Source organism: Panthera pardus, unplaced genomic scaffold (genome assembly GCF_024362965.1).
Source record: "Panthera pardus isolate Hobbes unplaced genomic scaffold, ASM2436296v1 HiC_scaffold_15, whole genome shotgun sequence".
Taxonomy (NCBI): Eukaryota; Metazoa; Chordata; class Mammalia; order Carnivora; family Felidae; genus Panthera; species Panthera pardus.
Genome location: NW_026526710.1, coordinates 87,744,654 through 88,316,958, shown reverse-complemented (window position 1 = coordinate 88,316,958; position 572,305 = coordinate 87,744,654). Strand labels below are relative to the sequence as shown.

At 55.4% G+C, this 572,305-nt stretch overlaps 4 protein-coding genes across 23 annotated transcripts; 1 reads left to right on the top strand and 3 right to left on the bottom strand.

Annotated features, from left to right (window-relative positions):
* Window positions 1-24,662: 24,662 nt before the first annotated feature.
* Window positions 24,663-81,546, bottom strand: CTDP1 (CTD phosphatase subunit 1). Of its 5 annotated transcripts, none has more exons than XM_019423605.2 (13): window positions 80,876-81,541; window positions 70,912-70,995; window positions 70,171-70,264; window positions 68,802-68,930; window positions 65,948-66,098; window positions 63,404-63,494; window positions 61,462-61,628; window positions 59,380-60,366; window positions 57,859-58,000; window positions 57,080-57,283; window positions 48,399-48,558; window positions 36,636-36,796; window positions 24,960-25,219 (listed from the first exon to the last, which is right to left on the bottom strand). In XM_019423605.2, exons 1-13 carry the CDS (start codon window positions 81,178-81,180, stop codon window positions 25,078-25,080), a joined length of 2,817 nt encoding a protein of 938 aa, XP_019279150.1. In that variant the 5' UTR covers window positions 81,181-81,541; the 3' UTR covers window positions 24,960-25,077. The 5 variants fall into 5 exon arrangements, with proteins under 5 accessions (XP_019279151.1, XP_019279150.1, XP_019279152.1 ...); XM_053902868.1 differs by lacking the exon at window positions 24,960-25,219 and adding an exon at window positions 26,310-29,465 and having other exon boundaries at window positions 80,876-81,544; XM_019423606.2 differs by lacking the exon at window positions 36,636-36,796 and having other exon boundaries at window positions 24,663-25,219; window positions 80,876-81,544.
* A 59,429-nt stretch (window positions 81,547-140,975) lies between these two features.
* Window positions 140,976-147,542, top strand: LOC109251726 (S-antigen protein). The gene is given in 6 exon segments (XM_053901916.1): window positions 140,976-141,047; window positions 141,049-141,519; window positions 141,521-141,896; window positions 141,899-142,240; window positions 143,826-143,980; window positions 147,519-147,542. Coding segments are annotated over 6 exon segments (1,440 nt in total).
* Window positions 147,543-187,357: 39,815 nt separating this feature from the next.
* Window positions 187,358-293,652, bottom strand: NFATC1 (nuclear factor of activated T cells 1). 6 transcript variants are annotated; one of them, XM_019423609.2, is made up of 11 exons: window positions 293,041-293,652; window positions 278,682-279,777; window positions 264,058-264,217; window positions 248,728-248,930; window positions 248,060-248,232; window positions 246,343-246,483; window positions 236,076-236,131; window positions 231,603-231,735; window positions 218,656-219,038; window positions 218,349-218,544; window positions 187,358-189,096 (listed from the first exon to the last, which is right to left on the bottom strand). In XM_019423609.2, exons 1-11 carry the CDS (start codon window positions 293,597-293,599, stop codon window positions 189,053-189,055), a joined length of 3,144 nt encoding a protein of 1,047 aa, XP_019279154.1. In that variant the 5' UTR covers window positions 293,600-293,652; the 3' UTR covers window positions 187,358-189,052. The 6 variants fall into 6 exon arrangements, with proteins under 6 accessions (XP_019279154.1, XP_019279157.1, XP_019279155.1 ...); XM_019423612.2 differs by lacking the exon at window positions 293,041-293,652 and adding an exon at window positions 288,711-289,121; XM_019423610.2 differs by lacking the exon at window positions 218,349-218,544 and having other exon boundaries at window positions 293,041-293,648.
* Window positions 293,653-311,635: 17,983 nt separating this feature from the next.
* On the bottom strand, window positions 311,636-564,611 carry ATP9B (ATPase phospholipid transporting 9B (putative)). Of its 11 annotated transcripts, none has more exons than XM_053902856.1 (29): window positions 564,473-564,610; window positions 543,895-544,071; window positions 526,049-526,199; window positions 523,021-523,134; window positions 514,484-514,592; window positions 499,823-499,881; window positions 489,352-489,403; window positions 470,434-470,528; window positions 450,031-450,111; window positions 438,127-438,202; window positions 430,499-430,575; window positions 396,427-396,587; window positions 380,304-380,446; window positions 363,011-363,123; window positions 359,056-359,304; window positions 342,936-343,097; window positions 342,151-342,243; window positions 337,604-337,687; window positions 337,344-337,514; window positions 333,996-334,094; window positions 333,272-333,361; window positions 332,213-332,357; window positions 332,041-332,105; window positions 331,312-331,467; window positions 330,811-330,875; window positions 326,389-326,497; window positions 317,469-317,526; window positions 316,636-316,839; window positions 311,636-312,121 (listed from the first exon to the last, which is right to left on the bottom strand). In XM_053902856.1, exons 1-29 carry the CDS (start codon window positions 564,586-564,588, stop codon window positions 311,985-311,987), a joined length of 3,411 nt encoding a protein of 1,136 aa, XP_053758831.1. In that variant the 5' UTR covers window positions 564,589-564,610; the 3' UTR covers window positions 311,636-311,984. The 11 variants fall into 11 exon arrangements, with proteins under 11 accessions (XP_053758831.1, XP_053758832.1, XP_053758834.1 ...); XM_053902857.1 differs by having other exon boundaries at window positions 543,895-544,068; XM_053902858.1 differs by lacking the exon at window positions 311,636-312,121 and adding an exon at window positions 313,408-316,549 and having other exon boundaries at window positions 564,473-564,611.
* Between the last annotated feature and the right edge of the window lie 7,694 nt (window positions 564,612-572,305).

Below are 572,305 nucleotides of genomic sequence, written 5' to 3'. Positions count from 1 at the left end.
GAGGAGAGAGGCGTCCGGCCCGCTGGCCGGAGGCCACACCCGGCGGGCAGAGGCTCTGGCTTCTCCCCACTGGGCTTGGCGGCCTCCGCCCAGCTTTTAGTCTGTCGTCTGTCCGATGAGAACAGTCAAGGGCGGCTCCTTCCCAAGGGACTGAAATGGAAGTGACAAAGTGCAAAAATACCAACAAGCACTTGGAGACGCCGTTGAGGCTCCCTCTCTCTTCCCGTCAGATGCCCTCTGCACAGGTACCCTTCTCCGCTGTCCCAGGCGGGAAGGGGTTGGAACGGAGAGGTCTAGGTCCCAGGATGTTCACAGGAGCTGTATTCATAATATTGCAAAGTGGGAAAATGGGGAGCCACCAAGCTCGGCCTGGCCTCGTGGGTCGCGGTGGGGGACGCGGACAGAGATGCTGCACAGAACACTATTGCCACAAACGCCTCGTGACGTTGCACGACCCTGACGCCACGACAGGTGCAGGGGGCGGTGTTACACTGCCTTTGGGTTAAAATCTGCCAAATGTGATGCGAACCAGACTCCGGTCAGGCCGCCTCGGGGGTCCTGCTTGCGGGGCAGGTGCCGGAGGATGCGGAGGTTCGGAGGACGGCGTCGCACAGAGCTCACCGTGCGCCTCGCCTGCAGATCGGAGCACTTCGTGCCTCTCTGTACTTCCCGTGTCTTCTGTAAAGAACCCGTGGGACTTTCGTAACGGTAACAGGTGGGAAACGGACGGTATATAAGGGCCCGTCCCCACCCCACGGCTTCACTCGCAGTCACAGGACAGTCACAATGCCCTGTCTGACCTGTAACCTGTAAACTCTATCAACTGATCGAGGAAGTCCTTGTGCTGGAAGGACTTAGTGTTTTGCAAACAATTTGGTAAAATACCGGGAATGTAAAGTGCTATTCAAAAAGATTTTTTTTAATGTTTATTTTTGAGACCGAGTGTGAATGGGGAGGAGCAGAGAGAGAGGGAGACACAGAATCCGAAGCAGGGTCCAGACTTCTAGCTGTCAGCACAGAGCCTGACGCGGGGCTCGAACTCACGGACCGTGAGATCATGACCTGAGCTGAAGTCGGACGCTTAACTGACCGAGCCCCCCAAGCGCCCCTGCAAAGTGTTATTTTTAACCATAGAACATTGGAGCAAATGACAGTTATATAGGGAAAAAATCCTAATTTATTAAACTGCTTCACATTAAAAAAGGAAAGAAAGAAAGGTAATTCTGGTGTTTTCTCACATTTTCAACTTCAAATCAAAGGAAGAGTTGCAGGCTTTGCAAAAACGCTCCCCATTCCTCTAGTGTGCTATTAAAGAATGAAGGGTTTTATATTTTATTTATATGGTTGCTCCTTTACTAGAAACACTATGACATCAGTAAATGTATTAACCAGAACTTCGGTTGGACACGAGAAATGTTCTCAAGCTGGTTCAGCCTCCAGAGGACTCAGCCCTGCAACCCCCTTCTCAGGGCTAAGAGCTCTGCCTCAGGCCATCCTGAATTTAGTGTTCAGATGATGTCATGGGGCCCGTGTTTCTTCTCCTGCTGGTCTGGGCCCTGCCGTCCTGTCCTGTCTGTTCTCAGCAGGTGCCACACGCGGGAGGAGGCCCCAACGCAGAAGGCTTTGTCTTCCAGCCTCCCGTGCAGAGACGTTCTGGCAGCATTCCCAGGAGGGGTCCCAATGGTCCAGCTCAGGTCTCGTTTCTGTCCCAGCGTGGTTATCTTGGTGTCCATGAGCTCCCCGGCTGATCAGGTGGGAGGGTGGGGAAGGGAGGACCAGGGCCGCGGGTCCCCAGGGGGGGACAGCTCTGGGAGAGGGTGAGGAGAGGGACCGCGCAGAGCAGAGAAACACCGGACAGCCGGGCCTCTCCACCTTGGCTCCCTCGACTCTCCGGGGGATCGCTATGGGGGGTCCTGTGTCTCACCAGATGTTCGGCGTCCCCAGCCCCCGCCCATAAGATGCCAGTGCCCCCCCATATGTAACCAAGACCATCCAGATGTTGCCGAATGTTCCCAGGGGTGGGGGCAGAGAACCCCACCGGAGAACTATTGTGTTATACGACGTCCACACCCCGAATTCTCTGTTAGGATAAAGAAGACCGCTGTAGTTTAGAGCTGAAATGAGGTTTTGCCACTTGGACTTAATCTCAGAGGTCATCTGGTGCCGCTGCATTCGTGGGAGCGGAACCTTCAATAATGTCTCAGATCCAACCTGGAAGCACAGAGAGGCAAGCCCCTGGTTTACTGTACCTGTTTCAGGCCTGACTATTCATCGCACTGACGGAAGATGTGACCCCGCCCACAAACAGAGAGGAAACGATGGCGGAGTGTGCGGCCGAGTCGGGAGCGGCCCCTCCCCGCGTACAAGGCAGCCCCCTGGCCCCGGCCAGCCAGTGCTCCCATGGGCCCCGAAGCCACAAGCCCCCAAAGTGGGAGTCGCAGGAGCTAAAGATAGACGTGTTATGGGTGATGGATTCGGCCCGTCTTCTTCCTTCTCCGGCTAAGTAATTCCAGTTCCGTTAGCAGTTTTTCACAGGGGGAATCTGCCAGCACTTGACTCCTGCGCGCGGCTGTGGGCTGAGTCATCCCCAGTCCGCCCTCTCGTTGTGGGGTCCAGAGCTGAGCCAGCATTTAAAATTAGTCTAGGATTAGCGCCGAGGCTCCTGTCAGAGAAAGAGCACACAGTACAATAGATTCCAACCAGGGTAGTCCCAAAGCAACTCGTTCCCCAGACAGCGTAGACGCTGTGTGAGGGGATCCGGCGTCGTCCGCTCGTTTTGGCTTTCCTTGCGCCGCCCGTGTGACGCCGCGCCCTTGATCGATGCGGCACTCAGAACGTAGTCAGCCAGCTTCCCTGGGCGCGTCCACATTTCATATCGAACTGACTGGTTGAAACCCGTATTGATGTACACGAACACAGGGTTGTCAGTTGAATTTCCTGTTACTGTAAAATAATGTCTCCCCATTCCAGAACTTTCCTTAATTACCCTCTCACTGCAAGGTATGGGCCAGGCGCTTGGGATGCAAAACTTCCCGCCACGGAGCAGCTTCTGATCTTAAGGGGAAAGAGACCCACAGACAGGTGTCAGGTGTGATATTCAGAAAGGCAGGTGCGATGGGGCAGATGGGGCTGTGCAGGCATTCACGCCGTCATGACGCACGTCCCTTTGCCACACGCTGGTGTTGGTTCAGTGTCTCTTTCCTCCACGTGGGCCTACGTCTGTCACCCCCAATCCCGGGGAGAGTGGCACCTGGCCGGGGCAGAAAGTTCTCTAGGGGAATGAAGTGATGGCACTGCGTTCCATAAGAAGTGACGGAGTGCCGGCCGCCTTCCAAATTCTTGTGTTTGGGTGACACCAAGGGAAGGGAGGGGAGGTCCATTTGCTGGAAGCGTGGCTGTCCGCTCAGGACTCTCTTGCACCCGCCCCGGCCCTAGGCCTTCCTCTTTCCGGACCTCACTCTTACCCAGTTTGCCGACTCTGCTCTAACCTACTTGCAGACTTATCTGGCTCTGTATCTCCACATCTTTCTGACGCGCTGATGACTTCCAATGGTCTGGTCGGCCTTTTCTGTCACAACCTTACAAAGTTCTGTGCCATTGGGCACGTGCCGTGTCCCTTCTCCCATTGTGTGCCCCAGTTTACCGGTGACAAGCGGCCAAGGAGCCGAGACCTAGCTGGGAGCCCTTTCTGCGTCGGTTCCCTCTGGTGTCTGAGCCAGCGTGAGCAAGACAGATGATTTGATTTGGGGTTAGATGTTTCACTGTCTCGCTGTCATTACCTCCTTGTTGGACGCTGTGCTTTGGCCCAGGTGGGCTGCGAAAGCACATTCCACAGGGAACAAAGCAAAACGGAAACTATTGTTTTCATTACGCCAGCCCTCGAAAGCGGAATTTCTAGAATGTTCTTAGCTGGGAGCAGACACAGACTCAGCCCCCGGTGCTCAATCAGAATCAGGCAATCGGTAGTGCCTCTGGGACAGTGCCGCACAGAGCTGTGGGCACCGGGGCTGTGGGAGCTTCCCTGGGTGGAGGGCCCCACGCTGCCACCACACAGGTGCGGGACAGTGACCCTGCCCAGATGCAGCGGCCCTGGGCTCCCCTCGGCGGTGGCCGTCCGTCCTTCCCAGGATGAGCTGTAGTCCTGAGCGTGACAGCTTTCTGTGGACTCTCATCCCATCCAAGGGTGGTCTTCAGGGGTGTCAGAAGTGAGGACGGCCTTACGCAGAAGGTGCCCCCAGGTTCTCAGCTGGCCTCGGTCCTGCGTGCGTGGAGGCATGTCACTTAATGAAAAGGGCTCGCGGGGCTGTCCCCAGTCGTGGTGCTGGCACACTTACCTCATCCTTTCCCCATCTCGCCGCCACCTTGCAGCCCTTCCTGTGCGGACGTCTGAGGGGCAGACCCAGGGGTGGACTGTGTATATGGATAGAAGTGAGAAGGGTCATTTCACAGCACGATGGGACAGAGCCAGCGGCCCGGAGGGCTGTGTCCAGCGGGGAGGCCACGTTTGCAGGACGGAGTGGTGGGGTGACCGTCTTAGGGCCGCTCTGGACCCTCACAGAGAGGTCGGACCGGGTGCCTCTCGGGTGCCGGGCCCGCATCTCACCCTGCGCTGAGGACTCCTGGACCGGTGATCCCGGGGACGGGCTACGGCCCCCGTCCTGTGTGCCACCTGTCCCCTGTGACGTCACGGGAGGACTCTCCCCCCACCTTCCGTTCCCCCTCCCCCAGGTGCGTGCCTTTCCCCCTGACTACAGAGGGCGGGACGTGATTACCAGGTGAGGGATCTTGAGTAAAACTCTTCCCCGGCCACTGGCAAGAGCCCTGGGCATACACTTTTACTTGTTTGATAGTGAGACAGTGGTAAGTATCGACAGGCTTTTTTGTTTTTTGTTTTTTTTTAAGTAGTCTCCATGCCCAGCGTGGGGCTTGAACTCCCGACCCTGAGATCCAGAATCGCACACTCTACGGGTGAGCCGGCCGGGCGCCCCAGCTGTGAGCTCCGGACGGGGTGGCCGCGTGCTCCTCGCGACCTTGCTGTGAGCACGGGCACCGGAGAAGGGGCCGCGGGGGCCCCCTGCTGGGTTGGAAGTCCGGCTCCCAGAGTGACTCCAGGACATGACCGTGTTTTGAAAAGGGAGACTCTGGGGAAGCGTTTTGCTCAGAGTGGCCGTGAGAGCTTCATCTGTCTGCTCATTTCCTCTCCGGACGGGGGTTTCTGCAGGACCCATCCCGGGCCAGGCATCTGCTGGGCAGGTTTAGCCGCTGAAGGAGGGACTGTCCCACCTTTGGGGTCTGTGGCACCGGGGTGGGGGGGGGGCGACCCGCGGCACACAGGGAACGGGCTACTTCCTGGGTCAACACGCGGTTCTGGAAACGCTGTTTAGGGAACGGTCATGGTGTCGCAGAGGCTGGAAAGGCAGAGGCCCGTGTTTGAACGGTTTCCTGCTCACCTAGGTCCCTGTATGGAACGACTGGAAAATTCCCCTTCCCTCAACACCTACGAGCCAGAGATTACCAGGACCAAAAATGAAACGATGCCCCACAGCTCCTCTGGCTGGGCACAACGCAGCGATGGGAGGCCCCCCGGGGCCCCCCCGGACCCCGCTCACGGGAACTCTTAAGACAGCAGAGCCGTGAGAGAAACAGTTCCTGTTGGAAAAAAACCAAAAAAACAAAAAACGCCAAATCCTGCTAGCTTAAAATTTTTCTTTTCTCTTAAAAAAAAGCTGTTTTCTTTTTTCTCAAATTGAGCTCCGGCCAAGTTCTAAAACTGAAAATTTGGATTTTAGAAGGAAATGCACAGCCGTTCAAGAGTAATAAAATGCCAGGTCTCGGAAGAAAAACGTCGTCACGAAACAGGGCCAGAAGGGCAGTTTCCTCAGGGTGAGCTGGTGCCCTGCACTCCCTCCAAATACAACCACCGCACAATTTGACACTTCCCAGAGCCACGGTCTCCGTGACAACACGTGTGCCAGGGTCCACACCGCACGACGAGGCACAGAGCTCGGTGGTGGGGCGGGGGGCTGGTCCTCCGTGCACCAGGAGATCGGACGGTCCCTCGCTCTCAGGGATGAGACTTCCGCTCGTCCTTTAGCTAAAATATGGGAACCGGGGATCGCGGGTACTGGGTGCTGCTCTGCCCCCAGGAGACGGAAGGATGCGGGTACCGGGCTCCTCCCTGCTGACCGAGCACCTCTCACCTCGGCCACAGGGCAGCCCGTCACGAGCCGTGTGGCCCAAAAAGCTAAGTGTTCAGTCAGGCAGAGAGCCTGTGGGCCCCAGGGCCGCCCACCGGGGCAGCTCACTGAAGAGAAGCTTCCCCCGGGAGGTGACATTTGAGCTCCAGACCCAGGGCCCGTCATCAGTGCCGTGGAGCTGGGCCAGAGAAGGGTGTTTCCTTTGCAAAAGGAGTTTGAAGCAGTCCTGGTTTTCTCTTCCTTTTCTTTCCTTTCCTTTCCTTTCCTTTCCTTTCCTTTCCTTTCCTTTCCTTTCCTTTCTTTCCTTTCCTTTCCTTTCCTTTCCTTTCCTTTCCTTTCCTTTCCTTTCCTCTTTATTTATTCTGAGAGAGAGGGAGACAGAATCCCAAGCAGGCTCCGCACTGTCTGTGCAGAGCCCGGCGTGGGGCTTGAACCCACGGACCATGAGATCACGACCCGAGCCGAGATCGAGAGTCGGACGCCTGACCGACTGAGCCGCCGGGTGACCCGAAGCAGTTCTAGTTCACGGCGTTGTGTCGTGTCGTGTTCTGAAAGCAGAGCTGTTGGCCAGTTTGATAACCCTCAGGCCACCCACTTGCCTGGCGGTGGTGTTGTGAGAGCTGATTCCAGAAGGCCAGCAGGACTCAGGCCTACGTACTGCTGTCCCCAAGCCGTGCCCAGCAGCACAGGGGCATTGCTGTGCTTGCCGAGATCACAGTGTTGACGACAGACCCCTGAGACAACAACAGTGTCTGAGGGCAGGCGCACCAGGGTCTGTGTGGTTCACTGTGTGATACACAGCTAAATGTCCTGTTTACACAGGGTCCCCATCATTCTTGTGGTTTGTTTAGTGTGGGTGCAGGTGAGTGCACTGGAAACCGCTGGGAGTCTGCACTGGGCAGGGGGCAGGCCGTGCAGGCATGTGGATGAGATGGGCAGGGGGGAGGCCGTGCAGGCACTTGGGTGAGATGGGCAGGGGGAGGCCCTGCAGGCACAGTGATGAGATGGGCAGGGGGAGGCCGTGAAGGCACATGGATGAGATGGGCAGGGGGGAGACCCTGCAGGCACTTGGGTGAGATGGGCAGGGGGAGGCTGTGAAGGCACAGTGATGAGATGGGCAGGGGGAGGCCGTACGGGCACAGTGATGAGATGGGCAGGGGGAGGCCGTGAGGGCACAGTGATGAGATGGGCAGGGGGAAGCCATGAAGGCACATGGATGAGATGGGCAGGGGGGAGGCCCTGCAGGCACAGTGATGAGATGGGCACGGGGGAGGCCGTGTGGGCACAGTGATGAGATGGGCAGGGGGGAGGCCGTGAAGGCACGTGGATGAGATGGGCTGGGGGAGGCCGTGTGGGCAGAGTGATGAGATAGGCAGGGGGAGGCCGTGCGGGCACACCAGTGAGGGTGGATGAGAAAGGGGAGGGGCGGGCGGGGGAGCCTGTCTGACTAGCTGGGAAGAGAGCGGGGGCCGCTATGGGCCTCTGGGGCCTCCGGTGCGTGTCCAGAACAAAGGGCCGCTGCGGCTCGCAGGCTCTGAGCCGGGCACCTGCACCCTGAGCCTGCTGGACCTTCCAGAACCCAGACCCTGGCCCGGACCACAGACTGCAGGTCTGCACGTCCCAAGATCCCCAGGCGGCTCCTCAGCGGTCCCAGCTCCCGGTCTCTACAGTCTGCCCCCTGCATCGCGTGTTCGCTTCTCTCGGAAGAAGGCAGGTTCGGAAGAGGCTGTGAAGAGGCCAGCCGCTCACAGAACGGGCAACGGGGCTATGTTGATGGAGAACCTTTGCTTATTAATATCTGTCTGGGGCGCGTGCAGGCGCCTTCGAGCAGCGGGGGCCCGGGGCTGCTGGGCCAGCATGGGAGCAAGGCGGTTGTTAAACAGCCGTTATTAAAAATTAACTTTCATAAATTTACTAGGACATAAATAGTAAAGAACAAGCCCGATCAATCCCTAACCGCTGTCCTACATTTTCTTGTAGAAACTGGACCCGGGCGGGACTGCTCACACCGCAGAAGCACACACACCCTTGCCCGCGATCGCGGGGCGCGTTCCAGCACCCAGAGGGCCCCCCCGGCCCCCAGCACCACCCGCTCCCAGGTGAAGTTTCCACGAGTGACTTGGTCACTCCTTAGAAAAACGGTCGGAGCTCACAGGTTCACTGGTCAGCTCCTAGGCCCGAGTGGGGCAGCTCCGGGGCCACAGAGTCGGGACGAGCGGCCCTGAAAAGGTCAGGGGTGGCAGCTGGCAGCCTGACCTTTGGTGCCATGAGGGGGGCCAGGCCTTCCTCCCTCAGGACCGGCGCACCCCCCCCCCAGTGACAGGGAGTGGTCCCGGGGGGCTCTGCGCCCCAGACTCCAGGAGCTCCCGGAGGGAGGGACCATCCGTCCGGCCCTCCCTCCGCGCTAGAGAGGACGTGCCCCTCGGGCGCTCAGCCCCGACACACAGCGTGCCCCTCTTGTGGGCTTTGCTGAGCTCTTCCGTCTGGGCGCTCAGGTCTAACATTCAAAACCAGACTCAAGATCAATTCTATCACAAAGTTCCACTTGAGCGTCTGGCCCCCCAGCCCCCCTCTGCCGCGCTGCTGGCCGACTGGGCTCACAGCCAAGGAGGGGATTTTGTCAGAATCCCGCGGAAGAAGCCCCGCGGCGCTGGGTGCACGCCTTGGGGTGTCTTTTCACCTGGACGCAGTCACGAGGACACAGTTCCCAGCAGAAGCCACCGAGGGGTGGGCCTGCCCCGCCGGAGGCTGGCTGCCAGGGGCCGGGACGCGGGATGCGGGGTCACTCCAGGACGCTGACGCAGAAGCACGAGGTTGAGGCCAGCCGCCTCTGCACCCCGCCCTCCCCTGCTGTGTGGTAAGTGGCCTCTGGGTCCCAACACGACATCTTCTGGGGACAAGTCCTCCTCACGCCCGGCCGTGTGTCCAGCGACCATCGCCAGATAACCGTTTGTTAAATGTACGAACGAGTAAGAAGCAGCCCCGTCTCATTGCCGAAAGGGCTGGACGTACAGCGCTGGACGTCCGCGCTTAGCGGAGATGTAGACCCTCCCGTCACCGACGAGGTTCTGACGCGGGAGGCGGGACTTGGCACGAGGCGGTCTTTCGAGACCAGAGTGGACGCAGCTGGCTGGGGGCCCACCATTGTCCACGGGGCACTTCAATTTAGCAATTGGCTGGAAGTCGAAGCCAGAAGCTGCTAACGAGGGCACCCGTGTGCGGCGTGCAGCATCCCTGCCTGTTCGCGCCCCAGGCTGGATGCGGTGACCCTCCCAGCTCTCCAGCGTCCTTGTGTCCTGAGTGCAGACCCCCTCCCGCCGGCATCTGGAGGGTCCCAGAGTGGGTGACAGGCTGACCGCTGTTCTGACCTCCCCGTCTGGCCCCAGGCCTGGTGGAGTAACCATGGGTAGTTTTTCTTGCCCTAAACACCCCTTTCTCGCAGGGCCAGCACCTGCCTCTGAGAACTGATTCTCCAGCAGACCGTGTTCCTCGCTGGGAGCTGCCACCACGACTTCCCCGGCCCGGGGACTCCCCACTGGGTCCTGGGCGGGTGGGCTGCAGGCAGAAGCCCGAACAGACGCAGGAGACAGACTGCTCCTCCGGCGGGCGGGGCCTGGTGCGGGGAGGCCGGACAGCAGGCCCCGTGCAGGGGGAGGCGGCATGGCGCGCCTGCGTTCGGCTGCGGCTGCCACTCCCCCTGCCTCCCACCTCTGTGGTCCAAGGTTCCGGCGATTCCGCGACGGCGAGAGCCAGGTGATGGCCCTCTGCCCAGAGTGGACAAAGTTGGTTTTCGGCTGATGGCTCAGTGCCCCTCCTGCGGGCCTGCAGGTGTCCAAGCCCACGTGCAGTGTCAGCACATGGCACTCAGACACCCTTCCTGTGTGGAGGGGATCTCTTCAAAGGCAGACACTGGCCTTTCTTTGTGTCTGTGGCTCCTGGCAGAGAGGCTGATTCCGAGCAGATATTCAATGAACATTTGTTGAGCTGAGCTGAACGTATAGAATTCCGTGTTGGCCGGTGGTTCCTGCCCGAGAGGGCTTTGCGAGCGCACGCGTGCGCGTGCACACACACACACACACACACACACACGTCTCGCTATAAATAGGACGGATCAGTGTCCCAAGTGAGAGGCGCTGTTGGCAGCCACGACCGTAGGGTTCCCGGTTTCTGCCCGACTTAAATAACAGAAGGTCCAGGCCACTCAGATTCCCCCCCCAGCCCTGCCTGTGTGGCCCCCACCCTCCCAGATCTCGAGCCACCTTCCCACAGAGCAGCCACGGCAGGTGGACACCCTCCACGAGGGGCTCGCACGGGCTGCAGGGGACGACGCCAGAGCCGGTGGGCCCGTGTCTTAGCATCTCTCCCTCTGCTGTCAGCCATGCAAAGTCCTGGGGCCTTTCCAGGAGAGGGGGGATATGTGGGGTATCGGAGCCCCAGTAAGCCACATCCTTGCCGAGTGGTGGGGTCAGGTTGGCAGACACCCGGGAGCTAGGCTTTACCTTTGAGTCCAAGGTACTGGACAGACCCCCATTTGCTCTCAGTGTCTGGGACAGGCTGGCCTGTCGGGCTGTCCGCATCAGCTAGGCTCTGGCTAGTCCCCACCAGCCTGCTTCTGTCCCCCTAACATTTCCTCTGTGCGCATCTGTTTGAAGCCTCTTGTTCCCGCCCTGTGGACAGTGAGCCAAGGTCAGGGCTTGGAGCTGGAGCCACAGCCCAGATGACGGCACTGAACCCAGGCCTCCCGTTGCTGGGCCATCACCCGTGTTCCTCAGGCGGCAAGATCGGTGCCTGTGAGGGCGAGGGGGTCCTTCAGAGGCGGTGAAGGCATTCCTGCTCCCTCTGGACCAGGGCCCTGCTCCACAGGCTCCCACCAGCCCCGTGAAAGGCTTGCCCCTGGCGTCTCCGGGGCTCTACGAGCGGGATCAGATTTCAGGATAGGACGCAACACAAAGCCCACTCCCCTGGTCTCCCCACCCATCACTCACGCAGACGATGGGACGGAGACAGGCTGGTCAGGATCTCCCTCAAACCCGGAGCAGGAGACCGATGTGGACAGTTGAGGAGGAGCTGCGTGCAGGCTGGGTCCAGGCATTCTGTCCCTCTTCAACATGAGCATATGTATTTATAGTGTAATATATGCAAACAAAATTGAAGTTCATATGCGTGTGGGTTTCATATTTATACCTTTTTCTGTTGCTGAAATGGAAAACCACTGCTAAATATATACACATACATATGTAAGTCATACATATATGATTTATGTTGTGTTCAGCGCACTTAACATTTCATCTCTTTAATATGCTTCAAATAATATATTTTTAAGAACACTGAATAAAAAGCCTATGGTTATGTTCTGTGTACCGTGTGCCATGGTCATCGAATTGTCTTTTCTCCTTGAATATTCTTGGCAAAGAAAGATCACTCCTGAGCAAGGCACCCGGGCCCAGTCTGTGTTTCTCAACAGCAGGTGGTTCTGGGACTAGGGCCAGTTCCCTCCTCCAGGACCTTCTCCCTCCTCCAGGATGGCCCCCCCAAGACCTTCTCCCTCCTCTAGGACCTTTTCCCTCTTCCAGGACGGCCCCCCCAGGACCTTCTCCCTCCCACACGATGCCCCCCCCCCCCCCCCCCCGAGGACCTTCTCCCTCCTTCAGAACCTCCTCAATCATCCAGGACGCCCCTCCCAGGACCTTCTTCCTCCTTCAGGACAGCCTCCCAGAACCTTCTCCCTCCTCCATGATGCCCCCCCCACCAGGACCTTCTCCCTCCTCCAGGATGGCCCCCCCAAGACCTTCTGCCTCCTTCAGGACCTTCTCCCTCTTCCAGGACGCCCCCCCCAGGACCTTCTCCCTCCCACACGATGCCCCCCCCCAGGACCTTCTCCCTCCTTCAGAACCTCCTCAATCATCCAGGACACCCCTTCCAGAACCTTCTCCCTCCCACACGATGCCCCCCCCCCCAGGACCTTCTCCCTCCTCCAGGACCTCCTCAATCATCCAGGACACCCCTCCCAGAACCTTCTCCCTCCTCCACGATGCCCCCCCCAGGACCTTCTCCCTCCTCCACGATGCCCCCTCCCCAGGACTTTCTTCCTCCTCCAGGACCTTCTTCTTCCTCCAAGACCTTCTCCCTCCTCCAGAATGGCCGGCTGTGGGTTGCCCCCTCTTCTCCGTGTCAGAGGTCTGACCTGGACCCTCCTGACTGCCCGCTAAGTAGCCACCACCATCATCACACAGGTTCCTTTTTGGTTTCTGGGACGTCCTTGACTTTCCAGATCTCTGTGACATTCCATAAGGAGCTCTTCCCACACCCGAAAGCCTGCCTCGGGGGGAGGGGGAGGAAATGTGAGTGCACTTTGTGCATCATTTTATCTTTAGCTTCTTCACAAAGAGCAGTCCTCACGGTCACCCGCCCGCTCTTGCCAGCAGCCGGTGTGGGTGCTCACGCGGCCCTCCACCCAGCACAGAAATGCACCGGAGCCTGCTTTGGGCTATGATGTCCTGGCCTGATGTCCTGGAGATCTTGCAAGATAGATACGCGTGGCTTTTCACGCAAGCTACTTTCCAATGTAGAACGGGCTGAAAAAGAAGAGTTGAAGAACCTTATCCGCGTAGCTCGGGCAGAGGCGGTCCAATGCTAGATTTCCACGTTCAGGGCAAATAAAACCAGGCGCTCATCCCCTCGGATGTTATTTCTGAGGCCCTCCCAGGTGTCCATCTAGCATGTGAGGTGCTGGGACAATGTGCCCCTAGATCCCTGCCACAGGGTCCAGGCACAGGGGACTGTGGGCCGTGACTGCGTGGCAGGGACCCCACGGAGGCCACTGCTGCGAACAGGCTCCTCTGGCAGGTGGCTGTGTCTACAGGGCCCCGCCATTTGGCGAGACCCGCAGTGGGAGGGGCTGCAGATAAACCTCGTCACTGGTGCTAAAATCAACGGAAGTATGATGAGCAACACGGTTCACAGAGCCCCGGAGACCCTCCCCCAGGGCACTTCTGAAAAATGAGGAGAAACCTGGTGGACGCTGCCCTAACCCAGGGATCAAGGTCCACGTCATGGTAATGACACAGCGGCCACCTTGTCCCTGGGAGGGGCTGTGGGAGGGCACCCCACTGTGGGGAGTCCTACAGCGGGGACAGAAATGACTCTGGCCATGAGGACACAGGAGAAAGGCCCAAACCGAGGAAACCGTTGACCAGTACTCCTCGCAAGGCCACGGGAGCTCCTGGGTTGGGTTCTGGAACAGAAAAGGGACGTTGTCGGTGGGTCGGCTGATACGGACGTCAACCGTGTCTCCGAGCCCACTCAGTCCACAGACGTTCATGTTTCAGCCAGGCGTTGTCTGCCCTCAGGACAAACATCCACAGGACAGACGGCACGGGCAGGTGCGAGTGACTGTGGACACCAGTCCCCCTCCCCCCTGGGACGGGAGAGAGAGGCCCCGCCAGGACAGCTGGCTTCTCCGGTGCCCCCACCCACCCTGGCTTTCCATTCTGGAATCCCGGCAAGATGGGTTCCCCGTGGGCCCGAGGTGAGAGTCTTCCTTTCCTTGCCACAGGACGTGGGCGCTGCCAGAGCCGAGGGGCTGTTCTCTTTTCCACTCATCAGTGCGTGTCGTGACGTCCTGAGTGAATTACCAGGGACGCCTCCGAACGTTGCCGTGCGTCTCGGCAAGGCCGGCGCCCGCTGTCGGCTCTGGCCTGGGCTTGCCCTTCCAGGTCCTCCCGGCAAAGGAGAAGACAAGGGCCGCGTCTCCCAGTGTGTGCTGCAAGGCCCCAGTGGGCTGTTCAGGCTGGTGAAGTTTCCACCGTTACTCGTACCATTGTCATGGTCTCTGCTCTCTGAAAACTGTTGTTTCCGTTGCGCTCTAGTTAACATACGGTGAGGCACTGGTTTCGGGCGCACAACGCAGTGAGCCGGCAGTTCCATTGTTCTTCTTACTTTATTTGGCGGGAGGCCCTGTCTTCAAACCGGGTCCTGCGTGGAGACCCAGCCTGCGAACAGACAGGAGAGGAGCGGGCCCTCTTGGGAAGGGGCGGGGGAGCTCGAGGAGGGCCCCGGGTGGGGCCCCGCCAGGGACTCCGGGAGCCCGGGACCACCGAGCGGCCCGCCTCCTCTCCCGTGCCCCCTCCTCCTCTCGGGAAGCCGGAGCTTGCACATCCTCGCACTGCTGCCCTTCACGCGCTCAGCAAACGGGTATTAGGCCCCCAGTGGCGGTGGCGAGGCAGGGACGGGGCACAGGGAGGCTGGGGGCCCCGAACTTTAGGAGGCGGTCAGAGAGTCACTGAGGGGCTGCAGGAAGGCCCCGGCAACATCAGAAGGAGAGCGACTGATGCTGTTCTAACAAGTTGGCTTCCGGTAAACGTGCTGGGCCTGCAGCCAGAGCAAGCTCACTGAGCTCTTCCCGGGGACGTCGGGGCCGGGTGCCCAGGTGCGCACACCTGAGGGCCCAGGCCGCCGCCTCAAACACTCCAGACCTCAGAACCGAGGCTCCCCTGTCACTTCTCCACCGAGGGAGCACAGAGTTGGGGTCACTTCGAACACAGAAGGGTCCGTTTTCTCCCCGAGGCCTGCTGCCTGTGCTGCTGACTTTGGCTGGGATCCATCTGGTGGGGTGTGAGGTTCTTTCCCTCCCCTCCCTAAGCTTCGAATAATTATTACCAAGTATCGGGAGAGGAGCCCAGACCAGGCAAGGGCTGGCCTAGAACAGTCTTAGGTCCCCGCTGTCTGTCGTGGGGGCAGCACCAATGGCCCCACCGGACCCGTGGGGCAGTGGGGAGTGCAGCCTGGGGAGAGTCGGTGGAAACAGCTTTGTAATGTGAACGGGACACTGTGCCCGACTGTCACAGGCAGGCAGCCCTGCAGAGTGGACACGGTTTGGGAGGGGGTCGCTCTACAGCCCTTAGTTCTTCATCTCTGGGACCCTCCAGAGGCTCAGAGGTCCTAGGGCGAAGCCGTCCTTGTAGAATCGCCTGGAAGACGCTCCTGCGGAAGTGAGAAGCACTCTAGACGGCCTCCCTCCCTCCTGAGAGCCCCTCCTGAGGGGGGACCTGCTGGGTGTCCCCACTGCTTCCCAAAGGGCAAGGCCAGCTGGGCAGAGCCTGGGAAGCTCGGTCAGGGGCGGCTCAGCAGTGGCCTGACTCCAGGTCTCAGGCCAGCTGCCCCAGGAGGATGGCCCCCCCAGGAGGACAGGAGGACGGTCCCCCCAGGAGGACAGCCTCCCCAAGGGGGACAGGAGGACAGGCCCCACCCCCACCCCCCACGAGGACAGGAGGGTGATCCCCCCCCCCCCCCCCCGTGGGCGGTCCTGTCTGGCCTCTGTCCTCCAGGTTCCTTTCGGGCAGAGACAGTTCTCCAGGGCAGCGGGCGGGGCGGCAGGCAGGCTGAGCTCTCAGCTCCGCCCCCAGAAACGCACTTGAACACCACCTGCCTCTGAGCAGCGACCCAGGGCCTGGACAGAGCTCAGTGGGCACGGAACGTTGGTGGATTCGTCCCGTTAGACCATCTGCAGAGAAGGAGGGGACAGGCTGACGAGGGTCCCCTGGGCTCTGGGGCAGCAGTCGCTCCCACCTGGCTCCAGCAGGCTGAGTGGCAGGTGCGGGTCAGGGCCCCCGGGTCAGGGCCTCCCGGAGGGCTTGAACCCTCCAGCTGGTGGGAGCTCAGACTCCTCCCCGCAGGGCTGACTGGGCCCATCGGGGTGACCCAAGGGGTAGGAGCTTCCTCAAGCCCCTCGTCCCGCGTGGCTCAACGCTCTGTCAGTCCTGACCTTAAGCCCTGGGTTACACTCCCCGCAGCACAAGCAATAAACCAGGACGTCCCCTTTCTGAGCTCCCTGTCTGAAGTGCAGAGTGACTTTCCTGGAACACTGTCACCCCTGGGGAGAGGGGAGAGCCAGGAAACAGCTGTCCTGAAGGTGTCCTTCTACACGTCCCTCCCTCAAACTGACACGTCGTGTCCCAACCTTGCTGCGCTTGGAGAATGTGCCCGGTCAACCCACGTGGCGGGGGAGCTCAGAAGTTAAGGCCGATCCCTTCCACACGATTGTTCCGTATCGGGTGCTGGGCTGCGGCGGGAGCTAATTCCCCCACCCGGCTCCGCCCAGGGCTGGCTCCGCTGTGCCCTGCACACCCTCCTCGCCGGCCCAAGACCGAGACCGTGGGCGTTCGGAGAGGACACAGACAGGCGTGCGGAGCACCCGAGGGCACGCGGGCAGGTGCGGATCCCCGGCAGCGGCGGCGGACTCTCCCGGGAGCAGTGGCCACGTGGGCACCTGTAGGTCACGGGCGGCAGGGCCCGGGCTGGGAAAAGACCGGAAATTCAGAAAAGGCAAAACTGGCCTCTCACGGAGGCTGAGGAGCAGAGCCGAATACTTTGTATTTCTTCTTCTGCCACGAGGACAGCTGCACTCTACCTCATTTTATACGTTTTGACATCTCTCCTCACACGGCTTTCGTCAAGATGGAGAAGTAACTTGGTAAGTGCAAGTCACGTGCTGCCGGGCTGTCGGAAGGACATCGGGCCACACGTGTCACAGCCAGAAAACCTGCAAGGTGTCGCAGGTGAGGTCAACAGCCTCGGCGGCCGGGACCGGGGAAGAAGCCACACCACCCGACCCAAAGGCGGCACGTTATCACCAAACACGCCAGGATCGTGCGGCTTGGGCAGCGTGACCCCAGCCTGTGTCCTCAGGTCCGGGTCCCGACCTGTCAGACGTCCCCGGGTTGGCCCTCGCCCGCCTGCCTCCCAGGAATGCCGTCTGGTGGCCTCAGTTCCTTTCCGCTGAAAGTGCCAGAGCATGTGCACCTGCCCACGGAGAGCGGGGCTCCGGGGGTGACTGCTTCCTGCCTGTCTGCTGAGCCACAGCGGGACTTACCAGGTTCCTGTGGACGAGCACACACTTCATGCTGAGGGCGGAGCTGCTGCAGGGACGCCCCCCCCCCCCCCCACTGGGTGCGGGTGGGAGCGTGCATGTGCATGCATGTGCGTGTGAGGGCACGCGCAGGTGCGTGCACACGTGCGAGTGTGTGCACGTGCAGACGTGCGCCTGGCTGAGGACGGGGTGATGTCCCCCTGCCTTCTCTGCCGCCTTTGTCCCCGCAGGGCCGGGAGCAGAGCCCAGGGTGGCATCTGTCTCTTCTGCTCGGCAGCTGGTCCAGCAGACAGCAAACCCGTGGGAGGAAGGGCAGCTCCCCCCGCGAGCGGGTTCCAGAACCGGAGGCAAAGCGGACGTTGTGAGCAGGACCGGAAGTTGCCGTGCGCCCCGGGGGCCTTCTCCTTGGTCCCGTGTATCTTCGTGCACATCCGCGAACAGGGGCCCGGTGGCGAGGCCCGGGAGCCGGATGGGAACGTGCAAACCCAGGGCCCACCTGGGCCCGCGGGGTCGGGGCTGTATTCCCATGAGCCCCTGGGGCTGCGTGCACACGGAGGCCGCAGAAGCTGGAGCGGCGGGGCCCGGGGGCAGCCTCTCCGTGCCTAGGACTGCGGCCCACAGGGACGGGAGGGGCTCTGGCTCTGAACGTTGACCCCCCACCACCGTGGTGCACAGCCCTCGCCCGTCTGGCCCAGCGCAGCGCGTGCCTTGGCGACACGGGCTTGCCCTCTGGGCCGGGCTTTGGGGGGCCCGGCCTTCCCGCCCACCGGCCCGTGGGAGCCCCGTCACCCCCGTGTTCCCCATTTATGAGGTCCGTCAGTCCTGCTTCTGTAAACTCATCGGGTTCCCGGGACGGAGGTGCCCTGACGCACAGCGGCAGCGCGGCTCGGCCCCGCGAGCAGGTCCGGGAGCAGCTGGTAAACAGAGGCACAGTGACGACGGCCACGCAGAGCTGGCTGACTTCCCCACACATCTGCCAACAGGAAGCCCTCGCGCAGAGGAGGCTGTGGGCCAGTGCCAGGAGGTGACCGCCAGGGCAGCCGGCCCCGACTCTCCCCTGGGCCACAGTGTCCCCGACCCACGACCACGTTCTCACAGTTGGGCGAGGCCCTGCTGGGCCGCCTCGAGGTGGGGGCAAGCGAGAGGGCCGTCCTCCGGCGTGTCTGACAGGCAACGGCAAACAGGGGCCCCTGGGGCAGCTCCTCAGGAGGGCAGGGGGCAGCAAGGCCCAGGAAAGGCCGGGCCCCAGACGGCACGCAGGAGTCTCGACTTGGATGCACGAAAACCACGCTAAGCAAGGACAGTGGCTCACTTCCTAACTTGCATCTTCTTCAGCATTTATTGAGCCCCTGCTGTATGCACAAACTGTTCTAGGTCTGGAAAACGAAGAATGCGCCGGCCTGGGCTCTCAGCCTAACCGGAGTGATGTGGGTGTCGGGCACTGTGCACGCGGGGGCTCTGTACCCTGGGACGACCAAAACGCATCTTCCCAGCAAGTGCCGGGAGGAAGGGCATCTCGATGGCATCGGAGCCGTGTCCAGAGTGTCTGTCGTGTGCTTCTTCCCGTCCTGGGACACAAGTCAGAGTTACTTTTGTCTTCTTCCTCCCTCTTGCAAAAGATCGGAGTTTTCAGAATCAAGCTTTTTAAAGAAAGTACCTACTAACGGCCTTGATGGAGCCACAGCCCATCCCCAGTGCGGCGACTCTGGCTGCGGCCACAGGAAAGCGCTCAGCCTTCTGGCCTCCGGCGTTTCACACAAGGGCTTTGGACTCATTCTAAGGCTGTCGACGTCACTAGACGGCTCCTCACGAGCGCTGACGTCCTGCTTTCTTCACTGTCCAACGTAAACAACGGACTATTAGAAACTAGTCATAACAACTGCAACAAAAATAACCCTTGGGGCTAAAATCTCTACAAGGCCTGGTTTTCCCGCCCCAGCCCTTGGAGGCCAGCAAGGGAGCGGCCACCTGCCCTCGGGTGCTGTGGGTCGAGCCGGTCACGTCCACTGCTGTCTCGACCATCCTACGGATTGCTGCTGTTTGTTCCGATTCTGACAGCCACGTGCACCCCTCCCACCACGTGCCTGGTGATGGGAGTCTGGCGTCCCGGACCACAGCCGCACCCTCAAACAGGGTGGCCATTAGGGGCTAAGCTGTCAGGGTGTCCCTCTGGGGACAGTGGCACTCCAAGTGCTGGCACCCCTGGTCACTTGGTGACCATTCGTGTTGCCAACAAGGGCTTGCCTTTGGAAAATGGGCAAATGTGGGGCACCTGGGTGGCTCAGTCGGTTGAGCGGCTCCCCAGGTACGGGACGACAAGGGACAGGTGACAGAGGACAAAGTTTCTCCAAGAAAACCCAGAAAAACTAGGAAGCAACAAAAACAATTTAAACTAAAAAATATTCATGCATGCAGACTGGTTCCTAAACAAAAATCTCCAAAGAGGTACGATATCCAAAGAAATCCTCAAGTAAAACAAAATCGTACGGCTAACAATCCTAAAAGCACTCTGGACACAGCTGGGACAGTGGGGCCAGACTCCAGACGCCGGGACAAAGTCTGCGGGACTCTGACAGGGAACTCAGGCCAGGGGCGACTTCTCCTGGGTGGGCTTTCAGGCGACATCACATCAAGACGCCGGTTTCCCGACCGCAGGGGCTCAGGAAACACGCTAACGTGCGCGGCAAGAACCAGGAGCTGTGGTTAAGAAAGACGAGAGGGTCTCAGTCCGGAGCCAAATCGGGGCAAGTTTCGTGGCGCGGGGGCAGCTGACCCTCCCGTGGACAGGTGGTTCCCACGAGTCCGTGCCGAGCACTTTCTGGCCCGGAGACCACCTGCTGCCAACTCATTCTTCTACTTTGCTACAGATGACGGTAAACGCTAACTAAAAGCACGGCCGGGTCGCGGCTTGTGCTTGACCCTCCCGGGTGCACGGGCGGCCCTGGTCCTCTTATTGCAAAGGAGCCTCATTCTGTGCATCTTTATGGAACATTTCAAACACACACACACACACACAGAACTCCAGCCTCACAGCTGATAAACCCCGTCGTGCTCTGTCCTTTAATACCTCCGTGTGCCCCCCTCTGTCTTGTAGCATTTTGATACAAATCCCAGACAGCCTATCATTGCCATCATATCTCAGTAGTTCTAAAACGCAGGGGCTCTTCACTGACTGTTCTCTGTAAGTGATGAATCACTGAATTCTATTCCTGGAATAATTGTTACACTATATGCTAAGTTAGTTAGCTAACTTGCATTGAAATAAAAAAATAGTGGAAAAAAGAAAAAAAGCAAAACAAAATAAACAAAACATAGGGATTCTTAAAAAAGCACACCATCTAAAGTAAGTGAATACTCCATAAACATCAGCTCTGTACAGCTGTCTGTGCGGACTCCCGCTCGTCTGAATTAGTAACCCAACAAGCCCACGCGCGGGGATGGGTTGATACGCTTCTTGGGTCTCTAACCACGAGGTTCCCTCCATTTCTTTTTTTTTTTCTGACAAATTGTATTTTGAAGAAACCAGGTTGTCTGTCTGATTTCCCACAATCTGGATTTTGTGTGTTGGGCACCGATGATGAGAAGACACAGACGCACTTGGAACGCAAGGCACCGAGCACAAGAGGCCAGTGCGAGAAGCTGCACACGGCGAAAGGCCACACTGGGAAAGGCAACACTATGGAGACAGTAGGAACCCGGGGCGGGGGGGGGGGGGGGGCGGGGGGGAGGGGAGCGTCAGGGGACGGGCTGGGGGGAAGGACAGCAAAACTACGTGTGATGCTGTCTGGTGGTCTCATGACATCATACATTTGTCCAAACCCACGGGATGGCCACCCAGTTACCCTGATGCAAACTGTGACTCTGGGGGACTCTGGCGGGTCGGCGTGGGTCAGCAGTGGCAAATGCGTGACTCTGCTGGGGATCCTGATGGGGAGGCTCCGCGTGTGTGGGAACCAGGAATCTAAGGGAGGTCTCTGCGTCTTCCCCTCAACTTTGCTCTAACCTTAAGTTGTTCTAAAAACTAAAGTCTATTAAAATAATATGCATAGGTAGACAAACAGCACACTCAAATGTCAATGTGGTTAGCTTTGGGAGCAGGGTTCTAGCAATTTTTCTTCATCTTTCATTTGTATATGCTAAAAGGTCACAGGTTAATTTTAAAAATCAAGGCAAACGATTGTAGTAAAGAAAACGCTAGATGCGATGATCGTGTTGAGCGAGTTTTCTCCCGTTTCCTTTTCTGTACTTGAAAGGTTTTCCACCTGGACAGTACTTTCAAAATAGAAAAGGTTTGCTTAAAGACCAGGCTGCGCCCTTGAACGTGAGCACACGCGTGTGCGCATACCAGGCAGGCTCTGGCTGGCCGGCTTGGATTTCGTTGTAAAACTAACGGCTTTATGCACACGCGATTCCCATACCTTGAGGCGTGCCCTTCTCGTGTACACCCCGCGTGACTCCCAGGGCATTCGGAGTATAAAACCCTCCAGGCCGGAGCCCCCGGCCAGGGCACAGGGGCCCAGGCGGGTCGGCCTATGCCTCCAGGGGGAGCTGGCCTGCACACGGGGAAGCTCACGGTTGTTTTCTAAACATGAGAAATTCAGATGGCACAGGAGATCCACTCATATTTACGCAAAATTTCAACAGTTCCCCAAGAAATAAAAATTTCATTAATTTCCACTGTTACAGATTTTTGAAAGTTTGCAAACAAAAGGCTAAAATTTATCATCTACCCGTGCAGACTTCTGGGGACCTAAGGAGTTCTCCCTTCCAGCTCCTGCTTAGGGACGTCCTCACGGCCGCATCGTGGACCCGAGTTCCCAAATGCGATGTTCGGGGAGGCAGGCTCGCATCTCCTAAAACCTCTTGGAGAGGGTTCACCTGGAGCACGGAAGGCTCGTGTCCGTGTGTTCCCGACCAGAGTGCACTCGGTGCTCCTCTCTGCAGCCCCAGCCCGCCCTCCCACCGCCCGGCCCGGCTCTGCAAGGGCCCCACGAAACATTTTTTTTTTCCTTAATGTTTATTTGTTTCTGAGAGAGGGCAGGGGAGGGGCAGAGAGAGGGAGGGAGGATATCAAGCAGGGTCTGCACCGTCAGTGCAGAGCCCGAACCCACAGACTACCAGATCATGACCTGAGCCAAAATCAAGAGTTGGACACTCAACTGACTGAGCCCCCCGGTGCCCCAAGAGCAGCATTTGAAGCAACTGCGTGGTTGACTCGGCTGCTGGGATTCCCCCGAGACGCGTGTGCTTGGATGAGGGAGCCAGAGGGCAGGGGTGACTGGCGGCCCCACTGCCCCTCTGAAGAGAAGGCCCGACCAGGACAGCTGCCTGACCACTCATGTGCCCGGAGGGAGGAGGATTTGAGTCCTCAGTTTAAAGACGTACTTTCTCTTCATCCGGGGCACAAATGCATCGTTAACAGTGACAAGACCACCAGAGGCCAGATGATGGGGAGCAGACCACCGTGGGTGGGGCTGGGAGGCCCCCACAGAGGGCACCGCAGGCCCTGCCCCTGCCTGGCCGCCCCCAACCTTCCCAGGCCGTGGGCCGAGCGGGTCCCCAGGCGTCCCCCACAGCAGAGCCTCGCTGCAGACGGGCACGTCCCCACACGGACATCCGCTCTGGGGAACACCACCGGACACATCAAGTCCAAGTGCCCAAAGAAAACTACCACCCAGCAGAAAACAAGGACATCCGGGGCTGCCCGGAGTCCTGACCAGCATCACGGCCCCTGGCACACCCTTCCCAGCAGGTGAAGACGTGTCTTCGGGATGACTTGTCAGCCTCCGTGTCTTTCCTGCTCAGGTCAGCTCGCAACTGGGCCTCCAGTCGACCCCCCCCCCGCCGACCGGTGTCTCCTTTTCCCAGGGCCTCGGCCCTTCTTTGCTGGTGACACCAGGTCTGGGTGTTGGGTCTTCACATTCTACCACCGGCATTGTCCTGTCACTCGTCAGAGCACTCGGGGCCCTGGGGCCTCTGAGCACTGAGGAGCTGTCTTCTGGTCTCCCTCCAGGACCCGCGGGGAGGGGCCCAACCAGCTGAGATGGACACAGCTGGTCACCCACCCTCCTGGGTGTGCAGAGACCACGGTGTCGTCCAGGTGTGACAGCAACCAGCAGCCCAGGACCACGGACGGCCCCACAGCCTCGGCTCAGACACACTTTCCACTCGGTGTGAGCCATGCCGTGAGTTAGCACTGAGCCCTTTTAGAAACCACGGCCTCAGAGACCGTGGGTGTTCACGGAGATCTCAAACATCTCAACCTTACCAGATTCCCGGTGACGCAGTCTCCGTTTCTGTGCTAACAGGGCCGTCAGAGACAGCCCTCGCCTTCCAAGCCCAGCCCTGGAAACTTTGGTTACTGCTGTTGTGGAGAATAGCAAATAAACGTACCTACGCTTACCTTGCTGAAGAGAACAAGACAATGACGGTGCTCTGATTCCTGGACATCTGCCTGCCCGCCTGCCCCTGTCCCGCACCCGTGGTGATACCCCCACCCAGCCTCTGCCTGTCACCAGAAGCACGAATGGGGTCTGACCATCACGCCCAGTGCGCAGGCCTCCTGAGTGCGAGCAGTAGAGAGGAGGAGGAGGATTCAGGTTCTGGACCATGCCCGAGCATGCAGTGAACACCTAGAACCGGCCATACCTGAGGCTCCGTTCATCGCTTCTCAGGCAAGTGAGGGATGTAATGAGACAAACCCACCGGAGCCGTGGTCCTTTCACCTGCAGCTGAAGTCCACACGCACAGCACACAGCATAACCTGACACGTTACTTCTGATTCAGGAGTTAGTCTAGGAAACAGGGAGGACTCAAGCCTTGTGCTACGGATCGGGACTGGAGAAGGGACGTCTTTCACTTCCTACACTAATTCAACAAGGCCGTCTTTAAGCAGCACCTGTCGTAACGCTGCTGGCCCCAGTCCCAGGTCAGCCTGCCTTCCCCACAGGACCGAAGGAGGCATCGGCCGCAGTGCCGTGAACACATCCTGGGTCGCCCACAGCCCCGAGCCCAGACAGCGCCAGCAGCAAGGGTGCTAAGGGGCCCTTTCAAAGGGAGCGTGAAGACGAATTAACCGCCAGCACCTCCCCGTGGGCATCGCGGACCAAGGCTACTGCCCACACGTCTCTGGACAACAGAGCCTGAAGACAAGGCCACCGGGCGCAGGACCAGCTCTTAACTACAGCTGCATGAACTCAGGGCCAGTGGGTCAGACCCCGTGACCCAAGGGACAGGGATGATGCACAATCAAGCTGTCAGGGAAAGGGGGGGGGGCACATCCTACGATGAACGCTGTTCTCCAGCTTGTCAGCTAGGATCAGAGCTGCCTTGTTTTCTGGGCTTAGATCCGAGGCTCATGAAGCTTAGCAACTATAAATAACAACGATCCTTTACATTGTTAATGCTTTGGTACAAGCTTTTGAAAAACTCCTAAATGGCAGAAACTCCTGACTAGCAGCCACGGAATGGCCTAGACGGGTAGGTTAGGTGGTCTGTTTTCCTGTGCAGACTTCCAAGGCCTGACCAGATACCCGGAGCGACCCGACACGCAGTGTCCTCTGCCCTACAGGCGGCGGGGTGGGCATCGCACCAAGAACGAGCTTATAAAAAGGAGTTTTATTAAATGAAAGAGAAATCTGCTCGGTGGGTCAAATGCGAAATAGATATACAAAAACTTTACACCCGTGTCCCGGAGGAGGAAGGGTCCGTGCGCTGGCCCGGACCCGCCCCCGCCGCCCCGAGTCCTGCCCGCCCGTCCCGCAAGAGGCTGCGAGGGGCGTGGCAACATCTTTGGCACACGGCCTCCCGGGACACTGTCCCTTAGAAAAGTAGACTTTCCGTAGTAAAACCTCTAAAAACACCTATTTCTGCAAAATTATGTGTTTCTGTAAGTGGAGCTCTGCAAATATACACGTCTTTCTGGAGAAAAGGAGACCCCATCCGAGGGCCCGCGCGGCCGGGAGCCATCGGGGGCCGGAGCAAGACGCGTGTGTCTGCTGAGCGCCCCGCAGGTCACATGAGGTCGTTGAGCTCTGCCTCCAGTGCCGCGGCCATCTCGTCCGCCTCCGAGCTGCTGCCCTCCTCGTCCTCCCCGCTGGACTCCCCGCTGGACGCGCTGCCGGTGTCCTCCTCGGGCAGCTTCCGCTTGTGGCCCCTGCAAGACAGGCGCATGCCGTGACACGCTCGCAGGGGCAGGCACACGCGCACCGGGACACACGCGCGCATCAGCACCCACGCACCTCGGGACGCACCCACGCAGCGCGGCGCTGTCCCGTGGGGCCATCGATGCAAAAGCGCTGTCGCAGTTTCAGTGCGAGGAGGAGATGGAGCCGGGGGTCAAAACCGCGCGGGGCCAGCAGGCCCGGGACACGCTCTGTCTGTTCCCATGCCGCCAGGCCCCCGCATCCAGAGGTGGCCCGGCAGCGACAGTCACGGAGTCACGGAGGAGGTGACGGAGCGCCCGTAACCGCACGGCTCGTGGGGAGAGGAGTGCGGACCGGTGGGAGGCCTGGAGGGCGTGCCCCTGCTGTCCGTGTCCGGCCCCTGCCCTCCCCCGGGGGAGCCCTCGCAAGCCGCCTTCTCCCCAGAGCTCCAGACGCTTCACCTCTGATTGGCCCCAAGGAGAACCAGACGGGAACAAACGTGCAAAGCACGACTGGAGAGGCTGGGTCGGCTGTGGGAACTACTAATGCCATTCTGCAGACACGAAAGCCAAGGCACGTCCCAGGGGACCAGACGGGGCCGTCACCCGGTCCGGCCCAAAAACTCCACTTTCTTTAGGCGGCTTAAGAGGAATTACCCTGATGACCGATGACGCCACGATGGTGGCGGCTGCCTCCGTCCTCGGGACAGAGTTGGCGGACTCGGACCAGACTGTGCCCGTGAGATTTCCGCAGCACGGGGCCCGCGGCGGGCACAGCACTCCCCCAGGAGGTGCCCGCTGGCCCCGAGTGGTGTCCCCAAGCCGAGGAAAAGCGGCCTGACCACACGCCCGCCCTGGGTCTCCCCTCACACAGGGGCACCTGGGCCTCACGAGTCAGCCCCCCTGTCTCTTGTGCTGTGATGGTGGGGACACAGGCAGGCCCTGAAGATTTTCTGGCGCACGCACACACGCACGCGCGCGCGCACACACACACACACACACACACACACGGCAGCCGCACACAGGCGTGTATATACTGAGGTACATGCAGCACACATACAACGTAGAGAACCACACACGTACAGGAAATTGGAGACCACGGTGCTGGTGGAAGGAAAGGTGTACAATTTATTTAAGAGAAATACCGCCAGCAAAACCAGATGGAACAAAAGACACGTTGCTGATCGGTCACCGTCCCACCTAAGAAGAGGATGTGCCTGCGGCAGACAAGGCGCCGGGAGCCTGCCGGGAGGCCGGCAAGGACACCCAGAAAGAGCAGCCCCTGGACTGTCCCTCGCGCCCCAGGCTCTACCGCGTGCGTGACCGCCAGGGCGGCAGTGCCCTCGCCCGACCCACCAGAGCACTTTGTCAGTGCCACCCGCTCAGTCCAAAGTTTAAACGACCATTATTTTCCCATCGGCTGAATATTTTCTAAGGAAACAAACGTTTACGCTGTTACAGAAAACAAGCTGGGCTCAACACTGAAGTGTAAAGTGGGTTTCTCTTATCAGCATCTGACCATTAAGACCTAGGGTTGCTCCCTTAGGAGATCTCTGGCAAACATACAAGCAAAACCGGTGTAAAGGGTTTCTGAGCACAGGGATGCTTCAGGGAAATCACCCCAAACACTAGGCCGTAGGCCTCCTTTGCCCTTGGCCCCCTGGAGGGCGGCGTGGCCTCAAGGCTCTTGGCCCGCTGCAGTTCTTGGGACGCGCGTGCGTGGCTGCTGTTTTCCACTCCGGCCGTTACGGTGTTGGCGGAGCGTGGGACGCCCGGCAGCACCAGGATGCACTCGGGCACAGGAGCCACAAGGTGCCCTTCCCGGGTGTGATGCCGGGCGCGTGGTGGGCCCGCGGCCACGCCTGCTGAGGGGGTCCCGCCCGCGGACCTCATGCCCGGCTCCCATTTGCACGGAAGAAGGGGCTGTTTGGGGGCCCCACGTGCAGCGGCTCATGCCCCCCAGCTCTCTCTGGGGGCGAATGGTGTGGACCACCTCCTGCCCCGTTTTACGAGCTGGTGTGTCGGAGCGTTCGGTCCTGAGAGCTCTTTACGTAGCGCGGACGGCAACTATTTCTCAGGCGTGTGCCGCACAGATTTGTGCTTCTCACACTCCGAATGGTGAGAAGTCTTAGGACTATCAGTACAAAACTGACCACGTAACCTGAGGTCACAAATACTTAGGTTTTCTTCGCAATCTGTTGTGAGTCGGCCTCTGAGTTCATTTCTGAGGCAGGGTTGAGATGAACCCTGCATCTGGACACCTGTGGCAGCACCGTTTAGTCAAAAGGAAACTTGAAGAAACGTACACAGAAATACATATGGATATACACGCCCATGTTCAGGGAAACCTGCAGTTTGAAGGAAGACAAGAAACCCCCCAAACGATGTAGAGACGAGAAAGTCTTCGTTTGGGCGGAAGAGACCACAAGCAGAGCCACACACACAAGGTCAGAAAAGATCTGCGAGACGAGGCCACGTGTGACCTAAGACCTACGAAACAACCCGCTTTCAAACTGGTAACACAGGAAGTAACCTAATGGAGAGAAACGCTCCCAAATCAGAACATGACTGACCCAATAAACTCAAAATGGACAGAAGCCCTGAGAAAGACAACAGGGACTGTAACTGAGGTGATCGGTGGGCCTGCTCAGGCTGCAAAAGTGAACACGAGAGGCCGGAGCCCCGAGGAGCAGGGACGGCGTCCGTGGCTGCAGCACGTGGGCTGTGTGGCCGGCGCCGGGCGCCCATCTGTAGGGCCAGAAGCTCCGGTTGGGCCCAAACCAGGGCAGACATGAGCCTGAGGAGACAGGTAGCTCAGCAAAGGGTTAATTTTGGATTTGTAAGATGTCCTGAAACAAAAGCTATTTTAAGCACAATTACTCTGAAGCCTCTGGGATGACTGTCCTTTTGCTGAGTGGTGACAAAAACAGAGACGTGTTTAGAAATGACACGTAGACGTAGATGAAACAGACCGCCGCCCGTAAAAATGTCAGGTGGCCATCTAATTCCCATAAAAAGGGGTGTGCACTGTCCATACTACTGTATGTGAACACCACCGACAGAAATAACGTCCATGAGCCCTGCCCGGGGAAAAGAGTGGGTGGGCCCCGAGGCCTCACAGGGACGCACCGGGCGGTCACGATGCGTGTGCGGCCCCGCGCTCCCCAGGCCCCCAGACCGACAGCATAGGAACACCCGTCCTGGCTGCTGGTGAACGGTGCTGGCTGTGCCCCATCCCCCGGGCACCCAGCTGGGCCCCAGGCCTGCAGTGTGAGAGGAGGGGGGGGGGGTGAAGTCCGTGTCCCACCAGGGTGCGCTCACCAGCGGCAGCTCCCCCGGCACGATGACGCGTCACCCAGCCTAACCGTGAGCACTGTCAGAGCAGCTCTGTGGCCCGCGCCACAAGGTTTCCCAAGCAACGAGCGCGAGCCATCTCCCGTGCCTCCTGATGCAAATGGTCTGCTCTTGGCCCAGAGCCGGGCCCGCATCCAAGCTCCCTTTTGTCCCTTTGACAGCTTGACACAAAAAGCAAAAACAGAGCGGAGACAGCTGCTGCCCGCGGGGACGAGGGCCCCCAGGCTCAGGAAACAGCCGGACCCTCTGTGGAGGGGGGACCAGGAACCGTGGAGAAGCTCGGCTCCCCAGGCAGAGGCGGGGAGCACCTGCAGGCAGGGCCTGAGGGGAGAGGAGGGACCCCCCCACCCCCAAGAGCAGCACCAGGGCAGGACAGGAGTTAGCCATCAGAACGGCCACCTTACAACAACGATACCGTGTGATAACATCTTTTGTGGAAACGTCTGACCTGCACCTGGGGAGCGTCTGGGACAGAAGCGGCCCACACCTGGACAGGCTCACTGCGGCAACGTCCTCGTGCTCAGACACCTCCCGATGACGCGGAGTGCTGGCATGGGGTGACACGAGCCCTCTTTTCCACCAAATCCGTGAGGTGGGTGTTGTCGCTCCCATCGGTGGCCGAGGAGACCGCACAGCCACGTTCCTGCGGGGCTGGACCACACACGACCCCACGCAGGTGCCGGGTACGTCAGAGACACGGTGCAACCGTCCTACAGATCAAGGGCTCTCCCGCAACAGGGTCGTCTTGCAGGGAATTAACAGAGGGAGCGAGAGAACACAGATGAGCCCCACTCGGGTGGTCGTGCGGGGCGTTCCCACGGAGCCCAGTGCGTGGCTCAAGACCAGGGAAAGACGGTCAGTGCCCAGGTGGCAGTGCGGTGTGCTAAGGCTGGTCTCACCCTTCCTGTGACAAAGCAGAGCACGAGACGGACTGAGAAGAGAGAAAACCCTTACTCCTGGTTAAGTAACATTCGGAGAATAAATTTTTATACACGATTAAATTTTAGTAATTAAAAAGCACCTCAGGCCTGCAGGTCACGGCTAACAAACGCCTGTGAACGACCAAAGCTTCGTCTCCCCTCAGCACAACACACGTTTATGTTGTTTTTACAGCCACGTGTGCGGTTCCGCGGAGAAACGCGAACAGATTTAACGTGGAGAAAACGGAGAGCTGGAAACCCTCTCACGTTCAGGGTGGAAAAAACCCTCCCACGCTCAAGGCGGGAAATAGCACGAACAGGAACAAACTTCCTCCCGGACGCTGCAGCTTCCGAGCACACAGTTCCACTGGCGCCCCAAGTGCGCCGAGTTACGGACGTGGATGTCTCAGGGACCAAGGTAAACACACGCCGGCATCTGACCGAGGACCCCCAAACGGCGCCCACAGGGCATGTACTTTTCAGCTCACCGGTTAAACCCGCTTGGTTTCCCGGCAGAAAGAAGCCACAGGGCTGCACGCGGCGAGGTCACCGTCTCGACTAACAAGCCCTTCTCCTGTGTGTGCGCGTGCGGGACAGCCCGGCCTGCATCCTGCGGAACGGAGACGCGCAAGGCGGACCGAACACGTGCACGGCGCGAAGCAAGCGTGGGCACCAGTGGGCACGGTGGGCGCCTGCTCACCTCTGAGGACAGACGCCGGCAGCGGCCGGCGCCTCAGGCACAACTGCAGGGAACCCGCTCCTCGCCGTGAGTGGGGACACAGGCAACCGGGTCACCTGACCCACGGGCCCGGGCCTTGCCTGGGCCGCGGGGGGGCAGCCAACCCCCACCGCGCGCTTCGTGCCATCACAGCGGTGGCGGCCCCCAGGGTGCTGGCTCCACCCGGCCCGGCAGCAGGACTCACCTATCCTGGGCAGGACGGGTGTCTCGCTCAGGGAAGCCAGGCTTAGCGAGCGCAAGTGAGTACATAACCCGGAGTAACCCGGTTACCCGGCAACCAGGCTTATCGAGTAGATGACGGGAGTGGCGGCTGGGGCACGAAGCGTGTCCTCAGTGAGTCCTGGACACGGATGAGCACAAGAAGCCCTGCTCTGTGCGACCAGGACACGGAAGGGCCCGGAACAAAATCGAGGCCTCTCACTCTGACAGACGGGCAAGGTTAAAACACAGCATACTTGACTTGATTCGGTGGTTTTGCCACAATCCTGCATGGAGCACGCTCCCCAAACGCGGGTGAACAAGAGGTGGGCTCGGGGCTCCGGGCGCCCCAGCCTGACGGGCGGCAGGAAGGCTGTGCTGCTTTCCCGACGGACAGGCAGGCTCCTGTCACCGAACGCCAGTCCGAGGTGAATTTCCACAAGCGTCTCGAGACCTACGGGAGCCCCCGCTTTCCGACAAGCGCCCTCGCGGGACGGCCCACGCAGGCAGCGGCTTCAGCACGCGTGCCTTCAGGGACCCGTGGTCGGCAGTCAACACGCAGGTGTCAGGGCGGGGGAGGGACGGTCCCCAAAGCACAAGCGTTTGGATCCCCTTCGCTGTGACTGGTTTTGGAAAGCCTGACGACTGACGCGAAGTTACATGTAATGAGACGACTTCTAACACCTCGCAGGGAAGGGCAAGACGGCCACCGGTGCCCCTCTTCGTCACCTCCCCGTTCACGTCCTCACGTCCTCGTGCAGCCTCACCGGCACCACCGTCGGCAGACGGGTGGGCTCACGGGCGCTCACTGTGACCCCACACTGTGCAGGGCCCTGAGGAAGAAGTCCTCCCCGTGACCGACAAACGGGTCACCATCTGTTCTCGGGTCACGGGTCACACGACCCACTCATGCTGGTTACACGCATGTTCACCCCGGCCCTCGTGCACTTCTGATCCTGCTCCTTCCTTCCTGCCTCCTCTGCACGAAACCAGCACACCCCACGTGACGCCCCAGGACGGGGGCCGTCCCCTCGGACACCCTTCCCGGCCCGGACCCCGCGTCATGCCCTCACAACCGCCGGCGGTTTCCCTGGTCGCACGCCGGTGCAGACTCGCCGCCCGGCTCAGAACCCGTGCTTCCTTCCTGCGCTGTCACGCACGGTCCACCTACGTGTGCCGCACGCGGCCACGGTCGCTACCTTCCGTCCCTGTGCGTCCTGCGGAGCGGCTGAGGGGAGAGGCTCACAGCACGTCGCGCTGGCCCGCCCGCTCGCCACGTCTCCCGAAGCCTCTTGTTCCCACGGCCTCGGCGTGGGCGCCGGCAAGCATCGCGCTTCTCCACGCCACGGGCCCGACGGTTGCGTCCACGCTGCCTCACGCAACTGCTTTTTCTCTCCACTCGGTGAAGAAAGGACAGAACTCAGAATTCTTCCCGCCTGCCTATCACCCGCTCACCCCCACGGGGCTCGCTGCTGTCCGCGTGGACGTGGGTTCTCAGCTCTGTCCGGGTCTTCGGCTCCGTGACCGAGGAGCTCCCTTCGGAGTTTCCCGCGAGGGCAGCGAGTTCTCTCAGTTCTCGGCCGGGACGTCTCCTCTGAGCTTCGTTTGCGCCACAGCTCCGCCTGGCTGACGGCCTTCTCTCCCGTGTGGCAGCGTGCTGCCCGGGGGCCTGGGGCCTGTGCAGTGTCTGATGAGAAGCGGCTGCCGGGCCCGCGGCGCCCTCGTCTGCCTTGCGCGCTTCCACCGCGATGCGTCTGGGTGTGGCTCTCTGTGCTGAGCCTGCTTGGAGTCCGTCAAGATTTCGGGACGTGTTAGAACGTCTTCTATCCGATCTGGGAGATTTTCTGCCCCTGCCCCTCCCCTCCGCGCTCCGACGGCTCCTGCTGTGGGAAGGTCGGCGCGCTAACCGGGGCCCCGCGTCTCTGAGCGCGCGCTCCCCTGCTCGTTCTCTCTTCCGTGGTTCGGACGGACCCCCGGAGCACATTTTCTTCCTCGCTGCCCTTCTCAGCGCTGTCCGTGTACTAGCTCTCGTCTTCCCGCACGGCTCCCCCGGCCCGGAGCGCGCCTGGGGTGGCCGTCGGGAGTTGCTCTGTGAGCTCGGACGTCGGGCCGCGCTCCTGGGCGTCTTCCCTTGAGTGGAAGCGGCCGGGTCCCGCCTCTCTGGCCAGGGCAGCTGCTGCGGCCTGGTGACTGGCGAGCTCATTTTCCTCCGTCTGAGGCCCAGGGCACAGCCCGTTAGAAGAGAAAAGCATGTTAAAATGAAGCCATGGCGACACCAACATTCACCTGTCGTGTCGGCCGTTAGCTGCCACCAAACACTGTGCCACAGAAAATGAGCGTCATCACCTGCTCTCATGGAAAACCATTCGGCCTTCCACGGAGGCACGAGGCCACCAAGTGCCGGCCTAGAAACGCACGTGAGGAGCACACGCACACACAAGCACGACCAGCACACGTGGTGTTCACTCCAGCTTCGTGTGAAACAGCAGGAGACAAAACCACGTACGAGACACAGGGGAGGTGGCTCTTAGAGCGAGGTCAGGGGGCAGGGCCACGACCCGACTGCAGGGAACAGAGGGGGTGCACATCCTAAATTACACCCCAGGTGCCAGAGCCACTGCTGGCCACACGGGGGAGATGCCCCACTAGCTTCCACAGGACAGGACGTCCTCGGGTCAACAACGCCCCAGACTTCTGTCCCGGCCACACGCCTGCCCGGGGCTGAAGGGGACCCCACCCGGGTCCACCGACACCACAAGCACCTTTCATGTGTGCCAGTGCCCCAGAGCATTTTAGTGCCGTCCGTCCCGACGCTGCAGTGAGACTGGGGAACCTTCTGGAAGGACGAGACCTGCACAGACTGTGGGCAGAGCCCCCCCAGCTGTCCGTACGTCTGCAGCGCAGGCTGGAAAGGGGGAGAGAGCCAGCAGGACTGGGCAGTGTGAGCCTGGGACGTGTGTCAGCGATTAGCCGTCAGCCGTGGATTTCTGTAATGTGAGAGTTACCGACCACGTTATGCTATGTTCTTTGGCCGTTAACCAATTAATAATCGGTTTGGCAGAAATACTGTCCTTTTCGCGTGTCTGCTAACTCTAGAAGCGATGGAAGTGGAGTCTTACATCGAGTTCTAAGTCGCCTCTGCCAAACGCGAGCACAGAGCGCCGCAGAGGGTCCCAGTGGGAGACCCGGGCCACCGTGTCCGTGCCAGCCGCCTCACCAAGTGGTGGGGACAATGATGCATCTGTACAGTGTCGCAAACAATTTGAAGGTAACTCATTTGAGCAAATGCTTTTCAAACATATACTTGACTTTTTCATCTTAGAGACTGACCTCAAGGAGCGAGCGTACCCCACAAGCACTGTGAATAAAACGGCATCCGATGTCGCTGATCTGAAAAAAGAACGAATCATTTCTTGGTAGACAAGTAAAAATCACCACCCTTCTCCTTCCAGTAAAACTGGCTTTCAGGTTCAAGGGACAAGAAGATCCGTGGCGCCGCTTGGCCTCGTGGAACCAGCAGGAGGCGATGCCGAGCAGACCTTCCTGTGGGAGCCACACCTGCAACACTGTCATCACATGCGGGGAAATCATGAAACAAAGGCCTCCCACGTGCAAAACACAACACAAAAAAACCCAAAGCGTTTTAACTTCAAATAAAAATACCATCATGTAAAAACTTAAAAAAACTTCACTCCACCTCTAGTACCATTAAACGAGAGTAAAATACGGCCAGAAAACCACACTCGCCAACTTCCCTGGCAAAGAAAGAATGAGGCCCCCACGCCCGAGTCCCCCGCGGCAGCTGATTGGGACCCGCCACGCGCCCCGTCCGTCCGACCCCAGTGAAGGGTCAGAGCCGTGAGGCACGTCTGGAAACACTGAAGCTTTTCCGACAGCCACACGTCCAATTCCAAAGAATCAGGGACAGGCCGGGGTGGGGGGGCCGGCCGACGGCTCTCTGGGGCGGAGCGGTTGCCGTCTGGGTGGCAAGTGGAAGAAAGCGCTGCGGGAAGTGAGAGACTCTGACTTACTCCCCAGCTCTCCGGACGCTCAGGGGCCGGGCTCCCAGGACGCCTGGCGCCCACCGGGGGCTCAGCCGCGCGTCTGGTCCTGCTCGGCCCGCGGCACCCACCACCACACACCTGAGGACCTCAAGCTCCTGTGGCCGTGTCGGCACCTCCTGCGTGGACGCTGTCCACAGGACGGGCTGGACGCCGGGCTTCCTCTGCCTGCACAGGGCTGACCGCCGAGACACAGGACACCCAGCCCCTCGGGACCAGAACCGCGCTGCTCCGCGGTCCCGTCCAGACGGCCAGCCCCCAAACCACATCAAAGCAAAGGCTCTTTCCAGCAAGCCCCGGTGCCTCTTGTTTCTGGGCACACCGGAGCAGATGGGCACTCTTGGCCTGCCCAGCGCCTGCGTCCACTGCCCCACGAGCACAGGCTCCTTCCTGCGGGCTCCAGCCAGGCCTTTCTGGGTCTTTGTGAAAACTGCTCTGAATTTATTTCCTACGTGACAGAGAAAACAAGCTCAACCAGAGTGCGCTCCCCATCTCTGAGAAGCCATCACCACCCTTGGCATCAGCCGGCACCACCACAGAGGAACTCAGAGTGGGTGGAAGGTCGGCTCCTCGGAAACCCCAGCGGGACCTCTGCGTGGAGAAGGCGACACAGCTCAGCACAAGCATCGTGCTTCTCATCAAAGTTGTGTCCTAAGACGACCGGACAGCATTTCAACGTGGCTGGAAAGGTCTGCCGTGGGACCAGCAGGACGGCCCCGTAGCACAGCTGCGGACGCACGGACCTTCTCCGAATAAAATTCCGACACACGGACAACGCATCTCTACATCCCCTCCGTGTGCTGCTAGAATTTCTGGCTCGATCCTGTCTTCTAAGTGGACTGGCTCCAGTACACCAAACTCTCTTCAAAAGTATTACTCACCTACAGAACGTCTTCGGGTCAGACCAGGTGGCTTATAAAGAAAAGAGCCCCCACACAAGCAAGGGAGGGGGGCTGTTATGTGCAGCTACGTGCACAGGCTGTGCCGGCCTGCCAACGCCCCCATTTCAAAGGGGAAAATGAAGACACGGGGAGGTTCAAGGACTCGCCCACGGTCGCATGGCTCACAGGAGGCTCGACGCGGTTCTCGAACCTGATACCTGGGACGCGTGTCTACTCGCTTCTCACGACGGCAGGGTCAGGCCCTGCGAGGAACCCCGGCCTGGCTCGAGCAGCCGTCTGCCCGCACAGGTGGTGCCCAACACTCCCGCACACGAGGGGCGGGACGGAGACGCCCGTCAGCAGGGGAGAGAGGTCGCGCGGCAGCAGGTGCCCCGCCAACGCCACACGCAGACAGACCCGGAGCAGGGCCGTCTGGACTCTGAGGGACACGACTCCCTCCCCGGGCTACGGAGCGCCCGCCCCGCGGTCAAGCAAGTGTGGACAGAGCGAGGAAGGCATCTCCCGATGTGCCAGATTCGTTGGCCTCCCATGCACCCTGGTCCACGAAGTTCCTGGAAGATGCACCTAGTCCAGCGAAGTAAGAGAGCAAAGAAACAAGATGCTGGAGCCGGGAACGGTGAAGGCCTCTCCGGAGGCGGAGACGACAGTCCCCAGCAGGCAGCAGGGCCCGGAGGGGAGGCTCGGGACACTCGGGACAGCGGTTCTGGCTCCGGGCAGACCGAATTGAGCCGCGGTGGGGAGAATACTTAGAAAAAGGCCGAAAGGAAGGAAACTGAGCCAAGAGAACATGACGTGATGATCAAATCCAAGCGAGACAGAAAGATGCTTCAGGAAAGACGTAGAATCCCGGCGCGCTCTTTGGTCCGGCACAAGATGCGGTCACGTGGACACCGAGCCACCACCAGCAGGCACGGTCAGGCCACCTGCGCCGTAACACAGCCGGGCACGTGAAAAATCACCAACTGCGTCAAAACGTGCTGGCCATGGCGTCGTCCTGCCCTCCGCGGTGGGGCTGCCCGGGTCAGGCAGGCGGACGTCTTACCACTTACACTTACACAGGGGAAAGACCCAGATCTCCGTGAGTAGCAACTGAAACAATAAAGACTGGGATAAAAATTCGCGTCACCGTCAACATAACATCCTGAAATGCTAAAGCCTGAAGAATCTGTCACGTTACCGCATCGCGCCTGCAGACCTCGCCTGGGCCGGCCCTCACCTGCCCCCCTCACCGGGCCCTCACCCACACCGCCTCACCTGGGCCCCCGGCTGTCTGCTGTGCTCCTCTCGCTGGATGCTGTGGCCTCGAGCGTGGCCCGGGGCTCCCGGGGCAGTGGCCGCTCCTGCGGCCCCTCCTCCTCCGGCCTCCTCTTCTCGCTGTCGCTGTCATCACTGCCCTCTCCTAGGATGTCATCCACCTGGCAAAGGGGGAGAGTCAGGGCACACACCCGACGCCTACGACCCGACCCCCACGGCAGGGCGGCGCGGCCCCATCTGGTCCCGACCACGTGCGCTCGCCTTGGGCATAGCTGTGAGTCTAGGAGCGTGCCGGGCCGAGCCCGAGATGGGTGACAGCCCGGACCTTTGCAGGTGGGACGTGAGGTGGGCCAAGAAAGCAGAGAAGGCCCAGGCCGTTCCTCTAGCGGGGGGGCCCTCCTGGGATCCCAGGACCCCTAGTGTGACCCTGGGGCAGGACATGCAGACAGCCCGACAGTCACTTCTCAGCGGCAAGACTCTAACAGGATTCTCTCTCCAGTGCGCTAACGAACGCTGTGGTGAAGAAATCAAAGCTTTCTGTTAAAATGCTCATGATCAGGAAGCCGCACTCGACTGCTTTCCAGGAGGCACTCTGGAGTCTGGGGAGGGGGACGGCGGCTGCCGCCAGTGGGGCCCAGCTGCGTCCCCAGAGGCTCAACAGAGGGTGCTTGTCCCCCTGCCTGCTCCAGGGCGCTTGTTTTCTCCCACAGACCTCACATTTAACCATTCACGGACGTGCCACGTGAGGGTGACGGGAACTAACGGCCATGGCCCAGGGTCAGCGCTCCCTGCTCCCCTGCAGCCTGGGGGAGGTCGGCTGTCCAGCAACCCGAGTGCCGGGCCCCCAGGGACGCCCACCGAGGGGAGGGAAGTTGCCTCCTAACAGCCGTCGAATGGCAGAAGGAGCAGTGACGCCAGATTCGGGGGAGCCTGGAGACAGAAGATGGGGTTCTAGACTGGGTCCTGCTTTCCACCGGTCTGACCTTGGTCTCCGTGCCTTTCTCTCAGATCCACCACTCTTTCAGCAAAGACACCGGATGAGGTAAAAATCAGGTGGACAGGAGAGAAGAAGGGAAGGAAAAGGAGACAGCACACGGCCACTGCAGACACGTCATGCGTCGTGCCGATTCCTCTGGGTTTCCGAGCACCCGCCTCCAATTCCGCTCTTGGAACACTGTTTTCTCAGAAAGCGACGCTTCACCGGCGCAACTGATACTGTTCTTTTTCTTGGTTCTAAGTTAATATGTGATGGAGAAATTGTACGGCCCCCCGTCGGGTGGGCTGGGGGGTCGCACAGCCCACGGGCAGCACAGCCAGCCTTTCACAGACCCATTCGCGGTCACAGCAGCCGAGCCCGGCAGGCAGACGTTTCTGGACTCCACTCCCAGGCTCCGAAGCTCTGAGGCAACGCCTCTGTGACGTCCCGAACACCCGGACGAACGCCTGAGAAGTGCCAGACTGTGTCAAGATGGTAACATCGACTTACTTAAAAAGGCACGAAGTGGAGTTTGGAGACGACCATACTAACACTACGCGTCGCTCAGCCCTCAGTACCATGACTCAGAGCTGAAGACGTTTCCCCCCAAAATACCTGAGTAACAGAGTCCACGTGTAGAAACTTTACTCAGAAAAAGCAGTGATGTCAGAAATCCTGTAAGCCAACATAGTAACATTTTTATGACCTTGAACTGGATCAGTATTTAACAAGTTTATCTGATCTTTGGTATGTTTTGTTGGTTTTATTTTCATTCACCTGAAAGTATTTTTTTTAAGTTTGCTTATTTATATTGAGAGAGAAAGCAAGAGAGTTCCAGTGCATGCGCAGGGGAAGGACAGAGAGGTACGGAGAGAGAGGATCCCAAGCAGGCTCCGTGCTGTCAGCACAGAGCCCAACGTGGGGCTCGAAACCATGAACCGTGAGATCATGACCCGAGCTAAAATGGAGAGTCGGACGCTTACCTGACTGAGCCCCCAGGCGCCCCTTATCTGATCTTTAAAGCTGCTTAAAGTGGGTACAACAGGAGGAGATGCTTATTGGTCTCTGTCCCTGGTTCCTGACAGAGCCCCTAAGCCCCTTCAACCTGATGGCTGACAGCATCATCCTTTTTCCTAATGAGGCAACTGCAGGTGGGCTTCTGGATGGGGCTGGTCACCAGAGCCCAGCCAGAGCAGACGCCTGGGGCCTGCAGCCCCACACTCGTCCTCAGGGAGGGGAGGGGGCTGGAGACTGAGTTCATGACCCATCACGCCTCCTCCACAAAGATCCCCAAAGTGCAGGGTGCGGGGAGCTTCTGGGTTGGCGAACGCACCCACGTCCCGGCAGGGTGGCCCGCTCCCAACTCCACGGGGACAGAAGCTCCTATGCTCAGGACCCGCTGGGACCTCACCCCGTGTGGCTCTTCATCTGGCCGTTCCCCTGTGTCCTGTCACATCCTTTATGACACGGTAAGCCACTCAGCGTAAGCAAGAGTGTCCCTGACTTCCGGAGCTGCCCTAGCAAATGATGGAACCCCAATTCGCAGCCGGTCGGTCACAAGTACGGGTGACAACCCGGGACCTCCCCCTCATGCCTGGCATCTGAGGGGCGTGGGTGTGCGGGTCCAGGCAGTGTCGGAGCCACTCAGTGTGGCCCCCACACATCTGGGCAAGAGCAGAGGAGTGCTGTGCTTTCCTGGACGAGTCTCAACAGCTTAGCATGGGCCGGCGGGGAAGGACAAGAGCCAGTGGGTGTGGGGTGGGGCGCCGTTTCCCCAACGGCCAGCCCACCTGCCGCAGGAACCTGGCACTGGCCACAGCCAAGGGGAAAGCGGGGTCTGTGGGAACCCTGAAGGTGCTCTCACGGCAGCTTTTAGACTTTGGGAACTTGGAACTACAGGGATGTAATGGCAACTTAAATGTTAAATTTTAAAAAATGCATTAATTCAGAAACACCAGGTTTTCAGCTCATTCCAGGAAAGAATATTCCTTTCCAAGGAAAGGCAAGTGGTGAGACGTATTTAACTCACGAAAACTTTGATTTTTCCCACCAACAACTGGGTGGCGCCCCGAGGAACCTCCCGGCAAGGCCGGACAACTGCAGTCTCTCCTTACAAAAAGGGTCAAGGGCCTGCCCTCCTGCCCCCGCCAGTCCCGTTCGGGGACGGGGCTGCTCACACCTCCCCTCCCAGGCAGCGGGCACCCCCACGGGGCCGTGAGCTGCTCTGCACGGACCGTAAGGCCGCAGGGACACCGAGGGACAAAGCCTGTGACTGACAGAGGGAACGTTCCGACATGGAGCAGCTTCAACCCCAGACCCGCGATCCGTTGGTCGCTCACTCCCAAGGAGCTCACGTGCAGGTCTCGGGTCTCAATCAAATACAGAAACAGTGTAGCAACAGCTAACTAAACAAAGCAACAGCTTTATCAACAGGTTATTCACTGCGAGGTCCTTGGAGGTGACACACGGGGTTTGAGCTAAAGGCATTTAGCAGAAAGCACAAAACTAATTCTAAGCAGCTACGTTCAGGCGTCACCGCTATATTCACTTGGCTGTGCGTACTCTTTGTTGATGCACGAGTCTATTCAAATTGTTAGTATTAAATTTTCCTCTGAAAATATTTCAGGCCTTTGACTCTGCATCATACCTTTTCAAGAGAAAGACGGGAACTTAAAAAATCAGGTATTTTATGTCTGACCACCAAAGTACAGTCACTGCCTCGGAGGCCGCGAAGTGACCCATAAAGCGTTAGCAGCGCCGCTGACCGGGAAGAAGTCTCCTCGCTCCTCCAGCGTGGCGGACGGCCAACCAACGCGCGTGCCCGCTCTGCCAGGTGTTTGGAAGGTTCAGAAACATCCTGCACGGCCAAGCTAAAATTGTGGACACATGTCAGAATCTGGTCGTACTCAAACTATGCTTCAACTTGCTCTCCCTCGTTCTGTTTTACTCATATAGACGTATCTGCTTCAGAACAATGGACACCTTTCCAGGGCTTTCTCTCATAAAAAGGGAACTACGCACTTTTTGAAAACCAGTAATCTGCAACGAACCACTTACTTTATATATACTATTTAAAAGTTGCCAGAATACATATTTCAGAATCTTAAGAAAGACTTGAAAAACAAGCGTGTAAAGACAAAAACCTCATTTTATGGTAAATTAACTACTGAAGTCTCTCAAACAAAAGGCCCACACGGATCACATCAAACACCCTGGAAACCGTTCCCATCACTCACCCGAAGACGCAGGCTCACGAGGAGCTGAGGAGACCTAAGGCAGCTGAGGGGGACGGTGTGCGAGAACAGACGCCTGGAAAGGTGGGCGGCCCAGCCCACCAGGAGTGGGGACCCTGCAAAACAGGCATGGGTCCCGCACGTGCCTCGACCCCTCCTGCTCGCTCCGGGGCGGAACTCGCAGAGACAGGGACCCGACACCCCCGGACAATCCCCCGCGGGCCATGCGAAAGTGACCGTGTTGTACGCGCTGGCTGGGACTGGGGTGGACAACCGTGCGTCCTGGTGACTCGGGCTAGTCGCGAGTCGGATGGAAGGAGACGCGTGTGCAGAAACACGTATGAACGGGCTACTCTAAATGACCGGACGAGGTACCAGCCACACAGGTGCACATCTCTGCTCGGCCGCAGGCGCAAGCTTCCCAGTCACTCCAACAGGCGACCTTCTCTCTTAATGAAACTGAAATGGTGTTTAGACACATGAAGCTTTACTTTCCCGCAGGATGACGCAGAGAAAAGGGGACAGAGGCAGCGCTGCCCAAACCCACGTGCTCTGCCCCAGCCTGCCCAGGCCTGGACAAAGCCTGCCGTTCTCTGGGCTGCAGCGGCCCGGGAGCCGGGCACGCGGCCGCCGGCCACAGCTCCTTCTCCGTGGCCTCGGTGTGGCGTGCCTGTTCCCAGACTGACCTCATGGAGCGTACAGGACAGTCTGGGACACGAGAAATAAATCGGGATGTATGTCCACACTATCCTAGTATTAAAAAGCTATCTTCACGTTATTGTCTTCAACCTCAGGTGTTGTTTCTAAAGCTCAGTATTTGTTAATTATCTCAAGATCCCTGGGAAGTTTGTGACATTAGTTACAGAGCTGCTGCTTCCTAGAACGCAACAGGACCCCACGTTAAGGCACGAGGAATTCGCTCACAGTGGTTTTTTTGCTGAAACACTCTGGGAAGCCTGCTTGCCCACGGAGATCCCTGAATCTCATACCTATGTTAATGGGTCCACGAGTACCTGCTCCAAACGGAAGCGTGTGAACAGAAAGGTCACTTGGCAAAAGTTACCGAGGCGTCTCTGCCCCTGCCCCACCTCTGTGCCTGATCACGCTCAGCGGTGACCGTGAGGCTGCCCACAGAGGAAAAGACCCAGGCTGTCGTGAAAACAAGCAGCTAAACCTCTGCAAGAACTTACCGCTAACAGAGCGCGCGCACAACACCCGGGATCAGACTCACACGACTCGGCTCGACCACGCCCGGGACTGGCCTCAAGTAACTCTCAGAGTAATCTCTGGCCAACAAAAACCAAATCCCACCACACGCCCTGCCCTGGGCTTCCTCTCCAGACGCAGTCCGCGGGGCCCTTCTCAAACGTGGCCTTTCCCACGCGGCTCGCCGTGGTCCCGGGGAGAAGGGAGCTGGGAGCAGACACAGGTGTACCATGTGACTCCGCTCTCAGGAAATCCGACGACGGGCCAGCCAGTTTACAGCATCAGAAACTAGTAAATTTATGCCTTTCACCAAAGCCTGGAGGTTTTCGCGCACCGTTCCTCCAAGAATCTTGTCTCGCGCCCGTCTCTTCCCCCTCTGTGGGACTCGGACGGCCCACACGCACGCTGAGTGAAGCTCTGATGCCGACCAGACGTGCCCGCGGCTCCGACCGCTGCCTCAGGTGGCAGCTGCAGCCCTGATCGTGGGCCCTTTCCTCCTCCTACCGGCACTGTCTCCTGCCAATTTCGGGACAAGTGTACAGAGAGTGTATTTTCCAGTTCTGAATTGCCCACCGTCGTTCGTCGTTTTGCATTCGCTCCAAGGCTGCTCCCTTCTCCCCAGGGAGCATGGCCACTGAGATGCCTTAAGGTGCTGGTCTCCAGAGCCCGACATCCGGGCTGGCTTGTGTGGGTGCCTGCTGCTGCTCACTCAGACTGTGCCCCGGACGCTCCAATACTGCACCCTCTTACCGCCTCTGGGAACACACGCGTGCACTGTAGCAGGTTTAGCCTGATCAGAGTGGATAAGACAGAAAGTTCCGCCTCAGCTTCCGTGGACGCTGTCTTTCCCAAGTCTATCAGGGTGTGTTCCGTGTCTGTGCTCCTGGAGGTGAGCCTGGGGCCCGGGTCGGCTCCTGTACAGACTGGGGGGGCCCTTCTCTCAGAGCACCCTGAGCCGTTGCCCAATATGGTGTGGCTGGGGTGACCCATGGGGCTAAGAGGCAGGGAAGGGAGCCTCCATATGCTTTGGGCCACAGGCTCCTGTCCCCAGACCCTCTGTGTTTTGGGTGCCTACCCCAGAGTGGTAATACAGCTCCATGACAGGGGCTGACCCAGAGCAAAGCCTGGGGGAGAGACGTACATCCCTCCAAAATGAGGGCCAGAGTCGGGGACACAGGAGAAAAAAATGCTCAAAACCCCCACTAGCATCGCTTGGCCTTCCCTGCTGCATGGTGCTGACTTCCATGAACCAACTTCTTCCCTCCCTCTTTCTAAGGAATTCTTTTTTTTTTTTAAGTGAGCCCTAGGCCCAACGAGGGACTCGAACTCACGACCCTGAGATCAAGAGCCGCATGCTCTCCCGGCTGAGCTGGCTGGGCGCCCCCAGGGCCCTGCTGTTCCTGTTTGTGGACCTTAGCTGCAGACCTCACAGGGGGCCAGGGAGGCTGGGGTGGGAGGCAGGGGTTCACCCACCTGGGCCAGCACCGGGGCCAGTGCTGGTTTGTTCTTCCTCCCCACGCAGTGTTTCCTGTGCTTCTCAGACGTGTGCTGAGGCATCACGGACTGGTCCTTTGATTACATATGGCAAACGCTTTGTTTACTTATCTGACTCTGAACTAATTTTGTTTTAATAGGATACTGAACTTTTAACTTTCAAAAATAAGTTGTACATTTTAACTTGAAGGATGGAACTTTTCTACTTTGGAGCCACAGCCCACACATCCCACCATAAAAACTGCTCATCAGCCTCGGAACGGACAGTGAGACCTCCATTCTGCACTTCCCTTGTGTGTTTGCTTAAAATGAACACACATGTGGGGCGCCTGGGTGGCTCAGCTGGTTAAGCGTCCAACTTCGGCCCAAGTCATGATCTTAGGTTTGTGGGTTCAGGCCCCACGTCAGGCTCTGTGCCGACAGCTGGGAGCCTGGAGCCGGCTTTGGATTCTTTGTTTCCCTCTCTCTCTGCCCCTCCCCCACTCATTCTCCGACTCTGTCTCCCAAAAATAAATAAATGTTAAAAAACAAAAAACAAATGAACACACACGTGACTAAAGCTCGCCTATGGAAACCCAAGGCTGTGATGCAGACTCCCGCGGGGGCGCGACGCCCTGCGAGGACTTACAGGCAGAGCACAGAGCTCCATTAACCCTGTGGGTCCTGCTTTGGACAAAACACGAGTGCATTACTGACCGACCACGACCACAACTAAAACCGTGTCACAGCCACACCTGCGTGTGCCTCCAAAGCTGGGGTCCTGAGGAGCTTCTGGAATAAAGCTGCTTCATCTCAACATTTTGAAGCCAACGGACAACGTGCCTATTTTATTCAGAATACGTACTTGCTGCCAGATGGGGCAGACCTGCCATCGGGTGGGAAGCCGCTCCTGATGCCCGAGTCCTGCACCGAGCAAAGCATCGAAGCAGAGGGGGAATGTGCTGGTGTGCGGCCTCAGGCTGAGGTCACCACCCGGCAGCGCCCCGGCATCGTGTGACTCCTCCGCCGATAATACGGGTGAGACCGTTCACATGGATGGACACCAGGGTGCACGCATCTCGTGGACTCTCAGGGTCACGTGGCTCCCGGGGACACTCCGCTTAGCCCGGATGGGCCCCCTTTAACGCCCCAGACACCAGCACGCCCATGCCCGAGGCCCCACTTCCTCTCAAGAAAAGGACCACCGTGTACAGGCAGGAAAGGTGTGAGCCCACCGCGCGTGCTCATCAGAAACAAACCTACACGTTGCACAAAACCATGGCCTCCGTACCAGAAAGTAAGGCTCGCCGTCTTATGCACGACACAGAATTGCTGCCACGGCATGAACATGTGGGCGGGCGCGCCCAGCACGTCTGTCTGAACCACAGGACACGGCGAGGTCACCGAGCTTTGGCAGAAAGCGCTGGGTAAACCACGATACACAAAGTATAACCATTGGGCGAGGACTTGACTGGAAACAGAAAGGGGCATGCTAGACATGCGCATACAGCAGTCCCTCCCTCATCCGAGCAGGTACAGTGCAAACCCCCCGGGGACGCCTGAACCCTACACGTGCGTTTACGACACGGCTCGTCCACATGTCAGGCACAGGGAGAGGTTAACAGAAACTAACGGTAAGACGTGACGAGTGTGGTGACACGCTGTGAGAACAGCTGTCTGAACGCGGCGTGTCTCTCGTAGCTTCCCCTCCCTTCCTTCTCTCGTGGTCACGTGGGGGAGGTAAATGACAGGGGCGTGCGACGTGCCATCAGGCTGCCGCTGACTTTCTGATGCTGTGTCTGGAGTGCGGTGGGACCAAAACTGCGGAAAGGGAGGCCGTGGCTGAGGGGCGCTGCTGTGGTTTTAGGACCGTCTGGAAACAGTAACCGGAAGATTCTGTCTCAGACCCTGGTTTGCAAGGATGCTGGTCTGAAATGCCAGCATGATGTCTGGTGCATGACAAGGACAAAAGCCCAGGGGCGGGCCCTGCAGGACCTAGAGCACTTTGTCACCAGCGAGCTGTGCCTCTTGGGTGACTTGAGCGGAGCTCCGGCAGGACAAAATGGGGGACAGAATGAAGGGGGCCAGGGCTGCTGGGGGCTGGAGATTGTGTCTGGGCCCAGACAGAGCGCCTTTGATGGACCCCCACCTTGGGACACCCTGGCTGCGGAGCACCTGTCCATGCTGATGACAGGCTGTCTGAAGAGCCCCCTCTAGTGGACTAAAAAAATACAACTACAGTGGCCTCTGAGTGCACAGGTGAGCATGGGGGGCATCAGGACACGGTGTGGGTGGTCACAGCGGAGGAAGCTCATGTTGGTCAGTCTTATTTACTGGGACCTTCGTTTACTGAACTGAGTAAGACAGCTGCCTGCTGAGGGTACAGAATCCTGCCAGGGGACCTGAGGCAGATTTCACAATTCCTAGAACCTAACTGTATTTGAAGTAAGTATTGGCAGATAAGCCACTAATGAACTGATACGAGAGACATTCGGTTACTCAACTGAACGTTCCTGATAAATCCGAGAACGAATGCACAAAAAGCAGGCCACCCAAGTCTCTAACGCGTACCAATTTCTACGGAAACCAGAACGACGCTGAACAGCAGTCCCCCCTGAATTATCTCAAAAGGACAAGGACCACCGGAAAACAAAAGCAGTCGCACATGTCAGCGGCAGAGACAAGAGCCCCTTCTATCACAAGCAGCTCCAGGTTTGGGGAAGCCGCCCGGGATTCTCTCCAAAGATTTACTTCAGAGTCTCCTAGGAGCATCACCTCCCTCCCTCCCTTCGGAGACCTCAGCCGCCGCCTTGCAGCCCGTGACACTCTCTGAAACCTGCGTGTGCAGCACGATCGTCACACATCTCCCCCTTTCACCGTCTCTGCTCCCCGCTCCCGATGGCGAACCCAGATCCGTTTGAGGGCAGCGCGCCTGACGAGACCCGGCCAAGCCCATGCGGGACTCTCAGAGCCTCCGCCTCGAGCTCACGGAGCAGCAGCCCAAGACCAGTGTCCCCGGAGGCAGCGTGCCTGCTTTCCAGAGGCATGTCTCCTGCCGCCCGACAACGGGGCTCCGAGGCCCCCTCTGGGCACGTGGGTGTTCCAGGAGAAAGGGGCACACGCGGCAACAGGCATCTTCTGACACCAGGGTATCCCTCCTATCAGGGGCACACCCTGCCCAGGACGTCCCCGTGTGGCCTGGCGCAAAGCTGCCGAGACCAGCTGGGGCCCCCAGCAGCCGGGTGCGCGGGAAGGTCTCTCCAGCCTCGGCCACGTGCTGGGCAGGAACACCGCCGTTCACGGGCACGGTCACGCACGCTCGCTTCCCCGCCGCTCAGTTTCCGACCCCTAACCCCCGCAGCCTCCGGGCCGCAGTGCTTGCCCAGAACCAGGAATTGGGGAAGAGGAGCGGAGGTGGAGTGTGAGCGCCCGAGCGTGGCACCTGCCTCCCTGTGGGGCTCACCAGCTCTCAAGTGCCGGGCTGCTCTGGCCTTTGCCACTTCCTACCGCCGAGGAGCCGGATCGAAGGCTCAGAGGCTCCCTTTCCTTTCTCTCAAAGTGACAGAAAGCTGCACGTAGCACTTTCATTTCACGGTAAGATTCCGACGTCCCCTGACCTGGAACAAGTACCAAAGTAGCCGTCACTACCTAGCAGGTTGGTGTGCGCGCGTCTGCAGGGTGGCTGGGAGGACGGGGGAGGCACGCGCCAGCGGCCCTCTCCCCCAGGTCTCTGTGGGGTCAGCGACCTCCTGGATCGACCCAGTCTGGGCTCAGAGATCAAAGAGTAGCGCTGAGGAAATTCTTCCGGAGAAAACACTTGGGAAACAACAATAAAAGAGCACCTCCACCAGCTAAATATTCAAAAAATGGCCAAGAAAGGGAATCGACACACCTGCAGACAGGCTCCAAGCGCCGCGAGGTAAACCGGCGACGGAAAGGGACGAGGGCTCCCGGTTAAGATTCCGTACCGAACGTGCCACTGACGTTCCCCTACTGAAGATAAACTAAAACACACTTCTCTACACGCGGGCCCTCCCACCGGTGGCAACGAGCACGGAGCACGGAGCACGGAGCACGGAGCACGGTGCGGTGCCGGAGCAGAAGCCCAGGCGGCCGTGGGGCCGGCCGGCGCACGGCTTCTGTCCCAAGCAGAGGCCGGTTGGGCGTGACAAGGCGCCACGTTCGCTTGGACGCGCGACGTGGCTTTCTGCACGGACGCCACCCGCACACCACCTGCAGACACACGGAAACCGCGACGGGGGGGCCCTCCCTCGAGGGTACTGGCCGGAGCAGGAGAGCAGGGGTCACGGCGCCTGGGGGCCAGCGGGCCTCAGGACGGGCTCCTTTCAGGGGATGAAGCACCGGGCAGATGACAAAATTACCTGCAGTTTCGGCTGTTTTGTCCCAAAGGGAGAGATCCCTACCGTATTTAATCTCTAATCCAAAATGGATTCATGGCCTTATTATCACTATTCCGACACTTAAGGATCTGAAGAGACAAAAACGCCACCGACGTCACCTAGAGCCGTTTAGTGGCGTAATAACAAGATCCTACCGTGAACTGCCAACCGTCATCTGTGTTTTAGAGCCCCCGTGACCCGGGCAGGTCACCTCGGATCTCCCGCTGGGCAGTGCAGGCCGCCGGTGGCCCCGGCCCTGCCCGCCCGATGCCGGGCCCTCGCCAACGGCGGGGTCGGGGGAGCGCTCAGGCACCCCCGGTTGGGGCGCGGCCGGGCTTTCCAGGGTCGCCGACGCCCCGACGCGTCACTCCAGGCCGCGCCAAATCCGCCAGCGGAAGCGTCCCTGGGCAAGCGAGGGCGGAGCGTGAGCGCGGTGGGCGCCCTGCCCCTGGCGTGCGGCGCCCGCGGGCCTCACCTCTTTGTCCATACTCTCTAAGTCCTCCTTACACAGCGTGTACAGCGGCATGGTCTCTGACATGCTGGGCTGTCGCTTCCTCCCGCCGGGGCCGGGCCGCTCTCCGCGTCGGGTGTCCGGCAGCTCCTGAGCGAGCATCTGTGGTGGCGGCTGAACCACTCTGAAACGAACGTCACAGGGCCCGCGTGAGGAGAGGCGCTTCCACGGCCTCCCGACTCGGAGCTCGTAAACAAGAGCACAGAGGGCATTTAGTTACGAAAAGCCACCCTGACCCTCCACGGTCCCCGCGCGCTTCCCTCCCGCTGAAAGCGGACGACCCCCCCTCCCCCGGCACAGCACCGCTGCTCTTGGGTCCCTCGGCTCAGAGCGAAGGACAAGACATGAAGAGCTAGCGAGCACGTTCCTAGAAACCAGCAGGAGAAGTACTTATCCTCAAAGTAAGGTCGAGCAAGCCGCAAGAGTTTTTAAAAAAAAAACAAAACCAACGCGGCACGTCTCTCTATTCTGCCCAGAACAGAAAGAACGAGCTGCCGAACTGAAGACACAGGCTGCGGGGACTGAAGTCGGTGCACCGTCCACCCGGGCACCGGGGAAGGCGACCCAGCATTCCAGCCGCACGGTTCTGCCCATCAATCAAACACGAACACAAAAGACCAGTGAGCACTTCCAGAAGGCTCTTCCCCGGAGCCGATCCCAGGCCCGGCCGCGCAGCGTCTCACGGCGCCCTCGGCACACGCGTCCGTGTCGGCGGCAGGCCCGGAGCACGCGCTCTCAGGTGGGCCACGGCCCCGAGACGGGCACGAGGACACTTCCGACCCCACTGTCACCGCCCAACACGTCCACTCCCTGAGACACTGACGACGCGGCCAAGGCTCCTGATTTTGAAGAAGATGCGGGTACGAAGTCTAAGCCACAACACGGAAAAGCAGCCGCTGCGTGTCTAACGAAAGGGGGACTTGTTAGGGACAGACACGAGGACCTGACACCGGAGCCTCGCCGGTGCCATCCACACCACGCTGCCCGCCGCCCACCCCGCAGCCAAGGCCCCCGGGGCGACCGCGGGAAACGGCCACCTATCTTCCTACTGAAAACAGCCACGTACAGTCTCCCTTTGGAAAAGCAGTTGCAGTTTTAACCAGGGAGCGCCGGCCGGCCTACATCTCGGGCACTATCCCTCGAAAGGGGGTGATTCTCTTCATCACGTAAGACACCGAATCGGCCAGTAAGTCAAGGGCCCCCAGCCCCCAGGGCGTCTCCCCTCAACGACACGCCACACGGGAGGCGGCAGAATTTCCTCCTGTGTTTCCACCAAAGGGCGGAGCACAACAGGCAGGTGCAGAGGCCGGTGGGAGCGAGAGAGTCACAAAAGTGCCAGACAGGCCATTCTTAGCGTTATGTTCCTTTCCCGTTTGGAAAACAGCTAATACGTCACAGCACAGCTCTTTTACTGCGGTAACATGTAATGGCTCAGTTTCGTCTAACGTGGTGAGGTCTGGTGGACTAAACCCCCAGGATGGAGAGCGCCCTCTTCCCGACCTGCAAGGCCCCCACGCCGTGCTGCTCGCAGAGCTCCCCAAGAACGAGACCGTAAATGCAAGAGGAAATGAAACACAAAAGATTCACGGTCTATTCTGAATCACAAGTTGACTTTACTCCCAGGAAGGCAGCTGGGCCTCTGCCATCCTCCTGGGGGCGCCGGCAGAGACCCCCACCGGCAGGGGAACACAGAGAGCTGACTCGAGGGCTGACGGAAGAGGCCCAGGAGCCAGCGACGCAAAACACCAACGGGCAGACGCAAAGCCCAAAGAGTGGCCTGATCTCTCCAGGAGAAACCCACAGAGGGACCCCCTTGCAAAACAGGAAAGCTTCAGACAGTCACTTGCTCTCCCACAGGCCAATACCACAAACCATGCCCCCGTCACTGGTCTCAGAGAACGCAGAGTGGGGGGTCAGGATCTTCCTCCAGGCACCCCCCGACTATGCAGTGTCCGTGGAGACACTGGTGGCTGGGGCCAGGACAAGTAATGAGACCCTCACCCCAGGCTGGGAGGTGTCAGAGTCAGACGTTGACGTTCACCTGGTTGTAACATGAACACCCACCCGCCCTGTGTCTGTGGCGACCCTGGGGGGTGACCCCAGGTGACCCTTTGGCCCAGGAGCAACAAGGACCCCAGGCTCCCCACCAGGGACAGGTGCGTCCACCGTGCTGCTGGAGCAGAGCCAGGGGGAGACAGCCAAACGCGAAGTTTGAGTAAGGTCGAGGCTCTCACAACGTGCCGTGAAACCACCCAGGCTTCAGCTGAAAATCACTCGTGGGGTGCCCGGGTGGCTCAGTCGGTTAAGCGTGACCCTCGGTTTCGGCTCAGGTCACGATCTCACAGTTCACAGGATCGTGCTCCTCGTCGGGCTCTGTCTGGGCTGATGGCCTGGAGCCTGCTTTGCACTCTCCACCCCCCCCCCCCCCCGCCACCGCTCCCCTGCTCGTGCACTGTCTCTCAAAATAAATAAATAAACTTAACAAGAAGAAAGAAAGAAAACCCCTTGTCCTCCCAAGAACAGCAAGACCTCAAGCAGAAGGAGGAGGACAGCCGGGGAGGTGCACTCTGCGGGGGCAAAGGTCGGGGACTCTCGGGCACGTGGGACAGCATCACAATGAAAAGGCTTCGACAGGCCGCCAAGCGCCGGTCACGCGGCTGCAGGAGAAGGCCTGGCACAGCCACCGCGGCCGGGGAAGCGCCATGGGGCAGCGTCAGTACAAAAACGCGCCGATAAATGAAAATTTAAAACTGCACTGGACAGGCTCCACGTCACGGCAAAGGGGACAGAGCCTGATGCGTAAGAGAAATGGCTCAGTCTACACATCAGGGAGAAAACAGACTGAAAAGGAAGAAAGAGCAGCCTGAAGAACACGTGATTCAGTATTGGTGTCCAGGAGCCCAGAACGAGGACAAACACGACAGAACTGGAAAAGTCCTCAAAGAACAAGGGCTGGAAACATCCTAAATTTGGGCAAGACGTTAAACTTCCAGATTCGAGAAGCTGAGTGGATCCAAAAAGAACACACCTCCGAATCCACATTAAAACACTCCATTGTCAAACTTCTTATTCAAGACAACGAAAACACTCTTGAAAACAGCGAAAGAAATGTTACCGGCCAACAAGAGAAACAGAATTCGAATGACAGGCCAAAGATAAAAAACCACATGATATGAGTACAGATGAGGCATCTGGAAAAATTTAATATCCATTCAGGATAAAAACTCACAGAAGAATGGGAAGAAAGGGAAATTTCCCCCAATTTGGGAAAAGCATCTACAGAAAAACTACAGGTACGTCATACTTAAAGGTGAAAAACGAAATGTTTCACCTTAACGTCAAAAAAAGGCCCAGGGCACCTGGGTGGTTCAGTTTGTTAAGCGTCTGACTTCGGCTAAGGTCATGAGCTCACGGTTTGTGAGTTCGAGCCCTGTCTGGGGCTCTGTGCTGACAGCTCGGAGCCTGAAGCCTCCTTCGGATTCCGTGTATCCTTCTTTCTCTCTGCCCCTCCCCCGCTCATGCTCCGTCTCTCAAAAATAAATACATATGTAAAAAAAAAAAAAAAAAAAATTAATAAAAAAAAAAGAAAGAAAAAAGGCCCAAATGTGTGCAGATCGAGGGAACAGGTGGGGAACCCAGAACAGACCTGCACAGATGTTCCCCGACATCTGACTCGGGTGCCAGAGCGGCAACAAACCTGACCCCCACCCTAAAATCTCACACTGTGCACAAACTCAGAGTGGATCATGGCCTTAATTACAGAACGTACAACTATGAAACTGCCAGATCGAGACACAAACCTTCGGAATCCAGGACCACGCAGTGTCAGCGCACTTGACAGCTAACGTGTAATTCATGAGAAAAGCTGATAAATAAAACCTGATTCAACAAAATGAAACTGCTTCCGCTCTCCCTGACTCCGCAAAGGTACAGAGCAGGAGAAAATACCTTCGGGTCTCACAGTTCACAAAGCTCCAGTACCTAAAAAATACAAATGATTAAACGCAACACAACAACCCAACTGGAAAATGGGCCAAAGACACACACACTTGACTGAGGAAGCCGAGTCGGGACAGCGCGTCCCTTGAGGGCGCACACCCGTCCGGTGGCCGTGGTGACATACGGTGTCTACACCACAGGCCAGCAGCGGTGCAGAGACGGGTCTCTCCTGCTCTGCCGGTGGAACGAAGGCACCGCTGCCCCCAGAGGAAACGTGTTTTGAATAAAACCACACGCTCCGCACACAGCCCAGCAGCTGCACCCCTGCGCGTGGGTCCTGAAGAAAGGGACTGAGCAGACGCAAAGGTTGGGAGCAGCCTTCCTGGCCAGGACCCAGGCTAGACACACCCCTGCTGTCATCCTCAGCAGGACGCTGCAGCCAAGAGGGGAAAGCCAGCAATGCGGCAGCAGTGGAGACGGATGCGAGTGGGGGTCACGTACACAGTGTCTGTGTGCGCCACACCCCAGGGAGGGGCGGTGAGTGGGGTGGGGGGGGGCGCTGGAAGGGGGTGGAAAGGGGAGGGGCGTCAGGGGCCCCCTGCCGGTGGAGGTTCTGACCATGTCAGAACAACAGCCAGGCCAGTAGGCCGTGAGACGGGCCTACAGGTTTGCAAGATGCCGGGCAAACTGGGTGAAGGGCACACAGGGCCGCTGTTACATCTCACAACTGCCTGTGGGTCTACAGTGACCTCAAACTACAACTTCTAATAAAAAAAACCCCAAATGCTCACAACTAACAACACACCTTAACGATGGGTAAACAAAAAGGAATTCAGAATTCTGGCCCCATCCCTGCAGGGAGGGAGGGAAGGTCTGACGACAGCTTGGCGAGCGCTCCCTGCTCCTCTGTGGTCCTGGCTGCCCCACCCCTGCCCCAGACCAGGACTCCCCTTCACCGCTGCACCCCAGGGTCCCACCAGGGTCCCGCCTGCGGAAGCCTGAGGTAGACTGCACCCGGCAACCAGACGAAGCCTGTTCTTACCCCACGTTGTCCCTGAGCGCTCCGCACACGGGTATCTCACGGGGGAGAAGAAATGCCCTCGCGAATGCCCACAACAGTGGGAGAGCCCCAAGGAGCTCTGACCTCTAGGCGGGTCCCCAGCCCAGATCCAAAAACATCAAAACAAAGAGAACAGACACCCACAATCCTCAGGGCCTCAGACAAGTGCACGGAGCGGTGTCCGCGCCCACAGCTCCAGGCGGCCTGTCACGATGGGGTCTACGTGGGGCTCCAGGCTCAGAATGGCGCCGAGCCACCGATCTCGGGGCCCTCCTTCTTGCAGCCCTGGACACACGGGTGCAGGGGGCCCAGAGCCTCGAAGGGGCAGCGGGCAGGGGCCCCACAGCCCACGGTTCCATCTGCGAGGACTGGGGGTGTGGATGTCTGGGTGGCCGCGGGTGCCGGGAGGATTACGGACACAGGCGTGTGGGGCACAACGCGAATCAAATAAACAGGTCTCCATGGAAAGGAAGACCTTACTCTACGGCCGCAAAGACGAAACAACGCATGGGGTTGTGAGCAACCCCACAATGCCCGTGAGCGCATGTGCCCGGTCCCCTCCTGTTCCCCTTTCCTCTGAGCTCTAGACTGCTGCTGAGATGGGCGTCACCTTCCCTGTGTGTCATTTCGCCAATTTTGAAAACAGAACTATCCATAAATTCTACCGACAGTCATTATTTCTAGAACATACGGTTTCCTACACACAAAAAAGGAAGTACAATTGACACAAGGTGACAAGAGTTATTTAAAAAAGCCTCAAGCTGCCCCTGACAGAATCGACCACAGCAGGGTAACGTGTTGGTCTGGAAACAGCGGTGCTTCCCACCACCCTTCCGTGATTAATAAGGTTTAACGGTCGCTGTTAATAACCTTCTGCATACCTACACGGACTGGCAACGACTCAGTTAATATTTGGCAGAAACCACGCTTCCAAGTTCAAAAAAGAAAATTTCACCAAGAGCCACCTCTGAATAAACTACAGCTCAGTGTGTTTTCCTCCAAGAAGACGGAGCTGAAACGCTGGTTTTTCAGTCATCTGAAACTGTTCACACAAGCCACACGCACGTGTCAGAACAGAAGGGCAGTTGTGCGCTGCTCGACCGTCAGCGTTCCAGGAGAGCAGCGTTCCGCTCTATTCACGTTCACTCCCCACCTGCACGTGTGCTCAGACAACACCCTGTCACTTCTCCCACGTCCGGGATTTCCTGGCATCCTTCCACTGATTTCGAGCAAGGCTGAATGATCCCCAAACCGTTCTGAACTTAAGTCTGAAACGTTCCAAACGTTTGTTGTCTACGCTTACAATTAACTCAAAGGTTTGTTGCTGAACCTTCAACGGCACGAAAGGCAGGTTCTCAAGAACGGGAACTGTTCACGTGAACGTCGGTCGGTCCGGCGTGGATTTCAGGCCTCCTTCCACCATGAGATGACCGGAAGCTGTGAGTCAGGTGCTGTGGACGCTCTCAACGCACACGCCGCCCTGTGACGCGCACTACAACTCCCTGCGGAATGTCACCCACGAAAGGAACCTGAACCACACGACCATCCCAAGGGCGGCATCACGCCTCTCCAAGGAGGGGGCTCTAGGTGCTTGACGGAGGCCCACAGCTCGTAGCCCGTGTGAGCGGCACGGGCCCTACCGCTCCGCTCGAAGTCAGGCGCTAGTCCTCCGAGGGGGCCCAGTGGGGGGCTTCGCGGGGCGGTCTCGGGGGGCTGTCACCTGTAGAGCCCACGAGGAAGTGCGTGGACACCGAAGGCTGAGGCCACTGCAGCACAGTTTTGAAGACAGGACACACCCCCACCCCAGTCCCATGGTCCACGAACCCCCCCAAACCCGACTCAGGACCACCAGCCGTCCAGGGTGCAGGGGAAACACCACCCCTTGCAGCCCATCTTGGCTGAGCCTGGCAGTGGAGACATCAGCACAGAGGGTCACAGCACTGCCTGCGAGAAAGGGTAAGAAACTCGGGCACGCCCCAGTGACGTTCCCCTCACCCCGCCTGCGTAAACGCCTTCTCCCCAAGAAGCGTGACGCGGGGACGGCTGGCACTACGGCATCCCACAGCCCCACGGACTCAGGCACGGGGCCCAGACCCCACCTTCCCACCCGCCATGTGCCTTCCCACCGCACCCCAGTGTCCTGCACCAGCACGTGCGGTTACCAGCACTGACGTTCACCGGGCGTGTCTCAGCACCGACACTCAGCAGCGTTGCTGAAAAGGCCCCGTCCCGAGTCCCAGCTGTGCCGACAGCTTCAAACCCCAACCTCTGCCCCCGCAGCCCCTGTGTCTGGCTCTGCTCCACACAAGCTGGGCCACCGTGTCGGGGCCTCCCAACCACAGCTTCCAGGACTGTTCGCCGTCAGCAGGAGGATCAGACCTGTAAGAGGCAGGCCACGGGCCACCACACGATCCGGGGCACACGCCCCAGGGGAGACGCTGGCTAAGGGGGCGCAGAACCGTCTCTGCTCCTTGAGCAGAACGAGTGCACTCGGTCCCGTGACCTGCCGGTCAGCACGGAGGTGGCCACCTGTGGTCTGCCAGCTGACTGCACGGAGTCCTGTTCTCCTGCCCCCCCCATTCCTGCCCCAGTCTCCCCTCCTGGAGCGTCCACTCACACCTGCCTCCACCTGGACCGCATCTCTGGTGCTGCATTGGGCTGAGGCTCCCCTCAGGCCTCCCTGGCTGCCCCCGACAGCTCCGGGGCCACACGTTTCTCGTGCTGCCATGCTGGCTTCCGGCCGAGCTGGCACCACGGTCCATCAGTGTGTCTAACGGCCTCTGACCAGAACTTTATCAGAAGCACCTCTAAAATCTCCGCTAATCCCATCCCTGTCTTCAGGCCTCCTGGGCCCCGGTGTCCACCTCGGACCTCACGGGAGTGGCTCCCTTGACCTCACCTCTGCAGACCTGTGCCCGCGTGGCCGGGCCCGACGCTGCCCTCCCCAGACGGCCCCCATGGCCTGGCCCGACACCAGCCTCCCCAGAGCCTCGACGGCGGCCTGAACCCCACCGTCCTGCACACCTGTCAGGCTCCTTTCAAATGGAGGGACCGCAAGAGTGGGGTGAGCTCACCATCTCAGCAGTAGAAATGAACTCTCGCAACACACAGAATGTGCCAGTGGGCAAAGAGCATGTCCTGAATCCTCAGACTTAAGACAGGGGAGCGCAGGACTGACCCAGTGAAGAGTCTCCCTCCGTTCCCGTTTACAAGCAGCCACCACCTCCCTCACTCAGATCTTGGCAGGAAGCAGGACCAGACACCAGGGGGTGCCCAGAGCTGGCTCCTCCGCCGCCACCATGGGGTCGGGCTGGGGAAGGTGGGCCGACGTCAGGGCGCGGGTCCAATCTGCAGACGGAACGGCCTGTCGGAGACAGCAGCGGGCAAATGTGAGAGCGTGCCTGGGGTGCGCAGAACCTCTCACCGGCTAGACCCTGACCCGACCTGTTCCAGGGTCGGGGACCAAGACGGGACAGACTGTGCAAGAGGCTGATGCCACAGCGGGTGAGCCCAGCCCCAACGCAGGACGGAGCAAACCCCGACTTCATGTCCCGCCAGCACCACTTTTGGTCCACTCTCAACGTGTGCGCGGTCTCAGGGGTCAGAGGGCCGCCTGCTGCTGCACGGCCGCCCCAAGCTCACGTACCTGAAGGAGGAGTGTTCCGTGTGGACCGCCAGGGAGCTGGGGGGCCCGGGGCCCACAGCCCCTTTCCGGATGAGCTTGCCCGTGTTGGCATCGTAGATGCGAACTTCCGGCCCAGACTGGGCCCTGGGGTGGACGGGCGTCGGGTGGAACAAGGCGGTCGGAAGTGCACCCTGCCTGTCGGGAAAGGCTGCGGGGCCGTCCTCCCTGCAGGACCAGAACAAGGGCCGAGAAAGCACTGGAACAGACCCAAACACCCAGCAACCGCCGCTTAGCGGGGCTGCAAGCGAAAGCCTATGCCCGGCACCTGCCTGGAACCTCAGCCGGGGCCTGCGGTCCCCACCCCCCTGACGCCCGCTTCCGAACTTTACCCCAAAACAAGCTCAGGCACAGAACAGGAGGCGTTTTCTCAGGCCATTCTCGACAAAACAGGCCTTCCCCCTGCAAATGCATAGAAGGGGCCTCTCCTGCAGCACCACCAGGCCCGGCAGGCTCCCCTCTCCCCGCCTCACCATCCCTCTGCCGCTAGCACGCCGCTGGCACTCGTGAAGCCTCCACGTGGCTCACGACACCGCCCCAAGGCCAGGAAGGAAATGCAGGCAAACCGAGCTTCCCTGCTAAGACCTAAGGCCGCGTGGCACCGTCCGGACAAAGAGCGCGGGCAGCGACTCTGCACAGCGCGTGCTCGGCAGGGCTGGGAACGCCGGCCCGGCAGCAAGGGCCCGGCCTGGGTCGTGGGGACCCCAGGGGAGGGGGAGGCGGGTAGCGGGCGCGGCACTCACCTCTGGGCCCGGCCGTAGTCGGCCCTGAGCGGGAACAGCTGCTCCTCCACTCTGTCCCAGCGCTCCAGGCAGCTCCACAGCCAGTCGGGGTTGACCACGTGCAGTTGCCCGCATTCCTGGGCCTGGCGCACCTTCTCTGTGCCTGCGGGGGGCGGGAGGGGGGGGCAGCCTGACACTCCAGCCTGGCCGCGGGCAAGGGGCAGCCCTGAATCGCTCTGCCTGGCACAATCAACGTGTCTCAAATCCGGGATCACTGTCCGTGCTGCCGGCCCCTGGCCCGCCCCACGAAGCAGGGGCCTGCCGTGGGGTCTCGCTAGACCCCCTCACCCCTGCCAGGAGGTGCCCATCTGTTTCCGTGGGGAGTTTCCCACTGCCCCCGTGACCTGCAGCCAGCTGCCCAAGGACTCTTCCCTGAGACCGTGCACTTGACGTGTGCAAATGCCCCCAGCTTGCTGCTGCAGGAACGCTGCCCAGATGCCGTTGCAGCTGCGTCTCGTCTCCGCTTCTCTGCTGGATGCTCAGGGGCCCACTCAGCACCCCTGCACCCGCTGTAGCCCAGGTAGGGCAGGCACAGCCGGGCTGAAGCACGGACAGGCCAGGTGCAGGCTGGGAGGGAGGCATGCAGCGTCCCCCGACGTGCATGCAGCTGTATCCCTGGAATGGCTAACAGACAGCCGGGACACCTGCTGCGCCCAGGCAGGGGGTCCGGGCTCGCTGCACACACGGGGTGCGGGGGCTGCCATGAGCCGGCCCCCCTCCCAGGTAGGACCTCCCAACATTTCACACCAACACGGAGCTTCCTTCCATCTGCCCCTTTATGCGACCGTCAAACAGGATGTGATGCACGCAGGGACAGAGCTGGCTTGATAGGGAAGCCTGCCCCGTGGGTAGGCCGCCACCTGGAGGCCCCGGCCTGGAGCATCGGGGGCGTCCCTGCTCAGAAAACGCCATGCTGCGGTCTGTGAGGACCGTGAAAAAACGGTAATTGTTTTGTTTTTTTCTTTTAGCAACCGGGTGGTTTTTCCTGACTCCGCCCATTACTGGGGGGGAGAGGGCGGGCGGGGAGGCCCGTTTTGTTGGCTGAAATTCCTGCAGCCTGAGCGTCTGAGAGGGACTTTCCTACGACGACTTCAATTTTCACTTTTTAGGTTTCGATCCCTTTTGACTTACTCGGTTCCCGCCAGAACCCGTGTCCGGTTTTCAAACCCAGGCTCAGCCGCCCTCTCACCCGCTGAACCGAGCACCCAGACGACCGGTAACTGGGCTCCCCTCATGCTCACCTGACTCGCGGGCGCCACCCACTCCAGAAGGAGCCAGACTACAGGGAGCGTGTGGCGGTGACCGGGAGGCACACGCGCACAGCACACACCCACACAATGCCACACGGGCACAGAAACAAACTTCTGAAAACTCCCCACGAAACGAGCAGACGTGCTCGTTCGAAGAGCGGTCACCCGAGACCGACGCGGACGCGCTCGGCACCGGGGGCACCACGGGCAGGACTGGGGCACAGGCGCTTACCTGCCCTCGCAGCGATCAGGTGGGTGGCCCTGTCAGGGTCGTCGGGGTCAAGCACCAGCTGAGTGAGGATCTTGGCTCCAAGGGCTGTGGCGTGGTAATGCTCCCGCGTCTTCTCGATGGGGAAGTTTGTGGGGTGCAGCCCGCTAAATATTATGGCCACGTCTGCCAGCACCCTGCTCTTGAGCTCAGGGACGATCTTGCGTATGTCGGGGGGTTCCTGGCTGTCCCCGCGGAGGTAGCGGTCGTACTTGGCGTAGTAATCAGAGTGCACCCGAGCGAGGATCTCCTCCAGGTAGACCAGGTGGTCGTCCTCATCCGTGTCCTCCTCCTCCTCCTCCTCCTCCACACTCTGGTCCAGGGACTCGCCTGCCGTGATGCCCGACTGCTCGCTGTTCTGCGATTCGGTCTCGGCCTCCTTCCTGTCCGCAGAGCCCCCGCCCAGCCCGCAGAGGCCGTCCCGCTCGTCCTCGTCCTGCGCATCCAGATGCTCGCCCGGGGCAGACTCTCCACACGGACTGGCTCCTGCAGGCCTCTCCCCTCCCGGACCAAGAGGGCCTCCCCGCTGCGCCACTTTCCCTGCATCTCGTGAGCCCTGAGGCCTTTCCAGGCCCTTCCTCTCCCCACTTTCGCCTTCAGAGGACGACTGGGCATCCGACTCGCTGTCACTGGAAAGGTCAAAGTCCAGGTCACCACCTGCCGTGCCCTGAGCGGGCCGCTTTTCCAGCGATGTCCGACCATGCGGCTGAGCACATGCTGGGGGTCCCCTGCCATCAGCCAAGGGGCCATGGGTGGCGGGCCGGGCGCCTCTGTCCTCCTCCTGCCCAGGCAGGGGCCAGCCCCCCCGTGGGGAGACACCCCCATTGAGCTCCCTTGTGGGCTTCCCAAGGCCGTTACTTTGCTCGACCCCAGGGATTTGCCGTCCCTCCTCGGTCTCCCTGACGGACGGAGCATGTTCCGCGACGTCGGCAGCTTTAGAAGATTGAGTCACTACAGGTGCACACAAAAGGGAAGGGGACCGGTATTTAGCGTTCGCTTGTCAGAGCAATGGCAGTGCGCCCTGCGTCTGCTCTCACCACGCTTCCAACCTGGGCTCGGCAGCCTGTGGCCTGGAAGGACCAGACAGCCGATATTCCAGGTTTGTGGCCACAGGTGGCCACTTGGTTTTGTTTTTTTACAGTGGTTTAAAAACGTACAGAACACTGCCGGTTTCCACGCTGTGGGTGGACGGCCCGTGGGCGGCACCCCCAGCCCTGCTCTGGCCGCGCCATCCCATCTGTGCCCCACAGGAACGCCCTCAGGTCCCACCTTCTCCTGGCCTGCACCGCCAGCAATCACTGCCCACCTCAGAACATCTCATGAACTAAAGATCATCAGAAACACTTCCAACCAAAACTCTGGATTTTCTCCAGACAGACTCTGGCTTCAAGCTCACCAGACAAGCGAAGCTGTGTGGCACCCTGAAGGCTCTGGGCCAGGGCACGGCACCACCCACCAAGGAGCTGGAGGTGCTACAACCCACAGCTCATGCTTTCCAAGGACCGCGATGGCCAAGTTCCCAGCGTCCTGCTTGTCTTCTCAGAAACAAGGATGGGGCATCCGGGGGGTCAGTCGGTTACGCATCCAACTCCTGATTTTGGCTGCGGTCACGATCTCGCAGTTTGTGGGTTCGAGCACCATTTTGGGCTTTGTGCCAAGAGCATGGAGCCTGCTTGGGATTCTCTGTATCTCTCTCTCTCTCTTTGCCCCTCCCCTGCTCACAATCTCTCTCCTCTCTCTCGAAAGTAAATAAATGAAAATATTTAAAAAAAAGAAAGAGAACCAGGATAACAAGTCTCAGATGTACTAAACTAAGCAAATTCCTTAATCTTTATTCAATTAGGAAAATATTTAGATTAGTGCTATTTAAAAAAAGAAACCCAAGCGGAAACCAAACATTGGTTTGGTTGTCGGTCTCAACTACTGAAATACAGACGACAACAGAGCAAATCTTGGACAGCAGCCGCGGCAGAGACGGGACACGGGACACGGGACACACGCAGGGAGGTCTGGGCTAGCTACTCCTCTCCCGACCAGGTCACCCACCTCTCCTCCTCGCCTGGGACTCCCGTGACCCAGAGGGAGCATTGATGTCCCCTGTGCCCTGGAAGTAGACATATTTCTTCACGGTTATGAGGTTGGGGGCAAACTTCCAAACATCTTCCCGGTCATCAATAATGCACACCATTGAGTCTCCACAGGGAAAGAGATTTCTGGAAGTAAAAATGCACCAGAACTAGCACACTTTACAAAAAATAATCAGAGTCATGATAATCTTTTCTAGTAGCCAGTAGATCACAGATTAATCAGAGACAGCTGGAAATCGCACTGCAGGACTTTGGTTTAGCTCCTATTTAAACTCTCAAAGTTCCCAGGTGAAGTCAGATGACAGCAGCTACACTTTCTCCACCGTCTGTGACGTTCCTCAAGGCGGAGCCACGGCGCAGAGAGGTTAGCGTTTGGGGGCCGTGCCCCCATCCTGGGCAGCCGGCAGACACTGCACAAACGGCCACGTCCCAACACATTTACAAACGCAGGTTAACGAGCCAGTGGCCAGCGTGCTGCTGCCCCTCCACAGGGAAAGGCTTCCAGGTCAAGGCGGGAGGACGTGACCTTACAGCTCAGCTATCTGAAACAACGGTTTCCTGCAGCGCGCCTGCGTGGTCTCTTTTTGAGTCCAAAAATACTATTAGAACGCGCGGGGTCAGCAGAAACGTTACCAAGGGTCCTGGTACCCTCACACAGCCTTGTTAAATTCTATTTCTGTCCCCAATTCTGAGCTTTGGACAAGCTCGGAGGACTCAAAATTCAAAGCGAATTTGTTCTTGGATCTGGAAATAAACTCGGGGGGACTGCCTCCCACCATTCCGTTCTCTAGTGGCTGACGGCTACAACCACCCAGGTACGCACGTTCACGTGTCCAAAATTATTATTACTCGGAGTCTGTTTCCCGTAGGTAAAATATATGGCAGCTAAAATAATGACAGAGTTGATGCTTTCTGGCACCTGTAACTCTAGATGAGGGAGATAAAAACTGGGAAGAGAGCCCTGCTGCCTGCACCTCCGTGAGCCACGTGCCGGTCACCTGCCGGGGAGGGAGTGGGCCACCTTTCCCCAGTGCTGCTGCTGTAGGCAGCCTCCCCCCGAGTCAGTCACTGACAGCACCGCTCATCGTCCTTTGTTTTCATCAGTGTGACGCTAACTAGCAAACACAGTAGCTGTTTCTGAAAGGAGTGCTCATTCTCCTCTTGGCTCCTACGGTCTCGAATAGGTCTGGGGCGGCGGGGGGGGGGGGGGGGGGGGCTGAATCTGAAACACGGAACACTCCGTGAGGAAACCCAGCAGTGGCAGCGAGGCCTCAGGCCTCGCTGTCACTGCCCAGGTATCCTTAGGGAGCAACATACAAGTAAACAAACTACAGCTGATGCCGTATCGTGATGGGAGGGCGGGGGCTATCCTTCCGGGGAGAAATGGGCCAAGTCCTGAAATATCCAGGAGCCTTTGGATGGGGTGGGAGCGCCCGCTCTAAGAGCAGAGAGCGGGACAGGCAGGGGCCCATGGCGGTGCCGGGAAGAGGTGGGAACGTGACTCCAGATCTGACGAACCAGCAGGACTCGCAGCGTGCAAGCCCCTAAGGAAATACCAGCCCCTCCTCCTCTCAAGCTGTGGTGCCTGGGAGGGCTCCGATCCCCTGGCTTGTCACCTCCCTCGTCCCTCACGTCCCAGCCCTGTTCTCAGCTGCCTTCCCCAGACCCCCGACTTCTGGGGCCCCAGCCAAGCCCCACGCCAGGAGCCCACCACTGCCTGGATGCTCGGGGAGTGGGGGGAGGCAGGGTTGTGGTGGTAAGACAGCAGGCTTTCTGAGTGCCATGGCGGGGGGCGGGGGACGAAGGAATGGGGGGGAATAAACCCAGAATCACAGGTCTGGTGCTCTCTCCACCACAAACTTCCCAGTGAGCCCCGGAGATGAACACAACCAGGTACGTACCTAAGGTTTCCTGTTTTAGAAAATGGGTCAATACATTCATCCCTCGATAATATTCGATGAGAAAAAAGCTTCTTCTCAGGGTCTAAAAAGCCTTTGGAAAGAAAACAAAACGAAGGTCAGACGTGTGAGCCGCGAATGTCCTGCTCTGCAGGTGGTGAAGCCCCTACTGTGCTGTGAGGACAGCAGGGACACAAAGCGTCACACACGGACACCAACCGCCCTCGTTTTTCCTGGTAGGACGGTGATTCACTCGCGGTTCCTTTTACTGTGTTTAAAGGCATGGGTTTGTGGAACGTTTACTGAATCTAACACTACCTGGAACTTGGCTGAGAACAGAAGATGAACACGGCTCAGCAGCACGCCCCGGGGATGCTTGCGGTGCGCGGGGGCGACAAACACGTGAACACAGTCCTGCGGCGTGTGGGGCGCCGGGACTGAAGAGTCCGGCTGTGCCGCCACGTGCAGCTTCCCCGCACCTTCGGCTGTTTGCGAGGCAGTGAGCCAGGCGCCGGGCAGCTTCATGCCCATCCGGCGATATGGCCGCATCCTCTGGAGACCCTTTCAGACCCTTTACAGACCCATCCTCTGTATCCCCTCATCGTTGTGAAGGCAGGCACGGCAGCCCACCTCCACAACTCGCTGTTGGCCGGGACCCCAGGACCACCAGACACACCCCATCAAAGCCAGGGCGCCCCAGGGCCCTGGTGTCTGCACCGCGTGCCCCACACCACCGTGCACAGGGCCTTCCACATAGCACTTAAAGGGTTTAAATCTGTGCGTTTATGAACAAACAACACTCAGAGAAAAAATGTTACAAATGTACATCCTTACGAAGTAAGAAAAACGTAAGTCCCATACGAACACTGATGTCACTCAGTGGCTAAACCTGAAGCCTCTCGCAGAATTATTGGAATCTCTACAGTAAGTGAAAAGCACCTCAAACGCTTAACACTTTTATCTGAATAAAAAGAGACGTATCCTAATCACACTAAAAACATACACTCTGTGAAAGCGAGAACTTTCAGAACGTGAAAGGTGACAGGAAGAGGAAGGTGTAGAAACCATGGCTGGAAACTGGTGGAAAACCACGGCAGGGCCCCAGCGGTCTCCCGCCAACAAGCAAGCCCACCCACCTGGTGCCAGAATGCGCCCACCCGGCCCCAGGGCCTGCCCGTGCCAGCGTCCTGCCCTCTCAAGGCTCGACCGCCTCAAAGCCACGTGGGGCACTCGTCCCTCGGGCCACGGGCTTCCTCCCAGGGCCTCTTGCGTGCGCGGTGCCGTCGCCGGTGCTGGAGGCAGCCACGCGGTGACTGTGGGTCCCCCGGCCTCAGTGCCGCTCGGCCGAGGGGCTCTGCACCCGTCCGTGCGGGGACGCTGGCCCACGGGAAGGAGAACTTCCTGCCACGTCTCTGGATGTGGACTCTCAGGCACAAAGCGCATGAGGCGCAGAGGGCGCAGACGGCCCGAGGCGGGCCTCGCTCTGGAGGGCTCGGGCCCCCGGGAACATCCTCTGGACTGCCAGGGACGCCTCCCCCAAGCCCTTCTATTTACACCGGTGTTATCTTCTCTACCCCATGCAGGTCCTCCTGACGGAGGTCCAGAGAGATGCCAAGACTCCGCAGGGGAAGGGCAAGTCGTCCTGTGCCAGGAGGCAGCCTGAGGGGGGCACCCGAGGACCTAGCCGCTCCTCCACCCGGGGTGCTGGTGCTCACTGGTACGAGAGCTCCACGGAGTGGTCCCACCACGTTCGCATCTCAGGAAAGTTCCTTCTTGCACGAGGAAGGAACTTCCACACACAGCCGATGCGCTCGTGGTAACAACCTCCTCCGGGGCGCTAGGTGTAGAGGAGGATTCGGAAGTCACTTCTCCGTCAACAAAGACCAAAACCAACCCGTAAAAATATTTCCATTCGGAAGTACTTAATTTGGCCACGAAGGTGCTGTGAGCACCTACAACGCAGGTGCCAACGTCCACGGTCGGTCAGGGCGGACCGGGCCCCAGCTGCCCCTGGGCGGGGTGAAGGCCGGGCCCGGGGCTCCGCCCCCAGCCAGACGGGCCACTGGTGGGCACCACCAGGGACACCTACGCACACACGAGGCACACGCACGGCCAGCACGCAACCACTAAGCTGCACCAAGACAACAGGTTAACACTAAGTCACCACGTCATTCATTTACAAATAAGAGACAGTCGTTTTACCTGCACTTAGAGCGTCAGTAAGCAACACGGCTCCAGAGGTATTTCCAAACCAAAACAAAAACACCCTGAGAAGGCTTACGTAGCAAGTTTCTACGTTTCCACACGGCTGCAGTGCTGACCAACCTTCACACCAGCCCGCGGCGTGCACCTGACCAGAGTGGGGGTGGCCTGTCCATTTGGGGAGGCAAGAGCTAGCTCGGGGACTGGAAAGGAGCCTGGGAGAGCTTCGTGTGTCCCCTCGTCTTTAAGGATGTCACTGAAAATGAAGAGAGACCTAACCTACTGGGGACAACGCCCACGCAACGCGTGAGTCCGGCACGGGTGACCGAGGACTGAGCCGCCCACCTGCGATGGTGTGAGCGTACAGCCGGCTCCCGAACGTGAAGACGTGTAGCTCGTACAGCCTGGCGATCTTCTCCAGGAACTCCCTGCAGTGCGGACGAACACGCGTGTGCAGCATCGGCTCGCCGCGGCCCAGCTGGAAGTGAAAGATACCCTGGAAGAACAGGCGTGCCCGGTGAGAAGGCATGAGGCGCCTGGACGGCACCTCCGGACTGCGCCCCCCGTCCCCCGCGGTAACCACCCAAGACACTGTCAATGACGGTCCCGGCAGCGAACCCACCCACGTCGCCGCCTGTGATGAACCGCCACGGTCACCACGTTCGGCAACCACGGGCTTCAGCGGCGTCAGCAGATCCTCGCACCGTTTGGACCGTGGTCTTTGTTAACAGCAAAGCAAGGATCTGTGTCCTCAAACCCTAACACTTGCCAAGTAGCACGGCCACGGCGGATCACTTAGAACAGGTCTCCAGTGATCCACGCATGATGGTCCTCCCCCCCCAAGTACTGATGGGAGTAAACCAAACAGTCCCACGGAACTTAGTCTGGCTCAGTGACTGCTTTAAGATACGGGTTTACTAACTTACAAACACAACACCAAACCTGAAATAGTATTTTAAACCACTTTTAGTAGATAGGTAAGATTAGTAATGCCAACAAGTTACACGTCATTAATATACAAAGAAACTTATTTTCCTTAGGAAACTAAACGTTGACCCTTTTAATCCCTATTTGTCATTAATCTTCTCAGTAAGATAACTCTGAAACACTGAAAACTAAAAGTAAGCGACCCTGGGCCTACTTTTTACTAGCTCTAAAGTGGTCAAACCCTTCATGAAGCAGCTGTTCCGTTAAAACATTTTGGAGTATGGAATTCTAGAAATCACATTCCGTGTCCTCCACAGGTGCATATAAACGTCCTTAAAAACGCAAGTTCAGATCGCCAAAGTGAAGAGTTAAACACATCTTTCTAGCCATCACAACAGGTGTGCGGGTGCACACCTGAGTGCTGGGCAGAGCCGGCCCGCAGGTGACCTGTGGGCACAGGTGGGGGTGGAGCCACGGACGCCAGCCGGAGCTGAGGCCCGTCCACGTGGATGGGAGGAGACCTTCACCTCGCAGATCACACAAGCTGAGGAACAGGCACCTTACGGCGAGTTTAAACTGCCGTGAAATGAATTAAACGTGCCGACTTCAAAGGCACAATGAAGCCCAGAGCCGGCTATGGCCGCGTACACACAAGCACATACGTGCAGAAACTACTGCTTTACGTCAAGTTCTCCGACTCTTTTTTTTTAATGTTTATTTCTTGAGAGAGAGAGAGAGAGACAAAGAGAAAGAGAGACAGAAGGGGAGGGGCAGAGAGAGAGGGAGAGACAGATCTGAAGCAGGTTCTGCACTGACAGCAACCAGCCCAATGTGGGGCTTGAACTCACAAACCATGAGATCATGACCTGAGCCAAAGTCGGACGCTCAACCGACCAAGCCACCCAGGCGCCCCTGAAGTCCTCCGGCTGTAAGATAATTAAGCAGAGTTGTTATGAATGAAACAGTCGCAGAGTATTTACTAACACCTTATGCTGCACACAAAAGTATATGGTGATACGAGATGTTAGATAGTGAAAAAGTGCTAATACAACGAAAACGTGTGCTGCTGGGGCTCTTGGTGGCTCAGTCACTTCAGCGTCTGACTCCTGATTTCGGCTCAGGTTATGTTCTCACGGTTCGTGACTCTGAACCCCATGTTGGGCTCTGTGCTGACAGTGCGGCCTGCTTGGGATTCCCTCTCTCTCTCTCTCTCAAAATAAATAAACTTAAAAAAAATACACGCTGTTTTATGGGAGACAGAACTGAAGTGACAAGGACGTTGCTGGAGGACAAGTTCTCCGCTCACGAGTAGGAGATCAGTCCTCACCGTCAGCAACGTACGGAGGCGGAAGTGACTCTGCGGCCTTCGGGACTAGCGGAGATGGTCCACGTTTGCGCCTGTGTCGCCGGATTTATTCACGAGGCCAAACTAAAACGGCCTGGTGTGTTCCGAGAAAAGTTTGCAGCGAACCCCCCCACGACACACGCCTATCCCGGGACCGTGAGCAGTCCTGTCCTGCTGCTCTTGGGGTCTCACATCCCCGGCTGCTGGCCTGTCAGAGGCTCTCCCACCACGCGCAGCCACAGCCAGGAACTGACACCTGCAGGCACGGACAACAGCCTGCACATCAACCCCACCAACGAAGACTTTAAGTAACCGACCACGTCCACGCCGGTGAGGCCTCCTTAGTCAAGGAGGCAGAAGCTGGTGCCAGCCTTCAGACAGCCATCCGTAACGGGCACGGCTCAATGCCTTGGGGAGGGGCCAGAAATTTAAGTCCCCAGGCTCCATACAGAGGAAAGGAGCGAAGGGTGGGAAGAGGCTCGACGTATACTCAAACACGGTTCCGCCCCTGACCCTTTACTTTCTCTGGAAATTTAATTTCCCGGAAGGATTTATGCAGAGCGGACCCAGCCTCTATCTGCTGTCGTGAGTGCAGGCCCAGGTACCCACCCGCACCGCTGCCCCCAGTGTTCCAGGTACTTCCGGAGGTGTTGCCGGCTTGTGTCCCCCCCCGGACCACTCCTCCCTTGCCGTCTACCCCACTGTCTACCGCTGGGCCTTGGGTCCTCCAGGCCCCGAACCCTCAACCTTCCTGACTCACGGGACCACGTGTGGACCAGGCACCGGAGGGTGGGAGCGTGCCTCGGCACCTCCCGGTGGGGACCAGCTAGGGGAAACGGCCCTGAGAGCATGGGCCCTGGACTCCCGCCCCAGCCAGCCTCCTTGGCCCAAGAAGCGTCGCCGAGAGGAGCTGCTGGGGCTGCTCACTTTGTTTGACATCTGCTGGCAATGCTGTTCTGTCGTGTGGATCAGCGTCTGGTCCAAGTCGACCATGAGCACCAGCTTTCTGTTTCGATGTAGCCGCTGCTGGTCTTGCCTTCCCAGCTCCTTGGCTTGCTGAAGCGAAATAGAAAGGAAAGTCGGTAAGTACATCTGGATCCAAAACAAAATTCGGTTTTGTCAGGAGAAACCAAAGGAAGCCGGGAGAGGTGCTTCGAGGCTCTCTGCACGCTAACACAGCGCATGGGGCCACGCTGCCCAGACCCCAGCCTCCCCAGCCAGTCCACTGGGTCCAAACTCTGATGACGTTATGATTTGTGATCGTAATCCTGTGACTTAACGTGTAAACCAATGAGAAAAGAAATGAAAAGAAACCGGTTGTGTCCGCAAAAACAGACGGGGGCACACCACAACAGACTCTTAACCACACAGAACAAACTGAGGGTGGCTGGCGGGGAGGTGGGTGGGGGAGGGGCCCGGTGGGTGGCGGGCACTGAGGAGGGCGCGGGCTGGGATGAGCGCCGGGTGTGGCCCCTGAGTGACGCATCACCGGAGTCTACTCCTGAGACCAACACTACGCTGTATGTTAACCGACCAGAACTTAAATAATTTTTTTTTAAAGCACAAATCTCATCAAATCGTGACTGAAAAAGTTTCACCCGCCACCTACATAAATGGGCAGCCGGGAGACTGGTCCCCACCAAGAGCTGAGTCTCTGCACAGCCCATCAAGGGCTTCATCCTGGTGCCTCTCCCTCACCCGCCATTTGCACCCCTGGCCTATGAAAACGGGGGTCAGGACACCCCTGACCCACACTGCCCGCGTGACTTCTGAAATGCAGGGGAAGCAAGGGCGGTTTCGTGCGCTAGGTCCGCGGGTACGGGGATGCTCGGGGACTGCCCCACAGGAGGGCCGAACTGGCGTGCTCTCCCGTCCCCTCCCTGCCCCCACGTCCGCTCCGCCGGCGCTGCCCGCTCAGATCCGACCCACAGCTGCCTGCTCCCAGCCCTCAAACTGCAGCCTCCGGCAGCTTCCGGCCTTCCCCTCGGTCGGCCTCCCGGACCCACTGCTTCCAGCCACGCACCGGGGGACCACGTGAGCCACAGCACCCGGGAGAGCTCCCGGCTCCGAAGCCGTGAGGCCGGCGCGTCCCCGGTAAGCAGGACCCTCTGGGAAAGCAGAAGCAGGGGGGTGGCACGCTGCTCACACACCGCCGGTCCCACCAGCGGCTATGACGCCCGCAGACGCGGTACTTTCTGCAACCGTCCTCTGCACGGCACAAGGCCCGCACATGCTCCTTGCCGTTCTCCGGAGATGTTCTGTCCGACACGTCGCCCCCGCCAGAGGCAGGACTCACCTCGGAGCTCACCATCAGCTCTGGGACGCTGTGCACCATGGACACTGTGGCCGTGGACAGAGGCACCTGCTGCTGCCCGTTCTTACTCTGCAACCTGCACACGGGAGAAGGGCCAGACGTGAACACCCTGAACGAGTTGTACACAGAAGGCACGCAGGACCGTGGGTGACCCCACGACCCACGCCCGGAAAGCACCCGGGGCTTCCAGGGTAGGATTTTAATTCACACTTCAGGTGAGGCTCACTGCTAGCTCAGTGCAGCACGTCCTTCTGCGGCCAGCTGCTGAGAGGCCATCCGGGGTCTGACAACAGGCCAAGTTCTCACAAAACACGAAGGTCTCTTGGAAATGAACTGTGACGGCCACACTGCAACAGAGGCCCTCACCTACGCAAACACAGGACAGTCCGCGCTGCTCTGCACAGACAATGAGCGCGACCGCACAGCACTGGTGGTGAAGGAGCCCAGGGAGTGGGGCAGGGGGCCCGGGGGGCCCGGGAGGATGTGCAGTGTGCTCGGTGGGGAGGAGAAAGCAAACCGAGCACGCCAGTGACCATCTGACGTGCTCCATGCTTTCGGGACTTAAGGAAATAAAGCCAGAAAGGACACCTCCCCGGGAGACTGCCTCGGGTCACCGGACACAGCGGGGTGCCTGAGGCCGCCCGTGCCGCTTCGCACCCGTAGGTCACGCCACCTCCAACGCGGAGAGGCGCCGCCTTCCACCCGCAAGCTGCCGGGACTTACTGGGTCAGGTCTTGGCCACACTCGGCACACAAGCCTTTCATGACAACCGGGTGGCTACAGCCTTCCAACCGCACCAGGACGGTCCTAGAAACAAGAGGCGAAGACGGTCCTGCGTCAGGAAGGGGAGAAGCACAATCCCCTGGTTGACCACACGCCCCGAGGGTGTACAGCCCCCGGGGTTCAGTACCGATCTTCCCAGCGACCCCCACCTGACCCGGCGCGCCTCACCCCGCGGCCGGGCTCTGCTTCCGGGGCCGGAAAGGAGGGCTTCTCGCCCACGGGTCCCCACGGGGCAACCCAGAACCCACGCACGACAGACGAAAAACTAGGCACGTCCTGTCGGGAGAACTGACTTGGGATGACGTGAAAGCCTAGGGTATGTGAAATATCGACACTCTCAGGCTTCTGAGAAACCATTTAAAACACGGAAACCTACGCTAACGTGGCAAGGAGCAACTTGCTAGAATACCAACAAATAACCAACGGTTGTCGTCTCCCAAATATCGTTCCCGGTCTACAGAGCGGCTCTGATTCAGTGCAAGTTTTCTGACGGAACTCCTGTAGTATTTCTAGTTTTCACCCCACGCCACGATTTCCACACAAACCCAAAGGCTGCGTGGTCAGAGCTCTGGAGGCCCTGTAACTCGGGACCGCGGGAGTCTCCTGCCCCTGACCTAGACCCGGGGGCACCCAGGCGGCGGTCAGGCCAGCATCTGGGACGCGGGGCCTTCCTGGGTGCTTCCTCACAAAGCAAGGCCGCACGGATGGCCACCCAGACGGCCCCAGAGCTTCCGGACCCAACGGCCTCCACGGGCGCACGGCTGCCAGGGACGGCACCCCCCCTTCCACACAGGGCCTCCTTCTTCCCCTCCTGCCCGCCTCTGCCGCTCACGACCGGGTACGCGGCGCCCCGACGCCCCTGTGTGTCCGCAGCCCGGCAGCCCGCTCGACCGCAAACCAAGCGCGGGGCAGGGCCACGCTCTGCCGCCTGCCTCTTCCCTCTCCGTGGGTGCGCGCTCCCGCCTTCAGCACCATCGCCACCTCTACCTAGAACCCGCCGTCTCCCCAGTCCTCCGCCAACCGGCCCAGAGAGGTCTTCGGGCTCTATATTCCTGCCGGCAGGCCCCGGGGACCCCCCCCCCCCCGCCCCGCTCGCTGCCCACCTTCTCTGGGTGCCCTGTGCGTGTCTCTTCAGCCTTCTGCCACCAGGCCCTGTGCTGCTGGCGTCCGGAGCGGGCGCTCGGGTCTGGCCTTCCCCACCTGCCCGGCCCCGCAGCACCTCGTCCCGCCAAACCCGGTCCCCACTCACGTCCCTGCAGAAGAACCCTTCCTTCATCGTCCAGACCCCACCCCACCCCCACCAAGCGGCTGCCACGGTCCGGGCCTCTTGTACCCCAGCCCTCACGGCGGGCACCCCCGAATCAGCCCTCCCTCGGACAGCCGGCTCGGCTCCTGCCACACGAGGGACACTCCCTCCCACGGAGCTGCCCGCCGGGTGCCCACCTGGCAGACGACCCGCTGTTCAGACTCCGTCCTGCCGGGGCCCCCTCCTCGCCTGTCCTGCTCTCCCGAGTGCGGGCAGGGAAGTAATAGGCCCAGAAAGGCAACGCGTCTGGGAGGACATGGGCAGAGCCGGCAAGGGGACGGCCGTGCACCTTCCCAAAAGTCAAAGGTGTAGGTCAATTGTTGGCTGATAGGGTTTTCCGGGGGTCTGTCGGGCCTTCTGGACCCTGGCAAAAAGCTGCTGGTTGCCCCCTGGAATGCTAGGGGTAGGTTTTAAAAATGCTGATATTGCCTGTGTTTTAATTACAGGTTCTGGGGACCTACAGTCGTGTAAGAAGGCGCAGGCCACCCAGGCACCAGGAGCAGAAGGACTCCAGTCTCGGGTGCGGTGTGACCTGCTGGCCAGGCCTCCTTTGTGGACACGGCAGACAGGCACGACATGAAAAAGCCAGTCTGCACTTACCCACTTCACTCGTTTCTCTACGCAAACTCATGGCTTGGGGAGTATTTTTTTCAGGAATCCCCAAAAACGGGAAAGGAAGATTTCACCGACCTCTCCTAAAACATTAACCCGAAGACACATTTGGTGTCCAGCTCGAGCAATAAACAGGTCGAAACACTTTGTGAGGTATGTGTTTCCAGTTGGCAGTCAGCTTTTGCGTTTTCTTAACAGTGGGTTTTGAAGATCGGGTTTTAAATTTTAACCCAGTCCAATTTATCATATATTTTGCGTCCTTAAGAAATCCTGGTTGTGCCCAGGTCACTGACATTCAAGGGGAGTCCTGAATGGGCAGCTAATTCTAGAGGATTGATTCTCCTCCAGTAGAAGGAAGCTTCTAGGACAGCCCCCCTTCCAGGACAAGGTGACAGGAGGGTCATGACAAACCAAGAGGAAGCAGGTGTGGGATGGAGAGGGGAGCCAAGGCGAAGCCACACAGGTGAGGCACAGCTGGCTTCAGATCGCCCAAGCTGAGAGCACGTGGAAAGAGGCAGACTTGAGACCAACCGTTCAAGGGTCCAGAGGCCTGAACGCAGCAGGGAGGACCCACAGGTGGCGCCGCGAAGGTGCCGGGAGCGGGGCGGCAAACGAGCTCTAAGTGCACCAGTGAGGGCAGGAGATGGCAGGAGAAGTGAGAGCCGAGGGACCCAGGAGCGCCGTGGACACTCGCAGCGGTTCTTGGAGTGAGCCTGCCAGGGACCAGGCACGAAAAGGACAAGTCTGCCTAGAAAACCGAGCGAGGGAGGCACAGGCACCACCAGCTGCCCACGCAGGTGGACGTGTGCCTGGACGTGGACAGGACCACGGAATACAGGTCTCGTGGGCTGCTTATCCCAGGCTAGGGCTTAACTGCTGCCAATAAAACAGATGGCAGGCCTTTGGGGAACCCCAACGATTAAGGGACAGGCGGAAAACAGAATGCCAATTAAAAAGCAAAATCATCATCGCTTCTCGGCCTTTTGGCTAAGATCAAGCGTAGCAGAAAACAAAATCAGTGCTCGCAAAGGCTGAGGAGCCGGGTCCACAGCAGACACTAGGGAGGGAACATTCTGAGAGAGGAGTATCAGTGTTAAACGCCCCGAAGAGACACCGGACAGCATTAAGACACACACCAGGACGAAGATGTCCGCATCGTGACTGTGGGTGGTGCTTTCCAAGGCACACACGTTTGTCAGAACTCGCCAAACCATGCAGTTAAAATGCGCATCTGGTACCGGCAGACCACCAACTAACGAGGACACGGCCACCAAACTTGGTGATTTAGGGCTGCTGGTGGCCTTTCCAGAGGACCCTGTGGCAGAGCACCGCAGCGAGGCAGAGAGGAGCACGTGGCTGGTCCCCGGGGACCTGACCTGCGGCCCGGCCCTGTGCCCCCAGCACCATCCGGTCACCGGGGGGCTCTGCACGTCACCTGCGCAGAGCAACCCAGGCTAAGGGAGGCGTGCCATCCAGCGTGACAGCCGGTGTCACGGCAGCCGGCCTCCCTAGGACCTCGCCATGCCACTCCATGGCCACTCAGTTCCCACGTGCTCCACCAGTGGTGTGACCCCCGAGTGCTGCCGGAGGTCCCCCCGACACGGGGGCTCCCTCGGCTTAGACCAGCCTGCCGTTCGCCACCTCTGCCTCTTCTTTCTATCTGAACCCATATCCGGAGCCACACCTCCTCCCGGAAGTCCTCTCAGCTCCCACCGCACTGCGTGAAGCGCACATGCGCTCCGCCGAGCCGTCCCGTGAAGGCCCAGAAGACACAGAGTCCTTGCTCTGTCAACTTGTTTCCAAGTCCCAGGCAAAGCCTAGCTGCCAGCAGGCAACCGGGAGGCAGGTAGGGACGAAGGGGCACAGGGGTGGGGGCACACACTCTAACCACTCCACACGCCCTTGGCAACGTGGCCTGAACGTGTACCTTTCTCTACAAAGTCTTCTCTCTACAGATGACATTAAAAGTCATGTAACTTTCTGTGCCGCAAGGAGCTTTGCCTGTCTTATTCCACAGAGCAGATCAGGGCTCAGTCACTTGCTGCGTTTGCTCCCCACGGGAAACTGGGCCTGGAGACGCCTCCAGCTGTCACAACCTGGGGGCAGCTACTGGCATTGACAGGGAGGGGCCTACTGGGCACAGGATACGCCCTTGCAAACCCCAGGGCAGGTGATGAGCACACGGGGTGTCAGCTTAGGAGCCCTTCCTGGTGGACTATCCAAGGCCACGTGCCTCAGCAGCATCCATCCACCCCCAAGAAGAAGGCAGTCGGTGACAGCCAGGAAGCAGGTGCAGGGGGCCCTGCTCTCAAAGGCACTTGGGATGACTCGAATGACCCCAAACACCTGAAAAGAATATTTAACGTTGAACAACGACTGGCACACGAGACGGACACCACACAAAGCTTCTATGAGGACCCCCTCTGTGGCGACACTACACGTTGTCATCACGTGACACGTGTAAGAGCTACGTGAATGACTCACAAATCAGCCTAACCCCCCCACGAGATGCCTTCGTTCCAAAACTCGACACCTCTCTCTGATGTAAAAGAGTCACCCATAGCGTTCAAAGCTCAACGCTCCCTATTGTGAATACGAACAGAGAATTTTCCTATTTACTAAAGTTAGACACGAGGTCTCCACCTAAATCCACCCTGGCGATGTCTGTCACGTTACACCCGACACAGACGTGGGATCAGCACAGGCGGGTGAGTCCACACAGCAGGGGGAGGAGGTATACCATCATCTGAGGCAAAACCAAATGCCCCTCAATCTTCTCAGACGACCCACGTCAGAAAACACTAACGTGCCGCCATCTAGCAAAGTGGCCCCCAAGCCAAGCGACGTGACAGTAGAAACCCACCACTTGTAAATCCATACAGGGTGCCGAGGCCACACCTGCCAGGCGAAGGGGGGGAAGTAATTAAAAACACAACACGGTCTCCACACACAAGGGAGGAGCCACGTGTCTTCGAAAGACGTTTCCGGCAAACGCTGACCGAGGCTGAGGTAAAGAGATGCCGTGTGCGGCCGCCGAGCCACCCCAGCTGGTGGTGTGCCCCTCAAGACAGTTTCTGGAGTTTGCTGCAGCCCAGGAAGGAGAGCAGGAGAGCTGCACACCGGACCGGACCACACGGGACACACACACACTGCACACACAGCACATGTGCCCGAGCGCAGCACATGACGACTTGTGACCGTCACAAAGGACGGAGACGTGTGGCCAAGGCAACGAGCTGTCTGTCCCCCACCCCCTTCCCATTCGGCCACACCAACACTCACATGTGGCCCAGGGGACAGCAGCTCGGAAACATCTCGTCTAAATTAAAAGGAGGATAAAGAGACCCTATTTTCTGTCTGAATTAAAAGGTCACTCAGAACTGTCTTGCGGGGTCAGAGCGGAGCTCAACATCATCGGTGGACTTCTTCCGCATCTTTACAAGGGCGAAAAGGATTCTCCAAAAAAGTAACGGATGGCCAAGAGAGAGGGAAAGAGTATTTTTAAGAGGTAACAGTAATGCCCTTTTTCGGTACATGATTTCATCTGCAGACCCTGACGCGAGAGGGATGAAAGGCAGGCAGTGACCCTACCGTTTCTACCCTCAACCCAACGAAGAGCCAACACCACCACACCCGGCGGGGAGGGGCATGCTGTGACCTCTAGAGAAAACACTTCACCCGGGAGACCAGCCCCAGAATGTCAAGTCAGTCACCAGTAAATGCTAACTTTCCTGGTTTGTCCTTGAAGAAAATCCCCAGGAAAATCACGACGCGATTCCTAAAGAAGTAATTTTTCCCGAAATACACAAATATCGAATTCTTCCTGAAATTCTTGCACACATCAGCTTTTGTGTCTGCTCTGACGGGAAGGTCCGAGGGCACAGGAAGAGCACAGCGTGAGGAAGCCGGGCACCCTGACTCTCTGCTGGCGGAGCCAGCGCTATCGCAGGCTGGGTCTCACCTTCCGTCTTCCCGCGACAGGCCAGGGCGGCTCACAGCCCTCCGCCAAGCTCTAAACACGGAGCTCAGCACACAAGCGCGATGGGCAAAACGTCACTTGTGCGCCCGGATCTCGGTTCCTAAATGTCAGTCTCCGTTAAAAGGAAGCACAATTTCTTGGAGAATGGGGTGATTCCAGAGCCGGGGAGCAGGAGCCTAAATACCATTTGTGTCAGAAAACACGGCCACGCGCCGACCCAAGGGCCTCACCAGAGGAGTCAGCGTGAGGGGCTCCCGCGGGCCAAACCTGGGACAACCGGAGCACTGAGAAAAAATGGTAGTAGTGGACTACCACCCATTGAATAGAACAAGAATCCCAGAGGCTACACTATTAAATTAAGGGTTCTTACAGTAGAAAGCCAACCAGAAATGGAGAAGGAACGACGAAAGGCTTGAGAACATCACCACTGGACAATCCTGATAAAAAAACAGGAAATTCAGACAAGAGTCCTCAAGATGCCAAAAATGATGGGCGGCCATTTGATGAGAGAATTTAAGATATTTACTGAGTAATAAAGTATCTCTCACAAGATGCTGAACGATTACGACAGGAAAATTTGTAACATTTCACCGGAACAGACGAGAATGGGACAGACCGAGGCTACCTGTCGCCCGACAGGCCTGCTCGGGACACGCACAGGTACCCAGGCAAGCCCTGGCCAAATGCACACGGCGATCGGAACGGAGTCAGTCTGCAAAACCACCAGCTGACGAGAAGAAAACGGAGGACCAGACAGGAGAACCGCTCGAGGCCAGAGACCAGGAGCTCAGACGGCTGAGCCTGACACAGGACCTGTGTTCTTTCGCTTCCAAGGACATTACTGGCTCATCAGGGGAATCCGAAGAGCAGAAAATAGCCCGGCACGGATGTTATTTCTGATTCTGGCCGCTGCACCGTGGTTAGGTGAGAAAATGTTATTCTGAGGAGACATCTGCAACGTCCTCGACTTGAGGAAGATACCGCGTGTGAGGAAGAAGGGCGAGCAGCCGTGGCAGCGTCCTGAGCGTTAGGAGAGCCGCGTGACACCTGGAGGAGAATTCCTGGCACTATTCCTGCACCTTTTCTCTAGGTCTGGAATTACGTCCGAAAAGAAGCAAGAGAGTACCCTTGCTTTGATGGCGAATACCGCCGGAGCGGGGCAGGTGCCGGCGACGAGGCGGAGCGGCGGTGGCGGCCACAGCGTCACCCGCTGTCGTTCATGCTGGGCGCACGCTGAAGTCAGAGCGGGGACACAGCTACTTCACACAACCTCGGCCACCTGTGGCCTGGTGACGGAGCGTGTGGTTGGAAGAGACAGAACCCACAGCATCCGAAGAAACTAAAATAGGAAGACTATCCACTCTCAGTGCCCGCGGCAACCTAGAGTCAGCCACTCAGGTTCCGCGAGGAATTCCTTCTAGAATTCTCTCAAAACTGTATGAGCTTCCAGTGGGTCGACTACGATTTATTAGACAAAACTCCATTCCTCTAACGTGTTTCAAAAGCAAGTGCTCCCCTGTACCGCCGGGCTCAACAGGCTGGGAAGGACTCACAGAGTTTCAGCGTCGTCTCCAGTCTGCGCCTCAGAGGGCCACCAAGGTCTTCAAGGCAGCATGCCAGCAATCGTAACTGCTTCTGGTCTTACAAAGCAATAGCCCCCTCCCCACCCCCCCACCCCGGTCTCCCCATGTTGGTCCTGCCCCACCACCAGACTTGTTCCCTGAGTATTTCACACATCTTCCCCTGCAGACTTCAACGCCTCCCAGTGAATGACAACGGACATAAAAGGAGACGGGTGGGAAAGAAGGACATTAGGTAAAGTAACAATTAATAGACTGAATTTCTGACGGCCGCTCGTCCTAATGTTTTCAAGTCAAAATAATTGTAATCCACGTGAAAGTTACAAAGACAGATGTGTACTCTCATTCTGTCTCCCTCCCCACACCGCCACCCCCTGGATGAAAGGTGGCCTAAGGAGAGAGCAGCAGGGAGGAGGATGTAAACGTGAAGCCTCGACAAGGCAGCGTGCTCGGCGTGCCAAAGCCCCTTGGGACCCCAGCACCCTCCCTACCTGAGAAGAAAGGGTTCGGTTCCTACCTCTACCTGACAGCAAGCACAAAAACGTTCCTCCTCCTATCGGCCAAAACGATAATCTAGTGATGAATTCAGGCACACCCAGAAGCACTATTTCTCAGTCCCTAGAACTGACTGTTCGCTGCCTGAGAATAGCCACGGACGTGGATGGGACGAACCCTGCTGACGCCAGCGAGGATGAAAACAAGGACAACGTCGAGCAGGTGAGCCTGGCTGTGCCGGTGCCTCACCTGTGCCCACTCACCCCTGCGCGCCAGGAGCAACACTGTCATCGGGTCCGCAAAGAGCCTTACGATGAACCACGGCAGTAAGACACCCTAAACCCCAAATGCCAAAAACACAAAAAAAGAAAAACTCCCTACTGAGAACTTGTCATCAGGTACGTTTCTTCGCTGACTGGTGAGATTAACGTGTTGGGTTACTCTGATTTGCTAGTCTGGCGGATGGGATCAAAGCATTACACATGGAGCTTCTCACTGACTAGTCCCTGGCCCGCCTGGGCCCTAATGGCCTTTTGTGTACAATGGGAGGAACAGAAAGACCAGGGCCTGACCTGTCTGGGCCTCAGTGGCCCTCTTTGTATAATCAGAGGAAGACAAGGACACGAAGAGCCCTCCACTTTAGGAACTTTCTACACAGCCTTCTACACCAGCACTGGGCTTCACCTCCACAACTATGGGCTCATGAGTTTATACGCCCAAGCGGCGGTCAGGTGAACTCTGACTTCAAAGTAATGAGGACAGCAAACCACAGTGTGCCATATACACACAGCCCAGTGAGCTCCTCCCTTCCAAAGGAGGCCGGCCAGACGGCTCCGGGGAGGGTGCAGCCCCGAGGCAGCTCCCATCCCACCCTGTCCATGCTCACTGGGCAGGCGCGGGCACCTTACCCATAGGCCACGGACCAGAGTGCCGTCTCCAAACGAGTGGGGAGAAGTGCACACAGGAGGAGGCTCCTGGGGTTGGGATGGAGGCCAGTCCTAGCCCATCCTATGGAAGGGGAGCGGATTCTCAACAGATGCAGAGGCAGTGCAAGCCACAAGGAGAGGGGCAGAGACCAGAGCACATAGCACAACTAGAGGGCCAGACTGTGCCCAAGGGGACCAGCACCTGACATGTCCCATGGCCCTCGCAGAAGGAAGCTGTGAGCCAACCACTACAGCAGGAAGCAGGAATGGTCACCTGCCCCGGTTTCTGTTCCAGACAATAAAAACAACCACATGAGTCATGTGTATGTACACACCATACCCACACACCAGCCCAATCTCAGAGCACAACACTGGTAAAGTCACACACGAGGTGTGGGTGGACAGGTTCGCCCCCTAAAAAGAGAAAGGCCCCTTTATGTGATTAAAACGGAGATAACCAACAGCTAGAGTCTATCTGAGGAAAGCATACTAGTATATCTACTATTTTGTTACCCTAAACTAACTGGGCTGCGGCTGCACCCCCCTGAGCTATGATGCAGAACTGCACCCGGCTTTACAACCGCGTTTCTCAAGGTTTATGAGAAGCTGAAGATGTGCACCCCACCCCCAGCAGTTTACACTGCGATGACCAGCGTGGAGCGTGCCTGATCGTCCCGTGCTCACTGGGCAGTTAACTTACAGACGCGGAGTCCTGCTGGGGTGGGGGTGGGGGGGCACCTATCACAGAAGAACAGAATCCGCCTACTTCCTAAAACTGCAATTTTGCCAGCTGAAAACGTTTTAAGTCATGTTTCGGAACGGTTAAATCACCACGAGTAGTGACTATCGTCCAGCTTTAGAAAGACACGCAGATGCACAACTGCGGTGTGACCCACCCACCAAAGTTCTCCCCGAGCTGTCCCTCTAGCTTCGGCACCGGGGACCCCTTCCTGCCCAGTGCCCGGCCCCGGACCCCTCCAGATCCCGCTCCTCCGACCCCACTCACCCAGGGGCCACCACCTGGCCCGGCTGCGCGCACAGCTCCCGCACCACGCCGGCGCGCTCGGACCTCAGCCTTCGCTCGGCTCGCACACAGCCCCCGGAGCCAGCGCGGGCAGGGGCGGGACCGGCGGGCGGCGCGGAAGCGGCGGCCTCACACACGGCCAGCACGGAGCCGATACGCACGGCCGCGCCCGCCGCCACCTTCCACTCGAGCAGGCGCAGCGGCCCGGGGCCCGGGCAGCGCACCTCGGCCACGGCCACCGGCGGGCCGCCCTCGGCGGGAAGGGGGCCCGCTGAAGGCGCCTCCATCGCGGCCGGGCGGGGTCGCTGTGGAAAGGGAGGCCGGGCGGGGCGCTCAGGGCCCGGTCCCCATCGCGGACGGGCGAGCGGGCCGGCGACCCCGGCCCAGGCAGTGAAGGCGACGGCGCTGCAATTCGCGCTCCGGCACCGGCTTCCACCCGCCGCCCGGCCCGCGCCAACTTCCGGGACAGCGTCTGACGTCGCGTGACGCTACGTGCGTGCGCCGCGGGGCCCGTGCGTAAACACACGCCTACGCGCAACCCGGAGAAGCGGCTGCGCCGGCCGCGGATGCCTGCCGCGTCCGGGGCCGAAACATGTTGTTGGCCCGGCCCGGCGGGAACAGCGTGGCCTCGCCCCATGTGCCCCGGCGGCGTGGGGCTGCGGGTCCCGGCGTGCAGCGCGCGCCGCTGCCCAAAAACCCCGGCATGCACTGCGAATCTCCACCCCTCCCGGCGCGGCCCGCCCCCCCCACCCCGGTCCCAGATCTCCCTTGGTGCGCGGAGGCCTAGGGTCGTTAAACTATGAGTCCCAGCATGCAGCGCGGGCTGCTCCCCGCAGCCCAGTCACGTGCCGAGGCCCCTTTTGGAGACTGCGAGTCCCGGCATGCAACGCGGATATCCGGGCGCTGCGGGCCCGGCATGCCGTTCGCCACCCGGGGTCAGAGGGCGGTGGGCGTCCCGCCCAGGTCGTTGCCGGACTGCGGGGTTGAGGGCGCGGGTTGGGTGCCACCTGGCCGGTGTCCGCGCGTGGGCGGACCCCGCCAGCTGGCCCCCCACGCGCGTGGGGCGGCAGAGGACAGAGGAGCCAGGCAGCCGCGGCGGAGGGGAGGGAGAGCGAGAGCGCGCGGCCGCGGGACCCAGCCCGTACCTGGGCACCCCTCGCTCCGAGTAGCAGCATCCCTTCCCCAGGGCGCTCTGTGTGCTAGGACGTAGCACAGTGCTCGGGAAACGTAAAAGGACTGAAATCAGACCACGCTCGTTCTCCAACCCCAACGGACGTCGTCAGGAGCGCGCTGTAAAGGCGCGGACAGGAGTTGTGTCTTTGCAAAGTCAGCTTTGCTCAGTCGTAAAGCAGTGGTAGCCATTGTAAAGCAGGTTCAGGATTCCAAGCTCAGTGACGTTGCGTTACACGTTGAACTTGGCTTCCTGCAAGTCACGTGAAGTGACAAAAGAGAACAAGGGATAAGAAGTTTATGCGCCAACTGCAAAGCCGGTTGAGATGAAGCCTGGGTCTGGTTCGAAATGCGTCAGCGGTCCACGCACGCCGCTCACTCTTCGAGCGGAGCAAGCATCCCCTCCGTTCGGAGAGCCATGGGGCCGAGAGCCGTGGAGCCTCCCGGGGCAGCGCTCAAGCCCTCAGACGTCGGTTTTATTTGGGCGCGGGGGGGGGGGGGGACCACCAGCGTCTGGAGAATCTGGAGGTTGGTTGCGGAACTCCTACTTTTCACAGGAATTTAATCAGCCTTAGGTCTTTCCAGACCTCCTCCGGTTCTTGTGATTCTCGGCGCCTGGTTCTTCCAGGTTCCGTGGCCTTGTGGGTTCTCAGGCCTTAGTTCTGCCAGTCCGTGCTGGTTTGGGTGAGCTCTGCTCTCGGCTGCTTTCCTGATTGTATCACAACTTGGCATGAGTGACGCCGTCTTGCACTCTGGAGAACTAAGTTAGAAATCAGCAACAGAAGGAAACCGGGGAAAGTCACAGTTGTGTAGACATTAAGCAGCGGTCCTCCGTAACTAACGGGGCAAGGAGAGAATGATGAGAAATAAGATGCTTGTGAATGAAAATAAAAACCTATACTAAAGCTTGTGTGCTCCCTGATAATGCAGCGCATAGAGGGAAATTTATGACAAAAACCCCATATTAAAAAAAAAGATATCTGGAATCTAGCCTTTGGCCATAAGAAATGAGAAAAGCAAACTAAAAAAGCAGAAACAAAAATATTGATTAGGGCAGGAATAAATAGAAAACAGAAAAGCAGTGGGGAAAAACTTACAAAACCAAAAGTTGGTTTTTTGAAAAGATTAACACACGACAAAACTTTAGCTGCATTGACCAGGTTAAAAAAAAAAAAAAAAAAAAAAGAGGAAAACTCTAATTACCGAAATCAGGAAAGTGAAAAGAGCACTACTGACTTCGCGAAATTAAAATGATAAGGGAAAAATATAAAAACTGTGTGCCAACAGACTAGATAATTTAAGTGAAATGGATAAAGTTCTGGAAAAACCAAAATACAGAAATTGAAGAAGAAATAGAAAATGCAAGTAGACCTGTAACACATATAGAACTAGTGCCACTTTTTCTGAGTGTTATAAAAGGCCTCGTGGACTCCAGAACTTTCAAAGAGGGTGTTCTACGTCAGTACTTTCTCACTCCTTGGTCCCCACCTCTGATCCTGCTAGTGGTCTCTAGCAGCTTCTTTCAAAGCTCCTGAGTCCTCAGTCGTGGTCAGGTGTTGAAGGAAGCCACACTCCTCAGCAAGATAGAGCTATTGTGGTTTTTCCTCTGGTTATCCGAGAAGCAGATACACCTCCCTAAAAAGTATCATTTTTCTAGAATACAGTCTAGCCTTGGGGTGAAAGCGTACGTTTTCTACTAACATGACTTTGATCCTGGTCCTTAGAAAATACCAACACGTTTTTCATATTGTTGCCATGAGGGGCTGCCGGCTCTACCCAACCCTACTGTGCAGGACAAGAGCCACACGGTGTGGACTCCATCTTACGTACCTTGCAGTGGTGGCATTTTTATATTTTTCCGATGGCCGATGAAAGGAAGCGACCCTGCCTCCTCACTGTCCTCGGGCCACTCCAGCTGTCACGGAAATGTGCTTTTTCGGGGTCTGGCAATTGCAAGTTCTCCAGCCCCCGCCCTCCCCAGATGTACCCAGTCCTAGAAGCCTCAGGAGGTCAACCTGCAGTGTTCCAGGTGCTATCTCAAGGAGATCCCCGGGACTCACTTCGTGGGCCCCCCAGCCTCCCGCGTAGGTCTGACGGGCCTGGTGCTCTCTTGGGGCTTCTACAAAAACACATCACACGGCGCCCAGGATTGTTTTCACTGGTGTGCCGGCTGCTGTGTATCCAAAAAGCACGGAGCTAGAACAGCCTTTCTCCCGTAGGCACACGGGGCGAGGGGCCGGCCGCTGTGTATCCAAAAAGCACAGAGCTAGAACAGCCTTTCTCCGGTAGGCACACGGGGTGAGGGGCTGGTCGCCTGATCGCAGTCAGCCTGATCTGGGGCAGGTGGAGGCCGAGGTCCGGCTCAGTCCGCTTCTGGTTTCAGAGTATCTCCGAGGTGAAACGTGCCGCGTGCTCTCGTAGGCCCTTCTTGTTCGTGAGGGGTCGTGTAGTCGCAGTTACCACAACTGCAGGAGATCTCCCGCGTTCTTGCAAGCCTGGCCACACGGCCAGGACGCGCATGCTTCCCTAGCACCAAGCAGATGCCCTGTACTTGGGGCTCCTTTGTTTCTGGTCGATCACATCAGCACCCCCGCCCCGACCCCTCGAGTATCTTGCCTTCTGTGTCTCCACCTTCTCAGACGTGGGCCAGACTCGCCAACTGCCTCACGGATGGAAGGGGCCGTGATGACAGTGTGCTGAAGAGCGGCTCTCCCCTCTTCGGGATTTCCTCCCTTTCGGCCCTCTTAGTTTCTAGAACTTTCCGGTGTCTTTTAAGACACCATGTTCGCAAAATTGCCCATTTCCCCCATATTCTTGCAACAGGAGCGATGGCTGGTTTCTGCCTACCTCACCCCCACTGGAAGGCCACGAATGGGTTTCTAACAGGAAGCGGGGAAACGGGACGAGGCACGAGGACCATCACGGTGGGGGCTCTGGGGGGACCCCTTAATGGAACGCTTTGTGACAAAAATGGGAACAGGACTAGGATGTTTAAAAGTTGCTGACGTCACCGGTCCAAATTCTGACTTGGGTTTTGGAGGGGACCCGAGGCCAGGAGTTTTGCTCACCGGGTTGTTCCGATATGCGGCAAGGTTTGAGAACCACCTTTGCGGGCCGGGGGTCGTTACTCTGTGTTTTTGAGCGAACGTGCGAGCTTCTGTGATCCGTGCTTAGGGCTTCGGCACTGCCGGCCGCCGAGGGCAGAGTGAGCCTGGAGGTAGAGACCCCACTCCTGGGCCATCTCGACAGATGGCAGCGGTCGCAGGGAGACTCGCTGAGTCACGACCACCAGGTCTTGTCGCTCGCTGGGCACATTAGTGAGAAGGAGGAGACCAAACTGGCCCCTGGAAGAAGACACATTACCGGGAAGGGAGACCATGAGCTCCCTTGGCGTCTGTCAGGTCTGAGCTGCACGGACACGTGGTAGAGGCCGCCAGCGGGTGGGACAGCGGGGTTGGGGTGCAGATTCCTGGGGACACCCGGCAGGGAAGATGGCACTAAGGGCAGCGTTTCTCGTGCAGGAAAGGTGGCCACAGCGATGTAGGCAGAGAAGGGAGCGACCGGCAGGGAGCGGCCAGTGGGGTCCGGGGCTGTGGCGAGTTCCAGTGAGATCCGGGCTGATGTCGCCCGCAGGGAGGGAGCTGGCCGGCTGCTGCGGTCTTTCTGTCTCACAGACAGGAGTGGGGGCCAGGGAGCGCAGGCGGGCATCAGAGATACTTCTTACCCAGTGCTAACATCTAATAGCCTTTACTTGGATCCCTTCCTTCGTTCTTTTTCCCCCCATTACAAATTAGTGAAGTGAGTGGATTCCAAAATCTGTGTGTAATCCTAAAATGAGCCCCTCGGCCAACCTAAATCTACAGCATTGTGAATATCGTTACGGCTACCTGTGCTCCCGTCAATCCCATCCCACCCCGATTCCCTCGACGTGCTGTTTGTCACGCTTCCTTTATGTGGGGTTTTACCGCGTGTGTGCGTGTGGATGCGGTTATGCTTTCTCTCGCGGTTTGCAAACATGCATCACACGTGTAGGTTGTTGCTTCCTTTGTCTGTGAATGGCTTTCTCATTCATCATGACGTATCCAGAATTCATCCACATTGCTTTATGTGGTTATAGTTTGTTCACTGTGACTTCTCTATGACAGCTCACTGTGGGGGTGTGACAGGATGTATTTAGCATTCTCTTGGACACTGGGGTTGTTTTGGATTCTTAGGAAAAGTGCTGCATGTTTCCTGGTGCCTCTGAGCTGGCGTCCGAGGGTGGAGCTGCTGAATCCCAGCACAGGTGATGCAGATAGGGGGCAACCCCAACCCCTTCCCTGCAGCGGCTGCCTCAGCGTGCACGCCCACCACGCCCTCGGCAGCTCTGTGCCACGCTTCCTACTCTCTGCCAATGTGGGTGATGGTCTGTGTGACAACCAAAATGGTAACACGATCCCGTGCAGTAACGTGCAGGTTAGCTTGCATTCTTCCAGTAGCCACTCGGGCTAAGTCATTTTTCCTACTGTTTACTTGCCTTTCCTCTGCAGTGCCTATCCGTGCTTCTCGATCACTTGTCTATTGGGTTGTTTGTTTTCTTATGGATTTGTATAGTTCCGTATGGCTTCCGAACACCTTTGTTGTTTACATGTTACCCACATCATCGACCAATGTTTGGCTTGTCTTTTAAAAAATGTTTTTAAAATGTTTCTTTTTGAGAGAGAGAGACAGCGTGAGCAGGGGAGGAGCAGAGAGATAGAGAGAGAGAGAGAGGGACACAGAATCCGAAGCAGCTCCAGGCTCTGAGCTGTCAGCACAGAGCCGGACGTGGAGCTCGAGCTCACGAGCTGTGAGATCATGACCTGAGCTGAAGTCAGACGCTTAACCGACTGAGCCACCCAGGCGCCCCTGGCTTGTCTTTTTTATTTCCTTTATGAAATCTTTTGATCAACAGAATTTCTTAATTTTAGAAATGTATTGCCCAGCTTGAGATCATAAAGATAGCTTCCTTTTTAACTTCTAAAAATCTGTAAATCTTTGCTTTTCACAGTTAGGTCCTTAAATTAGAAGTGGATGTTTTGTATGTAGTGTAAGGTGGGTGATGAGACTTCTTTCCCATGAGGTGACCAGTCGTTCCAGCCCCATGTACGGGAGAACTTACCCCGTGCTCCTGATCTGTGATGCGTCTCTGGCATACAGTAGGCCCCATTAAGTGCGCAAGCCTGCTTTGGACATTCTGTCCTGTTTCTGTGATGCATCTGAGGTTTGGCAGGTCCCCATAAATGCACGAGCCTGTTTTAGGTGATCTGTTCTGGTTTATGGTTGCACTGTGCCAATTGCTGTCGCTTCGCGGTAAGTCGTGGTATCTGGGAAGTTTCTTCACAAGCTTTGTGGATATTCTGGGCCTTCGTTGTTTTGTAAATTTTAGAATTAGTGTGTCGGATTTATTGGCAAAACCTGGTAGCGTTTTGATCAGAACTGCATGGAATCTATAAGTCAATTTGGGGTGAAGTGACATCTTTGTGACTTGAGTCGTCCCGTCCACAAACACAGTTAGTCAATCACTCCATTTATCTAGCCTGTCTTTAATGTCTTTCAGTGAGATTTTTATAATTTTCCCCATATATGACTCGCACATTAAAAACGTTTATTTATTTTGAGAGACAGCCTGAGTGCAAGTGGGGGAGGGGCAGAGCGAGAGAGGGAGAGAGAGAGAGAGAGAGAGACAGAGACAGAGAATCCCAAGCAGGCTCCATGCTGTCAGTGCAGAGCCTGACTTGGGGACTTTTCTCCATCTTTTTATTGTTGACTTAAATTAACCTCATTAGGGTTAAATACAATACTCTGATACTACTTTTTTGAAATTTAAGGCAATTGGCACAATTCCAATATAGGGTTAATATGTGCTTTCAAAGAGTGTGTATCCTTTCCTTATTTGATGCAGGGTTCCGTATTTACCCAATAAATCGGGCTTGTTGAATGTGTCCGTCAAATCTCCTAGACTTACATATTTTTCTGATCGACTAAGCAGTGGTTGAGAAAGATAAGTTGAAATCTCTTGGATGGTTGTGAATTTGCCAGTTTCTCCCTGGAGTTTTGTTACCTGCATGTGTGTGTGGTGTGTGTGTTTGTGTTCATTTGTGTGTGTGTGTGTGTGTGTGCATAGAGAGAGTGGGGGGAGGCTGTTACTAGAGGAATTCACATTTAGAATTTTTATATCCTTGATGAAATGAACCTTTTTCATTGTGTGGAGCCCTCTGTACCCTGAATGATGCTTATCATTTTTTTTATTAAAAACACTTTTTTTTAATGTTTATTTGTTTTTGAGAGAGAGAGCAGAGTGCGAGCTGGAGAGGGGCAGAGAGAGAGGGAGACACAGAATCCGAAGCAGTCTCCAGGCTCTGAGCCGTCAGCACAGAGCCCACAGAGCCGTCAGCACAGAGCCCAATGTGGGGCTCGAACTCACAAACCGTGAGATCATGACCTGAGCCGAAGTCGGACGCTTAGCTGACTGAGCACCCCAGGCGCCCCAAGTCTTATGTCTTAAAACATATTTTGTTTGAAGTACTACGATGATCGTAACTTTCTTTTAAAAAATGCTTGCCTGGCATATTCTGTTTACTGTTAGCGTTTGTATACCTTAAGTTTACATATTTATCTTATAAACGCAGTCTGGCTTAGACTTTTACGACTTAGTCTCATAATCTCTATCTTTTAGCTTCTCAGTCCAGCATGCTTATATTTAACCTCATGTTCCTATGGGTATATTTTCTCCTCTATCATCTCTTTCCCCCTCTGGTGATATATTGAAATCTGCTTTCCTATCTTTATTTTATTTTTTCTTACTCCACTTTTATTCTTTTGATTATCACCATTGAAATTTTACTTGGTGTTCTTAACTTCGTAAGTGTGGAGCTAAGATTCCAACCAGTTTCTTTGCAAACAATACACGGCCTTAAAATACGGCTCCTCTCTAGATTTACATACTACGATTGTCCGGTATTTTGGTTCTGTGTTCTTATGTCCCCGCATTAGGTACTGTTATGATTTTATAGACCGTGTTTGTTTTGATTTAACATATATTTACCAGTTTATTTGCTCACCATGTTTTCTTATGTTTCATGTCTCAGTCTTTTCAAGTAAGAAACCATTAGTTAGGAAAGAGAAACATTCCAGTGGAAGGGAACTGGTTCTGTTAAAACAACGGATATCTAACATATATCTAAACTATCTGTGTGATGTGTCACGACCTGTGATGCGACGCTTACACAAACTCTGCTGCACGTGAGCCAATCATAACCTGCTCACGGGACTGGCGCCCCCTTCTTGGACCGCACCCTCGCAGTCCCAACCCACGCTCACACACCCGGTGGCATCTTCCAGGGGGCCTTTTATATGAACCTTTCCGGGAGCACTTCCTAGCCCTTCAGAGCAACGAGGTAATCACGGCATCAGAAATAGGCCGTGACCCTTCCCGCTTCTTTTCTTCACTGTCGTGCTTCCCGGGGACGGAGATGCGGTCAAGTCTGGGGCTGGCTCCGCCGGAGTATCTGTGGGATTACGATTCTCGCGACAGCCCGCAGAGTTAGAAGACTCTCTCAGATTCTCACTGGGTGTATTGATTACAGCAGGCAGACGTGACATTGAAGTCTTGTACTGTTTGAGTCTTCCCCTCTGGCTTAGGTTTAGGTTTTTTAATTACTATTTCGAGGCAGGTGTTGAGAAAACATATTTTAGAGTGAATCTGATGCTCTGAGTCACAGGTTTTCATTTAAAGGCCCACTTTATCGGGTTTAGAACGAGACAGTAAGCCTTTCTCCCAGCTGGAGAGTTTGCAGGCAGCTCGTGGCTCGTGTGGGAAAAGTACATATTTTGGGGAAAGTAAGCATTAAACTTGTTTGACTTTACATCAGGAGATGCGTGTAAAAAAGGCTTTTAAAAGAAGACTCTAGGCTTTATAGACTGAATGTGGTTAGTCCGCGCAGCTTATGAGAGGGCTTTTCTGTTTATTAAAACAATTCCTATGGGATATTACTGCTAATTTATTTGATGATTGGTTTAAAAAGACTTTATCATTTAGAGATGTGTGCTGAAATATTTACAGATGAAAGAATACGGTTCCTGGGATCGACTTCCGCAGACTCTGGCAGAAGGAGTGGTAGGTGTGCCTGGAGCGAGAGCAGTAAAGAACATCATTCTGCACACGTTCTGAAAACTTTCATAATAAAAAATGTTAAATGTCATGTTAGAGGAAATAATCTTCCTGTACGAATTCCACATGTAATTTATGTACAAATTACCTTCTAATTTGCTTCTCCTCTCACGACTGCCAAGTTTCCATTACAGCCACTGGAAAGAGTTTCTAAAAAACAGGTCCCAAGATGAGCATCTTAGGGTGATTCAAAACAGAGAACGGGGTGGAGTCATTGCCTGTCAATTCATTCTCTGTTTTGAATCCAGCACAAGGTAGGTATGAGGGTACACTGCAGGGTTGACAGAGTCCTCAGTAGAAAGAAATCTCTCTCCAGTGACTCTTTACGATGTTGTCTTGTGTTACGTTTTATCACGAGGACCATGAACACCCCCGATTGCAAGTTCTAACCCACTGACCTGCGTGTCTGTCCTTACGCGAACACCAGCTGGCCTTGACTGCTGCAGCTTTACAGCGAGTTTGAAATCCGATAGTGTAAATTCTCTAACTTTGTTCTCTTTCACAATCGTCCTGGCTATTCTAATAGGATCACTTTGTCAATTTCTACAAAAAACATGCCAGGATTTTGGTAGTGATTGTATCAAATCTATAGCAGTTTGCAGGGAACTGAAATATAAATAATGCTGAATCTTTCCGTCTGTGAACACGGAATGTCTCTTGATTTATTTAAATCTTCCGCAATTTCTCTCGGCGACGCTTTGTAGTCTGGAGTGAACAAATCCTGCACTTCTTTCGTTACATTTCATGCTAAGTATTTTATTACTTTTGATGCTATTATAAATGGAATTGTTTTCTTAATTTAATTTTCAGGTTGTTGATACTGTGTGAAAATCGGATTGGTTGTTTTGCAGAATGATCTCGTATCCTGCGGTCTTGTGAAGATAATCTCATTTATTAGTTCTGGTTGTCGTTTTTTGTTTTGGTTTTTTGTGGAAGTCTTAGAATTTTCTCTACATAGACTCAGGTCATCTGTAAATAGTTTTATTTCTTCTTTTCAATATTTGTGGTTTAATTTCTCCTGCTTTCTCTCATTCCCTCCCTTTCCTCCTTTCTCTGAAGGGATGTGGCCATTGCTCTGACTGAAGCCCCCACACAATGCTGAGGAGAGGTGAGGTACAGTTTGAGGGGGGAAGGCACTCAAGTCTTCAAAAACTATCAAAAACTGTCGTGATGGGAGCCTGTAGGCTATTCGTTTTTACGTGTCCTTTACCAGGTTGAGGACATTCCTCTCTTTTCCTGGCCTATTGAGAGTTGCTCCTTAAAAAACTATGAATAGATATGCGATTTTGTCAATCATATTTTTCCACATCTACTGATTGATCGATTTTCAGATACTCACCCAGTCTACACTCCCGGGATCAATTCCGACTGGTCATGGCTTACAATCCTTTTTATATGCTTTCGGATTTGGTTTGCTGACATTTTGTGAAGGGTTTTGTGTCAGTGTTCATCGGCGATGCTATGTGAAGCTTTCCCGTGATGTTCTGTCTGGCTTCGGCCTCGGGGTGATTCACACGGGCCATTTCCGAGGCCCCGGTTTCCCCACAGGAACTTCGATACTCAGCAAAGACACGAGACGGTGGGTTTCGTTTGGCTCATTCGTGTCTTCGTAGCCGCTTGTCCATTCGTCTTCATCGGCACAAGGCTGTCCGTGACGTTCCCATACCGCCCTGTCCGTGTCTGTGGTTGGGAGAGACCCCTCCTCTCCGATCGTCGGCTTTGCAGTCGGATCTCCTCTCTTTTCTCTTGGTCGCAGCTCAGGGTCTCTGGGTCTTAGCACCGCTGACGTCGTGGGGGCGGCCCCACACGTGACAGCCTCGCTGACACGTGAGTGGACCTGCAGGGGTGAGGTGTGTTTAGGACCAACCCCTGTGGAGGGGAGGGGGGGACGTGAGACCTGTCCCGGGCTGTCAGGGCTGTCCCCAAATGCTGCTGGCGTTTTCCTACCTGCCCCGCTTAGACCGCAGGTGTGGGTCCCTGGGGCCGTGGGTCCCTGTGGGTGTGGGTCCCCTGTGGCTGAGGCACTGGGGCCGGAGGGGCTCACGCGGCTCGGGCTGGAGCAGGGCGGCTAAGCCCTCCCGGGGGCAGATGGGGGGCCGGTGCTTCTGTCTCTCCAACGAGGGCCCTTTCTCTCGGAAGCTTACACACGAGGAAAACTAGCAGGGCCCTGAAGACACAAGCTGTGACAGTGGCAGGTTCTCTCCAGATCTCAGGGCCGTGTTTCCAATGTGTTTTTGTGGGATCACGCGCCCCCCCCCTTGCTGGACAAAGAGAGACTGGTGGTGTCCTCCCTCCCCGAAAATGTGCTGTGCGCACGCGGCCCTGTTTTCCCCTGTGCCCACACCTGTAGCTGTGTGAGGCCAGGGCTGCGTCTCAGCTGGAAAATTAACACTTGAATCCTAAATAATAATAATTATTGTTGCTGGTTATTTTGAATCCGCTGACAAGGACCTTTACAAAATAATTGCACTGATCCATCCCCTATGAGTTACAGGGGAAGGTTCTGGAGTTGGTGTGTGACGAGAACATTAGCGGGGATTCTGTAACGGTATTCTGTTTAGCGAGGGTAATTGTGAGGAGTATGTCATGTTAAAGCGCCTGACGTAGCGTCTCGCACTAACTAACACATGGTTTCCATCAAGCGGCAAACGTTTCTTAGCCTCCCCTTAGAATAAAAATCATAATTTAACCACACCCACAAAGTCCGCCGCGAAGCCAGAGCAAAGGCGTGTGCTGCACATTTCCCATCTGTGCTTTTGCCGCTTGAAAGCACGTTGTAGGCAGAGTGAGAGCCTGAAAAAGAAACAACTTTTCAGAATGTCGGCTAGAAGACTCTGGGGAAATGGTGTCTAATAGGAGCCGTGGATGTGGTTTACAAACACACAAATAAAAAACCCATTTCTACGTTTAAGACTTCCGGCCCCTGGAATATAGACCCGATATCCACAAGACAGAGCACAGACAAGGACACCCTCGCCATACTGTAGACGGTTTAACGTCCCAGAAGAAGGTGAGGATAGTTTTCTCTTTCTGCTCTGCTGGATACTTCCACGGGACTTCTCTTGTAAAAACTGAGATGTAACTTGTGCCGTGTGATTCGTCCTTTCAGAGCGGACGGTTCAGTGGGTTTTAGTACCGTCACAAAGTCATGCAACCGTCACCGCCAGCGCGGGCGCTTTTTCATCCCCTTCCCCCTCCCCAAAGGAACCCCCAGGCCCTCACCGGGGCAGGGCTCACGCCCCAGTGTGATGAGAGGCGACCACCACCAGATGGAGACATTCCTCCAGCAGATTCCGCCGGCCCCGTGCCGCGTGGGGCTGTCCCGGGAGCACCGAGGTTGGTGGGCTTCCGCGGGCTTCTCCGAGGGCAGGCACTTTCTCCAAGACAGTTTCCCAAAGTTGCTACGCTGGATCCTACGGTTGTCCAAGAGGCTCTTTAGGTAGCATTTGGACAAACGTTCTTAATTTTTACTTACTATGTAGTTACTATGTGTTTGAATGTGTGATAGAAAAAAAGCCACATTAAGCCGGTGGTAGTATTTATTTTACTTAGGCTAAGGCTAAGTTAAAAAAATAATTGGGGCTCCCGGGTGGCTCAGTCGTTTGAACGTTTGGCTCTTGATTTCGGCTCAGGTCGTGATCCCGGGGTCATGAGATTGAGCCGTAGGTCAGGCTCTGTGCCGATCATGGAGCCTGCTTGGGATTCTCTCTGTCCCTCTCTGCCCCTTCCCAGGTTGCACACGTGCTCGCTCGCTCTCAAAATAATTTAAAAGATGATTAACATCTATTAAATAGCTGATAGCACAAGTGACATGTGGACATGGCCACCGTCACGTGGGGTGCTCAAGCATCTGAGGTTTGGGGACGGTGCTGGGAGAAGGATTGCGGGAGGCCTCGGTAAAAATCCCTTAAACGCAGGGAGAAGGGGGATTCCGTTTTCAGAAACGTGTAGAAATCATCCTCCCTCCTGCTGGTCAGCAGGGAATGATTCCAACTCCTTTGCTCTTCTCCCAGCCTCTGAAGCGAGAGGGCTTTGATTTATTTCGTGCTCTTGGAGAGCTGTGCAGGGGAGAGCGGCCCCTCAGTAATTTGGAACTTCCTCATGCTGCTAATGCAATCAGGAAGCTGGCCCTTTATAGAATTAGAGGCTCCCGGCGCGTGCTTGGAGTTCCTAACCCTGTCACTCCGCGCACAGTAGGAACGTGGGGGGTGTGGGGAGGCTCTCTGGGGGCAGAGAGCAGCCCGCGGGCTTAGCCAACGACTCTGAAACCTGGAAATCGGGTGTTTGGACATAAACCGCCATAGGTGAGTCGCTCAGCGTTCTGCAGACTCTTTCTGTGGCGTGCCCTCGCCTCCGCTACCTGCCCGAAGAGTCCTCAGCTCTCAGCGCCTGACCTCATTTTAGTGACAATCCTGTGAGCTGAGAGGTTTTATTACCCCATTTTCTAGATCAGGAAGCTGACATCCAGAGCGGCCGTAACTAAACTGGTTCCTGGAGCGAAGGCACCTGGATTCTGGTCTGTGACGCCACGATTGTCCGGACGGGTTCCACCGTCTCAGGACTGTCTGCACCCAGTGACACAGCGCACCTGCTTGTACGACGCATACGCTCAACCTCCTGTCGTGGTGACCGTCAGCTTTTTGGCGGGAAACCCGAGCCATCGTAGACTTCTCCATGTCACAAAGAGTTGGATTCGGGGGAGGGGATTCACATACTGAGTCATTGCCTTTGTCAGGAGGACAAATTGTGGTGGGATAGAGTCACAGTGCGTAAGGGGGACCTTATTTCCTGCTTGACATGCTTGGGGGGAGGGGGCACCTGGGTGGCTCAGTCGGTTGAGCGTCAGACTCTTGATTTCTGCTCAGGTCATGATCCCAGGGTCGTGAGTTCAGGCCCCACCTCGGGCTCTGTTCTGGCAGCGTGGAGCCTGCTTGGTTGGGATTGTGTCTCCCTCTCTCTCTGCTCCTCCCCCACTCATGCTCTGTCTCTCTCTCTCCCTCTCTCTCTCTCAAAATAAATAAACTTAAAAAGAAGAGAAATATTTGTTGAGGACATAAATAAATGAATAAATCAGATAACAGACATAGTATCTGGTCTTAAAGAATGAACAAGGTGATACGATGGGGCATTACCGAACCAGAGTTTCGCACACAAGCTGGCGTGGCCCTGCCGTCGTCCATGGTTCTCTCTGGCTGCCGAGGACCCCGCAGGTACGGGAGACCCGCCCCGTAGGTTTCCCTGTCCGTGCTCTTTCCTGCCACCACACGGGGGCACAATTGGACCTTTGAAAATTATGTGTGCAAGATGAAATGTGTTTTCCTGTATTTATAGCATCCACCAAATGAAAAAGGCAAAACCCAGTTTACTACACAGGGAAAGAGAGGAATCAGGCTTTAACGAGAGGGGTGTGCTGTCACTGTGCCCAGGGACGGGGAAGGGGCTGAGGAAGGGCTGGGATCCCCTGGGGGGGGGGGGCTGGTCCAGGGTGCCGGGAGCAGCTGATGGCCTGAGCCCCAGTGAAGGGGAGGAGCGGGGCCGTCTGCACGGACCTCGGGTGGGCCGGCTCCCCGATGCCGTCCTGGTCTGCAGCCACCACCCAGTGTGGTTATTGGCGGTGCCTCTGGCACCCCAGAGTGCCTGGTTGAGAGAGCGCCCGTGAGCATCCTCGTTGTAAGGGGACGCGGGGGCAGGAGGCCTACGGGCGAGAACCCTGGGGGCCTAACTGGTACCCGTCACGTGGACCAGGAGAGGACAGACCATCAAAACCAAAGGCAGGGGGGTGTCTGGGGGAAGGCAGATCTGGGGAACGCGGGGACAGATGAAGGAGACGCCTCAAAGGATCGCAGACAACACGCGATAGGAGGCTCCCTGTGCTGGGGAGCCTGGAGGTATGAGCCATGCTTCCCGATGTGGACCCTGGATCTCAGAGCCAGGCGGCGTCAGAGAGACTCCAGAGCTCGGCCTGCGGCTCACAAGGAAGGACTCCTGTGGGAAGTGCCCACGGCAGACTGTCCCCAGGCTGGGGCCTCACTGAGGAAAAGTGAGACCAGAATGCAGGCCTGGGCCCGGGGAGGTGGCGAGGACACGCAAAACTTCCCTCCCGCCCGCCCCTTCTTCCCCCTTCCTCCCTCCCTTCCTTCCTTCCTCAGTTAATATATCTCAACTAATGAATGAGTTACATTTCACAAACTTGCGTAAAAGTGGCTTAGAGAAATAGGAAATCACATATTAAGATACAGTGAAGGCTGAGTATATTCCCCGAGGAATCAGAAGCAGGGTCTCCAGAAGAGACTTGAATGCTCGCTTCCTGCCAGCTTTACTCACAAAGGTGGACACAGTCCCGTGTCCGGTGATGGATGAGCGCACAGCAAAACGTGGTCCATCGTGCAACGGAGTGTCATTCAACCTTAAAATGGGTGTTCTTTCGCCTGCTGCAACATGCACAAAGCTGGAGCACCGTGCTGTGTGAAACGAGGCAGCGGCAGAAGGGTGAACGCCGTGTGGTTCCACGTGTAGGAGGTCCCGGGAGCCATCAGATCATGGAGACCGAAAGCAGGGGCTGGGGGAGCAGAGGGGAGGCCGTGTTCAGTGGGGATGGAGTTTCCGTCCTGCAGGTGAACGGAGACGGGTGGTGTGGACAGTCGTGCAGCCTCGTGAAGGAACTCGACGCTTTTGCCACCGACGATGGTCATGGGGCTAGATTATACGTTTTGTGTATTTTACTACGAGTTAACAAGGCGGGAAGGAGTTATGGCTGCAGGAAGACTCCCCCTGCCTGGACGCTTCACTTGGGAATTCTGGGTGTCTCACCTCGGCTGCCTTTGGAGTGAGGGGAGCCCAGGGCACAGGACTCACGGGATCGTGCAGGACTCTCCCGAGGCCCCAGCTCCTCCGGAAGAACCCTGATGCTCTACAGTCGAGGACACAAAATGGGTGGGTTTTGTTTTCATCCCTTTTTTAAATAGGAAGGAGGAATTCAAGAATCACAGTGAGGAGGGCTGGCCGAGCTGAGCTGGTGCTTTTAGGGACAGCAGAGGTGAAGCCCCGTGGCGTGGTGCGGCAGGGCCGTCCTGGGCGTGGGGACACGTCTTGCATTCTGCACATCACCACGGACCTGCTCTGTGGGCCGTGGGGGCTGCTGACTCTGGGTAGTGAGGCCGGCACATTCCATTCATCCCATGAAAGGAATTATGGCATATTGTAAGCAGATGTCACTCTCTTTTTTCCAAGTCCAGTAAAACCTGTCCCAGTGGTCCCACGCCTCTCCCTCCCACTGACTCCAAGTGGAAAGGTCTCCGGGCCACCAGCAGCCTCTACGTGGCTACCGGCCCTGTGAGCTGATCCGGGACCCTGCTGATCCAAGGACACCCCAGGGTGCCTCCAGGAGGGCGAAGCGGCCTCACACCCTGTCTCCTCCATCGGGAGATTTCTCGTTGGCCCATGACGCTGGTTTGAGGCCAGGAAAGCCAGGTCAGAACGACACAAATGGCCCAGGAGGGGCCTGGGGACGTAGGGCGAGCCGGCCACCTTCTGTTTGAACGAGAGAAACGCTTCTTACACCAGGCTTCTCAAGAAATGTTACTGCCCAAGTATTTTCACTGCAACTTTGAAGCTTATAAAAACCTTTAGGTTGGAGTTCCTTATTTACGGACTTCAAATGCTGGCAAAGTTTTCCTTGGCACAGATGTCCGGGCCGGTGAGATCAGAACCCACAGACTTTCATTCTGAAACAGAGACTGACAGTCTCAGTAGGTCTGGGAACGGCTGCAGGCGGGGGTCCACTCCCAGTTGCCCCCCCCACCTCCCCGCATGCTCACTGCTGATTCTGGCCTGGACACAATTAGGGCCACCAGCCCCCTACGGGGAGGCCCCTGGAAACCTCGCGAGAAACGCCCGGAACCTGTCTCTAAAGGCACTGACGTCTCAGAAACGGGCTGACTGGCACCGAGAAGGTGGGCTCTTCAGCCAGACACCTCTCCAGACTCTGGGCTGTAACGTCCGTGCAGCTCATTCCAATGGGGGATGGGAGTCTGGGGTCCTCTGCTGCCTTCGGGGCCCTCCCTTTGAGCCCCTTCCTGGCAGCAGCTGCTATTCCTGCCACAGGACGCACGCAGCCCTCTGCCACTTGGCCGAGCCCACCCACCACAGGGCCAGGTGGCGGTTTCCCGGCCCCCACGGGCTCATAGCCAGGACAGAAGGTTCCAGAAGCCAGTGGGCCCGCGTCTGGCCCTCAGCCCATCGCTGAGCCTGAGCCGGCGGCTCCTTGCACCTGGTGGCCTTCAGGAGCCACCAGGCCCAGCCCATCCCCGGACTTTTCCAGACGATAGTTCTCACGAGTGGGCACGGTGGCTTCAGGTTCCCCTCCTTTTCCCGCAGGCTGGCCCGTCCGCCATGCTGCGCCGTCCAGGTTCTGCGGGTGGAGTGACTGCCCCTGTGCTATTTCACAGAGAGTTAGACCCGTGATACTCTTCCCAATTTGGAAACGCAAGTCGGAGGCTGTCCCTTCTGCAGCTTGTCCTTAACCATCCTGGGCCCCAACCAGAAAGTGCAGCCCCGAGCTGCGTGACCTCAGGCTTGGGTGTGACCCCAGCTCCGGTGGGACCCTAGCTCCAGTGTGACCTCAGTTCTGTGACCCCAGCACTGCGACCCCAGCTCCGGTGTGACCCCAGCTCCTGCGTGACCCCTGCCCGGGGCTGCAGAGTCACATGAGCTAGAGAGCATCGGGGCAGGGAGGGGTACAGTGCTGGGTGATTTCTCCTTCCCCCGGGGACCCTTTGGGCGGCTGTGTTTTGGTGTCGGCCCAGTTCACAGCCCCAGACAGAAGCCCTTCCGTGACATCACGGTCTGGGCTCCCATTTGGTTACTGAACGTTGGCCTCTCGCGTGATGAAGCCGTGCCGTGGGGAGCCCTGGTGGCCGAGTGCTGTTCCGTGGGCCCAGGGGCCTCTGGCCCCTCCCCAGGTGCTCGCCCCCAGCCGGCAGGATGCCCGGCCTTTCCCTCTGACCTGCAGGGGAACCCCTCCTGGTCGGGCTGTCCCATCCTGAGGGCGACCACAGGGCCCGGGACCAGCCCGCCGTCGTGTTTCAGGAAGTCTTGGGTCAACAGTTTGCGATAGAGCTCGTGGGGGTCTGGTTCTAACTGCATGTGACCTGTTGTTTCCGGTGGTTTGGCTGGAGGGGGTGCCCCCAAGGTGAGTCGGCCCCAGCGAGGACCTGCCAGCCAAGTGACCTGTCCCACCTAGGTCCTGTTTGCGTGGGTTATGCTTATGCTCACGGTGCTCTGTCCGCCCCACGGCCCTTCGCAGGAGTGGTTTTAGGCCGAGTGCGTGTACGTGTGAGTCTGCGTGTGAGGTGGCGCCTTCGCGGAGGAGGGTGTCGGGCGGGTCCCGATGTCCCTGGGGAGCGGTTGGGGTCGCCGCAGGGGCCGGGGTCCGGGCTCAGGCGGTGTCTGTTCCTGCTCCCACGCGCCACACCTTCACCCAGCACAGGTGCTCGGTGTTGAGTCCTTCCCGCTGGGTGCAGGGCCTGCTCCATCCAAACGCTCGGAGCCCCTCGTGTGAACCGTGGCTCACACGTGCCAGCCGCGCCTGCTCTGGGGGCCCTCGACATGCGCGCGAGCCCCGAGCCACCCACCCGCCGTGTCCTGCTGGGTGGTCCGCCGCGACCCCCACCCCTGGTTCTCACTGCCCTGGGCCTGCAGGGACCGGATCGTCTGCACGCACCCCTCCCAGCGCGGCCAGGGGCCCCCTCCTCACTGCAGGCTGGACACCTGCGCCCCAAAACGGCGAGAGCTTCTAACAGCGGGATTGGTGTATGGATGGACGAGTGGGACCAGAGCGAACTCAGCACTGAGGGGATGGGGTGTGGGGCAGTGAGTCCTGACCGCCAGCTGGCCTCAGCCCTGCGCTCCCCGGCCCCCACCCCTACACGCACAGGAGCTTGGGAACTCGGCCCCTCGCGTGGAGAAGGAGGGCCTCCTGTCTGCGTTCCCAGATTGATCTTGAAGGTCCGTGACACAATGGGACATTTTGGCAGCCTGTCCACCGCGGCCTTTCTCTCGTCCTGTTTTTGTTCCCAGCCCCCACCCCAAATCTCCGTCTACCTGAATCTGGGTTTGAACGTGTTGCCCCACGTGCTCTGTGGAGCTGGGCACGGCGGGACGTGCACCTGAGGCGAACGCTCTGTGGCCTCGTTCCAGAGGACCCATGGGCAGCGGTGTTTGCCTCCTGCCGGCCGATCCGGGGCCCGGGGGAGGGGGGGGTCGGGGGGCTGGAGCACGTGTTCACACAGGTCCAGAGGGTGAGCACGGCGAGAAGGCCACGTCCAGCAAAGCACAGTCCGCCGACTTCCTCCGCCAGGAAACGCCCCTCGAGAGGACAGCTGGAGGAACCCCCCAAGCGGCAAGCAGCCAGAGCCCTGACGTGTTTTATTTTTATTTTTTTATTTTAGAGAGAGAGAGACTGTGAACAGGGTAGAGGCGCAGAAGGAGAGCAGGCTCCCCGCCCAGTGCAGAGCCCAAGGGGGACCTGAACTCACAAACACGAGATCGAGAGCTGAGCCGGAATCAGGAGTCGACTGAACCCCCTGGGAGCCCCAGAGCCCTGAAGTGTCGACGACTGGTGCCACAGACCCGTCTCTGCACCTCCCTGCTGGAGGCCTGCCGGGTGCCAGGCGCTGTGGGGCTGCAGGTGCACCGGGGGACACAAAGGGGACCTCGATTCCAGGAGACAGCAGTGGTGTGGGGCGCAGTTAAGTGGGAGGAACAGGGAAAAGGTCATCTGGAGAGTGACTTTGAGGGGAGGGTGCGTGGGTGTCCTGAGCGACCAGGACATGGCCAGCATGTCTGGTGCACTCCAGAGGGGCCAGGCCCAATGCTGGGTGGGAGAGCGGGGACATGGGGAGAAGTGGGGTGCCGGGAGTTTGGGGAGGAGGGGCCTCAGGGTGCTGGGGAGCAGGGGTGCAGGGTTTGGGCGGGAGCAGGTGCAGGCTCTGGAAACAGGGGTGCAGGGGTTTGGGTGGGAGAAAGGGTGCAGGGCTGGGGAGCAGGGGCTGGGGAGCAGGGGTGCAGGGTTTGGGTGGGAGCGGGTGCAGGGGCTGGGGAGCAGGGGTGCAGGGTTTGGGTGGGAGAAGGGGTGCAGGGCTGGGGAGCAGGGGCTGGGGAGCAGGGGTGCAGGGTTTGGGTGGGAGCGGGTGCAGGGGCTGGGGAGCAGGGGTGCAGGGGCACAGGCCATGTGAGGAGCATAGTTGGGGGCACTGGAGGACTGACCTCAGGGCCCTGCAGGCTGGGGGGAGGTAACGTTGGCTCAGGATGGGGACGCTCTGGTCATCCACCCAGAGCCACCTGGAAAACTGGACAAATGTGCAGAAGTTGGCCCTCCTCTGCCCTCCTGCTGCAGCCCCAGGCCCTGGGATGGCCCGGGCTCAAGGGTCCAGATGCTCTGGGTCCCAGCGCTGCCTCTCTCCCTTCCTGTGTCCTGGAACCTTGGGCCTCAGGGTGGGGTTGTGCAGGGGGTTCTGTGGACTGTTTAGGGCCCCTCTCAGGGTGGGGGTTGGAGAGGGCTGTTGGCCCCCCAGCCGGGCGCACACAGGGCCCAGGCGTTCCACCGCAACTGTGCCTTAAAGCAGCAGTGACATCCAACACCCAGCCGTGTGGGGCCAGAGCCCTGCTGTCCGATCCCGAGTGTATCGTGACCCTGAGCACGCCTGTGTGTTTTGTCAGAAATCCCGCGTCTGGGACTCAGCCCGAGGAGGTGGTCAGAGGCTTGTGTGGTGTCCCTGTCACGGGCGGCGCTGACCTCGCCCAGTGGAGCACAGCTGGCGGGTGGTGGTGTGGCCGTGTTCCGGAAGGTGCAGCCGCCAAATCTGCGGTTTCCAAGAGTGTTCGTGCCGTGGAAGTCATGCCCTGTGAGAGCAGGCAAGGACGTGAGTGTGTGTGTGGACGTGCAACGGCGAGAGCCAACACTTCTGAGTGCCGCTGCGCGCAAGGCATGACGTCCTCGGGACGTGCCATAGTCGTCAGGTGACGCGTGGGGTCTGGGTGGTCAGATGTGCCCTTGCTGACCTGGGCGTTTTCCGGGAATTGGCCCCTCACCCGGCGCCCAACCTCCAAGTGACAAGCCCCACACTGTTCGTGCTGCCCACGTGCCAGGCCTGGGCTCCAACCGGTGGCCGCGAGGGTTGACCTTTGCTTTAGCTGTCTGAGTCGCTGTGCACTGACGTGGACACGTACACACACGTGCACACCTCTGTATACGCACACACGTGCACACCCACACACACGCTCTGTACACACACGTGCACATCCCCACACACACAAGCACACACCTGTACACACACATGTATAGCCCTGCACACAGACACCTCTGTACACACACCCATGCACACGCATCTGCACACACACGTGCACACCTCTGTAACACGTGTGCACACTCAGCACACACACGTGCACAGCTATGGACACACACAGACGTGCATACTCCTGTACACACACATGCACATCCCTGTGCGTGCACACATGTGCATACACGTGCACACTCATACACACGCGTACCGCAGGAACACACACGTACGCATGCGTGGGTACACACAGCAGCTGTACCTGACCAGTTCTCCTTATTCTCAGTAACTTTAATGGATACAAATCTCCCTGAAAAAAGTCACAAAAATTCAAAGACAACCGACAGCAGCCTGGAAGCCCATGTTGCCTGGGACAGAGCATGTGACTCACGGCTAGTTCTGTGGTGCCTTAGTTGGGGAGTCAGGCCTCACCGTGTGCTGGGTTACAAACCACGCTTCCTCCTATTCCTGTGACACATTTTATTTTCTGTCAGCTTAAGCATTTGCTCGCACACATACATGGGAAACTGAGGCACGGGGTCGGGGACTGTCACGTGACCTCCCGTGTGCAGCACCTGCTGGGCGTGGAGCTCTGCCCACAGACCCGCGCCCTGGGTCTGGGTGGCACTGGGACTCCGTGTAAGCCACGCAGTGCCCTTGGATTGCCCCGCACGCCTCGACCGAGCCAGGGGCTCCAGAGGGCTGGGGAATCCACGTGCCGTGTCTGAGCCAGGATCTCGGGGCCCATGAGCCCTGAAGCTGACTGACGGACTTGCACGTCCAGCGTGGTCTCATCCTGGAGACGCGTGAAAGGGCAGGGCTGTGAATTATGAATACATTCGTTCCGTCACAGCAGCGATAATAAGGGTGCCCGGCGTTCAAGTCTGGCGGGCTGCCCGTGCCCTGGAGGTGTGCCCAGGGGACCGCGCCGCTCTGTGGCCCGACACCCCGTGTCTGTTCCCGAGGGGCGTGTGTCTGTAGCCTCTGTCCTCTCTGATCTTCCCGGGGCCGTGGGCCTGCCCTTTGGGGCTCGCCATGTCCCACACGAGCTGTGCTCGCTGTCTCTTCACTCGCTAGGTGTGGGCGCCGTCCCCGGCCGGCCGTGGTGAGGGATGGAGACGTGGCTCCCCCCACAGCCCTCCCCTGTTCATGGGCCTGTGGTGACGGTGACCAGGAGCCTGGCACGGCCCTCTGGCTCCCGGCGCTGCCTGGCACACAGGAACCGTTCCCTGACCCTCGTGCCTCTATGGGACCCTCCCTTGGGCAGCGTGCTGGCAGCCACCGGGAAGCCGCGGGTGGGAGGGCTTCCGACCTGGAAACACACAACTTCGGTTCTGGCGAATTTTCCCGGGATTGCTGGCTGGTGCCACCTGCGTTCCATGGTCCTTGCTCTCCGCTCCGGACTCCCGTTGGCCCAGCCCCGGCCCTTCCGCCGGCCCCACGGTTCCCCACGCTTCCCTCCCTGTGTCTGGCCTTGCTGCGGAGCTGCACTTTCTGGCGGCTTCCCCAAACATCGCAGCCCACGGGCCCTTCCTCGGTTCCAGGCCTGCTCGTGTGTCGTCAGTGCCGTGTGACCGAGTGCGCCCGCGTCCTGCCCGCGGTGCCTCTCGGAGGACAGGAAACGGGGCCTCGTGTGCAGGCTGCGCATACCGGGGGCCCCCTGGCCCGGAGACCAGGTTTCAGTCTCTCTGGAGAACAACCCGGGTCCACCCGGGGAAGGGGGAGGCAGCCCCCCGTGTGGATGTGGGGAGAAGATTCTCGAACTGGGTGGCGCCCACGGGGCCAGAGCTCCCGGCTCCCGGGCTCTGGATCAGGCCCGTCTTGGCTTCCCTCTCTGCCGACTCAAGTCCCCCCGCGCTCTGGTCTGTCTGCTTTTCGTTCTGCTGCCTGCTCTGGTTTGTTTTACAGAATGTTTGTGCTGATTTCTACAAAAGTAGGTGTGCTTTCCCACTGCAGCTCCCCCTGGCTGGGTTAGTGCCAACGACACCAGTTCTCATTCTTTACGACACCCCGGACCAGGTATGTGATGAAAACAAAACGTTTCAGCCACCCGTGGAGTGGGGGCGGGTCCCCAGCACTCCCTGGGACGCGGGAGAAAGTGCACACGTGTGCCCTGTTTGTGTCTGGGTGCTCCCAGCGTGGAGAACGCGGCAAACTCCTCCCACCGGTTTCCGCCGGACGATGGGACCTCAGGCCGCGTGGATCTGTCCTTCGTGTTTTCACGTTTGTCCCAGGCAGCTTCTGCTCTGGGACCGTGCGGGCGTGGCCGGCCTGTTCCTGCCTCTCTTCAGAAGCGGGCGGGCCGTCTGAGGTCTGGGTTCGGTAAGCGGGAGACAGAGGCCGGAGAAGACACTTGCATTTCCACATGTCACGACCAAGCTGACCTCCTGCAGCCAAACAGGTGTGGGCTCCTTGCAGGCTGGGGCCCTGAGGTGCGACGGCCTGAGCACGGCCTAGTACTCTGGACAGCTCGCGGGAGACCCGCTGCCCCTGGTGACCCCGGCGTAGCTGCGTCTACCCCTCCTCCGGCTCTGTGCGTCCCTCCGGCACCCCCCTGCCGGACATTTTCCTGGTGCCCGGCTCCTCCGCCCTCGCCAGCGGGTCCCTTGTCCTCCAGGCCAGGGCACGTCAAGCAGAAGAGGGGGGGGGAATCTGCATCTAGAGGTCCGGCCCAAGACTGACACCCGCTTATTTGGGCGTTGGGGGTGAGCGTCTCAACTGGACGGTCACTGCACTCGTTCCTTGGAAATCGACCGTCTCCTGGTTGCCGGTGTCGCCTCTGCACGTCCAGATGGCCGTCGCTGGACCCGATGAGCCCGTCAGGCTGGCTTCGTGACCGGCAGGATGTCCCCGAGTGGACATCCAGCTGGCATCTGCCTGTTAGGAGCCCTTAAACACAGGCTTCTCCCAAATGCAGATTCCAAATGTGGGTGGAAAGCTCCAGTGACTTCCTGACGGCGGTGGCCACGAGCGTGATGTGGGTATACTTAGCACCGGGTGACAGCTCCCTCCCCGGGAAGACAGCCGTGGGCGCTAATAGGTGCCAGCTGTTGGTCTGAACCTCTGTTGTGTTGATATGTTTCAGAGACCATGCTTACATCCTGTGAATAACAAAACACGAGTAGAAACACCCATTGCTTCTAAAGAACTTTACAGACCCCCCTCCGCTGGACTCTGCCTAGGAGGCTTTGTCCACCTGAGGAGGACTTCAGGGGGGTGGGAAGGACCAGACTTTACAGAGGCCAGTTTGTTAATCAGTTTAAATCAGGTCTGATTCCAGAAAGGGCTAGCGATGGAGCATATCGAGTAAAATGCATAAAATTACGAGGGGAAGACAAAAACTCCCAACCAGAGGCAGCAGGAGGTGGAACCCACGTCCAAGGGGAAACACGGAGCAGATCTGTGGCCCCCAGGACATACGCGTGGACTGAGACTCGGGGGAGAAGGCCGGCAGCCCGTCATCGTGCCCGAGAGGGAGCCCCTCCTGGGGCCCAGGCTTCACTCTGACCGACCGTGGGGCCGGGGCTGTGGAACGCAGAGCCCCCCAGAAAGCGCTGTCTTGGGGAGAAGGCCAGGGGGTGCATGTCTGCTCTGCTCCCCGGAGCAGGGGGCGTGGATGGGGGGGGGCCCTGACGCACCTTCCTAGGCGGCCGGGGCCCCAGCAGGGATTTGTGTCGATTTTCTCCGCGTTTTGTAATGGGACGCTGCCACGTGCACCTGCGGACGTGGCCGCAAACAGCTCGGGCTCAGTCTTGGCCCCGGGTAAGAAACCTCAGATGGAGCCTGGTGCTGCAGTCAGGAGCAAAGCGGCCCCACCAGTCACCGTGCCGGGGGCAGGGCTTGAGTCGGTTTGGAGTTTATTTCGGCAAACGCTACCTTCTGTATTAATTTTCCGAATCGTCTCCGTACCACTTACTGAAGAACTCGTTGTCCCCCTGTCACCCGTGTGACATCTACACATCTTCGGGTCTGACACAGGGCCGTCCCCCCCTTTCCGCCCGCCTGCCCCCCAGCTCGTCCCTCACCGTTTCGACGTTCTGAACCTTTCAATGTACTGGCAGCACAAGTCCTTCCTATAATGGAAGTTTTTTGTTTGGTTTTGCCTTTCTTGTACTTTTCCAAGAAGAAAGGCTCGGAGGCGCGGGAAGGGACCCCGTCTTGTCTCGCTCACCGTCTCCTGGCTGTGAGTGTGCGGCACCCGTGAGCGTGGCCGAAACGTGACTGGAAATCGCTCGTCAGCAGCACCCAGGCCCCGAGTCAACGGGCGGGAGGGTCTCGGTGGGGGCCTCCCCTGTCCGGACACCCGGCCTCGTGTCCCTGCACCTGCGAGGGTTTCCACAAGAATACGGAAGGGGAGACTTCTGGTTTTTCTCTGAAAGGGGAAGCTTGGATCAATCCTGAGTATTTTCGGTCCGTTTATTGTTTCTGCTTTCTCCAGAAATAGCTCTCCGCTGGTGAGACATGTCAGTGTCACAGACTGAACACTCACCCAGGGAAGCCCCTCGTGGCCCAGACGCCTTCCCTCGGGTTCTACATTTTTAATCAAAGGCTCCTTCACAAGGAAATGAATTAGGAATTTACAAAGCTGGTTGCTGGCCCCTGGGACCGTAGCTGGGACACCTGTTTGCTCTCAAAACCAGAACGTTGTTGTTATTTTCAATATTGTCTTTAATGCAGAAGCTTAGGTTCAGACAGGAGTCTCAGGACGTGGCTTTTCCCCGGCGGGTGCTCAGTCCCGAGTGCCGTGGGCAGTGGTTTACAAGCCGTAAATTAGCAAATTTTTACGAGACATCGTGGAAGAAATTCCCTCGCGTAGTGCCATTCGGGGCTCATTTGGCCTATGTAGGATTTTCAAGGCCGTACGAAATTAATTCTAACTTTCAAATTCTACCCAGCTGTATCATGAGGTCGATTCAAACACACTCATAATAATCTAATCAGGAGATCTGTTGGCTCCTAAAGCTGACAGGTCCAGAGGACCTTCAGGGACGGTTTGATCCAACAGCTCAGTGGTGACTTCAGACAATTGTAAATATCTCTGTTCCACCTCATCCTGAGGCTGGTTCCACCTGCCGTCACGAGGCGCTTTCTGGCAGGAATGGTGCATGAGAGTGAGGGTCTTCCTATGCCCGTATCGGACCGGAGCCCCACAGGACTAACTTCAGGCCGCCTCACCAGGGGACAGTGCTGTGCTGGACGGCACCCTTGAGGTTGGGCGGTTTGGTCTTCCCGCACGTCACGGGTCACAGGCACCAGCGTCCCCTGTGAGCACAGGATCTGAGCAGGTCCCCTCTCGTCCTTGACACGGTATTCTCACGCTCCCAGCCTCAGACAGGGGTCTCGCCCTCAGAGCCGATGAAATCTGAGAAAGACACAGGGCAGGGGCATAGGAAACCCCTTCCTCTTCTGCGTACAGGTGATTGTAGAAAATTCTGGAGAATCCTAGAAAGCAAGGCCTTCCCGTTTCCAGTGCTTGGTTTATTGGTACTTGGATTTAGGACGTGGTTTTGACTCCTGCTTTGGCAAGGTGGATTTCTCCCCGCAGCCCCATCAGGAGGGCGTCACTAAGAGGTCCCCCGAGAGGGTGTGCGGCTCAATCCATCCATGTGAACAGTGGCTTATATTTGGATGTGGTTCCCTTACTCGAAGAAGGACTGACAGGACAGCAGCACCATCTGCCATTGTGACACTGACTCTCCCCCTCCCCCCTCCTCCCTCCGTGACGAGTGCCCAGACGGACCGTTTGGGGCACAGGCAGAGTTGGGGTGTCAGGGGGCTCCCGGGACAGGGCCTCCACTTTGAGTCACTTGGAGGCACTGACCCGAGAGACCCTTGGGGGACAACACAGCTTCTTGCTGGGACCATGGTGCCCACTCCAGGGTGGTCCTGCCCCCGGGGCACGAGGCAGAGTGGGGTCAGAGCAGCTGGGTGGGCAGGGGAGACGTGCAGGAAGGGGGGGTGGGTGTGGAGAAAGCGGCATCAGCCGCGTGGGGGTCCCACCCAACCGCAGGTGCAAGGTCAGCACAGGCGCGGGGGCAGGTGGCCTCTGTGTGGCCTCCCCTTCCCTCCAAACCCAGGCTGGGACCCACTCAGACCCCACCTGCTGCCCGCGGCCCCTGCCAGCGTCTCGCCCTCTGCAGAGAGCCGGGCGCCCACCCACTTCTGCCCAAGGTCCTGGAGGCCGCACCCCTCGACACCCCAGCCCATCAGCACCGCGTTTGCTGCCCCCTTGCCGTGGCCGTGGCTGGAAGCGTTCCGTGTCTGATGCACACGTCTGCTTGGACACGTCCTCTCTGTGGTTACCCGCGGCTTCCCCGGGAGCACGAGGCGGTGAGGGTGCCCCGGGGGCGGAGGGCCCTGGGCCGAGGCCTGGGAGAGGGGGCAACTGGGTCCCCACGAGGCTCCAGCCCTGTGGCTCACTTGGCTCCCTGGCCCCGGGCCGCGGGGACCCACAGCCAGCGCCTTCAGCTTTTGTTTCGCGTTTTATCTCTGCCGCCGCTTGGGACTGTGCGGATGCTGTTTTCACGCTCAGCACCTGGTCCATTAGTACTTGGATTTAGGAAAGGGTATGTGGCTCGTGAGCCCTTTACAGGAGCCAGAGAGCACGCGGAGGCCCCAGCGAAGGCACCCCACCTGCGCCTTTGTCCCCAGCTCCGCGGCGTGGGGGTGTCGGTCAGCTTCGCACCTTCTTGCCCAGAGACGTGCGAGCCCATTTCGTGTCTGCGGAGGCACAGTGCACGGACTAAGGAGGGTCCCTCGTTAATTAATGTGTAAGCAACACGGGACACAAGTTCATTTTACATTTGTGCCAGGGCCATAATTTTACCTCTAAAAAATCTATCCTTTAACAAAACTCAGAAACATTTTAGGTGTTAAGGTACAAACGTTTGCAGGGTCCCCTTGTGAACTCCCATCAGGCTGTGCACTTTGCATGTGTCCGTCTTTCTGTACGCACAGAATTTTCCATATGCTGCTGGGTGCACCCCCACCATGGAGTCAGTATTAGGGGCCTTCGATACCCTGGCTCACCCAACCCTCTCCTGATCCTGGGGCGCCTCCTCCAAACTCAGGGGCAGAGCAGCCCCCCCCCCACTTGTTCCCCATCACAAACCCTGACCCCCCAGCTTGCCCACCTTGCACTCATCTGTGCCCCCAGGATCTGGGACCCGGTCCCGGTACAGATGACCAGGACCGTAACCCTCCTTTGCCGAGAGCGGCCGTCCCGTGACGCTCTGGTCACCGATGGTGGCACACCCGTGGGAGGGAGCCACCACGCACACGCACAAAGTGCTGCCCGGCCGGTGACGTGCGCAGAGGCGTGAACGTCCTCATGCAGCAGAGCTGAGAACTGGGTCTGATAAAGAGAAAGACACTGGACGGGACTGGAAGTGTCTAACTTCGTCCCATGCATTATCTCCAAGGCTTTTCGCCTTCTTTCTCTTGGGAGTGCTGGTGGAGCCCTCAGCACAGCCAAGTAATCGGGCGTGAGAGATAATCACATGTTCACTCTGTAAAATATAATGATGGGTCTCGACGTTGGAAAGTTATCTTAGGTTCAGTCTATATGTAGTTTTTATTTTAAAAGTATCGGTGACAAGATACAAGCTATTTTCATGGCTTTGAATAAAATCTCTATTATGTGAGTTACACGCCAGACATCTCAGAAGCTAGAGATTTAGTTGAGGGAATTTGAAACATAATTTTGTACAAGTAACCCGCCTTGCCCGGTTTAGACAGAATGTATCAATACATTATCTAAAAGCCTCAGTTGAGAAGTATTTCCACATTTCTCTGCTCTCGGTGGAGGATAATTTGCCCTGAATTGTCATACGGGGCTCCAGGTTTCACAAGAGCCCTGCCCACGCACACGCACATGCACGTGCACATCCACACCCACACCCACGTGACCTGTGCACACTCACGTTCACACACACACATGCCCCACTCAGGGGAGGTGGCCTCTGCCATCGGGAGCACGAGGAAGGCCGTGAGGGGCCAGCCAGCTTGGAGCTTGGTGACCCTGCCTGACCTTCCTCTGGCCACCAGCTATGATGGGTACCAGAGGCCAGTGGGGGAGGGGGAGGGGCAGGGGGGCTCGCCGTGTGGCAGTAGGTGACGGGGCCAGACGAGAGCAGCTGTGCAGTGGAGGGCTGGTGCCTGCGCTCTAGCCCTGGAGCTGTAAGGTGACGCTGTCTCCAGCCACGGGACCGTGTGTGTCATTTCTCTGCGGCCTCACAGCCAACACCCCCAGGTGGCTCCCCCGCACTGTGTAGAAAAGCGGTAGACAGAGGGGGTGAATTCCTGGTCCCCCTGAACCTCTGGCTGCACCGGGTCCCCAACACAGGCCTGTGCAATCAGGCAGAAGCCATCGTCGCAGAGTGCTCCCGGGAGCACAGGGCTGCGAGGCCAGCCTGGCCCAGGGGTCATCTTCCCAGCTCCTTCCTGCCTCCCACGCTGACCGCTTCCAGATGCCGCAGGCTCAGGACGTGCCCCCAAGGTACCGGCCAGCTGCGCACCGGGCGGGGGCCCTCCCTGACCCCTGCTGGCCTCGGCTCCCTGGCCAGGGGTGTGCCGGGGAACGCCAAGCGGGAGCATTTGCGGTGTTTTCCCTTAGTGCGTGTGGACCAGGCTGCTTCACACGGTGAGGGCCGAGGCAGAGGGCAAGCCTCTGCCGGCGAGTGGAGGGATCGTCCTCGGCCACCGGCCACCGGGAAGGGCTTGGGGCGACGGCGCCTGGCCGGCAGGGACCGTGAGAGCCCAGCCCCCACCCGCGCTCCCAATCCCAGCTTCTGTCTGCAAAGTAAAGAGTTAGAACCGAGGATCCTGGCACCCAATCCTGTCTCCATACTTCCTTCACAGAAGCTCGTCCTTCACTCATTGGCTGTTTGTTCTGAGTAAGTCGAAGAAGCAGGGGTCTCAGCGTGTTCCCAGCGTTGTGCAAGCGTCGCCACGGTCAGTTTAGGACGTCTTCGTCGGCCGTCCGCGCCCTCGGCTGCCGCCCCCCCCACCGGATTCACCTGGGTCCGGGTTTTGCGTGAACGGGGTCGAGGGCACACGGGCCGTTGTGACTGTTTCTCACGCGGCTCGCGGCTGTTGTCTTCAGCTGGGAATCCCTTCTCGTGGCGCAAAGTACCGCTCTCTACAGACTGGCTTAGGTCACAGACGGTATTTTAAAAATCTTCCTGCAATGTTCTTACATTGCCAAAAGAACCCGAGTTTGAAGGTCTTCTCGGGGGAGCTGCACATGTGGCCACCACTCAGCAGCGCTACTGCTCCGAGGAGGCCGAGCCCCGCCCGGAGGCCAGCTGACCGTGAAGCATCGGGGATGACGAGGCGCGCCAGGGGCCGAGCGCACCCGCGGGCCCGTCTGGCGGAAGCAAACGTTTGGTGGAACGTTCCAGGCCGCTCTTCAGAAGGGGTCGCAGTGACCCAGGCACGGGGAGGGGAAGTGGGGGGGGGGAGGCCCGCCCACGCACGCCCTTCCCCCCTCAGCCTGTGGCTCCTGACGGGGCGCGTGGCCTGCAGCCTGGTCCCAGCAGGCCCGGCGTGTGGCCGGAGAGAGGGGGCTCCCTGGGCCCCCCCCTCCTCCGCCGGTCCCGCAGCTGCTGCCCCTGCACAGCCTCCTCCCGCCTCCCCCCCAGCCACCCCCCAGTGACCCCTGGGCTTCTGTGTCTTCTCGCCGGCCCGTTGTGTGCGTGCTCCGGCGAGGTCGTCTTCGGTGAGCCGTGGGGTGGGAGTCCTCGTCCTCCACGGAAAACACTCGGATTAAGGCCGGCAGAGCCGCCTGCCCTCTGTGTGGCCCCGCTCTCCGCCCATCCTCCCGCCCTGCTTCTCCAGTTGTGGGCCCAGTGATGACGGGCGTGAAGATTATGTCACAGTGGAGAGGACGCCGTGACGATGACAGTGATGCCACAATGATGACGGCGATGACGTCATAACGGCAGTGACGCCGTGGCGATGGTGTCATGATGTCATCACGATAGTGAGGATGACGATGGTGACGGTGGTGACGAGGATGGTGGCTGGCACTTACTGCGTGCCGGGCATCACTCTACCCACGTGGCCTGTGTTAACGCACGTAACCCTCTCAACCCCTTTCACAGATGCGGAAACTGAGTCCCGGAGGGCTCCTCTGCTGTGTCCGGCTCTGGGCACCCACGGTTCCTCAGGCCTGGAACGCGGCACCACCCTTAACCCTCTGTCTGCTGGTTGGAGACTTGTCATTCAAGCCTGAGCCAGAGGGTCAGGTCCGCCCTGGTGATTTTCCAGAATTCACTCTGCACCTCCCCCCCGTTCCTTCTTTGGGTGCCGCGGGCAGGCTCTCCCCGGAGTCCTGAAGTGACGGCCTTTGTCCAGGCCCAGGGCAGGTGGTCACAAACGCTGCGTGCCTGGTCACACAGGTCCCGCCCTGGGACAGCTGGGGAAGAGCCTGAGCTGCGTCTGCGTGCAGTTTGTCAGACAGACCACCGGAAACCGCCTTTCACGTCCTCGTCCTTTACTAACAAAGCCTGCGGGGGCTCTGTGTCCACTGGCCATTCTGACTGAAGGCAACATGGCACCGTGCCTCTTTGCGGGTGCGGCTGTGCAGTTGTCCCACTAAGGACACAGAGCCCAAAGCAAGCGCGCCTGCAGACCTCGGCTCAGGGCAGCCCCTCGCGCGTGGCGTCGACTGCTGACTCCGCCAGCCTCTGCCTCGGCCTCTGCCTCCGCCGTGCCCGCCCGCCTGGTCCTGCCTCCTTCTCGCCCAGGCCCAGGCTCTGAAGAGCGTCGTGCCCTGGTCGCACTGGCTTTCTGGCCCTTCTCTTTTCTGGGTTGCCGAATTTGAGACCCTGGAGCAAGTTCCCGGAAGCAAAGGACTTTCAGTAAATTACGGGGAAAGGGTGTTTCTTGAAACCAAAGCCAAAGGTCAAGTTGACGTAGGAACAGAGCACAACCTGCTCTAGGCCACCTGAGCCCTGAGGTGTGTGTGCAGGGTGAGTGTGGAGTGTGCCATATGTTGGCGCAAATTCAGTCATGTCAGGCTGGGAAAAATATCTGTAGAACACAGACAGTCAGAGCCCCATGAAGGCGGCATCTCATATTCGTTGTACTTACGTCAGTGTTCCGGATCGCATGTTAGTGTTCCAGATTGTACGTTAGTGTTCTGGATCATATTATGTTGTTTCTTGGCTTATAAACACCAATGTAGAAATTAAGCATATTTGCCCTTTTGATGAAAATTGTGGCTAGGGGCGCCCGGGTGGCTTGGTCGGTTAAGCGTCCGACTTCAGCTCAGGTCATGATCTCACGGTCCGTGAGTTTGAGCCCCGCGTCGGGCTCTGTGCGGACAGCTCAGAGCCTGGAGCCTGTTTCGGATTCTGTGTCTTCCTCTCTCTCTGCCCCTCCCCTGTTCATGCTCTGTCTCTCTCTGTCTCAAAAATAAATAAACGTTAAAAAAAAAATTAAAAAAAAATTGTGGTCATCAACTTTTCTTCAAAATAAATAATAAATAATAATGTTCCTTAATTTATATGGCAGAGGTGTCTTTAAAAAGCAGATTAGAAACAGAATTTTGCTAGATCAAGTCTTGTTAACTATAGTCTGACTACACTAGAGAATCTCTAGGAAGAAGGGGTGAACGTCTTAGTAAAATAAAATCCTGCCATAATGAAATTCTCTAATTTCTTTGTACTATTCACTTAGATTTGGTATATGAGACTTCCTTAAACTAAGTCTCCCCAAGCAATGAAACCCAAGTTTAGCTAACAATCAGTGTCACCGTATGGGCATTTATCCTCCGAAGGCAATAGTCAGATCAGTACCCACCGTCGGGTGCATGTTAGAGACTAATAGTGGGTATCTCATAACTTTTACTATTCCTGCCTATTTATGATTTTAGTAAAAATTGCAGGTTGTCTTGGGACTCTTCATTTGTATTATATTCTACCGCTAGAGGAAATTGCATCTACAAAAGTCAACTTAAAATTATTTTCCAGGGTTGTGGAAAAATATTCTGACATATCACCAGATTACTTGTATTCCAGACAAATCTTGTCAGCTGCAGTGTCATCAAAAAATCTTGCTGGTGGCTGGAGCGGAGAGCAGGGGTCTCTGTCCTGCTGACTGTATCCATCCGAATAAGATTTTCCACATTACGCAGACGGCCGTCACTGCCACCGCGATGTCTCCATTACGCAGGTGTTGGGGGCATGGAGGGGATCTCGTATTTTCTCTCTGCGCCCCACCCCGCCGGCCTGGGTGACACCGAGCCCTTCTAACCACTACCCCAAACCAGGCCACCCTTTTGAAGAGCACTTCTGGCCCCTGTGTATGGTGGCAGGATGGCGGGGCGGCACCTGGGCGCTGAATCACACCCGGGGCTCTGGAGGTCAGCTGGCAACTTTGCTTCCAGAAGGGGTCTGCACCTGTGGTCCCGAAGGCTCACTTTCTTGTACCCATGGTCCCTGTGGCCCCATCTCGGTGGCCCTGCTGAGACTTTGCCCCGAGAGGAGGGAGATGGTGAGCAAGACTGGCTTTTGTTGGCAGAAGGACTCAACAGTGAATTATTTTGATCTGTTTGGGAAATTATTCCTCTCTCGGTGAGACCTATCATGACGGCTCCTTTACCATCAAAATTTAATGCACGTGTACCAGCCCAACCTTCACATTAGTCTCTAAAACTATCACTTTAGCCTTGGCCTTATTACTTTGCAAAGATCCCACTTTGTCCAGTCATTCATTCATTCATTCATGCATGCGTGCCTTTTTTTTTTTAATGTTTATTTTATTTTTAAGAGAATGAGCGGGGGAGGAGAAGAGGGCAGAGAGAGAGAGGATCCCAAGCAGGCTCTGAGCTGTCAGCACAAAGCCTGACAGGGGGCTTGAACCCTCGAGCCCTGAGATCATGGCCTGGGCTGACGTCAGACACTCAACCAACTGAGCCACCCAGGCGCCCCTCACCCACATACGCCTTTGACAAACATCGGCGTGGTGCTGTGATAGCACGGGACCCGGCCACAGGGCCCAGCAGAGGTGGTGATGAGTGTTGGGAGAGGTGGCTCTGGGTGCTCGAATGAGGTCCCCCTGGGACAGAAAACAACTGGAATGTGTGTTTTCAGGGGATTGACGTGGCCAGATCTGTAGGTTTTATTATGTATTTATTTATGTCTTTTTATTCTTTTTATTTTTTTACGAAGTGAGCTCTATGCCCAACGTGGGGCTCAAACTCACAGCCCTGAGGTCAAGATTTGCATGCTCTACCGACTGAGCCGCAGGCGCCCTGTGGGTTTTATTTTTTAAGAGTTATTGTATACATTTTTATCAAAATAATATGAGAAGCGAAATAGAGCCACAGTGTTTATTAAGAAAGGCAGCGTCCCGGCCCACCTCCCCACGCCCCAGAGGGACAACTTGTGATGCTGGCGATTCCAGCTGTCGTTCTAGACACTACGTGCACCTTCTCTGCTGTCCCCACCGGAGTTTTCCGCAGCACCTACTGTCACCCTCCTGGCTTAGACGAAGGCTTTGTTCCCCAACCTGCCCCTGCCCTCCAGACTCCCCGTGTAACCGCGCTGCACTTTGGTGTTGTTGAGAAATCAATGCTCGGTGTTTACAGTATTCTGTAAGTTTTGCTCACTGCCCGGCCAAGTGGTCTAAAGGATGGCCATGAAGTCTGCAACGATATTTATTTATTTATTTATTTATTTAACGTTTATTTATTTTTGAGACAGAGAGAGACAGAGCATGAACAGGGAAGGGGCAGAGAGAGAGGGAGACACAGAATCTGAAACAGGCTCCAGGCTCTGAGCTGTCAGCACAGAGCCCGACGCGGGGCTCGAACTCACGGACCGTGAGATCATGACCTGAGCTGAAGTCGGACGCTTAACCGACCAAGCCACCCAGGCGCCCCGATAGACTTTTTTTTAAACATGGACTGTATTACAACATCCATAAGCATTTACATTAATTTCTGTATTCGTCTGTGTTTTCAGATGGCAGCCGCCCTGTGCTATAACTACATCCTCTCTTGTATAGCTGTTTTTGGTTTTGTTTTGGTTTGTTTTTCTTCCAAGATTTTATTTAAATTCTAGTTAGTTAACATACATTGCAATATTGGTTTCCAGAGTAGCATTTAGTGATTCATCACTTACATACAGCACCCAGTGCTCATGCCAACAAGTGCCCTCCTTAGTCCCCATCACCCATCTAGCCCATCCCCCACCCACCTCCCTTCCAATAACCCTCAGTCTGTTCTCTGTATTTAAGAGTCTCTTATGGTTTGCCTCCCTGTCTGTTTTTATATTATTTTTCTTTCTCTCCCCCTATGTTCATCTGTTTTGTTTCTTAAATTCCACATATGAGTGAAATCATGTGGTATTTGTCTTTCTCTGACTGAATTATTTCACTTAGTATAATACATTCCAGTTCTGTCCACGTTGTTGCAAATGGCAAGATTTCATTCTTTTTGGTCACTGAGTAATATTCCATTGTGTGTGTGTGTGTGCGCGCGCGCACATGTGTGTGTGCGTGTGTGTATACCACGTCTTCTTTACCCATTCGTCAGTTGATGGACACTTGGGCTCTTTCCATAGTTTGACTATTGTCAATAGTGCTGCTACAAACATTGGGGTGCATGTGCCCCTTGGAATCAGCATTTTTGTGTCCTTTGGATGAATACCTACAGTGCAATTGCTGGGTCACAGCGTAGTTCTATTTAGTTTTTTTGAGGAAACTCCACCTCGTGTAGCTTTTTAATTTTCTGGAGTTAGTTGCTTCTTTTGTTTTCTTGGTTTCTCTAAGTTCCCATCACTAAGTCTTCCTGGACTCCCCAGCAGCTCTACAAAACCTAAGCACGATATCCTCATGGTCGCAGGGACCAGGGAACCCACCCGCTTGGGACGGGGTGGCTGCCCTCCTGGCCCTGGGGAGCTGTCGGCATGGGGCCCCTGCACCCATCCCCCGCTTCCTGAATCACACACCTACCCGTTCCTTGGCTCACCCCCTCACTGGGTGGAGCACACTCCCAGCTCCCTCAGGGGGCCACTCTCTGTCAGCCGGTGCCACCCTCTCCAATGTCACTGACTCCTCTCACCAAAGGGTTTTAGGGTCTTTGATCCCTGGTGACCTAAACCTTCACAGTAATGTACTTCTTTTTTTTTAATTTTAAAAATGTTTTTATTTTATTTTTGAGAGAGACAGAGAGACAGAGCGTGAGTGGGGGAGGGGTAGAGAGAGAGGGAGACACAGAATCCGAAGCAGCTCCAGGCTCCCAGCTGTTGGCACAGAGTCCGACGCGGGGCTCGAACTCACGGACGGTGAGATCGTGACCTGAGCTGGAGTTGGACACTCAACTCACTGAGCCACCCAGGCGCCCCAGGACTTCTGACCAGGGAGGCCTCTGCCTCTTCCAGCGACAGGTGGGCCAGGGAAGGCGGTGGTCACCCAGGTGCCACCCCAGGGCTGGCAGAGGGCAGGGATGCTGGTTGGAGAGGGAGCACAAAGAGAAAGAATGAGGAATACCCTACGTTGGGGCAAATCAAAGCTCGTCCTGGGGACCCTCGAGGCATCACTGTTGCTCTGCTGCTCTGTCCTGAACGGTCTCCTCTGCCAAGGCTCAGGGGACAGTGGAGACCAGGGGACCCTGTGGACTCTGACCTCCCCGCCCTCCCTGCCCAGGGCCCAGAGCCCAGAGCCCAGGGGGCTCTCCACACCAGGGGGCCGGGAAAGCGCACAACTCAGATTCCCGCTGCCCTGAGCCCTCGGGGGCATCCCCTGAAGCCAGGCTGCCATCGACGTGAGTCCACGGCAGGGTTTTCAGAGAGCCGAGTGCACTCTTGGCGTGAGGCCTGGGGCCGAGGGGAAGTGGCGTAAATGGCCCACACCGTTGGGCCGCTCCAGGTTCGAGTGTCGTGGAGTTCACTTGGCAGCCACGGAGTCGGGGCCTGTCGGGCGTGGTGCTCACGGGGCCCTGGGCACTGGGTCCAGGCCTGGCCCAGCCCCACGCTCTGCCCGGGGCCCCGTGCAGCCTGGCTCCTCAGCCCCCGCCCGCAGCGCCCCTGCTCACCGGTCCTCCCGGCGCCCTCAAGGTGGCCCACAGGCCACGGGGGAGGCCCCCGCACGCTCCCCACGGCGCCCCTCACCTCCGCGTCTTGGTCCGTGCTTTCTCTGGCCGGCTGCCCCCTGGCCCGCTCAGACTCCAACCCCAGAGGCGGTGCTGGCGCCCGGGAAGCTGCCGAGGGGCCCCGCGGAGACGGGCGGGCAGGATGGTTGCTTCCCCTACCCTTTCCCCTTCCAGCTGAGCAGTAAGTAATCTGGGGCATATTTATACTAAAATACTATTTGTTGTTGTTCTGAGATTCAGACCTAACTTGGCATCTGGTATTTTCGCTGGCAAACTAATAGAGGCAGGGTAGGAAATCCCTGGCTGGGTTCCCTGGGGCCGTGGAGTCCTGGCGGATCCAGAAGCCACCCCTCCCCGCCCAGGGAGTTCCTGAGCCCAGGACCAGGGCTGAGGCTGGGCTCTCTCCCCTGCAAACGTCCATCAGGAGCTCTGCCTGCTCTCTCAGGGGTCACCCGTGTCAGCCGGGCGGGCTGTGGGGAGGACGTGGGCTGCTCAGCAAGCCAGGGTCACCTCGCCGTGTGTGCGTCCACGCGATGAGGCTGCAGTCTCCTCCCGTGTCCCTCCTCCGCGGGGACACTTTCTCATCACCAGGGAAGGCGTGGCAGGTGAGACCCTCAGGAGGGATGTGGGGGCTTCATGCCTGGAGACACACAGCGACAGATGTCACCGCCAGCCAGTGGGCCTCCGTGGCACCCAGGGCCGGATGTCCTCCTGCCGAGGGGAGGTCCCCCTAGGCCGCTCGCTGGGGTCAGGCTCTCCGGGGTCAGGCCCGGGCACTGAGGTTGCCAGAGTCATGGAGACGGGGCCCCAGGGAGACCGGGAGCTCGCAGATGAGGAATGGGCGTGCAGGCCACTGGTCCCTACGTCACCTGACCCGACAGACACTGGCCCTCGGTGTCATCTTGCTCGGCTGTCTGTCCAGATCCCAGAAGGAAACACGTGGTTGTGTCCACAGACCTGCTGCTGGTGCAACGGAGAAGCCAGAACGGGTCATAGCGGGAGCCCCTCCTTTCCCAGGTCCAGTCGTAGCGGGAGGCCCCCCTTTCCCACATCCAGAGCCCCCACTGCAGTGGCACCTCTGACCGCCCTTCCCCTGGGGGACTCTCCCCGACCTCACGCCCAGGACAGGGCACATAACTTGGTTTCGGTGACATTTCCAAGGGCTGTCACTGTCCTCACCTCTCTGCCCCAGGGCCCCAGCTCGGCCTTCGGGTCACTTCCCACTCAGATGTGGGGCCTGGCCTGACAAGGCGAGGGGCCGCACGAGGTCTCTCTCCCTGATGCACTTGGGTGTGGCCGGCTGTCTGCTCTCCCTCGCCTGCTGGACGGTCTGGGATTGCCGCTTCTTGTCTGTCCGTCACAAATGTGCTTTGACCCGAGTGTCCACGGCCATGCCTTTCACCGCAGAAAAGTTTGGAAATATGGAGAAAGTATTCCGCGTCCAGATTCTTGAAAAGAAGTAGATTCTGAGTGACTGATGTCTTTACCTTTAGCACAAGAAGGTGACGTACATGATGTCATCACAATCCCAGACCCTGTCACGGAAGCGAATGTGGCACAATCCCCTCCGTGCGCACGCGGGCCGTGGCCAGCCGCGCCTCGGGCTCAGACTGCGAGCACGGGCCCTTACGGCCTACTTAGCGCCACGGTCCGCACATTTGGGTGGTTTTTGTGGGCGATCTCGGGGTTTAAAACGGCCCCAGTTCAAGTGCCGGAGAGCCGTCTAAGTGCTGTGGGCGCAGGAGGGCGTGATGTGCTCACGGGGAAAACACGCGTGTCACACGAGCTTCCTTCAGGCCTGAGCTCCGGCCACGAGCTCGTTAGCGAGTCCACAACACATGGTAAATACGACGTCTTTAAGCAGAAACACGCGCATACACTGGCGGTGTGTTGCTCGGTGGAGGAAAACGTGACCAAAGTCCGGAAGGAACCCAGCGCCGTGTCTCCCGGGGCCGGCCACGGTTCGGCGTTTGCTAGTCGGGTGCGGTGACTCTGGAAGGTCAGCGCCGTGAATTATGAGAGCCTGTCGTCAAAGAGCACCTACCTTGGCAGGAAGACCTTCACTGGTGGGGCGGGGCTTCCTACTGTGCCCAAGACGTGCAGCTACACGTATTTCACAGGAGATAAAGGGGTATACGTAAAATACGTGCCCTCCACGTGAAGGCCCAACATGCACACGTGCAAATGGCTGTGTGCGTGTGTGTGCGTCCTTGAAGCAACTGTTCTGGACACGGGATCTGCTAACACTTCCCTTCTGGGTTGAGGGCGGTGGGTGACGAGAGTCCTGACCGCCCCTCCCTGGACACCCGTGGGGGCCGATGGAGGCCGAACGCGGCCCCGTCCAAGCTCTGAAGTCCCTGTGACCTGGCTCCGACTTTGCCTGCGTGCGGCACGGACCCTCGATGCGGGCAGCGCGGCAAGCCGAGGGGGCCGGGGGCCCCCGTGTGGCATGTGTTTTAGAGGAGCCGGCCCGGGGGTCCACCTCCAGCCCCACGGAGCTGCTCCGTCTTATTTTTCGTGATTACTTTTCCAACGTTGTAACTTCAAAGCCACATTTTCTTCCCGCCTTACATGCCGGAGGCAAAGCTGGGGCCTGTCAGCCAGGACCGGGGAGCCCGGGCTGGCTCTTCTGGGGAGGACGCTCCCGGGAAACAGGCCGCCGTGTGTGCGGATGGTCTGACTCTAGGTACCCGGACCTCACTCTCTGCCAGGACCACGCGACAGGCTCAGATGCTCAAAGGCCTTGCCCACCGGACAGGACCACCCACAGACAGGGAAAGCGACCCTGCAGTCTGACCACAAACCCACATTGCTCTCCCGGAAATGTCCAAGGGCAGGGTGGACAGCGTAGGGTCCGAGCAGCAGAGGGCACCCGAGGGGTCCACTCTCCAGGGCGGTGAGTACACGGGGTCCCTGCTGCTGAGGCTTCTGCACTGACCCCCGGCCCCCGGGACGCAGGCTGGCGCCCCTTGGGGCCAGCCTGGTGGCCCGTGGCCGCACGTCTCAGTGTTGAGCAGCATGGAGGTCAAAGGTCTGAGGGGTCCCTTGGTATTTCTTGTAGCCAGAGAGGCCAGCACACCCCAAAGCGCATGATCCCAGAGTGGGGAGGCTTCTGGATCGCGCCCTGGTGAATGCAGGTCAGGCTGTGGAGGACACACAGAGCAGCCTTCCGGCGTCAGCTGGAAGCTCCAGGCCGGGGGTGGGGGGGGGGGGGGACAAGATGTACCCTCCAGCAGTTCTAGGGCAGAGTCACGTGAGTACAGACTGTGCCCCACCCCCAGTGCCCCCGAATTCTGAGAAAAGATTGCTGCGGCCACCAGATCCACAGTCAGTTTATGAAGCCCCAAGCATCGCCTGGTAGGGAATGTTCTTTGGTGTCAGATGCAGGTGTAGGAGGAACCCCCGGGCTCTTGGCAAGTCAGGCCGGAGGGTCTTGGTCTTACGAGAAAGGATTGGGGACAGGATGAGGTTTAAGAGGGAAATTCTCATGAGTGATGCTCAGGGATGGGCCAGGGAGAGAGGACGTGAATCCGGACGTGATGAGCGATCTGCTTCTCGTGGAAAACACGAGTCGGGTATGAAGGTCACTGAGGGGTCAGATGGGGTGCAGGCTTCCAGCTGGGGGTCCCAGGTTTTGTCTCGTCTCCGGGCTTCTTACTCTGCAAACCTGGGCGCATGCGAAATGCCACACTGTATTTTTTCTTTCAAATCAAATTAATCCCACTCCCAGCACTGAGGGGAACTAGTGTCCATCGTTCCTGGGGAAAGTCTCTGTCTCCTGTGGCCGCCCCTTGAGTCTAGGGGGCCTTGGGGAGGCCACCTTGGTTGCTGTCCTTCCCACAGGGCTGGGGTCTCTGTTGTCCCCTTGCCTGGTCTGGGCACTGGTCTTGGCCATTTCTGGAGACACAATGCTTGTGGCCCAGCCTCCCCGGGTGCCACACACAACCACACCTCCCCAAGTGATTCCTGCCAGCCCCAGGGGGCAGGCCCCAGCCTCGTCCTTCCCCCTGTGGGGTCTCTGCTCCAGGACCCCAGGGGCCAGGCCCCAGCCTCGTCCTTCCCCCTGTGGGGTCTCTGCTCCAGGACCCCAGGGGCCAGGCCCCAGCCTCGTCCTTCCCCCTGTGGGGTCTCTGCTCCAAGACCCCGGGGGCCAGGCCCCAGCCTCGTCCTTCCTGCTGTGGGGTCTCTGCTCCAGGACCCCAGGGGCCAGGCCCCAGCCTCGTCCTTCCTGCTGTGGGGTCTCTGCTCCAGGACCCCAGGGGCCAGGCCCCAGCCTCATCCTTCCCGCTGTGGGGTCTCTCCCCAGGGCTGGCTCTCCTGTGCTCCAGGACCCTGGGGGCCAGGCACTGGCTCTGCACGCAGGCCTGGCTCCTTCCTGAGCCTGCGTGTGTGATTGGACCGGGGCAGGGGCCACAGACCGGGCAGGGCCTCCAGGTCAGGGATCCCCCCACGCCATGCGGGGCCCTTGTCGCAAAGTCTCCGAACAAGCACACACCGTCCCCAAAGGCTGGGACCGTGGGCCGTGAAGATCTGCCCAGAGACCGTCACCTCCAGGCCCGGCTCCCGACTCCGTCACCTGCTGCTGGGTCTGTGCTCTGCCTTCACTCCCGGGCCTGTCCCGGGCACCACCTCGCCTGCACTGAGCCCAGCTCTCTGGGGACGTGGGGTGACGGCGGCCAGAGGGCCACCGAAGAGCCACTGCCACGCACAGGGTCTCGTGTGGGGTGGACGCAACCACGCACAGGGCAGAGAGCCATCCCACCGCACGTGGCTTCCCTTTTACCGACCGCCGACTTCACCGTGCCATCGGCCGATGAGAGCGGACCGTGGACCGTGCTGTTTTCCAGCCTCTGTCCACTTCTCTAGCCCGTGTGTGTGTCCGTGTGTACCCCCTGGCTTCTGTCCGTGGCCGCCCCCACCTGGTACTGGCCGAGTGGGGTGGGAGTGTGCACTTTGGGTCACACCTGCGTGTCTGACTTGCACACAGCGAAGCCAGAGGACCCCGGGCTGCTGTGGCCCATCCACGGCCTGGGCCTCCAAGCAGGGTGGTTGGTCCCCGTGTCCGTTTGTGTCCCGCCCCCCCCCCCTCCAGATTTGAGTCGTTGGCTGGTTTTGCTGGTCACCGTCTTGAGTCAAAGCTGATTTCCTACATAAAAAGCATCTGCCGTGTCCCGCAACGGCTCACAGTCTGGCATCCCCGATGCAGATGCTTCAAGTGCGTTTGACACACCGGGTACCTTGTCACTCCTCACGCCCGGAGCCCTGCCCCGGACTCGACCCAGAGACGATGCTCGGCCCGGAAACCCTGCTGAACGCTCACCATCCCCGTGTGAAAGTCACGGCCGCGTTCAGGGTTTCCTGACAGCTCAGAAACATGACAATCACGCCGGTCGAGATGGGCTCTTTAATCAAGGAAGCGAGTTACCACGCATTTGCAGTCCCCCGAGACAGCACAGCACAACAGATGCCCGGTGGATAGTTGCTGAATCAGATTATGTTTTGTTAAATGAAAACATAGGCACTCGAAGGGCCTGGAGGCAGGGAGATGGCTGTCTGGGGGAGGGGCCGAACGAAGCCTGCTTCCGTTTCAGACCAGAATCTGGACAGAAGCCGAAGGGGTCTGTGAGTGGGACCAGCACAAAACCCGGGGAGGCAAAGACAGGAGCCTGGCCTTCAGTGCAGAACTCACGGTGCCAACTCCTCCAGGCAGGCCTCGGGAGATCCTCTTCCACATCCACAGAAAGACCGCCCCATCTCACTTTCTAGAAGGCACTTTCCAGCCATCACGTGGGGGAAACAGACTGAACATTTCCTCTATTGACAAAAAGGCCTCTTAGAAATTGCCAACTTGGGCTAAGCAGTTATTATTTGTTTCGGTCTCAGAACACCTTTCAAAGTTGCTGAGGACCCCCAAGAGCTTTTGTGCATGTGGGGTGCACCTATTGAGACATATCATAGTAGCAATTAAAGCTGAGAAACTTGAAAAACATTGGTTGATTGATTCATTTAAAAGTAACAATGATAAACCCTTTAAGTATTAGCATAAGCAACCTTTTATGAGACATAACAAAACGTCTTTAGCGAGAACACTCTCTTTTATGTCTGGCTTACTGGTCAGAATCTCATCTCTATCCGAAATATTTAGTTGGAAGAGAGGAGCACTGTGTCAGTCTTCCCAGATAATTGTGAGTATTCTTTGAAACGACACAAACTGTGATAAATTCTAGGTTCTCCGGGGCCGGCCGCCACGTGGACTCTGGAGCCACCCCGCAAGCCACTTTGACGGGCTGGATCCGCCAAGTGCCCGCGTGTTTATGCAACAGCACGAAGCCCAGTCGTCAGCATCACCCCCAACCTGCTCAGAAAAGTGGGAAGCGGAGGAGAGCCCAGGCCGGTACGAGTTTTCCACGTTCTAACGCCGGCTGGGAAGCTGACGTCTTGCCATCAGCAGCAAACACGTCGGGTCGTCTGCCTTAAAGCAAAGCGCCAACCGTGTTCGCTTCTGAGAAAACACTCGCCTGACGCCCGCGTCTGAGTGAGCGTCGGTGTTGGCCGGGTCTCAAGTGAGAACGTGACGAGGGGCCGGTTCGGTCTGGACCAGGCCTCCTCCTTCCCGGCGTGCTCCCGGAGTCTCGGGATATGGCCAAGACCGGCGCTCGAGGGTCGGAATGTAAGAAAGCTAGCACTTCCGCGCTCTGTGAAGGGTGCCGGTCAGTGACCTGGCAACACGTGGCTTCGCAGCCGGCGTGTGATCGCGGGCCAGCGCGCTTCAGAGGCCGGCGGGCGGCCGCTCAGCATCACCGTGAACGGGCTCTGACCTCAGGGACTGGCCGGTGGCGTCTTGGGCCTGGGGTCCCCGGGGCCGGGGTTTGCCACCGAGACTGCAGCCACGTCTCTCACCAGTCAGCCGCCAGCTGCCGTTTGGCGGGCGGTGCTTCGGTAAGCCAGCGGGCGAGGCCGAAGAAGGTCCGTGGGCCGGGGCCGGGAGCCGCGGGGTCTGGTCCTGGTCTGACAGCCACCACGGCGGCCATCCGGGGAGGCGTTGAGTGTCCCTTGATCATGAACCCGAGGACGTCACACCACGGCCTCCAGTACCCTTGCCGCGTGAAAGCGCCCCTGCGCTCCGTGGATGGACCTCCTCCTGGCCCTGGGACCCGCGGGCACTCGGACACGCCTGGTTCTCACCGCGCCGGGGACCCGGGGTCTCAGTGCAAGCTCGGAGAGACTGTGCATTTCCATTTGTTTTTGGTCGTTGAATTTCTGTGAACACGGTTCTCCTTAATCTCTCAGAGTCAAGGTCCGGCTGCCGGGACCGGCCGGAGCCGAGTGCCCATCCGCCCAGGGCGCACACATCCGTGGGGCGAGCGACCAGGAGGCAGGGCAGTCTGTTTTCTGTGGTTGGCGAGCTCCACGGTGGAGTCGAAGTTTAGTCAGTAAACATTATTTATGGACACCCGACGTGGACACTTGCACCTCGTCAGACAGTTACTCCGTCGACCTCCCGAATGTGATTAGCAGCGACCTCTTCCTTCAGTGCACCGGCTGCTGGGAGCAGGGGTGCAGGACGCGCGGGGAGGGCAGGCCCCCAGGACTGGCCCGGCCGGGCAGCTGGGTGAAGCGGGTGGGACGGACGCTCGGGAAACGCGGGCACGGCTGTCCTCACTCGTCATAACTACGCCGTTGTCTCAGCCCCACGTCCCCCATCGCTGAAGTTACCAAACTAACGCAGACAGACGCCAGACCGGGTGTCGTTCACTGCCTTCCCCTGTCTCTTTCTCGCTTCGCCCATGACACGAGGCCGTGCGAGAGCTCCTGCCCGGGACACACGCGGCTCCCGCTGGCACGCTTTGGGCTCGAGGACCCACGAGGAAGCACGCAGGGGGACGTCGGGAGAGAACACCCACAGCGAATGAGACGGACCCCGCGCGGTGCAGCTGGCATAGCCTGGAGCTTTGTCCCACTGTCCACGCTGACCCTCGGGCCGAGGCTGCTCCCGGTGCCGGATGCTATCTGTGTGGCTCGCACCTGCGGACGGCACAGGGGGGCACTGCGATCAGGCCGGGGCCACCTGCGAGGTCAGGCTGAAGCCCTGTTAGGGGCGGGGCGGTGGTGACCGCCCGCATGTGCCCGTGTGCTTGTGTGCCCCCGTATTCCTGCGTGTGCCCACGTGCCCATATGTGTCTGCCTGTGTCCCCCCGTGCCCGCGTGTGCCTGTGTGCCTGTGTGTGCCCACATGCTCGTGTGTACCCGCGTGTGCCTGTGTGCCTCGCTAACACAGTCCTGCTCCCACTTGCATCCACTGGCTGGGCGCTCCAGCCAGAGTCGACCAGACCCGGGGCCTTGGTGGAGGGCACGCCTGCCCCGGGCTCACACTAGAAGCCACAGGCCAAGCCCTGTGTCCTGTCTCTTGCGAGGCCAGCTCCCGCCAAGGGGCACCAGGCTCCCGCCAAGGGGCACCAGCTCCCGCCAAGGGGCACCAGGCTCCCGCCAAGGGTTACCTCCCATGTACGACGGAGGTAACCACGTGCATTCTCTTTGCAGAGCAATTGCCGTTCGAGCAGAAGAGACACAGTGTCCTCTTGCCTGTGATGGCCTCGCCCCCTCGTCCCGGCCTGGGTCACCATGCATGGGTCCCTGGCCCCCACGCCGGGTGGGTGCTGGCAGAGACCTCAGCTCCGGGGCCTGAGTCAGGTCTTGGGCACTGAGCCGTTTCTACTTAACCCCGTCTTGCACATCCACCCACCCTTAAAGTCACCTGTCTGGGGCACCTGGTGGCTCAGTTGGTCGAGTGTCCCACTCTCAGTTGCGGCTCAGGTCATGATCTTGGGGTCCGTGGGTTCGAGCCCCGCGTCGGGCTCTGCGCTGACAGGGTGCAGCCTGCTTGGGGTTCTGTCTCTCCCCTCCCCCCCTCTGCCCCTCCCCCGTGCTCTCGTTCTCTCAAAAATAAAACGTAAAATGAAACACTGAAGGTCGCCTGCCTGTGGCTGAAGCGGTCAGAGGCTCAGGGCCGGCTTCCTTATTGTCCTCCACAGAAGACAATCCAAACAGAGGCTCACTCGATGCTTCGGCTGGTCTGCCCGTCCGACACCAGGCAGCCTGAGCCATGTGGCCTGAGGGTGCTCCTCGGAGAACCCACGGGCACGGCTGCTGAGTGACCGTGTGGCTGTTCGTGTCTCCCACCCACCGGCCGTTCCCATTGTCCTGTGCTGGGTCACAGGGGGAGCTGCAGGTGACAGCCTCTTCCCAGCAGTCTAAGGAGACCCTCCCGGGCCCAGGGCTCTGGGAGCCCCTCCCAGGTGACAAGGGTCGCCCTCCTCTGCTCACGGGGAGCGGGTGGAGCACGTTGTCACGTGTTATCTATGGCCAGGGTCCCAGAAGCCCCCCGGCTGCCTTTCTCTGCAGGGAACCCCCCCCCCTGCAAACCCACAGCTGGGGAGTTGCGTCCCTCCGCAGGGTGGGGTCCCTGGCACTTCGGACTTTGCATAACAAATGCAAGCGCCGGCTGGACTGGGTCTCAGAGGCTGGATTCCCTGTGGTCACTAGTGACAAACACCCCATTGTGGAGCAGAACACAGACAAACCCACACACGCAGGCATCGCAGAGCTGGCTGCGACCCCTTCCGTGCGAATCGTCACGGACGACGAGCACTTGATTCCAAGCGTGTCCGATGGTACTCCTGTTCCCCCGTCCTGGGCCCAAGGGGGACTCCCGGGTGCCCTCCGGCCCCGCACCACCTCCTTGCCTGTCTGCAGGGATGTCTGGACACACCGAGGGAGGGGCAGGCGATGAAGGAGGCCCAGACGAGGAGACGTAACGATCCAGATGGTTTGGGTGGAAAACCAGCAGAAACAGAACACAGGTTGCTCAAGTGAAAGACTCCGGATCCCGCCAGGACCCCGAGAGGGCGGGGGGCCCTCCGCTCCTTAGATCTTGTTTCCGTGGACTGTTTGCCAGGCCTCTGTGCAAAGGCGTGTGCCCGCTTCACATGCACGGTGGGCTGGGCCCTTTCACTTGTGGCGAAGGCCATTCTCAAGCCGGTGGGTGAGGGAGACAGAAATGCCAGGCCCCGCTGCCGCAGGCGAGAGAAAACACGCAGACGCCCCCCGCCCCCGAAGCCCCCACAAAGCCCCAGCCTGGCGACGTGAAGGACAGAAGCGCAGGCTTCGACGACCTCAGGAGCCCTGCTTGGCCGAGACCCCAACCGAGGCACGAGGGGCCGCGGGTCTGCCATCCACTGGGCCCTCGGCCCGGCCGGCTCCTGGGGCGGGTCCTGCCGGTGAACCTCAGCCCCCCCCCGCCCCCCGCCCCCGTGATGCTGCAATGCTGCGGAGTGCGGGGAGCAGGCGGGAGAGACCAGCCCACGCCGGGCCCCAGCAGGAGCGGGGCCCGATTCTGCATCCGGGTGCAGAGCGCTTGTGCGGCAGGTGAGGACAGCCCAGGAGCCGGTCCTGCTGGAGGTGCTATTGTGCGGGTGGAAGCCACCGTGAGATCTTGGGGGTCTCCTGTCCTCCTGGGGGGCCTCCACCCCCAGGCCGGTGTGGGGGCCGCTGCCCCAGTGCATGTGCTGCTGTGTTTCCTCAGCTGCTGCTTCTGGGACAGCACGTGGTGAAAAGCAGGGGAACTTCCTCAACTGTATAGAAAGCACCACGAAAGTCATTTGTTCCAAAGGGTGTTTAAATTTCAGGAAAAGGGCTACGTGTGACTTCCTGTGGCCTCTGAGGTGTCAGACATGGGACATGGAGCTGTCCTGCACTCAGAGCCTGTCAGCTGTCCCCTGTCTCCCTCTGTGTCCCTGGGCCGTCAGCCTGGACCCCGCCTGGCGCCCACCTCGTCCTCCTGTGCTGACCGCGGAGCCAGTGCCGTGACTGTGCTCCTGAGCTCTGGGAAGGAGGAGGCGCTCCGTCCGTGTGGGGCCTCGAGCGCCCGGAGGGTACAGGTGCTCTGGAGCCCGCCCACCGTCCAAGTGTGACGGGGGCTAGTTCTGCCCTCCTCGGCCCGCGGCCCTTGATGGTCACCCGACCGCTTGCAGACGTGGTTCCTTCCTGCTCCCACCCTGACTTACCCGGCACTCGACCAGAGGGGACCTTCCGGGCCCCCTTCGGGCCTGACAGCAGGCTTATGAAAACACGGGGGTCTTAGAAGGCAGCTCTGGCCGTCCCCACGTTTCCCCAGATGGTGGGTCATAGAGCGAGTTTAGAATTTGCTCTCGGGGCGGAGTGACCCTCACTGTGGAGTTGGCCTCACGGGCCGGTCGGGCAGGTGGGCCTCTGGCCGGGCTCAGCTTGTGGCCTGTTCCTCACAGAAGCCCCCGACTTTGATTCTGCAGGGAGTTCACGTGGAGTCCAAGATGCCCCTTGGTGGGGCTGGGGACACGGCCAGACCACGTGGGAGCCACCCCACCTGCAGCGGAGCCGGGCCCGGGGCCACGGTGTGGGACAGGTGGGACGGGACCCTAACTCCCCAAGGCGGGAGTCCCTGCCGAGGGCCGGGTCAACCTGCCGCCAGCCTCCGCGGCCCCGGGGCGGGTGGGATGAGCTCGCCGTGCGCCTCGGGCCTGAGCCACACGGGCTTGTGTTTAGCACCTGATCCCCATTCTGTGAAAAAGCCACTCTTCACGGAAGGTTTTCTGCTGTCTTTCAGTGCAAAGCCCAGACCCCCGGCCGATTCGAATGGGGTGGGGGGCAGACGCGGGGGAGGAAAGCCGGCCGCGCTGGGGTCCGGAGCCGCACTGTCCCTGGGCCGCAGGCTCCTCTCTGCCCTGAGCCGGCCCCACCACTGGCCGAGCTCTGTGGAAAGTAGCGGGAGCGTCTGAGACGTGCCCAGTGGGGCCTGGATCACGCTCTCAGCTTAATAAATGCTGGTTCCCTTTGTAGCAAATAAAACAACCCGCTGGCTGTAAGTTAATTAATACAACTCTTGCCGTCTTATTATTCTTAGATACAAAGCTAATTTGGAAAGACACATGTTTCTTTTAAAGTTGCCTGGTTTAAAGGGCTCAGGGGCCGAGGTGATTGAGAGACAGCGGCCCTTAGCGTGCGATCCTTGCAATCAGAGGGAATATTAGATCACGGCTCCCGCTCCCTCCCTCCCACCACCGCTCCTGGACACCAAGTCCACGTGAACTTCTCACGCTCCCCGTGGGCCCGAGATCCTGAAGCAGATGTCCGCCAGGCACCCCTGGGTGGGAATCCCGCTCCGGGACGAGCCCCATGGGGGCACAGACACCATGTGGCCGCCCCACAGAAGGGGCCCTGGTCACGAGACTCCGGGGGGCCGGGGGCTCCTTTCTGTGTCACCGGGGGAGCCGGGACTGGGACCCAACCTCGCGGCCAGCCACCCAGGTGCCTTGAGGCTCTGCGTGTCTGCAGCGGGCCCGGCCTGCAGGCTTTTCCCTCGAGGAGACCCCCGTGGCAAAGCTGTGCCTGGACGTCCCCGTCGGGCAGAGGATGCTGGAGGTGTGGGGCCGGCGCTGGACTAGGGGGCGTCTGTGGCCGGCCCCAGGCAGAGGCCGGGCCCCGATGGGGCCCCCGGGGCGCCCACTTCCCCGAGGTGTCGCCTGCCAGCACCGTCGTGGAGGCTGGAGCCCCTCTTCCTGCCCCGGGGCTTGCCTGTCCTGCGGGGCCACAGACGGCCACGTGGCAGAGTGCACGAGGCGCTGACCCTCAGCTGCTGGAGGCCTGGGTCCTGCCTGCTGTGTCCATCTCTTCACCTTGGGGTCCCCACCGTCAGTACGCCCCTCAGCTGGTGCTGCTGCTCCCCGGGTTCCGAGAAAGACACAGCGGAGGCCACACACGGTGTGAGATGTGTGGGACACCGCACACGGGTGCCGAGTGACATCGTCCTCGTGCAGGGCTGAGCGCAACCTAGGACTGAGTGCTCAGAAGCCCATTTCACAGATGGGGACGCTGAGGGCAGAACGGGGGCCGAGGGCAGGCCGCCTACCTCTCCCCTCCCCGCCCCCACCGCCGTACCCCACATAATGTCTGTGCAGGTGCCACTGGGCCGAGAGCTGGCTGTGGAACAGAGTCGTTCGTCTCTGACCTGGAGCCCTGCCCCTCGAGGGTCTTGACACAGAGCCGTGGGGACCCGAAGGTGGCCGGGCAGGGTCCTCCTCGGCCATCCGTGAGTACCTGCTTTGGGGTCTCTATTTCCACGTACTTCTGTACAGATTAGATTCGGGGGCACGATGGGGTGGGGTGGAGGGTGGGTGCGGTGTGACAGGGAGGGGGACGCAGGCGCCCAGGAAGGTGGGCTCAGGGGCAGAACGGCCCCCCCGTTGGTGGGGCCCTCGGGGGAGCTGGAGAAGGTGCTGGCCGGGGAGGGAAGCGTTTCCGGTCTGGATCATCAGATTACACAAGAAGCACGTAGGGGCTTTGGGGGCCTGTTCTGTTTCCTGGTGGAAAAAAAAATGCCGCATCGCCTATTTCTAACAGAGGCCAAATAATGACTTTCTAAAAACCTTAGGAATTATCGTGTGAGAAGTACGCCGAGGGAGAGGACACACGGGCTGTGTAGAATTCGAAATCATTGCGGGGACTCTGCCCTCCAGGAGGGCGCCCTGAGGGCGGGGGTCTCTCCACAGAGAAGGGGTTGGGCGGCTCCACGTGGGGACCCCTCAGGACCCCCAGCCCCACAGCCACACAAGGGTCAGCTGTGACGACTCCTGTGGATGGCGTGAACCGTGACACTAGGGGACAGCACCTCTCCCCCCAAGTCCGTAACTGCAGTGTCGCTACCGGAAAATTAGCACAACCCCCCACCCCCTGCAACCGGGGCACCTAAGACTTCCTCAAAACCGTCCAGGCATCAGGCACGAGGACCGTCTGAGAGGCTGTCACAGCCCCGAGGAGGCTAAGGTCACGTATGGTCCAAATGGGACGCTCTGACCTGCCTGGATGGGGTCCCAGGAGAGAAGGAGGACGTTGGGGGCACACCAAGGAAATCTGAACAAAATGTGGATTTGGTTAAAACTGGTTCATCATGCGTTCATTTAGCTCAGCATTTATGGGATTGATAGCATCACAACGTGAGGTGTTAGTGGCAGGGGTAACTGGGTGTGGGGACCACAAGAACTCTCTGTGCTGTTTTTGTAACTTTTATGTAAAATGAAAATTTTATTAAACAATTTTAGAAATAAATTTAGGGGCGCCTGGGTGGCTCGGTCAGTTAAGTGTCTGACTTTGGCTCAGGTCATAATCTCGTGGTCCGTGGTTCAAGCCCCACGTCGGGCTCTGTGCTGATGGCTCGGATCCTGGAACCTGCTTCCGATTCTGTGTCTCCCTCTCTCTCTGCCCTTCTCCTGCTCACTCTCTCTCTCGAAAATAAATAAAAACATTAACAAATTTTTACTTTAAGAAAGACATTTAAATTACAGACGTAAAACAGAGAGAACACCTCTTCCTTCTGTTAGAATAAAAATATTCCCATCCTTGCGTCCTGTGACTTTTGGGGTCTTTCTGCCAGGAGCAGTCCCGAGTGCCGGTCCTAACGGTCCTGGTGAGATGGGGTCACGGTGAGGGCTGAGAGCCTGCCTTTTAAGGCGGGGTGCTTGCTGGAAGTATTAGCTTTCCTACCTCAGCCCCAAACCAGGGGGCGATTCCCACGTGGCCAAGTCGATAAAGTGAGTGGATAAAGGTTCCGCTGCTGACCCCACTCGGAGAGATGGGATGGGCTGACCGTTAGCCCCCTCCGAGGATGCACCGGGGGTCTCACCCCGGATCTCTGCCAGCCTGCCAGCCACTTTGAGCAAATTCCCGGGCGCTGGGGGGGGACTCACAGGAAAAGCCCCCTGCGGGGAAGCCTCTGCTCCTGCCCCGGGGTCTCAGGGGGCGGCTGCCCCGCCCCTCCCCGGTGCCTGCAGCCCTGCCTTGGCATCAGACAAGGCTGCGCTCCGGGGGATGGCCTGGAGTGGTGTTGTGGGGGGTGGGCTGGCCCCGAGCCGGGGGAAGGACCACCTTTGCTTCCTCAGAGTGGCCTCGATGGTCAGCAACTCGCAGGACGTGGTGCCCGTGCCCTTGGGGTCCAGCCTCAGCCCTGCACGTGGACACTGTGGGTGTCTGCAGACTGAGGACCAGAGGACCCTTCCCCAAGTGTCTAGGGTTTGTCGGCCCCCCAGACCTTGGGGGAGGAAGGGAGAAGCCCCGGTGAGGAGACTCAGTGCCGCCCTCCGGCAGGTTGGGGCGCTGATGGCCTGCTGTCTCCGCTGTGGCCCGAAAGCACACCTGCCACCCAGGCAGGGGGTCTCGCCCCAGGACGAGCCTCTAGGATAGAAGCTGGCGCCTTTGGAAGCAGAGACAGTGCGGTCGTGCCGGAAGGAGCGTCCGGGTCTGAGCTTGGGGTTTTAGGTCTTTGTTCACCTGGCGTGCGCGGGAAAGTTCTTCCGCCGCGGGATGTGAGTGGTCAGATCATAGCGAACTCACAACACGTCCTCGGGCGCCGCGTGATACACAGCCTGTGCTCGTCTTTTCGAGCTTGGCGGGGCGTCGGGCCAGGACGGGGGCCGTCCGGACACCGAGGACACGAGCTCCCACGTGCCGCTCAGGGCCGACCACCTGGCATCCGGGGTGGGGTCCGCGTGAGCGTCAGTGGGGCTTTCCGTGGTGCACCGAGCTGGGAGGCGACCCTGCCGCCGGCGATGCGGTCCGGCAGCGGGCCTGCCCCGTGGCCTGTGGTCAGCCTGGGCTCCAGGAGGCCGCGGACATTTGCTGCTCAGAGTCTGGGATTCCGAGCAGCCGTTCTGCAGATGGCGTCCGTATGTGCCCCACAGCTCGTCAAGTGCTGCGACTCCTGGGGTCTGGGATCCCAGAAAGACTGGCAAGGACACCGTTGAGTCCACAAGGATGGGGCGAGCAGAGCCGTCTCACTCCTGCCGCAGAGAGGAGGTGTGCTGGGCTGAGCAGGGTCCCCGAAGAGGATGCTCAGGGACTTGCAGGTGTGACGAGCTCAGAGGGTGTCGTCCGGGATGAGGAGGCCTGGGTAGGACCGTCGTCCTCAGACAGGACGCTGCAGACCCCACAGAGAAGCCATGAGATGACGGAGACGGAGACTGGGGACACGTGGTCGAAAGCCAGGGGCTCCGGCACGACCAGACCTGGAAGAGACAGGAAGCGTCCTCCTCCAGATTCTCCGGGCAGCTTGGCACTGAGACTCTCGATCTCGGACCACTGGCCTCCAGAGAGAATGAATTTCCCCTGTTTGGAGCTGCCCGGTTCAGGGGGCTTGGTCAGGGCAGCCGGGGGCACTCACAGCCAGGGAAGCAGGCTGCAGGGAGGAGGTGGTCGAACGGGCACCCCCGCTTCAGGTTAGCTCCCCTCTTGCCCTTGGCTCCCTGGGGCCCCAGATGGGGGGGAACCACAGCTCCGAGGCCGCGGCACAGTGACTGGAGCTGGGGGCCGGACGCGCAGGTCGGGCTTCAGGGCGGCCAGCTGTCCGGCGTGTCCACCCCAGGGGTTCCTGGGACACGGGGCTGGGAGCACTAAGGCCAGCCAAGTCCTGGGGACACTGGGTGGCTGGTCACCCTCCTGAGTGTCCGGGGACGGGCAGTCTGTGGGAACGAGGGCCAGCCCACATTGCTGGCCTACCAGGTGACGCTGTCTTTGTGTGAGACTCTGCTGAAAGGAGTGTCCCCGAGCCACAGGCCCCACCGAGGGCGCCCGGAGGAGGGCCTACCCGCCTGGTGGGGGCCGTTGGCACGAGCCGGGCCCAGGCCCTACCCTCTGCTCCTCTCGCTGCAAGAAGGCGGACGGGTCTCAGGACCAGAGGCACCTGTGACGGGCAGGGGGGAGGGGTCTGGGTGGGGGCGGGGCTGAGTTGAGGGGTGGGGGAGGCAGGGTTTCCTCTGGGCATGCCGTCAGGATGCTGGGGACAGGCAGGAGCCAGAGTGTCCCTCCCTGAGCCCCGGGCCGCGAGGCTCTCCTGCAGGCAGGATGAGGCTGGAGCAGCCGCCCCGGGCACATTGCATCCCGGGCACCATCACCAGGGTCCCGGCCTCCACGCCGAGGATTCGCTAGAATTGGCCCTAAGTATTTAGTGCGTTAACGTGAAAGGACGGTTTACTGCCTCGTCATCGTGGTTGTGAAGAAATGTCTCTGCACGTGGCTCTCAGTCTGTCCCTCCAACTGTCACAGCCCTACCTGTTACTTTACCACTGAGATCCCGTCTCTGAGGAGGGTGGGGGGCCAGGGGCACCGGGCGAAGCAGCTCCGTGCACAGGATGGGTGAGGGCGTCCTCCCTCTGGGCCCAGTTACTGCCCGTCTGTTTCCAAAAGGGATTTGGGGTTGTTTACAATAAAGAAAATACCAGTTAATGGGAGAGGGGAAAATGGCAGAGAACAAGCTTCTGGAAACTCAGAGAGGGGTAACTGGGCCTTTACCTCTGAGCTTCCTAGCAGACAAGGCACAAATGACCCCCAGCCATGTAAGGAGGCGGGGACTGGGGGTGTGTCCGCAGGAGGCTGTGTCCGCCTGCCCCAGGTGACTGCGGAATGTGCACGAGGCTGGCCAGCCTCCTCTCCTGCCTCTTGACCCTGAAGCTCCAGTGTGGCTGGCTGGTGTCCCTCCCCAGGTCCCGAGAGGGGGCCTCCCTCACCGAGAAGTCACTCCTCTGGGCGCCCACTGCCCGGCCCTGCAGTCCTCCAGCCGTTGGCTGGTCTGTTCCTTACGGTTTCTAGTTTCCGTTGGAGAAGACAGAGACCAGATGACATGAGATTCGAGGCACTCCCCTGAATTGGAATTATCCAGTTTTACCTGCATTGGATAAATATCCACTCATTTACTGTTTTTGTCTTAAACAAAGGCGTGGAAAGTTGTTCCTGGATGTGCGTCTCTTTGGGGTCCCCTTCCATTCTCTGTGGTGGCCCAAGGCTGGCCCAGTGTGCTTCCCAGCAGGGTCAGGGTAAACCCAGGGCTAAGGCTCCCCGAGGAAGGGGTCCCTGAACAGATGGACCATCCCAGGCACACAGACCTTCCCCAGAGACACAGACCCTCCTGGGCACAGAAACCCTCCTGGACATAGACCCTCCTGGGCAGACATGTGGGGCGGGCCCAAAGGGCCAGTCTTGAGTCGAGTTGTTCAATATTGTGACACTTTGCTCCTGGGGGTTAATTATGTGTTTAATCACACAAAGACGTTCAATTCACACCATAAATCATACACTGACATGCTACCTTCTGGCATCTTGTTTTGTTTACTTAAAGCAATTTCACAGACCCGACTTGGAGGTGAGGAATGTTGCAAGCTGCTGGGTGTTTGGGGCAAGATTCATAGATTATCTGTAGCTCCTATAGAGAAAACGTCACGCGCCCCAGCTACTGGTCCCATCATGCTCATTTCTCCGCTGCTAATTGCCATGGGATGCAGGTTCCGTTACGAAATGAGGTGCCATCCATGACCTCAGCCACATTTATTAAAACATAATTGCTTTAAGGAAATTTTATGAAATAAGGCACAGTTCAAACAAAACATTGCCTTCATAAGGCTTGATTTTCCTGGCCAATTACAGAAATGACTACAGAATCTCTAGCTGTAAATTTGACGGGCTTCTGCTGGCAAATGCGTTGGAGGGAACATTCCAGGCAGGGCATCGGGCTCACTGCGGCCGCTTGAACCTGCCAGCTTCACCTTAGTGACTCCCCAGTGGTTGCTGGCAACCCCGGGGGGCGCGAGGGGGGGGGGGTGTCAGGGAGGGGTGGGGAGGGTCAGCCTGCAAGGTAAGGAGGGCTGCTGCACGGGTCCCCAGGGCCCCGCTCCCTGAGCCAGCCCGTCCCGGCCACCACCGGCGCTCGCCGGTCCGTAATGACCCTGCACAGGTGGAGAGCTGCTGCTTGCTCGTTCACGGCTGGAGCTTTTTAGGCAAATTAATGAGAAACAGACAGAATGACGGGACGCTAGTAAAGAGAGGCCCTCCACGCCAGGAGATATCCCTCTTTGCTTTGTGGCCTCAAGCAAGCACTTGGCTCCGAGAGACTCGGTCTCCCTGTCCGTAAAGCGGGTCGCAACAGAGAGCGTCCACGGTCGCCCCTCCCGGGTGTGGCCTCCGTGTGACTGTGGTTCAGTCTCAGCTGGCCTCTCCCCCCTCTTCCTGGCTGTGGCAGAGCTAGTCACATTTTGCCACGGATTCCCTGTTTTAAAAAATCTGATTGAAATGATTTGGAAAATGAACGGCTCACCTTTTGCCTGCCCTCCTCTGGGGAGTCCCGCTCCCTGTCCTGCCGCTGACTCCCAGGTGGGGACATGTGCCTGTGTCCCCAGGCCACCCCCGTGCAGCCGAGACCACGGACTGCCCCCACCTATCGCCCCAGGTGACAGGCCAGCATAGGTTCTTGGGACAGAAAGCGAACAGAACTGTGACTTTCACGGCCCGTAAGTGAGAAGCTACCCTGTGTCACCCGCTGGCAGCTCGGAGCCCCATCGAGGCTTTGTTTCTGGAGGTGAAGCCAGAGCCCTGACTGTGGTCCTGCTGCTGGACCCACGGCAGATGCCGTGGTTTGAGCGTAGAGGATACAGTTTGGTGAGCTCCCGGGGGGCGCAGGGGTGAGCTCCCGGGGGGTGCAGGGGCGAGCTCCCGGGGGTTGCAGGGGGCGAGCTCCCGGGGGTTGCAGGGGCGAGCTCCCGGGGGGCCCAGGGGGCGAGCTCCCGGGGGGCGCAGGGGCGAGCTCCCGGGGGGCGCAGGGGCGAGCTCCCGGGGGGGCGCAGGGGGCGAGCTCCCGGGGGGCGCAGGGGGTGAGCTCCCGGGGGGGCGCAGGGGCGAGCTCCCGGGGGGCGCAGGGGGTGAGCTCCCGGGGGGCGCAGGGGCGAGCTCCCGGGGGTGCAGGGGTGAGCTCCTGGGGGGCGCAGGGGTGAGCACGTGTGCTTGGAGCACCTCCTCCTGCAGACACCTGCCAAGGCCCGTTCGGATCCCCCGTGCCGTGCCAGTCGTGCCAGGCTTCCTTGGGAGCAGCGTGCTGGGCCTGTGCAGCCTCAGAGGTGACGTCACTGTTTGAGGGCAGGGCAACCTGACCTGCCTCCAGCCCGCAGCCCTCAGGCCTCGCTTGGGACTCTCCCGCAGTGCCTGCCCTGGGCCAGCCCTTTTGGAGTCCCCCCTGCCCCCGGTCCTCAGCAGGGTGCAGCCCTAGTTCGAGCAGGCACCCTAGGAGGGGAGAGGAGGGGACTGGAGGGGAGAGGGGGAGAGGAGGGAAAGGGAGGGGAGTGTAGAGGAGGGCAGGAGGGAAGGGGAGAGGAGAGGAGGGGAGTGGAGGGGAGCGGAGGGGAGACGGGGAGAGGAGGGAAACGGAGGGGAGTGTAGAGGAGGGCAGGAGGGAAGGGGAGAGGAGAGGAGGGGAGTGGAGGGGAGCGGAGGGGAGACGGGGAGAAGAGGGAAAGGAGGGGAGTGTAGAGGAGGGCAGGAGGGAAGGGGAGAGGAGAGGAGGGGAGTGGAGGGGAGAGGAGGGGAGACGGGGAGAAGAGGGAAAGGAGGGGAGTGTAGAGGAGGGCAGGAGGGAAGGGGAGAGGAGAGGAGGGGAGAGGAGGAGAGGGGAGGGGAGGGGAGGGGAGGGCACGAGGGGAGAGGAAGGGAGAGGAGGTTTGGACAGGTCCGGGGCAGGACCTCTGAACCAGGAGGGCTGTTGGTTCCCTGGCTCTGTCATCATTGGTATGGGAGTCACCATCTGTAACTTGGCCGGACACAGGGGGATCCTGAGCCACCTGCCCTGAGGGGAGACCCTGGCTCCCCGGGTCCTGCCCGGGTTCTGCCCCGGGCCCGGAGTTGGGAGCTGGGCGAGGCGCATCTGTGTCCCCTTCCGTCCATTTTGCTGGGGGCCAGACGTGCCCAGGCCTGTGTCTTGCTGGGACACGGGCGTTCCGTGTGGCCTTGGGGAGACACCGATTTCCCCACGCTTTCACCGTCTGCGTGCCTACTGATGGGGGAGCCGGGCATCAGCTCAGTCCGTGCGCAGGCAGGCCGGCCGCATACCATCCGTCCACCCTCCTGCCGCCCACCGTCACTCATCCCCGGGCCTCGGCGGGGGGATGCTGATTGGGGCTGGGGACGGGGCAGGGTCCCCAGGAAGCTCCTAGCACCCCCGGTCTCCCAGGGGCAGCCCTGCCCCGCGGCTCCCCGTTGGGCTGCAATAGCCGCGGTGACACCTGTCCTGTAATTCCAGGACAGCTGGTGACTCACCGGGGGTGGGGGTGGGGGGTCTCGTGAGGATGCAGGGAAGGGCTGCCAGGTGAGAGGGGTGTTGGTCAGTGGAGACGTGGGGTGGGCCGTGGCTCTGACGCTGGCTGGTGGTGGCATGTGACGTCCCTCCCTCCGGTAGGGCAGTTAGAGGGCACGGTCCGCGGGGTCCACCCTCGTGAGCTCCACGTGCCGTCCCCAGGACTTTCTCGGCCTCTGCGAGCGGGGGCTTGCTGGCCTTCCCCGAGCCCCCCACAAAGGTGCCCTTGGGGGCCTGAATCACCACACCTCGATTTCCTGGGAGAGCCCGGGACCGTTACCCTCCCGGAATATGCTTCCTGAGAAGTCTCCACACGTGCACGGGAGGCGTGCACGTGGTCAGCAGCCACACTGGCTCCGTTCGGAGGTGGTGGGTGTGGGTCCCCGACGCCCGGGTCGGGCTCTGCAGGTGTCCTTCCGCTCAGCCCTCTGGCGCCGGGGCGCGCCCCCCGCGTGATGCGGCGCCCGTGTTCACGGGCCAGTGGGCACCACACAGAGACCCCAAAGGAAGCGTTGGCAGCAGGCCCGGGCCACGGGAGTCCACGTGGGCCTCCTCAGGGTGGCGTCGACGTGGCCCCGGCCTCTATCAAGCCTGTCCCTGGAGAAGGCTCTGAGGCAGCGATTCCCGGAGGCCAAAGCCTGGGCCAGGAGGGACACTGGCAGGCGGTCCTGGGCCTGCCTCTCCGCCTCCTGCAGGGCCGTGGGGGTCTGTGGGTGACAGGCTGGTGGGATCGGGGCGGGGGATCTAGAGTGGGCTCCTCAGCCTGACGAGGAGGGGGTGGCCGGGGACCAGGCTGGGTCCCGAAGATCCTCTGGAGGCCACGAGCGCCAGGCAGCCGTGTCACTGTCTCTCTCGGGCAGTTTAGGGCCCCAGCCCACTCCACGCCTTGGCCTCTCCCTGAGCAAGACATCACTTCACTGGCCCCCTCCTTGCATGGAGGAAACTGAGGCCTGGGTCACTGTTAATTAGTGGCTGCGGTTCCATTACGACACTGCCTCCTACACGGGCGTAGAGGATGCGGTGATCCGGGCGGGCGTGCACGGGCCCAGCGTGTCTCAGTGTGAATGCCCCTCCCTCGAGGACCCTGGGCCAGCATGCCTCCTGGTGTGGTGTCCTTGAAAACAGGAGGGCCTGCATACACGGGCCCTGCGTCCACAGGCCCTGCGTCCACTGGGCCCTGAGTCCACGGGGCCTGAGTCCACGGGGCCTGAGTCCACGGGCCCTGCATCCACGGGGCCTGCGTCTACGGGGCCTGAGTCCACGGGCCCTGTGTCTATGGGCCCTACGTCCACGGGGCCTGCGTCCACGGGGCCTGTGTCCACGGGCCCTGCATCCACAGGGTCTGTGTCCACGGGGCCTGCGTCCATGGGCCCTGCATCTATGGGGCCTGCATCCACGGGGCTTGTGTCCATGGGCCCTGCATCCACGGGGCCTGCATCCACAGGGTCTGTGTCCACGGGGCCTGCGTCCATGGGGCCTGCGTCCATGGGCCCTGCATCTATGGGCCCTGCATCCACGGGGCCTGTGTCCATGGGCCCTGCATCCACGGGGCCTGCGTCCACGGGGCCTGCATCCACGGGGCTTGTGTCCATGGGCCCTGTGTCCACGGGGCCTGAGTCCACGGGGCCTGCGTCCACTGGGCCCTGTGTCCACGGGGCCTGAGTCCACGGGGCCTGAGTCCACGGGCCCTGCATCCACGGGGCCTGCGTCTACGGGGCCTGCGTCCACGGGGCCTGTGTCCACGGGCCCTGCGTCCACGGGGCCTGCATCCACAGGGTCTGTGTCCACAGGGCCTGCGTCCATGGGCCCTGCATCTATGGGGCCTGCATCCACGGAGCCTGTGTCCATGGGCCCTGCATCCACGGGGCCTGCATCCACGGGGCCTGCGTCCACGGGGCCTGCATCCACGGGGCCTGCGTCCATGGGCCCTGCATCCACGGGGCCTGTGTCCACTGGACCTGTATCTATGTATCCTGCGTCCATGGGCCCTGCATCCACAGGGCCTGTGTCTATGGGGCTGAGTCCACGGACCCTGCGTCTATGGGGCCTGCATCCACGGGGCCTGCATCCATGGGGCCTACGTCCACGGGCCCTGCGTCCACGGGGCCTGTATCCATGGGCCCTGCATCCACTGGGCCTGCGTCCACGGGGCCTGCATCCACGGGGCCTGTATCCATGGGCCCTGCATCCACTGGGCCTGCGTCCACGGGCCCTGCGTCCACAGGGCCTGCGTCCACGGGGACTGTATCCACGGTGCCTGCGTCCACTGGGCCTGCATCTATGGGGCCTGTGTCCACAGGGCTGGCCTCTCCAAGGAGCCCCTGCTGTGGACTCTCTGCCCTTTCAGACACAGTGGGAGGTAGTGGCCCCACTTGTCCCAGCAGAGGAGCCTGTGGGGGGACAGTTGAGGGTCTCGGGGCTCCCTGGGAGTGTGTGTGTCACCGCAAGAGGTTGCGTGGCAGCCTCTCATCCCCCTCGATGAAGCGGCCACCGGGGTCTGGCTGCAGTTCTGAATCATGGCCCCTTCCCACCAGGTGCAGGGGCAGCTGGGGCCCCCCCCTTCCCGGAGGCCCGCTTGTTCCAGGCCCTTCCAAGGGCGCCTGGAGGGGAGGGGGCGTCTGCCAGGAGCTTGGCTGACGGCCAAGTTGGGCCAGACCCTTCCAGATTCAGCGGGGCCCACGTGACCACCCGAGAGCAGACCTGGGCTCGAGGGCTGCTGGCAGCTTGCCCAGGGCGGGCACCTCGCAGCCTGAGGGGGAGGGAGAGCGGGCAGGTGAGTACTCGTGGGGCGGGGGCGGCCGCCAGCCGCTCGGCAGGATTCTTCACGAAATGAGACGGTTTCAGATGAAAACCTGTCTGGCCCAGGCAGAGGCCCGGGGGCGTGGGGGGACCGAACCACGGTGGGGGAGGCATCGCAGGAGCTATCCGAGCCCCGAGCCGTGAGCCCCGCACCGTCCGGATGGCCCATCACCCGTATCGGCTGGGTCCAGAGGAGGGAGGCCATCCACAGGCAACAGGACAGAAAACAAGCCCTTGCCTCTGCTTCCTGGCTCAGCAAACACAGATTCCAGAGTCCAGGGCTTTGAGAGGTCAGTGAGGGGACAGGAGCACTGCAGCCGGGTCCTCAGGGATGGGGCTGCATAGTGCAGGGGCCCCTGTGCCGTGGAATCCCCTCCCCACCCAGCTGGAGACGCCTCGGCCCCTCCCCGGGGACTCTGACGTCAGGACTGTATGCGTATCGTCTCCGGGGCTGTGCACTGATGCAACCCTACTCTCCTCACTGATGACCTACGTGGTGTATTGCCTTTCCTTTCCTCCTTGGCTCATGGCCTCGCTCCCCTACCAGTGTCGGTGGGGTCACCTCCCAAAGTGCTCTGAAAGTTTTATTTTTTTTATTTTGAGAGAGAGGGAGAGAGAGAGAGAGCGCATGAGCAGGGGAGGGTCTGAGAGAGAGAATCCCAAGCAGGCTCAACTCTGTCAGCACAGAGCCTGACGTGGGGCTCGAACTCACGGACTGTGAGATCATGACCTGAGCCGAAATCAAGGGACAGACACTTAACCACCTGGGCACCCGGGTGCCCCACAAAGTGCTTTGGCCACGGACTCATCTCAGGGGCTCCTTGCTTGGGGCCCAGACTCACACTCCTTCCCTGCGCCTGCACGGAGCCCCGCACCGTGTGCTCGAACCGGGTGGCCTGGGGAAGTTCCGTCCTGCTGATGCCGCAGGGACCGGGTGGGGATCTCACGGGGCAGGCCTCACAACAGACGCGCACTGCCTGGAGTTGTTCAGAAAACCGGGCTCCCGCGGCCCAGGGACGCCAGAGTCAGAGGGGTGAAGGGAAAGTGCCGGCCGAGCTCTGCGGTGGCCGTGCTCACGAGGCCACGCGTCCTCTTGGTCTCCAAAGGCATGAGGCCCCCCGTGGGCCTCCCGTGGGCCTCCCCAGGCCCAGAGAGCCCCCCTGCAGAGGGCCACGAGGGGGCCAGGGTGCCCGCAGAGAACAGACTCCCTGTTGGCCACTCGCATGAGGACTACGAACCCAAACCGGGTCCCTCACACTCTGCCTGGACGGGCCTCATGTTTTCTCAGTGCTCCCAGGTGGTGAGTGCTGGCCCGCCTCCCCAGGCCCCCACGGCGCCCGCGTTGCCTGTCGGTTTGCAGCCGGGTGGGCGGGGAGTCCGGGGCGGCCTGGGGGGACGGTGTCGGGGCCGGTCCAGGGGAAGGGGCGCGTAGCAGTGAAACCGGTCACGGAAACGTCAGAAACGAGATCCGCCCTCCAAGATGGTCTCGCGGGCAGACGGTTTTTCTCCTCTATCACCTGGACTGGTTCCCGACTTGGGGCTTCGCAGTCGGCACCGCTGACCAGCCTGGGTGGCCGCCGTGGGTGTCTCGTGCCCTACGGAGTGCTGAGCACACCGGCCTCTGCCCTCTAAGGCCAGCAGCCCCCTCGCCCCACCCCGCCCAAGTCTGGGCAACCAAAACTGTCCGCAGAGGGCGTCACGACCTGGGCGTAAGAACCACTGGGCGGAGACCTCCAGCCCCCCAGGAACCTCGGCCGGGCGCAGGGCTGCCGGGACTCCACACTCTGTCCGTCTCCCCCATTCTCTCTACCCCCGTGTCTCCTTCAGTTCGTGATGGGACGGCGGGCACTGGGAGACGTCCCCTCCTCAGCCCGCGGAAGGGACCGCGGTGGGCCACGGCCAGCCTGCCCGTGAGGCCCGGGGAGGATAAGCCGCTCCTGTGTCTTGGCATGTTTGCCTGGACAGACTTCCCGAAGGCCTGGTCTCCTCCCGGTGTGCGTCCCTCCCAGGAGCCGGGCGTGGCCGGAAGAGGCCTGAGAGGAGACTGCCCTCCTGAGGGGTCTCCCCTGGGCACCTCGGTGTTGGTGTGTCCCCGATTAGAGATGAGAACGATGCTTTTTATAATATCGCTAAAATATCGGCGTGTGCAAGAGTGCCGCAGAGACACGGAGGGCAGGATCAAAATAGAATGTCTAGACAAACTCCTACTGTCTGACCTTTTCTGTATTTCATAATCCGCCCAACCTCGCCAAGCTCACTGGTGAGTAAGCAGCGATTCACGCGGCACCCTGTCACCAGGGCCTGACGAGGCCCAGGTCACTGTTATAAATTTCAGTCTGGCTGCTGCGGCGACGCGCGGCTGCCGTCACCGTCAGGGCTCCTGTGTGGTTTCTGAGCTGCGATGCGTGTCTGGATCGTCAAGCACTGATCTCAAGTGTGTGAAGTGCAAAAGCCACAGGGCTGCCGACAAACAGAGCTCACTTTCAGCCAGCGGGCCCCCAGAGTCTGCGCGGGAGGGGAAGGCGGGTCGGCCCCGGGCTCTCCTGGAAGGCGCTGGGAGGGGCCCCGGCGGCTGGCGCTGCTGCTGGGAGGCCGGGGCCCCGAGCACGGCCAGCCGCGTACACGGTCCTCGGAGAGGCCGCCCGGTGCAGATGGCTGGCTGGCAGGGGGACGTCCTTTGTGGTGCGAACGTTTGGCTTTGCACAGCAGGGGACTGATTCTCCCCCCAAACCTGGTGCCGGAGCGTCAGCATCGGGCTGGGGCAGGGGCCCCTCGGCCCTGCCGAGTCGGGGGTGACCACCGGCTGTGGCAGTTCCCAGGATGGCCGGGGCCGAAGCCGGCGGAAGGCCTGGGCTTTCCCGTGAGGGGTGGCCCGCACTGTGAGCCCTGCCCCCGCCCAGGCTCCCCTCAGGCTGTGGGCTCTGGGGCCGGTGGCCGCCGTCCAGAGCCACTTGCGGTGGTCAGGCCGGGGGCAGGCGGGCGCTGGCACCCCTCGGGGGGGCCCGGGGGTGCTGCCTCACCTCCTGCGGGCACAGCGCCCCTGTTACATGGCCCCAATGTCCCAAGCGCCTAGGTGGGGGGCCTGCTCTACTGAGAAGGGAGGGGTGTGGCGGACACGGCTGCCGGGGCTGCGGCCGAAGTTCGCGGACCCCACGCTGGGAGGCACCCCTGGTACGGCAGCTTCACCGTGAGCGGAGCTGGGACAGCGGGAGGCTGGCGTGTGGGGGCCCAGCCTGCAGCCGGCGGCACCGACGGCCGTGCAAACCCACCCTCTTTGGTGGCTTCACAGGAACCTCGTGAAGGTCAAACCTGCTCCTGGAACCTACCTGTGCCTCAGTTTCCTCCTCTGCAACAGGAGAAGAATCCGAGCCCGCTCAGGGTCTGGAGTCGTCTTTAAAGGAGCGGTGACGGCCGTCAGAGCCCCACCGGGTATGTGGTGAGCCCTCCGCGACGTCCTTGGATCGTTGAGGCCGCTGAGGCCGCCCCGCTCAGTGAAGCCTCCACGGGGGCTGATGTTGCCCAGCCCGAATTCCCCCCAGAGCTCTGCACCGTGACCCGGGCTTTGCGAGCCTGTGCTCAGAGCTGCCGGGAGCCCCTCTTACGAGGCTGGCTCTCGTCGGGACGAACAACCACCGCAGCCCGTCAGTCACGTTTGCCTTGAAATCTCGGCTTCCTAACGTGCCTTTCGCGGCCTGCCCGAGGCCCAGGGCACTGTGCCAACTCCGTGCCCTCAGCAGGTGCATTTAGCTGCCGCTCTGAGGGTCTGTTTCCACCTCGATGCCAGGGGCTACAGTTCCACTGCGGCTTTAGAACACGCCCTGTGCAACCTCCCGATTTCAGAACTTGCTACAGAGTATAGTCACCCAACCGTGTGGCCCTAGCCCCAAGGAGCCCCACAGCCCAGACAACAGAGAGCCTGGTCCCGCCGTTCCCGACGAGAGGACCACGACCCCGTGCGGGTGGAGAAGCGCCTCCTCCGCGGGCGGCTCTGGGAAAACCGCACGTCCACGTGCAGAAGAACGAGGTGGGACCCCTGCCTCACGCCACACACAAGTCAGCTCAACATGGATCACAGACCTAAAACCGCGAAAGTCTCAGAAGAAAACGTAGGACAAAAGCCGCGTGACATTGGATTTGGCAGATTTCATGGATGTGACACCAAAAGCAAAGGCAACAAGGGCGCCTAGGTGGCTCAGTCGATTGAGCGCGCGACTTCGGCTCAGGTCATGATCTCACGGTCCATGAGTTCAAGCCCCATGTCAGGTTCTGTGCTTGGAGCCTGGACCCTGCCTCGGATTCTGTGTCTCCCTCTCTGCCCCACCCCTGCTTGAACTTTGTCTCTCTCTCTCTCTCTCTCTCTCTCAAAAGTAGTAAAATAAGGGGCGCCTGGGTGACTCAGTCGGTTAAGCGGCCGACTTCGGCTCAGGTCATGATCTCATGGTCCGTGAGTTTGAGCCCCGCGTCGGGCTCTGTGCTGACAGCTCAGAGCCTGGAGCCTGTTTCAGATTCTGTGTCTCCCTCTCTCTGACCCTCCCCTGTTCATGCTCTGTCTCTCCCTGTCTCAAAAATAAATAAAACGTTAAAAAAAAAAGTAAAAAAAAAAAAAAGAGTAAAATAAATAAAGATTAAAAAAAAAAAAAAAAGACCCAGCCCTCCTGAAGAGGGGCCAGAGTGAGGTTCTAGATGCCACAGAGGGGGATCTGAGACGTGTCCTCCAGGTTGCGTGGCCACAGCTCACCTTCGAGCCTCCCAGGCTCGCCCTTTCCGCGAGCGCTGAGGTCTGGATCCTTTAGCGCTGGAGACCCCGACCATGGCGGTGACGCCCCTGTCAAATACAGCACATGGTGGCCACCGTGCGCTAGACCTGAAAGTCCCCTCACCCGCGACAGGCACTCTGGCAAGCGTAGCAACACGCGGCTCCCCTGGCCTGGGCTCCCGAGGCCTTCTGTCCCTGGTGACACCGTAGGCTGAGGTCGTCGCTGGAAGACAGGCAAGGCAAGGGTAGGGGGCCCAGCCAGAAGCCTCGGAACTGGCTTCCCGGTGATCTCTGTTTTCTGAGGACTTTTTAGTCCCGACCTTCACTGTTGGTGTGCCCTCCCCCCACAGTGGGTGCGGCTGCCACCCTGGCTTCCTCTGCCCAGCCTCCCCACTTTGGGGGCCGAGTCCTGGCAGTCCTGCCCCCCACCCCGGGCTCTGTGGCACCACTCACCCCGGCTTTGGCCCCGCGCCTCCCTGGGACCCAGGGGCCCGCAGCAGCCCACCGCACACCTAGGTATTGTCCCGGCCAGCGCGGTCCCATGGCCCTGCAACCCCCAGACAGAGGGTCCTGGCCCTGCCCGGTCTCAAGTCTCCTGGGGCATCTCCACGCTTCGGTGACTCCTCGCTGACCGTCCCTCCCTCCCTGCACCGGCTCCACTTTTCCAGAGCCTTCTGTGTCCACCTCCCATTGTGTAGACCTCTCCACTTATGCTTGTCTGACCTAAGAGAGCCTATGGGCTTTGAGCTAAAATATTCCTTCTCAAGGAGGTCTGTTCTGACCCCACTACAGGTTCCTGACAAACCCAGAGTATCTCCGTGACAAGATCTGTCCATGGATCATGTCTCACCGATGCTTGTCTTCTGGGGCCCTGAGCTCTGGGGACACGTCCTAGGGGCCTTGGGATCTGGGGACATGTGTCTTCTTCTGCCCGAGGGACAGGCCAGAGTGTAATGGCTCCTCAGGGGACAAGGCAGGGGCAGCTGTTCTGGCAGGAACGAGCCATCCACAGAGGGACCCCCATCGATGTTGGCTTCCTCCCCTCCCACCTAAAATCACCTCCCGAATAAAGTGGTTGTGTCCAGGTCCTTGGGGCCCCGCTGAGCCCACAGGGGCCCCGTTCCAGTCTCCCGAGGACAGGGACATGGGGGCGGGCCCATGTGGCTGCGGTGCTGTGACACCGCATGCCCAGGACAGTCTCGTCCAACAGAAGCACCCAGACCGGACAGAGCCCAAGAGAACAGCAAATCCACAGAAGTGTCTGGAAGGTTTGCAGCCGGGCTCGCTGGAAGCATCATTAAATGCTGAAGGAGAGGGGACATGGACAGATGGCCTTGCTCCCTAACGGGGAGCAGCGCTCCCTTCAGCGTTCCCGGCCCCAGGAGCTGGCCACCGCTTCGTGCTCCAGCAGATACGGCCATCTGTCCTCCGGCAGGGCTGGGCTCCCTCTGGGCGGCTCTGAGACCGCTGGGCCACGCTGCTGTCCTGACTCCTCCGCTGGGTGTGTCCACAGAGGTGGTGTTTCCTCACCAGTGGTGTGTGTCAGTGACCCGACCTGGACGGGTCCCCCGCTGGCTCCCAGGACAGCGAGGCACCACTCGTGGGCGGCCGGGTACCAGGATTTAACCGTCCAAACGGCGAGGAGGTGGACCCCCGCCACCAGGCAACGCGGGTGCCCCGGAGGGAGGCTTTGGTGGGAGGGGACCGCGTGTGTGGGACGCCTCAGCCTGGGCCGGGTCTCGCTGGTCTTCACGTGGCCCCAGCTCCCACGGAAGCCCCCACGTGCATGTGGACTGATGAGGTGGGTGGGCCTGGGCCTGGGCCTGGTCCCGCCCAGCAGGGCCCTCCCAACCCGTCTCCTCGTCTGTGAGTGTGAGGCCGCCGTGGCGCCTCCCCGCGGGGCGGTGGGAACAGGGGCAGGACCACCCAGACTCAACGCTGGGCCCTCCGGTCCGGGAGAGCCGGGGTCTGGCTGCCCTTGGGCACCGGGGCTCTCCCAGGGCCTCCGACAAGCAGCCGGGGTGAGGCCCCCTGGGCCGTGTCGAGTGGACGGGGTCTCGCAGACCTGATGCTCTAGGGGGGACGTGCTACAGGGCTGACCTTGCAGGGAAAGCGTGGTGAGCAGGGGACTGGGTATCTCAGGTTGGACTGAGCCACCAGAAAGGTATGACCACGTCCTGATCCCCGGGACCTGTGGACGGGACCTGGGCTGGAAATAGGGTCTCTGCAGATGTTCGGGCCAAGATGAGGCCATTAGGGTGGGCTCCAACCCCTTATGACTGTGTCCCTCTAAGAAGAGAGGAATTCGAGGAACAGACACATGGGGAGGCCAGCTGGAGACTGAGGCACAGACGGACGGGACACGGCCAGGAGGCCAGGGCAGCCGGAAGAGGCCAGAAGGGCCCCCTTAGGGCCTCTGGGGGGAGCCTGGCCCGGGGACACCCCGGTCTTGGACTTCTGACCTGCCAAGCTGTGACAGAATACATGTCTGTTGTTTCGAGCCACCCTCTCCATGAGAGCCTGTCATTGCCGCCCCGGGACGCTCACCCAACAGTTCGACAGGAAAACGTGGCTCCGGGGCACCCTGGGACTAGTCCGAGCCCCACACAGCGGCAGCCCCGTGGCCCCTCCGCCATCGTCTCCACAAAGAAAGGCTCGAGAATGGATTCCTCATCCGATGCCCCTTTTCAAGGGAAAGTTATTGTTCGCTTTTTCTCTGGGCTCTGTTGTTCCAGGCTCCTCCAGCGACAGGAAAGGATCTGCCGTAAGTAGTGGCAGATTGGGCACTTGGCTGAGATTTTACGAGCCTTGACTACCGAGGGGCCACGCGGGCGGGAAGCTGAGGCAGGAGCTTAATTCATCCCGTTACCCTTATTGTTCCCGATTACGTCTTGTATGAAGAACATTTGCTGCAGAAAAGGGTGGAGGCAAAAATTCTGGACCCTGGGAGGAGTCAGCACCCTCCGCTCCCAGGGCTGTGCCAGGGAGGGTGGGAACGAGGGGTCCTGAAGCGAACACTGGGCTCTGAGGGCACAGGCGGGAGGGGTGGGACAGGGCCTGCAGGGAGCAGCGGACGGTGTGGGCGATGGCGTGTGCACACGAGTGCGGTGGAAGGCGTGGGTGCTGGTGCTTGCACACGTGTGTGGCAGAAGGTGTGGGTGCTCACGTGAACACACGTGTGCGGCAGACGGTGTGGGTGCTCACGTGAACACAAGTGCAGCGGAAGGTGTGGGTGCTGGTACGTGCACACAAACACAGCGGAAGTTGTGGGGGCTGGTGTGTGCACACGTGTGCAGCGGAAGTTGTGGGGGCTGGCGTGTGTACACAAATATAGAGGAAGGTGTGGGTGCTCGCGTGAACACACAAGTGCAGTGGAAGGCGTGGGTGCTCGTGTGTGCACACGTGTGCGGCAGAAGGCGTGGGTGCTCGTGTGAACACGTGTGCGGCAGAAGGCGTGGGTGCTCGTGTGTGCACACGTGTGCGGCAGAAGGCGTGGGTGCTCGTGTGTGCACACGTGTGCGGCAGAAGGCGTGGGTGCTCGTGTGTGCACACGTGTGCGGCAGAAGGCGTGGGTGCTCGTGTGTGCACACGTGTGCGGCAGAAGGCGTGGGTGCTCGTGTGAACATGTGTGCGGCAGAAGGCGTGGGTGCTAGCGTGTGCACACGTGTGTGGCAGAAGGCGTGGGTGCTCGTGTGTGCACACGTGCGCGGCAGAAGGCGTGGGTGCTCGTGTGTGCACACGTGTGCGGCGGAAGGTGTGGGTGCTCGTGTGTGCACACGTGTGTGGCAGAAGGTGTGGGTGCTAGCGTGTGCACACAAATACAGAGGAAGGTGTGGGTGCTCGCGTGAACACACAAGTGCAGCGGAAGGTGTGGGTGCTCGTGTGTGCACACGTGTGCGGAGGAAGGCGTGGGTGCTCGTGTGTGCACACGTGTGTGGCAGAAGGCGTGGGTGCTCGTGTGTGCACACAAATACAGCGGAAAGTGTGGGTGCTCGTGTGAACACATGTGTGTGGCAGAAGGTGTGGGTGCTCGTGTGTGTGCACACGTGTGTGGCAGAAGGTGTGGGTGCTCGTGTGTGTGCACACGTGTGCGGCAGAAGGCGTGGGTGCTCGTGTGTGCACACGAATACGGCGGAAGGCGTGGGTGCTCGCGTGAACACACGAGTGCGGCAGAAGGCGTGGGTGCTCGTGTGTGCACACGAATACAGAGGAAGGTGTGGGTGCTCGCGTGAACACACGAGTGCGGCGGAAGGTGTGGGTGCTGGCGCGTGCACACGTGTGCCGTGTTCTGGTGTCAGCCCGTGTCTGCGGCTGCCGCCTCCTTCCCTTCCGAGAAACCCGCGAGCGAGCGCAGACCCTTGTGGGAGGCTCCCTTCCGCTTCTGCAACAGCCCGCGTGTCGTGGGTGCTGTGTTGACGGGAGCGCTTGGATTTGGAAAGACGTGTGCCCGAATCGAACAGGAAGTTCTCTGAGGGAGAGCTACTTGGTTCCAAAACCTCCTCGCTACTCAGGGCTCAGGCCTCGGTGCTGGGCTTTGTCCTGCCCACAGCGGGCTGGGTGGCCGGGTGGCTCCCAGGAAGAGGAAAGGGAGGCACGGGTCCTTGGCCCTGCAGGCCGTGCCTGACCTGTGCCTGGCCTCGCAGCCCCGTCCAAGAGCCCGACCGGCACTTCAGCCGCCTTGGAGAAGGCTGGGTTAGAACAAGCCTCTGGACTTGTTCACACTAATGTGTGAATGACTGATGGCCTTTTAACAGAGCACATACATTTGCATTTTTAGAATAGGATCCTATTAACCCAAATAGTCCTCTAATTGGTTTCATTCCCTGTGGTTTAAGTGGAAACTTCAGGGGGCAGACACTGCAGGGGGGAGGGGGCAGAATCGGCTCCATAGGCCCTCGGGATCCCCCGCTTCTGAAGGCGGGGTGCACTGCACGCTTGAAGGAAGGTAGTGCAACGGCAGAGGGGCTCCTGAAGACCGTCAGAGCCGGAACTTAGAGATCCGCAGGGCAGGGGCTCAGGGCCCGGTACCCCCATCCTGAGACTTCCCTGGAGGCGTGTGCGTCCCACAGGGGCGGGGGTTTCGTCCTTTCTGCCGCCTCAGGTCCTGCAACGCTGGGGACCCAGAGCCCAGGAGTCCAGTCTGAGCTTCCCGGTTGCTCCCTGCTAAGGGGCAGGGGTCGAGGGGGGGGGGCTCTGAGAGTCATGAGGCTGTCCGGCCTGGAGCCCCCGGGGGCACCGGCGTCAGGCCACCCTACAGGTTGGCCTTTGGGGCGCAGGCCAGGGGTTCGCGGTCCGTTTGCCCCTGAATTTGGACCCTGCAGGGGTCTGAGCTGTTTCCCTGGGGGGCCACTGAGGCCGGACGGGGATCGGGGTGGCCCAGGCCACCTCACATGCCAGCACGCCCTGCAGCACAGCTGGTACTGCCTCCCGGCCTCGCTTCCCGAGCCCCCCCACCCCCAGGGTGCGCCAGTGGGCGTCACCACCCGCACCGGCTGTGGTGGGGGCAGAGGGAGGGGGCAGCGGGTGTCGGGTGAGAGAAGGGGGCTCCCAGGACCGCCAGGGCCGTGTGTCACAGGACACCTAGTGCTTTTGGGGTCTCCTCAGGGACTGCAGGACAGAGGAGGGCTCGGGGAGGGGCCTTCCCCTGCTCCGCGTTGTCTGCCAGCAGCTGACAGCGTGACAGTAACTGGGGGGCCTCCCTGTGCCCCGTGCCCTCCGGGGCCCAGCAGGGCCCGTGCTGCGGGGACGGGGTGCGGACGGCCTGTTCGCTTGGTCGCGGTGGCACAGGCTCGATGCGCGCTCCCTCGGACCACCTCGGCCTGTCGCAACTCACCACACCCGCGCGCCCACCGCATCCCTCCCGCCACGCCGCACGGGTCCACGTCTGCGGCGGCCACACGTGTGTGCCCCGTGCGCCCGCGTGGACGAGTCACAGGGTGTTGGGCACTTGGGTCTGAATCCGGGCGGGGAGCAGCTCCTCGAGGACGCGCTGCCTCGAAATCTTCGCCGCCGCAGGCCAGACACGGAAGGAAGGGGAGCGTGTGGTCAGACGCGTGGACCAGTTCACCGAGGACCGTGCCCTCCTGGCGGCCCGGCAGGCAGGCTCGCGGATCAGACTCGGGGATGTGGACCGTGAGGGCAGCCAGAGGCTTGTCCCAAAGGCCCGGTGGGCAGGGGATGCCCCTTGCTCCCCTGGGAACCTCATCCCCCACAGCAGCCCCCACAACAGCCCGCTCGGGAGTCCTGGTCAGAGCCCGCGTTTCTCCCTCCTCGGCTCTCTGGCTGTGTCTTGCCCGGGCAGTCGTTTTGGTTGGCGGGATGCACAGGAGAACCTCAGGGCCGGGGGGCCCCTCCTGCCCGGTGCCGGCAGCCGGGCACCCCCCTTCCTCCCCCCGACAGCCCCCTCCGCAGCCACACTGGCCCCCGGGGCAACTAGAGGCTGGAGGGCCTGACGTGCGCCTCACCCGCCGGGACGCAATCCGGGGGACACGGCTGCCAAGAACGCCCGCCAGCTGGAGGTGTCGCTGGCGCCCGCACCCTCCCCAGCCGGCCTCCGGCTCACCAAAATACCTGGGGCCTGCAGTAACCCCCTCCTCGCCTCCTGTCCCCGGGCCAAGGCCCAGGGAGGTGGCTCTGTTTGGGCGGCTGTCTCGCTGGGCTGAGGGCAGCTGTGGAATAAGGCGGAATTGCAGGTCTGGTTTCTCCCCCGTGTTCTCATTTCAGTTTATGCGACTGAATGGCTTACAGCTGCTTCCAAGGGACAGACCCCGCTCCTTCATTTGCCACATCGCGGCGGGGAGAGGGGCCGGCCAGCACAGCTGGAGCAAATTAAAACCCACCTACTCGGGCTTGGCAACCCCACCGGCCGGCCGCGCAGACGTCCACGGCCCGGCAAAAACAGTCCTTTCGTGGCAAGGCGGGAAGGAAACCGCAGCCGAACGTAAAAAGCCTCCCGTGTCGGTTCGGGATCCGTGCAAACTGACACACGATGAGCTCTGTGCCCCGCACCGCCGCACGGCCCAGCCCTCCTGCCCCGCGTCGTCCGTGCGCCCCGGGGCACCGGCTCCTCTGGTCACTCCGCGCACAGGGGCCCCCGGGACTGCACGGGGGAGGGGGGCAGCGTGCAGGGTCGGGGGGCTCCCGGCGCAGCTGCACCCGTGCAAGATGCACAGAAATGACGCGAAACCAGACAGGTGAAGTTTAGTGTGAATGCGACGAAGGGACTTGTTCTCCTGGCCCAGAAAAGGGCTTTCCTCTTTTTTTTTTTTTTTTTTTTTTTTTTTTTTAGTTTTTGCATTTATCATCACCTCTCGGTCATCACTGGGGTGCCTGGAACGCATAAAAGCGTATTTTTCCAAACTGAAAATCTGAAATAGAAGCACCAGTAAAAACAGATCCCAGATTTATGACCATGTTCCAACCCCCACCCCCACCCGCCCCCGATTTCTCTCTCTTTCAGTTAACTGGGGAGACTGGGGACCAGCTGTCCACTTCGGGGTGGGATGGGAGCCCCCGCCTCGCTGTGGGTGGGCCACCGGGAGGGGCCCAGCCCCTGGAGTACCACCCTCACCGTGTGAACAGATGTTCTGGCAGCTTTGCATACAGACCCACTTGGGAGTGAACATGAGCCCAGAACACAAAGTGTGTGCACTGTGGGGAGGGGTCGCACCCCTGCTCCGCCCCCAGGCCGGGCCCGAGGCCCCGTCTGGGCACTTCGGGCTCTTCCAACAGGATTTCCCCTCTCCACCCCTGGGCCTGGCCCAGCCGCGGTGTTCCTCGGCGGGGGGCCCTGTCCGCTGCACGGGTCAGCACTGTGCCCACGGCCCGCACACGGCCCCCCGCGCCTTCCCGGCCGGGCGCGGACGTGTCCGCGCTGGCAGCTGCTGCCCCGAGCTCTGTGCAGGGCACAGCCTCGCGCCGGCACCTGGAACAGGGCCCGGGAGCTGGAGGCCCCTCTGAGTCACGGTTTCCAGTATCTCGCACCCTGGCCTCCGGGCCCACGGCTGCGTCAGGGCTGGGAGTCCTTCAGGGGCCCGGCCTCCGCAGCCCACGCAGCATTTGGCCATCGCGACGAAAATGTGGGCGCTCTCTGCTCTCGCCCCATCAGTGGGATTTGCTCTCAGGGCTGAAGGCAGAAACGGGCTGGACCATTCCCCACAGCGGCCATTTGCTCCGTTTAAAACTACTTCAGCGTAACAGGCACCGAGGACCTCATTTCGTAGTGTTTCTGCACAGCGGTCTGTGGGGGAGACAGGACTCTGTTGCCAAGGGTACCGTCCGTCCAAGTTCAACACAATATCACGTTTGCTTTCATATTATTTTAAATGAAAGCAATTAGGTCTTCGGTTTAGTTTAATCATTTGCCAGACCCGTTTTTTTAAATCGTAAGCATTTAGGGGTTAAAGCTTGCAGCCTCCTTTCCACTCTGTGAACATCCCAGGAGCTCGGGGCTGACGGGGGCCGAGAGGCTGGTGCCCAGCAGGGCAGGCTCTTCTGGAACCGGGGGAGGGGGCCCACCCGAGGGCACCCGTTTTCCTGGCATCAGCCCATCTCTGAGGAGCTCCGGGTCCCCAGGAAGCAGGGCTCCGGGCGAGCGCCCGCCACTCCCTCCAGCGGAGGCCTGGCCGGGCTCGGGGCGCAGGGCTGGGGGTCCCTCCAAGCTGTTCGCCAGTCTTCCTCCCGCACACAGACTCTTTCGCTTCAGCAAAACTTATTTTGTCTATTACTTTGCCGTCGTCTTTAGTTTTTATTTCTATTACAGTTAAGACATTTTTTAGGAACCTGGATGTGTTTTGATAGTTTCAGCCTCCACCAGCCGGCAGAGTGTGTGCTTGGCCACGCCCGTCCACACCCTGCTTCTCGCTCCCTAAAGGACCCACTGCGGGCCTCCCAGCTTCCGGCTGATTTCGGCTCAGTCTGCACCACTGTTTTAAGACATTCAGGGTTTAGGCGTCATCTGCTGCTCCTGACTCCGAAGGTGAAGGTGGGGGTTTTGTCGCCCTCGGTGTTGCCTCCAGACCCCATCCCCCAGCCTCTTCCACGTCAGGCACCACCCGGCTCAGGTGGCCCGGCCCAGCCGTGGGGCCCCGGGCTGGTCGTCCCCAGGGCCAGCTGTGCCCTCCCCCACCGGAGGAGCAAGTCTGCCTTTGTTAAGACTTAGTAACCACGGCACGAGTGAGAGGGGCCCGGGGCACCGGGTTCCTCCGTCCCCGGGTGAGCTGGTCTGCCCGTCACAGAGGGGACTCTGTCCACGTGGCCCAGCGTCTCTCCAGCCCCCACCCCTCCAGCTTCTCCAGCAAAGTGTCGCTGGGTGTGTGGATCCAAGTCCGAGGCTTCTCTGCACGGGTTCGCCCGGGGAACTGGGCTCCAGCTGGCGGGGCCGCTCCTTCGAGCGTGGCACGGCGCATGGAAGGGCCGGGCCGGGGCTGGCGGCACTCGTGGACGCAGCCACGGGCTGCAGGTGTGCAGGACTTCTGCCCACACTGCTCCCAAAGCTGCACCCTAATATGTTGTGAGTTCGTATCCTGCCTTGTGCGGATCAATGACCGCCTCGATTTTCGATTTTCCAAGTGCTCAGCTCATGGGGCTGTTGTGGATTCTGCCCCCTCCCCGTCCAGCTGACGCGCCCCGGCGCTCTCCTGGGGACACCCACCCGAGCCCCTGCGCTCATGCCCGGATGTGGTCTCTGCAAGCCTGTGTCCAGGATGCGGACCGCCCTGTGGGCGTGCTCTCCAGCGGGCACCTCACATTCTATAGGAGCCTCATTCAGATCTGAAAATACCTTCTTCCTCTCGTGCTGGACTGAAAAAGTGTTTGGTTTGGAACTTCCAGTAGGAAATTATTGTCCTAAAAACCAGAAAGGCATTGCTCACAGTGTTCTGGGTTCCGTGTTGCTATTTAGGACTCCAGGGCCATTCCGACATCCAAACTCAGGCAGCTGCTGGTTTTCTCTTCGGCCTCAGAGCCCAGCAGGCCGCACGGGGGAGGGTCCACTCGGGGCGCCCGCGGCTTTGCTCTTGCAGCCTGGAGAGCCAAGAGCTTCCGTGCGTGGGAGCTCACTTTCTGCTTTCTGTTTCTGGAACTCCTTGGGTCAGACGTGGGGCCGTGTGGATGTGGACCCCTAACTTGTGTGAACTCCTGCTTCTCCAGAGCTCACTCTGCTTCCTAGGGTATTTGCATACTTTTTTAAAGCTTTAAAAATGTTTATTTATCTTTGAGAGAGAGAGAGAGAGCAGAGGAGGGGCAGAGAGAGAGGGAGACGCAGAATCGGAAGCAGGCTCCAGGCTCCGAGCTGTCAGCACAGGGCCTGACGTGCGGCTTGAACCCACGGACCGTGAGATCATGACCTGAGCTGAAGTCAGATCCTTAACTGGCCGAGCCCCCCAGCTGCCTTAGGGTGTTTGAATTTTGCCTTCAACTCTTCCTGTGAATTTTTATTTGTGCCGTCATTTTTCAAGTTTCCAATTTAATTTAACTTTAATTTCTTTAATTTTTTAATTTCCAGGAGCTCAGCACTCTGCACAATTCCTTTTACCTCGACTGTGTTTTCTCTGATTATGACAACTTTTCGTATCTTTCCACAATCATGAGGGTTTCCCCTGCTCCCTGGATTTTCCGTTGCTGGCAAGGTCTAGCGGTTGGCCCTCTGGGGGAAAAAGCCTGACTTAGGATGCTGTCCAATTTCCATAGTGTAAATTCTCTCATCACGGACAATTGCAAGTTACCAGCAACTGGCTGCCCAGATTCCTGAAAACTGAACGAATCCCTCTGAGGGGCCGGCGCAAGGCAGCTCCCGTCCAGGGCCGGCCGCAAGCCCCTGCAGGTGCCGGGCCCGCGGTCCTCCCGGCAGCCGGAGCACGTCCAGGAGGTGCCGGCGGAGGGTCTCGGGCATTCTCTCTGGCTCGGCCGTGTCGCACAGCTGTGGGTGCGCCGAGGGCCTCCCCGTCTTGGGACCTGAGCGCGACGCCGTGCGCCTCACACACCGGGTGAGCTCCCGCCGGCTTCCTCGTGAGCCCTGTCTCCTCTGTCGCTGCGGGCTCCTGCTGTGTCCCCCTTGCTGTCCTGCTCGCAGAGTCAGGAGGAAAGTTAGAAGAACCCAGCCCAGATCCCTTAGAGGACTGACCCCTAGAGCGATCCTGTCACTGCGGCGGTGAAAGCCTCGCCTTTCCAGAGAGGGCCACCTCTGACCCTCTGAGCTCAGGCACAACGGCCACTCGGTGGGGAGACTCCCTTTCTCTTCCGAGGAGACTGACTCTCACTCTCGAGTCCCCGACCTCCCCGCGCGGGACGGGTGGCAGGAAACACAACCACTCTTTAAGGGGACGGTCAGGAGGCCTAGGTCCCTGACTGAGGGGCGGGAGGGCCACAGACCCCACCCCAAGCCCAGAGTCCTCGCAGGCAGAGGCTGCCGTGTGTCCTCCGTGCCGCGTGGCCGGCAGGGACTCGCCTTCTCCTCCCTCGGACGCGCTGACGGGTCCCACCGCGCGGCTGGGCTCAGGGAGTGGAAGGCAGTGGGTCCGGACGGGCGGTCGGAGCTGGTGACACGTGGTCGGAGGCGGCAGTGCAGAGAGTCCGGCACGGCGGTGAGACCACCAGGGAGCGAGGGGCTGGCTCATGGGCAAGACTCCGGAGAATGTTCTGGTTGAGTCATTTTCGGGGGTGCTCAAAACTGCACGTTCATCTGCATGCAAACCACTCCTCCCTGTAATTTTGGGAGAAACCAGCAGCCGAGAGTGGGGCTGGCGGCAGGCTGGTGTTTCTGAAGGACAGACCACATCTCTCCAGTGTCAGGCGACCCCGCCAGATGAGTCACGCAGGGGTGACTAACTCCTGCCTGGTTTCCAGGACGCCTTCCCAGCGCCCAGTGCCAAGAATGCATTCCAGAGGGATGCTGGTCCGCGCTGCTCAGCCCCACGCGCCCAGAAGATGGGCGCCCGCGGGTCCTTGTGGGGCCCCACGCGCCGCCGTCCCGGGACGACGGTGGGAGTCGGGATGCCTGCTCTGCGTCTGCCTGGGCCCCTGGGAAGCCGGGGAGCGGGCGCCCCACCCGCCCCACCCTGGCGGGCGGGAAGGAGACCAGTATTCAGGTTGACAGAAACTGAGAACCTTCCTTGTCTGCCTCTTAATTATGTGACCACAACAGCTTTAATTGCTGCCCGCTATAATGAGCAATTAAAAATGTAAAATGTTTACCTGGACCGAGGCTCCTACGCGCTATGGCGGAGGCTTGACGGCGAGGAGGCTTTCCAACTTAGATGTCGCTGAGAACCGAATCCAGCGGTGCCTGTGGCTGAGCCCCGGGCTCGACGGGGCGTCCTCGGCGTCGGCCTTTCTGGTCGAGTCCGGCGCATGGTCTTGGTGGCCGCGTGTCCCAGCCCCACCCCAGCGTCCTGGGATGCGCTTCCCCCAGGCTCCCAGGAGGCGTGAAGATGAGGCATTTTGTCGCGACCACAGGTCAAGTTATCAGGCCCACATTTGAGCCTCAAACCTCCCTTGTTCACTTCCCTCCCCCTGCGACTTCACATACGAGGGCAGCGTGGGTGTTCGTCCTGACGTGCGTGTGTTTACACGGGACACATCGACATTATTCCCCCTCAGCAGGATCCAGAAATGGACCCAGTTCCCCAAAGATCAGAGCAAGCAGCTGCCGGCCTGACTTGCTGGTGTCGTTTCGTCAAAGCTTACCTGAGGACACAACTAAGGTTCGTGGCGAATCCCGCAAAAGGCCACGGCAAGGCTGGTGTGGCTGCACGAGGGCCCCACGGCGCTCGTGGGCTGCGGGGGGGGCGGGGGGCTCCTGCGGGCGTGTGCCTCACTCCACGCGGGTCGATTGACTCCAACACGGTTTGGATCTGAGAGGCGCCCTGGCTCAGATCCGGGGTCGCTAATTATTAAAGAAGCATTCGTGGTTTTTGTGTTTTTGTTGCTTTTGAGATGCTCGCGATCCGATTTCCCCTCAGTTCCACGCTGGGAGAAGGTGTGAGCGTAACAAGCAGCTTGACTCCAAGTCTCCCGACTCTCGGCTTTACCTCCACTTGTCACAGGGGCTGGGAACGCCTGGGAGGCACAGAGGCAGCTGGTGCCAAACTGTGAGCGATGTTTATGCGCCACAGGTGACAGCAGGCCCGTCCGCACAGAAAGGAAGCTCTCAGGCGGGCTGCGTCCTGAGACCTGGCTTTGGACGCCGCGCGCAGCCCGAGGCCACGTGATGGGAAGAGTGGAGAAACGGGGAAAGGATGGCAGCAGCCCGCGGCCGACGAGTCTGGCCACCTGGACAGCGTGAGCCACGGAATCGTGGGAGCAGGCGGCACTCGCCGAGGCGGGCGGGACCCTGCGCCCTGGTCGGCGTCCACCGGGGGCACCTTCACAACGCCCCTGCGGCGGGTGCTGTCACCACGTGGCTGCAGATGAAGAAGCTGAGGCCCCCAGGGGGTGGGTGGCTCCGGCAGCCCCACGTAGGAGCAGAGCGAACGGCAGGCCCAACTCAGATCCAAGGGCGCCTGGTCCCGAGGCCCACGGTTCCTCGAATTCGGTACGACCCGCGCGCGGCCAAGCGCGCAACGGGACGCGTGCCCCTTGGAGAGCGTGTTCCCAGCGATCTGCCGCGAGACCCCAAGACCAAGGTACGGAACGTCGTGGCGCCCCAGACGCCGGCCTCACGCCCTCCCCGGGCGCAGGGCGCTCTGCTGTCTGCTCGGGAAGCTGTGCCTGGAGTCCCGCATCCCACACTCGCGCTGTGAGCACCGTCCGGCGAGGCGCACAGGTGTGCAGGGCTGTGTCGTGCTCCTCGCCTGCATCCACCACACTTACGCCTGCTGTGCTCGGCGCACAGCACAGTCGGGCCCAGCGTTTGGCCCTTACAAACAAAGCTCTTTTGAATGCCAACGCACGTCCCGGGCGGACGTAAGCGCCCGATCTGCTGGGTGTGCGTGCAGGGTGGCGACGGCGGCCAGTCGGACGGCTGCCCTCAGTGCGTGCGGGACCCCTCTGCTCCAGCACGTGGTGCGACGGGGTCAGCCTGTCGCTCGGGTGTCCCCCGAACGAGTGGTCACAGCGAGCGTCTTTTCAGACGCCGAGAGACGTTTGCACATCGTGTTTGCAGAGCCCTTGCCCGGTCCATCTGTCGAGTTCTGCACGTCTGCCGGTGTGCACTGGCCGCACCGTGACCTCTGCCCTGTGACAGAGGCATGCTCCTCGCTTCCGAGCACGGTCTTCCCGCGAGCAAGGGTTCCTCATTTTACTGAAGTCAGGCGAAGTCGTCTTCCCTTCCTTGTTGGAGTTTCCCGCGTCCTGGCTCGGCACTCTTCGCTTACCGCCGGCTGTGGGAGAGGCTCTCCCCTCGGATGTCCCTGTGTGCCCCACGGCCGGGGCTGACCCCACACGGCCGAGCTCTGCTCTCCTCCCTCCGGGCAAGTGGAGCCGACGGGGGCAGGTGGGGCCCGAGGCCTTGCCTCTTCCACGCCCCCCCTGCGTCCCTCCCACATCTCTGCCAGGGACCCTCTGCTGTGCTGGCATCGGAGGCTGACCGCTCTTGAGGGGATGTAGCGCTGTCTCCCCAGCCAGACTCTCCCCAGAAGGAGCGCGTCCACACAGGCCACCGGCAGGGCGACCCGCACAGGGGGCCCAAGCAGCATCCCGCCTCGGAGGGCAGGCGGCCTGGGGCCGCGGTGCCCACGGCCCAGCAGGGGCTCCCCTAGAGCCAGGCCCCCCCGTCCCACTGCTCGTGGGCGGACCCCCCAGTCGGGGGATTCATTTTTCTTTTATTGATATTATTTCTGGTTCTAAAAGTAATGGGATCCGTTGGACACAATTTGGAAAATGCGGTAAAAACACATAAAAGACATGTTCAGAACGGTCCGTGACCCTGGGTCTCAGGTCCTGTCTACTGTAAAGCCACCTCACACCCTGGCCTCCAGGCCAACAGGGGCTCTGGAGAACAGAGACGTGGGTGCCCCTGCCCCACGGGCCAGCCTGCGTGGAGCCGCCCCGGGGTCACGGGGCGCTGGGGGGCGGACGGCGGCGAGGGCACTCATGTCACACGGGGCGGTTGGGCCAGCGGGGTCCAGTCGCCAGCCAAGGAAGGCCGCACAGGGCAGAATGAGACCCCGTGTGAGGTCTGCCGAGACCGGGCGGCTGTTTACGAAGCGCAGGTCACAACCCATCAGCCGATTGTGAAATCAATTTAATGAGCCCCAGCGAGCATGAAAATCAAGAAAGAAGTATCCATTTCTATGATCATAATAGAAGTCGTGATTTCTATCAGGGCATCGCTCATTACGCCGAGGGCTGTCTCAGCAACGCCGGCCTCCCGTCTGCACGTGGGCGCTGGCCGTGGCGTCAGGGGCCTCCTGTGGGGGTCCTGGTTGGCCTTGCCACGGGAGCGGTATGAAAAGCGAACAGAAAGCGGGTGTGGGTCCGAGGAGGTACCAGCCGGGGAAGCGTCCGTGTTGCAGAATGGAGTTCGGTCCAGGCTGCGGGCGCCCTCCGTGCGGGAAAGAAGGTTGGTGGTGCTTTAGTTCGAGGCGGTAAGACCCGGAGAAACCTCCCCCCTGCTCTGCCGCGGGCGTCACCTCGTCCCCAACCCCGTCCTTCTCGGTCCTGTGGCTGAACGTCACGTAACCTGCTGTCTGGGGGCAGCGCAGTGTGACAAGTGCCCGGACGCACAGAGGTGGTGGGAGAGGCTTTAGACTGAAGGCTAATCACCAAACCCTCGTGTCTGGCCTCAATTTGAAGCCACGCTCTTAAGGCCACGCGGTCTCCTTGCAGCAAAGCCTGGGTGCCTGGGTGGTAAGAGCAAACGCGGCGGGCTGCCCCTTGCGCAGGGTGGACTCAGAGCTCCCGCCCCTTCACGATGGAATGAGGGACCCACCGTGACGCCCAGGCAGAAGGCGCACACGTCCTACGGCAAAGGTCAGCGGCGGACAGGATCCAACGTGAGACGTGGCCGCACCCGTCAGCTCACACGGGAGTGAGACAATGGCCGTCGGTGCCTTCCTCTAAGTACCTGTAGGATCAGATGTGGATGTGGTGAAGTTGCCGGATGCCCCCCACCTCCACTTAATTCTGTGCGTTGCCCCCCCACGTCCACAAATGCCACGGGCAGTCCCCCACGTCCACAAATGGCACAGGCAGCCCCCCCCATGTCCACAAATGCCACGGGCAGCCCCCCCACATCCACAAATGCCTTAGGCAGCCCCCCACGTCCACAAATGCCACGGGCAGCCCCCCCACGTCCACAAATGCCACGGGCAGTCCCCCATGTCCACAAATGCCTTGGGCAGCCCCCCCAGGTCCACAAATGCCATGGGCAGCCTCCCCACGTCCACAAATGGCACAGGCAGCCCCCCCCATGTCCACAAATGCCATGGGCAGCCCCCACATCCACAAATTCCTTGGGCAGCCCCCCCACGTCCACAAATGCCACGGGCAGTCCCCTCCCACGTCCACAAATGCCTTGGGCAGCCCCCCCACATCCACAAATGCCACGGGCAGCCCCCTCCCACGTCCACAGATGCTTTGGGCAGCCCCCCCACATCCACAAATGCCTTGGGCAGCCCCCCCAGGGAAGCTGGTCAGGAGGCGGAGGGAGGGGTGTGCGAGCGAACAGCCAACGCAAGGCGCCACCCTTTCCAGGAAAATGTGCAGCGGACGAAGCTATGGAGAATGGCCCCCAGCGCACAGCCGCCCCCCGCTGCAGGGCCACGGGGCAGGCCCCCTCCCGGGCCTGCGGTGGGAGCCTCACACTTGTGTCGCAAGCCCAGGCCGGGACGCGGTGAGCCGCTGCGCAGTGATCACGGCTGTGCCGGAGGCGGCGGCTTCCGGCCTTGCGGGCCGGGGTGACCCTCTGCCAGCCCCGGCCGTGTAGCGGACAGGGTGTGCGTGACCGGCCGGCTCTCCCACCGCCCAGATATGGGGGACAAAGGGAACATTCCAGCCTGTTTGGCAGAATCGCTTCTTGGAGCCCTGTCTGAAAATAGATCCTCAATTTCACAGGTAATTAGGATCTTCCTCCGGAACACCATTAAACATGCCGGTGCCATGCGCCCCGAAGCCCCTGGGCTGTCGTGTTTAATCATCTCACGGCCCGCAACCCGGATGGCTGGAACGCCTGCCATCACAGAGCGCACCCGCAGCCTCCGGGCCCGCGAGCGCCGGGCCGCCACAGGGCGTGGTCGGGGCAGGAGGCCGAAGGCCCCCCTCCACTCCCCCAGCCCTCCTCACCCCTGTTCCTGGCCCTCGAGCCCCGTCATTCCCAAGTGCTTCGGGCTAGTGGAGACGGACCGTGTTCTGGAATGTTCAAACGCGCCCTGGCTGTTGGCTTTGGATTTGCCTCGAGGGTTCCGAGCAGGGTCAGCAGGTGAGGAGACGGGTGTTTGGGTGCCGTGCGCCAGGAGCAGGGCCGTGGGGGGCCCGGGGTCCAGGGACAGGCTGCAGGTGCCCTGCCGTGGGGCGGCGGTGAGCAGGCGGGCAGGGGGCCGGTGTCCGGGTGGGCCGGCTGCGTCTGGGGGACTGAGTCAGCACCGAGAGGACAGGACCCTCTCAAGGCAGACAGAGAAGGCGGGCAGAGGACAGGGCACTCCCCGCAGACTGCTCTCTGTCCCCCGGGGCCCTCCGCCTGCACGCAGCCTCTGCGCTTCACCCCTGCGTACGTGCGGCCAAACTGTGAGTGACGGCGGCACCACACGGAGGGCCCGAGCCCCCCACCCAGCCCATCTAGAGCAGGAGGCGTGGGGGCCAGGAGCAGCCCGCGCTCTGGCAGGGGGCTCCCTCCCAGAGCCGGCACGCACCCTGCAGCCCCAGGATCAGAACTGCTTCCCAAACAGCCTCCTTCCAGGGGCATAGCCGAGTTGTCGTGGGTGCAGGGGTGGAGCCAGGGGGCGAGGAGGCAGAGTCCCCACCATCCAGCGCCCGCCCCTGCTCCTGCGCCGCCCGCCAGTCTGGTGAGGAATACCGGGGAGACCTCTCCACGCAAGCCTCGGCCTCCAGGCGTTTGTGAAGACATGTCCGTCAAGTTAGGGGAAACGCACACTTTATACAGTTTGTTGGCTTGACTTGGCACGACTCGACATTTAGGCACAAGGCACACGGCCCCGCGACGCTGGGCGCCTTCCCACCCGCTGCAGGCCGTGGAGACAACACCGTGGCTGTGTCTCCGCCGGCCCCTCTCACCCGGAGGAGGACGGCACAGGACAGGGCAGGAGAGGGCCCCGCACACGGCCCCACTGAAGACAGGGAAGGAGCTGGCACTCTGCGCGGCCCCGGGTTCCGGAACACTCTCGAGGGAAGGCGGCCTGCAGGGTGGGGATCCCGGCCCAGAGTGTTCACCACCAGCTCTCCCCCCGACAACGGTCTGCGTTCCCAGACAAGCCTCCTCTCCTGGAGCTTTCTTCCCGGCCGCGAGCTCCAGCCTGGTGAGCCCGACGCTCGGCCGCCCCCTGGGCTGCGGCCCGTGAGCCCGGGCCTTGGGCCGCCCCGAGTATGTGCCGCTGCTGTGCATGGTCTGTCTTCCGGGGGGACCCACCCGGCAAGACCCCGAGGCTTCTGGCTTTGGCAGCGGGGACGTGAGGCCTCCAGACACCATTCCAGAGAGCAAGTGGGCCCCCCAAGCGGAGCCTTGAGGTGACCTGCGCCTGCGTCCCCGAGGACCCCGAGCCGCTCCCTGGTTCCTCATCCTCAAAGGCCGCGAGATACCGCGTGTTTGCCGGCCTGTGGAGCAGTCCGTTAGGCGGCAGCCGTGAACCCGCCAGACGCGGGGGGCATATCTGCAGAGCCCACGCTCCTCCCTGCTCCTGCCGCGGGGGCACCGCCCTCTGCGGTCTCTGTCCGCGCTCCGCTCCGCTCGGGGACACAGGCTAGGACGCCTGCAGAAGTAAGCGTTCTGGGTTGTTCGCTACCGAGTACTAACAGGGACAATAGACATGATTGTACAAAGTTTTAAAAACAAGATTTGCAAGAAAATGGGTTTTGCAGTCAATCATGACTAACCAGAAAATTCGATTAAACAGACGCCTAGGTCCCCGACACTCATCTGAGTCAAGGCTGCACTTTATTTCTTACTCACTGTTTTGGATTCTGCAGAGAATTTTACTCGGCTTCTTGGGGAGCGCTGAGACACGAACACATTTCCAGGGTTTCATTCTGTGTGAGATAAAGCCTCTAACGGGTAAGAAGACGCGCAGCTGTGGAGCGCAGGTAAGGGTGTGACGTCACCGTGTTTGGAAGAAACCGGGCAACAGCACGGTCTGACTTCTGGTCGTACGACAGGGAAGGGCCAGAGCCGAGAGGGAACAGACACCAAGGTCAGTCGAGGTCGAGTGGGGGCCACGGGGGCCCCACGGAAGCAGGCGGCAGAGAAGAAGCGGCTTTGGTCCTAGAGGTCACTGCCCACCGCACCCCGCGGTCAAGCTGGCCTGTCCCCTGCCCCGGCAGTGGCGGGAGGAATGGGCCCAAGGAACCCGCCGGTCTGCTGTCCAGTGACGGCCTCCGGGACACTGCGGCTGCCGCTGCTTCTAGAACCCGCTGGCACCTTCCCACGGTGAGCTGCTTGCCGTTACCACCGTGACGCCCCCGGATGGCGAGAGCCATCCTACAGGAGGCGGCCGCCAGCTGCCCAGGCGGCCGCGTCTGTCTACGTCTCTCCGCCTGTTTCCCCTGTGACCAAGGGCCCCGCGGGACGTGGGCCAGCCCTCCCTGGAGCTGGCCGGGGGGCGGCAGCACCCACTCAGCAGCCAGCCTCCTGCACCAGGCGCTCAGCTGTCACGGCCTGAGTGGGGCTGCACCCCGGGAGCCGGCCACAGGGAGCCCACACCAGGCCCCGCTGGTCTGCACGCCTTGACCTCGTCTCTGTGACTTCCTGAAACCACTCTGGAGCCAGGACGGGAGACTCGTTGAGGAGATCGAGACCCCTGGCCACGCTCCGGTGACAGCTGGGCGAGTAGCTCAGGCCGCCCAGGAGCTGTCCCAGCCCAGGATCTTGAGGTCCCTGCCTGAGCCTCTCCTGCAGCCACAAGGTTTCTCCTAAGCCGCTGAAGGAATATGGCTTTGCAGCAATAAAGGAAGAGGAGGAGTGAGAAGGGGTGGAGGAGGGGGAAGGGAGGGGGAAGGGAGGGGGAGGAGAAAGATGGGGAGAAGGGGAGAGGGGAGAGGGAGAGGTGGGAAGAGAAGGAGGAGGGAGAAGGAGGAGGAGAAGTGAGAAGGAAGAAGGAGGAGGGGGAGGGGAGGAACAGGGGAGGAGGGAGGAAGGGAGGAGCAGGGGGAGTAGGGAGAAGGAAGAACAGAGAGGGGGAGGGGAGGAGGGGGAGAGGAGGAGCAGGGGAGGAGGGAGGAGGAAGAAGGAAGAGGGAAGAGGGTGAGGAAGGAGCAGGAAGAATAGGAAGAAGGAAGAAGGAATAGGAGGAGGGAGGAGGGGAAGGGGAGGAGCAGGGGGAGGAGGGAGGAGGAAGAGGGAGGAGAGGGAGGGAGGAGGAGGAGGGGAGGAGGAGGGGGAAGAGGGAGGAGGAGGGCGAGGGGAGGAGGAGAAGGGGAGGAGCAGGGGAGGAGGGAGGAGGAGGGGAGGGAGGAGGGAGAGGGAAGGAGCAGGGGAAGGAGGGAGGAGGAGGGGGAGGGGAGGAGGGGGAGAGGAGGAGCAGGGGAGGAGGGAGGAGGAAGAAGGAAGAGGGAAGAGGGGGAGGAAGGAGCAGGAAGAATAGGAAGAAGGAAGAAGGAATAGGAGGAGGGAGGAGGAGAAGGGGAGGAGCAAGGGTAGGAGGGAGGAGGAAGAGGGAGGAGAGGGAGGGAGGAGGAGAAGGGGAGGAGCAGGGGAGGAGGGAGGAGGAGGGGAGGGAGGAGGGAGAGGGAAGGAGCAGGGGAGGAGGAAGAAGGAGGAGGGGAGGGAGGAGGAGGAGGAAAGAAGCAGGGGAAGGAGGGAGGAGAAGGGGGAGGAGGGGGAGGGGAAGAGGAGGAGCAGGGGAAGAGGGAGGAGGAAGAGGGAGGAGGGGGAGGGGAAGAGGAGGAACGGGGAGAGGGGGAGCAGGGGGAGGAGGGAGAAGGAAGAAGGAGGAGGGGGAGGGAGGAGGAGGAGGGGAGGAGCAGGGGAAGAGGGAGGAGGAGGGGAGGGAGGAGGGAGAGGGAAGGAACAGGGGGAGGAGAGAGAAGGAAGAAGGAGGAGGGGGAGGGAAGAGGAGGAGGGGAGGAGCAGGGGAGGAGGAAGAAGGAGGAGGGGAGGGAGGAGGAGGAGGAGAGAAGCAGGGGAAGGAGGGAGGAGGAGGGGGAGGAGCGGGCGGGGAGAGGGAAAGACACCTGCGCAGGGTGGGGAGTGGGCGGGAGGCAGGCCCCGCCCCTGTGCAGTCCCATCTCGGGCAACTTCCAAGGCACTGGCGGTTGGAGCTGGGACTAAATCGGGAGACTGAGCCAGGGTCCGCGTGAACACCGAGTGTTCTGAGGTGGGATTTCGTCTACTACGCAGGGTTTAGGGCGACACGCAGGGTGTGGCTGAAGCGGCACTTGAGTTGGGGGGTGTCTCAGAGCGCCTGGCGAAGGGTCGGGTCAGCACAGCGGGGCTGTCGTTCCGGGGGGGGCGCCTCGGCGGAGCCCCACCACACGTCAGGCCCTCGTATGGGCGGCCGTGGGCCAGCCTCTGAGGCCACCCGTCACTTCCCAAGTGTCTGGTGCCTCGGGGCCCACCCGGCCGGCCACCAGGGGCTCAGAAGGTAAATGTGGCCGCGCACCGCTTTTTGGGCTCTTTCCTGGGCTCTCGGAGCCAAACTGTGCAGACACGTGAAACCAGTTACCGGGGGCTAGGCAAGAAACGGGCCCGCTCTGGTTTCAATCATCCTGACCATGGTGGCGACTCCCCTCACCCGGCGGGCCCGCCTCCCTCGCAAGGCCAGGAGGCGGCTCATGCCGTGCGTTTGCAGAAGGAAATCTAATACAATCTGGAGACTCCTCTAAGTGAATCAGCGGCCAGCGGGGGTGTGGGCATTTCTGTGGCGCCCCTGGAACAGAGCTGACCTCAAAGCCGGACGACAGGCAGCCCGCACAGTCCTGACGTCCCCCTGGCCGCTGGCTGAGGCTTGAAGTCCGCGGCCATCCTGTGTGTCTGACCAGGGGCGGTGGCTCCTGGAGTGACAGGTTCAGGGTGGTCTGGGTGCGGCACCGAGTCCGTGGCAATGGGAACGGGGCGCCGGCCGCGGACGGACAGGGACAAGAGGGGGCCTGGGGTCAACGAGCCCTGACTCGCGTCCCGTCTAGGGGCAGACCTGCACAGAGTTGAGGACGTCAGGCCTCGTGGTGATGAGTGATGGGGGCGACGCTTGACCCCCGGCTCGCACAGAGCACCGTGGTCGCCCGGCACACGGCAGCGGCCACACGGGGCGGGGCCCGGGGCCCCCGGGGGCGTGTGCTGCGGGGGGCAGGCCTCTGTCCTACCGTCCGTGTTCCGGGTCGGCTTCTCATACAGCTGTTCACACACGTTCTATTCAGACTATTCAGTCAGCGCGCAGGAGCACCGACCGGCTGTTTGATCGGACGTCGAGCCCTGGTCACGGACGGCCGAGACCCGTGCTGGCCGCCCCGCGTGCTCTCTGCACCCCCACGGGGAGCCCGGGTCGGGCTGGGTGGCTCCGGGGCCCGTGCCCCAGGGCTGGGCAGGTGCGGGGCGCAGACTGCGGGATTCAGGAGGCTCCGCCCCCCACGCGCGTCACCCAGGCCGAAGGTGTCTCCCTGGGTGTGACACTCGGCCCCACCAACGGTGTGGCAGGCTTAGCACTGTACTAACTTCAGGCTCACAAGACAGAAGCCTAAACGGCTTCTGGCAAAATCCACCCAGAATCTCCACGTCTTGCTCCCACTTCCCGGGTGTTGCCAGTAAACCTCCACGAGCCCTTGGGGGTCAGGGCTCCCACCCCCGCGGCCCCTTGCCCTCGCCGGCCCCGCCCTGGCCGCTCCCCTCAGACACAAGCCGGAGCGCGAGTGGCCTGGCCTGGCCGCACACGTGTGCAGACAGGGCTTCCAGCTGGGTTGCCAAGTCTGGCTCGTCGGCCTCGAGTGCCAGAGAGCACGTTCCTCCCCGACTGAGTCACGGGCGCCGCTCTCCGAGCCGCGTGATCTGTGGTGCGGTGCCCGGGGGAGCTCTGGGGCAGGGGCAGCGCCGCGCGGGGGGCCCCAGGCGCGGGGGATGCGACCGTCCGGACGCGCAGCCGCGGACCCTCGCCGTCTGGGGCGGCCGGACTCCTGGCGGCGGCGGCCCCGGGGCAACAGTCACGTTATCTTCGGGCCTCGGGGGGCCGATGCTGGGCTTCTCCAGGGAAGCCTGTCCCGTGCGCCTGGGAGGTGAGCCGGGCTGAGAGAGCGGACCGGCACGCCGGATGCGCTGGGCCACATCTCCCGGCGAGGCACGCGGAGCCGCGGTGCCTCGGGCGGCCGGGGACAGGCTGGCTCCCACCCACGGGGCCGGGGGGCTGCACGGTCACGGGGCGAGTGCAGAGAATCGCTCCTTCGCCCCAGTGCGAGTGACCGGGCGGTGCCTCCACGCGCTCCTGCCCCGGGGGGGGGGGGGGGCGCACCTGAGGCGGCAGCAGGCCAGCGTGTGTTTCCGTAATTTCCTGGAGAAGTCCTACCTCCCTACTCACCTTCCTCAGCTCCGACGAGGATGTTAGAGAGACCGTGCTGCACGATAAACTCGCATCTGTCTTCTGCGTAAACTGGCTTCAATCTGCCTCGTGGTGAGGAGCCGTTGATAGCAGCAAGGACACAACGGGAGGAGAGGCAGGAAGGGCCGAACCCAGGAGGCACTGGCTTGCGCACTGGCGGCCGGTGGGGTCCCTGGGCAGGAGAAGAAGGAGCGAAACCCGCCACACATGCCCAATCCTGCCAGGGAGGCAGAGGTGGGAGGGCCTGCCAGGAGGCTGCGCGTGACCGACCGGCCGTCAGCCGGGGTGGGGGGGGGGGGTGAGCCCAGCAGGCCGGCCTCACCCCTGTCAGGGTCCAGCCACATCCCCCCAATATGCATGTGCTGGAGTCCCACCCCAGGGCCCCCGAATGGACCCCTTTTGGAGACGGGGCTGTCGCAGATGTGCTTAGTTAAGATGGGTCCCCGTCCGACATGAGTGGTGTCCTCAGAGCAAAGGAGAAACCCGCAGACAGACACACACACAGGGAGGTGACCATGTGACGACACAGATGGGGCGCCCCAAAGATCTCAGGCACTGGAAGCCGGGGCGAGGCCTGGGCCAGGCTCTCCCTTGCAGCCTCGGGAGGAACAGCCCTGTGCACGCCTGACCCCCACGGCTGGCCTCCGGAGTGTGGGATGATGAATGTGTCTGTTGCCGAAGCCGCCCAGGGCGTGGGGACGTCGATGCGCCGCCCCAGGACATTCACACGGCCTCCAGCAAGCCCTCCTTCTTGCCGTCTTTTCCCTACTGCCTTCACAGCCCAGCGCGGCAGCTGGGTGTGGGCGAAGACGGGAGCCACGGGGACTGCAATCCTGCTAATTGGAACTAATTTGCCCAAGTTCCCGGGCAGGTCCCAACAGGAGGTGCTGGAAGGGGAGGCAAGACATTCACGTGACAAGCAGCGGTAGAGCAGGACTGGAACACAGGTGAGAACGGTGCCCTTCCCCCAGTCCGGGCGGGCGTTCGGCTCCGGGACGCCTGCCGGGGCCCCCAGGCTGGAGGGAGGACCCCAGGGTCACAGAGGGTACCACGACCCCGGTTACTCAGTGCCCGGCATCCCATCTCCGCGCCCGCGTGGCCTATCTGCGCGGGCGTCGCCGCCATGAGGAGTCTGTGCCCGGGTCCCACGCACACCGAGCTCTCATTAAGATGTCCCAACTTGCTTCTTCCTCCCGAGACCCCCGGGGCCTGCGCGTGGGGCCTCTCCTCCCCAGTCTCACCGTCATTTTTGTGCAGGCACAGCGGGGGTGCTGGTGTCCCACGTCCTGGTGCCTTTCGTCCCCACGTTGCTGTCAGGGGAAACCCTTCTTCCCCTCAGCCGTCAGCGAGGTCCGTCGGCTCAGGCTTCCGGGTCCTGACTGGGCGTGTGGGCCCCTGGGGCCGTTACGCAGTTTGCAACGGTGTGGTCCAGTCTTCCCTCTGGACGTGTGCCCCCTTACGGAGGGATGATGCCTTCCAGCCGCTACCGGCTTGTCTGGAGGCCGGGAGACGGGCAGGTGCTTGGACTACTGGGCCTGCGTGGGCAGCAAAGCACTCGTCTACACAGGCCTACATCCCGCTTCAGCGTTTGGGAATTGTGCATACGAAAATTCCCGGGGCGACACTTTGCAGGACATTTTGGAGTCCTCTCTCGCCCGAGGTACCAAGCATAATCGCTCCCTGGAGCCACAGGGCCCCTAGCGGGCCCTCAGCCGTGCCAGTCCGTGTGGACAGCACCAGGGCCGTGGAGGAGCCCCCTTAAGGGTGACTCCTAAGGCAGGTGCGGCCAACCCGGGCGAAGCCAGCAAGACCCAGGTCTGTGGTCACCACTGCCGAGCACAACAAAACTGCCACCACTTGGCGAGGCCGCGTCGGTGCTCCCGTGACAGCAGAGGGGCCACCGGGACCTAGCTGCCCCGAGGGAGGTTGAGAGGCCCTTGTTCCTCCCCAGGAGTGAGCACGGTGCCCGGAACGCGTTCTCCGCAAATGTCCGGGAGGCCGTGCACTCCTCGGAGTAACTGTTTCTTTAGTGGTTTCAGCCGAGCTGACTGGCTTGTGATTTGCAGGAAGGGAAGTCAGGACAGAAGCCGCCAGACGCAGGGACCCTCCGAGGCTGGAGCAGAGCCATCTTCCCGCAGGAGCCCAGACTGTTCCACTGGCTAAATAAAACTGCAGCTGGCCGCCGGGGCTGGCCGGGCGCCCATGCACGCTTCTGGGGGCGCTCCAGCTGGCTCTGCGGTCGGGGCGCCGAGCGGCCTCTGGCTGCCTGGGTGCCGCTGCCCTGAGGCCGCGACGGCACTGCTTCCCCGGGGTCCCCGCTTCGGCGGCGGGACACCGGGCCCTGCGGCCGGGTGCGGTCGTTGGCGGCTGACGCGCACGGGATCACACCCGTCACAGAGCGGGCTGCCCACGGCTCGTGGAGGGCCCGGCGGGGGCCGGGCTGGAGCTCCCGGGAGGGTCGGCTTGCTTCTCGCTCCTAAGCCCAGAGGGAGTACAGCCAACGGCAGACCCCCGCCGTTTCCTCCCCCGCAGGTTTCCTTTGGCCTTGGGCTCCATCAGCCACGAGGATGGGCCTGAGCGCAGGAGGGGTGATGATCCAACCTGCCCCCACCTCTCCCTCCGGCAGCTGGGGGTGGCCCTCGTCCAGAGGGGCCTGAGGGGGCAGCACTGAGGGGGCGGGCCTGAGAGGACGACCCCGAGGGCTGGAAGCCCCGCCTGAGAATGACCGAGCGGAGGGCAGTGAGGGAGCCCGCAGACCAGCTCTCCTTTCACGGACGCAGAAGCGGAGACACCGGCCTTTCGGCTGAACGTACACCGATTCGTTTATGTCCCTTGTGCCAAAACCAAAGACGGGCTCCCAGGCGGGGCTGCTGGAGGGAGGCTGTCCCAGCCCAGGGCTTCCCCGTCCCCACCCACTCCCTGGTTCCTCAGCTGGTGTCTGCGGGGCACCTGCCGGCCGAGGCAGCGAGCGGATGAGTGCGGCTCCCGGCCCCTCATTCCCGAGGGAGAGGCAGTAAACGAGGACGCGGTGTGCAACCGGCCAGCGCTTCCTGGGGACGCGCACGAGGGGAGGGGCTAGCAGGGCTCGCCACAGAGGCGTGGGGGGCACCGCCCGTGCCACCTCGGGCAGACGGCCACAGGCCCCGGCTCCATCACGGAAGACTCCGGTCTTGGCCGCGTGACCTCGGACGCCGCTCACCCTTCCCGGGCCTTCTATCCCCAGCTTACGGCCAAGCGGGTGGACGTCTGTCCCCAGAGGGCCACCCTGAGAAACCGGCCCCTGACTCCCCACGTGGCAGCTCGTGATGAGGTCGAGGGGCGGCCGAGAGCGCGAGAGATGGAGAGCCTTCCGTCTTTGAATCCTTAAATCTACGGTCACCACAGTTGGTGAGGAACTCCTGGGGGCTTTCGTTAAAGTGTTGACAGGTTCCACAGTGGGCTCTGAGGGCTTCAATTTTTCTAAGCTTACGTCTGACGCCAGGCTGAGATCCCTCCGCAGGGGGCTCACAACACAGATCGTATCTCAGCCCAAGCCCTGTGCTGCAATCGAGGGTGAGTTTGCTCCGCAAACCACAGCCTTAGTGCTAAAACAAGACCGCTCACCCACCGAGACGAAAGATGGGAGACAACGCACCCTTGTTAGGAACAAAGCGCACACTGACGGGTCTAGTCAGGGCACGCCGGGGAAGCGCGTCCCGGGGAGGACGTCACCGTCCGATCAACACCTGGCCATCCACGGCAGCCAAGCGCTTGCTGTGGACGTGCTTTTATCGAGCCCCAGGCCCAGGACTCCGCGGCGCGGGGGTCTGTCCTCGCACCCAGCTCCCGCCGCATGGCCCGTGGCGCCCTGGCCCCAGCCTCCCCTTTCTCCACCAACGGCTTCGGGTGGCTCTGGCTTTCGCCCTGACCGCTGCTGCCCCCCACCCCCCGCCACGTCTCCACCAGGTGTGTCCCTGGCACAGAACTCTGGCGTGCTGCGTGCTGGCAGTCACTGGAGGTCACTGTGGGCATCGCATGGCCCTGAAATGGTGAGTTTTTCTTCCACGGCACAGAGGGAAGGGGGCACTTGGACGGCAGGGAAAACAGCACTCTCTAACAGAAACGCGTCCCTGTGGAGGCACAGGACGTGGGTGTGGGGCCCGCGGGACGGCGACGAGGCTGGCGGAGCCCGGGGGAGCGTCAAGCTGGCCAAGATAAAGGGCTACGGAAAGGGTGTGGCTTTGAAATATGAGAAAGAAAAGTGGTTGTGCTGTCACGGCCCATAAGCACGGCACTGCTTCGTGTCCACAATTCCAGGAAGGGCTTCAAAGCTCGGCCAATCGAGGCAGAGAAAGCATGTGTCCGGAGTCACCTGCCCCCGACTTACGGCTGAGACTCCCCACCCACGGGCACCTGTTCCACGCTGGCCGCCCGTCTGTGAGCAGGAGAGAGTGTCCTGGGCCGGGCTCCGGTCGGTGGCGCGTGTCTCCACCTCTCGGGGTGCTCTCCAGGCCGGGGGCCGCTGCACCATTGCCTTTGTGATGACACCTCCCCACCCCGGCCCTCACCCGCACGCAGACCCCAGCCGGGACTCGACTCAGGTTTGAGCAGGGACACCGGCGGGGCCGTTCCGTCCGCTCGGTCGTGTCTTGGGGGCCGCTAAACCCCCACGTGTGGTCAGCCTGGTCCAGCTCCAGGCCTTGGGCGAGCGAGCCGGGCTCCCAGCCGTGGGCGATGATTTCTTTATTGACGAAGGGGTCCCGCGGGCTGAACAAAACCAGACTTTTCTCTTGGAGCCAAGAGGTTCTCCGCACAAACACAGATGCTTCTGATGAGAACGCCCTCCGACACTGGCTCAGCTTGCCACCCGCGGCCGCCCGTTGTCCCCAGCCGGGGTGCTTCTTGCTTTGGGGTCCAAACCTGACTCCCAGCTTCCCTTTCTTCCGGGCATGTCCTCGGCCAACTCTCTGGAGCCATGTGCCCCCGGGTCCCCCGATTGGCGTGTTGAGTGTTACTCTGTGACGCGGGGACCACGACCGCCCTCGCTCAGCCAGTCCGTGCGGCCAGTGCTCCGGCCTTCCAGGCAGCAGACCCCACGCCTCCTCACAGAAGAGGTGGCCTGGGGTTTCATCCCAAGACATCAAAACATCATCCAGAAACGTCTCGTTGATGGAGTAACCGGGAAACAGTCTGGTCAATGGGTTTCCTGGTTAAAGGAGTCTAAAACTGTTAGGTTGGAGGGTTTTCCCGGAACGTGTCCCTGGACCGCCACCTTCACTCCTGCGGCCCTATTACCCTATCTACAAGCCCCACACCCCGAAGACACGCATGGCCTTTCGCAGCTCAGAGACGAGACCGCGGCCGTTTTTCATTCTACAGAAAGAACCGAGCACAGTTCAGGTTTGCAGGCTCGGCGAGGCTGCTCCCGCCTCTGTGAATCACCCGGAAAGCTAACCCCGCTCGGTTCCCGGGGCAGGGAGGCTGAAGTCTGGCGAAGACAGACTGCCATATGGGGAGACGGCCTGAGCAGACCGGGGACAAGAGAACGAGCTGGAGAGAAAAGGCTCTGTCTCTCCTCCACGGCAGGGCGGCGGGCTCCTTTGCCGGGGGCACTGGGGAGAAGCAGAGCCCGGCCTGCCTCTCCAGGAGCCACGAGGAGGTGAGCAGGAGGGGGAGAGGTTGCAGGGCTGAAGTCAGAAGGGTTAGAGCCTCCTGCTCAACTATGTCACAGGGCAACTTGCAGAGCGCCCTCCCGCCCTCCCCCTTCACAGGAGAGACCGCGGGGCCGGGGCCGCGACCTCACGGGCAGAGGAGCCAAGGTGCAGGCCGCCGCCCCGTGCAGGACGTGGCCCGTCCTCCACACTGCTGCTTGTCCTGACCCCCTGGCCCGAGAGCCCTCTCTGCGCTGGTCATCAGGCTGGTCCTTCCAAGTGCCCCATGCCAAAGTTGGGGGGGGGACAGGCGGCCGACCTCCCGGCTCAGGCTGGCTGGGCTCCCACCTGGCTCCCCGAGGAGGAGGAAGAGCCCGTGGGGACCGATGGGTTTGCAGCTGCTCGGGGCCAGCCGGCCACAGCCTGGGGACTAAGCGAGGGCCTGGACTCCCTGCCCTGTGAGACGGGTGTCAGCATGGCACCGGTTTATCAGGGACCTTCTCGAGGAGGGCCTGGTGGGGCTGGGTGTGGGCTGCGGGGAGGGTCTGTCAGGGACGGGGCCCACCGGGCACCCCGCAGCCTACCCCCAAGCCCGGCCCCGGGAGATGACGAGTTTGGGGCAGATCTGACTCGGGGCGTCACAGGCCTCGGGGGTCTGGAGGCGGCGAAGTGACCAGGATATGGGCCAGGTGGCAGGGTGTGAGGACGGCTCCCCAAGTCTCTACTCAGAAGACTGCCCAAGCCCCACAGAAGGGCCAGGACACTCCAGGACAGGGCTGGCGCCCACGTCACCTCCGTGTGTCAGGTTTGGGGCCCCTGCACAAACATAGCTTCTGTGTTTGTGGGTCGTGAATGACAAGCGTGGAAGTACGGAGAACTTGGTAGACAAAGTGCCACAGCTGGTCACTCGGGCTCCCAAGCCCGGGGTGCTGTCTACTGTGGGGTTTCCCTCCCCTCAGCGGCTTCTCAGGGCCCCCTTCCCATGCCGCCCCCCCCCGGCCTGGCGCCCACGCCCCCGTGCGCAGTGTGATGGAGTTGCCCCGAAGGCCACCCCTCTCACGAGGGCCCCGCCGTCTGGGCCTCCGGCTTCACCAAAGCCCCAGGAAGGACGGCTGGCTCCAGGAGTAACTAGGAAATCCAAGCCAAGGGGAAGAGCAGGCCACCTGTCACCAGCACCCAGGAGGGGAAGGAGGCCCAGCCAAGGGCGCCCGATGGGAGGACGTGAGGGGCAGAAAGAGCCAGACTTGCGGGACCAGCGGCCCTCAGCTGAGATTCATATCTGCCTGGAAACTACAACCAAAAGACACAAGGAAACCTAAATCTAGGTGCCACTGGATGGGCAGAAGGAGGGGCCCCGGACTCCCAACAGAGAACAGTCATGGAGCCCGAGAGGGGGTGAGGCACGGAGCAGGCAGAGCAAACCTTAGGGGCCCCTGTGGCTAGGGCTGCGGGCAGCCTACAGGGACAGGGAAAGGAAGGCAGGGTTCCCGAGACAGCTGAACCCAGATCTGTCACCCCAGGCTGTCCTGGGTCCCTCCCCCTCCAGCACTCAGCTCCTATGCCAGATGGTCAGCGCTGTCTCCGTGCACTGACTGTGCCTTAGTCACAGCCTGAATTAATTACATCGGTGGAGCTGCTCTCAGGGCCTGCCTGCCGACACCGTGAGCCAGTGACCCTTGCTCGGCTGGCACACACTGCTGTACAATGATGACAGACTCCCAACATCAGCTGTGTGGTGGGATGTAAGTGAGGAAACGTGCAAAATATGTTAATTCAGTGGGAATGGATGGAGGCAGGGATGGGTGAAGGGGTGGATGCACGATGAGTGGATGGATGGATGAGTGGATACATGGATGGAAGGGTGGGTGGATGGATGGATGGATAGATGTATAAGTGGATAGATAAATGGATGGATGGGTGGATGGATGGATGGATGGATAAGTGGATAGATACATGGATGGGTGAGTGGGTGAGGGAATGAATGGGTGGATGAGTGGATGGATGGATGGATGGATGGATGGATGGATGGATGGATAAGTGGATAAATGGATGGATGGGTGGGTGGGTGGATAGATGGATGGATGGATAGATAAATGGATGGATGGGTGGGTGGAGAGTGGATGGATGGATAAGTGGATAGATAAATGGATGGATGGATGGATAGATGGATGGATGGGTAAGTGGATAGATAAATGGATGGATGGGTGAATGGGTGGAAAAATGGATAAATGGGTGGGTGGGTGGATGGATGGATGGATGATGGATGGATAAGTGGATGGATGGGTGAGTAGGTGGGTGCATATATGAATAGATGCATGGATGGGTAGATGGGTGGTTGGATGGATGGATGGATAAATGGATAGATAAACGTATGGGTGAATGGGTGATGGATGGGTGATGGAAGGATGATGGATGGATGGATAGGTGGATGGATGAATGGGTGGATGAATCACTGAATGAATGTCAGGTTATCTCTTGTCAAAGCATGAGCACAAAATGAGAAAGCCCTGTGACCCTACAAGTCACTGAGATGCCCCCATCCCACCTCCGTGACTGCATCGATAGATGGGGATTTTGATTTGCCTTGTCTTCCTCACAGGATGGCTTTGAGGTCAAACGAGGAACAACACAGTTGAAAAACACTTGGAAAACTGCAGTTGAATTATGTACAGGAGCCGTGTGCAATTATTACCTAGATTAAGTGACGTCTAAATTGGTGAAAATTTTGGGTTAGGGGGCATACTTTTAAAAAAATTCTTTATTCCTCTCAAGTATATGTAGTTACAGGGACTAATTGCTAATAGTATATTTTCAAGTTGAAGTCCTGCTGGGCCCACTTCAGTGACTAGGAAAGAAGTCTCATAATTAGTAGCCTTATTTGCACGCAAACAATGAGTGTTCCTAAAGTCCTTAAAACTGCTCTGTAAGACTAGCACTTACAACTTGTTTTGAGGGATTAAATTGCTTGGCAAACTCCTTTCTCACTAAAAAGTTGAAAAGTGAACCTGAATCAGTGAAACGTCATTATGTCCAATCATTTTACTTTCCAGATTAAGGTAGACTTGGTTAAAATGTCTTCAGGTTTAGTCCATGAAAACAGAATTCACAAAAATTCAGCCATCTTCATTTTCGGGGCATGGAGCTAGATGTGCCGACGGTTCCCTGTGGGTTTCTGGGTGTGTGTCACTCGGGGCGAGACGGAGAGTGGCGTCCTTGAGAGGCAGCCTGACCTTGGCGAGGCCGCGGCGTGAGCCTGGCTGGGTCTCCGTGCCGGTTCCAGGTGAGGACGGCGTCGTGCAGGGGGGCGGAAGGTAGTGGGCTGAGGTCAGCCTGGACAACCCGTCACGGTGACCACATGACAGCACAGCCATGTGGGAAGCGTCCCCACCCACCTGAACACAGACACATTTCTGCTTCTCTGTCGCTTCCCTGGGTTCTGTTTGTTCTTCCTCCAGGTAAAAAGCATTCTTGGCAGCTGGAGTTGCTTTTCAGCCTCGGTTTGACGCTTTCCCTTCCGATTAAAATTAAGCGGGGCCCCAAGGCATATCTCGTGATCACAAGTCACTCTCTTGGCGAGCAGCGCAGGTTTCATGTGAATGGCATCATTGTTATGGGTACAAAATGCAGCGAAAATGGAAGCTGGGTTCCTGCCCTGACTGCTCCCCTGCCAGAGAAGCTGTGAGCAGTCAGGCACCAGGACTCCCGTGCTCAGCCAAGGCGGAGTAACAGAACCAGAGCCACCCTCTCACCAAACAAGCAAAAAGGGGGGAAGTATAGGAAACGTGTCACACATTCAACCCCAGGCAACGAGGTGGGGACCCAGCCGGCCTGAGGAAGCAGAGCTGGGAGCCCACGTGAGAGCCTGGACCCCTGCAGGGGTGAGGCCCCTCAGGGCAAAGAGCCGCCCTGGAGGATCCGAGGGGGGCAGCACTGGCCCTCACATAAGACCCCAGGGCGGAAAGCCACGCAGTTCACAGGGCAGCGGGCAGTGTCCCCAGAAGGGTTTTGCCTTAATAGTGGGCAGGATGAGCCCAGGACATGCAGCGAAAACGCGCCGCTCTGGACCCCCAACACAGTCTCCAAGTTTCCAGTTCTTCCCAAGTCGATCTACGGGTTTAGCGCGATTCCCATCGGCACCCCGCGCGGCTTCCTGGGGGCGTAGACAACTTTCTGGTACAGTCTACGTGGGAAGACACGGGGCCTGGGCAGCGACAGCGATTTTGGAAAAGATGCAGTGGGAGAAATTACTCGAGGGGATTCCGAGACTTACAGCAGCACTGGCAGCGGGGGCCAGCGGGGGGCTCGACCTGCAGATCCCGGGAAGGAAGACAGAACCCAGAAACAGACCCACACCACCCCCAAACGGACGGAGCAATCGTGTGTGTGAGGGGAAATGAACCCCAGATTCACACCTTACGCAGAAAGTTAGCTCAAAAGGGATCACGGACTCAAATGTCAAACAAACCTCTAAAACTTTCAGGACAAAACATAGAAGGGACGCCTCGGGGCCGAGGGCTAGGAAGACAGCTCTTAGGCTCGACACCAAGCGCATGACCCGTCAAGGGAAAAACTGACAAACTGTGTCTCATCAAAATTCGAGTTTTTCTCTCCTAAAGATCTGTCGAGAGGCTAAGAAGACAAGCCACAGACTGGGAGAAAACATTCGCAAACCACCATCTGACAGACGACGTGCATTATAAAGACCCCTGAAACCTGATAGTTAAAACAAGACAAAAACAATCCTGGTAGAAAACAGGCCAAGGCACAGAGTCGTGTCACCAAGGAGAGCGCACCGATGGCGGCCGGGCGTGAGAAGCGCTCGCCACCAGCAGCCACCGGGCACCGCGAGCGCAAACCACGGTGCCACGGCAGCGCGCGGTGGCCAGGATGGCCGGCCTGCCGAGGATCGCTCACGGGCTGCTGGAGGGGTGCCGACAGCGAGCGAGCGACTCCCCGGGGGATTGGGGCGCTCGGCAAACGGAGCGCGCTCTTGCCTACGGCCCGCGGCCGCTGCCTCGCGCCCCCGCCCCACGGACAGGAACCCCGTGCTCACCGCGATGAACACTCACGCGGGCACCCTTCGCGGCGGCCCCCCGGGGGCCCAGCCGCCCTCAGCGGGCGAGGACTTACAGGCGCCGGGCTCCACCCGTGGACGGAAGGGTGCCCGGCGGCGGGGAGCACGGAGGACGCACCCCGGAGGCACGGCCGGCTGCGGCCACAGAACACACGGGGCCACGGAAAAGAAACGGCAGGGCCGCAGATACGGAGCGTAGATGCGAGCGGCGGGGGCGACGGACGCGACCCGGGCAGCACATTGCACACTCACCACGCACCCTCGACGCACAGCACGCAGCATACGCACGCACACGCAGCACGCTCGGCCCACACCACACGCACTCCACACACACCCCGACCCTCGTCCCCTTCCTCGAGGAGTGTTTGAATTCCCGCCTCTTTCCGCTCGACATGAGGACACCCCCATCTTCTGTCCTTGGCTGGAAGGGGGCGCCCGTGCGGCAGCGCTCCACCCGCCGGCAGCCCCCGGAGGAGGACCTTGGCCGCTGAGATGCGGGAGACGCGGGGGCAGCGGCGGAGCCCGGAGGTGCCGTCTCCGCTCCGTCCGGGGGGACGAACCCCAGGGCTCAGCCGGGGCGCATTCTCTTCTCAGTGCTGGGGCGGGAGGCTCAGCTCAGCGCCAGCGTGGCGGCCTCCGGGCGCGGCCGCGGGCTTTCAGACCCACCTTCTGTCCTCCCCACGCAGCGGCTGCCGACAGCGAGAGGGCCCCTCTGTCCGCGCGGGCTCCCGTCACCGGCTCCCAAAGGCCCACCTCCCCACGTCGGCACTCTGGGGGTTGGGGCTCCAGTGCAGGAACTCTGGGGACACGCACACCGCCCGTCGCGGATGCCACGAGTGCATCAGCTCTGGGGAGGACAGCCCCTTATTTTACGGACGGGGACGTTAGCCTGCCAGTCCCCGGGGAGACAGTGCCAAGCGGGGCGAGACGTGCGCGACATTTACACCGAGAGAAGTGAGGGCAGCAGGAGGGGCAGCAGAGGGCTCCATCCAGGACGCGAGTCTGGCTGGGCAGCCGGGAGGGCGACAGGAGGAAGCGGGGCACAGCCGAACGTGGGGCCGCCCCCACCGTGTCTCCTCTCCCAGCGGCACCGCCTGGGCCCCAGATCCCACCCCTTTCCGCGCCCAAACTAACCTGGCTGGTAGGACCCGGATTCTTCTTATTTCGCTGTAACTCTTTGTTTTGTGGATTATTAGTTTTGTAACACAGCTGCCTGATGACGGGGCTCAACGCCACCAGGGACATCTGGTCCCGGCTGCCCTGAGGGGGGAGGGGGCGGCTCTCTGCGTCTCTTCGGCCGTCCATCTGTCTGTCCTCTCCCCCTCACACGTCCGGGGATCTGTGGGGACATCCGCACGCGGCCTCCCCACGGCGTGCTCCTTACATCCTGGCATCCGGGCGTCCAGGGGAGCGTCTGAGAGGCTGGGCCACCTGGAAGCCGAGGACAGCCATGTCCACTGTGATGGCGTCTGCCCGGGCCCAGGGCCTGGCCACGTGAGGGTCAGAAACACCGTCTTAGCCCTCATGGGAAAGAAACTCTGCCCCTGCCCGCTGCCCCCTCGTCCCTCCTGGCCTCTCGAGAGCGCCCGGTGTGCCTGGCCTAGGATCTCTGCGTTGGTGGTCGCCCCCATGGGGCACTCTTGCTCGGGACAATGTCACCTCTTCAAGTGTTGGCTCGACCAGCACTTTCCCGCGAGGTCTCCCTGACCCCCGCTCTGCTCCCCGCTGGCACCCCTCTTCCGCACGGCTCGCCCGCCCTGCCGGACTGCACATGGGCCCTTCCACGGGGCACGGAGGTTAATGGCTCTTTTCCTCCGGAGGAAGTCTTGTCCGCCGTTACACCAAGCTTCTAGAACATGCCCCGCACAGAGGTGGCACTTGGTCTGTGTTGTGCCCCGTTGCTGACTGCACCGTACAAGGGAATCATTGCTCCGTTGGAGGAGAAGGGAGGGGTCTCCCCAAATCACAAAGAAACTCTGTGCCCGTGGCTTTGCCGTGCAGCCTGGGGTGTCCGGCCACGGCCTGCCACACACGGAGGTGCGGAAGGAGGCTGGGCCTGCGGGTCCCCAGAGGGCCGTGCCGGGGATGCCAGTTCAGGGAGCTGGCAGGGGGCAGTGGCTTTGTCGGTCTCAGCTAATGTTTTTGGGCGGTCCCGGCACCCTTCTCCCTTCAAGATTCAGGGCTCCTGCTGCTTCCCAGGCAAACGTGGAGACCCTCAGCCCGGGGCCGCTGGCACCCTCCAACCACAGGGCATCACTTTTAAATGGTGGACACAGCTTCACACCGCAGGAATGACTTTCTAATGGCGGAATCTGGGCCTTCCCGGTGCTGTAGAGATGCGACCCCAGGGTCGCCGCACGGGGACTGGGTGGAGTGAGCGGGGAGGGAGCACCGGTGACAACATTCACAGCTCAGGACCTTCAGAGACAGACCACAGATGGTCTGGAAAACGCACCTCTTCCAGAGGAGCGTGTGTGGACCAGGGTGCCCCTGGCGGGTGGGGCTGACAGGCAGCAGGGACGGTCTGTGCAGCCCAGGCCGGGCTCCAGAAGGGACAGCAAGGAGGGAAGGGCTCGATCGCCGCCCCCTCCTTCCAGATGTGACTGGGGCTTCCTCCAGATCAAGTCCTCCTCCCTCCTCAGCACCCCTCCTCGACTCGGGGAGAACGAGGAACGGAAAATGATACAAAAGGCCCTGATAATTACAGTCGTTACTGCCAGTAACTCCCGTGCTGGGCACCTTGTGGAAGGAGCCGCTCGGCTGCGACCCGCCGGTCACAGACACAAGGGCCCAGCGAGAACGCGACTGTTAGAAGGTCACGCGGGGCAGAAGATGGCAGTCGTCCTCGTGGCAAGGTCAGGACACCGAGCGCCAGGCCAGCAGGGCCTCACGGGAGCCCAGCACAGCCGCGCATCTCCGGCGACAGCGGTCGTCTTTGCTCTTCTCCCCGCGGCGTCCTCTGTGTGTGGCAAGTAAAACAGCGACACGTAACTCGGGCTCCGGTGGCACCTCGCGAACGGCTCGGATGCTGGCGACCCGGCGGCGGTGGAGGCACGAGGGCGAGACCCGCCCTCCCCTTGGACACAAGTGAGCATCTGGTCATCTTACACTTAACGTCGTGTCTCCTGGCAGGAAGAACCACGAACGCGATGCAGTTCACACAGACGACCGCAGATTAGGCTCGTGATCTGGGGTCTGTGTTAGGGACGAGTACGTTTAAAACTGGACAAGAGAAAGCCGTTCTTCCAAACGTGAGACATACAGGGGCGTCTGGGGGGCTCGGTCAGTTGAGCGTCCACCTCTTGATTCCAGATCAGGTGGGATCTCCCGGTTGGTGAGATCGAGTCCTGCGTCGGGCTCTGCGCTGGCAGCTTGAGGCCTGCTTGGGATCCTCTGTCTCCCTCCGCACCCACCCCCCGCCCAAATAAACAAATAAACTTAAAGAAAAGAGTGAGGCAGTTACCTAAGTACCCAAGAAACGCGCTCCGAGGGACGGGCCCCAGACCTGCAGGCAGGGACTCAGCCAGTGTTCCCAGCAGCCAACGGTGGAGGCGGCCCGGATGTCCACCCGCCAACGAGCGGTCCACAAACTGCTCTAGCCACACAGCGGAGTGGGTTTTGGCCACCTAGTGAGTGAGGTGTGGAGTCCTGACAAATGCTGTGATGTGCATGCACCCTGAAACCATTCTGCTGAGTTCTTTCACTCAGGGCCACCTGCTGTACGGGTGGACGGATATGAAGTCCCCAGAAAGAGTTCACAGACGTTACCAGGGGCTGGGGCAGGGGCGACCGCTCGATGAGTCCAGGGGTCCCTTCGGGGGTGACGACGTACTCGGAACCAGATAGAGGCGGCAGTTACACAACACCGTGAACGTGCTCGGTGCCACTGAGTTGTCCACTTTAAAAGCTTAATTTCATCCTGTGTGCACGTCTTTAAAGACCGTGGTCTCACACAGGCCCTTCATCTCGGGCTCTGCACCTCCTTCCCAGGTACAGCAGCTTCAGCACAGCCTCTGTGCTCCAACGCGGGACGCGTTTCTCGGGCAACATGTAACGACAGTTGTGCGGGGACACCCTCCTTGTGATGTTGTTGGGACACCGCACAGGGAGGTCACAGACCCTCCTTGGAGCAAAGGTGGGGGCGTGGAGAGTTGTCCCCAGCTGGGACTCCGACTGCTCAGGTCAGAGGACGCCCTTGAGATGGGGGAGCTAAAGTACCCGGATTTTTGCTTAGGTTGAGCGTGGTTACGAGGAGGGCCTGGATGTTTGCCGGACCTTTCCATACCACCCGGTCTCAAACGTGGGAAGGGCGGGACCGGCAGCAAAGGGAGGAGGAGTCTGCCCTACGGGCCCCGGGCACGGCCCCGGGCACGGCTTTGCGCCACAGCAGACGGTTCTGGGGCACGTGCCGCCCGATCCCGGTCACCGCGAGAGACGAGTGGCTGGCAGGCAAGCGGCCCCGATGCTCCAGGGGCCCGGCCAGCGTGGCCGTGTGAGGGCAAAACGCCTTGCTAGAGGCGAGCCCGCGCTACGCTTCCCTTATTACCCAAAATCAACCCAAAAGAAACGAAACTAGGTCAACAGGTATTTGCAGAAACCCCACCTTTTCGGCAGAGACCGTCCCTTAATTTGTGGATTCGTATTTTTGTTCCTGGAATATAAAATCCTATTGTTGGGCAGGGGGGGTGTGACAGGTTTATAAAAACTCGCTTTGAATTTAATAGCTTCCAGGACATTCTTCAGGGATGCCAGTCCGGTCTGGGGCCCCGTGGGTCTGCTCTCAGGAGGGGCAGATGGCACTCCGGATCCCCTCTGCGTCCAGCGGGCTCGGGGCTCCTGGCCTGTGACGGGCCCCGCGGGTCCCCTCTTGTCCACGGCCCCCCCACCCCCCCCGGCCCCCACACTCCCCTCGGAGGGAGCAGGTGCTTGCCAACCCCGCTCGCTAGGTGACCCAGGTTTCTCTAACACTCCACCTCGTCTCGGGAAAACAAAGAGGAAATCTTGCATTTCGGGAAGTCCTAAAATCAAAGCACCGTTTGTGACAATTCAGAATCATCAGTGCTGGAGAAGTTCTGGGTTTCGCGCTGGCTTTATGAACAGCTAGACAGCGTTTCCCTACCTGAGCTGCAGTGGGTCTGGTGGGGAAAGGGGCCGAGCAGCTGGAAGGAGCGAGCAGAGCGACAACAGGTCTGCGGACACACGTCATCTTCCCAAGTGACGGCCGCGTGGCACGCGGGCGTGCGCGTGGCCACAGCCTCGCCCGGGTCGCCCTTCGGAGTGGAAGCGTTTGGCTCGAGTGAAAGCTCCCCGTCCGCCCGGCCTGGGTGAGCGGCTCTGAAGCGCGGCGTTTAGAGCATCTGCGGCCGCGGCCACACGGCCGCCTCTTCCGTGTTCCGTGCAGGCCTCTCCTCGGACGCGGAGGAGGGGACCCCACCGCAGGGGCAGCCGGTGCTTTGTGGTCGTGCCGGGGCGGCTCTGCCCCACAGCGCTTCGTGCAGATGCCAGCGGAACCGGGAGATACCGCAGGAAGTCCCTGAGAGCCGGGTAGGATGGTCCGCGCACGTAATGAATCACCGGCAGACTAAGATCGTCCGGCAAAAAAATACTGCTTTATTGGATCTATTTCCTAAGCACAGACAGTGGACACAAATACCAAACGTCTCCTCTCCTTAGGACAGCCTACCGAGCAGTGTTCCATGCGAGTCCTGGGGCGCTAACTGCGGGCTGCGGTCTGGGCTACGGGCGGGGCAGCAGCCTGGGAGAAGCGGGGTCACGTCTACGCGGAGCCATACACCGTCGCCCGTGGCAGTTGTGTGCAAATGCTACAGATGTGGCTTTCGGGGCCGTGTCCTTTCTGGGAGTCAGACAAGAATAAGACATAACCACACTGAAGAGCAGTTTTAAAATCATCGTTTCTGCGGGAGAGCGTTCTCTACCGTGACGTTATGTTTCGTTATTGTAACTTACGACCTCCGCCGGCGGGTGCAATTCAGGCATGTTCCATGAGGGGGCATGAATTCCTAAGGCACAATTATTAGGTTAGCCAATGAGACCATGCTTTTTGGTTACGTGGAACAACAGGCCACTGCTAGGAACAACGTGTAATAAGCTGTTAATTGCACAAACGCAGTAGTAAAGCTTACACTAACCTATCCGTTAACAGTAACTAGTCGGAAAACACACTACAGTCGCTGCGTGTTAAAACGTTTTTGGTAATCGTTGTCTTAGATGAAGCGGAGATATAAGGCTTCTGTGAAGTAACAATCTTACAGCTGAACAAATATATTACACTCCTCTTGGGATGTTATTTACAGTGACTGTCCCACCTGCCGTCTGGTAGCATCCAGGCGTTGCGAACGCACGTCTCCCGGCTTTCTAAAGTGCTCGGCTGACGGCACGAGACGACGAAGGCCCGCTGGAGGGACGTGGGCCCAGTGCACGCAGCTGAAAAGCCAGGCTTTGTCTTAGATGCACCTTCCGGAACGGACGCTGGTTACTGCTGCTGACACGGCAGCCCTCGCTGGGCAAAGACCGGACGTCACCGCCTCTGTCGTTATTATCTGTACTTAAATATGTGCCCAATCTGTACATACATGCAAACGCAAGAGCTGTCGTGTGGCAGACAGACTTCTTTTTTCGTCCAGCAGCCTATCTCGTGCTATCATCTTACGCGCGCTACGCCCAAAGCCAGATTAAAAACAAAACCCTAGCATGCTACAATTAACGATCCTATGGTTCCAGTAACACGGGGGAGGGGGCAGGTGACGAGAGCGAGGACAAAGCAGAAGGTCTCTACGATGCACCGAACGAGGCAACAGATTGCACGCTGCAGCCCGAGGAAAGCTGAGAAAAAGCAGGAAGCACGTGTGAGGTATTTCTCACAATGCCTACCTAGCTTGCCAGTATTCTCCTAATTTACACAAGAGAAAGCCTCAGGATGAAGTGTCTTTATAGCTTCTGCTCCTACAAATACTCTCCTGGTAGCAGACTCAGGGCTCCCCCGTGGCGCCCCGATGCTGGGGTCTGCGTAATAAGGCACTTCCAGCACTGGAGTCCCCCCGTGGGAGGCGCGCCCCTTTCAGTCTTGACACGGGAGGAGTGGCCCGTCCCGCCAGCCGCCGGGCAGCTTCTGTGAGCGGACAATGCAAATCTTCATGAAGCCGGGGATCTGACCGGCACCAGGGCTCTGCTCAGTTTACTTGAAGTCCTGGTGCCGAAGCTCAACGGTCAGCGGCCGAGTCGACACCACGCGGCTTCGGAGCGAGTTCCGTGTCGCCAGCTACGATCAGATGTTGGTGCTGGAGAGATCGTTCCGGATTATCTCATTTACTGCAAGAAAACACAACAGAGAAATCATTAAGGAAATGCTGCTCTGCCCAGAAGCGTATGTAAGAACCAGAAATCCCATCAGCCATGCTTTCGGGCAGTCTCGCGGAGCCCACGACAGGGGGTCTCTGGGCAGGATGGAATTCCTTCCTGCTCCCCACCGCGGGCCTGGGGTGCCCTGAGCCGGCAGCACGCAGCTGCCCAGGACCCAGCTCCACGACTCCAGGGGCCGGCGGTGGTCAGGTTACCGCTCTAGTCCAGAAGCACGGTTGCGAACCGGCCCCGCGACGGCGGGCTCCGGGAGAGGCGCCAGGCGCCGGTCCGGGTGCCGTGAGCGCGTCTTCTCCGGGCAGGAGCGCACAGCTGGCGTCTCCACGGGAAGAGGTGGAGGCACCCCCGTGAAGTCCATGCTCAGAGAACCCCCCTCCTTGCTCTCGTCGTCGGACAGGCCACGTCCGAGAGGAGGGCCGACCACAAAGCGGCCAGGGCCTCCCTTTGTTTGTGGCTCTTCCTCCATTTTTGTTTCCTCGTCCATGTCCACTATCAGCGTGTGGTTTTTGGCAGCAGGAGAGGAAATGAGCGAAGCTGGCAAAGGCCATCGTGAGCGAGCTGCACAACATCCCTCTCTCCACCCCGTGACCGGCCCCCAGGCAGGGGACGCGTCCCCACGGCCCACTTTGCCAAGAGAACTGGGGGGTGGGGAGCACACGCTCACGTCACGGAACTGCCCGGGCTTCCCTTTGCCGCCCAGATAAATTCCGCGTGTTTCTGCAAAGGCCCCAGCGGGTCCGAGGGCGGCTTCCTGCAGCCGGCAGCTGGCACACCTGTCATCACCCCCACCCCTCCCCTAAATGCCCTTTCGACACCCCTACTATTGTTAAGAACAACAATAATAAAACGGGGTTGGGGGAACCAGGAACTGTGTCATATGGGTGCTGATAACAGCCCGGCTTCACAGGCGGGAGCCTGCCCGCGAAGCCCCAGGCCACCAGCTCTTCCCGAAGGTGCAGCCCGGGCTCAGACCCAGGGCCATGGCGTCCCACACTGTGCCCAGGCCCACCCGCGGCCTGCAAGGGGGCCGCCTATGGGGTGGGGGGTGGGATGAGTCACTCAATGCAAACACCAGAAGCACAGCAGGCCAGAGTGGGCGCCAGGCCAGCATGCCTGCAGAGGACACATCTGCCGGGGACACGGACGTGATGCACGAGCCACACCTTCTCTGAAGATGGCACTGACCTTCAGGCACAAAACACCGGAGGGGCCGTGGCTCACGCCGGGCGAGTGACTCTTCCCAGCTGCTGATGAGGCCCGGCTGCTCAGGCCAGCTCTCAGGACAACACCCGTCCCTGGAGCGTCCCAGGGGTCAGCCACACGCAGTTTCTCTGCGACACTCTGGCCGCCCAGCTTTGCGAGGCCCGCTAGAGAGCCCTGAGAAGCGCGCGGCCGAGGCACCTGGGAAGGCAGGGAGAGGTGCTCCCCGCTTCCGCCGCCCGGACCACACGGCCTCCCCCGTCACTTGACCCCGAGACTGCCCTGCGCTCCCAAGGTCCCAGGTGCCACGGGCCCCTGGAGCACGGGCACAAGGGCCTGGGCCACCAGCGACAGCTCCCCTCTGCCTCCCGCTTCACTTGCTGGGCCTTCTGTTTCGAGAGGCGCGCGTCCAGCTGGTATTTTGCAGAAGAGCTGACACAGAAGAACATTCGCACAGAGAAGGATGACGAGCGCGAGCTTCCTTGGGGCCCTGCCTTGGCGCGGAGAAGGTCCTCCTGACATTCGCGTGTCTCCGGACCACGCGGGGCAGGCGGGACATCCTCAGGACGGCACGAAGCCGCGTGCGGAAAGCCCAGCCCCGAGGTGGCAGCTGGCAGAGGCGGCGACCGCCACCCCCCCACAGAGCACGTCGCCACGGCCGGCGTGGCACCGGGCGGTTTAGAAGTCTAAAAGTCTCACATCCTCCTACGCTGACCGGGCCGGTGGGCCCAGGAGCCCTTCCTGACCCAATTTCAGATGGAAGTCTGGGGGGCGTCCGTGGCGACGTCTGGGCTCCGGGCCCGGCAGGTGATGGCACGGTGGGACGGGGGGTCCGGCCACCACAGGCCTGCCTGGGTCGGGGGCTGCAACACTCAGCCGTGACAGCTTGTGCAGACTCGCCCTCCTGGACAGGACGCCCTGAGGGACGGGCCGGACTTGTCAGTTACACACACGGGGGTCTGGGTGTCACTGCTCCTTCCACTGCCAAGGACAGCGAAGTCTCAGACCAGAGATGCGACCCTAGTGAGATCACTGACCAGGTGGGGGGGAAGTTCTCAGGGGCAATAATGACCGGGAAGTCGGGGCGTTCTGAGGGGCTATAATGACGGAGATGTGAGGGAGCCAGACAAAGAAAAATGACGGAATCTGCGGGGCCTGATGGTTAATAATGAGGGAAAATGTGGGGAAGTCACAGGGGTAATAATGCCGGAGAATGTGGGAAGGTAGAGGGAGTAATAATGATGGGGAAGTGTGAGGGTCTGAGGGGGAATAACGATGGGGAATTGGGGAGGTCTGAGGGGTAATTACATCGGGGAAGTTGGGGAGGTGTGAGAGGTAACAGTGACGGGGCATTTCAGAAGGTCCGAGGGGTAATAAAGGCAGGGACACGTCGGGAGGTCTGAGGGGTAGTCGTATCTGGGAATGTGGGGACGTCTGACGGGTGATAAGGACAACCAATAGAAGGGAGGCTTGAGCAAAGCAGCCACGAATCTTCTAGTTCGCCCGGGTTACACAGAGCACAGGAAAAACAACATCTGTGTGACACGACAAAAGGGGAAGCAGCCTCAGGAGCGGGCTTCCCCTTGCTGCCCACCGGGTCACCTGAACCTTGAAGGGGGAGCCCGAGGTGGGTGGGGGTAGGGAAATCACTCAGCGCACCCTGAGCGGCCCAGGGACCCGGCGGAGCGCGTCACGGCCCTCTGTCCTGGCACCTGCCCCCACCCAGGCTGGCAGGAGGGTCTCAGGAGGGCTGGGAGGGCCGTGCTCCTGGCCCGTCACTGGCGTCCGTGGGTTTCTGAGAAGTCACCGGCCCCGCCTGCCTCCCAGCAACGGCCGGCCGGAAGCGAGCGGTCATCCGATGCCCCCGTCCTCCAGGCCCGGCACCGTCGAGCAGCGTCACAGCGCGGCAGGCACCTTAGCACCGCGCTCAGGACCCACGCGCACACGCCAACGCCCTTCGGACCTGCCCTGAGGTCCCCTCGGGAGCGCACGGGGCAGCCGCAGCTGACAGAAGGGGCAGGTGGACCAGGTCCCCCCAACACAGCTCGGCCGCACAACTGAGGGCGGGACAATCGCACAGCCACGCTGTTTCACAATCTGTGCCTTGGCCTTGCGGGGAAAGCCACGATGGCTCCCGCTCCAGACGGACCTCAGGCAGGGCCCGAGCGCTCCGAGGGCCGGGTTGAGGACGAGAACGCGGGGTCCCGTCGCCCCTGGCCTCACCCTGGCCACGGCCTCCCACTTGTCTTCCGTGAGGTCACGGTTCCGAGGCCCCGTGAGTCCACAGCCGCCCCCAGGGGCTTGTGCTGGTGACTTTGGGGGCGGTTTTCTCTCTGTTACGGTTTCCTACAGTGTCTCCTCTCTGCTGATAGTTTCCATCTTCTTATTCAGCTTTTCCACCGACACGAAGGGTTTTTTCTCTGTACGAGTATTTTGAACTGCAGGTAACATGTGACCCTCGCAGCTTGTCAGCCACCTAAAAGAGGAACCTTTGCTTTGCTTAGTGTCAGATGTCCCTGCAGCAGGATGTGGTGAGCTGTTATACCACAATTTAATTTAATGAGAAAGGTTTTTTCCCTCGTATTTAAGTTTTCTCTCAAGCGCTCCCAAGGTGGAAACTACTGTTTTTTTTCCTGAAACTTCTGTGGCAGTTTGAATTCTTGTTTTACTCTGGGATACGTGTGCAGGATACACACACACACACACACCCGAGCCACCTCGATGTGCAGATCTGAGACGGAGTGAAAAGAAAATTCGTGTTTTTTTAACATTTAAAGTCTAAAACGTACAAAGCACAGGCACGCGCTCTCACCTCCGCTCACGTTATCTGTCCACCGTCACTGGAACCTTCCAGCAACACACACAGATCTCGCGGCGATTTACAAATAAGTTCGCAAAGTAATCAGTGAAGGGTCCTTTCTAAAGTAAAATTTTTGTATTTTCATCTAACGAGTTTCCTTTTCAACACCATTTTGAAAAAAACGGACTTTACAGCCTCGTGCTGTAGTGAAATGGCCTCGGTTTACCCCTGGTGCGCTTCTGTCGGACTCTCCTGAGACAACGTGACCGAAGGGGGCGGCGAGGGTCTGAACCTCACTGAACATGTTTTCCTTCTTGACGCCTCGCTTATAAGCCCAGTTTCCCCTTTTCGGAATTCCTGGTTTGCGAAAGCGGCCAAGGATCTCAATCAGAATGTCAGGAACCAGCACGGGGCAGGTCGGCCCCGCACGTAGGCAGCCCCCCCGCTCCCCACACACACGCACGCGCACCGTTGCCGTCCCCCGCGACAGTCCCAGGAGGGAGGGGAGGGAGGCAGACGCTGCGGTCGCAGGTTTGGAAGCAGAGAGTGGGAGGGAGGCTCGGCAAGTGGCCACGGCGGCCCTCGGGCTCACGGGTGAGGAGCTCTGCCAGCCCAGGGTCCGCGCCCGCGCCCGCCAGGCCCCCTCCTCCCAGCCTGGCCTCTACTCTGCCCCTGCCCCTGGTCCCCTCTGTGCCCGCAGGGCTGCTCGGGGCTCAGAACCCGGCGTGAAGGGTGGGGAAGGGCCGAAGGCAGGGCCGCGTTCCCCTCTTCCGCGGCTTCTCTTAAAACACCACCCCCCACTGGCGCCATGCACACAGATGTGGCATTCTGTTCCGTTTGTGCTAAAAACACCTACTTTTTTTCATTCATTTCTCCTGTACTAGCTGTTCTGTGCCTTGAAAAAAAATTTTTTTTTTTTCAAGGAGGAGAAGAAGCAAGCGACCGGAGGAACCAGGAACCACTCGGTGTCTGTACGGCCACCAATTTTCCACTGCATCGTCAGAACGAACACCGCACATCAGCATTTCCTTTGCTCTGAAACAAACAGCAAAGGGAACTGACCGCCCTCAACTCGATCACACAGATATCAAAGCCAGAGGTTTGCTGACACGCCGTACGGGAAACTTCATTCAGAAATCCCAGCGGCGTGGCACGGCGGTCCCAGGCGCCGCACGGACGGTCTGCCGGAGGCCCTGACACGACGCTGCCCGCCTGACACGGGCCCTGCTCTCGCCACGTGTGCCCACTCGACCGGTTTTAAGTCTGTTTTTCCGACGTGACGGCCCGGCACAGCCGCCCGCTGTCAACACACCTTGCCTGCCCGTGGGGGCCTCTCTCGGCCTCCGAGGCAGCTTGCTCATCGCCGGCCTGGGGAGGAGGGTGCCGTCCATCTTTTCGGCCCCCACACTTCCTCCGCGACAGCCCTCCTTCCTACCCTGAGGGAAGAAGTGATGGTGTGTGCATCTGTACTTGACTTTAAATGACAGGGGCTTGGAAGTGATGACGGCATCCTAAGACTAGAAAGGAGACCCGGGGTCCTGACAGTGTGTCCCTTAGATCCTAAGAACTATAGGACGCTGTGCGATCAGAGTTAAAATAGAAACAGACTCTGGGAGGGAAAGCAATCCCCAGAAAGTGACAGAAACGACCCAGCATCTAGGTGGTGCTTGTTTTGAAAGGCGGCCCGACCCCTGTTGTGCGGGGTGGGGGGGTGCCCGGGGCCGTGAATGAAGCCACTTCAAAGCCAACAACTCCTCGTGGTCCCACGATCCTCTAACTTTCTCAGAACTCAAGTCCCTTCACGTGATTGCCGCACCATTTAAACGCCGGGTCAGAGATTCATGAACGGAGGCCTGTGACCTTCCCCGGAAAACCTGACATGAGCTCTTTGCGCCCCAGACACTCGCTCTTGGGGCGGACGCAGCAGCGGGAGGGCCGGAGGAAGACGACCTGGGTCCTGTTCTCACCCTGCCCCTGCGCCTGACTGGAGCCTGAGGGTCTCCTCCATGACAAGGGGGCTTGGCCGAGACCCCTCTCTGCCCTCCGAGTCGGGGATGCCGTGACCACGCCGAACGGAGAAACCAACCTCCCGGCTGGAGTTGTGCGTGCCGAGCGTAAGACAGCACCCTCCCCAGCCCTCTGGGAGGTGGATGTGATTATCGTTCTTCGAAGATGGGCCCAGAGAGGGCAGGGGACGCTCCAGGCCTTACACAGCATCGTCAGCGGCCTGAGCGACGGCCTCCTTGGGGACAGGCTCTCCAGGCTGGCTTTCTGAACGGCAGGGGGACGCGTCGACGCGCCCAGTGCGTGCTCAGCCAGCCTGCTTCCAAAGCCGACGTGCCGCAGGACTGGCACTTTCCAGTGAACTTTCAGTTTCCTGTCCGTGGGAAGAATGGACTTTCGGGCATGTCAGCGGAGGCCTGGGCTAGGCCACGCTGCACGCGCGCTCACAGAGACTCACAACGGTGCCGAGAGGCGGGGGTCATTTCCGTGTGTTGAGTTTCAGTATTTCCTGCACAGCGTGTGCATTCTTTACAGGATCAGAGCACCTCTCCGTGTAGGCGTGTCGTGGGCTAACGCAAACACGGGCCGCGCGCCCCGTGTCTGTCACAGAGCGCCGACAGCCCCGGACGCAGCCCTGAGTGTCGCCCGGGGCGAAACAACTGAACGGACGCCCCCGGGCTGCCTCTGCCTGGCCCCACAGGCCTGGGACCGTGGGCGGGGGGTCTCTGTCCCCTCTCCCTGGCAGGAACCAACCCATCAGGGTCGTGGGGCCCACGTGCGGGGCTTCGGGGAGGAAGGACACGGGAGAGGCGGGTGTCCACACAGACACTGGGCCGACTTCCTCGGGAGCTGGGTTTGGGCCTCGGGAGTAAGAAATCCAGTTCGGCAACGTTCCCCCAGCCACACGGCGTCATCTTTGCTTTAAAAAAGTTCAGTGAAGATGGCTAAGGGCTATACTTCACAAGTAACACTCTCGCGTCTGCCGTTTGAAAAAAATATCGATTGCGTCGGTACTCGTTAACTTGATTACGTAAAACACATTTTTAAAGCATCTTCCTCCTTTCCGATAGTGAGGTTAGTTCTGCTAAGGAGACAGTTGTCCCGGGAAGTTTTAAAAATTCACAGTCAGCCTGGCAGGGCCACTGTTCCTTTTTCATTTCTGGTTTGAGGACAGGCCACGATGCCGCTTTTTCACGAAGAGGACGACTTTTCAAAAGCCATCGCTGTCCTTTAAACACAAGCCACGTGGGAAACAAACAGGCCTGAAGGATCCACACAGGATTAAGTTCTGGGCGCAGGTCCTGTGGCCACAGCGGCACTGTCTCGTCCCGTGGGCCCGCTCGAAGCTCACGGCCAAATTACGTACCGCATGTAAAGAAACGTACGAGGGTGGTTGGTACGCGCTTACTCAGTTTTTTCTGAGGGACGGCAAAATGCGTGCCCTTCATCAGAGACATTTTTATTTTTAAGGGAGAGCCAAAATAGCTTTGTGAGGAGCAAAACAAAACAGGAAGGCCGTTTTCCCCATTCCTATAACTAAAAGATAATTTTAAAAAGTATTTACTAACTTTCCCAGAAAATACACCGTTAGCTAAAGTTAGCGCTGTAACCCGAGAGGATGATAATTTAGGCAGACAGCAGCGCAACCAGAAATATCGCTGGCCAGGTAGTGTCTGCCGTGTGAACCTTTCCACGGCCAGTGGTTCTGGGACGCGGAGGCCACCGGACGCAAACCCTAATGAGCGCGCGGGTCCTCGCTGCCGAGACCTTCCGTGCGGAGGGCGTGGTCCACGCGGTCGGTGGCCTGCTGGACACACGGTGTTCACACGCGCCGCTGCACAGACGGAGCCAGATCTCCTTGGTGACTGAAAGCATTGCGGCAGGCGTGGGCAGTGCGTGAAAACGTCACGATAAAAGCCACCGCTTGGAAAGGTAGGAGCAGAGAAGAACACGCTTTTGTTCCCCCCAAGCACGGGTGGGCGCTGAAGAGAGCTGGAGCCGTCTCTCGTGCGGGGTTTTAATTTCTTAAAAGAGGCAGCGTCTTACAAAGTCCGCCGTCCCTACCTCCTCGTTCACAGGTGGGCGCTCCGTCCGTGGCCTGGTGTGGACGGCGGGCTCAGCGTCCACGCGGCCCCACCTGGCGTGGCCGGTGCTGTCCCCGGCCCCGCACGGCCTCGGGCGAGAGCAGGTGCCGTTCTGCAGGACTGTCACAACCATGGCAATTCTGAAAATGCAGAGTTGCAACATCACCGAAGTCCTGTTTTACTTTTCTGACTTTTTTCAAAGACGCTTTGTGAGGCGGTGGAAAATGAGGCCGTCTCTCAAGTTTCATTAAAAAGTAAGTTCCCGTGTTACCTCGGGTGTCCTGGACCCATTTCAGCCTTCACTTATTTTTATCTTTTTAATCATAATAAGCCACTGCCACAGGGCCTGCTATTTTTGGAAGGAGGGACCGGGACGGCGAAGTCTGAGTGACAACAAGTCACGGTTTTAATAAAACATGACCCTCCCGACTGCGTGTGGGGCTGGCACTGGCAGATACTATTGTCACACGGGACTGTCAGCCATTAAAACAGAATAATTTTCCTGCCTTCAGTGCCTGCTTCCTTATTTAGCCCGAATACTCCAGATAATGCGAACGCCCGTGTGGAAACTCCAGCCTCCGTGGGGACCGGGCCGGCCACGTGACTGGGGGGTTCCGCGGGCGTGTGGCGGGCGTATGCTCCCCTATCACCTGGCCCATTTTTGTATCCACGCCAAACTCACCCCACAGTCGCTCCTGGGGATCACTAAACCACCAGCGTTTTTCCAGGGCTTTCTTTGTGCTGCTAGAAAACACATTCCCCCGAAATATACAATTTCTATTCACGCAGAATTAACAGAAATGAAAAAATAAAAGACCGAAAAAGCTGCCTTTAATTAAAAAATAACAACGTGAAGTGGACTGAGAGAGACAGAGAGACCATCGGGCTGCTGCCTCCTGTCTCCCTGCCCGGGGACACCAGTCGGGTGTCCTCAACACAAAAGGCTTACGAAGCAAGTGGCTCCCGATCCTTTGCGGGCATCGGCAGCGTCCACACGACGGTGCACCGGCTGGGCCTCGGCAGGCCGCACCAGACCGCCCGCCGGCCGAGCGCAGGCCAAGCGCCCTCCACCCGCCTGGCAGCTGCCGGGTTTGGTCAGAAGAGGCCGCTCATCACGGAGGCAGAGGAAAGGCTCAAGCCCACCTGTTCCTGGCTTCACGGGAAGTGAAACCACACCTTATCGGTTAATGTGAGTTTGAAGTAGATCCTCACCTTACCAGAGAACCATGAGTAATTCTGTCAGGCGGGGCTGCCCTGCTGTAATCACATAAGAAAGTGGTCGCTTAAACAGCCGTCTGTACCTGCGGGATGGCAGGCGGCAGACACGAGGTCCAGGACCCGGGTCCTTGCGATCTCAGCAACGACCGCTACAGGGCAGAGAAGGAACAGAGTGCCATGTCCTGCCCGCCCCGAGTGTGGACCTGGGTGAGGGCCCTGGGGACCCACCGCACTATTCATCGTATCTTGCACGCGTCTGAAACTTTCATAATTAAATGCCAACACCGTCTTCAGAGGCAAGCTGGAGCCCGGGAGGAGCCGGTGACTGCCGGTCAGCCTAGGCGCCTCGGCTGCTACCTGGGGAAGCTGCTGGGCGGCCGAGGCCATCCCACGGCAGCGCCCACCCCCAGCGATGTCCTCTGCACCAAGACACCTTTTCACCCTGCCACCCGGGACGCCCGCGTCCCGCTCCTGGCTCTCCCGGCCCCCCGGGGGAGGGCCACCTGCTGCCACTCCCGTGCTCACGGGCCCCATTGGTCTGAGCCCACCTTGAGGGTAGGAATTGTTCCTGTGAGTATTGAGAAAACCGACCAGCAGCGAAGCCTGCTTCTTTATTCTGTGAAGATCTGAACAGAAAAATCACAGAACGCAGGAAGAAAACCGTGTGCAAAACCGAGCTGGTAAGTTCCTCTCAGAGATTCTGTGTGTGGAAGAGACAACTGAACTGAGAGGGAGCGGCCGCCAAATACAGCCCAGGGAACAGGCCCCTGGTCTGGAGGACATATTGACCCTGGAGTGGAAAAACACCCAAGATTGAATTTTTGTATTGATTATCTGATTATTAATCTTTATAGAAGCTATTCCAACACTGCACATAATGAGTAATTCATCACAGTATATTAGGTGCCACGGAAGCTGCATTCAGTATAAAGGGCCATTAAGTTTCTTGTAATTGCCCATTACTGGAGCTTTCGTGAGTTCTAAATCAAATCAGCAGGACCGGCATGTATGCGCTCTAATTGACTTTATGTAATAACCGCGCGCCCCTGGTCCACCAAGAGGAGCGGTCTGGCTGTGTCACTGCGCTCCCGAAGACCACTTCTCGGCCAGAGGCCTCAGGTGGAACCGCCGTTTCCGACCCTCCTCGAAAGGACAGACCCGAGCCGTCGCCCGAACGCGGGAAGGACGCGGGGGGCCCGCGGAAGCACCCCGCCTGGGTCTGCAGCTTTCTCAGAGCTGCTTTCCGGGGGGAGTCTACCTGCTCCGAACTCCCGACGGAACCCAAGCCTGGAGACGGGTCACGTCCTTCAGAGGCCCACGCATCTGCGGCTGTCCACGTGGAGCAGACACGGGACAGGTTACAGCCTGTTACAACCCAGCCTGTCTCACTCTCCTGAAAAGTCCTCCCAAAACCACCTCTAGGTCCCCAGACTCAAGGCAAGTGCGTGGTCATCAGCGGTCCGGCAGCTTGGCTCTGTCTTCTCGAACCGCTATTTCAACTGTGACTATCGTCAGCTGCCTGACCTCCTCTGCCCACTCCCCTCTAATTCTCGAGGAGCCAGAGAACCGAGGTGTGCCTGTGTTTTGAAGGCCCCGCGATGCCGGAACAGAGTGAGGAATCTGCAAATATTGTTTGTTATGTCCTCTTTCGAAAGTTGAACGGATCCTCTGCATGAGTTTCCAGGAGACCGAGCGAGAGCTAAGTAACAGTCTCACCGGAGGCTTCTGGGCATTTATTGCTCAGGCCGGGCCGACGTCACCGCCCAGCCACGTGGCGGGCTCGCGTCTGCCGGGTTTCTTCCTTTTGGTGGGGCTATGAGCCACCCATTTGCAAAATCTGGCATTAACTCTCTCTCTGTTTATCTACATTGGCTTCCGGAGAAGCCTTAACATGTGTCCTCAAAAGGAGGCAATGTGCAGAGAACGAGCTATTTAGAAATATGCGTGCACAACAGACATTAGCTCAGACTGAAGGGGCTCTGTATCGGGCGTGGGTAACTTTACGGCAAAGCAGTGTCTGAGCTTTCCCCGGGGTCTTGACGGGTCTGTGGCCATTTCCACAACAAAGAGCTACACGGACTAGCCAGACGAAGTGGACAGGTCTGGGGTCCCGGGCACAGTGCAGGCCTAGGCGCCCGAGGTCAGCCCCTCCACCACGGCTCCACCTTCCCCACAAGTGGCCAGAGGTCTGGCCACACTTCCACGCACCCATCTGAGTGCTGACTTCAGGAAGCCCTGCTCAAGTGGAGGTCACCGATGCAACGGTGACCAGAGCTGCTCTAAGAGTCCCCCGAGTGTCTGCAAAGATGCTCCTGGTGCCCAGGGCCCTGCTCTTTGCAGCTCGGGACACCGAGGGGCGCCAGGAAGAAACCGCCCAGAGGGTTGTGCGTCCTGAAGCTCTCCTCACCTTCCCAGCATTTAATGAATGTGCTGGATGCCGTCTGCTCAGCAAAGCCCACACTCCAGGCCCCAGCTCCTCCCAGCGCAGAGGGGCCTCCTCCCGGCTGCGCCTTGGCGGCAGGTAGGAGCCGTGCCGGTGCCCGGCCACCCCCGCCGGCTCCCCAACGCCAGGCTCTGCCGACCTAGCAGGGCGGCAGCTGGGGACGGCTCCAGGCCGTGTGCACTGGGCCCCGCTGCCCACCTGGCCTTGAAAACACAGAAACAGGAAGCAGAACAGAGGAGGAAGCGGCAGGCCAGGGAAGGGCCGATTCTGGTAAAAGGCTCGCTTGAAAGCCCAGGTCAAAAGGCACCCCCAGGGAGCCTGCCACGCCTCCGGGGAAATGCTCACCAAAGTGATCAATCACCCAGTTTCCATCCGTATGTCTCCGTGCCATACTTCATTCCGCCCTATCGGGACAGGAAGCTGCACGCAGGATGGAAAGCTGGCACTTGGTCCCGTGGAAACCACCGTTTCCATCTCTGAGAGTGACAGAGCATCAACACCGTGGTTAACGGGTGATGAGAGATAAGGACCAGGGGAGCGGAGGGCGGGTGCGGCCGCTCTGTGCACTTTCCAGCGTTTGGACAAAGTTCGCAACGACAGTCCGACGCGTGCTTCCCACGCTTTTAATCCAGACAAACACTCGATGAGCGGCCAGACCTTGACAGGCAGGTTTTGGGCGCTTTTCTTAAATTCAAGTGCATAAAAAAAATGTGGGCATGCCACTCCCCCAGCCCCAGCACTGCAAGCTGTCCTGTGGCTTTATCAAGTGTGGCCGCAGACACCCCCGCCGAAGCCAGAGCGAGCCCGCCGCTGACGGGCAGGCCGCACGGCCCAGCGCCACCGCCCTCCCTCCGTCCACCGCCCTTCTGCTGTCCAGCCATCTGCCAAGAGGAAATAACTTCGCTGTGCTGGGAGTCTGGGAATCCCAGAAAACAATCTTAAATCCACAAAAATAACTGAAGTTTGCTTCTACTGAGCCACTTGGTTCCATTCTGATTTTTATTACAATGTCAACAAGAGTTCAATTTGTTTTAAAGTTTAGGTTCTTAAATCTGAGTGATATACGGTAGTTTACGGCTTGCTGGCAACAGCTACCGTGGAAAAAAAAAAGCAAAGTGCAAATGAAGGCGACTCGAGGTTTGACACCGTGAAGGCGGGGAGGTGTGCCAAGAGCAGCAGGCACAGCACGGCCTTCCCCACCCGGGACGCAGCCGTGCCGCGGCCAGGGGCACGCTCCCTGTTCCCCGATCTCGTTTGGGGATGGCAATTCGGGGGAAGTGTCCCGAGATGCAATTTCTCACGAGAAAGGTTCTCAGATGCCGGCTAGGGCCGTAACGGCGCCACTGTCTTATCTGGAGTCCCTTCTGGAAACCGGTTCCAGCACAAGCCCGAGAGGGGCCGGTGGGGGAGAAAGGTCTGCCCCACCCAGAGGGTCCCGGCACAGGCAGCGCCGAGCCCGTGGACTTCTCAGAGCCACCCCGGCGGGGAACCCATCGTGATGCGGACCGCCGGCCAGGACCTGCCCCCGGTTTCCAGCCCAGCTGTCTCTGGGCCACGGCTCTCAGCCCCATCAGAACCATCTGCCCGTGTCAGGGGCAGAAAGGACAGAGGGGCCGGACAACAAGGCTTTCCCCGGGGTCTTGACAGGTCTGTAGCCATTTCCACAACAAAGAGCTACACGGGCTAGCCGGAGGAAGTGCACAGGTCCGGGGTCCCAGGCTTCTTCCTTTTGGTTTGAAGGGTGCTGCCCGTGCGCGGGTCCCACTTTGGGCTCTCAGGCCCAGCTGCCCGCTCTGAGTGGCCAGCCAAGGCCCCAGGTGGCAGCCAGGCTCCCCTACATCTGTGTGGCCAGACGGTGTCTCTGTGGCACTTTCCCCCTTTCCCCCCTGCGGTGGACTCGGGCTAGAGCCAGACCCGAGGCAAATCACAGGCGTTTCTGGACGCCGCCGAGGGCCATCAACTGCCACTGTCCTCCGGGCCCACTTCCTGCCGTATCTAAACTAACAGCAGCTGTGGGGCCTGATAGGGCCGAGTGCTGGGGAAGCCTGCACCCTTGGGTGGGAGAGAGGACGGCCGGGGGGCTGATAACGCCGCCCCCAGGCCCGATGACTGCATCCTGCACTGTCTGTCCCATTTCAGAACAAAAGAACACCGGCCGCTGGCTCTGCAGCGACAGCGTGCGCCCAGGGCGGGGAGTGGTCTGGCTGACTCGGCCCATTGTGCGCAGTATCAGGCTCTGATTAGCCGGGGTCCCCTGGGCCCGATAAGGGCGGATGTTTCAGAAAGGAACAGGCCTTCTTTGTTCTGTAGTGTGTGTAAGTGTCCGCGTTATAATCTGCAAGGAAGGAAGAACCCTGCTTCAAAATTCAAGCAGAGAAAGGTACAGGGACTCCCAGCTCCGTGCACCCACCCGACATGGAAACCGATGGACAGGCTGCATGCCCGACGGCGGGAGATCGAGGACGCCGCCACGAGGCAACCAACGGAGCGGCCCCTGGTACCACTCACTGGCCGTGCCCCCAAAAGGTCCCTACGTCGGCTAAATAGGGGATAATGTGGAAGCACACGCAGTTTTGCGCCCCCCAAGAAATTCGACCGCCAGCATTGTGTTTATGCCACATACAAACAGAATTGTCTCCCAGCTGTCCTTAAGAAAGGAGTCCAAGGACCGTACGTGTTCCACAAAGGAAAAACCGTACGTGACACACACAAGCCTTCAGCTTCAAAAGAGCCGTTCTGCCTCTGGCATCGAGTGTGTTAACAAACGTGGGTGACTTTGGAAGGAAGCTCCTTAAGCCCCGTAACAGATGCAGACCTAAAGCCATCCCTGGAGGTCTGGCTCTTCTGGACACGTTCACACGGACGGAGCCACGTAACAGGGGGTGTTTGTGTCCAGCTTTTTGACTCGGCCTTGTGTTTTCCAGGTGCACCACGCTGGAGTGTGTGTTAGCACGTCAATCCTCCTTCTGGCTGAGTAACACTCCATCGTCTGGTTGTGACATGCCTTTCCCGTCTGTGGTCCAGGGGCTGGACACTCGGTTGTCTCAGATGTTCGGGCGTTAAAAATAATGCTGCTGAGAACATCTGCACGCAAGGCCTTGTGTGGACGTCGGTGCTGACTTCTCGTGGGCAGATACTGAAGCGTGCAATGGATGGGCCACGGGACACAACTGTGCTCCCGTTTCCTCTGCCCTTTCCCAAGTGTGCCGCTGCCATTCTTGCTTATCAGACTCCCTCCACTGGGTACAAAATCACCTCCGTGTCGGTGTCACAGCTGCCCTCCCTGGTGACTGACGACGTTGAGCATATCTGCACGTGCTTATTGGCCGTTCACACGTCTACTTAAATCTTAGATGCCAGTTTTTGTCTAGGCTGTCTTCTTATTGTTGAGATAAGACCTCTGGTACATTCTGGATACGAGCCCTCGATCAGATACGTATTTTGCAACTATATTCCTTAGTCAATTGTTTGTCTTCTCATTTTCTGAATAGTTCTTTCGAAGCAGAATAAAATTTGCATTTTGATGGGGTCTCATTTGCCCCTTTTTAGATATTGGACTAGGTTTTTTGGTATCATATCTAAAAAATCTTTGCGTAATCTAAGGTCTTGAAGATTTTCCTCTTATGTTATTTACTACGTGTTTATCGTTTTAGCTTGTACATTTAATTCCAGGATCAATTTTGAGATTTTTGTGTACGGTATGAGGCTACAGGTGCAAGTTCGCTCTTTTGCACGTGGATGTCCGATTCTTCTGGCGTCATTTGTTAAAAAGGCTATCCTCTGCCCCAGTTAAATGGCTCGGCATTTTTGTTAAAAATCAACTTACCATAAATATAGGGATTTCTTACCTCTAAATTCTGTTCCGTTGATCCTTATGTCTTACGCCAGTGCCACGCTGTCTTCATCGTTGTAGCTTTATAGTAAATTTTGAATCGGGAAGTGTGTGTCCCACTCCGTTCTTTGTTTTTAAAATTGTTTTGGCTACTCTGGATCTTTGAAATTCCGTATGAATTTTAGGATCATTTTGTCATCTGTCATGTTACTGAAAAAAAGCAAAACCAAATACCTGCTAGAATTTTGATAGGGACTGCACTGATTCCATAAATTAATTCCATTAATTCCACCGTGATGAGAATTAATCCTTTAAAATTTACTAAGGCTCGTTGTATGAATAGAAAATGTACCCTGGAGAATGTTCCACCCACATTCCACTCTGTTGAGTGTTCTATCCATGTCTTTTGGGTCAAGCTGGTTGACAGCACTGTTCAATTGTTCTACATCCTTCCTGATTTTTTGTCTAGTTATTCTGTCCATCACTGACAGTAGTGTGGTGAGGTCTCCAGTCATTATTTTTAAATCGTCTTTCCGTTTATCCCTTTAAATCTACCGATTTTTGTTTCATGTTTTATGCAGGCGTTTTTAGGTGCAAGTATATTTAAAATTATTGTATCTTCTTGCTCAATTTACATTTCACTCATTATAAATTGTCCCTTTTTGTCTCCATCAACATTTTCTTTCATTTTTTTCAAGTTTATTTGTTTTAAGGGGGTTGCAGAGAGAGAGGAAGAGGGTGACAATCCCAGGCAGCATGGAGCCTGATGCGGGGCTTGAACTCACGAACCATGAGATGGTGACCGGAGCCAAAATCAAGCGTCAGACGTAACTGACTGAGCCACCCAGGCGCCTCGACATTTTCTTTGGTCTTAAATTGATTTTGTCTCCAAATCTCTTTTGGTCACTGTTTGCTTGGTATATCTTTTCCATCCTTTCAACCTATTTGTGCCTTTAAATCTAAAGTATGTCGTCTGTAGACAGCACATAATTGGGTCCTGCTTTGTTTTCTTTTCCCTAATCCAGTCTGACAAACTTTACCTTTTTATTGGAGTATTTAGTTCATTTAAATTTAATGTAATTTTGTTGTAGGAATTACATTTGCCATTTTGTTGTTTGTTTTCCATGTCTTGGGGGGTGGGGGTTGTTTGTTGTTTTTCTTGTTTCCATGACCTTTCATTACTACCTTCATTTGTGTTAAATATGTTTTCTAATGTATCACTTTAATGCTTTTTTTGTTTGGTTTGGCTTGGTTTCATTTACGGTGTAAATTTTTCAATTAGTTTTTGTTGTGGCTCTTCTAGAGATTATAATATACAGCTTAATTTAAAGCCTTCTAGTTCAGTCTAATATTAACTTATTCCTAATAACATAGAGATCCTTTGCTTTGATATAGCTTCCTTCCCTACCATTCCCTTTCTATTATTGTCACACAAATGACATCTTTATATAAGCTAATCAGAATAGTTTTGTAATTTTTATTTTATGTATTTTCTTTTAAACAAGTTTGAAGAAAAGAGTTTTGAAATATGTATGCTGTCTTTTTAATTTGTCTACAAAATTACTTTTTACCAAGTGCGTGTATCTGAGTTGCCAACAGCCGAGAGGACTGCCTTCAAAACGTCTCCTAGGTCAGGTCTGCTGGCAACAAAAATATCCACATCGTTGTTTACCCAGGAACAGTTTTATTTCCCCATTTAAAAAAAAAATTTTAATGTTTATTTATTTTTTGAGAGAGACAGAGACAGAGCAGGAGCAGGGGAGGAGCACAGAGAGGGGGAGACAGAATCCGAAACAGGCTCCAGGCTCTGAGCTGTCAGCACAGAGCCTGACGCGGGGCTCGAACTCACAAACCGTGAGATCATGACCTGAGCCGAAGTCGGACGCCCAACCGACTGAGCCACCCAGGCGCCCCATTTCTCCTTCATTTTTAAAGCTAGATCTGCTAGCTATTGACTTCTTGGTCAATGGTCTTTTCCTCTGTGACCTCTGCGATTGCTAGTGAGAAGTCAGCCACTACTCTCGTTGAGGACTCCGTGTCCCTGGGGGCTTGTTTCTCTCCTGTTGGTTTCAGGATTGTGTCTTTCCCTTTGACTTTCGACAGTCTGATTATAATGGGCTTAGCTGTATTTCTTTGGATTTATTCTACTTGGAATTTGTTGATTTTTTTTTTTTTTTTGGATATGTACAATGTTTTTCATCAAATCTGGGGAGATTTGGGCCATTACCTCTTCATATATTTTTCCTACCCCTTTCTCTCTCTCCTGTCTTTCTTGATTCTCAGTATGCCTATTTACATGTTTTATGGTTTCCCACACATTCATTTTCCTTTTTCTTTCTATTCCTCAGACTGGATAACCTATAGACATTTCTTCAAGTTCGTTGACTCTTTTTCTCTGCCAATTCCAATCGGCCTCTGAGCCTCTCTAATGAACTTTTCGTTTCAGTTATTGTACTCTGCAAGGCGAGAATGTCTACTTGGTTCTTTAAAAAACTTTTAATCTCGTTATGGATAATCTCTATTTGCTGAGACACTGTTGTCATACTTTCCTTTAATTATTTAAACACAGTTTCCTTTAGTTCTTTGAACAGATCTCCAGCCGCTGACTTAAAGCCCTTGCTGCTAAGTCCAACAGCTGAGCCCTCTCAGGGACACTGTCTACTCTGGTGCGTTGTTTCTTCCCCGTCTGTACGGGACATATTTTCAAGTTTCTTTCCAGGTTTCGTAATGTTTTAGTTGAAAACTGGGCATTATAGATAACGTATTGGAGGAACTTTGGAAGCAGACTCCTCCGCCAATAGGGTTTGCTCTTTATTTCCCCCTTCCCTTGCTGCTGTGTATGTGATGACTTTTCTGGACGGATTCTGTGGCTCCTGTATTCTCTGTAATGTGTGGCTACTAAGTTCTCTATTCCTCTTTGAAAACCATGTTTTTATTTTGAAGCCTGGCTTCCCAAGGGTCACCCTCAGGTCAGCAGGGTTAATGGTCATTTGGGAGGTTTCTTTAAATGCCTTACATCTCCACCTTCTGTTGATGAGATCGAACTGCAGGCAATCCCCAAGTCAGCCTCAGCATCCACTCTGCTTCCGCACAGGGTCTCCAGGCCAGCCCGCGGCGAACGACCCGGTCCTTTCTTTCCCCGGGTCTTTCCTGAGCATGTGCGCGTCTGTGTGCACACGTGCGGTCTCCCGGTCCCCGGGAATATGTCGGGGCTTGTCAACCCCGCTGCGGTCACCTGGTGTGGCCGGTCTCCCGCTGGCCCCGGTTGAGATCCCAGCCTTGGCAATCTCCCACAAGCGTGAGTCCAGCCGTCTGTGTTTTCCATCATGGCCCGGCAAGACGACCCTTCCAGGGAGCTTCACCACCAGTCAAGACACTGTTTGCGCTTCGGGGCAGGGTGTTCACAGAGCCCCACAGAGGCCAACGTCCTTCACGGTCTGTGAAGCTGCTGTCTTTCCACAGCTATGCTCCAAGGAGCTGGGGAAGGCAGGATGGGAGTAGCCCCCGCTTACACCATCACAGACCCACTCTTCTTCGTGGGTCCGTTTTTTCTCGAGTAAATGCTTTTCAGTTTGTTCCGCCTCTTCGGTGAATTTCCAGATTGTGAAATGATTGATTTGGTAGTTCTGTCAGTATTTTTGTTGCTTTCTTTGGGAGTGCTGACCCCGTGAGGCCCTCTCTCCAACACTCTGCAAGTCCTGTCTGTCTTGGCATCCTTTCCGAGCTCTCAAAAGGTGCCTCCGGCAAGAACCAGAAGTTCTCCGATGAAGACACACCACGGTCCTCCTGGGTTTGCAAGGCCCACGCACGCTTGCAAGCCAGACTTTCAAGCAGGACGCTTTGCACGTCACATGTCTAGTGGGCGGAGATACTCATAACGGAGCAGACCCTGGTAAAGAGGCTGCACTTACACCACAGCTGGCAGATCCCCGTGGTGCTCCTGGCCTGTCACTTGTTCAGTGTGATGTGAGCACATTAGCCAACCCGTCTGCGAGCCCCGTCTCCCCTGCCGAGTGTGGCCAACACTGGCACTTCCGGCCACGGGTCTGTTCCAAGGCTGAAGATGTGAAATGAGAGAACGTATGCAAACAGTCAGTCTGAAAAGCACCGAACGCCGTACTGTTACTGGCACGTGGGTTCTCTGTTGACAATGATGCGTCATGCTCGGTCGGGAACGACTTTCTCAGTTCCGACGGGAAGAATGTTGCTACAATTCCAAGCATCCGTGTTCTTCTCTGCCTGAACGGGACGGACACCCATGAGCCAGTGACTTAGTGTTCCTTAGGGATCCGTAGGTAAGAATACACTTTTCTGTCAGGAAGATCGCTTAAAAGCGTCCGTGCCTAGCCGTCTCTTTGCCTGCAGCTCCAGGGGCAGGAGAGCCCAGCGCCCGGCCTGAGTTACAGAAGAGTCTGGCTGCTCTTACAAAAACACAGTTGTCCGACAGATGTAGACAGAGCCCTCCGCTGCCCTGGTCACCACTCTCCCCAAAGAGACGCCAGGCCCTGACGGTCGATCGCCAACCGTGCTTTTTGAATGTGGCTATTATGCTCTTAAATGCTTTGCCTTACAGCTTCACGCTCTGGTGACGCGGCACAGTGGCGTGCTATTCGCAGGCTCACAGATCTGAAGGTATCTGTAAAGAGCGCTCATTCTCAAGTAGGAAAGCGCCTCGAGCCTCAGAGAAAGAAAAGGCACGGAGCCCAGGCCCGAGTCGTACAACTTGATCTGTGGCAGAGACAAAGCCATTTAAAGAACTCTCAGAAAGGTGCCCTGCTCTCTGCAGGAGGAAGTCAGAAAGAACCAGCATGGCAGTCATGAAATGCTCGTCCACGCACACTCTGCGACTACTCAGAGCTTGCCCGTGACAGAGGACAAAAGCACCACGAGCACGTCCCATGCTGCCCACAAGCACAGTCACGTCTGGGCATCAGCTGGCGGGTCCTCTGCGCTCCTGCCGTAAGTAGATGGAAGGCTGCTGAGCCCCATGGCGGTCTTGGGCTCTTCCCTTTGCTTTCCCTCTCCAACTCCATTTCTTCATCTCAAGTTGATACTAAGAGGGAAACGAGCTAAGGCCCGTGACGGCGAGGAGAGGCGGAAATATCACTGACGGCAATCCCACGGATCCCCCTCCAAGTACACAGAAAGCAGGCAGACTCTAGAACGATACCGTCATCAGAAACAAGATAACTCAAAGCACTCCATGCTTGTAGGTAATGTCTATACCAGGTAAGAATGGAGGAAAGTGCCCAGAACCTCACCGACACTGGAGCCCCCACGTCCCACGAGCTGAAGGGCCCCTCGCCCGCCTGGCCCCGCGGCACGTCGGAAGGAGCAGATGCTCTGACGTCACGGCCCGACAGGTTACGGGCTGGGTGCCGGTCTGTGTCTGCTCGCTACTTCTAGAGGGCCTTCCTCAGCAGGCCTCCCGGACCCCCCGCTCTCTGTCCCCTCTTCCTCCACGGAGGCCCGGCCTCCTGACCACTGCTGCCCTGGGGGTCGGCCGCAGCGGGTTCCCAAGGGGAAGCACGCACCTTCTGAGACAGCGGCAACACGGGGCTGGGGCGCTGCCCACGTCCACTCGAGAGACCTTCGTCACACTGACCAACAGTCTCTGCTAGTTGCCGGGTCACACTTCGGTTTATCTGGACAAAGCCTAAAATATTTACACCAACGTCTGCGTATCTGACCCCCACGAGGCGCACCGTCCCTTGACGCACAGCTCCGCGCACACACGGACCGAGGGCCCCGCGAGGAGCGCGCGCGGGTCGGAAAAGCCGTGGCCCTGTGAGGCGCTCCGGTACCTGGAAGTGACCCGTTAGAGGCTCTGCTTCTTGGGTCAGCAGCTTCAGGCCAGGCCTGGGGGACTCACTTCTGCGCTGGGAGAGCCCTCTGCGGGGTCTCCAGAGAACCCATTCTCAGAGCCTGCAACCCACCAACAGCAGACCCTGTCTCCAGTGGCGTGGGGCGTAATTTTTATGCCTCGAGACTCCGAGGTGCACATCCACGTGCATGAAGGACTGACTCTAATGAATCATGTGCGTGGCTGAATTCATTCCTCTACCCGTCACGCAGTAGCCTCCATCCACGGTATTAACGACTCGCGTGTTTGATCACCGTGATACAGACTCTTTCCATCACGAATGGAATGGGGGAGGCCCCAGCCTTGGGTGCCAAGCCAGGTCAGTAAAACTTTCCATGAGGAAAGATTCTGTTCTCTCCCAGAGCAGCTTGGGCTGAGGGAAGAGGGGGGAGCAGAGCAGGGGACTCACAGCCCAGACTCGGGCAGACACGATCCTGGCCGCCTGGTCCACCTGCTTGTTGTTTTAATGACATGGAGACTTCTGGAAGGCTGAGCGCTGCTGGCGGGGACTGAAAGGGCCGATTGTGGCTGAGGCTGCAGGGCGGGCGGGGGTGACAACGGGGGCGAAGGCGCAGACACACCAACGCCTCGGGAGCAAGCGCGTCAGCAGCAAAGCTCAAAGGAGGTGCCCATTTCTGCAAAAGCAGTTCTTGTGTGGGTCCTGTTCACATAACACGCGGTGAACGCCGTGTGCTCCAGAAACGCGTAGGGTACCTTTCCAAAGGCCGTGGCACACGGACAGTTACACGTGCGCGTGTGTGAGCTGCTCACATTTTCGCCTAAGCCACGGACAACCCGTTACCGCAGGGGGCGCACGGCCACACAGCTGCCTTCTGCACACGGGGAACTCACAGGGTCGTACCCCAGAAAGGGCTCCTGGCTAGCTTCTATGGCCGATTTAAAAAAATCTACATTTGAAACAGCACAAGGCCCATAACATGGATCTTTTGAAAACACATGCCTGTGATTCTGCCATGATTGAGAAGTCTAAATCGAGAGCTTAAATCCTGTGAATACTGTTGCACCAAAGAACAAATTATAACTGAAGGGCCAAATACTTTTACAGGCCAAATACTTTTGAAACAAAACCTGAGAGTAGAGACAACTGAAAAACAAATTCTAAAAAAAAAAAAAAAAAAAAAAAAAGTTGGGATTCGTTTTCAGGCCAGTTCTCTTATGCTTAACGTTATTCTTTAAGACAAACGGAAATCTGTAACGCGTTAATCCCTCCAGGTTCCAGGGCGTCGCTCTGCAGACAGAGCAGGTCACACGCGAGGGGCGGTCCCAAGCGTGAGCCGCCCTGGCAGCGACGTTTACGTGCCGCAAGTGCCCCAGACTCCCGGCGACTGGACAGAAACCCCGTTCTTGACTTTTTCATTACACGCTCCTAGAAAACAAAAATAAAACCCAAGCGAAACGCCAGCGGAGAACCCCAAAGCACCCGGTCCCCGACTTCTGAATGGTGGTGCAGAAGCCAGCATGCCATCATCGCCCGATGTAATTACATGAAGGTCAGAGCTCCTGCGTGGCCCCATCAGGCGAACACGAGAGCTCCAGAAAACTCTGCTGGTCGGAGGGAAAGGCCGGGATGATCGTCACCGTGCTCCCCGCTATCGGATTTGTCACCACAGGGGCCGGCGCGTGCAGGCCCTCCACCGACCAGGCCCTGTCCGCCCACGGGGCCCTCGGAGAGCCGTGTGGGAGTCCACGGTGCCCGTAGGCCTCTAGGAAAAGGCCTCACTGCCACCAGGTTGTCACGGGCCCGCAGTTCCACTGTCCCATGGCTTGCTGGTCTCCCCGGAAAGTGGGCGTATCCCCCCATCATAGCCGCCCCAGCCTCCCTGCTGCCGGCTGCATAACTGCCCAAGACTAGGTGTTTGCTCTTTAACTTCAAGGCCACTTGAAATCAATGTGTCGGATTTTCTAATTTAGGTTTTTGCTGTTTATTCCATTTCCAGGCTGCAAATTCAGACCAGAGACAGAGGGAAGATGCACCTGGTCCGGGCACCACCACCCTCATCGTCACAGCTGCCCTTGGGCTGAATCCGCGACGCTGCGTCCCATTGTCTTAAGACACAGGGTGAACAAAGCGCAGGGCAACTCACGCCTGGTCCAGGGCAGTGTAATCACCAGTAATTGGGGCAGAGGGCGTGTGGGGAAGGGGAGGCACACGTGCGCTGGGGGGAGGGGAGACACGCGTGGGGCGGGGGGGAGGGGAGGCACGCGGGGGGAGGGGAGGCACGTCTGGGGTGGGCGTGGGGGGAGGGGAGGCACGTCTGGGGTGGGCGTGGGGGGGAGGGGAGGTACGTGTGGACTGGGGGAAGGGGAGGCACGCGTGGGGTGGGCGTGGGGGGAAGGGGAGGCACGCGTGGGGTGGGCGTGGGGGGGAGGGGAGGTACGTGTGGACTGGGGGAAGGGGAGGCACGCGTCGGGTGGGCATGGGGGGAAGGGGAGGCACGTGTGGGGCAGGCTTCGGGGGGAGGGGAGGCACGTGTAGGGCGGGCATGGGGGGGAGGGGGAGGGGAGGCACAACTAGGTTCAGGGCTGCAGCTCCAGGGGGTGTTGGGGGGCTCCCGTAGGCCAAGGCGGGGGAAGCGCCAGCAGGGCAGCTGCTCAGATGGCAGCAGCCAGCAGGACCCCCCGGCCCCAGGTCGGCTGTGGTGGGCATGGCCCCTCTCCCACCCAGGCGGTACGCAAGCTCTCTCCGAACCTTCCCTCAACCCGGAAGGGGCAGAGCATGACACTGCCCGTTTGGCAAGTTAATTCTCTAAAACCCCCCTCAGGTGAGCTGTTAAAATGGCGGGGGGGGGGGGGGGCTGGCACAGGATCAGACTGTTGGGGCAACACAGGTCCTGCAGGCTTGCGGAGAGCCTTCTGAGTCGAGGCCCACACCCGCCCACGACACCTGCGTGCCCTCCCCTCGGCCCATCGGGAGGGCGCCTGTTTGAACCCGGCCCTAGACGTCCCTCGGCATTCCGATGGGGGGCTCCGGGCTCGGGTGCCGTGCCCGCGACGTGGGCCTTTACCCTGCATTAAACCGTCTTCCGACCACGTTCGTATCGTGGCTCTCGTGAGAGGGTCCTGGGTTCCAGGGAGCCAAGGCTGCCACGGAGATCCTGCCTCCAGATCCTCCCGAGAGCCCGTGCCACCTGAGTGGACGGAGTCACTCACCCTGGCACGAGGACACGGCACTCTGTCCTCACTCGGACCGCAAGAAGGGGCTGGGCCCACTCTGCCTCCTAACGGCCTGTGGGCACATAGTCTCCAGCCACACAGAGTGACGATCGTTCCATCCGCTTTCCTGGTGGCGGACGAACACCTGGGCCAGGCCACGTGTGTGCCCGGACTGCCAGGGAGAAGCCGCAGAGCCCAGAGCCCTCGGTGCTTACCTCCCGGGCCTGCGTGCGTGGCCAACTCTGGCCTCTGGGCCTAGAAGCCGCGCTGGAGGGAAGCCTGGGCCGGTGTGAGGCTGAGCCCCAGGAGCACAGTGTGTGCTCCCCACTGGTCTCTGTCAGCCTCAGGAAAGGCGGTCCCAGGTTCGTCCCCTCCACCCACCACCGGTTCTGGAAGGACCCAGAGGGGGACGTATCAGGGCCATGTCTGTAAGGGGTCCGAGTCTAGCGTCTACTCCTCAGCTGCTCAAGGTTTGAGCGAGGACCACCAGGGCAGAGGGGGAACAGCACGCGTCGGCGTGCGCGAGTGAAAAAGCGCGCGTATTTCTATAAACACGTTATCTGCTTGCTACGGAAGCTTGCGGTGCCCTTGCCTTCACCGCGATCCCAGTTCTGACCAAAAAATAACAACAACGACAAAAATAACAATAAACATCTCCCGGGAACGCTCTCATGAGCTAAAACTGAAAAGCTTTGTTTACAGCCGGCCTCGGATTATGGGGCCTTTGTGGAAATAAGGGCCCATAAATCCAGCCCCAAACGGAGGCAGAGGGAACGCCTTTGCGTGCAGCCTCACGGGCGGGCTCTCAGAGCCGCTGCCCAGGGGGCCCAGGACCACAAGCACCACCAAGAAAGGCCAGTGGGCAGACGGCTGCTGTCAGGGGGGCAGGGCTGAGGCTCAGAGCAGGAGGAGATGCCCAGGGAGACCGAGGCAGGATGTTTGGATGAAGAAGGAAAGATCCCTGAGAAAGTGACCTCACAAAGCGGATGGAGGTGTGAGACTACCCCCCCCCCCCCCACCCAGTGAGGGTACAGCAGCTGATGACGGTGGGTGGGTGACAGGTAGTGCGGGAAAGGTGGGGCAGGCGCCATGGAGGGAGTCAGGCCAGGACTGGGAGCCAGCCGGGAGGTGGTGGCTCCTTGTAGAGCGTGGCCCCAGAGCCCTGCTCCGTGAGCGAGCACCAGGCTGACGGCTGGGCCCCTGCAGACGGGAGTCAGTGCTACGCGAGTGCGGCCGGCGGCCCCGTGGGACCAGGGGCCTGGAGGAGGACCCCCCCATCAGCTCTGCCCTCCCCACCAAATCCAACACCCACTCAGGTGAGCTCTAGTTGGGCAGCACCCAGAGACTCGCCGGGGCCACGGCACCCTCTTGAGAACAGATCCTACACCTGTGGACTCACCGGGCGCAGGACACCCCCATCACACGCACCTCCCAGGTGGCCCCTACCCCCTCACCCCTAACAAGACCGCCTCTGACCTCAAGACACTCGGGCAGCAAAGCCGAATGGAGAGCCTGCCCGGCCGGTCTTCTGTGCTTTCCTGAAGGCACTGGAGATTCGGCCAAGACCCTTGGGCCCTCCCGGCCCCAGGGCCAGGCCAGAACCTCCCGAGACCGCACGGAGCACTGAGAAGGCAGGCAGGGAGCTTGGCCGCCTCGGGCCTGATGCGCCTCAGGGGACCGGATGCAGCGCAGGTACCCACAGGGACCCGGCGCCGCCACCTCCCGCCGGTGATAAACCTCCTGAGGTTGCCGAGGGCAGCTGTGGACCCAGAGTGCGGTTCTGAAGGACGGACCGCCGGCTTCTGGGGTGTCCCTGAGAGTTCGTCAGGGCCTGCACCTCGGGAAGGAGGAGGGACCTGGTCTCCCGTAGGAGCCGGCAGGCACACGCCACAAGGGGGCTCCAGGATTGAAGGTGGAACGTTTATGGAACAAAAGTACCTGAAAGCTCGTAGCCTCAAGTTGGGGATGGAGAAGCCGGGGCAGGCCCCGGGTCACCCCAGCAGACAGAGGGCAGGCCCCGGGTCACCCCAGCAGACAGGAGTCTGCAAAGCCCTGGGTCACCGAGCCAAGGGCAAACACTGGTGCTCGGAGGCTGGGGCTGGGGTTGCACTGCCTTGAAGGCTCATGGGTCCCCCTGCCAGGCTGCACCTGCCGGTTAGGTGGGACGGGCCCATAAGCACCGTCCGCTTCTGGAACAGCAGCATCAGAAGGGAACGCTCTTCCGACAGGATGCCTGCAGCTCTGCCACGGGGAAGCCCGTACGATACGAACGGTGAAAATGGGACATTCACTGAAACAGCTGTGGTGAGAGGGACGAGCCTACCATATTTGGCTGTTACTTTTAGGGACGACGACTAAAGGAGGCTGCAAGGCCTTGACCACGGAGGCTGGGGAGCAGGAGGCCATGTGCCCAGCACTGCCCCGAGCTCTCAGCCCCACCTTAGTCCAGCAGCAGGGGACGTGCGCATCTGGGCCCAGTAAAGCTTCTACCCGAGGAGACAAGAAGCACCGCTGACCAGGCCCGGCACCCACTTGCAATCCATGCAGGGCCCGTGGACCCGTGGACCCGCTGACCGGGCCCGGCACCCACTCGCAATCCACGGAGGGCCCGTGGACCCGCTGACCAGGCCCGGCACCCGCTCGCAATCCACGCAGGGACCATGGACCCGTGGACCCGCTGACCGGGGCCGGCACCCGCTCGCAATCCACGCAGGGACCATGGACCCGTGGACCCGCTGATCGGGCCCGGCACCCACTCACAATCCACGCAGGGACCGTGGACCCACTGACCGGGCCCGGCACCCGCTCGCAATCCACGCAGGGACCATGGACCCGCTGACCGGGCCCAGTACCCACTCGCAATCCACGCAGGGCCCGTGGACCCGTTGACCAGGCCCGGCACCCGCTCGCAATCCACGCAGGGACCGTGGACCCGTGGACCCGCTGACCAGGCCCGGCACCCGCTCGCAATCCACGCAGGGACCGTGGACCCGTGGACCCGCTGACCAGGCCCGGCACCCACTCGCAATCCACGCAGGGCCCGTGGACCCGTTGACCAGGCCCGGCACCCGCTCGCAATCCACGCAGGGACCGTGGACCCGTGGACCCGCTGACCAGGCCCGGCACCCGCTCGCAATCCACGCAGGGACCGTGGACCCGTGGACCCGCTGACCAGGCCCGGCACCCACTCGCAATCCACGCAGGGCCCGTGGACCCGTTGACCAGGCCCGGCACCCGCTCGCAATCCACGCAGGGACCGTGGACCCGTGGACCCGCTGACCAGGCCCGGCACCCATTCGCAATCCACACAGGGCCCGTGGACCCGCTGATCGGGCCCGGCACCCACTCGCAATCCACGCAGGGACCATGGACCCGTTGACCAGGCCCGGCACCCGCTCGCAATCCACGCAGGGACCGTGGACCCACTGACCGGGCCCGGCACCCGCTCGCAATCCACGCAGGGCCCGTGGACCCGCTGACCAGGCCCGGCACCCGCTCACAATCCACACAGGGACCATGGACCCGTTGACCAGGCCCGGCACCCGCTCGCAATCCACGCAGGGACCGTGGACCCGTGGACCCGCTGACCGGGCCCAGCACCCACTCACAATCTACGCAGGGCCCGTAGACCCACTGACCAGGCCCGGCACCCGCTCGCAATCCACGCAGGGACAATGGACCCGTGGACCCGCTGACCGGGCCCGGCACCCGCTCGCAATCCACGCAGGGACCGTGGACCCATGGACCCGCTGACCGGGCCCGGCACCCGCTCGCAATCCACACAGGGCCTGTGGAGGCACTGACCGGGCCCACTGTACTGAGCAGACCACGGGGCCTCTGGACACATGCCTGAGCCACCCGCGGTCAGGTGAACGAGCGCGAGTGTGCCACCTGCCTGCACTGGGCTCAGGCAGCACATTGTCCTGCAGGAAAGAGAACTCTGCGGAGCGATCGCGCTAAGAACAATGGGGTATCTTCTGCCCTCCTTGTGTGGACAGACCCCAGCACGTGGACTTGCCTGCCACCAGCCTGACTGCAGGTGTCCTGAGGGCCCTTCCCTTCCGAACCACCCTGATGTGGCACGCTGGATGGTGACAGAGCCCGTGTGCTTGGCGGGGGCGGGTCCCACACAGGGGGCTGTGAGTCCCCGTTCAGGGGCAGCCCGGCTCCTTATCACCCTTCCGCCAGGCGCCTGACCGGAGCGGTGCGCCACAGAACGTTCACCACTTTCAGCTAAGCCGCCGTTTAAACATCATTCACTCAGCCCGGGAGGCCCTTAAGGTGCTAAGAAGCGAGAAAGCTTGACCCGAAGCCACGTGCCGGGGCAGCCTCTTCAAACAGAACTTGTTCCGCCTGGTGCCGCGTTGGTCCTGCGGGTCTGCGGCCACCGGCACCACGGGGACATCCAGGCGGGGTGACGGAGCGGAGCCGCGCGGCAGGCAGCGCGCCACCCGCAGGACGCGCCCGGAGCGCGGACGCGCGTGCCGGGCGCGCTCCCCCGCCGGGTGGCTGAGGCGCACACCCCTCCTCGTCACACTCACAGACACGGCGCCAGGCTGAGCGCACCTACGGCCACGGGCACTTACCGTCGTCCAGGTACAGCTGGTCCAGCTCCTGAGGCTCTCGCTTGACCGTTACGGGAAAGGGAGCCAGACTATGACTACTGTCCTCACGCACCTCGGGCAGCGGCGGGGGCCGGGGGGCTGCAGACTCGCTCCTCGGAGCCTTCGGCAGTCGGTGCTGCTGGCGGCCCATCTCGGATGGGCGGGTAGGGCTGCAGGACTGCAAACAGGTCGGCTCTTGGGTACCGGACGGTGGTGAGGAGGAGGGGCTGTCAGGACAGAGAGCTGGCCGGAGGCCCAGGGGACAGCCGCTGCTCAGCCGTGCACTCACCTGTGGTTGCAGCAGGGCGGGGGGCGGCTGCTGGGGGGGCCCGGGGTGCACGCCCACAGGCCTTGGCGTCTCCCGAACGGCGAGCACCCCTCCGGCCGGCCGCTGAAGTCCAAGGTGACCGTGGCCCTGGCTGGCCGTGCCCTTGCCGTAGGCAGCGGAAGACAGGTCGTGGAGCTCCTGGCCGGTGCCGGGTGGCGGCGACACCACGGTGCTTCTCTGAGGACAGGGCGGGAAGCCGGCCACCAGGCAGGAGCCCGGGTCGGGTGGCACCACGAGCTGCTGGCTGAAGCGTGGCTGCGGGAGCGGGCTCAGGCCCTGGCCCCCTGGCCCACAGGTCAGGGCGGGCTCGTGGTCGTCTGCGGGCTCTGTTTTTATGGTTGGAGCTGCAAGAAGGAAAGGAGAGGAATAAACACGGGCTGCGGACGCCGTGATGGGTGGGGGATGGGGCGGGCTGTGGCCAGGACGCCCTCGCAAAATAAACAGCGTCCTGAGTCCCCGTGCGTCTCCGCCTGGTTCTCCCACCCAATTAAGAGGAGGGTGTGAGTCACCGTCTCCAGAAAGCTGCAGCTGGTTCTAATACTGAGAACACTGTTTTGCTTGGAATCCCCCCCAGCACTAATGTGCTATAAAAATCCATTTGCAAACTGCAGTAGAAGCTTTGGACCCAAGGGCCCGCGGATTTGTAGCAATCAAAGCGAAAATTTTAACTTGGATGTACAACCGCCTTCCTCCTGCTACCGACGCCCTATCTGATAAACGTCTGCACGGTCGGTGAACTCGAACACGCACCGAGGTGGCGCGGAGATGTCCGGAAACCCCGAGAGAAACGGTCCGCGACTACACGGCGGGGGGAAGCCTCTGACGTGCGGGGAGAACGCGCCCACCCAGGCGGCTCCGTGGGGCAGCCGCCTCGGAGCCACAGGCCACCCCGGCCACGCAGCCGGGGTGCGGCTCTGGGCCGTCCCGTCCCCCCGCGCCGGGAAGCAGGGCCGTGAGGCAGACAGCAGGACAGCGGCCCGTCCTCTCCGCCAGACCTGGGCCACACGGCACAAGCGGCTCCGGCTTCCAAAACGGGGCGGGTGTGCTGTGGGTTTTCGCGGGACCCGCTCCGTCCTCCCACCTTCCCGCACCTCCTTCCCCCCGCGCGCTCCCCGGGCCCCGCCTCCTCGCCTGTTCCCCAAAGCCGGCTCACGGCGCACCTGGTGCCGCGACGGTCACCCACGCGGCCGAAGGTCTCCTGGGTGAGGGGCTGTCTCGAGACCCTCCCACCCACCCTCCCCTCTCTTCCTAGGAGGCGGACGCGTGAGGGATGCGTGGCGGTGGGGTCCGCCGCACTGGGGGAACCAGCCTGTGGGCCGCGTGGCCCCGGCCTCGGCCCTCACTAGAGCACGTCCGCGCCCCGAGACCTGCCGGCCGCCGTGGACGGCAGGGCCGCTTCCTACGCAGCAGCGCCTGCGAGGCAGGGCCCTGAGGTGGTGGCGGGTTCCATCTGATCTCCGTTCGAAGACGGCGCCCGCGCTATGTGACCGGCAGGTTCCCGGGCGTCTAGTTCCCCTCAGAGCCGCCAAGTCCTGGTGCTCGGCTCCCGGGGCTCGCCACAGGATCGCTCTCTTTTGCTTCGCGTTTTTGGGGGCAGGAGGGCCGGACAGAGAGCAGCAGAGCGAGGGGTGGCGTTCACACCGGGCACCGTGGGGGCGCCGGGCAGGTGTGCGTCAGCCGCGTGTCCCCAAGGGCCGCTACACGCGCACCGCTCTTGCACTCTTGCCGGGTGAGCGCACTCTCTTCCGCGGGACCCGGGGGGCAGGGCTCTGGTTGCGGGCGAGGCCCAGCGCGGTTGGCCGCAGGAGAGACCCAGGAAGCGCAGCTCTTCTCGGGGTGGCGTTTTATCGCCGCGTGTCCATCACACGTGCTCTGGGCCACCGTCACGGGTCTCTGGGAGGAGCCAGGACCCGCGAGGGCCTGGGTGCGCGTGCGGAAGAGTGGGCCTTGCTCCTCACGGGGGCCACGGTGCCCCTGGCCCAGGAGTCCCCGGCTGGCCCCACCTGAGGCGCAGTGCGTCCCTAGGCTCCAGCGTCCGTGCGCGTGTGTGGGAACAGTGGCCGTGTCGGGTGGCCCCTCAGAAGCCCTCGCGCCCCTGGGGACTCTCTGTTAACTTCCGTCCACCCAGCAGTGGCCACCACTGACTCTGGAGCTGCCGTGGCCGGGGTTTCTGCCATCGAGCCCCTCCCCCCCCCCCCCCCCCCCCAGCTGCGGGGCCTCCGCCTCTGGGGAGAGGCTGTGCCGTGCGGCGCGGCCTGACGCGGCCTCCCCAAGGTGGGGCGGGGAGCTGGACCTCCAGCTGCCCCATGGCTAACAGGGCACAGTGCTGGGCCCCCGCTCACGTCACACCCAAAGTGCCGGGTGGCAGGGGACGCGGCCTGCAGGGTGACAGTGTTCCCAGGCAGGACCGCCCCGGCCTGCTTCCCGCACACTGCGAATCCGGAACGGCCCAGGCGACAGTCAGGCCCAGAGAGGCAGACAGGCCTTCACCTTCTGGCGGGGCCCCAGGAACTCGGTCCAGCGGCGACGTGCCGGCGAACGAATGGCGGAGGTTAAATTCCGAATTCGCTGGGTAGCTTTCAAGTTCCTGATCTTGAGAACACGTACATGTCTGGCGGATTAAATGAAACCCTACTGGGACTCTGTCTTCACCGCACTGGATTTCTAGCCAGGCACGGGGCCCGCCCGTCTCTCCCGCGAGGTGTCCCCTGAGCTCTTTAAAAACTCCTATCCCGTCTGCACTGAGCCTCAGAACCGCACAGGCAAACCAGCTGCCGGGAAAGGCCGGCCAGCGCAACTCAGCCGCCACGGAGGGATGGGGCTCGGTGCGAGCGGCCAGAACCGGGGACCCCGGGAGGCTGGTCAGAGGCCCGGCTGCCGCCCTCGGCGGGCAGGGGCGAGCTGGGGTCTGCTGGCTCGTGCATGCTGTTTATGACCTGTTTAAGGCCTCCCGGTGGCACCGGCATTAACTCCCGTGTCACCGGGCTCCCCAGGACCTTCTGGAAAAGCTTTCGCAGCATGGGGCTTGCCCCACAGGACACGGGTCACCGTCCAATGGTGTGGGGGGCAGTGGAGAGTCGTGGCAGGACTGACGCCATGGGGCTGGACCGCACCCCGTCCAGCCGGCCTGGCCCCCATGGGCTCCTCGGTACTGCGGTGCCCAGTGCCCACGTCCCTCCTGTGTTTGCAGCCGAGACCCCACCAACCTCATGAGGTGGGCCTGACCTCTGCCTAAAGCCCCTGGACAGGCTCCCTCAGGGAATAAACTGACACGGCGGCCCCCCCTGTGCTCGAGGGCCCCACACGGGCCAGGGACCACGGGTCACAGAGGAGCCACCAAGAGAGAGACCCCGGGGCTCTGGGCCGGGGGGTGGGAGCCACGGGAGGAGAGGCCCGACCACAGGCGAAGGGCGGCAGACACAGGGGCGGGTGTGCTCTGGGAACCAGGCCCGGGGACGCGGGACATCCACGCGGCAGCCACGGTTCCCGCCGTCCCCGTGGCACCTTCAGGGGCTCCAAGCATGAACATCCAGCGTCTAAATCACACTTCTTGTGTTGGATTTCAAAGGAAACGCGCGTCCTCGCTGTAAATCAGAGCAAGACGCCGCCTCCTGTTTCCTATTAGCGAGGGAAGAAAGGGGCCGCGCGGGGCCCTGGGCGGTGCGGAAAGCGCTGGGGGGCCGCGGCCACGGCCGAGGGCAGCTTCCTTCCAGACCTGGCGCTTGTGTGACGCCACGTCTGGTTCCTTGCCGCCGTCCACCTCGCTGGCCTGGGCGGGGGGCCGGGACAGGAGGCGAGTTTATAATCCAGATTCGTTACAGCAAACGTGCCAGAGATTAGTGTTAATCTCGAAGGCGGCCGCCGCTCACAAAGCCTGTTCTCATGGAAGAGGTGGGGTGCTGCCCCGGCCGTGCTGGCGTTCACACCCCGAGCGCGGCGACCGCGTTCTGCGGAGGAGAGAGCACAGACGTCCCCTCGGCCCCCCGAAGCCGGGCACCCCGTGCCCTGGCAAAGGGCGGCTGTCTCAGGAGGGGCTTTGCCCCCGAACAGGACCTCTGGTCCCCAGGCTGCAGCGCCTTCTCTCCTGGGCCGTGTGGCAGGCATGCCTCTCCGCAAGGACCCCACTCCACCCACAGCCCCTGCAATGGCCATCTGTGGGCCAAAGACCATTGCAGAACATCCTGGCCTGGCTCGAAGAAACCCCATGTCTGGCAAATGGGCCCGACCCCCCCCCCCCCCCAGCAGTGGCTTCCTGTTCCTGTGGGCAGAGCAGGGCTCTCCTCAGAGCCCCAGGTTAGGTCAGGCGGGGCTCAAGGCAGTGCCGGCCACCTCCCTCGAATCGCTCCAAGCAGATTCCCTGCTGCTCGTCAGGTTCGGGTGCTTTGGGGCATCCAAGCACGGGCCTCGTGGCCCACACGTGGTTCGCACATGGGCTGTGCTGTTGTGTCTCACACAGGAGATCAAGCAGTGAGTGTGCGCCTTGCTCCGCAGGGTGGGACCCAGGGTGGACACGTGGGTCCCCAGGCGTGGCCGCCCCATCCCACCCCATCCACCCCATCCACGTGCCCCTCGAGCGGAGTGCGCAGTGCACACACCCAGCCAGGCTCACGGTCTCCCCCGAGACGGCCAGGCCTTCGGGTCAGCCACTCCCTCTCACCTAGGGATTCCATGCAGGTGCCAAATGGCCGCCACTGACAATTTCAGCAGGTGATGTAGCAGGACCCAACAGCAGGGTCAGGGCTTTGGCCCCCAGGCAGTCCCTGACCCCCAGGACCCCTCCTGGATGGAGACGGTCGGGACCTGGATGGAGAGTGGCCGGGACCAGCTCCCACAGCTGGCCCAGAGCAACGTGACGGGACTCCCTCCAGAAAACGCTCAGACCATCCCGAGGCCTGTGAGCCAGTACGGACACATGTGATGGCCTCCCCCAAGCGGACAGGGGGACACGGTCCCCTCTTACACCAGACCAGCCGTCCCAAGTCTTCCCCATGTCCTGCCCATGATCAGACACACCCTGTCCTCTTGCTGAAGAGCAAAGTCGAGCAATTCAATTTCGAGATGCTGTTTGGGCCAACCCTCCAGCTCAGGGGCCCGAGAAGACAAAGGCGCTTCCCGTTTGTAATGGAAACGTCGGGGGAACTCCGCACCCCCCCATCAGCACCTCAGCTACCTGAAAGCAAAGCCGTTCTTCGAGTCCTGGGTCCCCAAACAGCAGCGATCTCGTGGCCCCAGCACCTGACCCAGTACTCAGATTCCGATTGACGAAGCAGGACACGAGCTGTGAAACGCTCTCCAGTCCCAAAGCTGGTGAGCAGAAAGCACAATTCCCATCTGTGCCTTTCCTTTTAAATATTCCTTCCTAGATGTGCGGCCTGCTGCACACACGGAAGGGGGGACGAGAGGCCCGTACCTCGGGGAGCACACACAGACGGGGGGCCTGAGTCCTGCAGTGACCCACGGGCTGCACAGTCACTGGCTAACTGCCTAAGTCCTATGGGCCTGCTTCCCTATCCCCAGGACAGAGTCCCACCTACCCAGCAAATGGCAAGGGGGCCACATGGGCAGTCCGCATGTGGGGGCTACTGGTGCGTGCCCCCATTTGCAAACCCCTGCCTCTGCTGGCACTGGGAGAAGTGGGGGTTCGCGAGTCAGGGCCCCGCTCTTTGGCCTCGGATAGGCCAGAGACACTGCGACTAACCACACTGTGTCCCCCAAACCCATAGGTTTAAGGCCCAGCCTCGCCACAGCTGGTATTTGGAGACGGCCCTTCAGGGGGCAATGATGGCTGAATGAAGTCCGGGGAGCCCTGATCCTACAGGGAAGAGAGAGACCTTCCTCTGCCGTGCGGGGACGCGGCGAGAAGGTGACCTCTGCCGGCCACCTGCGGGCAGCCCTCCCCAGATGTGACCCACCGGCCCGGAGTCCCAGCCCCCAGAACCCCTTCATCTGCAACGGCTCGTGCCAAGATACCCCGGATGCCGAAGCCACCACACGGTGCAGGGGGCCGCCCCCACCACCCCCTTCTCCCTGCACACGCACGCGTTCAAGTGACCCCAGCTGCGTCGGCCTGGATCACTTCCCCAGGTACCCTGCACGGTTCTGGACAAAAGGGGTTTTGTTCTAAACCCTAGAGAACAAAGATCAGATTGTTTTCTGTTCGCTGCCTGACATTAAAGCCCCACTTTTACTGTCAGTATAAACACCCACGATGATAACTTCAGGGCATGACTTTTCCAAATAATGAGAAAGGCAAAGTAGTAACCGCAGCCACCTGAAGGGCCCACCCCAAGGGGCAGGACGCACCATTTCCACACCCGGAGCCCAGAAGGAATGGGGCCTGGTCGGGGGCGGGGGACCAGCGGGCCAGCTGACGCACCCCGACCCGCGAGCCACGCGATGACGGACACGGAGGGCATTTCAACTCGGGACTCCACCCTGTCTTTTCCACACAGCTTAACCAGCATCTACGGCAAACCTCCCACATTGCCAGCCAGGTAGGGTTCTCTGGGCTCACGGGGCTGTGGACGCTCCATGGAGCCAGGCAGCAACGGCCATCCCGACCAGGTGGCATCACACCGGCCCTGCGGGTGGGGACCGAGGCTGAGAGATGGGGCCGGAACCCCGTACGGGGCGCCAACCCCCATCTCCTCTGGGTCCCCACCTGTGGGGAGCTGCCGACCAGGCACACTGGATCACACACGCCACGAGACGCATCGAGCATTTTCATCCAGGAATGGCCAAAACCGCCTTTGGAGGGAATGAGATCCACGGTCCTGCTGTTTGCCCCCAAGCAGCTGCACCCACGGCCGTGATTCTGGGCAGGGCCCAGGGGGCTGCCTCCCCCACAGCTGGCGGGACCAGGCTCCCAGGGACAGGACGCCCATCCACAGCACGTGGTCCTTCTGTGTTTGGTGGCCCGTGCCCCGCCCCCTCCGCTTGGTCCCCGTGGGCAGCACGGACTCTGTGAAGGAGCCTTGGGCACTGCCACCCCCACTCCCCGGCCCCCAGCGTCCCCCCAGACGCGCGCCCTGTGGAGTGGGTCTCCCGTTTCCTAAGCAGGCCGGACTCGTGCTCGTTCGCACAGGTTCAGACCCAGGCGCCCCGTCCCACAGTCCACCCCTCAGTGTGTTGCAAGTTCAAATCCTCTCCCTGTGGCCAGCACGTCAGGGTCCATGTGCCGTCTGACCTGGTGGTCAGGGTGTCTGACTGGGGGGTGCCAGGCGCCTGGGAGGGAAACGCTTCTCCGCTTCTCCTTCGCCTGAGCCCTGCTTCTGCCACCTGGGGGCCTCTCACGACCGAACCCGACACCCAACGGCAGGGCCAGCGACACGTGGACGAGCACTGGTAGACGCGGCGTCCAGAAGGTGATACGGGAAACCGAATCTCTCCACGGAAGGAGGAGGCCGGCCTTCCTGAGCCTGGAGGATGGCTCCCAAATCCCTCTCCAGCTCCTCCCAGGCTGGTGGGGACGGTCCCCACCCAGGACATCCAGGGCCTGGCTCCTGCGGGCAAGGAAGACCCAGCTACACTGGACAGCCAGCTCCCCTCACCTCTACACGGCAGGCTGAAGATGTGGAAGCAGAAATCAGAACACCGGTCCCTCAGTCTCTGGCTGGAATAGCAGGAGAGCCAGTAAACGTGGGGACCTAATAAAATCAGCCTCACGCAGGTTGTGCGAGGCTCCGACGAGAAGCGACGGCAGAGCGTCCCGCACAAAGTGCTCACAGCCGTGCACCGTGCACGGGCCCCACTCCCAACGTGCTCGCTCGGCGGTGTGGTTATCACACGGCTCAGCTGACTCGGGAAGAACATTCCACAATGTCCACGGGGACCAGCTGTGCCACTGACCACAGTGGGCCTGAAGCCGGGTGTCCTGGGGTCATGGGACGGGCACCACTGACTTTGCTTTGCCTTGAGAAGGGAGTCCAGGGTGGGCAGGAGTCCCCAGAACGGACACCCCCTCTGCCACCTGGGCCAACCTGACCCTCCATACCCGTGGGTCAGAAACGTGGCAGTCTGCTCTGTCTGAGCCCCGAAGGTCTTCCGTGAGAGGCAAAGCTCCGGCCGCACGCACACGGGGCTCGGGTGAGGTCTCAGCCTGGCGGACCCCGCCGTGGACGGCGGCAGGCTGCCCTGCCGGGCTCCGCCCCAGCTCCTATCCGGTGGGGTGGGGACGCTCGCCCGGCAGGGCCTAGGGGTCGAGGACCACGTGCTTATGCCTCGCAGCCCTCTTCAGAAGAAGTGGGGGGCACAGTGCCCTAGGAAACTCGGCCTCCGCGAGCTCTGCATGGACCAAGCCCACCTCCTTGTTACCCACAGGACGAGGGGACGTGGGGAGTGGGTGCCCCGGTGAGGCCCGGCCCAGAGGAGTCTGTCAGAGGGTGCCCTCCCACCCAGCCCTGGGGGCTGCGACAAGGGCCCGGGGGCCCGAGGGGCTGTGAAGCTTCTCCCAGCTGAGTCACTACTAAGCATCTTTAGGATTTCGTGGAGGCAATTACTTTGGGACCAAACTTGAACGCGAAGGACTCAGAAAAGCAACGAGGCCCAAAGCTCAGTGGAAAAGGCAGATCCAGAGCTTGCTGTGAAGACAAGGCCACTGGGCTGACGGGACTGGAAGCCGCTGTCCGTGGTTCCATCTGCAGACGGGGCCGCCCCTGGAGAGCTGGGTCTGCAGGTGGCCACAGGAGGGAGACCGCCCTGGCCCTCGGGCCCGCAGGCCGCTCGCAGCCGGCTCCTCCCGTCGGCAGCTTCGACTCTGGGGACTCTCATTTCCGGACCACACGATGCAAACGGAACACAGAGAATCCACTCCTGTCTGCACCTGCCGGGGCGGAGGCGTAGCGTCCCTCCGCTCCCTATCTCGTGGGGGCTACCAACTACCGTAACCGCGAGGTCCGTGGCGAGCGGTGAGCCCCGCTCCTCCCGTGGTTCCTCCTCCAGCTGCTGACGTCGGGCCCACAGAGCCCCGGCCCCGCCACCTGGCTCCGAGCTCCCCCTACCCCCGTCCCGAGAGCGCTCTGTTTAGAGGAGCTGCCCCGTGCCAAGTGGTCCCCGGCCGTGACCTTCTACTGTCTGCCGGTGGTGGACAGGCAGGGCCCAGGGCAAGGGGCTCTGGCTGCCTGGGACCTCCAACAACGGTGTGTCCCCAAAGCCATCCCCACTGATCCTGGGGGAACTCCAGGACCGCTACCTGCTCAGCCACAAGCGACAGTGAGCAGGGGCCAGGAGCCATCACAGGCACCTTCTGGGAAACCGACTACAAACATCTCAGACACAAAGACGCACTCTCCGAGACTCGATAATTTGTCACCGTTTATTTTCTCATCTTAAAGACACACTGACCTCGGTATGTAAGTTTGAGGCCATAAGCAGAAATGCTTATTGCCTGAGCTCCTGCCCCCTCCCTGCCTGTCCCAGGCACTGGGGCAGCCGTCGGGCACATGAGCCCACAGAGTCACCGCTGACGTGGACGCTCTTCTTCCCCTCAATCTCAGGAGCCGCTGCCCACGGGTCAAGTCCTTCTCCACACCTAACACGAGCTGGCCCAACGGTGAGAGGTGCCCCTGCTCCCGGCAGAGTCCGCCCCGAGGCGGGCACCAGGGCGCTGACGGCCCGCACAGCCCAGCCAGGGGCCCGACGCGCTCCTTGCAGGGGCTGCGGGAGGCACAGTTAACAGGAACAGTGACACACAGGAAACGAGAAAACCTCTCTGGCTCCGTGTGCTCTGCGGCGTCTTCCAGGATCGCACCGGATGTTCTCACGGCTGCCTTCAGGTGCTGCCCCGGGGCACGAGCGGCAGGTGCGCACTCCGTCCCCCGCCCCCACCCCCCGTCACACCCACGGCCAACACCCAGAGAGGGGCCCGCGCTCCATCGCAGCCCGGCAGGCCCTGCGTGTGATGCCTCACGGCCTCTTCCAGGTCGACCGCTGGGAATGACCCTGAGACCGGAGGCCCCGCAGACGCGTGTGGTGCAGACGGAAAGAGAGGAGGGCGTCATCCCAGGGAGCCGCGGTCAACTCGCTTGCCGTCCAGCTGTCAGAAGGTCACCGGCGAGCTGAGCCCAGCAGCGGGGAAGGTGACCAGAGTACGCATCCCCGAGCAACAAACGCTCTGATCCCCTCGCTTCCAACACCTGCGCCGCCAGGGGCCACACGGGGGCAGTGAGCGTCCCCACCTCTCCGCATGAGGGTGGCCTCCCGGGGGCACTGTCCCTTGGGGTCACATGTCTGAGAGCCCACCACGAGGACAACTGAGGCCACACCATCACCCGTACCCATGGCTAATTTTGACGGAAACCCTAGAGTGGCACTTGATTTTACACATTTGAACATGAAAATAAGTTTTTCGGGTAGAGTTTAAGAGGACTTACTTCCAAAGCCTTGCCCGTTTCAACAGCACATTTAATAACCTTGGAAAGAACCTGCCGTCGGAATGCACAGAAGCCAGGGCCCCGCTGTGCTTGCCCTCAGACGGGAGCCCGCCCCAAACAGGCCGATGTCTTCTAGTCCGTGCGGCACGCCCCGTCCGCTACAAAGCTTTCGCCGACACAGCACAGCACGCATCTTTGGGCTCAGAGTCGACAGTCGCGGTCCGTGAGGTGGGAGACTCAGCCCAGGGGGACAGGGTGGGGGGCGCTGTCTAGGTGCCGAGCGCGGGTCTGTGCGTCCTGCTCACGGCCGGGCGAGCCTGGGGAGTGCACGGCAGGAGAAACACCAAACCGAAAACCAGACACACGAGTTCCAGTTTTTCATTCGTTCACTTATTTATTCTTAAAGCCACGTAAGGGTAGACCCCGCGATTCAGCCACGAGGTCAGATCCCGGCCGAGGGTCCTGCTCCAGGGAGCTTACAGCCTAGCGGCGCGTGGCCTCATCCCAACCCCACAGGGCAGCAGACGCCTGCCGCCCCAGGAAGCCGGGCCAGGGCCGGGTGCTCCCAGGGGCCGACAGCGAGGATGCCTCAGGCTCCGAGGGGCTGGAAGCAAATTTCAAGGAGAGAAGCGTGGAGGGTCACGGAGGCCTGAGAGAGGCAGACAGGCCAGCAGAATGGCAGGTACGCCCAGCCCACAGTCACTGGCCCCTGCGCTAGGGGACAGACGACGTCTGGGGTGGAGCACCGGCTACAGAGAGAAGGTCCAAGTGGAACAGAGTCCAGAGTACGTGTGTGAGGTGCCTGGCACGTGGCGGCGGGGCGCCTGGCGGATGGAGGGGGTGGGGAGGGGGGCGGCGAGGTCTCTGGGGCAGGGGGAGAGGGGGGCGCCGGGGCACTGGGGTGGAGCGCAGTCAGGACCCCGTGGGATAAGGCTGTAGGATGTGATTCCCGCTGCAGGGCGGGGAGACAGGATGGCCCACACACTGCCCTCTGCACCCCATTGTCTTAGTAACATGTCCCTGGGGGCTCAGCGTGCCCCCCGTAGGAAAGATGTGCAGGTCACAGGCGGGGGCCCCTCCACCCCTGACACTGCTCGGGGCACCGTGAACTTGGAGCGGGGACTGCAGGAAACACTAACGTTAGAGATTTTCTAAACCACTTTAAAAAGCAATTTTTCTTAAAAGGCCTGGTTTTCTTTGAAACGTTCAACTTTTGGTCAACCACGCCTGAAGTTTAATTAGCATACAATCATTACATTTTCACAAAACCACTAAATATTTTCTTTTGTAGGATATATTGCACCTTATTCCAAGAACAGATAGGATTCACCGAGTTGCACGAAGCAGACCACATAACCCAGGACGGGGTCGCAGGCAAGAGAACAGACCAGACCGGCCTGGCGTGAGCGGCTCACGGGCACACGGTGCTATGTTGTGTGCAGTCTCATGACGTAATTTCACAACAAGATCGTATCATTCAAATCCTGAAAGGCACGGCTAACATTTGCCCCCAAAGTGGTTAATTCTAACGGTTTGATATCAACACGGATATTCTAGGGCTTTCTATCATCTACTCGGTATTATGTGTTACAGTCAGAGAAAACGAAAACCTTCAGAGAATCTTGACTTCACCAAGATAGCAACATGGCTGCTTTTTCAATAGTTTTTAGTGTATAACTTCTCTCTTAAATCACACGAATCTCCTAAGCTTTTAGAACAGAAGCTACCATACAAGAAGATTGCCGCCATTGATGACCTTAACACAAAACACAATGAAATCCAGGATGACCGCAGCTGGGACCACTCAGAGCATCAGGCGATGCTCTGGGGACGACATTCGGGGGGCAAAAGCAAACGCTGGTATTTTCTTTGAGGAAACACCTTAGAAAGCTGAAAAGGTGAACTGTCTTCTAAGTCCTAAGGCTGTATCCTCAGAATGCGTAAACACACAACCTCAACGAGGGTGGTTTTTGGTTGAGTGACAGGTACTTGGGCCTGAAAGCCTCACAGTCACAGGAAGGTGCAATTATGCGACCAAAGATGTGAGGTGGGGGTTTCAGCCCGAGCACAGAAATCGTTAATGTTAGTCAATGACCACATCAGGCACCAGCCTTTAGGCTCAATGCCACGGGTTTACTTCTAAAGGCACCTGCCAAATAATGATAACTATTTGGTTTTCCACCTTACACATCTACAGGACTTAAACACACACCTAGACCACCTCAGCCTTTGGGCGCAAAAGGGCTGCACTTTTTCTCCCCTCGGGCCATTCTCTATTTGCAAGCGGCCAGCAAAAATGACCCGTCATTATCCCAATATGCAGCCCCCACCCACAGCAGTAATAAAGGAAAATACACTGAAAGCTTCACTTTTTTTTTTTTTTTTTAGGACTCAAGGACGTGTTCCTGTCAACAGGACAATAACGCAGCTTCCGCATACACCGCTTCACCCCGACAGCATCTTGGCATCTATGCGTCTCTTAGGAAAAGCACCCTGCGGGCTCATTCTCAGCGCTTAAGGTTAGAAAGACAGCGTTACCGTTCGCAGGAAGGTAGGTCAAGTGCTGATACTGGCTCCTCTTCCTCTTCCCGTTGCAGACGTAGAAACTGACTTGGACGGGGCTCGTTATTCTCGGATTGCGGAAAGGCGGTATCTCGACCACCAACGAATTCTGGCGAGCAAACGGCAGAGAGGAGGGAGACGGTGAGCATCTCACAAACACGAAGCACCCTGCAGTAAACAGCCCGCGTGGGGGCCACGGCGAGCGGCTCCCGACTGCGGGCTGCTTGGAAGAAGCTGCCCACAGAGAGTCTGCCTGGGGCGCGGGCGCACGTCTGGGCGGATCGAACCTGCCAGCACTACCCCCCCCCCCCCCCCGGGCAGCCCGTGGATGCGGAGCGTGTGGGGGGAGGCAGGCTGGGGGCTTCAGCTAACATCCACCGACTCAGCCCCAGAGACAAGCCGCTGGTGCTAATCTGAGAGAGGAGCCACTCGGTCTTTGGAACACCCGGATGTATCTGCCTGCCCTAACCCAAGGGGTCAGTGGCCTTTGGAAACTAGAGAAAAGTTCCACGTTTGGCCCACGGATGGAGCTGTGAGCCCCTGTTCAGGCAACACACTGAAGACCCAGGAGACGGGCTTCCTGGAGACACGTGTCTGGGGACAGGTTCTCTGACGAAGGCTCGAAGCCCGTCATGGCCTCCCAGACTCCCTCAAACAGGTGAGCTCGACCCTAGCAGGTTGAGGGGCGTGTGGACAGTCAGAAAGAAAGCACAGATCGGGATGGGGGCTGTGGTGGGCACTGGTACCTTCCCATGGCTTAAAATACGAGCCGACGACATTTTCACAAAAATTGCGCTCCTTCAAGTGCGGGTATAAAACGAGGCACATGAGGCAGCACGGCATCGTGGGAGACGCGGGCTGGCGGTCAGGGGGCCTGAGCCCCAGCTGACAGCGAGCAGTGCACCAAAGTGCCGACATCCTCACGGGGCTCATGCTGTACCTGATTTCACGGGAGGGACAGGATCTCACACCCAAAATGTTTCTTCGATTGCTTTTGTCGAATGATTTAAGTTAAAAAGCAAAAAAAACGTATCAGAAAAATGCATCGTATTGGGTTTTGTTACCCAGCTTAATAGCAAAATTGATTGAATCAGGTTAGTAACGGAATCGTATGAATATTAACACAGGAAACCGAACAGAACTTTGGGCCCAACCTGTTCCTGTTACAGATAAAGAAACCGAGGCAAAGCAGCCTGCTGCCAAGAGCTGCTCTGGGCCCCTCCCCTGGGACCACGCTCCCTCCAGGCTACGTGGTTTTGTCGTCTCAGTAACTGCATCCCATTTGGAAGAAGCAACAAGTAGCCTGAGCGTCTGGCCCCTTGCAGACGTGACCCTGTGCACGTGCAGCCGATGGTGCCGAGGACGGGTGCTGCGCAGGGTGGCTGCACTGCAGTTACGGGGGATGTCAGTGCCGCGTCTTGGCCAGGAGGTGGCTCGGGCGGCGGCGCGGCCCGTGGTCGGGAGCCTGGCTCGGGAGCACAGGTCTGGGTTCCCACCCGGCCTCCGCACACAGCTGGCGCCCACCGGGGGCGAGCCACTGTGGAGGCAACAGTGGAGTCTAGCGTCCACGGAAGAGAAGACAAGCAAGGAAGAGGTCTCGCTGACGCCGAGGAGACGACTACAAAGAGGCGTCAGCGGGAGTCTCCGTGACGGGTCACGTGGGGCAGGGGCGGGCGTGCCAGGCAGGGAGGCCCTCGTCAGCAGTTGGGCTTTGCGGGTTTGGTTTTTGTAAGTTGGAGGCAACTGGGGGTCGCGTTCTGATGCGGGCACAGGCTGATACGCTTCACCTCTCCGAACAGGACGTGCACGACACCGTCCTCCCGGGAGCACGGTGAAGGGGGAATATGCAGCCACAGGACACGTGTCACCACAGAAACACCAGGCATTACAGGTGGCACGCAGAACCCCACGGAGCAAGAAACCCCGCTGAGGGCTCCTGCTAGTGTATAGACTGCGTGTGCAGCACAATCCCGCTTCGTGCAGAAGGCACATTCAATATGACAGCCACGGCACGCGTGTGTGAATACACGCACACCCACACCAGGAACAGCCTGGCAGGACACACGCCCACACGTCAGCAGTGGTGAAATTACACAAGGTGCTTCTATTCTCTTTCTCATTTTTTGTATTTTCCAAATTTCCGCAACGAATAAATACCCTTTTGTCATTAGAAATAATATGTAAAATTAAACCTCAGTTAAGAGATAAAGTACGTCATCATTCGCACGTACTGTTACGTTTCTTTTGGAACGCGCAGCTGTCAACTGCTAAGCTCCCTTTAAAACATGCAACCGGGGCGCCTGAGTGTCTCGGTCGGTTAAGCGTCTGACTTCAGCTCAGGTCATGATCTCACGGCCCATGAGTTCGAGCCCCGCATCGGGCTCTGTGCTGACCGCTCAGAGCCTGCAGCCTGTTTCAGATTCTGTGTCTCCCTCTTTCTCTGCCCCTCCCCTGTTCATGCTCTGTCTCTCTCTGTCTCAAAAATAAATAAACGTTAAAAAGACTCTATTACTACATTATAAAATAAATAAATAAATAAATAAATAAATAAATAAATAAAAATAAATAAATAAATAAAACATGCAACCGTTCAAAGTGCAAAAGAAAGCCCAGTGACACGAAACCTCCCACAAACGTGGCAGGAAAGATCCCGATAGAGAAAGCTGCAGGATTTCTGCAGGTCTCTTCTTCCTGCTCAGGGGAGGTGCGCACGAGGCCCGTGGTGGTCTGGAGCGGACTTCAGCTGCTGGGCCTGCTGCACCGGGGGACCCTCTTCTGGAAGCCCAGCGCCCGGAGCCCACGGCGCTTGCTCAGGGCTCCTCAGGCAGCAAGAAATGCCCCGGGGCCAGAAGGAGCCCATGCACGTGCGTGAGCGTGCGTGTGCGCGTTGTGCGCGGTCCCGAGCGCGGGACCAGGCCCAGACAGCACGAAGGGGAGCCAGGTCCTGAGCACAAGTTTCCCTGGGACCAGGGAGGAATCTTTTCCACAAGACACCACTTGGACAGGCTTCTGGTAAACGGATCAGAGCTTTGGGAAAGGAGGCTTAAGTCTCAAGAAAAGATGCTTCGTCCCGATGGAGCCACCCGTGAGGACCCAGGGCCGGGCCTGCGGTAACCAAGCCGCCGTCAAAGAGCCGCCTCCGCGGCGGACAGGCATCGCCAGTAGTGACTCAGGTCCCACCAGCAGCAGGGCAGAGATCAGTTACCTGACGGCTTCGGCAAACCCCTCCACCCAAGGCTCCCCGTCCCCCGGCTCCAACAGCCAGGGCCTCCGGGAGCCCAAAGACAGCAGCAAGTTACTGTCCTGACACGATTTCTGAACAGGTGGACACCCCACGTCCCCCCACTGTCAGAAGAAGGGCCACACGCCTGTGCCCGTGGCACCTGTGCCCACACACCTGTGCCCGTGGCCAGGGCAAGAGCTACTGAGCTTGGAAGAACTCTGAATTTTTTCAGACAGTCACCTGCGGCCACAGTGTGTTTTGCGTCAGCCTGAAGACTGTTGCTCTTCTAGGATCACAGAGAACACACACACACACGCACGTGCACACACACACTCCGTGGCAGACGTTAATCCCACCGCGTCTGCAATCATTCAGAACACTAACGCCCTAGATACGCCAATTAGCAGGCTGTCTGAGTGGACAGAAAGTAAGACCAGCTACCTGCGGTCTGCGAGAAACCACTTTAAGCACAAAGGCACGGACGAAAGTTCGGGGATGGAGAAGACGGGCCGCACTAACGCGAGCTGTAAGAAAGCTGGACCCGCTGCGTGATCCCAGACAGAAAATGTCCCCCGTCAACAACCACGTGGGCACCGACACGTGCGAACAGAGCCAAGGAGGCCGAGAAACGCGGTGTGGGTGCGTGTGGGTGTGCCGGGCGTCTGCGGCCCGGGATCCTCGCGGCGGCACCAGGGAGGCCTGGGCACCTGCCCCGCCACCTTCCGGCGCCCGCAAGCGCACCAGCTGATTGGCAAAATGGAATCAGCGGCACGGAGACCCGCCTTCACATCCAGCCAGTTCACGTTCAGAACAAGAGTCTACCGAGTGGCGGGAGACGAGGTCGTGCCAAGGACGCTGCTGGAGCTTTGCGCGGCCTGGCGAGCCCGGGCAGGTGCGACGCCCGCTCGGCGGCTCCGAACAGCTGGTCTTCCTGGCGGACGGCGGCGGCACTGTGTGCGGGCCCCTGGCGACGACGACAGCAGGAGGGTGGCGAAGGCCCCGTGCCCACAGTGCCCGCCACGTGACCAGGAGCAGTTACCGCGCAGGAGGGTCCCAGGCTTCCCTGTGCGGGCGGGGTCCCCTCCTACGGGGCATCCCGCTGTGCCGCCCCAGACTGGTCTGGGTCCTGAGAGCACTGGTGTCAGGAAGCCCTTCACGCCGTTGGCGCGTGCCGCACCCTGACCCCGGTGTTTCCAGCGGCTCGTGTCGCAGGAAGCCCTACTCACCGGCTTGCACAGGCCTCTGTCCGTCTTTGCCTCAGCCTCCCAGATGTGGTGACCGTCTGGAAGAGAAGGGCAGAACGAAGGCTGTTACCCGCGTGCCCTGTCCAGCACACCACCCCAATCCCCTTGCCTCGACCAGGCGCGGGCCGCCCCGGAGACCACAGCCCCGTCTGCTCGCACCGTGCTGGCTGCTAACGCGCGAGAGCAAGACGTCGCGTGAGCGCTGCCACCGGAGAGGACGCGCTAGGCCCACACGGGGGGGCGAGGAGCCTCGTGGAGCCCGAAGACCCCGGGCTCTGCGCCCGGGCAGCGAGCGCCCCGAAACCCACCCTGCCCGCGTCCACAGGCTCGCCGCCCCGGCCCCGCGGCAGCCACGGGAGGGCTCGTAAACACAGGGGACGTGCCGGTGACCCGGTAGACGGCGCGTGGTCTCCAGACCCGGACCCGGGCGGTGTCCTGGCTCTCAGACCCGCCGGCTCCAGCTCCAGGTGCAGCGGCGGGAAGCGCAGACCTGGTTACCGCGTGCGTTCTGGGAGCAGAGTTTCTCTGAGTAACGAGTCGGGGCCCGGGAGCCACAATCCCGCCTCTGCTCAGAGTTGCGGCTGGCTGAGCGAGAGAACCCTTTCTGTGACCGCTTCTCGCCACGTCGGGATACAGAAACACAGAGCACGGCATTTCTAACTTTGCCCCAGTGGCCGTTTGCGTGTTTTTAAAACAAGGTAGAAAGGCTCCCGATGGGCCTTGAAAGGGCTCGGTGTCCCGTGGGCCGGGCCTGGAGGGAGGGAGCTTCCAGAAGCCCACTGGCAGGAACGACTGCAAACCAAGCTCTTGGCCTCTGGAAGCCCCTGGATGGCTGGCCAGCGCGACGGGGCCCGGCTGGGTGGTTACTGGGAATTAACAGCTGTCCGTCTCCTGCTGAGACCTCCCTCCTCCCCATCTCCTGTGAAGTCTGTCCCCAAACAGTCACAGCCGGACGCAGTTCCCGCTCCCATTCTGGTTTCAAAGAAGAGATGTACGTGCGTTACAATTCAGAAATTATCAATAAAGTAGACAAAATCTCCTTTTTCTGCCTCACAGTGCGGGCGGGCAGGGGTGGAGGGTGGAGACACAGGGAGGAAATGTGAGTCACACAGAGCCCGGAGCAGCGTCTGTGTGCCAGGACCACACCAGCCTCTCGGGACGCCTGAAGTCCCAGCACAAATTACCCACCAGATGAACCCACTCGGTGATAAAATGCAGACCGGCGGCCCAAGGGAGCAGCATCCACGTCTCCTCCAGAAAAACATAACAGGAAACTAAAAATACACTCTGCTGTTCTTAAAGGCATCAAGACCCACAAAGCAGCTAACTTTCTGGAGCCCCGTGAGCCCAGGGCGCGGGTGCGGAAGCATCTCTGTGAACCCCGGTCCCTGAGCTGGCGGAAGGTCCCGAGCTGTGTGAGCCAGGGCTGCGGCTCCAGGGGCCGAGCTCGGGGACGGGGCAGGCTCGTCCGGGCCGCGCAGGCCAGACGGGCCTTGGCCCCGTGGGCAGGGTCCCCACCCACTGCTTGCTTAAGGTAATCAAAATTACTCTTCCCGTAAGCACAGCTCCTATGTTCCTGTGCCTCTTAAAACAACTTCAGAGGGACACAGCTGTGGGAGTCACAAGCGGGGACAAACCTGGCCACTGCCCAGTCTCTGCCCGTCGGTGATAACCACGGCTCGAGTTTCCCTGAGGAATTCTCAAGTGTGTCCAGGCCTCCTGTCGAGGCGCAGAGAGCACACAGGGGGCAGGAGGGAGGTCGAGGCCCGTGACGGGCCAGGGACACGGCCACAAGGGGGCCGAGCACCCCATCCATCCTCTAGGAGGGGTCAGACCAGACTCGGCCTCCCTGTGAACACCTTGCAGGCTCATCCGAATAAGGAAACTGACGGAAGGCTCTGTGGGGCCCGCCGGCCAAGAAAGCGCTCCGGCAGAGGCCTCCTCCAGCCCCTCCTGGGCCTAGGGGCAGGGTCCCCCCGTCAGAGTGGCTGCCCGGGGTCGGCGAGCCACACGGTCCACCGTGCACGCCGCGTGTCAGCTCTCCCAGACATCGATCCCGAGAGTCACTCACTAACAGAGCATAGGCCCATCCGGACACACTGGTTAAAGCCGGGCTTCTGGAGACCCCGCAGGGCGGGAACCAGCGGTCTCAAAGGCCCAGGGCTCTGGCCCCGTTTTCCCTGAGCCTTCGTGTCTGTGTGAATCACAGCCCATGGGGACAAGCACGCCGTGGTCCCTCTGTTTCCACTAAGGGCCCTAAACGAGTGGCCGTCCACTCGTGTGTCAGGATGGCAGCATCGCGGCCACTCAGCGTGGCTGATCGTCACGGACAGGTTCCCCGGGGCAGGGTGCCAGCAGGACCCCGTCGCCGGTGTCGTCCCCCCCCCCCCCGCCCCCCGAACTGGGAGCGTGGGGCCCTGCCGTCCGGCCTCAGGGCGTCCTCCTTGGCTGAGCACAGCCTCAGCCTCCATGGGGTAGGCGGGCCCCGCACGGAGCTGCGGCCTTATCAAGAGCTCCGCAGGCCTCAGCGGGGAAACTGTGCGCAAGCCCAGAAGGAAAAATGTTCCAAACCATTAGGGAACTCCCTGCCGCGTGAGTCATCGGAAAGGCTTCCCCACCACACCCGCCCTGAGGCTTCCACAGCTCGGCTCTTAGTCACACACCTCCCGGGGCGGCTCGGGGAGGACGGGGCCACACGTGGAGGTCCCCGGCCTCCGCGGGAGCAGCGGCTGCTTTCCGGAGGCACGCTCGAGTCCCCGGCACGCAGGAGGCGCAGACGCCCGTGACTGGCTTTCGACCGAGTCACAGCGTTGGCCGACGGCCAGAATGGAAACAGCAGGGAGCCCCCGTCAGAAGGACCCCGCACCTGAGTGGCGGGACCTCGTTCCCTGGGGCCCTTGGCCGCGCACACGTCCCCCCCCCGTGCCCGGCTGCCGGCTCTGGGAGCGGGCTCAGCCCAGACAGGCGCGGACCAGCACCACAGCGCCCTGTCCCCGGGCTGCCGGCTGGCAGGAAAGGCAGCGAGCGGGGGCGCAAACAGGAGGCCCCTCTGCACTCCCGTGGGCGCCACGGGGGAGACGGCACCCTGACCCCGGAGCAGTCGGGGCCGGCCAGGGCGGGGGCTCCGGGGTTGTTCTGGTCAGCGGGAGGGTCCCCACACAGCTTGTCTTCATCCCCCCCCCGAGCCCCCCCAAACCCCTCCAGGCCTCACACCCTGGGGCGCCCCCAGAGCTGCTCCAACCAGTCTGCTTCCTGCAGAAGACTCCAGAGTGAGAAGGAAATCACCCATCGGCCTGGGGCTCAGCCTGGGCTTTCCTCACGTGGCCGAACGTGGGATTCCTGGGCGCGTGCCCCAGGAAGGGGGCCCACGCGTGCACAGGCGGTCACTGGAGCACACGAGCCAAGAGGTGGGCACAACCCCAGAGTCCGGCCGCTGCAGGAGGCTAAGCACGCCATCCATCCACAAGACAGGAAGCCACCCAGCCTTAAAAGGGACAGAGTCCTGATGCGTGCTCTTTGTGGGCGCGAGGAGCTACGCACAGCAGGGCCCTGTCCTTCCGGGGCGGCGTCCAGAGCAGGCAGAGCCACAGGGACGGAAGTCAGCTCCGAAGCGGCCGGGCTGGGGAGAACGGGGTTAACGGCTAACAGGTAAAGTCTCTTTGGGGAATTTCTGGAATTAGCAGGATGGCTGCCTGGCTCTGAACACACCACAAGCCACTGAACTTTAAGTGGCTGAGCTGTGTGCTCTGTGAGCTGTACCTCAACAAAGCAAACGCAAGACAGAAGTCGTGCAAGGGCTGCGTGCGGCACGCTCCAAGGCGGCCTTCGGAGGAAGCAGAGGCAGCCGGTCCCTCTCCGTCCAGCTTCGCCCTCGACACCTGCCCCCTCCCGTGCCCTTCCCCTTCCCACCAAGACTGAGGGCCCCCCAGGTGCCTCCAGTTGCCTCCCTCCCCGCTTCAGAGGGACGTGTGCCCACGTCCTGGATGTCCCCGAGGTGCCGAATCGGAGGTGTGGGGCTGGGCGTGGTTTGGCACAGACCTCAGGGAAAGACTGGTCACCAGCCCAGAGAAAAGAAGTTTCGGTGACAACCTTCTCACAGCAGGGACGCAAGGCCTCTGGTCTGGCTTGGGGAGCCCCGTGGGGGCCTGCGGACGGGCCCTCCAGTGCTGGGGTCACCAGGCCCCAGGAAGGACTGGGGAAGGCACGGAGGTCACACCGAGCCTCCACCGGCCGCCCCTATCCCTGGGGTGTGGACCCCAGAGACCATGGCGGGACCCCACAGGGACAGCCCTGCAGGAGAATGGAAGGCCCGCCAGGCTGGGCTGCAGCTGTGTCTCCCCACGGGCATCAGGTCGCATCCCGGGACATCAGCAGAGGGAAGCTGAGCCAGGAGAAGAGTGAGTCTGGGACCGGCTGTCCTGTGGCACCGGCCACGCTCCCAGCTGACTTTCCTCTCCGGCTGGGCTCCTCCTGAGACCACTCAAAACGTCTCAGTGTAACCGTGGGGCCAGCACTCAAGTCCAAGGCCGCGGCGTAAGGAAAAACCCTTCGTGGCACGGCGCTCCGGTTTGCCGCTTTCCTTCTGCTCAGCGGAGACGGGCGGCTTCCAGAACCGCCAGCCCTGGGAACGGTCACAGGTGACGCTGTGCGGGGACACCGGTGCCCGCGTGGGCCCCCGGGCCCGCGGGACTCTCACCGCAGAGGCTGCCCGAGAACACTTGCCTGGCATCACCCCCTCGGCACGCTGACACAGGGGAGCAAGGTGGCAGTGGCTGTCCGTGTGGACGGCCGTCCTCCCGTCCCTCCCACATCCACGCCAGGAGACCCTTTTCTTTCTCGCCAAGTCATGACCTGCGGGCATGCGAGCCGCACCGCCAGCTGGAGGCGTCCGTACCTGGGAAATTTCCGGAAACGCTTCAGAACCAACACACCAAGCTAGTGGGACCAGAAGCCCCGCAGCCATGGCCACAGCGCAGGGCAGAGGAGGAGGCATGGCCGCCACCACCAGAGGGAGCGGAACACGACCTTGCAGGCTCTGCCCAGCGGTGGGCACCTGGGGCTCCCGACACTGTCACTGCCACGCTGTGCGGTCGGGGGGGGGAGGGGGCGGCCACACCCCAGGACAACAGGAGGCTCGTCACATACACACGCCCCCCCTCACACCCACACCCACAGACCACATACGTGAACTCACACACACCCTGACACACGCACGCCTGCTCACAAACATGCCCTGACACACACGGGCTCACACACACTGACATACACACCTGCTCACACACGCACCCTGACACACACCTGCTCACTCACACACGCTGACACACACACACCTGCTCACACACATGCCCTGACACACACGGGCTCACATTCTGACACACACGGGCTCACACACACTGAAACACACACCTGCTCACGGACACACGCTCTGACACACACGAGCTCACACACACACACACACACACCTCACACACACACACCCCGGTGCACACTTGCTCACTCACACATGCTGACACACACACCTGCTCACTTACACACGCTAACACACACACACCTGCTCACACACATGCCCTGACATACACGGGCTCACTCACACTGACACACACACCTGCTCACACACACCCTGACACACACCTGCTCGCTCACACACACTGACATACACACACCTGCTCACACACACACACCCTGACACACACGGGCTCACTCACACATGTTCTGACACACACGGGCTCACACACACTGACACACCTGCTCACACACGCACCCTGACACACACCTGCTCACTCACACACGCTGACACACACACCTGCTCACACGCACCCTGACACACACCTGCTCACTCACACATGCTGACCCACGCACACCTGCTCACACACATGCCCTGACACACACCTGCTCACTCACACACGCTGACACACGCACACCTGCTCACACACATGCCCTGACACACACGGGCTCACTCACATTCTGACACACACGGGCTCACACACACTGACACACACACCTCACACACACACCCCCTGACGCACACTTGCTCACTCACACACGCTGACACACACCTGCTCACTCACACGCTGACACACACACCTGCTCACACACACCCTGACGCACACCTGCTCACTCACACACGCTGACACACACACACCTGCTCACACACATGACCTGACACACACGGGCTCACTCACACTGGCACACACACCTGCTCACACACACACGCTGACACACACACACCTGCTCACATACACATGGGCTCACACACGTTCTGACACACACGGGCTCACCCACACTGACACACACACCTGCTCACACACACCCTGACACACACCTGCTCACTCACACACGCTGACACACGCACACCTGCTCACACACGCCCTGACACAGACACCCTGCACACACCACTCCTAAACTGGCCGCTGGAGTCCAGGCCTGTGCTGCGACCGGGTGCATACTTAACAAGAAACATCACCTAAGGCCCCCACACCCCCTCTGCTGGGAGGTGAGATTTCCGCTGCTCTGGGCCACGGCCTGAAGCCTCGCCCGTGAACACGAAATCGTCTGTGCCGATGGTCTGAGAGCATCCGGGAGGCACAGGTGAGGAGTGAGCCGTGCCACATGCACACACACACACACAGGCCCAGGATGGACAGCTCAGGGGCCCACACTTCCCCCTCCACACTCAGCCCCCAGGATGCGCCCAAAGAAGCCTCTTACAGCAAAGTGGCCATTTTCCTACTTCTGAAGCAAACGGGCACATCTCCAACCCGTGGGAGGGAGGTGTGCTGACCCCGCAGCCCCCTCCCTCCCACAAGCCTTTTCACCTTGAACCCGGACCCCCGAAAGGACTTTGTTCACGACAGCACCAGGATTAGGGGTGTTCAGAAGCAGGTTGGTGAGGATCACAAAGGGGCGTGTGTAGGTGCAGCCGGGGGCGGGGCCCGGGGATTCAGGCTCACCGCCCGCTGAGCGCCTTCCCTGCCCACTGCTGGAGGGGCCCGGAAGGGGCGTGGGGGCGGCTGCCGCCCCCACGGACCATCCAGTCCACCGGGTGCACCCATCAAGAGCCCCTCTGCCCATCCCCCAGCCGGGAGCACGTGTGGGATGCGTGCCGCCTCTCAGAGTGCCCACTGGTCGGCGGCTCAGCTCAGGAGGAGCCGCTGATGGGAGAGAACAGCAGAGCCACCTGGGGCTTGGGGCCTTGTGGTGGGGGGGCGTCTGAGCGCCCCACGAAGAGGTTTCGAGGGAGCGATCCAGCGTTGAAGGGCGCTCACACCGTGGCCCGATGAACTGGCTTCCACGTTTACACCTCAGAGGCCCCCACGTGTGGGCGTGGCAGCAGCTGAGGACGCCAGGCAGGGCCCCGAGACCGTGCAGACAGAACACAGCCGACCTGCCAGCTCACGGGGGCCACGGGAGAGGCCACGGGCTGAGACCAGTCCACACAACTGCCAGCAAAGGAAGGGCTTGTTCTTGAAGCCTCTAAGTCTGGGTGAGGTCTGCTGTGCGGCCAAGAAGCCGAAACAGGCTCTGTTTGCGGTTTTCAGGAATCACCACGGAACAGGCAGGAGCCCGCTCGGAGCCACCTGCAGCCCCGGTGTCAGGGACGTGATCTGGCACATCCAAACCAGTGACACGTTCGGCTCTGGCACCTCAGCCCTGCCTCCAGAGCAGAGCGAGTTCACGTTCCACGCGACGTCTTCACACGTGTGGAACATGAGAGGGTCCCCTGGGCTGATTCAAACGTTCACACGCGTGTACAAATACATGCTTGATCCGCACCGCTGAGGGCAGCTGCAGAGATCTTCGCTGCCAGGGATGTGGGGGGAGGGCCGGTCAGCGTTTCACTCCCGCACAGGGATGTCCACGATGTCCGCAGGCAAGCCCTCGATGCAGGCACCCAGCACTGGACTCTCGGCCCCGCTGGGTAAGTGCATTCAGGTTTCCACACGCTCAGCAGCACCGTCTCACGTGCAAGCCACAGCCACTGACCCCAGTCCTCAAAGGAAAGGCTCTTCTAACCCCGGGACCTTTTGCAAAACACAGTAAAGGGCCCCCCCCCCCAAAAAAAAACTACAGGGCTCTTCTGGAAAGCACCATCACGTACACAGCCAGAGCTCTGTGCTGTCACGTCCTGTGTGACACATCCTGATGTCCCTGCAGCCCCTCATCCTGCCTGGGCCGCCCCGAGGGACCCGCTGACGCCCACCGGAGGCCCAGAGCCGCCTACCGGGACTCCTGGCTCCCGTGCACTGACTGCTGCTCTGGCCACAGGTGCCACGAGACCCTTCTCCAACCCCCTTCTCTCATGGAGGCATAGCCGCTGTGGCTGGCCCTCCAGGCAGGAACTGCCCCGTGAAACCCTCAGAAAGGTCTGGGTTGCTGGTGCGGGGGCGGGGGGCGCCCCGGAGACACCCCAGCAGCTGGGAAAACAGGGCCCGCGTTCAGGACTCCCACAACAAGGTCTCTCCGCTCACATTCTGGCCTTGGTGGTTTAGGGACTGAACTTCACAACAGGGCAGTGACCTCGTCGGAAACCTAGAGAACAGCTCGGCCCTAACCTAAATTGGCTTTAGCGGTATCTCCAAAAAATCAACCAAGAAAAGCCCAGTTACGGCTGCAGAGGGCGTCAGGATGCGTTAGGAGTGGCACGAGGGCCACCTGTGCCTGGAGTCAAAGGTGAAAGAACATTCTCTTTTGAAAACATGACTTTCACATACACGCGTGAACACGCAAACCATCTTCTTAAATACGAACACGCAGCCACCGACAGCGTCCAGACGTGAAAGCAGTGTTTACACCTGCCGATGGTGGCCACGAGCTGTGACCACGTCACCACCCACACCCACGCCTCGCCGGCTGCCACGGGAGGGGGAGGGGGAGGGCCCCACGCAGCCAGCCTCCACGTGGCACGTGAGGCCCTGGAGTGGACACGCACGCAGGGGCTGATCAGGACGGGCGGGAGGTGAATCCCGCCCCGCCAAAGAAGCCACACGGTGCCCACCAGGCGGGGAGCACCCAGGAGGCGCCCGAAGGTCCCACCGTGGCGCCAAGGTGACGACTGTTCAGGAAGGAGGAAGAAAGCCGCGTGGACTTGTGCAGCAGCCAGAAAAGCAGTGACTCAGGCCAAGTCGCCGCACGGCGCCTGGCGACCCTCCCCCACGCGTACTTGTTCGTGTGTTTAAGCTCAAAAGGTTAAATCATTTCAAAATTAGCCTCCTCCGAAAAACAGTGTCCAGCGATGCAAATTCTCATCATCATCACCACATTTGGTCCGATTTTCTCCATAATTCACAACATTTTCCAATCACGTGCGTGATTACACGGGCACAAGCTGAGCATACAGGACCTGCCGGCCCGTTTTGATGGAGGCACTTAAGCCTCCTGCGCAAAATCAAGACCCCGTTGTGGACACCGGGCACCGCTGTGGATTCGGCATCAGCGTGGGTCCTGCAGCCATGCTCTCCGGAAAACGCTGAGCGGGGGCGCGGCCCCCTGCAGCCCAGCGGTGGCAGCACCGTGGGGGGCACTTGCCTGGCCAGCTCAATGGGGACCGGCCTCCAAACCACAGCTGCCCAGAGCTTCCGGAGGGACCGGCCACACGCACTGTCACCTGCCCCCCCCCTCCCTTGCTTTACTCTCATGAGTGCCCAGAGGCCTCTCCTGGGGCGGGGCGGGCGTGCACACACCTGCATCCGCCCTGCCGCACACCTGGGCTCCGCTCTGCACACGGAGGTCTACACCTGCCACCCAGCAGTCTACACACACACACACACACACCACACCATGGCTAGGAGCCCACAGCAGCACCCGCCTCTGCATCTCTGGGGCCTGAAGGACGCCACGGGGGTGGGGGGAGGCCGCCGAGCCAAGTGCGGGTCCCACGGCCGCCGCGGCCACTGGGCATCAGGACGCTCACCTCCCAAGGCGGCGATTCTGACACGAGAAGCCATCATCTACACAGGGCAGAACAGCGCCTCCCGAGACGGCCTGAGCAGCAGCCACCCGGAGCCAGGAAGCAGACGTGTGTACCGGGCCAGGCCGAGGGCAAGGGGCCGCCACGGCCAGCGAGCAGGGGTGGCCCCACACCCGCTGATGTGGGCCGCGTTAAGGACAGGCCTTGACCCAGAGCTCGGTGATCTGCTCCTGCTGTGCGGCGTGGAGACCCCAGAGCGGCCCCGCTCCGCCCCCGGGAGCCACCCCCCACCCCGGCGGCAAAAGCGGGAAACACGCAGACAGTCTGTTATAGAGGAGATACCTGGTGCTTTCTCCACGAAAATGACCTTGGAGTCTTGCAGAAAGTTATGGCCGGACAGGACCATCTTCTTCCCACCGAGGACGGGGCAGCTGGCCGCGCTCTGCTTCTCCACGAGGGGCAGCTCCTGGGCCGACCGCTGGGCTGCGCGGGGTCACAACAGGGGGAATGAGCTGGAGCCCCGGCCCCACCTCGTGCCACAGCCCCGGGAGGGCGCCCCAGGGTCGGCCGGCTGGTCAGGAACGGGCCCTTCCCGCGGGCTCCTTGGGGTTTGGTGCGGGGGCGTCACGCACTCGGAGCACAGGGCGACCGCACGCGACAGCTGGTCGCCCCCACGGCTGCTGCTCCGGGGCAGGTCTGCTTGATGACACACACACAAGGGCGAAGGCGCATCAGCTCGTGTGTGCGCCAAGATCGCGACTTCAGTGGTGCGCGGGCACACGTGCAGTCTGAGTGCACGCCTCCGTGCGGTGAACGTGCCGGCTCCCCAGGGTGACCCCGGCCTCTGCTTGGATAGGACACACCGCCCCGGGTAAGGAACCCCCCCTCGGGACACCCTGTCATGGTGGGAACGGGGTGTGGGCTTTGGAAGCTGGGAGCCACGAGACCCCACCCTGGGTGCCGTGGGGGCGCGGGCCCAGCACGAACGGAGGAGTGGGGTCTCACGGTGGAGGCCCTGTCACAGCCAGGAGTGGCGGACAAGAGAGGCCGGGGTCTGCTGGGACAAGGCCAGGCAGCAAGGCATTGAGCGCGGGGAGTCAGGCCGTCTGGAAAGCACAGGACGCGGGGCGGTGGGGGCACCGAGGCTGTTCCGGGCAGAAATAGTGGCCACTTCCCTGGCCACTATGCATTCTCACCCAACCAGTGGGCCCGAGGGAGGAGGCCACACTTCAGACACGTAGAGCCGCCTGCAGCTAACCCACAGGCCACGCCAAGGCGTGGGGACAGGTGTCCGTGGGGCTCCACACAGGGGTCATGAGACGGCCATCAGGGGGACGGGGTCCCCGGGGGCTGAGGCGAGGGAGCCAAACACAGACACCCCCACTGAGACGGGCGGGCAGGTGAGCCAGGGACACAGGTGAGTGTCCTGCGACAGCCACGACCGGGTGAGAGAAGAGGGGCCCTGGAAAGGTGACGTTCCGGCAGCGGCCAGTGGCTGTGGCAGGCCTACAGAATGCTTCCTGGTGACCCACCCCCAGGCCCAGGAAAGAAGCCGTGCTGAGGACAGGCGTTCGTGGGGCACCCACCGACGACCTCATCTGCCGGAGGACCCGGACCCCTTGCCGCGGCCGAGCCCCCGCAGCAGCAGAGGACTCAGGCCCAAGGCTAGAAGACAAGACGAGGGAAAGCCACGAGCTGCCGGGGAAGATGGGCTTGTCATACAAGGGCTGAGAAACAGGTTTGCTCAGCCCAGTGGACCAGATGCCCCAACCCCACCGTCCAGGTTTCTGAAACACTAGGGATTTGCTCGAATGGGGCGAGAGCACCCATCTCAGGGGTTCAGGACAAACTCTCCTCTCTGTGATCCCCGTGGGTGCGAGGAGGGGGGTGGGCAGAGCCCGTGAACCTGAATGCCAGAGAGGTCAGGGCCTCGGGGGACGACCCACGAGAGGCGGGGAGCAGAGCGGCTGCACATCGGTACGGACACACTTGATGGGAAAAGTCTGTGCGAGGTCACAGACGGGAGGGCGCGTGGCACGGGGGCAGCTCCGCTACTCACAGCACTCGATGGGGTTCGAGGCCACTTGCAGGGACAGCGTCCGGCCGTTGGGCTGCGGGATGTGGACCCGGAAGACCAGCCTCACCCTGGTGTTCTTTCTCCCGATGTCTGTCTCCCCTTTGCGCAGCTCGATGTCCGAGTTTCTGAGCTTCAGGATCCCGGCGCAGTCCACGCTGCCGGAAACAAGGGTCAGACCGTCTTTCGGTCCCCGGGGCAAGGCCCAGGGCGTCCCACCCTGCCCTCGAGAGGCCCACCGTCCGCGCGAGACCCTAGGAGCCACATGCGGGCAGGAGGAGGACGGGAGGCTGTGAACGGAGGCCCTACTCCCGCAGGAGGTCAGTCCTCAGTTTACGGGTCAGTCCCTCGGAACTAGCGAGCAGGCCTGACTTTGCCCCTTGGCCCGTGCACCTTGGTGGTGGCCGTGTTCAGGCATGAACGGGCGTCGCGCTCAGGAGGAGAATCAGGCACGAGGGCACACTGACGGCGGGGGACCGAACCGTCCAAGTGCAAGGCCCGCGGCGCCCGGCGCCCTGGAGCAAATCCACCGCCACAAGTGTTTGGGGTTTGCCCAGGTGTTAAGCCGAGCGCAGAGATGCAGAGCAGGGAAGGGCACGCAGGCCACACCCCCGAGCCGCCCCCAGCACCCCAGCCCCGCGGGCGCAGCTCACATGGCTCTCATGTTGTTCTCCGGCAGCAGCGGGATCTCCAGGACTTTGGTGTTGGACAGGATGGCCTCGTGACTGGTGGTGGACACGGTCTTGCCCGTGATCCGATGCACCTGGTAGAAGGCGTGGGGTCTCAGCAGGCGGTCGTCAGCGGTCCCGATGAACAGCTGTAGCGTGAGCGGCTCGTTCTCCAAGTAGCCGTGTAGCTGGCGACAGAACAAGGTCCCCCGTCAAGCACCCTGCACGCAGACTGCTCAGAACCGGTTAGATTTTTATAAGCAAAGGCTGATTCAAACGGAAAGGTGCTCGGTGCTAAGTCGGTCCGCATCCCCGCCCACCCCCCCCCCACCCCGCTCCGTGACAGACGGTGGGAACGCCGGGTGCTGAGTGCTAAGTCGTTCCGCGCCCCCGCCCCCTCCACTCCGTGACAGACGATGGGAACGCCGGGTGCTGAGTGCTAAGTCGTTCCGCGCCCCCGCCCCCTCCACTCCGTGACAGACGATGGGAATGCCGGGTGCTGAGTGCTAAGTCGTTCCGCGCCCCCGCCCCCTCCGCTCCGTGACAGACAATGGGAACGCCGGGTGCTGAGTGCTAAGTCACTCCCGCACCCTGGCACCCTCCTCCCTGGCAGCTTGTGAGCACCGTCTACACTCCGCCCAGCATCTGCTGTAAGGACCGTGTGCGGCTGGTGCCACCTGACACCCGGGCCGAGGCCTTTCCCGAGGAATTCAGGCCCCGCAGCCTGCAGGCTGGGGTCCTGCTTCTTGAACAACCTGTCCCGACCGCACATTATAGCCCGCGGACGCGAGTGACCGGCGCACAGAAATGCCACCAGTCCTTCCAAATGTGCAGGGGGGCCGGGGCCGCCGGTTCTCCGAGAAGCTCCCGGAAGGACAGCTCACGGCAGACACACGTCCTCGCCGTCCCGCCCACGGGGCACGACGTGAGAGCCGCACGCTCGGTGAGTGTGCCAGAGCACCTGGTCAGGGCAGACAAGGTGCATGAGGAGGGGACGTGGGCAGGGCGGGCCTGAGGGCACCCGCGGCACTGCCCAGGCTCCACCTCCGCCCTGTGACACAGCCACCATGAGGTCACCTCACCCACCCCGAGGACCTGCCCGGCAGCACAGGCCCTGATGATGGGGGCAGAAGAGGTGCCCTCAGGGACCAGGCACAGGCAGCAAACACCGACCAACAGATGGAGAGCGTCCCCGGGAGTGTCCCTGGGCGTCCAGAGGGGGAGGGGGTGTCCAGAGGGGATGGGATGTCCACAGGGGAACGGGATGTCCAGAGGGGTGTCCAGAGGGGGAGGGGGCGTCCAGCGGGGGAGGTGGTATCCAGAGGAGAATGGGGTGTCCAGAGGGGGACAGAGCTTCCACAGGGGACGGGCGTCCAGCAGGGAAGGAGGCCTTCAGAACCTCCCGCAGTCCCCATGCTGGCTCCGGCCGACTGTGTGTGCGTCTTTCACGTTGGTCTTCGCGGCTCTCCAGGCGCAGCCGCGGCCTCTGGGGCGACGCAGGCGGCTGCCTGTTGTAATTTTCACGGACTCTTCGGTGGACCAGGCACTGGCCAGCAAGACAGCATCGGACGATCAAAGGCCCTGGCTCGCTCCCGTCTGCACCCGTCACCGCTCTGTCTGGAATCGGAGGCACCCGCGAGTGGTGCACACTCGTCAGCTGCCACGAGAAGGTACAAAGGCCACTTCCCCGGCTTCGGGCAGCAGTCTGAGCAAAGGCTTCATTCGCTGGAGGCTGCAGGTGTCCCTGTGCAAAGTGGATCGTCCTCCACGCGGGGTGACGGGCTGTGCCACCCCTGGGACGCCCAACGGCTCGGGAACGAGCAGACGGCCTGGCGCCAGACGTCCTGCTGTCTGTCAGGAGCAGGTCAACAGCTCCACCCAGGGCGTCGCGAGACCTGTTCTAGGGACGCGAACGCCGTCACCCTCAACGGACCCGGGATCTCCAACACAAGCACTCGGAACGTCAAATTTAAGATTGAAAATGGGATCCAACCCTGTGAATCTGTTAACCCTGAGGAGCAAACAGTAGTTGAAATCAGCAGTGAACCATCGACCGGAACCATGCGGATAGAAGACTCGTTAAGTGACGGTCACTGCACTTAATTACGGCACGGTGCTTGCAAGCTCGGGGCTCTCGGAAGAGGGCCCTCCAACGAGGACGGCTCGGGAGGCGCACGCGCCCCCCGCCAGCATGCTGAGGGCCAGGAGGAAGGAGACCGCGTGGTCAAGGCCGCCAGCGCGTGGAGGGCCAGGCTGCCCCGTCCACGTGACGTCACAACTTCCGTGCGAGAGACGCCGGCCACCACCCGTGGGACGTCCTGGAGACAGAGGCGCTCAGTGCAGGAGGGTGTGCCCAGACACACAGTCGCGTGCCCACGCACACGCACACACTCGCACCAGGGCTCTCCCACATACCCTGGAGCACTGTGCTCGGCTGGGAAGGTTCGTTGCCGGCCGGCGGCAGGGACACACGCATCCTTTTCTGCCTCGACAGGGTCCCACGCATCTGTGGACGTGGACATCACCAAAGCAGCTTTTTCATGTAAAATCATCGCGCTTCCGTCCCGATCCACGGGTGCCTGATGCACACAGACTAAACACGCGTCTGACACGCGTGTGCACGCAGACAGGGAGCGCGGCTGAGCCGAGCGCGGACGTGAGCCCGGGCCTCCGCGGAGGGACGGGAGATGCCACGGCCGTGTGGTGGGTGCGTGGGCAGAGAGGCCGAGGGGCGCCTTCCCTGCCCTGCCCGTCCGCTCGCCAGGGGCCTCACTGTGGCCGCGCACGGAGAACCCGCACACGACTCCTTTCGAGGCCGTTCCTGCTGATGCGGCTTAATCCCACAGAGACGCCTCTCCTTTCTGAACTGAAAAGCTCTTCCTGTGTGCACACACGACTGTCCCCAGAGGAGCGCCGTTGGGTCGGGACGGCAGCAGCCGCGACCACCGAAGTTCTCGCCTCCTTGTGGGGAGGGCGCCTTCGGGCCTCGGCCGATTTCGTGAGCTTTAATGAGAAACCCCTACTCCGTGCTGGACTCGAATCTATGTTTTTGCAACAGAAAACATAAAAGTAAAATCAGAGGCTGATTAAGGGGCAAATTTTGCCCCTAGGTGTTCCGTTCTGTGACGTCTAACGCTACAAGACCTAAATGAGTCTTTGGCCGAAACGGTCTCTCGTGCGGCTGAGGCGGGTCGGTGGCGTGCGGAGGGCCCGGTGGCACTCAGGCGGTTTGGAAATGACAGGTTAGAGCCCCCCCGGGACCCACGCTGGCACTGCTGATTGCGCGCAGCGGACTGTGGGTATAACTTCCCCTTTTAAAAACATGCTACTTCAGTGAAAATGGGAATACTTAAGGTTTAGCTTGGGAGATAAACATCTATTATTTAAAACACGAAGTTCATTTTAAGAAAGTAATTTAAATACTTCACGTGCTCCGCTGCATGGGTTTTCTGCCTCTGGCACGTTTTAGTATCTGTAAAACGCTATTTATAAAATTACCTGTCATAACAATGGCCTCTCTTTGCTTCAACTAAACTAAACAAAATGCATTATTCCGTTTTCAAGCTATGAGAGCCGCTAAGTTTTCTACACGTGCGTGTTTGTTTTTAGCTCCTGTGCTACCTCAGCACTTGTGGGGCAGTGACAGGCGGGTGACAAGTGGGGCAAGTCCTCTCGCGCTGCCGCTCGTGCTCGGGCAGGTGGGGCCGAGTGAGCCGCTCGCACAGAACCATCCGTCCGAAGGGAAATTACGTCCATCTGGGTGTTGGATCCGAATCTTCACACGACGCCCCAAAGAGGAGCCGTGTGGAGAGGGAGACCCGGCCCCCAAACGGGATCCACTTGTTACCCCCACGCTTCTGGCCACCGTGCTACCCGCGGGGCGTGAGCGCGGCTGTCACACCGGATCCCGAATCCTCACGGCCTACGCCCGCGCTGCTCCCCCGCCCCCCACAAGGGTGTCCTACATCCACACAAATTCCTGCCAAATAACGGGAAGGAAGATCCCACGTGTCTGCTCGCCGGCACCATCGCTGGACACGGGAGGGGACGGGGCTACACCGACCACGGCGGGGCCCGGGGATCGGCCGTCATGCCAACTCACATCTGTGACCTCCACGGCACACAAACGGCCAGTGCGTCAGATGCCGACCCCCCACTCCCGGAGGCCGCGTTAAGGGGAGCGGGAAACGAGAAAACCACGAATGAGAACGGAACCACCGCGTAACACGTGGGGCCGAGGTTGGCGGAAGCCCCGACTGAGCACACGTGACGGGTCCACGCAGGCCTGTTTTCTCCAAGCAGCCGGCCCCACCTCTCTCGGCCGGGCCTCCAGGCAGCTGCTAAAAACAGCGGGCAGAGCTATCTCTGAGCTGTGCCTCTGCTGAAAAGTAAGTGTGCGAGGGGCCGCAGCCTCCCCGCCTCACCACGATGCCTGGGATAAAGCCGCCAGATAAAGACGGTACGGACCTCAAGAGGCTGGCGGTGTTGTGCGTGCACGAGTATACACACGCAGAAGCACGTGTCTCGCAAGACGGTGTGAGCATGTGCAGACGCGTGCTTGTGGGGAGGCATGAGCAGGTGTGCCGGGTGTGGGTAGAGGGGGTGGCTGTCCCGTGGAGAAGCGGGTGGGGCAGGACGAGGCGACGGCCCAGGTGCAGGCCCCACCCTCCCTCACAGCCCCCAAACACCTGCAGGAAATCCAGGCAGACTTCCCGCAGGCAACGCCACAAGTCATTTTCAACAGCTTTACTGAGGCAACGTTTTCCACGGCATAAAATTGACCCGTTTTAACCACGTAATGTAAGACTTGTAGTCTCTCCTAGAAAAAAGCTCAGGGACTCAAGGAAAGCAGCTAAAACAGGCTGTTTTCTGATGTTGTTAACGTCGGCACCACACTGCCTTCTCGGGAAGGGCCAAGGGAGACTCGGTTACCATGAGGACCGTGTACCGCACCGGGTCTCTCCGAGCCGCTGCCCACAGTGGCCCTGAGCAGGGGGCACACAGCACCTCGTCGCCATGAGGCCCGGCTTCTCGGAGGGCAGAAACGCCCGAGGTCGTGGGGTCAGATGTCCGTCACCTGTGGCTGTGTCCACACGCTCTTGGGTCCATCTGTCCCTGTCTGCAGGGGGCCGGGGAAGTGATTAGCAGGTGTGACCAGCCAGGCAGGGCCAGGAGTGGCTGCACCGTGTGTCCCAGACCCGGGCCCTCCCTTCTCTCGGAAGATTGGAAAGTGCCGGCCCCTTGGCTGGCCGCAGCTAGGTCCAGAAGGACCTAGAGTCACGGACAAAAGTGGGTCCTGGCACACGTCCGAGGGAGACAGAAGACGGAGGACTGTGGCTCTCGCCGGAAAATCAATTATGTGTGAGTCTAACGTCCTCACAAAAGCAGCTGTGCCGTCAGAGGGGGACAGAGGATGGAACGGAGGGGGGGCGCTCAGGCAGGAGCAGAACCTCTGACAGACCACGGCAGCCCGCCCAGCTGTCCCTGGGCCCCAGGGCCCCCCGGGGGCTTTGGCCTCGGTCTGTCTCTGTCCCCTTTCCTCGTGACCGTGCCGGAGGGCCTGGCTGCGGGGTCTGGGGTGGGTGTGGGGTGTGGCCAGCAGACTCCACGGGAGGCAGGAGATGGGACACCAGCGAATGGTGCCACGTGAGGCTGCGCACACCATCCTGTGGCCGCATCTGAAGAACCGGTAATTGGAGCAAAGAGCATCCACGGCGGGGAACGGGGGGCTCAGAGGCCCGCGGACAGAGCCGTGAGCGGCTCCGGGCTCTGCAGCCTTGCGTCTTCCCAGCACCTTCCCCGGGTGCCCGGTGCACCTCCAGATCTGGGCACGGACCCACGCGACGTGGGCTCCAGTCTGGAGGTAACGGATCACAGACCTGGTGATGGACGCCCCAAACCCTGTGCCACGGAAGGGGAACTGGGGGGGGGGGCCCACTCCCTCCACACACAGACACACACACACACGCACGTGCATGTGCACACACATGAAGTACGCACGGGCTCACACACGTGCACACACGCGGGCACATCTACCTGTGCGTGCACGCAGGCCTGTGAGCGTACACACGTGTGCACGCGTGTGTCTGCGTGTGCACTACACCCAGCAAACCTTCTGGGTTTACACCGCACAGTGTTACGTAAGTTCTCGGGATTCCTCCCGCGAGGGAATCCTTTGACTCGCACGAGGTTTGCAGCGTGAGCCAGATCTAGAGGTGCTCGCCGCCAGCCCACGAAGCCTTCCAGCCGTGGTTTTCCAAGCTGACAGTCACACACGGTTCTAGCGACAAAACGGCTCTGAGGGGCTGCACGATGTTCCTTTCAGGAAAAAGCTCATTTCTAGGGTTCCCCGCGTTGGGTGTATAGAATTTTTCTACCTTTCTGAAAAAGCGCAAAATAAACAAGCCAAGGGCTGTGGTTAACGAGTCCATCGTCTAAATATTCAGGACACACGACACCAGAGACCGTGCCCGCCCAGGACCACTGGCCACCGCCCGTGGGCGGCACGGGGACAGTCGCTGCCTCTGTGGCTCATACTCACTTCCGTTAATGGGACGGTTACATTTTACGACAGATTTTAAATTGTTCAAGGCCTTGAATGGCCAACTGTTCACTCAAAACCCCCTACACTTTACTTCACGTCAGCGTGGGCGTGCATCTTGGATGAGACGTGGATGAAACTGCTCGGCTGTCCCTCTCCCGGGGCCTGGGGCGCTCACCGGACGCACACACGGGCGAAGGCAGGGTCTGGAGCACCTGCCAGCACGTCCCGTCCCACCAGTGAGGTGCTGCATGGGGCAGGGGGCAGGCGCCAGGCAGGGCTGGAGCCACGCGTCTCCCGGCTGCCCCGCTGCGTCCCGGGATGGGGACGTGGTCTCCAGGAGGGAGGGGCTTTGAGAGGAAAAGGTGGACAGCGTCCCGTGGCTCCGCAGTTGTGAGGCCTTAGCTGACTCGGTTTCCAGACTTGACTGCAAGAAACATAGGTCCCGTCTTCACTCGGGACTTGGCCTCAAGGACGCCCAGCCTGCGAAGCTACCTGAACGCACGACCCCCGGGGCTTCAAGAGCAGCTGTGCACTGTTCTCGGGCCCTGGCAAAGCTAGCCTGTCGTTCCAGGGGGTCAGGGGCGCCAGGCACACGTCCGCCTCTCGCCACGGGGCTCATCTTCTTCCCCATCGAGACCTCAGACCTGCCCCCACTGACGACGGGGGAGAAGAGCTCACACACGTGGGTCCGACGAGGTCAGCGCAGGGGCTCACCTGGCACCGGGACCACGGCCAGTCCGCAGGCACGGTTGGCGCGTGTCCCTAATTCAAGGACACGTCCAGACGCCGAGAGAGGTAAGGTCCTAGTCCACAGGCCGTGTTTCCCGGGACGCCACTTTCCGGCACGCCGTCACCGTGAGCCTTCCTTGCGAGTGGTTCCCATCCAGCAAGTGACCGAGCAGGAGCTTCCGGCCAAGGGCAGGGAGACGGGCAGAATCCCCGGGGCTTTGTACGGCTACAGGGCACAGTGGTTGTGTGTGAGCGCTGAGTGGAACACACGGTCTCCAGCTGGTTCCGGCTGAGCCGAGCGCGGGCGGGCAGAGGCCAGAGGGAGGGAAGGGAGGCTTGGGCGGCAGCTCTGTGGCCGTGCGGGCACCTGCCGCCCGCTAGCCCACCACACACAGGCGCGTCGTCCCTCACGGGAGCAGGGCAGCCGAGGCCACCGAGCCCCGACCCCTGCGGGCTGACCCTACAGACGGGACGGCTCTGAGGTGACCCAGAGACGTCACCCGCGGAGCCGGCGGGCAGGATTCACACAGACACGCGTGGGAGCATCCAGAGGAGAGAAATTACATTACTTCTGGATCAAAGAACGTTTTGCACGGAAACACTACATTTAGTGTTTCTAATTAAAAACATGCTGAGAAGACCCAACTTTCTGCTGAGGGAAAAATGATCTAGAAACAGAGCGCGTAAGAGCCTCAGAAACCATTTGGAAATGTTAAACTACAGCAGCAAACATAACTTCGGTGACTCCAGAACCCAGAGCACCCCCAGGAACCTGGCCATGGTGGAGAAAACTTCTGGAAACTTCCATCTTCAAAGAAAGGCCCATCCAGCGGTGTGGTAGGTGTGGCGTCTACACAGGCACAGACTCCCATGAACTCACGGACCTGCCCACTGGTGGCCTGCCCTGGAGGAGAGGGTGTCTGGGACCCCCCTCAGGACCTCCCGGCCCCACAGGGTGCCCCCCCCCCCCCCGCGGAGGCCACTCACCCCCCAGCCAGGCCCTCGGTGTTTGCCGTCAGTGACCCAAAGGACAGCGAGGGCAGGGCCCCGGCACATCGGCTGATGGAGGTGCTGCACAGCCTGCTGCCCGCAGCCCTCCTCCCTGCACCCAGTGCTGCTGAGGGGACACCGCCCGCGAGGCCGGTCAGGGCGCGACTGTGGGTCCCACCTTGGCTCTCTCAGGCCGCAGCTGGACCGAGCGTCATCTGTGCTGACGCAGAGCAGAGCCCAGCGTTGTCCCGGAGCAGGGAGAGGGACTGGGGGGAGCCCGGCTCGGCGGGACTGCGGCTGCCAGCCCGGGACACGTGGCCGACGCTCAGGGACAGTCACGGAACAGCAGCTCAGGAAGGAAGCGTTCTCCAGTCCACAGACTGCTCTCAAATACGGGACAGACTTTAAAACCACAGGGCAACAGACGAAAACCCAAGCATCTGGACAGTCGGTCACCGGCCACCCGCCTCCTTGGCGTGCAGGAGCGCGGAGTCCTGAGCTACCTGCGGCCCGCAGCGGGGGTCTACACTGTAGGTCTCAGCACGTCCGCCTCTCCCTGCGTCGCCCTGCACTAGTGGGGCCCCTGGGGGACAACAGCCGGGGTAGAGCCTGGCTCACAGGCCGAAGACCAGCCCCGCCAGGCACCACAGGCCAAGGGCCAGCCAGTGGGAACGAAGGGGGACCTCAGAGCACACGGAGCAGGGACCCCCTGCCATGCGCAGCCCCACCCGCGGGCACCAGGCGCCTGTCACTTGGCCGCCATGGGGAGGCACAGCTGGGATGTGGATTTCCCAAGTTTGACATGTTTATTAAAGATGATAATTTCTTGGGGCATCTGGGTGGCTCAGTTAAGCATCTGACTTGATTTGCGCCCAGGTCGTGATCTCACGGTTCGTGAGTTCAAGCCCCGATCAGGCTCTGTGCTGACAGGGTGGAGCCTGCTTGGGATCCTCTCTTCCCCTCTCTCTCTCTGCCCCTCCCCTGCTCGCCCTCTCTCTCTCTCTCACTCTCTCTCTCAAAATAAACTTTTTATAATTCTTCACCATTGTCTCCGGTTAAATTGCCTGGCGCCACCCCCCCCATCACACCCTCCCCCCCCATCACGCATGCGCCTGATGTCACGTTTCTGAGGCACAGGCACGCATCTGTACGTGGAAGAGTCCCGCACGCTGCTCTGCCCTCAGAGGGCCTTTCGGAAAACCGCCTGAGAACACTCTTTTACAGTTTCCACAGCCTGCAACAAGAAAGCTCAAGTGCTGAATCGAGATTCCTGGCGGCTTCCACTGCAACGCTACTCACGGACTTTATTCCCAGGGGGATGTCTGGGCGGCACGGAAACCAAAACCACGCTTCCATCAGCTTGGTGGAACAACCAAACTCAAACGGGCGTCCAGGAGCCCGCCTGAGTCCGTCTGCCTTCTCTGCACACCAGCAGGTGGCAACAATATTCCAAGGACCCCCCCCCCCCCAAACTGAGATGACAACAGACTGGCCACCTGAATGGCACTACTACAGTGACACAAGGCACTGGGGCACCTCTCTCCACGGTCCCAGCGGACGTCTCTGGCTTTCTTAAGAGGGACGAGCCCTCGTCGTCATAAAAGCTGGTAACACATTTCAGGGGTGCTGGGCAGGTACAACCATTGTGGACCCACCCGTGTTGGGGGCCAGATGGCCCCCCTGCCTGACCAGGACAGGGCGGCACCTACAGAATTGTGTGTACTCAGCAGACCACCTGCCTGGGCACGCTGCAAGGGTATGGGCGGCCCCGGGAACGTGGGTCCACACCCCCTCCAAGTCGGCCAGACTGGACTGCGGGGGCCGGCTGACATTGGCTTGGGGTCAGAACTGCGTTTGAATCCCCACTGCGTGAGGGCTCCGTGGGAGGGGCCGTTCCGTGGATCCCGACGCTCCCACCCAGCCGGGCCTGTGAAAGATTGTCATCAAGTACTAGTTTATTCCGGCAACATCTATCTCTCTGCCTTTTGTGGAAATCCTGGCTTTCCGGGTTAGCAGCCCTGTCTGGACAGAAGCGACACCTGCCGTGACAAGCCAGGTAGCAGACGACGGGGCGCACGTCTGGGTGAAAGACCGTGCCGTGGGCCCGGGCAAGCCTCTCTCCACCCGCCCGCTCACGCCCAGGTTTCTCACCCCACAGCTCTGCAGCCCCACCGTTCAGGCGGGTGAGACAACAGCAGCGAGACTTTGCCAGCCCAGCCTCCAGGACGGGAGAACGTGGGCTCTTCCCCAGTGTGTCTGTCCCCGGGCTGCAGGCCTCAGAGGCCTCACATTACAGGGACACTTGCCACGCGCCTGCTGGGGCACAGCTCAGCCCCGATGCACCCGGGGCAGCCTGCCTGAGCCTGAGGCCAGGGTGGTCCCCGGGTCCCTCGAGGCCCCCGCCCTCTGCTCCAGGGCCGATTCTGGCATCACCGGGCAGGACTGATGCCAGCCACCGGTCACCGACCACCCGTCACCAACCGGGAGCCTGGAACCGACAACACCAAATAAAAGTCTAAAGTGCCGTTTACGACCTCGCGAGACTTCCCAAGGCTTCTCGTCTCAGTGACCTATTAATTATTCACACAGACCCGGCCTCCTGTGTGGTGGGCTAGATGCTATCAGACAGTTATTTCGGGAGCTTGGTAAACAGAGCTTAATTCTCTGACCCCTGGCTCAGAGGGCAGCGATGTCCCCCAGGTTGCTCCTCGGGTCCCTGCAGGGCAGCTGGGAACAGACAGGTTCTCTGCAGACGGGCCACCGGGCACAGCACAGGGCAGGGAGAGTAGGCAGCGGGGTCACACAGGAAAACAGAACAGAAAACCAGGGTCAGCAAACCCGTTTGGCCGGGAGCCCAGTCTGAAGGAGGGACCCTCAGGGCAGAATCCTCTGGATTCTCAGCGGCAACACTGGAAGAGGGCCAGCCTTCCTGCGCCCCCTGGGAAGGCAAGTCTCACGCAGGCCCTTCTGACGCCTCCCACCTTGCCCAGGACTCGGGGGCCTCGCTCTGCCGGACCCTCTGACGGCCACACGCCGGCCTCCCAGGGCCAGGACTACAGCCGGGGCAAGGCCGGCCCAGGAGGCCACAGGTACTAACGCGGGCCATCGGGAGACACGGACGCCGGCAGAGCCCACGTGACTGCTGAAGTCCCTTCCCACCCTCCAGTCCCGGCCCGTGCCTGGGAAGGAGGCACCTCCCGGAGGCAGGTGCACCGGGCGGCTCCTTCCTGCGGTCAGGGACACGGCTGACCCGGAGCAGGTCCTGCCCTGGGGCACGGCTGGGTGTCCCGTTCTGCACAGGGGCTGCGATTTGACGCACAGACTTGGAAACGCGGCAGAGCCTGGTCGTCAGCGGCTGGCACGGGGACGTCATGTTCCCATCAGGCTTCCCCAAGAACCGCCCCTGCGCAGCCTGGTGGCAAGGGCGGGCACCCGGCTTCCGAAAAGGGAGGAGCGGGAGTGGCGCTGGGCCCCCGTGTCAGGATGCACTAAAATGACTCCCCACAGGATAAAACCTGCGGTTAGCAGGCTTTCGCGGCACCTGAGAGGGTTTTCTATTTTCACGTGTTTTGTAATTACGCACTAACGCTATTTTCACCCAGTGTGCGGGCCACCGACTGAAAAAGAGAGCAAACCCCCCACACCCCTTCTTTTTAACTGCTCACCTCATACGTGCACAGACGGGAATTCACTTTCCCACAGATCCATCAGAAAAGCCTCCGTCGCTCATTTCTCACCCGCAAGAGACCCTCTCAGCACCTGACAGTTTCTGCTAGGCACCATTTTCTTGCTGTATTTCCCCCGTGAGGCTGGGGGGGCGTTCGGCCCGTTCAAACCCACAACCGACTCTTGCATTTAATCTGAAACAATCGTTCAGACGTTGTAAATGCCACTTCAAGTTCCGAAATCCTCGCCGTAACATCCACACGAGAGACTGGAGGCGGGGGTCCCGCGAGGGGCACAGGCGGACGGACGCAAAGCACCCGGAGACCCGGGCTCTGCTGGTCGCCCTCCCCGACCCCCAGGACAGTGGCCGCCGGCCGTGGACCGTCCTCAATCACACGCGCCAAGTCCCGGGCGTCACACGTCCACGCGGAAGGTGCTAACGTCTGCACGCGGCTGTCCCTACTGCAGGACCCGCTCCCCCTGCTGCGTTTACTTTCAAGAAATGGGGGTGTTTTGCTGCCGGATTCTCTCTTCTCCGTGAGCTGCTCCGCGGCCTTTCCTGTCCACAGCAGTGCACTTTTGTTCGGTGAAAACGGCTGCGGGAAAGGGAGTCGAATGTCTGTAGTTACAGAGCCGGGCTGATGCCCGCGTCCCCCGACCTCAGCCCGCCGCCGTGAAGGCGGGACGGAGAACGCCCAGCTGGCCGCGGTGTGTGCGTCCTGCAGCCAAGCAGGCAAGCACTAGTCAGCATGAAACGCAGGGCCTCAAGCACGGTCCCCGCAAACTCCAGCTGCTGATTGCCGTCTGGGCGGACGACCTTTCTCTCTGGGGCTCCTTCCCTGGCAGGCCTTCTGTTTATCGGAACGGAATAAAGTAAAAGCGTGCCGTGCCCTGCCAGGCGCCCTCCGGCTGGCCTCCTTCCCCCAGTGACCGGTCAGGGCTCCTGATTTCGTGGTGGGGGCCAAGCATTCCCCATCCACCGCCTGGAGCTCTGGGCAGGAGAGCAAGCCCGACCCCACACGGGCGCCCGAGAGTCACGGCGACGGGCCCGGGCAGGAGGGCCGAAGCTCGTCAGGAACGGAGTCCACCGACGTCACACAGCGGCCACGCTCTGCGGCCACACGTCCTCCCTGAGGTAGAAGGGTGATGCCTTCGGGCGGTGGACACTACCTGTCCCCGTCACAGTTACCAAGGTGCCCCCGGAACACCAGTGACAAACACTCCAGCTCTAACGCCAAATGAATCTTCTTCCCGTCCAGTGTTTTCAGTTGGGAGGCCAGCACCCGCAGTCACCCCCGACACGTGGGCAGGAGACCCCAGCACGGCCCGGCGGTGCGTGGCGCCTCTTCCTGGGGAGCGCGGGGCTCCCTGATGCCCAGGCGCCTCAAGGCATGTCCTCTGCTCTTCCCGTGTCCGGCATGAGGGTCCCCAAGACGTGGGAAGGCACAGACCGCACACGGCCCGCTCCACATAAGGGAGCCGAGGGGACCAGGCCTCGGGCCCACCCAGGAACTCCACGATCCGTGGTCTGTGTGGGCCACAGAACCTGCATTTCTAGCGACTCCCAGGTCAGGGCCCTCACATTGAGAACCTCTGTCCTTCAGAAAGAAGTCTTCAAACCAACCACTGAAACCACCGAAAATACCCAAGCCAAAAGCAGCGTCACGTGAATGGAATTCACCGAAACAGTGGCCAAGGGGACCTTTTGTTGCTCCTGATGATTTGCTGTTAGAGACGCCCTGGACGGACGCGGGGCGGCTGAGGTCTCCCCAGGCCGCCGCTCCAGGGACAGCGAGGTCTGGGCAAGAGGTACGGCCCGGGGCTGCGGGCACCTTCTCCTCATCGCCCCCACCTGAGCGGGCGGGACGGGGCCAAGCGGGAGTGCGGGCGGGACGGGGCGGGTGCGAAGTCTCTGCAGAGCCCCGTGAGCGGCCCCCTGGCTCTGCTGACACTTTACAGACTTTTACAGAAGAGCTCCTCAAAAATAAAACATTTTGATTCCGAGGTTATATTTAATTCACTCTTTGTTTGCCCTCAACGAAGGAGTAACAGCCAGGGTCACGGCTCCTAAGAGGCGCGGAAGATGGCCCACCGCGCACACTGCCCACGGGTGCCATCAGGGAAGCAAGGCCGGCCCTCTGGCTCCTCTTCCTCTTAACGTCTCGTCTGAATCAAACGTGTCAGCCTAGGAAGACGTGGGGAGAGGAGGCGTCCGACTGGACGCAGCATCAGCAAGGCTCCAGCCACCCACAGGACCTACATGCCACAGGGGGTGGCTGCCAAGCGTGGACCTGCCGGCAACAGCAGTGGGTGGGCCACCCCCCGCCAGGGGCCAGACCCACACGGACGACCCCCGGCCCCCACCCAAGGCCAGGCCCACACAGACGACCCCCGGCCCCCCGCCAGGGGCCAGACCCACAGGGACGACCCCTGGCCCCCACCCAGGGCCAGACCCACAAGGGCGACCCCCGGCCCCCACCCGAGGCCAGACCCACAGGGACGACCCCTGGCCCTGCCCGAGGCCAGGCCCACGCGGACACAGACGACCCCTGGCCCCCACCCGAGGCCAGACCCACACAGGCGACCCCCGGCCCCCCGCCTGAGGGACGACCCCCGGCCCCCACCCGAGGCCAGACCCACACGGGCGACCCCCGGCCCCCACCCGAGGCCAGACCCACACGGGCGACCCCCGGCCCTTGCCCAAGGCCAGGCCCACAGGGACGACCCCCCAGCCCCCACCCGAGGCCAGACCCACAGGGACGACCCCTGGCCCTGCCCGAGGCCAGGCCCACGCGGACACAGACGACCCCTGGCCCCCACCCGAGGCCAGACCCACACGGGCGACCCCCGGCCCCCGCCCGAGGGACGACCCCCGGCCCCCACCCAAGGCCAGACCCACACGGGCGACCCCCGGCCCTTTCCCGAGGCCAGGCCCACACGGACGACCCCCGGCCCCCACCAGGGGCCAGACCCACACGGACGACCCCTGGCCCCCAACAGGGGCCAGACCCACAGGGACGACCCCTGGCCCCCACCCAGGGCCAGACCCACACGGGCGACCCCCGGCCCCCACCCAGGGCCAGGCCCACACGGGCGACCCCCGGCCCTAGAGATCCCTGGGAATCCCTGAAAGTAATCCCACGTGCACACAGTCTTAGCTGCTTACAGCTGGGTTTAAGCTACGGAGCCGAGAGCTACATGGTCGTCCACTGCCAGCCACCGTCTTACGAAGGAGGAAAGCAGGACTGTACGCTCTCAGCTGAAGGGGCCAGGGGAGAACAGTTACGCTTTAAGAGAAAAAGAGAAGCACAGATAGAAGCACCACGAGCGGCGGACCAGGGGCCCCCTCGGGCTCCCGGCGCGTCCTGCGGCCAGCAGACCGGTACCTGCACGCTGGGGTGTCCTCCGGCCGACGCCTTCACGGCCCCACGGCTCCCCTCCGTCTCGTAGTGGGCTCTGTGGTGGGGCTTGGGCTGCACCTCGATCCGCAGCTCGTAGGGCCCCGAGCGCGAGGGCACCTGCCAGTCCAGGGCGGGGAGGGACGGGCTGCGGGAGAACACACAGGGCGTTAGATGGCGACGCCACGCACCTCCTCGCACGCGCGCCATGGCAGCGCCCCGCCACGTCCGACGTCCGACGTTCCCGTCGGGCAGGGGAACGACCCCGTGAGGCCAACGGTCGCGTGACCGGGACGCACGCCGCAGGCTGTCGGGTCCCGAGACGAGGTTCTGGCAGACGTCGCGCACGACCTCAAAATAGTTCCCTCCCGTCGGGATAGGCCTTTTTAAATGATTTATCCTCCGTGGCAGGACGGGTTCTGGAACTAACTGAAGATCCTTTCAAAGTCACCGAGGTACGAGCCTGACCATAGGAACGGGAGGCCACGGCCCCGCTCGCCGGCCGTCCAGGGCTCGCCAGCCCCCCTTCTAACTAGCTCGCGGTGACCGCACCCCAGCCCCCTCGACCCAGGGCCCACGCAGGACAAACGAGACGGCCTGCTCGCTGAGGGCGCAGACCCAGGAGAAGAGAGGGAAACCGGGGGTGTCACGCGAGGTCACATGTGTGCGCTGGCAAGGGCAAGCGTGTGCACCTGCCAGATCCCATCCTAAGAGCCACGGAACCACGCTGTCTCCTCGTGGCACAGAGGTTTGCTTTAACAGCCCCATTTCGTAGCTGCAGAGCTGGCGACCTTTGCAAAGGAGGCAATTTCCCCTTTGAAACCAGGTCCCGCTCTCCCGACGAAGTATATGCCTCAGGGCCCCACCCCTTAGGAAGCTAACGCGCAGCCCTGAGCAGCTCTGGGCCACCTGTGCTGGCCGTTGTGTCCCCCCCCACTGGACCGGGGTCTGGTCCACCGGCCACCGCGCTCCAACCACAGCCCGCTTCTGGGGGCCCCGTCTCCCCTTCACGCCCCTGCCTGCTGTGTGCGCGTCAACTCCGTCGTAACGAGATGCTGAGACAAAACCTGAGGCCCAGGGTCTCTCACTGTGTAGACAAACCTCAGGGATCTCTAGAGAAACCGATCCAGCAACTTGACCAGCTAAGAGTGGGGTAAAGACACATGTGCGCAGGGAATCTGCCCAGGACTAAAACGGGCCAAAGTTGGCGTGAAATGCCAGCGTCGCTTCTAAAGGGCTTACACAGCCGTCAAATGAGACTTTTCCTGACGAAGGAAACGCCTTGGTGGGTCAGAGGCATTTCCTAGACGAGGTTATCAGCCGAGCACCGGCTTCCGGTGACACCGAGGGCGGAAGGAAAGGCCATCTGGGAGGACTTCTGGGGAGGGGTCGAGGGCGGGAAGGGGGTCGGCGGGTTGCTCCCCTGCCCGGACGGACTCCGCGCAGCGCAGCGCGCAGGCAGGCAAACACCGCACCCCCGCTGTGGCGAGGGCGCCTCCGCTCAGTGTCCCACACACCAGCCCCGTGTGACCCTAACCGCTCCACCGACCTAGGTGAACAGAAAGAGAAACAAACTCTTGGGGCCACCTGCCTCCCGGAGGTAAAACCAGAAAGGGGGGGCAGGAAGGAGGTGGGAGGCACCGCGGCAGGTCCCTGGAGCGTGGGCCTGGGCACAGGCGCTTTCTAATCCCCTGCGCACTTGAACGTGACCGGAGAGTAAACGTGCCCGAACGACCCGCTCTGGGTCATCGGCGAGTGTGCCCACGGTGCGCTACCGCGTGGTCTCGCGTGATCACAAAGTGCTACGCTACGCGCGGTTAAAGTCACTGAAAATTTCCGGTGTGGCAACAGATGCAAACTCGTCTCCGGCTCAGAGACGGGGCCGAGCCCGGAGAGATATCTGGGGCCCTGGGGCCACAGCTCCGCGGTCCCCACGGGCCGGTCCCCACGCTGCCGCCCGGCCTCGGCCCCGGCTCCTGGGCTTTGCCCGCTGAACGTAGCAGACGACTCCGTACTTCAGACCCATCTTCGAGTTGATCTGATCCTCTCAGTGCAACAGGAAAAAGGTGGCTGAATCCATAAGTACGATCCACATGACCTGTAGAGACCACCTGAAGCTCTCTACGTGCACGCGCTCAAACATCTCAAAATCCTCCCCAGAAACGATCTCCACAATTGGATGTGTATCTGGGAGTATTCTCATTTAAAAAAGGGTGTATTTTAATAAAGTAAAATATGTAACCGGATACCCTGCCTTTTTAAAATTAAAGATGTTCAGCATTTTGGCATACTGTTAAACATCGGTTCGATCCCAGTATCCTATTTTGCCATATAAGTAACTGATTGCTACCTCGCTGCTCGGATTCTGGGTTGTTTCCAATTTGTCGCTATCACCAGCGAGGTGAACGGCCAAGTAAGAGGCCTAGGCCACCTTCCTGGTCACATCAAAGGCAGCAAACACTTGAACCTCTGGATGTGTCTCCAGACGTCGCCCCGAGACACTCCGGGAGGCCCCTCATCGGCCGGGTCGTGCGTGTGGAGAACCCGCTGGAGAACGTGCTCCATGCACGTGGCCCATCCTGCCAACACATCCCACCAAAGACCTTGCTGGGGCCTCGTGGTCACAGACACACCAAGTGCAAAACAGCCCGTTAGATATTAATAACAAACACTTCAAACCAGCAGCACTAACCTCTGAAGATCTCAGGAGGCTCCATATCTGTCTGATTTCTTTTTTTTTTAATGTTGATTTATTTTTGAGAGAGAGAGACAGAGCAGGAGCGGGGAAGGGGCAGAGAGAGAGGGTGACACAGAATCTGAAACAACTCCAGGCTCCGAGCTGGCGGCACAGAGCCCGACGTGGGGCCTGAACCCACAAACCGTGAGACCATGACCTGAGCTGAGTCGGACACTCAACCAACCGAGCCCCCAGGAGCCCCATCGTCTGATTTCTCATATGCATTTTTCCGAAGACAACGCGTGCCCCCAACCCCTGGCCTGAAGGCCTGGCGCCCAGCCCAACAGACGGCCCGGTCCTGCCGCGTCCTCCAGATCTGCTCCGGGTTGACGGTCACCGTCCTTAGTTCTGTTCACACTCATTTGAAAGTGACACGTAATGATTTCACAATTGCAGGACACAGGTCTTGTAAACTCCGTGTGAAGCACAAACCGGTGAAACAGCACAGGAACACCAGCCCCGTGTAAGGTATACAGTTGGCCAAAGCTGCTTTTAGCTTGAAGAGCCCGAACTCGTTTCGTCCCCCAAGACCACTGGTCGAGGTTCAGCTGCCGGGCCTGGCGCAGAGGGGACTCTGGGAAATCTGCAACCACAAAGAAGCAGCGTCCTGTGGACGCCCTCCCTCCCCCGCTCACTCCCTCTCTCTCCTCTCTCCGACCCTCCCCTGCTCACTCTCTCTCTTCTCTCTGTCCTTCCCCCACTCGTTCCCTCTCTCTTCTCTCTCTGACCCTCCCCCACTCTCTTTCTCTCTCTCTCAAAATAAAGAAACTTAAAAAAAAAAAAACGGTCGTCCTTGTCTCGGGAGACACAAATCCAAATCGTGTGCCCGTTACTATCATAACTACCCGAGCTGCTGTCGCATGTGGACCCCCCCTCCCCCCAGAGCGGCCCTGGGGCCTGGGTCAGTGCCAGTCGCCTGGGGGGTGGGGGGGGCAGGGGCCCCTTCCGCCGGGAGCTCTGCCGTGTGCCAGGGGCCCGGATAGCACTGCCCTGTGTGACGGCTTCCCTCGAGCCGTCACAGTCTCCCCGGCACCCCTTCCGAGCGTGGGCGAGGCCTCCCGTGGGGAGAGGAGGCCTCGCGCTCCCAGTCTGAATCACCGGGTTCTCGCAGCGGCTGCCACCGCCCGTTTCCCACGAGAAACGCCTTTCGACTCTCACTGAACCTCAGTCTTCCTCCACGTAGGAAAAAGCGTGAAGGGTTCTTTTAAATGCTTGGTTCGCGGCACCTCCAGGCCGTGAGGAGGGAACCGGCCAGGTCCCAGCTGCGTCTGCCTGGCCGGTCCCGGGACCCTGGAGAAGCCCTTCCCACCCGGGCCGCCAGCTCTACCCCTCACCAGAGTCGCGGGCCGCATGGACAGAGGCCGGCGTCTCTAGAACCCGCCGGACCTTGTCGACGGCCCCTTCCCTTCAGCGACGTTGCCCAGAAGCACCGTCAGCAGGGCCGTCCGCTGAGCCACGCATCTGTGCTTTGCTGCACAACACAGCCTCCTCATGTCACAGCACCAGTTCGTAACAGGTATTCGGTGACACGTGGTGCCCTGACCGCCTCGCACACAAAGCTGGACAGCGACGTGGCTTCTGCAGGGCCCTCCAGCGTTTCTGTGTAGGGGACCCGGCGAGCCAGAGGCCCAGCCGCCGGGAGAACCGCTGAGGCCCGGCGGGGGGGGCTGTTTGTACTGGAACTCAAAACCAAGGTGACCTTGATGACACCGCACTGCTCCTGCCAGGGCCCGGGGCGCACAGAAGTCTCCAAGCCTCAGCGCGGCTCACACGACAGTCAGCCACCCGGCCGGCGCTCTGGGAGACCCATGGCTAACGGGGCCACGGCAGGGCTCAGGCCAGACCTCCAAAGCCCCGAGACTCTGGATGGAAATCACCTCGTCAGTGACCACTGACGCCAGACAGGGACACCGGACGTCTGCCTCCCGAGGGGCGTGCACTCGCCATTTTGCCAAAACACGAAGCCAGATGACCAAATTCAGTACCAGTCTGAGAAACAAAAAACAAAACAGGGACTACCCAGGACAGGAGAGCCTGCAAAGCAACACCACGGGGGCACCAGGGAGACCCAGCCCGGGTGGGGGGACGCCCTGATGGCCGACGGGGTCGTGGCTCCAAAGAGACGCCCGCTGAACGTGTAGATGAGATGATGCGACGTCTGGGCTGTGGGACAGCCAGGAGGGGACGGCGGGGACTCTGTCGCACGCGTCCTCGGCTCTCCGCGGGTACCAAGTAGCAGGCGGGGCCAGGTTGTCACGGGAGGCAACAGCGCTCACAGGGCCGCTGTGGTATTCGGGGCCCGGCCACGTGATTCGTGTCTCTTTCTGTGTATCCACAGCTTATAGGTACTTACCACTTAGAAGAAAGCTGTAACGGCTTTTATGAGCCCTATTTTCCTAAAGTAACTGAAGCCGTAAACTCTGAACTTGGCAGGACTCAGGCCCGCCCAAAGGAAGGACAATCGAAACTTAAGGAAAACGAAATTATCAAAGTTTTAACGCAACACATTTTCTCAGGGTCGCGGCCAAAGGCCTCCTCTCCTCTCATCTGTTTATTTTGGTTTTCCCTCTCATTTTAAAGAGGGTTATCAGTGCGGTTCTCAGGCCCTTCGCCCGGGATCCGGGCACAGGGTGCGCCCGGGACCACACAGGAGTCCTGGCACAGGCCCGCCCGCCCCCGCCCGGCTCTGGGCTGAGAAGCTTCTTCCCACACCCGAGAGGTCGACCTTCCTGGAGGGCGGCTGAGTCCTGTCGGGAAGGGACAGGTAGGTCCACCCGCGATGAAACCTTGGCTGACCGCCCACCAGCGTTCCAGGGCCAGGCGCCCTTCCCTGTGCACGTCCTCCCTGCAGCGCCCACTGTCGGGGCCCACAGGGTGGCCCCCCGGGAAGGAGGGGCTTCGCTTCTGCGGGGACAGAAGTCCGGGGGAGACCTCGCACAGGACTTTGCTCCCGGAGCCTTGGGCCCTCGCTGCCCGACAGCTGCCTCTGCTCCGTCACTGAGGGTGACTCGGAGCAGGACCTGCGACAGATGCCGCAGGGAGGACAGTCACGCAGAGGATGCAGGAAAGGCACAAGGAGGCCATCGTCTGCAGGCTCCCGAGTGAGCCGTCTGCCCCCACCCCGCCCCTCCCTGCGGTTGGCGACGCGTCCCGTGATGGTCCTGGGACCCGGGAGCCCCTCCAGGAGGCCCATCCACAGCGACACCGCCTCCTTGGCCCTGACCTGTCCCTGTGCCCCACGTGCAGGCTCAGCAGCCCAGAGAGGCTGTGGCCAGTCAGGAGCTCCATTCACACTCAGCACAAACTGGGAACCTACGGCGCACGAGCCATACTCCATACTCGTGCCGGGTTCTAAACTGACGGATTCGGTAAATTCCCTGATAGTCTTTGCCTCAGGAGTCCCACCGCCCGGGCTTTTTCTGGCTCCCGGGGCACCCACATCACCCGCGTTCTGCCCCCAACTCGCAGACATGCCTCCACGGCCCCCACGGCCACAGACTGTGCCCTGACCTCACTGCCCTGCACTCAGATGGGGAGGGATGGCCCAGAGCCCACGGCCTCCGCCAGCCCCCTGCCCTCCAGAACAGCCCAGACCGATCCAGTAATGCCAGAGATTCCCTACGGTCCCACCAGGCAGGGGCTGCTCAGGGAGGCAGAGAGGAGGAGGCTCTGTCCAGAAATCCAGACGCAGACGGAAACAACTACGAGGGACCCGCCGTCGACCCAGCAGAAGGGAGCTCTGTACCGACGCCTCACTCCTGCCCCTGCGCTCCGCCCCTCCGGGACTAGACTGGACCTGTGTGGACACAGACCACCTCTCCCGGTGGCACTCGGGCAGCAGAACGCCACCAGCCACACACTGCTTATAAAGACTGAGAAACTCGGGACCTCCAAGTTCATGCAGGTTGGGGTGCAAAGGTGCCGTGAAGCAGGCTCTCCCACCGGGCGGAGCACGCGGGACAGGCAGGGACAGACACACAGCCGAGGTCACCCAATGGGTTCGGTTCCAATAGGGGACCCGCAGCCTGGATACTCATCAAGTAGCGACCACTCTTTCTCTAACGTGAAGTTAGAAACCCAGCGGCTCAGGATGCGTCCAAGCACAGCATTTCACGCCGGGGACGCTGTCTGGGGCCGAGCCCTTGTGCTCAGGCCACGGGAGCCCCGTTGCCAGCGGATGCCGCAGCCACATCACCGTGGTCCCGGGCCCTGCCTGCGGGGTCGCGGCACCTGTCCCCAGTTCGGCCAGAGCTGAGGGCCCCTTCTCTGCAAGCATCAGCCACCGCCCACGGCCTCTGCCTCTGGCCCACGTGCCCGCACGCCCCTCCGTGATGGGAACCGAGACCCCACCCTGCAGCTGAGCAGCTCCGGGCCCCGGCCGGGAGGAGACGCCAGCACGTGGGCCCCGATCCGCACGTGGCCTCAGAGCACAGAGCCCTCCAGTGAGCAGGCCGTGCCATCCAGAACCTTACGGGGCCTGGTGGCTTCTTACTCTTTTATTTTAAGTTGGGAAATTGCCACACACCTCGGTTTGTCCATCTGTACGACGAGGCTTACCCACACACTGCCTCCCACAGCAAGGAGCTCTCTGCGCCTGGGTCCAGGGCCCTGGGGAGGGGCACGTTAGGCTTTCAGGCCACAGTGCTCGCCCCTGACAGCCCTGCCGGACCCCAGGCTCCGGTGGGAGGGGGGCACTCGTCACCGCGCACCCACCCCACAGATGGCCACGTTCACCCGTGGGGAGTGATGCCGAGGGAAATCGAGGCATTGCCACGTGGCTGGAGAACTGGGCACGATCTCACCATGTGTGAGATCACGGGCACTGGGATGAACTACCACATCCTGGCGACCGTCCGCTCAAACCTACAAGCGGCCTGCGCACCAGAGAAAGGCCTGGAGCGTCCGCCTCGACGGGCCGTCGCAACAACACGGCAGCGGCGATAAAGTCGCACAGTTGTCACCGCACTAAACACGGAAGCACCACGCGTAACTCCCTGCTCCCTGCCCTGCGTGTCCTGCGTGGGCGGCTCGAGCTCTGCAGGAGAAGCGTTTATTTATGCTAGGACTAGAACCTGCCCCTCCCCCGGGGCTGGCCGGGATCAGCGCCCACAGAGCCGGGAACCTAGTGTGTGGGTGGCTCCGGGGTTCAGAGACGCCCTGGCCCCCGAGTCCCTGCAGTGCGGAGCCAAAGGCAGCCTGACAGGTGGGGTTTGCTGCGTGCACTTTCTCAGGGCAGCGACCTCGTCCGGAAATGCACCTGCCCCACGGCCCACGTGCAGGCGGCAGGCAGGGCACAGACCACCTGCGTGAGAAGCGAGACCTTAGGCAAGTTGCTTGTTTACTGAAAACTGACCGAATACTGTGTGTCCCAGCTCGCAGATGACGGTTTAGAACTATTTATAAAAAAGCGAACCCCATCGTGATACGTAAGTGGTTTTTGTTCAAGAAACCAAGCAACACGGGCAAGCAAGTCCTAGTGCTTTGCGTGGAAGGTCTAGTCCTGCGTGTGTCTCTGGCACAACCACGGTCTCTGGCAGGAGCTGGCCTGGCGGCAGGCCACACCGGTCACCGGGGGTGGACGACCCCCTTCCCGCACCCTTTCCTCAGAGGAAAAGGCCCGAGCAGAGATCAGTTCTGATCTGTCTGCGGTCAGCGACACAGGACGTCACGGGACGCTTGCTCCCGGCAGGGCTCCCACTGTTTGGGAAATCTCCACACTGGGGTCCCCTGAAGGCCCCGTGTGCACAGGACAGACGGGAGCAGGTCAGACTCAACGCGGTAAGTCCTCCCGCCCTCTGACCGTTCTATGAAATGAGCCACGGTCCGGATCTCGGTGGTCTGACTTAAGGGCCACGTCCCGCACCCGCACCTGGGACAACCATGGCAGAGGTGGGCAGAAGCCTCGCCCTGCCCTCCCCGCCCCCACACATCCGCTAACTACGCTCGCCAACGGCAGGCTCACCTTTCAAGGCAGAGGCAGTACTCGCCGCGAAGCACCTTCCCAGGTGTCGGCCGTGAGCTCGGTAAAAGCAGAGAGAACCCGCACGAGAGGCAGAGGCCCGGGCCTCCGCAAAGCCTCTCAAGCTCGGGCCTCTCGGCCCTCGTACTTGTGTGACAAGCAGACACGGCGCGTTCAGCGTCCCCGATGGGGACAGACGGCGCCTGGGTCCTCCCCGCTAGATGCCGGGTTCACCCCGGAAGGGGTTGTGCCTCAGGTTAATCTCTGGCCTCCCCGGGACCTGTGTGCTGGGCGTCCGCCCGCCCCGGAAGCGCGCTCAGCGTCCTATAGCAGGACGCGTTCTCGTCACTTCCGGGCACGTCCCGACGCCCACCCCGCCCTCCACGACACGTCTCCTGGGAGCAGCGGTCAGGGGTCACGGGCTGAGTTCTGGCTCTGCCCCTCGATAGCCAGGGCCCTAACGGGCGTCCCCGACTGCACCTGCGTCCTGCCAGCACAAAGGGGACACTACAGAGTCCCCACGGGGCCCCACGGCACGGCCCAGCAGGCTCCCTCCTATCTTAAAGCTCCGTGTCAGCGAGCCTCCTCCAAGGGGCCTGCTGCTGTGCCACGAGCCACATGCCGACACGGCCCAAGACCGCCTGAGCACAGACGGCGCGGGGCCAGGGCTCCCACAGGGGTGCGACAGGGGCGAAACCCCAGGGACACCGCGATGGTCCCAAGCGTTACCAGCCTACAGTTGAATCTCACTCCAAGCTGGGACACACTCTGAGACACTCAGAAAACATAAAATCAGTCGGGGTCGACAGACTTCCAGAAGCCAGCACCTAACGCCGGGCACAAGGGCCGGGGACGCCATGAAAATCGATGTTGCAGCCAAAAACCTGAAAGAAATGTCAACCACGCCGCCCTAGACGCACAGCCTCCCCAGGTCCCTGACCCAGCTCGGCTCTGAGCAAAGACGGCTCATTACGGTTACCTGGCCCCCTAGTAAATCTCTTCAAGAGCTCAAATCGAAAGAGCAAAGTTTCCCATATAGGAATTTAGTTCTGCAAGTGAGAGGTTGATGCTACAGAAGATCGCATTAGGGGCGCCGGCTGGCTCGGCCCGTGGAGCGTGCAACTCCTGATCTCGGGGTTGCGGCTTCGAGCCCCACGTTGGATGTAGACGTTACTTAGAAACACAATCTTTTTTTTTTTTTTTTTTTTAACATTTATTTATTTTTGAGACAGAGAGAGACAGAGCATGAACGGGGGAGGGGCAGAGAGAGAGGGAGACACAGAATCGGAAGCAGGCTCCAGGCTCTGAGCCATCAGCCCAGAGCCCGACGCGGGGCTCGAACTCATGGACCGTGAGATCGTGACCTGAGCCGAAGTCGGACGCTCAACCGACTGAGCCACCCGGGCGCCCCGAAACACAATCTTTAAAACAAACTCAAATAGAAGGCTTCTGCGCTTCCAAAACCGGTTTCCTTATCCGTCTATATTCCTCACGTGAGTACGCCTCTTTGAAGGCAAATTCAGAGATGATTCTGGGTGCAGAAGCCGAAGATGTTAAGACCCTGTAAGCTGACACGTCCCGTGAGCCTGTCCTAGGAAAAAAGGCGACCATGCGCACAGAGGCAACCCCCAACACCGGCGGTTGTGCACTGACCGGACGGACACCCGCCAGGTCCGCCGAGTGACCCGAGGAGTCAAGAGCACCCACCGAAACTTGAGATCCTTCGTGCCACCGCGGAAGCCTCTAGAAGCTGCCCTCTGACATCTACCGTCTAGAAGTCACCAAGCGTAAGCTAGTGTCTTGTAAGTCAGGCCTTCAGATGTTCATCCCGTTCTGGCCTCCACACACCCGCCCCCCCAGCCTCCCCGCCTCCGCACACCTGCCTTCCCCCAGCCTCCCCGCCTCTGAGCACACACGCCCCCCCCAGCCTCCCTACCTCCACACACTGGGGCCCCCCCCAGCCTCCCCGCCTCAGCACACCCGCCCCCCCAGCCTCCCCGCCTCCACACACTGGGGCCCCCCCCAGCCTCCCCGCCTCAGCACACCCGCCCCCCCAGCCTCCCCACACTCGGCCCCCCCAGCCTCCCCGCCTCCACACACCTGCCCCCCCAGCCTCCCCACCTCCGCACACACGCCCCCCCCCCCCAGCCTCCCCGCCTCCACCCACTCGGCCCCCCCAGCCTCCCCGCCTCAGCACACCCGTCCCCCCCAGCCTCCCCATACTCGGCCCCCCCAGCCTCCCCGCCTCCACACACCTGCCCCCCCAGCCTCCCCACACTCCGTCCCCCAGCCTCCCCGCCTCAGCACACCCGCCCCCCCAGCCTCCCCACACTCGGCCCCCCCAGCCTCCCCGCCTCCACACACCTGCCCCCCCAGCCTCCCCGCCTCCGCACGCACGCCCCCCCCCAGCCTCCCTGCCTCCACCCACTCGGCCCCCCCAGCCTCCCCGCCTCCACACACCTGCCCCCCCAGCCTCCCCGCCTCCGCACACACGCCCCCCCCCCCAGCCTCCCTGCCTCCACCCACTCGGCCCCCCCCCCCAGCCTCCCCACACCTGGCCCCCCAGCCTCCCCCAGCCTCCCCGCCTCCACCCACTCGGCCCCCCCAGCTTCCCTGCCTCCTCACACCCCCGCAGCCTCCCCGCCTCCACACACTCGGCCCCCCCCAGCCTCCCCACACTCAGTCCCCCAGCCTCCCCGCCTCCGTGCACCCGCCCCCCCCAGCCTCCCCGCCTCCGCCCCGCCCCCCCCAGCTGCCCCGTCTCCGCACACCCGCCCCCTCCTCCCCCAGCCTCTGCACACACACCAGCTGCCTCAGCAATGGAGTCTAGGCTGACCTGGGAAGCGGTTATCACTGGCATCATCACTGCAAACACCCTCTCCTTTCTGAAGAGGCTCACAGCCTGCCTCTAAGACTTAGAAAATTCTAGATTTTCGAGGGACTCAGACACATAGATGCAGTTTCTGTGTATTTCCCAAGCTCTGAGAACAGAAGGGTCGTTCTGTTAAACTCTAAAACATGTCAAAACTATAAAGCAATGAAGTTCTATGAAACACTATGGTTAGTTTCACAATTTCTTCAAGTGCAGCGAGAACCAGGTACCCTTTCTGATGGCCGTGGGCCTATCAGGACGCTCTGCACAGAGGGGTCGCCGTAAATGTTCGGACAAAAAAAGACCTCAAAAGGGAGAGAATCCCACAGCATCCAGAGTTCTTGGGAAAGGCTAGTGTTGCACACTTTTCATTAAAAAGCTCCTTTTCCGGTCAGGATGGGATTAAAAGTGCACCCAGCACATCTGTTGTGATGAATTCTCCACATCCCAGACTCCAGAGACTGTTACAAACTCGGCCCTGGGGCTGCACAGCCGAGACCCCGCTGACGTCCCAGGCGCTGGCCAGAGTGGGACAGGAAGCCTGATGCGGCCACCCTCTCCCGCGGGTACGACGGCCTGTCCCTGTGGCCCGGCTGCCCTGGGGCACCAGCCGACAGGACAGCATGGGAACAGGACAAGGGACCAGGAAACATATTTCACTGTGAAACCAAAACAGGGGGAAAGGTTAGCTTCCACCCTCCCCCCACGTGCCGTGTTTGCTCACCGAGCTCATAGGAACTCCGGGCGCCCTCCCCTGCTCCCAACCGGGCGCTGTGACAGGGGCACATCGCGGGGCCCTGAGCACAGACAAGACAGACGGACTCCTCTGGTCCGCACCCACAGCAACCTGCCAGGGACACCCGAGTTCCTGCAGACGCCCCGCAGCTGAGCGAGCCTCCAAGGGGGGGCCGTCGTCGGAGGCGTCCTGCCGTCCTCACGCGGAGGCCACGTCGGGTGCTCTGGGCTCAACTGCATCCCCCCCAAATTCCTGGGCCGGAGTCTTAACCCCAGGACCTCAGAATGTGACTGTGTTTGCGCATGGGGTCACGTTACAGTGAGGTCACTGGGTGGGCCCTGGTCCAGTGGCTGGTGTCCTTGTAAATAGGGGACATCTGGACAGACACAAGCCAAGAAGACGGGCCTCAGGAGCCAACCCGCTGGCACCCTGACCTCTGACCCCGGGAAACAAATGTCTGTCGCCTACGCCGCCAGGGCACAGACCAGCACACAGGGTCACCGACACGTCACGCTTCACCCTGAGCCACGGTTTCCTTCATGCTTGTGGCCTTGGCCCAAGGAGTCCAGTGGGAGACCGTGGCCTTCAGGGTCCACGGAGACCATAGTATGTGAGCCTGTGTGCTTATGGCCGTTGGCTTGGAAATAGTCTTATTTTTACTTGAAAATCATAGAGAGGACAGCAGGCATAAAAGGTTCTTAAAAATTTTTAAATGCCTCCAAATGGATTTTTAAAACTCCCATGTTCACGAATTAAATCCAGGTGCTGAAATACATTTGTTTCGATGATAACTCTGAATACATCCGCTCGTTAAGCTCCGTACCATGCAAAGTAGAAGCTGGGATAGAAATGACACGAGTCAAGAAAAATCTGTGGCGATTCGAGCTCTCCTGTTTTCTCGTCACTGACTCCCACCCTAAACAGCACGCTGGCAGGAAGGCAGCGTCCACCAGCTCAACGCTCTACAGGCCGTCAGTCAACAGGGCGCCTGGGGGCTCGGTCGGTTCAGCATCTGACTTCGGCCCAGGTCATGATCCCTCGGATCCTGAAATCGAGCCCCGCGTCAGGCTGTCGGTGCGGAGCCCGCTCAGGATGGATTCTCTCTCTCCCTCTCTCTGCCCCTCCCCCCTTGCTTGCTCACGCGTGCGCTCTCTCTCTCAAAATAAATAAATACACATTTAAAAAAAGAATCCAGTCAACGTCATATTGGTTTCCCACCACAGACTTTCTCCAGGCTCAGCCGGGTTCGCCGGGCACCCACGAGCCCGTCGCCCCTTGCGGCCGCGCCCCAGGCTCTCGCTGTGGACACGGGGTCTGAGCAGAGCAGATTCCGAATCAAAGGATGCTGCGGACGCGCTCGCCGGAGCCAGTGGGTGCCGCTCCCCGGTGTCGCTTCCGGAACGCCCTCCCACAGAACAGGGACGGAAGAAGCAGGACAGCGAGCCCAGGACACGGGACACACGGGGGCGTCCGGGGAGGCGCCCCGCGCTGCGAGGGAAGCCCGTCTCCGTGCTGGTAAAGCTCGAGGTGCAGAAAGCACTCTGCCAGGCGGCATTAGTGGCCCACCTGTTGGGAAGGCTATTTAGTTAAAAATAAAAACGCCGGGCTGGATAAGTGGACCCGGCGGAGTGGCGCAGCCCGCACGCCGCTGAGGAGTAAAATCAACAGCCCGAGACGCTCGCCCGAGCTCCCGTCGCCAGACTGTGGGGAGCGGGCGCCGCTCTCCCAGGACGGGAGGCCGTGCTGTTCTCCGAGGACCGCGGGGAGCGGGGTTTGCGGCTCTGGGGAATCGCAGCGCCGAGGCCCCAGCTGCAGCGACGCCACGGTGGCAATTAGGCGGGAGAACGGGAGCGGGTGAGCAGCGGAGGGAAGCACACAAACAGGGATCGTTTGGTTTTATGGAAAAAATGCTGAGCGCACACGTGTGCGCCCTGGTTACGGCCGGCGGGTCCCCACCTGAACGCACGTGCGGGAGCCCCCCCCCCCCCCCCAGCTCAGAACGTGGCCTTGTTGGGACACGGGGCCTTTAATGAGATAATTAAGTGAAGACGAGGTTTGAGGGTGTCCTTACAAGACGCGGATTTGAATACAGCCACGCGGGGAGAAGGGCGCTGAGGCCCAGGGAACGCGTGATGCTTCTAACGGCAAACCCTGAGGCTGCCGCGGGCTGCGTGGGCGTCCCGGAAAGCGCCAGAAGGCAGCGGCCCTGCGGGCACCCGGATCCCGACCGGCAGCCACCAGGCCGCGAGGAGCCGCCCGCGCCGCCCGCGGACCCCGCACGCCCCGCACGCCCCCGACCCCCGCTCACCTGGTGTAGGATGTCGGGGACCTGGGCCTGGCCCACTGGTAGGGGTGCTGCGGCACCGACAGGTACTGGTCGCAGAAGGCGCCCTTCCGGATGTGCTGGAAGGGGGGGACCTCCTCGGGCAGGAACTCAGACGCGGGTGGCGTGGCCCCCAGGTCCTCGCCGGCCGGCTCCACCTTGAGCGCCACCGAGGGACAGCGGTCCAGGGCGGTCTTGCGCGCCTTCACGGGGACGCCGTCGCCCAGCTCCAGGGTGCTGTCGGTGCTCAGGGCGTTGATGGCGGCCACGATGGCGGAGCTGGTGTACTGCGTGCTGTTGCCCAGCCAGGTGTCGTCGGTGACGCTGACCCGCGGCGAGCTGCGCGGGGACGGCGTGGGCGAGTGGTGCGGGGAGCAAGAGAGCTGCCGGCCGTTGAGGCCGTACTTCCTCTTGTTGCAGGGGGACGACGGCCGGGACGTGCGGGCCCCCAGCCAGCTCTCTTCCGTGACGCTCGTGCGGGGCGAAGTGGAGGGCGAGTGTCTGGGGGACCCCAGCAGGCCGCAGGCGCCCAGGCCGCGGGGGAAGCCCTCCTCGGGGTCTGTGGTCTTGGGGGACACGCAGGGCGACTGCCACGGGGACGTCTGCGGGGACGCGTAGGGATACGAAAAGTTGGACTCGTAGGACGAGGCCTCAGAGTTGCAGCTGCGGGAAGACAGGCTGCTGGCCGGGCTCAGGCACGAGGGGTCCCGGTAGGCCTCCAGGTTGGGCAGATTCAGGGTGGCCGTCGAGGGGGGCCGCTTGGAGCTGGGAATGACGTCTCCCACCTCCACATCGTGGAAGAACTGGTTGTTGCCATGGTGCAGTCCCATGTACGAGGTGATCTCGATGCGGGGGCTCTCCAGGGCGGGGGCTCCGTTGGGCCGGATGTGGCTGGAGGACAGGAGGTAGCTGGAGGGCCCGCTGTCCACAGCCCCCCCGTAGCCCGGGGGCTGGCCGGCCGCAGCGCCCGGCATGCCCGGGGCGGCACTCTGCAGGTCGTGGCACAGAGCCGGCAGCGAGGGGTGAGCCGAGCCGGGAGGCAGAGCGGTGCTGATGCTGGGGGGTGCATAACTGTAGTGCTCTAGAAAGGGGCCAGAGAAGAAGACGGCGTGAGGGGCCAGTCGTCAGAAAGCACGCGCACAGCCCGGCGAGCCCGTCGGCGCCGCGCAGCTCCGGGCCGGGACCCCAGGAACCGACCCCGCCTCCCCTCCCTCCTCCGCCCTGCAGCGCGAGGGCACCCGCTGCACCTCACGCCACCGTCACGCTCCTACTGGCCGTCCTCCGCCCCAAGTTCCTGCCCGCAGAGAGCTGTCTGCTCCCCCCTCCCTTCCACTCTCCACGCAAACGCCCCTTCCCCGGCCACCCTCCCAGGTTTCGGTCCCCAGCCCAACCGCTCTCCACGCAGACACCCCAGTCGATCTCTTTTCCTCGGCACTTAACATCATCTCGGTCATCACCTCTTTGATCAGAAGGAACTAAGTTCTGTGACAGCAGGACCCCTTGCCTGCTTTAGCTTAGCTTGCTTCGTGGCTGTCTTCGGAGCCTATGACTGTACCTGGCACAGACAAGGTCCTCGGTTTGTCAGACGGATGGATGGATGGATGGGTGGATGGAAGTGTGGGTGGGTGGAAGGACGGGTGGGTAGATGGTTGGACGTCCGGATGGGTGGTGGGTGGATCGACAGGTGGGTGGACAGATGGAAGGATGGGTGAGTGGACAGGTGGGCGGAGGGGTGGGGTTTAGCTACAGGAACCTGCACATGTAAAGAATACGATGAGCTCATCGCTGTCAAGATGTCCTGACTACTGGCTACAGACACAACACCCGAGGATCCGACGGAAAGCTTTTCTGGGGTCTCTCACGGCCTGGGAAGCAGATGACAGTGGCACATAGCTGTATTTAAGAATCGTTATATGCTAATTATAACTTCAAGAAAAACGTTTCTAAAAAATCACTACCGGTGTAATTAGTCACTTTTAATAGGAAAGCCGCATTTCTGGAGCCACATCTTGGTGCCTCATTATTGTCGGCCCGGAGAGGAGGACTGCACAGTCTCTGAATAATGGAAACGCACACATGGAACCCTACACCGTCCCCTGGTTTAAGGGCACTGCTGCCCAGAAGACACTCCCTTCGACGAGGGTGCCGCCCCTGTGCTGTGTTTCAGAGACCCGCACGGACCGGCCTTGGAGAATCAAGGGTCTCAAAGTACAGGTTCGAACCCCATCGTATTTGCTCACAGGAAGCAGTCTAGCACCCTAAATAGGGAAGGGTCTACAGCTGTTCTTATTTTTTCCAGAAGGAGCCATTCAACCACCCTCTCTGGAGACCCAGGCTCTTGCCGTCCTTGCTACCAAGAAGTTCTTGCTTTCTTGCTCTGAATGCCCCCCGTGAAAACCTGCTTGCTGTTCCCCAAATGGCCTCTCTTCCTCCAGGCCCCTCACAGGTGGCCTGGGGAGAGCGCGCAGGCCCACCCCCTTTCCGAGAGAGCACCCCAGGTGCTCGGCGGGCAGCGGTGCTAAGACGCCCTGGCGGAGGCAGCGTGGGCAGAGCTCTGCCGAGGGAGAGAGAGCAGCACTGCCTCTGGGGAGACCAGACGCTGGGAGCGACAGGACGCGATCCCGTCCGGACGGCCCAGCTGCCCTGCCGCCCACCTCCCGTCTCGGTCCCCGCCTGCTCCCACGGCCCCGTGGGCAAGCAGGACCCGGGACACTGAAGGCGGGGAAAAGACCAGCCCCTCGTCTCCCCAGGGCGGGAGGTGGGGAGCTGGGCCCACGCGGGCCGCCTGCCCTGGGACCGTGTCCCATGCTCCCCACGTGGCCACTGACACCTGAACACAGGAACTGCAATCAAAAGTTACAAATACGATTACAGTCTTGGTAAAAATCAAGAAGTTGCAACCCTGGAAAGGAACTTCCCGGAGAAGGTCACGGTTCCTGAGGAAGAGGTGGCATGGCGGCCGTGCCCCCCGGGGACACGTGTGCACATCCCCACACCCGGACCCGGCAAACCGCCACACAGGTGCCTGAGCGGGACGTCATCAGGGGGAGGGGCCCGGCAGGCGCGAGGGGACAAGCCCCCAGAAGGAGGGCCCCACCCAGACCCCGGATCCTCAGCAGACAGGACGAGGCAGGAGCAGCAGGGGCGCCAACACCCGGGCCATTCCGCACGCAACGGGGTCTCGGCAGAAAGGTCCACCTCAGCAGAAAACGTTTGTTCGCAGCCACACGCCTTCCCGTGTAGTAAACACGTTTCCCCGCGTATTAGTATCATTATCGGTAAGCAGAATATCAGCAAGGAGAGCGTGAGTCCGTTTTACACACTCAGAGGACAGGAGTGTTAGTAATCAGACGTCAAGAAACGACGTTAGTGTGTTTGGCATATTGCAAAATTGAGTGTGAGTAAAAGACACGCTCGGCTGTCCTGGTCCCCAGCACCCGGCTCGCTGCTGGCCACGGAGCCCCTGCCTCCTGGGCTGCCACAGGCGCCCAGCCAGCAGCGCCGATCCCACAACCGCTGGCACCGGCCGCACACGCCTCTCTGGGCGCCTGCAGCCCCCGCCCGCGGGGCAGTGAGCGCAGGTCTGCAGACGCCCCATCCCCGCCCGCGTCTGCGTCTGGGCGCCTGGGCGCCTGGGCGCCACCTGCCCGCGCCACCGTCACACCTGTCCAGACACGCGCTTTCCCAGACCACCGAGAAAGCCACGCTGCTACTCTCCTGTGGTCTCGGCCCCCTCTGGCCTTCGGGGGGGCCAGACACCCCTGGGGGCCCCCAGCGAGCCCTGAGCCACAGGCATGAGGGGCTCTGCCCTCCCTGGAGCAGCTCGGAGTGTGCGGCCCGCCTGTGGGCTCAGGTCCAAGGGTTCCCAGGACCAGCGCGGTCTCGACATTCTGTCCTCCGGGTGGCAACGTCCCGACGACAGGGGCACCTCGCCAGACCCTCCCGGTGGACGAGGCCCCCAGGCCCTGGCCCGCCTGTGGCTGGGGCGCTCACACCCACACGGACCGTGGGCCCTGCCGTAGAGCCCTCGGACCCGTGACGCACGTGACGTCCCAGCGTTCGGTGAGGAACGTGTTTTCGTTTCAAAGGGAATCACCGCCTCCAGCAGACAGAGCACCGGGCGTGGGGCTGAGGGGAACGTTAAACGCCACAAATACAAATGTGTGTCACAAAGCCACGTGCTGGGTCACCGCCAAGGAAGTGGTGTCCCTTGTGATGGGCCCCCTCCAGCTCCCAGGCTGTCTGGACCTCAAAGGAAGTTTAATGGACCGATCCCTGTATTCCCTGACACGGTTAAAAGAGCACTATGGGTGGGGTTCCCCGGGCGTCCCAGTCGGGTGAGCGGCCGACTCTTGATTTGGGCTCAGCTGAGGATCCCAGGGCCACGAGATCGAGCCCCACATCGGACTCTGCGGTGAGCACGCGAGCCTGCCTGGGATTCTTTCTCCCTCCCTCTGCCCTTCCTCAACTCGTTTTCACTCTCTCTCAGAAGGAAATTTTAAAAATTTAAAAAGAAAAAAGGAAAACGGTGCATCTACAGTTTAAGAGTTGAGGCACCCGGCTGGCTCAGTGAGTGTAGTGAACACCTCTCCATCTCGTAGTTGTCAGTTTGAGCCTCTTGTTGGGGGCAGAGATTCCTTAAAAAATTAAAAATAAACGTAAAAAAAGAGAGAAGGTTGAGCCCGCAATTGAGCTAACATTTGTCGGCAAGAAGGTAATCCGAAGAATTAAAAAACAAATCCTACCAAACAGCCAAGCAGGACTGGGGGCCCCCCCAGCAGGTGCCTGGGCCCCAGGTTCTGACTGCACAGCCAGTGGAGGCATGCGGGGGGTCACAGGCAGGTTCTGGGTGAAACGGCCGGTGGGGGCGCGGCCGGTCTGACCGGTGTGCCCCCGGGAGCGCGGTTTTCTAGGAGGATCTGGAAGAGACCAGGAGGAGCAGACAATGGGCCTGGGCTGTGGAACTACTGAGGGGACTTTATGCAAACCAAACGCTGTCAATAAACATGAGTCAATGAGAAAAGAAAAAGCAAAAAGCCTCATTTAAAAAAAAAAAAAAAAGACTCACCTAAAACACCACTTTCCCTAATTAAACAAATTACAGACGGAAAGCCACATGCCTGACCTTCGTGAGGGCCCCACAACGGCGGGGCTGGGCGCTGCATGATGGAGGTATCTCTGCCGGGGCAAAAACACATCAAGGGAGACGTCCCTGCTTGCCAAGCCCGGGGGCTCCCGCCTGCTCCCCACTCCGTTTGGGTTGAGGACCCACCTAAACCGTATTCAAATCTGTGTTACTTAGCGATTCAATGAAAATGTTTCCAGTAACTTTCTTAACAACCCTGAGATGTTCAGGCTGATTCATGTCGCGTCAGGAGCCGCTGAGGCGCTCAACACCCATTAGGGTCACTTTCTGCCGCTGCTTCTGGGACCTGGCCGTCTGCCAACGAGCGTTCAGTAACCTGCAGAGCAGGGGAGCGCGAAAGACAGCACCCGAGTCGGAGCGAGTATCGTGGGGACCTTCAGAAGGCTCCACGCGCAAGAGTGACAGCGGTGTGGCCCGTCCTCTGAGGACACGCACCGCCCCTCCGCCGTCCACACTGGAGTCCCAGCCCCACGCAGGTGCGTGTCCCCGAGGAGGGACGCCCGGGTGGGACGGGGGCCGCCCCCAGGCTTCTCCGGCGCTCAGACTTGTCAGAACTATTTCCTCCCGTTCTGAGAAAGAATCTATTTCAGAACCAGACAATTTTGTCACTTCCGAACCACCACCAGAAAAGGACATCCATGTGTCTTGTGTTGAAGCCAACAGCCTCTGGGCATCATCCCGGCCACTGGCCTGGCCCTGCCGGCCCGTCCCCTGCAGGCGGCGACGGGCGGGGCACGGACGGGCGGGCTCACCCCCACCGGGCTCCCCTCGTCCTTCACAGAATGATGCTCTCCATTTCCAGGAACCCCCCCCCCCCCGTGGCATCTGCTGGGGCCTGACCGCAGGACACGGGGCTGGACAGAGGACCGCACACCCGTGACGCCCGGTCCTGTCCTCTAAGACGCCCGACCAGACCTTCTCACCGAGGCCCCACAACCACCAGGCAGCAAGACGGCAATTTCCCAGGTGATGGAAACAGAGCAAAACAAAACGGAAACACGCTCCACGCGAGAGCCTGCCGCCCGGCCCTGTTTCCTGAGCACACAGAGGCGGCGCCACAGCGGCCCAGGCCCGGCGGCCGCGGGGCACACACAGAACCGCGAGGAAGCCCAGGGGCCCCACAACCTGCCCGGGAAGGTCTCGCACCGACACCACCACCTGCCCCAAAGGTGCCTCCCACCCCAGCCTTCTGCGGCCTCCTCACGGCGGCGGCGCCCCTGTCCCCGGGCCACACGGGCGCCCCGCACACCTCTTGTCCCTCAGGCCCTCACCTTCTCGTTCCCTGTCTTCAAGGAATCGTCGTTATTAGCTGCAGTCTTCCTCTGACAAAGGCCCTGAATGAAAACACCCTCGTGCCAGTAACTATCCTGATGGAACATCCCGGAACCTCGGGACAAAGTGCGGACGGTGGACCGCCCACATTGAATGCAGGGGCGCCTGTCCCGCAAGCTGAGGGTCCCCCCTGAGGCCCCCTGAGGGTGCAGGACCCACACTCACCGAGCCCCTAGCACCAGAGACCCCGGGTCTCTTCCTGCCATCGCCACCTTCCTGACAACGGACTTAGGAATAAAGGTCCCTGCAGACAGGTCTCCTTTCTGTGCGCACTGGGACACACCGCCCTCGGCCCCCGGCACCACGCCCGCCAGCCTGGAGGCCCGGAGGACGCTCTTCTGCCGGGGACACTCCAGCCCGGGCCCACAGGCCTGGCCGACTTCCTCCCAAGTTGCCACAGCGACAGCACCGCAGCTCGGGGCCAAAATAACTTAGGAGACGGGCTCCGGCCCCGGGTGGGAAGCAGGGCGGTGCCCGCCTCCCGGCCGACGCGGCAGCTCCGTCCTGAGCCTGAGAAAGGGGCCCCGCCAGCCTTCTGGGGGGCGCTGGGGCCGCCAGAGATGGGACGGGGGGCGGGGTGCGGGGACCCTGTGAGCACAAGCACCCCTCCTGTTCAGTGGGGGCAGATGGTTCTAAACGTGCTCTCTCCCTTCCCTCAACGAACGGTGACTACTTGTGTCTGCCGAGCGTCCTGGGGACAAGGAACTCTGTGCACCCCAGCCCTTCAAGCGCCAGGCGAGACGGAAGCCGTGTGCATGCCTCCTGCCCAACGGGAGCACGAGGCGACGAGAGTGACAGGGGTGCAGGCCCACCACCCACGACTCCTCAGGGTGGGGGATGCCGCTAAGGCAGGGGGAGCCGTGACAAAGACCCGGTCTGCGCCCCCGCGCCCCCGCGGCCGAGCACCCGTCTCCGTGCGCCCAGCGGCCTGTCAGGCCACGTTCCCGGGCCTCGCAGCCCAGCGCAGGGGCAGCTACCCATTCACGGAGCCACATCCAGTCTCGTTCCAGAACAAGCGCAAAGCCATTTCTATCACCCAGTAAAGGCTGGAGAATTTAACATAACAGCTTACTATAACACCGTGATATTTTAATATTTAATGATTATGATATATCAATTATTCAGAACAAAGAGGAGGGACTTCATTAAATAATGGCCAAAACCCGGAAGCAATCACAGATGTCCTTCAGCAGGTGATGGATAAATAAACCGGTCCATCCAGCAAGGGACTATTACCCAGCACCAGAAAGAAATCAGCTACCACTAGCCACGAAGAGACACGGAGGAAACCGGAACGCACATCACCGAGTGGAAGAAGCTGGTCTGAAAAGGCTACATCCTGTATGACTCCAACTGGAAGACATTCTGGAAAAAGCAGAACCACAGAGACAGTACAGACCAGCGGTCACCAGGAGCTGGAGGAGAAGGAGCCCACAGGGTGTCTAGGGCCGTGCAAGGACCCCGTGGGGTGCAGGAACGTTGCCTGCGTGTCCTCGTGTGCCAGTGCTCTGTGAGGTACGGTCACGATGCACACGTGTCCTCGTACGTGTGACCAGGCCCACGGAGCGTGCACCACCAAGAGCGACGCCTACCGTCCACTGTGGACTGTGGGTGAGGATACAGGTCCAGCACAGTGACAGGTGCCCTCTCCAGGCAGGTGTTAAATGACAGGGCAGCTGAGGCGGGGCGGGGCGGGGGGTCTAGGGGAAATCTCTCCACCTTCCTCTCCTTCAGCCCTGAACCTAAAAGTGCTCTTAAAAGACAGTCTTAGTAAAATGCAAAAAAAAAAACAAAACAAAAAAAAAACACGAGTATCTCTCACAAAAATACGTTAAAAGAGGAACGTTTCCTACACTTCTTTCTAACACGTGATGATGCGAAGGAGGCCTTTCCTTCTCTGCCTGGCCTCCTCTGCCCAGAGCTATCTCCAAGTTGCTCGGGACCGCCCAACCCCCAAAGCCTGGTGAATGCTGGGCCCCAGGTGCCGGCACCCTGGAAGCCTTCCCGCAGGAGACTTTCCCTGGATTGTACTCCCCTGGGAGCCTGGGGGCCGGGGCACATGTTGAGCTGAGGATTAAAAGCAGCCTTATGAAGGTTCCCGGCTCAGGGTCGGCTCTGAGCGTGGAGCAGACATTCTGGGAGGCACAGGGAGGCGGCGAGGTCCTCCCCAGCTCTGGAAGCCCCCAACCACAGAAGCCACATGGGGTCTGTGCCCCCCAGCCTTCCGGCACAGCAGCACCCCTGAGGGCCCAGTGGTGGGAGGACAGTGCTGGGAGGCCCTGCCCAGGATGGGCCTTTACACCACAGTGGGGGGGGGGGGTCACAGGCACGGCCCCCACTTTCACCTTGTGCCTCTTGGCAAAGACACTTGCTGAGTGCCTGAAACCGGGGGCTGGAAATCCGCCAGACTCAGGGAAGAAAGTGAAGACGGCCCCAGGGACCACGGCCCTTCCAGTCCCAGCCTCTCCTGAACTGCCTTGGCTCCCACTGACCCCGGAGGCCTGGAGACCCACAGCTGTGGAAGATGAAAACGGGGTGCAGATGACAAAATTCAGGCCGCCTCTGCCTGGCTGCAACGTTTATTCTTTAAAAACGAACAGGACGTTGCAGTTTTTAAAGGAGGAGTGGTGAGCGACGTGGAAAATATTATACAATCATCGCAGAAATGCCGTCCCATCAGCGCCAAGAGCTGCCTTCAGCCTCCTCGCTTTCGCGCCACGTGGGCAGGCCAGAATGCAGAGGTGAGGGGCCCGGCTCTGGGGGTCCTGCACCCGCCCCCCCCCCCCAAGCCCTCCCGCCCGCAGACAGCGCCTGCCACCAGGAGCTGGCTGTGAACATTCAACACCTCAGCTCGAGTTCTGACTCTGACTCAAGAGCATCCACTCCGGGAGGCTGGAGGTTTCGTTTATTTGTTTGTTTAACTGAAACCTTTCTTTTTGCAGAGGAGAAAATGAAAGAGACAAAGGCTCCCGCTCTTGAGGGCAGACTCACTTAACGCTTCCTCCCTTCCTCCCTTCCTCCGGGAGGGGCCCGGGGCCTCCGGGGCGCTCAGGGACAGGTCTGGAGGGGCTCCATGGCCCCCTGCCCTCTGGCAATGGACGCTCACCACCTGTCCCTCGACAGTGTCCAAGTCCAGGGCCTCGGACACTCGTGTCCCCTGGCAGAAGCAGCACACCCCCACCCTGGAGAAGCCGCCTCTCCAGCATGAGTGCCCGAGAGACCCCACAGTGTGACCCACAGGCAGGAGGCCTGACGCTCTCCCTGTGGCCACTTGGCGACATGGCCTGTCCCACCCTCCCACAACTCCCCACTAAACTGGGTCTCGGCGCCCTAGGGGCAGGATGGGGGCCCCAGGCACACCCCCCAGGCCAGCCCTCCTGACTTCAGTCTGGTTCCTGCGCCCCCACCCCTGCCCTGCACCGCCAGGGTCCTGCACCTGCGGCCTCGCACCCCGAAACACAGCCCTGGAGGCCCCCGCACCTCCGGCCCCTGCGCCCCTCGCCCGCGCCCCCTCCGCAGGCCCCGCGCGGACCCACCTGGGGCAGCGACGGCGCCTTCGTCGCTCTGGTTAAACTCGAAAAGGAAATCGAAGTCGAACTCCTGGTCCTCCTCCAGCCCCGTCATGTTGGGATGGGCCAGGTCGGGGTTGGGGTCCTTATCCGGGCTCGGGGCCCAGGGTCTGGGGTCAAGGTGCGGGCCGGTCAGGTAGGGGTCTGGGGTCGGGGGTCAAGGTCCGGTCAGGGTCGGGTGGGGGGGGGGGCGGTGGCGGTCCCGGTCTGGGATTGGGAGGGAGGGGGGCGGGGCCCTGGCCCCGATCCGGGCCGGGCCGGGGTCGGTCGGGGTCGGGGTCGGGGTCGCGGCCTGACTCGGGGCCGCGGCCGCGGGCACCTGTGGTCGCGCCGCCCGGGGCTCGGCTGCGCCCGGCGCTGGGCCGCGCGTCCTCGGGTAACGTGACTCCCGCCCGCGCCCCTCCCCCGCGCCCGCCCCCGCGCCCCTCCCCCGCCCCCCCGCCGTTTCCGGGTTGACATAAACAAGCCGCTCGCCGGCCGCCGGCTTCCGAGTTTTAAATAAACTCCCGGGGCAGCCGGGGCGCACGCGGCTCCCTCGTGTCCCCCGCCCCCCGCCCGCGTCCGGGGGTCCACGTGCGCCCGGCCAGACCCCCCGCGGCCCGCGCCCGACGGGCTGGGGGCGGGGGGGGGGGGGGGAGGGGCGGGGCGCGGGCGGAGGGCGGGCGTCCGGGACCCCCGCCCCCCGCCCGCGGACCCGCCGGGTCCCAGGGGCCGAGAGGGCGCCGCTCCCAGGCACCGAGTGGCCCAAAGGTGGAAAACTGCGTGCCACCGAGACGGGAGACTGCGTCCCGCCTGCTAAATTTGTGTAAAAGTTTAAAAAAAAAAAAAAATCTCTCAAACTGCCGGGGCCTCGTCTGGAGCGAGGATTTGGTTGCTGCCTGAGTCTACAACATGCACGTCCTGCCAGAGGCCGGCGCTCGCCCGAGTGCGGATGCAGTCCACTGGATAGCTGTGCTCACTTTCTGACCCGCCTGCCCCTTGGACCGGCAGCGGGGGGTGCACCATCTCTCAGCCCCCGTGGCTAACTCACCCGCAAATGCCAAGGAAACGTGCGGGTTTCCGCAGGGACCGGAAACGCCCTCCCGTACAGTGGGAGACTCTGCTGTGGCCCGCAGGCTGCGCACATCTAGGCGCCGCTGGCTGGCACACAGCAGCCCTTTTGTGCTGTGGCGTCTTCCTCACAGGCTCGTGCCCACCCGCCACCTAGCTTCGTTGCAACACCGTTTGCCTCAGTCCTGCAACTTCTTAAAACACACGTGCACACTCCTACGCGTCCACAAGTAACTGCAAAGCTTTCAAAGGTTCAGTGTGTGGGGACTGAAAACCAAGGCTAGGACACAGCAGCCGGGCACAGCAAATCTAATGTACAAGGCAGGTCTGGGCACCATTGTCTCCTACGTCTTTGCTTCAGCCGTCCGTTCCGACTGTCCCCAGTGTCTCAGCGCCACGCACAACTGGCATCTGCAAGAACACGCGAACTTTACAGGAGAGTGAGCGTCAGCCACGGAGAAGGACACGTCCAAGAGAGGGAGGGCGGGACCGCAGCCACTGCTGCTGGTCCGCTAAGGAACAAGCGCCCTCCTTTCTGCCCTGCAGGCCCTTTGCCCTGGGGGTACTGCTCTTTCCGGAAGCAAATAAGCTGCAAAGCACGTGACCCCCCCCCCTTGATTCTCTCCCCTGACCCTTTTCAAAATGCCTGGTTTTCTCCAGTGATAAACTATAGTTCACTTTGGCCTGATTTAGTTTCTAATAATAGTGCTCACTTTGAGATGCATGTTGGAGGGTTGTTTTGTTTTAGTTCGCTTTTTTTTGCTGACCTTCGGGCAAATGGAAGTCTGTTTCTGTTGAGAAGCCGCAACATTTCATTTTCTTTCCAGCTGTTTTCTCTGCAGCCACCTTCTAGTCCCCACCGAAAATGTACACACAACAGCCCTTGTCATCTGTTTAGACGAAAACTTTTTGTTCGACCGTTTCAGAGAAAGTGGGTTCGCACTTCTGCACGCACACGGGTGCCCACCAGCTTCCCGCCTGGGCCACCGGACCAGGACTCAGCCCTGCCCTGCCTAAGGCTGAGCTCCCCGCCGCCCCCAACCTAGTTTCAGATCCCCAACCAAAGCCACCACATGGGGAGGCCAGGTTTTTAAACGCTCCCCTTACCAGCACCCCCCTCCCGGTGAGCGCCTTTCAACTGGTAGATGGTGTGGAGCTATTTGCCAACTCAGCAGACACTCCTGTCCTGATGCAAATGTTTAGCTTGGCGCTTAGTCTCTGAGGCTGCGGGTGTGGGAGCACAGAGCTCCAGCCCTGGGTGTGATAGAGCAGGGCCTCTCCTAATCTGGATTAGGAAACTACGCGGCCGGCTCGAAGTTAAGTGTCGGGAGAACAGAGCGAGCTTTGTTCTGTTCCGGAGAGCCCCGGGGGCATTCTGTGTGGAGCAACCTCGGAATGGGTGGGTGGGTGGCTACCTACCAGGCCTTGCATTTCCCTGCGCTCTCCACGCGGAAAAACAAGCACAAGGCCTTCAGAAACAACAGGCCTAATGAGCTTCAACCCAGATGCTCATTAAACTGGAGGGAAGTGCCGGGGAATCACGCAGATTCTCACAGGGGCAGCTGACGCCTTAGTCAGGCCTTGGGGAGGGGACAGATCACGCGTCCTCCAGCGCTCGCTCGGCTAGGCAGGCGTTGACCTGCAGTAAACGGAGCGCCTGTCATACCCTCAGCCTGTCTCCCTGAAGGACTCGACCACGCTTTCTAGCTGCCTCGCCTCGTAGTTCTCACAACATACACGGATATTCACCTGGTCCAAAGGCCTCGCTGCACCTGGCCTGCTGTCTTTTCTGCAGAGGCCCTTTGTCAAATGCAGGAAACAGGAAGAATCCCCACCCCCCCAGATGGCTTTTTTCCTTGTGAAGGAGAAGAGGTTGTTGCAGGATGGGCCACCGGCTGTTCAAGTGAAGACACTCCGAAAACGGTGTCCCAGAATCCGACAGCAAAACCTCAGCACACCTTTTAGAAACTGTTCCAATAGCGAGAGCTTGGCCCATAACCATCACCTGGTATTTACATTTAAACATCTCCTCAACTGGGATGAAATGGTAAGAAACGCACGTCTTCCTCCACCGACACAAAACACCCGGCAAATAATTGATCTCCTTTTGATGAGCGTACCGACTGGCCTGGGCTCCTCTCTGTTAAAGAACGTAGGTTCTCGAAGCTGGCAGGCTTCGGAGATCGCGGCTCTAAGTCTGCTCTGCAAATGCCGCAGGAAAGTTCTGGTCCTCAGAAGCACGTCCGCCCCAAAAACTCACTACCAAGTTTGCCCGCTGTCTTAAAATAATTTAAATAAAACATCGGGCGCTCCTAAGGCCTTTGGGAAGGTGTCTCCGGTTCCCAGGGTGCAATCGCCGGCCCGATGCCCCGGCAGGATGCCGGTCACCCCGGTGGGAGGCCGTTTTCAGACACCTGCGGGAGCACAGCGGGTGGGAGCTCCGGGCCGCCCGGCTGGAGGTGGTGGCGCTTCTAAGGGCAGCGGGCCAAGGGGACTCCGTGAGACTCCCTGTCGGGAGCGGAGTCGCCATCACCAGGCTTCATTCACTTTATGCACTTTTGGGACTATAAACAAGCGGCTTGAAACTTGGCGGTCCCTCTTCAAACTATCCTGAATCCTTTTCTACGGTTGGAACTCGCCCTTTACGAGGCTGCAAAATGTTCTGAATTAGGGGCTGTGTCCAGACAGCGCGTTTGATGCCTGGAGTCCTGCGGGTCGAGCCACCAGCGGGGCAGAGCCGCGGCGGGGGGCGGGGGGCGAGACGGCGCCCGCCACCGGCGGAGCTCGCGCAGGGGCGCAGACCCCCACCTCACGCCGCGTGGCTGCTCTCCCAGGCCGCAGGGTGGCCTTGCCCCCGCTGGGGACGAAACCGGCCGAACTTCGTTCCCAAAGAAACCTCCTGGCTCGGTCGCAAGGCGTCTCCCGCGGTGGCGACGGCCCTAACCTCGCCCGGTCCCCGGACCGCCTGCGTTTGAACGCAGTTTGGGCAGCGGCTCCGCCGCGAGGCTGCGCTCAGCGCTGGAGGAGAGGAGACACCTATTGGCAGGAAGGCGCGCTCGAGACCAGGGCTGCTCCGGGGAAACACCAGGGGGACACCGCTTCCCAAGCCGCGCCGCGCCGCGCCGCGCGCCCCGCCGCCCGCGCCCCTCCCGGCGGCGGACCCGGGCCCGGCCCGCTCGCCGCTCCCGGGCCGGGACCCCGGGGGGCGCGGGGGGCGGGGGGGGGGGCGGCGGCCTCGCCGGCTTACCTTCCTCCGCCGACTTCATGGTGCCGCCGGAGGGCGGCGCGGGCCCCAAAGTTTCTCCGCTCCCGCAGACTGCAGCCGGAGGCCCGAGTGGAAACTTGGAAGGGACTGGAAAACTGGTACTTGGCATCCACGCGGCGGCGGCGGCGGCGGCGGCGGGGAGCAGGAGGAGCGGGAGGAGGAGCGGGAGGCGCTCGGCGCCGCCGCCCCGGCAGGGTCTCCCGGGAAGGCAGGGACCTCTCCCCCGGCTCAGCGCCGCCCGCCCCGGACAAATGTCATTGGGGGGCGTGTGCGCGCGTGGCGGGCCGAGCCGCGGCCCTGGGGCCCGAGCTGCGTGGCGGGGTGGCGGGGTGGCGGGGGCTCGGCGGTGTGCTCCCGCGCCCCGGTGCCCGCGCCCGGCCGCCCGACCCGGCGCGGTGACTGTGCCGGCGAGTTCGGAGTCCTCTGAGTGTCGCTCTGACGCAGGGCCGCGCTCTGCCTCCTGCCTTTTTAAAGCTGGAAAACACCTCCCCCGCCTCCCCGCCGGCCCGGCCGCTCCCGCGCCCCCTCCCTGCCGTGACATCACGCCCCCGCCCGAGCCGGCGCAGGGCCCGGAGGACAAGTCGCCGAGCTCCTGCCCTCCCCGCGCCGCCGGGCCCGCTGCTCGCCGGGCCCGCGGGGCGCACGGGGGGCGGGCAGGGGCGCACGGCCCCGGAGGGGGCGCGCCGGGGGCGGGCAGGGGCGCCCGCGGAGGGCCGGGGCGCACGGGGGGTGTCGGCGGGGGCGCCCGTGGAGGGCGGGGGCGCCCCGGGTGAGACCCGGGCGCACCCGAACAACGAGCCGGCCGGGACGCCGGGGTCCAGCCCGTGTCCTAAGGGAGTCACACTCTGCTTTAAAGAGGGGGCGGAGGGAGCGGAGACGAGGGGGTCGAGAGCGCCCTGCATGCTGAAGTCATTATGTAAAATCGCAGGCTTCCCCCGCTGTGGAAATTTGGAAAAGCGCTTCCATTGGCAGGCCCGAGAAAGGAAATTCCCATCCCGCTAAATTACTAACAGATTGCACGGCAGTCCCGGGACGTGGACTTATTGTCATTTTACTCTGTAAATATCTGAGCGACCCAGATTGCCTGCCGCGTGAGCTAGCTGGGGGGGGGGGGGGGGGTCCCGGAGAACCCGGGCACAGCCCCCACGCCCGCCCCCGGGCTCCCAGCCGCCCCGGGAGGGACTTTGGGGTTCCAGCCGAGGGGGAGGGGTCTGAGCCCGGGAGCTGGTTTCGGGAAGGCCCCTCGAACGCCGCCCGGTTCACTTTACACTTTCTTCCCCCCCCCCCCCCCCCCCCCCCGCCTCCCCGCCTCTCCTCGGCGCGGCTCAGCTGCCAAAACCGGACCGTATTTTCGTGTTGGCCTTGGATGGAAGGGGTTGGGGCGTCAGGGCGGTTAAAACGTCTGGTGTATAAAAATCATAAATCTGCTGCACGACACCCTTATGTGGTTTCAAATAACCCCAAAAGCAAAGTTGTGTCTGCCGCGCGGACTCAGGAGGCCTGCAGGCAGCGGACGCCCCACAAGCCTCCAGGGCCTGGACCCGGGGAGAGGGGGGGGGGGAGGGGGGAGGCGGGGGGTGGGCGGTGCAACATTTGCCCCAACCGGTGAGTTTCGCTGGCTAATCGGTGCCCGACGGAAGCCGTCACCACCGCCGTCTGTTGGGTTATCCAGTCCGTTGGGGACAGAACTGAAATCCCTCTTTCCACCCACTCTTCGGTCAGGCGGCCGCGCTCCCGCGGGTGTCTGGGTGGCTGTCAGGACACTTCCCAGGTGCCCCTACCTGGAGATCTGCCCCCACGCGGTGAACTGGGCCTGGCACGTGCCTTGGTGCCCCAGGGCCGGGGAGAAGGTGACGCGGGGGAGGGGGGTAGGATACTATGGCTTAGGGCCCCGGAGGGGGGGGCACCCACGGGGATGCCCGAGGCTGGGGGGACCCCTCGAGGATGCTGAAGCTGGGGGCACCCCATCAGGATGCCCCGAGGCTGGGGGGACCCCGCGAAGACTCTGAGGCTGGGAGGGGGAGGGGCGCGCCTCCTGCGTGGGAGGCCGCCAGGGGGCGCCAGGGCCTCACAGCCCTTGCCCCTCCCTCGCCCCGCCCCTTACAAAGATCCTGCGGCCTGGGGGTCTTAGTGGCCCACATCTGGGGCCACGGGGAGGGTTGAGGGCAGAGTCCGGGGACCGGGGCAAGAAGGTCTCACAAGTTGCATGAAAATAAAAATTGACCCCCATCGCTTCCTGTCCGCCCCTCCCACACAGGCTCCTCCCCGTTTTCTTGCTCTCCCACCTCCCCTTCCTCACATCTTCTTCTGCCTCCACCTCTCCTCCTTCTCTTCCCCACCCTCCTCTTCCTCCTTCTTGTCTCCCTCCAACCCCTCCCCTCCTCTCCATCCTCCCCTTCCCCCTTTCCCCTCCCCATCTCCTCTCCCTCCTCCCCCTCCCTCCCCATCTCCTCTCCCTCCTCCCCCTCCCTCCCCATCTCCTCTCCCTCCTCCCCTCCCCCTCCCCATCTCCTCTCCCTCCTCCCCTTCCCCCTCCCCGTCTCCTCTCCCTCCTCCCCTCCCTCTTCCCCACCTCTTCCTCTTCCCCCACTTCCTTCTCCATCTCCGCTTCCTCTTCCTCCTAGTCTCCTCCCTCCTCTTCCTCCTCCCCCCACCTCGTCTCCCCCTCCCCCTCCCCCCTCCTCCCCTTCAGTAAATAATTTTCACTCCATCCAGAAAAGCTCTCTTCCTGTCTGCTCTCAATGCCTCCTTCTTCCCCGCCCGGTGACGGGATCCCCGTCTGTTTCCCTCTGTTTAATGCCGTTGCCGGGACCACGGTGGCCGCGCGCCAGGGCGCAGGGAGTTCCGGAGGCGGCGGCGGCTCCTCGGCCAGCGCGCCCCCGGTCCGCCCGGGGCGGCTCCTGCGGCCACCCCGGGGCCACCGCGGTCGGTCCCCGGCCGCGGCCCCTGCGCTCCCTTCCGCCCGTCGGCGCGGCCTGCGCGCGGGTGTGTTTATCGCTGCTACCAGGAGAGACGCTACACGGGTTTTATTTTAAGGATCGGTGACTAACGAAGTTAAAAGGAGATGAGGACAGAAAACAAGACTATTTTTAGATTACTGTTGTTTCTGTGGATTATTGGGGCGATGCACCCAGGGAAGCTGACCATTTTCAAAGTCCCTTTGGGCGCCAGATCCCTCCTCCTGGAGCGCACCTGAGTGCCGAGCGCCCAGAGCCCGGGCCATGCCTGTCGCCTGGCTTTAAGTTTATGCACGAGTGCTGCCGAGATGTGATGTGTGCGGGCCGGGCCGGGCCCGGAGGGCCTGCTTGCGCTGCCCTGCAGCCGAGGCTCGGCACCCTGCCCTGGGGGACCCGCTGGGGCCTGCGGGGTCCGATCCTCCCGGCCGCCTCGGCCCGCACCGGCCAAGCGCAGCCGCCCCTGGGCGGGGGGTTCGGCCGGCCGCCCCTCTTCCTGTTACTCAGCTGGGCAACCCGTCACTTCTTGCTCCTGGACGTCACCTGGGACATCCGCGAGTTAGGGGAGAGCGCGGTTCCTGCTGGACCTGTGTTCCAGACCACAGCCGAGGCCACTCTGAAACCTCTTCCGTTTAGGGGCCCTGAGCCTCTGACCCCTGTCGGCCGCAGGTGGGGGTTCTCCTTCCTCACGGCACCTCTCGCCGGCAGGAAGGGGGCACCCAGGCGGGTCAGAGCTGCCAGGACGCGAGCTTGGGGTGAACTTGACATCCAGCAGAGTGTGGAGATGGTGCTTACTAAGAAATCACAACTACGGAGGGTCATTGGCTTTCAGCTGAACTGCTGATGTTTTTAAAAACTGCCAGTGCAGATAAGTCTCACAACTGTTCCTGGAGTTGGGGAAGACGGGGTGCCCTCTGACGGCACCCCTGTGTCAGAGCATTCGGACTCCCTCCCAGGTGCAGGTGTTCCGAGAGCTCCGTGAATGTGGGCTTCTGAGATTCTCCGCTGCACTTGACTCACAGAGTCTCTCTGTAACCCACCCCCTTCCCCTGGGGCCCTGCAGAGGCCCTTCGTTTATTGTCTCTCTGCCCAGACACAGCCCGACCACCCAGTCCAGGCACGCCAGGTCTAAAACCTCAGTCGTCACAGACTCACTCACCTTCCCTCCCCGGGGCACTTGCCCAGGGCACCAAGGTCAAGGCCAAAGTGGTCAGCCTGGCACCTGATGTTCTCCCCGCTCCACACCTGGGGCAGCCCTGGGGGACCTCCTCACCGGGAAACCAGCCTCAGTCCCAGGGCCTGGAGGACCGTCTCCCCACCTGTATTTGGCCAGGCACCAGAACCTTCCTCCAAGCCGCCTGCCGCCCCTGCCCAGGGTCCTCACCTCCCCCTGATAAGTCTCGGCCCGCCTCCACGGCCCCCTCTCACTTCCTGGCGTGACGGCCTCACGCGGTGGCCCGTTTGTTTCGCAGCCTGGAGAACCTTCCGTGCCACCTGAGAAGTACGACCCCCCTGCTGTCGCGGTGGACTGTCTGTCCACGCCTGGCGGGTCCGGCTGCTTGATGATGCAGTGAAGTTCTTCTGTCTCCTTGCTGGCCTTCGCTTAGCTTGCTGGAGCGCCGCGGACGGTGGGGCTACTGTGGGACAACCGTCCGTCTCTCCTTCTTTCCACGGGTTTCCTCGCTGTGTTTGGGAGCTCTGCGGCTGCGTCCTCCTGACGGGTCGGGTATCGAGCGTCCCTCTGTGTCGTTAATCGCACCCTCGTGTCACAGTCCGTTCTGTCTGACGTTCGCACGAGCCTCTCGCCTCTGCCGGCCTGTATCAGACGCTGTCTTGCGCCGCGTTCGTCCATTTGTGCCTTTGACCCCTAAGGGCTCTCCGTCTCCAGCTGGAAGGCGGATCGTGGGGTTTCTGTTTGTTTCACTCGACAATCTCTGCCCTTTGGATCGTCTGGTCGATCCGCATTAATGTTCTTATCGATGCGGTTGGCTCTACGTCTACGGTGCTGTTTTCTGCTTTTCTCGTGCCTCCCTTCTCCTCTTCCCTTCCGTTGCTTTTTCAAGATGCCGGCCGACTCTTCCCTGATGTTACGGCATCTCAATCACAATCCGCTTCACGATATGCTCGCTTGCTTCTGGCGCTGGTGTGAACCTCAGTCCCGGGTACGCTCAGTCCCTTTTCCCGAGTTCACGAGGTCATGTGACACACGGTCCTGGCAACACTCCGATAATTATCGCTCTCCCGTCTCCTTAGGCCACACGGCTCTGCCCTACCCGCTTCCTCTGGTTGTTATCGCCCATGTATTCCACGTCTATCACCCTTGTATTAATCATGGGCCCGATGTCATGTCACAGACACATTTGTTTACACAACTGCTTTCTGAGTTGGCTACAGAAGGAGGGAGAAACGTTGTCCATTTGTCTCTACCGGCGATCTGGCTTTTCGGGCGGACTCAGCCTCTGTCTGGGGCGCTTGACTTCAGCCTGAAGCGTGTCCTGCTCTATTTTGCGAGCTGGGTGGGTCCTGCGGGCGGCAAATTCCGTCTCATTGTCGCCGTTGCTGTTTTAACCCGGCAAAGTCTCCATCCCCTTCATCTTCGGAAGATGGTTTTGCTGACGATCGTGCTGTTGCTTGACAGGCGTTTTGCACACGCGGCCCACGGCCTCCGGGCCCGCGCAGGCCCTGCCGAGAAGTCACCGTCAGTCCCTCGTAAGGGGCGCATTTTTCCCTCGCTACTTTCAGGATTTTCTCCTTGTCTTTGGCTTTCGGCGTTCGTACAGCCACGTGTGGGTTTGAGTCCGCACTTATCCCCATCCAGCTTCCCGGGCACGTACGTCACTATTCGGTGGTAGGTTGGCGACATCGGCCCACGTTTCTCTCTTTTCCTCCTGCCCTCTGTCTCCCGCTGCGCACTTGGTGCCGTGAACCCCTTCCTCTACGCCCCCTGCGTTTTCTTCCCTGCATTTCTGCCTCCTCGGCTGCAATCTCCACTGGTCTGTCTTCAAGCCAAGGAGTTCTTTCTTCTGCCCGTCCCGATCTTCTGTCATCCACTCTCGTGTACCTTTCCCTTTAGTGCCGGTGCCTTTCAACTCCAGAACCTCCATTTGGCTCTTTGTTATGGGTTCTCCCTCTTCCTCCACAGTCTCCTTCACGTGACATCCCGTTGCCTCTCGAGTGCAGCTGCCTTGAGTTCTGCGATGGGTACTTTGCAGTACTTTTCTGTGAAGTCTGGCACCTGCCGGCTCCCCCAGGCGGCCTCTCTGCCCGCCTGCTTTCCGACGCGTGTGGGTGCCTTCCTGCGTCTCGAGTGCCTCATAATTGTTTACTGGAAACTGGACATTTTAGATAATATATCGTAGCAACTTGGGGTTCTGCCCCCCCATCGGGGGCCTGTTCCTGTCCTTCGCTTGCTTATCTGTTCAGTGACCGGATCATCTAGTGACGTCTCCTGCCCTCCCGAGATGTCCAGCCCCTGACGCTGCTCCCAGGGGCCAGAGTGGGGGTGTCTGCGCCCTGCTTCTCCTGCAGGGAAAGCCCTCCGGCGGGGGGCGGGCGCAGGGGCCCCGTGTGCCGGGCTGCAGCCTCCGGAGCGAGTCTCTGTCCTCACGAAGCCGAGGGCAGGGGCAGTCCTGGTTCAGACCCCGATGCCTCGTGCCTTTCCTGATGAATTTTCCCAGATTTTCTCAGAAAAATGCTTCATGTGCTGCTTGCCTTCAGGACCGCATCCACAGGCTTCAAATGGTGGTTCTGTTTGAAAGCGTGTCCTCTGCTTCCACCTGGAGAGGCTCAGCGGCTGCCTGCAGCTCTCCTGGCGGCATCCCTGCATCGACCCGGTCTGTGTCCCCGCTGCCCCCCGAGGGGCGCGGCCGTGAGGGTCTTCGCCTCCGTGAGGCTGTGAGACGGTGCCGCTCGCGTCACTGATGCCTCCCGCTGGTCACTCGACACGTTGGACCCTTTATTCCGCGGCAGTATGGTCACGGGTTGAACCACGTCCCCCGAGAAGATGGGTCAGAGCCCTAGCTCCTGGTCTGTGCCCACGGGGCTTATTCGGAAAGAGGGTCTTTGCAGACGTGATTAGCTCCGAGGAGGCCGGTAGGTGTGCCCTAACCCAGTGTGACCAGGGTCCTTGTCAGAAGGGGTCACGTGGCGGCGTCACCACGTGGTGACGGAGGGCAGGGACCGGAACGCCAGGTGCCGCCAGCACGTGGGGCTGGGCAGAGACGGGGAGGGCCCCCCACGGGTTGGCGAGGGCCACAGCCCAGTGGTGCTTCGACTCGGAACTTCCGGAGGGTTGGCAGCTGTGTCGGCCGAGGTGACCGTCCGGCATCCCCAGGGGTGGACACGGACACCGTGCGGTTTCGTCTCCTTCCGGGATGTCCCCCACGTCCTGTCCCGCGGCCCCCATCCCCTGGATGCCACCCAGCTCTCCCTAGAGGACGTGTCGCGGGAGCGTGGCCGCCAGCCACGGCCACCAGCACTCCCCTGTCACGCAGCCTCTGCCTCGGGGCCTGGCCCACGGTCTCTGAGGGAGACCCCTCAGAGGGGGACCCCCCCCCCACTCCCCGCAGGCTTCCTGCACCTGCCGGAAGGAGGCGTCTCCTCCTCTGGGGTTTGTGGGGCCAGCCCGTGGCTCCTCCTGGAGAAACTCCGCCACCCGGGGCCGACGTGGAGGGAAGCAGATCCGGAGGCGGGTCTGGGAGCAGTTCAAGCGTCTGGATCCAGCCGGGTCCGCAGGCCTGTGAGCGTGTCGCCGGGCTGAGGACACGACTCCCCTCCTGCTCAGGCCGGTCTGACTGGTGCTGCCACGGCTACGGGAGCCACGCGGCATACAAGACACAGCAAGTGCACGTGGCCAGACATGATCTTCTCCTCCTGCGTGTGGACGGGGACGGCCCGGCTTCGGAGGCAGATGAGAACCAAGCGATGCCCCGAAGAGGCAGGAAGAAGGAGGCGCTGGGCTGCGTGGTCTGCCGGAGCCCACGGAGGACGCTGCCTCGCTCTGCACCTGGAATACTCTTGGGAAACACAAACTGGGCCGAGCTGGCGGTCCACGGCGTGTGCCCGTCGGGCGGCGCAGGTTGCTGAAATACCGCGGGGGCTCCTGTGCCGGCCCCGGACGAGCGGCCCTGGGCCCCCCGCGCCCGTGCTCCCCGCCCGGCCAGCCCTGGGCGGCCACAGGCGCCCGGAGATGTCACACTCCCGTTAACCGACCTTAGTTTCTAGCACGCGAGAGGCACCTGCAAACGGGGGGCCTCAGCCTTATCGGCCCCACGTGCCCCGGGCTGAGAGGGTCCTTCTGGCCACGTCCAGGGAGGAGAAACCACTTCCTCATGCTGTGGCCTTGGCTCTTGTCAGCCTCCCGCCTTCTGTTTCTGACAATACTTGGGTTTGTACCTGTGAGTTCACAGTGTCTCCTAATGGCAGCATCGAAACGCGTCCCTTAAGCTAGCCGGCTTCCTGGATCTGTTCAATGAAGCGGCAACGAAACGGGAGTGTTTTTTTCCCCGGTCTTAGACAGGGATGTCTTAAGCCCCTTGTTCGATTCTCCGTGACCTCCCTGTTAGGCCCGGTGCCGTGCTGCTGGGGGGGGAGGGGGGCGGGGCTCTGCAGGACCGCCCCCCTCCCCCCAGGCCCAGGCCGCGGCACAAGCCGGGTGCCCCTCCCAGCGTCCTGGCTCCAAACCCCAGGGAATGGAGTGGAAGCCACCCAAAATCCACGCAAGACGCGGAGCCCAGCCCGGGCTTGTTCGCTGAGCTCCCCAAACTATTTTTAAAGTGTTTTTGGTTCAATAAAGGTCTAAACAAGTTTTGCCAGGCGCTTTTTCCATTAATCTGTAAACCGGAGTGAATTTCAAGGGAAATTTGGTCCCATGTGCTTCCGATTCATTTACACTTAACTCATCAAGATGCTGTGCGGGAGCCGTTTGATGTCCGGCAGACGGCAGTTTTTACAAGCCTGCTCTCAGAAACAGGAAGTGGCATCCTGCCAGAGCGCAAGCGAACGCTGATGCCGTTTCAAACCCCACGCCGCGAGCCGCGGCCCCGGGCCGTGTGGCCCCTGGAGCCGCGGGCGGCGGGCGGGCAGTGCCCTGTGAGGGATCAGAATCGCCCACCTGGGCTGGCTGCTTCGTGAGGGGGGGAGGGGGGGGAGGGGGGGGAGGGGGAGGGGGGGCCGCGGAACGCGCGGGGCAGAGCGGTGCCCGCGCCAGCCCCTGGGCCTCTGGCACTCAGACGGCGAGAGTGTTCCAAAGGTGCCCTTTCTTACAACTGCGGTAAAACGCGCATAAACATTTACCAGCAGCCACTCTGGGTCGCGGGTCTCCGGCAGTCCCCGGTCCCCAGAACCCCTTCGTTTTGCAAACTGACCGACCCTCTGTCCCCTTGCTTCTGAGTCTGGGGACTTTCCTGCTTGCCCCCCTCACCCCCCCCCCTCCAAGAGTCCTCAACCCTCCCCCATCTTGCAGAACTCCCCCCCCCAAGGCTGAAGAATATTCAGGTGTGTGTGCCACCCTCTGTGCATCCGTCTGTCCACAGAGGGATGTCGGGCTCGCTTGTGCCTTTCTCGTGACCGTGCTGCGGCGAACATGGGGTGCAGGTGTCCCCCGAGGGCTGGGCTGCTGGGCCCAGGGAGGCCGGTGAGGAGAGGCTGCCTGGGCTTCTGTGTTTGCGGGTCTCCCTGCGTGGCCTCATGCGCACGCCCCTGGGCTCCGCGCCTGCTCCGGCCGGCCATCTCCCTGGTGCCCCTGTCTCGAGACCCGGCCGGGCGGGGGGTGGAGGAGCAGACAGAGGCCACCCGCCGTCTCTCGCTGTTTCGGTTTCTTCTCCTTCTGTCACACATCGGGGTGGGGGTGCCCAGGGGGGCCGAGGGGAGAGGGAGAGCAGCGGAAGCCAACGTGAGGGTCCCTGGGGCTCAGGGTGGGCCGTCGGCCGCATCCATCCGGGGCGGTGCAGTAGGGGGTGGCGGGGGTGTGGGGGGGCAGCCCCCACCGTGGCTGTGACGCGCCCCCCTGCCCCGCAGGCGTTGGGTCACCCGCACGGCCCTGCAGTGTGCCTCACGTCTGCTGTCCTGTGCACCCGGTCCTCCCCCGCTGGGCACGTGTCGGGCAGAGCAAGGGAGTGAGAGCAGGGACCTCGAGGGCTCCCGGCCTCTTTCCCCCTCGCGGGCGCCATGCTCAGAGGGCCGCCTGGGCGCCAACTTCTTCCCAGGGACAGCAGGGCCCTGGACGGCGGGTTCCCGTCGCTCTACCGCCCCACCCCTTTCTCCGGGTGGCTTCTGTCCCGGCGTCCACATCCCTGCTGCGTGGCTGACGCAGCACCTCTGGGGGGCCAGGTGGCCAACCTGGAGCATCCTCTGAGCTGGCAGGAGGCCCCAGCACCCGCGGGGGACACCCTGTGGGAAGTGCTCGTATCTCCTGAGACGGTGCCCCCGCAGGTGAGAGCTGAGCGGACACAGAGCCCTGGCTGGTGTCCGAGGGGCAGGCAGAGCCAGGCAACCCAGCTGGGGTGCCAGGGCCGGCCCCCGACGTGCCGGGGTGGCGTCCTGCTCCTGGCACGCCCAAGGAAGCCCTCGCGTGCACGGGCCTCCGCCCCGGTCACGACGGCCCCGCAGGCGTCCAGCCCTCGTCCCGGGAACCCGGGGCCTGTCGTCTCTCGTGGCAGAAGCGACAAAGGACTCCGAGCTGGGACAGTGCCGGGTTCCAGGTGGGCTCAGTGCATTCAGGGTCCTCGTGGGAGGGAGGCTGGACGTGGGGGCCGGGAGGACAGGGTGGCCGGCCGGCGGCCGGGGGCCGGAGAGCCTCCAGAAGGAGCCGGCCCTGCCAGCTCCCGGACTTTCTCCCGGAGGAGCCCCTTTCGGACGTCCGCCCCCCAGGACTGTGTTGTTTCATCCGCTCCGTCTGTGCTCGGCTGTTAAGCAGCCGGGGGCTCACGGTCCGATTCGGGATCGGAGGGACCGCACTTCTCTCCTGGGACTCGGGTAGACGTGCAGTTCTGTCTCCAACGTCCAGCACCAACCTCCTGCGCCCGCACGCGCCCGGCTTCCGCCGTCGGCAGCCCACTGCACCGAACGAAACCCGTCCGACCCACGCTCGGCCACCAGGGCAGACGGTGTGGACGGGCAGGGGCCCAGATCCCCAGAAATCGTGCCTGGGCCCCCACAGAGCCCGCAGGGATCGTCCCTGCGCACAGACCTCGCCCGGGTAACGGAGCCAGATGTACCGTGTGGATTTATCAATAACCGCTTTAATTTGGAAGAGGGGCACTGCTCTCCCCGAGCCCCTACCGGCGGGGAACGTCAGCTTCCCAACTTGGGACCACAAACGGACCGTTTAGAGAACGACAGAGAAATACAGACAATTAAAAGCACATCAGAGGGACGTCGGAGTCGGATGCATAATTGGAAGGCAATGGTGTGAGTCCTCCTCGCGACAAGCTAACCTTCTCCACGGAACCTGCCCTAAACGCAGGATGCTTGGGCAGGAACAGGTGTGCCAGGGAGCGGGGAGCTGGCTGCTTTGTTCCGGACCCGGAGGCCGTCGGCACCTCCCAGGCGGGAGTGATGACCCCCCCCCCCCCCCCAGGGCTCGCGGGCCGGAGGCGTCCTCGCTCCGCTTAGGGGACCCCAGACAAGGTAAGGTCCGTGCTGCGGGTTTGATGGTGTGGCCCCTTCTCGGCTCTAATCTGAGGAAAACAGTGAGAATACGGCGTCCCCTTCTCCGGTGTGAGAACCCAAAGCTGCTCCCGTGGTAACAGTGTCCAGATGCTCAGAGAACCCTGCTTGTCCCCAGTCTCTTCGGTCGCGGCCACTCGCTTGGGAGCCACTGGGAGAAACCGAGTCACAGAGAAGAGAGACAGTGCCGCTCAAGACAGAAAGACGCCCGAGGCCAAGTCCAGGTCATGGGTGTGTGGACGGTGCCCCCCAGGGGCTGCCCGGCGCCCTGGGTTTACTCAGACCCCACCACTAACTCGAGAGCTCGTGCCTTGACACAAACTTGCAGGTTTTCCCTTTTCTCAGGAACGTGTCCGCTGGGGGCCAGGGCAGGGGGGCGGGCACAGCGCCCGAGGACACACAACTACTAGCCGTACAACTGAAACCACCTTTCTGCTCGGCTGCTGAGACCCTGGCGCCTTCGGGTAGAGGCGGAAGGAGCAACCTCGGCGGACGGCACGTGGCTGTTATGTCACCGACACCGTTCCGGCCTCCAGCGGTCACCCCACTGTCCTGGGCTGTGTCCCCGCAAATTCACGTGTACCAGGTGTCCTCGCCTACGGGGGCAGAGACTGGAGCCACGGGGCCACGGGCCCAAGAACGCCCCGGGAACACGGCCCCGGGCACTTTGGCCTCTGACACGAGGCCCCCAGAAGCGAGGGTTGAATCTGCTGTCGCACACGCCTGGCTTGCAGGACAGCGTTCCGGGGCCCTGGCAGGACGGGGGCCCCGCTCTCGGAGCCTTGGGGTTCTGGCCGGGACCCTGTCCGGGCTCTGCCGAGGGCAGGGGCCCAGACCTGCCGGCGGCTTAGCTGAGTGCGGACGGGGTGAGGAGGTGCGGCTGTGTTCTGGGGGCCCGTCCGCTGTGCCAGTGACCCGGGGCTTCCCCTGCAGGGCCCTGCGGTGCCCTGGTCCCTGAGGGCACCCCTGGTGGGTCTGGGTCTTTCTCCCCTTCTTTGTGCACAGGTTGCGGGCTGGGCCCAGGACTCCCCACGAGCCCCGGTTGGACAGGTGGTGGAGCGCCGGGCAGCCCGGTAAGAGGGGGCAGACAGACGGACGGGCCCGGGCCTTGGGGGTGGACACGGCTGCCCACCCCCGACCGGTCGCTGCTCCGAGCCCCTGCCGGGCTTACGGGGGGAGGACAGAGCAGGGGAGGGCAGCAGGGCTGGGGCCGGAGGGGTCCCCGTGACGAGGACCCGCATGGGGGGGATGCGCCAGGATGCTGGGAGCAGCCCCGCGGCCCCTGATGCGGAGCCGCCTCTCTTCAGGGCGCGAGGCTGGTGTCACTCGCCTCTGGGGCCCCAGAGCCGGCACCTGCACGCACCCGCCCGCCCGCCGCCCAGTGCCCTCGGACACAGGGTGCTTCTGGGTTCTCTCTCGTTCTCTCACCGCTGAGTGTTTTTAAGACTCAGAAAAAAGGACACAGAATCGGTTCTGCTGGTCCCCACGGCTTCCACTCGGCCAACTCGGCCTCCGGAAACTTCCGGACCCACCAGGAGGTTCTGTCCACGGGGAGGGGGCTGCGGGCCGGGGCAAGCTCTCGTGGGGCCCTCCCCTGGACCAGGAGACCCCCGCCCGACACACGGGGCCTGCCTCTCACCTGTTTGGGAGGAGGAGCCCGTGGCTCCCGTTCAGACAAAACAGGCACCACATGTATACACAAGCCCGTGGGCCCCGAGGCAGCTCAGGGAGGACACCCAGGTGTAAGAACTCTTCTCTGCTGTCCCCAAGCCGCGGCCTCTGCCGCGCACCGGCGGGGTGTCATTTCTTAGCTTCCAGCACCACCTTCTGGAATCTTCTGAAATGACACCCGGCGGTACGCCAGATGCTGAGGCATTTCCTGTGTGTTTGGAGCGGGTCTGAGGCTGGCACCAGGGCACGAGGGCCCCCAGCAGCAGGCGCTGCTCGAAGCGTCCCCATGCATCTTGCATCTCGGGGGCTGGAGATGCCCAAGGACGCACGTCGGTGCCACGTTCCTGCCTCAGAGTGGCCCCCACAACTCCACCCGGCACTCCCCGCCGCCAGGACGGAGGGACACGAGAGGCCTTCTGGGCCAGTGGGACAGAGCCCTTGTAGGGGAGGCCGCTCGGCCCGGGGAGGCTGCGGGAGGAAAGGGGGGCTCCGACGGACTGTCTTTGCAGCTCCTCTGTTGGTCGGACATTATTCTAAGACGAAAGCTCTCAGGAGACGTGCCAGAAAGCCCCGTCACAGGGGGACACGGCGGCCCGGAGGCTGGCTGCAGGGTCCTGGCGGGAAAGCCTGCCGCGCTCTGTCCTGGTGGCTGCTGGGCTGGGAGGGGGCCACCGAGAGGGGCGGAGCCTGACCACTCGCCCTGGGGGGGGCAACACGGCTCCCCTCGAGTCCCCACCGCACCGTCTGGGGAGGGATCTTCATGCACCTCGGCCTCAGGTTAGTGCCAGGAAGGAGCGGACGGCCTCCCAGGCTCTGGGGAAATCACTTTAAACTTCCCTGTGCCTTGGTTTCTCCACACACCCTGTCAAAAGTTTTCAGAGGCGTCAGGTGACCGTTGCTGTCCTGGGAGGGGGACAAGGCCAGCCCACCCCCAAGGACTTGAGGGGAGAACTGGTAGAGGGGGACGTGATGGTGGCCATGCCCGAACAGCCCTAAACTCAGGTGTCCTTCTGCCCCCAAACACCAGACCGGGTCAGCGCCTACCTGTTTCTCTTCCAGTTCCACCGAAGGAATCCCAGGACATAACCTCCTTGGACGGAAGTCCGGGAGGGAGGAGGGCAGGGTCTCGGTCAAGCCCGGGCCGTCCAAGGTGACCCACCTGCTCACAGGTACTGGCCGTGGGGCACGTCAGGTGGACACGATCTGGGGTGGAGGGAGGTGACCCCATCTCTGGGGCGGGGGGAGCATGTCCTCTGGAGGACACGGGGGGCCTTCTGTGGGTCTCCTCGTCCTCAGAGCCTGAGGAATTTGGCGGGGGCGGGGGGTGGTGGTGGTGCTGGCATCTGCTTGGGGCCCGGCCCCTTGGGCTGAGTCTGCAGCGTTCAGGTGAGATGTGGTGACGCTGAGTGAGGCCGGCAGATCTGTGGGTCAGGGGCCCAGGTGACAAGGGCAGCAGACCCTGACCTGTGTCCCTGAACAGCAGCCTGGGCTCCCTAGTGATGCGGGAGGCAGGGGGGGAGACAAGAAGAGCCCACGGGGGCCTCCCAACGGGGCTCAAGGTGCAGGGGGTCGTGGCCTCCTTCCACAGGTGGGAGTCCACTCCTCACTGGGGGTCCCTTGCCCGATGACCCTGAGCCTTCATGCCCCCAGAGCCAGGACAGGACGAACAGGGTCCGAGGCAGTCACTCCAGGGCCATCCCATTTCGACAAGGGGCCTCTTTGGCCTAAGCAGCAAGGAACAGGTGGCCACTTCTGCGATCTGCTTTGGCTCCTTGGGGTGTAGTCTGTGGGCTTTGCTAACACAGCTCAGCCCTCAATATTCAGAAATACTGAGGACAACACGTGATAATAGGTGCTTGTCTGGAATAGGACAAAATTGTAGAGGGCATCCACCGAACTGCCCATCGTCCATTCATCCACCTGTCCACCCATCTGTCCATTCGTCACCTGTCCATCCATGCGTCCATTCATCCACCTGTCCATCCATGCGTTCATTCATCCACCTGTCCATCCATCTGTCCTTTCATCACGTGTCCATCCATCTGTCCATTCATCCATCTGTTCATCCATCTGTCCATTCATCTACCTGTCCATCCATCCACCTATCCATCCATCCGTCCATTCATCCACCTGTCCACCCATCTGTCCATTCGTCACCTGTCCATCCATGCGTCCATTCATCCACCTGTCCATCCATCTATCCATTCGTCACCTGTCCATCCATCCGTCCATTTATCCACCTGTCCACCCATCTGTCCATTCGTCACCTGTCCATCCATGCGTCCATTCATCCACCTGTCCATCCATCTATCCATTCGTCACCTGTCCATCCATCCGTCCATTTATCCACCTGTCCACCCATCTGTCCATTCGTCACCTGTCCATCCATGCGTCCATTCATCCACCTGTCCATCCATCTATCCATTCGTCACCTGTCCATCCATCCGTCCATTTATCCACCTGTCCACCCATCTGTCCATTCGTCACCTGTCCATCCATGTGTCCATTCATCCACCTGTCCATCCATGCGTCCATTCATCCACCTGTCCATCCATCTATCCATTCGTCACCTGTCCATCCATCCGTCCATTCATCCACCTGTCCACCCATCTGTCCATTCGTCACCTGTCCATCCATGCGTCCATTCATCCACCTGTCCATCCGTCCATTCATCCACCTGTCCATCCATCCATCCATCCATCCGTCCGTTCACCCACCCGTCCACCCATCCTTCCACTCATCCACCTGGCCACCCACCACCTGCCCGCCACCCTGTCATCCACCCATGCACCCAACTGTGCCTTCATCCACCCCTTCTCCCACCTGCCCGTCCATCTACCTGCCCACCGCGTCACCCGCCTGTCCGCCCTACCGCACGCGTCAGAGCTCCAGTGGCAGTAGAACACTCAGCACCTCCTCACACCAGGCCCCTCTTGTGCCCGTGTTCCTCATTAACACGAACTGGCCTAAATTCCCTGGCGGCGGGCTGTCCTGACCGCCTGTCACGGTCTGTGAACACACAGGCCTCCGCGCGCGCCCTCCACCTCCTGACCTCGAGACCCTTTCCTGTCGCTCGTCGAATTCCCTGGGGCCGTCTGACGCGCGGTGTCGTCCTCCGCCCAAAGCGTTCGTGACCTCTCCAGGTCACGAACAGGTGCCTGCCAGCCGTGGGCCTCTGGTCCCGCCCCGGCCTGCCGAGCTCCCCCACCGCAGGGCCTGGAGAAAGCTGCTGCCGCTTCTTTTTCGGCGTGGGCCTCGCCTCCTCGGAGGAGCCGGTCACCCGCCCTTGGCTTCCGGGGCGCGCCTCTCCACCTCGGCGAGCTTCCTCGGCAGGGGAGCAGGCCCATCCCTGCGAGGGCAGCACCTGCCCCGCGGGCGCCCACCACGGGCACCGTGCACACCCACTGTGTGCACAACAGACACCACGCACTGCGTGTGGCTCACAGCAGACGGGGAGAACACGGCTACGCTATCAGACAATTAAAACGCACTTTGCACGCCCAAAAGGCGGCAAAGCAACCCTGAAGTCCTACAGGGTCGGACAGCTTTCGCAAATGGAGCTGACGGGGCTTGGCGACTTGGGCCGGGGACCAAGCGCGGGGACGGTCGCTGCCCGCCGCCTCCCCGTGCAGCGCCCTCCCGTCTCTGCAGGGCTGGTTCCTAAACGTGAACCTGACTGGGACCGGGTGACCCTCGTGGGGCAGCCGCCTTGTGTCACCTGGCAGAGGGCTGGAGTCACAGACATCGCCCGTGCCACCACCGTGCGCCAGCCGCCCACGGAGAGCTTCTGTTATTGCCACTGTCCCGTCACTCAGCCCTGGTGGCAGAGATCGCTCCCCCTTCGCAGATGAAAACACACCTGAGCTCGAATTCGGACGTAATGCACCTTCATTTCTCAGGACTCAGGTCGAGCTCCGTCTGCTTAGTCAGAGTCCAGCTAAGACCCCATGGCTTGGAGAAGTTTCTGTATTTTTTAATTTTCATTTTTAAAATTTTTAGAGGGAGAGTGTGAGTGGGGGAGGGGCGGGGGGGGGGGAGACAGAGAATCCGAAGCAGGCTCCGTGCTGTCTGTGCAGAACCCGATTCAGGGCTCGATGCCACGAATCGTGAGAGACCATGACCTGAGCCGAAACCCAGAGTCGGACGCTCAGCCGACTGAGGCACCCAGGCGTCCCTCTGGATCTTTACATCACTCTGCAGAACCATTCCCAGCGCTTCCTGTTTTCTCAAGTTTCTGGTTGCTCACAACTCATTATGTCGGAACTAAGCAATTCCGAGGTGGACCCCCCCATTTGCTCTGGGACATCCTGCGTGTCCCACAGGCCGTCGGCTGTGGACGGGCTGAGATTTCTGTGATGCCCCAAGTTCAGGGTGTGCTCCCGTCCCCGCCACAGGCTGCGTGCGCGGTGGCCTCAGGACCTGAGCCCACAGCGCGCGGGGCCGGCTCCACGGCCGGAGATGGCGACGTCGGGCCGGCAGCGGGGACCCCAGCGCTTGGCCACCCCCCCCCCCCCCCCGCCCCGAAGCAGCTTCCTGCCCGCGCTCCTTCCTCACAGCTGCTGCTTTTCCGCTTTGGGAGGACACCGCAGGGACGCCGGGTCGGTGGGTGGTGCCTGAGGACACGGTGTGCGGCTCCACCGGTGGCTGATGACCCCGTGGTGACTGGGGGACGGGCCACCTGCGGGGGGAGGCCGAGCTGAAGGGTGAGAACAGACCGGAACCACCTGGCACGGGAGGCACCCGGCCTCGGGACACAGGGAGGAGCTGCCCTTCCAGCCAAGAGCCCACCGCTCAGAACCCCCCAGTACGCTCCTGGTGACGGGCAGGGGGTCGGGGGTCACCAGTGACACCCAGGGTGCTCCACAGAGTGGCGGGGGCCACCTCCGCGCCTGGAAAAACGCCCCATTGGACGAACACAGCTGCGTGGGCGCACGAAACCCTAATGGCAGCCGGAAACACACGGGCTGCTTCTAGCAGGACGCTGTCAGGTGCGTGTGCGCGCTTACGACCCCAGCGCCGGGACCAGCGGGGACGGGGCGGGCGAGGCAGCGCTGTGCGCGCACAGGACCGCCGGGGTCCACTTCCAGACCCGGCGCGGGGGTTTCCCCGTTAGAAGCGGGTTCACTCAGCGGCGACGCCCTCGAGCGCACGTCGCTGGTGGCGGCCCCTCTTCCGCCTTGGCCGCAGCGCGTGTGGAGACGCGGCCCTTCACGCTGGGAACTCGAGTCCCCGCGGGGGAAGTGTGACCGGCGGGGAGGCATCGGCAGCAAACACAGACACCAGCGTTTGGCGTCTAGACTTTATTCTGGTTGAGCGGAAGGGGCTTTCTCTACCGTGACATCGGAGAGAGAATCTGAATGTTAGGAAATGGCCAAATGCTAAATAAACTTTCATTTTAATTCTCAGAACACGAGAGTCAGATGAATGCTTTACAGTAACAGTGAGAGAAGTAGGGCTTCTTTTCAAAAGAAACGCGAGTGGTTTGACACGGAAACGCAGTCGTGAGCAACAGTGAGCGCGACTCGCCACGCGGGCCGGGAGCGTCCAGGCGGCGGGGGCTCCGGGCCCTCGGGCTCGTCCCTTCCCGACCTCCCCGCAGCCCCGCACGGCCCCCGAGCTGCCGCTGTGGCCGGCCTAGGACGTGAGCTTGGTGTAGCTGGGGGGAGACAGCTTCCGCTTCAAGTACTTGAGGACGTACAGCGGCAGACAGCTGACCATGGTGATGGCCGACACTTTCCACACGAAGGTCACGGTCGTGATGAAGGCAACATCTGTAGGGAAGAGGCAGGAACAGGTTGAAGAGGCGGCCCGAAGCCGCAGACCCGCGGCCGTGGCGCGTCCCCGCAGACGCTAGAGACGGGCCCGCGCACCTGGCGTGATGGGCTCTTTCAGCAGAAGAAACGGAAGCCAGATCTTAGAGACCCAGTATGACGTCCCCAAATGCCCTCCGGCGGGTGGAGGCTCGGCGCGGTCTGTCGTACCCGGTCTGGGAGGTGACCCCGCGCACCGCGACCTCCGTGTTGGCGGGTGGGGCCGTCAGCCCGAGGGGCCCGCAGGCTCGCCTTTCCACCCAGGCGGAGAAAGCCGGGCTGCCCGGATGCGTCCTGGGAAGGGCGCGTGCGGGAGCCCACACTCAGTGCTCGTTCTCGCCCTGGCAGGACTCACGGATTCCACACGCGTCGAAGCCAGGGCCGAGCCCGCAGACGGTTGGATATGGTCTGGATTTAACCGTGCTTTGGAAAACCCTGCCAGTGTTTTCCAGGGCCTCAACCACTAAAGACAGAAAAGCAAAACCAGCCGCAGGGAGGGATGCACGGCGCCCTGACGGACGCGATTCTCAGCAGCAGACGCAGAGGCCTGGGCACCTGCCCTCACCCAGCAGAGGTGGGGGAACCTCAGCGGGGAACAGCCCAATGCCAACCTGTGGCACAAGGAGAGTCAGCGAGAAACCGGGGGAGACTGGTCATCACTGCCTGTCTCCAACTCTTCTGCTAAATTTGTGTCCTTGTGAAAGAAACAAGAACATCAGCTAAGAAAGCTCCGGAGACACTCTGCCTGCACCTGTCTGAAAACAGGCCAGGAACGGGGACGACAGAGAGGCGAAGGGGGTAGCAGGACCTCGCAAGCTGCCAGCGGTAAACGTGACCATGGGAAATGCATCTGTAATTGTGGTTTCACTGCTTTCGTGTTCCTGCCTGTCGTGTTGGCATACAGTGTTGCTTTTTTGTAAAGTTTACTTATTTATTTAGAAAAAGCGTGAGCAGGGGAGAGAGGCAGAGAGGGAGGAAGGGAGGGGGGGGAGGGAGAGACGGGGGGGAGAGAGAGAGAGACAGAGAGACAGAGAGAGAGAGAGAGAGAGAGAGAGAGAGAGAGAGAGAGAGTTGCAAGCAGGCTCCACGGCCAGTGAGGAGCCCGATGCGGGCCTCCAACCCACGGCCTGGGATCATGACCTGAGCTGAAATCAGGAGTCAGAAGGCCAACCGGCTGAGCCACTAGGCGCCCCGTAAGATGTTTTAAACCATAACCGAAAGACAATAACTGACTCATGGCAACTTACTCATTTTTTAAATGTTTATTTTCTAATTTTGAGGGAGCGAGCCAGTGCAAACAGGGCAGGGGCAGAGAGAGAGGGACAGAGAGAATCCCCAGCAAGCACCGCACTGTCAGGACGGTGGGGCTGGATCCCATGAACTGTGAGATCACGATCTGAGTTGAAATCAAGGGTCGGACGATCGACTGACCGAGCCCCCACGTGCCCCAACTTACTGCAACTTTAAGGCGCATCCCCCAACATTCCCTATAGGATCCAGACCTCAAGGTTCCGGGGGATTTAGTCTCAAAGGCAAAACCCGCTGTGTGTGGCGCTTCCCCAGGTGCCGTGTGCACACGCCTACTGGAAGGTCCCGCACCTGACACGAAGGTCGCTGGTGACCGGTCCTGACACGAACGACAGACGTGCTTCCGGGAGGGGCTGCTGTGCGTGACCATCAGTCCTCACCCCAGACAACTGTGCCTGTGTTGTACTCTTCCACAGCAGTTTGAGGCTCTTCTCTTTCTCTCCTGGTGAAGACAACTTTGCCCCAAAGACTCATGGTGTGGCCTGGAACGCTGCTTACTCACAGAAAAAACGTCGCCGTTTTGATTTTCAGGGACCAAGGCTTCTGCCTCAAGACGAATTTTCTGACACACGTCGACATACTGACAGGCGATGCTCTGACCTGACGGCTCATCAGGGAGGGCCCGCCAGCATCTGAAGGGGGGCAAGCCATGTAGACTCCAGGGCCGTCCTCCCGCCCTCATCCCCAGGGCCACGCGGCACTCTACCTTCTCACCTCCTCCCGCCTGCCGCAACCCCACATGCACCAACGGCAAGACGCTGGCTCTCGGAGGCACTCACCCGAGTGACTCCCACGCCCCGCGCCCCTCACCGTGAAGCTCCCTCCCGCGGGGTCCTGCACCTGCCCAGGCAGCAAGTTGCCCGATGCCCCGCGAAGCCACAGGAGCGGTGCGCCCACGGCACGTGGCCTCATCACGTGCCCCGGGTGGCAGGCGCTGGCTGGAGTCGCGCAGGCCAGCCTGGACCCGGGCCCGGAGGTGCCCTCGACGCCTTGGTGCTGCCCCAGAGCACAGCCCTTGCCAGGACCGTGACCTGCCCCCAAAGAGGCCACGCAACACGGAGACCTTCCGGAAGCCCCCGGCTCTCCTGCAGACGGGCCGGGCCCGGGAATCAGCCTCCGTCGGCCGGCGGCCTCGGACAGTGCTCCCAGAAGTGGCTTTCACGGAGCGCGCGTGTCCGTCCGCACCGTCCCCTCCTCTCCCCGTGGCCAGGCCGGAGCCGCTCTCCCGCTCAGCTGTGCACGCTGCCCTCGGAACCTGGGGCAGCCACTCATACTCCCCGGACGCCTCTGCAGGGCACGCTCACGCTCCTGACCGCCCGCAGAGGCTGCTTTGGCCTCTCCCTCGGAGCCGTGGGGACTTCCCATCCTCGGGGGCGTCTGGAGCTTCCGAGGAGGGTGGGTCCGGGTGTGCATCCCGTCTTGTCCCCCGCAGACACAGGGACTTCGGATCTGGCTTTTTCTCGTGCTGTTTCCGAACTCATTCCCATGCTGTGTGTTCTCTTCCTGGGAATCCCGGTGGTCGAGGGCAGGGACCTGTGCTCCTCCTGGTTTCCACCCCACGAACTCTCTCTCCGCCTCTTTGCTCACCTTCGGGGAGGGCTCCTTGGTCGTATCTTCCACTCCTGCGACGTCTCTGTTATCACGCTACTCCCCCCGCCCTGTTCTGGGCCACCGGACACAGCTCCTCTCATTCTGAGGTTTGTGCCCCCCTCCGGGGCTGCGGCCGTCTGTCTGTCAGGGCTTCTCCCCAGCTGTCTGCTGTCTGCTCTCCGCTCACCGGAGCCACGATGCGCTGCTGGGAACCTCTGTGGGGTGTGTCAGGCGCCCGTCAGGCTGGGCGTCCAGCCGCGTGGGGCAGGTGACAGAACTGAATCCTCAGTGAGTGAACTTAAAGGAAGGGCTGGCCTGCACAGACCACGGTCACACGAGGGGCTGTCTGGAGGCCGTTCGGGTTTACTGGTTGCTGGGAGGCCGGCCACAGGCTGATGTCACAAGGCCCTGAGGCGACCCCAGTTCTGCTGCTCTGGGGTGGGGGGAGGTGCTGGGAAGTCCTCTGCACTGGTCACACGAGAGTGCGACTGAGTGGCTTTGCACAGCGACGGCGGGTACAAGCAGGCAGCATCTTTTGCTGGGTTATTGGCGCTGACGAAACCACCAGGGACACGACGCAGTCTTCCCTTTTCTCAAAGTCCCCTGGGAAGTTCCACGTCAGATCGGGAAAGCAGTCACTGAGCTGAGTTTCTGACGTGCAGTGTGGACCCAAGAACCGTTTCCACCCTGCGGGGGCCGGGGCTCGGGGTGGGGGGGAGGCCCGAGCACCTGACGGTGATGTCCGAAGGACAAACATCATCTCTGGGCTCATCTGACCATATCCTGTCTTCTCGCTGCCCTAGTTCTAAAATCCCTGCAGTCCCAAGGCCACATCAATCCCTTCCAGGACGGCGCCCAACAGAACTGGCCACTGGGCGTCCACCTCCGGCTGGAAAGGCCCGAGACTGGCAACAGGGAGGGAGGAGCTGCTGTGTGGTGAGGACAACGTGACGAAGGGACCGCGTGGGGCTTCTCCGGGCAGGAGTCCCTCCCGAGGGAAGCGCTTTGAGGCAGTCGGGCGGGTCCTGGGCAGGTGGCATCAGGTGGCAGGTGAGGGCGACTCTGGCCCACTCTCCCTCCGATCTGTACGGCAGGGTGACCAGGACCAGCCTGGTGGCAACCGGAGCCACAGTCTGAGTGTGGACCAGCAGCCACGTGTGGGGACAGGTTCCGTGAGGCCACCCTGTCAAGGTCGCTAGGCCAGGGACAGCGGAGTGGGGGTGAGCGTGCCCAGTGACCCCATTACAGTGCCCACAGCGCTTCGTGCCGCCGCCGTGGGGCCCTGTGGCCTCCGTGTCGGGGGCAAGCCCGCCCGTCCCCTGGGAAGAGGGACAAACCGTGGAGACTTATGGAAACGGTCATCTTCAGTGTCTTTTCAGAAGCCAGCGTGCTGACGATCTGAATTTTTCAAATTATGACAAGGACTTTAATCTTTCCACGAAAACAAGCTTTTTGTGTCGTGAAGTGTTCTGACGTGGGTTTTACCGTGATCTGTGGTTTAAGACGACGGGGTAAGAAGCAACAATAAAAAATGTTCAAAAACACTTTGAACAAACCAGATTTCCAAGGCAACTTACCAAAATACTCATTCAGAAAAGCCAGCGAGGCCACGTAGCAGCCCAGGCTGAGGACCTCGGCCACCGCCATCAGCCAGTGCCACGTCCTGATGGTCAGGGCCACCATCAGGAGCTCCGTGAGGATGAGCGCCGTGAAGGAGATGGCCAGCACGTGCACAAACTCGGACTCGAACAGGAGCAGGGCCCCGTACATGAGGATGCCACCTGGAACACACAAGCAGGGGACACGCGGCTGCGATCAGGGTGCGAAACGAGCGCCGTGCAAGCCGGCGGGGCGACGTCACAGAAGCAGCACCTGACACGAGTCACACTTAAAATACGGGACCGCGTGCACCCCACACGTCGCGCTGACTGACGATTTACGGAGACTCCGGATTACGGATAAAACAAGACGTGGCCCCAAGCGGAGGCGCAGGAACCGTTTACAACCTGGAGGAAAGGCCGCGTCGCCTCTCCCCCCAGCAGTTCTGCTCTCGAGGGAACGCACGCGGGGTTACTTGACTGTCCGCGACCTCCCCTTTATCGGGAGCACCCAGCCCAGGTGGCTGCTGGCTCCTGTCCACCCAAGTGAGGTTTCTCACCCTTGAAGGGAAACCACTGCGTGGGGCACACAATGTGTAGGTGCGTGTGGAGATGTTCCTGGGTTAACAGTTCATTAAAAACAGGTCAGTTTTTAGGTGATGCACGCCAGTCAAAACATCAGGCCACACTGCGGCGTGCAGGGGTCCGGGGCTGCTGATGGAGCTGTGGCCTTCTGGAATTGAATCGAGGGGTGAGAACGGCGTTGCTAGAAGACACGACGCGTCAGTCCCGGAGAGACAGGCCCGTCTTACCTTGGTAAATGCTGATCAAAACCCAGACGAGGAAGGTCTTGAAAGACAAGGATCTCCCCTAGGGGTAAACAGTGGAATATCTTAGTTAACGGAGCGGAACACGCGTGACACACAGCTTTTCAAACAGCCAGGAATGAGCACAAATGCTAAAAGGCCCCCGAGGCCCAACCCCCCGCCCCCCACAGCCTGCCTGCGCCCCCCGCGTGCCCCTGTGGCATGCAGCCATGTCTCGTTTGACCTCTGGTGACCTGCAGCCACACGCTCGTTGGCTTCCCAGGAGTGGATGTGCGTAAGCAAACGCTTAAATGCACTAGCAGATGAAGACTTTGTCGTAAAAACAACTTCATTTACGCCCTTACTTCTTCCGAACAAACATCTCCATGTTTATTTTTTAGTTTCTCCAGATAAAAACGGACAGTCTACCTCTGCTCAAGTTGGAGCTTATGAACCCTGAGATCCTTTCTGGAAACGAGTCCAAGAGTGACAGACAGAGTGGTTTTCGTACAGCCACCTTCACTTTCGCAACTTAGCCCGGGCTGTTCGGGAAGCGTCCAGGATGGTGGAGCACGGCCTGCGGCCTTGCCTGACTTCCGTCCCGAAGACATGTACACCCAAGAGGGAAGACTCGGCCATTAACCAACCGCACTGACCTGCTGGCGCTAAGGGCTGCTCCCAGGCAATGCTCCTTAGACAAGGCCGTGAGAATGACAGACACTCGGACAGAGTCCCTCGGGGCCACCACCAGATAGATGCGTGTGCTCACAGACCACTGCCTTTCTTCCACACCGCTGCTTCAACGTTCTCATCCATGCAGCGTTGTGGTGAGACGGGCAGACATCGTCCCCATTTACAGATGCAGAGACACAGAGAGTCTGGGGCTTTCCGTAAGTCCACGTTGCAGGTTAGCTGTGCTGATGTGTACATCTGACCCTTGACATGGGTTTGAACTGTGAGGGTTCTTCTTTAAATAAATATGGTAGTGAAAATGTATTTTCTTGTCCTTATGATTTTTTTTAAGTTTATTTTCAGGGAGAGAGAGAGAGAGAGAGAACACTAGGGAGGAGCAGAGAGAGAGAGAGAGAGAGAGAGAGAGAGAGAGAGAGAATCCAAGCTGTCAGCACAGAGCCCCATGCGGGGCTCAAACCCACAAACAGATCATGATCTGAGCCAAAACCAAGAGTCAGATGCTCAATCAACTTAACCACCCAGGTGCCCCTCCTTGTAATTTTCTTAACGTTTTTTTCTCCAGCCTACTTTATTGTGATGTGTGTGATGTATATAACACGTGATATTCAAAGCCCACGTTAATCAAAGGTTTACGTGACGAGTGAGGATTCTGGTCAGCGGCAGGCTGTTGGCAGTTACGTGTCGGGCAGTCGAAAGTGATCTGCAGATTTCTGACTGTACACAGTGTCCGTGCCCCTGACCCCCCCAAGGTTCAAGAGTCAACTGCAAATGACCAGAGTCCGAAGCTGTGTCTGTGACCAGGGTCCCCCTGCCCGGGGAGGTGGGTGGTCTCCGAGTCAAAGTGCCGTCAGATGCCAGCAAAGGAATACGGGAGATGGAGGGGGGCATTTCCATGACGACCTCCAGAGCAGTCTGCATCCGAGCCGTGATCACCTAGTCAGGTGACAACTTCACAGAAGAGACGCATGCCGTGAGACACGTGTGGCCACTCCAGCATCTTCCTGAGTTACACGCCAAACCCGAGTCCTTAGCATACGTACGTGTGAAAAGTAAGGTTCAAATACAACAGGTGTTTCTTTTTTTTTAATTTTTTTTTTTTAACATTTATTTATTTTTGAGACAGAGAGAGACAGAGCATGAATGGGGGAGGGGCAGAGAGAGAGGGAGACACAGAATCCGAAACAGGCTCCAGGCTCTGAGCTGTCAGCACAGAGCCCGATGCGGGGCTCGAACCCACGGACAGTGAGATCGTGACCCGAGCCGAAGTCGGACGCTCAACCAACTGAGCCACCCAGGCGCCCCGAACAGGTGTTTTTGAAAGGCAATGCTGATTTAAAAAAGGAGGAGAACGTTAACCTGTGTCACACAGGTCCTTTCAGTGCCGATTTCCCAAGCACACTTCTCTGACTGGATGCCAACAGGTGTTTGATCCTCAACAAAATGCACATGTCATTAAGCACATGGCCGATTTTATCTGAGTATTTTAAAAGAGAACTTAAATTTTTTGATGTAAAACTAACAGATTTAGTCTGTAGCCAGATTTGCTGACATCTGTTCAACATTATGTATGTGACACGATGATCAGTTTATATAGTGAAAGACACAAAGGGGTATCTGTGCTGTTTCTTGTATCAGAAGCGACAAAATCATCACACGGTGTCTGTTAAAGAGAACGTATCAGTGTGCGCGGAGCTCCTGTATCCAAGCAGGCTGTAGGTTCCTAGGGCAAAACGCTACAAGATGGGCATAAGAACTGTCGATACAATAAATTGGAGAAAAAACCTGAAAAACACGCATAAACCACTAGCTTCTGGATGTGATGCTTGTTAATGGCTCTGGAAGACGAAAGCAAGAGTCTCGCCGTACTCGGGGGTACAAGTGTGCCGTGCACGAACACAATTCCATTCCACTCGTCCAGCGGCTCTCGTGGGCCCACACACGCCTTTCCTTCGGTTCTGGGAGAGGAAGAACGTGTCTGCCACTGACTGGTGGAGCTCTTCACACCCCTGCCTCACACACGCACGGGATACTCCTTCAGCAGGAGCTCTGTCCGGGCAAACAGGCAGACACCGCTCAGGACCGGCCGCCCCGGGTTTGAGTCCTGCCTGGGACGCCCCAGGGCACATAGCTAACCTCGGGCTGAGAGGTTTCCTCCAAGTGAATACAGATGATCATGGCACATACTCATGCGGATAGAAGACAGCAAGCATAAAGCCAGAACTACTGAGTACTGAATAAATGCTTGTTACTATATTTAAATATTTAAATATTTCAATATGAAACCTTAAAGACCCGAAAGTACTTTTCTATTAGACACCAACCCAAACTGTAAAAAATAAAATCAAGCAAATTTTGGGAAAGGTTAATCCACCTGAAGGTCATGTGGTTTGAGACCGAGGGATCACAAGGGGCCACACCGTATCAGCTCAGCTGCCCCCAGCTGCCCTTCTCAGCCTCCCTACCTGGACCCTGGGCAGCCACCCCCCTGTCCTCTGTCCCCATCACTCTGCATTTCCCAGGCTGGCAGGCGAATGGGATCTTACGGACTTTTGAGCCTGACTTCTTTTGTGTAGCAAAACGCATTCAAGACTCGTCCGTGTTGCTGGATTGATGGTTTTTCTTCTCACTGCTGAACACTATCCCAGTGCGTGTCTGCAGTTTTGGGCAATTATGGCAAAGCTCCCGTAATCATTTATCTACAGGATTCCGTGTGAACACGAGTCTTCATCTCTCTCTGGTGAAGGCCCAGGAGTAGGACTGCTGCCTCCCGTGCTCAGTGCGTGTCTAACTTCACAAGAGACTCCAAGCCACGCTCCGTCTGGGCGGCTGTGCTATCCTGTGTTCCGTCAGCCGTGGGAGAGCCCGTGCTGCAGCCGACGCTCTGGACCTGCCTGCCTGGGGGGTCGTCGCCGGCCCCCCAGCAACAGTGGGTGGTGGTGGGAGTTTCACATACGCTCACTCGCCACCTGCATGTCGTGACCTTGGGTGTCACGTCAGTTCTTTTGCCTGTTTAAAAAATTGGGTGGCCTTCTTTTTAAGTTTTGAGGGTTCTTTATATTTATCCAAGATAAAACCTTGGGTGGCGAGGAACTTGTCCTGCTAGTGTCCCGAAAGACGATCAAACATTTCTAACAAATTTTAACTTGATACATGAGCGATGTCTTGCTGGGAGTAGAATATGATGCAGAACGTCACATGATCACAACTGAGCCAAGGGTTCCTCTCTCTCTCTCTCTGCGGGACTGTGGGTGATCGTCTCATATGCTTGGATGCTGGGTCTCAGGCCTCGGTGTTTGGCAGAAATCAGTGAGTTTTCTGGACGTTGGAAGGTGCCCACAACTGGCACTCGTGTGCCAAGCACCTACGGACAGTCCTTTGCTTCCTTCTAGGTCAGGCTGCCTGCAGATACAGACCCTCTCCTCTGCTGCCTTACTGCCAGTTACATTACATACAGTCTATGACGAGAGCTTATTAATACTGCACCGTAGTCGTGATCCGGGCGAGCGTATACAATGGCCCCCACGCAGAGAAAGATTCCATCGAGTCAACAGATAGCAGTGATTCCATTAGTGGTAGTGAAAGTCGTCCTACACAGTAACCCTCCTCTCTCCTGTCTCCCTCACACCAGCCACAAAGGTTTTCAAAGGTAAGTGCAGGTCAATTTATTTTTCTATTTTGTATTTTCCTTATTACCTTATATCACAGTATTATAATAATTTTTTATATGAATCTTCGGGTTGTGGAATGAATCATCTGACTTTCCATTATTTCTCGTGGGGAGATTCGCTTTGATACACAAATGCTTTGGATTACAGGCATGTTTCCGAAACGAATTATGCTGAGACCAAGGTTTTACTGTATTTTGGATACAAGTCCTCTGTCTTGCATGATTTGCAAGTATTTTCCCCGTCTGTAGCTGGCCCTTTCATTTTGTTAACAGTGTCATTCACAGAACTAAAGTTCTCAATTATGATAAAGTCTAACTTGCCAAGTTTTTCCTTTCTGAATCATGCATCTGGCCCCATATCTAAGAACTATGCCTACCCCAAGGTCACGCACGTGGTTCTTCCCCATTTTCTTCCGGAAGGCTAACAGTATTAAAGTCTAGGACTCATCTTGAGTGGGTTTCCCCCAAGATGTGAGGAGTGGGTGGAGGCTCCATCTCTGCCAGTGGTTCCGACAACATCAGTTGACAAGATGACCCCTCTCCTTTGGATTTCCCTTCACGCTTGTCAAAGATCAGCTGTGACACGGTGGCTCTCCCTCTGGGCTGTCGACCCCGCTGGCCCACGTGTCTGTCCTCTGCCGATAATCTGGTGGATTGGTTACTACCGAATAGAAAGTCTTGAAATCGGGTACAGTTGAGTCTTCCAACCTTGTTCCCCTTTGTAAAAACGTTTTAATTTTGGAATCAGCTTGTCAGCTTTTGGCCACGCTGCCTTCCAGTCACAAATGTTCTTTTGCATTTTTATTTATTAATTTTTAAATTTGAGATGGGGAGCATAAGGGCAGGAGAGAGGATCCCAAGCAGGCTCTGTGCTGTCAGCACAGCCTGGGATCATGACCTGAGCTGAAATCAACAAGTCAGATGCTCAATTGGCTGAGCCCCCCAGGCACCTCTCTTTTGGACCTTTAAAGACCTCTCTCACACCCTACAGCCTCCAGCATCCACACCCCACACACGTTTCGTCATTAAGCCAACTTTACTTTATGTCACTGCAAACGCAGTTTAAAAACTTTTCTCAGATTTCAACTGCTTATTGCTAATATACAGAATTACAAATGATTAAATATATTTTTAAGTAGATTCTTAAACATTTTAAAATATACTTTAAATATATTTTTAAATATTTTAAAATCTATTTTAAATATATTTTTTCTTTCTTATTAAATATATTTTTCTACTAACTATTAGTTAACTAACTACTAGTAACTAGTAGTTAGTTACTACTAGGTAACTAACCTTACTAGTCTAGAAGGGTTTTGGGGATGCTTCGGGATTTTCCAGAGATGATTACTTCATCTGCAAAAGGATCCTCCCTGATTTCTGTCTTTAGTTTCCTTTTCTTGCCTTGTCACTATTATTTCTAAATTATGGAAGAATACATACATTTCAGAGCTAAAGCCATCTTGAGAATATTCAACAGAAAGTAAGAAAATAGTGAAGTAATCCTAACAGTTGAGCGTCTAACGGTGTCAAGGTTGTTTATGAAGGACTGTATGGTATTACCGACTTCAATCCTTGACAATTAGTGCAGCCATAACCCAGATGCCTCCACGGTTAGCAGGTTATTTATCATGAATACACAGAACAATGTGTTGGGACTCAGACTTCACAGCTACAGGTCTGAGATATTTTAGGACCATGGGGGCTGGCTGAGCTGAGCCTGGGTCACCTTACTAGTCCTGACCCCTGATCTCGGCTCGCGTGGCCTTTCCTACGAGGCCGCAGACCGTCTGGGATAAATCGAGCCGTCTGCAGAGTTGGGAGAGGGGGGAGTGCGCGGGGCCCCTGACGCACCGGCTGCGCCCGGGACAGTGCAAGTGGCTGTTCCTCTTGAGTAAAGTGTGGGCGTTCAGAGCGGAGTCCGGCCTTTAAAAGAGGAACACCAAAACATTACTGCACTTTGCGCCAGGAACACAATACGGATTTAGGAAGGAGAAGGGAAGGCGGCCTCTTCGTTGGGAGTCCTTCACCCCGTCATTGACACAATTACTGGACAGGTACCGACTCCAGGTAGGGCTTAGGCTCTGCAGGCAGAGCAGGGCGGACGTTGATATTCAGGCTGGCCGACCCCGTTAGGATAAGTCAGTCAGGGGAGAACGCTTTATCCTTCACACTCCGGGAACAAAAAGACTGGTTATCAAGAAGTATGAAAAACAGGGCATTTTCTTTTCAAGCATAGGATTTCCTGTCTGTTTTGCAAGGGATCCGTACTCTGCTTCCCTCGATTTCCTCTGAAAGTATTTGAGAAATTTATCGTGACCTTGGGCTCAAAATGGGCTGGACGTGTAGCGCGGCAGACGACGGCTCACATCTGTCTGCGGCTCGTTTCGCGCTGCCGTCCTGTGCTGTGTGTCGTTTAACTTATTCTGAGTTTCTGTTTTCTCTCCTGACTGCACGTGGCTTCCTGGGACCAGTGATGGCTTCGTGTGTCTTTGCGAGCCCAGCCGGCTACCTCCAGTGGCCGCGACTCCACGCCTGCCCACGGCCGGCCGGCCTGCCGGCCTCCTGAGTCATCCGCAAAGTGTTACGAAGCAACGTGAAGCTTCAAAATATCTCCCTGGCTTCAGTAAGAAAACACGACTCAACTGTTATCGAGTTAGGTGGTTGAGTTCTTTAAGGCTACCTCATTTTCAAAGGATTTGAAGGCTCTCAGATTTACAAAGATACACCATAAACACAAAAGGAACAGATTTTAGATCTCAGGGAAAAGATGCTTCGGGAAGATAAGTGGCTGAATTCTTGCCAAAATAACATAGGAACGATGTCCGGACTTTAGGATACCGAAATATTCTAAACTGGTCACCTTAACAAAAATGAAAAACTAGTACCTTAACGAGATCCAACTCAGTCAGAACTGAACATCGTTTCCTGAGTCCCCTTGTGTTTAAACGCATCCGCTAATGGGGGAGCTTACGGATTTGTGGCCACCTGTGACCCTGTAAACATATTCTGGTTACTAGGTAACTTAGGGCATCCGCATTTGACATCCTGAACAACCGTGAGCAACCCCGTCCGGCTGGTAATGACTGCGCTCTCTGAGTCCTTCATGGTCTGGCCACGCCCCCCGGCCCACCTGTAACGGCTGGGCCACCAACTGCCCGTGGTTTCAGAGTAGCTCATGGAGTTTCGTTCTTACATGAAAAGCTTGCTTCCGCCTCAGGCGTGTGACGCGGCATTTAAGTAAACGTTTCTGGAGTTTATGAAAATAAGGAAACACACGATCTAATAAAATTCTAATTACTCACAAAAGCTTCCTGTAGTTTTTGGATCTTTGATCCTGTACCGCTTTACTGAATGATAACGGTTTTCCCGTTTTAAGATAAACCAGTTTTCCTTGTAATTCACGATAATATTGCCATCAAGATACTAGTGCTCGATGTATATATTTTATGTTTGCATTTTATTACCAAATTAAATGTTCTTGAATGTAATGACTGATATTTTATTTTACACGATACTGATGCACTAGCTTTATTTTTGTCCTGACTATGAAAGTAATGTGAGCACTCTGTATTTTTTTCCAAGAACCTTAGATCTCCTTTGCTCCAACTCCGTAAGAAACCCACCACGCCCAGAGATAGATGTCCTTTAATTAACATTAAGGGGCCAGCGCTCTCCGAGGGGTCAACAGTCAGCCGAACGGAGTCTGTGCTAACACCAGCAAATTCCTTCTGCGCACGGCTGTGGTCTTAAAGATCTGGCTTGGTGGTTTCAGGTTGGCAATTGTAAACCTGGGTTTAACTGGGGTTAGTGGGTTTTGTTCTCAGTGTTCCTTCAGGAGACTAGCCTTCTGGAAAACCCCAAGGTCACTGTCACTTGTGCCTGGAGAGCTGGGGGCTGTTCCTGTTTTCCACGTTATGAAAACATAGTCTCATAAAAAACACGACACACCGAAGCTTCGTTCGGGAATACTTCAACCTGAACAGAGCGCAGTTTGGGGCCAAATAAATGTACGTACTGCACACTTTCAGGGAGTGGTGTTTCTGGGGGTGGACTTTTCCTCCGCAGCATCCTTGTGACCACAGCCCTGGGTCCTGAGGACATGGACACACTGTCCATCGCATCTCAGACGGGACTCTGACGTGCACAGTGTTGGGACGCGGCAGCGAGTGGACGGGAAGTCAGTCCTGCCAGTAAGCGTCCTTCCCGCAGAACAGGCAACGAGGGCGCACCGGCCACTGGGTGACCCGGGTCCATCTGCCGAGCTGCCCAAAGTCCCCCCAACGCTTCAGAGCCTCTTTGCGATTGTAACTGTTCGTACGCACCACGACAGAGCTTGACTGCAAACATCTGAGAAAACGGTTTTCCCTTTCTGACGTTTAAGTCAAAAGGAAAATGTTAACAACAACTAGGAAAAGTGAAAAACATGCGGAAGAATGGAGAAGACACTGTTTAGAGCCTGCCTGGAAACGCGTCATGGCTGGCACACGTCCTCACAGCAGGTGCTCAGCCGGAACACCAGGAGCGGGCGTGCTGGTCCCGGGAGGCGCGGCCGTGGGGCGGTACCTTGGTGAGGTCCTTGTACAGCTCCGGGTACAGCATCGCCGTCTCCGGCTTCACGTCTTGGTCCAGCACCAGCGAGAACACCGGGAACATGGTGTATATGGTCGCATACCTAAAACCCACAGGGAGTCAGGTTAGCGCGAGGAATGCGCACCCCTGTCAACACAGCTGTGCGGTCAGGGGCTGGCGCCCCAAATCCCGAACAGCAAAGCCAGGCTCGGCTTCTTCCTGGGACTTAATGCTCACCCCAAATAACACAGCCCGTAAGGGACGAATGCTCACACAGGTCCACTTTCCTCTTTCTACACTTTGTATTTTGAGGTCTCTGCAGACCCACAGGCAGTTGTAGGAAATCACAGAGAACCCCCGTGCGCTTCACCCAGCTTGCCCGGCGGTGGCAGCCCCGTCTCGCGGCCCGGGTGTCGTGTGGGCGCCGGCGGTCAGAACCTCCACCGGCAGCAGCGGGGCCCCCGACGCCCCTCCCTCCCACACCCCCCTGCCCCCGCTCATCCGCTAACCTGCCCCCCACCCTACAGTTTTGTCATCGCAAGGCCACACTCATGCCTCGCACTCAGCCTGACCCCCAGGAGGCTGTTCCAGGCACCACTGCGGCCACGGGCACCCCGTGTTCCCGGTGGGGGTGCCTGCCTCCGCGGCCCCGTCGATCACGGGAGGACAGTGGGGTCATTCCCCGTTTCCGGCTGCCACAAATAGAAGTGCTATGAATACTCACTGCACGGGTCTTCGCGTCAAACCAAGCTGTTGCTTATTTCTGAAAGGAGCCACCTGGGGTCATAAGCCCAGGAGCGTAACTGCTCGGGGATTCGGTAGCGGAAGGTTTCGTTTTTCAAACAGACTGCTGGCCCTGCCTGTGCACCCTCTCCCCTGGGAGCAGTGTTGCTGGGCGGCTGTGTGCCCGGACACCGTCCCTCCCACCGGGTTCTGCAGAGAACCCGCTGTCCTCGGCCGCGCCCCCCAGCTCTCCGCTGCCCAGGAGTTTGTCTTCTGAAGTCTCAGGCTGAAGCATCCTGGTGTGGATGTCCCTGGATGGACCATGTGTGGGGAGCTGTCAGCCATCCTTTCTGTCTCCTCAGCCCTGCCCTCTGTCCTCCCTCCCTCCGGGGCTTCAGGGGCACAAGGCCAGAGTCTTGGAGGCCTCGGGTCTCTGGGCCATTCGTCCCGACCGGCGGTGGGCCCTGCGCTCTGGTCCGTTTCCATTTGGTTCTGCTTCACATTTTCTACGTCTTGGCCGAGTCTTGTCTTTCCGTTGGTTCTAACACTCCCGTTACTCGTTACGGTATTTTTGCACAGCCGCTTCACACCCTCGTCAGACACACCTAACCCGGGCTCCTCGGGGCTGGCATCCAACCTCTCTGACTCACTTGGAAACCTTCCTGGTTCCTGGTGTGGCGACTGATTTTCTCCTGAAACCCGGACGCTCAGGTGCCGTGTAGCCTGGGTCTCCTGGAGCTGTGCCACCCCCGCCCACCCCGGATGCCGCCCAAGGACTGCTTGTTACCGTGCCTGCCAGGGAGGTAGGGACGGGGCATGGGGGCTGCGGCAGGGACCCTCCCTGTCCGGCTGGCTGCCCCCTCCTGTCCCTCGGCCGCAGCACAGGCTCCTGGGGGTCCTCATCCCCGGGACCAGGGCCATCTCCAGCTGCCAGCTCGTCCGTCCCGGGGGCGGGGGGGGGGGGGGACACACAGACGGCAGGACCCCGGGGCTCAGGTGGTGCTGCCCCAGGCCCTCCTCTTCCCTCTCACGTCTCCACACGCGTGTCCTGTGTACGATGTTTGTGAGATTCTGGTTATGCTTAGCAGAAGGATGAAGAAAAGTACCTCTGACTTTCCCAAAACAGGACCGGGTTTCACATTTTTATATGTGAGAAAGTGTTCAAGTTGGGAGGTCGGCCAGTGGCCGAGCACCACAGCGAGTGACCCCAGCCACCTCGCCTAGCTGCCGATGCGGGTCCCAGGGTCACTGCGGGGCTGTGGGGGAGGAACGTTCTCAGGGAGGGTGTTTCCGGCTACTGCCCACCGTCCTGTGCTCTCGGAGGTCAGCGGGGTCACAGGAGCTACCTACAGATCCAACCTTTAACTTCTGGGTTAAATTAAACTGGTTTAAGGCCCTACCTTTCCTCCAAATTTCTAGTTACTTCTGTCAACCTTCTGGGAACAATTCCCATCCCCTTAGGATTTAGGAGCTGACGGGGGCACAGCTGCTCCCCCCCAACAGTGCCTGCAGACACAGGGCCCCCAGGTCCTGCGAGCGGCAGCCGCCGTCACACGAGGGACCCACTGACCAAGGCCGGCCTGGCCCTAAGGACGTTGCTCGGAGCAGGAGACGCCGGCAGGCCGGGGCAACATGGGACGGGTTCTCCACCAGGCGTCTCACCAAGACTTCCACTTGCTGGTGAGCGCGTGAGCCTCTTAGAGGGGCTGGGAACACCGCGCTCCCCGGGAACTGTGCTGAGGCGTGCTTTCTGGAGGGGCGGGCGCAACTTCTTCCAGGACCTGTGATGGGCAGGGGGAAGGGGGGGCGCCCACGGTGCCCAGCTGCCTCGCCTCGGACGCACGAACCTCACGGGTGCCCCTGCCGAGCCAACAAGAGGAAAGTGGGGAAACGCCAGGAAATACTCGGAGTTGAATTGTACCAACTGTCCTGCAGCTTCTGTAGCTGGGTTTCTGATCTGAGGACGTTACTTTGGCCTTGTTAGACTTGGATAAAAATCACCTTCCTTCACATCCACTTCTGACTGTTGTTTTCTAGGTGAGGGCAGAACTGACTTTGCTGTTTACTCTTCAAGAAGCTTAACACAAAAGCATCTCTTCTCCACTGCCAACAGACTCAGCGCACCGAGGCTCGAGAAAATTCTGGATGCCTCTCGTGGACTGCAGAGAAACTACCTCTGAATAAGAGCCAACAGAAGAGCCAGCTTCCGCTGACGAGGGCTCAGGCGGGTGGTGGGATGCATCAAAGCAGACAGGCCTACAGCTGTGCTTTCGCTAACTCGGGCAAGTGTTATTTAGGAAGGGATCGCCGCTGTCCCTTAAATTCTCCTTTTCGTGTTTCAACTCCACAGTTTGACAGCAGGAAAGAAAGCGGGAACTGTTTTCTTCGGCCTCCACAGAAACAGTCCAGCTGTCACAACGTCGTGTGCAGACCCCGTGCTCCGACAGCAAGTCATGGGACACGTGTCGCAGAGGCCAAGGCAACGGAAAACGTGAAACAGCGTTGAAACCTTTTGCACCTTCAGGGTCTGCCCGTTTGTGTGCTGCTCTGGGCGCCAGCACTGGTCACCGGTCCCCGGGCCTGGGCCATCAGGAGTGAGGCTGGGTCGCACAGCTGGCCCTGGGACTGCAGGAGGACCCAGGCCCCAGGCCACGGCAACCACGGGTGGGAGGGCCCCGCGGCCGCACTGAGGACACACGCGACCCCGCCCGGGCCCCTGGAGCGGTGCTCAGGTCTGCCTGCTGTCCGCCTCCCCAGCGGGTGCAGCTTTGGGGGGGGAGCAAGCAGCTGCCGTTGGCCTCGCGCTGGGACGACGCCGGGGACTTCCGGACATCAGTGTCCAGGGGAGCCTGACGGGGCCGGCCTGGTGCTCCCGGTTCTCGGATCACCCGGAACCTCGGCATTTGGGCACGTGTCAATGAAATGTACTCAAAACAACCCCAACCCCAAGGGCTGGAGCCGCTCACGGGCTCGTTCTCTGCTGCCCCGGAAAGCCGCTAAACCCCGCAGGAGACAGGTCGGGCTGTGTGAGGCCCCGGCTCTGCCCCTACGAGCTGTTGCCTCTGTCACGTTCCCCGGCCCCTGGGTGTGTCCTTCCTTGCCCGTGACACGGGGGAGCCGCTGATGCCTGCGCCGCAGGGATGCTGTGCGGATGGAGCCCGGGGAACGACCACACAGGCGGTGCAGGGCAGCGGGTGCTGGGCTCTGCGGGAGCAGGGGGGAGGCGGTGCCGAGAGGCACAACCTGGACTTCACCGCCAGGCCGACGGTCCTGCCGGTTTTATTTCCTGGCGTAACTCTGAAGCACGAGGGGAAGAGGCGCTCCATTTCATTCACTGCAACAGAAAATTCCTGCTCTCCGGGCTCGACGGGCAAAACTGGCAGCAGTCGCTGCCGTGGGGGATCTGGAGAGACGTGGTGACTAGCGGGGAGACTCTCCCGGGGTCTGGTGTGGCGCAGGGTCCCGGCCCGGGGCGCCTGCTGTGGGGCCGTCACTGGCCACGTCACTGGCCACGTCCCCGCACGTCCACCTGTGTTCCAGCCCGTGAGGGGGGTCACGGTCGCCCACCCGCCTCACCGCGCCCCGGACGCCCGCCGGGAAACAGACGCTCTGCTCAGATCGCGAGGGGGTCCGAGCTCCTGACGCCGACCGTGCGCGGAGTCACCCAGACGGTACTGCGCGTGGCTCACTCACCCCACCATGAGGAATCCTTGGTACAGAGGGACGGATGCGAAGTAGAAGACAGAGGAGAACACGGCCTGCGGGGAGGGGAGGGGAGGGGAGGGGGGGGAGGGGCGGGGAGGGGCGGGGCGGGGCGGGGAGCGGAGAGGAGGTGAGGGGCGGGGAGGGGCGGGGAGGGGAGCGGAGGGGAGCGGAGGGGAGGGGCGGGGAGGGGAGGGGCGGGGAGGGGAGGGGCGGGGAGGGGAGGGGCGGGGCGGGGAGGGGAGGCGGGGGGCGGGGAGGGGAGGGGAGGGGCGGGGAGGGGAGGGGACGGGAGCGGAGGGGAGGGGAGGGGCGGGGAGGGGAGGGGACGGGAGCGGAGGGGAGGGGCGGGGAGGGGAGGGGACGGGAGCGGAGGGGACAGGAGTGGGAGCGGAGGGGACGGGAGCGGAGGGGAGGAGAGCGGCCGTCAGCCCCGCCGGCCCTCCGCGCTGCACCGGCTGCACGCGGCCGCGCCCGCAGCGGTCCCGCTACCTGCATGGTGGAGATGATGAGGCCCCGGTGCATGACGAACTGGCCCAGGGCCGCCGACCGCTTGTAGCTGCTCCGCCCGTGGACCATCAGCAGCCGGCCGATGTGGCGGAACTGCGTGACGGAGAAGTCCGCTGCCAGGGAGGCCTGCCTGCCCTCCTGAAACGAGCAGGGGTGCCGCTCGGACCCAGCGCCTCTCCGCGTCGGCCGCCCGAGGACCGAGGCCCGTCCCCGCGGCCCCGCAGGAGCCGCCGGCCGGGACCCGGGAGCCCGTGGGCCCTGCGGGAATCAGGCCCGCACGGCGGCCCCCGGGGCCCTAAGCAGCCGCAGGCCGCACCACAGAGCTGTGCCGGGGCGGGACTCCAAACGGCGCCACCTGACGCACAGCTGTCGGGCAAAGCGAGACATGCACCGGGCTCATTCCCACACCAGACGAACCCCCCGCCACAGGCCTGCGCCAACGTGAGGGGAGACGGGGTGCGGGCGGCAGGAAAGTTTCGCTGGTGGCACGCGTGGAGCCCGACGGGGGAGGGGCTGCAGGCGGCTGGTCCCGCACACCTCCTGGGGGACGCGGGGACATGGGGACGCGGAAGGGGCCCGGTGCTGGTCCCGCACTTCTCCTGGGGGACGCGGGAACGCGGGAGGGGCCCGGCGCTAGTGGGCTCCGCTCTCTCCCCGCACCACCGAAGGGGTCGCTCGGGGCCGGCCGCAGGGACCAAGGGGCACACGTACCTTCCCTTCGATCCCGATCCCGCAGTCGGCCGCCTGGATCATGCTCACGTCGTTTCCCCCGTCACCTGTGGGCACAGGAGCGGGAGGTGGCACGGAAGCCCGGAGACACGGGACCAGCTCCCCGGGGGTGGGGGGGGGGGGGGGGGCGGGCCCGGCAGGGCGGCAGGCTCACCGACGGCACACGTGCGCTTCCCCGTGTGGTGCTGCAGCAGCTTCGCGATGCGGGCCTTCTGGGTGGGCGAGCAGCGGCAGCACACCACGGCGGGACACTGGCAGGCCAGCTCCGCCAGCTCGTGCTCGTAGTACTTGAGGCACACCTGCGACACAGCGGCGTCAGCACCGAGGCGCAGAGCACGGCGCGGACGGGTGCCGGGCGCACCTCCGGGTCCTCCTCCCCGGGTCAAGGCCGCCCCGCCCGTCCGCGGATTCGGGGCCCGCAGCAGCTGCCCCGCCGGATGCCCGGGGCGGAGCGTCAGGGAGGTGCCCGCACACGGCCAGACACACAGAACCCCCGGAGCCCGGCCCTGGCAGAGGCTGGGTTTAGCCCCCGGGGACGGGAACCAGGAAGGAGGCCGGGGACTCGGGGCACGGGGCACGGGCGCCGGCCTCAGGGTGAGTGTGGTTCGGGAAGGAACAGCCGTGCCAGCCCCTCCTGTGGGGCCACAAGCCTGTCTCCTGTTCCTGTGACCCGGGGCACAGTCCTGGAAATGCCGGTCTGGATACCTCTAGGTCCAGACTCTGGAGGCTCCAAGGCGGTTGTGCTATTAACCGCGAGAATGAGGCCTAGCGCCTCGAGAGGACTGTAAGTCGGAAATGGATCACCCTCTAAAACACGAAGGAACAAGTTATCCCTTGTTCAGGCCATAGGTGCTCACCAGGGTCCCACAAGTGCTGCTACCAGAGAAGTAGCTTCAACAGCAGCACAGGTGAGACCCAGGAAGCCCTTTGTCCGCAGCAGGGGAGCAGACACGAGCCGGGTCAGAGAGCAGCCTCGCCTCTGCGGAGGAGACGGACGGACAGATGGACACGAGCCGGGTCAGAGAGCGGCCTCGCCTCCGCGGAGGGGACGGACGGACAGATGGACGCGAGCCGGGTCAGAGAGCGGCCTCGCCTCCGTGGAGGGGACGGACGGACAGATGGACGCGAGCCGGGTCAGAGAGCGGCCTCGCCTCCGCGGAGGGGACGGACGGGCAGACGGACAGACCAGTGCTTGGTCAGAGAGCAGCCTCACCTCCAGCGAGTCCCCAGATATGACCAGAGCGCAGTCGTGCTTCCTCCGGAAGGCGTTAAGCTCCAAGTGGGCCTCTCCCCGATTGGTCACCTCCACAAAAGAGAGAGAGGCACCCACGTTACAGTGTCATCCAAGTCGGAGGGACAAACAGCCCATGTGTATGAATCACAGCGACCTCTGTGGACTCGTGACTTAAGACGCGGTCCGGTCTTGCGGCGGCAGTCCAGAGCCGGGAAATTTCATTTTTGTTTGAATTACAAACAGTCATAACTAACACATACAGGAAACACAAACTTTGGACCATCTTGTTGATTTTCTTTGAATTAATTAAGGAACGGCATTTCATTTGAAACTTGTGGTAGATTAAAGATGCATTCCTACTAGGGTGTAACTAATATAAAAATGTAATTTTTACCAACACACAGTTTGTAAACTGAGCAGGAAATGAATGCATCGGTGTTAAAATAGAAACTCGGTGAGTAAACGAACCTCCTAGGACAATGGGAAAGTACGTGTGAATTTAGACCTTTCTCTCCATTCAAATGTCGCTTTTTCATCATGAGGTAGGCGGCTGACAGAAACCGTTTTCAATGTTTTTATGGATGGGAGTAAAAAATGACGGCGTTTCTCTCTCGGTGGAGGTATTCAGGAATTAACACACACTTGCACGTACATCCTCACAAAACCAACAGGTAAACCAAAGTGCTTTCAGACAAATACTCACTGGTCTGAAAATGTGAATGTCTTGGGTTCTGGACACCAAATGCGAGCTTTTGGCAATGCAGGTGGCGGTCTCGAGCTTGTCGCCTGTCAGCATCCATATCTAGGAGACCAGTGACGGTGGTGAGCTTCCACACTACCACACTTCTGTCTCTTACAAGCGCCTATTCATACACAGACGCCTGCACGCGCAGGCGCACGGCGTCACCACGCGCACCGGCCACAACGCAGAAGCTGTCCAGTGTCACGGACGGGCGGACGGATAAGCAAAACGCGGCACATACACCACAGAATAGCGGTCGGTCTTAGACAGGAAGGAGATTCCGCCAGACGCAACAAGACGGACGGCCGAGGACACTATGCTCAGTGAAATGCGCCCGTCACAGAAGGGCAAACGCTGTGTGATCCCACTTGTAGGAGGTCCCTGGCGTTGTTGCATCCAGAGACAGAAAGCAGAGGGTGGACGCCAGGGCTGGGGGCGGGGGGGAGTTGGCGTTTAATGGGGACTGAGCCTCAGATTTACGAGCTCTGAAGACAGCTGGTGGGGACGGGCGCACAACAGTGGGCACGTACTCAGTGACGTGAGCTACACGCTGAAGAGCGGCTACGATGGTAACTGCTACTTGTCGTACGTTTCACCACCGTATGAAAATTCTGTCGACTTATCTAAAACGAGTAGGAGCAAAGTGACGTTAGACGTGGCAGCCGAGACCCGGAGGCACGGGAATGCTGGGGGCTGAGGCAGGTCAGGACCGAGGCTAACAAGGGCACCTGGACACACCCAAGGGCAGAGCTCACACAGCCCTGTGTGCAAACAAGCGGGGCTTGCACGGTGAGGAGCCCCCTGGAGATCCTTGCTCAACTTGCTGGTTTTTCCGCTGGAAACTGAGGTTCAAAATGGATTTTAAATGGGGAATAGTTAAGCCTAAAATTGTATCAAATAAAACACGTGAGGGGCGCCTGGGTGGCTCAGTCAGTTACACATCCGAGTCCTGACTTCCGCTCAGGTCGTGATCTTGCGGTTTGTGGGGTCAAGCCCCGCGTCAGGCTCTGTGCCGACAGCACGGAGGCTGCTTGGGATTCTCTCTCTCCCTCGCTCTGCCCCTCCCCCGATGGCTTGATCTCTCTCTGCCCTTCCACCACTGGCGTGTGTGCGCTCTCTCTCAAGATTCATGAACTTAAAAAAATGTCAAATACTACTACTCTTACGGAAAAAAATGGGGTGCCTGGGTGGCTCCGTCGGTTGAGTATCTGACTCTGGACTCCAACTCAGGTCATGATCTCACGGTGTGTGAGCTCGAGTCCCGTGTCAGGTTCCACGCTGAAGGTGTGGAGCCTGCTTGGATTCTCTCTATGTCTTCCTCTGTCTGCCCCTCCACCACTCGTGTGTGTGTGCACTCTCTCTCTCTCTCTCAAAATAAAGTTAAAAAGAAATTACATAAACACGTGCTATGTATCGTAAGCACCCCTAGACTATAAAGAGAACATAACCAGGACATCTAATACACAACAGGATGGTTTGTACACCTAGTCACAGAGCGGCAAACACTTCTCATTAACATCTGAATTCCTCAAGTGTTTTGTGTATCGTGTATAAACACGCATTTTTGGAAAGAGCCAACAACTCGTGGCACACCAGTTCTCTCAGGCGTGACTCCCGGTGACGAGACTTGTGGGTCTTCTCGGCGTCTGGGGATTCGAGCGGTTTATTTACTTCCCACACCGCTTCCCTTCACGGAGCCTGGACCTAGACTACGATGTATCGACGCGTCGTTAAGACAAAGCTGGGAACGATTTGGGCCGGACTCCCGGCCGCTGGTGAGCCCGCGTGCAGCACAGGGGCACGTGTGGCCTCCGAAATCACACCCTCACGCCACGCGGAGATGCAGGGTCTCCTTCCTGACACGGGGGTGTAAGGGCAGAAACCCTTACGAGCTTAGAGAACGATCAGTGTGAACGCCCCGGCACCACACCCGAGGCACACTCACCACGGCAGCCCCCCGACCACCGTGCACGTACGACCGAGACTGGGGGAGGTTTATGAAAAACCTCAGCAAAAGCAGCGGGGCCCTGCTTCTAAGCGGTCACAGCTCTTCCCGCCAATGTTTGCTGCACAGCAGTCAGGCTTCCATCACGTAACAGCCCGGGGTCTGAACTGCTCTCGCATAATTCCGAAGCCAGATGTACCTCCTGACTCGGCCGAGGTCCGGGACGGAGGGACGTATCTTCTCGTCTCCCACCTGGACCCCTGGAGGCAAGAACCGCCCCTCCCCACCCCTGCACACACTGCCACGTCTTGGTCAGAACCGCCGCGTGCGTTCCGGTCGGATGCCGGGAGCCGCTTTCCTCGTCTCCAACTAGCTACCTACTGGTTCTCTTCCAACTAGCTACCTACCAACACCAGCTGAGTGTTATTTTCACCATTGAGCGTGAGGCCCGGTCCTCAGGGCAGCCTCGGGATAAATCTTCTCTCCCATCCTGTAACCGAACTTTGGGCTTCACTGGGAACACGTGGGATCAGAAAGGACCTCTCTCAAAGCTAACGCTCAACGCCACCACCCGCCAATTTCCCCTGTACGAAGGGGACAAACCAGGAAGAAAAAGGCAGGGCGGGCCGGCAGGCAGCGCCACGCAGCCTCGAGTCGTGTGGCTTACGGGGACCCCCCCACGACAGCACGACGAACAGACGAGGCAGTGCCGAGTGGCCCTCGCCTTCATATCAGCTCGTGAGCGGGAAGCTCGGTGGCACGAGGGGGCGCACCCCCATCTGGGTGGGACCCGAGGTGTCCGAGGCCGGGGTTGTCCCGAGCTCACACCCGATGGATGCCCAGGGCCGCAAAAGTCTCTGGGACGAAGCTGCCCCACGGGCGAGTCCGAGACCCAGGTGGGCCGGGACATCCAGGGCAAGGGAAGGGTACGGAAGGGTGGGATAGGAAAGGGTAGGGTGGGGTAGGGAAGGGTAGAGGCAGGGCAGGCAGGGCAGGAAGGGCAGGGATGCGGGAAGGGAAGGGTCTGGTGGGGTAGGACAGGGTAGGGCAGGGTAAGGGCAAGGAAGGGTGGAGGTGGGGGTCTGGTGGGGTAGATGTAGGGCAGGGAAGGTCTGGGGTGGGGGAGGGAAGAGTAGGGCAGGGAAGGGCAGGGAAGGGCAGGGAAGGGCAGGGAAGGGCAGGGAAGGGCAGGGAAGGGCAGGGCGGCGGGCAGCTAGCGAGAGAGACAAACCGTGGGCTGGGGCGGGAGGCAGGCGGGGGGCCGGGGCGACTTTGGGCGGGGAGGAAGGGGTCCTGCGTCCCCGACCCCGGCGGCACGGCGGGCGCTTCCAGGAGGGACCCCCGGGCCCGGGCCGCGCCCGCACCTTGATGCCCGCGTTGCGCAGCAGCTCCAGGGTGGGCCTCACGTCCGCCTGCAGCCGGTCCTCCACACCCGTGAGGCACAACAGCTCCATCTGGCGCTCCAGGCTCTCCACCACGGCCGCCACCTTGAGCGCCCTGTCGTGGATGCTCAGCTTGGCCTGACTGTAGCGGCTCTGAGGAGACAGGGGCCGTGCGCTCAGGGGGGCCGGCCTCGGTCCGGCGGGCGGCCGCGCGGGGTGGGGGCCCGCAGGGGTCGGCTCACCTCGAAGTCCTGGTACTGCTCCTCCGTCAGCGCCCTCTTGGCGACCACGAGGGTGCGCAGGCCTTCCCGGGCCATGTTTCCGCACTGGAAAAGGAGACGCGGGTCACGCGCGGCCCCAATGGCTGCCCGCGGGGGCAACGGGTCCCCGGCATATCCGCGGGCACCGCTCCGCGGGAAGGACCGGTCCCCGGCCCGTGGGCCCCGCGGTCCCCGTGTCCGTCGGTGCGCCCCAAGCCGCCCAGCTTCTCAGGCTTGTGTCCCCCCGGACATCTGGCAAACACAGCCTCCTGTCACAGCCGCGTCACAGCCGTGTCGGGAGGGCGGCTCTGCCCCTCCTGCTCTCCATGGGCGGACGGGGCTGCCGTCACGGTGACGCTCTCGGGCAACAACCACACCTTCCCACCTCCAGTCAGGCTCTCCAAGATGGTGTCAGGAGCATGATGTTCCTAAAGTCTACACCTGTCTGCACACAGGAAGTGAGGGTGCCAGGGCAGGAGGCGGGAAGGCCTCATGTGGAGGTGCAGGGAGAGGAGGACGGGGAGGAGGAAGACGGGGAGGAGGAAGACGGGGAGGAGGAGGAGGAGGAGGAGGAGGAGGAGGAGGAGCTGGTGCCGGGGGGGCGGGGGGAGAGGAGACCCCGAGGCCCCTGGGGCCTAGTCTCAACCTGCAGGGAAAGGGGCCTGAAGAGACGCCACAGGCCCAGCTCCCGTTAAGAGATGGAAACGCATTCAACAGGTGTGTGAGAAGCTGTCCAGTCCGCTCCTGCTCAGAGACCACCCAAACACACCCTCTCCTGTTGGAGGCAAACCCGGGCAGCCTCAGTTGACGACGGGGTGTAGGGACAGCCTGACCCGTGCGACAGGACCCGCGCCCACCTATCTGCTGGTGACGGGCCTCTCCTGTCACCGTAAGCTGCACACGCCATCGACACAAATCCCACTGCTGGAAACGGACCCGGTACCTGCAGAGGCGCGCCTGGCGCTCCTCCGGGGGACGGGGCCCGGAGCTGGGACACGCCCCGTGCACACCAGCCGGCACCAAGGAGCCACGCCCGAGGTCGCGCACACAGCCACGCTGGCGGAGCAGGAGTCCACGCCGCTTTCCCGGCCGTGGACCCCCAGAGCGGGTGCCGCTTCCTTCTGTGACCGCGCGTCCCTCCCTCAGGCCGTGAAGCTGCCACGGGGCGTGGAGACCGACTGACACCCTCAAAACGCGGCCTGGAAAGGTGGGAGCACGGTCTGCAGGGAGGGGGCGGCCCGTGGGGCGAGCAGCTGTCTCGCCCCAAATAGAGGCCCGCCCCTGGGGGACCAGGCAGGGTGGGAGGGGGGAGAGGGGCCCCCGCCGGTCACTGCCCTCAGACTCTGAGCCGAGCAAAACCAGGCAGTGTCCCTGGCGCGCACGCGGGCGGCAGGGGGCCCCCGCGTGGACAGCAGGGGGAGCAGGGAGAGGAAGAGCGTCTGGGAGAAGACGTGGAGGCCGCTGCCAAGTGGGGCACCGGCTCCTTGGCCGCTGGGACAGTCGCACGGGAAGTCTGAGGACCAAGCGCCCAAGAGGCCCAAGCTCGGGCGTCAACAGCAGCGCTTCGCGGTGATGTGTGTTTATGCAAACGAAATGTAAAAAACAACCTGAGCGCTAAGCTGTACCGTTCTCTGCGGCCACGCTGTCTACATGTCAAGAACACCACCGCCAGCCAAGGCTCCTGCAGGCCGCGGGCTTCCGAAGGCCTGCTGCTTGACAGCCCTTCACCTCTTTCTTGCTGACGCTCTCAAGCTTCCAACTTTGAGGAACTGTTTCGAAGGCCGAGCGTCTTTCTAAAGCTCTAACCTGCAGCATGTTTAGCCTGTTTCCGGCACTCATGGTCGACACGGCAGAGGGCCACGTGCTCACCCCGCTCTGGAGTGTTTCCCGGCCCCAGCAGGGGCTCCCGGACCGCACGGACAGCCACGTGGGGCGGGTGCGGCGGCGCCTGGGTGTGCGACCGCTCGCTGCCGGGCCACGCAGAGACGGCTGCGCAGAGACGGGCAGGTCTCTTCAAGTGTCCGCAGCGAAGCCCGAGGGGTGCAGGGCTCCGCACTTCAGCCATACAACAGCCACAGACAGAATCCCCGATGTGCACAGCGTGTGCTCGCAAATGAGAACGGACACCGCAGTCAGGCATCTCGGCGAATGCATCCCAGACAAGTGAATCAGCTGCTTTTCGGTCCATAAAGAAACTCAGGTACTAGTAAGCTTGGGTATCCGACGCTGGGACCGCACACCGACAGCTCCCCGCGACCCTGCTCGGGACGTCCGGGCGTGTGTGCCAAAGCCCGGACGCCAGCCCTGCGTGCAGCCACGAAGCCACGCAGACGGGCAGTTACGGCCGCTGAGGGAGCCATGACTTGGAGCGTGTGACCTTCCGTGAGTGGAAACCACACATCACTGGGGACAAGTGCACGCACTCGCTGCTCAACAGTCCAGACGCGACTCTGCACGCAGGCTCTGCCCTGCCCGGCCGTGCGCACAGACCTCCGCCTCCGCTGTCCCCTGAGGGCACAGGCTGGCGCTCCCAGATAACCGCGGTCTCGCTCGCTCTCTCTCTGGGTGGGGCGCTCGCGTCTCACAAAGCTCACCTGCCAGACTGCCGCTGAGATGCTCCAGTCTGCAAAGGCGGAGTATGAACCACTCAGGCTTTCTGCAATCCCTCCTAATCTGGCCGCTTGAGTAGGTCTGATGCTCACGGAGAAGCGGACCCTGGGCACAGCTCCCACGCCCCCGCCTCACACATCTTCTGGGGACGGCAGGGCACTGGTCACCGCACCCCTTCATTCACGCCTTCCCCGATCCCCAGTTCTGACCCTCGTTCCACGTCTGCGCGTGGAGGGCAGGAGGCCAAGTGCCCAAGCACTTTCGCCGTCCGGGGCGCGCTTGTTCCAGGTCTGTGCGCACTGCACAGTCTGACGTGGCGGGTCTGACAAAATTGGCTCTTTCTGTTACGTGGTGAGTCAAGAGTGTCGGTGGCTCGTTTCTGTTTTGTTTAATAAGCGGAGAATACAAGTTTACAGCCAAGAATCCAACGTGGGGAGCGATGCTCAGGCTCTCCCAACCTGCGTGTTTTTTGGTTTTCGTTGTAAATAAAGTAAAGGCCGTCAGACTATAAGAGCATTACCGCAAAGACATGGGTGGAGGACCAAGAGATTTATCTAAAGGAAGGGAATGTCAAGTTGAGCAGCGAATGCACAAAGGATTTTTAATAAAGTTATCTTTGTGGAAAACAATCTGACATTATCTGTCTGTTGCAAGACATTTATTGATTTGACCTCATAAAGCTAAACAAATTAAACAAGTATTTTATAATTAATGGCACATCATTATGACCAAAAGTAATTTTTATGGCATTTTCCTAGGTCTTCAGGGAATTTAATTTATTCATGGGCCTGATTAAATCCAAGCGCCTGAAGGAGCTATTGATTCATATTGCCAATGCTGCCGCGGACGCGGGGTGTGGGGTGTGGGGTGTGGGCAGCGGCGGGTGACCCGGGAGCACCACAGAGGGCTGTGCCGACACCCACAAGGGTTCCGTGGACTCTGAAATCCAACTTTTTCACTAACACACAAACGTAAACAATAACATAACCTCATGAGGCGAAACATAAATCCTGTTTTCTATAGGGAGAATTTGGTAAAATACAGAATTGATTTTATTCGTATTTTATTTTATTTTATTTTATTTTATTTTTATTTATTTATTAATTAACTAGCAGGCTCCAAGCCCTGCACGGAGCCCGAAGTGGGGCTAGAACCCACGACCGTGAGATCATGACCTGAGCTTAGATCAAGAGTTGGACCCTCCACGGACTGAGCCCCCCAGGTGCCCCAGTAGTTTCTGTTTTTAAAGTGATTCATATGTACACATTAAGATGAGATTAAAATTCTAATTAAAATCTTGCAAATAACTTAGGTTACAAAATAAACATAAAAATGTAATATATGTAATATGATACAATGTTATTTCAGAATTTTTAGTGAATGATCAGTAATGCTACTTTTTCACTACTGGAAACAAATATTATTCACAAGGACCCACTAATGTATCTACCCGCATCCCCACAAAAACCAAATCGAGTAGTTGTTTATACAGAAAGTAAACTATTTGTAATTAAGCAGCACCCCCCCCCCCCTTTCTGCTTTACAAAATTGAGAGGAACTGGAGTCGCTTAAAAGAATCTGGTGGAGGGGCGCCTGGGTGGCTCAGTCGGTTAAGCGGCCGACTTGGGCTCAGGTCACGATCTCACGGTCAGTGAGTTCGAGCCCCGCGTCGGGCTCTGTGCTGACAGCTCGGAGCCTGGAGCCTGCTTCGGCTTCTGTGTCTCCCTCTCGCTGACCCTCCCCAGTTCATGCTCTGTCTCTGTCTCAAAAATAAATAAAACGTTAAAAAGAAAAAAAAGAATCTGGTGGAGAGCCAATTCGGTGTCCAGAAACCTGTCGGCGTCTGGCCGCAAACGTGGTGTCTCGATACCCCCCCCGCCGCCCCCCCGCGACGCAGCACGCGTGAACCGGCTGCTTACCTCTTCTTCCAGCCAGTCGTTGTACTGCACGATGGAGGACATGGCCACGTCGGCCCCTTTCATGTAGAAGGTGATCTCCGCAGTGGACTCGTCCTGCGCGGGGAGGGAGCACAGGCACGCTAAGGACACACCGCGCCTTGCAGATGGCAGCTGCCTGACTAGAAACGCGCTGGAAGAAGCGATTCCCCCGAGTGTGTTCCTTGGGCCTCAGCTACTCAAATATCCTCCCGCGCAGGCAGCATCAGCATCCCCTCTGAGGTGTCCGGGCAAATGAGAACTGAGAACGTAACCGCAGATCTCGACAGGCCGCGCCGAGGCTGCTGAAACGCAACCTGTTGGCAACATGTGCCTCAGACGGCAAGGCAAAGGTGAATCCTCTCAAGTTCTCACTGCCCGATCGAATACGCTTTCTTTGGTCAGCCAGCTTCCAGGATACGTTTTTGGAATTTGCTGGAAACATCTAACAGGGGTGTAGGTCGGCGGCTTTATCGTCATGACTCATTCTCCAGCAGAGCTCCTTGGTGTGCTACTGCCGTCGGAAACAGAACTGAACAGCTGTAGCGGATTTCAAACGTTACCGGCTAAGGCCTTTGACTTATTCTGCCCTTTAAATCACTACCGTTAGAGCCTCGCTAACTTCTCGGTATAAACCCTTAGTCTGGACTTTATTTAAAGAAAGAGAACTCCAGCAAACAGAAGCACTGGCAGCAAACCGCCCTGAGTCACCGGCCCGGCGTGCACAGCCCTGAGCGGAGCGCAAGCCTGGGTCACGAGCGGACGCCTACCCGGACGATGACCCCCATCCGCTTGCTCTCTGACGTGAAGGGGAACATCTGCAGGATGCAGTAGGTCTGGATCTGGCCGCTGGGGGTCCTCAGCTGCACGGAGCCCAGGTCTCTGCTGACCAGCGTCAGGCCGACGCTCTCTGTCCACTGCACCAGGGCCACCTGGAGGAGACCAGCGAGACGTGAGGCCACGCGCTCAGCGTGAAGGGAAGCGACAGGCTGGCGGTCAGGAAGCTCACCGGCAGCGGCAATTCACGACACCTACGCTGTCCGGAACCTTCCCGGGGTTGCGGCTGTGTCAAGTATCGACCCTGGAACCACCCCTCTCTGGCTGACGACCTGGCAGTGTGGCCGGGTCCCTCGGTGTCGCTTTCCAGCATGAAATGCATTACCGATCACTCTTCTGTTGCTCGTTGTGTCTTCGGCTGCCCAGAGGTGGGGCTTTAAAACCCACACAGGTGCCGGCCTGGGCGCAGAGCGGGCCTCCCGAGAGCTCCCGCCCGCCCGCCAGCGCCAAGTCCCTGATGGGGCCCTGCTCTCCTTCTAAAGGAGAGCCAGACGGGTGACCGAGGACAGCTGGTGCGTCTACTGGAGTACCTGAACTGAGCTCAGCTCTGCCAGCAACCCCTGGGTCAGGAGGAAAACGGACTTGCACACTGTTCTAACACTGAAATGACCAAAGTCCCCTGGCACACGGTCATTCCTCAAAAACAGAAGTATTCTTATTGACGGTTCATTATGTAGCATTAAAATGTGAAAATCATAAACAGAAGAGTAATTTTTAAAGCTGATTTATGAACGGTGTTTTTCATGACAGTGTTTTCTGGAAAAAAAAAAATCAGTTTGTCTTTAAAAGCCACCTGACAACAGTCATCAGCTAGAACGTGGTCCGCTGGACCCCCCCACCCCCCGCCCCCCTGCTCGGTGAAGGGCCGTCATACGCAAGCTGGGGGGCTCGGGCTCCTCCCGTGCCCCCCGCCCCTTCCTTCAGGCCTGCAGTTGTGCTCACCCACTACAGGCCCAGCATTTACCCCGGGCCGGAGGAGCGCACCCGCTCAGTTCTGCCCAGCAAGCAGAGCGTTACCGCTGGGCCTGAGCGTCCCCTGTGAAATCGCGGGGGGACGGGCCGCGATGAGGCCCAGCAGCCCTGGTTCCGAGGCTGGAACGCCCCGGTCGCTCCCACTCCAACTCCTCACCTGGACAACCGTGGCGGCCAGGCCACCGGGCAGGCCGCCGTGCACGCCAAAGCGTATCTGGGGTGTCAGGGTTCCGCCGTCACCCTCCCTCACAGAACGGGAATGCCTTCCAAGGTGAGGTTTCCTAGGTGGCCCCCACACTTCTAACTACGGGAAGATTCCAGCACAACTGCCAACTGAGGGCGAGGGGCTGTTTGCTCCAGTGCGTGCTGGGGAGGCCGCGAGTGGCCGGAGACGGGAAGGAAGGAGAACGTGGAAGTGAAGGATCGTGTGGGACGGCACGTGTTCCAGAACACAGCAAAGAGCACAAGTCGCCCGTGCTGTGCTGGCAGGAACTACCGCCGGGCGGCTGGTTCGGGGCACGACGGCCATGCTCCACGCGCTGGTCGTGAAGAAATCCCTGACAGACACCAGTCCGTCTCCTTCACCGGGGTCGGGGGGTGGGTGGGCTTTATTTCCCCAAATGTTAGGATCTTGTAAAGGAGCCAGACAGACAGGTAGGTGGTAAAATTTCAGGGTAGTAAAGACATACGGTTTAAAATCATTTTTCTTTTTAAATAAGTATCATAGGTCAATGCACCAGAATTCACGTGGCAGAAATTTTGCCTCTTTTACCGTCTTTTACACAGATTACCTGGTGGGGTCAGCCCACAGTACACGGAACGGAACAATTTCAGAAAAGCGGGATTGGGAAGGAAACGGTAATAACGACCCCACATTACTGCATCACTTCGGAGACAGTAACGCATTCCTAGAAGAAAGGCCGAGGGCTCAGAGCAGCTTTCTCACCCGGGCTCGGCGTCTGAGTGCCAGACACAGGCAGTGACCGTGGTGCCACCTCCTACTTCCAAGGACGGGACGCAGTGGTCTCATTCTCGAGCGGACCGAAGGTGGCCCGCCGTGCGCAAGCTGCGCTCCGACGCTGTGGCCCGTCAGCGCCCGGTGCCTGAGGGGAGACTTCCCGCCCCCTTGCCCGGCCCCACTGCCCGCGCCTGGTCCCCAACCCGCCGCGGGGCACAGTCTGCTTGCTGAGGCGGGAACGGCTACGTGCAGGGTGCAAATTTCTCCTCCCCGATTTTCCCCTTAAAAACACAAGTGCCGTTTAAATTAGTGAAGTCACAGCACTAGCAACAGTACCACGTTACGAATTAGGGCGCCAGCTGGAGAGTCAACGGTGCAGAACCACCATCTTGCTCCGATGCCCGGAAGGAGAACCCGTCCACGCGCCGGCCGGCCCTGCACACAGGCCGTCTCACGGACACCCCGGGTCGGGGGGCTGCCCCGTGGCGCAGCGGTCACTGCCGGGAAGCATCCCGCTGAAGGGGAAATTCTGACCTTGAACCTTTCCTGCTGTGTGTACCTTGACCTTCTCTGTGCCTGGGTCCTTACACAGGGGAGACCCGCTTGCTCTCCAAAACCTCGGATCGAATTCGACAATGTGCCCAACAGGCTAGAGTACTGAATTTAAACTGGTAAGGCAAAACCTAAACCAAGAATAAATCAGAAGCCCTCAGTGTGTATTACATTTGGGCTGGTCAGACCACGTCTCAAGTGCTGGACTCACTCCTGCTGCATTTTGGGAGCACGCTGTTCGTGGGAACACCTAGCATTTTAACTGCTGTGCGCCTGAAGCCCCCACTGCCCCTGTGCAACTGATGCTTCTCCCCCTTTTGGGGGAAATAAAGGAAATGAGCAGATGTTTACTTTTGTCTACTTGATGAACTATTTCAGTAAGATCACCGTTCTTCCTTTCCAGAAGGTAAATTATACAAACGGTCACAAAGCGAATGCTTCATGTCTGTCCAATGCTGCGAGAGACTGTTGTGTCGACAGGACTTGTGATTTTCACGTTTTGTTAGTGGAACCTGCCCACCAAAGCCACCGCCAACGGGGTCAGAGGCAGGACAGTATGCTGTGACCCCTCACCTCTGCCGGGGAGTCAAGGGAAGGCCAGAACACTGCCCTGCTTAGGGGCAACTGCCTCATCGTGCAGCGAGGACTGTGGGCTCTGTTCCTGGGGGCGGGTGTCCCCACCACGGTAACGGGCCCTGGAGTGGGCTGCACACGGTCTGCACCATCAGTGTGCCTTATGGAGGGGTGCTGGGCTTATGGTCCCCCCGACCTCTGCAGGGACAGGAAACAGGTCAGCCATGTGGGGGTCAACCATGTCTGCGTGAAAGACCTCAGTAAAAACCCTGATGCCGAGGCTCAGTGGCCTTCCGGCCCTGGTGGTGCCGTGCACACGTCACTCGACACGCTGGAGAAGCAAGCGCGGTGCACACAACCCTCGGGGCGGGGGCGAGCGGGAGCGCACGGCAGGTCTCTGGGGGACCCCGGCCTGTGCAGCTGTGCCATGGGTTTCCTGGTGGATCTTAATCTTTGTCCCTCCGTGGTCACAGCCGGGGCGGGTCTGATGGCTGAGCACAGTCCTCCTGCCAGTGACCACCAAACCGAGGGAGGTTTTGCAGACCCTGCCTGGCAGGAGCCCTGTGCGGACCGCGTGAGGAGCAGGGGTCCAGCAAACGGCAGCACACCCCTCCAGGTGAGTCTCCCCGAGCCCAGCGAGCCCAGCCAGGGCGGGAGCAGGGGCCCCGGGCCGCGCAGAGAACGGAAAAGCCGAGTAGTGAGGCCCGGACGTTACGAGGCACTGCCCTGGGTGGAGAATAAAAAGAGGAAAAATAACCTTTGAACTGGATTTGGGATTTCTCACTGCCTTTTAAAAAGAAGTAGAAGCCATCTGGGAAGGGCACACCTCTGATCCTGGGAAGGACCCACGTGTCTGAACCCGGGTGACCAGGGGTTAAGGCCGAGGCGGCACAGCCCCACGCCGCAGACCTGAAGGCGGGCGGGCGGGTCTTCCCGCGGCAGGAAGCGCTCACACGCTCTCGGCTCCTGCCCACGGCAGGGATGGACCGACTCGGCCCCCCACGCAGTCCACGCACACAGGCTGCCGAGCAAAGGCTTGGTGGTCTCGCCGGCCGTACTGGCTGGGGCGGGGCAGCCACGGTGGCCTCCCCCCCCCACGCTTTTCCACCCCGTGGCCACTCTCCGCTGCAGAGGATGGCAGGGCAGACCCTCCGAGGGCTGGGCGAGCCCCCAGACTCCCGACCCACACCCCAGGAGCAGTCTGCATTTTTTCTACCTCCCGCACCCCGGCCCTGCTCTGGGCGTGTGTGCAGGCACAGGGACGCGTGTGGGCCTTCTTGCTCCTGAGCTGAGCGGCCGGACTGGAGGGCAGTCCGGCATCCTGTAGGCGTGTTGTGCGTTAACCAGACTCACATCGTCTGGGGGCGCCTGGGTGGCGCAGTCGGTTAAGCGTCCGACTTCAGCCAGGTCACGATCTTGCGGTCCGTGAGTCCACGAGTTCAAGCCCCGCGTCAGGCTCTGGGCTGATGGCTCGGAGCCTGGAGCCTGTTTCCGATTCTGTGTCTCCCTCTCTCTCTGCCCCTCCCCCGCTCATGCTGTGTCTCTCTCTGTCCCAAAAATAAATTAAAAAAAAAAAAAAAAAAAAAAAAAAAAAGTTGAGAACTCACATCGTCTGGTTTTCAAGTGTGTTACTGGGCTCCTCGAGTTTGCCAAGATCCTAAAACCACGCTACGGATAACACGGCACTGATTCAGAGCACCCCAGAGACACATGGCCGTCACAGGAGCAGCACGGGGGAATGTGGGTCCTGCAGCCCACCTCGGGTGGGAAAGGAAGCGCACACTGGACACGCTTTTCCTATAAAACTTCGATATAAACTGCAAATGGCCCCACACTCCCCAGGTGAAGGGCAACTGTGACGTTCTGACCCGTCAAGTGTCTCTTCTTGCCGACGCCCCATCACCTCCTCGGGCCCCCCAGTCGGGACTTCAGGCTCTACCGGAGGACCCACACCCGTGTGCCATTTACTGTACGCGTGCCCGCACAACCCGCCCCAGGGAGCGGCTTGTAACCACGTCACGTCAGTGCAGGTGCCCATACAACTGTTTTTAATCATCATCGTTTCGAGGACTAAGTCTCCACGTGACGCCAACCAGGAGTGTGACCCCTTTCACAAGACAGATGCCTTAATCACCGTCCTAATGCGAGTTGCTCAGTGAAGGGTGAACAGAGGGTCTCGCTCCGGCTTTGAGCTTTCCCACCTCGTCTCAGAGCACATTGGGAGTGCAGGGCACCTGGTCGGATTCATACCAACTCTCTCATTTCTGAAAGAGAGTAGTGTTTATCCAGAAAGCCTCCTAGAAACAGCTTAAATCCAGCGATATTAAATGTAGAAATTAACTAAAATTTCAGAGGTGTTGGCGTTTGGCTCTGTTTTCTTCCTAAAGACACGTAAGCGGTTAAAACACACGTCCTCTTTGAAAGCCTGCAAGCCTCGCCTGCTGCATGGGGGATGGGGGGGGGACTACAAGCGTGAGGGCTGGAGACCATAGCTGCACACATGCACACGCACACACACGTACATGCACACACACACGTGCACACACACGGTGAGAGTGCTGCATCCACAGCCCTGCTGTGCGGGAATGGCCACCTGGCTTCTGCCCAGACACTACGCTTGGAACCAACCCATGGACCCCCAGCCTCTGCCCGTCCCAGGTCTGTGCTCAGGGCTGGCTTGGCGAACCGGCCCGACGCCCCCTCTCCACCATGCTACAGCAGGCCTTCTCTCCCGCCTCCACTGCTCCGGAAGGTTCCCTGGGCTGCCTAAGGTGCTGCGTCCTGGCTCCCTTCCCTGTGCTCCTTTGGGTGTACCCACTCTTCTCTGAGTGGCCATCGTGACAACCTACACTTACACGTGCGGGGGTCTGCTTGTTGGTCACGTCCTGCACCCCAACCCGCAGCACATCTGGGACTTCCACGCCGGAGGCGCTCGTGTGGCCAGCACGGGACAGTCCTCCAGCCACAGAGAGCGGATGGTCTCTTACCCGGAGCGACTTAGGAGTGGAAAGCTGCTGGGGCACCTGACACAGGTGCCAGTGCATAAATGGGGCTGTTCTGAGCACCTGCTTGTGTGAGGCACTCTCCCCAGTTCTGGGAGGAGACTGGTGAGCAACCCCCCCCAGCATCACCGGGGCTGGGAGCTAAGAAACGACGGTCTCCCTGGAAGTTACCAGTCCGCCTTTAGACCATTTCTTCACATACAAGACGCCAGTCATCTGAAGGAAGCACCGAGCCTTACTCTTAAGGTCTTATTATTACCGTAAAATGCTTCTTTATTTGGGGGGGTGGGGTGGGGCAGAGAGAGGCAGAGAAAATCCCAAGCAGACTCTGTGCACTCAGTGCAGAGCCCCACGCGGGGCTTGAACCCGTGAACTGTGAGATCATGACCTGAGCTAAAACCAAGAGGTGCTCGCTTAACCGACCGAACCACCCAGGCACCCCACCTTTACTTTTTGTTGTTAAGTATTAAGTATCATGCTAATGACAGGATTCTTCACACATGCCCTTTATTAGGTTGAACAAATTCTTTTATTTCTAGTTTACTGGGAGATTTTATTAGGAATGGATGTTTGATTTCAGTCAAGAGTGTTTTTCCCCCTGAAGCTACTGAAATGATCATACGGATTTTCCCCTTTGTCCTGTAGATAAATTATACTGATTGATTCATCACAGTTGAACCAACCTTGCATTCCTGGAATAAGCCCCACTCGATCATGATGTATTACCTTTTTTATTTGTTGCCAGGCTTTATCCACTCCTACTTTGTAAGAGTTTTGCGTCTACGTTCATAAGTGATTACGTTTCCAGTTTCTCATAATGCCTTTGTCTGGTATCAGTATCACTTTACCACCAGAGAAGCGTTTCTTCCCCTGTTGTATTCCAGAAGAGTTTGTACAGAATTGGTATTGTTTCCTCTTAAACATTTGGTAGAATTCACCTGAAGCCACCTAGCCCTGGATGTGGAAAGGTGTGTAACTGCAAATGAAATTTCTTGACTAGATACAAGAGCTGTGATGGCTCTGGGTGTTTTCAGTAACGTGAGAGAGCTGGGGGAGAGGAGGAGAAATTACTGATAATGCGCATGAGCATACACCCTGTTCTTTTGCTGGGCAACTGAGGCCAACACGGGTACGTGGTTTCTGGGCCCCTGGAGCAGTGCGCTTCACGGGAGGCTCTTCTGCACTGGCAAAAGGCAGATTCATAGAACAGTCTAACGGGATGATGTGCATCTACTTAATTTATTAAGCAACGTATATTGCAACCTTAACACTTAGTGAAATAAACTGTTTAAAACATTTTTTTTTAATGTTTATTTATTTTTGAGAGAGGGAGAGACAGAGTGCAGGCTGGGGAGGGGCAGAGAGAGAGAGAGAGAGGGAAATGCAGAATCCGAAGCAGGCTCCAGGCTCCAAGCTGTCAGCACAGAGCCCGATGTGGGGCTCGAACTCACGAGCTGTGAGATCATGACCTGAGCTGAAGTCGGACACTTAACTGACTGAGGCCACCCAGGTGCCCCGAAATAAACTGTTTTTAAAACAAATTAGAAACAATATAAGGAACAACAGAAGGATTTTTGATTCTGCAGATTTAGTTTCAGTAGGTTGGGGAGAAATCTAGACATCGGGGGGTCTAGAACTCCTCAAATGTGTCCAAAGGCGGTCCAGGGCTGATAATGACCAGAACAATCATTCTGGCATTAAAAACAAAACTGCCCTTGGCCTTGGATGAGATGCCAGCATTTTCTGCGCTTACTTCTGTTCATAAATGAGGACACCTCTTTCAGAGAAGATTAAGAGTGTAGGTAAAGCATTAATAAGTGTGCTTTAAAGTCTAGCTTTAAAATTAGTTGTTTTAATCCGCACTACATGTTCCTACTTAGGTTCATGATTAAATATTTTTATTGTTGCGGTTTCGTGAATGGGACACTGTCTTCAATGTAACAGGCTGTGGTCGATACAGAAGAGTGTATGGGTTTGTGTATTTTTATTGGGGTCTCCTGAATCTTTGCCTAGATATACGGTCACACCATGTCTAAGGCGTAATTTTATTTTCTTGTAATAACTGTCATGATTTTTCCCTGCCATGCTGTCTGGATAGAGCATCCGGGACAGACAGTTTGAAATGGCATTGATGTTAGCAAACGTCTTTGTTTTATCCTTCGCTTGGGAAGGACTGCACAGTCTATCCGGTGTGACGGTGAGTATTGGTTTAAGACAGGTAGCATGGATCACGTTAAGAAAGATCTGTCTGTTTTCGATGGACTATTGCTGGATTTGGAGAGGAAGCTAGTTTGTCTGTTTTGATCTGGAATGGGTACTGGGTTTTAACTTAAATGCCTTTTTAAAAGTCTCTAATGGAAGCGAGATTATCAAGTGGCTTTCAACTTCTACAGAGCCGTGCGGACACATCTCCTAGTCAGTCGTTCTTGTATCCCTGGGGAAGAGGTCACCTGGTCACGGTCATTCAGTAGTACTGTAGCTTTGTTGGCCTTACAGGATTTCTGGATCTTTGTTTATAAGATTTATCTCTGAGTTCCTTTTGTACTGTGTGTACATTTATACTGTGTGTCTTGATCAGATTTTAGAACTTAGGAATAAGTTGGCCTTATGAAATGACTTAGAAGGTTTTGTACTATTTTCCTTGTTCAGAAAAGTTTTGGGTGGGATTTATTTTTGGCTTAAAATAACTGGCCTATAAAACTGTCTGGTCCAAAGTGGTTTTGGCAACTTTTTGAATTTTGTTTGTGGTCTACTCAGGTTTTAGGTGTTTTAGACTCCACTTGGCTAATTTATATTTTTCCCAAACAGGGTTACTTAATGAACTTTTCAAAAATATTAGCATTGGGGCTGTTCAGTACACTCACAAAAATTGAAGCCTGTTTGTCTGGTATACACTCCTCACGTGCAAATTTTGTGTGTATGCTTAGTCTGCATTCACTGTTTGGCATTATTTACTAATTTTGCCATTTTCCCATTTTACGTAGCTTTTGAATTTATTGCCTTCTCAGCCATTCCTTTTTGTTTTCCTTTCCTTTTATTTCCTTTGGTTTTGTTTTGTCTTCTAAATTGTTTACTTGGATGCAAGCTCACTTACTTCTCCTTACGGGTGAGCACTGCCTCTGGTTTGGCTTGCAGGGTGCTCGGCAGGATGCCCTCTGGCAGAAGCGGACTTTCGTCTGCTGACTGCACCTGCTACAGTGCGAGCAGGAGCTGTTCAGCGTCCCCACGGAGGTCACGCCGTGTCCTGGCCTCTCCTGACCATGGCTTCTCTCGGGTCCTATTCCCTACACTAACAGGACGTACACACAAAGCTGCTGAGGGTGGATAGAAATTGTCAGGTCTCTGGCTCAGAATCTCTCTCAGGAGCAGGTAACGCGCTGCTGCCCGCTATCCCGGTGAGGCCCTCTCCGTGGGCAGAAGCAGGGCACGCGGCTTTCCCTGTTCCCTGGGGGTGCTCACAGTGACGGTGTGGGCCACCTAGCACCCCGACTCCCGTATCCGTGGCCCACAGAACACGAAACCTTCCTGGCACTCAGGCGTGGGCTCCTTAGTAAGAAAGTTTCGGTCTCCACGTGATCTCATCTGGTCAGGCAGCCTTGTCACTACCTGAATAAAACGTGGGGGGTTAGTTTGTCACATCTTCCTCGGGTGCTGCCATGTTCCTACGGAAGCGGCTGCTGACGTACTAGGATGTGATCCTGAGAGGTATTCCTCTGATATGTGAAGAGAGCTCAGAGCTTAGAGGCTCACATTTCAAATGACTATTTCTAGGATTACTGAGCTTATAGAAATTTCTAATAATGTGACTACTGACAATAATACAAAGGTAAAGAGACTTGAAACGTGAATATAAAAACTACATTTGGAGGAAGCCTGGGCTAAATGTCAGCCACAGGCCGCTTAGTGACATCCAACCCTTGTCACGGGCAACTTATGAACACATTGTCACCTCTCCATGCTCAGGAGCCAGTACAGGAAAGTATTCCTAGGGTCCTACCGCATGAGAGAAAACAGAATATGAGGCAAGGTCTGATCACTAATTTTTCCCTACGATCCCATTATCCAGAAACTTCTGTGCTATTACTAACGAAAAGCTTGGGGACATTACTTTTCTCCTCTTGGCAGTTACACACACACCTGGCAGTTCTGCTCAGGGATGCATTTCTTACCAGGCGCCTTTGAAATCGTAACCCGATCACTGACCCACACATCTTCCACTGCGGTCCCACCAGCACACTCATAACCGAATGGAGTCACGAACACGAGAGGCAAGCTGGTCACCTGGAAAAACTGCCCCCAACAGTCACGGCGGGCCGTGCGTGCGCCTTCTCTGCTGCTCCCGAGAGCAGGGCTTCCGACGCTGACAGGGACCTGAGCCCACACGTGCTGACAAGCGCCACGGTCCGTCCCACTGTGAGGAGCACCCGCGACAAAGTGAGTGTAAAACGAGAGCACACCGTGCGCGGGACGGCTCGCTCTGGTAAGTCCAGAAGCAGTGCCAGTAAGGATGTGATATTCTTCTATATTTAAATAATCCACTTGTAGTCTGGCATAAATTTTAGCCGATTCTTACCAAGAAATGTCTAAGTGAGGAGCTAACATCTACACCTGAAAATAATATGCAAACGCAGACCTCGCCTACGTGCAGGATGAGGCCACGGTGCGGGCGAGAACATTGCTAGCGAGTAGCTAGCGTTCAGAAGTCAGCAGTCCTTAAAGTCACAGCCGACTGATCTTTTTGGACCAAAAGACACCAGAGCCCTTCAAGGTTTGTGTCACCATATGCCCTGATTGCTTGAGCTGACAACCTTCCAACGCCAAGGCTCTGCCCACTGAGCTCGTACCCGCCAGGACTGCTCGTGACATTCAGGGTCCTGGCTTCCTCTACCTGCGCTGGACACAGGACAGCTGGAGGGGGCTGGGTTGCAACTCTGGCCAGGGATTTCCAGGCAACGCCCACTGTTCACTAAGCTGCAATTTGCTCTGCTGACGCCGTAGAGACAAAGCGACGGGCAAGTGAAACTTCCTACTCGCGTAGAGAAAATGAACTACTGATCATTATCATAAGGAACAGGACAGGGCATCGGGGCTCCACGGGATGAATGCAAGACGAGCTGCTGACACTCCAGCACTGCCACCTGCCGCACCTTAAAGTATCACCCGCGTTCCACGACCACACGCCGCCACAAGTATTCAGTGACCGCACCTCAGTTTAACATGAGCTGCCCCAGAATGCAATTATTTGTATGAGACGTTCACTTGCGCACATCCGCAGGGAGGGAAAAGACCCTCTGTTTGCAGGAAAATGGGAAGGAAGGCCGCTTCTGTTGTGAGGAAATGCAACTGTGACGTCAGACTCGGACACAGGAACGTTCGACTTCAGCGCGTCCTTTCGAAAGACAAAGAGGACGCGAGAGCCGTGAGTACGCAGGGACCGTGAGGGCGGAGTGCTGAGGCGGAATCTGCTACAAAGCTCCCGAGCGATAGCACTGCTTATTAACCACACATGTTGTGATAGGTCAACGCTGAGGTCAGACAGAAACCATCAATTGAGCCATTTCCCTGAACAGAGCTCCAGGGTGCAATATTCTAAGCACTTTATTCAATAAAAAATGCTTTTAAAACGGTGCTTTGGTGATTGGGAACACTGCCATCATCCGTCAACCTAACTGCAGCAAAGTTCAATAAGCTAAATAATGAACCATTTAGATGATTTTCCTTGGGCCTCGGGGATCTGCGCACACTGCATCAATAAAGCTCTTTAAAAATTATGACAAAGTCTATTTTTTCATTTTCAGATTTAAAATCTGTTGGGGATTTTTTTAAGTTATTTAACATGCTGCTACTTCTGATCATTGCCCAATCTCCAAAGTAGAAGGAAAATTGTAAACAAGTAAAAAATTTAATTATAAGATTAGCAGTTCTATTTAGTTCTCGTAATCTCGGAATCAACGAAATCCCTCTCTACTGTGAATTCCTAATTTAAGATTTAAAAAGTGTTAGGACTTACATAAAAAAACAAAGATAAAAAACCCTATGTATTTTTTCTTCCTTCCTTCTTTTCCTCCTTCCTTTCTTTTTAGAGAGAGTGAGGAGGGTAGAGAGGTAGCGGTGAGGGAGTGCGGGGGAGGGAGGGAGGGAGGGAGAGAGAGAATCCCAAGCAGGCTCTACGCTCAGCACGGAGCCTGACGTGGGGCTCGATCCCACAATGCTGGGATCATGACCTGAGACGAAATCAAGATTCAGATGCTCGACCAACTAAGCCACCCAGGCACCCCAAAAATCCCATGTAGTTTCAGGAAATTCATATTTCTTTTTGGCAGGTATTAAGGTGAAATATGTAATATAATATTTTTAAAACAAATACAATTTTTCTTGAGAAACATCTGTGGTCTCAGCTTCCTGTGCTTAAGACTGAGAAATAATTCTTAATCCATAATCAAACGGGATTCTTGACAATTTCTAGCATGTTATAATACAGAACACGATGTATTCAACCCTTTCCTTACATGAAAAGGAATGTGGTCCATTTCCTTTACAGAGCAGTCACCAGTGGCCTACACTTGTCTCAAAGTGTCCACCGGAACGCTGAGACGGCAACTTACAGATCTTATAAATCTTAGCTATTCATCTTATAGCTTCTCCTACGTTTCCTGTTACCAAATACACACGCGCGCGCGCACACACACACACGCACCAGATTCTTACATCTACGTGCAGAATGTAACACTCCCGGTGTTACTGGACGCTGACACCCAGAGGCGGCTGTGCCTGAGGGAGTGGGGGGCCTGGTCCTGCACACACCCAGTCTCCTCCATACACAACGAGCTACACTCTCGAGCTTCTCGACAACCCACAGCACCGCCGCTAATCCAACGTTCGCAGCCTGAGCCAATACCCCCCAAATGAGAGGGCGGGGTGACACTGTGACTCACAAAAAGATGCAGTCGGTCATCACAGTTCATTAGGTATCGAAAAGGGAAAGGCTACAAACCCCAGGGCTCTGGTTCCCACTCGATGTCATGGCCTGATATTGCCAGGAGACTGGCTTCTGGATAATTACCAAGGTCTGCTCCCCACACCTCCCTGCACGGCCTGGGCCTCGGGGCCCGGCCGAGATCTGTGCACCCCACATCTGCAGGGGGAGGGGGGGCCCAGCTGAGACTTGTGCACTCCACACCCACGGAAGAGGGGGGGCTCGGCTGAGACCTGTACACCCCATATTTGCAAGTGGAGGGGTCCCGGCTGAGACCCATGCATCCCACACCTGTGGGAGAGAGGGAGGGCCTGGCAGAGACCTGTGCACCCCATATCCGCGGGGGGGCCCGGCTGAGACCCGTGCACCCCACATCCGCAGGGGGGAGGGGGGCCTGGCTGAGACCCACACACCCGAGAAGGAAGACGAGGGTCCCAGGAGGCACAGTAAGAGCACAGCCTGCCCCCCCACACCCCTGCAGCACCACGTACCCTGCACCCAGGATGTGCCAGAGGGTGACCCAGACAGGACACCGTGGAGGTAATGGTTCAGGATCAAGCAGATTTGAGACCCTGCTTTGTCTTCAGCCTTTTTCATTCTTTTCAGTGTAAGAAAACCGAGTAATTCCAAGAGTAACAGAGTTACTGTAAAGCTGTCCAACAGTAATGGTGTTTACGAAACAGTAAGGGCTCCCTTTATCTCGTCCTCATCAACGAGAACCAAGGACGGGGCGCCTGGTGGGCGCAGGCGAAGACGCCCGGGCAGAAGTCGGGGTGCGGCACTCGGGGCGCCCGTGGGAGGACCCTGCGGGGAAGGGGTGCAAGGGACGCGACAGCGGCCACAGGAGGGAGGACGTGCGGGTGTGGGCACAGACACCAGGAGGGGGCTCCAGGCGTGAGTTTGAGGGGGGAGAGGAGCAGCGGCCCTGGTCTGGGCTTTCCACGGCGAAAGGAAAACAACCCAACTTCTACCTTTTTGGCTGGTTTCTCACCACCTTTAAGTTCTTACACGAGAAATGACGTGTTGCCCTAATTTCTAACTTAGTTTGTTCTGGTTACTAGCAGATAATTTCTTGACTAAATAATCGAAGAAATGCCAATGTAACTAAATCCGCAAAAATGAATTTGGTTTCCAGAAAATACAGCAGTGCATAAAGCTTTGTAAAAAAACACCACAAATCTGGAGGTGCTGTTTCCATCATTATGAAGTCACGTCTTTGTTTCCACTGGGGGACCCTTGGGGGGCGCTGCCCAGGAACCGCTCAGACCACTGGCCCACCTGGCTCCTGGCTCGGGCGCTGGCAGCACGCCCTGGGAGGGGCCGCGGGAAGACGGCCAGGACCCGGGGGCTCTCAGCCGTGGGTGCACCTTAGCGCGTCCCCAGAATGGAGAAGCGTCCAGCCCCACGAGGCCCACCCAACAATCACCGGTGGAACTGAGCCCGTGCGCAGAAAAAGGCAGATAAACAAAACAGAAAAAAGACAATCGAGGTTGTGAGCGCACCTGATGTGCGGACAGGATCAAGGGTGCCGATGTGTCCACCCGTGGCGCCCCAGGAGGCCGCAGACAAGGGCTGAGGGCACCTCTGGGAACGAGACACGTCAGGACGGTCACAACCCGCCTTCTCCTGCTGCAGGGAGAGGACACAAGCCCCTTCCAGATGTGCCAGCCTGGCCAGGGCTCCTCCGTTCAGCCCCGCAACACAGGCTGCACGGTCCTCTCTGCCTGCGGCCACAAGCTGGCTCGGCCGTTACTCCTGGGATGCCTTTCCTAACACTTTAAACTCACCGCTTACCTTGTGACTTCCTGACTGATTTTAATCACTGAAACAGGGTGCAATGGTTCCAGGCTCTGCGGGGTACGTGTGGGAGCACCCGCCACTTCCCGTTCCCAGCTGCACAATGTGGCCCTGAGCGTCCGCGGCCTCACCAGCTTCCCGATGCTGACACCCCGGCAGTAATGCGACACCCAGTTTCCCTGCAGTGATGTTATTACAGTGGAAGGACCCTGCTCTTCTGAAATAACGTTGATAACAAGAATCACCAGGCTTCTCTTTAAAACATCAGACTTTTTTAAAAAAAACTGTGATTTTGGGGCGCCTGGGTGGCTCAGTCAGTTGAGCCCCTGACTTCGGCTCAGGTCATGATCTCATGCTCTCAGATCTGTGAGTTTGGGCCCCAACAGCTCAGAGCCTGGAGCCTGCTTTGGATTCTGTGTCTCCCTCTCTCTCTGCCCCTCCCCCGCTCATGCTCTGTCTGTCTGTCTCTCTCTCTCTCTCAAAAATAAATAAAGGTTAAAACACCCTGTGATTGGGGGTTATTGTATGATCCAGTTTTAGCAGGTAAAGAAGCTTGTTTGCTTCCACGGTTTGATGACAGAATCATCTCTGAAGAACCCGGAGTAGAAAACAATACATAAGAGAACTGTGTTTAAAATATACTGGCTGTACAGGAATTGGACAAATTAATTTAACAATCTAAAAATCAAAAAATGATGCAAAGGTAGAAATGACTAATTTACTGCATTTAGGATTTTACTGTTTCGTTTGTCTTCTGCAGAGTTTTGAGACGATTTGCATCCCAATTCTCTTTTGAAATAGATACACTATATCTCAATTCTGGCAAAAAACAAAAACAAAAAACCCAAAAAGCCCTGGAAATTTACTTGGAGGAGAGAGAGGACGATGAGGCAGGAACAGCCCGAGTCTCAGCAGCTTTAGGAAGATGGGACTTGGTCACAAAAGTTCTGGATTCTCTCATGTGCTTTCCGGTAACAGACTTAGACTTTTTGGGAGATGTGGACACACTGAGACCAAGGGCCCGTCTTGGAAAGGACCCTGACGCCAGGGGCTGCCAGCCGGGAAGAGCCGCGTGGCCCCTGGCCCGTAGCTAAGGCCTGCTAGAACTATGGTAAAGCTCGCCTCTCACCCCGTGAGAGAACTCATTCTCGCGCCTTCTGAGCCCGACTGAAACCCAAGGTGATGAGTTCTGTACTCTGATTCTCCAAGAGGCCCCAACTGACCTCATCCGGGCTGGCGGCCTGGTAGGTCCGGTTCCCGTCGCTGAAGTCCTGATCTGCCTCGGCGTACTCGGCCTCCCCGCCCACACCGGCTCGGGACTCGTACACAGGGCTCACGTTGTGGCACAGCGCGATGGCCTTCACCGCTTCGTGCACTCGGCTGCTGACACTTTTTCTGACTTTGGGAGCTGAAGACTGGGCTTTTCTCGGGGGCGTTGAACTGGCATTGTTTCCGCCAGCCTGGGACTGCATCTGGTAAAATACGGAATGTCATAAAGTTGAAAATACAATATAGTTGATGCTGGAGTTATTAGCATATGCTATTTTTATAAGCTAGTTAGCTAGGGATAGGAAAAGCAGCTTGGGGTGCCTGGGTGGCTCGGTCAAGTGTCCAACTCTTGATTTTGGCTCAGGTCATGGGATCGAGCCCCACACTGGGCTCTGTGCTGGGCCTGGAGCCTGCTTGAGATTCTCTCTCTCTCCCTCTACTCCTCTCCCCTGCTCATGTATATGTTCTCAATCTCTCTAAAACAAAATACCAAAAAGAAAAAGAAAGAAAGAAACAAAGAAAGAGGAAAGGAAGAAGAAAGAAAGAAAGAAAGAAAGAAAGAAAGAAAGAAAGAAAGAACAAAGAAAGAAGAAGAAAGGAAGGAAGGAAGGAAGGAAGAAAGGAAGGAAGGAAGAAACAAAGAAAGAGGAAAGAAAGAAAGAAAGAAAGAAAGAAAGAAAGAAAGAAAGAAAGAAAGAAAGAAAAGAAAAGAAAAGAAAAGAAAGAAAGAAAGAAAGAAGAAAGAAGAAAGGAAGGAAGGAAGGAAGGAAGGAAGGAAGGAAGGAAGGAAGGAAGGAAGGAAGAAAAGTAGCTCAATTTGATTATGTGGTTTGATTTGGAATCCCTTCTACAGAACAGCTATTACTACAGTTGTCATACATACCAAAATATTTGTTTCAATACTTAAAATCTGGGTGTTTCCTTTGACTAGATTCACTTGGGCCACGGCATTAACTTGCTAAGTCCTTACTAACTCATGCTGATCCTCCCTCTAACGATGGGGTACGCCGAAGAACAAACAGTAGACTCATAAGTGCTCTCACTTTTCTTTAAAAGTGCCGTATCTCAAGTGGTATAAAGCTAACAGCAGGAGGAAAATGCTTATGGATCTTCCTTTAATACGATAAGTTAATCCATCTCGTGACAGCCTCTGAAGTTAGGGTCTGATTTCGTGCCTAACAATCATTACACACAATAAACACCGCATTCTGAGGAAGAATGATCCCCGTGTCAGATTTCAAAATCGCGCTCTCTCGAGGTGACTCCCCATTTACACCGTGTTTGGCTCTTGTCGCACTCAGCCGTGTCTGGGGGAGCTCACCTTCGCCAGCGAGGCGGGCGGCTACTCACTGTCGCCCATCCTGGAGGAGGAGGAGGAGGATGCCCCCCCCCCCCCGCCGCCACCAACAGGACCTCAGACATTCCTCAGTTCAGTTCACAGCCGCTCGTGAGTCCCTCCCGAGACAGTGCGTCTCCCGCTCTCGGACGGCACGTGTAGAGCCGCTGAACCATGAACATTCTGCCCATCAAATTACAGGGTTGTCTAATGAAGGCTTTGCCTGTTCGGCACAGCAGCTGGCACTCAGAGCCACATCTGCGTGCTGCTCCCGTGGCTGCGTCACAGCAGAGACCACGGCCGACTCCCCCTTATGAATTATGTCATGCTTATTGATGGCCGTATGATTTAATTTCACACAAATGCCATTAAAGATTATGCCCTCCGTCACCAAATGCTGCCAGCGGGGAAACACAATCAGATTACGAAAGATCTGTTACGTTACACTGGACCTGGCAGACTATTATCATCTTAACAAAAAGACAGAATCTAAGGAATAAAATCAGTTTTACATGAAAAGTACTGTCTAACCAACGGATAGCTAACAAAAAAGATTTTTAAAAGAACTCTTACACGGAAATAAGTATTAAATATTTGTTGTTTTTATACAGTGACTTATCCTTTCTGCTTTTGATTCTTCTAGTAAAATAGCTTATTTGGAGCTATTAAAATCATACTAATGGATAATGTAAATTAGTTATTTTTTTAAAAAAAGATGTTCCCCGGTACTATTTCCAACTAGACGAAGATTACCAGAAGAGAAGTCTTTTTTCCTTTTCCTTCTTAGAATTTTCCTTCTGTTAATAAATATTCTAGGTTACACAATACTTAGCCACCCAGGTGGCTCAGTCAGTTAAGCGACCAACCCTTGATCTCAGCTCAGGTCATGATCTCGTGGTTCATGAGTTCAAGTCCCGCATAGATCCCCCTGCCTGGGATTCTCTCTCTCTTCCACTCTCTCTGCCCCTCCCCTGCTTGTGCTCTCTCTCTCTCAAAATAAATAAACACTCAGAATACTCTGTCTTGAAATGAGTGACGTCCAACTCAGTAAAGCGTTGGGTTTCCAGTTTGTACATGAGCTTGCGTAAGTGATCAGTACATACGATAAACTTACACGCATCATGGTTCTCATCTGACAGCATCTTGAAAGTAAAGTATACGATATTCTAGTAAGTGTTACAGAAGAAAGAGAAGGTTTTCACAAACTAAACGCAAGGCAGACAGTCCACTGGAATCTGGTCAGAGCAGAAAGCGCTCGGGGCAGGTGTGAGGAAGACAGGTCGGAAGCACGACGGTCAACACAGACGGTCCACAGCCTCCCAGAGGGCCCAGGGGAGCCTGTGGACACGTGAGCCCCTCGTCCTTGGTGGGCGGGAGACTTGGTCCTCTCCCTGACATACCACAGTGGCTGTTACTACGTGGTGACTAAACCCTACCAAAGACTGGCGAGGAGACAGAGAAGCAGCCTCGGAAGCGGTGACTGGTCCTCCACGGCGACCGCAGCCTTCAGTGCAAGGACCTTAAACAGACACCCCAGGGTTGTGAGGTGTGGTTACACAGAATCAGTGGGTCCACACGAGTGCCACACACACACTACCTGGGAACAGTCTGTGGGAAGGAACCACGCAGCCTGAAAGAAACTCCGGAAAATGGTCTATGTCCGCCGTCCCTCCGCTCGTGATCTGTGATCTGTGCACGCACAGGGCCCCGTGGGCCCGACGTCGGGACCTGGAGCGTCAGGACCGTCCCAGGCCACACCACACGTGTGTCACTTGCAGATTCCGCCGCCTACAAAGTGTCGGGCAGGTGCTGTGACTACTGGGCCGCAACCTTGTGCGAAAGCAAGTAATTCCTATTCTCACCAGCTCAGCTCCTGAGGCCCCGGTGAGAAGACGAGACTTAGGTCACGTGCCCCTCTCCCACAAAAACGTCCTTACGTAATCCAGATACAGACCACACACTTACAGATGGAATAACGTGATATCTGAGGATCACTACAAACGCGGTGAAGGACAAGGGCTATGGATGAAACAAAACCCACTGTGCGTGGACACCTGCTGACGTGGACGACAGGGCGACGGGCTCACCACGGTACGGTGTGCCCACTGCTATTTATTGAAAAGGCAAAAAAACATGAGAAAGTCTTATTAATTATGAAGGAAAACAGAGGGACTGTTAAGAAACACATTTGAGGGAGCACCCGGGGGGCTCAGTCGGTTAAGCACCCGACTTCAACTCAGGTCATCATCTCCCTGTCTGTGAGTTCGAGCCTCACGTCGGGCTCTGTGCTGACAGCTCGGAGCCCGGAGCCTGCTTCGGATTCAGTGTCTCCCTCTCGCTGCCCCTCCCCTGCTTGTGCTCTCTCTCTCTTTTTCTCAAAAATAAACAAACATTTAAAAAAATTTAAAAAATAGTAATAAAATAAAATAAGTCCAAAAACTGCTTCTTGATTTATAAATTAGAACCGAATGTTTTGGGACATTCAAAGAAGTCTGCCGATTTCTGCACGAACAGACACAACAGCTCAGGCTGGCTTCCACAGAACGCGTCCGCGCCGGGGCGCGTGAGCTCACCTGCGGGCACGGATTCCTGAGGTGGCCCTGGATCTCGTCCATCGTGTCTGCTCCATAAGACACAGTCCCCAGGTGCAGCCGCTTAAACACCATCTCGTTCTGGGTGAGGGTTCCTACGACAGGAGTGGCGAAGACGAAAATCAGTGCACACACAGGAGGCCAGCAGGCCGAACACAAGACTTTCCACCCACGTTTCCACCCGCAGGTGGACGCTCTCCTCCCTGCTCAGGCCTCCCCTCAGCACGCTCTGGAATTCCAGCACCCAAACTGTCCTTCTGCCGAGGACCAGCGTCCGTCCTAGCTCCCTCCGCGGTGGCTGCCTGAAGACAGGGCACACTCCGCCTTTCAGTTCACGTGTGTGACCTGGCCCACGTGTGAGTCCTGCACGTTCTGAGACAGGCAGGAAAGGGGAAGACGCGGCCGGTCTCCGGAGTTACACCTGAGGACGCCGCCTGAGAAAGACATCAGCCAGTCCCAAATCAGCAGGCCTACTGGTTTTTTAAAAACCCAATTTTGAAAAATTAGATATTTTCCATTTAACAGAAACAGATGCATTTAACCCTTCGTGTCCATCTGTATCACGTGGGGCGAGAGCACGTGGGCAGGAAGGCACATTCTCCCGAGCTGGGTCTCCGACCAGTGCCCTCCGCAGATGGGGAGGACCCTCCAGAGAGACAGTCAGGGGTCACTCCTGGGGACTGCCAGTCCCCGTGTGCCCGCCACTAACGTGTGCCTGCGCACAAGTAAGTACTTCACTCCCGGAGTGTGAGGAAGGCAGTCAGGAGAGCAGCACAGGTCAGGTTTATGAGACTTCCGGGGTCTGGCTTCCTATCAGAAACGTATACAGCCAAATACAGTGAGTAACCTCAAGAAAGGCAGTGAGACAGAACATTATTTCAAAAACATGGTGAGTTTTCATTAAAAGTGACACATAAATTCACCTTGTTACACATCATGACTCTGGAAACCCCAAACTCTGTGAATATATATCACTTGACATAAAAATATACATAGAACATGTGCATGTAACTTTTGCTTACTTGCTCTTGGGGACATGTGGACGCCTGTGAATGTGTTCGTCACGTGCTGCCATGACGTGCTGTCACAGCCTCCCTGGGCTTTTCTGCACTCACTTCAAGGCACACGGAAGGATCACCCACGGGCTGAGGTCGTTATAAACGTGAATAGGAACAACCCCATTGCCGATCGGTGATAATGAAAGTCGGGCTTTCCACACGGCTACGAGACACCCACAAAATATTAACTGATTTTTGCCTTCTTTGGCACACGTGACATTGAAAACACGAAGCGTTTTCCTATCTACCCCCGACTCCACACACATGAGTGAGAACTAGCGTTCAAGACAAAATAGGTCATCCAACTCGAAACTCCCACCAGGACACGAAGGCCACTTGAACGTGACAGGTAAGAGGAAAGCCCGTGCTGCCCGTCACTGTGTCAGGGGTGGCTCCGTCCGTCGTCCTGCACGAGTGGACACCATACAGCAGACCTTCATGCATTTCAGAGAGCAGCTACTCTTACGGGTGCTTGTCTTATAAACTTTGTCTTTAACCCTTTTAATACCTTGAATAAATGGAACCCAAGTTTCCTGAAGTCAAAATTATGTGAGAAGTACAGTTTTTGGGTTATGTCGTCATTAAATAGAATTAGCTTAAAACAGTGGCTTGCGTTAAACAACGTAATTAAAAACAAGTCAGCCTCCAAATGAAATAAGGGAAGTTCTAGAAATGATTTCTATCAGAGATTTGAGATGAAAACGACAGTTCTCTTATCTGAAATCAAGACAATGAAATCATACGTTAATTCCTATGAGAATAAGCACAAAGTTCACCTCTATTACGTGTGCCCGGGTGAGTTCTCTGAAAAATCATTTAATGTTGCTCTAATAAAAAATGTTTTACTTATCAGACTGACACAATCAGAGAATTTCCTGTCGACATTTTTTTCTCTGATACACACTGAACGTGAGACTGGTTTACAAAGGGCTGCGGTAATGAGGCAGTTCAGAAGCGGGACTGTGACGAGTAATTCTTCTCCTACCCCGACTTCTTACTAGCGATTCTATGTATGTGGCAAAGAGAAGGATACCATGGCCTGACAGTGCCATGGAGCATCTAGGAGTAACAGGAGTAAAGTATTATTTCTTTAGGTCTTTAAACCGCTAGACGCAAGTCACAGAAGACCCCAAGTAAAGAGATGCGTCTTCTCCTCCGCTCGCTGTCTTACGCCACAGGGACCGCGGGGACAGGCACTTGGGAGCGCCAGTTCACTCCGCGCTGTTACTGTTTCTGTATTAATCGTTCGCCCCTTCTTCTCTTCGTAAACACCGAAGTAAAATTGACATATACTATCTATTTCGGGGCCACTGTCTAGTGATTCAGTATTTTGCACTCCCCAAAAAATGATCTGCAAAAGTGCAGTTACCACCGGGCGCCATACGGAGTTACCACCAGACCATGGACCACGCTCCCCGTGCTGCACTTTTCGTCCCCGGGACGTACTTATTTTGTCACTGCAGGTCTGTCCCTCTTCATCCCCTTCACCTGTTTCACCCTCTGGCCACCACCTCTGTGTCTGGGGAGTCTGTTTCTCTATTGTCGGTTTAGATTACACACGTTTGAGTTTCTCTGACTTGTTTCCCTTGGCATAATACCCTCTAGATCCACCCACACTGTCGCAAATGGCAAGGTTTCATTTTTATGGCTGAGTAGTATTGTATATACACATCTTCCTCACCATTCATCTGTCGGTGGACACTTGGGCTGTGCCCGTGTCTCGGCCACTGTAAATAACGCTGCTAGGAACACGGGGGTGCAGACGGCTTTCTGAATTCGTGTTCTTGTTTTCTTTGGATAAATGCCCAGAAGTGCGACTACTGATCACATGGTACTTCTACTTTAAATTTTTGAGGAACCTCCACACTGTTCTCCAGAGTGGCTGCACCAGTTGGCATTCCCACCAACAGTACGAGAGGGTTCCCGTTTCTCCACATCCTCAGCAACATCTGTTGTTTCCTGAGTTGTTGATTTTAGCCATTCTGATGGGTGTGAGGCGGTATCTCATCGTGGTTTTGATTTGTGTTTTGTTGATGAGTGACGTGGGGCTTCTTTTCATGTGTCTGTTGGCCAGGTGTGTGTCTTCTTTGAGAAATGTCTATTCGTGTCTTCTGCCCATTTAAAAAAATTTTTTTTAATGTTTTTATTTATTTTTGAGACAGAGGGAGACAGACCATGAGCAGGGGAGGGGCAGAGAGAGAGGGAGTCACAGAATCTGAAGCGGGCTCCAGGCTCTAAGCTGTCAGCACAGAGCCCGACGCGGGGCTCGAACTCACGGGCCGTGAGATCATGACCTGAGCCGAAGTCGGACACTCAACCGATTGAGCCACCCAGGCGCCCCTGCCCATTAAAAAAAAATTTTTTTGACGCTAAGTTGTCTAAGTTCTTTACATATTTGTGGATATTAACCCCTGTGAGATGGTTGATGTGAAAATATCTCCTCTCATTCAGTAGCTGCTCTTTCGTTTTGTTGGCAGTTTCCTTCATTGTGCAGAAGCTTTTCACTTTGATGAAATCCCATTGGTCTATTTGAGTTTTTGTTGCCCTTTCCTGGGGAGACAGATCCAAACAAATGTTGCTAAGGCCAAGGTCAAAGAGATTACGGCCTGTGTTTTCCTCTAGAACTTTTGCAGTTTCTGGTCTTTAGTTCTGTGCTAGTTTTGTGGGTATAACAAAAAGGTCCAGTACTTTCTTCTGCACGAGGCTGTTACTGCAGAGACAGTCTCTTCCCCATCCTGTGTTCTCGTCTCCTTCGTTGGACATTAGCTGCCTGCCATTCATGTGCGTGGGTGTTTTTGGCTCTTGACTGTTCCACTGGTCTGTTCTGTGTCGTGCGCTAGGACTGTGGCTTTGCTGGCCTTTTAGAGTTTAAGGCGCCGCCATTTCCCGATCTTGTAGCGCCCAGCTCCTCCCACTCTTCCTCTAGGATGGTTGTTCTGTGCTCTGGATGCACAGCACGGCCTTGGACTCCCCTTCCCCCAACCAGAACACATGGACCCCCATCCCCACCTGGCCTCCCCTTCTCCCCACTGGGCTACATGGACCCCCCCCATCAACCCTGGCCTACCCTCCCCCAACCGGTCCACATGGACCCGCCCCCATGCCCCCTGGCCTCCCCTTCTCCCCACTGGGCCACATGGACCCCCCATCCCCGCTGGCCTCCCTTCCCCCAACCGGTCCACATGGAACCCTCCCATCCCCCCCGGCCTCTCCCTCTCCCCACTGGTCCACATCCCCCCCCCACCCCCCCGGCCTCTCCCTCTCCCTCTCCCCACTGGTCCACATCCCCCCCCATCCCCCCTGGCCTCCCCTTCCCCCGACGGGTCCACGCCATCCTCACCAGACACACTCCTCCCACATCAGCCACAGGCTCCGGTGGCCGCACGGCCTCAAGATGCAGCCACCGTTCCCCAAACACCATCAACCCTCACATTCCCATCGATTTCTAACACACTTGGCATTCATTTATGCGTCTGGCAAAAAACTCTCTTAAAGGCATCGCTGCGCACTGGGTCTTGGAGGCTGACGGATCAGGGTGTGCGCCCTGTTTGTTCCCTGTGGGCCAAGGAACGTCACACCTCAGTGTGTCTGCAAATAAGGACGAGACCATGTACCTTGCCCAGCTGTGGCACAGGGTGAGTAAGATCATGTACGAAGAGCCCGAAGCACGAGGACTGGGGGTCCCTTTGCTCAAGAACCCTGCGGTGCAAAGGCAGAGAGAAGAGCACAGAGCAGGTCTGCTCCCAGGGGACGCTGAGCACGGTGGGCAGACGTGCGGGGTCTGCGGCCGCAGCCGCTGGAGGAGGATGGCAGTGAGGGCTGCAGAACTGATGAGTGTCCCGTCACCGAGGGCATCCAGGGCCTGACTTCGTTCTGGGGACTCCCGCGTGGGTCACGGTGACCGATCAGCACAGTGGTGGTGACGGTGGAGGACAAAGTCGAGGAAGGTCTAGGAGACCAGGGACGTGGTGGCGGGGCTGGAGACAGAGAAGAGGGTGCAAATCCAGAGGCTGGAGAGGCCGGGAGTTTGCTCGGGGATCTGGGCTCCGCAGGGCTGGCGGGGAGGGGGCCCGGCATGCCCGGGGGCTGCGCTCTGGCAATGGTGTCCCCGTCCCGAGTTCCCCAGCACGGAGTGGCGGGGCCCGCCGTACTGTGCCTCCTACCCCTTCAAGCTTTGGGCACATGCACACGGCAGGGCTCCGCAGAAGCCACAGACCCTTCGCTCGTGGTTTTAAAGGTGCCAGCCCGCCAGATGCCCCTTGCCACAGCCTGCCGAGCGGCCAGGGCAAGCACTGTCCCCGCTCCAGGCACAAGTAAATACGGCACAAAGAAAGTGGACCAGCCGCATACGGTCAGACTGTCGGTACGTTAGTGAGACAAGACCTCAGATCCTGAGATGACAAATTCTGTCTTCCACGTGTCAACCTGCCCCAGTCCGATGGCTGCTAGCTAGCAACCAGATTCCGTGCCGCGCTAACTTGTGTCGAGGGGGATGAGGCTTCGTTCAAAGACCAGATTCAGTTAAGGTTACAATGCATTTCAGGAAACAGAGCAGATCAAATTATACTGTAGGAGAAAGTATCAGTCATTTCTAGAAAGATCTTTTGGGCTGCGTTTGGTACGTTTCAACAGGTTTTCAAACTGTCAAGAATAATCACAACATTTAACGCACTCACGTCACAGTGAATGGGAAAAATACCCCATTCGTCCAACACCGGCAACTCCGATGGCGGGACAGACACATGGCCTGAAACCCGGTCACGGAAGCGAGAGGGCGTCTGGGAGAAATATGGCCGCACGCGCAGAGCAAACACACCGGCAGAACAGGCACCGACGCAAGCTGCTGCTTCTGTCACACACCCTCTGCGACCCCCGGGCCCCCTGAGCTCAGCCCGGACCGTCCTCCCAGGACACAGCCTCTGCCGTGCGGGGCGGACCCTCCAGCTGGAACGCTCCACGGTCTGACACCGAGCTCTGCAAGTCCGCTGTTTTCACAAACGTCACCTCCCTTGATCCTCAGAGGAGCACAGACCGGTGGGAGCAGTGCGCATCCCTGCTGCTGGAATCGAGGGGCCTGTGTTTGTATCCAGGGTACCCGAAACGCTAGAGGAGCACAGGACGAGGGTTCTAGAGCTTCAAAAGTTAACGACTGTCAGGTACACGAGTGCAATGACAAGAGAAAGTAGCGAACGTGCTTTTCCCAAGGACATTGCAGTTACGGGGACGCACGCTCCCCCGCAAAGACCAAGGGACGTCGTGGTTTCGGGGACGCGCGCTCCCCCACAAACACAGGTGGTGTTTCTCGCCGGGGGCAGCAGTCTTAGCGAAGACCTTTCCCAGATGTGGCAGCCTGAGTAAGGGTGGCTGGGTTCTGTTCCGACTGACTTTGAAAGGACCATGGATTCACAGAAGGCTGCACACATACACAGAGGGGGGCCCCCCGTGCCCGCCACCCGGCACCCCCTCACCACGGGCTGCTCTGCTACACTGAGAGGCGCAGCCCTGGCGGTGCGCGTGGTTCCGCGTCACCATCGCGTGTGGGTCTGCGCCAGCACCTCCCTCGCCTGCGGCCGCGTCCACCCTTCCCCCGTCCCTGCCCCGGCTCAGCGCGTCAGGTCTCCATCTGCCGGACCGGGAGCTGGGCCATCTCCGGATGGCCGGGCAAGGGTGCAAGTCTAGGGTCCCCACTGGACCCTCGGGGCAGAGGGTGGGGCCACAGATCCTTCGTCAGCTTTACTGACACAGAACGGAATTTAACGCTGTCGGAGGTGTACGACAGGCCGACCGGACACACTGACACGCGGCATGCGACGGCCAAGGGCGCGCTGGCCGGCCCCTCCATCTGGCACGTCATGGGGCCACACCCGCTGCACTGACACGCACACCTTCTTGGAAGGGCTGGAACGGAAGCGTAGGAGGCCCCCGTCCCACCTGCTGGTCCTGCGGCTCGTCGTGCCGCTGGCATTTCTGCACCGCTGGCTTCTCCAGCACCCGGGCTGGGGCCGGAGGCAGACCAGCAGGGAACTGAGCGCCGTCACTCCTGGGGTCCCAGGGGCCCCGCGAGCCTGCCTGCTTCCCTCCGCGCTCACAGTCCCCCTGTGTGCGTTCCATACGTCACATCAGCAGGAGGAACGGGGAGAAGTGCATCCGCTCCCCTGTTCCGGAACTGGAGGCTCTAGGTTTTATTGGAACACACTGTAAAGGCTCACTTCACCCTCTAACACTCTGGGATCGCCTAGTTCGGTATGGAAGCTCTCCTAATCTTTCCTACGATCACAGGACACTGACAGAGACAGGGACACGTTTATAAACTACTTTCTCACGTGGCAACACACAGGAGTATGGAATCTGCACGGGGTGTACCATAAACTCACTGTAACATACCACATTCTGTCGGGCGATTCTCCCAAGCATGGATACTCAGACTGTTTACAATTTTTGCTATAAAAACGTGATTTCTGTGGGGTAGATTCTTCAAGATGAGATTTCGGAGAGCACAGTCTGAATTTACACACAGTGCCACACATGTGTCCCCGGGTTACACTGGTCACGGTGCCCACCGCCAACACAGCATGCTCAGCCATGGCATCGACAGGCTTCGGGTCATAATCACAGAGGTGTTCAGAGGCACTAGCCGTAAGTTACGTTCTTAAGATGTAATTTTAGACATTCACTTACCTAGTGATAAATTAACTTTTATACCTGTTTCCTAATTTAAAAAAAATATTAAGTTCTATTCACATATAACTGGCTAATGCTCACGTACTTAAAGAAATCTCGAGATTACACGTTGTTACAATAAAACATTTTGTTTTCTCATGCTAACTTTTCTTTGAAGATCACATCTGTTTTACATCAAGGCAGTAGCGTGGGGGGGACTGGTACTTGTCAGCTGTCCAAGATGCCCACGAGGTTAGGTCTCCTGCCCCACGGCCTCGGACCAGCAGGATGTGGACGCTGCATTCGGGCCGGGTGGCTCAGCGTCTAACTGTGTGCACCCAGCAGACCCGGGAGATCTTAAGTCCCCAAGCCCAAGTCACAGCCCCGTATCGCCTGAATCAGAGCGCCCGAGAAGAAAGCCGGTCACAAGATCCGAAGTCTGGGGACCACTCTCTCCACAAGAGAATGCTGGCTGCATGCAGCGTATGGAGCGAGGGAAAGGATCAACTTTGGAGAATTAACCGGAACGTAAAGCCCACGTCTCTGCGCCTTGGCGTTTGGACACAACACTTCTGGCAACCCACCCAGTTGACTGCAAGCCTTTCCCTTCAAAGTTAAACGCTCTGCCAACGGATCAGGGCCAATGACCGCACAAAGCAAGTTCAACGACGGTGCCTGAACGCGTTCCATCCCCTCCAGACGTATCTCCGTGGTCGTCTCAACTGTACTATACTTCGGAGAATATCCCCTTTTCCATTTTCCACGTATCCAATCAAAGGAAAAAGGAACTGCAATACGCGAATGTCGCTGTTATCAGCAAGGCAACACAACACCGCCGACCAGAAGCATCCCGCCGTAGCCCGGACGGGAGGAAGCCACCACAGCAAACGGCCAGCTTGTCTGGGGGCACGTACGCACGTGCTCAACTCACAATGCCCAGGCAGCAGGTGGACGGGGCAAACGAGTGCCAATTCCTGCCATCTGGACGACGTGAGGAATACAAAAAGTGCTTAAAGGTGAACTATGACAAAGGAACCCAAATCCCTCAGCCGCGTAAATCTCCTACACGGCACACGCCGGTCACTCGGAGAAACCTGCACAGTTTGTTCTGAATGCCCCCTCAGCAAAAATACGCAAGGATGAGGAACAGGGCTCTGGGGCGTGAACGAGGACGTGTGCCCAGGGCACGGGTCTCAGTGCCGTCCCGCGCACCGTCCCCCCGACACTGGCTCCTTTGTGGGGGACGTTCCACTCAGCAGGGAAAACACCGATGGGAGAAGCACAGCCGTGCAGGGAGGCCTGGGTCAGGAGCCCGGGACACGCCCTTACTGGCGTCTGGAAGCTTGTGCACCTGACGGTGGAGACATCTCTGCTCTTCACACGCGTGGCCCTTGTGTCTCGGGCCATCAATCTTTGCTTCGTGACTGCAAAGCTGGAAACAATTCCGAGGTCCGTGGATTTAAATACAGCGTTAGATGTAATGACTGAATGACAGTTTGGTTTCATCAAGGCGAAATATGGCCAAGCATCTGATTCAGCAACATTTTGTCCTTCATTAAACTAGCTGTGATATATTTTAGAGTACAACAAACTCCTCTATTAGGAGCATTTACCGCGAAAAATCAAATGAAGACAACGACCGACCTGCCGGGTCCAAACCCCTGGTTTCCTACATGATGAAAACGGGGTTCAACTACTGGCGGGGGACACAACAGGTGACGGCGGCATAAACTACGAGGCATCCCCAAGCGTGACGCTCCACGCGGACAGCAAGTATTTTCCACAACCAAAGGCACATCATGACCACCACTCCACTCACAGACTATTTCTGGACAGTGAATCTGGGGCTGAAGAGTGACTGCTATTTTAACGGGCTGCTTTAGCTACTTGTCCCCAGTTAGCCTGGTGACAGCGTTTCAAGTTCTGGGACCCCGACGCCACCTGTGCCGTCACACTCTGCTTCTTGCTGTTTAGAGAAACCTCTAGAGGAACGTGCCCAGATCCCTTGAAAATATGGGAGCCCACATCATTCCCACAGACACATACAAGCAGATGCTGGAGTAGTAAATATATTGTTGGATTTTAAAATTTAGCGTAGGGGCGCCTGGGGGGCGCCGTCGGTTAAGTGTCTGACCTCGGCTCAGGTCATGATCTCGCGGTTCGTGAGTTCGAGCCTCGCGTCGGGCTCTGTGCTGACAGCTCAGAGCCTGGAGCCTGTTTCCGATTCTGTGTCTCCCTCTCTCTCTGCCCCTCCCCCACTTGCACTCTGTCTCTCTGTTTCTCAAAAATGAATACACATTAAAAAAACTTAAAAAATAAAATAAAATAAAATTTAGTTTAAAATAATTAAAAGATAACTTAAATCCAGATTTGAACTGCTTCTTTCTCCTTTTGGGTTATGTTTATAACCCAAATGTTACACTGAGGCAAATACCTAAAAGCTCTTTATTCTGGTGCTTAACATAGCCAAGGAGAACGAAACAGAAAATAAATTGAGAAGCTTCTGAAAGCAACCAGTTTAAAAGAATGGTCATGTTAGAGCTTCCATACAGGTCTGTGATCCACGCTGAGCCGATTTCCGTGTGGTGTGAGGCAGGGGTCCCAGATATTCTCCTGCACGTGGCCGTGTGGTTTCTCCCAGCATGGCCTGCGGAAGGCGCCATTCATCCCCCAGTGTATCGAGGCAGCCTTGCTGAAAGCCAGTTGCCGGTGTCAGGCTGATGTCCGGAGTCTCGATTCCATTCCCTTGATCCCGACGTCTGCCCTCACACGCAGCACCACCCTGTTTGACCCCTACCTCCTGGTGGCAGGCTCTGTGATGAGGAACTGTGGAGTCCCCCGGTTTGCTCTTTTCCCAAGACCGCTGACACCACTCTGCGTCCCCTGCACTTCCACAGGGGTTGTAGGGTCGGCCTGTCAATTCCCACGAAGGCGGCAGTTGGGACTGAAAGGGACTCTGCAGAGTGCATGAATCAATTTGGGGAATCCTGCTGCTATCGTAACACTATAAGGCACCGACTTTATTTTTTGATGCCATTGTAAATGGAATTGTTTTCTTAATTCTATTTTGGGATAGTTCACTGCTAGTGTGTAGAAATACAGTTCGTTTTTGTGTATTCGTCTTGTATTTTAAACCTTACTAAACTCATTTATCGATCCTAACAGACTTTTAGGGGATTCCCTAGGATTTTCTGTGTAAAGACCATGCCACACACGAGTTTTACTCCCCTTTATAGTGTGGATGCCTTTTTCTTTTCCTCGCCTACCTGCCCTGGCTCGAGCCTTGAATGGACGCAGCGGCATTCTTCCTGACAGACAGAAAACAGAAACCACTCTGATGTCCTTCAAAGGACAGGTGGGTGAATAGAACGTGGTCGACCCGCACGACTGAGTATTACTCTGCAATGAAGTTCGAACAGATGCGACAACGTGGCTGAACGTGGAAAGCGCTATGCTGAGCGAAAGAAGCCAGACACAAAAAGCCACACAACGTGTGTCCATCCATGTGAGAAATCCAGAACAGTCAGGCTGATGAGGCAGAAGGTCGTCAGAGGTGACGGAGGGCTGAGTGCGGGAAGGGGAAGTGTGGGGGCTGCCGGTGCGTATCAGGTGGCTTTGCGAGGGACAAAAGCGTCCTAGGCTACGACTGCAGTGACGGTTGCCCAGCAGCTGTGCCAAATGCTGAGAGTAGCCTGCCCTGGGGACCTGTCGTCGGAGTCAAACGCCGGGTGGTGACGCATCCTGCCCCTGGTATGACTTCCTAGTGCTAATAACTCATGTTTTAAGGAGGCTGTAACTGATGTATTCAAACAGATGACTATCATTTCATCAAACAATGAAATATTTGGCTGTTATTTTGCCATCTGAGTAAATACGTTCACATCTTGTTGCATTAAAGACATTCCTTTATGTGAAAGGCACATTTTAAAGTTCAGTTGTGTTTTGTTTCTGAAATGCTGAGCAGGGAATTCAGGGCTGGTTTCAGACTTCCTATGCCCTTTCAAACAGCAGGAAAGTCTAGGGTTCAATCAGTTATTAAAAGAGTAGGGGGGAGAGTACCCGGGTGGCTCAGTCGGTCAGGCGTCCAACTCTTGGTTTCGGCTCAGGTCGTGACCTCACGGCTTGGGACTTCAAGCCCCTTAGCGGGCTCTGTCAGCACAGAGCCTGCTTGAGATTCTCCCTGTCCTCTCTCTCTGCCCCTACACCGCTTGCACTCACTCTCAAATAAACTTAAAAAGAAACAAAAAAAGAGTCGTTGACGCAAAATTATTTTTCAAGTCAAACAATTTTCATGGTTTCAACCAGTTCATAGTTTTGGCAATTTCTGTCATCTTAATACAACACATGTTAGTATGTCCCAAATCTGCAGCTTTGTCAGCAGGAGGGGCCGGCAACGGGAGGGGCACCGGAGGGCTTCCCAGTGACCTGGCATTCTGATGGCGCCAGGGGCAGAAAGTATCTTCTGAGAAGAGGTCTGTGATTCCTGGAAAGCGGGAGAGGTGTAGCCCCTTACTAAGGCAGACGGTCTGGAGTACGAGGAGCACAGCAGGCAAAGAGGGTGTTAGCTTCTAAGGGAAGAGTCCTGCGGGCGCCCACCTCAGGGCGTCGACAGATGCGATCCAGAACCGCCCAGGGGAGACGTCCCTGGAGAGGCAGACGCGAAGCTTTCAGGTCAACTGTTCCCGGGCTGGGATGCGGCCTCACCCCGGATCTGCTGTAGGAGAGCGAGGGCGGTGGCCCGTGGACTTCCCTGTGAAGGGCCTAGCTGGGCAGACCTTACAAAGAAGGAAGGGAAACAAAACTCGGAAGTGATTAAGACTCAGTTACCACACCGTCGAGTACGCGTCGATTCTTCAAAGCGTCGCACATATTGAACTCGAGTCCCACACTGTACCTGCTGTAAACAGGGCTTTCCGTCAAGCGGTCACGATAACCGGGACTGTACGTGTCTGCTCGAGCGCCGCGTGTGTCCGCGTGCCCATGGGCGCACGCTGCAAACTGCGGGCAGGCGCGTGCGCCGAGCATCCCCGTACTGGTCAGACGCTCCACCCTGTGAAAGCCGAGGCCGGGCTGTCGTCCTTGGGCAGGAGAGCGCCGTCCCCTGGCTCCCAGGACATTCGCGCCCGCTCGTAAATCTCACGTGTGCCACGCTCCGCTGCTGCCACCCGCCACAGACCAGGCGGCCTTCGGAGCAGGAACGCAGGGCACGCAGGGCACGCAGGGCAACGGGTGCTGGGACCCCCGCGTGCCTCCCGAAGAACCTGTCGTATCGGGGGGTGTTTTGGTAAAGCTCTGTTCTACGTCAAGATCAGAACCCCAACAAGGGACTAAGGTCCCGCTTTAAGAGGCTGCAGCCTGGCTGGAGCTGAGCCTACCGAGCCCTCCGCGGTCCGGTCGCACGAGCGGTGGCGCTGTCCAGAGCGGGGACGGTGGCCTCACTGTGGCCAGTACCCACGACCTGTCCCGGGGTCCAGCGCACGCCTGGTGTTCCCTGTCGGTGTCTGCATCCCGGCAGCTAACAGATGTCTGCTCTCGTCGAGCGAATTACTTCACGTTTCACGCACTGGCGGCCGCACACGTGTCACTATGGCAACATCATTAATTTCAGATCTTACCGGAAACGTGCACTCTAATCACAGCTAATTACACCGCACTGCTCTCCCGTCCACGGGAAGGGAGCGGGAACGCAATCACGGGGACTGCATTTTCCGTTCGGCTGTGGCCAACGACGCGCGGCGCGATGGACGCTTCCCGTCAGAACGCTCGTCGACCGAGCCCAAGCCTGGTCCCGGTCACGCCGAGCGCCGCCTCCCGGCTACGTTGGCGCCTCTCGGTTCCAGTTGCCCCTCACACCACAGCTTGGTCGCAATCACGCGGGCGGACCGTGTCTGCAAACTCGCACCCCAGATTCTCCGCAGCCACCCACCGTGACTGCTAAGCCCCGGCCGACTTCGGGTCAACCTAGTCCCACGACAGAGGAAGGAACGAAGAGCAGCCTACTGGCCGCAGGGGGGCGCTGCAGGCAGAGGGTGGGCCGGCAGGTTCTGGAAGGCGAGCAAGGCCGCACTGCCCTCGCCTCCCCTGCGTAACGCCCACCACAAAACCTGCCTGGCCAACAACACGGGGCTTTGCCCGGAAGGCCGGCGTCTGCCCGCGGCCACACGGTGCCCAGCGGCGAGGGCTCAAGCCCCCGTGTGCCAGTGCCCCCATCCGCCTGTGTGACAAGCACGTTTACAGTCACAGCGAGGACAGTGCCGTGTCTGCGATGTGCCCGCAGCCATGACGGGACTCCACACCTTGTCCCCCATTTCCATCACCTGCGACTGGGGCCGCGTGGACTTGACACACGGCCCGGGACAAGGACAGTGCACGGCTGTCACCGCGTGTGCCACACAGACGTGCTCAGTAAGTGGTGTCCACCTTGTGGTTACCGATAAAGGTTCTGAGAAAGGTCGAGACCGAAAACTTTTAAATCCAAAAAATGTTTCAAGCTCCACGTCTTCAAAACAGGAAGTGACGGCGGAGTCCCCTCCCATGACCTCTGGTACAAAAAGGCCTTCGGAGGATGAAATGCAGATTTTTTCACGTTTATTTCATGAGCAGGGGAGGGGAAAAGAGAGAGAACCCCAAGCAGGACCTACACCCTCAGTGCAGAGACCAAGGCGGGGCTCGAACACGTGAACCGTGAGACCGTGACCTGAGCCGATGTCACACGCTTAACCGACTGAGCCCCCCAGGCACCTCTCACTAATGCGCTTTATGTAATTTTTTGTAATTCTTTTTAAAGCTCAGGAGCCCAGATTACTTATTTTTGCTTTTTAAATTTTTTTAAACATTTGTATTTATTTTTGAGGGAGACACAGCATAAGCGGGGGAGGGGCAGAGAGACAGGGAGACACGAGATCTGAACGAAGCAGGCTCCAGGCTCTGAGCCGTCAGCACAAAGCCCGATGCGGGGCTCGAGCTCACAAACCGTGAGATCATGACCTGAGCCCAAGTCAGCTCCCCTACCTACTGTGCCACCCGGGAGCCCCATAATGCTCCATAACTTCTACGCTGTAGCAGTGACTGCTTTTCCGGTGTTACACTGTTCGGTTTTGTTTTCCAAAACGACGCCGAGAACCACCTTACGTCGTCTCCTGTCTCAGACACGCAGCTGCTTCCCGAGAGGCGGTGTTGTGCGGAGCCTGCCCAGACGAGTGCCCAGCAGGTAACACTCCCACCCGCGGCGGAGAGGAGGCCCGACACGGTGTGCCCCTCACAGGTCAGGGGTCTTCACGTTGGGGACAAGCCACGTCTCCACCGCACGAAGACGCCTACTCACGAACAGTGTGCCTGTCCGCCACTTAGGTCTTCCGGAATGTAGGTAAGAACTTACATCCGTATAGGCCTTACACGGGTTTTGTTTGAATTTATTTTTAATATACTTTTTGTTGCTGTTCTAATTGGCATTTTTGGAATTAAATGCCCCCATTGTTACTGGTATAGGAAATGTAGTTAAATTTTAAGGATGAATTTACAGGTGTAACTAAGCTGTCCCGTAATTCTAGACGCTCTCCTGACGGCTCCTTTGGGTTTCTTTCTAGGTGAACTGTCACGGAACCCCTGCTCTCGGGGGAAGCAGGCCTGTTCGCGCTGCAGGTCCGAGCGCAGGCAGCTGTTCTCATCTGTTAGACCACGGTTAGAGAGCAGGCTGTGGAGGGCGGGTCCCTCCCACCGCCTGTGGACAGCTGAGGCCCTCGCCCACCTCAGCCCGCGCCCATCCCCTCCGTGTGTCTCCAGGACGCCGCTCTGGGGAGACGTCCCGGCATCTCGGCAGGGTCGCTCTAGGAACCATTTTGAGTTTGGGTTTGCTTGGCTCCAGCTTCTCCATCAAAATAACTCCACCCGGTTTCCAGAAATCACTCACTTCTGTAAGGGCACTTTTGCTTATTCGCCACAACTGTTACAGATTTGTTCTTAAGATCTTCTCCTGTCAGCTCCGTGAGGGTGGGAAGGAGGCATCTGAAGGCATCTTCCCAGGGTACCGTCTTGAGCCTAAGCTCCTCGTTATTTCTGATCTCACAACCCATGCACGAACTCACCGGCAAGTTCCCGGAGATGCTACAAAGACAAGCCCTCACGAAGACCGGACGTCAACGCCACCTGACAGCTGGATTTTGACCGAACCGCGGTAAACGCCTCACTTCCTCGTGAAGGTGGACGACTGCGAAACACCAGTCTTCTCGCTGGGAACCGCGACCCGTCTCTCCACTGGGTCACGTCTTCCTTCACGATTCTCTGGAAGGTCTGACCACCTTCGCACCCCTCACATTTACGCCCACGCTTGATGCTCCCTCGCACTGCCACGAGCGGGTTTTTACTCTTCAGTCTGCTTGACGCACAGGGAGCCATTCTGTCATTTTGCCCCGTGACCTGCCACTTCACTGACTTTTAGCAGTTGGCTTCCTTGGTTCATTGTTTCATCTACAAATATTTGCTTCTTCTTTTGGTTGTACGGCTGACTTCTGTGTCTTGTCTTACTGCAACGTCTAGAACACATGCTAAATCACAACATTAGTTTTTTCTTTACTTTTCCTATGATGAAGCTTGTTCTCACATTTTGTTAAAAATAATGTTGAATTTTACTTGAGACATATTTTGCCATGTGATGGAAGTATTCTCTTATTTCCAGTTCACCAAGAATTACTGGGAATTTAAGCCACGAATGGATCAATCAGGTAGGGACTTTAACCTGTCGATAGGACTTTTATTATAGTACCGGATTCGGTTCGTCTTTTATTGAATATGTTACGTATTGACAAGAATTCTTTGGTGAAAAAAGTTAAAAGTGAAATAAAAAAATATAAAATCTGGGGCACAGACCTGATGGGGTAGTTTCTAGTAAGGCTCTAGGAGTGTTACTGTGAAAATACCAAATCCATACACACATTGTCGTACCCTCCCAACAGCTCAAAAGTACCATCCTGTAACAAACAAGCAATTTTTCCTCTTACGTACCCTCTACAGAGATGTCATAAAGGCAGTTAAAACAAAGAAAGAACTGAAAGGCTGCAGAGAATTAAAAATATTCAAGCACGTCATTTAAATCTCTAAGAATAACATTTTGCTAATTCTGATGATATTCCAAGATGAAGATTAGTTGTGTGCCAGTGTTCAGGGCAAGGTCTGGAAAATTCTAAATGTGAATGAATTCAATACCCTGCTACACACACACACACACACACGAGCATGTGCGCCCCTGAACATACATGGACACACACGCCCCGTGCATACATGTAGACACACACTCTGTGAGCATACGTGGACACACATGCTCTATGCACGTATGTGGGCGCACACACCCATGCACATATGTGAGTGCACACATTTTGAACATACATGGACACACACACACACGCCCCATGCACACACATGGACACACACATACACGCCCCATGCACACATGTGGACAGACGTGGACGGACACACACACACACACACACACACACACACACGCACCCCGGGCACACAAGTGGACACACAGGATCACTACGGACTGGATGCCGGCTCGGTACCTGTTTTGTCGGTCAGCAGGTACACCAGGCGTCCCAGCTCTTCTGGGATGGTGCTGGTGCGCACGACTGTGCCGGGGATGCTCTCGTCCTTCATGATCATCCACCCGTACGCGGCCTTGCCCATGTCCAAGTTCACACGCAGACTGCCGAATAAAACCGACCAGAGTTGTCAGTGCGGTCCAAAGCCAGGCAACAACCTCACACCCATGTTTTCCACAGACATTTATTACCTTTGACCTTACGTGAACCAGGTGGGTGGTACTGGATTTCAGCATTTAAAATAAACGAATTTGCTGACACTTAAGCCAACGAACCTTTTCACGCCCCACAACGTGTTTGCAGGTGGTGCTCAAACGGGCTCCCGATCCTTGCCCTACAGCTGAGCGCGTGGAATCGGATGTCCGGGAAGAAGATGGGTGGCCGCACGCGCCCCACGCACGCCCAGGGAGAGATCTGTGTTCATGGGGCTCAGGCGGTGCCTCCCTGGGAGAGATTGTCAAAACGTGCTCATGTGCTCATTTTACAAGAACAAACAGGAGGCTTCCCCCCTGGTGGTGACTCCCAGGCTGAACTCGCCCGGGAGGAGCGCTCGGCCCCGCACAAGGCCGGGCTTCCACGCCAGGGCTGCGACCCGAGGCCCGGGGCGGTGACGGAAGCAGGTACCGGGGACAGTGGCAAGAGGCGGGATCAGAACAGCCGGGGCCAGGCCACCAGGTGCAGCGCAGGGTCTCACAGTCAAGAGCCACGGAGGCCCCTGACTAGGCTGAGGCGGAGTCTGGAGTACATTTTAAAAATGGCGCCTCTTTGACCCAAGCTGCACCCGTCCACCTGCTGGCTTAAGTGAAGCACTCACTCTGCTCATACTTTTGTACCTAGCAGTTCTGGCCTCGCTTTGCTCTTGGTAACGATGAGACTTAAGATCATCAGATACGCGTCAAAGCCCATAAAAAAATCTGTGCCCGGTGCAACTGTGTCACGAAAACAGCAGACACGACGCACCTCCACCATGTGGTGAGGCTGCTGACCCTCAATCACTGCGACCCAAATGGCAATTCGTAACAATAACAGCACACTTGGAAAACAACGTGAAGGAGTCAGAGTCAGCGAAGACAGCCTGTAGGCAAGTTAAAGAAAATTAAAATGATCACAATGAGTTATTTGTCCATAACGCTCCCATCTCAAAACTCCTAAGACCTCTCACGGTCAGAAAGAAAAGTCGTAATGGACAAATACACAGACCTTTGAAACCGGCCTCACGACCTCTTGGCTACTTACAATGCCAACACAGCAGGGAGACCGGCAGGTCAGGGAGGACAGACGCCCCAGGACGGCACGGGGGGGCAGAGCACGGCAGCCTCTCGGCCTCACGGGCGGCCTCCTGTCAAGGTCTGGGGTGCACACACCACCCTCTCTGTGGGGCCGGGGTGAGCGCCCAGAGCGACCGGCGAGGAGCTTGAGGAGCACTGGCGAGGGTCCCAGCGGCAGCCGCTAAGAGCCACCGCCTGGAAAGGCTGAGGGGCACAGGGGCTGGAGGAGGGACACGCGGCATCTTGTGTGGACTTGTCTGTGAGCCGGGTATCGGCGATCAGACAGACCCTCTGAACCCGGACAGTCAAGTGAGAGGCTCAGCGGGCCAGCGAGCGGGCAGGGGCAGGGGCAGGCAGGGGGCCAGGCCACTGATGACCAGGGTGCAGGGGGTGCAGGGGGCGGTGTGGGTCCCTGTGGAGCTCAGCACGGTGGGCTCGGCAGGCCCAGAGGCCAACGCGGTGCGGGAGCACGACCTTCTTCTCTTGTGTACCGGGGTCAAATTATTTTGGAAAACGTCAGCCTGCCTCAACTACCACAGGGCAAATGGGTACTTTGCCGGAGTTCACAGGGTGCTGCTGGGCTTGGGGCTGAGTGGAGACCAAAGGGGCACCTTCTGGGTTCTTCCACGGGGTCCTCTCGACATCACGAACGGCCACGATTTAACAAAACAACTGCTGTCGTCACAAGCCGTAAGAACCTGCCGTTTCATGAGCCAGTGTGACACGAGGTGGCGGGAACGGGCCCGGCCAGGGCGTCAGGAAGGGTCGCGCCCGAGCACAGGCTAACTGGGAAGCATGGCCACCAGCTTCCCGTCACCGGCCCACCTTCCTGACCAACCCCCCCCACCGTGGCCTCCCTTCCTCTACACGATGTCTGAGGAGGAGACCCGAGCCCCGGGTAAAGGTGAGGTGTATTTTCCTAAAATACGCAATGCGATTCGATGCCCTTGAGGCCCCACCTGCCTGGCGCATCTCAGCTGGCACGCTGGGCCCGGCGCCTGCTCAGGGGACAATCCACCTGGACCGGCTCACGTGCACTCCTGCCTGACTGAGGCTTAGTCTTAGATCTTAATCTGAGACAAAGAAAAGTCATTTTAATGAGAAGTTTTAATCAAAAGTAATCAAACCCCTTTCCTGTAAATTGTCACCGAAAGGAAACGGACAGATGTGGTTTTATCTGAATCTCCCCCAACGTTCTTCATCTTGTGACATCTTTACACTCTGTGACATACTGAGGGTGGCCGGGGATGTTCAAGCCTCACTGGCTGAATTCACCCAATGCCACGCAGTGTCGGTGCCGCTCGGGCCTCCGTCAGGACCTGGACCTCTTCCCAGGCTTCAGACGACTGTATCTGTTGCCGATCGAGCATCCAGCCTTCGCCTTTCCACAAAAGCCTTTAAGTGCAGGCATACGACACACCGTCCTCTCCCTGCGCCACAACACAGAGCAAGTTTACGGTTTCTCCACGAGGAAGCCATTTCTCCACACGAGTGAACAGCAGGACAGAGCTGGCGAGTGACCCTGGGTTCCTTTTTCCTTTCCCTTCCCGTATGTCAGTAATCACCTCCTGCCCACTGCACGGCCCAAGTTCTCCTGCACCTGCTTTCCATGCTCCGCCCGGAAGACGCGTGGGTACCTGAACTTTACAGGTTTAAGGCGACGTGTGACTTGTACTGATTCTTAATTTTCAAGTTTCCATCATCTTGGACAAACGACAACTTGAGTTCTCCGAGCCTCGGTAACAGTACCTGTAAAATGCCACCTATGTGCAAGATCGCTGTGGGAACTGCACTAACACATAAAAACAGGTGAGTTGCATCACTGGAGCAGACGACCACCGGTCTCAACAGCCAGACAAGGTCTGATAGGAAAGACAGGCCCTGGGCCAAAATGGAACGGACAGGGGCGTACGGCAGGTCCTACCCCAGCAGCGAAGGCAGGACGCGAGCTCGGAAGGCACGGGCAGGACTTTAGGTGGAACAAAGGCGGAAATCCACCCGAGCGCCCTGAGAATCCGCCGGCACTGCACCCACGGCCATGTGCACAAGGATAAACGAAGTGTGGTCTTGGGTCCTAAGAACAGAAAATCTGGAAAGGCATGAAAGCAGTTTAAATTGGTACAAGCAAAATTCCAAATCGCATTACGTTTCCGAGTGGGCGTGGGAGATTTGAAATAACGTAGTGTTTTAGGAAAAATAAATGGGAGTGTCAGTGTTCCAGATAACTGATAACTGATAACTGTTCCAGATAACTGAACCAAAGAAATCCTGGAGCCACCAGGAGAGTCCAAAGCTGTGCACAGGCCAGCAGGTGGCGCGCCAGGGCCCGGGGCTCCCGGGGGGCTCTGAGAATACACCACTGCTCCGAGCCACACTTAGGGAGAGGGGGGCAGACTCAGGAGGGCCTTCCATTCAGAGTGATGTCAGCCAACCTCCCGAGCATCCACAACAAGCAAATACTGGTCACAGGATCAGATATGGGGTGAAGGACAACAAAGCAATTCAGGCCTTCCCCAAAATTCAGAATGGTTTCAGCCTTTACTGGGGAGCCACGTGAAACACTGCACGTGCTATGCAGCAGCCAGTGCTAAGGGGTGTGTGTGTGTGTGTGTGTGTGTGTGTGTGTGTGTGTCTGTGTGTGTGTGCACATGCATGCACACGCACACGCACGCCCGCAGAAGTCATCCAGTATGGCAGCAGTATAAATATATTTGTGCAGGAGTGAGGCCAAATCTTTTGTGTCAACGTGTCAAAGGGATAAACCTTCCTATTAAAGGACTAACACTTCCTTTAGTTCATAAATGAATAAAAGTATATGCAATTTGATGCACCTTAAAATAAAATGTCTCCAACAGTCTAAGAACAAAGGAGCAGCGAAGGTACCCGTGACAAGCCACCCAAGCCAAGCAGGTAGTGCTTGTGTCAAAACATCAGTAAGCAAGCTAACCAGGAGAAAGGGACCAGATGAAAAGGTGGAAGGCTTGGGGCTGGAAAAGCTCGGCTCAGCTCTCTACACAAAGGGGACAGTGACCACAGCGAAGCCAGGCCGGAGGAGAGGAGGAGGGGTCCCGCAGCACCCGCACCACGGGGGCCTTGCACGCACAGCGGACACGCAAGGCTGCGGCACAAGAGACCCACCCCGGCCTCCAAGGGCAGGCAAGGGCACCGGGCCTTACGGACTCACGCTACATACAAGACAAGCAGTGGTGGGTTCAGGGGAGATGCACTCCGGAACTGGCTGCAATAAAGTATTTGCTTTTTCCTTGTGTAATTTAGCGAGCAGAACACGGGCTTGAGGCCTCTAACACCGTCTGTCTAACCAGGTGAGGAAGGTCTGGCAGAGAATGACACTTAACCAGAAGAAAGCAGAGTCGACAGACGGGGAGAAGAGTCCCAAAGGGCGCTGGGCTTCCCATTCGAGCCACACCCAATGAACGGGCTGTGTGGCTGACCTTTCCTGCACCCGTTTGATAAATTAACCAATGCTCCCTCAGACTTATACTTAACTTAAAAATTGCACGTACTAATCTATCATGAAAAAGTGCCACAATTAAAAGGCAAATGAGAAGGGCGTCTGGGTGGCTCACTCGGTTAAGTGAATGACTCTTGATTTTGGCACAGGCCATTATCTTGCGGTTCGTGAGTTTGAGCCCCGCATCGGGCTCCACACTGACAATGCAGAGCCTGCCTGGGACTTTCTCTGTCTCTCTCCCCCTCTCCTGTTCATGTGCATGTGCATGCTCTCTCTCTCAAAATAAATAAATAAATAAATAAGTAAATAAATAACTTTTAAAAATTAAAAAAAAACACAAATGAGATAAGTATATTGGCCAATATAAAGAGCTACCTATTATGATGTTAAAAGCCAACACAAACGGATACAGGAAGAATGGGGCAAGACTCAGAAGGACAAAGGCACGAAGAGTGCATTCACGCTACTGAGGCATTATTTTAAATACAACTTTATCCCATGAGGAAGCAGACGGGAAAAGGCGACAGGTTAAGAACCCTCCGGAGGCCACAGCAGTGGGAGCCTCAGGGCACGAATGCAAGCTCATCGCCCCCATTCCAGAGCCTGAGACCTCCACCTCCCAGAATACACTAACTCTCATGGACCAAAGGTGGTGACAGTGTTTTGCTTTTTGATAATTCTAACTCTGACGTCGTTTTTAAGACTCACAAGAAGTAGCGAACCAGGAGGGTTCCCGGGTGCTTCCCCAGTGACACGTCACACCGCCATAGCACACCCCCCAGGCAGAGTCGGGGTTACAATATGAGTAAGTCAGATGAAGACTTCACTCGGGCTTTGTCAGTTTTTACACGCGCTCTCTGCTTTCTGTGTCCCAAGGACAGACTCATGTCACACCCCCTCCACCATCGGGGTCAAACGGTTCCACGCAGCTCGCACGCTCCTCAGCTAAACCCCCACCTGCCCCCGACTTGCCCCCTGGCAACCGTTGAATTGTCCATCATAATTCTGTGACTTCAAAAATGTCCTATAAATGCCCCAGTGGTTGTCTGTATCAATACTTTATTCCTTTTTATTGACGGACAGTCTTCACTGAATGGACATACCAGAGTTTATCCAGGTGACACTGTCGTAACAGCTTGCGTTTCCCAGGTTCACTATGATAGAGCTGTACTTTGTGTTTAAAAGAAAGTTTGCTACATTCTCAGGAATAAAGTTGATCACACTTAGGACCTGAAAGTTTTACCCTTAGAAACTACTGCCATGGAAGTTAATCAGAAATTTTCAAATTTGTCCTTTTTTTCTTTAACGTTTTGCTTTATATTTTTTGAGAGAGAGAGCGAGTGAGTGAGTAAGCGCTAGCAGGGGAGGGGCAGAGAGAGAGGGAGACACAGAATCCAAAGCAGGCTCCAGGCTCCGAGCTGTCAGCACAGAGCCCGATGCAGGGCTCAAACCCATGAACCGTGCGAATCGCGACCTGAGCCAAAGTCAGATGCTCAATCCACTGAACCACCCAGGTGCCCCTAACTTTCTTTACATAAAAACTGCAAGGAAGTTCTGTGATCTTGGGTAATGGCTGGCTATCCTACTTGAACCAATGTTCCCACTGAAAACAGTAAGAAATACCACGTAAAATATTTTTTAAGTTACTGGAAAGAAAGAGAAAGAGCAGACTAGGCAGTAAGGGGCTTCTGGGCTGGGCCCTGACCAGGTACCACACAGGTGAAGTGACCACAGGACCCCCTTTGCCCTGAGACCGCCAGCCCCCGATGGTCTGAGCTTTCTTGTCAGCAGCCTTCCGGTGCGGGGAGCAGACACAAAGGCCAGGACCAAGGCAGGTGGAGGTCCCGCAAGAGGCCCCTCTTTCCAGGATAAGAGACCAAGAGGGGCTACACCCCACACTAAGAGGGGACTGGGGAGCCGTGCGCCCACACGTGGAGAAGGAGCCAGGCTCCCACAACTCAGGGACCGTGAAGTGAATCTCACGTTCGGAGGAAGATGTTCCGTGACAGGGGGCACCTCCATATATCAGCAGAGGCAGGGTATATGCTTCAAGAAGACAGCTTCCATTTTTTATCTCAAATCACTCCTACAATTAGCTTCTCAAATACAATCACCAAAAAAACGACAAACACCCCACAGATAAACTGAAACCGAAGCACGCAACAACAAACGCCACACAGCACTCAGTGAAACCATGTGCAAGAGCCAGAAGGAAAAAGTAAGAGAGAAAGACTGACGGGAACAGCAAGCAGTCTGTGACTGACGCAGACTGTGAAACAGGACACAGAAACAAAACTAGAGTGATCGTCTGCGTGGAATGCGCAAATATAAAACCGAAGAAGCAGTGTGATAAAGACACCAAACAGAATTTTCAGAACTAAAAGGTGTCAATAACCAAAATTCGGAACTCAAATGGTCTGGCAGCCAAGGCTGAGATCGCGACTTGGAAGACGGGTCACTGCAACGAGGCAGAACGGGGAATGGAGACAGAAGGTGGAAAAGAAGAAAACGAGAGGACCAACGAAGAGCATGGGGGGGGACATCTGACACAGCTCGCATTCACGTCCCCAAAGGAGAGGACGCAGCAGGACCAAACCCAGAGTTTTCTGGCATAAAGGAAAGGGCCCATCCACACACCCGAGAAATGCACCGAATCCTAAGCATTCTACGAAGAGAAGCTTCAGTCTGGACACAGGGTGGCTGAGCGCAGAGCAGGAGGGAGCAGGTGTGAGAGCGGCCCCAGGCAGAGGGCACCGAGGAGCACAGGCCCTGGGGACCCTGCTAGCCGCGGCCAAAAGGCAGCGGGGAACGCAGGAGAAACGGTTTCTAAGGAAAGCCAAGCAGAAACCTAGCACATTCCCAACAAAGCCATACTGGACAAAAGAATAAATTTTTGACACAAGGAAAATTATTCTCCATGGAAGGCCTCAGTGTAAGAAATGAACACGGATGTACACCAAAATATACGGGGAATGTACAAAGCAACAGTATCCTTGAGGCCTAAGAATGAACAAAATTAAAATAAATGGCGAAAACAGCACAAGGTCAAAGGGGTGAGGGGAGATAAACATCGTGCTAAGGTGACAGGGAAAGGAAACGGCTGCCTGTGGACTTTGACAGATTAAGAATAACGTTCTCTGTTTACAGGGTAATGACTAGAAGAACAAAAATAGCTTAAACCTTCCAAACTTGTTAGTGGAGAAGTGCAATTATAAAAATTACAAGGAAAATGGTAAGCAAGGAGGAAAATCTACGACAGGTAAGGCACACTAAAAAACCAAGATAAGATGACAAATTTAAATCAGAACGGTAACAGAATTACGATAACCGTGTGGACACAAAACAGTCAAAATTTGTCAGAGAAGATAAAAATTCAAACCCAAGAGACACACATACACACAGAGAAGGGAAGTGCTCAACGGAGCCAGCCAAGCCGAGTGCACTTGACTAGCAGGCACGGTGCTGTTAACGTAAGACAAACTAGAATTTAACACAGGAAGTGTGAGCAGAGATCAAGAAAGTCACATTACAATGAGAAAATACGTAATTCAGCAGAAATACGTAACAATTTATATTTGTATATATCTGACACCAAAGCCACAAAGTATATGACAGCCGCAAGAGAATTCCAGGGAAAACAGATTCCCAAGACTAATGGAAGAGCTCCACACAACTCTTAGCAAGTGTTAGAGAAGGCAGAGAAAAGCCAGTAGGGGTGTGGAGACACTGACAACAAGCCTCACAGATGCGCTTACACACTGTGCCAGCAATCCAGAATCCAGGTTCTCTGCGAGGGCGGGCAGGTGTTCGTGGAAATCAACGAGACACTTGGCCCTGCACCTCAACTCTGCAAATGTCACACATCTGAGATAACAGAAGATACGTTCTCTAACGACAACGCAAACTAAATACAGATGCAGACAATAATTAGAAAATTCAAACATGCTGGTAAATTAAGAAATGACTTTGTAATAACCATGGGTCAAAGAAGAAATCAGTGGAAATTAAAAATATTCTGTACCTGAAAATAACAAAAATATTACATATAAAAACGTATGGGAATCAGCCAAAGCAGTATCTCTGTGAACATTTATAGCCTCAATGACATACATTCAAAAAGGGGGGAGGGGGAGCTGAAAACTAGTAAATTAAGCATCTATATCAAGAAGTAAGAATAATACAAACCACAGAAGGCAGAAAGAAAGAAGGTAACATTAATAAGTTAGAGAAATACTATATGTCACAGAGAATCAAGCCTAGAGAAGCCTCGTCCAAAAGACTCCTAATGCTGATACACCACTGAAAGACCGATCAAGAAAAACAGAAAAGAGAAACAAGTATCACAAATGAAGAATAAATACCACAGATCCTATCCATTTGAAATAACAGGAAAATATTATGAACAAGTTTTAGGAATAAATTTGAATACAGGTACAGGTGACACATTTCCTGAAAACCATAACTGCAAAACTGAAGAAGAAATTAAAAACTTGAAATCAATTTTAACTTTAAAGTTAATTATTTAGACGGTAACTATTCAATAAATATATTTAAAACTATTAAAGAAATCAAGTCTGTCAAAGATCTTTTTTGCAGTAAAAAGTTCAGGCCTCCCTGATGTGTAAATGCCCAAGGAATAAATAAGTATCATTTTAGAGAAAATATTTTAGAGACAAGAAGAGGAAAGAAAACTTGGCCATGTATTTTGTGAGACCGGCACAGCCTGGACACCGAACACCAGAAAAATGATACGAGAAAACCAGTAACAGCATTGTCACTCATGGGAATCAACACAAAAACTTCACAAAAATACAAACAATGGAATCTGATAACACACAAAAGAATATTATACCACGATTAAGATGCATCTTTTACCGGAAGAACATAAGGTAGGTATCATATTAGAAAGTCAATCAGTATAATTTTTCATATTAAAATATTACAGAAAAACTTAAAAATAAAAAATCACCTCAACAGATTTAGTAGCAGTATTACAAAAAACGATATTCACAATCTTATTTTTTAAAATATTTTTCTTTTTAATGTTTATTTATTTTTGGGGGAGAGACAGAGAGACAGAGCATGAGAGGCAGAGGGGCAGACAGAGAAGGAGTCACAGAATCCGAAAAAGGCTCCAGGCTCTGAGCGGTCAGCACAGAGCCCGATGCGGGGCTCGAACTCACGGACTGTGAGATCATGACCTGGGCTAAGTCGGACGCTTAACCGCCTGAGCCACCCAGGTGCCCCCACAATTTTATTTAAAAAAAATTTTTTAATGATTATTATTTTTCAGAGAGAGAGCATGCTCACGTGTGAGCAGGGGAGGGGCAGAGAGAGGGAGACACAGAATGCGAAGCAGGCTCCAGGCTCTGAACTGACAGCACAGAGCCCGACGCAGGGCTTGAACTCACAAACCATGGGATCATGACCTAGGCCAAAGGTGAATGCTCAACCAACTGAGCCACCCAAGCGCCTATATATTCATAATTTTATAACAATTTTTAGCATAATAGGAATAGGAAAAACTTTCTTAGTATAAAATGGGCCTCTATAAGAACATAGTATGCTAAATGATGAAATTTGAACGTTCTGCCCTTCACATCAGAGACAAAAACAATGTCTGTTCTCAGCACTCCCGCGTAACGAGATACCAGGAATCGGACACAGTGACAGGGAAAAGAAGCAAATGTGCACGGGATCCAAAGAAACAAAGCTCTCATTATTTGCTGCCGATACACTTACCTACGGAGAAAATTCAAGGGACTCCAGATTAATAATTAAAACCAATAAAGTTTTACCAAAATTGATGGGTTCAATCCTTTTATAAAAGTCAATTTTATTTCTCCAAACCAGTTACAAATACATAAGAAACAGTACTTTCAAAAACCACAGTATTTACAACAGCAAAAAATATCAAGTATCTAAGAACAGCTCTAACAAAAGTTATGCAGGATTTCTGTGAAGACATTTTTTAGACTTCAACATACTGGAGAAGACCTAAAAAATAGGCCAGATTTATGGTTTGGAAAATTTAACACTGAACGCAAACGGCCAATGGGGCAAAGGCACTCTGAAAGAACACAAGGAAGGCCCTGGTCTCTGAAATACTGGCTTATTACAAAGCCAGTATTTAGATAGTTGTTATGTGGTCAGGAATAGACATGCCCACCAAGGGAACAGAACAGAAGACCCCAAACCGGCCAGGCCTGTCTGAGCACCCGGTGTAGGACAGAGGTGCCCTGGCTCACTGGGGGACAGTCTCTTCCACAAGGGGCACTGAGCCCACTGGGATGGAAAACAATTCTACGTGAAAACCCTATTTGGCACTCAGAGAACCTGCTGCTTCCTGTGGTCATGGCCAACCCTGTTAACCTTTCAGAAGTTAGCCCTGGAGGACAGCGCCATCGTCCAATGTACAGAAGCGCTTCCTGAACAACCTGCCCAGGGTAATAACCAACAACAAAAAAGATTTCTCAATTTGGCTACGTAAAACTTACAGGTTTTCTTCCCCCGATGATTTCACTGCCAGGTGAGTAAAACTTCCAGCTACGGAGCGAAAAAGATTATCAGCAAACCAGAACTGGCGAGAATGCCCGGAACACAGGCACAACCACGCAGGCCCCGACTCTGTCCTGTTACCAGGACGGGGAATGATCTTCTGAGACTGGACGTCCTACCCTCTGGCCCGCGGTGCCAGGACTCCATACGGCCCAGGCCTGTGGCCTCGTGACCCTTCCTTTTTCCTGAAGGGCAGCACATGCTTGTGGCCGGGGTCTCCACCAGCCCATCTCCCGCCCGTAGGATTTCGGGAGTCAACAGGCTGCTCTCATTTTATTCCATGTCTGTTCCTTCCAGTGCAAGCTGATGGCATTTCTGCTGATAAAAGATTCTCAAAACCTTTGTGGGTCTCCTGTGTGTGTCACAGGGGGACCACGCCACTAGACAAGAGGCTCCCGCACAGACCTTTCCTGGATCACCCCGTCCACTCCAGGCTCTTGCTGAGATGGCTGAGTGGGTCCATGGGTCACATACGTAACCTCTTCGGCAAAAAGCTGTACAGCCACATCCTGGGCCTTCTTTCCTGTATCTGCTTTCCAAACCTTGAATTTTCTCGCATTAGCCTCTTTTGCAATCTGGACACGCTGCAAATTTCCCCAACCATCGAGTGCTTTCCTAGGTTGGAAACACTTTTTCCCAGGCATCCCCCAAGCATGCTAAATGGAAAAGGAGGCCCCACTGAGATGTTAAGCAAGTTAATTTCTAAGTTCTGAAGCAAACTTTGTACCTGTGCCAGCTGATGTTTTGAAACCGCGTTCTTACTGTGTGCAGCGAGCAGGGGTCTGAGCAGGGCACCGGGCGCTCGCTCCCCCAGGCAGCCGCGGGCAGAACGGGAGCGGGGGCATCCACGGGCCACAGTAAGTGAGAGGAAAAGTCTGCCTCCCAAGCCAGGCACACCCCGCCAAGCGCAGGACTTCGGACAGATGGTTCCTACGTGTTCCGCCGCGGGAACATTCTCACTCTGTCAGGTGCGGCTTTACCTCTGCTGCCCACGCGTGCCTCCCGCGACTCAGCCCCGATTGCACAGTCTTCCGGACCACCAGCTAGAAGGGGACACGGCACTCTGAAGCGTGCGGACCGAAGACTGGCTGAACAAACCAGCTCCTGCACATGCCTGACGGAACAGTTGGAGCAAGTTCCGAGCTGCACAATCAGGGAACATACATCCATTTCAGTTCCGGGAGTTAAATCCCGCAACACTGTCCTTGAAAGACTAAGTAAGTGCTATCAGGTGATTCAAAACTATTTTGTCCCGTAAAGAACAATCTCTGTGAGACAGCCTAACTTTGTGAAATGTGTAAAAAGCATCTGAAGAAAACAAACCAGAAACACTCATAGAGACAGAGAACGGGTGGTGGCCGCAGGGAAGGGGGTGCGGAAGAGTGAGAGGTGAAGGGCATTGGCAGGAACAAACCTCCAGTTATCAAACAAACACGGCACAGGGAACGTAGCTGATGATGCCGTAAGGACTCCGAACGGCAACGGCCTTCTTGCGGGGAGCATTTTCTAAGGCACACACTTGGCTAGTCACTATGCTGTGCGCCTGAAACTAATGTAACATTGTGTGTCAGCTACACTTCTGTTACAAAAATGTGTTAGGTCAGGCCGTCTCGGTGGCTCAGTGGGTTAAGCGTCCAACTTGATTTTGGCTCAGGTCATGATCTCCTGGTTCGTGAGTTGGAGCCCTGCCTTGGGCTCTGTGCTGACAACATGGAGCCTGCTTGGGATTCCCTCCCTCCCTCCCTCCCTCCCTCTGTCTCTGTCTCTCTCTCTCTCTCTCTGCCCCTCCTCCACTCATGTGTGTGCAGTCGATAAATAAAAATTAAAATAAAATAAAATAAATTAAAAATAAATAAATAAATAAAACCTTTTTAGAAACGTTAGGTGAACAGAGGAAAAAGCGCTTTACTTTCGAAAACTGTGCACTTTTCAACATAAAAAATTTTTTTGATCTATCCTTTATTAAACTGAAAAATATACTTAGTAAATACTAAAATATATTATTATCCCTATTTTATGGAAACTTTGCAAAAGGAAAATAAACTTGGTTGAATCAAATGTAAACACGAATTCCCTAAATCAGTGTCCTGGGCGTACAAATAAAAGTGCATAAAAGTATTATAAACAAATTCTTTAAAACTGCTCACAATATATTCTATTTCATAACTATAATTCATTTCTCCTGCTACTTTGGTAAAAGTCAAAATGTCAAGTTTCTTTGTAGTGTAATTATACTGAAGAAAGAAAAAATATTTTGCTACGATAAAAACATGCACCGTGCCGACTGGATCGCAGCACTCCCATAGAGAAGCGTCCCGGAACAGAGCACAGGGTCCCCAGCAGGCCGGGTGCTGTGCGGCAGAAGCAATCTCGACGTCCGTCACACTCACATCTTAGAACCCATAGAAGCAACACAGAGGAACGATTATTAGCGAAAGCAAAAAAACGCACGAAACGAACAACACGGGAACTGCTGAGAAAAGACGCGTTTGCTCAGTGGAGAGCGGAGGACGAGGCAGCCGACGGAGGAAGGCAGGGGACCGCGCCGGGCGGCTGACACGTGCGGGCCGGCCACGGCGCACCCAGCCTGAGCGGGTGGGGGGGGGCTCCTGCCGGGCAGCGGGGTTCACGCCAGACGGCGGGGCTCCTGCCAGCCACGGGGTTCGCACAGGGCTGGGGGCTCCCGCCGGGGAGTGGGGCCCCCGAGCTCGGAGCCTCCAGCGCGGAGCGCTCCCGGTGCCCAGGGGGCTGTGTGATGTGCTCGGCACGCGGCGCCTTGCTTCCCACGGGGACTCACAGGCTCCCTCACAGGCCCTGCGCGCAAGGAACCCTTCCGTGCAAGCCCCGGATGAGAGGCGGGAAGTCCACGTGGAGGGCCGAGATGCCAGTGCAAAGCAGAGACGACATCAAGGTCCTTGACCCCGGGGGCACCCCAGTCGGGCTAAGTCCGCAGACCAAACCCACAGAAACGGGTGCCCCGCCGACGGGGGTGCGGAGAAAGGGGAGGGGCCTCAGCGCTCCCCTGAGCAAACCAGGGCCCCGGTCACCGCGTCGGGCAGAGCGCTCTGCGTCACGAGTAGCGGCGCGGACGGGCCTAGACGAGAACCACTCGCAGCGGAGGCTCACGGCGTCTGTCGGCTTGCTTTCCCTCGGACCCGTTCTCCCCGCGGCCTCGCTCGGAGGGCACCCTGCGTGCCGAGCGCGGCGCGGGCACTGGCGGGGCGGCGCACACGCAACAACCCGGCCGCTGAGCCGAGTGCTCGCTGCCGGGTCCCGCGAACGTCGGCCCTCGACCGCCCCCAGGCCCCATGTGACACCGGGCGACGCGCACGGTGCAGCTCGGGGCTGGCGGGGCGGGCACTGGGTATGCGGGATGGACAGCCCGGAACGAGCCAGGACCACCACACCTGAGCAGGTCGCTTCCGTACGGCTCTTAGAAGTACCACTTCCCCGGGAGGCTCTGGGGACACACGTGACCTCTCTGTCACCAGAGCCCACTGTGGGCACTCGGTACGTGTCTACGTGGGGACGACGATGCCGCGTGACAGCCGACGGGCCCTGCGCACGCCTGCCGCTCCGAGAGCGGGAAGGGCTCTGTGCCGGGTGGCGCCGTAAGCGTGCGAGGCCCCGGCACACGCCACGCGCTGTGCCAGGCACGGGGCCAAGCGAGGCCCCCCTCTCCCCACGGAGCACGGTGAGCACGCAGAATCAGAAACCGGGCAGGACGGGGCTCCGCGACCGGTGGAGACGCAAGCATTACCGCAGCAGGCGGACGGAACCCCAGGCGGCCTGCGGGCACACGAGGAACCCCTCGGAGGGTTCGCAGAGCGTCCGCACAGCACGGCCGAGGCGGCCCGCGCTGGCGTGTGGTGGAGGGGGGCGGGCGGGCCGGGAAGAAGGGCTGGCCCCGTCAGCTGCGATGCCGAGGCGCCAGGGGTGAGGGTCTACGGCAGCCGGAATTCTGGCCCCGGCAGAAACAGCCGAGAGCACGCGACGGCCCCACTCTCGGGACGTAAGTGACAGAGACATCACCTTTGGACCACCTTTTGGAGAAAGCTGGTCTATAAAGACATGTGCGCCTTCCTCTTCCAAATGCTTACCTCCCCGCGCCCTCTATACTGTTTTACTCTGTTCTGTTACAGAAAATGGTTACTCTAGCTTCATGCTTCACGCACGATTTATCGGGTTTTAATTGCTCACTCACATAAAAATGTTCATTCATGTGTACTATGTATTTTTAAAATACATTTTAAAATGTACTTTGGGGAAATACACATTTACACGGTAAAGATTAGTCTTGAAACTAAATAGACACCTCACAATAACTATTTATATCCCAAGCTTACTGTTAGAAGGGTTGCCGTTTTGAAACACTGTTCGCATTAAAAGACTGTCTTACTCAATACTTTGTCTCACGTGACAGATACATCAGGTGGTTTCTGAAACATAAAGTCAGTGAGGCACACAAATCCAATCCAAGGGCACTGGAAGTAAGTCCACTGGCAGTAAACAAAACCAGTCCGAGAAACATCTCCCAATTCTTCCATATTATATTGTCAACACATTCATGTATGGAAAAGTGTCAGATTTCTAGACTAATCAAAGAATAACAACTCTGCCCCTCCAAGTAGCATCTTCTACGGAATCTCTTCTCAAGATCTATCGGAGTCTTGGCTCCTGTTCAGCTTTGTGTGGACAAACTTCTTTCATACCGAGAAAGATAACTTTCAATAAAATCATACTCAGCGAGACTAGACGTTTGTTTTATCTTAGTTCTCAAACCTACCTTATGGGAATGATGTAGGAAAAGAGGAGGAGGAACCGAAACAGGCTGCGGTACCACGGGCCAACAAATCCTTGTAAGGTTACCATAACAACCGACAGGGCGACTAAAGCCACAAACAGCGCTTTGGTCAGCTGGTTGAGTTCAAGGTCCAACAAACCAACCTGAAAGAAAAGCACAAAATTTAGGCATAACCACGAAGCGTCTAACATTACAAATTTGAATGCACAATAGTGATGACTAAGGCTCCTCTCGTACTGACCTTAACCCTAACGAAATACAAAAAGGTATTAACTTTACTTTTCTCCTGAAAAGCCTCTTCAGAGATTTAAGCAGAATTTCTGAAAAGGAGTCGCGATCCCCAGAGCGTTTGCAGAAGGGTTCCACTGAGAAAACACGACTCCAGGGTAGCCAACCACAAAACACTGAAATCCTTCCCGAGATCGAGGCGTTCCGACAGCCGGCTGTGGTCAGCCGGGACGCGGGATCTCATTCCGACGGAGCGCCCCAGAAAAGGACGGCCTCTGCCAAGCCTCGCTGCCAGGAGCCTGTCTCAACTACGCAGAAAAGCAACAGGGCAGTTGGCCTGAACGGATTCCTTTTTAAATTTACACAGACCCTACACTTTACGTTCTCCCAATAAGGTATCGGGAGTCATTCTGTGGAGTGTGGCCTCGCTGAGCAAAACATGAGGGAGGTCGCGTCCCCGGGAACGAGCTCCTCTCTGGCTGCGTCCCGTGCGGGATCGTGGCAATGGCGAGAAGCGGCGTTCGCTCCTCAACTCAGACGTGCGCAACTGGGATTTCGAGCTCCGGCGGCCTGCACGAAGCTCCCCCCGCGAAGTCACCGGCTTGAAGGACCACAGCGCAGTACAGGGTGTGGGGGGACACAGGGTGGGGTCTCGGGCTTTACAAAAAGGCTTCCGAGCTACAGGGGGAGAAGGGGGGCCGCAGAGCAACTACTTTTCCTCAGGAATCTTAAAGCAGGCTAGTTTGAACGCTGGCGGTATAACCTCGGGAGAATTGAGTGCCGTTTTCTCATCTGTAAAATGAGGTTGCAAAAGCGCCTTCGTCACGAGACTCGGGGCTAGATGAGACGGAGCGCAGCTCCGGGTCCAGGGCGAGCCCTCATGCACATTCTCGTCCTCGTTACCGGCACCGGGAAACCCTTCCCTCTGATCCCTGCTTCCTAACTGTGCGGCCCTCGCTTTGCGCTGGGCGAGCCCTGCTTTCCTCCGCTCTCCGCTGGCGCTCCCCGCCTGCTAACCAGACGAGGTGGACTCCCTGTGGGCCCGGGGAAGCTCCCTGTCACTCCCGGTGACTGTCAGGCCGCAGCTGGCACGTGCTCAGCACACTGCCTGCTCCCGACGCCCGGGATGCCGACAGCAGACTGGGTCTCCATCACGGGAGTTTCCCCGGAATCTGTACCAGTTTTGAGAGAGGGTAATTTAAACAAAAAGAAAGTGACTGCCGTAACTTTGATAAAATATATGGGGTACTGTAATTCTCAAACTAGAGTTTTTAGTTTGAGCTAATTAGTAACTTAGTTTATTTTTGAAAATCCCTAACTGTGGCCAATAAAAGGTTAGCTTTCCCCCCGTCTCATGAATTTAGTTCACATCTGGTTTTGATTAACATTTGCCACACACTTGCAGGAGAACATTAGAACACGTAGTTAGAAAGAAAACACAAAACGTTGTCAGGAAATCCAGTTAAGCGTGGCTACAAAAAAAATTCACTCATTGAATAAATACATGTAAATGTCTCCTGCATTTTACTCCTACCTACAGTGTAAGGTTATGAAAAATGAGTCAACTATGAGACTCTACCTGGAAGAAACAGCCAGTCTAGTAGGAAAACTAAGACGAGCCACCAGCCATACAAAATTACAAGTTTTCCCCTCGAACCCAGTGTGTGTACAGATACTCACCGCCTTTAAGAACAGCCTAGAAACACGGGAACGACACGGACCCAGAAGTAACGACTGACGTCGTTCTAGAGCTTGGGCTCTACCCGCACACCCACCAAGACGCGGCAGGGTCTGTGCCCTGGTTGGCCTGTGACAGGCCCCGCCCCATAGGCTCCACCCCAGAGGCTCACTTTCTGAGAGCCCCGCCCCTCTCGCCGACCCCTGTGGTCCCCGCCCCAGCACCTGCTCCCCGGGCCCCGCCCCCTGCGGCCCCGCCCCTCCCTCTGGCTGACACCTGTGGTCCAGGCCCCCGGGAAGAAAGCCCAAGACCTGTTGGAAGGCGGTCTGGTCTGTTCAGGCACATCCAGCCTCCTAACTAAGGAAGTTCAAAGCAAACCCAGCTGGGCCCCCAGCACTCACTCCGGTTTTCCTGGTTTTCCTGCGGCCACAGGCGGGGGCCCTTCTGCGGCCAGCCTTCCCGTTCTGCACGAGGTGGCCTTCGGGCCAAGGGGCCGCGCGGGACACGGGGTCCACACCCGGCCTCCGCCTGCAGCCGCGCAACACAGCCTCCCCCCGGCCCAGGCGGGGCTGCGGAGGAACCCTGACCAGGTTCTGGAAACTTCCGGTAGGGCTGCCCTGCAAGGGCCGGGCTTCCCCCGAGGGGCAGGCAGCTCAAGACCACGGCTCCTGATTTATCAACCGCACTTAAAAAGCAGCATGACGTGGACAAATATCTCGCCGTTTCCGCCACTCCAACTACTCCATAGTTTATGCTTGAATTATTGAGAAAAATAGGTTTTGGGATTAAAATGAAGAAAAATTAAGCCGAGGAAGTAGAGCATGTTTCAAAGCGCAGCTCCTTCTGCTGTGACAAAGGAGGCCTAAGTGTCAGGCCTCGCTGAGGGTCAGATGAAGTCATTACTCATTCAGTCAGGGAAGGAAGGCTCAATTACCTCAGCCTAAAGATGCTATCAATGAACGCAAAGTGCACATTTTACTCTATTCATCCAAATCCCATTAAAAAGTGAAAGGGATGATTTAATCGGGCCTTCCAGAGTTGGTCTTTTTTTCGTAATAAAATAAAGAATCACTGTCTCGCAAAATGCATAACCACTACCTCCCACTTTCCCTGCACCACAGCAGTGAAAGACTGGAAAAGCTGAGGACAAAAACAGTCAGAAACGAGCACAAAGTTTCCTTTGAAAAAGGCCACATATAGGATGGGAGCTGACGCGGCCCCTGCACACCGACTGGCAGACCCGCCGTGGGCACCAGCAGCTTGGCCGTCCCCCCCTCCCACCCCCCCGCCCCACCCCGCCACCCCGCAGCTCTTCCTGCACCGTCCAGCAGAAAGGACAGCCTCACCGTCGCAAGCCTCCCTGTGTGCGGGGGTAACGACAACCGTCCCCTAACGGGCTGCTCCCTGCATTCTGGCAGGAAGCCTTGAGCTCTGACTTTTCTCCCTGGAAAATCACTGCAGCCGAGCTCTAGCGAACAGTACGGTCAGAATTTTCCTGTGTCAGTGCTAACACAACACAGGGCAAAGAAAAGATGTATTTCAACAATTAGCTTCTTATGGGTACACTTTTAGCTACTAGCCAGTATCTCTATACTCATTTCTCTAAAACAGACTTAAAAGTTTCTTCAACTCACCTAAAATGCAATCTGGACTCTGAAAAACTATTCAGTATAAAAACTAGTTAAGTTGTAAACTTACAGCTTTTACAAAGAAGACCGTGGCTTCAGTTTTGATGTGAATCTCTTCCCTCTTTAGAAAATTTCTGGAAACACCTGAGCCAAATGCCTTTTGCTATAACTGCAAAACCTTTCAACTCATAAAATATGTTATTAATCCCTCGAAGTAATTTTGACTGTATAAGAAAAGGTAAATTAAGTACACTAGCAAGCAATTTTCAACATTTATTGTAATTTCCTATATTAGTAAAGCAAATTTTCTTCTACTTGTCATAATATTTGTTTTATTTGAAACAACTGTGATAACAAAATTAAATACGCTACTGGAAATTTTAATCTCCAAGGGAAAATTTGTGCATAATGTCTAAGACACCACAATGGTTCTGCAAAGGGGCTGTTCTAGGATAATGAACACAATAATTGCCTGTATAATCTAAAATGCTACTAATGGCAACGATCACAAATCCATTTAGCTCCTCTTTAATTTATGTACCAAGTTTTAAATAGCTAATGGTTCTCAGTAAAATAATGGTTTATACCAACAATAAAGGGTAAATACGGTATTCTTCCGCTTAATCAAGAAAAGATCAGTCAGGTTTTCTTAAATGGGCGCGTGGACGAACGAGAACCCGCCTCATCTCTGGGACACGGTGCCGTCCCGTCCGTCCCAAAGTAAAACCCCGCAGTGGGGCCCTCAGTCCCTAAGACGTCGGTGCACACCCCAAACTGGAACAGAGGTCTCGTGTTCTGACTTGGCTAAGAGGCAAAATGAAAGGCGCCAGTGCCACGGCGCACGACCGCAGGGTGTCACCCCCAGATCGGCAGGACGTGAACCTCGACACACCTTTACCAGTCTTCTAAAGCTCACATTTAACTCGTCACAGAGAAGTGTTTCAGAATAGCAAAACAGGAGGACGTGAAATATCAAAAAGCTAATTTAAACTCTTGCAAAACGCGAAATATTATTTTAATTGTCCGATGTTATCGCTGCACATGTGTCATATTTTGAAAGGCAGAAAAGCCTCCGATCTAACAGCCCGAGAGTCAATTCACTCAAGACGACTCTACGCAGGCAGAAGTACGGCTTTGCACGGGAAAGATTACCCACAGGGAAACACAACGCGAGCAGCGCCGTTCGCCGTTTAACAGCCAAATTACTCTCGGATCAGCCCATCAAGTTCCTCCTCACTCAGAGTCTGGAGTCTGACTACTAAACTGATAGCAGGGCTGCACCGTAACCCAACTGAAATCCCTGTACGAAGCACATTCCTTTTAAATATCTTTGAAGCAAATCAGCCCTCCACTTCCCACTTTTAGTAGAATCCTAAGAAACAAGGAAAAGATGGGTAACTTTCGGACCTTCATCGGTACCACCGAGATATGCATTTCAGATAACGGAAACTCATCCACTAAATCTAACTCCCAAACCTTATAGCAGTAACGCTTTCCATTTTGGAGTTTACATTAAAAGCGTTAGTTTTTAAGAAGTGGTGCTATTTAGCCTTTTGCTCTTTTTCTCCAGTCTGCTTATTTACTCACCTTTGCACACCGACTCCTGAGTGGCAGGTGTCGGCCGCGCTGGGCAGACGCGTCTGAACGACCGCAGCTTGCGCCTCAGCGATCTGCGAAATACGCAGTGTGCCCGCGAGCCGCGTTAGTCTGCTGGCTCAGTAATCCGTGCTGTGGAAACTCCCTAAATAAGCATCCGTACGACGATTCTTAACGCTGCAATACAGCCCCTTGATTTTTAAAAACCGAAGTGTGTATTTACACAACAAACGTTTTAAAGTCTATTGCGTGACAGTGTTTCATATCCTACATTTTTACCTACCAACAAATTCCGCCTGACCCTTCTACACTCAGCAGTTAAGGTGTTTTTTTTTTCCCTTGCTTACTATATAGTTATGACAGGGATGTTTTTCCTTGAATGTTTAACGTTTACAAAGAAAATAAGGTTGTTCTATTTTTCACACAAACAAAACAAAGTACTGATGTGAGGATCAGCTACTCAGCAAGCAGTGAAGCCGTGCCCGTGTCGACGTGGGAGACGTCGAGAGACAGGGGATTCGAGGCACGACCTAAGCCTGGCATGCACAAACTCGGGACGACCACAGTGTGTCAGAGCACTTGTCGGCCGGCCTACAGTGAGCACGTTGTTAAAGCTGAAATTATTCCTAAAATCCTTGCAGATCGTCTGAGAAATTTCACTACTGGCTTTAGCATTTCCTATATGGCACGTGTCCACTCGACAGGGTACTTTTTATAATTGACAAAAATGCCACAACACAGCACCCCGTCTACGAACATATGTACACACACGTGCACACATCTCAGACTCGTTTCTGCAAAATGCAGGCTTACTTTATGTTCATGCAGGACAATCTGGTCCTGGCCGGTATCATCAGCTTCCTCTGTCATATTGGAACCTTGATTCGGGTATAACCAATTTATCAGGAGCCATCAAATTTAAATCAAGACAGTGCCTTAAAAATAAGTGGCAAGCTAAATGTTTAATTTTTAAGGTAATAAATTATTTCAAAATACTCTCTTACGTACAATCTGTGACACATCAAAGACAAACAAAAATGAGTATGTGTAAACATGCAAAAAGAGTCTGGAAACTACTTGGAAATTTAATTTGCACTCGATGTACACAAGTTACATTAAAATCCAGGGCTGAATATTAAGAAACCCCGTAAGTTTCTAATGTACCATACTCCTCATTTTATTTTACAATGGTCCACAGAATTTATTTGAAGAGTGGGGACATAAGAAGACTAAAATGTACAAACCACTGCCATCCCAACGCTACACTGAATACTATTCGTGTGCACTGCTGTCTTATTTCCTGTTCGTATTTCATTGCAGGGGGCGGGGGGGGGGGGGGGGGGGGGGGGGGGGCGGGCGGCAAAATGTACGGCACTCTGTAGTTTAGCCAGCAGAGGGCGCTCAAGTTTGATGCTTATTTTTTCTGAATCCTGAAAGCCTTTTTTTTTTAATGCAGAAACTCAATCTCTAATTCAACCAATTCAGTATATTTAATATGTTGTTGCTTTATAAAAATAGTTACTTTAAACATCTATTTTTGCCATGCAGAATTCACGACATAATTTACAGACTTCACCATGCTGGACTGCAGGGGAATTTCCTGAATAAAAATATACTGTCATATAAGGGATCATTTTTAAAGCCCTGACATCCAAAATACTGCAGGTGACTAGCACAGTACCAGAGCGCTAAGGCCTCTGAATATGCAGGTGTGTAAACAAAACTGACACACGAAACAACAGCCAACGGCTGACATTAATGGTCTCAAGACGCTGCACCCTCATTTTCGTCTTAACCAAGTAGGAAGCTATCAATTTTACATGGTTTTGCCAAGACCACTCACCAATTTAAAATAATTACTTCAATAACCTAAGTTATCCACTGACACCAGAAACCTCAACGTTCAATATCATTCGTGTAAGTGAAATTCGAGCTCAGGCATTTGGATTTCAATATAATTAAAGAAGCAGTTGATTTGGGTCATTTTATATTTAACAGATATTTTACAAATAGCATTAACTTAGTCTCAAATGCTTACTATCTAAAAACACAATAGCCGTGAGTTTAGGGTCTCCTAATGCTCTGACCGTGTTTAAACAACAAAGCCCGGGGGCGCCTGGGTGGCTCAGTCGGTTGAGCCTCCGACTTCAGCTCCGGTCGCGATCTCACAGATCCTGACTTCAAGCCCTGCGTCGGGCTCTCTGCTGACAGCTCGGAGCCTGAAGCCTGCTTCGGATTCTGTCTCCCTCTCTCTGCCCCTTCCCCACTCGTGCTCTGTCTCTATCTCTCAAAAATGAATAAACGTTAAAAAAAAATTTTTTTTTTTTTTTAATAAACAACAAAGCCCAGAGGGCCGCGGCCAGAGTAGATCGGGCCCGCGGTCACCAGTACAAGGGACACCCAGCATGCCCAGGGACACGGGCTGTGGCCTGCATCTTCCAACACTTTAAAGACCTGACGCTCTTGGGAGTTCTTTGTTCCCTAGCAACATGAGAACCAGATTTTTCTAATAATAACTCTAATGGTACTTAAATTTTTCAAGAAAGGCTTTTATTAGAGTCTTAAAAGTTGAACAGACATGGCAGGAAAGGGAAGACCACTGATTCGGGAGAGCGGCCGACAGGGAGGCAAGCCCCTGCCTCAGGCCCCAGCCTGGCCCCCAGTGGGCACAGGAGAGACGGCGGCCGGCTGCTCAGTCGGGAGCGCGTGCGTGTGCGGGGCCCCTTGAGTGTGTCAGGTCCTCTATTTTAAACACCGTGTCTGTGGATTTCAGAAATGCCCTGGAAATACACTCTTATTCACTCAGAGATCACTGACAAAATGGTGTATCGACTGGAAAATGCTGCATTACTGAGCCATTACCGAACTCTAGTCGAGTCTCGGCCCTGCTTACTACTTGCTGAGGGGACCGTCAAGCACACCGCCACGCTTCTCACGCTACCGCGTCCTGAAATCCCCGAGCGCAAGGACGGCTTCCCTTCGGGGAAGAGCTGAAAGAAGTCTATGCGGTACCTTTCTGATATCCAGAAAATGAGGTGTTGCAGGAATTATTCCTGTGAGTGGCTTGGGATCGCTGGACCACAGGTAACAGGGCAAAGCTGGACGCGGAGGAGGGCACAGGCCAGAGCACCCCTCCTCCAGCGCGGCGAGGCCCTGCAATCCACAGGAGGCGCGAGGCGGGCCGGGGGAAGGCACCTGCCGGGGGCTTCACCCTGAGACCTGTTGGTCCTTCCCCTCCCCTCCCCTCCCTTTTCTTTCCTTTGTTTAAAACATTGCATGGAATGGGGGCTAGGGGGCACCACCTTTCCACCTGCTTATTTTCCTTATACAACTTTGAACAAAGAAACGGTTACATTTTTATTAGTAAATAAGGTCATTAATTGGTAACGAAATCTTTATTTCCAATTCTAGGTCCTCTTTCGTAAGTCGTCACGATGCAGAAGAGTCTCCATAATAAAGTCAGAAACCTGCTCGGAGATCAACTTTAAGCCGCTACGTGTAAGCTCTTGCTTTGGCGCTCGGCGAGCACGTGCATACGACGCTCTGCGCGGGAGGGAGGGCGTTGACGCTAGTTCAGTGTCCCGCAGAACAGTGACTCCAGGGGTCTGGCTTCCTTAGGGACTTCAGTCGAAGCTGCTAGTTGCCAGCAGCACGTCGTGGGATGCAGGGGACGACACCTAGCAGGAAACCCCAGTGGCAGAGTCCCGTTTAGCTTCCCGTCTGGCCCTCTGCAGGCCACCATGCCCCCCGGTGCTGCCAGCCGCCACGTCCCAAGAAGGCCACAATGGCGTCCGGTCCCGCGTCACTGTCTCCCTCGTGGTTCTCAGTTTATCGTGTCAATATGTCGGCACTTACGGACCATTTAAGGTCTCTACCCCCATCTCCACACATCCAGCAACTGTCATTACATAAACCACTCAATAGTGCTTTTAAATCAAGGGTCATTAGCTGACTTGACAAGATCTGGGACTGCAGTATTTACTGGAATCAACCAGGACCACTGTGTCACTGCGCTCACGGAGTCCCTGGCGATGCGAGGCCAGCCCCCATCTGCAACCGAGGGCAGCACCCGCGAGACCCGTAGCACACCGGGGAACAGAGCTTGAAACATCTCGGAATGACACGGCCCCGCACACGGGGACCAGTTCTGTCCATGTTCTGTGACCACCCCCCCCCCAACGTCAATGTCAGCAGCTACTGACCCACAGTGAGTGGCAGGTGACCACGCAGAATGGCGTGGACACACTGGTGGACAGTGGCCACCGGTCTAGCTCTGAGTCAGTCCATGGCTCTCATGACTTACATGCCTCTGGATTTTCAAGAAAAATGGAATTTAGCAGATTTGCTGAAAACTGCGTATGACAAACTTGAGGCGGTTAAAGACTTTCCACCTCGCTTTACCTCTTTTATTATCAAAACTGTCCGTGTGAGAAGAGTTATTAGTGGTATCTTGGCAAGATGTAACACTATTTTAAATCTAACATTTTTGTGTTCCTTCATATCTTCAAAGACATTTTATGAACCATTTCATACTTAATGGCTTGTAAGCAATCCCAGGAGTTAGGAATTGTGTGAAAAGTTGCCCAGATTGACAGATAAAGTGAAAAGGTCTGTATTAATTTCCAAATAAAGAAATGCATGGCGTGGTATCTCGCGATGATTACACTCCAAAGTACCAATTAGAACGCATCAGAAACTAGAGCAAGTTGACACTCTACAATAAAGCAAATAATTTCCAGTTGGAGGGGCAGAAAATGTTAATATGCAATGTTCAAGCCTACAAGAATCTTTGTAAAAGGAAGTAGCTAATAAGGTTTAATGATGCATGTCAGGAAGCCACAGTATGTAGGGAAACACAGCTGGCTTCATTTTGTAAACTATTTGATATACACATCTTTCTGGTTCGCGATGATCAGCTGTGCCAGTGCCGCAGGGGACAGTTCAGCCCGAGTCAGGGCACTCTTCTCCTCCTCTGAACTACAAGTGAAAGACACTAACATAGGACAGTGCTGCAGGCTGGGGCCCTGACCGCACTGTATCCGCTCACGAGAGAGGAGTAAAGAAGTCTTCCGTGAAGTGTCGCGGAAGCAACCTTACCCGCCTGAAGAGCTACTAAGAGCTAGAACCGTGACAACAAACCATAACGCAGACGAAACACTCGGATTTAGCGAATTACTTACCTTCCCAAGACGGACACCATCATTCGTACCTTGCTACTGAAATACCAATGATCTGAAAACCGGCTCCACGGAGAAACCCCACAGCACAGGCCCACGCAGCCCTCCCGGGGGAACACGTGTGAGTGTGGAGGACTCCAGTCCAAAAGGCAACACGCGTCCTGCTCACACGCACTCGGCTCTGGGGCACTGGGACGTGCAGGGGACAGCGATCGGTAGCAGACGACAGAAGCGCGCGGCACTTGTACCCGATGGCAGCTGAGGGTCACGGGAAGCCAGCGAAGCTTCCACAGGAAACCCCGTGTCAGGCAACCATCAAACGGAAAAGCTCTCAGACACAAATGAACGATTCAGCCACCAGAAGACAACTCCTAGGTCACAACACTAATATCAGAACGCTGTGAAAGCGCTCGGAGCCGCTTATTCGAAACGTCATGACACACATTAGCTGCTAAAACAAACGTGCCACATGACAACGGAAAAGCAGTAAAATTCTACTAATCAGGGAACTGTCTTACTTATGTTCCATACTCAACAGGTTCCGGCTCCGGGTGACGGCTGGGAACAGCCACTGTGCCAAGAGTCTGCACTGCAGGTTCCCCGGCACCCGTGGCGGTGGGGGTCACAGCTCCCGGCGATCTGAGAAGAGTCTCAGAGTCTCGAAGACGGTCTGTCAAGCCTGCGTGCTCGAAAATAAAGTCTTATGACGGCGCAGCCAGGCCGGAAGCGAGGAGACGAGGGACACCGTGCCGCCCGGTGGGGACGTCCCCACCAGGAGCTAGCTCCGTGCTGGAGTCCATCAGTCCACGTTCTCTGTGAAAGAAGATGCGGGCAGAAATGCTCCACGCAGACAAAAGTCAAATGCGTAAGTAACTGATTTACTGTAAACAAGATTAGCCACACCGGTAACTAAAACGGTTTCATTTTGGGTTGAAACTGTTCACCTAATTTCCGGCTTCTCACGACCGTAGCAACTTCCGAGCCAACAGTCTTCACCAAGTGCTTTGGCATGACTTCGTCGTCCGTCCTCGGAACCCCATCCCAGGCCAGTACGCACGGCTGACGCCCCAGGAGCTGCGGCCGGGGACCTGGCCGGACCCAGGTCAGACCCAGGCCAGTGGCCCAGGCCTCCTGGGCCTGCAGACGTGCGCTAGAGAGGATCTCGTTTTCATCCCCACAATCAGATCTTCGGTTTGCACTTCTCATTAACGACACACACTTGCATTGGGTTCACGAAACGAAGGCTGGTCAAACCCCGCTTATCAAAATGTTCTCTTTACTATTTCTTATTCGGATGTGGTAAAACTTGCGTAACCGGCAACAAGTACTTAGGGAAAAGAACAGACTAAATAAAACGAATGTTGTAACCAAAACGACTACGAAACAGTCATCAAAGGCAGGTCCTTCATCCAGCCAAGTGATCAGAAGCACACCTTCGCCACCTACCCTGCTCCATGCCTTCCTACCAGAGGGGCCTCCCCCTGCGCTCTAAGTGGGTCCGGCTGACAACATCCTGTCCTCGGCACAGCTGGGGGACACGGGGCCGTGAGCAGGGACGGTGTGTGTGGAACCCGGAGGCTCTGGGTTGGGCAGGAGGGCATCCTTGGAGAGCCAGGGGCAGGGGACACGGTGCACACAAGTGCCCTTGCTCACCTGTGCAGCAAGCGGGCCTGACGGACTCTCTCCGGGCCCCAGACGCTCGGAAAGGCAATGTACATCCCCGCGTCTTTCCGTATCCCTCAGAGCTTTATACTTAATTGGCAATTAACTGTCCTCAGGAGACAATGCTCTCAAGAAAACGGCAAGGTTAGAAACGCATCCCTCCTAAAGGATAATCATATAACTTACATGAAAAGCATCGCAAGCGAGAGAAGAAGCTGCCGTGAATTGCCTGAAGCAAGCGGTGGTCATCAGATTTCCTTTAAACAATGACACACTGCAGGTAAGCTCATTTTTCTTCAATTTCCTTTCAAACTAAGTATGACATGATGGTAGGAGATGGCACCATAATGACTAGAATTTAAACGAATTAATTCTCACCCGACTATTTTCAGTACCTATAATACGCGGAAGCACACCGCTTCCTCCCATCTGCCTGTCACTGCGACAATAGACTCAAGCAAGCTTCAGCGTGCGTGTCCTCCCAGAGCTCAGGGGCCCACGCTGGGCCCACGCTCTATCCTGGGGCTCGGCTCGAGAAGAGCCCGTGCGCACGTGTGGGTGCATGCGCCACATCTGTGTGAAGTGCAGGGATTTAATGTGGCCTGTTTGGAAACTCCCGGTCCGATTTTCGTCTCGAGATGCAGAACCAGAGCCTGACTGTGGGCGGCGGGCACTCGGGCAGAGCTGGCACCTCTCTGGGAGGGTGTCCGTCAGCCAGTCTAGCACCACGTGACCACAAACCTTCCCACGTGGCTTTCTGAAGCTCCTACAAGGCGCGACACATCTGCGCCCAAGGGGTCTGTGCCTGAAAGCCCCCTTCGCCTCCGAGCCATCTGCACGGGCGGTTCAGGGCAGGCTCAGCAGGCGGCCTGGCGGGGACGCCCTCCCTGGACCTGCCCTGCCCAGGCCACGGCGGGAGCAGGAGAACTGCTCATTCTTGTTCTTCCTCAGGTGACAAAATTGCATGTACTTATCTATCCTCTGATCGGATTTTTACCTTTACTTTTTATTCCCCCACCTATGTTCCAATCCAAGCCAAAACGAGGCTACAGGATAGCTGACTTGGCTGTTGAGCTGCCCCCCATCTCACAACCAGAGGGGCACGGGAGCGCTGGCCCCTTAGCCACTGGGCACATACTCACCATCTCAGCATGGGAGGCAGAGGAAGGAAGCCGAATTTCAAGTCGATCAAACCTGCTGCCCACCCACGTCCATAGCTCGTGAGAGCAGAAGGGTGGCCCAGGGCTGGCCGGGAGGGTCGGGGGCGGGCTGCGCCCACAACAAACCGGGGAGCTGACCCCGGCCCCCCCAACTCCGTGAGTAGACGCGGCTGGGGGGAAAAGTCCGGATGCGGCCGAGCACCTCCAAAGCGACCACCCCTCCCTCCCAAGGTCGGGATGGTACGGAGCCAGAACAACAAGGGCGGGACGGGCCTGGTCAAGGGCACGCTGCACTCTGGCTCCAGCACAGCAGCCCGCAGGGCTGCCAAACGGGAGGCACGCTGTCTCCGCACCCACATGTCAGGCACCCAAGGTCAGCCTCCCTCACACCCGCGCCACGGCAGCCCCGTGGCCCCACAGGATTAGTAGACCTGAGCGGGCAGCGGTGGAGAGGGCTATCGGCGGCCAGACAGGGTAGTTCTTACTTGTTTAAGTTTATTTATTTTGAGAGAGACAGAGCAAGTGGGGTAGGGGCAGAGAGAGAGGGGGGACAGAGGATCCGAGGCAGGCTCTGCACTGTCAGCACAGAACCCGATGCCGGGCTCCAACTCATGAGCCGTGAGCTCATGACCTGAGCCGAAGTCAGTGGCTTGACCGAGCCACCCAGGTGCCCCTAGACAGGGTAACTTTTGACATGGCAGTGCTCGACATCTGATTGGGGACGTATCGTTAAAATGCAAAGTATGCATTTAATATTTTTTAATGGGAAGCCAATTTGGGAATAAAAAGTTCACTGCAATTACACTTTTATAGAGCAGTAAACAGAAAATGAAATTCTTATTTTATCTTTTTTTTTTTTTTTAACATTTATTTATTTTTGAGACAGAGAGAGACAGAGCATGAACGGGGGAGGGGCAGAGAGAGAGGGAGACACAGAATCGGAAGCAGGCTCCAGGCTCCGAGCCATCAGCCCAGAGCCTGATGCGGGGCTCGAACTCACGGACCGCGAGATCATGACCTGCTGAAGTCGGACGCTCAACCGACTGAGCCGCCCAGGCGCCCCAGAAAATGAAATTCTAAGAAGGTAACAACTGAAACAGCATCAACAAAGTCTACATACATACTTACAAGTAAATTGAACAAGAGGTGTACAAAACTCTACAAAGAAAAATCCTAAGACATTATCGAGGAACTTAAATAACACCTGAATGAACGTGGGATACACAGCATGTGTCAAAGTTCTCTGAAGATTAGAAGCAATCCGAGCCAAAGCCCCTGCAGTAACTGAAGATCATTAGCACAGAAGCTGATGAACATGAACAGAGCCATCGGGAGAAGAGGGTCCGGACGCACACCCACCGCACACAGATGTGCACCCACACCTGCGGCACCGGGGAAAGGACAGGCCGTCAAGACGGTTATGGGTCTGCTTCCTCACACCAGACACGAGAATAACTCGAAACGCACGAAAGACCTAAATGTAAGACGGGAGCCGTCAAAATCCTCGAGGAGAAAATAGGCAACCACCTCTCTGACCTCGGCCGCAGCAACTTCTTACCTGACACGTCCACGGAGGCAAGGGAAACAAAGCCAAAAATGAACTATTGGGACCTCATCAAGACAAAAAGCTTCTGCACAGCGAAGGAAACCATCAGCAAAACTAAAAGGCAACCGCCGGAATGGAGAAGATACATGCAAGCGACATATCAGACGAAGGGTTAGTATCCAAAATCTATAAAGAATTTATCAAACTCAACACCCAAAAATACAAATAATCCAGTGAAGAAATGGGCAAAAGACATGAATAGACACTCTCCAAAGAAGAGCTTCAGGTGGCCAACCAACACACGAAAAAATGCTCATCATCATCATCATCATCATCATCCTCCTCAGGGAAATACAAATCAAAACCACGATGCGATATCACGTCACACCGTCAGAGTGGCTAAATTAACAACTCAGGCAACGACACATGTTGGCGAGGATTCGGAGAAAGAGAATCTCTTCTGCACTGTTGGTGGCAATGCAAGCTGGTGCAGCCACTCTGGAGAAGAGCGTGGAGGTTCCTCAAAAAACTAAAAATAGAACCACCCTACTATCCACCAATTGCACTACTAGGAATTTATCCAAAGGATACAGGAAGCACTGAGTCAAAGAGGCATATGCACCCTAATGTTTACAGCAGTGCTAGCGACCATAGCTAAAGTATGGAAAGAGCCCAAATGTCCAGACACATGAATGAATAAAGAAGATGTGGTCTGTATACAATGGGAGTACTACTCAGCAATCAGAAAGAATGAAATCTTGCCATATGCAACAACATGGATGGAACTAGAGTGTGCCAGGCTAAGCAAAACAAATCAGTCAGAGAACCACAAATACCACATGATGTCACTCATATGTGGAACTTAAGAAACACAACAGATGAACACAGGAAAAGGGAAGACAAAATAAGGCAAAAACAGAGAGGGATGCAAACCGTAAGACTCTTAAATGCAGAGAACACACTGAGGGTTGATGAAGGCAGGTGGGTGGGGGATGGGCTAGAGGGGTGACGGGCACGAAGGAGGGCACTTGTTGGGACGAGCACCGGTGTAATATGTGAGTGAGAAATCACTAAATTCTGTTCCTGAAATAATTATTACATTATATGTTAACTAACTTTGAATTTACATTTTTAAAGAAGTAAAATATGTCAATAAATAAAACTTGACATCTAAGGAAAAAAACAAAAGGTTACGGGTCCACTGAATGTCCACGTGGGAAAACCGCAAACTGTCCCGTCCCCACGCACACCAAAGAGAAAAACCCAGTTTCACAGTCAAGAGATGTGACAGAGGTAAGAAGATAAGGGAATATCTTTGGGACCTGGGGCAGAGGGAGACCTCACACCAGGAAGACAAGAGGGCCAGCTGGATCGGTAGAGAACCGCTATTCCGCAAGACTCCAGGAACTCGAGGGTGGGGGGGGGGGTCCCACGCCCCAGCGGCCACCTGCTCAGCAGGAGACGGGAAGGACTAACGGCCCAGGGGACAAACAGCTAAAAGACACACACGGGTGCTTCTCACACCAACATGCCCGGGGCCGCCAGGAAGCTCAGGAAGGGAGCTGAGCCTCATCAGTCCTCGGGGAATGAGGACAAAGAACAGAGGAAGCGTCCCCACATATCCCTACAACGCTCCCAGCGGGGAGCGGGAAAAGCAGGCGATGAGGGCGGGCACCAGGTCACGGCGGAACCGGGGCTCCCGGCACCGGGACAGACGAAAAGCGTGTCTCGACCCGGAGACTGGGATCACGCGAAGCGACCGTGAACACATCGTGCGGCCAGGCCCCCCACCCGGGGAAGCACGCCTGGGCGCACGCCGACACACGCACGCCGACGTCTGCCCGCAGAACCACCGGGAACAGCGAAACGCTGGCGGGGCCCGAAGGTTCCCTCCCTCGACTGCAGACGACGCACCACGCGCTCGCGGGTCCCACCGGGGACGCGGGGCACCGACGCGGCACACGGCAGCAGCCGCGGCCGGCCTCACACACGCAGAGCTCTGCGCCCGATGAGCCAGGCTCAACACAACACGCTTCCCGAAACCGCGCTGTGCGAACGGGAGAGCGAGAGGAGTCGTGCCGCCGAGGGCAGGACGGTGGCTCTGCGCGGGGAGGAAAGAGCGAGGCAGGGAAGCTCCCGGAGCGCCCTTCCCTGCCCAGGTGCCGGACGGGGGAGGTGGCTCGCCGACCCGCACGCCTCAGGTTTGTGCGCTCTGGTGCACGCGTGGCAACGGAAGGTAAGAGTTACAACGGGGGTAACGCAGACGCAATGCCACTCTGTCCTTGAACCCGATGCAAGGACTGACGGAAACCTTCACCGCGGAAGCCTCCGCCGCTCCACGGCACAAGACCGAGTGCTAGGAGCGAGGCGTGTGGCGGGCGACCGCCTCGGGGGGCGACGAGGCGCAAAACTGGATCTAACGCCTCAGAAGACGCTAACGGGGAGCACCTCTGGAAGCTCAGAGAAGGAGCCGGCATACAACGGACGCGACCATCTAAGGCAGCACAGGGGCGCCACAGACGTCCCGCCACGGCGACCCACGCTTCCACGCGTGACCGCAAACCGCACGCCACCCGCCGCACTCCCGAGCCACACGGCATGCACGCGGCGGCACGTGGGCGCACGCTCGCCTCCCTGCTCGCGCCGTCCGGCAGCGTGACTGGGAAGGCGGGTGGGGGCAAGGGGGGTCTCCCTCTCTCCGGTTTCCCAACCGGGTGGTCGTGTTCAATCTACCGGTTCCTCCTCCCTCCCAGGTTCTGGAAGACTCTGGCTAATCCTTCAGCTGTCCTTTTCCTCCTGGGCTGGCCCCCTCCTCCGGCCTGCGCGACGGCGAGGGGACCCCCGTTCCCGGCGGTGTGGGAGGTGGACGGGGGGGTGGCCTGCCCCTTTCCAGGCCGGTGCTCCGACTTCCTCCGGCTTCCGTCAAGATGCTCCCTGCCTTTGGGCCGCCACGGTCTGAGCGTCACACGAGTGGGTCCCGCCTTTCCTGGCATTCACCGGGCTCGGTGTTCCTCGAGCGTCCTGGACCCGCGGCTGGCGTCTGCCACGAGTTATAGGGAACGCTCAGCGTTACTGCTTCAGCTGCCTGTCTGTCCTCTCTGCGGCCGGTGTCCCCGCTAGGGGTGTGTTGCATTGCTCAGAGTGTCCTCACTCCTCGGGGGGCTCCGCTCCAGGCTTCTGGGTCCCCCTTCCCGTTCCTTTTTCTTTCTGCTTCTCGTTCGGGAGGTCTCTCTGCACGTGTCTTTGGGCGGAGCCTCCCCTGGGCCGTGTCCAGCCTACGAGAAGCTCACCACCGACGATCTTCGTTTCTGTTACAGTGATTTTGATTTCCACCCCCTCCTCTTGGTCCTGAGTGTCCACCTCCCTGAAGGCAGCGTCCACATCTGCTTACCTCGGTCGCATCTCTTGACCTGTGAATCTGGGTTTTCCGTTTGATGTGGGTGGGGACGGGACAGTTTGCGGTTTTCCCATGTGGACATTCAGTGGACCCGTAACTTTTTTTTTTCCTTAGATGTCAAGTTTATTTATTGACTTAATTTACTTCTTTAAAAACTTAAATTCAAAGTTAGTTAACTCTCACACAACATCTACTTTTCCTATCAGAGCACTTAACGTGTTGACCACGGACCTTCACGTTGCCAGTCTAACTCCAAACACGGGGTCACACGGGGGCCACACAGGGGCCCGGCCCTGCGGCTTGCTTCGTTTCGTCAGACTTTGTCCCTACCTGGCAGCGTGTCTTACGAGGTTTGTTTCAAGCCGGACATGACGCACCACGTAATAGGAACTGACGTGAACAGCTTTTAGCATGAGGTTTCCTATGAATCGGGCAGGACCTCCGGCATCCACCTCTCCGTCTCCCACCGACCTGGGCTTCCTGAGTGCGGCTTTCTCACTGGGGACGCACTACGGCTGCACCAGCCACCCGCTGGCGTGCGCGTACAGCGTGGGACAGGAGGAGTATTCTAGAATTCCGTAACTAACTCAGGTTTTAATGGATCTGTCACCTTCACAAGTGGGGGGCTGAGTGGGAGAGATGCCCTCCCCGGGTGGCACAAGGCCAGACAGGCTTTTCACGGTCTACGAGTAAGACACTTGCCGTTGTCCCCTCCCTGCCTTGCAGAGCAGGTGGTGTTCTGCAGGTAAAAGCCCACGAAAGTGAGCCCCCAAGACGGCAGCACCCAGGCCCCAGCCTAGGTGCACAGCCATCCTCCAGAATCTGTCACAATGAGCACTTAATTGTTCCTCCCAGTTTCCGGCTCCAGCTCAGCACATCTCAGCCTGTGTCTCCAGATTTCGGGGGACAGTCACCGGTTTTGTGGGCTCAGCTCCTTTCCACTCAAGGGCCAGGAGTGTGGGTTTCCCGGGCTGATGCTGGAGGGCACAGTGTGCTCCCCGCTTCCAGCAGGATGGAGGGGCAGTGACGAGGCCCCAGGGATGCCAGAACCACAGCTGGGAGAAACCAAATTTCCGGTCACCCCAAGAAGAGCAGTCTCCAGGCAGGAACAAGCTGTTTCCGAGCCACTGGCCACGTTGGGGACTGTTCCTACACATTAGCTCACTCTGAGTAACCTGCCATAAAACCCTGTCAGCAAGCCCCAACATCCGGATCCCTGCTTCTGAGGACTCCTTGCTGGAGAAAGTCACACAGCAATTTAAGACAATCCTTCTAGAAACGCAGGCTCCAGCCTCTACTAGGGCCTCAGCAACACGGATCCATCTCGCCAATGCCTTGTACGGCTTGCTCTCCAGCCTTCTCCACTCCAAATCCCCGAGGTTTCTCTCAAGGCCAGAGGCCTCTCCCCTGACTTAACTTCCTTTTCTGTTACGTTTATTTGAGAAAAAGCATGCATCAGCACAGAGACCGACGCGGGGCTCAATCCCACGGGTCACGAGATCACGACCTGAGTGGACATCAAGTCTGACACTCAACGGACTGAGCCACCCGGCTGGCCTCACTCTGACAGACAAGCACATGTCCTGCTTCATCCAGAACACGGAGCTGAGTGGCTTCTACACCCCGCTGGATGAATCTGCACCCACGCACTTCCTCCTGTCCTCTCTCCTGCCTCGTGAAACAGGAGGTCCCCCCATCCGGTTCAAGCACACCCGCCGCTTTGCTGAAGGCCTTCCCGCTTCCTTTGGGATGTGCTTCTGCCGACCTGGTCTCTCTGGAATCGTCCACCTCTTCCCTGCTACTGGCGTGGCTGGAAACATGCTTCCATGGAAACGTGGCCACACTTTTTCTGCCCTAGAAACAACAGCCAGTCCCAGAAAACCCGTCAGGCCATCCGCTCCCCCCCCCTCTCCTTACCTCCCTCCATCTGACTTCCACCTTCACCTTCTAGAGGTCCCCAAAGCCGCCCCAACAGTCAGATGCGCGTCTATTTTCTAGTTAGCCGCATTTGATACTGGTGATCATCCCCTCTGGCTCGAAACTCTTCTCTGATTCAACTCATAGCTCCGCCCCTTTTTGTGGCTTCTATTCCTCTGACCTATACCCTAAACTCTTAGAGGAGCACAGATCACGTCCTTTGCCCAAGCCTACTCAGTTTCCGTGAGTACAGTATCTGTCCCCACGATAGCTCTACCATGACCAGGAGATACAGGACCATATCTAATCACACCTAGAATTCTCTACCTCCGAGTATGCCAACGTTCGGGAAGTTTAGAGTGGTAGGTACCATTTTTACAGGAGGTAGGCAGGGATGTGCAAAGCATACCTGTATTTTCCTAAAACAAGTTCCTAGATATTCAATCTAGCAGAATATAATCTGGTCACATCCTACAATTAGCAATCAGTATTTCAGATTTAAATTAAATTTCATTCTGGCCTTGGCCATTCTGTTTCCGCGCCCCTACCTACCTCTAAGTTCCAGGATGGGCTGAGGGGGCTCAGTAGCAGTCTGAGGACGGGGAGGCCACACTCCGCCCACTATCCGCAAGGTAGCGGCCCTGGGTGCTGGATCCCGGGGCCGGTGGTCGGCACCATGGCAGCCGTTCTCCCGGTCTTCTCCCCGGTATGCACCCTCCTGGGGGCATGGAAACCTCCGGCACTGTCCTGCGTGACTGTGAAGCCCGCAGTACTCGTGGGAGGGGCTCACATGCAGAGGACCGGGGACCAGGCTGTCTCCGGCTTGCACAGCTCCGCTGGCGGGGGCGGGGGGGGGGGGGGGGGGGAGGGGGTCTGGGAGGCAGCAACGCCACATCCACACCTGTCTTTCGTGTCCTGTCCCGTCGAGGGCAGGCTAAGACATCGCGGGGATGCCCACGCTGGACGGTTTGCTTGTGTCACCTCTCTTTTGTACCGCCCACAAATAAACTCTACCTGGGTTCCCTGAAGACCCGACTTCTTAAATCTCAAAGCACACAGTTCTTTCAAATCAAGAGTCTCAGTTCTCAAGACCATTACGTTTGTTTGTTTGTTTGTTTTAAATCTACTTAGAAACTCAAAAGCTGAGCACTAGGCTATGTATTTTTTGCTTCACGTTGATATTTTACAAATTCTAGTTCTCGTGTGTCTGGTGGCAGAAAGTGGCCCGGGTTCCTTCTCCTGCACGTCGCTGTCCAGTTTTCCCAGCGCCACTTGCCGACGCGACTGTCTTTTTTCACCGGATTTCTTTCCCGCTCTGTTGGAGATGCGTTGGCCACACGCGTGGGGGTCCGTTTCTGGTCCTCTATTCTGTTCGTGGACCTACTTTTGAGCAGTTATGAAGTGTCGGAGACGTGCTGTACATGAAGTGCACGACGTCACCTCCTCACTCTCGTGCCGTCCAGCCGGCTGCGTCCAGCAGTCTGGCGTGCGTCTCCCCTCGCTCTGGCACAGCCTTGCGCACAGCTGCACAACAACCCACCGCACCCACACACACGTCCGCCCCTCAGCTCGTTCCGCCCTGGGTCGGGGGTGTGGGTCAAGCCCTCCTCGGCGGCACAGAGGGCCCTGGGTGACCCAGCCCTTGAGCGTGTCTTCAAGGACAACTCTTGCCGCCCCTTCCTTACACACACACCAGCAGCACCCCGTCGCTCCTGGTCCGGGACCGGGGCACGTCCCCGACCTTGTAGCCCCCTCCTAGGGTCCGACCCCTCCGGGCCCCACCTCCCTCACAACCCCGGGTCGGTTAGGGTCCGTCTTCGGTGCTCCCACACACCCGACGACGGGCAAGACTGTAACGGCCAGGTCTGTTAACGTGTGTCCCACTGGGCGGGCGACACGCTCCTTGAGGGAAGGGGGTCTGTGACCCCATGTACTTCCTTCCCTCCAGAAGCACCTGTTGTACAAAACAAGTGTTCGCCAATGACGAAGGAGCAAGTTACCAGCCCTCCAGGCAGTTCTCAGCAGAGCCGGGAGGCACTAAATACAGACTGAGCATTTATGCTCACTTTCTCAGTATGAAACGTGTAAGGTGAATTGGTAGCAAACAGTTATAAGCAGAAGCAACTTCGTATTAATCAATGACAGCAGCCAAGAGCTCCGACCTGCACCCAACGACCAAACTAACAGAGATTCAGAGCCGGCAACGAGCAGGCGTGGGCCGGGCCCCCCCTCCCCACACACCAGGGTGACAGGAGCCGAAGGCCTCCCACCTCACCACAGAAGCCAGTACTGCAACGCTAGCAAAACAACACTTTTAGACTTCGTGAACTACTGAGATTCTCTTTAAGGGGAAATGATGGAGTTGCTCTTCATTCACTCTTAAAACCTGCATGCGGACTGTCCCTCCAGAGCACGGTGAGTGGCACTTGGAAAACAGACCCAGGCCCTGCGTACCCTCCCCCACCCCCCGTCCAACGTATTGAGTCAGTGTCAAAACAGAGATGGAACACTCACAACCTGGCACGTTACACGTCCTTAAAACGATTCGAAACGTGTATTAAATGAAACTGTGCGATGACACAGATACTTTAAGATGTGCAAGAACCCATTTACTTATTGACTGGTGTTAATTAGCAACCCTAAATATCGTTGCAATCGTTATGGTTCTTCATGCAGACAGTCAAGGTTTAAGAATAGATCTCGAGTAAGAATTCGGGACTAATTAAGGAACGTGAGGGAACTTTTCAATCTGATATTCTTCTAGAATCCGGAGTGCACTCTTTGGTAACCTGACCTGACTGCCAACGAGGCTGAGAGTGCGCTCTCCCGGAGTCAAGCTGCTGCAAAGCCATCTGCATTTATCTGAAGGACAGAACCAATGCATCATCTCAGCCCGGAATTACAACTTGGAAGTAGTCATTTTTCTTTATATTGTTTGGAATTAAAAACATATTAAAAGGGTCCATTATGAAAATTCTGTTTTCTGTGTTGTGGGTTTCAGACCATGTCTGTGTCTTAAGGCTATGAATTGTAATAAAAACACAAATTATTGACTTTAACTTAGGAAAATTGTCGCTCGCATGACTAAATACCCAACCCAAACACAATAAATCCCTCTCTAAATCGTGTCACATGCAGCCCGCTCGTCCCCACAGGTTAATGGACTTTATGTAGCAATGTGACCTTCGTCTCCTTCTCTGCTTCTCAACGGCACGTGGTTTGTGTCCCGCAGCCACGCGGCCCGGCCGCAAGCACTCCCGCGGGGAAGACAAGTTGCGGGCGTGCGGCTGCACCCACACCAACAGCCAGGTCAACAGGAATCCTCTCTGGCTGGAAGACCTAACTTTGGGCTCCAGGCCTAGTTTCCCGAATCTGTTCATTAACTTTGAAGTCACTTAATTTGGAATATTAAAAAACAAAACCAAAAAAACAAAACTATCCTTAATGTCAACACAGCAACTCCTACCTCAAGTAAGTCGTTACTTATCGAGGGTTTACTATTTGTAAAGTATAGGGGAAGAGAAGATAAACGTATCCACGATGCATTCCCTCTTTCGACTGTAATCTCTTTCAGGACACCGTTATCACTTCGAATCCCAAGCAGTAACAGAGGCAAAAGGCGATTCGCATTCAGTCCGGTTTACTGGATTCTGGAGTGGCAGACGGAGAAAGGGGAGGGACGTGGTTTCGGCAGCGTCTCTGCCCAGGGTCCGGGGACCGCTGTTCAGCAGGAGCGGGGGTGGGGGTCGGGCTCCACGTGAACAATCAGGCCTCGCGCCCGTGCCTGCCCAGGGCTTTCCGTGGATAGAGGGAGGCCCCACAGCAAGAACACCTGTTAGGCGGACACTGGAGACTGTGACCACGGAGACGGCAAAACTAAAAACACTGCTCACCAGAGAAGCGTCACAGTCAGTCTCAGAGGGTGAGCATTTCCTCTTACGTCGATCAAAGACAAACACTATCCTGTACTCACCTACAGGCTCTCGGGATGATGCTCTCAGTGTTTACTACCTCTTCTGTCGGTTCTCTCAACAACTGACTCATCTGTTTGCTCCATCAGGATGCACTGAACATCTAACACGCTATGCGCTTGGGCTGAGGTCCAGAAAACGAATAAGCAATGACTTTAGCCCCCAAGAAATGAAATAAAAGTGAAAAAAAAAACACTGGAGAATAATTAATGTGTCCCCGCCCTTTCGAAACACAACACGCATGAATGTGCCTGAGCAGAGTGGTCCAGTCCCCCACGAGGGCACAGGCCCAGGTGGGGGGCTGGGGCCAAGCCCATGGAGGAAGGACACAGGCAAGGATGGGCTGGCCCAGATATGCTGGAGTTCAACAGGAGGAAAGGGGTGCAGCCGGCAAGTGTGGGCACTGGTCACGTAAGTAAATGCATCGAGGTAGCCACAACCACATTCTCACGCTCAGGGAAAGGAGTTCCGACACGGAAGGAGAAAACTAGAAGAAACCCTATGGACCTGAACTGAAGCAGGAAGTGTGTCTGAACTCAGGGTAATCGACATACGTACATAAAAACGGGCTTCGTGGTGTGTGGATGTGCCCACATCCGTCCATCTATCCAGCCACCCACCCATCTTCCCGTCCACGCGTCCATCCACCTGTCCGTCCATCCATCTGTCCGTCCGTCTCCTTACTCTGCCCGATGCCTGGGCCTGGGTACGGCGCGTCTCGACAGCCATGAGCACACCCAGCTCCGGACCCTGACTTCCAACTCCCATTCTCTGCTGACTGCACCCGGGACGGGCCGAAGAAGCTACAAGGTGAATCTGGAACGTCTCTTTGCGGCAGAGAACACAAACAGTGTATCTCAAGGGACAGCTTTACGATAACGGGGCAGACACGGGGCTGAAGGCGCTCGGGTATATGCGCCACTCAGGGACGGAACAGATAACGATCCCGGAACGGGCACGAAAGACAGAGTCGGGTGCGAAGCGCAGGGTCTGGGGCCCAGCGCCATCAGGGCCGTGCACTCACCTGCAGCCGCTCCCCTGCCCGGGCACCTGCCACAGCGCTTCTGCTACCCAGCTGGGCAGCCCCACTCTCTATCACACGTGTGCACACGCCCCCCACAAATGCTCCACAGAACCTTCGAGAGAGCCACCTCTATACACTCTTTCTCGCTCCCAGTGTAAACCGTCCAACATCTATTGCGTCTGAGGAGCTCGGAGGGCAGGAAGCAATGTGACACAGACAAGGACACAAGCGTTACCCCAGGTGACACGGGTGCTCCCCCGTTTGCTGAGCACGAACCCCGTGCCGGGGACACACAGACGTGCGGACCCGCACAGTCCCTGCGGGCAGGAAGCTCGCGGACTAGAGGAACCGGCAGACAGACAACGGGTCACGTCTGTCCTAAGGCTCAGGATCGGCGCAGGCGGTTCTGAGTCCGTGCCGGGACCAGGCCCACACGGTCCCGCGGTCAGTGGACGGGTCGCTGACGACACGGGAAGTGCCCGACAGGCTCTCCCAGGACGCCGCCTCGAACCGTGCCTTACCGCCACCAAACAATAAGAAACTCAACTAACACGCCCTAAATATCCGCCCCGGGAAGGCTCCGCTCACTGTGGGGAGAGACTCATTAACCCGCAACTGGTATGTTTTGGGCTCGCTTAAAACTTTTCCGATTGCCTCTTGGAGGCACAGGGACATACGCTGGCACGCCAGTTTCAATCTATACCGGAGGTAAGAAGGGAACGTCTGATGTGTAATTTATCCCCCACAAGTTTCTGTGTCCTGTGTTCAAATGACAAGAGTTCAAAATGTCATTCTGACTCAAGGCCTCAAAAAAGTTTTCATTTTGATGGTCTTACGCAGTTTAAAAACAAGCCTTTCAGAGACGTCTGGTGTGATCACAGTGGGAAAGCTCTCACACTCACTCACACACGATGTATTTTAAAGTTTTACAAAAGGTAATTATTAGCTGACACTGCTAATTACAGAGGAGAAAAGAAGCCATTTAATTTCATGTTAAATTTATCATACACATGTTTTAGTTAATGCGGTTTTAAAAAAAGAAACTTTGGTACAGTTGCTACTCTAACGTCAACAACTCAAATTTTTAAAAAACAGTAGCATCCAAATACATTTTCAGATGCATGAAAAGACAATTAAGTTGAAACCAGATGTTTTAAGATTTGCTTCTGAGGAGTTTTTAAAAAATTATCACTTAGAAAAAATTAACTGTGGAGGGAGAAGAAATGAACAGCTCCTTCGGAAAGCTGTGCAATGGCTCAGAAGGTGTGGCAGGAGCTGTGCCAGAGGCTCGAAACCACAAGGGTGGCCAGCACAGGACAGGGGTACCCACGTGGGGCTGGCACAGGATGGGGGCGGGGGGGTATCCCCACACAGGACCGGCGGGGCCGGGGGGGGGGGGGGGGGTTGTGTTCCCACGTGGGGCCAGCGGAGCACCGGGAGGGGGGTGTTCCCACACGGGCCGGGCTGTCTGGGAGGGCCTCGGTCGCTGGCAGCGAGCTGGAGGCGCCCCACGCAAGGGGCCAGCCCCGAGGACAAGCATGTCACACGACCTGCCGAGTGCTGGCCAGTTGGTGCCCCCCCCACCCCCCGCCCCCAGATAGGCTTCTCGCTCTGAGGAGCCAGGTGGGGCCAAGGACCCTGCACAGTCGGCCTCTCCAGGGCACAGAGAGGAAACCAAACGACCTTCCCTCCTAGCTGAGCCGGCTGGGACTCCCCGCCCAGGAAAGTCTGCTTCCGGCCACGCTCCACACACGTGACCTGTTCCCGACCCAGGATGGCCACGCCGACACCCCACTGCGTGCATGGTGACACAGCCCTCCTGGGAAGAAGACACCACTTATCGGAGCAACGGGGACATCGCGCTGCCCCCCAGCACCCCACCTTCCTCCAGTTCGACGACGGCCCTGTACTCTCGGGCCTGCCCCTCACCGGCCCCTCAGAGCCCCTCAGGATGGCCCGGGGGAAGGGCTCCGTTTTGCGAGCTCACACAAAGTGAGATGGAGACATCGTGATATACAAGGCTGCACACCTTCCAGAAGCTTCTAACCATTTTTATGGCCTCGGAATAAGGTTTCCAGGTTTCAAAAAACAAAAACAATTATGAAAACGCTTACTTGCTTCTTGAATGAATTCTACTTCTTTGTTAAGATTTTGATTACGAAGAATTTAACCAATACGGCTTGGAAATGACAAAATACAGTCAAGTATTTTCACTGAACACACAACAAATGAGAGGAAGACCTCCTCGTTGAGAACTCCGTGTCCAACTAAGTCTCTTTAGTGAGACCAAGTATGTATTTTATTTTAAATGATAAATAGGCTTGTGTTCCTACTTAGAACACCTGCTTTATAATCAGATTCATATTTAAGAGGAACTTAGGGACTAAATCCAGGTTTTCTGGTGTAGATATTTGCTGCATACTCTGATAGAGCATTATGTCCCAGATGTTATCATTAGGACTGCTTTCGAAGCATTTAGCATTTTGCCTCTTTATTGCTTTCCTGAAATTATAAGTTTATTTACATTCACACTGCTGATGAAGAAACACAACTTTTAATTGTGAGCAGCTGTAATATTAACGTGTGCAGTCACACAAGTGTGGCGAACGCGGTGTAGCGCACTGCCCGAGCGCCGAGAGCCACCCGGGGTCCCGTCTGCACGCCGCTGAGCTACTGGTTCCTCTAGTTAATCTTTTCCCGAGGAGGCTTTCAAACACCACGGCTTGTTAATGTTAATAACAGCTATCCAAAACAGCATTCCCGGAGCTCGACGGAGATCCGCCACGATGCCGTGCTCGACAACACGCAGCGCCTTCGTGAGGCACGTGATCGCGTTGCTAGCACGTATTTAAACCCAAAGATGTTTTATTCCTCAAGAGGGCAACTATGAAACAAATTAAGGGGTGCACCGATCGCACGCAGCCATGAGAAAAGAGAAAAGTAAGTTACTCTGTCGTAACGTCTTAATGGAGGTCAAAGCAACTTTTAAAATATTAATAAACTGTCCTTTTTAAAGTAAGAAAAGTGTTCTCCAGAACAGCCTTGGTATCGCACCCTGCAAAGTGCAGCCTGGCCGGTTCTGTTTTGTTCTGTTCTCTGCAAACGCCCGACAACAATGCAGGGAAGAGGCTCTAATTCACATAATGGCACATATCACCTGTCTGTCTGTCAGTGAGACGTCGGAGAGCATCTTTTTATTAGAAACGCGAACCAATATGCCCGAGGGACTACAATAACTGCTTGAAGCAATCTGTATTATCGCCTCATCCTGGATGCTTTTGCTCTGAGCAACTTATTATTATGAATGGCATGAAAATGGCAACCTGTCACAATTGATTTTTCTTAACCTCCTGCAAGAATTTTTCTGTCTTAAATGTAATCAAGTATCATCTTATTAAATATGTCTCAAGCTAGGTTTTATAGAACAGTCCATTATTCAAGTTGCATTCCTTGTAATTTAAACTTTCACCAAATATTATTAAAGTACTTAGTAATCAAAACTTTTGATTTGTTCGAAGTTTTAAGATAAAAATTTCAAACTGAGGGGCGCCTGGGTGGCTCAGTCGGTCGAGCATCTGACTTCGGCTCAGGTCGTGATCTCACGGTTCATGAGTTCGAGCCCCGCCTCAGGATCGGTGCTGACAGCTTGGAAACCTGGAGCCTGCTTCCGATTCTGTGTCTCCCTCTCTCTCTGCCCCTCCCCCCATCACACTCTGTCTCTGTCTCAAAAATAAGTAAACATAAAAAAAAAAATTTCAGACTGAGTAGACCCCACCTCCCTGCTCTGCACCTGCCGTCAGTGAGTGCGGGAGAGGGAGCGTGCTAACCCTGAAAAGGAGCCAGGAGAACTTCTCTTTACCTCAGATGTTTCCTCCATCTGACAATCTGGTAGGATTTATTGTCAATCCCCATGTCTGGATAAAACGTGCTACGTTTTCTTAAAAAGTATTCTGGTAAACCCTCGTAATATTCATAAAGCTGTATGTTCTGATGACATAAAATTATCAACTTAGATTTCAAGCATCACTTTAAAAGGATTCATTAAAGTGGGCCACTTGTCAGCAAGTGGGTTTGGTTGTAGCTTAACTTGCCTACAAATTCTCTTTCCTGTCACGACCACTAAGGAAAAGGCGGCCTGTGTCACGGCCCCCAGACGAGGCTGCATCTCCCTGCTTCTGACTCAGGAGATCTAGGAGATCCCCGGGGCGGCCTCAGTGCAGGCACAGGTGACGCCCAAGTCTCCAACCCTGCGCCGCTCAGCTGGGCCACGAAAGAAGGCTGTGTGGACACAGAGGGGTCACAGAGTAAGACAGGTGGCTGAGGCAGCAGCTAGAGAAACTGCCTGAATTTCTGTCTCTCAAAACGCGTCCTTGGGACAGAGTGGTAACCTCTGGGACCCCAGGAGAAGTGCAGGGAGGGCTCCCCTTCCTTTTCTGCTTGAGCTTTTCAAGAAGCAGCTAGAGAGGAAAGAATAGACACAACGAAGACAAAAACAAGTGGCCCACTTGAGGCTTGGAACGGGAGACGGGTAGAAGGACAAGGTTAACAACAGGTTTTACGAAGCAGCTCGTCACGGTGGTTACACAGCCGGCGTCCCTACACGTGGCTCCAGGAGCACAGATGCCGGTGAACAGGCACGTCTGACCTCCGTGGGGAAGTCACACTCACGTCCCCGGAGCCAGCGGGACACTGCGGGGTGCGGGGCAGGGCCACGGGCCGCGGGGACGAAGGGTTTGTGACGTCGCGGATCACGGCCTGCGGCACGCTGGCCGCCCGTCCGCCTCGTTGGGAGGCTGCTGTCAGCCCTGTACCCCCCCCGGCCCTCCCGCCCACGACCCGGCACTTCAGAGCGGCCACCGGGGCTCCTGACCGACCGTAGGCCTGAGAAGGCCACACCCTCCTTACTGGTTCCGTCACTAAGCTGACTCCCAGCAGGGGGCTCCTTACCGTCGCTCTGGAGTTGACGAGCCTTCACCGTCAGGTGCGGGTCCTCCGGGGCTTCCCGTCGCGTCCCGCGTCCCGCTCTCCACCGTCTCCGCTGTGGCGACCGCTGGCTTTGGCCTTCCTTCCGCCAGCACGGCGTTCACGCGGGGCTTTCCACCCGGGAAGCTGGAAGCAGCTCCACAAGCGAGCACGCGCCTGTCTCCGCTCGCTCGTGAGGGCGGCGGGCAAGCGCATCCCCGAGCGAGAGGGGAACCGCGCCCCTCCGAACCCAGGAAGCCGAGAGAACCTTCTCTCCACACTGGAGTCACTGCCCCTGACAACCGTCGGCCCACGCGCTGCATTTTCTCCTGCGTCAACCGAGCGCCGCTCTCCTTCCACGGAAGGCACCGGTAGCTCCGCATTTTCTCACCGCAGAGAAACGCAATGGATGACATCCTGGCCCCGTGCCCCCCGCCCGAGCGTCTGGCCCCACGGGAACGCGGGGCGCACGACGACGTCCACGTCCGCAGGACTCTCCCGGCAGGGCACGGGCTAGTCCCTTTCCGTGGCTCTCGGCCGCCCCCCGCCGCTTCGGCCCTGCCCTCCTGGCACCCCTCCTCCGTCAGCCCTTCCCCGCCCGCACCGCGCGGGGTCTCAGGAGGCTCGTCTGGTCTGCCCTGTACGCACGAGGCCCGGACACTCTCATCCGCAGCCACGCCGGGGCAGCCAGCGGTACCAGGCCATCGAGACGCCCCGCTTCTCCCCGAGAAGACGGCCCGTACCCTCCCGGGGCCACCCTCCCCGGAGGAAGCCGCGGGAGTCAGCAGGCAACCCGCCGTGGCCGGGGCCTCCACCCCGGTGCCACGGAGGCCCGTGTCCAGGAGGCTCCCCGAGGGGCCGGGAGGACCGCCGGCTGTCGCGTCGGTGGCGCGCCCTGAGGAGAAAGGTCTCGGTCGCGGGAGGCCGCCGTGGCTTCAGGGCGGTCTGAGTGGCGGCACGACGCAGAGACGGGGCTCACAAGACGCACTTCCAGCTGCGGCGACTCTGCCGTCGCGAGCGGCGCGGTCAAATTCCGCCGACCACCGCGTGGGTCGGCGCCCCGCACGCTCGCCGCGCCCAGGGTGGCCCCGGGACTGAGGACGACGAGCAGTGTGCCTCCCTAGAGAGGGACACTCGGGTACACGATCCGACTTGCCTCTGAAGGGCTTCCTTGTTTCCAGTAGCCGTCTCAGAAGTCCAGGCACACGGGGACCTTGTGCACACAGGGTCTAAGAGCGAACGGCACTTTCTGTCCTCCTTTCTTCGGGCATCTGGGTGTCACCACTCAGCATGGGTCCTCCAGCATGGGCCAGTGCTTCCCCTGGAGAAACTACAGCTCTCCTCTTTGCCCACTGCAGCACGCGTATAACGCTGCCTGAAGTTTTCTCTCCTAAACCTGGCACTTAACGCTTCGAAAGACTTAGTAACATACGCAAACGTGGAGATTTTCTTCTTCTTATTCCTTCATTTACAGAAGTGTTTTCACAGCACGTGGCAGCTCTGTGACCCTCAGCGCCCTCACGGAGAAGCGAGCCCCACGCTGACAGGCGCAGCCTTCCACACGGCGATGTCCCTGCTCTGAAACCAGATGACACCGTTCCCTCTGAGGGCTGTGCGGACTCACGACGTCACGTCCACAGCGCCTGCCGCGTGTCGGCTCTGCACCTCGGCCTCGGCTACCACGGTTACGCTGATTTCCACCAGAAGGGGAGCCCTGAAGGCTGACTTAAGCACCAGAAAGGTGCCAGCCGATGACAGCACGTTTGCTCCACACGTGGGGCTGACAAGTGGCAGGGCAGCGTTTTGAGACCCATTCTGCAAAACGCCAAAGCCACCCTTTGTTTTATAGATACTTTGCATTAACACCAAGGAAACTTAGAAGGCTATTTTTTTTAAGAAGGAGGGAGTGGGGAGGAGGAAGAGGAGCAAGAGGAGGAAGAGGAGGGAGGAGGAGGTGGAGGGGGGGGAGGAGGAGGAGGGACGGGAGCAGCGGCAGAAGGCCGTGCACACGGGCACTCAGGGGTCCCCGGGCTGCCTGGCGTGGCGGCGTCGGGGAGAGCGCCCCACGGCTGCTTGCACAGTGAGCATCTCGGGACTGACGACGAGGGCTGGGCTGAAGAAGCATGGCACTCGTTCACCCCGCACAGTTCACTTGACAGGAAGACAGTAACGTCGGGGGACGTTTACTTAGCAAGACACAGAATCAAGCCACTTGCCCAGGGCCACAGCGCTGGTTGGTGGCAGCACCGACTCTGACCAGTAAACCCTGGGCCAGCTCCTCACCGCAGGCAGCAACGGGAAAGGTCGCCTGACCACCCCCGCGCCAACACCCACGGAAAAGAGCACGTGAGCCAGAACCACAGGCGCGTGGACAGCGAGCTGCGCACGGGGACGGTGGGAGGGGACAGAATGTAAGCCGCGCCAAAGAATAAGGTGCCCGGAGACAGGAGTCACGTCAAATGACAGGACAACTTCTAAGATTTTAAAACTTAATATTTAAAATTGAATTTACCCTCAATATTCATCCTAAAAGTAAAGCGATTAAGGAAAAAAACACACCCTACGACCCACACATGCATTATTAGAACATTCTAGTTTTGCTTACTGAAGAAAAAGAGTGACCGTACTTCCCAGAAAACACAAGCATGTATGCATGTGATTCTGTCGATAATTTAATAATTTATTCTCAAATAAATTTAACTCTACTGAGGAATTAAGGACTCTGATTTCTTCAAATTAGTGCAAAGCTGTGATATAATCGACAAGGATAATTCTCCCGGTTATCACAATCAGAATTTATACTAAAATGCTAGCAGTACGACATTTCTCTTTCGCTTTAGTCAATGTGTCACACACAGAGCCATCTGGGAGTCCTGACAAACACAGTGTTCGTCAAGCTCACCAGGACGACTCGTGTGACCCTGGTGGAGTCCAGGGCCCTCCAGACCTGAAGCCGTCAGTGCCGCTCGGCTGCACGGCAGACGGGGAGACATTCAGAGGGTCGCGGATGCCTTCCTAATGTTGGAAGGGTTAACCATTTTACTTTATTAATTTACATTTATTTCTTTATTTTGAGAGGGAGAATCCCAAGCAGGCTCCACGCTGTCAGCACAGAGCCCTACGCAGGGCTCGAGCCCACAAACTGTGAGATCGTGACCTGAGCCGAAATCAAGAGTCTGATGCTCAACTGACTGAGCCCCACCCAGGTGCTCCAGAAGGGTTAACTATTTTTTTAAAACAGTATTCAGCTAAAAAAAGAAAAGAAGAAACACATCTTATCCTTTAAAATATCTCCTCAAAGAATTATTTCACTTCTGTTGCTTTGTAATAAAAATTCCTACAAAAGTTAACTTTTTCTAATACTCACAAAGCAAGGTATGGATCCACGAAGAGTGGTTTCTTTTTGTTCTACTTAGACACACCTCCAATTATATTTCAAATAAAAATGAGTAAAATGCACAGTTAGCATGAACTTCTCATACAGTAGGCATCAGCACATACAACATGTATTATCCAAACAACAGCTAACAATTCAAACTTTTTGTTACAATCTAACTTACACACACATGCTGACTACATAAATAATAATTTTAGGAATATAACAAATACAATCAATTTAGAAATATAATCAAGCGGTCTTTAAAACTAAAATCTGATTTTCAATATGCTTCTTATGCGATGCAAGTAACTTAAATAAAACAAGTTTAACCATGCCATACTATCAAATTAAATACTATAACATGTTAATATAGATTCTTTTATTTTAAAAATGAACCATCGAGACAAAAAATTAAAACAAATTATAAAATAAATTGAAGAGACCCACAATTAACCATCAAATTACAGGCAAATTATATGTCCAATAGAGAAAACTTAAGAGACGTAAACGACTCTGATTAAGCAAGAAAAGACACTGTCGGAAGCTGTTCAGTTTGAGCATGCTGTGACACAAATACAGAGAGTTCACATCTGAAATCACCACCATCTCTGGAAGTCTGTTTTTACGGTATATATTAAGCTCAAGCAAACAAGCTCTTCGAAGCGCAGCACTTTCTTACTGAAAGGGAAAATCAAGTCATTAAAGCAGCCGCTCCTTAATCTAGCCTACCTTATTTTTTGGATTGGATGTGTTCATTACACTTCGAGTCTCTTTTCCCGTATAAATGACAACACCTATTACAGTACCTGCAAAAACACGAGAGCGGTCCTTACCGAGAGGCCTCGGAGTGAGCACAGAGAACACTTTCTAATCAACGGTCTTGATGGAAAATATTATTCACTACTTAATTTTATAGAAGCTTATCCAACAGCATATTTGACTGGGCTAGTTCAGGAAAGTCTAGTCTCAACTTCAAAATAAACTCCATTCAACATACAACTCAAACGATTCCTCAAGCAACGCCTACGCACATTAGAAAATGCACGACTATGCTTTTTCCCGTCAAGGGAAAGGGTGGCCCCTCATCCGTTCCCATCTACCGGTGCTGGAGGTACGTGAGGAGAGGCTGCGTCCCGGGACCCGCGCCCCCGCATGGCACCGGCTGAGCCACCTTCCCCGCACGAGGGGCTCGGGCAGGACCGCGAGTCAGAGCCTCTGCTGACGCTCCAGCACAGATACAATTAAAGCAGTGAGAGACAATTACACACAAATTATTTGATTTTGAACGCGGATATCGTTAGTCTTTTTTATTCACGTCCCCCGGAGGTGTGGTTTCCTAAGCGCACGCGATCATTTTGTGGCCTGTCAAGCGTGAGGCAGAAGAATGAAGAAACACCCCTGGAACAGCCCCCGGAAGGCTCAGAGGCACTCGCCTCCGCAACGTCAAACGAAAGCCCTTTCAAGTCTGTTTCTAAACTGCAGCCGGGCATCATTTACATTCCCGGTTTTCTGGTTTTCGTACGTTCTGGCGGTGAGAAGCGATTAAGGTGAGGGGACGGTCACGTCTGCAGCTGCCGAGCAGGACTCACGGAGACGACGGTGATACAAAAACTCTGTGACGTCACGCTACTGTAACGTGTGAAATGTCGCGGGTCATCAGGACCCACGGAGGGCACGTGATCTTAGTGAGCCCCTGGGTGCACGCGAACAGAAAGCTGCAAGTTACTCGCGCGACCCTGCGACCGGTCTCCTCCGCAGAGCGCTCAGGGAGGCGGGAGATGGCACAGGACCTCAGCAGTCGTATCTGCAGAGGTTACACATTTTTATTTGAAAATAAGCATCCCCCCGCCCCCGCTCCCGCTTTTAACTGTGTGCCATCCGGAAAGCTGCGAGGCTTGAATTTACCGTGTCCCGAAAACAGAGTGACCCCCGTGCAGCATGAAGGCTGGCCCAAACTGCACACAGGCTACCTTCCCGTGGTATTACCCAGACACGCTTCGGAGAGCAGCCCTGTACGCAGCGCGTGGGGGACACAGCACATACACAGTGCGACCGGACCGGAAGGGACTTTCAAAACCAACACATCAGACGTTCTTTAGTCAGTGAACCAAAGGCTCAATCTAACCGGATCAGGATTTTCTCCCTTTTTTGCCCATCAAGTTTAACTTAACCAAAATATGAAAGTGTCTAATGTCACAGGGCACCTGGGTGGCTCAGTCGGTTAAGCGTCCGACTTCAGCTCAAGTCATGCTCTCACATTTGGTGGGTTCAAGTCCCGGGTCGGGCTCTGTGCTGACAGATCAGAGCCTGGAACCTGCTTCGGATTGTTTGTCTCCCTTTCTCTCTACCCCTTCCCTGCTCGTGCTCTGTCTCTGTCTCTCTCAAAAATAAATAAACATTAAAAAAAAAATTTTTTTTAAGAAAAAATAAAAAAATGAAAGTATCTACTGTTAAATAAGCTAATGTTAAAAAAGCAAAACAAAAAAACAACAAGACAAACTACAAATTATTTTTAATATTAGCAGAACAAACAAGTCTCAGGACAAAAAAATTAATCAGGCTACAAAACCTGTCCTAAAATCCAGACAAATTATTAGCAATGTTCACTCTAGGCTGGCATCACAATTAAAAGCATCAAAATAGGAGAAATAGTGAAAGCTAACAAGAAACAATTCACTCAGATTTACACAGATACCATACAGAATCGGACACACACAGCTCTCGTACAAAATCAGACACACACAGCTATCGCACAGAATCGGACACACACAGCTATCGCACAGAATCAGACACGCCCAGGCATCGCACAGAACCGGACACACACAGCTCTCGTACAAAATCAGACACACACAGCTATCGCGCAGAATCGGACACACACAGCTATCGCACAGAATCGGACATGCCCAGGCATCGCACAGAATCGGACACACACAGCTCTCATACAAAATCAGACACACACAGCTATTGCGCAGAATCGGACACGCCCAGGCATCGTACAGAATCGGACACACACAGCTCTCGTACAAAATCAGACACACACAGCTATCGCGCAGAATCGGACACACACAGCTATCGCACAGAATCGGACATGCCCAGGCATCGCACAGAATCGGACACACACAGCTCTCATACAAAATCGGACACACACAGCTATCGCGCAGAATCGGACACACACAGCTATCGCACAGAATCGGACACGCCCAGGCATCGCACAGAATCGGACACATACAGCCCTCGTACAAAATCGGACACACACAGCTATCGCGCAGAATCGGACACACACAGCTATCGCACAGAATCGGACATGCCCAGGCATCGCACAGAATCGGACACACACAGCCCTCGTACAAAATCGGACACACACAGCTATCGCGCAGAATCGGACACACACAGCTATCGCACAGAATCGGACATGCCCAGGCATCGCACAGAATCGGACACACACAGCCCTCGTACAAAATCAGACACACACAGCCATCGCACAGAATCGGACACACACAGCCCTCGTACAAAATCGGACACACACAGCTATCGCGCAGAATCGGACACGCCCAGGCATCGTACAGAATCGGACACACACAGCTCTCGTACAAAATCAGACACACACAGCTATCGCACAGAATCGGACACACACAGCTATCGCACAGAATCGGACATGCCCAGGCATCGCACAGAATCGGACACACACAGCCCTCGTACAAAATCAGACACACACAGCCCTCGCGCAGAATCAGTCTGCGGGCCACTCCCCCACATGTGGTGAGTATTTAACAGAGTCCTCGTGTAATTTTACTTGCATCATCTACTCAAGTCTGGTGAAGGCTCTCATGTGTGTTACCTCATTTCATGCTCAACAGAAATGAGTCCTCCGTGTGGAGTGCATTTTCTTCGGAGCCTGTCACGCGCTCTGACTGCTAACGTCACTCAAATCAGCACGAAGTATTTGGAAGACTCTCCACTCTCGTTGACAAATGGCACCTAGTTACGGACCGGTATGGGCTAAGAGGTCGCATACGCCCTGTATACGTGGCAACAGTGTGCATGTGGGGGAAGGGGATATCACGAGACCAGGGAGGGGACACGACAGAGCACAGCCATCAGAAAGTCTGACGAAGATCCCATGTCGTAGAGACAGACGGACCCAGAGAGCCACTGTGCACTATCAGTCAGGAACCTGCCGGGTCGGCACCCGTCTCCACAAACCCCCGAGCACGGGCTGCCCATCCGCTACAGCGATTCCGCGTGCCCAGGACGGTGGGGACGGCAAAGACTCCGGCCAGCGGCTGAGGGTGCTGGTGACCCAGGTGCCAGACCCCACCCGGATGCACACGGAGAGACCGAGGCCGGGGACGCGGCTGCTGCTGTGCCTCGCACCAGGTCTGGGCTCCACCAGCTGTGCACACAGTCGGGGGGGTGGGGATCGGATGGGCCGGAAGGGAGGGCAGAGCTGCCTCCCCCACCTCCTAGCTGCCAAGACCGCCCGCCCCATGACACGCAAGGTTTGAGAAGCAGCAACTCCCAGCCCTTGTTGGGAGCGATGAACTGCGTGCTGGCGTGTCCCTGCGGTCCCCCCCCCCCCCGCTGTAGCAGTGCTTCACCACCACGCTGTCGTGTGCACCCACACCAGAGCTCTCGGGGTCGGGTCCCTCCAGTGGACCCTAGGGGGACAGCTTCTCCTGCCACCTCTAATCCACCAACCTCTCTGCAGCAGGAGCCTCACAAACTATGCATGCTAAAGGGACAGGTTTGATTTTCAAATTTCTGATCTGTCATGAGGACTAGTTTTAGAAAATGCCGTGCCCAAAATTACCAAGAAAAATGAAACAACCAAAAACCAGAAACAATATATATGTACAAATTCTTTTGACACTGAATTACTTCATATCCAAAGGGGTCACCCTGGACCCCCGTCTGCACACACACCCATCAGCCCTGTCCGGCGGGGGGGGGGGGGGGGGGGGGGGGGGGGGTTGTCACCCTGGACCCCTGTCTAAGCACACGCTCCGCAGCCCTGCCCTTGCGGGGGGGTCACCCAGGACCCCCATCTGCACACACGCCCAGCAGCCCTGCTCTGGGGGGCGGGGGGGGGGGGGGGTCACCTTAGACCTCCGTCTGCACACACGCCCAGCAGCCCTGCCCGGGGGGGGGGGGGGGGGGGGGGCGGGCGGTCATCCAGGACCCCATCTGCACACACGCCCAGCAGCCCTGCTCTGGGGGGGGGGGGGGGGGGGGGGGGGGTCACCTTAGACCTCCGTCTGCACACACGCCCAGCAGCCCTGCCCTGGGGGGAGGGGGGGCCGGTCATCCAGGACCCCATCTGCACACACGCCCAACAGCCCTGCTCTGGGGGGGGGGGGGGGGGGGGGTCACCTTAGACCTCCGTCTGCACACACGCCCAGCAGCCCTGCCCTGGGGGGGGGGCGGTCATCCAGGACCCCAACTGCACACACGCCCAGCAGCCCTGCTCTGGTGGGGGGGGGGGTCACCTCAGACCTCCGTCTGCACACACGCCCAGCAGCCCTGCCCTGGGTGGGTGGGTGGGGGGGGGCCGGTCATCCAGGACCCCAACTGCACACACGCCCAGCAGCCCTGCCCTGGGTGGGGGGGGGGGGGGGGGGGGCGGGGGCGGTCATCCAGGACCCCAAGTGCACACACACCCAGCAGCCCTGCCCCAGACGCACATCTCTGCTTCCAGGCTCTTGGCAGTTAAGTGTGCTCAACCCTGGCTACCACGGCCGCTCTCTGGGACATGACTCTGCTCTGGAGAACGTTTACGAATCCTACAAGGGGAAGAAGAGGCGGCACCGTGAGCATCTGTGTCTGCCCCTCTTGTGGGACCCTCAGCCCTCGGGTCCTCTGTGTTGTTAACTCGAGTCCTCGACCCCACGCATCAGAACCCCAGGGCCGAGGAAGGTCTGTGTTCACTTCACACAGGAGGCAACCTGAATCCCGTTGACACATAACATTTAAAAAAATAAGATTAAAAAAATTCCAATCTTTCCTTCTCAACTTGTAATCAAGTATAAAGAAGACACGAGCCCTTAATTGCTCACATTATTAAGGTTTTTTAACTAAGGTAAGGATGTCTTAAAATACTTCAAATTAATGAAAACAGTTTGCATTTTTTAAATGTCCAAACACAAATTAAAATTAGATGTGTCTTATTTAAATTTTTCTGAATGGATGGTTTTAGAGCTACAGAAATACTTTCTTGGAAGACAAAATAACCCTGGGCAAACTGAAGTCTGCACATCATGGGGCAAGAAACGGTTCTCAGGACGGCAAGCGTATCTGATGCCTAATGCGTGCACCGCCAGGGTGCACAAGCAGGGGCCACCGGTGAAAGGTCACCTGGAGAGAGGGCAGGAAGGTGGGTACAGGGAACGAGCCTTCCGGTCGGGTGCTTCTCTGTCTGTGGGGAGACAGGCCACAGTCCAATACGCAGGGAACACAGGATCAAATAAAATGAACGGTTTAAAAAGAGTGTCTTCAATATGACGGGAACAAAACAGAACGTAACTCTAGACAGAGAAAATGTAAAATCTGTGACCGACGTTAGCTAACGTGTGGTATATTGTAAATATTTGTCTACAAACTATAAAATGCTATGGGCTGAAGGGTGACCGCTGTGGAGGACAGCCACCTGGATTCAAATCCTGACCCTGGGACAGCCCGGCCGCGTGACCACGCTAACGTGGGCCTCTCTGAGCCACAGTCCGTGGCCCCGTGCAGCGAGACGAACAAGGTGAGGCTCGGTGATCTCGGGGGTCAGTGAGGTGAACAGGAAACAGCCACGCGGAGGAAGCGTGAGCACAGGATTCGGAGATCTCTCCTGGTGACGGTGCCCCCTCCACGGTGACTCCAGGGGGCACCGTGAGTCTCCCCTCCCCGAGGCCTACACGGCCCGAGACCTGGCCTGCGCCCCCTGAGGCTCTCCTGCGCGTGCTATCCTTACTTCCTCTTTCTCTTTATTTTGAGAAATTTTTAAAATCCATCAGTATGAAAATCCTGAAACACCTCATGGAATTTCTATGAAAATTGTCCTGTATGCCGTCACCCTCTCTCTGGGACATGTAAGGCAGTGTATAGCCAAGTCCCCGTTGACCCTCCATTCCCTAAAAGGTGAACACGTACCCACACGGGCCCTCGCGCACACGCGCACAGAACCGCCCTGCGTGTGTGGCCGTCTCTTCTCCGTGCGCCAGGCACGCGGACATCACCCTCTTCGGCCCACGGGGCACCAGGCCCTCAAGCGGCTGCGGGTGCGACAAGAATCCTCCCACACCTTTCCGCCCCCTCATCCGTGCACCTGTCTATTCCTCAATCTAAGCCCCCCCCCCTGCTCTCACCAGGTAAGGACTGAGGCGTCTATGATTTCGGGGCGCCCTCTCCTTCCCTGTGGCACTTCACACAGCTTGACGTGGCAGCCTCACTTTAGCAGAGTCTCTCTTCCTTGCCCGTGAGCGCCCGAGGCCAGGACCCGTAAGCACTCGCCCCACGCTGCATCACCAGCGCCCGGCCCGGAGAGGGATTCTTACAAAACCACCAGAAGAGCGACTGAGCTCCCAGACAGAAGGGCGGCCAGCGTCGGGCCACAGGTAAGACACACGGCCCTCCCCTGATCGCGTCCTGGCCTCCCACCCCTACCAGCATCCTTCAGGCTTCCTTCTTCTCAGATTCAGTCCCACTTACCACTGGCAAGTCGACTACTTTTCTGGGAAAGCTGATCATCATTTAGATTTCAATACTCCAGAGATCTTCACTTTCCGAAACGTAAATTTAGGTGACCTTCCTGTTCAGCCACTAGGAGTACTCCAACATCCTCCAATTTCACTCAAAAAAAGTGAAGGACCTTTACCCTGGCCCCCAAAGGCCCAACATGAACTACATCCCAAGGTCCCCCCTGCCTCATCTAATACTTTCCTCCCCGAAAGACAACCCACCACAGTGGCCTCCTATGAATTCTGCGGATGACTGAGGAGGAGTTGGAAGATCCCTCAAAGGCCACCACGCGCCCCGGGCCCTGCCCCGCCGCCTCTCGGTAAGGACCACGCGCCCCGGGGACACCGACAGGCTTGCCAAAGAGAGTCCTCACGGCCAGCAGAGCGCCCCTGCCCCGAGGCACGGAGAGCAGGCACACTGCTCGCGGCGGCTCTGGGCCCTGCCCCTCAGAGTGAACGTGCCAGGTGGCACACGGGCCACAGCCAGCGCTGGCCTGGGACGCACAGCCCCAGGGCCTGCCCCCGGCCCCCAGAGCATGTTGTTACGGTCCCCGTGTGGGACAGGCACTTCCAGAGACACTGCGCAGAATCTCCCTTGTGTGAGCGTCCACGCTAACGTAAGAGCTTACTTCTTACCTGACGCCACAATGGTGTTCGCCCACAGTGTATTTTCTATGCTGAGACTTTCGTGAATGGGCGGGTCACTGTCTTCCTGTTCAGATAGAAAAGGAAGAAAATGGCAAGTTAGCGACTTTTTTACGTTAGATATCCACAGTGATAAACCCGAGTGCACAAGCCGGCGCACTTACTGAGCGCTGGGACGCACTGCAAAATAAAGTGAACAACGAGGGACTCTAGACAGGGGATTCTGGGAAGACGGCAGAGCAGGGGCCCCGGGAATCTCTCCCCCCCAGATGACAACAGCAGGGGCGGAACCTGTGTGATGGGGCTGCTTTGGAACTGTGGACTCTGCCCGAGGCCTGCCACGTGTCCGGGAGAAGTAGTCGATTTTGGTCCATTCCAGCTCGCAGCACAGCAGCACCTGCCCGTCCCGCGCCCCAGCCATGTGGCAGGCAGCCGGGCACGTGTTTCTGGAGCAGCCCGCAGAAGCCAGGTGGACGAAAAGGACCCTGTCCCCCAAATGGCAGGAGGCCACGCTCTGACCACACAGGTGCGGACTCAGAGGCTGGCGGCCATTGCTGTCACCCCTCCAGCTCGAGTGACTTCAAGGGGATAAGTGCCCTCTTATCCCCCTTTTGTTTTCCACTTTTCCCCTTTCGGGAGCCACACGTTAAAGACTAGGACATTCCAGAACAACTGCACACATGGGGAAAAAAACCAGCAAGTGACCGTGCAGGCCCAGGGAAAGGCTCGGAAAAGACCTGAGAAGACATTAAATGTAGGCCGACCCCCGGCACAGAGACAGTCTGTAATAATTAAAATAAACCAATAAATATAATGACTAAAAACCCAGCAAAACCTGAGGGAGAGATTTTGCCTTCTAGAGTTACCACATTACTATCTTAAAAAAAACAGTTTCAACAATAGCAAGGCATTAAAAAATATAAATAAAACAACTCAGAAAATGACAGCTGATTAAAAGGAAAAATTACAAATCAAGAGAAACTATCCCTGAGAAAGACCTGATGTCAGATACACTAGACAAAGACTTTAAAAGAAAAGTACTGAATAGGTTCCAAGAAATGAAGATGTGGAGAAAGCCAAGAAAACAATGTGTGAACAAAATGTAAATTATCGACAGAGATAGGATACCCCAAAAGAAACCAAAAGACACCAAAGAGCTGAAAAGTCCAATGACTGAAATGACAGTTTCCCTGAAGATTCACGGCAGATGTGATGAGGCAGGGGGGTCAGCAAACCCGAAAACAGAGCAACGGAAAGGACCGAGTTTGAGAAAGAGAATGAAAACACGTTGAGGAAAATTAACAGGCCTGACGGACTGTGGGGCACCAGGGACCAAACCCATAAACGGATCGTGGGATCCTGAAAGGGGAGGACGCAGTGAAAAGGGCAGAGAACACATGTGAAGAAACAATGGGTGAAAACACGCCGAATCTGCTGGAAGTCGGGAATGTAAACACTGCAGAAGTTCAACCACATCCAAGCAAGATGAACTCAAAGAAACCCACAGAGACACGTTGGAACTTTGTCTTCTAAAAGACAAAGACAAAGAGAGAATCTCGCAAGCAGTTTAAAAAAAAAAGCGGCAGCAGCAGCAAACCATCACACACAAGGGGCCCCCGATAAGGTTATGTACAGATTTTTCATTAGAAATTTGGGGGGCCAGAAGGCAGTGTGCTGACTGATTCAAAGTGCTCGAAAACAGCCACAGCCACACGCACGCACACTCACGCACACGTCGGCCAAGAATCCTAGACCCAGCAAATCTGTCCTTCAAACGTGAGGGCGACATCAACACCTTCCCAGACAAACAAAAGCTAAGACGGCGTGTGAGCGCTGGACCTCTCCCGCAAGACCTGTGCCGGGCGGTCCTGCAGGGAAGGGACGGGACGCCGTGACTGGAACATACACGGAGAAGTAACACCCCAATAAAGACAAATAGGCAATTATAAAAGCAAGTGTTAGCATAACGTGCTTGGTAGCTGCCCTTTTTGTTCTCTATGCGATTGAGGAAACTCATACACAAAAGCTAGTATTGTCACTTTGGTCTGTACTTCCAAATCTTGTTTTCTGCATTACTTAAGAGGCTGGTGTTAGGAGAATTATTAGCTTATGTTTTTAGGCACAGAACACATAAAGAGGTAATTGTGTGACATCAGCAAACACAAGGGAGGGGAAGGAGCCATACAGAAGCAGAGCCTCGGTATGCTATTGAACGTAAGTTGGTACAAATTCAAATTGGAGTATTATATCTTTTAGGATGCTAAATGTAATCCCCATGGTAACCGCAAAGAAAACAGCTATAGAATATACACAAAAGGAAATGAGAAATTTAAACGTTTCACTACAAAAACCAACTAAATACAATAGAAGACAGTAATGTAGGAAATGAGGGACAAAAAACCTACAAGGCATTTGGAAAAAAAATGAACAATGACAGAAGGAAGTCCCTTCTTTTCAGTAATTACTTCAAATATCAATGGATTAAACTCAACAATCAAAAGACAGAGATTGGCACAATGGATAAAAACACATGATCCAACTCTATGCTATCTACATGTGGAGGCTCACTTTACATCCAAAGACACAATGAGGTTGCAAGTGAAAAGTATGAGAAACATATTCTATGCAAATAGTAAGCAAAGTAAGCAGATGCGGCCACAGGAATATCAGACAAAATAAATATTAAATCAAAAAAGGTTACAAGAGACATTTTATATTATTAAATGTTCAATAGGGCAGGAAAATTATAAACTGTGCATCTAACAAAAACTATAAAAATATATGAAGCAAAAACTGACAGAATTTAAGAGTATTGAAACAGCTCAGCAGTAATAGTTAGAGACCCCAGTACCCACTCACAAGTATGGCCCCAGTATCCCATTCACAATTGTGGCCCCAGTATCCCACTCACAATTATGGCTGGAACCATCAGACACAGGTAAGTAAATAGAAAACTCAGCACAATAAACCAACTAGATCTAACAGACATACAGAACACTCCACCCAGAATAGCAAACACATTCTTCTCAAGTGAACACGGACATTTCCCAGGACAGACCTTATGTTACCAATGAAGTCTCAACAGATCATCATATGAAGTATCTACTCCAACCACGATGAGATAAAGTTAGAAATCAGTAACAGAAAATTCACAAAATTGTGGAAATTAAACACTTTTAAACAACGAATGAATTAAGAAGAAATCACAAAGGAAATTAAGAGATGCTCAGACACAAATGATACTGAAAGTACAACTTACAAAAACTTACGAAGTGCAACAACGTAAGTGGTGCTAAGGGGGAAACTGACAGCGATAAACGCTTATATTAAAAAAGAGGAAGCTCTCAAATCGATGACCTCACTTTACAATTATGGGACTAGAAAAAGAATAAACTAATCCCAAAGCTAGCTGAAGGAAGGAAAAAATAAAGATGAGAACAGAGACAAATGAAATAAATAACAGAAAAACAATTTAAAAAAATGAATGAAAGCTGGGGCGCCTGAGTGGCTCAGTCAGTTAAGTGTCTGACTTTGGCTCAGGTCATGATCTCGTGGTTCATGAGTTCAAGCCCCACGTCGGGTTTTGTGCTAATAGCTCGGAGCCTGGAACCTGCTTTGGATTCTGTGTCTCCCTCTCTATCTGCCCCTCCTCTGCGCTCTCTCTCTCTCTCTCTCAAAAATAAATAAACGTTAAAAAAATTTGTTTTAAATAAAAAATTTCAAAAAAATGAATGAAACCACAAGTTGGTTCTTTGAAAACATCAACAAAATTGGCAAACCCTTAGCTAGGTGGACTAAGAAAAAAAGAAGACTACTCAAACTACTGAAATCAGAAACCAAGGTGGGGACACCGCTACAATTCTACGTTAATAAAATGATTATAAGAGAATACATTAGCACCTGTGTGCCAAGAAATTTGATGAAATGTGTGAATTTCTAGAAACACAAAACCTCCCAACACTAATCATGAATAGAAAATGAGAAGAGAGGGGCGCCTGGGTGGCGCAGTCGGTTAAGCGTCCGACTTCAGCCAGGTCACGATCTCGCGGTCCGTGAGTTCGAGCCCCGCGTCAGGCTCTGGGCTGATGGCTCGGAGCCTGGAGCCTGTTTCCGATTCTGTGTCTCCCTCTCTCTCTGCCCCTCCCCCGTTCATGCTCTGTCTCTCTCTGTCCCAAAAATAAATAAAAAATGTTGAAAAAAAAATTAAAAAAAAAAAAAAAAGAAAATGAGAAGAGACCTATATCTAGTTAAAAGACTGAATCAATAATAAAAAATCTGATACAGAAACACCCTGGATCCAATGACTTCACTGGTGAAATATACCAAAAATTTAAAGAAAAAGTAATTTCCATCCTTCTCCAACATTCCAAAACATTAATGAGGAGGGACATCTCCTAACTCACTCTATAAACCCAGTGCAACCTTGGTACCAAAGCCAGACAGAGACATGACAAGAATAATAAACTAGAGATCAATATCCTTTATGGTCACTAATGCAATAATCTTGTAATACTAGCAAATAGAATTTAGCAAAATATTAAAAGGATTATACAGTATGACCAAGCAGAATGCAAGGTTGGTTCAAAATATAAGCCAATCAATGTCATACCTTACATTAACAGAATGAAGAAAAAAAATCCCCACGAACATCCCAACTGATGAAGAAAAAGCACCTTTCAATACCCTTTTATGATTAAAAAAAAAATGAATTCAACAAACTAGGAAGAGAAGGGAACTACCTCAACATAAATAAAAGCCATATTAAGGGCATTTGTTGGGATGAGCATGGGTGTTACATGTAGGTGCTGAATCACTGGGTCCTACTCCTGAAACCAATACTGCACCGTATGTTAATTAATTATACTTGAATTTATACAAATTTAAAAAATAAAAATAAAAGCCATACATGAAAAGGCCACAGAGACTATCATCCCAGGTGGTAAAAGACTGAAACCTTTTCATCAGGATGCCTACTTTCACTGTATCTATTCACTTTGGAACATAGTACTCGAAGTTCAAGCTACAGCAATTATGCAAGAAAAAGAAATAAAAGCCATATGGGTAAGAATATGTAAAATTACTTGTCTACAGATAATATGACCTTAAAAGTAGAAAACACTAAAGATTCCACAAGAAAACTCTTTGATTGAACAAATGAATTCACCAAAGTAGCAGGATAACACAGTCAACACACGAAAATGACTTGCATTTATATACACTAACAGTGAACAATCTGTAAAGTGAATTATAAAAACGATTCCTCCTAGCACCAAAAATAATAAAATATTTAGAAACTAACTTGAAAGACCTATAAAATAAAAATTACAAAACGGCTGAAACAATGTAAACAAGACATAAATAAATGGAAACACATCCCACGTCCATGGATTGGAAGACAATATTGTGAAAATGTCAATACTACCCAAAGTGATCTATAGATTCAATGCAATCCCTCATCAAAATCCCAATGACCTTTTTTTTGCAGAAATAGAAAAAACCCTCCAAAAATTCATATGGAACCCCAAGGGACCCCAATATCCAAAAACAATCTTGGAGGGAAAAAAAAAAAGAACAAAACTGGAGGAATCACACTTTCTGATCTTGAAACTTACTACAAAGCTACAGTAATCGTAACGCTGTGGTGCTGCCATAAAGACAAACACGAAGACCAATGGAATACAATGAACCCTTGCATATACGGATAAATAATTCTTGGTGAGGGTACCAAGACTTTACACTGGGGAAAAGAGTCTTCCAACAAATGATGCTGGGAAAACTGGATATCCACTTGCCAAACAGTAGAGCCACCCTTCCCTAATACCACGTATAAAAGTAACAAAACGAATCAAAGACCTGAACGTAAGACTTACAACAACAAGAGCGTTAGAAGAAAACACAGGACAAAAGCGTCCGACTCTCGACCGATGAGGACATGATGCTGAGTGAAATAAGCCCGTCATGATTAGACAAATACTGTAGGATTCTAGTTACACGAGGCGCTTAGCCAAAACCATCTCAGAGACAGAAAAGAGAATGGTGGTCGCCAAGGGCTGCAGGGAGAGGGAATTGGGAGTTAGCGTTCAGTGGGGACAGACTTTCAGTTTTACGAGATGAAAACAACACGGAGGTGGATGGTGGTGAAGGCTGCACGACACTATGAACCTACCTAACGTCACTGCATTGTACACTTAGAAACGCTTAAGATGGGGGGACGCCTGGGTGGCTCAGTCGGTTAAGCGTCCAACTCTTGATTCGGGTGCAGGTCACGATCTCGTGGTTTGTGAGTTCGAGCCCCGCACCGGGCTCTGCGCTGACAGCGCGGAGCCTGCTTGGGATTCTCTCTCCCTCTGCCCCTCCCCCGCTCGTGTGCTCTCGAGTGTGCGCTCTCTCTCTCAAAATAAAACAATTTAAAAAATGCGTCAGATGGTAAACTTTATGTTATGTGTGTCTTACCTTAACAAAATGAAAAAAAAAATCACAAAAGTAATGGAAATTTAAAAACGAAATTACAAGTGGGAAGAATTACTTTAATGAATTCATTTTTTGGATATTTAACTTCAATATAAAGTAATTTAAAATTTTCACTAAACTACTACATGTTCTCATTTCTCCACAGAGCAAACTAACATTATATCTTCTAATACGTAACTTAATAACACCACAGCACTCCTGGGAAATTGTAAAATATTATCACAGATATATTATAAATTAACGCATCGACATTTATTTAGTAGGTGTGGCCAAATAAACTCCTTGCCTGGCGCTAAGGACACGGGTTATGCTTTTCAAATGTATGTATACTCAGGGGAGAAAAAGTGTATCTGTGTTTTATTTTAAAACTGAAACATGTATGTGTCTGTCTCTGTAAAGGCAACAGTTGTGTTTAATTTCTCCTTAATATTATTATCACACCAGAGACTTTCCATCGAACCAAATCTCAAGTTGAAGCTGCACGTTAGCAATGACCACGCGTGGCTGTCAAGCACAGCCACGTGCCACAGTCACCGCAGCAGTAATGCACGCTCCAGTTATCTTTATATTTTCGCGTTTATGTTCAAAACCTAAAATAACTGTCTAAAATCTGGGACCTTTTCCCCTTAATCTGAAGTCCCCGTCTATAAAGTATTGTAACTTTGGCTATGGAACATTCCAGAATAGGGAGTTACAGAAGTCCACAGCCTTGCACCCAGAAGTTCCGCGGGGAAGATGTCCAGGGTGGTGGCCAACTGCCTGTACGTCTCCAAGAAGTGACAGGTCCTCCGCCATCCTGAGCGCTGTGTGTCTCCCTTACATAATGCCACTCTCTGTAGAAGTGCTTTCTATTAAAAATTGATAATCTGCTGTAGGGATATATACCTTAAGATCACAAAGAAATCAAAATTATTTGGGAAGGAGGAAAGAAATTAAAATTGTCAAAGGGGCGCCTGGGTGGCTCAGTCGGTTAAGCGTCCGACTTTGGCTCAGGTCATGATCTCGTGGTCCGTGAGTTCGAGCCCCGCGTCGGGCTCTGTGCCGACAGCTCAGAGCCTGGAGCCTTTTTCGGATTCCGAGTGTCCCTCTCTCTCTGCCCCTCCCCCACTCATTCTCTCTCTCTCTCTCTCTCTCTCTCTCTCTCTCAAAAAACAAACAAACAAACAAACAAAATGAATGTAAGAAACAGAGGTTTATGCTCCTGGTGTTTTCCTTCTATTCACTCATCAAACCATTTCGAAGTGATATAAATTCTGGCCATTTTGCTAATCACATGGAATATCCTTTCTAGATATTTGGTTCTCTAATATAACTGATCCTCTGATTTATTCGTGAGGCACAAAATCTAAACCAACCTGACAGTTCCCAGAATATGTCCCCTAGAACTGCAAACATCTGTCAGGTGACATACCGGGACTTAAATTTAGTCCAGGGACGGGGCTCCACCCACAGGTGCCTCGCAGGCACGCGACGCGACAGCAACACCAGCAGCCGGTCGGCCTCCTCGATCCGAGCACTGCGTTCAGTGTCTCCCCTCACTGCTTTACGTCACCCTAAGAAGAAAGCCACCCCCGGACACAGAAGTTTTCTCAGCCTCCAGACCCGGATGCCGTGCAGGGTTCAGAACACGGGTGGCTGCCGTTCCTTAACAACCCACTCGTTTCAAGAGCCGAGGCGGGCATTTAATGCTGCCTCAGTTACACCCCGTGTGAAGAGGAGAGTCCATTCGATTCATTCAAACACGTGGGGTGTCTAAGCAGAGCCCACGCTCGGGTGAGACACCGCAGCCTGGGGTTCTTACGACGCCCAAGCATATTCAGCCCTGTGCCTCGGGGACTCCAAGGCCCCTGCTTGTTTCTCCCACAGGAAAGTGCCAGGCTGCCACGTGGGCCCGTTTTTACAAGCAGCGTAGCCGTTCCAAGTAGAGATGACCATTGCCTGAGAAATGAATAGCCCAAGAAAACGGAGTTTTGCCTTGGGCCTTCATGATTTTACAGAAAGAGCATCAACTTTCAAAAGAGAACTAGGTGGCGTCTATGCATCAACTGTTTCGTACTTGAATCTGTAACTGAACTGAAAGGACTGACTTCCGATCCATTCAGAGATGGTCTCAGAATGCGACTCTGACAGACACCGTCAGACAGAAAGCTCTGTTAGTCTCATTCCTGCTTCCCAAATATGGTCCACATAGCACATCTTTAAATTATGTGTTCATCTGGGCATTTCAGCCACAACCTAGCAAACTGAGCCTATAACTTGGGTCAATCCTGCCAAGTGCTGCCTCGCACACTTATCGTTTAAGGTGTGAAACGAACGAACACTTTTTAATATGAACTCTGACTCACTTCCACTGCCTCGTGGCAATTGCTATGCTTATCTAGGCAACCACGGTGGTGACCCTGACCTTCCGAGCACGGAGCAGGCGTCCCCGTGGGTCCAGGAAGTGACTAAGACAGCAAAGGAACGCGGAGCCCCTCCCCCAGGCGCGCCCGTGAGGACCCTCGGCCGTCCGGCCTCAGCTGCGCGGCTCCGCTCCTCCTCCTCCAGGCCGCCCGCCTGCAGCTGCCAGTGCGCCCGCGACCGCGCAAGGACCACAGCGTGACCGCGGCGGTCTGCCACTCTTCCGGCTCCCTGATGACGACGGAAGTAGGTTTAAGCATGCGTGCCGCTGCCGGTCGCCTGGTACGGTGTCCCCCGCTGCGTCAGACCCGAGAGGAGTAAGGGCCTTAAAAACTCCACACGAACCACAGGCCATCTACCTAAACTGCAGAGAAAGGTTCTGCGCCATTCCGTTTCGGGAGTTTCAGCCGGCTCTCCCTCTACGTTTCCTCGACTATCTAATCATGTGAACGCATCAGTCTCTTTCTCTCACAATTGTGCGTGAACAGCACGGTATCTATGCAGTTTCAATTCTGGATAACGAGGAAGGACTTTAAACTTTTTCTAATATCAAGAAAACCACTGTAAGACATAGCTCCTTACCAGTCTCACACAGGACAGAATAAACACTGGGAAGATGGGAAAGAAACGATCTCCGAGGAACTTTCTCCCCGGGTTTCTGCCTCCTTAATGTTACAGTTTGCCAAGATGAAATTTGCTTTGGGGAGGGAGAGAGCAAAAGGATACCATTTGAGGCTGTTTTTTCCGCATTTAGCAAACAATAGAAATTTGCTTTTTAGAAGGGGAGTATTTTGACTGGAAGAGACCTGAACAAGGACGTGTGCTCTGGTTCTAAGAAATTACAGCAGAAAACGTATTTATAAAGAAGCTTGAATGGTGTTAATGGCCCACAAACATTGCTACTATTTCAAAACTGGCTAGTTTTAAACTCTAAACTTCAGAGAGAATTGCTTGGTCCTGAACAATAAGCAAATCAATTGTGCCACTAATAATGACACGAATCATTTCTGTAACTCAGAATGTCACACAGCGAGCAGCTGAGGTCATCCTGACATGACTCACAAAGCGACGACCAGACTCCGCGCAGGCAGCAAAGTACGTACTACATGCACTGCCCCAGGGCACGTGAATTAATTTGCTCTGATTCTTATTTAATTACTCAGGCTGATACAAAGCGTATATTGTTTCCTCTGTGTATCAGGCTCTGAAAAAGGAATCTAAGCAGGTATCACTTCTTCAAACGTTGACTTCATACTTCAGTAATTAAACTGGTGAATTCCATTTTCTGGTGGCGAAACCAGCTACTCAACACGGTTTCTTTCTTTCCTCCTTTTGGAAAGACGCACACAAAAATGACAATTTTTCTCCTTAAACAACCCAGAACGTGACGACGTATCTGAATGGAGTGAAACAAAATCTTGTTGGAAACACCCAAAGGAGACCGCGGAAGGCGGGTGGTTGAACCACGCGTATCAAGAACGTGCCAGAATTCACACGAAGTACATGTAACTTGGGTGAACCGTGGCCTTGATGAAGTCAAAACCCCGAGACCAACCGCCCGTGTGGCGCCCTGGCTCTGGGGCAGACCCTGCCATTCTGGACACTTCTCCTTACAGAAAACTGCAGTTTGCAGTCTTTTCCTTCTCCCAGGCGTGCGGCCTGATCGGTCCGGGGAGGCTGGGGGGACATAAATGCACGTGACTGCCCGGGATCTTTTACAAGCACCAATGTCATCCTCTCTAAGCTGGAAATCCTGAAACGGCCTCTTCCTTCTTTCGACCAGACCTTGGGGATGGAACCTGGCTGCCCTTCCCCATCCTTCTTTCCCCCACCCCGCACGCTCACTCGCGCACACCCACGCTCAGTCACACACTCCGCCACGCACCGCGTGAACTGCGCTTTGCAGCCTGGTCGTGTTCGGCCACACTCTCGCACACTCGCACGGAAGTCGGTGTGATTCCACACATCGTCTAGCAGACACTTCCAGCTCTTAGCAAGTGGTAAGCAAGACAAAGCTGGGAACCAGGAAGGAAGACAGCAAATAATTTTCCAAAATATTAACAGTGGCTAAGCTAATAACTCTTAATTTATTGTACTAATGAAGCCCTTTCGTCAGGCTTTTTCTCACATGTGCCAACTCGTCTTTAACTAGAAGTGCTTTTTTCCATAAATATTTTTGCAAAAACACGAAAGATCTTGGTTTTCTCCAGACCTCATTATACACTTCCTCATGTGTCTCCACCAACATTTCGAACATGCTCTTCTCACTGAAGCACATGTAATAACAAAGTTACAGAACAACGACCATCTCCCCCACAGGCACGCCTGTTTGCATTCCCATAATTTGCCCATCGTCTGACACGTAGTAAGTGCTTTCCCAACAAGGACACCTGCTCACCTGGTGTGTGACCAAGAATGAAACGAAGCTGACTGCACCAACAGAAATCTTTGTACAACAATTGCACCAATTAAAAGTAAACTCCAGTCAGGTACTAAAACCCCTTAATTTTTATAAGGCATTTATAGTATCAGTGTAAGCTGCTAAATCCAAAGTTACTGAGTCGTCCAAATCCTATCAAATAACTGGGGAGAAGGGACTTCGAGATAGAGTAAAACACCTCAATACTGAAAAGGGAGTTCAACGAAACGCACGCGTCTATGTGAGCAAATGAACACGCACATGCCCATCCACACACCCGCTTACTAAAATCAGGCGACGATGTGGCTATTCTAGTGTATTAACTATAACACAGAGTCGAAGCTGAAATGGCAATTTCAGACTTCATCTTACTGACTCCTAGTATTTTCAGGGTGAAGACCTCTTCCAGAGTAAATATGCTAAACAGAAACACGCGGAGACTGGATACATGGAGATTTGAGAACTGGAAACATTCTCTAGGCTTTCCCGCTTCAGTTCAAAACTTCTGTTTTAATTCTCTGAGTACTCTTTCAAATGTAAGGTTTGCTATTTTTAACTTATATGCACAATGAATATATTTGTATTTAACAAAAGACTTAACTTACCCTGGTAAAGGTGCCTTCAAAACTGTGAATATCCAGTTGTGGCTTCTGAGCATAAACATAAGCACTGATTGAAAAAAGGTCCTGGAATACAGAATATCCGAATTAATTACACTATAATTAAGTAAAGTTACGTGTAAAATTTTCAATTACCAACTAACATTTGTCATGTATTGTTATCAAAAGCGACGGCCGATCTTCCTGTATTTCGTGCTCACGTATTGTTATCAAAAGCGACGGCCGGTTTTCCTGTATTTCGTGCGCCAACTCTATGGGTCAGGATGCAAGGGCAACTAAGAGAAATCATTCATGAGCTCAACAGACGAGCGGCAATTTCTCTTGATTCTAACACACCGCTGCTGCTTAATGACAGGTGTGTGTCAAAAGCACGTGGGCGATACTTACACGACACCTACCGCCTGCGGCTGCCCCACGGGCCCAAGTTTAAAGGCGAAGGTATACTTCCCATCTGTATGCTTTGAAGTTTTGTCAGACCGTGTGTGAGTATTTAGGAGTTAGTGGGTACCAAAGAATTTAGTGAGATTTAAGTAAAGCTCACAATTCCGCAGAAGTTTTATAAAACAACCTAGCAAATCCTAGATTTGTTTACATGCTTTTCTTTCAGCAGCTACTGCATTTGCTATACACAACTGCTTTCCTTACAGCCATGAGCGTGGTGCATTTCTCCCATGTGCCTGAACCACATCCCCATGATCTGTATTTGTAAGACTGTACGGGAAGGCTTCAGCTATCCACACATCATAGCGACTTTCCCAGAACTGGGGTTGAAGTAGGAAAGAAATGGTTTAGGATATTCCATTCACTGGCAACACGGAAGTTTAAATAGCTAAGTCTCCAGAGATAACATCTTAAGCACCTCATTTTAAGACAATTATAAAGGTATGTCTGCTGACTTAGTTTAGTTTTTAAAACTCTCTCTGTATATAATTTTAAAGTTATAATAAGTGAAATGTACTGAAAACAAATTTCAAGTTTTTAATGGTGCATGATAGTTTTTACTGGGAGATCACAAAGGGTTTACAACACTGGAAAGTTCCTCGTCTGTTTGGACTTTGGCAAAACCAAAACCCACATGGGACTCTGACTGCACTGGGCACCAGACGGCCCAGGGGAGAGGGACCTCGTTTTTGTTCTGTGTGGTGACACCACACACCCTAAAGTGCCCAGCATATAACCGACACTATAAGACAAAACCCCAAAGCACACATCGTAAGTTTGTTACCATCTAAATGGGCTAGTCTATTTTTCACACCGAATCACGTGAACACAAATAATATTGTACGTGGGTGAGTTATACCCACGAATGTAGATTACGTATAGCCGAGTTCTTCAGAGTAAACTAATAAAGGTCTTTTAGTTCTTGATATTTCACTTGTGTTTAAAAATATAATCTTAATTGGCTATCAAAAAGCTGGACAAGTACAACACTACACAGAAACTTAAGAAATCTGTCCTTACGACGGGCCTGAAACGTCAAGGACACAGCAACAAGGAGGCCCAGAACCCCAGCCTGCTGTGCCCCACACGCCTCGGCAGTGCCCTCACCTCTGCGTCCCCCCAGACCTAGTCTCCCTGCCGCCCTCTGAAGGCAGGCTGGCTTCCCTTTCGGTTCCGTGAGCGATCTCCTCAGCAGCGGCAGACGGCACAGGCGCCTGAGGATAACTGAAAACCCTCAACCACAGTCGAACGCACTTCTGAGTTTAAGGTGAATTCTGTAGTGGAAACGCGGGTTTGATACAACAACCCAGTGAATACGGAAACAATTCGTGGAAAAAGAGAGAACTAGCCACTCACACAGGAACACGTCAGACTCAAGCTCACTGCACAGGAAGGTAAAAGCTGTGGGCGGTGGACCTTTGACCAGGGTGGGCTTCCCGATGGGACCCCACGGAGGGAGGCCGGAGGGACCCCTGCTGCGCACCTCCACCTTGCCCTCAAACTGTCCTCGGAGCAGGGCCGATGCCGGGTCTGCAGCACAGCTCTCACGGCCCGGCCGGGAAGTCGCATCATTTGAAGCCTGGACTCACAGACCCCACGTGCCTGCACCGGACTCCAAGCTGGATGTGACGCTGTCCGCCAGGGCTGTTCCGACCATGGCACGAGCAGTGCCACGCCGAATGCAGGCAGAGGCTCGCAAACACAGCCTGGAGCTGCAGCCGGTGCAAGAATTCAGACCCTTGGGAGGGATGTTAACCACAGAAACCACCTGGGCGTGGGCTGGGCCGGGGTCGCCTGAGCTGCCCACGATCAAGGGCCGGTGCTCTGGTGGGCCACGTGAAATCAAGATGCTTCTGGTACCAACGTGCGACCCCTGCCCAAGCTCCAAGGGGACGGCCCACCCCTCCTGGTGACCCCTCCACGGCCCCATCTGTCTCGGGAACATCTCACCGCTGCTGACTTGTGGTTGGCGTTCCAGATCAGCCATGGTCTGCAACAGAGGACCATGAGCCTGACCCCACTTCCCTCACCTCCCTGCACGTGCACATTAGAGTAAGGCCGTCTGATTACTAAGTGCCACTGTCCCAGAAAGGGAATGGTCTCTTCTGGGCCACTCCCCAGTAAAAGATCGGGACAGAAGGGGGAGCGGGGGGCATGTAAAGGCACTGTGAAAAGGTTTGAAGATTCAGATTTCCTCTTGGCCAATTCCTAAACACAGTGTGTCTTCAGGATTAAGCTATATGAAAATATTTTCCTGGGGCGCCTGGGTGGCTCAGTCGGTTGAGCGTCCGACTTCGGCTCAGGTCATGACCTCACGGTTCGTGGGTTGGAGCCCCGCGTCGGGCTCTGTGCTGACAGCTCGGAGTCTGGAGCCTGCTTCTGATTCTGTGTCTCCCTCTCTCTCTGCCCCTCCCCTGCTCACGATCTGTCTCTCAAAAATAAATAAATGTAAAAAAAAAAAAGTTCCTGTAAAAAATGCTTTGTGCCTCCTGCATAAAACCCTTCCGGCTCAAAGTCTGGGCGGGCGACATGAGGCCTGCAGGTGGCCCAGCAGAGGCCCTGACACCGGGCAGGAGCACGGGGGAGGGTAAGGTCACGGCTGCCGCTCACAGCTGTTGGCAGGCCCCCCCTCCCGCTGCCAGAGACTGGCCTTGGAGATTCAAAGGGGCTGCGGGACCGAGAGCAGCGGCTGCTGGGGTCTCCCACTCAGACGCGGCGCGAACGGTGGACTGCGTGGCTGTAGAGGCCGCGGCCAGGCCTCTCGAGGGAGCCGGCTGCTCTCCCCGCGCTGCGTGAGGTTCAAGGGCGATATGGCCGGCACTCCTCCCGGAAGGACACCACGGCCGAGGGGGTGGGCTGAGCCGAGACAGGAACACAGCCGACTCGGGAAAGGCCTGCTCGCACGCAAGGCTGGGTGGGGTCTGGCAACGTGCCTTTCAGGCGGGTCCCCACCACTCCCAGATGAGAACCTCCCGAGTTCAGGAAACCCGGTTCATGCCGAACTCCTGCTTCCCTCCGGGAGTCTGGCATCTGGGCACATGCCTCCGTGAGTCCCCACTGTGCTCGCCTGATAGGGCCGTTTCACACGTGTTCTCCCAACGTGCTGCTGGGGTGTGCAGCCCACCCCGCGTGAGGCCACTGGGAGGGGCTCTGGAACCCGCATGTTGCTTCCTCCAGATTCGCCCCACGAGTCCTTCAGCTGGCTGTCTGCGCCCGTGGCCTTTCGCTGGAATAAATCGTGGTCATGAGGAGGACTGTGTGCTGAGTCCTGGGGGTCCTCCTAGGGAATCATTAAAACTGGGGGTGGTCTTCCCATGTTTACAGCAGCACCATTGACAATAGCCAAAGTGTGGAAAGAGCCCAAATGTCCACCGATGGATGAATGGATATATATATACACACACACATATACAGTGGAGTATTACTCGGCAATCAAAAAGAATGAAATCTTGCCATCTGCAACTACGTGGATAGAACTGGAGGGTGTTATGCTAAGTGAAATTAGAGAAAGACAAAAATCATAGGACTTCACTCATATGAGGACTTTAAGAGACAAAACAGATGAACATAAGGGAAGGGAAACAAAAATAATATAAAAACAGGGAGGGGAACAAAACAGAAGAGACTCATAAATATGGAGAACAAACTGAGGGTTATGGGAGGGGTTGGGGGAGGGGGGAGGGGCTAAGTGGGGGAGGGGCATTAAGGAATCTACTCCTGAAGTCACTGTTGCACTATATGCTAACGTGGATATACATTTTAAAAAATAAAAAATAAAATTAAAAGTGAAAAAAAATACCATTAAAAAAAACAACAACTGGGGGTGGTCCTGAGGCACCTGGGTGGCTCAGTCGGTTAAGCATCTGACTCTTGATTTCAGCTCAGGTCATAATCTCACAGATCGTGAGGGCGGGCCCCATGCTGGGCTCTGTGCTGACAGTGGGAGCCTGTGTGGTGTTCTCTCTCTCCCTCCCCTGCTACCCTTTCACCACTCATGTTCACTCACTCTCAAAATAAATAAATAACCATAAAAAAATTGGGGGTGGTCTTGAAGGTCCCCCAACACAGAGAGTTTACCATTGTTTGAGTTCTGGTATTCATCTTTTGTTACCTGTTTTATTTTGGGTTTGTCTCAGAACCAACGTTTTAGCGTGGCTGCCGTATCTAGACAGAAAACCACAGACTAGCCAAAAGAGACAGAGGTCAAAGACTGGGGCAACCGCAGCAGCTGAAGAGTGATGGTGCAGACAGGGACCTGAGACAGGACAGTGCCTCAGAGGGGCCCTAACTTCTGGCATCGTCTCATCCTGACCCCACACAACCCACACTCGGGGTGGGTTTCCAGCAGCCCCCAACCTCAGGAAAGATAGAGTTCAGAGTTCGACTTCAACCAAGTTAACTACCACTTAAAACAAAACCAAACACAAAACACAGCACTCTTCAGAAGGACATAAGACCATCCAGAATCTCTGCATTTGGATGCGGAATCCAAATGCAATCTTCTGCATTTGGATGCGGAAGAAAGAATCCAAATTTCTAGACCTATGAAGAGACAAGAACACAAGGTCTGGGGGCGCCTGGGTGGCTCAGTCGGTTGAGCGTCCGACTTCAGCTCAGGTCATGTTCTCGCAGTGTATGAGTTCGAGCCCCGCGTCGGGCTCTGTGCTGACAGCTCCGAGCCTGGAGCCTGCTTCAGATGCTGTGTCTCCCTCTCTCTCTGCCCCTTCTCTGCTCATGTTCTGTCTCTCTCTGTCTCAAAAATAAATAAAAACATTAAAAAAAAAAAAAAAGAACACAAGGTCTGTATTCAGCAAAGAATTCAATCAACAGACTAATTCTGGGACACCTGGGTGGCTCAGTCAGTTAAGCATCCAACTCTTGACTTCAGCTCAGGTCACGATCTCACAGTTCGTGAGAAGCACGGAGCATGCTTGGGATTCTCTTTCCCTCTCTCTCTGCCCCTCCCCCACTAGCACCCTCTCTCTCTCTCAAAATAAATAAGTAAACTTAAAAAAAAAAAAAAAAAAGGATTAATTCTGAGATGACCAGATCAGAATTAAGAGATGAGAATTTCACAGCAATTATAACATCTCAAAGACTTAAGGAAAAATATTCTCCTAAACAATAATAAATGTGAAACCAAAGCACACACACAAAAATTACATTTAAGGAAAAAGAACCAAATGGAAATTCTAGAATTAAAAAAATACGACACCTGAAATAAGTTTATTAGATGGGCTTAGCAGATTGGGGATGACAGAACAGAATCAGTGAATTCAGGGAGAGATCGAGGGATAATGACTCTGAAGACACAAAGGAAAAAGATCTAGAAAAGAATATGGTCACAGCACCACTGGCAGAATATCAAGAGGTCTAACATGCTTATGCCTGGGATCCTGGGAAGAGTGGAGAAAGAACGAAGGAAACCTATGAAGAAGTAATGACTAGAAACATGCTAAATATGTTAACAGCCCAGACAGATTAAAGAAGCCGAGAAAAACCCTACACAGATTTAAAAACAAAACAAAACAAAAAAACAATAACAACAACACTAACAACATCAAAAAACAAAGACACACTGCCAAAAAAACAAAGAAAGGAAAATCTCACAAATCCATAGAGAAAAATGACATATTACACACAGGAACAACGATCAAAGTAATGCTGATTTCTCATTAGAAATAATGGAATCAGGAGACAGTGGAACAAAATATTTAAAGCGCTACAAGGAAAAACACAGGTCAACCCAGAATTCCACATTCAGCAAAAATATCTTTTACCGAAACAGCTGAAATAAAGAGATTTCAGATCAATGAAAATGAGACTTCACTATCAGCAGACATACACTACAAGAAATATTAACAGAAGGGAACTGTTTAGGCGGCAGGGAAATGTTATGCAGTAGAAACTCAGCCTTTTGGAAGGAACGGTGAAGAACAGAAATGATAAACAGCAAAAGGAAAACAAAAATGCTGTTTTTCCACTTCATATTTCTTTAAAATACAAGGGAAACATTGGAACAGCTTACGTGCAGATATAATGCATATAAAAAGTATATGAATGCGTATGAATGTAGATGCGTGCAGAAAAGGCACAATACACTTTCAGAAGAAAGGACAGGGTGAGTTCTCACACTTTATGTCAGGTGACACAATTTTACCTTTTTACAAGACACTTTTAGTTACGTGTGTATTGCAATCTCCAGCGAGTAGGAAAAGAGAAAGAGCTGAATGAAAATCCAATAGATAAAATAAAACAATTGTAAATACATTCACCTAAACTAAAACTGAGACACGGCTGCCCGGCCCGTGAGGGAGGGTCAGGAAAGGAGAGGGAGGGGGGACTGCCGGCCAAGGTCTCTGAAGAGCAGTGGTGGCCAAAGTGGTGGAAGAATCATCGTTCCACAGGAGAAGAAACAATTCTTGAACATCGTAACCGATCAGAGGGAGGGGACATAAATACCAAGACGGGTAACACTGTTCATTTATTGGTGGAAAATAGAAGGAATTTCCATTTGATGTTAAGGACAGACTGTCTGCAGACAGAGGCGGGCGGACGAGAAGCCGCGAGAGGGCGGACCAGACTGAAAGCATGGACGCGGACGAGGGCGGCAGGTGATGGCAGACGGTCACGAGGGCTATGGACTTGCTTTCTGGCCTGCGGTGATGGCCTCACAGGTGCAAGTGTGTGCAGTTTCATTATGTGCAATTTACTGCCTGCTGACTTGGCCTCAACATCACAGAAAACACACACACAAGATGACCGCAGGCAGCATAAGGACCAAGGAGAAACGACAGTCACCGAGGGGTGTTTCTCATCTCTGGCCTTTGCGCTCAGAGACACAGAACAATTCACCTTCCAGTCCTGTCTGCCTGCTTCTACTTCAGCAGTCATGTCATTCTAAGTGGTCTCACTTACCACGTGGTCTTTTTTGGCAGCTTCTGTTCAGACTGTGGTATCCTCTCAGATTTCTTAAAATATATTAGAGATTCGTATTTACTCGCTTCTCTTCCCAGAAGACCTAGTTAAGCTAGGCTTGTCAGCTCTCCTCTCCCAGTAGGAGCCCCAACTGGCGGGCTTAAAGAAAATATTCTTGGGGCATCTAGGTGGCTCAGTTAAGCGTCTGACTTCAGCTCAGGTCATGATCTCACAGTTGGTGTGTTTGTGCCCTGCGTCGGGCTCTGTGCTGACGGCTCAGAGCCTGGAGCCTGCTTCGGATTCTGTGTCTCCCTCTCTCTGTATCCCTCCCCAACTAGTGCTCTGTTTCTCTGTCTCTCAAAAATAAATAAATGTAAAAAAAAAAAAAAAGAAAGAAAGAAAAGAAAGAAAATATTCTTTAGCAAAAAACAAGCAACAGTCTAAAATGTTACGGCTTCTTTCATTTCTAGAAAACGTATTATTTTGCTGCTTACATTTATCTCCTACTTTAATTTCAACCCAGGTGAGTGGGGAGCACACAAGTCTTCAAGCAGCCTAGAGTTGCTTGAACAACAAGTGTGCAAGAACTGATTCTAATAAAAGTGGTAACCATAACAACTCCAGAGGGAGCATCCCGTTCTAAGGGCAGCAAAATCCTCCGAGAGAGCTAACTGGGAAGTGTCGGTGCACACGGCCCAGTAGGAAGTACGACAGCAACTCAGAGAAACTCACCAGAAAACGGAAGGAAGAGACGGTGTGGCGGAGACTCCTGTTAAAGACAGGACTTTCAGGCTTTCGCTGGGCACATGGCGCCACTGAAGAACCCTCCCTCCCTCCCTCACCCCTCTTTCCAGCTCTCACCACGTGGGGCAGAGCACAAGGAGCAGGGGTGGGTGTGTGCCGTAAGGCCCACAGGCCCTCTCCCCGCCCCTGCCCTCCCCTCCTGCTGGCGAGGCTGGAGGGGAGCAGTCACGTGGGACACAGGTGAGGGTCACATGTCAATGACGACAGAGCTGCCCTCTCAGCCTCGGACCACCGACCTCTGGGCTGGTGAGTGAGGGGGAAAAACCTCTCTCTTCTAATTTGTGGTGTATCGGTTCGGGAAGCAGAAACCGCTCTAGATCTCAGGGGCAGAAAGGGATTTGCCTGCTAGATGGAACGAGACACTTCCAAACACACCCGGAGGGATGAGACTCATGACTGAACCTCCCAAAATGACTCTGAGAATGTTACCAAAACGGTCCTCCGCGGAAAATACCCTTGCAACTGCAGAGTTCAAGAGACACCCCGGAGCCGGACCCCAGGGTGAGGGGGACATGACTACACCACAGCTGCCACTTCTGCCCGCGACGCCGAGGGCGGCCCCTGCCGGTGCAGAACTGCCAGCAGGGCAGAAGGAGACCCCTTCCTCTCCTGCCCTGTAACTTCTTCTGAGAGTCTGCCGAACCTGGGAAAGCTCACTCACATACCTTCATCAGGGCCTGGAAAACACGCACCGATGCATTTTCACGTTTCTAGAGAACAGAGATGCTCCGCTGGATGAAGGGTGAGCACAGCAGCTCACCACAGCGGGTCGGCTACTGCAGCTTAGAGTATACGTTAACTAACAGAAAGTTATTTTCAAGTTAATTAAGTCAAGCTGGTTTGCACAAGAAAAAACACATCGTGTCACAATTGTAGACTTAGGGAGATACGACAAGAATGCCTAGCAAGCAGCCAAGCGGCTCCTGGGAGAAGGCGCGTCTGGGAATCCTTCCTCATTTCAGCATTACGCTGTGGAAATATTTTTCAAAACGTGAAGCTCGCGTACAACAGACTACCTTCTGATACATGGAGATCGGAGCAACCCCAGCAACAATCCTCACTTCTACATGCACATGAACATTCAGAGGAATGCCTTTCATCTAGTATATTAGACATCAAATGACTGAATAATGGCACAATAATGAGAATGTCATTCGAAGCTTTTCACGATAATTTAAAAATCATTCTGAAGTTTTCAATAATGTAGGAAAGCCTCTGCTATCAGGTCAAGGGCAACATTTGTTCGCATTACTTAAAGGTCATTAAAATACATCCTTAATCATAACATGTGGTTCATTACAAATAAAATTGCCTTTCGTTCAATAAAACTAATTAAATGTAAATGGTGTTGTTTACTGCTACATAGATCTTTTGGAATAAATCAGCAAGTCATGATTTATTGTGACCTCGTTGTTGTTAATAAATCCGCCTGATCGCAAAAGCCAGAAACATGTTTCCCGAATGTGTATGGGCGCCTGAAGCACGCCTTCTAGACGCCTGTGCGGCCGCGAGAAGAGACCCTGCCTATGCAGGGCTGGCAGCACGGCTAGGGCGAAACGGCCTGTTCAAACCGTTAATGTCTGATCACATCAGGTGACCAGGGGATACGACAGAACCGGACAGGTTATTCTTGGCGGTGTCCTCAGTTCTGCAAGAAAAGCTCTAAGGTTTGCAGGGTCACTTCTTCTTAGTGTCAGGATGCTCGACTGACGGGTGTCACAAACCGTGATGACATCGCATACCCCAAATCCATCACGTCAGACACAGAAAAGTCAAAGTGAGTGGCAGTCGGGGGAAGTGTATTAATGGGGAAGCTATTAATGGAAAAACCAAATCGTCTTGCCTGAATCCATAATGAAACTAGAGCTTTTTCCCTATGAAAAAAAAAATCTATACAAATATGCCAAATTATACGAAGCTACAAATTTAAACTGATTGATATACCAGAAATTCAGTTAAGCTTTCCTTTTTTCTAGGATATACTGCTTTTTGGTTTTACGGTCATAACAGAACTCCAAATGCTTTCATTTTACTACACCGTTACTTTACTTAAATGCTTAATCACACTCTCTATCAAAGTGCATCAACCATAAAATTTTAAAATTAGCATTATCTGAACCGCATGCTACAAGTCTGTAACTGCCCTTGAAATGTATACCCGTGTGTCACTGATAAAAATGAGGAGCACATCCTTGTGATCTTGAGCGTAACAAAATGTCACCTCCCGTGGATCACGGCACACGGGACAGGCAAAGGTACAGATGAGGACACGATAGGATTTTACCTCCTCTCCCGACACACGACTTACACACAGAACTGCCAACGGCCAGAAGGAGAGCCCCTCCTCACCTGCCCGGCAAATTCGCGTGAGAGTCTGTTGAACCTGGGGAAGCTCACTCTCCCGAGTGCACGCGTGCACCCGTGTGCCCTTCAACCGCCTACACGCCCGTGCCATCGCCCCATCACACCCTCTGCAGGGCTGGCGATTCCGCCCCTGGCCTCCGCCACGGCTCATCCGCTTTCCTAGAATTCTGCGTTAACACCAGTACCCCAGGTACCCTCGTTTGTTTGCCTTACGTTTGGCTTTGCTTTCAGGCACGTTCTGTCTAATACAGGTTCTAACTTCACACTTTTCTTTCTACCTCACTTAGCAAAATTAAGGCCGCTACAAATGAGTATTTAGCGCAGGCGTTCCCAACCGTCCACACGGGTGACTCGAGAATTCTTGCGAAGGAGACTCAGCGGGCAAGACTCGGGGTGGGGCCCCCACGCGGGCCAGGCAGCAAACAGAAATCCCTCCCGGTCGGTTGGCGTTCGCGATCTGCTTCTCCCCCGCTTAACCCTGGAGAGTTTACGGAGGACGCAGGCTACAGAACAAGAAGAACACGCGACGGAGAAATAGTGGCACCCGCCAAGCAGTCGGGTCGAATCGCATCAGAAAGTCAACAAGCCGCAAGAACATCTCGTGACAGAAACGAATCCATTTTAGCAAACAGTGTGAGAAGCGTAAGCTAGATGTCCTAAGTAATAAGGTGACGGCCCAGCTGTCTTTTGCCACATTGAAGAAAAGCACAGCAAAGCAGACACAAAACAGGGGAGTCTGAGCGAGCCCGGGAAAAAGCTGAGAAAGGAGGAGACCGCAGGGCGAATTTCCAGGCCCCGGCCCAGCACGACGGGGCCTTTTCACAGCGCGTGACACCAAGCAACGTGTCTGACACTCCCTCTAACAACAATCCTGCAGCCACGCAGATTTCGGGATGGGATCCAACTCCCTTCTCTGTGAGGCTACGTGCAGGGAACGCCTGAAGAGGTATGACACCGCCAGTGCTAACGACAAGCATCGCTGTCCGCTCACAGGCACCGAGTCGGCAAGACAGCCTTCTGATCACAACCGAGCCTCCACAAGCATAGAGGAAAACATGTTTCCGTATTTAGCATGGGAAGCTTAAAATATTTACGTGGCAAAAGGCACTGTAAAGCGAGAACTCGAGAAGCAGACTGGAAGGCGACGTTGGCGACAACACGCCTGGCCAAGGTAGGGAGCGACGGGCGCGCTGCTATGCTGACGCGGGGATGGAAAGCTCGGAGACGGAGTGAGGGCAATTTTACATGTCTGCAAAAATAGCGAGCTATTCAGTACACGGCACTGCTGCCGTTGGTCAACAAGTTGTTTCCTTAAGTCTGATTTCCCACTCGCAGCTTGACTCAAAATAAATGCTAGAAGGATAGGAGATTTGATGTGTAAAGCGGGAATCGTCTTTAAATTGAAAATAGAATCATGGAGTAGAAACATTCAAAGCATAAAACCGAAGGCAGTAACCAATTTATTTTTTTTTCACGTTTATTCATTTTTGAGAGACAGAGAGAGACAGAGCATGAGCAGGGGAGGGGCAGAGAGAAAGGGAGACACAGAATCGGAAGCAGCTCCAGGCTCCGAGCCATCAGCACAGAGCCCGACACGGGGCTCGAACTCACGAACGGTGAGATCATGACCTGAGCCAAAGTCGGACGCTTAACCGACTGAGCCATCAGGTGCCTCAATAACCATTTTATTTTTAAAAACTGTTTTTATTGAAACATAACTAACATATAACATCATCCAAAGTCAAGGTATACAACATGCCAACTGGACATATTTGCCGCTGCAATAAGACTGTCACTGTAACAAGAGTGATGACCACGGCCGTGTCACGTGCGATAATCAGAATGGCAGCCGTGGTGGCCATGCCACGTGTAATAATGAGCACAACAGCCATGTCACATGTGATAATGAGCACCGTGGCCACGTCATGTGTGATGATCAGCACCGTGGCCGGGTCACATGCGATAACGAGCACCGTGGCCATGTCACATGTGATGACCAGCACCGCGGCCGCGTCATGTGCGATAATCAGCATGGCGGCCATGTCACACATGATAACCAGCACCACGGCCATGTCACGATCAGCACCGTGGCCATGTCACGTGTGATAACGAGCACCGTGACCGTGTCACGTGTGGTCATCAGCACCAAAGCCTGTTGGATAAGTAGCCATTTTAAAAAAGAACCACTTTAAAAAAAAAGAAAGAAAGAAAAGAATCACTTTTGCATTACACAGCAGGCCACTCTACAGATACAGCAGACTTTCGAAGGGACAAAAGAAACCATAAATGAAAAACATGGACGAGACTTAAGCAGAGTGGAAACTGATGCAAATGCTTCACAAGCTGCACACAAAGACCTCTAAAAACATACAACAGAAAAAGAGGCAGATATCACAGCACAAACTTATAAAAGATAAACATAAATTTGAACAAAATGCCATTTCCAGTCATCAGATGGGAGAAGACAGGTCAACCGACGGACGGATACACAGGAAATGCACACGCCGCTGCCGTCTTCGGGGACGTCTTGGCAAAAGAACCAAAATCCTTCAGATATGTCTGTCTTTTGATTTCTAACACTGTTTATAAAACGTCCAAGTGTTAACTTTCGTATTCACCAATACACACCAGGCTGGTCATTGAAGTTAGAATGTGTCAAGCACCACGCAGCCCTGAGCACTTGCAGAGACACACGTTTTCTAACATAAAAAGGAGACACAAAACATACCGTGGAATAAATATCCTAAGAGAAGAAAGTATGTGCAGAGCTATCCATCCACCCAAGTGCGTGGTGAGGAGAAGAGACAGGAGGGGCGCTGTCGGGAGTAACTTCTACCCAAATGTGAACGGCAGCCAACATTAACGAGTAAAATTATGATAGTTTTCTATCCTTTTTATGATTTATATATTATTTTCAATGACATTACTGTCACAAGCAGCAAAAATTAATCTCCATTTCTTTTCCGCAACGAGTGCTAAGAGAAAGGGCCGGCTGGCCTGGAAGCCGTGAGGCAGGAGGGTGGCCCCACGCGTGTGCGCTCCAGGGCCCGTCCTCCTGGCATGTCTGTCCCTACAATGAGGAAATCCACCAAAAACAAAGACCCATTAATTTGGTGTTTTAAAATTTTATGCTTGATGACCCATGTTTTAATTATAATTTGAATTCTTTAAAAAAAATTTTTTTTAGGTTTGTTTATTTTTGAGAGAAAGAGACAGCACAAGTGGGTTAGGGGCAGAGAGGGAGAGGGAGACACAGAATTCGAAGCAGGCTCCGGGCTCCGAGCTGTCAGCACAGAGCCCAACGCGGGGCTCAAACTCACAAACCATGAGATCATGACCTGAGCTGAAGCTGGATGCTTAACCTACTGAGCCGCCCAGGGGCCCCTGACTATAATCTGAAATGTCACATAGATCAGTTAGTCCACAAGGCATTTATATCTCTCATTAAAAATTAATCAAGGACTTCTATAAGCTATGTTGCTGTAACTGGTATGAGACTTGCCCTCCCACCAAAAACATCGGGAAAATGAACAAAATATGAGAAACAGCTGTTTTCAGACATGGGACACAATGCTTCCAGAAGCACCCCTGGGTGGCCAGCTTCCTGCATAAGTGGAGTTTTCCACCCCCACAAAGTGAAGGGGAAGCCAAGCCCACAAAGGTAGTCTTCTTAAATTTAGGGACAGAGACCGGAGCTCAGGGGGGCAGGGCAGTTAGCATCTGCAAAACTCCGAGAGGGAGACGAGGTGGAAAGGACCAGAGGCCCCTGCGCTGAGCTCACGGAGTGCACCGCTGGTGCCACTGCTCGCCTGGCTGGGGGGAGGGAGCTCTGGCCAGGCAGAGCGCACCCAGAGAGCCCTAGCCAGAACCAGCCCCAGAGATGACGCAGATTGGGGGAGAGACCAAGTCTGACCGGCCAGCCACTCAGAGGCATCTGTGAACAACCAAGAATTTTCATGGTTATCCCAGAAAGACCAGGCCCTTGTAGTAGGATTATACCAGCATCGCAATAAAGGGGATTCGAGGCCCACCCCGGGAAAGTTTAACAAGCCTTGAAAAGATCAAGTTTATTCACAGGCTGCTAAACTAAGAAAATAAAATCAATGGTTTTGAAAAAAGAAAAAAATATGACATTTATTATATCCAGCATCCATTATAAAATTATCAGACATGCAAAGAGGCAGGAAATTGTGACCTGTAACAAGGAGCAAAAATGAAAACTAGAAACATACCAGGAAACAACAGAGACAATGGATAAAGAATAAGTGTTAGAAACTGCTGAGTGATTTAAATGAAACTAAAAACACATCGGGAGAGAGGGAAAAAAAGCTATTTAAGCAATAACAAAAAGAAGAGAACCACCTGGAACTTCCAGATATTAAAAATAGAATATTTGGAATAAATAATTCGCTGGACAGCCTTAACAGAAGACTCGATACTGCAGAAGATAAGATTAGTGAATGTGAAGACAGAGCAACAGAAACTATCAAAACCGAGCCACAGAAAAGAGCACGAGAGTGCCAATGGACTATGGGAATAACGAGTGGTCTCCCACACAGGTCGTTCAGGCCCCAGATAGAGGGGTTGGGCAGAAAGGCACGAAAAATAAAGAGTAAAAGTTTTTGAAATTGGGGGAAAAAACCACAAACCACAAACCCGAAGCAAGACCAATCAGACGCATCACTCACGAATTCCTGAAAGAGCACCCTGAGGAAGAAAAGACAAAAAGGAGACAGAAGGGTTGCAGAGTGTTTCAGAACGACGTATGCCATGAGGCAGAACAGAGACAGCTCCGAGATGACAGCAGAGACCAGAAAAAACTGTCAAACAAAAACTCGAAAAACGTCTCCCAAAAATGAAGGTAAAATAAAAACATTTTTCAAGCAAAAATTCTCACAGTTAATCAAGCAGACTTCTCCATGACGTACTGAAAAGTGTTTTGAGTTGCAGGAAAATGACACTGAATGGTAAGTTGGACCCACACACAGGAAAGAGGGCTGTGGAACTGGTAAGTGTGCAGGAAAGTGGAAAAAGATGGGTTTTATTTTTTAACATGGGTTTTATATTCTTAACATGCTTGACTACTTTAAGCAAAAATATATCCATTTTATTGTGTGGTTTGTAACACGCAGAAGTAAAACACATGACATGGTAACACAAAAGACAAGAGGAAGGAAGTGGAAGTCTACTGTGCAAGTTTCTTAAATTACAGATGAACTGGTATAACACCAGTGGAGAGAGACGCTGGTGGGTGAGGAACATGCTGGAAACCACGGAACAACCACTACAAGTAGAACCAACTGTTACAGCTGGTAAGTCAATAATAGTAAGTAAACAAAAATCTAAAATAATACCTAAAGATGCAAAAAAGGAACATAGAGATGGGATAAGTAGAAAATAAACAGCAAGATAATTGCCTTTACCTCAACCATTATTAGTATTATTAGGGTAAATGTACGCATTAAGAATGCAACAACTGTCAGTAAGTAAAAAAGCAACATCTACTTCTACTATGTTAATAAGAAACCCACTCCATATATAAAGAAATAGACACTATAAACATAAAAGCATGGAAAAAGATATGCCACGCAAACACCAATCAAAAGAACACTAGAACCACCATATTAACATCAGACAGAGCAGATGTCACAACACAGCATACCATCACACATAATGAACAACAAGATGAAATAATTCTGAGTGTGTACCTAACAGCGAAGCCCCAGAGTACATCAGACAACTGATGGAATTCAAAGGAGAAAGAGTGTATCTTAAAATTCTTGTTTCATTAATTAAGAGAACAAATGGCAGAAAATAAGTAAAAATATACAACATTTAAACAACAGTTTCCATCAACTTGGTCCAATGAGCACTTACAGGATCCACAGAGCAGCAGAACACGGTCCGGAAAGAGCACGTGCCGGGTCATGTCACGAGTCCCAACTTGTACCAAAGGACTGAGACAAAACATAACGCGTTTGACGAACATAACATGGTTAAATAACAACTAAATTACAAAGGACATCAGGAAAATCCCTGACTACAAGGTAAGTAAACAATGTTTCCAAGTAAACAAAGGATGAGAAGAAATCCCAAAAGACCTAGAAAACATGTTAACAAAAACATAATAAAAATATAGTATGTAAAATTTGTGTGATACAGGTTAAGTAACGCTTAGGTGTGTTACAGCTAAAGGCTTGTAACAGAAAATAGCAATGTAAAAATCAAGTTTATTTCCACTTTAAGAAGGTAACAAAGAATAAAAAACTGAACACAAACTAAGTGAGAATGAAGGGAATAAATATCAGAAAGAAATAAGTAATACAGAAAATAAACCAACAATAAAGATGATCAAAGACATCAAAAGCAAGTTCTTTGAAATATGACTAAAATCAATGAGCCTCTGATGAGACCGGACTGACTAGGAAGAAAAGATATAAATTACCAATATTGACGATGCAAGGGAGATCCTACAACCACTAAAAAATAGTGTAAGAGAAGGGAAAAATGGGTGATGGGCATTGAGGAGGACACTGTTGGGATGAGCACTGGGTGTTGTATGTAAGCCAACTTGACAATAAATTGTATTTTTAAAAATAATAAAAATTTAAAAAATAAAAAATAGTAACAGATTATGAATTTTATACCATTAAATTTGGCCACTTATATGGAACAGATAATTCTTCGACAAACATAAATTTCCAATGAATAATAAATCTGATTAACTCTACTATCTACTTTAGAAATTCAATTCATAATTACCTCCCCACCAAGTTAACTTGTAGCTCAGATAGTTTCAAGCTGAATATGCCCAATAATAAAAACGAATGACACCAATCTTACACCAACTATTTCAACAAATACAGGAGGCAAAAAGATTTCCCAACTCATCTTATGAGGCCAGCTCACCCCTAGGTAACAAACCAAAGGCGTTACAACAAAAACAAAACAAAATACAAATTTTTCCAGTCCATGTCAATCATCGTGTTAACAGATAACAAAGAAAAACCATATGATCATGTCAACAGACAGAAAAGCTTCTGAAAAATCCAATACCCATTCATAATAAAACGTCTCAGGACGTTCTAGGAATAGAAAGAATTTCCACAGCCCGATAAGGGGAATCTTAAAAAAGCCTACAACTACCATCACAAATGATGTTAAGAAGCTACGTGTTCCCCAAGAACGGAGAGAAGTACGGTTTCATCACTTCCGTTCAACAATGCAATCAGCGATCGCAGCCAGTGTGATACCGCAAGTAAAAGAAAGAGAAGGCTGTACGTGCACACTTGCATAAAAGAGCTATAGTGTCTTCTTTGCACATGGCGTGATCAGGTAGAAAGAACATTCTAGGGAATGACACAAAAGTCACTAAAAAGGCACGCACAGACATTTCACCAAAGAGGATACGGAGATGGAAAACGAGCACATGAAACAATGTTCCACGTTACTAGCCGTTACGGAAATGCAAACTACAATGAGGTGTCTGTCACTACACACTTACGGAAATGACTAAAGCAAAAAAATAAAAAAAAATAAATGACCCCACCAAATATTAGCAAGGCTGTGGAGAAACCGCAGCAATCATGCACGGCCGGTGGGGGTGTTTGATGGCACAGCCACTGAAAAGCAGGCTGGCGGGTTCTGCATGCACACTTTCCCACACATCCCTGACTTGTGACTTAATGACTTCCTAGCTTCCCATTTGTGCCTGCCCCCTGTGGAGTGGGCAAAGCTCACTCCATATCCTACGGAATTTAAATAAACCATCCCAGAACATTGAGAATCAACAGACTGGAAACAAATCATCCGAGTGGTGCGCCACCTGGCACTGACTGAGAAACTGATCCAGAACAGTAGTCTCGACAATTTTCCAAAACAACTTCTGACCCGGGGAACGATGGAGACCACAAGATGTACTGAGATGATACCAGAGATATAAGAATATTTCCGTGTCTAAACAGGGAAGAATTAAAAACAGCACACACTTTGCATACATCTGGTTTCATCAATTCAATACTACACGCACATGAGTGTATATAAAATTCTAACTGGCAAACACCAACACAAAAATGGGCAGGAGAGAAGGGCCAACAACGAAATAAAGACAAATTTCTAGTGAACACGTGGTGCAAATTTCCAACTGAATTAGTATCCAAAGACGTACAAATTAAAACAATGAACTGTCCAAATTTTCTCTAAGAAACGGAGATTTTTTTCTTCACTATTTAAGTGTCTTGAAGCACGGTCACCAGTAATTACACTCTGGTTACAGGAATATGGGCACGGCTCTTCTGAGATGACCTATGACCTATGACCTCCTAGAGCGGAAGCCTAGGCACTCCTTCGCCCACACCCCTCTTCTACCTTTCACAATTTCTCTGAGAAAGGAAGATTTGCTACTTACATGGCTCCTCTTCACGTTCATATATTTAAAAAATACACATACTGGAGGCTGCCTACTTGGCCCACCCATGACAGAGGTGCACGATGTTAGCTGATGAAATGAGAGGGATCCTTCTCCAAGTCAGCAGTCAGGAAACCAAGATGTGGAGCGCCAACCTGGCAACCCGCACCCTCTCCTGTGGCACCCTTGGGGTAAGAATGGTTGTGTGTGTGTGTTTGTTTTAAAGGACTGCCAAAAAAAAAAAAAAAAGAGAGAGAGAGAGAGAGAGAGAGAGGGAAAGTCAGGAGGAGAGGTTAAGTATGACAGACATATTATATGACCTGCATTATCACGTGACAATGAATGGACAGAACAAATAAGCAAATGCCCATTTGTGACAACAGGTTTTGGAAGACACAGATAAAACATATAAAAGAATGAATTTCAACCTAGGGAGCACCAAACATACAGGCAACCGAAAATACCTAAAGAAGCAAATACTTCCAAGTTTTACACACGCCACACACATTTAGTTCCCAAAAGGTCCAGTGTGCACAGGACGGGGAAGGTCAGTAACCGGAAACCACACGCAGTACAAGCAGCTATTCCTCTCCAGACCCGACCAATCTAAGGAAAGTGACCAAATCTATACTACCCAATCCCCTTCCGTTGACCAACAATTGCCCGAGTCAAAGGTCTTTCTTGGACCATCCCAAGTTTTCTTTAGTCTACGCTGGTTATGAGAAAATCACGTCAGAAGAACGAAGCTCCTCTCATTCAGATACATACTACATCTCGCACAAGCACCAAGCGGCCTCAACTGTGGTTTTGTTACAAAAAGATGTGTGCAGGCTTAGGAGAGCCTCAGCACTTGTGAGACCTGGCTGAAAATGCTGAAATCCAGAGGCACGGTTTCCTCCAATCCCAGCCCTGCCTACTCCCGGGAACAGAGGGGCACTGGGCGGAGACCGTGCGAGGTGCTGAGGGTGCGCTCCTCCTCCTCTCTGGGCCAAGAGACACCGCCACACGCCCCTTCCTCCCGAGGGAAGAAGCTTCTCCGCCATCACAAGAACGGCGCAACACGAACCAGGCTCCACAAGGAGGCGAACTTCATCTGGGCTCCGAGGTCTGCCAAAACTATGGCAACCAGACCGCTGGGGAGCCAGTTAGCAATCATGGACTCACTTAACCCGCCAGAAGTTCTCAATCTTAACGATTACCCAACTGAGAGGGTTTAAAAGTAAAAGACCAAAAGGAAAGGGAAAGTGAGAGAAAAGGAGAGAAAAGCGAGCAGGGCATGTGCTAAGACACCACCACTATTTTGGCGTAATTTTCAACAATCCTTCGTTAGTAATAACAAAATTATTTTGAACAACTGTCAGGGCATTCAGTAAGCTAGCTGGTACACAGAAACTGTTAACTGCCCGGCAGCGAGCACGACACGTGAATGGCACCGGAAGCGCAAGGACACTCACCCCCAAGGCTGGCAGCCTCTGCGTGCAGCTCACCGCCACCTTCAGCTTCCAGTCAGTTTCACCATCGAGCTGGTCAGTGCGAATAAAACACGAACCTTGGAATGAAAGAAGAAAGTTCCGGAGTTACAGGTACTTTAAGAGCACAATTCTCCAGCACAGTGGGATACAGAAATGATGCCTCTAGAGATTCACGGAAACAAAACTCCTTACAAGGCTTCATTTATTTGATTCACAAACGAGTGTGCAGAGAAGATCCAGGTCATTAACTGATCACTTACCTCCTACGTGCTGTTCTTGCCTATTAAGGCTTAGTATTAATTAGTGCTTTATTTTAGAAAACCTGCATTGACCATTCCCACCCTCAATTCATGTTCTGATGATAACAGAACATGCAAATACACAAAAATATCCCAAGAACGTGCGCCATAATGTTGCTAATAAATTATCTGATGTGCCACCATAAAACAGGTTCAGTAATAAAAGCACAGTTAAAATGTCAAAACCAAGGTAAGGTCTATCGTCATACAACCCTCTCAAATTTTAACATGAGAAAACATTAAATTACAAAATTTGATTTACCCTTGACCACTCTCACACCATTTCTCAGAACCTATCCTAAGACAGATGAACAAAAAATGACCGATGTGCCAGATGACCCTGTAACGTTATTTACGGTAATGAAAGGCTGGGAATCGGTGAATCAAAGGAGCACGAGCAGCAGGAAAACACAGGGCTCAGGTGGCAGACATGGAGGGAGGGGACAAAGGAAAGGGAGGGAGAGAGAGAATGAGAGAGAATGAGAAAGACCTCCATTTTTACTGGTAACGATCCCTTGGGTGCACATCGCCAGGTGAAGAAAGCGGGATGCAGATGCTGGGCGTGGAACAGCACCTTCCCCTGACAAGCCAGGTGGGGCAGGGAGGGGACGTGCAGGTGGGGACGTGGGGATGACGTCTGCCACACCCGAGTGCCCCCCATTTTACCCTGCTCGCTCTGAAACCATGTGTTTTACATAATTAAAAAAGCAAATTACACCAAACTTCTAAAAAGCAACCCCTAAAAACAAGCACGTAAAACGATACATCAGCAGTTTCATTACCAGATGAATTCCAGTGACTTCAGGTTTTTCAAAAGCCCACTTACAAAACACACTGGTTGTAGAAACCCACACCAGCATGCGTGTACCTTGGTGACTCACGACAAGGACCTGGTAGACAACTGCAACCTCCCGAGAAGACCCTGCACGTGCCCCGTCCCACACAGCCCTCCCTCCTTGTAACTCTACCGTCACTCGCGCTTCTTGCTTTGATTGAGAGTCTACCCCCCAAAGCCCCCTCAAGACACTACAGCCGAGCCTTGTCCGTTCTGGGCACGTCTTCCAAGTCACATTTCATCTACAGGCCCTCCCTGCTCTCCCTCTAAATTGCCTACTGAAAGGCCCCGTTTGCATCTCACTGACCGAACACTCATGATCCAGGCCAACCATCTCCCCTCCACCTGGGGGTCCCGTAACCCCAGCTCCTGCACCCGGAGCCCAGCTCACACTCCAGGGACCATCAGAACTGCTGCCCGACTTCCATCCAGAGGCACCGCGTCCAGGCTCTGCTCTGGTTTGATGCCAACAGGCCCTTTGTGCTCAACGCCCATACCCACGCCTGCACTACAGGTCGAAGAAAACAGAAGTCTTTCCTTCCTTCTCAGAATAAAGAGCTAGAATAAAATGTAGAAAGAGAGGCATCCGCTCTTTGGATTCGGTCTTGTCACCTGGTGACACAGTTCCTGTGAGAAAGTATTGATTCCTTGTTGCAATTTATTCGCATTTCAAGACAATGAGTTGGCCGCCTGCCATCTTCACGAGACGACCAGTTAGGCACACGTGTGTGCGTGTGTGCGTGCGTGTGTGTGCCGGGTGACCTCCAATGCCGTTCCGCTCATTACAGAGTCTCAGGCTGATCCATTGTTGGAGCGGGGGAGACATCTGATTTTCAGAATTACCACATTATGAAGATTAAAATGTCCAGTGTTCAACAAAAATCTCAAGGCACACAAAGTAACAGCAGAGTATGGCCAATTTAAAGGGGGGGGGGGGGGGGCCTGCCAAACAACAGATACTGTCCCCGAAGAAGACCCGACGTCAGATCTACTAGACAAGGACTAGTCTAAAAGATGCTCAAAGTCAAGAAAATAATTATGAACAAGATGGAATCAATAAAAAGAGAGAAAACATAAAGAGAAAAAGGAAAAAAAAATTCAACAGCTGAAAATTCAACACATATAATAATGTCAGTGAAAAATTCCCTGGGTAGAGCCCAAGACAGACTTGAACAGGCAAAAGAAAGAATCGGTGAACCTGAAGACAAGGCAATAGAAACGGTCCAAAATGAGGGACAGAAAGAAAATGAGCTGAAACACCATGAACAGAGACTGAGAGACCTGTGGGACCCACCACTCAGCCCAGCATACACACAGTGGGAGTCCCAGAAGAAGAGAGAGAAAGGGGCCAAGAGACTAACTGGGAAATAATTACTGAAAACATGTCATATGTGATACAAGACACAGATGTGAACACCTATGAAGCCCAAAGAAAGCCAAGTAAGATGAACTCAGACCCACTCTGAGACAAGTTCTAACCAAACTTCCAGAAGACCAAGAATCTTGAAAGCACCAAGAGAGAGGGGAATCATCACACCCAAGGGGCCCTCAGTAAGCTTATCTGCAGATTTTTCACCAGGAACTTTGGGTTTCAGAGAAAGTGCACAACACATTCAAAACAGTGTACGAAGACAGGCCCGTCACGTGTGACTCCTATATCCGGCAAGACTGTGCTGCAAAGCGAGAGGGAGATCAAGACGTTCCCAGACAGACAAACGCTGTGGGAGGTGGGGACCACCGACCTTTTCTGCAAGAACTGCTTGTTCCCGGGAGTAGGGCAGACGCAAGGACAGGACAGGAGACAGTCACTAGAGGCCGTGCGAGAACGAAGGTCTCGGGGCAGGCCAGCCCGCGGCAGGTTATAACACGAGGAGTATGGCCACAACAGTCTATAACTGCACTTGGTTTTCTACATGATTTCAGAGATTCATAAATCTGAAGAAAAGCAATCATTCCTCTAAAAGTTGAAATTATGTAACTTTGGCTTATAATTCCACATCTTGTTTTCTACGTACTTTGAAACACTATGAATGCACTCAAAATAATTTTTAGTTTATGCTTTTGGACACACAATGAATAAAGATGTAATTCTGTGACATCCACAAAGGGGTGGGGATGGAGTTGTAAGTGAGCAGATTCTTGTACGTTATCGAACTTAAGTTGGTACAAACTGAAATTCCACAATTGTATCTTCAGGATGCTGAATGTCATCCCCGTGGTAACCGTAGCGAAAAAAGTTCTAGAATGGAAACAACAGGCAGTGAGAAAGCAATTTAAACACTTCACTACAAAACATTCACCAAAACAGAAAATAATACAGAAAGTGAGGGATCAAAAAGAGCTCTAAGGCACATGGGAAACCAACTGCGGTGAAAAAGTCCTTCTCCATCATTATGTTAAGATGTAAATGGGTGAAACTCTCCAAAAAGAGAGACGGGCAGAATAAGTGAAAACGCACAATCCAACCACATGCGGTCTGGAGGAGACTCCCTTGAGCTCCAAAGACACACAGAGGTCGAAAGAGGAAGGATGGTGAGAGATGTTCCGTGGGAAAGAGTACGGCAATTTGTCACAAGATTAAACACAGAATTAGCAAATGAGGCAGCAGCTCCACTCCTGGGGATAAACCCTTAAGAACTGAAAGCAGGGTCTCCAGAAGAGAAGCGTACTCCGTGGTTTACATGGTCACAGCATTATTCACAGGAGCCAAAACATGAGAAAAACCCAAGCGTCCACTGATGGAGGCGTGGATACGGAACATGTGCTCTGTACATACAGCGTAAGACATCGAGCCTTAAGGAAGGAAATTGTGCGATACGATGCAACATGGACGAACCTTGAAGACATTATGCTAAATGAAACCAGCCACACACAAAAAGACACATACTGCAGGAATCCACTCATATAAGGTTCTTAGAGGAGTCAAACCATAAAGACAGAAAGCAGAATGCCGTATGAGAGGAGGGGAGAACGAGGAGTCATTTTTTAATGGATACAGAGTTCCTGCCCTACAAGGTGAAAAGTTACAGGGGCAGAGGACTGGTGTAGTTGCACAACAATGTGAATGTATTTAACATCATGAAAGCGTGCACTTACAAATGGTTAAGACGGAGTGACGCTGTGATTTATGAGAAATATACATTTGGTCTTAGTCCACAATTTCTCACTCTCTGCTCCTAAATATCCTACCTGTTGAGAGTGATAAAGGTGTCTTTTGTTAATGAAGGAGACTTCTGGACCCCACTCAAGGGCGGGGCTGTTGCCAGGACGACCAACCATGTGATCAGAGGGTTGGAACTTCCGGCCCCACCCCCGACCTCTGTGGAGAGGGGAGGGGCTGGAGGCTGAATCAGCCAATGGCCAAAGATCTAATCAACTGTGGCTATACAAAGAAGCCTCGATAAAAATGCCAAAGGACCGGGTTCAGAAGCTTCTGGAGATTGGGAAGAGTGCTGTGCGGGGAGGGATGGAAGCCCCACAGCCTTTCCCCAGACCTGTCCCTATGTTCTCTTCCTCTGGTGGTTGATTCTCAGCCTTTGTCACCTCCTTGAGCCACCAGGTGAGCGGCAGTGTTCCCCTGAGTTCTGTGAGCCGCGGCAGCAAATTGCCAGTTGGTCAGAAGCACGAGTAACAAACAGCCTGGGACTTCCGACCGGTGTCCGAAGTCGGGGTGGGGGCATCTTACAGGACTGAGCCCTTACTGCGCAGGATCTGATGCTGCCTCCGGGTGGACAGTGTCAGAATCCGCAGGCACCCTGCAGGTGTTCCGAGAACTGCCTGGGCTTGTGTGTGTGGGACCCTCCCTAGCCCACGTTGGAACCGGATCCAAGAATTCTAAAAGAGATAATAAATTTTATGTTATGTGTATTTTAACACAATAACAAAAAAGATACGTTTAAAAATTAAAAGCATTCACCAGCCTTGTAAAAAGAAGGCTTACTGTAAAACAACAATAAGGTGGTGGGGTGTGGTGAGAGAGCGCACACAGGTCAATGGAGCAGAACAGAGCCCAGAATTAAGCCCCATAAACACAGCTTCAAGAAAGGAGCAAACACCATGTCATCGGGAAATGGCGCTGGGAAAACCAACCAACGCCCCCCCCCCCCCCAACTCCCGCCGAAAAACTGAATCTAGACGCAGACCTTACATCCCTCAGGAAAATCAACTCCAAATGGGACCTAAATGTAAAATACAAAACTATAAAAGTCCTGTAAGACAATATAGGAGAAAACCTAGGTGACCCCAGGTGTGGTGAGGACTTTTTAGATACCGCACCAAAGAAACGATCCAAGAGAGAGATATGTGATTAGCCAGACTTTGGTAAAATTTAAAACTTCTGTTCTGCAAGACATTATCAAGAGAATTAGAAAACAAGCCACAGACTGGGAGGGCGAATGTTTGCAAAATATACATCTGATACAGGATCGTTATTCAACATATACAAAGAACTCTCCAAACTCAACAGCAAGGAAACAACTTGATTGAAAAATGGGCTGAAGCCCTCAACAAAGAAGATATACAGACGACAAGTAAGCACATGAAAGTCTCCACGTCATCCCATGTCATCAGGGATACAAGTCACAACCACAGGGAGACAGCAACCCACCCCTATTAGAACAGCCCATGCCCGGGGCACTGACCAGGCCGAGTGCTGACGGGCTGTGGAGCCCCAGGAGCTCGTGCTCACCGCTGGTGCGAACGCAACATCGTGCAGCCACCGCAGAAGACAGCTTGCTGGCTTCTTGCAAAGCGAACCACAACCGTACTGTATAATCCAGCAGTACTGCTTGGCATTTTCCCAAAGGAGGTGTGAACGTAAGTCAACACAAAAACCTGCACGTGCGTCTTATACCAGCTGCTTTCATAACTGCCAAAACTCGGAAGCAACCAGGGTATCCTTCAATAAGCACACGAATAAACTGTGGTCCGTCCAGACAACGAAGAATTAGTCAGCACTAAAAAGAAATGAGCCATCAGGCCACGAAAGACACAGAGGAAATTGTCACGCACGTCACTCGATGAAAGAAAATCTGATACGGCGTTCTGGAAAAGGCAAAACTAAGGAGACCACAGAACGATCAGTGGTTGCTGAGGGATGAACAGACGGAGCACGAAGGATTTTTACAGACAGCATCACTAAGGAAAATACGCTGTACGATGCCGTAACAACACATGTCTTTATACGTTTGTGCAAGTCGACAGAACACGAACCACCAAGAGTGGAGCCTCACGTAAACCCGGGGCTTTGGCTGGTGCGGGTGCATCTACGGTAACCGGTGCGCCACTCTGCTGGGGTGTGCTGACGACAGGGAGAAGCCATTCATGTGTGAAGGCAGGGCGCACACGGAAAATCTCTGTCCCTCCCTCGTTTGTAAACCTAAAACCGCTCTAAGACTATAAGGTCTGGGGGCGCCCGGGTGGCTCAGTGGGTTCAGCATCCAACTCTTGATCTCAGCTCAGGTCTGGACCTCAAGGTTGTGAGTTCAAACCCCTCACCGGGCCCCATGCTGGGCGTGAAGCCTACTTAGAAAAAAAGTCTGAAAATATATTTTAAAATGCATTCAGATTAGTACAGAATATATCAACCAAAACCTTGTACAGTTGATCCTTACACTTATACAAGGATTGTTTGAAAATAAGTACAGCACAATACAGTACTAGAAGTGCATTTTCTTTTCCTTATAATTTTCTTTCTTTTTACTTACAGAAATTTTTTTTAATGTTTATTTGTTTTTGAGAGAGAGGGAGAGGCAGAGCACGAGTTGGGAGGGGAAGAGAGACAGAGAGGGAGCCACAGAATCCCAAGCAGGCTCCGGGCTCCGAGCTGTCGGCACAGAGCCTGACGTGAGGCTCGAACCCATGAACCGCGAGATCATGACCTGAGCCAAAGTCAGACGCTTAACCGACTGAGCCAGCCAGGCGCCCCTCCTTATGATTTTCTTAATAACGTTTTTCCTCCAGCCTGCTTTACTTTAAGAACACAGTATACGACACATGCAAAATGTGTGGACTTTATGTTACTGGTAAGGGTTCCCGCCAACAGCGGGCTATTGGTAGTTAAGTGTGGGGGAGTCCAAAGTCATACATGGGTTTTCAAGTGCACAGGGGCGAGGCGGGGTAGGTGGTAGAAAGTGGCCCTGACCCTACGTTGTTCAAGGGTCAACGTACAAACATTCGATCTTGCAGTGAAGAAACCCTGCGAGTAACCAGAACAGCAAAAGCCACACTTACGTTTACACTCGAGCACCTACAGAGGGAGACGCCTCCAGTTAGACCTTCCTCATACGTGGGTTCAGGGCCCCGTTCCCCTGACTCTCAGGGCTGCCCGCGCCCACAGACTTCACCGACGGCACCCGCAGGCTCTGGTGAGCGGCTGGCTGCATGCACGCTGCCTCCAGAGCTCGCTGCGGCGGGTGCTGGCCAGGGCGCTTCCTCTCCACCTCAGCAGCCAACTTCATCAACAGCCCACATCACCGCCTTTCCCCTTTTATCCAGGAGACACCACGGCAAAACAGAAACGTTAAATAAAAGGTTTCCACAGTATTTTGAACTACTTCACTGGTACGGATGGTGTAACTTTAAGCGTCCCGAAGCTGCTTAGACTCAGACGGCAGAACCAGATGACAACAGCTGAGTTTTCTGACATCTAACAGACCCGTTAAAGGTCACTTACCCATAAAGCAGCTCAAATGACATGGCTATTTAACAGTTAAGTTGTTAAAATAAAATGGTTAAAATACACTATAGATGCTTATAATCAAAACAAAAATAAAACTGAATAGTGGTGGGAGGTTGTGAATAATGTTACGTTAAGAAGAACAGATTAACTGATAAAATGCAAATAAAGACCTGATGATGATTTTACAGGAAACGTCCGGAACTATTCACTGAGAACTGCTGACAGGGTGACAAAGCAGCGCCACCAACTTGTACCGTAAGTCACAGGTACAGCTGTGCTTTTCCTCAACACAGGTTTCCACGCGATGCTGCCCCTACAGGTGTATTCAGTACTCCCTGAACAGAAAGCAGTGCTCCTACTGACCTTAGCAGGTTTACAGACGAGGAGTTAGAGAAGCAAATAAGCCAAATCAGAAGGAATAAAAGAAGTTCTGGGAGACACACACGGTCCAGGTTGATAAGGAAGCCAGACTCAAAGTCCTTAACACAAAACCCACACTTCGTCATCTGGAGCAACCCAACGTCCTATTCTAGAAATCAGATGCAAGGGCTTCTGCGAAAGTCACCGAGGGAGAGGGATCCGGCGGGCATGCCAAGTGGCTACGATATACAGTTACCGGAAAGAAGACCCGTCACAACATGCTTCACGCACCCAGAACAGTCAGCTTAACAAAGCAGGTATACTCACTCGCGGAGTGTAACGGTCTTTTCTGCCATGACTGGGATCCTCCTGAACCTCGGGGGCCAAAGGACTGCAATAAAAGAGACCACTGGGGGGTGGGAAGAAGGAGGGATACAGACTGGGACAAAGTGCCAGGGAGACGAACCTAGGGACATAGGGTTTAATACAAGCACACTACGGGGCGTCTGCGTGGCTCAGTCGGTTAAGCGTCCCACCCTTGGTTTCAGCTCGGGTCATGATCTTGTGGTTTGTGAGATCTGACATCGACCCCCTTGTCAGGCTCTGTGCTGACAGCATGGAGCCTGCTTGGGATTCTCTCTCTCTCCTCCTCCTCCTCCTCCTCCTCCTCCTCCTCCTCCTCCTCCCCCCCCCCCCTCTGCTGTCTCTCAAAATAAATAAACTTTAAAAAAAATTTTTTTTTAATGTTTTTATTTATTTTCGAGACAGAGAGAAACAAAAAATGAGCAGGGGAGGGGCAGAGAGGGGAAGAGACAGAATCTGAAGCGGGCTCCAGGCTCTGAGCTGTCAGCACAGAGCCCGATGCGGGGCTCGAACTCATGGAGTGTGAGATCATGACCTGAGCTGAAGTCGGACGCTCAACCGACTGAGTGACCCAGGCGCCCCACAAAATAAATAAACTCTAAAAAAAAATGTAATGCAAGTACACTTCTTTAGGGCCTGGCTCATTTAGAAAACACCTTCTAAAGATGGTTATGGGGAGGCACTAACAGAATACTCCAAATCAAGGAAGAAGGAAATATGGCGTCTACTTCTAATCAGGAGATTAGAAACCGTTCCGCACCCGCCCCTCAAAAAACGTATGGAGGCATGTGTGCATAACACCAAGTCACGTACTTCTTTCTCCTCGAAAAAGGAGGTCACTCATCCGGATGGCCAACAGGCACATGAAAAGATGTTCAACGTCGCTCCTTATCAGGGAAATACAAATCAAAACCACACTCAGATACCACCTCACGCCAGTCAGAGTGGCCAAAATGAAGAAATCAGGAGACTATAGATGCTGGAGAGGATGTGGAGAAACAGGAACCCTCTTGCACTGTTGGTGGGAATGCAAATTGGTGCAGCCGCTCTGGAAAGCAGTGTGGAGGTTCCTCAGAAAATTAAAAATAGACCTACCCTATGACCCAGCAATAGCACTGCTAGGAATTTATCCAAGGGATACAGGAGTACTGATGCATAGGGGCACCTGTACCCCAATGTTTATAGCGGCACTCTCAACAATAGCCAAATTATGGAAAGAGCCTAAATGTCCATCAACTGATGAATGGATAAAGAAATTGTGGTTTATATACACAATGGAATACTACGTGGCAATGAGAAAAAATGAAATATGGCCTTTTGTAGCAACATGGATGGAACTGGAGAGTGTGATGCTAAGTGAAATAAGCCATACAGAGAAAGACAGATACCATATGGTTTCACTCTTATGTGGATCCTGAGAAACATAACAGAAACCCATGGGGGAGGGGAAGAAAAAAAAAAAAAAAAAAGGTTAGAGTGGGAGAGAGCCAAAGCATAAGAGACTGTTTAAAACTGAGAACAAACTGAGGGTTGATGGGGGGTGGGAGGTAGGGGAGGGTGGGTGATGGGTATTGAGGAGGGCACCTTTTGGGATGAGCACTGGGTGTTGTATGGAAACCAATTTGACAGTAAATTTCATATATTAAAAAATAAAAAAAAGAAAAAAAAGAAAAAAAAGAAAAAAAAGAAAAAAAAAAAGAAAAAGGAGGTCACTAATATCACTGACCGTCCACGAAGTGCCTGACATGTGAGGTCCCATCAGACAGGAGGCAGGTAACGTGCCGCTGCCGCAAGCCTTGAGGTGCAGCGCCCCGAGGTCAGCGTGGGAAGGGCACAATGCCACCACGAGGTCATCCGACTCCAACCCTGTGTCGTACTAGCACATTAAATTCACCACGGCCGATCAGTCAGCAGTCTGAACCGTGTTATGCCAACATCAAACGTTTTATTTGGGTGCTGGTGGTTGGTTAGGCACGTTGTGTATTTTTAGTGACTTGGCTGACCTAATTCTGTGAAGTCCACTTCCCCTGTAGCAGGGACACTCCGATGTCCCTGACCAGATTTTTATTCCTGGCTTTCTAAGGGCTACTCCTGGCCCCACATAAACTTCCTGTTGGCTCAAAGGTGGTATCCGAATTCACGTAGTCGGATTTTCACCCTTTACCACTGGATGCATGTGGCTGGGAGGCCACTTCCCCCAGTTCAGAAGTTTGTTCGTGATTCTGTCCCATGTTCAGTCAGGGACAGACCAGCAGCTTGAGGTTCTCTCCGTCCACTCCTGGGGCCACAGCCATGGGTTTGGCATACGGACGTTCTTCTAGACTAACGGGGAGGCGTGGGATTGTGCTTCTAAGCTTGGCTTCGCAGGAGCCACACCGGAGTGAGCAGCACACCCAGAAGACTGTGCTTAGGGCCCCTGAACCGGGCAAGGCTCTGACCGCTGACGGGTGTGCGTCCTGCAGAAGCTTTTCCAGAATGCCCCACTCTGACCACTCCCGAGCAGAGCAGCCCAGCACACGCATGCAGTGACGAGTGCGATCCCATGGGACTCTTCCTGGCTCTTTCCCTGGATCCGGCGGTGAAATTTCTCACTGGGCTCTGTGTCCCTTGGTGGTGTATATCAGGGACCCTCCCTCTGAAAACTGGCCACCAAGCTCTCCATTGTTGTCAACACGACCCTTCGGCACGAACTCCCAGAAGGTCCGTTCCTAATCAGCACCACAGGGAAAGCTGCAGAGATCTCTCGCCCCAGGCACGGGAAATGCCAACGGGACAGCAGCTTGCACGTGGGTGCTGGGGTTGGAGGGGTTGTGGTATCTTCTCCAGGCACGTTACCTTCTGCCCCACAAGCTAGCCGGTGGGGGTAATAGCTGGGGCCCTGTTACTCCCAGCTCGGCAAAAGCGAGCAGAGCTCTCGCCTCGGAGTGGGAGCTGGCCGGCAGAGGGAGGGCCCATCCACGGGGCCAGGGGAAGGGAGCCATTAGTGGAGCCCCCTCGCAGGGCGGTGCCCTGGCCTTAGGCTGGCGGTGGCGGGGAGACGGAGCCAGTCCCCGGATTCCAGGCTGCGCTGGCGTGGAGTGGAAGCCGCTTCCCCATGGAGCCAGATTCCACAGAATCAATCTGTTCTGCCCGAGAAAGGTCTCTGAGAAACGGGAGAACGACTGCTCTCGAAAGACACGTAACTGGGGCGCCTGGGTGGCTCAGTCGGTTAAGCGTCCGACTTCGGCTCAGGTCACGATCTCGCGGTCCGTGAGTTCGAGCCCCGCGTCAGGCTCTGGGCTGATGGCTCGGAGCCTGGAGCCTGTTTCCGATTCTGTGTCTCCCTCTCTCTCTGCCCCTCCCCCGTTCATGCTCTGTCTCTCTCTGTCTCAAAAATAAATAAACGTTAAAAAAAAAAAAAATTTAAAAAAAAAAAAAAAAGAAAGACACGTAACTGAACACTGAGATTATCTCAGGCGTTCTCTTCGGTGAAAAATAAAAGTCTCTAGTCCTTTCGACCTGGGGTGACTCTGCCCCCTGAGGACACCTGGGAACTTCTGGAGACGCTGCTTGTTTTCAGAACCGGGCGGGGAAGGCGGATGCCGCTGGCACAGCGACCCGAGGCAGGAATGGGCTCAGCAGCCTGTATGAAGACAGATGTGGCCCCAGGCGGCGGCGGCGGCGCCCCAGCAGGCTCCCGATCCCGGGCCGGGCTCACGTCAGCCGGAAGAGCAGGCCTCGGGCCGAGCGCCGGCTCTGCGTCTCACTCACCAACGCTCCCCGTGCGGCGACCCCATCTCACGAAGGCTTTCTCCCGCACGGTGGGAGAAGTCACATGTTCCTTACGGCCGTCTCGTAAAACTTAGGGGCACGTCTAGGAAAGCCTGTCGGTGAGAGGCAGACGGCAGGAACCCCGGATTTAGCTAACTACGCCTCAAGTGTGGGGTACTGGTTAAGGCAGAAAGGTAAGAGTGTGTCTTCACAGAGCTCGGTCCAGGACGTCTCCCGCAGGACGCGCGCCAGCCCCACCGGCCCGCGGGCCCCCGGAGGAGATGCGCTCTGCCACCACGAGCACCTCCCTGCCCTCTCACTGCTCTCCTCCGCCAGCCGGGGCACTCCCGACGAGTCCGTTCGGTGTCTGCGGTGTGCCCCACGGAAACCCTTCACCAGCGACACTTGCAGTCCTTTCAGCTACTCTCCGCCCACGGGACCAGAGGGGGTCCCCAGAGGCGGAGTCACTCTCCCGAGGCCCGGTAAGACTGACAGCCGCGAGACGCTCTCCGAGTCACCCACCGTATCAAGTGAGGACTCCTGGAAGAGACCTCTGTCTGATCGCGTGCACTGTACACAAACAAACTGTTGCGCGTTACACGACCTACCACAAGGAGAGTATTTTGTACGAACTGATTTCAACTAAAAAGGAGTACAAGGAAATCTGCAGTGGGTCTTACTTTACAGTTAGACGGTTTTCCGAAACTTAAATGTACGTGCGATTATATACGTGCGGGTGCATGCGTGTGTCCTGCTATAAATTTAGCTGCGCAGGGACCGGACTCTAGGTTCTGTCTGACACGTGCCGTGAGACGTCCGTGCCGACAGCCCTGCCGTTCATGCTCCGTCTCTCTCTGTCCCAAAAATAAATAAACGTTAAAAAAAAAAAATTAAAAAAAAATAATAATAAATTTAGCTGCGCAGGGACCGGACTCTAGGTTCTGTCTGATACGTGCCGTGAGACGTCCGTGCCGACAGCCCTGCTCTAGGTGTGACTGCTAACACATAAAATAGTAAGAAGGGAAACTCACTAGTGTCTTAAAGTTCAAATATTCTGTGGTTCTAAAATAGCGAGACCAACACCCAGATCTCTATGAACTTATTAAACACCGGAAGAAATAGAGCTGCCTTTCTTTAAAGAAAAAGGGATATGCTTCATATTAAATGATTATATCCTGCTTTAAAAATTTAGAGACAATAGACATCTTACTAACCTTCGAGTACAGTTAACATTACTAACCTTGCGGTAACGGAGACGATTTAAAGAGAGACCGAACTGTAGCGAAATCAGAAGTACGGCCAACTTGACGTGTCTTACACGAACTCTATCTAATCATGTTTAACAGCAAGCAGTAGCTACGATGGATGCCAGTGAACGCTCGGCAAAACTGAATTATTAAATTGGCCTGCTCATATCCTGTTACAGACTTCTTATGAATACTTGATTTTATTTTGTATTAATTGACAAGAGCTGACAGGAAAGGACAGGTTTAATGACAATCAAATGAAGATCAACTGGGCCATGTGTCACACAGGAGAGCTGCATCAAGTAGTGATAAAGTAACTGCTGGGACGCCAGGAGACAGAGCACAGGAGTCTGTCATAGACGTGATAAGTTATCCTGTAATATTAGTAGATGGCCTGCAACAGCTCGGAATCCAATAGCTCTCAGAGACGGGTACAGTATATGCCCAACAAAAGAAAAATAGATATTGACTTTGCATATGTAATACCAGATCGTTTGCCATTAAACTTAATTTCTAAATCATTTATGGGACTTAATGACTCTGCATGAAATTTTTAAGCCAGTGGGAAGATGAATAGCACCAAGAGAGAATGTGGACGAGCACAGTGTCATTTACCGACCCCGGGCCCACTAACAGGTGACAGCTGAGCTATTGAAATATGTCCCAAACACTTAAACTATAATGTCATCACTTAGGAGACAAGTGAAAAAGATATTGGCATTTATAAGAGATTGATGAAAATTAGTTCCAAAGCATTAATTTCTCTTAATACCACTAAAAGAATTGTGTGCATTCAGGAGATATTTGATCTGAATTAAGAAACTGATGAAGCAATTGATTAATTGGGATTTAAGCCATCAGTCCCCAGATCCATCAACAGCTTCATCTGCATTCTAAACAATCAAGCCGGCAGCCCAGGGACCGTCCAGTGTTAGTCCCTGGTCAGTATCCGGCAGCCCAGGGACCGTCCAGTCTTAGTCCCTGGTCACTACACCATAGACAGGCCCCCTGAGCTGTGCTGACAAGCACAAGCTTTACCTGGTCAAGCCCGGACACACCATGGAGACCGAAGACTTGTACACGGGCTAGGGCTGGAAGGTTTTTATTATAACAGACAACCTACTATCAGATTTTTCTGAACTGACACTGCAAAGTAATAAAATAGTATCAATGGCGTCAGTAGATACACAAAAAATTCTGAATAGGTGTACCTTCAAAAATGAGATGATTACAAAAACTTAAAGTAATTACTTAAAGTCATAGAAACAGAGATGATTACAAAACTTCAAAATGAGGTGATTACAAAAACTTAAAGTAATTACTTAAAGTCATAGAAACAGAGCTTCCAAAGAAATTCTAAGAATTCCTGAGAATTCTTGATTTAAAGCAATATTACGACACACATTTTATCCAGCTGGGAAGCTCCTGGGTCCATTTTACAAAAAGAAGAAAAATAGCAAAAAATAACAATCTGACATTTTAATATCTGCATTATCTATAGTTAGCGATGGTTTTAACAATTTATGTGATAGGAAAAATAATACAACTAAGGAATATAACAGAACCGTAGGCTTAAACAGACTACAGTAAGGTCCTAACTCAGATCCATTAATAACCTTCCAGGAATATGTTAAACAATAAGGAATTTAGCATAATGCATATTAATTGTGTCCATTTTTCTGGGGAACAAGTTGATTAATTCCTAAGATTCTCAAAGACATCCAGGACCTCCACAATATGAAGTACCATTACACTACAGTGGGCAATTGTCCCTACAACATGAAATGCAACAGAAAAGTAGAGGCAAAGAAAATGTTTTTAAAACATCATCAATCCTGGGGCGCCCGGGTGGTTCAGTCGGCGTCCGACTTCAGCTCAGGTCATGATCTCACGGTTCATGGGTTCGCGCCCCACGTCAGGCTCTATGCTGACGGCTCGGAGCCTGGAACCTGCTTCGGATTCTGGGTCTCCCTCTCTTTCTAGCCCTCCCCTGCTCACGCTCTCTCTCTTTCAAAAAAGAATACACGTTAAAAAAAAAAAAATTTAAAACATCATCAATCTAGATATAATGTTCTTCATCCAAAGCTAATAAAGAGTATCTCATTTTGCCTAATGCTCTAATATTCTACCTATGTTCTGCTGCCTAAACAATGATACAGTGAAAACATCATTCAGAGGCTGAAGCACTTCTAAAAATGCTGTTAGTCACGTGATCATCAACAAGGCACTGATGTTCAGCCCTCAGATTCCTCCTCTGAAAAATGAACGTTTCTCATTATCTTCCAGCTTCAAAGTGCTGGCTTTTCTTCTTTTATCTCCCAACACAAACTGTATAATCTATTTCTCTTGAGTTATTTATCTAAACACCATTTCCTTATTTAGGACAGTATTCTTTTGTTTTGTTTTGTTTATTTAGAGAGACAGAGAGACTGCAAGAGCGCGTGTGCTAACAGGGGAGGAGCAGAGAGAGAGGGAGACACAGAACCCCAAGCAGGCTCCACACTGTCAGCACAGAGCCCAGAGGCAGGGCTTGATCCCACGACCATGAGATCACGACGTGAACCGAAACCAAGAGTCGGACCCCGACCCAACTGAGCCACCCAGGAGCCCCTAGGTTAACATTCTTACTCTCATATATTATTTCCACCACAAACATTCAAAGCGTAATTAGTATAAAAGCATCTCTCAGGGTCGCCTGGGTGGCTCAGTCGGTTAAGCGTCCAACGTCGGCTCAGGTCACGATCTTGCAGTTTGTGGGTTCGAACCCCGGGTCGGGCTCTGTGCTGACAGCTCAAACATCTCTCAGACTTGAATAAACGTTAAAAGAAAAAATTCAAGAAAAAAAAAGCATCTCTCAGGCACAAATATTTCTGCTATTCATTATATTAAATACATTTAGAAACAAAGACAAACCGTAAGTAAGTAGATGATGTAAACAGGGATGGCAGCGTAAGAATGTCCGAAAATCCATTTCTCCATAACTACAATGAGAACATCAGTAAAAACCGTCAAAGGCAACCCTTTCAGAACTCTGGGGAATGATCAAAGGCTTGCGACAGTCCCAGGTGCATCTGTTTCCGAAACACGGCTAAATCGAGCCGAGAGTAAGCTGGGGAGTGTCGTGATTTCTCCCATTTCCAAACCCTCCCCCCTCCACCCCACGGCTCCACAGTAGCTGAGAAAACGGGCAGCCCCTGACGGGGGCCAATCACAGCCGGGGCCCTTCGAACCCACGCCCTGCGAACTGTCATCCCCTGACAAGCAGGGCTCGCCTGGATGTGACCCGACCCGGAGCCCATTCACCGACGACGGCACTTTCCCTGGGCTGTGGGTCAAAACCCGTCAGCGGCAGGTGTCTGACGTCACGGCTCCCTCAGGTGGTGACAAAACTGGTAAACGCTAAGCTAACCAGAAAATTGAAAGAAAACTGGGAAAATCAGATGACCTGAAGGAGGCTCTGAAAATTCCCATCACATTCCTGGGAGTCTAGAAGCCAGCGGCCCGTGCAGAGCTGCACACGCGCCCAGGAAACCCTGAAAGGCCATAACCTCACGCCCGGGTGACCTCGGGGCTCTGCACGATCAAGAAGCAAGGGCATGGGCAGAGCCGTCACCCGCCTGCCCCGGCTGCGGGAGTTAAGGGGACACAGGCTACCGTAAAAGGTAAACCTTGCAGCTGGGGAACTCAAACAGTTCGCTCTCTTCGGGTCACTTGGCCAGGGGCGGGCAGGGGGCTCAATCCCGCAGGCGTCCGTGAACCCCGGCTGGCGGCTTCAACACGCAGCTCCCGAGACAACCCCGGCCACGGCCACGGAGCCGGCACTGGGAAGACAAGGGTCCAAGGCTACAAAGGAGGTTGAGACCAGGCCTGGAAGCAGCACACGTGGCTGCCAGCCGTCCTCCTTCGGCCAGACATCAGGGCACAGCCCCATCGGACTGGGCAGGAAAGGGGCCTGGCTGTTTATTTCTGCGAAGACAGGGAAACGGACCGAAGGGCCGCTCCCCGGTCCGCTGGCGGGAAGAACCAGACCGCAGGAAGGCACACACAATAAGGTAAACGTATCAAGTGTACGTGCCCAGGAGAAGCAGCCGCGCTCGGGCGTCAACGGCAGCCTCGCGTTACAACGTAAATAACCATAACTACGGTGGGTGAGAAAACATTTTCTTTCTCAGGACTTAAAATGTCCCTTTAAAAAAATGCTGTTTACATATGAAGAAAACCCTAAGCTAACAACTCTAGCACCTGGCTGGCTCAGCGTGCGACTCTTGATCTCAGGGTCGTTGGGTTCAAGCCCCACGCTGGCTGCAGAAATTACTTAAGTAAATAAACTTAAAAGAAAGTTGTTGGGGCACCTGGCTGGCTCAGTGGGTGGAGCATGCCAACTCCATCTCGGGAATGTAAGTTCGAGCCCCCCGTTTGATATAGAGATTACTTAGAAAGAAAAGGAAAAAAAAAGAAAAAACTAAATTAACAACTCTAAAATTTAACTTTGTCCTTTCTAGGTTTCACACTACAAATAATACATATGCTGAGCTTCCTCTAAAAATACTGTTCATTTACTCAACAAAGTCAGAAGCGTGAGACAGAAGGAACTTGGGTATTACTTGAGAGGCCTCCCATCGTTTTAGATGCGATGAAACTGTGTGTGACCCCGTGGCTGGCGCACGTGACTCAGAACCGGCCGGAGCAGACCAGGCTTCAGGTCTCCTGATTCCCAGCATATAGGTTTCCCCCTCGACCGCACGAGGCTGCCATCTCCTTAGCCCTTTTCTACCTGCTTCTGGCCGGTGAAAGCTCAGTCACAGAAATAAGCATTTACCCTGTGAAGCACACTTCAACTAAGCTTCAGACCTAAGCAACGGTCTGCTTCCTCTCAGGTTCCCCCCACACATCTTCTAACCATATTATCTATATAATCACAGTACTACTGGCAAGGTATGTCCATCCACACGACTGCTTAGAAGGGAACAACACAGTCTTGCTCCCTTTGGATCCTACGTGACAAGTACTGCCTGGCACACAGGAAGTGGTCACTACGTGTTTGCTGAATTAACAACACTGCAAATACAGAACGGCAATCAAATTTCAAGCAATATTATCATTTAACTACTTACATATCAATACAAGTGTGAATGAAAACACTCATTTGATAGAAAGGTTGTGATAGGATTATCTTTTGTTAATAAACATAAATAGTAAAGATGATCATTTGAAATATCAGCAGTTAAATGTGATTTAGAATTAATGAATTTAATGTATTACCATTCAAAGAAAACTTTTCTGTAAGAATAAATTTTTATTTTTCAAAATGAAAATCAAACTCCTAAAATACTAAATGATCAGTAATTTAAATACACATAGAAATACCTGCTTTTTCTGACGTCCTAAGAAATACCATGTCCGATGGAATTCTTTGATTCTGCAGAGAGTAATATAAAATACTAATTATACATATGCAAGTTTATAAAGTAACACCATTCCATTACAAAGTAGAAATAGCTAGCAGAAAGTATCTAAAAAATGTTATAATAAAATTTATACTGAAGCAATTAACATTAATGATTTGTATAACAATTTGTATAATTGATATTCAAATTCATTTTTTAGTTAGACTTTTTACCACTTTTCCCTGTTAACAAACCATGAAGATAGCATTTGTGAAGACTTGAAACCTACTCCATTTCTGAAAAGTGTTACATATTGCCTTTTCTTTGGCCTCTTTCTTACTGAACTTGTGCATACAAGACAGAAGTTTCTGCCCTAGAAAAAGTTATGTCCTCCCTATTAGACTAAAAAACCCTGGGAAGGGAGGGTAGGGTTCCAAGGCCTAACACAAAACAGAAAATACCATAAATAAACTATTTGCTACATATTATAAATGAATAAATGTACTACTGAGCAAACAAACGAAACCCCCACAAATTTGAGAGAGATTCTTTTATAAACCAGAAAAGGACAAAATCTCAAAAGTACTGTATAGCATATAAAAACTTTTACACGAATTCGCTATTAATACATTTATTTAATCATTGCTAATCATTCTATCAATTGGGAAAGCTGTATCAAACTAAGAAAAATATATAGTAAAGAACATTTCACGTAACATCCTAAAGTACTTCTATTTTTTGAGACCTAAGGAAAGATCTACCCACACATGATACAGTAGAGGAAGCAAGCAATGCAAGCAAAGCGAGCACGCAATACAAACAAACAGAAGTTGTTAGGCTGAGAACACCGCGCTGTGGGATAAAGCCGTCAAGTACTGAGATCTAAAGAAGTCTTAGGTCAAAAAGGAAATCACGACGGAAGTCAGAAGATATTTTTAGCTGAACGATAAAAACGCAACACAGCAGAGCGTATGGAACCGTGCTCCCAATGCCAAAGGGAAACGTTAAGAGGAAAATATACAGTTAAATGCACACAATGGAGAAGGGAAGCTAAAAACAGAATCTAAATATCCACTTGAAAGCAGGGTGACAAAAGCCAATGAGCCCCAAACGAGGTACAAGGATGTAAGCAAATACAAAGCAAAAATTAATGACACAGAAAACAAGTATATATACATATACATATATATATGTGTATATATATATGTATGTAATGATCAGCAAGAAAGTTTTTTTTAAATATGTCCATTTCAGTAAAAAGAAAAGCGAACGTTAGACTATAACTAATAAAAGATGCAGAGCAAGTCAAGTTCTGTAAACGAAAAAACTAGCAAACATTACTGAGAGAAGCTAAACAAAACCTAAGCAACACAGAACACATCCTGTACCAAAATCAGAACACAAAGACGTCTGGTGCCCATCAACCGATCTAACACAAACCCAATGAAAATCTTAACACGTTTTTTGGGAGGAACTGACAGGTATTCCCAGTATTTACCGGGAAATGCAAAGGCCGAGAATGAACAAGACAAATGTGAGAAACAAGGAGGCTGAGTCTCCAGTATAATAAAACTAAAGTATCAAACTAGAGCAATTACGACAAAACGGTTTTCCACCTCGACGAGACAGTTCTAGTGAAGAACACGCAGAGACAACAGAAGGCTGGCCCACATGTTCATGAACGCCAGGTTAACGAGAAAGGTGCCACTGCAGACCAATAAGGAAAAGTGGTGAGAAACAGATATCTACAGAAGATGACGGGAAAGAATACCAAATTTCTGTAACAGTTAAAACATAAAAATCTATCCCGAGTGAATTTGAATCTATCCCGAATGAATTTCTAAATGTCAAAGTCAAAGCAATAAAGCTCCTAAAATACAGAGTATTTTGACAATTTTTTGGTAGGGTCCCTACCAAACCTAACAAGACTCCTCCTCCACAATCAAAAATTTTAAAAACCAACCAACCAAACAAAAACCCAATTAACTATAAATGAGAAGATTAATAAAATCGACTTCATCAAAATTAAGAATATCTGTTTAACAAAGCACACCAGGGAGGAAAATATTATTTGCAACATTATCACTAATAAGAGACCCCCCAACCGGAATGCCTAAAGGCCTAAAACCTGACAAGAAAAGAAGAGATAACTTAGAAGAAAAATAGCAAATGATTTCAATAGGCTCTTCCCAAACAAGAAAGGTATCCAAAGGCATATGAAAAGGTGTGCAATTTTGTTACTCTTCAAGGAAATGCATGTTAAAACCGCCACTACCACACACATACTGGAAATGCAAAATGCACAGGGCTGACAATGCCAAGTGTTGACAAACACGTGAAGCATCCGGAACTCTTACGCACTGCACTGCCCACTAGAGGAGAACGTGGTACACTGCCTTGCAAGGTCATTTGCAGTATCCACTAAAGTGGAGTATATGTATCCCCCATGCCCTGCAATCCCACTCCTTAGGCATATATACAGTAGCACTGTGTGCACAATTATCACTTCTAACAGGCAAAACTAAAAGCTGCCCAGATATGTACCAACAGTAGGACAGACAAAGGGCACACTGCGTAACAACGAGACGAGTGAACCATGGACACACAACAAAATGGAAGAATCTCACAGACAGTACCGGACCAAAAAAGCACCCACCCAGATACATCCCCCATCCCACTCCACCAGGTGCCCCTGCTAAGTTTATTCTTAACAGTAATTTTATTTGTAAGTATTTTATTCTTTCTAATGCTATTGTAATGGAATTTTTTCCCTTAATTTCACTTCAGGCCATTACTCTTTAGTCCCTTACCCTGTTTTATTTTCTGTGAAGCACTCATAAATAAACTAGAGTGTTAAACAATCATGGATACTTTTTATTTTTCCCTCCCTTCAAGACTATGAGCAACACAGGAGCAGAGACCCGTGTTTTCTTAACATCATAGACCCTGGTACGATGTACAACTGTTCCTCTGACCATCACCCATTCAGGGTATCTGGTTTGTGATTTTTGGCAATTATGAATAATACAGGCATAAACATTCATGGATGGCCTTTTGTGCCAATTCAAATTAACATTTCTCTGTGATAAGAGGTCCAAGAGTTCAATTGCTGGGCCATACCACAGTTGCATATTAAATTTTTTAAGAGACTGTCTATCGATTTTCTAGGATAAGTGTAACATTTGATGTTCCCACTAGAAATGTATGAGTGGCCTTTCTTCACATCGCTGCTAGCACCTGGTGTTGTTACCAGTTTTCACTGTAGCCGCTGTGCTGTGTGTGCACGGAGACGTCACGGTGCTGTCACTTGCATTCACAGCTTACTGATGACGCTGGGGACCCTCTCCTGCTCACTCTCCAGCTATAATCTTCTTGGAGACACATCTCCTCCGTCTTCAGTTCGCTTTCTCACTTGATTCTTCGTACTGTTGGGTTTTCACATACTCTAGATACACAAATCTATCAGCGATGTGGTTTACAGACGTCTCCTTCTGGGCCTTTTAGCCTGTTTTCATCATAGTCACGTGCTCTTTCACAAGCGCAAACGCTTTATCTTAATGAGATGCAACTTATCGTTATTTTTCTTCTCCGCATGCTTTTGGCATCAAGTCTAAACACCAGTCTCCTACCCTAGATTTGGAGTATTTTCTCCAATGTTTTTCTTCCGAAGTCTCACACGTACACATTTTTCACTTAAATTCATGATCCATTTTGATTTAATACCTATATAATGTGTAACATTTAGATTGGGTTCGTTTTTTTAAACCCTGGATGTCCACTAGTTCCAGGCTCATTTGTTGAAAGGCCAGCCTTTCTCCATTTTAATTGCTTTTGCACTTTGTCAAAACTCACTTGAGCATTTTGGGTGTATCTGTTTCTGGGTTCTCCAGAATGTTCCACCGATCTCTATTTCTCCCCTTCTTACACGCCGGGCTCGGTCACACGCCTCAACACCAAGAAGTCACCCTTCTCACGTTATTCTCCTCACCAGCACTGCTTTGCTATCTCAGCCTTCACAAATGGCTTTTACAATAAGCTTATTTTGTATGTAAAAAATGAACACAAAAAAACAAAATCTTGCTGAGATTTTAATGGGAATTATATTAAACCTATATTCAATTTGAGGAAAACTGGAATATTCCAATCCAAATCCACAGTATCTTTGATTACTTTCATGAATACATTGTCATTTTCAGTCATACCTAAGATTTACTTTTCATAGTAGTGATTTATTAGAAAGCGACTTTATTTTTAATTTGTTTCCACACGTTGGAAATGGGATTGGTATTTGAGTGGTGATCTTATAATTAGCCACTTTGCTAAATCCACTCATTATCATTAGTTCCAGGAGGTTTTCATAGATTTGTTGGGATTGTCCACACACACAATCATGTCATCTGCAAATAGGGACATTTTTATTTCGTCCTCTCCAACCTGAATTCCTTTCATTTGCTTTACCTGCCTTATTCTATGTGGCTAGAAATGTTAGTCGAGTTAAGACCGGTAGGAGCAGGGGCACCTGGGTGGCTCAGTCAGTTAAGTGTCTGACTTTGGCTCAGGTCATGCTCTTGCAGTTTGCGAGTTCAAGCCCCGCATTGGGTTCTATGCTGACAGCTCGGAGCCTGGAGCCTGCTCCGGATTCTGTGTCTCCCTCTCTCTCTGCCCCTCCCCGACTCACACTGTCTGTCTGTCTCTGTCTGTCTGTCTCTCTCTCTCTCAAGAAATTAAAAAAAAAAAAAAAACATTAAAAAAATTAAAAAAAAAAAAAAAAAAAACAGTGGTAAGAGCAAACATCCTGGACTTACTCCCAATCTGAAAGGAGAGGCATTCAGACTTTCACCATTAAGTGTGATCTTGGCTATACATATTTATAGGTGCTTTTTAATTAACTGTTTAATCCAGGCTGTGGAGAGTTTTTATTATGAATGTGTGTTGGATTTACCCAAATGTTTTTCCTACATCAACTGATATAATTTTTTTTTATTATTTTTTAGTTTGTTAACAGGGTAGAGTACATCTGGTGCTTTTAGAACGCTGAACCAGCCTTAGATACCCGGAATAACGTCCACTCTGTCCTGATGTGCCGTTTTTCTATATACTGCTGATATCCATCGGCAATTGTTTTCCTAAGGATGTCTGTGTGTATATGCACATTATTTGTAGTTTTCTTTTGCTGTACTGTCTTGTGTCGGTATGAGGGTAACACTGGACTCCTAAAATGAGCTGCGTAATGCTCCATCCATCCTCCACTATTTTCTGGAAACTACCGTGCAAAAATGATGCGAAGTCTTCTTTAAAGGTTTCAAGGAGTTCTTCAGTGGAAACATCTGGACTTAGATACTTCCTTCTCAGAGATTTTATTTGTTTTTTAACAACTGCGGTTTATCACAGGTATGACATGCATTTTTTATTCATCGGTGCCAGCCTCAAAGCAATTTCCTCTCATCCCCATCGCAGTCCCCATCGCAGTCACTGAAACGCCGATGGTAACGCCATTTTTATTTGTTTTAATTTTATTTATGTCATCTTTACACCCCCAAGATCAAGAGTCACACACACTTTCACCTGGACCAGCCAGGCGCCCCTTTCTCAGAGATTTGAAATGACTAACTCCACTTCCTTACTGTTTGTAGAACCATCACATTACCTGTTCCATTGTGACTGTTTTGATGGTTTGTGCTTTTGGAGGAAGTGGTCCCTTTCGTCAAAGCTGGCGTGCTAGGGAGTGTACAGCTCTCGGTGGGAATCCATGATTATCCTTTCGATGGCCTGGCATCAGCAGTAATGTCCCCTGTGTCACTACGGAGACTGGTGACTTGTGTCACTGCTCTTCATTTTTATCACTCCTGGGAGAGGTCTATCGGTTTTATGAATTTGTCTAGAAGAACCAATTTTGCTTTCACTGATTTGCTATCTTGTTTCACTGACCTGCTCTTATATTTACCTCCTTCCGCATACATTGCTTTAATTTTGCTCTTCTAGTCTCCTGAGCCAGGGACTTAGACCATTAACTTGAGACTTTGACGTCCTTCTAACGTAGGTGTTGACTACTACAAAATTCCCACTCGGCACCGCCGCACGTGCGTACCATGTATTTTGAATGTTGAAATTCCGCTTTCACACAGTTGCATTTTGTTTCCTAGATTCCATACTTAAAGTACACTGTTTACTTTTCACCTACTTTAGAGTTCTCCTGTTGTCTTTCTGTTGTTAATTTCTAATTTGACTCTACCATGATGAAACAACACACTGTATGATTTCAAATTCTTTTCGTTTTCTCGAGGTTTCTTTTATGGATCTGCTTTAACTGGTGCACGTTGAAACTTGGTGCGACTTGAAATAAATGTGTGTCTTCCTACTGTCGGGTAGAGCGGCCTGCATTTGTCAGTTAGATCTGGCTGGCGGACTCAGTGGGGATCTTCTCTGTCAGTGCCGATGCTTGGCCCACCACTTCTGTCTGATGCTCAGAGAGTGGGGCTGAAGTTCTCACTCACAACTGTGGATCTGTTTCCCTTGTTCAGGTCCAACAATTTTTGATTTGTGTATTCTGTGGTTCTGTTGTCTGATGACAACTTCAGGACCGTCTAGTCTTCCTGATGGATAACTCTGTTAATATTACGTGAGGTCTCTCCATCTCTAATAATTTTCTTTGCTCTGAGCTATCCTTCACTGGATATTAACTCAGCCCCTCCTACTTCCGATTAATTTTATGCGATGTGTACCTTTTCCATTCTTTTACCTCCTTTTATCCTACCCGTGTCACTGGATTTGAATTCCTTGTGAGAGGCGCATGGCTGGGCCTCCTTTCTTCATCCACTCTGCCTGTCTCTGGATTGGTATATTTAGACGGTTCACAATGAACATAAATTACTGACACATTACAGAAGTCTGCATTTTATGATCTGTTTTCTGTTGTCAGGTTTCCCCTGGTATTCACTCCTCCGTTTCTAATTTCTTGCCTTCTGGTGTGTTACCTGAAACCTGTCCAGGAGCCCATCTTAGTTTATTTACAGCATCTCAGACTGTCTCTCTCTGCATAGTTTTTGTCGTGTCTGTCCTGGGTATTAAAATATACATTGTAATACTTGGTAAAATTGTTGAAAATATTTATTAAATCGCATTACCTTAAAAAAATAGGATAAAGAAACTGTCTTTCAATTCAGCTGTTAAAAAAAAAGAAGATCTTCTTTTCTTGCTCATTTTGGTTGAGTAGAAGAAGGACTCAACAACAGTGTCAACTTCAATCCTGCTTGCGTCCTCTGGATCCTTCTCAAACACTTGCACTTCAGAGTCGGGTGTTAGGACCTGGACAATGACCTGGACAGCCTTCGACTTTTAAAAGTCTCTTGTTACAAACAGTTACCTGCCTGACACATTCCTCAAGTATTAATATTTAAATTGACACGTCTGTCTAAAATTTTAGATACTTCTTAGGAGGGCTGGTTCCTTGTTTGTTCAGCCAGGAGACAACCTTCGGATTTTGTTCCTCTGCCCTGCGTGCATAACCCGACCCTGACTCTGAATGGATCTAGCCTGCCACTTTCCAAGTGCGCCATCAAAGAGATGCTGCTCCTGGGAGGGGCTGAGGCTGGAGAACTGGGAGTTTACACCCAGATCCGTCTGGCGTCGAAGCCCACATCTCCCCTTGCCCACTGTGCCCAGCTGCTGCTCTCCCGTGAGTTGCACGACTCCCAGCATCTGCAGCACTGGGCCAAACGCGATCAGCGTACCTCAAATATCTACACAATGACTATCCATAGACTAACTGTAATTCCACATCAGGGTACAGAATTAGAAGAGCTACCCTCCAACATAACATCCACCAAGGAAGCATCCAAGGATTGATTTCTAAGTAGCAATACGGTCAAATAACAGAGAAGTAACTTTCTGGTTAGTGACAAGTATTTCCAGAATCCTTAAATAAAAAGTAAAAAGACAAAACCATTTGCTACCATATCACTGCCATCTCCTTATGACGGTTAGTCAGTCAGTAAGACAAAAACTTTTACCCCTAAAAAAGCCACAAAGTTGGTTTAACAAATATAAATTCACTACTAAAAACTTATCACTTCATAGCAATTACCAGAAATTATGTCTCAAGATTCTAAATATTCAAGTTTTTTAAGTAACTAAAATCTGTGGAAAATTTTTATGAGAAAGTAGGTGTAAAATTGGCAATGTAAAAAAACTCAATCAGGTACAGGTGTCACCCCTATTTTTTAGTGTATAGCATTTCCTGAAGATTAGTGAAAACATTTTAGAAGTTCTTCCTGTAGCTCTGCTACCGAATCTCTCAACATCAGGGTAGAGAAGGGGCCGTACACATGCTTGTGTAGTAATACCAATCTAGTGTTGGGAGTGCCACCCACACTGCTCTACCCATGGAACACTGCAGGGACACCCACACTGTGCTACCCGTGAACACTGCAGTGACAAAACAAAAGATGGGCAGCTACCCCATTACCGTAAAACCTTTCCCGGATGTCGACAAAGGCCCATGTCCCTCATCCATCTCTCACAGATGGAGAATACCCCTGGGAGGCCAGAGAGAGGCCCAAGGGGAACGCCCCCACATTGATCTCGACATCCACCTTCACATCCATCTACAGGACAGAAGAGATGAGCACCCACAACGTGGCCAAGAAGGACTCAGGCTACTCAGTAAAAAGGGGAGCACTGAAGAGCACAACAGTCCATCAACTCTGGCAGGAGAGGGAAGGAGAACGTGAATAACAAGAGAGCAAAGGAAATGAGAGATGGAACGATGACAAGGCCAAGCAGTGCTCCCCGATCCACAGAGACTCTCTCTGCTCCTTAAACACCACCATCAACACCACGCAGCCTCTTGAGAAGGAAACAAGACGTGATGGGTGTCACTGCTGGCACAGGTGCCAGCCCTCAATCCATGCTGCTGGCTACCCACTTTTGTCCTGACGGGCCATCGGGAGCTGCCCTGTGGAGGACCCCCAGCCTTCCCACCTTGTGGTCGGGAACGAAGGCGGCCTCCTTCCGGCCAAAAGCTCACGGAACCAAGGCCCTGAACCTGCCAACAAGCCCCCACGAGCTGGAGGCGATGGCCGCCTGGCTGACTACAGCCCTGAGAGGGACCCGGAGCGAGCACCCAGGTGCCTGACCACAGAAAGGGTGAGGTATTGGACACTGGCATCTGACTCTCATTCGGCTCAGTCATCTGTCATCAGCATTTACCCTACAGAAGCGCGAAGAGGTGTGTGTATAAGGATATTCACACAGCGCTTTGTAAGAGGAGAACAAAGACACCATCTGAAAATCTAACCGCGGATCAAAGCTAGTGACTTACAACGTCCATATGACCAAACGCTACACACACGAGTTGCAAATCAGTATGTTCAATTTTAATCCTTTTGTAAAATCAAACAAGCATACCTAAAAACATGGCCGATGTAGAGATGCAAGCAGCAAGAGAAAGCCCACGCTGGTCTTGAGGAGAAAGGCCTTCTGGTACTAAACCCCTCCACAACATGGCTCAGGCTGGGTGCGTGGCCCGGGGGCCAGCTGGCACCGAGGGCTCAGACTACTCTTGTAAGAGGCCTTATTACAACTTTTCCTGCGACACTTTTTAAAAGTTGTTCTAAGGGCGCCCGGGTGGCTCAACCAGTTGAGCTTCTGACTTCGGCTCAGGTCGTGATCTCGCCGTTCGTGAGTTCGAGCCCCGCGTCGGGCTCTGTGCTGACAGCTCGGAGCCTGGAGCCTGCTTCGGATTCTGTCTCCTCTCTGCCCCTCCCCTGTTCATACTCTATCTCTGTCTCTCTTTCAAAAATCATTAAAATTGTTTTTTAAAAATAAAATAAAATAAAAGTTGTCCTAGAGCCTTTGAAAAAAACAAAGAGGCTACCTGCTCAGTGGCCATTACTCAGGGATGTGGGCAGAAGCACCCCCCCACAGGCAGTCAGCCTGCTCACCCCAGGCCGCTGGCAGCTTCCACCACTGACACTGACAGGCTTTCTGAGCGGTTCCACCTCCACAGACCTGAGCCGTTTCTTCCCAATATTCTCTGACTTCCATTGACCCTCCCTTCTTTAAGGTAAATTCTAAACCGTAAGAATATCCAATTCTTATGTGTGATATATCTAGCTACAATAGGAAGTTTTAGAAAATGAAACATATTCTATTACAAATAGGTTCTAACTAATACAGTTTTTTCATCAAATGAAATAATTCTAATAATACAATATTAAGCAGTTAACACAGGTGTTATTTTTAGACAAAATATGATCTCACCTGCACACAATGAAATGTACTAAAGCAAAAACAAACTAGATTTTTCTTCATATATATCATATCTTATAAAAGATGTTAAGACTTAAAATAACTGTCTCATACAATTTCCTTTAGATTCAAAGTTACTGCAATCAGGCTAAATGTTAATCACCGGCATACACACGTCTAAAATATATGAAAAATGCATCAACCTTTTCCACTATGATGAGGTCTCCAACTTGTATGTCTGAACTCTTAACTTGCACTTTACCTTAAAGAAAAGAAGAAGTATAATCAACTCAAGGAAACAACAGCACACCAAGTTAAAATTTCAATTAGCAAATAATACTCCAGAAATAACTTTTGGGGTGGAAAAACACTAGAAATTTATCTGTACTTATACTTTCAAAATAAATTGATTACACAGTCACCAAAAGTGAACTTCTCTTAGCTCCCAAATACGAACAGGTAACTGTCCCCAGTAAAAGACGTGGGGTACGGGAGAGGGCTCCAACCGGAACGTTCTTCCCAAATCCACCATTATTTCAGGTCTGGGCCCAGTACTGACCATCAGAATAGCACTCAAGATGACTTAATGAGTGAATAACAGGAAGATGTATCCTTGTATTCACATTGTAAATGGCACTGATGGACACAGAACTGACAACAGAAGTCAAGAAAACGATGTATAAAGTCACCGACATTTCAGAACTGGTAACTGATACCGATACGGTCGACAGCTTTATTACAAACAGTGATTCATCCACGTGATACAGTGTGTAAATTCTTAAGATTATTTGTATCATATCCAGTCTGCAATAAGCACCTATAAAACTTAACATATAAGCCTCTAAGACAAAGTTAACATCATGCAGAGTAGATGAAATGTTGAATACACAATTTGAGACACCCTTCTACATAAGTAACGAAACTTACTCAAGTTCTCTCTCTCCCTGGGACTCCGAACCCTTCCCCTTCCCTCCTGCCCTCCCTCCTCCACCTCCCCCTCCCCCTCCCTCTGTCAATCTCCCTTTTAGAACTAGCAACAGCCTTGTGGATGTATTTTTACCTTTTCGTGACCACCGTTTTTAACATGGGGAAAGGCCTGTCTTTACATTCAATTTATTCTGAAAGCTAACGGGACAGGAGGTAAGCCCACATCACATCATCAAAAACTAACATTACCAGTCATACTACTGACTTTTCGACCACGTTCAACTTATTACAAACTTATTTCCTAATTACTTCTTAAAGCAGCTCAGTTTCAAGAGTACCATAACTGTTCCTAAAGATATGTTTTGAGGATATCCAGAAGTTTTGTATTTTATTTTTCTACATTCCTCAATTATACAGTAAGCACATAAGGAATGGAACTATTGGGGGAAGCTGTATTTTATTCATATTATAAAACAGCAATGTTTGGGGGTGCCTGGGCGGCTCAGATGGTTGAGTATCTGATTTCAGTTCAGGTCATGATCTCACGGTTCGTGAACTCAAGCCCTGTGTCGAGCTCTGTGCCGACAGCGTGGAGCCCGTTTGGGATTCTCTCTCTGTCCATCCCCCACTTGCACATGTGGTCTCTCAAAACTAAATAAACACTAAAAAAAAAAAAAGACGATTCTGGCATCTTTTATTAAAAAAAAATAAAATAGAGTACCAATGTTCTTTAGCGTTACTGTGAAACAAATCTTCAGATACCTTCATAACTGGTAAGTACATCTACTAATAGTCAGAAAGTATACTTACAGAAGAATGTCTATTTTAGTTACTTTTTCATTTGGCCCCTTCAAGCTTCTTGTCTGTACTCCCACTGTTATGTTTTCTACAGCTAAGCCCCAGGCAGTAAACGTACCATACTGATCTCATTATTACTGAGTATTATTCAAAAGAATTCCTGTCTTATCACTTAATTTTATTTTCTCTCCTACTATCCATTCCACTGTTCCTTCTGCTTTTCTATATTCTCTGTAATAGACCCATTTAGAAAGCAGAGAAAGAAACAGCCATAATCATAAGATGGAATAAATGTAGTAAATAATTTTTAAATATTTTGAAACAGGAAACATATCCTTTTCTGACTCCGCGATCATGGTCTTACATTTCTGAGAAAGAGGTACCATTGTGTCACATCACAGACACAGTTTATATTTAAATAGCCTTTAATTTTTAGGTATTGTACAGTGATTTTCATTCATTTCTACGGAGCTTCCTTGCAAGTACATGTTTAAAGAAAACAGGTGATGGTAAAATGCAGTGCAGAAATTCTTGTGTTAATAAGACAATATGAACAAAAACACGACAAGGCCATCGTGTCAAATCGGTACAGCAATCTGCCTCCAAGTGCACATTTCTAAACGTAAAGAATTGGTCAAACTGTTCAGTAGCTCTCGGTTCTCTAGGAATTTTCATCTGTGTGCAGGGGGCTGTCTGTACTTCCTGCATAGCCTCAGTCCCGTGAACTCACAGCCTTCTGTTCCCTTTCGTCAAGAACAGCTGGAGCTTTAGTATTAATAAGATATTAATTCTCCCTTAAATTTATCTTTAGACTCAATGCAATCCCAATCAAAATCCCAGCAGGGATTTTTGATTTGAATATTTTACAGAAATTGACAAGCTGATTCTAAAAGTCATATCAAAATCCACGGGACCTACACTAGACAGACAACTCTGAAAACAAAAAAACAAAGTTGAAAGGAAAATACTACCTGACTTCGAGAATTATTCTCAAGAAACAGTAATCAAAAAAGAATGATGTTAGCATAAAAACAGACCAACAGATGGGTGGAGTGGAAGAGAGAGTCCAGAAATAAAGCCACACATAAGAGACAACTGATTTCTGACCAAAGTATACGGCACTGCAGTGAGACAAAGATCACCTTTTCAATCAACGGTGCGGGAAACATTTGGAGATCCACATACAAACACAGCCCTTACTGGTACCAGTACAAAGGTTTACTCAAAATAGATATACACAGTGCAAATCCCTCTAGAAGAAGAAACACAGGAGAAACTTAACAGAAAATCTCTGTGAACCTGAGTTAGGCCAAGAGTTCTTAGGGCACCAAAAGCACAATCATAAAAGAAAAAACTGGTGAATCAGACTTCATCAACTAGAACATTACAGGGGTCACGAACAGTGCAAAAGCGTTAAGGCCACGGAATCGGCAGCTGACAAACAGCTGGACTCAGGTGTAAAAGGGAGGAAGCCAGAAAGACAGAAAGGGTGCCCGGCTCGCTCCAGGACAAGTGGCCTCCAGGCCCCGGTTGAAAAACCACCACCACGTGCCAGGGACTGCAGAGGGCGAGGCGCCCTGGAGAAGGGCCAGGCTCTTCTCAGGGGAATCAAGAAGGCTCAGCTGGGGGCATGGGCAGGTGGAAGCCTGAGGCACCGATGTACAGAGTCCCAAGGTGATGAAGGGCGACGGCGCCATCGGAGGCTGTCCTAGGTCAGTGAGGGAAACGCGGACGAAGGCCCCGTGAAGCCAGTCCCAGAGCACAAAAGCCAGGGCTCTGCTCAGGCTGGGAGGCCCGGGGACTCCCGCTGAAGGTGGGTGGGGCACGGACATGGAGGACCCGGATGTGCAAGGGCAGGAGCTATCCTTCCCGCGACACAGGCTGGGGACAAACGTGGGAACAAAATGGGCCACGCCCGACCCGCAGGAACCTTACCTAAAGCCCGGGAGATAAAATACATCCACATAGGACCTGTATTGACTACAGCCTAGGAAATTAAAGAAAAAAAAAGGAAATGCTGCTGTCTGGGGGTAAGGGTTAGAGAGCATCTTGCGGAAGGTAACCAATTTTTACTCTTACACTTTCACCAGCAATAATCAAAGTAGTTTTAAAAAACATTCTTTAGCAATTAAAAACAAACAAAACGGGGGAGGGGCCAGTTCTTTTGTGCATCTCTCATCCCTGAAATGCAGCCAGATCAACACCAAGCCATCCCGCACGCCTAGAAAACCGATCTGAGGATTAACACAATTTGCACAACCTGAACCACAGAACTCGGCAGGTACGTGGTGCGGAGAGAGCAACTGGGGGAGAGAGGAGCCGTGGAGGGCAGAGAGCTCGCGAAGAGAGGAGGGAGATGGGGGGAGGGTACTGGAAACCCCCACCCCCCGAAAGCAGCTGGAGAGAAAAGAGAAAGAGTGGCGGAATCAAAAAAAAAGTAAGATGCTCAAGTTAAACACAGATTTTTTTTCTTATTCTATCAGGAAACAAAGTATGAGATAGCTTTAGAAAGAATACGGAAATAATGAAATATCGTGGTAAGAACCAGAGATGAAACACTGAGTGTTATTCACCGGACCCCTTCCCTTCTGACACGGTCTCACTATCTGATACAGTCTACCATCCAAATACCAATGAAGAGCCCAAAATTGCCAGAAGAGACCATGCAGACAGACTTGCAGCCAACCACGTACACGTTTTGCTGCAGCAAAGGCAGAAATAAGTATCAACAGCAAATGACCACCTTCACTAAATAAAGATTTTGTAGGAAAGTACACAGGTTTAAAACACTTACTAAGTACCTCACTCTTAAATATTTTATCAAGCAACAAATACAAATGAAAATTATGTGGTCTTACTATAGACAAGATACTTCAAAGTCTTGGTTAAGCCTGCTGGTGTCTGCCTAGGAGAAATTTCCAACCTCTGTTTTCTGTGGTTAGAAAGACTTTTTACACCTCTACCAAATGTTAAAATACAAAGTACTGTTAACACGAACGGTTCATAACAAGTTCTAAGTTCTAAGACTCTCAATCACGAAAACCAGAAACCTGACGAGAAAGCAGGCGCCTGCAAATGTACAAAAATCCCAATACCCCACGATTCTGTATGGTTATGTTACCGCTAAAAAGGAGATGAACTAAATATGGCTCAAAATCGTCCCTAGTCTCTCATTTCCTCTAGATTTTCGCTCATCCCATGACAGTTTCTTGCTGCACAAACACTCGCAGCGTGGAGACTAACATCGGGCCCTTGGTACAAGAGAGAAGAAACCACAGGTGAGGATAGTGAGCCACCACGAGCCTGTTCATGAGGGTTCGATGCCACTGGTCTAATTCACGAGAAGAAAATCTCCAAATAATGAAAAAAGAAAAATAACTGAGGGAGGGAGGGAAAGATTCTAAGACGCTGGAACATGCCGAAAAGGAACATTATTTAAAACTGGAATGGAGCCGGCACGGAGATCTGGATGAATCTGGAGAACTCAAGGCAAAGAATGGGGCCCAAAGAAATCTGACACATTTCTCAAAGGCCTGAAAAAGAAACTTTATTTTTTTTTAAGTGTATTTATTTATTTATTTTGAGAGAGAGAAAAGGGGAGGGGCAGAGTAAGGGAGAGAGAGAGAATTCCAAGCAGGCTCCACGTCACATTGCCAGCATAGAACCTGACGTGGGGCTCGATCCCACAAACCATGAGATCACAACCTGAGCTGAAGCTGGATGCCTAACTGACTGAATAACCCAGGTGCCCTTTTAGGTTTTTTTATTTTTTAGGTTTTTTTTTTTTTTTTTTAAGTTTATTTTGAAAGCATACTGATGGGGGGGGGGGGAGGGGGCGGGGCACAGAGAGACGGAAAGAGAAAATCCCAAACAGGCTCCATGATGTCACCCTGAACTCATGAACCCTGAGATCATGACCTGACCTGAAATCAAGGGTCAGACGTTTAACCAACTGAGCAACCCAGGTGCCTCTGGAAAAAGAACTTTAATAACATTAAAAACTAGTTTTAAAGGAACTAACTAACCATTTGCGGTAAAAAAAGACAGGTTCCCTTCTCCATGGAATAGACACCTGAAATGTAAAATTGCAAATGGAGGGAAACATCAGCTATGAAAAATGAAAACACAGAAATACCACTGTAGGGAAATTAAGATATTCACACTAGGGTTAAACAGCCTTTCTAGGATTAAAGTAAAAACCACAAAGGAAAACAGAAGGTTTGCATACATAAAAATTATAAACTTATCTACATCTAAAAGAAAAAGATAGGGGCGCCTGGGTGGCTCAGTCTGGTAAGCATGCGACTTCAGCTCAGGTTGTGATCTCACTGTTTGTGTGTTCGAGCCCTGTTTCAGGCTCTGTGCTGACAGCTCAGAGCCCGGAGCCTGCTTCGGATTCTGTGTCTCCCTCTCTCTCTGCCCCTCCCCCGCTCAAGCTCTGTCTCCCTCTCCCTCCCTCTCTCTCTCTCTCTCTCAAAAATAAATAAACAGTAAAACAAATTTTAAAGAAAAAGATAAAAAATGAGTCAAACAAGATAAAAATATTTGTCATGTGATAAGCTTCTCTTAGAGAAATTCTGAAATGGTAGAAATGGACGTATGAAGAAAGACGAGTAAACTCGTATAAAAGATCACGAGAAACAAGGAAATGTGAAAAGGTCAGCAGCAAGCAAATCACAAGGAGAGTATTTTTCACCAGTCAAGGCAGCAAGTTAAACCCAGTGCTGTACCTGACGCGAGCAAGGATGCTGGGGGAGGCGCGAGCGGCCACACTGGAGCGCAGGCAGGCCTAGGGCTGTCATATTTGATCTGCAAACCCCTCATTTACTTAAGTCATCCATCGTCTGAGATCCTGCCAGGTGCCAACAACCTCGGAACCTTCAGGGAAAACAGCCGCACGAACACAGAGCAGAGGACCCAGCAGCACAGCAACCAGCACAGTAACAGCAGCTACCAGAGGGAGGGGGCGGGGTGCTGGCGACACACACACCGCCACACGACTCCACCTGTGCCAAGGTACGTCGTGTCAGCCGGCGTTTCTTGTTACTTTCACGTATTCCGGGCCCCAATCTCCAAACAATGCGATAAAAGACACGTGGCGCACCAAGGCCACAAAGAAATGAATTCACACAGATCCTCCCAGGATGAGCTGAGAAAGCACGACGGGTCATGCACAGCCGGTCCCAAAGCTATGAATCTGCTCCTGTGTATCTGTCCCACCCGGGAGGACCCGCGTCCACCGCGTGCAGCCACAGAGGACGGAGCAGATGAGATCATGAATCTCAGCTGCTGATCGGTGTCGACCTACAACAACCTACGACAACCTACGACGACCGACTGATGGAGATCTACCATACAGATCTGACAGATCGAGAGCCGCTACTAGACAATCCAGAACATTCTTTTTTTTTTTTTAAGTTTTTTTAACGTTTATTTATTTTTGAGACAGAGAGAGACAGAGCATGAACGGGGGAGGGTCAGAGAGAGGGAGACACAGAATCTGAAGCAGGCTCCAGGCTCTGAGCTGTCAGCACAGAGCCCGACACGGGGCTCGAACTCACGGACCGCGAGATCATGACCTGAGCTGAAGTCGGCCGCTCAACCGACTGAGCCACCCAGGCGCCCCTCCAGAACATTCTTGAACGGATACTTCCCAAATGCTGCTCAGCCCACAGATGCTGAAGACCACCCAAGATGAACGGGAAGCACCGAGCAGGCCCTGACCTCATGAGAAAAGACGCACTGTTCTACTTGATCTGCACCATCACAGAAGTGGACGAACGAGGGATGCCACGTGAATAAGAAGGAAAGTCACCGATGCCTCTCTGAGCAGCAGCTGCAGAAACCCACTCCGATGACTTCTCAGTTCATCAGCTCCTAAGCAATTTCTGATGGGAAAATTTAGCCAACATTTGAGAATACTATTTAAAAGAAACCCAACTATCTGAAGACATGACTGTCACAAAAGGGACTCCTTCTTGCCAAGCGGAAGATGCAGTAACCCAAGAAACCAGTTACATGTTAGGACATGCCTGGGGAAGTGTGCACTGCCCACAGACAGTGTGTAAAATGCACTAAAGAGGGATTTTTAAAAAGAGATCTTTCAAGAAAACATTACTCACAAACAGTAAATTTCACTAAAAGATGATAAAATTTTAATAGGTATTTCATGATTTTTTATGTAAAAATAACAGTAAGAATTTTAACAAGTATGTGACAACAGTGTTGACAGAAAGAATCAAAGATGCTAAAATACACAGGAAGAAAGAACATTGTCTCAGCGGGTCAAGTTCCTTTCTGGCAAGGAAACTGGAACACAAGAAACACCTAAATATGTGAGCGTTCTCTCTGACAACTACGCACGCACACAATGTACACAAGTTCAAAGACAACAGACTTTCTTCTCTCTTTCATGTGTCTAACACGTTGAACAACAGAATGCCATAACCATTACAAGAAACAGATAAGAGCCACTGGAAATCAGTCATCACCGAGTGTAAAGAGAAGCCACAGCCAGAATTAATTCCAGATCATTTCTAAAGCCCCACATTAGCTTGAGGTGGGCATCTGGAATACACATTAATAGTGGGTGACATGATACAGTCCTACTGAGATTTGATGGTTGATTAAAACAAAAGCAAGTAAACAAAAACCTCTGAGTTTATCCTATCTGCTAGAATACTACAGGAGCTCTTTCAAAACCACAGTCCAGGACTCACTCGTGTTTGAATCCCCGGGGGGGATCACAGTGCCGACCATAGGGAGTACTAAGTATCTGGAACTGAATCGTGAACCAGCCAGCAGAATGATTATAGCCCAGGATGCAATTCATACACCTCTCTGGGGCAAAGGTTAAAAAAAAAAAAAAAAAAAAAAAAAATAGCACTGATCCCAAGAAACCAAAAGCAGAATGACCCCACAATTCAAATTCCTCATCAGGGATTTCTGAAAAGCTGCCAACAATTTCATTTTCTCCTCCTTAACTCTGACGGACGCTATCCATTAGGAGAGAACCATGAATCATAAAGCAGGTCACAAACAAGGAGAAAGCAAAGAACGGAGCAGGAGCAGACGTGGAAAATTCCCACGTGATAAGACAGCCTCTCAAGCAGCAAAGTGTGCAGTTGGCTAAAGATCACCCGGTGTCGACTGAGCTCGTGCACCAGTTAAAATACTCTCTGCTTCTAACAAAGCACCCTCAAGACCCGAGCATACTTAAAAGTGGTCGTGGCTTTCCTTTTGAAAAGAAAAAATAGAGCAGGGAACATCTTCCCAGAGTATTTCTACAAGAATGTGTGTAAGAACTCCAAATACAAAATTCAAATACTGTAAATACGATAAATACGATAAGACAAACCGCAGTTAAGTCACATAAGGAAGGAGCCATCAATGCCACTCAAAGAACAGATAACCTATGAAATGCTACAAATTAAGGAGATGAGCAAAGACTATTCTTCCCAAGAAAACAAGTTTCAGACTAGCCAAGGAGCATTTTTTACATTTTTACGTGCATTTTTCACATTCTAGATTTTACTCATCAATCATCTGCGTCAGAATAACGAGCCACAGAGCAACGTACAACCCACAGAACAGCCACATGAAGTCGGAGGGGGCTGGGCTCACACAGCCGCTCCAGCGAAGCTGCAGGGACTCGGGGGCCTCAGGCCCCTCCCCTGTAAGGTGGAGAGAACACCAACCTACCTAGGGTGGCAGTTATGCCAATGAGCAAGTCACCTGACACAGATCACAGAGGAGGAAGTCAGAGATAGCCACACCGTTACCATCTACGAGTAAAACGTCCTTTCAAACGGGACCAACGGTCGTCAATTTGGTGTAAAAAGGTAAATCTCCGTTTGTATTTGAAATAAACCCACTGACAATTATTTTTAAGATCTTCTGAGTTCGAGTATCATAGAAGTGTAAAAGACCTAATTATTAGTATGCCTTCGTCAACAGCTTTTACTATTTTTAGGTGACAGTGACATAACATAAAATCAGCCATCGTAAGCGAGTACTACAACGGCACGGGGTATATTCACGGTGTTTTGCGACCCACTCTATCAGGTTCAAATACATTTTCCTCACCACAAAAGGATGCGTCGACCCACTAAGCAGTGCCCCCCACAACCTGCCTTCAGTTCCAGTAATCTACCTGTTCCCATACTTCACGTAGATGACGTCGTACAGTCTGTGACCTTTTGTGTCTGATTTCTCTCACACGGCTTTTTCGAGGTTCCCTCATGTTGTATCAGTATTAATTTTTACGGTTGAATAATACTCCAACGTGAGAAAACGGCACAATTTGCTTATCCACTCACGCGCCGATGGACATTCGGGTTGTTCTCCCCCACTGGCGATCATAAAGGGCGCTGCATGAACGTGGCTGCATGTGTATTTGCTCGAGTGCCTGTTTTCAATTCTACAGGCATTTGGGAACATCCGAATTTCTCCTTCACTCGTGAATGGGGCACACAATTCTTGGTTGGCAGTTTTTTCTTTTGTCATTTTAAAAACGTCATCCACCTCCTGTCCTCCACAGGCTCTTACTCGAGAGGCCTTGTGTGTGACAAGCTGTCTCTCCCTTGCTGCTTTCAGAACATTCTCTTTGTCCTCGGGTTTGAACTGCCTGATTACAACGTCTCGGTGTGGATTCTCTGCGTTCGTCCTTCTAGGGATTCACGGAATTTCCTGAAGGTGTAGATTCATGTCTCTTAAATCTGGGAAGTTAACGGCCATTATTCCTTCAAACTTTCTCTCCGCCCTCTCCCTCTACGACTCCCACGACTCCCACTGCACGCACATTAGCGCATTTAGTGCTGCCCCCAAGTCCCTACTTAACTTTCCTCGTTCTTCTTTCCACGTCTCAGAATGGATCATCTCACGTGATCTAGGTTCAGGGTCAGGGATTCTTTCTCCTGGACACTTAAATTTGCCACTGAAACTCTCGAGTGAGTTCTTCTTGCAATTTATTATAATTTTTGGCACCAGAATTTCTCTTGGCTTCCTTTTGATCATTTCTATACCTTTATCGATCTTCTGTTTAATACAGTACATTGTTCTCCTGATGTCTCTTAACATTTTTCAGTTGTCTCCTTTAGCTCCGTGAGCATACTTATGGCAGGTGAGTTAGACTTTTGTCCAGTAAGTCCAGAATCTGGGCCTCCTCAGGGACAGCTTCTGTTCCTTTCTTCTATGACTGGGCTACATGGTTTCTCTGCATGCTTCATAATTTCCTGTGGAAACCTATACATTTTGACTATTATAATCTGGTAATTCGGGAAATCAGTCACGTCCTCCTCTTCTGGGTTTCTTTTGTTGCCAGTATATGCTGTAGCCGTGCACGTCTAGTGACTTTTCTAGAATCGTTTTGTAAAGTGTGTATTCCTTGTCATGTGTGGTCTGTGAAGTCTTTCAGTCAGTGTTTTGAAAAAGATTTCCCTGCAAGGGGAGGGGGTGAGATTAAGAAAGAAAAGGAGGGATGATGGAGGGAAGAAGGAATGAGAGGAGGAGGAAGAAAGGGAGGAAGGGTGAAGGACAGGAGACAGAGGGAGGGAGGGAGAGAGGGAGGGAGGGAGAGAGGGAAGGAGGGAGGGAGGGAGGGAAGGAGGGAGGGAGAGAGGGAGGAACGGAGGGAGGGAGGGAGAGAGGGAGGGAGGGACGGAAGGAGGGAGGGAGAGAGGGAGGGAGGGAGGGAGAGAGGGAAGGGAGGAAGGGAGGGAGGGAGGGAGGGAAGGAGGGAGGGAGAGAGGGAGAGAGGGAGGGAGGGAGGGAGAGAGGGAGAGAGGGAGGGAGAGAGGGAGAGAGGGAGAGAGGGAAGGAGGGAGGAAGGGAGGGAGGGAGGGAAGGAGGGAGGGAGAGAGGGAGAGAGGAAGGGAGGGAGAGAGGGAAGGAGGGAGGGAGAGAGGGAGGGAAGGAGGGAGGGAGGGAGGGAGGGAGGGAGAGAGGGAGAGAGGAAGGGAGGGAGGGAGAGAGGAGGAGGGAGGGAGAGAGGGAGGGAGAGAGGAAGGGAGGGAAGGAGGGAGGGAGAGAGGGAGGGAGGGAGGGAGAGAGGGAAGGAGGGAGGGAGGGAGGGAGGGAGAGAGGGAGAGAGGGAGGGAGGAAGGGAAGGAGTGAACAGCCTCTCCCAGCCTTGGCAGGCTGGCTGTCCCGGGACACCCGGCACTCGGCAAGCTGTCTACAACTCTGCCTGAGACCTCACCTCTGGTTGCAGTGAGCCTAGAGACTGGCTAGAGGCAAAACACTTTCTTGGGGTCTTTTCTGAGCATGATTCAGTGCCAGCCTTGGATGTGGCTTTCAAAATTCTCCTGTCAACACACGCACTTCTGAAGGCCCCAATTTTCCAAAGAATCCTGTCTCCAGCTCCTTCTAGCGGGCACTCGACACTCTCTTCGGTGTGTCAACTATCACCTGTCGCCCCCCAGCCACTGCTGCTGACACAGGCTTCCGAAATGCCGACTGTTTTTTTGGCTCTTCTGCCCTGAGTCACATCCAATCAGAGGAAGAGAGACGACCGTCTTGAGTCGGTCCTTCAAGTGGCCCTGCCAGGCTGGACAGACACAATTCTCCCAAGTGCGTGCCGCTCCACTACCTTCAGAGCCACGGCCTGGAGTCCCAAACTGAGAATGTGGGCTGCTCTCTCTGAGGCAAGTGCTCGACCCTTCACTGCTTCTACGCTCAGGAGGGCAGGCAGGACTGCCGACTGATGGTTCACAGATATCATCATGCCATTTAGTTTTGAATGATACAATTAATACACGGAAACGAATCTCTACTCATTCCAAATATCACAACGAAAACAATTTAAAAACTAAGCCGGGACCTATACTATATTCCAAAAAAGACACATCAAAGGTACACCTAATTTACCTGGCCACTCTGGGGATTCCTTTTTTCCAAAACTTCACCTCTTCTCTACAACACACCTTTCCTCCACCATGCCATTACTTCATACATCAAAACTCTTCACTAGTTAACCGTTCAATTTAATCGCAAGAGTATAGTCTTTTCAAAAATGGTACTGGGACAACTGGATACTCACACACAAAGGAATGTGGACCCATGTCATACACCCACACAAACTACAGAATGAAAACGGATCACACATCAGAGCGTCAGAGCTAAAAGCATAAAACCCCTGGAAGAAGATACAGAAGTAAATCTTTGCAACCCTGGGTTGACAAACTGTTCCTTCGGTACATCACAATGGCACAAGCAATAAAAGAAAACACAGATGAGCAGGACTTCATCAACATGAAAACTGTTGTGCGTCAGAAGACACAAAGAAAAAGAAAAAAACACAAGCCACCGAATGAGACAAAAATATGTCCAAATCACAGAATGACAAGGGACTTAAATCCAGAATATATAGAGTTTTTCCAACTCAATAAATACAAAAAAAGAACCCAGTTCCAACAGTAAGCAAAGAATCTGAAAAAACACGTCTCCAAAGGAGACATACAAACGCCCAATAAGCAGATGAAAAAGACGCTCAACGTCATGAGTCATCAGAGAAACACAAGTCCAAACCACAACGAGCTACCACTTCACGCCCAACAGGACGGCTGCAACAAAAAGACAGACGCTAACAGGTGCCGGTGAAGACGCAGAGAGACTGGACCACTCACACGCTGCTGGTGAGACAGCAAACCGGTAAGGCCAATCAGAAGAGGAGTTTGCAGTTTCTCAAGAACGTGCTTACCATACAATCCAGCAATTTCACTCGTGGCAGGTATGCTCGCAGAAGAAGTAACATCACGTTCGTACAGAAAAACCGCACGCAGACATTTGCGGCGGCTTTCTTTACAGTCGCCTCAAGTGGAAACAACGCAAATGTCCACCCACTACTGAATGGGAAGCAAACACGGCACGCCACAGAGAGGAGGAGCCCTGGGCAACGAAAAGAAAAAGAGCGCTGCCAGGCGCCACGCCAGCGATGAACTGATGACCCGTGACCACAGGACGCCGGGGAAAGAGGCCTGTGACACCAGCCCACACGCTGCAGGCTTCCGGACACCTGCTCCTCGGGGGCAGACCCATGGAGACAGAAAGCAGACCGGGGGACGGACCCGGGGCTGGAGGAGGGGCAGGAGGGGCAAGAATGGGATGACGGCTAACATATTCAGAGTTTCTTTCTAGAACGTCAAGACCGTTCCAAAAGCAGACGGCAGTAATGCTTCCATAACTCTGTGAACAGACCCAAACCACTGAACTGCACACTTTAAACGGATAAACTTTACGTTACGTGAGATCTGTCCAAATAAGCTATAAAAATATTTTTTTGGAGAATTATTTCAAATAAATAATTCAATGTACAAATGTCCCCATGTAATCAAAAGGTACAAACTCCACTCTAAACCTCAACTTTGAAACAGGCTTTGAAGTTATTATGAATACGTGTTTAGTTTTTCGGTGCCTTCCTTCATTGTCCCCCATTGATGCGATCACTGTCATGGTGTCACTGTCACTTTTTGACGGGCGTAATGCCCACCCACAAATGCTTTCCCCACACTCTTCCCAATACATCGCTTCTTTTCCACTGAGACTGAGAGACCAAATAAACAAACTCTTTAAAAACATAAATTAAGCAAGGGTTAAAAGCCCTGAACGAAGTTAAGGAGAAATGGGCATAAAGTGGTCCCACTTTGGATCATGACATGAACTGTAGGTGCTCCGAGACCTTGCACTTAAACAGTTTAAGGCCCTGGTACTAACTGTCTAACCCTACGACTGTGTTGAAAATATAACACAAACAGAGACGGCAGGTAAGGTGATACAGGGCTTCACAGAAAATGTCCTGCACCAGCTGGGTATCACACGTGTCTACGTGCACACGCCTCATATACAAACCGAGACAGAGCGCACCACACGACCATTTCTCGGTGTGCATGTGCGCATGTGTGTTTAAGTGTGTACATGTTTATACTCATACACACACATCCCAGCATCTGGAGAATGAATAAAAAATCTACCTTGAATTTGTAGGCATTACATTATCGTAAGAAAATTAATTAGATACCATATGTAATTTCATAATACTATTTTCGGTAACAGAATTATGACGTTTTCTTTCATTTATGTTAACTCTGACGTGATGGCTACATTAAGCAAACGATAAACTAAATCAAAAGTGTCTTGCTGACCTCTTACTGTGAGCTTGCTGTATAGCTGTGAATTTACTTCCTTGTCTCGCTGAAAACGCCGAAATTCATCAATTGCTTCCCTCATGATGGTAACAGCCAAAACGAATCCCTATGAGACAAAATAAAATCAGGTATTTGAGAAAACTGGATTTTAAATAACAAAACAGTAACAAAGTTTTACTCCCCACCCCCCACCCGCCAATTTGTTACTTCTAAAACATAAATGAAAACAAAGACCAAAAGGAACAATGAAACACCACTAAAAAAATATAATATATAAGATTTATGATTCTATCAGCCAAAATTTTTTTTTAAATTCGTATCATAGCTTGTATTTCAAGCCAAACATCAGAAAGGACTCAGTAACCTAAAAATAAGGAAACCAACAACCTTCAAAACCCCATGAATTATATTTAGAACATGCGAGCATTCAAGTTTAAATTAACAAAGACTGACATCAAAATCACACATTTCCTATACTTCTCTTTCTGGTAGAATGAGATGTGTAGCAACAGGAAGCTATCCCAGCACGACAAGTTTCTCCCCGTGGCAGCGTCTACAGACACACGTGGGGCACAGGCACAGCCACCACGCTTTTTTTCACTTTTTTTAAAAAATATTTTTATTTAAACTTATTTTTTTTTTTAATTTTGGGGGGGAGGGAGAGAGAGAAAGACAGCATGAGCAGGGGAGGGGCAGAAAGAGGGAGAGAGAGAGGATCCCAGAAAGACTCCACACTACCAGCGCAGAGCCGGATGTGGGGCTCGAACCCACAAACCGTAAGATCCTGACCTGAGCCGAAATCAAGAGTCGGACGTTTAACCGACTGAGCCACCCAGGCGCCCCTACTTCCTCACTTTTTAAGTAAAACCCCGGACAGATTAACTTGATGCTATCTAAATAAAACTTTTTTCAAAGTGTATTTATTTATTTTGAGAGAAATAGAGAGCACGGGAGTGGGGGAGGTGCAGAGAGAGAGGGAGAAGCTCAAGCAGGCTCCGTGCCGTCAGCGCAGAGCCCAACGTGGGGCTCGAACTCACAAACTGTGAGGTCACGACGTGAGCCGAAGTCAAGAGCCAGATGCTTAACCAACTGAGCCACCCGGGCGCCCCTACAGAAAACCTATGTACTTGGAATCTATTGTGAAATCTATTACACCGCTAACGTGGCTGGAGTCATTTTCAAAGGCTACTTGGGTGTTTTCTGACACGTTGCATGGCTCCTCTTCAAGTCAACCTCTCTCGGACCACACTGTCCAGTAGGCTTCATTTGACTGATGAGCATCCCCCCGTCTACTGTGAAAATGGCCAAGGCAAGGCCGGGCAACTCCCCTTAGGGGACAGTAACCTGTTATCCCAGGGCTGTTTTTGTGTCGCCGACAGGCTACACCACGTGGGCCCCTGGAACCCGTGGTCCTTGTGTTTACTGAAACACGGCCGTCCCCAGCGCATTCAGAGTTGTGCCACCATCAGCACCATCTGACTTTCATCACCCCAAAGAGAAAGCTCACCCCCCTTTCCCATCTCCCCTGCTCCCAGCCCCCTGCAACCATAGCGCCTCTTCTGGGTGACACGGTATGGTTGGCATTTTCATGAACTGCCAAACTGCTTTCACCACTTAACATGAGCTTACTGGCCATATACACGTTCTCTTGGGATAAATGCTATTCAGATCCTACACCCACTGTTTACCTGTGTCATTCGTCTTTTCACGTGAAGTTGTAAGAGCTCTTCATGTGATTCTGGGTATAAATACCTTGTTAGATATATGATTTACAAGCGTGAGGTTACACTTTCCAAGTTGTATTGTTTCACTTTCTTGATAGCGTCCTCTGATGCACCAAAGTTTTTAATTTTCATGATGTCCAATTTAAATTGTTTCTTTGGTCACCTGGGCTTTTAGTGTCCAAGATCCCAAAACTCCACCTCTGTTTTCTTCCAGGAGTCTTACTGGGTTCAGCTCTTCCACTGAAGTCTGTAACCCATTCTCGGTTACATTCTGTGTGTGACAGGAGGCAGGGTCCAAATTCATTCTTTGGCTCTGTCTCCACCGACCTGTCTTAGCACCCTTGCCAAAAATCAAGTTGTCCTAAGTGTCAAGGTTTGTTTCTGGACTCGACGTGTATCCCGTGATCTATCCTTCAGCTGGTACCACACCTTCTTGATGACTATAGCTTCAAAGTAAGTTTGGAATGGGAGGCAGGAGTCCTCCAGTACTGATCTACTTTCTAGGTCGCACTGGCTACTCTGCGTCTCTTGTATTTCCATATGAATTTTAGGATCGGTTTGTCAATTTCTGCCAAAAAAGCTACGTGGGATTCTCACAGGGATTGTACCGAATCTACAGATCAATTCGGAGAGTGCTATCGTTACAATAATATCAAGTCTTTCAATTCTTGAACATGGGATGACTTCTATCTATTTAGATCTTTAATTTTTTCAAAAACGTTTTAAGTTTTCAGTATGAAATCTTGCATTTTAGCTAAATCTACTATTTCTCCTTTCTGATGCTTTTATAAATGAAATTACTACACTAATTTCATTTTCCGGTGGTCACTGCTAGTATACAAAAATATAAGCGCTTTTTGTGTATCTATCTTATACCCCATAGCCTCACTAACTCCTTTATCAGCCCCAGCAAGTCTGTGTGTGTACTCCCCAGATTTGCCTACACACCAGGTCATGCCACTTGTCAACAGAGACAGCTTTTCTCTTTCTTTTCCATCTAAATGTCTTTTAGCACATATAAGACAAAAAAAAAAAAAAAACTATGAAAATCCAAAACAGGAAATACCAAAAATACTTTAAAGAAATTTAGTGTTATCAAAAGCCTTAAAATTTATACACATTTTAACCAAACAGTTCCACGTCTGGAAAGTTATCCTAAAAAACAAACAAAAAACCAAGGATCCCGGCATCAAATATAAAAAACCGGAAATAACCTAAATATCCACAAATAAGAAATTCCTGGTACACTCGTACGATGAAATACCGTATTTCCTTAACTCAAAGATGCCGTTAGTCTCGGGTGAGAAGACAATACCACTTTAAATACACCAATTCTAAGTCACAACTCATTGTCAGTAACGTGAAAAACACGCATCTACCCATCCGGGAAAGACAGTTCCGTGAGCCATTCTCACATAGAGAGTATTTACCATTAGGACTCACGTTCACCACGTAGAATTCCGTAAAACTGTGTTTGTGACGGACTCATCCCGAGAGGTAAGAGGAGAATGGCCGTCAAGCCCGTTACTTACACACCGAAGACAGTACCGTTAAAGGAGAGGGTCAGTCAGGCGAGCGCATGGCCATCACCTGGAAGGTGTTCTGCTCAAGCCCCACCTGAAGAGGGCGCCTTCACCTCTCCTCTGTGAGGCGCAGGTCCCAGATGGGTGTGTCATCTAAACTGTGCAGGTGGATGTAACTTTCACCCTTTAAACCTATGGCTTAAAGACAGCAAAAGTGAATTCTCCATTCATCAAGGAACTTTAAGCCACAAAACGTAAGAGTTCCCAGTGCTTCCGAGAACTCGAGAAGTGAAAGTAGGCTTCTACTTCAAAGCAGTAACATTAGAAAAGATGCGACAGAGGGTTGGGTCCCAACTTGTAAAACAGGAGGTGAGCGCTCTTGGGAGGAAACAGAGCCCTGAAGACCGCTGGTGCACACGAGCAGCTCGCAGCCACGCTCCAAACCTAAGGTTTCCCCGAACACGTAACAGATGTGGAGGCCACTCCCGGGCCACCACGTCCGTCTCCGGCTTATCTATCCCGAGAAAAACCCCAAAAGCCAGCCTCAGAACATAAAGCAGATTCCAAGAAAGGCACAGCTGAGGCCAGGGTTTCCTTCACAGGCACTGGAGTCTACGACCCATGGACCTCCACCTGCAGAGTTTACATCTACTGAGTCTTAACTGGGTCACTGCAGACTGACGGCCTATGGAAGTTGTGGGTAAGTAAGTCTTCCCACAGGAGGGGCCGGGCCTTCCCGCGACCTCAGCACCGACCACGTCCGAGACCGAAGCTACGGTACCGCTACTGGAAAACCCAAACTGGACACAAGGGGGTGACAGTACTTCAGTGACACAACAGTATTTGAGGTCAGCCTGTTAATCAGAACGGGTGACGGGAATGTCTCACGTGGCCGGTCCACGGGCCATGATTAAATCTTGTTTCATAAAGTGGACTTCTTTTTTCCTACTTCGCCAGACGACCCAGGAGTCATGTAAAGTAACTGCCAAAATAATATGCATTTTTATAAAAAGACAAAAAATTCTATTGATATAATACCAGTTTAAACTTGAGGGATTCTTATATACCAGAAGCTTTTTATTTTAAGTTTATTTATTTACTTTGAGGGACAGAGAGAGAGAGCGCGAGCACGAGCAGGGGAGGGGCAGAGAGAGGGGGAGAGAGAGAATCCCAAGCAGGCTCCACACCGTCAGAACAGAGCCTGATGTGGGGCTCGAATCCATGAACCGTGAGATCATGACCTGAGCAGAAGTCAGATGCTTAGCTGACTGAGCCACCCAGGAGCCCCCAGAAACTATTTTATGGGTTTTTTTAAATTTTTTTGAATGTTCATTTATTTTTGACAGACAGAGAGAGAGCACGAGTAGGGGAAGGACAGAGAGAGGGAGACACAGAATCCAAAGCAGGCTCCAGGCTCTGAGCTGTCAGCACAGAGCCCGACGCGGGGCTCGAAGCCACGAACTATAAGACCGTGACCTGAGCCGAAGTTGGACACGTAGCCGACTGAGCCCCCAGGCGCCCAAACTTTTCTATGTTTTTTGAATGAGTCAACTTTTAAATGCCACAAAAACCTAATGAGCAATACTTCAGACAGGGAAACTGAGGCACAAGGAGCGCAAGTACTTCGAGAGCGGTCGTCCCTGGGCGGCATGCGATAGGAGTCCCAGTGAGGGATGTGCTTTCTCCTTTCCGTACTCCACCCACACCACCGAAGTACAGAGACACTCAGGAAAGGAGTGGACAGAGGGAAGGACTGGAGAATCATACTGAAAGTCAGAGTCTCTTGCAAATGCCCTGGTCACCCTGGAGGTTACGTGTTAACAAACTTCCAGGACCACATCTTATATGGAAGAGGTAGCATCACCAACCCAGACTTCCTCTAAGAATCGTCTGCATGGGCAGGTCTATCCCACCTCATTCATTCCGACAGAAGCACTGCGATCCGTTTTGGTACTCTGGTTACACCAGCTGTCCCTCAAAGAGCTGTTCCGAAGGCTGAACGATACGAAAGGTAATCCTCATTCCGACACAAGAATGTAATGATGAAATCAATTATTTTCAGTTGACTCTTCTGTCATATGGCAAGATATAACAGAAAGGAGATCAGAGCTGAAGTAAACAATATTGCCAGGAATAACTGACAAAAACGATTCCGAAGCTATCACTGTTTTCAGAAACACCCTTTAGCTGGAGAACAGAGGGAAATCAGAAGTTTCCTGCTGAAAATTAGCGGGCGGGAGACCGAAGACTTGATAACCACCAGCCGGATGACGGGTTTACGCTGGATTGGCGGGTTTCTGTCAGGGAGGAACCTGGAGATGCCGAGCCCTTTTTCTGGGCAAGAAACCTCAGAAGGTTCTGCCTTACGGAACCTCACAAGGCAAGCAGAGAAAAGGCGGTGCGACGTGAGTGCGTACGAAGGCCACGCGCCGGGGCAGGCCCCCCAGGACGGGGTGAACGGGCGGCTCGAGAACCAGCAGGAACTCAGGAGCTGTGAGAATCCTGCTGAAGAATACTTCCTTGACTTTAAAACAAAACAAAAAACAGTATGTGGTCTGGATACAGATTTAGTGTAAATCTGCCGCGACTAAGAAAAAAGATCTTCTCTATGTGGTATCTGAATTTTCAGTTTCCAAAAAACGTTTCTGAGGGGAGCTTGGATCAAAGAACCAGCCTATCTAAGCCTGCTTCCGGGATCTGAAGGCGAGCCTGACGCACACGTCAACTTTTTAAGACCTTTGCTAAACCAGAGGTTAAAACGTGCACGAGGAGCGCAAGCGCAGACTCGCAAGTCCTGACTGATCACACGACCAGAGGCACTGATCACACACGGTCGGCACACTTGACCAGACCTGTACGTGTCACACGACCGGGGCTGCCACCGGGGCGGGGAACGGCCGGCGCGTCCCGAGGAAGCATGAAGCGCAGCTCAAACGGGAGAAGCGGGCTTTTCACTCTTCCGCGGGGCCCCCGAGCCTCTGCTCAGCGTCCCTTCTAGGAGCACTGAGCCAGGTGCCTACCGGGGGGACACTTCTCTGAGCACGGGGAAGTGAATTCCCACATGCCCAGTGCTTCAAACACCTGCGGCTGACAGGACAGGACAGGTCAGGTCAGGCTGGCGGACGTAAACTTCACACGGACAGAGGAAGGGGCGGCTCTGGCCGACACAGCCAATTCTGCGCACACTTAAAAGCAAGTCCTCGTTAGGAATCCACCCGCAACGAACATTCTCTTTGGCTACGAGCCACTTAAGTCACGGTCGTGAGGAAAAGACGCAAAAGCAAAACAAACGAACGCTCTGTACGTCAGAGTTTTAAGAGGGTCCCGTGTCCTCAGACAATCAGCGCTAACGGACACTTCAAGCCGAGCTGGCGGTGACACCGGAGGGGTGAGAGCACCCTGCGAAGCCACGGGTAGGAAGAGGGGCCAAAAATAAACACCCTGAGATGGTAAGTACACTTGATCTACGCTTTCACTGGAAAATGGGAAAACTAAGCAGGGCTTAGGCGATGAGATTCCCAGGATGCACAGGGAACAACGTGCAATCAGACCGATCGTCACAGCCGCGTCTGTTAACTGTGAAAAATCAGAAAGGAACTCAAAGTCTCCTTCCCCGGGAAGATGGACAAATCGACTGTGTACATATTCAACGGAACACTTCCGAGAAGCGAAGAGTACGGGAACCAGACCTGTACGTGTCCGGGATCCGTTTTATGAGACAACGTTAAGTCAAAACGCATGTTGCAAAAGGGTCCACGGAGTAAGGTGATCTTCATGCAAACTTTTCAGAGCATGCGAACAATACGATTTCAGGGAGACAAACGTTAAGTAGTAAAATTACTGGGAGACGCGTTAACAACTGAAGCTCAAATGCAAACAGAAGTCGCCTGCAGGGGAAGGAAGGTGAGCACGGGGAAAAGAAGAGAAAGGCCCCCCTCCGTCGCCTCTCCACAGCCACCTGGCTTGAACACCAACTCTGAGCACTGAGGTCTGAGCTTCGGTGTCGCCCGCGTGCTACGCGACACCCACACAGTCACGGGGCTCCCTCTCCCTCACCCACGGGAGCACCCTGACCTCCCTTACAAGCACCGTCCCCCACGTCCCCCCAGTCGCCACGCTCCAGCGGCACCCCCAGCATCCTGGCCCGAGAGTTTCTGCAACCGCGGCTCCCTGTGCCTGCGCCTCTCTCTTCCCTGACCAGTGCGTGGCCCGGGCTCTCAGGAATCCGGATGTCATCCCAATGCCACCCCTCACAGGGGCCTAACTTAGATAATCCCGGCGTCGTCCAACCCCACTGATTTCCTGAGTGCAGCGTACTGACTCCGTGATCCATCCGTACTACAAACACCGTTACTGTCACTGCCCAAACCTGCGCTCCTCCGAAGTCTGTGTGGGTGCACAGGAGGAGGGGCTGACTCCAGCGACCCTGCCGACGAGACTTCCGTCCCCTCTGCCAGTCGCCCTGGCGCATCTGAGACCGGCTGCGAGAGGCGGCAGGACGGCGCAGCCTGGAGAAATGAACTCCGGAGCACGCCGCTCACGTCCCAGCTCCGAGAGGAGCACTGATGCAGGTAAGTGAGCACTACGCCGGCTCCTTCCCTAAAGGAGGAGTTTCACTACGTTGTCTTGACTGGATTATGCTGACAATCTGCCCAAAAGGGGGCAGTCCATTTTTCCAGGTGCAAGGAAGAAAGAAGGCATTCGCATCGTGTACATAAGCTGAAAACTGATGAAAATTATCGGCAAACAGCATCAAACTATCCCAGCGGCGTGATGTTGGAAATGGAAGTATTCGATGAGAAGTATCATTTGCCTTTCCAAAACTTTTATGCACTGAGGGGTCAAGCGGAAATGGTCCGGACTTCACTGAGATACTTCAGCCAAAAGTAAGAACCGCCCATCTGTCAGGACAAGAGGGTCGCTGAGCAGATCACACCCTGGTTCCAGACAGTGCCATCAGCACAGGGGAGAGACCGACCCGTTATCGCAGCCTCAGTACAGAATGCGCCATGGAAACCACCCCCCCCCCCGCCCCCCACCAGCAGGGGTGCCTAGCGGCCCCTCCAGACGACACCTGGAGGGAGCAGTGCACCACCCGGACACTCCTGCAGGGCTGCCCGGCACACATGTGACCGAGCTCTGTAAAATCTTTCACGGAAGTTCACAGATACACGGCAACAATATCACATTTCTTAAAATCTGATCAGTTTCTCTCTCAACCATCTCCACTCTTAAAACCATATTCTAAATAATCATTTAACTTAATTTCAAAAATCTTTTCTTTTACCAGAGGAGCCCAGTAGGTGTAGAGATAGCCTATTTTCAATGCTGGTACAAACTGCGAGCAGGATACTACCAGAAAATAGAGATTCAAGAAAAACTTGAATTGTTCATACAAAACCTAAAAAGGAAAAAGAAAAAATTAACACAGTCTCTCCAAGGAAAATCTTTAATACTTCAATCAAATAATTAAATCGGCACAATATCTAACTACATCTCCAACAAACATTGAGAATATGCCCTGAGTTACAGTAAATTTCTTAATTTTGGCACTGGCTTTCCAATAACCAAATCACATACAAAGCGAGGTAAGGTTACCTCAAAATTATGTCTAAAATAAATTGAAAAAAAGACAATTAGAACTTTCAATTATGTTAAAAGCATCCTCTAAAAGTTTTGATTTTCCAGTTTTCCACACTGACCTACATATAAATATCTTTGTACGTACATCAAAGCAAATGAGATAGCAAGTCCTTTCCAGTGTTGGTGGTCGATAAATATATATTTATATACACACGTGTATCTTGATAACTCAGAAAATCTTACAATGGGAAAGTCGTGTTAACCCTGTATTTATGCAACGGTAAAAAATAAAACACGACAGCCACGTTTCTGAACACGAACGTCAGGGCAGTTTCACAAAAGCTGAGTGAACAGGCAGAGGGTGCACACAACGTGACTTCACAAAACCGCCTCCGCCTCCTGTAAATATCTGCTTCCCGCAGACGGTAAGAGACGATGACATATAAAAGAATGTGAATTCCAAAGCAATTTTGGGGGAGACAGATGCCTACGTATTTTTTACAGACTCTTAGCAGTGAACCTGCAACAAGAGCTTCAAATACAAAATAAATATCATTCAACAAAATGTTAGGAAGGCAAATCCTGCAACTTTCTGTTTTTGTTTTTTAATTCAAATAGAGTTGTCTTTAAGGAAGAAAACCCAAGATCCGGTATATTAATACACTTCTATTTACAAATTCTCAAACTATTAAATTGAAATTGAAAACGAAAATGGAAGAAACCTCGTGTTTACAGACGAGAATAACTCAAACAGCAGCTGTAACCGCAATTAAACTTCCATCCTTGCAACTTGCAGTCGAAATCTCCTTGGATACCATTTTTTATGCAACTCGAAGGCAGGAAAATTTCAACCAGAGCAGAGCAGTGGGTTAAGTACTTACTGTTGACTTAAAGAGTCCGGAACCACAGGTTTCACGTAATGAAGTTTTCCACATCAACACACAGTTGCTTGTGCAACTAAAGCATCGGCTACATTGATAACATGTTTATATTCATAATCATATTCAATTGCTGTCTAAAAATGTTTTCAGTCATTTCATAAATTAATCTCAGCAGGAGAGAAAGCTCTTTTTCCTCAGTGATTTCTTTAAAATCTCTGTTAGCATAAATTATATCTATTAGCAATTCAAAAATTGCCATTTGGTGCTAAAAATGGCATTGAATTCCTACTGTGCAATTACCAAATGTTTCTAAAATACTACGTTTTAGATGAAAAGCCTAATTTAAGAGACAATCTAAGGAAACAAATTCACACGGTAACACTTGTGCAGACAACACATCAACAGGTATTTTCAGGACACGGCCAATCTTGGCAGGCTGTGTGGATTTACTCTGGTCAAAATTAAGCTGTGCTGTTGGCTTTAAGCCGCCGTAATCAATACCTTCTTGTCTACCGAATGAACTTTGTGACCTTTAGGAAAATGTGCGATGCTTAGCCAATCCGCGAGTATTTAATAATTTAAAATTAAAAAGAAAGCAGCAGCTTCATTCAATACAGATGAGAGTATTTATCTGCCTGAAAGACAGTTTACATTTTATATCCTGACAAAAGAGCAGTCTTTCAATTACGGAGCCAACGGTTTTGTGTGTTTTAATAAAGAGCAAATTAGATATCAAGCATTCACCAACTATTAGATGGATGGGGAAGGGTGGTGGGAGGTAATCAATGCCCAACATAAAATCGGCATGATTATTTACATAAAAACATGAAAAGTAAGACAGCCCTCATTTCACAAAACCAAGAGACTTTCTTGCAAAATAGCATAAAGCTAATAACTAGAACATGTCAAAAACTTTGATCTAGAAACATAGTCAGTAGGAGCTGCCTTTTGCCTGTAGAAAGATGAACAAATTCGTCTATTAAAATAGGAAATGATGCACAAAAATCAAAAATTATCCAATCATTCTAAATACATACAGAGTTTGTACATATTTAAGACAAAAATATCACCAGCAATAAAAGAAATTAATCAAATATTTAAACCTCAATATTTAAACTCAGCATAATACCTATTTAAGATAATGAATAATACAATAATACATGGCCTGAAATTCATAATGTGAAGTAGAAAATCCACCTATAAATGCTTACAGAGATCCTGTTACGGAGTCCTGTCTGTGTAAGCACTTACGTTACTCTCATTTGGAGGCTCCTACGCAGGCTTTACACTTGGCATTCAGCTTCACTTCCAAACGAAACTTACAGCTCTTTTCTGATAATTTAATTCAGGCCTACTTGGTTATTTCCACAGTAGCATAAATATTTTTATCTAAGGCTGAAGTCACACTATAAACTTTCTCTTTTCTTAATTTTTTTTTTTTTTAATGTTTATTTTTGAGACAGAGAGAGACAGAGCATGCACAGGAGAGGGTCAGAGAGAGAGGGAGACACAGAATCTGAAACAGGCTCCAGGCTCTAAGCTGTCAGTACAGAGCCCGACACGGGGCTCAAACTCACGGACTGCGAGATCATGACCTGAACCGAAGTCGGACACTTAACCGACTGAGCCACCCAAGCGCCCCAAACTATAAACTTTCTTAAGTTGAACTCTATGCTGTACCCGTAAAAGTGTGCATGCATTATTTAACAATCATCTGAAACATGAATGGTTCAAAAACAAAGGGACACTGATTTGGACGGGACACAATTAAAAGGGGGGGAAAACAGTGAAAACAAAAGCAGCTGGCAATGTCTCATATAAAGCCCAGTTTTACGAATGTAACAGCCTTACCCCAGGTATAAAGGTAAATATATTGTATTTCTGATTTTTGATAGAGTTTCGGGGATGCTTCTCTTCACACTTTTCAGGACATCCGAGCCACACTGTGCGAGCTTTTAGTTCTCTCTTTCTTTGACAAATATTTACCAGCCAATCACAGCAACTGCATGAAAAAAAGAGACACATTATGAATGCTCTATTCCAAGTCTTTAAACTAATCGTACACATTTAGAGCCAATACGGATTGTTTCTGTGTATATGCACTAGACACTGACAGCATATCTAAAGCTAATCTGTAGGGTTGTCTTAAAATAAGTTTTATGGATATGAAGGTGTGACATAAAACACTGAGAGAAACTCGTATGAGCGAGGATATGACGACTTTTCGAACCTCAAGGAAACTATCTTCCCTGTTTAGACCAAACAGGGTCGAAACAAAACGAAAAACAAAAAACAAAAACAAAAAACCCCACTGACATCCTGAAGTAGTCAATGCTTTACTACGCTGAGAAAAAGGCAGTCTGTTGTTCATAATTCTCAACGCACCGCTCGGGAATTTGATGATAGAGGTCCTCAGACATCAGTTCATCCCAAACGTGACCTGCCCTCTCTTCTTTGAGGGGACCACTTTTTTCCTTTCTAAAAAGGCGCCTTTTCTAGTAGCATTAATATAAAGTTAAGACTTACGGCTCAATTCAGTATTTAGGAAGGGTACTGCTGCTCAGTGGGATGTTCTAGTGACAGTGACAGTGACAGCTCCACTGCATTGCCATGCAGCCATGCTCATGTGTGCAGTAAACACGTTAGATCTGTCCTTGCTCTAACAGCACCAGGGCTCCAGGAGCACAAATACTTCTACTCCCTGGACGTCCAAACCACCATTTTTGGATAGAGAGAATAAAGGTTTCTTAAACTACTTAAGAAAATGATGAAAAGGCATCAGAGCCATCTCAACTGAGCGTAACATAATCAGGAATTTAAAACCTGATCTAATTCAGATCCCCACAACGCCGAGGAAGCCTGGGAAGTCTTCCGGGTGCGCTCCAGGCTGGACGGGCAGGCCGGCAGCAGAAGGCGCAACTGCCGAACTCCCCTGGGTGACAGAGTAAGCTCAAAAGGTCACAGGAAGTTTGCGGGACGACGACAGTCTTCTAGGCGTCATTACAAAATGAGGCTGACGCTCTGGGCTTGTACCTTGAAGTCACCGCCTAACTTCCACGGTGGGGCACTAGCCGACGCGACCCTTCGGAAATCGCCTGCCTTGCAAGTGATCAAAACGCAGACACAGCGCTTCCCGGCCCAGCGGGGGGCATCCCATGTGAGCGTACAGTTGTGTGCAGGGCATCTCTACGGACGGTCTGCCTACTTGCCAGCTGTGCCCAGAAGATCTTCAGTCTGGAAGGGCAGGGCTTTGCCCTCGGAAGCCCCCTGGCCTTCGGTCGTGGGCACCCGGCCACGGCACCGGGAGCACTGTCACCGTGAGTGAGCTCTCCCACGATGGGAACGCATGCGGCAGCCACAGACGAGCGGGTCAGCTCTGACACACCCCCAGAGACCCTCCTGCTTCAACTTTTAAGAACAGACAGCATCTTCACATATCAAGTATGCTTTTAAGTCCCCGACTGTTATAAATCAGGATGTTATTAAAGTGATTTAAGGCTGTCTAAGTATTCCCATGTTTACTGCTTTCTTTGGGGGGGGGGGGGGGGGGGGGGGGGGGGGGGAGGGGGGAGGGGTGGGGAGTAGGGATTGTCAAGTAGCTTTAGTAAAATGTTAGGGATTTGTGATCTGTTCAGGCGTGAATGAAACAAAAATTAAATGAGACTTCAAATAAAATATAAGCATCAAACTCCCATTTCTCACCCTGCTGCTGCTTCTACTGTGTGGCCTGGACACCCTCCCTAGGACTCTTCTCCTCTGGCACCATCCACCTTGCCACGCCCCTGCCACCCGCCCCTCCCCCGTCAGGACCCCAGACACCCCGGAGGTCAGGGGGCTCCCTCCCGACTCCTTCCCGGCAGCAGCTCAAAATTGCCAGCCTCTTATCTAGCCGCATACAGCCGGTGCTCCCGGTGCACAAAAGCCACGCAGTTATGGTACACGAGACCCACGTTACACGAGCCGGGAGGGACTCTTCCCCAAACTCCGGGTTCAATCGGTATGACACCCGCAACTACCTTCCGGAGATGTCAGACCCCCACGTCTCCCCCAGGAGGAAACTGGGGGCCAGAAAAGTAAGCAATTTCTCCAAGACGAAACAACTCGTTGCTGGCAGAGCTACGCGGCTTCCCGAGTCACACTCAGAACGCCTCCAATCTTAGAAAGTTGCATCTGACACAGAAGCGCACGTTACTGGGGGCGCCCGGGTGGCTCCGTCGGCTGGGCGTCCGACTTCGGCTCAGGTCACAATCTCACGGTCTGTGGGTTCGAGCCCCGCGTCGGGCTCTGGGCTGACGGCTCAGAGGCCGGAGCCGGCTTGGGATTCAGTGTCTCCCCCTCTCTTTGCCCCTCCCCCACCCACTCTCTGTCTCTCAATAATAAATAAACATTAAAAAAAAAAGCTTTTTTAAAAAGAAGTGCACAGGGGGCGCCTGGGTGGCTCAGTCGGTTAAGCGGCCGACTTCGGCTCAGGTCATGATCTCGTGGTCTGTGAGTTCTAGCCCCACATCGGGCTCTGTGCTGACAGCTTGGAGCTCAGAGCCTGGAGCCTGCTTCAGATTCTGTGTCTCCCTCTCTCTGACCCTCCCCTGTTCATGCTCTGTCTCTCCCTGTCTCAAAAATAAATAAACGTTGGGGCGCCTGGATGGCTCAGTCGGTTAAGCGGGCGACTTCGGCTCAGGTCATGATCTCGCGGTCCGTGACTTCCAGCCCCGCGTCGGGCTCTGGGCTGACAGCTCAGAGCCTGGAGCCTGCTTCATATTCTGGGTCTCCCTCTCTCTCTCTCTGCCCTCTCCTGCTCATGCTGTCTCCCTCTGTCTCTCAAAAATAAATAAACAGTAAGAAAAATTTAAAAAATAAACAAATAAATAAATAAACGTTAAAAAAAATTTAAAAAGAAGTGCATGTTACTGTACTGCCCAATATAGCATCCGCTGGCCACGTGACTTTTTTTTTTTAAGTTTAGTCAAGAGAGACAGAGAACAAAAGACAGAGAAAGAGTGCAAGCATGAGTGGGGGAGGGCCGGAGAAGAGAGAATCCCAAACAGGCTCCATGATGTCAGCATGGAGCCCAACGGGGGCTCAGTCTCACAAACCGCGAGACCACGGCCAGAGCCGCCATCAAGAGTGGGACGCTAATCTGACTGAGCCACCCAGACTATTCATTCGGCATGTAACTGTCTCAGTATGAATCAAAATTCAGTGAAATAAAAAGTCCAGTTCCTCAGTTACATTAGCCACATTTCAAGGGCTCAACAGCCACCTGGGCCAGCGGCTACCATACCGGACATCGCAGATCTGGAACATTCCCCTCGTCACAGGGAGGGTTACCGGGCAGGGCTGGTCCACGGGGAGCATGGTGCAGACACAGGCGCAGCGGGCAGGATACAAGCTTCAATTCGGGGCGAAAATCCTCCAGCAAAGTATTCAAACGGGAATTTTTGTTCGGAAACACCTACTTGCCTAATGTGTGTGACGGCTTAACGTACACAAGTCGGGCAAATCCACCGTGATAATTGAAAACAGAAAAACTGAGTGTTTGAAAAATGTATGTAAAATTTAGAAAATGTGGGTTTGGGGTGCCTGGGTGGCGCAGTCGGTTAAGCGTCCGACTTCAGCCAGGTCACGATCTCGCGGTCTGTGAGTTCGAGCCCCGCGTCGGGCTCTGGGCTGATGGCTCGGAGCCTGGAGCCTGTTTCAGATTCTGTGTCTCCCTCTCTCTCTGCCCCTCCCCCGTTCATGCTCTGTCTCTCTCTGTCCCAAAAATAAATAAAAAACGTTGAAAAAAAAAAAATTAAAAAAAAAAGAAAATGTGGGTTTTACAAAGTTTACACTGGTATCAGCATATTCTTATACAGACAAAAGGCTCCATAAATGTAAAACCACTTTGAGCATCACATGCACACTGCAGACAACAGCTAAAATAAAAACGTCAACATCAACACCACTGCGTGTAGCACCTGAACCTAACAACCCAGTAAGTTCCAAAGACTTACACTCTATAAACTCTAAATTAAATACCAAGGGCTAAAAACACGTATACTCAACAGTTTATTAATTTTTCCCTATAGCCCTATATAGGAAAAAAAAAAAAAAAGATTCCTAGACTTCCAAGATGTAACGATTATTTGAAACACTTGGCTACTGATAACTATCAACAAAAGTATTATTACTAAGTATTTCCTCATACAAATACAAAAGAAAGTGGTAGATAGGGAGCCACAATCCAATCACATGCTATTTCACAGAATTAAATGAATACAGAGCCTTGAGGGTTTAAAAGCCTGGGGTCCCACCAGAATTGCCACTGGCGATGCAGGCAGAAACTATGAGCAGGAGGGGAAGACAGGTGCCTTGAGTGCATAAGCCCCCAAAGGTGAGTAACCCAGAAAGTATACTTAAGCCTCATGGAGCTGTAGAGGTGAGCAGGAAAATAAAATGAGGGGCAATTTCTGAGGAAGATGGATCTGTGAACACTGATAACAAGAGGGCGAGTGAAACGGAGGTCCTTGGGAGGAAACAACCAGGAGCTAGCTTCACCTGGTAACACTTCTTTGGAAGTGGAATATTTTCTAAGTGAGTGATTGCTCGGGAGACACTGCCCATTTATACATAAATCACCTTACATTGTCAAGTCACATAAGACTAAATCCAAGAGTGAATACGGCAGAGCAGCATGGACACCCTCAGCTTGTCTTGTCCCTGAAACGCAGCCAGATCAGCACCAAGCCATTCTGCACACCTAGGAAACTGATCTGAGGATTAACACAACAATCCGTATACCCTGAGCCACAGAACTCGGCAGGTACGCAGTGCGGAGACGTGAAATGGTGGAGAAAAAAGCCCCAGAAGGTAGGGAGCTGTTTTCGTGGAGAGAGGACAGAGAAAGAGAAAGGGGGAGAGTGAGGCACATCAAGATCATGCAAGAAAAGCACTCCCCCAAAAGCAGCTGGAGAGAAAGAGTGAAAACACGCGCAGGGAACTGAACAAGGAATCTGTTCCCCAAAACCACTGACGAGAAGAAAGGAGAGGGTTTCAGCACCACCAGGATTCTACAAACAGTGGAAGACAGTCTGAAGTTCTGGAGCCCAGTGCCTGGCGGTGCTCTGGTGAGGAAGCAGGGCGAAGCCCCGGGAGCAGGCAGCGGGGTCTGAGAGGTCCGTGTGCCACACGGGGAGAAGCAGTTCCGCTGCTTGGAGTGCATTTGGTAGAGGCCATACAGCCTCCCCACGGGCAAAGGTCCCAGGGGATCCCAGAGAGCAGCCACGTTTGCTGGTATTGGGACAAAGATGCCAGAGTGTGGCAAAACCTGGTGCCAGCTGTGTGCTGTGATTGGCCATAACCTCTGAACCTCTGCTGCTGTGCAACGGCATGAACATTTTCTGGGGCAAGCCAGGACCGGCCGTTGCTCAGTGAGACCCTTCCCCAGAGAGCTGGTGTGGGTCCAAGCCACAGGGGTCTCTGAAGTCTACACGGTACCCTATCTGTGTAGAGATGGGGAGTGGACGGAGGCCTGAGACAACGGAGAGGTGCCTGATCACAAGTCGGTGAAAGAGCGAAGTTCCTGTGCCAGAGACTAGGCAACTGGGTGAAACCATTTCCATCTCTCATGTGCACGCACATGTGTGCCACAATGATCCACCTCAGTAAGCTACGCAGCGCCACCTATTGGACAATACAGCCGTTACACCAAGCCCTGTCCAACTGCGCCATCCAAGTACACCATCCAGAAGACCGGCACAAGTCCCTCCACCTGCTTAATGTATGGACTATAGCGGGCTTTCCTGTTCAGTTCTAAGGGAAACTGGATGTAACTTCACTGTAGTTTCATTCTGTTTTCTGACTCATGTATTTGTTCGTTTGCTTTGCTTTGTTTTTGCTTACATTGTTTTCTTTTTTTCGTTTTTCTTCCTCATTCTTGCATACAGAAAGAAAAATTTATTTTTATTATTTTTTATCTTATTTTTTACTTCATAAATTTTTTATTCTATTTCATTTAATTCTATTTTACTATATATTTTTTTAATTTTTTTCTTACCTTTTTTCTTTCCCTTTTCTCTCTATTCTATCAAGTTTCTTTCAACAAGCAGATGAAAACACACCTAGCATCAAGCTGCATTTGATTTTTTGCTTTGTTTTTAATTTTTTAATTTTTATATTTTACTTTTTCTTTTCCTCAAGATGACAAAATGAAGAACAAAAGAAAGAAGAGAAAGACATGACAGCCGAGGCTTAATCAACACAAATATAAGGAAGATGTCTGACCTAGAATTTAGAACCATGATAATAAGAATACTAGCTGGGGTTGAAAAAAGTCTAGAACCCCTTTCTGCGGAGATGAAAGAATTAAATCTAGTCAGCACGAAGTTAAAAATGCTATAACCAAGATGCAATCTCAAATGGATGCGATGACGGAAAGGATGGACGAAGCAGAGCAGCAAATCAGCAATTAAGACGATAAAACTATGGAGAATAATGAAGAAGGAAAATGGAGGGAAATAAAGGCAAAATATCACGATTTGAGACTTAGAGAACTCAGTGACTTATTAAAAAGGAGTAACAGGGGCGCCTGGGTGGCGCAGTCGGTTAAGCGTCCGACTTCAGCCAGGTCACGATCTCACGGTCCGTGAGTTCGAGCCCCGCATCAGGCTCTGGGCTGATGGCTCAGAGCCTGGAGCCTGTTTCCAATTCTGTGTCTCCCTCTCTCTCTGTCCCTCCCCCGTTCATGCTCTGTCTCTCTCTGTCCCAAAAATAAAATAAACGTTGAAAAAAAAAAAAAAAAAAAAAAAAAAAAAAAGGAGTAACATCCGAATGATAGGAGTCCCAGAAGAGAGAGAAAAGGGGGGAGAAGGTTTACATGAGCAAATTATAGCAGGAAACTATCCTAATCTGGGGAAGGACACAGGCATCAAAATCCAAGAAGCACAGAGAACTCCGATTAGATTTACCAAAAACCAACAATCACCAAGCCAGATAACAGTCAAATTCACAAAATACACAGAGAAAGAATTATGAAAGCAGCAAGGGGAAAAAAAAACTTTTTAACCTATAAGGGAACAGAGTTCAGGCTCACAGCAGACCTAGCCACAGAAACCTGACAGGCAGAAAGAAGTGGCAGGATATATTCAACATGCTGAATTGGAAAAATATGCAGCCAAGAATTCTTTATCCAGCAAGGCTCTCATTCAAAATAGAAGGAGATATAAAGAGCTTCCCACACAAACAAAAACTAAAGGAGTCTGTGACCACTAAACCAGCCCCGCAAGAAATTCTAAGGGGGACCCTTCGAGAAAAGAAAAAACAAAACAAAAAAGACCAAAATCAACAAAGACTGGAAAGGACCAGAGAATATCACCAGAGACATGAACTCAAAAGGCAACCCAATGGCACCAAATTCGTATCTTTCGACAGTCACTGTCAATGGACTAAATGCTCCAATCAAGAGACATAGGCTCTATACAAGACACATCTATAGGCTACTTACAAGAGACTCATTTTAACCTAAAGACACCTTCACATTGAAAGTAAGTGGATGGAGAACCACCTATCATGCTAACGGTTGTCAAAAGCCGGTGTAGCCATACTTAGACAAACTAGATTTTAAAATAAAGACTGTAACAAGAGATGAAGAAGGGCATTATAACATAATTAAGGGGTCTATCCACCAAGATCTCACTGCTGTAAATATTTATGTCCCCAACATGGAGCCACCCAAATATATAAATCAATTAATCACAAACATAAAGAAACTCACTGATAATAATACCCTAAGAGTAGGGGACTTCAACACCCCCTTACAATAATGGACAGATCATCGAAACATGAAATTAACAAGCAATGGCTAAGAATGACACACTGGACCGGATGGACTTAACAAATATATTCAGAACATTTCATCCTAAATCAGAAGAATACACATTCTTCCAAGTGCACATGGAACATTCTCCAGAATTCATCACATACTGGGTCACAAATCAGCCCTCAACAAGTACAGAAAGACCGAGATCATATCCTGCATGTTTTCAGACCACACTGCTATGAAACTCAAAATCAACCACAAGAAAAACTGTGAAAAGACCAGGAATACTTGGAAATTAAGCAATACTCTACTAAAGAATGAATGGGTTAACCGAGAAATTAAAGAGAAAATTTAAAAGGACGTGGAAGCTAATGAAAATGAAAACACAACCCAAAACCTCTGGGATGCAGCAGAGGTGGTCCTAAGTGAGAAGTATATAGCAATCCAGGCCTTCCTAAAGAAGGAAGAAAAGTCTCAAATACACAACCTAACCTTACACCTAAAAGAGCTGGAAAAGAACAGCAAATAAAGCCCAAAACTAGCAGAAGAAGGGAAATAATAAAGATTAGAGCAGAAATCAATGATATCGAAATCAGAGAAACAGTTGACCAGATCAATGAAACCAGGAGCTTGTTCCTTGAAAGAATTAACAAAATTGATAAACCCCTAGCTAGATTAATCAAAAAGAAAAAACAAAGGACCCAAATGAAATACTTTCATTTCACAAATGAAAAGAGCAGAGATCACAACCAATGCTGCAAAATACATACAATAGTAAGAAAATATTATGAGCAATTATATGTCAACAAACTGGGCAACCTGGAAGAAATGGTCAAATTCCTAAAGATAGAATCTACCAAAACTGAAACAGGAAGAAACAAAAAATTTGAACAGACCCATAACCAGTAAAGAAATTGAATCAGCAATCAAAAATCTCCCAACAAATAAGAATCCAGGGCCAGATGGCTTTCCAGGAGAATTCTACCAAACATTTAAAGAAGAATTAACACCTATTCTTTTGGAGCTGTTGCAAAAAATAGAAATGGAAGGAAAACTTCCAAACTCATTCTACAAGGCCAACATTACCTTGATTCCAAAACCAGACAAAGACCCCACTAAAAAGGAGAACTACAGACCAATTTCCTCATGAACATGGATACAAAAATTCTCACCAAGATACTAGCCAAAGAGATCCAACAATACATTAAAAGAATTATTCACCACAATCAAGTGGGATTTATTCCTGGGATGCAGGGCTGGTTCAATATCCACAAATCAATGTGACATATCACATTAACAAAAGAAAGGACAAGACCCACAAGATCCTCTCAATAGATGCTGAAAAAGCATTTGACAAAATACAGCATCCTTTATTGATAAAAATCCCCAAGAAAGTAGGGATAGAAAGATCGTACCTCAAGATCATAAAGGCCATATATGAAAAACCCACCGCTAATATCATCCTCAATGGGGAAAAACTGAAAGCTTTCCCCCTAAAGCCAAGAACACAACAGGGATGTCCACTCTTACCACTGTTATTCAACATAGTATTGAAAAGTACTAGCCTCAGCAATCAGACAACACAAAGAAATAACAGGGATCCAAATCGTCAAGGAGGAAATCAAACATTCACTCTTTGCAGAAGACATGATACTCTACGTGGAAAATCCAAAGACTCCACCAAAAAACTGGTAACACTGATATGTGAAATCAGCAAAGTTGCAGGATATAAAATCAAGGCACCAAAATCGGTTGCATTTCTATACACCAATTAACGAAGCGACAGAAAGAGAAATGAAGGAATCGATCCCATTTACAATTGCACCAAAAACCATAAAATACCTCGGAATAAACCTAACTAAAGAGGTGAAAAATCTATACACTCTAAACTATAGAAAGCTTATGAAAGAAACTGAAGACGCAAAAAAATGGAAAACCTTCCATGCTCATAGATTGAAAGAACAAATATGGTTAATATATAGCTCCCGAGGCTCCCACAGCCACACGGCCACCACCAAGTTCGCAACGGTTCAGGCTCTCTCACTGACAGAAACTCGTAACACTATGCTGGATGCAATACAAATGCATCACTATTGATTCTCCTTTGTTGGTTATTATCTCTCTACCAAAGCCAGGACCGATTTTCCCATGTTTTCAGTCCTCATCTGGATCCCAGTCATCTCCTCACCCAAATGACCCCATGTTCCCAACTAAGGACAAGACAAAAGTCATCCCGGGGGTGCCTGGGTGGCTCAGTCGGTCAAGTGCCTGATTCATAATTTCCACTCAGGTCATGATCTCACGGTTCATAAAATCAAGACCTACATCGGGCTCTGGTGTTGAGTGTGGAGGCTGCTTAGGATTCCCTCTCTCCTTCTGTCCCTCCCAAGCTTGCACGCACACTCTAAATTTTTTTAATTAAAAAAAAAAAAAAAAAAAGGACAAAAGTCACCTTCTCTACCACTTCTCCACTCTTCCAGTGCTACCCTTCCCCCCCCGCCCCCCACCTAAGAGAATGGATTCTAGTCTTCCTTCCCAGAACTGTCCTTCTCCCCAAGGTGTCCCTTTCCTTTATTTTTCACAGACCTATGCCACATGTCCTGTGACGTGTTCAGAAACACCATCCTTCCATGTGGCTTCTTCTATGACAATGACAGGACTCTCAAATCAGTATCTCTAGATCCTGTTTCTGAATCTGACACAACTGTTTGTATTACACCCACCCAACACAAGAGAGATTTAAAAAACAATTTTTTTAATGTTCATTCATTTTTGAGAGAGAGACAGAGCACAAGTCGGGGAGGGGCAGAGAGAGAGACACACACAGAATCAGAAACAGGCTCCAGGCTCTGAGCTGGCAGCTGATGCTGGGCTCGAACTCACAGACCTCAAGATCATGACCTAAGGCAAGTCAGACGCTTGACCGACTGAGCCACCTAGGCGCCCCCCAAAGAGAGATTTTAAATAAGAATACTATCAATAGTTTTAGATGAGTGATCTATTTTAAACAAACGAACAAACAAACCCATAGTTCACATCATACTTAGTGGTGAAATACGGAAAGCTTTCTCCCAAAGGCTGGGAACAAGAGGCAACAAGGGGGGTCATCTGGGTGGCTCAGTCGGTTGAACATCTAACTCTTGATTATGACTCAGGTCATGATCCCAGGGTCGTAGGACTGAACCCTCATCAGACACCCCATTGGGCATGGAGCCTGCCTGGGGTTCCTTCTCTCTCCCTCTGCCTCTCTCCTGCTTGCACTCTCTTGCTCTCTGCCTAAAAAAAATTAAAATTAAAATTAAAATTAAAAAAAGTAGCAAAAAGGTATACCCACCACTGCTGTTTCACATAATAGTGTATGTTCCAGACAGACCCATATGCAAAAAAAGAAAATAAAAGGCATACAGGCTTAAAGGAAGAAATAAAACTGTCTCTATTTGCAGATGACATAACTGTTCATGTAGAAAATTACAAAAAAACACTCTTAGCACTAACAGTAAGCTCAGCAAGGTTGCAAGATAAAAGACAAACACAAAATTCAACTCTAGTTCTGCACACCAGCAATGAACATATGAAAACCAAAATTTAAAATACCATGCCACGGGGCACATGGGTGGCTCAGTCAGTTAAGCATCCACTTCGGCTCAGGTCATGATATCGAGGTTTGTGGGTTTGAGCCCTGCATCAGGCTCTGTGCTGATAGCTCAGAGCCTGGAGTCTGCTTTGGATTCTGTGTCTCCCTCTCTCTCTGCCCCTCCCTGCCCCCAAATTAAACAAACATAAAAATATAAAATAATTAATTAGAATAAAATAAAATGCCATGTCAGTTACAAACACGAAAGAAAGGAAGGAAGGAAGGAAGGAAGGAAGGAAGGAAGGAAGGAAGGAAGGAAGGAAGGAGGCTGACTTAGGAATAAATCTAACATGTATAAGACCTGGATTCTGAAACTATAAAATGCTGAAGAAAAATATCAATGTTCTAAATAAACGGAGAGAAGTAAATTGTGATCTAGAAGATTCAACATAGTAAAGATGTCAATTTCCCCAAGTTAATATACAGGTTAAACATAATCCCTTATCAAAATTCCTGGAAGGACTTTATAGATTGGAAAAGATTATCTAACATGTCTATGGAAAGGGACAGGAACCAGAATAGCTAAAAGAATCTGGAAAAAGAAGAACAAAATACAAGGAATCGACTGGCCTCTTTTTAAGACCTAGATGAAGAGAGAGCACTCCAGACTGAGGGGCACTAGCAGGGCAAACAGACGGACAGTACAGATAACAAAAGAGAGCAGACAGCCCCGCTCACGGACAGCCGACAGACTGGTGACACCAGTACAAGAGCCATTCAGGAAGGAAGGATGTTCTTTCCAACAAATGGTGCTGAGGCATCTGGATATACATAGGCAAAAAAAAAAAAAAAAAAAAAAATCTCCACCGAAACTTCCCACGTAGCACAAAAATTACTCAAAAGGATCTAAATATAAACTATCAAACTTGTCAGGGCACCTGGGTGGCTCAGTTGCTTATGCGGCCGACTTCGGCTCAGGTCACGATCTCACAGTTTCATGGGTTGGAGCCCCGCATCCGGCTCTGTGCTGACAGCTCAGAGTCTGGAGCCTGCTTCGGATTCTGTGTCTCAGTCTCTCTCTGCCCCTCCCCCACTTCTGCTTGGTCTCTCTCTCTCTCTCTCTCTCAAAATTAAATAAACATTAAAAAAATTAAAAAGAAGAAAAACTATAAAACTTGTAGAAGAAAATCTTTGAGACACAGGGCTAAGTGAAAAGTTCTCAGCTGTGACATCAAAAGCATAATGCTCAAAGGAAAAACAATCAAAATCAAAGACTTTGGATCTGTGGAAACACTCTTTCAGAGGATGAAAAGATAAGCTACAGAGTGGAAGAAAATATTTGCAACCAACCTAGCTGACAGAAGATTCACAAGTCAAATATAGAAGGGGGCGCCTGGGTGGCTCAGTCGGTTGGGTGTCTGACTCCAGCTCAGGTCATGATCTGTGGTTCATGAGTTCAAGTCCCACATAGGGTTCTGTGCTGACAGCTCAGAGCCTGGAGCCTGTTTCAGATTCTGTGTCTCCCTCTCTCTCTGCCCCTCCCCCACTTGCACTCTGTCTCTCTCTGTCTGTCTCTCCGTCTCTCTCAAAAGTAAATAAACGTTTGGGGTGCCTGGGTGACTCAGTCGGTTGAGCGTCTGACTTCGGCCCAGGTCATGAGCTTGCGGTTCGTGGGTTTGAGCCCTGCGTCGGGCTCTGTGCTTACAGTTCAGAGCCTGGAGCCTGTTTCAGATCCTGTGTCTCCCTCTGTCTCTGCCCCTCCCCTGCTCATGTTTGTCTCTCTCTTTCTCTCTCTCTCTCTCAAAATAAAATAAAATAAAATAAAAATAAACATTAAAAAAAACTTTAAGGGGCACGTGGGTGGCTGAATTAAGTGTCTGACTTAGGCTCAGGTCATGATCTCGCGGTTTGTGGGTTGGAGCCCTACAGTTCAGAGCCTGGAGCCTGCTTCAGATTCTGTGTCTCCCTCTCTTTGTCCCTCCCCATCTTGTGCTCTCTCTCTCAAAAGTAAATGAATAAACATTAAAAGAAATTAAAAACCAAAAGATTTAAAAAATAATAAATAAAATTTAAAATACATGAAGAACTCTCAAAACTCAACAGAAATAAAACAAAACCAAGAAGAAAAAGGAACAGACCTAAAGAAACACTTACTGAACAAGATATGACAATGGCAAGTAAGATAATCTCGCTAGTCATTTAGAAAACGCAAACAAAGACCACAGTGAGCCGTCACCACACACATATTTCAGCAACCAAAATAAAAACAGTGACAACAAATGTTGACATGGAGACACTGAATCTCGCACACACTGCTGGTGGGAATGTAAAATGGCACAACCAGTCTGGGAAATATAAATAGTCCAGCGGTTTCTTAGAAAACTAAACACATACCTAGGATGCGGCCCAGCAATTGTGCTCGTGCACGTTTATCCCAGAGAAATGAAAACACGTCCACACACAAAACACCTGCACTTGATGGTTCACAGCAGCTTTATTTGTAACGTCCAAACACTTGAAACAATCTCCATGTTCTGCACAGCAAGTGGTCAAACATTCATCCATCCCATGGAATGCCAGCCGGCAATAAAAAGGAACACGCCGTCGTCGATACACCCCACAACTTGAATGGATCTCGAGGGCACTGTGCTGACCGAACAGGCCAATCTCCAGAAATCACACACCGAATGGTTTCAGTTATAGAACACTCTCAAAACTAAACGTACAGAGCTAGAGAACAGACTAGTGGTTGCCAGAGGCCAGGGACTGGGGCAGGGGAGGGAACAGGACCCGAAAAGGCAGCACACAGGAGACAGCTGTGGCGACGGGACGGGTCTGCGTCCTTACTGCCCTGGCGGCCTTGCGATCCCACATGTGTAGTACAGTGAGTGAAGTACACACGGGTACAGCGCAGCCGGCTTCCCGTCTGATGCCACACTACAGGGATGTAAGATGCAACCCCTGGGGGGACTGGGTGGGGGCGGGTGGGACCCTCTTTACTATCTTTGCAATTTACTGTGAAGCTATCATTATTTCAAAAGAAAAGATTTTTTTTTTAATAAAACAAAGAAAGAAAATTATACACGATGCAAATACAAATCAAAGAAAGCTGGTACTGACAGAGGGAGGGAGGGAGGGAGGGAGGGAGGGAGGGAGGGAGGGAGGGAGGGAAAGAGACAAATCAAGAAACAGACTCTTCATAATAGAGAGTCATCTGATGGTCACCAGGGGTGGGGGTGGGGCATGAAACAGGTGATGCAGATTAAGGAGCGCACTCGTCACGATGAGCACAGGGTGATGTGTGGAACGGCTGAATTACCACATTGTACACCTGAAACGAATCTAACACTGTAAATTAACTGGAATTAAAACTAAAAAATAAAAATAAAGGTGGTATCATTGGACTGAAGTCAGACAGACGCACGCATAGAAGAAATACCACCAGAGACAAAGACCAAACCAACGCAAGTTAGTAATCCCACGCTTGCATCATCTAATGGCATACTCTAAAATATATGAAGCAAAACTGACATCATTTAAAGCAGGAGACACACCCTCAACGATGTTGAGAGATCCACCCAAGCTTCTCGTAACTGATAAACAAGCAAACTTCGGGAATACAGAGGACTCGACCAAGACAATCAGCTCTTATAACTCACTGACATACAGAGCAACACACACAACTAAAAAAATTTGTATTATTTTTCAAATACACACAGAAAATTAACTAACGTTGTCCATATATGATGAATCATAAAGCAAGTTTCAACACATTACAAAGACTGAAATTAAAAAAATCATAAGTACGTTCTCCAGCCACAGTGGAATTAAGACAACAGTCAATTACAAAAAGATAATTAGGAAACTTCCCGACTGTTTGGAAATTAAGCAGAATGGTTCTAAATTGCATCGATGGAAGCAGAAATGACAAGGAAAATCGTTATATATTTTTAACTAAATGATAATGAAAATACCATGTGTCAAAACTTAAATGCATTTATTTTTAAAACAGAAAAAACTGCAATGCTCATCTTAGGAAGCTAGAAAAAGAACAGCAAATTAAACTCAAAGTATGAGAAAAAATGAAGGGAAGACAGAAATCAATGAAACAGGAAGCAAACACCCTACATTCACAGTGTCTCTCCTACAGTGCTTCGCAGAGAATATTTTACCTGAATCTAACAGCAAGGAAACTTCAGACAAACCCAAATTTGAAACATACAAAATACCTGATCCGCAGTCTCAAAAATATCAACACAACGAAAGACCAACAGCGAGGACGGTTCCGGATTAACGGACACTGCACAGACATGCCACCGAACAGCCACACCAGCCCAGAGGAGAAGTGCACGACGGAGGACGGGATGGGGACAGCAGACGGAAGGCACGGTACCGACACTACATCTGAACACGGCGACCGCGTGACGGATGGAGGAAAATACCCTTCTCCTACGAAACGCACGACGAAGTACTCGGACGTAGAGAAAGGAATGTAGAAGCAACCTAGTCCGAACGACTCGGAAAATAACGGTAAGATGTGAAGAGAATGGTAGAATAAACATGGCAGAAGTTTAAAAATTAGTGAACTTGGGCAAAAGGCATATAGGAATTCTCTGTACAATTCTTGCAACTTTTCTAGAAGTTAGGATTTATTTCAAGATCAAAGTTTAAAATTTCAAAAGCAAACATACCACCAGATGTTTGGCTCTTTGAAAAAAAGAAAACTGATAATCTTCTATCAAGATTACTAGGAAAAAGGGAGAGACAAATTGACAATATCATGAATTAAAAAAATGTGACATCCCTACAAAGCCTCATTCATCGTACATCGCAGGAATTTATATATTTGAAAAAAGATAAATCCCTTGAAAAGCACAAAGCATCACAACTGACAGAGAAAAACAAAACAAATCTGCACAGCTCTGCAACTGCTAAAGAAATTAACTCTAGAATTAGTAAGTGCCCACAGAGAACACTCTAGGAATACGGGCTATTTAACCTAGAAAATGCGACACAAGTCAGCGATTTCTAAAACCTTGTTTGGCCGTGAAATTCCTTCTTCGTATGAAAAGCTTACAAGAGGTAAGAAAGAAAAAGACAGACACCAAGTGGAAGTGGAAAGGGGGGTGGATAAGCCTAAATCCTGCCCGGGCTCACTTCCTGACTCGACACTGCCCACCTCTTTGAGGGACTCCTTGGAGTCCCTGGGAGCCCACGGAACACTGTTTGAAGACCGCTGCATGAGCTGACACTGAAATCAAATCAGTTGTAAAAACATCTTTCTGTAAGGGGCGTCTGGGTGGCTCAGTGGGTGGAGCGTCCGACTTCGGCTCAGGTCATGATCTCACGGCTTGTGAGCTCGAGCCCCGCGTCGGGCTCTGTGCTGACAGCTCAGAGCCTGGAGCATCTTCAGATTCTGTGTCTTCTCTCTTATTCTGTCCCTCCCCCACTCACACTGTCTCTCTCTGTCTCTCAAAAATAAATAAACATTAAATTTTTTTTTTTTTAAAACATCTTTCTGCAAACTTCTAATGGGATAAAGAGGATGATAAGTAAGGTATCTTTCTACAATTATGTATATTCTTTTTACGGGGAAAGGGACAGAAGTTCATGACCGTAAGAAAGGCTCTGACCACAAGCCTTGAACAGAAAGACTAAAAAAGCTGTAACTTCTTAGACACACTCTGCTCAAGTGATGTTGGCATTGGCCAGCCGTAATCTTGCCCTGCCAGTCCCCAGGGCTGGAGGACAGTCAGTGGCAAAAGTGTCCTACACACAGAGTGTGGTTTCACACACCAGACTCTAAAGTCAAAGGTGAGCAGACTTAATGCAGTTTATGTCAACCACAAGTGAACCTGTTTAAAGTATAAGCAGTCCTTGCCTTCATCTCCTTCTGGTTAAATTAACAGAAGAATCTTACTCCAAGCCAAAGCATTCCAGTCAAATAACGCACACAGGCGGCTACGGTGTGAATACATTACATTTTACGGGCCCACATCCGCCTTTTTGGACACAGGATAACCACAGACGAAGACAAGGGAACTTAGCTGTAAATGCTGATATGGTCACCAGAACTGATTCTACCCTGCGTTAATTACAAAACCGCTAATTTTCTCCATCTTCTAAGCATTAAAACGACCCATAAAAAAAGTGAATTTGGCTTTCCGGCCCCTTCCGGTTCTAATGGCTATCACTCTCCATGACGTCATTTCGTTTAGACTGTCTTCTTTAGTTTGATACGAAAATAAACGTTAGAAGCTAAGCTTTTAAATGTCTGAACTCTGTAACCCCGGTGCCCGGGACACTAGGCAGCAACAGATACCACACCTCGTACAGAGGAGCTTCCAGCCTCCACAGACAAACCGCTCCAGTCCTCTCCTTCGTCGCGCGGTCCTCGCTCGTGGTAGCGTGTGGTAATCACTCTCGTCATTCTCAAAGCCTTCTTCAGACATCATTAGTGGCATTTCGTCCAGGTGGGCGGACTCATCTTCCAGCTGGTACCTGCTAAAAGGTAAGAGCAGAGTGCTGAGGCAGGCCACGCAGGCTTCCGTCACGGTGAGGGGATCACGTAGGACCCGAGCTGGTCCAACTTTACTGACCACGCTTTTCTGTACTCCTCAAACTAAGCTGTCTGCAGCACAGGCAAACCGTTATAAATAACGGACGCGACTTTCCTTTGCAAAAATCTTACCTAGCCAGGGTAAGCAGAAACGGAAGAGGCTCCCCAAGGAAGCCGCCGTGACCGTGCTGTGAGGGGAGCCCCCCACGGTCATCAGGGTGAACGGTCAGCTCGACGGTACCACCCACTCACGGTGTTCAATTCAGGAATATAAAAAAGTCCATCATCTAAAACACTACTATTAGCAAAAAATGTATATGTCCGGGTCACATCTCCATACTGTTCCAGACTGAAAGGATATAAAATCTGACCAACTTTACACTCATCAATCAAAGTCATGGAAGTGACTTCTGACCTACGCAGGTGTCTTACGGTCAAGGCAGGAACCTGGTGCCCCTGGTTTGTTGTCAGACTTGACACACACAGCAAGAATACTATGTCCCACTTATACTTATTCTGTCTCTCTAATTCTCTTTTCTAAAACTTTCTATTCAGTTAAATTTCCTCCCTAGCCAGCATCCCTTTCAGAGTCCAACAATCCTCTTCTGATTCCAAAAACAGACAGCCTACTGTCAAAGGTCCATTTTATCTTTCCTAAATCACGGACACATTTGTCTTCAACAAATAAAAGCTTACCTTGAGAACCAACAATTTGTTAGAAAGTGTAACGCAGAGTCAACAAATGCTATCTTATTTACTGTTACGTCAAGCCTTCTTGGTAGGCGTTACCCCAATTTCAAAAATAAGAGAGCAGACTTCTGTGTTCCTGTGAGATGATGGCAGTTGCCGAAACTGAAAAAGTCCACAGACTTTACAGAAGACAAATAAAACCAACCCAAACTCACAACCACGGCCTCAGTGAGGGCCAGACGATACTACAATCTACTTAAAGACAACAGCAAACCTGTAACAGGACGAAGGCAAAGAAAATCAGACAAAGCGTATCGCAACCAAACTACTCAAAGCAAAGATAAAGGAAAAATTCTTGGAAGCAGCCGGAGAAAAAGGACTCATTACGTCTAGAAGAACATTAGCTCCAACACCCACGAACATCTCGTGGAGACAGACGGAGGTCAGGACCCCACGTCCAAGTGTTGAAACAGAAGCAGGCTCAACCCAGAATTCTACCTCCAGCAAAAAGATCCTCCAGGAACGAAGGCAAAACAAAAACATTCTCAGATGAAGGGTAAACCTCGGAGGATTCGTCACCATCACAGCTAGGACAAAAGAATGCTAAAGAAAGTTTCGAGATAAGAAAACGATACAAACAGGAAACTTACAATTTCGAGAATGAAAAGCAACACAAAATTCTTTAAAACGTGTATGATGATGGGAAATGACAGTTATAACATCATCCGGTGAAGGCTTCAGCATAAAATATGTGAACAGACATCACAGTCATACTGTAAGAAGTGGGCAGTTCCACAGTCTACATTAAGTGTAAAATACTAACAGTGAAAAGTTAGCTATGTATACTGCAATCCGTACAGTGGGACATCTCAACAGCAGTACCATTAACATTTGGGGTCATAGAATTCTCTGCTGATAGAACGGTCACGTGCACTGTGGAATGTTCAACAGCATCCGTGGACTCTACGCATTTGATGCCCGTGGGAGCACCCCCCTAGTCGCAACAATAAAAAGGTTTCCAGACGTTGCCAAATGTTGCCTGCAAGACAAAAATCACTATCTACAAAATAATAATAAAACATTTTATTTTTTTTTAATGTTCACTGCAAGAGAATAGCTGGTTATTTTATTATTCCTTTATCGAAGTAGCTTAACAAAATCCACCTATAATTTAAAATTATACCACAACGTTTTTCTCTGTGATTTCCAATTTCATATTGGATGTGCTGATGTGTATAATTTTTTAGTTCATTTTGTAAATTTACATCCAAGTTAGCACAGAATGCAACCATGATTTCAGTAGTAGATTCCTTAATGCCCCTTACCCATTTAGCCCATCCCCCTCCACAACCCCTCCAGTAACCTGTTTGTTCTCCATATTTAAGAGTCTCTTATATTTTGTCCCTGTTTTTATATCATTTTTGCTCCCCTTCCCTTATGTTCATCTGTCTCTTAAGGTCCTCATATGAGTGAAGTCATATGATATTTGTCTTTCTCTGACTAATTTCACTTAGCATAACACCCTCTGGTTCCATCCACGTAGTTGCAAATGGCAAGATTTCATTCTTTTTGATTGCCAAGTAATACTCCAGTGTGTGTGTGTGTGTGTGTGTGTGTGTGTGTGTGTGTGCATGTGTGTGTATAACATCTTCTTTATCCATTCATCCAGCGATGGACACTTGGGCTCTTTCCATATTTTGGCTATTGTTGATAGTGCTGCTATAAACATTGGGGTGCATGTGCCCCTTCGAAACAGCATACCTGTATCCCTTGGGTAAATACCTAGTAGTGTAATTGCTGGGTCATAGGATAGTTCTAATTTTAATTTTTTGAGGAACCTCCATACTGTTTTCCAGAGTGGCTGCACTAGTCTGCATTCCCACCAGCAGTGCAAAAGAGATCCTCTTTCTCTGCATCCTCGCCAACATCTGTTGTTGCCTGAGTTACCAAATTTAGCCATTCTGACTGGTGTGAGGTAGTATCTCATTGTGGTTTTAATTTGTATTTTTCTGATGATGAGTGATGCTGAGCATTTTCTCATGTGTTAGTTGGCCACCTGGATGTCTTCTTTGGAGAAGTGTCTATTCATGTCTTTTGCCCATTTCTTCACTGGATTATTTGTTTTTTGGGTGTTGAGTTTGATAAGTTCTTTATAGATTTTGGGTACTAACCCTTTACCTGATATGTCATTCGCAAATATCTTCTCCCATTCTGTCGGTTGCCTTTTAGTTTTGCTGATTGTTTCCTTCGCTGTGCAGGAGCTTTTTATTTTGATAAGTTCCCAATAATTCACGTTTGCTTTTGTTTTCCTTGCCTCCAGAGACGTGTTGAGTAAGTTGCTACGGCCCAGATCAAAAAGGTTTTTGCCTGCTTTCTCCTCGAGAATTTTGATGGCTTCCTCTCTTACATTTAGGTCGTTCATCCATTTTGAGTTTATTTTTGTGGATGGTGTAAGAAAGTGGTCCACGTTCGTTCTTCTGCATGTCACTGTCCAGTTTTCCCAGCACCACTTGCTGAAGAGACAGACTGTCTTTATTCCATTGAATATTCTTTCCTGCCTCGTCAAAGATTAGTTGGCCATTTGTCTGTGGGTCCATTTCTGGGTTCTCTATTCTGTTCCATTGATCTGAGTGTCCCTTCAACGGAACAGGTAGGAAACGTTTTAAATATAATGGCACATAATGTTGAAAGATTAAAAGTAAAAAGACAGAAAAGGATACGATGCAAACCCTCTTTCAAAGGAAGAAAAGTAGCTATTGTACTTTAAAACAAAGAAGACATCAAAAAAATAAAATGGAAGAACCGCCCAGGATAAAGAAGGACATTACATAACGACAAAAGATCAAATCCCCAATAAGCTCCAGCAATCCTGAGTGTGCACACACTTACCACCGGTTTCAAAGTACACGAAGTATGAAGGACATAAGCGAAAGGAGGAACAGACAAATCCTCGGTACTGCCCGAAGGCTTCCAAACTCCTCTCTCGGTTACTGACAGAAGAAATGGAACATCAGAAAGGACATAAAGATGTGGCCAACACCACCAGCGTACCTGCCCTTACTGGCATTTACGGAACACTCTGCCCTACACGGCAGAATATACTCCTCGAGTGCTCAACGAGCACTCACTCCCACGGACCACATCTTGGGCCCCAATACAAACTAATACATGTAAGAGAACTGAAATGAGACAAAGTATGTTCTCTCACCGTAAAGAAATTTCTTTTAAAAATCAATGACAGAAACGTATCTGGGAAATCCACAAATACTTGGGGGGTAAAAAGCGGAACAGTCCACGGTGCTGGAGAAGCATCCACAAATTCCTCGCAACCGGAATGGAAACTCAGGAACTGCAGAAAATTCTAGAGATCTCCACCCTAACCTGGACTCACCCTCCGAACCGCTCACCCCCGGCAACCTGACACCTGCCTGCTGACGCGATACAACACGAAGCAGACCCAGCATTCCCCCAACACATTTACTGTATTTAGTCAGTCTCCAGAGCAGTGGTTCTCAAAGCGCAGTCGCCACGCCAACAGCATCAGCATCACATGGGGTCGCGTCAGGACCAGAAATTCCCGGACCACCACCAGACACGGGAAACTTCTGCGAGCAGCCTACAGCTGGCGTCAGGAGCGCTCACACTCTGCTGTTTGAGAAGCACTGTTCCGGGGCTAATTTCACGTGACAAGAAGTACACAAAACCAAGAGCACTGCCCAACTCCAGGAGGTGCTAGTCCAGACACAGGACGCACTACAAAACACCAGCCTGGACTCCTCAAAACCACCATGTTCTAGAAGCACGTGACGGCGATGGCTATACAACCCTGGGGGTATACCAAATGCCATTGAATTCTGCACTTTAAAATGGTGAATGATATGTTGTGCATTGTACCAGTTTGGGAGAAAAGAAATTATTGAGACAACAGAAGATACTTGAAATGAGCTGCAGATGCCATATCAGGAGTTATGTTAATTTCCTTGGCTGTGACAACAGTGTTGTGGCTCTAGAATCCAGCCTGTCATGGGGAGGCCCGTGCTAAGGGCCCTACCTGCAGAGCACTGAGAACAGGTCAGTGTAGACAGAAAGCCAACGAGGCATAACGTTCACTGTTGTTCAATCTATGTAGAAGAACGTTCTTTTAATGTTTTTATATGTTTAAAAGACATCATAATGAGCGACTGGGGAAAATGTATTCAAGGAAAAAATATTTAAGATCCAAACTGACGTCCGAGTGTCGTTTCTGTGGTTTCTTGGATCCAGGTTTCGTCATCTGTCTTCCCACCATCATGTCCAAGACCTGTCGTGCCCTGGACGCTGTCCTCTGTACCATCGTTACTATCTTCATTCTCTAGACTGCTTGTGACTCTCCAACGTTCTGGAATGAAGGCTTTCACAAGAATGACAAGTTTGAGCGCTACTCCAGATAATCGGGAACATCCAGCAACAGTGCAATTATTTCCGTTCTGCTCTAAATGTTATTAAAACACATCTTCTACAGCGTGTAACACGCTTCGCATGTGCAAAATGAGCTCTCTTTTTAGCAGTGCTTCAGGGAACTTTGTGCATGTGGACGTTCTCACACCTGCACGTGTGTGTGCAGGCAGGCATGCAGTGATGGTGCCGGGCGCTACTCTGCCTATCAGCATTCAGTGCAAAGGTCAGAAGGCGAAATATTCCAGAAGCCTCGACCTTCAGGAAACTTTATTCTTGCAATAGGTGCCCAGCTGTCAAGAATCCAAGCACAAGTGGAATTCAATGACGGAAAAGATGTCCTTAGACTACAAGGCCAATGCTAACCTGCAACCTAAGCTTCTTGAGCCATCTTTTTAACATCTGGTAACTAGAAAATAATCCAGCAAGCAGACTGCTGAGTTACAGGTTACTGATTTATTCCCTACTGTTGGACAGAGAAGACAGGACTTCCCACTAAATACTGTTTCAGTGAAAATATCTGTGCACAGAACTCTCTCCCCATTTTTACGTGAATTCTTTCAAAGATTCCCTGAGCTGTATAATTGTCCCATAAAGTCACAAGCTCTAGAACACGTGAAATGTAACTGCCAACTGCAATTTAAACTCCTACCACTAGGAGTGCTAGAACAGTACCAAAAACACTGGAAGCAATTTTACCTCAAGCTCATCAGATGGGGGCTGAATACATGTGACACTTCACTTAAATAAGGGGCAGAAAATGACATCTTGTCCTGGCAGTGATTTGCTTCTGCCATCACACGGGGTCCTACATGACTACTTACAAACGATGGCTAAGGCTGCCCCCCATCAGTGTAGCTGGGCCCATCTTGCGTGTGCCCGCTCTGCGGTGCTCCCCGTGGCCACCGCTCAGCAGCCCTGGTGGCTTGGGCCTCCTCACGTAAGTGCTGGGCTGCAGGAGCACCTCTTCAGCGGCCAGGGACTCGCCGTGCCTCTTCAGCCAGTGTCACCAGGACCATGAGTGCGTTCGTTAGTGACGGGGTCACAAAAAAGGTAGGTTCCCCGTGGTCTGCCCGAACTTATTTGCGCCCGTAAACCCTGCTATTTTCAGCGAGCACTTCGACCACGGCGGGGTTCTGCGGGGCCGTACAGAACACAACCACAGAAATGGCAACACTCGCTACTGAAGGGCCCACCTCCGCACACGGACCTGTAAGACCTTCTCAACATGTGGGGGCAATCTGAAGCAAGAAAACAAGACGTTACCCTCCACCCGCATGGACCGGGCCTCTCCGCAGGGCCTATACGGGGGAGGCAGCCTGCCGACAGCCTGCGGGAGCCGTGGGAGACCAGACGGCCCTGGCCGACCCAAGCGGGAAGGAAGAAATCTGTTGAAAGCCACTATACTTGTGATCGTTTTACCACAGCGACGGAACGAATGCCACTGCAGAGCAGCCAATGACGGGATTTTGTTCCCTCTGTGCCCTGAGGCTCTCATCGCTCCTGCTCTCCGCATAGCCTCGGGGAGCGCAGGGCGGCAGAGTCCCCGCAGCCCCGCTGTGGCTCTCCCAGGCGCACGGGCACCCAGGGGCACCCAGCACAGAGACGTCAAGTGTCACAGGGAACCCACACTCGGCGCCTGGCACATGTGGAGACCGCTGGCCCTCGTACCGTAAAACAGAGAGTAAGACTAAGTAGACGATGAGCGGACTCTCAGCAAACACTAGCCGCCGAGATGTTTCTCCTCCTCCCACGGCAATTAAATGTCACAAATAAAAACCATGGGACGTCTGAAAATATTGGAGAACGAAGAGCACATCAGACTGAGTACCCAAGGAAGGTCACCTCCCCGAATCATTACAGGAACACGAACAAACGCTCTGCAAGCCAGCTGGCCATGCTGAGCACCCACACGGGATGGTCAGCAACAGACGCGGCCTCCGACTCAAGGGCTCACGCGCACCAACCGGTAAATCTACAAGGACGGCAGCGGCAGCTGAGGAGACGGTCACCTGGCACCGGGAGGGTGACTGAGCGGGGGCCGCAGGGGCGTGAGGGATGACCGCGGCACGCCGGAAGGTCGCACGGCCAGCACGGCGCTCGGGAAGGACTGCCGGCCACTCGAGCTGGGCACGGCCGTCTGTCCCGAGTGTGGAACTGGAGTCGGTCAGAGAGAGCAGGTGCCTCCAGGTAACTGCAGCTGTTACTCCCGCCAGAGCTCCGGGCGGTCTGCTGCACCAGGCAGGCAGAACACCCCAAACACCCGGCTTCCGAAAGAGGAGACACGGACGTACGCCCGTAAAAGGGTAAAAAGTTTCCTGTAAAGACAGAAGATCAAATACACGGTCTCCTTTCAGCACCTAGGTTTTCAAAGCCTGAGCCTGAATGGAAAACAAGAGGTACCAACAAGGTGCAGGAAGCTAGAAAGCACACGGGTGGGCGGTGAACAAGCAGGTCCAAGGAAGCAGGCGTCTACACCCAGCGGCAAGGAAACAGGAGAGCCGAGCTGCTGGAACTTCAGGGTCCCGGCGGGGCGGGGCTGACACCGCTGGGGCCTCCAAAGGGGGTCTGAGGAGAGGTAACCGTAGGAAGTGATCCAGGAAGTGATCGGAGAAACATCTGGATCCTCAGATTACCCCCTTCCCCCTACAGATCGAGGACACCTACCCTCTGGGGAGGGGAGTCAGAAGAGAAAGCAGAGGGGAGGCTGTGCTGAAACTGAAGACTGAGTGAAGGAGAGCAAACGAGCGAGCCAGCCCGCCCGCCCTCCCGGCTGCCCAGGTAGGAATTCAAGGTTGAGAGGAGGGGAAAGGAAAGGAGGAGAAATCAGCAGCCAGCATTTACCCGATGCTGTCAGGCATCAGTCTAACGCACTTCACCCATATTCACTTAACTCCTAGTTTTAGACAATTAATACCGGAAATTTTTACTATAAAAAGCAAAGTAACTCAAATGTCCAAGACAAATGTGCTCTATCCACATAATGTGGTATCATTCAGCCTTAAGAAAAGGACATTGCGACGCGTGCTACAACATGAAGCTTCAAAACATTCTGCTCAGTGAAAGGAGCCACACCCAAAAGACCAGCCTCGAAGGACTCCAGACCCACAAGATGATCAGAGCAGTGGACTTCGCAGACAGAGGCACAGGAGGGTTCCGGGGGCTGGGGGCGGCGGGGATTGTGTTCAAGGGCTGGAGAGCTTCAGTTTGGGGAGGGGGGGGGGGGCAGTGACTGGCTCCTTTCAAAGGGAGCGGCGCTGGAAAACAAAGGAGGTGTGGGGACCGGGAGACACAGCACAGGTCTCGGAAAGACCCGGAAGGGGCTGCAGAGCCCTGAGGGCCCCGGACTGGAGGGGGCAAGGCCAGGGAGGGACACTGCGGGCCAGGCAAGCCAAGGGGAGGGACTTCCACTTTAATTTTCGGAAGAAGATTTTCAACCTAGGAAAAAATTTTGTTTTCAAAAAGAACTTTTGAAAAGTGCAAATTAAAACAATTGAAAAACCTAATTCTTAACACTTAGCATTCCTAACAATCTTGGATAACCAGGCACTCGATGGCTGGTCGGTGTGAACAACTTCTCTGGAGAACTCTTTGTGAAAATGCATCGAAAGCCTTTTTGTGTGTGTGATGTGAGTAAACTTTAAATATCTGAAAACATGAAAAACGAATACAAGATTTATCTACAAAGATGACCATTACTGTGCTGTGCTGCTTAAAAGTACACCCAAGAAGCACGGGAAAACTTTAATATCGGTGATTAAGCCTGGTTAAACACATCCGGAAGGCCGCCTGCTGAAGGTCAAGGGCACAGTGGGGAGAGGCAGCAGCACCTGCCGCCCCACCCCCCACCCCCAGCCTCACCAAGCAGCAAAGCAGCAAGCACAGAACATCCCCACAACAAGGGACTGGTCACTTGAGATACTCAGGCAAAAGCCCAGGTCATCTGTGAAGCAGCAGGCCTAAAACAGGGCCAGTAGGTTTCCTCCGAAAAATTCCTTGTTTTCTTATTTTCTGCATAAGATCCCTTCTTTTAAAACAGTCGACTAGAAAATGAATATTTATACATAATGCAATTAAAATTCAAAACGCCACTTAAATATATTATAATATAGTATACAAAATGAGATTTTTCGTCTTTTTCATTAGGTTCCTTCCGCGATTGTGTTGCATTTTAGCAAAAGTCACAATCTTATCAAGTTTAATGCTAGAAAAGTAGTACAATGAGTCTGAAAGATAATGGATATAAGCAACATCATGTTTAGTAACCTCCACTTCAGAAATGGAGCCTTTGAACTGGCAAGCAATTTATTCCATTTCCAAAGCAATTTTCCTATTGTATTGAAAATTTTACCTCAGTATTTAAAAACAATAAGACGATGAATAATGGATTTTTTCAGAGACAGGATAAGCAGAAAATCTTAAGTGTCTTTGTTGCCTAGTGTCATACACACTTAATTGGTTTGTCACTCAAGAAAAATCAACGTTTCCAGCAATTAAGTATAATTCTGGAAACATATTTTTAAAACGAGTAAAAACAAAGTGAACAAAGACGACAGAACAGATGATACCAAACCCACGAGGACTGCCACACTAAGAGGTGGAGACAGCTATCTGAGCTGCTGCCAAAGGTTTACAAAAATTAGGAACTTTCAACAAAACACTCAAGGGCTGGAAGGCACGTAATTTGCATGAATCTAAGGAAAAGGAAAAGTAGGTCAATACAATAACTAGCTTAAACTCACATTAAGCATCTAACAGCCTTATTGTTTCCATTTTGATGAGAAACATTTCTGAGAAGCCAACTGCTAGTAAAGGGAGAAACCATTAAAATACGCCTAATGCTGAAACCTTCTGGAAGAAAAATAGACACTGCCCCCTCTGCCTACATGTTAATAAAGTAGGAAAAACAAAGCAGCAAAGGGCTATAAAGAAACGTCTTTTTCCTTCATCAAATACAACTTCCAAGTTCAAGTGTCACTGATGAGTCATTAATATGCAGCAAAAGTGTATGAAGTACTGAGAAATTGGGACTTTTCCAGTCTTCCCTTCCTACACTAGCGGAGGAGGTAAACAGTGGAATAGTTTAAAAAAAAAAAAAAAAAAAAAGGAAAGGAACAGTGCCCAAGAAGCAAGCCGTGACCTCGGCAACAGAACAAGCAAGGACAAGGGCCCGCTGGTCCCTCAAGCCAAGAGACGCCCCTCACGTGAACTACACACACAGTTACCTCGGAGCTACCGATCCCTCTTCCAAGATGTTCTATAAGAGACCGAATACCAACTTCTTGACGTAAGAAATTACACAGATGCTATACATAAATTGAAACAAACTTCTAAATTAGAGTTAATGCTACAATACCCAATATTAAGCAAATGCCAATCTAGAAATTTAAAGATAAGTGGGCCAGTTGGCTCAGGACACATACTCAGTCCCCTCCGACTGTGACCTTCACAATCATCAACTCTCATCTTCATGCTAATACTGTCAACTGCAGAAAATTCAACCGAAATATTCCTGTCCTGGCACATTTAAAGAACTTCACAAACTTGGTGAGCTACAGACCCTTAAGAATGTGTATGTGTCTGATCCAAGGAGGCCTGGGCACTTTGACAAATGCTATCTTAAGAGTCATTCTCTACTTCAAAAAACCTTTTCAGTTGTAAATTGTCACCGAAAAGGAGAAGTTTCATCTTTACAACTCGTAAGATATTTTTTAGATCATCATCACAGTTGTAAAATGTGTAAGATTCAGAGAAAACTGTGTATAGACACTCAGAATGGGAAAACTAGCATTAAAAAAATTTGTGTTGCCTCTATCAAGAAACATGCTAATATTTTAGAGATAATCAGACAATAGCCATCTGTTCTCAGCATGAATCTCTTTTCAAACACTAAAGTTTAACTATTATAATACTGCAAATGGCTCTAGGCAGGGCCAAAAGCCACACTGCAAAGAGAAGCAAGGAAAGGGTATTAACAGACATGGATAAACAAAATAATGTCCAATGTTATTCATTCTTCATTCAACTGTAAAGGTAACGTGAATAACACAGGTACCGTTTAAGAGACAGAAATACAAATATCAAATTAACAAATTTAAAAGTTACCTTACTTTTACCCAACTACACACAACACAAGAAGGAATAGATGCTTCACATCAGTTTACCAAAAAAGTGATCTTAATAAGTGATCGCATTCCTAGTGAACTGTTGAATACTACATGTGGGAGACAGCATTTCATTCACCTACTAACATACTGAAAAGACAAAACAAAACAAAAACAACCAGGAACATCCTCACACATGTTAAACCACACTCAAAGCACATCTAATTTTTCCCCTTGAAATTTTCATAAAATATAAACCTCAGGATGAAAAATTCTATACAAGTTTTAACGATTTGCCATCACTATATTTCAAGTATATTGTGTCCTAAACTGGTCTGATTATAACGAAATAAAAGTTATTTCACTCCAAAGAAAACCTGAGAACTTTTAAAATACTTTAGTACAATTCCTTATACATTGTGAGCACAAAATTATATTTTTATATGGTTAGAGAAAGAGGCTTTTAAAGCTCACAAAGCAAGAAAAGCCTGTATCAAAGCTGTTTTTCTTTTTTTTTTTTTAATTGTTTTTATTAGTTTTATTTTTGAGAGGCAGAGAGAGACAGAGCACGAGTCGGGGAGGGGCAGAGAGAGAAGGAGACACAGAATCCGGACCAGGCTCCAGGCTCTGAGCTGTCAGCACAGAGCCGGATGCAGGGCCCAAACCCACGAACCGTGAGATCATGACCTGAGCTGAAGTCTAATGCTCAACCGACCGAGCCACCCGGGCGCCCCCCAAAGCTGTTTTTCTAACAACTAATTAGCTTTCTATTGCCTATGTGGAGGAAAAAAAACCTCATAATATTAACTTTTGTTCTTGGAAATGTAAGACTGCATTTACACTTTTCATTTTTAAACTATTTTTTAGATTTTATTATTTAATCTAAAATTTATATCATTTGTAGATTGTACTATTTAATCTAAAATTTATATTATAGATCATATAATTTTTTAACTGCATTCTAATACGCAGCACACATATTTCCCAAAACAGAAATACTAGACAAACCTTAAACTATCTACCAATTCTGAAGTATGAAATTAGTGATTTGTTATATATTAGGTCAAAAGTACACTTAAAAACGGTTAGTTTTGTTAAATATAGTTTGCTGCAATAACAAAATCTATAGCAGGGTGCCTGGCTAGCTCAGTAGGAGTGTGGGACTCTTGATCTCAGGATCGTTGAGTTTGAGCCCCAAATGAAATGTAGAGATTACTTAAATAAAACTTACCAAAAAAAGAAGAGAGAAGAAAGAAAATCTAGAGATGAAGTGGGATGGCAGCTACACGTGCCAGGTTTCTTTCCGAGGTGACAGAAATGCTCAACACTGACTGCAGTGATGGCTGACTTATCTGTGAATACACTAAAACACAGAATTTTACCCTTTTTTAAGTTTATTTTGAGAGAGAAAGGGCACACACACCTTCCGGGGAGGGGCAAAGAGAGAGAGGAGAGAGTCCCAAGCAGGCTCCGCAATGTCGGCACAGAGCCCAACATGGGGCTCAGTCCCACGAACCGTGAGATCACGACCTGAGCCAAAACCAAGAGTCGGACGCTTAACCGACTGAGCTACCCAGGCGCCCCTGAATTTTACGCTTGAAGTGGGAGACCTGTATGGTATGTGAACTGTATCTGAAAAGCTATTAATGAATGAAAAATAAGTAAGAATGACTTTAAAATACAAGGAGGAAAGACAAAAACAAAAACAAAAAACAAAGGAAAATTACTCCTTCCTTTCAGTTCCAGAGCAAGACTGAGCAGAGCCCTTCCCAACTCCCCAACAGACATAGCTACAAGCTGGAGATGACACACACAGACAGGTGAGGGGGAGGAGGAGGCAGACCAGGAGGGACCTCACACCCCAGGAGCAACACAGCGGGAGCTCCCAATGCTGTGTACAAGACAGTCAGCAGCCAGAAACAATCTCGGGCACAGACCTAAGACATCCCCAAGAAAAGCCTGGTCCCTCCTGCCCATCTCTCCCACTGTCACAGCACATGACAGGACAAGCTGGAACCCAGAGGTAAAGGACCCTCAGGAGACACTGGAGGAGGCCACAAGGTGTAATAAACAGGCACTCCTCCCCTCCCCAGACAAGGAGACATCAGCAGAGCCCAGTGGGATGCCTCAGACCCCACCCATCTCTGCCCAGAGGTAAAGGGACACCCGGTTTTCACCCCATGAGGCAGCTGTAAGGCAACATGGCCTCATCCCACCTCCCCGCCCCTCAGTCCTGGGGTCAGAGGAGGCCTAATAGAACAGAAGATCCAGAGCCTCATAGCATAATACCCAAAATGTCTAGGATACAATCAAAAAACACTCATACTGGGGGGTCTGGGGGGCTCAATTGGTTAGGCGTCTAACTTTGGCTCAGGTCACGATCCCACAGTTCGTGGGTTCAATCCCCGCGTCAGGGTCTGTGCTGACAACTCAGAGCCTGGATCCTGCTTCCGATTCTGTGCCTCCCTCTCTCTCTGCCCCTCCCCGACTCTTGCTCTGTCTCCCTCTAATAAATAAATAAATTAAAAAAAAAAAAACAAAAAACCATACTTGATGCAAATGAAAACCAACAGCTATTTCAGCAAAGGATACCAACAGGAAGAAGAATCAAATGGAAATTCTGAAACTACACATACAGTAACAGAGATCTAAAACCCTAACGGATAGGGTTCAGGAGCAGAATGGAAGAGACAAAGGAAAAACCAATGAACTTTCTTTAAGTGAACAACAAAAACCACCCAATGTAAGCAGAAAATGGACTTAAAACAAAAGAGCAGAAAACTCAGGACCATATGAGACAAGAAAAGATCTCCAAAGTTGTCTCCAGAGAGAGTATCAGAAGACACGAAAGAGGGTGGGGCTCAAAAGTACACAAAAAATGGCTGAAAACTTCTAACTTGACCAAAGATATAAACACGCAGATTCAATATGCTATGTGAACTCCAAACGATATAGACCCGAAGAAATCTATGCAAAGACCCATAATGGTGAAACTACTGAAAAATCAAGACAAGAAAAAAGCTTGACAGCAGTAAGAAGTGACGTATTACCCACAGGAAAAGAAACATCCAAATGACATCGGATTTCTCATCAGAAATCATGGAGGCTGAAAAGAAGCAACATAACATTTTTCAAGTGCTAAAAAAAAATACAAAAAACCTGTCAACCCCAAATTGTATATCTGGTAAAATTACCCTTCACGAATGAAGGAGAAAGACCTCCTAAGATGAAAGAAAATTAAGAGAATTTGTTTCGAGCACACCTACATTAAAGACTAGCAAGGAATTCTTAAAACGGAAATAATAAAATAAATTCAGGAATTTCAGAAAATGAGAATAACAGAAATAGCAAAAACATGGGTCAATACAACAGGCATTCCTTCTTTTGATTCTTCTAAATTATGCTTGAGCAATAAAGCAAAAGTTAGAACACTGATGTGTGATTCTAGTTACACGAAAGGGAAATATTTACATACTCCTACGTATATAAAATTTATACGTCATGCAGAGACGAGTAAAGGGATGTCGTGAGGTTAGGATTCTACACTTCACTAACACAGATAAAATATCAACCCCAGAACACTGTGATGAGTGGGTAATGAAACACCAGAACTACCACCAAATAGTATCTATACAAAGAGATACAGCGAAAACCACCACAGGTAAATCAAAATGGAATTCTAAAAAATGTTCAAGTAACCCACAGGAAAACAGGAAAAAGAAAACAAAGAAACAAAAACACAGAAAACAAAAAGGAAAATGGCAGATATCAGCCCTAACTTATCAATCATGACAGTGAACATAAATGTTCTAAATACGTCAAGCGTAAGACAGACGTGGGCAGCGTGGATAAGAAGTAGAATCCCACCATATGCTGACGACAAGAAACTCACCTCAAACGTAAGTAGGCTGGAAGTAAAATAATGGAAAATTATATGCCAAGCAAACATTAGTCAAAAAAAAGCCTGGGGCATCCAGGTGGCTCAGTCAGTTACGCATCCAACTTGGTTTCGGCTCAGGTCACGATCTCAAGGTCTGTGGGTTTAAGCCCCACATCGGGATCTGTGCGGACAGCTCAGAGCTTGCTTGGGATTCTCTGTCGTCTTCTCTCTCTGCCCCTCCCCTGCTCTCTCTCTCAAAATAAATACACAAACTTAAAAAAATTTTTTTTCAAAGGAGGAAAAGTCTCCAATCAATAATCGAAAACTCCCACCCTAAGAAACAGGAATGAGATAAGAAAAATAAACCTAAAGCAATGAAAAGGAAGGAAAAAGACACAGATTAATGAAATAGAAAACTACAAAAAAATAAGTAAAATAAAAGATGGCTCTTGGAAAAGATCACATCTCTAGCAAGACTAACCCACAAAGAGGAGTGAAGCCCAAACCACCACCATCTGAATGAAACCACCTCAAAGCCAGCAAGAGAACATGGCCAACAACTCTGTACACACCAACACGGCGACTTTTCTGGAAGGGACCAATTCCTCAAAGGGCACAATCCCAACTCACCCAACGTGACACGGCTCACAGGAACAGCCTAGAAACTGAGTCTGTAAATTGAAACACCCAGGAAAGCAATTTGCAGGCCCAGATGGTTTCACTGGGAAATTCTACCAAACGTCTAAAGAAGTCAACACCAAGTCTATACGATGTCTTCCAGAAAGTAGAAGAGAAGGGAACATTTCCCCACTCATAAGGCCAGGCGTCAGGGGTAAAATCTGACCGCCGCTGCACCCACATCTACCGGCAAGCGCAATCTGTGCCGTGAGAGGAGCAGGGGACCACAGGAGCCAGCAGGGCGTTTAATTCCATCCCGGCTGGGGTGGAGATACGCAAGGCCTCACAAGAAAGTAACTGCAGGTGCTGACAAAGTCAGGAAGGAACACAGGCACTGAAATATGGAGATTTTCAACGCCAGCAGAAACCGCCGCAAGAGTCCGAAATAACTGCCTCGGGGGTGGGGGGTGAGGTAAGGAGAAGGGAGTAAGCAGAGCACAGAGCCACAGCACCTTCTTCTGGGCGTTTTGCCACTTAGCTTTTCAACTGCACACACATTCCCGGGACAAAACGCAACCAAACTTCACAAAATAATGTAAAAGCACAACTTCCGGTTAAGACCCATCTCTCCCTGCTCCCCTACCAAGTCCACACATAAACCTTGGAAATAAAGCAAGAGCCAACCAAAGGAGTGCTCTGGAAGATGGTGAAAAGGCAGCAGTAAAGAGGAAGCGAGCTGGGCTGCTCTGGAACAGAGGACCGGAGAAACAACACAGGGGCAGGACGTCTTACACGCGCCCACCCGACAGAAGGAAGGACCTAGGCCTGGTGTTCCCTAACTCCCAACCAGGCAACAAAAGGCAGCCCAGGAGGGTCATTCCTCCCCTGGAGAGAGTCCACCACCAGCAGCAAGAGATCACCAAGTGCCTGTGGGAAATGGCCCTAAGACTCCCCTGTCCTATCAGGGGACACTGGTGCATCTGGGCAGCACCAGTTAGAGGAACCCTAGAGGCCTCAAAAGCCCCTCTGTGCCCACGGGCCTCAGGTTCCCCTCTCTCACCAGGACAACCAGGCAGCACCAACTGCAATCTCGCTTCAGAAGCAGCCAGTCCAGGAAGCCTGAATCCACCCCCCTCCTGTGCCACCAGAGACCAGAGCGGCGGGGGGCACCAGCAGGAAGGATCTGGCCTCAGGGGTGCTCAGACTCTTCTAACCAGAGGCCCCAGAACCGCCAGCAGGCACACACAGAACAGGTACAACCACAACCACCGCCCAGCCAACAAAGCCTCCTGGTCACAAGGCCTGACACTTCCTTCTCTTACAAACAGACGCTGGGTCTGGGGAAATCCCTTCTTCCTCTCAGCAGCATAAGCAGAGAGGATAAGAGTCCCAGTAGGACCACATAAAGCAAGGACACCAAAAATCACAGCACAAAATTAAACTGTCATTGGAATCACAGCCCATAAATGTAGGCCGGGACCTATAGGCTAAATCTAAACAGGCTGATCACCTGCTAAAGTAAAAGATACAACAGGACCCACGTATAACCAAACATTAACAGCCAGAATGTCCGGGATAAAATCAAAACCCATCAGTCATACGAGAACCAAAACACTCACAGTGGGACTTACAAAAGGCAACACACACCTAAGCCGAGGCTAGCTCAGATACTGGAATTAGGTGACCACCATTTTAAGCAGCATACAGAAAAACACTTCAACAATCAATTACGAGCTCTCTTGAAACAAATAGAAACTATAAAACTGAACAATACAACAGCGAAAGTACAACACTGCTGGATGGGATCAATAGAAGAGTGAAGACTACAGAGGACAGAATTGGGGAATTTGAGAACAAATCAATAGAATGCACACAATCTGAACACAGAAAAAAGAAACTGGGGGGAAAACAGCCCAGGGAATTACATAACACTAACAAATGTCCAACATTTGTATCATCTGAGTACCAGCAGGAGAGAGAGGAGATGGGGGAACCAAAGAGAGAGTACACGAGAAACCGACGGCTAGAAACTCCCTAACTTTGGTGAAACAAACCCCAACAGATTAAGAATGCTTAACTAAGTACCAACCAAGATAAACTCAAAGTCCACAAGACACGTCACAGTTGAACTTGTAAAAATGAGAGACAAATAAAAACTTGAATGCAGTCAGACACAAATAACACACTGGCCGTAGGGATCCCAATTCGAGTGGCAGTGAACTTCTGCAGAAGTCATGAAGGGTAGCCGGACATGTAACAAGAGTTTTCAAGTGGTGAGAAAAAACTGTCAACCAGGAATTCTATATCCAATAAATCTACCGTTCAGGAATGAAGGGTTAGTGAAAACATTCTAAGATGAAAGACGTTTCAAGATTGGCTATACCAAGTTTCTCAAATAGAATGGATTGGGGGAAAAAAGAGAATCCTGGAACACCAGGAAGGAAATGAGCAAAATAGCATGAATAATAACAGAATGACCAAAAACATGGGTACATACAATGAACTATCCTTATAATCCTGAGTTTTATAAATTGTATTTGATGATTTAAACAAAAAGTGTAGGGGCACCTGGGTGGCTCAGTCGGTTAAGCATCTGACCGGCTCAGATCATGATCTCGCAGTCCGTGAGTTCGAGCCCTGCGTCAGGCTCTGTGCTGACAGAGGAGCCTGTTTCAGATTCTGTGTCTCCCTCTCTCTGACCCTCCCCCGTTCATGCTGTCTCTCCCTGTCTCAAAAATAAATAAACGTTAAAAAAATATATATAAAAAAAAATAAACAAAAAGTGTAACACCTTCTGATATGAGTTAAAGTGGGGGGAGGGGGGGTGGAAATGGGTAAAGGGACCAAAATGAAAGCAAGGTTTACACACTTCACTCCATGGAGTAAAATCCTAATACCAACATACCATGGTGGTAAGTCCCCGTGTATGTATACTGCAATACCCAACAGAGCGAACACAATAACAAACAAGGACCCACACTCAAAAATACTGGGGAGATATCCAAGAAAAGCTCAAGTAACCTAAAGGAGGGCAAGAAGAGAAACAGAAGGGGAATGAGAATCAGGAGAAACAGAAAACAGACAATAAAATAGCACCTGAGCTCTAAGGTAGCAATTAACTTAAAGGTAAAGGGTTTAAATACAACAATCCAAAGACAGAGACTGAGAGTGCTTAGTGGCAGACCACGATCCAACAAAGAATTTGAAACTCACTTCAAATTCAACTTAGGTTGAAAGCGAACACGATGCAAACATTAAACCACAATATGGCAGAAGTAAATTTCAGAGCAAAGAAAATTACCAGAGACAAAGAATATGTTGTAATAAAAGAAACAATCCACCAGAAGACGAAGGGATCCTAAATATCTACGTACCAAAAACGGAGATGCAAACCATGATGGAAATCGATTGTGAAATAAGCAGGATATTTCCAAATAATGATCTTCTACAACCGACCACTTGGAGAATTACTAATGCGATTACTCTCATAGGTAATATGAGGGAGGAAAGGAGAAATGGTACAAACACCAGACACAGGCACCTTACAGCCCTGTAACTCTCGGCAGTCTTGTAAGAGCCAGTGTCCCCGCTTTTACATCCCAGGAAATGGGGGTTCCGTTTAAGTAAGATCAAACAGCAAGTAAGTCAATGAACCAAGATTCAATTCACCTCTGTAACATTATAATACACGTTCTTCGACTGTATGTCATAGCCTTTCAAACAGCCTGCAACAAAAACTACCTTAAAACTAGAATCCTGAAGCAACTGGATATTGAAATATGCAGTTTTCTTCCTCTTATGTATTAAAAGTTAATTGCTTCTAAAATTCCTCAGGAATAAAATTTCCATTTACTGTAGAGAACAGTATTTCTTCTTTCCACTTCTTTTTCTAACAACTCTACCATTTATTAAATGCAGTGTTCTTCTCTTTAGGTAAGAAATAAATATGAGCTAAAACCAACTAGGGTATGAGACCTCCATTGTAAAATGAAAGGTGGGTAGGTTTTCAGTCTAGCCTAAACTGTGGTCCCCATTAACCAACTTAGGCTTCCGAACTTCCGTTTCCCATTGCTACAAGCAAAAATTCTTGTCAACAAAAAATACTTTGTAAACCCATGATTAAGTAAAAAGTGTAGTCTGCAAATAAAACGAAACGTCCCACATTTGTGAGAATAGTGCTTGCCCGTGAAGGTACATATTTGTGACGCTAAGAACAAGTTACAGGAGTCACGTCCACAATCTCTCCAGTAACGCCCGGAGGTTCGAACACCGGAGCGTCCGCGTGACTTCCCGCCGGCGCAGCTGAGAGCTCAGCAACGGCACGGGGGGGGGGGGGGGGGGGCTCGTCTCCGTCTGCGATGGGCGCCAGGGCACCCGGGGTCGGGACAGAGGGCCTGACAGCGCATCCCGGAGCCCCCCCACACACACCGGGTGGCCGCCCTCCCAGAGTCCCGGCGTGCCGGAGTCGGAAGCACTGTGCGCGGCCTGCGGGTGCGCGGACAGACCGGCTGGGGAGTCGGGGACCGGCCGCACCTGCAGGGGGACCCCACCCGGGCAGGGAGCGGGAGGGGGGAGGGCGGGGGAGCGCCACGGCGAGCGGGAGGTCCGCCCCGTCGTTACCTGCTGGGCCACTCGGCCCCCGACCCGGGCCCCGCCGCGCTGTAGTAGGCCGCGCGTTTGCGGTGGGCCGCGGCCGCCGCGCTGCGCACCGGGTACAGAGGGATCTGGTCCGCCATGCTCCGGCCGCCACCTTCCCGCCCCTCCCCGGCCCCACCTCAACTCGCTGCCTCTCCCCGCCCTCTGCGCTCAGCTCCAACCCGGCCGAGGCACCGCCCGCTCGTCTCTCCCCGCCCCCAGCGCGTCGGGGCCCGATAGCGTCACCGCGCGTCGGGGCCGGATGACGACGGCGTGCGGCGAAGGCAGGAGGCGGCGGCGGCCGGAGGTCCGGGCGCGCGTCCCGGCCTGATGACGTCACCGCGCGGCGCGGGAGCGAGCGGAGGCGGTGGCGCCCCGAGACTCCGCCCCCCCCCCCCCCCGCCCCCGCGCGCCGTGTCCGTTGGCGTCACCGCGCGACCGGCGCGCCAGCGGAGGCAGCGTGGCCCCCGCGGCCCCGCCCCGAGCGCTGGGCGCGTGCGCACACGCCGCGGGGCGGGGGCTGGGCTCCCGGCCCCGGGGCCGCGGCGCCGCGGTGTCGTATCCCGCCGCCTCGCTCGGGTGTGACCCGCGCCTCCGCACAGGGACTTCCCGGGATCCCTTGTTCCCGGGGATTTCGTTATTCCCTCACATCGCCTCCAAGCAGCAATCTTGACAGCTAGGTCCGGAGAGACGTCTACTTCGCTACCTTGCTCTTGAAGGTTGTCAGTCTTGAGAGCTTGGAAATTTGCTCCGAACTCTTTCCATGCTTTACAGTCGAGGTTTCTTCTGGCCACATACATGGCTACATTTCTAAAGTAGAGTTGACCCTGGGGTAACACGGGTTACGTGTGCTTCCTCCCCGCCCTCGTAAGTTTTGACCCAAGAACTTGACCGCCAGGAGCCTGCTGTTGACCAACAACATTAACCCGTATTTTGTATGTTGTATGTATAACATACTGTGTTCGTACAATAAAAATCTAGCGAAAAGATGTTATGCAGGAAATCATAACAGAAAATACATTTACAACAATGTGCGTGTATTGGGAAAATCCCCGTACAAACCCATGTTACTCAAGGAGCAACCGTATGTTGGCGAGTAGATCTTACATTCCAAGACCAAGATGCTAAAGGCCCGGTAGTGATGAAGTCCTCACCCGCCCCCAGTGGTGGCCGGTCCCTTAATGCGCCGCCGTGAGAGTCTGTGTGGAGAGCTCCTCCTGGGGTCGCCTCTGCAGGGGATGCCGCCTCGTTAGAGTCACGGTGGCCCCGCTCCTTACAGGGGCGCAGCCCCCTGCGGGACAACAGCCTCTCCCAGCGCCCCACAGCCCAGCCAGTCTTCTGGGAAGTTCCCGCAGCTGCTTGCTGGCCCCCTTCAGCCCACCGAGGCCTGTGAAATGCACCTGCCAGCACCCGCCGACCGGCCGGAAAGGCTCCTCCCGCTCCAGAGTCCCACCTTCTTAGGATGCTGGCCAGTCAGCGTTTCCTCTCTTTACCTGATAAAACTTCATCTCCTAACACCCTGAACTCCTGGTAAAATAAGAGTGACACCAGAAGGGCTACCTTGCCGCAGGTTTGTGACTCAACAGCCTTTATTAATTTTGTCTTGAAGCTGGTTTTGTCTTTAACATTTGAGGCATTTATTTCAATGACTTTTTTATTGTGAAGATTTCTCATTGGTCCTTTGTCCTACCCATCTATTCTTTCATTTGTGCCTGTTTTGTTTCTTACTTTAAATTATCTGAGGAAGGGCGCCTGGGTGGCCCAGTCGGTTGAGCATCCAACATCAGCTCAGGTCATGATCTCGAGGTTCGTGGGTTCGAGCCCCGTGTCGGGCTCTGTGCGGATAGCTCAGAGCCTGGAGCCTGCTTCAGATTCTGTGTCTCCCTCTCTTTCTGCCCCCCCCCACACAAAAATAAACATATTTTTTTTTAATGTTTAATTCTAAGGAGAAAAAATGTTTTGATTGTTGATTTATTAACTGTCTTTTTTACACTGGATTTCTTCACACGTCTTGGAATTTAGGTTTGCGGGCACAGTGTAAGTGGGCCGGGGACACTGGCTCTTCCCCCCTGCCCTCCACCTCCTCACTCCTCCCTGGTTAGCAGCCTTCCTGCTGCTTCCACTGTCGCCCCAGAACTGGGGCCCACGTGGCATGTGAAGGTTCTCGGCAATTGGGACAACATCAGATCTAGGGTCTGCAGGCAGTGGGATTCCTTCTGGGTCTTCCCGTCTTCATGCTCCTAAGCCCCCACCCTGTTCAGAAGCCCTGGGCAGCTGTGGGCATCAGCCGTTGGTTGCTTGTTGTTTGTTGCTTGTTCAGCTTCCTACTCCTTGTAGGAGGCCTGGCCGGCTCCGGGGGCGAGCCCATCCCCCACTCCGGAGCCACCTTCCAGGCCCAGAAGCCGGCCCGCTGGGCCCACTTTGACCTGGTGCTGGTCCGGTAACATTGGTGTCTTCAGGCCCTGCTGTGTCTTCTTGTTTTCTAATTCCATAATTTATAAATCCGTTACGACTGTGTATAGGAAGCACTGTGTTCAATATAAACTTCTAGATTCTAGGCTCATCTTGACTAAGTATTTTCATGTATTACTTTCTCAACTTGAAAACCTATTTGTTAAAAAGTCACTATTCTAAGTAGGTGCTCCAACTTTCTGGTTCCAGTTTGCTACTCAGCAGCTTTTTCTGTAGCTTGAATACAGGCTACTTTGTGGACACCACTCTCAAAGGATGCGGTGACCTAATTGCAAAATGAACTGTACTCATTCTTTCCCTTACTCAGACTCACTGTCAGCAGCAGCTGACGGTGCTACACCAGGTGCTCAGACACCCTGCACAGCTGACAGGGTCACACCGGCCAGACACCCACACTTGAGTTCACATATTAACACCAGGTCCTGGAATTTTTCCTTCTGTGGCAACTTTGAGACAGATCCCCTGGCTCTCCTCCTTCGTGAACTCCACCTCTCCCGGATATGTCTCTTGTCACAGCCTGCCCACTTTAAAATAAAACCCCTCGAGTCTTTTTTCCAAATCCTCACCTCCCCTGCCTCCCTTTCTGCAGTACTCGTTTAGTTTAGTTTAGCCAAGATTGTTCATTCCCATTTTGTGGAGCGAGGGACAGGTATGTGGGGATACAAATATAACTAAGGCGGTGTCTGCCCTGCAGGAGGCTCCTCCTGGGCAGGAGACACACGTGCAAACTGCCGGTTGTCGTTTGGGACGCGGTGGAACCTTCGCCGTGACGCAAGCCTACGGGTCTGTTAGGGTCTCAGCAGGAGCCGGGCGGCCGCTGCAGCATTCGGCGAGAGAGTTTGGTTGAGGGACTGTACGGTGTGGTGGGAATACAGCACCAACGTGGTTGGCCGGACTCCCTGTGACAGGTCGAGTGGAAGCCTTCATCGCCCCCAGGCTCCAAGAGACGGAAGAGATAGAACGTTCCTGGAGCCCGACCCCCCAAAGGGGCTGAGGCTGGAGGGCGGGGGTCAGCGCGCTGCTCACAGGCAAAATCTACCTGTCGCCTGTTTAGTAAAGAAAGCTTGTTCGGACACAACCGCACTGCTTTGTCGACATAGTATCTATCTGTGGATTCTTTCAAGCCACAACAGCAGAGTTGAGGAGGCCCTACAAAGGTCATATGACCGCAAAGCCTATTTCCTATGTGGCGCTTTGCAGGGAAGTTTGCCAACCCCTGTGACGGGGGCCCGTGGCCTTGCCAATACCTGGGGGCGGGGTGGGGGGCGAGCACCGATGCTGTAGGCCGCAGGTGCTTCCACAGGGCGGGACTTCCCTGCAGTGATCGCTGAAGTCCAAGGAAAGAAGGTGCAGGAGCAAGTTAACGGGGGGAGGGGAGGGCAGAGAGTATCTCGTTAATCTCAGGATTAACAGGAAGGCACAGATGGGGGCACGCGGCTGACACAGCCAGTGGAACTCGCGACTCTTGATGTCAGGGTCGTGAGTTGGAGCCCCACGTTGAATGTAGAGATTACTTCCATAAATCAGATTTTTTTTAAAGTTTAAAAAAAAGAACAGGTGGAAGAAAAAGCAAACGGATAAGACAGTAGAGTCACACTCGAGTGTCAGTTTCGGTGCCTCAAGCATAAGCAGACTCGACACCCCAGGAAAAACTCAAATTGCCAGACTGGGCTGAAACCCAACCCAGCCACATGCCTGAGGTCTAAGAGGCCTCACACCAAATGTAAAGTCACAGACAAGTTGAAAATAAAAGGATAGAAGATACAGACCGTGCCAGTGATCACTGGCCACAATCACTCCCTCAAAAGGAGAGCTCCATTAACGTCCCCCCACTGCCACAGACCAGGACCCCGAGGCACAGGACGGTTAAGGGCCTGCCCCGGGTCACAGGGCACTGCTAGCACAGTCAGAACTCGAACCCAGGCTCCGAAGACCATGTCGTTAGCATCTGAACCAAAATTGCCAGCTGAGCTTTAGAAAGAGAACGTGACAGGGGCGCCTGGGGGGCTCCGTCGGTTAAGGGTCTGACTTCAGCTCAGGTCATGATCTCACGGTCCGTGGGTTCGAGCCCCACGTCAGGCTCTGTGCTGACAGATCGGAGCCTGGAGCCGGCTTCGGATTCTGTCTCCCTCTCTCTCCGCCCCGACCCCGCTCACGCTGTCTTTCTCAAAAATAAATAAAAAAGAAAAGAAAGAAAGAAAGAAAAAGAAAGAGAAAGAAAGAGACAGCCTGTACCCAGAAATAAGGAGACAGGAGGCTGGCCCGTCATTTCCAGTCACATGGGGGCACAGGGAGCCCGAACTCTAGGAGAGTGCACTTTGTTCAACTCACTGCTCACTGGTGTTCAGAGTCCTCAGCTGAGGCGATGACATGTTAACCCGAAGATTTTGCCAGCAGAGAAGCAAACCGTTTCTGTCAAGGAGGAAAAGATAACCCCAAAGGATATTTTGTCCTTCAGGATATCAACCACTTTTGATCTAACTCCGCGATCTCATCCTGACATCCAGGAATTCTAGGTCCCGGAAAACTCTCCGAGGCTGTCCTGGGGTCTTAGCCGTTGTATCTTCCCTCACCATCCTCTCAATTCGCAAGCTGATGAAGTGTGGGCACGTGTTCCTCATGCGTGTACAGGAGGGGGCCTCCCCCCTTTGGTAACTGTACTGTGGTGTGTGCCACGGTGCACGGTCAAGGTGAAAAGGAGAGCCCTGTGCGGGAAATTCGCACCCACAAGCTCTGCCTCGCCCCCCGTGTGGGGGCGAGTGGAGACGCACCGCCAGGGCTGGAGGTGCTGGTGCAGCGGGGGGCCGGACCCCCATGTTCCGCAGAGCTACAGACGCAGTCGGGTCCTTTGGCAGCTGGAGAAACGAAGATCGCTGTCCGCTGCACGGTCCGTGGGGCCAAGGTGGGCGAAATCCCGGAGAAGGACCCGAAGGTGCGGGACTGTGAGTTGAGAAAAAATACCTTCTCCCAGCCTGGAAACGTTGGCTTTGGGTCCATGAGCACATCGGTCCGGGGAGCAAATATGACCCCGGCATTGGTGTCTGTGGCCTGACTTCTCTGTGGCGCCAGGTTCCAGCCCCAGGACAAGCTGCACTGGGGCCAAACGCAGAGTAAGCAAAGAGGAGGCCGCGTGCTGGTGCCGGATGTGTGGCAGAATTGTCCCTCCTAGCAAATCGACTCCCAGTCCTATCCAAAAGGCCAATAAAGGGGCGCCTGGGTGGCTCAGTCCGTTAAGCGTCCGACTTCGGCTCAGGTCATGATCTCACGGTCCGTGAGTTCAAGCCCCGCATCGGGCTCTGTGCTGACAGCTCAGAGCCTGGAGCCTGCTTCGGATTCTGTGTCTCCCTCTGTCTCTGACCCTCCCCCGTTCATGCTCTGTCTCTCTCTGTCTCAAAAATAAACAAACATTAGAAAAAATTTAAAAAAAAACAAAAGACCAATAAAAACTTTTCAGTGGAATGTTCAAAAACAACATATGCGCTAGCAAAAAAGAAAGAGTTTCAAATGTCACAGAAGAGCTTCGGTATGCATTTTTTTAAGATCGATGATGACGGGGCTTATCATATTGTGGAATTGAAACGTCATTCAATGCAATACTTTTTAAAACGTGACGTCCCAGTTCCATTTGTCAGTGTAGATGCAACATGCCAGGAACGAGTCATCTGTAAGTATTCACTGTAACTCAGTGGAGACGTGCAGTGTCGATACACAACCCGTGAAGGGATACATACTTTCCCAAACTCCTCTCAGGGTGTCAACGAGCCAGAAGTTTGAAGACTGCTATTGTAACGCACAATACTTAAAAAAAAAAAAAAAAAAAAAAAAACTACCCTGAAAGATGAAACTCGTGGGAAGCCATCTTTAAAGGCGTCATCACAGGCCAACTTTAGCGCCCACTACTTCTCCCTAGGCTTTCTTCCGCCCACCCAGAAGTGCGTCCTCTCCCAACAGCCGAGGCAGGAAGGTGCGAGGCTTTGCACAAAGCCACCTTGCTCCCACCTCTCCACCACCCGTCTCAATTCAGAACCGCCCAACACGGACCAAAGTGTGAGATTTCCCACACCACGTTGCTCCCTTGAAAACACGTACCAGGGGAGGCGTTAGCCACCCTCCTAAGGGGAGATGACTTGACTGCTTAGAAAAGGAGGAAAACGTAACTACGGGTTCGTTTCTGTGCATTCATTTACCACACGAGGGGCTCGCGTCAATTACAGCGAGCTCGTCGTTTAAAAATATGTATTTTGTGCAGAATTTATTCCAGCATTTCATCCTCTGAAAGAAGGTGACCACAGGGACGGGGGTGTGTGTGAGCGCGTGTGCAAGAGTGTGGGTGGCTCTGCCGTTCCCGTCGTGCCCGGAAAGCCGGGGCTGGAGCAGAGCTTCCTGTCGAGGCTCGCGCCCAGGTGCGTTTAGACCGATGGATCTAGAAAAGTCCTAGTTTCCTCTAAACCGTGCATTCAACTGCCATTTTGTACTGAACCGTCCGCATCTCAGCTGTCCCGTTAAAGGGAAAGTGTAATTAACAGCTTCTCGTGGATAGTCTCCAAGGGCTGCACACAGAACAGAAACCCCAGAAGCGAACTGCGCCCTTCAGAGCCCCGTTACGGGTGGTTGGGGGTTGGGATCCAAACCGCCCGCCCGCATCAACGGCTGTGGGGCCAACAAGGTCTTTCCACCTTTACGTCCAGCACGTGCGAATCTCTTCCCAGACACGATACCGCCATCTGAGTAATGACAGACCCGGGAGGGGTCTTCACAGAGTTCTGGAAGAAGTCACTCTTGTACCGAAGCCTCATCTTGTCTCTACCACGTCAGGCGGGTGGAGCCAGTCACTTCAGACCCTTACCGGGATGCTATTTGGACCAGCCGGCCCCCTGCTGACCGCGGGAGCCCGCAGATACGGCACAGGACGCTTTCCCTTTTTAGTGTATTTTTAACTAAAAGTCTATCATTGGAGGGCAGTGGAAACACCATTTCCCTGAGCATCAGGGGTCCCTCACGGTGAGCCCGCACCTCTGGACATACTCCACGCCGGTGCCGTGCAGCCGCCTCTCCCGCCACGGGACGCGAGTGCAGTGTCCCGACCACACTTGTGCCGTGGTTTCTGCACTGTCACTGGCAGTTGGTACCTCTTGTCCCCCCTCACCGCCCACCAACCCTGCCAACAGCTGCACGTTGTCCTCTGTATTTAAGCATCTGGTGGTCCACAACCGTCTCCGTTGCCCGGCCCGCTCCGGGTGGCCCTGGCCGTCCTGACCCACTGTGTGCTCACGGTCCCCCCTCGCCCACCAGGGACGTTGACTGCTGGGTGGAGAGAGCCATCTGACAAGCCGGCTTGTAGCAGGG

Bases quoted from the DNA above. Each gene is read 5' to 3' on its own strand.
- CTDP1 (XM_053902868.1), bottom strand. From the start codon at position 81,180: ATGGAGGCGCCTTCAGCGGGCCCCCTTCCCGCCGAGGGCGGCCCGCCG. The intron at 70,996-80,875 runs GTGAGTGGGGTC...TCTTGTTTCTAG, and splicing joins GGCCAGGTGGTGGCCCCTGG to GACCGTCCTGGTGCGGTTGG. The intron at 63,495-65,947 runs GTGGGCGGCTCA...TTCTTTCCAAAG, and splicing joins GTACGCTCACACCATCGCAG to GCTTTTTAGACCCTGAGAAG.
- NFATC1 (XM_019423609.2), bottom strand. From the start codon at position 293,599: ATGTCACGGCAGGGAGGGGGCGCGGGAGCGGCCGGGCCGGCGGGGAGG. The intron at 246,484-248,059 runs GTGAGTAGCGGA...GACCCCGCGCAG, and splicing joins CTCGAACCCCATCGAGTGCT to CCCAGCGGTCGGCCCAGGAG. The intron at 231,736-236,075 runs GTGAGTAGGGCT...TTTGCTCGCCAG, and splicing joins ACAGAGGCCTGTGCAAGCCG to AATTCGTTGGTGGTCGAGAT.
- ATP9B (XM_053902856.1), bottom strand. From the start codon at position 564,588: ATGGCGGACCAGATCCCTCTGTACCCGGTGCGCAGCGCGGCGGCCGCG. The intron at 514,593-523,020 runs GTAAAAGAAAAG...TTTGTCTCATAG, and splicing joins ACACCTACTGGGCTCCTCTG to GGATTCGTTTTGGCTGTTAC. The intron at 470,529-489,351 runs GTATTTCTATGT...TTTCATTCCAAG, and splicing joins TAGGACGTCAGAAAAAGCAG to GTTCGTGTTTTATTCGCACT.